We start from the raw sequence: 576716 nt of genomic DNA on the forward strand, positions 1-576716 counted from the left end.
GCTATGGGTGAGCCTGTAAGATTCAAAAATTCTGTGTGTATAAGGCTTTGCTTAAACGGTTTTGGATTTCAGGCAGCCCTATCTTAAAGGGGCCTTGCTGTTTATCAAGCATCATTTTTAGTGTTAAATTTGCTCTTTCCACAATTCCTTGTCCTTGGGAATTGTATGGGATGCCAAATTTATGGACAATAACTCCCATAGGAATTGCGTTACCTTGCCTGCTACAGGTTGAGCACTGTTGGATGATCGCTACAGCCTCAGTTTTTGAAATTCCAAACATCTTCACTAAGGCTTTTGCATTTTGATGAAAATACTCATGGCTTTCCCATGGAGTTGCAAATCCAACAAAACTTTCCCTAGCGGCTTTGTCTGCATAATCATTTCCCTCTGTTAGCATTCCAGGAAGTGACTGGTGACTCCTAATATGAGCCACAAAATATTGAAATTTTCTATCCATAATTAATTGCTGTAACTGTAAAAACATATCTAACAATTGCTTATCTAGGGCTGGTGAAAGATAGGCATCAAACAAATTATTAATCACTTGGTAAACATACAATGAATCCACAATTAAATTAAATGTTTGGTCTTTTAATTTCTCAAATGCTAATATGGATGCAGCCAACTCAGAACGCTGTGCTGAACTCTGAGGGTGCGTGTGGTAAATCACCCATTGTCCTGAGATTTGATACACACATGCACCCCTGTTCTTAGTTCCGTCAGCAAAAACTGTGACTGCATTTTTAATTGGCAGTTTACTTTGTAAGGAAGTCAATTGTAAATGTTGTAGATTCAGTAACAAAAACCTATAATCTGTGGGATAGTGGTATTTAATTGTCCCTAAATAGTCACTTAAGGCCAATTGAAGTGCATCTGATATTTGAAAATATTTTTCCCACCAAGGTAGTGGATATGGAATGTAAAAAGTTTCTGGATCCGTTCCAAGTATAGCTCGAGCTCTCTCTCTTAACTTTATAATTATCTGGGATAACAATAGAGGTTTTGTTGAAACTGTTCTCCCCGGGCTGTTTGCTAAGTGTATCCATTCAATCACTAGCACTTTTTTCTGTTGTGTTTGCAACAAACACCCTGTGGGCAAGTTTTTGGTATTGAAAATAGCAGCTGAGATAGGAACGTGTGAAACCATCCTGTCCACCCATTTCTTTGCTAAGGCTGCCTCAATCACCTGAATACACTCTTTTTCTTTGTCCCCTATGGTTAGTATAGCAGCAGGCTCCTTTCCTCCTGCCAGCAATGCAAATAAGGGTTGTAATTGACTCGTAGTTAATCCCATGTAGGGACGTGCCCAGTTAATTGAACCCAAATATTGTTGTAACTGCACCAAACTACATTTATCCATCTCAGGTAGTTTTGGAATTACTGGTGAGGCATGAGATGTCATGATTCTATGTCCCAAATATAAATATGGTGGCATAGTTTGAATTTTTTCTGAAGCAATTTTAAATCCTTTATCATTAAAATCTTGTATGATCTCTGTTAAAATCTGTGGATATGCACTTTGTGCATCTTTTTCTATTGCTAGCAAGATATCATCCATGTAGTGGTAGAATAGGATACCTTTATACTTGGCTCTAAAATGTTTTAAAATATTATTAATATAATATTGACAAAGCGTTGGGCTATTTAGCATTCCCTGGGGTAAAACTTTCCACTGATACCTTACTGTTGGCTCACTATAATTTAGTACAGGAATTGTAAATGCAAATAATACTCTGTCCTTTTTATGTAAAGGTATTGAGAAGAAGGCATCTTTTAAATCAATAACTGTTAAAGCATAATTTTGAGGAATTATATTAGGATTTGGTAATCCGCATTGCAGGGGTCCATTTCATTTATTCTTAATACAAAACATTCATTACCATCAGTTCAAAAAGCTATATGTAAGCCAATGAGCTCTATTTTCTTACTGTCTCTGTCCCTCTAGGTCTGAAAGCAGTTACACACACGCTTCTCTCTCCCCCCCTTCTCCTGTTTCCTTCCAAGGAAAGGCTCAGGGGGAAAAAGGGGGGGGGGGATGGCTGGGCTAACCTCTCACAAACTCTCCTTTGTTCTCACTCTGCCTTCTCTCAACAAGCTTGGAAATGATAACACACAAACATATACACATACCATTAAACAATCTTTGCAACTTACTGTTTCTTTATATGAAAGAAATCAAAGTACGTGCATACCAACTTTTACCATTTAACATACTAACACTGCAATCAAACTGCTTGTGTAAATTAACTTCACCTGCAAAATCCTTTGTCATGCATTCTTCAAACAGCGAGGAATTTCAGAGAGCAGTTTAACCTAACTACTCTTTTCACCCTCACTCTTTTCACCCTTTGGCTTCAAGCCAAAACCCATTTACAAACTTCAAAACATCAATTTAATTCAATTCTCCTCTTTCTCTTTACCTCTATTCACTTTATTTTTTCACTCTTTCTCTACCTTACTCCAAAGTTAGGGTTGCCCCAAACTGAGACAACAAATCTCTCCCCCACAAATTAACATGCAATTTTAAAACAACCGGTCAGATACGTGCCTTAATCACAGAACCTGGGATGGACACCTAAGAATTGTTTTAACAGACATTACATCAAAGTAATCAAGTCCAATTACCTAGGTCTTCCCATTCAGTCAGGCTTTACCTCATTACTTACTAAATTTCTTACTTTTGCTCGAAGTTATGCCCATTCTATCTCCTTAAACACATCATTTGCATCTGGGTGGGGCTCGAGCTCTACTTTTTCTTTTAAAAGACAACTATTACAGCTGCAACAATTTTCATCTGATGGTGGCCAGAAAGTCAACAAATTTGTTATAAAATTGAACACTTTAAAATCCCTGTCTTTTGGATTGAAAACATCTTATCTACAATTACCTTGAGGGTGCACAAAAACTTAGGCACACATTCATGCATGCACAAAAACATTTTTTCTCCATTCCAATTCAGATCTGACACGAGCTTTTGTAATTAGAGCTGCAAAGAGTGCAGGTTTCTGAGAAATGAAACATCTGTGAAAAAGTTTCAGGTGCTCAGGCAGAAAAGTGTGCTTAAAGCAATCAGAAGAAAAATTAGATGAGTCAGTAAGAAAGGAGTAACAAGAACTCCTTGAGACAAGAAATGAAATAGAGGTAGCCGGAATCACTGGAAGAAATAGGAAGAGCCAGGCAGATTCACTTGCCAAGAGATTGAAATGAGAAGGAAAATAAAAGACAGCCTTTTGCGTGGGGCTAGCCGAATGCCCCAAAACTAATCTCCCGATTGTGAAACAGACAGAAGCGTAACGTTGAGAAGCTTCAAAGGCATACATACAAGGGAAAAGAAAGCCTTGGATTCAGAGTGAGAGTGTGAATTTAGCAAAGAGGTTTTCAAATATAGCAGGGGGGTGTCTGTTCCCCCCATCACGGCTTGTTCATGAGTTTTGAAACATTCCGTGATGATCTGCCAAGTGGAAAGTATTTTTGCTGCTGAGTACCATTCATTTGGCAATAAAACATAATTTTCAGACAAACTCTGCAATAAACCTTGCACATATGGAGACAAATCTTTTAAAACACTAGATGGCAAGGGAGTGAACACAGGGTTTTGTCCTGTAAAATCAACAGGAAAAGCAGCCATTAATTTCAGGTCCTCCAGTTTCACGTCCTCCCCACTTCTCTTTTTTTGCATTCCTGCAGTGAGGGGACCGAGTGAGTACTCAGTACTTTTTAAAACTGGATAAATATTAGATTTTTCTGCCTGAGGAGCCTGTTGTTTGATCTCTGTTTCCTTAATTTCCTCTGCAATTTCTGTTGTTACTTTTTCATATTTAGGAGGGATATCAGATTTTTCTGGGGTGTTAGATTTTTCTTCTTGAGGAGTTTGCTTTAAAATCTCCTCTTTGCTTTCCCTTTTCTCTCCCCCTATAGCCTTTGTTGTTATTTCCTCATACTTGGGAGGGGCAGTGGGGTTTAGAGATGCTAATTCATCTGCCTGCTTTTTGGAAAGCGTGAATGTGTCTCCGTTATCCTTTAATATAATGTTGTGAGCTCCAACTATTTGTCTAATTTCCTTAAGGTGAGCGATCTGCTCTTTAATTTCCTTAAGGCGAACCACCTGTTCTTTAGATAAATCTGTCCCCATACTTACGGATTGGCCTGGGTAAGAGATGGGGGTGTTGGGCACGCGATGAGTCCGTTCGACCTGTCCGGGCCTCCCTGCGTCGCACCTCGACTGATTCCTGGCGTTGTGAAATGGATCACGTCAGAGGTCACCACTTGTGAGAGTGAGCTTGCATTGGGAATACAAGCATTCTCACAATCCGATGGACCACTTCACGAATTCTAATTCCTAGGCTGCTTTGGCAATGAGACACGCACACACTGCAGACTGGGTGAAAAATGGTGCTTTCTGGCTAAACCAGAACACTTTTTATTAGGAAAGTTCAAAGAAAGCTAGTCAGCAGTTTAATACAAAGGATCTCACAGTATGTTACAAATCACTTCTTGATTACACATTCTGGCAGAAAGGCAGGGAGGAGGGACAAAAGGTACTCTTTGATAAGGGGAAATGAGGAGGTATGGAATTGTACAGAGAGCTACATTAGGCATATGGGAATGACTGATTTGTTACACGAGGCGGCAAGAGGATGCAAGGCTAATTCTGTGTGTTTATATCTCAGATAATAGAGGCCTCTCATCTCTGTGTGTATCTGTGTATTGCTATTCACATAGACACCCGAAATGAATTCGGCTTCCTTATCTAAAAGCTTTCCCAGGACTGTTCTTTCCATATGGCTCTTTGGCAAATGTTCACTGGGATCCTTCTGATCCAGATAGAATTGATCCAGATATTCTATCCTATCCTATTGATCCCAGCTAATTTCACCCAGCCAATTATGGGATAGTTTCCCACAGTCCTGACCATCTCTCTGCGCATGTGGAGGAAGGGAGTTTCCTGCCAAGGCCAACTGTCCAGCATTCCAGCTTGATGATGTTTTTTGAAGATATCTCCCACCTGACAGTTGGGTGAATTATTATTGGACTATGGAATGGGGTGCCAAGGGGAGGGGATTGAATTATACATGATATCCATTGCTTTCATGCCAATTTACTCAGACTCAGCTTTGCTTTGCTACTTATCGTTTGTAATTAGTAAAAGTACACTTAATTCTAAGAATGGAGTTGAGTGGTTTCTTTCCTGATTATTAAATGAAGCAGCACCTGACAGTAGTCTACTTTGTCAAGTAGACAAAAGGTTGCAAAAGCTGATCACATGACCCCAGGACATTCCAAACATCATAAATGTGAGTCAGCTGTCAAGCATCCAAATGTAAATCATATGACCACGGGAATGCTGCAATGGTCATAAGAATGAAAAATGGTCATAATTCACTTTTTTCAGTGCTGTTGTAACTTTGAATGGTCACTAAGCAAACTGTTGTAATTCGAGGACTACTATGTTTCCTATTGTTTGCCAAATTTTATGAATATATAACTCAAAATAACATTTCTTTCCTATCAAAATATTTTTTAAATTATTTACTATTAACTTAAGAAGAAAGAGAGGAAATGATTTTAACATTCTTAATGTCATTGTTTTTTCCTTGTTCCAAGTTCATTCATAGAATGTTGCCATAAAATAACATGTTTTTTTGTCAAACTAACCTTGTTTTGGACTTCTCTGTAAGTTGAGGTAACCAGACGTCCCGCTTTTGGTGGGACAGTCACGATTTTCTACAATTTGTCCCGCGTCCCACGTCGTTATCAAAAAGTCCCGATGTTTCATTTTTAATTTTGGCGCCTTCTCGCTCGCTCGCCCGATCTCCCATTTTTGCCGCATTGCAGCTTGCTCACTCGCTCCCCCGCCCATCCGCACTAAGTCTAAGCCAGCCCAGCCTGCTGCTCATTGATTAGCTGGAGTCCAGCCAATCAGTGAGCGGGCTAGGGGCGGAAAAGTGTAAGCTTCGCACTGCTTGACTTGAGTCTCCATTTCGCCTTCGCCTTCTTGCTGCTTTAGGTAAGCAACTCCGGCGGTGGGACTCAGCAGGCTTCGGTTGGGCGGCGGCGGCCTAGCTTTTGCAAGGGAAGGCCTTCCCTTGCGAAGGCCTTCCCTAGCGAGGCCACGGGCTGGCAGTAGCCGCTATGGCCTAGTTTTCACAAGGGAAGGCCTTCCCTAGCGAAGCCGCAGGCTGCAGTAGCCGCCGCGGCCTAGCTTTCGCCTTCCCTAGCAAGGCCGCAGGCTGGCAGTAGCCTCCGTGGCCTAGCTTTCACCTTCCCTAGCAAGGCCGTGGGCTGGCAGTAGCCGCCACGGCCTAGCTTTCACCTTCCCTAGTGAGGCCGCGGGCTGGCAGTAGCCGCAGCCTAGCTTTCCCCCCCAGCCCCCCTCTCCACACCTGCTTAGTGATCCTAGCATTGTTGTTCCTCCACAGTCCAGTCCAGTGTCTTATCTGTTCCTGCTGCCTCTCTGCCTGCCTGCTCCCTGTTGCTTCCATCCATCGCTGCGAGGATCCATCACATCGGAGTTCTGCTGATTCTGCCTGCCTGCTGGTAAGTGAGCCGGGTTTTTTTCTTTTATTTTTTTAATGTATTTTAAAACAATATTTTATTTATTGTGCATAGGATTTTTAAAAATAATTTTATTCTGTGTGGATTCTTTTTTTAAATTGTCTTAGACTATTTAAAAAAAGATTCTATCCAAAATAAATTGAAATAAACCATTTTTAAAATTAGTATTTTAAAATACTAGTAGTATTGTGCATAGAATTTTTAAAAATGGTTTATTTCAATTTATTTTGGATAGAATCTTTTTTTAAATAGTCAGGAGTAATTGACACTGAATTTGCACTTTTAATAATCAGGAAGCACATACTGAGTTTCTTTGAAAGAAAATCCAATAATTTAAAAATCCAATAATTTGTTTCCTAGTATAATTGGATTGCTTATTAGTAACCTATGACTATCACTAAGTGTTGTAGCTTATGATTCTTGATGAATGTATTCTATTTTATTTTTCTTTATTTACACTGAGAGCATTTTCAACGAAAACAAATTCCTTGTGTGTCCAATCACACTTGGCTAATAAACTATTCTACTCTACTCTACTCTACTCTATTCATTTCTATTTCAATTCTAATAAGGAGTTTAGCTTCTCTCTCTTGAAAATGTAAGCTAGCATAAGGCATTATAATGCAAGCTAGCCTTAGCTTTCAAACAGTTCATTTAGTGACCCAAGTTACAATGGCATTGAAAAAAGTGACTGATGACCATTTTTCACACTTAGCGACCATTTTTCACACTTAGCGACCGTTGCAGCATCCTCATGGTCATGTGATCAAAATTTTGATGTTTGGCAACAGATTCGTATTTATGATGGTTTCAGTGTCCTGGGGTCATGTAATCACCTTTTGTGACATTTTGACAAAATATAAAATTTTTAATCAAGCCCCCCCCCCCCCGGGTCAATGGTGTCCCTCTTTACCAATCTGAAAATCTGGTCACCTTACTGTAAGTGTACATAGGCATTAACACATACCTACACTGCGAAGGGGCTGATGGGCAAGTGTAGATGGTTGCAGATGGGTCGACACGCATACCTCCCAAATCTCAACTATGTATTGTGTGGAGATATGTGTCCTGCATGCCAATTAGTTGGTCCAACTTCATGCTTTATTGTTTGAGTGTCCACTAAACATTAACGTTTGCAGAAGTATAGGTGCAACAACTTTGCAACCATTTCTGAATGACACATACTGTATGTTCCCTCATGTGCAGTGACACAGAAGTGTAACACAGCTTTCTTCTTCTCAGGATTATTGTCATTTCAATGTTCTATATAACCAAATGTTTTTTTCTGTATTTGAAATATTCTCATGCAAATTGAATTACGCAGGTGATGCTCCTCTTTCACAGGATGTCAGCAAGAGGATTTTTATGAGATTTTTACAGGTATTATACTGACCAATAGATTTCTGATCTCAATTCAAAGTGCCAGTCATATGTATAAATTCCTAAATACCATGGTAACCAATCATACCAAATGATACAGCCTGTGCAGCTGGATTATTCAGAGCCCCTGCTTAAGATTCCAGTCTGACATAAAGTGCATTTGAGGAAGCAGGCCTTCTCCATTGTACCCCGACGATACACATGATGCTCCTGATCAGTGGTGGGTTGCTACCAGTCTGCACTGGTACAGGAAATCAGGCGTACGTTTGCGTACCAGTAGAGCCGGAGGCCCCTGTACAAGTACGGTCCCTCCCCTGGCCTACCCCTGCTCACTCTTCCCACCCACCCAGTTGCCGCTTGCTTCCTCTCTTGTCCCGCCTGTCCGCACCGTGCTTGCCCCGCCCACCCACTTCTTTTGCCCGAGCAGAGGACTTGGCTGTTGGAAGAAGCACCCCCATGCTTTGTTCTCTTTGACAACCACCTCGTTTGCAATGGAGTGGGGAGAAATCCATGCATTAGAGGGGGGAGAAGGCCATCCCTAGCAGAAACTCAGATTTCTCCCCACCCCACTCCAAACAAGGCGGCTGTCAAAGAGAACAAAGCTGCTGTTTTGGGCCAAGAAATGACGCTTCTGAGGGGGTCTCCCCGGATGGCACATGAGGTTGCCTCGCCCCCTTCTGCCCCATGAAAAAAAAAAGAGCAGCTCCTGACGCTGCTCGGCCTGAAATATGAGGATCGTGGAGGAAAATGTTTTCAGGCCGAGAAGCAGCAGCGTAGAAAGTGCAGACCTCCTAAACTCTGGGAAGTGGCTGCCAGCGGTGCTCTCAGGGCAAAGACATTGTGAGTGGAGAAGCCTTGGCCCGCTCAGGAGCAGCCAAGAGCTTGCCACCCCCTCTTACACCCGCCAAACCTCCTCCCACCACAGATGCAAGAATCATGGAGGAAAGAGCTTTTAGGTGGCAGCACCTTCCGCACACACTGTTTTTGGAATCAGGGAGGGGATCCTCCGCCTGAAAATGCTTTCCTCCATGATCATCACTTTTCAGGTGGCAGATCTCACCAGGAGAAAAGAGAAGGCGTGTCTGTGGTGGGAGGAGGCTTGGCAGGTGTCAGAGGGGCGACGAACGCTTGGAGGCTCCTAAGGGGGCCAAGGTTTCTCCACTTGCAATGTCTTCACCCTGAGAGCATTGCTGGCAGTCGCTTCCCACAGCTCACGAGGTCTGCTGCTTCTCAGCCTGAAAATGCTTTCCTCCACGATCCTCATATTTCAGGCTGAGCAGTGTCAGCAGGAAGAGAGTGAGAGTGGAGCTGCTCTTTTTCCACGCGGGGCAGAAGGATGCGAGGCAGTCTCAGGTGCCATCCGGGGAGAGCCCCTCAGAGGTGTCGCTTCTTGGCCTGAAACAGCAGCGAGGAAGGAGTGTCTGGCAAGAGCCCCGCCACTGAGCTGAATTCACCAAAAGCGGCACCAGCAGCAATGGGACATGCTCGAGGAAGGGAGAGCGGGAACTGTCTGAATTGTGCTTCAGTTGCTGTCACCGCTTCTGCTGCTACTGCAGCCACCAGAGACTCCTTCCTCACTTTGTTTCGGGCCAACAAGCAACACCTCTGAGGGTCCCTGGATGGCATCTGAGGCCACCTTGCCTCCTTCTGGCCTGCAGAAAAAAATAGCAGCTCCCCTTTCCCTTTCCTCAGCCTACACTATTCAGGGGGTGGGGGAAAGTGCCCCTTGGCTACCCCTCCAGGAGGACCACTGCGTATCCTCCAGGGGTGGGAGGTTGAAGGGGTGACCGCAGGTGAAGAGAGTTGATGGGTTTTGGCAGCATGAGAGAAAGACTTCAAAGTCAGTGGAGGTGATGTGTGGCTGGTGTGTCTTGTTATGACTTTCCCCGGGTGCAAAATCCTTTAAAAATAAAGTTTTAGGTTAGCGGGGGTGGGGGGTTGTTAAAGGTTGAGGTGTGGGGGGGGGAGAGAGAAAGAAAGAGAAAGAGTAAGAGAGAAAGAAAGAGGAAGGGAGGGAGGGAGAGAGGGAGGAAAGAGAAAGACAAGGATAGAAAGGGAAAGGGAAAGAAAAAGAAGGAAAGAAAGAAGGAAGGAAAGGAGGAAAAATTTGGTTGCTAAGCAAGAGTGTTGTTAAATGAGTTTCACCACATTTTACAAGTTGGCCACAGCCACTCAGTCACATGACCACCTAGCCCACAAAATAGGCCACACCCAGAGAATAAGTAGTAAAAAAATTGAAATCCACCACTGTTCCTGAGCCTCAAATGCTATATACATATAGATTTTCAATTATTTCACTTAGTGACAATAGTAACAGCCTACTGATTTTATGTGGTTTTCTTCTTGTTATTTATTGCACTCTTGGATAGAGTTTATCACCAAGAGTCATTTGACTAGTATATCATGAAAATGTTAATAAATAAAATAAATTATGGAATTGTACTGTGATAGAGAGAGAGAATAAAACAAAAGATATTAAGTTTTATCTTTGCTTCTTAAAATCATATATGAAGCCTAATCAAAAATAAGTGTCTATTTTAATTTCCTCACAAATGTATTTTAATGCACCACTCAGCAGAAAATAAAACTGGACAATGAATTTCAATGAATTTTATTTTGTATTTATGGTTTCTCAACAATCAATATAATTATCTGTAAATAAACTACATTAAAATGTTTTGCTGCTAAGCAGGCATCAGTAATAACGTGCACATGAGTAAAAACTTTGCTTACTCTCAAGTATATTTTTAAAATGAACAAGCAGCAAATAATACTGATTCAGTCTAAGCTGAAACACCAGGCAAACACAGATTTAATTCTAAATACAATATAGGAAGGGATCAAAATGGATCTATTATCCAGTTTGTGATAGTTTATTTAAATTACAATATATTTTATAAGCATAAATATGTAGCTAATGACTCCAAAAATGTAGTTATGCAGACACAAAAAATATTATGACCAAGCAAATTCAGAAATCTCAGGCCTCAAAATTAGCAACCTACAAACCTACATTTTATGTCCTTTTTCGAGTTGTAAACACTTTTGATAAACAAAGGTATTTCAACATATATTAATATATTTTGACATTCAAAGTTGTAGAATCAATATGGCAGAATTATTGTTAAAAACACATATCTACAAATATTATTCCCTGTATTCCTGTTCCCCCAATTACACAAAGTATTTGGCATAATTATAACAATCTTACTGCATACACAACCATTTGTTTTCCTTCCCCAAACATTATTGTACTTCTTATTAAAATTAATCAGTTATGTACAAAAATACTTGAACATTTATTATATAAAATTTCTATAGCTACCATTAATAGCATATACCTACTGGGAGTTTCTCATTGAGGGAATATAAAAAGTGGTCAATAATATTTCAGTTAAATTATCAACAAAATAAACTGATAAAATCAATCCAAATTTCCCAACAAAACAGGGAGGTAACTTTAATGGTACAATTGAAAAGTACAGACCACATGATATCAATCAAATACTACAAACAGTATGTTTTGTGTGGGGGATAAGAAATGGAAAAATTGCCTGTACATTTGTTTTTATGTTTAGTCTGTACAGTTGCAGAACTAAATGTGAGCTTTCAAAAACACAGGAGCTTTCTAGCAAAATGCCAGTTACGGCTCCATGTGGGATGAGTAAGAGCACTTTCAGAGAAAACATTTTGCAGGATAGGGGTTAAAATCTGGATTACTTTTAGTTGCCAACAAGTTTTCAATCTGTGCCCTAAAATCCCCTCTCTTTCCACCATCTAAACCATTATCCCTTAAATTATTTTCTCTACTTTTTTGCAGTGGAATATAGAGCAACAGAATGGAAGAACTTTCATTCAGAAGATTTATATATAATAATAACAAGGCTGAATCTTGTCTTTAAAAATCTGCTACTTCAATTAATTCTACTTGTAAATAGCCTCATTCTCCTGAACATTTGCTTGAACTCAATTGCTTTCAGTGTTTTCATCTTAAGATTCTGACAGTGGTTTTTTTTTTCTTGATTCACATTTAAATTGACTTATTCATTTTGGCCATTAAAATAATCTGAGAAGTTAGTTTCTGTGTCTTACATCAATGATCTTAAAAAAAATAACTGTACATATTGGCTACATTTTCTATAATACAATAATTATTAACATTTATTATCTTCATGGAACTGTAAATTGCACCTATCTAAAATAAAATAAAATGGAAGGGGGCAAATTCTACACGCATGTAAAATAACTAACCACTATCAGAATGCTAGAAAAAAGATATGTAAGAAACAAGTTCCAACAACATACATACAAATATTGAATAAAACACAATAACATGTCAGTAGAAAGAAACCAACCCAAACTTTTCCCCCCTAGAAATTCAGCTACAACATCTTTGTAATAGAACCTTTTCCAGTGCAATATGATTACAAACCACAAGAGCTTTATTGGATTCATTAGCTTCAAATCAAATTTTATTGTCAGAAAGTACACTGTTGCACTAATATAAGGCTTTCAAGGGAAAGTATGCCTTGATGTTGTTTGATCAGCTAGGTTCCAGGTTCAAATTTATATGCAGAATCTCATTTGCTGTTTGCTATGCTAAATATAGAATTTTCAGTCTCATTGCCTCTAGTTTCTGGCTTTTTAAGCTAGTACTTAGTTAAGTACTTAAAGTTGAGCAGTTTTTTTAAAATAAACAGGAAGATATGTGAAGAATATTAAAGTGCCTATATTAGTTATGTTTTTCATTTAAGTAATCCAAAAAATGACTTTTTGACTTTTATTTATAACTGAGATACTTTTCGTGGAAGAGGCCTGGGTCGAGGCACCTGTTCTGTTCTCTTGCTGCGGTGCTCCAAATTGCTTGGTCTGACCAACAGAGGTTTTGGGGGTAATGCTGGTGGATCTGTAGAAATGGGAATGGAAAGGCTGTGAGGTAGTGGGACAGGACGCCTCAGAGTCCGCTCATAAACACTATAAGGTGGAGGAGTCTTGCTCTCTTTTCTTATTGGCTCTTCGGAAATGTTGCAATTAGAAAGAGGAACTGGATGTTCATTGATGTGAGTTTCAAAACCAGATGTTTCAGATGTGCTACATCGACTAAGTGAAGAAATGCCACTGCTGTAACTTCCAGACAAGACTGGAGAGTTGGAAATGAGCCCGGACGAATGGTAGTCCATAGGAGATGATGAAAATGATTGCACAGAAGCCTGAGTTTAGAAAAGAAAAAATTAGTCTGGAAATAGAAAGAAGAAATTAGGAGAGAAAAGGAAGTAGAGGAACATGCCTTTATATTAGTTCTGGGTCCCTGTTATTGTCCATGTTGTAAAAATACTTATTGTTATAACCTAAGAGTTTTGTGGTTTGAACATCAAAAATTGAATGGTGCTTATTCATTAATACTGTAAAACCTTGAATTACTGTGGTTGTATCTACTTTTAAATTACAATCGCCCAATCTATATTTGTTTTTATTTAGTGTATCAGATCACATAAAGCCAATATAGTAGACAAGTGAACTATGCAATATTGGTGGTGCCTTCAAAAGAGGGAGGGAGAGGGAGAAAGAGGGAGGGAGGGAGGGAGGGAGACAAAATTCAACAACCTATGAATGTTGGGAGGAATCATAACCCAAATAATTTGAAAGAGTCCCTGTTGCTCAACAAGGAGAATTTAATATATCTTGAACAGCAATCGTCTATTGTGAATGCTCCTGGAATTGCATGGATATGCTTTTATGTTATAGGATATAGTGAGAGAAATTAAAATGAAGAAATTAATCTCTTTATATTCATTCCAATTTGTGACCACTGTCTCCTGAATGTATTCAGCATATTGTCCTTTATGGAACTTTACACGATTTGTTCATTTATCAGAACAGAAATGACTAAAAAGCTTAGTTTTTTATTCCCATCACACAACACAAATTGGAAAGGCATAAAATACACATTTATGTTTTCAAGGTGAAAAGTCAGTCACAATTAATGTAAATTATGAGAAATAAACAATGCAGTTCTGCTTCTAAATGTATTGAAAACAGAACAGTACCTTCATTGGAGATCTTCCAGTAGAAGGGGAAACTGAGGTTAGGTGTCGAACTGGTGATGCTGTGGAGAAAATCATTTTCACATGAATTTAACATGGAGTAAGTGAGGAGTGTGATGGCTTGATAGAAATGAACAGCTTAGCCAAAATGAAGAAAAATGTGTGTGAGAGGAGAGAGGAAGGAAAAAATGCACATGCATTTTACACTGAGAGAGATTTATGAAATACATATCTATAATATGTTGATAAAGATGCAGATTGTAAAATTGCAACAGGATTAAAAACAGAGCCAGACATATGGACCTTAGATAAAAAACATAGAACTTCCTATTAAACCACCAACAGTTGGCTCAAAGAAAATCTTCTGGACAAAATAAGTACTGAAAATACTTTATAACAATAGAAATTTTATAAGAAGATGAACATGAACTGAGAGTATCCAGTAGAAGGAATATCTCTATTGGGAGATCTTGGTTAACCACATAAGTTTGGTCCATTCACTTCTCTCTCATATAAATCTCAAGTAAGAAATAGTATGAGGTAATAAAATGAATTATCAGACGAGGGTCAGACTGGTTTGAATTAACACACAGTTAAAAAAATTTACCAGTGGAAATTACTTCAGTACTGCAATATTTTAGAAGGTTGAAAAATAGTAATCAGAGGTTATATTTCCATCTTCTCATAAAACCCAAAATACATACATTTGGAAATGTCTTTCCTGCAGATGAGAAGCTGGTAACAGAACTATAATTAAAAGGGTCATTGTAAAATCAATTATTATAAGGTCTTCTCATTTCTCTAAAGAAGCTTGGACCATCAGGCCTATTAAAAATTAAATGGTAGTGGCTTTGCCAAAATAATAACATCTCAAAGCACTCTTCTCAATCTCTCCCTCATTTTACTCTCCATGGTAGGCAAAGCCAAAAGTATAGCAAACACAGTATTTATTAGGAATGGCAGATCAACTATGCGGATGACACAGCAGTGGCAGGGCTTATCTGGGATGCAATGAAGATTATTATAGGGAAGAGGTGAAAGCTCTCCTGGAGTGATGCAATAAAAATAACCTGGTTTTGAATGTTAACAAAGGAGATCACTGTTGGTTTTAGAAAGAGCCAGCATAGTCATACTCCACTTTGTATCAAGGCTGTAGCTGTGGAGATGGTTAATAGTATTAAGTATCTGGGGGTGCATATAATTAACAATCCTACTTAGTCTCTTCATGTTATCTTTAGTGAAACTGCAAACCAGTGTTTGCATTTCCTGTGTTGGATGAGGAAAGCACTTCTTTCTCTTTCTGTTCTGGCCACTTTTTACAGAAGCACGATTGAGAGCATTTTAACAAACTGTATCACTGTTTGGTTTGATGGCAGCAGTGCCTCAGATAGAAGGTCCATACAGAGAATGGTAAGGACAACTGAGAAGATTATAGGAAACTTGCTTCCCATTACTCATGATACTGCTTATAAGCTAGAGGTGACATTCAATTTTTTTCTCTACCGGTTCTGTGGGTGTGGCTTGGTGGTGGTGGTCCTATAACTGGGTGGGTGATGGCTAACTCGATGTTGCTCACGCCCATGCCCATTCAGTTACAGGAACCCCCCCCCCCCCGCCAAGCAACACCCACAGAACCTGGTAGGAAAAAATGTGTGTATGAGCACAAGAAGGGCTCATAGTGAATGCTGTGGCAGAGAGAATCTGAATTTCTTTCCCTCCATTCACAACAGAGCTGCTGCTCCCAGGCCCCCCTCTCTCTCGAGGGTTGAAGTACCTTAAAGGGACAGGCTGCAGCAGCTGCGTTGTGAATGGAGAGAGAAAAGTTCGGATTCTCTCTATCACAGAATTGAACATTAAATGCAGCAGAAAGAATCCATATGTTTCCCCCTCCATTCACAGCAGAGCTACTGTTCTCTTTATGGTCCCCCTCAGCCCGGTCTCTCCCAGGGACTACCTTAAAGGGACAGGCTGCAGCAGTTCCACTGTGGAGAGGGAAACGTTCAGATTGGGTGGGTGGGTCGAGCAGCCAGAAGAGGTGAGCGGCGACCGGGCAGGCGACTGGGCAGGCATGGGTAATGCCAACTAGGGGTGATTTCTACTGGTTCAGGGAACCAATTCAAATCGTCCCTACCAGTTCGCCCAATCCAGTTTGATCCAGTCAAATTTCACCACTGTTATAAGTGCTATGTGCTTAGTGCTCAAAGCATTGTTAGAGACTCTACATATCCATTTTATGGTCTATTCTGTTGTCTTATAAACTCATAGTATTCTTTTTTGTGTGTGTCACAAACTGTATATGTATACATTCGAATTAGACTGTGATGTTTCTCTGTCATATATGTGTATTTATATGGGTATTTGCATAATGGTTATCTTTTGAGAGATGAATGTTATGAAATTTCATTTTAATGTATGCTGATTAGTGATAAAGTGGCAATAAAGATTTTTATTCTATTCTATTCCAAATAAAATTGCACAATCTAGGGTTCAGAAATCCTTTCAAAGCCTCTTCCAGAGGTTATCACAAAACTGTAATTTTTAAATGTGGCAGAAAAGAAAGATACTACAAATCTGGGAAATAATTAAATTCATTGTATTTATTCACTTCTTAAATTTTGTTGTGATTGTTTATATTTACTGTTCACTGTTTGATTGCAAGTCCCACCAGGGTTGTTGACAAGTTTTCTGGAAGTGGCTTGACATTACCTGCTTCCTAAGGCTAAGATAGAGTGACTGGACCAAAGTCTCCCAGCTGGTTTTGTGGTTAAGGCAAGACTAGAATTCAGTATACCAATTTCTAACCTGGTAGTTTAACCATTACACCAAACTATTCTGTTGCTCATGGTATGCAGAAATATGAACTAAGGACCATTACAGATAAAGCTCCACACCAAAAGTTGTGCCTTCTCTTTATTCCAGAATTTAGGAATGTAACTTTTCTTGCTTTGTTGTTTCAACATTCAACATTAGTTGTCCTCCTCAATGTTTGTTCCACTTGCAGCATTTTCTCCAAAATAATTTTTTCCTTTCTATGGTCCCTTGATCCTCCTGGCTGATTTACTGTTCCTGTTCTAAAATGATCTTGTATTCTTCTGGTATGTAATAGGAACCCAAAATCACATCCAGGCAGAATCGAGCTTTAGGTACAACATGCGTAGAACTAGTTGTATTAAAAAAGAAGACTAATAAAGTACAGACATACCAGTGGGACGAGGTGGCACAGGAGGAGACATGAGTTTTCCACTCTCTGACATGTTTTTGGCTTCTTTCCCATTGTCCAGGCTCCAACTGCTAGGAGTGCTAGTTACAGCTGTTAAAGCCATAACAACACAGATATTAATTGTTAACACTTTTGAGAATTACCAAATAACAGAAATATATCCAGCATATTTGAGATCAGTTACATATGTTTGGTATTTGAGATACAATATCAATAAATACAGATTTACATTTGTTTGATAACTCTCTTTTGTACTTTACAAAAATATATGGTAGCATATTAAAATAAATGATAGGCTTACCTTTCTCAGGGGCAGATAAACTAGGGTCACTTCGAGGCAAAGCACCATCACCGTTATGATTGAACCCAATTCTCTAAAATTTCAGAATAGTGTATTTTTATGATAGTGAATTTCAGTTACAGGTATAGAAACAAGAAAAGATTAGCTATTTCAGCAGAAATGTCTCTTCAGAAGCAAAAATACAAGAGAGAGAGTCTCATTAGACATAGGAAATGAAATGTTTTAAGGGGACTGATATTCATTCAAGTTTAACCACAAGAATACAGAGACTTTAAAGATGGCACTCCTGGAAAAAAAAATCACCTTTTTCCCTTTCTTCAAGAGGACTGAATGTGGATGTATCTTGATTTACAAGTCATGCAGCACTACATGACTCAAAGTAAAATGATTTTTTCTAAGTGCTCAACAAAACTTGATGCTTCCTTTGACAGCTTACAGCAAGACTCATACTGCAGTTAATTAATTTTACTACCTTCTTTTAAAATTGTTTCATAGACATATCTGAAAAACAAATTACCAATTTAAGCCAAGTGTATTAAGGAAACAAAAAATTTGGATGTGTTAAAAAATAAAATTTAGCAGAAAGAAGAAGGAAGAATGCTGAGAGACTATTACACATTAATTGGTTGCATATGCTAAACTACCCACCCAGGACACTAACTATGAATGCAGTTACTCAAGAATTGACAAATCATAGGCAACATTCACAAGAATACAATGTAACAGCTTTTCAGCCAAGGAACTGAAGTCAGTGATAAAATGATAGAAGCAAACCAACATGTAAAATTGTGAGATACCTGAAGCAAGTAATATATTTAGAATAGAATAGAGCTGGAAGGGATCTTGGAGGTCTTCTAGTTCAGCCCACTGCTCTGGCAGGAAACCCTATACCCGTGATGGCAAACCTATGGCAACGTGCCAGACGTGGCACATAGCGCCCTCTCTGTGGGCAAATGAGCCATCATCCTAGTTCAACTTCACCATGCATGTGCCCATGCCTCCCACTGCCAACTTGTCTTCAGGTCTCTGACGGCGTGCACAGGGGAGGGACAGGTGCAGGGGGGCTGCGTGCGCATGTGCAGGGGGCACGGCACATGCAGTGGCCACACGCAGGGGTCATGTGTATGCACAGGGGGCAGGGCACATGCACGGGGCCGCATGTGCATTGCGCTTTGGGAGTTCAGGTGCACGCATTTGCGCATGTGCGCACACTTTGGGCATTTGGTCCAGAAAAGGTTAGCCACCACTGCCCTATACCATTTCAGACAAGTGGCTGACCAGTCTCTTCTTAAAAACCTCCAGTGATGGTGCCCACGATTTCTGAAGGCAATCTGTTTCACTGGTTAATTGTCCTCAGTGTCAGTACGTTTTTCCTTAATTCCAGGTTGCTTCTCTTTTTCATTATTTTCCAACCATTGTTTCTTATCCTGCCCTCTCGAGAACAATTTTAGAGACCCTTCTTCTTTATGGAAGTCCCTCAAATACTGGATTATTGCTATCATATCACCCCTAGTTCTTCTTTTCTTTAGACTAGCCAAGCCCAAATTCTGCAATAATTCTTCATATCTTTTAGTCTCCAGGCCTTTAATCATGTTACTTACCCTTCTCTGAACTTTTTCCAAAGTCTCAACATCCTTTTTGTAATGTGGTGACAAAAATTGGTTGTAGTATTCCAGGTGTGGACTTACTAGAGCTTTATAAAGAGGCACAAATAGTTCACATGATTTTGATTCTATGCCTCTGTTTATACAACCCATGATTGTATTAGCTTTTTTGGCTACTGCTGCAGACTGCTGGCTCATATTCAAGTGATCATCCACTAGGACACCCAGATCCCTCTCACAACTACTCTTTTTGAGCCACATCTCACCTAATTTTGCTTATACCTTTGATTTTTCCTGCCTAAACATAAAATTTTAGCTTTTTTCCACATTAAAATTCATTTTGTTGGATAAGGCCCATTGTTGAAGTTTGTCAATATATTTTTGGAACTTGTCTTCTGGGGTGTTTGCTGTTCTTGCCAGTTTAATGTCATCTGCAAATTTGATGAGTTCCCCTTCTATTCCCTTGCTTTGGTTTCCACTTCCCTCACCCACAAGGACCACTTGTTGAGTACGATTTGTCAGCCAGCTACAAATCCATCTGGTGGTGATGTTGTCTATTTTTCTAGCTTACCATGAAGTAGGTTGTGGTGTAATTTGTCAAATGCCTTACTGAAATCTAAGTATGCTATGTCCACAGCATTTTGTTGGTCTACTAATTTAGTTACTTTATCAAAGAATGAAATAAGATTGGTTTGGCATGATTTGTTTTGACAAACCTGTACTGGCTGCTAGTTATAACTTTACTTGTTTCTAGTTGTTTGCGGATCTATTTATGAGAAAGCAACATATTTATATATTTATGAACTCATGCTGTACTAAGGAGAAAGTAAAAGATGTGATAAGTACCCCAAAATGCATAATTTCACCACAAGGAGAAGACATGCAGGGTTTCAGTATAGAGAATAAGCTTAAGACAGATCTTGATGATTCAGACAACTTACCATTTAAAAAAATGTTAATTATGGTTGGTCACACAGTTAACCAGATATTCAGACTGCATTTGGCATTTTGTCTACTTATCCAGGCCTTCCCAAGAACCTGGGATAGGTACACGTTGTTGTTTAATAATATTAAAGTATTGTCACAGGATGTAAGCAGTTTCAAGTGAAGCTTTTGCAACTGACTGCTGGTAATGCGAATTCTGTTCAAGTAGTGCTTCAGATGTTTTGGAAGCAACTAATGTTATTGGTACTACTTTTGCTTTCTTTTGCTGCAGCTGTTTTACTTCTATTTGCAGGTCTTTATATGTTGTGATTTTTTTCTACTTCTTTCTCTTCTGCTATCTTGAGGTGTTGCAATGTCCACTACCAAGACTTTTTTCTCTTTCTTATCAACACTTTCCTTTCTATTTCCCCCTTTATCCTACATCTTCCCCCTTATCTTTTCCTACTTTCATTTTCTTTTGTATTTTATATCCTGATAAACTTTATAAAAATTTGCAAAAAAACCCCAAAACCCAAACAGTTGTTGTATGTGGATATACTTGTCTATTTGAATTTTAAGATGTGTGGCAGATGCTTGTTGATTTGAAACCTAAAGATCCACAGCCCTTTAGCTTCTTCATTTTCTATTATTTTTCCTGTTTTGGGGTCCCACTAGTTCCTGCTTGCAAGAAAGACATATTTCTTGCAAATATTCCAGCACTCCATTATAGCTACTTTGTCATGCTGTTGTTTGTAGTCAGTCTGTGATCTTTTTACAGTACTAACTTAGGGTCCACTGTTCTTTCAGCTTGTTTGGGGAGATGACATTTGCTGTCTGGTGCTGTCTTCTCAATTTTGGCTTTCTGTGCATTTCTTCTGTCTTTTGCATCCAGAATTTCTCTTTTTCTCTCTTTCTTCAAGTTTACTGTTCTTAGTCATTGCCAGATCTTGTTGTTCTCTTTGCTTGTTAATTTTTTTAATGTATTGGCCATGTCTTTTTCCTATTCTTCGTTTGGTGTTTCTTATATGCCAGATTATTGTTGTTGTTGTTGTTGGTCACACCATCAGCCAACAACATCTGTTTATCCCAAGTCCTTTGGAAGGACTCAGTAGGTGCATACAGATGCCAAATCCAGTCTCAATATCTTGCTGTGTGTCATGAACCATAATAAGAATAAGTTTTCCTGATTAACCATACTCAATAGAAACTAAATATAACATCCCAGCACATGAATTCAGAGCCTAATTAAATCATACAATATAATATATGGCATCTGGGCAACTAACCTATGCCACACTAGCCCATTCTTACATATTTACCCTAAAGAAAAGCTGTGATGTGATTTGATCCTTGTTTTGTGACATGAAAAGTACAATAAACGGTAAGTATGGAAAAAAATGAGTTTGATGGATATATTATTCCTGATTCAAACACAAAAAATGCTGACAGGATGGATCTGTGGCCAAGTCTTGCTTTACCATTTTAGCAATGACTTATCTATTTTCTCCCCACAGTGACGTAACCACATTGATCTAGTACCAGAACTCTCAGAAAACTATATTTCCAACCAACATCTATGCCATCCCTAACAAAGATATATGCAATTTCAATTGTGTCCATACCCAAAAGACCCCATTCAATTGCTGTTTTTCAAGAAAGGGACTTCATCTAAATCATCCTCATCTCTTAGATTTACTTTAAGATAGTAAGGGAAAAATGAACCATTCAAGGCTTCATTCATAATGCTTGTATGAGAAAAATATTTTTTAATATTTATCCTGCGGGGGCTACTGAGGATGTTGACACATTGAGGATTTTTTTTCTGCTGAATGAGCCTGTGGAAGAGCAGCTTCTGGGCCTACCTGCTCTTCAGACTCTCTTGGTGAATCGCTGATGCATTGCAGAATGGAACCTTCATTCCACTTGGCAAAGAATTTGTAGGCTAGGAACAAAAGTGGCACAGACTTTGTGTGGCATGTCTTAAAAAGCCACCATATAGAGATTTTTCTGTGCTGTTTCCTGTTCTAGCTGAGGATGGTAGAAAAATTCAGGAAGAATTTGGAATTAGTATTTGCCAAGACATAACTGTTACTGAGTAAAATCAATTACTGTGACATGTTAAGACTGTATGTAAGTAATGATGTAATAAAGCCACAAAGCCAACTACAAACTGGTATTTTCTGTCTTAAAAAATGAATTGCCGATATTTAAGTAGATACAAGGACAGTACATACTTTTTCTAAATTAAGATCCTCTGAAAGAGCAGAGTTTTATGTAAACTGACCTAGGAGTCCAGCAATCAAGAGGAAATGGATCATATCTGATCCAAGTCTCAGCATCACAAATACATTGCTAATTATGTGATAAAATGGAAAGAACTGCACAGGTCTTAAACATGTATTAAATAAAAACATTGTCTTTACTTAGAGATGAGATATATAAATTAAAAATGTCCATTCATGCATTTACTTCATGCAGACATTGCCTACTTTAAAATAAAAGGTGATTTTATTAACAAAAGGAACAACATTTTTATCTGACATTCTTAAAGATATGACTCAAAGAGTTGGTGCAGGTAAGCCAGAAGTAGACCACCTGGAGTGTTTCATGTTTTCTGGATCTGAATAGCAATCAACAATCAGGGCATCTAAACTGAGTTTCCTGAAATTATCACTTACTCTACCTGTAAATTCAAAAATATTTTGAATGGATATATGATGTAGGGTTTTGGCAAAAGTATGGAAATGGTTTGCCATTTCATTCTTCTGGAATGATTTGTTTTTGTTTTAAGTTCCCACTGTAACCTGGTATAGGCCCAGAAGTCTCCCATCCAAGCACTAATCAGACCAGCCCCTCATAAATTGAGATTATAGAACTTTAAAATAATAAGAATCAATCAGATGACCTAAAACATTTGTCTACCACAACAGTTCATTTTCAGGAATGTAGCTCTTTTACTGCACCCTGAGTAATGCCTACCTGTGAAGGTTCAGCAGGATTAGGGTAAATGGCACTACAGGGCCTCTCCCTTGGAGATAGGCAAGAGTTTTCTCTGGAATGTTTAAGCTTGTCTGATAACAGAGGTGACCCTGGAATACAAGAGAAACCTAGAGAATCAATGCAATTCTTCAATCCGCAATATGGTGGATTATTTGGGTGGGGGACACATATTGAATAAAGAATTTACAGAAGCCTATATCCCATGTGGAATTTCCATGTAATGTGATTTAGACCTAATACTATAGTTTTGATCCATAAAGATTCCATAAGGATCTTTGTGTAATAAAACACTAACCTCTGGTACTGGATGGAGCAGAGCTGGTCACATTAGGAGAAGCTGAGTGAGTAGAACTCAGACTTGAGGTAGATGGGCTTGGCTGGAAATACATAAAAGCCACAAACTCTCAGCATCATGCAACTTGATGAAAAAACATCAGCCATATGTACTGACTAATAGTGTGGTACATTATGACAGTAGCTCAATATGTAATATTTGAAGCAAAAATATGGTTGGGTGATACATAAATGATTGAAGATGTAACCTGATGCCTGTCTATTGCATAAAAGAAAAGTGGCACAGAGGAACTAGTTTTTTTTACTGCAACCTAAATCCAATTCAGATTATTCCATAATGACCAGTTCAGATTTTGTCTAATTTATTTCTTTTAATAACCATTGATTGATTGTGCCAACCTTTATAAAATAACTGTAAAATAACAAGGTCATTTCCTCTTGCTCTAAGATTTTTAGCAATGTTCTTCTTTTGTAAGTCTTTCAGAGGAGAATTTTGTCTTCTATTTTCAATTACATTCTATCCCTAGTGATTAAAAGTGTAGGGTAAAAAATGTCCCACCCTTTTATTTTGGAAGAGTTGTAAGACAAAAGTATTCTTGAGAAAGAATTTAAGAGAAACAAAAGATGCATTAATATTAATTCCAAAAATAAAACAATATATTAGAGTACTTGCAGATATTTGAATTTTTTTTCTTTCAAGTAATTTTTGTCTTTGTTGTATGCATAACTAGGCCAGTTAAATATTCTTTTTATTAGATGCATATCCCAAATAATGCTTAATCAGATTTTTACTGAGATAATTAAAAACTGAAAAGTACCACCTTAGATAAAAAAGAAATAAATGTTTACATTTGTCTTCATATTCAAAATCCATGCAGTTGTCACAGTGACTCTGGATTAATCATTCCAGTAGAGCAGGGGTTCCCAACCACCGGGCCGTGGTCTACTACCAGGCCACAGCCTATTTGCAACCAAGCCGTAGGCTGGTGCACAAACGCACTCAGCTCAACTTGTGTGAATGGCGGGCTGGGGCATATAATACATGAATGTGCAGCTCCACTTGCAGTTGAATTGCATCTGGATGTGCATGCATGGCAACCCTGCACTCACGCGAGCCAAGCTGCATACACACACAAAGTTGGGGAACACTGCATTAGAGAAACAGGTGTGAATCTCACAAAACACAGACTATGATGATTTTTTAATGTAATCCTATAATGAGGAATCCCAGGATTAATATATTAAAACTTTGCACTTTTTTGTGTTTGACTGATAATCTTATAGATAATATATAGGCTTACCTGGATTTGGTTTTTCTCTTCTAGATACATCATTGAAGAATCTTGGCATCTTACTCATTTTAAAATTATTTCAAAAGATGCATATTTGTACATAAACAAGAATTTAAAACCTGGCATCTCAGGACAAAATTCTACACTAGGTCTCCAGAGAAGACGTCATATTCCAAAGGATTCTTGCCTTAGATATCAACAAAATCTTCAGAGCCGAGGTGACACAGTGGTTAAATGCAGCACTGCAGGCTACTTCAGCTGACTGCTGTTCTACAGTTCGGCTGTTCAAATCTCACCGGCTCAGGGTTGACTCAGCCTTCCATCCTTCCGAGGTGGGTAAAATGAGGACCCGGATTGTTGTTGGGGGCAATATGCTGACTCTGTAAACCGCTTAGAGAGGGCTGAAAGCCCTATGAAGCGGTATATAAGTCTAACTGCTATTGCTATTGCTAAAATCTAAGTCCCACATGGAAATTGGTCTATTGTTACAACTCTTAGCAGTATAAAAATAAATACGGCTTAACCATTTTCTTCCACCTTCAGGAACATTTACTCATATCAAGAAATAATCATCTAATAATTACAGTAGTACAGAACCATATAACTTACTCATACAAGACTATGACTACATGTCAGGTTTCGTACAATAAAACTGTATTTAAATTGCCATTAATAATATTATGGCATCATATTTTAAAGTTTTTGATAACTGTGAGTTTACTTAATACTCTAGGGAGAGTTAGGGCCAAGTCTCTCACCCATATCTGTGGAAACAGTTTTGTTCTAGTTTTTTGTGGCAACCATATTTGATAGATGAGTTTTTGCCCTTTTTTAAAACATATTTTTGTTTGTTAGAGTTTTAAAATTTGGGGGGCAGACTACTGAATGTCACATATCAGTCAGTGGTGGGATTCAAAATTTTTTACTACTGGTTCTATGGCCATGGCTTGGTGGGCGTGGCAGGGGAAGGATAGTGTAAAATCTCCATTCCCTCCCCACTCCAGAGGAAGGATACTGTAAAATCTCCATTCTCTTCTGATCAGCTGGGACTTGGGAGGCGGAGAATAGATGGGGGCGGGGCCAGTCAGAGGTGGTATTTACCAGTTCTCCAAACTACTCAAAATTTCCGCTACCAGTTCTCCAGAACTGGTCAGAACCTGCTGAATACCACCTCTGATATCAGTATACGTATATGATACGTATCAGTATATGAGCCGTGGTGGGCACAGTGGTGACACTATTTCTGCTCACTGCCAGGAGTTCAATCTTCACCAGCTCAAGATTGACTCAGCCTTCTATCCTTCCAAGGTTGGTAAAATGAGGACCCAGATTGCTGGGAGCAATATGCTGACTCTGTAATCCATTTAGAGAGAGTTGTAAAACACTATCATGTGCTATTGCTATTGCTATAAGATATCACTGCTTCCTTTGTGGATATTTAAGAATAAGTAGTAGAGCAAGTGCTTACAAGCCTACATGTTAAAAGTCAGGTTATTTAATAAAGCAACCACTAGACATGCTTGATAAAGATACATATGTATCTTTGGGACTTTACCATAAAAAAGAAACCACTTTCCTCTGGACTTAATGAAATAGAAATTAACTTTTCCCACCTGATGTATTCATTAATTAGTTTTTGGTTACTAGAACTATATTTTAAAGATGCATTGTTTTAAACATAATGCTATTATATAATAACTTACAAGTTAATAGACACTTTACATTGTTTCAACTATCAGTAAATTCAAATCCTCATGGTCCTTTTTGGATTTGCTGCTTTCTCGCACAACTTCCCATCCTATAACAAGCCTTAGAAGATGAACATTTATCAGATGAAGTATCATTTGGTACCTGCATGTTGAAAACTTCATCCGAGCTCTCGGATTGTCCAGTTATATTGCTGACCTCTGCAGATGCTTGAGAGGACAATGATGAGGAAGAATATCTGTTGATAGCTGGATAGCTTAATGGACTGTTGCAAGCAAAGTACAGAACAAATTTCATTAATCCTGATTCTATTTTCAGTTTATCATGCCCTACTTTTAACAATTTAATTCCACAGGACCCATGTATAAAATATACATCCACATACAGGTAGTCCTCAACTTACAACAGTTCATTTAGTGATCATTTGAAGTTAGAATGGCACTAAAAGAAGTGAAATATGACCATCTTTCACACTTAGGACTATTGCAGCATCTCCATGGTCATATGATAAACATTCAGACACTTGGCAACTGACTCGTATTTATGACAACTTTAGTATCCCACAGCCATGTGATCACCCTCTGCAACCTTCTGACAAGCAAAGTCAATCTGAAGCCAGATTCACTTAACAGTTGTGTTATTAATTTAACAGATGGGGTGATTCATTTAACAACTGCAGCAAGAAAGGCCACAAAGGAGCAAAATTCACTTACAATTGTCTCGGTTAGCAACAGAAATTTTGAGTTCAACAGTGGTTGAAAGTCAAGGGCTACCTGTATTGATATTTTTAAACTGATTTGAAAGATTATGTATGAATGGGTATTATTAGTTCATTTCAGAATGTTTTCTGATATGTCAGATTAACAGATTAATCTGTTAATTAAGAGTTGGAAGGGATCTTGTAGTTCATCTAGTCCAACCTTCCACCCAAGCAGACCCTACAAAATTTTTGACAGATGGCAGTCCAGTCTCTTCTTGAAAGCTTCCAGTGATGAAGCTCCCACAACTTCTGAAGGCAACTTCTGTTCCATTGGTTGATTGTTCTCGCTGTCAGAATATTTCTCCTTTTTTCCAGGTTGAATCTCTCCTTGATCAGTTTCCATCCATTATTCCTTGTCTGGCCTTCAGGTGCTTTGGAAAAGAGCTTGACCCCCTCCTCTCTATGTCAGCCCCTCAAATATTGGAACACTGTTATCACTGTTATCTCCCCTGGTCCTTCTCTTCACTAGACTAGCCATGCCCAGTTCCTGAAACCATTCTTCATATGTTTTAGTCTCCAGTCCCCTAATCATCTTGGTTGCTCTTCTCTGCATGCTTTCTAGAGTCTCATCTTTTTATAGTGTGGTGACCAAAACTTGATGCAGTACTCTAGGTGTGGGCTTACTAAGGCTTTATAGAGTGGTATTAGTACCTCACTTGATCTTGATTGTATCCCTCTGTTAATGCAATTTAGGATTGCATTGGCTTTTGGGCTGCAGCCACACACTATTAGCTCATATTGAATTGGTTGTTCACCAAGACTCGAAGATCCCTCTCACACTTACTGTTATTAAGTATGGTTTCACCAAGTCTATATGTGTATTTTTCATTTTTCTTGCCTAAGTGTAAGACTTTACTTTTCTCTACATTGAATTTCATTTTGTTAGATCAGGCCCAATGTTCAAGCATTTTTGGTAAGCAAATTTGGTAAGTTCCCCTTCTATTCCCTTATCTAAGTCATTTATGAAGATATTGAAAAGTACTGGGCTTAAGATGGAACCTTATGGTACCCCACTGCTTACTTCCCTCCATGTACATGTAGTAGCATTAAGGACTAATCATTGAGTACGATTAATCAGCCAGTTACAAAACCATCTGATTTGACATCCGCCTGATGTCAAAAGAAAATAGTGTATTTCCAAATTCTGCAATACAATTTCTCTCCTACCTTATGCCTTCCATCACAGTGACCTATCCAATTCTTTTGTGAATACTTCATAACTCTCTTAGCAGGTAAAAACAATTATTTTAGAAGATCAGAACTGTCTTAAATGTTTTGAATACTACCCCCTCCCCATTATGCATCTTATAAAAGATGCCCCTAAATTAGAAGCACAGGAAGCTTTTTTTATTTGTTTGTTAGTAGCTTTAACTTACCTACGTCTAGGAATTCTGCCCACCTCTGGACTCATGGATATAGGGACCGAATTTCTAGAGACACGTGGGCTTCCATTTGGAAAGTGACCTGGACTAGCCTGGATGCATGCAGCAAATTCCTAAATTCAAATTTGACAATAAGAATTACTGTTTTAAAGATATATTTACATCTTAAATGAATATTTTATGGGAAAAATGAAATATAGTAAACTAAGATGGTGTTTCTTAATTAGTTTTTAAATCTATTTCTCAGCTGAAGTCATGAGGTTTTAAGAAAATCAATGCAGCCAGAAGATGTCACTGTTTATTGCTTAATAAAAATGTTATTTCAGATGCAGACATTTCTGTATTTGTTTTCAAATGTATTCTGACTTTGGAAGACCTATCAGCATAAATCTCACATACCTGTATTCCTAAACTAGATTTCATCACGAAAAACTGATCCACCAGTTTTTTATGTAAAGGTCTCATATCCTGTGGGACAAACGTCTCATGGACTGCTAAACCGAATTCAAGAATCTGGGCCTTAGAACAAAATCCAAAACAAAATATTTGAACACACACAGGCATACACACATAGAAAGGTGGGGGGGGGGGAGAGTTCAATAACATAGTAATACAATTCAGAAATTTGTACTATTAATGCTATATACTCAGTTCATGCCGAGACAATATGGATAACTCATGATTTAGTGATGGGATTAAAAACCAATTAATGTCCGACATTCATTCATTAAAGATTAGTACTTCATCTGAACCCTAATTATATTTTCCCTTCAAGAAGAGAGTATGAGGTTTTGATGAAACAAGCCAGCTTCCAAGACCAATTGCTAATCAAATCTCACTTTAAATATATGACAGTTAAAATTAACAATAAAGTTTGCTTGATTTGGGCAAGACAATAAGCTACAAATCAAACTGGATTCATATTAGATTAATAGAGTTGGAAGGAACCCTGTGGGTTAGTCCACCAACACCCAGCTCAAGCAGGAGACCCTACATCATTTCTGACATGGCAGTGCAGTCTCTTCTTAAAAGCTTCCAGTGATGAAGCTCCCACAACTTCTGAAGGCAACTTCTGTTCCATTGGTTGATTGTTCTCACTGTCAGAAAATTTCTCCTTATTTCTAGGTTGAATTTCTCCTTGGTCAGTTTCCATCCATTATTCCTTGTCTGGCCTTCAAGTGCTTTGGAAAATAGTTTGACCCTTTCCTCTCTGTAGCAGCCCCTCAAATATTGTAACACTGCTATTATGTCTCCCCTGATCTTTCTCTTCAGTAGACTAGTCATGCCCTGGAAACTTACAATATCAGACTTTTTAATGCATAAACTTTATTATAGGTAGGCCTTGCTTAACAACAATTCATTCAGTGACCATACAAAGTTACAATGATGCTGAATGAGTGATAACTATGATCGATTCTCAAATTATGGCCACTACATTGCCTCCCACAACCACACGATTAACATTGGCTGTCCACCTGCCTTTACAACAGCTGCAGGCACTCAACTCTACCCCACTTGCCTATCTCTCCCGTCTCTGCTCTTTTGGCCTTCCTGCCCACCCTGCCTCTGCACCCTGCTTACCTTCACTGCTTTGTTCCTCCCACTGCTGAGAAGGTGTACCTGGCCTAGGCAGCTGCCGGCCTTCATTATGCCTCAGGGAGGTCTTGTACAGGGTCCTTGAAGCCGCCCAAGGCCGCCGAAGGACTAGGTGTATCGCAGCAGCAGCAGGAACAAGACAACAAAAGTCAGCTGGAGTAGTGGGAAGTGTGCTGTAGCAGGCGTATATGGCAGTGGAGTATAGGCCAGCCCAAAAGGCAGTGGGTGGAAATAGCTGGGTGAGGGAAGTGGAAACCAAAGCAAGTACTACAAGGAAGCATGAGTTCCTTGTCTAAGGATGAGATGGAATGGGACCTTTAGGTTCCCACCCTTGCCACACCTCCGTCACCTCCAGCCACCCGTCTCAGCCCATTCACAGCTTTCTTCCTTACTGCCCGCCCCCGGTGATTCTCTCTGGCCAATGGGCCTCTGGCCCTTTGCCCCTTGCCCTTTGGCTTGGCCCATTCACCAGAACACTGTTTGTACCAGGAGTTTTGCTTCACAGGACAAAAAGTAGCCAGTCAATCAGGTGGCAAGTGTCAAAGATAAGGATGGGAAGGGTGACCGAGGGGGCTGGAAGGAGGATGCCATTGGTGACAGGTTACCAAAAAGAGAAGGGGAGGTGCAGGCAAATGCTGCCTGCACATGGTTCATGCTGGTGTTGGGAAGAGGAAGCAGGCAACACTGCATGCGTATGTGTGTGTGCGCGCGTGTCTGTGTGTGTGTGTAAAGGTGGTGGCATATGGTGGGAGGGAAGCTAAACTGCCTGTTCGGCAACAAGCAGGCAGGATCGGGAGCAGGGGGGAGGCCAGGTGTGGGGGCAATGGCAGGGATGAAAATGGTGCCACCACAGACAAAGGACAGGCAGCAGTGGGAGGGGGCTTCCCAATTTGACCTCTCACATCCATTGTCTCTGCACCTGGACTCTGGTTTAACACAGAATGGGCAATTCAGTTCCCCCCCCCCACCATTACACGCCATGCCATTTGACACTCCCCCACACCATAGCATCCGTGTTTACCCAGCTCTCCAGGAGCAGCGTGCAAACAGCATTTGCCTGCTTCCTCGTCCCAGCACCAGCACAAGCTGCACACAAGCAACGTTAGTCTGCCTTCCCCCCATTGCTCTCTTCCATCACCTGTCACCCATCGCATCCACCTTCCAGCCCCCTCAGTCACCCTTCCCAGCCCCATTGTTGCTGCCTGCCAGCTGATTGACTAGCGGTTTTTTGTCTCTTGGTGCGAAACTCCAAGGACTCCCAGGATGGTGTCTTGGCGAATGTGCTGAGACAAAGGGCAAGGGGTAAAGGACCAGAGGCCCATTGGCCAGGCAGAATCACTGGGGGGGGGGGAGCCAATGGAGGAAGAAAGCTGGCTATGAATGGGGTGGGGTGGGTGGCTTGAGGTGTGGGCCTGAAGGTCCTAGACCAGTGATGGCGAACCTATGACACGCGTGTCAGTGCTGACACGCGTAGCCATTTGGGGTGACACGAACAGGATTTCATGCGATTCATCCTCGGCTCCTGCACGGCCGCTGAGGATGAAAGAATCTGTGCTGGAGGAACGGGGGGGGACGACGTGTGATCTCCCCCGCCCACACTCACTTACTGTATCGCCACCACCCCTTTCTGAGCGCAGGGGCTGCTGGTAAGGCATGCGTGCTGTGCGCACACACGTCATCAGCGCGGCGAGGGAGGACCCGCAGGAGAGGAGCGCGGGAACAGTGCGCGCCTCTCTCCAGTCAGGCCGGCACAGAGAGTCTACAAAAAAGTCACTAATAGGCAGGTTAGTTAAAGAATTCGCCCTCCCCCTCACTTATCTCAATTCACGGCAGGGCTGTGGAGTCTGCTGCTTCCAGCTCCACGTCCTCATCAACATGCCGCTCCGGCCCGCCCCCGCTATGAATATTCATATTCTTCGCCCTCGCGTCACTAGGAATATTCATAGCAGGGGCGGGCTGGAGCGGCATGTTGATGAGGACGTGGAGCTGGAAGCAGCCGACTCCACAGCCCTGGTTCACGGCACCCCAAACAAGTTCAATAATATCAAGGGCAACATACAAATCGACTGATGAACAAAGAAGTTACTAAGCAGGTATGTTAAATAATTTGTTTTTGGTTTATTAAATACAATTATATATTGCAATTATACATTTTTGTAGTTTAAACTATAAATTGCGCAAAATTATGTTTTTGTCAAAGTGACACACAACGCGAGTTATGCTCGATTTTTTGCCGATTTTTGACACACCACGCCAAAAAGGTTGCCCATCACTGTCCTAGACCCTAATGAGAAGGTCCTGACCTAACAACCACAACTAGGAATACCAGAACTGCTATTGCTAACTGATGCAATCACATGCTTTTTCACCTAATGACCGCTTCACTTAGTGATGGAAATTCTTGTCCCAATTAGGATCATTAAACAAGGACTAATTGTATTATGAGTTCTATTTATTTAGTTGCCTCTCTTTTGATAGCAGTGTTCAAGGAGAGCTACCGGCTATTCTGAGTTCCATACAAAGAAAATGACCACATGTGAAACCCAGCACAAATTAACACACACAATAATAAATTCCAACAATTTTCTAGTTTAAATATTTCATTATCAATTTTAAAAGAAGAGAGAATTAAAATTATAGGATAATATTGGGGATTACTTAATACCACAACTTTATTTCTTCTTTCCTACTTGTACTAAGCCAGATGGAATTTATTTGCTGTTTATTCATATTTCCTTATAATACAGTGAGATACAGATACATACAGATATGGAAAGCAAAATCCTATCTCTTTGCCACCTCTTCTTAACGTCAAAGAGATCTTGTTATCAGTAACTCTTAGTATGCTTTCTCTTCCCTGTCCAGTCCTTCTAAATATTTGAAAAATCCTTAATAGAATCTGAATGGAAAATTGCTATGATGTAATGCTTTTTCCTAGCTCTGCCAGCTTTGTTAAAATTGATTGAAAGCAGCTTGCTTAAATTTTATTTTACCTGCTCAAGCATCAGTTCTCTTAAGCATGTGATCTTTTCTCCATCCTCTGGATGGTTCAGAACATATTCCTTCACAAAGAATGCCTGAGAAGAATACAATAATTGCACAAAGTCATCCATGTTATTTCAAAGTTATACATATAATACATGTATTATAGAAAAATCCTGTTTCTCTAACAGTATCTTGACTATTATTTATACCATCTATGGATGCACTAAGTTCTATCAATATCTGTTTAAATTACTTGAATTATGAAAAAATCTTCAAACATTCTTATTAAATTACATGGAATCATATTTTATGATCTATTTTGACAGCTAGGAAATCTAGCTACAGGTCTCTTACATCATAGTTATATGTCATGAATTGATAAAATGTATACATTGATAAAATAGTGAACAGTTAAATATGGTAACCTACATCAAATGGGAAGACTTTCACATTTTGGAATTCTCAAAATCAATGCACTTTTAAAATAACAGAATACCAGAATAACAGAGTTGGAAGGGACCTTGGATATCTATGTGTCCAACCCGATGCTCAAGCAAGAAACCTTACCATTATGGTTGTCCAATCTCTTCTTAAAAACCTCTAGTGCTGGAGCAACCACAACTTCTGGAGGCAAATTGTTCCACTGACTAATTGTTCTGTCAGGAAATTTATCCTTAGTTCTAGATTGGTTCTCTGCTTAATTAGTTTCCATGCATTGCTTTTTGTCTTGCCTTTAGATTGATCCCCCCTTAAATATCGGAATTGCTATCATGTCACCTCTATTCCTTGTTTTCATTAGACATATCTAATTCATACAATTGTTCTTCATATGTTTAACCTCCAGTCCTGAATCATGTTTGTTGCTTGTCTCTGCACTCTTTCATTCAATAGAACTGCAAATTCATGGGCCCATATCCATAGCAGAAATTGATATTTATCTACCAGAAGACGAGAGCTCCACTTTGTCCTCCAGTTTATGTTCACATTGAGTAATTTGTAGAAATAATAAAGATGGCATATAAATAAAAATAAAAAGTAAATGTTGCCAATGCACACAACATACTACATCACATAATGACATAGGAAAAATGTATTCTCACAATGTTATTTTACAAACAGAAAAAGCTAAAACAATAGTAACAAAAGTATAGTGTAATAATCAGAATACTATACTAGATAGAAAAATATTCAAATCTTAGACATAGAAATTCACAACTTCCTCAGTCTAATGCTCTCAGAGTTGTTTTGATAATAATGATGGGGAAACAGAAGCATAATATAGTGTACTTGTTCCGAGCCTCTTAAAGAAAGAATTAAAAAGCATAAAGGCAGTTCTCATTTAATGATGAATCAAATTAACAACAACTTTGAAAAGAGTGCTCTGTGGCCTATAAAGCACTTCTAAGCATTGCAAAAACATTGCACCATCCTCCACCGTCAGAGGATCATGTTCTGGGTGCTCGGTGATCTACACTTACGATATTGCTAAGCCTCCACCCCCAACCCCACCCCAATGATCTGTGATCACCATTTGCAATCTTCGTTGCTGACTTCCTCAAAAAGTCAATGGAGAAGTCAGCAGGGATGTTGCAGCAGAGGGTATGGAGGTGAGTTCAAATATTTTGAGGGGTTACAGGAATGGAACTAAATCTTCAAATTTCAGCTCTGTTCTGACTGCCCCACAAAATATTTCTCTCCATGCATAGGCAGGGGGTGGGTGGGCTGCAGGAATATTTGAGAGCAAAAGGCGATTTTGTAGGGACTGAAATCCCCAGCAGGCAGATCTTTCGATCTCAGAGCTGTGTCCAAGCAGGATTTCAGCTTTGTGTGCAGTTGAAATGTTTTAGCAGGCAGCTTTTCCTGACCAAGAAGATTACTTAATAACTGCAATCAGGAGTGCCAGGATTGCAATCATTGAGCAAAACAGTCACATTGGCATCTCACTTAATGATCGCTTCACTCAATGAGTGAGATTCCAACTCCCCCTTGGGATTGTTAAAGGCTACCTGTATAATAAATATTGCAGATTTGAAAATCAATTGAAATATTTAGTCATTCAGATTTTAAATATTTGTAGTTAATATAACAATAAATTTAAATAAAAATAGCATTTATCTAAATTAGATTTAGTGAATTGGGAGAATAAGAGAACTTATTATCTTATTGAAGACCCATATAATACTTAATAATATAGTATTCTATAGAACCTAATGGACAACTGAAAGCTCAAGCTATAGAGCTACAACACTTTTCTATTATTGCTCCATAGCAACTAGTATTTCAGATACTGAAACAAGAATGCAACCTAACCCCAACACATATGGAATGACACTTACTTCTTGATACCTGGCAACTCCCCCATTAACTGCTGCATCAATTACACCATTCAAACACATTGTAAGTGGATTGATATTCTGCATCTGTCGAGTCTTGCACTGACTGATCAATGTCCTTAATTGCTGGTTTTTATTTTCCAATACTTCAATAGCATTCTCCAATGGGCTCATTTCCACCTACACGTTGTTAACAAAAATGGCAAAAATAAAAATAAGGAAAGCTGATTTGCACCCGAAAGTCACAATAATATATGGTGATTTTCAAGCTATTTCATAGTCTATCATTCTGAGATTTTCATATTGAAAATACTATTATTAAATTCTATAAATTCTGGTATTTTTTATAGTTTTTATAATTACGCTATTGTGTTTTTTTCCTTTTCTGAATAAATTGTTCACAAGTCAGTTCCAATGATATCAATAAATTTTAAGTGGAGCATATAAATCCAATTTTGGAAAAGTTCACGCTTTAGTTTCTACTGTATGTAAGCAAATGAACATTACATAGAACTAGAAATAGGGAGATAGCTTTGAAATCTTAACTGCATTCATATATCACAGGAAGAACACAGTTCATTTTAACCTCATTTGATGAACAAGCCATTTATTAATTTGTATTTTTATTTATAACATTTATAACATTTGGCTGATTTATTTATTTACTGCATTTAATTACTAGATTTATAAAGCCAATCAACTCAAACAAGGGACTCTGGGCAACATACTGTATCCAAAATCTAAATAATAAATTAAATCCCATTCCACCCCATATTTAACATACACAAAACGTGAGTTTTCGTAGATTTTCACAGGTGTAGGTATGCTGGTCTTATTGTATTCGGGAGGAAGTTTTCCCTTTTCCAGCACCTTAAAGCTACAGGACATGAAATTAATTTTGAAGGACCCAGGTTAATCTCCAAAACTGAACACTTCAACAAGAGAATAATTATGGAAGCTATCGAAATAGAGAAACACCCCCACAACATGAATAAACATGATGATACCTCCCGCCTACCAGGCATCTGGAAACCAGCCCTAGTCAACAAATGAGCCCCACCCACCACCCAGGCCGTTACAACACGAAACAACAATAGATACACAGCCAGCACCAATCAGCATCAATCTACTAATCATGATACAACCACACAACCAATCATTCCACTTACTGAAACAAAGCCAGCACTCCATACCCTCCCATCAAGATTTATAGAAAGGTGACAGCTCCGACCACGCTTTAAGCCCAAAACCCAGCCAGAAGATGGCGAGTGAGACCTTGCAGAAATGTTGCCAAGACAATCTCAATCTTACACAGGAAAAGACCCGGACACAACAAGACCAGCATACCTACACCCATGAAAATCTACGAATATATATATATATATAGTTACAATTCAAGTGCCAATTCATCACACTTCTAAATGAGTGATTATTATTAAATAAATGCCTTAAATAGGAATCCTAAAGACCAGGAAAGAATAATGTAAGAATATGCACTTATTCTATGATTAAGGATGATTCTGAAAAAAAGTTACTGGACAATTTTAGCACTAGAGATAGTATGAGAATATTTTGGTATTCAGAAATTAGAGCAACATATTCAATATACCATCACATATTGTATGATTTATTAAGCAACATAATAAAGGAGTACAATATACTTAAATTAATTTCTAACTTTCTTAGCCATAGCTCTTCATATTCAAGTAGTAAAACTGTAATTATCAATTCATTTTTACACAGGTTTTAAAGCACTAATAATTGTATAAACAAATTTCTTCCTTTCCTTTTCTCTCTGACTTCTTAGAAAAGTTCAAAATCAGACTTGGGCTTTATTGTTATTTGCTATTTTTTATTCTAATGTAAGCAATTTAAAGCAGCATGCAAAATATATTTGGCATCTAATATTCTATGGTAATGGTGGAGGGTCACCTATTTTTCCCAGCTTGTACTCACAATTTCACGTTTCTCCACTTCAAACCATCGGGAAATTCCTGGCAAACTCTGTACCAAGATCAGTGTTGTTCTCTCTACCCATAAACTCTGAAATAAAAAATAAAATGCCAGTTACATATTCTATTTCTGGAGTGAGGCAGAAGGAACTATCTACAACAGTTTATGTATTTAATTTTGAATGCTAAAGAGGTAGAGGGAATATTTATCAGTTTATTTAAATAAAACAGGATAGTAACTTTCTTGGCAGCAACTCAAAAGTCTCGGAGTCAGCAACTTTAAACACTCAAAGAGCCACAAAGGTCCTAACCAAAAGCCCCCCATTTAATTCTGGAGCTGACTGGAAGTCTGGTTCCCCCACATTAGAGCCTCCTCCTAGTGCAGCGTCCTTTTTCCTCTGCCAATGGGAAGTCTGTTTCCCCCACTATAGTCTCCTCCTAGCATGGTGTCCTTTTTCCTCCACCTGTCCTAATCGAAAGCCCTTTCAATTGTGGAGCCGACCAGAGGTGACAGGGAGCCACAGCAGAGGGATGAAAGAGCCACATGCGGCTCCAGAGCCGTGGGCTGCTGACCCCTGCTCTAGATCAGAGATCCCCAATCCCCAGTCCGTGGACCGTCATCAGTCTGTGGCATGCCAGAAACTGGGCTGTGCAAACAAGTGAAGCCCCATCCATGGAATGTAGGCAGCACATGAAATCACATCCTCTCCAGCCTGTGGAAGAACCTCTCTCCACGGAACCGGTCCCTGGTGCCAAAAGGATGGGGGCCATTGCTCTAAATAACCCTGGTGCTAGTCAGTTTGACAGAACGGTGTGCCTCTGTCCTTGTTTGATAATTTAGCTTTAAACCTTTCATCTTTGCTGGGTACCCAGGTTCCTTTTCTTTCTTAATCAGTGCTATCAATCCTCATCACTATCTCTCATTTCCATATAAGTTTCTTTAGATATGGCATATGGCATTATTAGGAATGATTTGTATTCACAAAAACCCCAATTTCGCACCCTATCTATGTCATGTAAATGTGGCATATCTTAATTCCCTCTATATGATGTGAAGAAAACGAATTTTCATTTTCTGAAATAACAGGAAAATAAAAATATGTATTTAACATATAACAAACCCCAATGAGTCATCTAGTTTTACTTTTTAATTCTATGAATTCTTCTGGGAAACCATAAAATGAATCAAATATTTGTTAATGAGAATTGGAATGATAATATACCTTGAATTCGTTATCTTTGTCTTTGGTCCCTTTGTGAAATGGCCTGTCATATCGGAATCGCCAAATATGATTTACTTTATAAAAACTTTTGATATTATCTGGAATGCCTTCTCTTTGCAGGACATCCTGGCTCTCAGGAATTGGGGTCACAGCATAGATTTGCAGATCTATATATAAAATGTTAAGTACTAAGTAAACAGAAGAGGATGCATTTGCTAGAGGAAAGAAAGCAAGGTAAAGTGCATAATGGTTAAACAAGCAATACTTCTTTTCTGATTTGGAATTTGCCAGAGGAAACAAAACAAAACAAAATATGAGTTTGCCTAATATTTCAGTCCCATTGTTCTCTACATAACGGACTAGGACCCCTTGACTCATACTGTGAAAGAAAGAATTACTATTACTATGCACCTGACCACAAACAAAGAGCTTCAGAAAGGAACCTGCCAGACACATTATCCTTTATCTTAAGAGTTCTATGCAACCTATTTTCTTTCTGTTTTAGAATATCCATTAGGACAATATTCAATCATTAGCCAAGCACTTAAAGTTCAATGATAAGATTACTTTTTTGTATATACTCCATTTTTTTATTTTTTAAATAGATAGAATAGAATAGACTTCTTTATTGGCCAAGTGTGGCTGTGAACACAAGGAATTTGTCTTTGGTGCATATCCTCTCAGTGTACATAAAGAAAAATAAAATACATTCATAAAGAATCATAAGATACAACACCTTGAGTTTTCATTTTAATCAAAAGGAAACCTGTAATTCAACTAAATATTTTTGTTACTATTATTTTCCCTCTTTTCTTTTAGTCCATTTTTCTGTTAGCATGATTATGTTGACAAATGATTATGTCCCATCAAGTAATTTTCATCTCCTAGATAGCACATAGATACCCTGCATTACAATCTATCCATAACCTGCTCTTTTAGGTTTGGCCATCCAATAGTGCATCCATTGCTTCTGTAACTAAGTCTAGTCCATGACATAGCTTTTGGATCTGCTATCAGTATATTTAATTTCCTTTTTCCATTACTACTTTTAAAATAAATCCAGATCTGTACAGTGGAGTTTAAAAGTGGATTTTAGACACACTGCTCCATTTAAAGTTAAACTAGTAGACATTAACATGAATGGCTTTAAAACAATAATAGGGATACACTGTGCCTCTGCTTGAAAGATGGTTTCATCCGGTTGATTGGCATGTTGCATAGCAATGGCATGTGGAAACTCATTTAACATCCGCTGTTGAAAAGCCTCGAGACGCTCATAATCATGTCCTCGGCAAACAAATTCTTTGTTCTGCATAATGAAAGAAAATAAAACTCTTTCTATAAATAAATGTGAACAGCTTCCTCTTGTTCTAAGATTCTTTAGCAATGTTCCTCCTTTGTAAGTCTTTCAGAGGACAATTTTGTCTTACATTATCAATTGCACTCTATCCCTAGCTATTAAAAAATTAGGGTAAAAGGTGCCCCACCATTTTATTTTGGAGGAGTTGTAAAACAGAAGTACTTTTGAAAAATAATTCAAGAGAAAATAAAGATGTATTAATATTAATTCCAAAAATAAAACAATATATTAGAGTATTTGAAGATATTTGAATTTTGTTTCTTTCAAAAATAGTTTTTTTTCTTTGTTGTATGCATAACTAGGGCAAGTTAAATATCCTTTTGTTAGACACACACCCCAAATAATGCTTAATCAGATTTTTATTGAAAGAGTTAAAAACTGAAAAGTACAAGTTTGGATGGAAAAGAACTAAATGTTTACATTTTTCTTTATATTCAAAATCCACAAGGTTGCCACAATGGCTCCCAATTAGTCATTCCATTAGAGAAGCAGGGGTGAATCTCACAAAACACAGACTACAATAGCAAAATGATTTTTAATGTAATCCTATAATGAGGAATCCCAGGGTTAATATATTAAAACTTTGCATTTTATTGTGTTTGACTGACAAAATCAGTCGAAAAAATAGACACAGGTAGTTTTCAACTTATGATCAAGAATGGGACTTCTGTCGCTAAGCAACATTGTAGTTAAGTGGGTTGCATCCAATTTTATGATCTTTTTCACCCTGGTCTTTAAGGGAATCCCACTTCCCCCATAGACTTTGGTTGTCAAAAGTGGAAAGGCAATCATGAAACTCCAGGTTGCTATAACCATCGTAAGTATATGCCAGTTGTCAAATGCCTCAGTTTTGATCCCATGACTGCTGGGATGCTGCAATGGTTATAAATCACTCTTTTTACATTGACATTTTTGAATAGTCATTAAATGAATGGTTATAAATCAAGGACAACCTATAGTCTGTTTTCAGGTCTGTCACACCAGCTTATATATATAAAAAAACATAACTATGATCTGAAAGAGATATTTTATTTACATTAAAATTAAGAAAGCAAATCAATTAGTAAAGCATAATTAATCACACAAAGAAATTACTCTCAAGTGATTTTATTTATGGCTATTTACAAGAATATTCTGATGTTACTAAATCCCACGTTTCAAAAGAATGTATGAATTCTGGGGCTTCCTGGGCGAGGCTTACTGATGGAAGCAGCTTAACATAGCTGCTCCCGAGTTCCTGGTCACGTCATCTGTTTAGATGATCGTCTATCAGACGTCTAACAGGTTTCTTACTCTTCGGGCAAGAAGGGAAGAAGATTAGTTCTGCTGTGCAAATGCCCTTTGATTTTTGCAGCTTCTGTGTCTGTGGAAAGAGGGGGGCCAGCCAAAGGCAGAACGGCATCCGTGCTGGGAATCTCCAACTGCTTTGTGCAGTACGAAGTAAGCATCCTCCCACTCAGATCAAAGTTTGAACTATTTGATTTTAACACGAGCTGAGCTCGCATGCAAGGACTTTAATTGTTTATCCAAATCCTAGCTTCATTTTTTACAAGATCTTCTTCCGTTAATTTATCTACTTAAAGAGGCATTTAAAATGTCGACGAGCCTGCGGAATTCCTGCGTAACAATGATTATTTTCTTAATCTCCTTGTTAAATTCTACAGAGCTTTAAAACTTCAAAGGAAAGGAGTGATTTATTACTCTGCCTCGCAGCCGGCCAGCAGAGTTTTACTAATCAGTTTCACTTTTACAAGACTTTCTTTCTTCCGTTAATTCTGCTAATTTAGAGACACTTAAAATGGTGATGAATATGCTGAACTGTCTCGTTACAATGCTTATTTCCTGAAACCTTTTGCAAAGTCCTACCGAGCCTCAAAAACTTCAAAATAAAGGGGGAGATTCAGTACCTCTTTCCATAGCTGTACAGTGGGTCAGTAGAGTTTTATTAATTGCTTGAAGATAAAACTTGGAATGGCCTCAAAACCAAATCCTAATTTGAAACCCCCCCTTCAGCCCCCAGAAGCACATCTCCAATAGCTAGTACAAAGTTGCAGCCTCCGCTCTCCATGCCCCCTGCTGGAGATTTGCTAATGAAAGAATTCTTCTTGAGGGAATTAAATGAGGCTCTCAACACCCAGACAATTAAAGTGGAAGACAAACTTAAAGACTTTAAAGAGAAGATAAAACAGGAGATAAAACAGGAGATAAAACAGGAGATAAAACAGGAGATAAAACAGGAGATAAAACAGGAGATAAAACAGGAGATAAAACAGGAGATAAAACAGGAGATAAAAGAACTTAAAGAAGAGTTGTATGATAAAATTGATGCCAGGGTTGTTAAAATTAGAGATGATATGCTGGGGCTGGTAACTGTACTGACAGAACATGTTTCCGGAATTGAAGATAGTCTAGAGGATCTTAATGAAGCTAATACCAACTTGACATCGAAAACAGAGGTGGTGCAACAAAAAGTTGAAAATGCTGAAAAAGAAATTATTATGATACAGTACAGGCAAATGGAACTGGTATTAAGAGTAAGGGGGTTGCGTGAAGAAAAACAGGAGAACCTGAAACAGATTCTTTCAGAAGCTTTTGATTGTCTGGTGGGAAGACCGGGGGCTAAATTTGACTGGCAAATCGATAAAGTTTATCGCATTAACTCTTGGGTGGCAAAGCAGAAGCAGCTTCCTCGAGACATTGTTATATATTTCACTACAAGAGAGCTCAGAAACACGATATTACAAGAATCTTATAACACTAAGCTCCAAATTGGGGATCAAGACCTGACTGTTTTGAAAGAGATACCACCTCAAATGCTAAGAGCCAGGAGAGATTATGCTTTTTTAGTTGAAGAACTTAGAAACCGTCAGATACAGTACAGATGGGACACACCATTTGGCATTATACTTACATTTGATAGGCAAAGATATCGTCTCAACTCCGTATGGAAAGCTCGAGATTTTTATCATAATATTTTGAAGGCTGGACACCCTGCACCATCTGGACTCGTAGAAAGACCACAAGAAGGACAAGACAGACAGCAAACCACACAACTACCAGATAAGATGGATCATCTCTCTCCCCTAGAAGCGCAAGGTGTTATGGAACAAAGACCTAGCCGTATGACTACTAGACAAATGGAGAAACAAGCTAAAAGGCAACAACCTCAACAATCACCAGCCATCGATCAAGGAGCTACAGCAACAAGTCCAGAAGCCGTGGGAAGAGCTAGGCCTAAGGTTAAACAGGCCACGCAGGAGGCTCTTAAAAAGCTTCAGGTAACCAAAGATGACAACTAAGATTTTAACATGGAATGTCAATGGATTGAATTCTCCACAGAAGAGAAAGAAAATATTTCACTATCTTAAACAGTTTAAGAATAACATAATTTGTTTGCAAGAAACTCATATTAAATCAACCGATCAAAAATATCTGATTAACCCAAAACTTGGTCAACACTTTGTAACTTCTGCTATGGAAAAGAAAAATGGTATAGTTGTATACTTAAGAAAAGATATGAAAGCTGAATTAATTGAAGCAGATCCCTATGGAAGATACATCGTGTTAGATCTAATCCTAGAAGGGAAAAAGACATTGCTTCTGGGAAATTATGCTCCTAATCAACAGCAAGAAGGATTCTATAGAAATCTTCATGCTAAATTAGTACAGTGGGATTATAGGTCTTGTATATTATTGGGCGACTGGAATGGTGTTATAGATACCAAGAGAGACAAGAAGTTTTTTCACCCAAATACTAAGATGCGAGCAAAGCTACCTAAATCCTTTTTTGACATGATGGATGACTTTGAACTGAGAGATACCTGGCGAGAACGAAATGCAGAGAAATATGATTTTACCTTCTTTTCTGATAGACATCAATCCTTTTCTAGGATTGATTTCATATTAATTACTAATGATTTGCTTTCTAGGATCAAGAAGACGAAGATTGCGGCTAGGGTCCTTTCGGATCATAACCCAGTTTGGATGGAATTGGGAGGGGTGGTACAGGCAAGAAGGTCTTGGAGATTGAATGAAAACTTATTTAGATATGAAGAGTATATCAATGATTGTAAAAAATTGCTAACCGAATACTTTGTTTTTAATATGAATAAGGGTACACCCATGGAATTCGTATGGGATGCAAGCAAAGTGTATATGAGAGGAGTACTGATAAATATAAACAAAGCACATAGACATAAACAAGGGGTAAAACGAACAGAATTGGAAGAGGAAATTAAGAGGAAAGAGCTGGAGTTAACATTAAACCCAGGCGATACAAAGGTCAAGGAAGCAATTGCCATATTAAAATCTCAATTTGACATGTTGATTTCTGACCAGGTAGTCACTAGTTTGCTATACGCAAAACACAATACTTTCTGCAACGCAAACAAACCTGGCAGATGGTTAGCTTATCAGTTTAGGAAAAAAAGGAAATCCTGAAATATATCTAAATTGACTTATAGAGGGAAGGAGGTGTTTCAACAGGATGAGATTCAAAAGGCATTTTGGGAATTTTTTACAGAGTTGTATAAGGAGGATAAAATTAATGGTTTAGATATAGACAAATATTTAGATAAAGAGAAAATACCCTTAGTTAAAGCAGAGCACAGGCAAAAATTGAATCAACCAATAACCTCGGGGGAAATTTTACAGATAATTAAGCAGTTAAAGTCAGGGAAGGCACCAGGCACAGATGGCTTGACAGCGGCTTACTATAAAAGCTTACAATTAGAAGTGGTAGAACCTCTTAGAGAATTATTTAATAAGATTCAAACGGAAGGTAAAGTACCTCCATCCTGGAAGATAGCTTTTATATCTTTGATACCCAAAGAAGATCAAGATACTACTCAACCCAAAAACTATAGACCTATCTCATTACTTAATGTAGATTATAAATTTTTTACTAAAATATTAGCAAATAGGTTAATGCTGGTTATTCAACAATTGATACACGCTGACCAGACAGGTTTTATACAAGGGAGACAAATGAAAAGTAATGTTAGATTACTTATCAATGCACTAGAATACTTGGGAAAGAACAATCAAATTCCTGCTGCGTTCATATTTTTGGATGCTGAGAAAGCCTTTGATCGAGTTAAGTGGCAATTTCTGTTGAAGATATCGCAAAAAATGCAGATAGTTTTTTACAGTCAATTAAAGCAATATATCAACAGCAAACAGCTCAAATCATAGTCAATGGAAGTTTAACAGACTCTTTTCAAATTGGAAAAGGTACAAGACAGGGCTGTCCTTTGTCCCCACTATTGTTTATTATAACTTTGGAAGTATTGTTGAATAAAATACTGGGCTTGGATGGTCTAAAAGGAATTAAGATTAGGCGGAGCTGCAGCCGGTGCAGCTGGAGCGTGTTTGCAGTAGTGCTTCCCGGTTTTATTTTATTTTATCAATTTTTAGTACTCCTACTCAATTCTTTTTTATTTAATTAATTAACATTTTTTGGTGGAGATAACAGCATAGAACATAATACAAACAAAAACTTTTGTTGCTGCCGAAGAATTAAATAAGCATGGGAAAAAGAAAGAAACGCCATGGCACCAGCCCAGGATCTCTCCCTCCAGTGAAAACAGCAAAACAACCACGAATTGAGGAGCTCTTTGTTGGCAAGAGATCTGTAAGTAAAACTAACCCCCCCATCTCCAACAATCTGGAGAGATTAGAACAGGATCGGCAAAAAGATATGGCAAATCAGCATTTACTAGGCTTCTCCAATCTGGTGGAGGGGGGAAAAATGATTGCCAGCTCTTATCACAAACAACTAGTCCAACTACTTCCTTTATTGAGTCTAAGTTAGAGACTAAAAAGGCAAAGAACAACCAGATAATTCAGAGTATGGAGAGTTTACCCTGGGAAAATTCAACCAAGTTTATGGCAAAGCAATGCCTTCTCACAGCGCAAACGGTGGTCTCAATATTTCAACAATTAATTGCCATCCAACATGATGTAGAGTCATTGAAAAAAGATTTAGCTGTTTTTCTTCAAATGCAATATCGGGCCCCAAGAACTCCCACTAAAGTGCTGGCAGAAGATTTGATTAACTCCCATTCGCAGGATAAGGAAAAGGAAAAAGAACAAAGAGCCAGAGAAACAGTTAAAGAGACTGATAAAAGGAGACAGTCCTCTAAAAAAAACAGTTCCCCCCCCCAGACAAGGCATCGAGAGGAAAAGGTATCAAAAAAGAAGAAATCAGGAAAGAATCCCTCCCTCAATTACAACAATCACATCGCTCGCTACAAACACAAAGGATAGCTTTTAGAATCCATTTGAACAGACTTAATTATGGTCGTTGGAATTCCAGAAGTGCAATATTAAATTCCCTAAGCCAGCTTCTTCACTGTCACAGGGGCATGATTCATCTCCGTGCTGTGGAGTGGTTACCTGAGGCCCCAAATTGGAAGCGGGTCCTTTTGTCTTTCAAACAGCCCACCATACCTCAGATGTTATTCAAGATGAAGGCATTTTTAGCCTCCTTCCAAATCTTTCCCATCAAAGTCTTTGGTGAGGAAAGGGTTATCCCGTTAATAACTAACATGCGAGCCTCCAAGGCGAATGACACCACCTCATTTTCAACCTTGGAAAAGAAAGAGAATGATAGTGGGAGTCAACCAATCTTGCACGGAGAAGAGATTCTTAACAGCACAGAAGTTGGCCTCATTAACGCTTTTGATGCTCTCCCAAGGAAAGAACAAGACAATATATTATTCAAGCTAGAAAATTTAAAGAAATCCTTATTGGTCACAATGGACACAGCAGAGCCACTTATAGACCTGGTTTCCCCAATAATTGAGCCTCTCACTTCCCCCCCCAGAGGACAAGGGATTACCTGAATACAAGATCATAGAAAATAGAAGCCAAGACCCAAAGCGGGTATTAGAGACCCCAGAAGAGATGGAGATGTTTTCATCCCTGTGTGAAAATTCCATGACACCTTCATCATCGCCAGCTCCAAACCAAGATACTGAGAGTCGACTCACGAAAGAGCCACCATTGCAAAAAATGAAAGATGACCTAATAACGCCTTGCCCTACAACCAGAGAAGAGGCTTCGGAATGGCAAGCTCTGCTAGCTGGTGCTAAAACCTTTTACCCTGAACAGGTTTCTCAAAAGTCTACACATGACCTAGACAGGTCCTCCCTATTTTTAAAGAAGACCAATTCAGTGTGCGATGACACCTCAATCCATGGTAACAACCAGACAACTTCCCTTTGTATAAATCAAGTTTCCTGATGAGCTCCAAAAGTTGACCCATTCTCCCTTATAACCTGGAATATAGCAGGTTGGTCTGTCCCAACTCTTTTTTGACTATATATCACAATTTGACATCCTCTTCTTGCAGGAAACCTGGACCTGCACAGAGATTCAGTTAGATGGCTATTGGGTTAACTCAATTCCGGCTGTCCCAAGCAAGGTGGGGGGGGAGAGCTAAAGGGGGTATTGTGACGTTAGTTAATACATCCTTGCATTTTAAATGTGTACCACTGCCACCTTTCCAGTCATGGGTTGTAACTACATTACTCTTATTTAAACAGGTGGAGATTTTGCTATTCAATATCTATATTCCTCCACTTAATAAGAATAATGAGATTAACAAGATTTGGGACAGCATAGAAGATTTTATTCTTGGCTGTTCAGCCAAATTCCCCAAAGCTGCAATAATTATAGGGGGGGACTTAAACGCTAGGATGGGTCCAAATGACCAAGCATTATATAAGCAGTTTAAGATTCACTATGATGAAAATGTAACAGATGAATCTTTGCATGCCAGACAATTTAAAGACCCTAAAGCTAATCGGGCAGGCTTATGTGTAAGACAAATGACTGAACGTTTGGATCTGTGTATCCTTAACGGGTCCCCATGGGGCGATTTCCCAGCAGAATATACTTACCGGGGAGCAGGAAGAAAATCCACAGTTGACTACTGGATAATATCATATGACCTCCTGAAGTTCTTACAGAAGATAGAGGTAGACTCGCGATTGGAAAGTGATCATAATACAATACTCCTTACTCTGACATTGCATCAGAATTCTCTAAGGGCAGGCACAGCCTACCTACCCAGGTTAGAAACTCAAAATACCCAGGTAAAAATTAAATGGAATGAGAAAAACGCTAAGGAAGTTACTAAATGGATGTTAGCCCCTGAAACCATAGAGTTACGTACATCTCTACTAAGAAATAACTGTGGGGGATCTTACCTAGAGGGGTTTGAAACCTTAATTGTAAACTTGAATTCGGTTCTCAGTAACAGATCACTAGCTCACCCCAAAATGCTAGTTTCAAAAAACAAAAAATGGTTTGATAGAGATTGCGTTCAACTAAAAAAGATATATAATGAAGAATACAAGAAAAGTAAAGGTGCCTCCTCTGAGGAGCACACTTACTACTTAAAGCAGTTGAAAACACAATATAAGAACCTTCTAAAAGAAAAGAAAAGTGCGGCCCTGAAGGAGTCTTGGCATAGACTAATTACGGCAGTCAGGACAAAAAATACATCCCCTTTTTGGTACATCACCAGGGGATTGGGAAAACCTCCCCTACCCCCGACAAATCAGGTTCCAATTCACGCCTGGGAAGAGTACTTTAGGGAGCTTTATACAGATCCTGACTATGTAACCAAGGAGAGCCAAGCTAGTTTGGACCACACTCCTCACTGGCCCCCTGTTACACCAGAAGAGATATCCCGGTTGATCGGAGCCCTAAAGGCTAATAAGGCACCCGGAGCTGATAATGTCCTGCCAGAAATAATTAAAAAGAACGCCAGTTGGTGGGCTCCACTTTTAGCATCACTGTTTACATTTATAGACAATACAGGCCATATGCCTAGAGATTGGGGAGTAGCAATTATCATACCAATTTATAAAAAAGGGAATAGAAATGACCCAGGCAACTACAGACCCATTAGTCTTCTAAGCGTTATTAGTAAACTGTATGCCAAACACTTAAATTATGAACTTCAAGATTGGCTAATTTCAGGGGGGATAATCAAAGACGAACAAGCCGGTTTTAGAGAAGGAAGATCAACGGTGGATCATATCTTGGTACTCCACCATTTAGTACAAAAATACACACATTAAAAAAAATCCTCTCTTTTTGTGGCCTTCCTGGATTTTAAACAGGCCTTCGATTCAATATCCAGGATCACCCTCTGGGAGAAGTTAAAATGCACCACTATCGATAAACGCCTCCTCTTCCTCATACAAAAATTGTATGCCAATTCCACCCTGAAAGTGAGGTGCAATCCCCAAGGGAGTTTAACCGGCTCAGTAAGAGTACAAAAAGGGGTACAGCAGGGTTGCAGCCTGTCCCTCTTCAACTTCTATATTAATCCCCTGATTGACCTTTTACAGAACCCGTATTTCCATCCTCCTAACCTAGCACAACGCAAAGTGCCAATTCTCTTATATGCTGATGACGCCGCTATCATTTCACAAACCCCCATAGGACTGAAGAGAGCAATTAGGGCAACACTCGGCTATTGCAGGCAAAACAAGCTGGTCCTTAACTTCGATAAATCAAAAATTTAATTTTTGCTAAAAGACCACGCCAATATTCCTGGCAAATAGAAGGATATAGTTTGGAACAGGTTAGAACATTTAGATACCTTGGAGTGGTTTTCCACTCGCTAGGGACATGGAAGGCACATCTGGATCACACATTGCAAGTAGCCATTAGGTCCTCAAATGCAATCAAACATTTCTTTTATACAGGTGGAGGTCAGTTAGTACCTGCTGCCTTAAAACTTTTTGAGGCCAAAACATTGGTGCAAATTCTTTACGGGGCACAAACAGGAATCCTTGCAACGAGAGACTCGTTAGAAACCATTCAAACAAAATTCCTGCGAGCCATCTTAGCTGCTCCCAATGGAATTCCAAATGCCCAGTTAAGAATTGAGACAAGCATGCCTCAAATTCAAGTAAGAGCCTGAAAGATGATGGTCATTTATTGGCTTAAAATGCATTTCTTTCCAGAGGGACTGTCCCCACTAGTGTTGACTGACAATTTCCCTTCCCCCTCGAAACAAGCAATTGATCACAAGCTAGGCTCTTATGGGCTTTCACCATTATTCTTAATGTCCCTAGGCTTTGAGCAAGCAAAGCAAGTAGTAATCAATAGAATGAGGGACATGGAGTTCCAAGAAGAATTAAATAGGTTGCCTTTCCACAGTAGGGACAGAATCAAACAGGGTGTGTGGGAATCGGCAAGATATCTGAATGACCTGATCTCTCCAAAACAAAGAATAGCTTTCTTCAGAGCCAGATTTAACATTCTTCAACAACAGGATGTGGGGGGAGGGGGGAGGGGGGGAGGGAATATATTAGGTTAGACAAGATGTGTTAGATCTCAATGTAATGTGACTTCACATGCATGCTGTTCTTTTTTAATTTTTCTTTAAAAATAGGATAGGCCAAGTATATTGATATGTAGCAAAAATACACCAAGGAGCGGAGGAGCGGGAAAGAAGAAAGATGGGTAGAGAGGGATGGGAGAGAGGGTGGGAGGGAAAGGTGAGAAGGAAGGGGGGAGTGGATGTGGAGAGAGGAGTGGTAGAGGGGGAGGGGAAGTAGGGTAGAGGGGGATGATGGAGGGAAGATAGAAAGTTGGTGGGTGGTGGAAGAAAGAGGTGTATGGAGAGCGGAATAGTTATATTGGGTTTCTATTTTCTGGGGCCTTGTTGACAAGAGGAATTGATGCAATTATTGTTTAATGCTGTATGGTGTTGGCTATGTACAGTATACATGTGAGTGTATGAAAATGAAAATGAAAATAAAAAATTTGTGAGGAAAAAAAAAGAATGTATGAATTTTTTTAAAAAAATAATCCAATAATATATGCTTCACTTGAAGTATAGATTTTTATTTACTTTTTCTGCTACTGTAAGAACATAAAGTTGTGCAGTTATAAACAAGATTTCCACATCTTTGATGTCTTGTATTTGTTAAATTGGTCACTGGTTATCAACTATCCAGTGGTGGGATTCACTTACCTTCCCTACCAGTTAGCAAATGTGAGCTCGCGCACTTTGCTCGCACACACCGCTTCTGCACATCTGCACCTCCTTCTGCACATGTGCACTGCTCATATAGGTGTGGGTGGGCAGAACCTCCAGCAGCTACTGCTACTAGTTCACCCGAACCGGAGAGAACTGGCTGAATACCACCTACCACCTCTGCAACCATCATGAAATCATAAAGAGAAACACTAAGCATGCATGAGGAGAGTCGTTTTGATGGAAGAAAGTGTGCAAGGAAATACCAATAGCACATATTATTTAGATATACTGAACATAAAAAGAAAGCATTATATACATAGAAATTATAAAGTGTCTGTGTAAATCTTTACTGAACACAGAATGAAAATAAGTTTCTTAGCATATAGAGGTATGCTAGTCCTTAGCAACTGCCTTGGACAGCGACTGTTCATATTTAAAACAGTAAATTAGCTATAATTTTCAAATCTGCCATAGTAGGAATGTCACAAGTAGAAGGCAGATGGACTGTCCAACTCCATGAATCAGTTTGTCATCAGTTTCATTGTAGGTAATCCTTGACAAATGACCACAACTGAGTACAAACCATTTGTTGCTAATCAAAACAGTTGTAGAGTGAATTTTATCTTATTTTGCAACCTTTCTTGCCACAGTTGTTAAGTGAATCATTGCAGTTATTAGTAACACCATTTTTAAGTGATTCTGGTTTCCACATTGACTGCTTGTCAGAAGGTGGCAAAAAGTGATCATAGGACCCCAGGACACTGCAACCGTCATAAGTATGAGTTACTTGCCAAATGTCTTAATTTCAATCACGTGACCATGAAGATACTGCAATGGTTGTAAGCATGAAAAATTATCATGTCACTTTCTTCAGTGACTTCAAGTTTTATTTTCAAGCATCGCCATTTCCTCGCTAATAAAGTGGGGTTTCATATTTAAGACTCATTAAATATATAATTAAATATTAAATGAAGGTGGAGTGGTCTCATCTAGCCTAAATCCTCTACTTTAGTGCTCTGAAGAACAATTCCATTTGTCTTGATCTTGGTGCAAATGACACCAGCTCATTGCTAGTAATATATTTCTTTTTTTAATGAAATGCAGTGGGGGGGGGGGAGGTATGATATCAAAAGGGAGACAGATGGAGAGGTTCACCACAATACTGGAAGACAATCAGGGCTGGGTTTCAACCGGTTCGCACCGGTCCCTGCGATCCGGTTGGTCGCCGAACCCGGAAGTAAGTAACTTCCGGGAACGGCGAAGCCCCCCCCCCCGCGCCCGCGCACTCCCGCACACCCACGCCCGCTCCTTACCCGGTTTTTTTGAATTTAGCGCTTTCCACGCATGCGCAGAACGCCTGCGCGATCCTCCAGGAGCAGCTGGAGCATCGCGCAGACGCTAATACGCATGCGCGCGCCGCGTGCGTGCACATGCACGCCACGTGCGTGCGCGAGGACGCCGCGTGCGTGCGTGAGGACGCCGCCGGCCTCGTTCCAACCGATCCGGTTGGAACGGGGCGAGAAACCCACCCCTGAAGACAATCCATTCCTGAGATGGCACCATGTGACAGTTGCAATGAGAGATGGCTGTTCAGTGAGCTTTCTCCCACTTTACAGCCCATCTTGCCACCATCAGCCAGATGGTTAAGCAAAGCTGGCTCCCCCAGTGACTTTGTTTGTCAGAAGGTTGCAAAAGGGAGATCACGTCACATGACCCCAGGATGCTGCAACCATCATAAACGTGTTTCAGTTGCTACACATCCAACTGTAAATCACGTGACCATTGGGATTCTGCAATGAGTGTGAAAAATGGACAACAGTGGCATTGCAACTTTGAATGGCCACTATATGATCATAAGTTGGGGACTATCTGTACTGTTTTCCAATCTGACGACAATCCTTGACTTGCAGCTGTCATGGCCAGCCATCACCGATGTCATTTGAAACTACTCACTTAACAACAGTGGTAAGACGGGTCCTAAAGTGGGAGAAAGCTCACTGAACAGCCATCTCGCTTTGCAATGAAGATTTGGGGAAGCCAGAATCACTTAGCGACTGTGTGACTAACTTTTGAGTTGCAACTACTTGCTTAACAATGGTGGCAAGAGGGGCCGTAAAGTGGGAGAAAGCTCACTGAACAGCCATCTTGCTTTGCAATGGAGATTCGGGGAAACCAGAATCACTTAGCAATTGTGTGACTGACTTAGCAACCATTCAAGTTACAATGGCACCAGAAAAAGGGGCTTATGACTGCTTTTCACACTAATGATTATTGCAGCATCCCCATGGTCAGGTGATCCAAATTTGGACGCTTGGTAACTGACTATTACTTATGGTGGTCTCAGTGTCCTGAAGTCACTCAATCTCAGAGGTACCTCGGAGGTCATCTAGTCCAACCCCCTGTCCCCAGGGTCACATGATCCCCTTTTGCGACCTTCTGGCAAGCAAAGCCAGTGGGGTAGCTGGATTCATGTAACAATGGTGTTGCTAGCTTAACAACTGCAGTGATACGCTTAGCTACAATGGCAAGGAAGGTCGTAAAATGGGGCAAAATCCACTTAACATCTGTCCCACCTAGCAACGGAAATGTTGAGCTTGATGACGGTCATAGGTTGAGGACTAAAAATAGTCTTGGGCTTTCCTGTTATGTCACATGGTGCCATCCCAGGAATGGATTGTCTGCAAGCATCATGGTGAACCTCTCCATCTGTCTCCCTTTTGATATCTTCCCTCCTTCCCCCTCTGCAATTCATTAAAAAAAGAAATATATTACTAGCAATGAACTAAGACAAGATCCAAGATCTTGACAAATCTTTGGAGCACTTAAGTAGTGGATTTAGGCTAGATGAGGCCACTCCACCTTTATTTAATATTTAATTATCTATTTAATTAGCCTTAAATATGAAATCCCACTTTATTAGTGAGGAAATCACGATGCTTGAAAATAAAATTTGTCTATGGGAGGCAGCATGCCAATCCCATCCCATCACTAAATAGTTGGCCACCCCCGAAAATGCTGATCACTCTGATATCTTCCAGTGGATCACAAACAGCCAACTGGGGAAGGAAGGTGGCGTACTTACTGCCCCTCCTCCTGCCCTTCCCTTCCAGCATGATCAGGTACAGGGGAATAGCAGCCCTTCCCCCAAACCCCATGCATCAATGCTTATGGCTTATGGATGCTGGCATTGGCAGCTAGGCGATTGGTCGGGGGCTAACTGTCCTGTGTGTTGAAAAACCCAGGAAGAAACCTCCTTCGGTGAATGGGCAGCGCTGAAGCTTGTGGGACAGAGGGGTGGTGGCCCATTGCTGAGGGTGAATGGGTGGGGGCATGTCAGCTGAGGAGAAAAGTCAAAGGAGAGTTGCCTGAAGAGAAACACTGGTGGCAAAGGAGGGGCGGCCAATGCTAGGAGATGAAAAGTCCCATTCCGATCTGGAACAATTGTGTTGACGTTTGCACAAATAGTGCAAAACTAACTATGGATAAAAGTCCTGGCACATTAGCACAAGTCAAAACAGTAGTACCAAACAGTACTAGTAGTTATTGTATTTTTCATTGACATAAATTTTCAGTAAAAGAAAAATGCTAGTTTCACTTAACAATGTTCTTGATGAAATAAAAATATGAATTTTACTAAATCTTATTAAACCTTTGATTACATGTATTTGTATTATTTTGCATGATGGACAAGGAAGAACTCATAAAACACTACCACTACATACCAAAGTACAATGATTATCCTGAGAGATGGTGCTTGTGTCTTACTGCTTGAATTGTGAACTGAACAAGCTGCCTTCTTTATAGAACACTATTTTTAAAAAATAATACATAAAAAATTATGGTTATTCAGAGTTGGGAACTTTCAAGTAAAAACTAGAAGTTTGGAAAAACTGTATCTACTGCCGTGAGCTGGGCTGCTTCCCAATACTTAAAGACTTTTTCTGATAAGAATCTTTATTATAATCTAGCTTTATTACAGTCACAGACTAGCACAAAAGTTAAACATTAAAATAAATGTATTCCCCCAAAAATGTGATGTCCCTGTAGAACTTGCAGCACAGTAGGACATGTGAGATATCTTCATTTTCCCCATTGCCAGCTATTGGGGTTTTATCATACCTGCCCGGCAGGAGTGCTGAAGGGGGGATATTAAGTGGCTCTAAAAATGCTATTCTACTCTTGGGAAAAGTCAGGTCTTTCAGATACCTTGCTGGTTCTCACACATCCCACTTAATCCAGTTTCTGCTATGGAGAGATATCCTGTTAAGTTCTAGCTGGAACTCCATGTCTCTTATTCTATTGGTAACCACTTGCTTGGTTTGATCATAGCCTGGAGATATTAAAAACAGTGGAAGAAATCCATAGAAGGCCAGTTTATGCTTTATCACTTGTTTCCAGGGAGAGGGAAAGTTGTCTATCAGGACTAAAGGAGTCAAGCCCTCTGAGAAGAATTGAATTTTCAACCAGTAAATTTTTATCATCTTCCAAGCTTTTACCTGAATTTGAGGCATTCCTGTCTCAATTCTCAACTGGGCGTTTGATGTCCTGCTAGGTGCAGGTAAAACAGATTTGAGGAATTTTGTTTGTAGGGTTTCTAAAGACTCTTTTTTTTTTAAATCCTGTTTGTGCCCCATAAAGAATTTGTGTCAGTGTTTTAGCCTCAAAGAGTTTTAAGGCTGTGGGGACTAATTGTCCTTTGCCTGTGTAAAAAAAGTGATAGCATTTGAGGATCTATGGATTGATTGCATTGTGTGATTCAGATGTGCCTTTCTAGATTGACCTGTATTGACCTGTTCTAGATTGTGTCCTTCTACTCTCCAAGAGTATTGAATAGCTCTTTTAGCAAAAACTAGGATTTTTGATTTATTAAAATTGAGGATCAGATTATTTTGTCTACAGTATTTCAATGTTGCTGAAATAGCTCTGTTATGTCCAATAGGGGTTTGTGAAATAATAAGGGTATTGTCAGCATAAAGAAGTATCAATATTTTGTGTTATGCTAAATTGGGATGATGGAAGTCTAAGTTATGCAGAAGATCAATCAGGGAATTAATATAAAGATTGAAAAGGGAAGGATCCAAGATACATCCCTGGCATACTCTTCTTTATACACTTATTGAGCCAGATAAAGTCCCTTGTGGGTTACACCATACTTTTAAGGTAGAGTTAGAATATAGTTTTTGTTTGAGATAGAGTAGGTGTTTATCAATATTAGTACTTTTTAGTTTATCTCAGAGCGTATATCTAGATATCGAATCAAAGGCCTATTTAAAGTCAAGGAAGGCTATAAAAAGAGAGGATTTCTTTTTATATGTATATTTTTGTACAAGATGGTGAAGTATCAAAATATAGCCAACTGTTGATCTCCCTTCCCTGAATCCAGTTTGTTTGTCTTTCATTATGTCCTCTGAGATTATCTAGTCTTGAAGTTTGTGGTTTACGCACTTAGCATACAACTTGCTAACAATGCTCAGTAGACTAATGGACCTGTAGTTACATAAACCATTTTTATTGCCCCTTTTATAGATTGGTACAATAATTGCCATTTCCCAATCTCTTGGCATACATCCAGTCAGATCTATAAATGTAAAGAAGGATGCTAAAAGGGGTGTCAACCAGCTAAGGTTCTTTTTAATTATTTCTGGCAAAATACAATCAGACTGGAAGTCTTATTAACCTTAAGGGATTTGATCAACGGGAGTAACTCTTGTGGTGTAACTTGGGGTCAGTAAACGGCTGGATCCAAATTAATCTGGCTCTCATTCATTTTATGGGCAGGGTCCATATACAACTCTCTAAAGCAGGGGTGTAATACTCAAGGCCCGCAGGCCAGATCTTGCCTGTAATATGGTTGGACCTGGGCCACAGGGTCATCTTGGTCTACCCAGAGTGAAGAGGAAAGATCAGGGCAACATAGCTTAGGCCCAGTCTACTCAGTGCAAAGAGGAAAGATGCCAGCAGTTTGGGGTGTGGCATCAAGCTGAGTTTGATCCTCAGAAACGAGTTTTTACTTTTTCTGTACTCCTTATTATATGCCGTCTTTAATTTTACACAATTGTGATCAAACATTTTCTATTCTTTAAAACCCACCTCCTGGAATGAGGCAGTGTTCCATTGGTGAGAAATGATTTTACATCCCGGAGCTAAAACCTACCAAGGGGGGTGCCCTCACAAGAAGAAAAGAAATGTTTTTGCATGTAAGTGACCAGGAGGAAGAGGAGGGGGCAGCGGCGGGACCATCTTTAACCGAAAGGCTGGCCAAACTAAGAAGAACCTGCTGTTCGTCCCAGATGGACTTAGGGTGTAGGACAAAAAGAGGAGCCTGAGGAATTGGATGCTGGAGTTACGAGAAGGAGGCCAAAGAAAAAAATCAGCAGATTGGGGTGACACTGGAGAAGAAGATTACAAACTTTCCCACACCATGGGACTTCTTGAAGAAGCATGGACTGAATGCAGAAACCGTGAGAGAGCAGTGGAAAGGGAGCCGACAGAGGAATTTGAACAAAGGTACTCAATGCATAGTTTAAGGGAGAGTGAAGGGGCCGAGGGGGGTTGTGCGCAAGAAAACCCAGAACCAGCCTCCCCCCTTCCAGCTAGAGCTGCTCAAAGTGCGGGGGGGGGGGGGGCAGGCGACGCTGAATGGCAAAAGTTCCTCCCTTAACCGTAAAATATGATGGAGATCCCAAAAGTCTTGGGTTGTTTATAATTCAGGTCTGGAATTATATGGAAATCTATGGACCTGATTTGGAGACAGATGAAATGAAAGTGAGGATGGTGTTGATGGCTTTAGAAAAGAAGGCGGCCGAATGGATGGTCGGCCTACACAAATGATTCCCCTCCCATGCAATTCCCCTCTCCTGAGGAATTTTAATGACTTTATGGCACCCAAGAGAAGGAGGTTTGATGACCCTTTGACCGAAAGACACGGGCGCCTGAAATTTATGGCTCTGAAGCAGGGAGACAAAACTGTGCCAGATTATGTCCAGGAATTTCAGGAGTTGTCAGCTTATATGAGGGGGTGGTCGGAAGAGGCTTTGCTGGATCAGTTTGCTAAGGGATTGAATGAAAATATATATCAACAGTGCATAAACAGACGCCTTCCCCATCGTGTAACCGTTTGGTATGAGCACGCCGCAGATGTGGAGTTGGACTTAGTCAGGCTTCAATGCATGAAAGAAGGAGATGTGGAGAAATCCCCCCCAGCAGTCCCCAAAAACCCCTCCGCCCCAGAAGTTAGGGCAGAGGAGGTCTTGCAGGCAAAGCCAAGCCTTTCACTTGTTTCCGCTGTGGGAAGGAAGGCCATCGCGCTGTGAATTGCCGCGTAAAATTGGCTCAGATCGCCCCACCCACACCCCCGGAGAGAGGGAAAAGCTGTGAAGACTCCAAGCAAGAGAAAGGAGGCTGCATTCGCTGCTGAGAATGTTCCCCAGCACTTCCAGCTGGAGGAGGAGGGAGGCGTGAGCCCCAGCTCGTCTGACGATTCGGATGAGGAAGAATCTCATCGCTGGGTAAGTTCCAGAACGGGGCCTATGCTTATCCCAATTGAGATGAGAGTGCCATCTTCTAGCGCAACTGAGAAACTTTTAGCTCTCCTTGATTCAGGCTGTTCCCGATGCATGATAAGCCCTGAAATGGTGGAGAAACTAGGCTTAAAATTGAGGACTTTAAAAACCTCAATTGTATTTGCCAAATTGATGGTTCTATTGCGGGAGGCGGCCTTACTCATTTTTCTACTGAGCCCATAGAGATGAAAATGGGGACCCATCAGGAGTTAATAACTTTTGTTGTGGCACCTGGGATGGACCAGCCCCTTATTTTGGGACTCCCCTGGCTTCATAGATGGAACCCTCGCATTAACTGGAGAAAGGGTTGGTTACGAATTCACACAAACATACCCCCTGAACGGAAGGTTGAGACTCCAGATTCTGCCGCTACTAGCCCCACATTGGCAGCCAGGGGGCAGGAGAGAATCGAAGGGGAAGAAAGAATTCCAAAGGAGTATTGGGATCTCAGGGGGGGGGTTAGTGAAAAGTTTTCTGATAAATTACCCCCCCCCCCACAGGCCCACTGATTGCACCATTGATATTTTGCCTGGGGTGAAACTTCCAAAGCCCCAAATATATTCAATGTCCCCTAGGGAAATGGAGGAAATGAGGAGATTCATCGATAAGAACTTGGAGAGGGGGTTCATAGAACCGGCGAGACCCAAGGTGGCGGCTCCTGTACTATTCAGAGAGAAGAAAGATGGCTCCCTAAGATTATGTGTTAATTTTAAAAACCTGAACGCGATATCATCTCAGAACCTCTACCCGTTGCCACTGATGAAGGACATGCTGCTCCAACTGGGGAAGGGCCGCATCTTCACTAAGTTGGACTTAAGGGAGGCATATTATAGAGTCAGAATTAAAGAGAAGGACAAATGAAAACTGCTTTCAACTGTCCCCTTGGCTGTTTCCAGTTTCATGTAATGCCGTTTGGCCTGCAGGGGGCGCCAGCGGTCTTCATGCAGCTAATTAATGAGGTTTTACATGACCATCTTTACAAGGGCGTTATCGTATATTTAGATGATATCCTTATTTACACGGAAACACGTGAACAACACGTGAAGCTGGTTTGTACTGTGCTGAAGAAACTTCGGGCAGCTGAACTTTACTCCAAATTGTCCAAGTGTGAATTCCATCAGGAGAAGGTTGACTACCTGGGCTATCGCATCTCACATGAGGGTGTTGAAATGGACCCCGCTAAGGTAAAAGCGGTCACCGAGTGGAAGGCCCCTCCTACACGCAGGCAATTGCAATTTTTGGGGGTTTTTGCTAATTTCTATCGCCAGTTCATCCCCTCTTTTGCTAAGATAGCTCTTCCCATAACTAACCTTCTAAAGTCTAAAGGTGGGACGAAACCCAAGCCTAGCAAGCCGCTGGATTGGACCATGGAATGCCAAGCTGCCTTCGAGAAGTTAAAGCGGCTTTTTGCGGAAGAACCAGTCCTCAAACACCCGGACATGGACACTCCTTTTGTAGTTCAAGCTGACGCCAGTGACGTCGTGGTGGGGGCTGTGTTGCTTCAGTCTAATAGTCAAGGTAATTTGCAACCTTGCGCATACACCTCTCGTAAACTAACTGACACGGAAAGACGTTGGGCCATTTGGGAGAAATAAGCATTTGCTGTTCGCTGTTGTTGTTGGGGGCAATATGCTGACTCTGTAAACTGCTTAGAGAGGGCTGAAAGCCCTATGAAGCGGTATATAAGTCTAACTGCTATTGCTATTGCTATTGCTGTGTTCCATGTTATTGTTATTGCTGTGTTCCATGTTAACCTCCTGAAGACTGTCTGCACTTCGTCGTTGAGGCTGCCTCTCCCTCCTCCTCCCACTCTGCTTTTGATTGAGGGTGAGCAACATTTCAAAGCCCGTGAGATTTTAGACTCTCATAAGCGCTGGAACCGTATCCAGTACCTGGTGGCTTGGAAGCATTTCCCACCTTCTCACACTGAATGGGTTGATGGGTCCCATGTTCGAGCACCTCGTCTGCTCCGCAAGTTCTACTCTGCTTATCCTGACAAGCCCTGAATTTGGACATTCTCCTAATTTTCCTTTTTCTTTTTCTTGTTTTTCTTCCCTCCCTCTTTCCCTTTTTCGTGTCTTTTTGTGTGTCTGTTTGTTTGTGTTCTTTTCGTTTCTGCAGGTCTGACCACCCTTTTCTGGAGGAGGGCCGGATGTCAGCCTCTGCTTTGCTGCTGCTTCGGCTGTCATTGAAACAGGGAGGGGGGGCATGGTATCTGGGAGGGAAATCATTATGTGCTGGAGGAAGTTTCTAGTCGCTGCTCTGACCACCTTACTGCGCATGTGGAAGAAGGGAGTTTCCCGCCAAGGCCAACTGTCCGGCATTCCATCCTGATGACACTTTTTGAAGTTGTCTCCCACCTGACAGTTGAGTGCATTATAATTGGACTATGTACAGGGGTGCCAAAGGGAGGGGATTGAATTGTATACTTGATATTATCTGCTTTCGCGCCTAATTAACCAGACTCAGCTTTGCTTTGCAAATGTTCATTTATAATTAGTAAAAGTACACTTGATTTCAATCCAAATAGAGTCCAGTGGTTTCTTTCCTGATTACTAAATGAAGTCAATGCTGACACATCGGTTAAGTGAGTTTTGCCCCATTTTAGACCTTTCTTGCCACAGTTAAGTGAGTCATTCAGTTGTTAAGTTAGTAACACGGTTGTTAAATGAATCTGGTTTATCCATTGACTATGCTTGTCAGAACATCACAAAAGGTGATCACATGATCCTGGGACACTGCAATCATCAAGAATCTGAATTTTGAATCCCATGGGGATACTGCAACAGTCATAAGTTTGAAAAAAATCACTTTTTTCAATGCTGTTGTAACTTTGAATGATCACTAAATGAACTGAGTCAAGGACTACCTGTTTTCTGAAGGGGGATCCCACTTACGAAACCGTTAAGGATACAGGGGTCCAGATATGTAATCGTCTGCCTTCCACATAGACCTGCCTGTTAGCTTTTAGGTCTTTAAATTCTCTAAAATATAAGGATTTCTGTAATATATTGTCATCATAATGAATCTTAATTTGGTTAAATAGTGTATGGTCATTTGGTTCCATCCTAATATTTAAATTCCCACCTATAATTATTGCAGCTGTGGGATATTTGTCTAAACAACCAGAGATAACATTTTTATGTGCTCCCAAATATTGTTGATCAGATTGTTCTTATTAGAAGGGGGAATATAAATATTTAAAAGCAAAATCTCCACCTCTTTGGGTGCACCTGCAAATTAGTCACAAAAAATGGTTGTAAACAGGGCAGTGAGACACATTTAAATTTCAGAACTGCTCAGGGCAACTGGGATAGAATTAACCCAGGAGACATTTAACTTGACCTCTGAAGAGACCCAGGTTTCCTGTAGGAGAAGGACATCAAATTGTGATATATAATCAAAAATGTTGGTCTTTTGATGGGACTGACCAGGCAACAATATTCTAAGTTAAAAGGGGGAAAAGATAATCATTTGAGGCTCATCAGGAGATATGGTTTTGACAAGAATTATAATATTAGTATTAGCCTGTCAGGCCTGCAGCCAGTTCCTTTTGGGATCTTTGGCCTGCCACACTAAAATTCTATTCTACCATGCTGTTTCATTAGTGGGGAATTGGGGTGGGGAAGCTGCAGGATGGATAGCGGACCATTGTGATGAGGCGGCTCCTAAGTTTAGAGATGCAACTGGGTTGTTTCCCTCGGGGCGGGGTGGCAATAAAATGCCACCATTGCTGTCAACCTGGCCACAGAGCGTCAGAGTTCCTGGCTCCAGCCCCAATCTAACAAATGTGCGCACCAACCGGCATCACAGTAAAGAGAAGGCCCCGGAAGCCACCAGAAAAGAGTCATCTGGGTCAGCAACCTAAGAAAGCTGATCCTCAACCTAAGGTGATGAAAAGTCCAACCAATGGGGAAACCTCGGAGGAAGAGAATAGTGTAGATGACCTGATGGTGAGTACAACTTGCCATCCAAGCCAAGCTCCAAGTACTCAAAATGGGGGTGGAAGGGGACTCTGAAGCAGTCGTTGGCACTGGCTGCACCCGATGCTTAATCAGCCTGTTGACTGTAAAGTAACTAGGCATACACACAAGACCTCTAGCCCATCCCATTCGGTTTGAGCATGTAGATGGAATGCTAATTGGGGGGACCTGGCCACACTAATGACTGAACTGGTAAAGTTACAAATAGGCCGCCACTATGAGCTCCTCAGATTCATTGTGGCTCCAAAAATGCCGGAATTAATTATCTTGGGGCTTGCATGGCTGGACAAGTGGGTACCTATGATAAAGTGGGAAGATGGCATTAGGAAATTTATTATCAGATTTGGGCCGCTACCACCAGTGGAGCCACAGGGCCTCCCAGGACCCAAGAGCCCAGAACCTGCAGCACCTGCAGCAGAGACAAAACCCCCAGGGATCCAACAAGTACCAAAAGACTACTGGGACTTGGCAGAGGTGTTCAGTGGGAAGATGTCATCTATCTTCCCCCTCACCAGCCCACAGATTGCACAATAGAATTCAAACCTGAGGCTACCCTACCAAAGCCAAAAATGTACTCCATGACTGCCAAGGAGATGGTTGAATTGAGGAAGTACATCGACACCAATTTGAAGTGGGATTTTATTGAACCAGCGAAGTCAAAAGTAGCAGCCCCAGTGCTCTTCAGAGACAAGAAAGTTTGGTGGGAGGGGCTGATGCCGTGACGAGACGAGACGCGATCTCAAAGCTCTGAGATCACACTCGACACTTTTATTGCTGGGGGGTTCCAATGGACCTAAATCATCCTGAAGGAATGGTGAACAGGAAGATTACATCTTGCTGATCTCGGGGATATTGCAAAATCTCCGAGAAAAGCAAGACAAAGTCTTCGGCTGGCAATAAAAATTCCAGTCTATCAAGACTGACAAAGTCAGGGCAATATAGAGGAGAAGTGTTAAGCTGGTGAGAAACTTTTATTGTTTTTTTTAAAAAACGGACTGCCTATAAAATTTAAAAACTAACTTAAATCAAAGAATAGAAGAACTTAGCAGCGAATTTGATTTTTGTAATGGTTCTGGACAATGGTTATCTTACTTTCTAAATGTTAGTTACATGGATTGATTCTAAGTAAACCTTTTCAAATGGATGGATTACCCTAACATTTCTTCTGACTCTCTGTAAGCTACAAATTGGCTGTTTACATCTCGACACTTTTATTGCTTGCCTGTTCTGGCTTAAGATCTGATAAGATTGTACAGCTGTTCCTCTGTAGTTTGTTTTCGCTTGCGAGTGTGTTTCAAATTTGCTGAGCTTCTAGGAAAAATACAACTGCATATAAACATGGCGTCTCTTAAAGCGATACTTTTAGCTTTGAAGAGGGTGTTTGATACAGAGGAAAGAATTGAGAGAAAATTGGACTATTTGGTGCATTTGGCAACAAAATGTGATGAAAAAACTGAGGATGTTCATCAAATACAAAATAAGAAGATGGAAATTCAAAAATTTGAAATGGAAGAGTTTGAGCCTGTTGATATTCGTGGCAATTGATTTATTTCTGAGGGAGGAAAGAATGGAATATTCGAAGAGGAATTAAATGGAGAGAAAACCTATTTCAAAGGACAGGACATAGAAGGAGAAGAAAGCATTAAAGAACTTATGGACTATGAAATACTATTTGCAAAATATTTTATAACACTGCTGAGAATTAAAGATAAGCTGTCAAAGGAAACAGAAGGAGGGCGTCAACATTATATGAGAGATACTACAAACAAGAAAGTGCAAAGAGAACTCTGTACAGACTGGTTTAAAAAGATGTTTGGAGAAGTGGATCCACAAATGGCAGTAGATATGATTGTTTTGCTATTGGAGAGATACAGGTTGATAGATAGAAGAGTATAATTCAAAATTAGCTAAACTTAGTTAAATCCAGTGATAATAGGTATAGTTAAATAAAAATTGATAATGATAGTAATGTATACAATGTTGAGCTGTTATGATAAGTAATAATTGGATATGAGAAGGGAAGGTTATAAATATTTTTGGACTATATATAAAGATTATTAATAACAATAATAATAAAAAAACAAAATTAGACACAGTTAAGTTTCAACTAATAGGGGAAAAATGTTATGATAGTTAAATAAAGAAAGGATAATAATAATAAATTATATACATGGAGGATTAGAAAATTTTGGTATTAAATATTATGGATGTTTAGCTAAAACAGGATATGAGGATTTAATGTTAATGGAGGATTTTATAAATAAGTAAATGAAATGCCAGTATGTGGTTATGTATTAAATCTTGGTATATTTTAGGATGAAGGACATTTAAATAACTATAGTCAAATAAAAGTGGAGGCATGATGATGGTAATATAATAAATATTTGAGTTAAGATATTTGAATTAATATGAATTATATTTGATGATGGTGGAAGAGATGCACAAAAGCCTTTTGTAACCAGCTGATACACTTTCTACAGTATGTAAAGAAGGAGGATTTGTATGTTTGTTTTGAAAATAATAAAAAATTTGCAAAAAAAAAGAGAGACAAGAAAGTTGGCGATGTTCATCTCTGTATTTATCTGAGAGCCTTGAACGTGGTATGCATAAAGAACACCTAACCTCTCCCCCTCATGAAAGATATGTTGAATCACTTGGCTAAATGCAAGGTGTTCACCAAGGTGGACTTGAGAGAGGCGTATTACTGTATACGAATCAGAGCGGGAGATGAGTGGAAGACCACTTTTAACTGCTCTGGCAGCTTCCAATTCAAAGTCATGCCATTTGGGCTACAAGGAGCACCTTCAGTCTTCATGCAGTACATAAATGAGCACCTGTACCATGGAGTGCTCGTTTATGTCGATGACATCTTGATCTTCTCTGAAACCCTGGAAGAACACGTGAAGCTGGTACAGCAAGTCTTGGAAAAGCTTCTAGCCGCCAAGCTGTAGCCGAAGTTGTCGAAGTGTGAGTTCCACAAAACCTCATAGATTACCTGGGTTATTGCATCTCCAACGAGGGGGTAGAAATAGATCCAGGAAAAGTGAAAGCTGTGTTAGATAGGAAACCTCCAAGTACTTGCAGACAACTACAGAGCTTTCTTGGATTTGCAAATTTCTACAGGCAGTTCATTCTGACTTTTGTGGAAATTGCCTTCCCATTGACTGAACTATTAAAAATGGGACCTTCCCTGACAAAGCCAAAAGCAAACCAACCCCTAAAGTGGACAATGGACTATCAAAAAGCCTTTGAGAAATTAAAACAGCTCTTTGCCCAAGAGCCCATACTGCAACACCCTGACCCAGAGCGACCATTCATAATCCAGACAGATACCAATGATGTAGCAATAGCTGCAGTGCTACTGCAAAAGAATAAAGAAGGCCACCTCTTGCCATGTGCTTACATCTCCAAAAAACTCACCACTACTGAAAGGAGGTGGACCATTTGGGAGAAAGAAGTGTTGGCGATCAGGTGGTGCCTGCTCATGTGGAGACATCTCATGGAAGTGGGGGATATGACTTTCGAGGTCTGGACTGATCATAAAAACCTCAAAACTCTCAAAGCCCATCGAAGACTATCCCCAAAACAAGTTTGCTTAGCACAATACTTCCAAAGGTTCCAATTCGAACTGAAACACATCCCTACAGGGAAGAACTTGTTGGCGGATGCCTTGTCAAGAAAACTGCAGTACAACAGTAAGAAGGAAGAAGTTGTTCACCCCATCCTTTCTTCCTCCCACCAAAAGGTGGCCCAAGTCACTACCCAAAGCCAGGATAAGCTGACGATAGTGATGAAATCAGCGCTCCCGGGAGACCTTTGGCTCAACAATAACAAGGACATCCTAATGATGAAAGATAGTTTAGCCTGGAAGGGGTCCAAATTGTACGTCTGTGCAGGGTTGAGGTTGGAAGTTCTACAGCGAAGCCATGATGCAAAACTAGGAGGCCACTTTGGATTCCTAAAAATGCTCCACCTCGTCAGGTGTCAATTTTGGTGGCCAAAGATGAAATTAGAGGTGGAAGGTTACGTAAAAAGCTGTGCTACTTGCACAATGATGAAATCACAGCCCGGGAAGCCCCCTGGACTACTACGAGTGGCCAGCCCTAGCTGACCATGGGAAAAGATTGCAATGGACTTCATCGTCAAGCTCCCAGACAGCAGTGGGAATAGAGTAATCTGGACAGTTATTGATTTGTTTTCCAAGCAGGCACGTTTCATTGCTTGCTCAGGGTTGCCGTCCACAAAGAAATTAGCGAAAATGTTTGTGAAACACATTTATTGCCTGCATGGGGTGCCCAAGAGGATCATTTCAGACTGTGGAGTTCAGTTCACCACCAAGTTCTGGAGAGAGTTCCTGAGGTCCATTGGGTCCACACAAGGATTGAGTTCAGTATTTCATTCCAGCACAAACGGTGCAGCGGAGAGGACCAATGTGATGGTGGAACAATACAACCAGTGTTATGTGGACTATCAGCAAGACAACTGGTCGGACTTGCTACCCTTCGCTGAAGTAGCGTACAACAATGCGGTCCACAGCAGCACTGGATTAACTCCTTTCCAGATTATCAGTGGCATGGAATTTATTCCCATGCCTGAGCTGCCTAGAGAACATCCCTCCTCCATGTCTCTATCTGAATGGATGGATACACTTAAGAAAGGATAGGAAAATATGAAGAAAGCTCTCACAGATGTGGCAGAAGCCTACAAGAAGCAAGCTGATAAATACCACTCACTCCAACCCCCCGTTCCATGTGAGGGACAAAGTTTTCATATCTACCAAATGCATAAGATTAATAATGCCTAGCAAGAAATTTGCCCCAAAATTACTAGGTCCAATTACCAATAGGGAAGATAATTAACCTAGATACAGTTCAACTCAGTCTACCCAGAATTCTAGGGAAAATTTACCCAGTATTTCATTGTAGCTTGTTGAAGCCAGTAATTGGTCCAGTTTAAGACCGTCCACCCAAGCTCCCCCTCCTCTTGTAGTGATAGAAGGGGAAACACATTATGAAGTGAAAAAAATCTTAGACTCTAGGCTGTATAGAGGTCGCTTACAGTATTTAGTGCATTGGAAGGAGTACCCTTTGTCTGAAGCTATTTGGGTGAAAAGCTGGAACCTAAAAGCAGATGTCAGTAAAACAATTCCATGATAAATTTCCCAATAAGCCAAAGGATCCCTTTGGGGAGGGGAGGTGGTTAATTCTGTTATGTTAACTCCTACATTATTCTCTTTTCAGGAAATGTTTTCTTCTGAGGAGAGGCCGCCTGTCAGGCCTGCAGCCAGTTCCTTTTGGGATCTTTGGCCTGCCACGTTAATATTCTATTCTACTATGCTGTTTCATTAGTGGGGAATTGGGAGAGGGAATAGTAAGGCACAGAATGTGTTGTCAAAATAAAATTCCTTTCTAGAATCCAAGGTCATCCTGGATCAGCTCTTGGAGGTCTTCTTTGGAGTGGATGACATTGACAGCATTTAACAACACTTGGCTTGTGAGAGGCTTGTGCAGAGGTGTTGGGCAAAGAGATGTTAAATCATGCTGCTTCTGGCTCTGTGTCATGGAGGTTGGCAAGGATACTGCCCATTCCCTGATGGAGTCCCCATGGAATTTCCTGATGAAAGTAATGACTGGTCCTCAACTGCAGGATCCTCTTCTAGCCCAAGAGGATTCTGACTTCTGTTTTGTATAGGGCCATTTTCAGGTAATTTGCCAAAGTGGAAAGAGGCTCAAGGTTTGGAGATACAAGGTCTATAAGTGACTCAGCTGTGGCGATGGTGACCAACAAGATTTTCTTCAGATTTTCTAGTTTAAACAGCATATTGTTTTATTCTTTTCATGGTAAGGAACCAAAAACTTTAATAAGTCCAGCTTCTATGCTGAAAACATCTTCATCAAGTAAGGCTAGTATTAATGTTTGCCATACCATGGGAATTAATTATGTATTGTCTGATGAGATTAATTTCACATTACTTGTCACTTTAAATAAACAAAAATAAAAACATAATGCAGCATTATTGTTCTTATTGGAGTTCTAATAAAAATTTTCTCTAGCACTTCAATCCTGTGTATATTTTCTTAAAAATGGTAGCAATTAGCAAAACGTTTACAGTTTACCAATAGACCTGTTTGCCATGATAGTGAAACTATGAAGAAATAAAATGTAGTCATTTAACTACCAACTCACTCCAGATGCCTTTACCTCATTAGGTCTCAAGTTAATCTACTTCCAAGGGAATGTTGTTGTGAAAGGGAGTATAGTACAAGTTCCTCTGCCTTGGTTTATAAGCATAATAATTAGTAAGATTTATCTCTATGTAAATAGTCATAAAATATAATTATATGAATTAAATGCAGTCTTATTCAAGGATATAAATTATTGGCTATTTTTAAAAAATTAAATGTAATATAGGCAGTCCTCAATATACAACAGTTCATTTAGTGACAGTTCAAAGTTACAACAGCACAGAAAAAGGACTTCTACTGTTTTTCACACTTATGACCATTGCAGCATCCCCATGGTCACGAGATTTACATTCAGATGCTTGGCAACTAACACAGATTTATGACAGTTGCAGTTTTCCGGAGTCACGTGATTCCCTTTCGCAGCCCTCTGACAAGCAAAGAATGGGGAAAGCAGATTCACTCAACAACCATGTTACTAATTTAACTGCAATGATTCACTTAACAAATGTGGCAAGAAAAATTGTAAAATGGGGCAAAACTCAATAAATTTCTCACTTAACAAAATTAATTTTGGGCTCAATTGTGGTCGTGCATTGAGGACTACCTGCACTTATCTTCAGTGTTACTTCATTCAGCTGTAGCATTAAATTTCACATAGAACAAGCTTGTTCTTTCAGAATTGTGGATTTGTTATATAACTGCCTACCTCTAGAAAAGTTTCTCTTGAGTTAAACTCAGCTCCTATAATTTTATTGATGTGTCGTAATTTTCTTAGCAGTAGTATGGAAATTGACATTGTTGCTTTTGGACACTTTTAAATATTTTCCTATTAAATATACAGCACTGAGATTCCCAGGTGGGTTCCCCTCCAATTATTAGCCAGGTTCAACCCTGCTCATCTTTTTGAGAGCAGGCAAAAACAGCCAGCTTACATCCCTACAAATTGAAAGCTCTCTCACTCCCTCTCTCTATCTCTCTCCCCTCCCTTCCTCTCTCTTTGTCACTCTGTGTGTGTTTGTGTGTGTGTGTGTGTGTGTGTCTCACTCACTCACTTAATCACTCACTGTATGTCTCTCTCTGTGTCTCTGTCTGTCTGTCTTTCTGTCTGTCTCTTCCTCCCTCCCAACCTGCAGATGGGCTCCGGACCAGCGGAGCCTCTTCCTTCTTTTTAACCAGGTGATCTTTGCTAAGACATAAAAAAGAACCTTAATTACAGGCTCAACAAAAGAAGCTGGAAAGAGATACTGAAGCCAAGAAGCTGAAACCTGGGACTGGAGAAAAACCTTTTCTATCCCCTTACCAGCCCATCCGGGAACACGAGGGGGATTCCTCCCCCCACGGATGGGTTCCAGACCAGCGGAGCCACCCTGGACGTTGCAGCAGCAGTCCCAAGTGCGCCAATCTCGGCTTTTTTCGCATCGGAGCGTGCTGCAAGAGGGAGTGAGTGAAGACCTTTTCTAGCTGGCGCAAAAAACTTCCCCAGATTTGCTTTGCTGAGCGCAAAGGACTTCCCCAGACTTGCTTTGCTGAGCAGGGGCAACGGGCCCACACCTCCACCACGAGCAATCCGGAAAAGGTCTTCACTCACTCGCTCTTGCAGTCCACCCCGATGTGAAAAACGCTGAGATGTTAAGCAAGGGAAACATCTGTTGCTTCAGTAGAAAGGAAAGCAACTTCAGAGCTACGGCTGGTGTCGGGCCGGCAAAGGCTTCCCACTGACCTCCCCCCCCACCTCCGAGTTCCTGACAGATCGAATTATTTCAGCAACATCTCCCCCCACCACGGCATCCCGCCTCCCCTCACACGTCACCTCCACTCTGTTCTCCAGCAAGCCTCATGGGTTTTTTTTGCCTTTAGGAATAAGAATGTTTAAAAGGCTTTTTTTTTTAATTTGAAAAAAAAAAGATGATGCAGGTTCTGAAAGAGCGAATCTCCGTCGCACGGCTAAGCTTTTTCTTTCTCCAAATAATGGTCACCGCTTATTGTAGCGAGTCAGCCTCCTAACTTCAGTCCAGGCTCTGCAATTACCTTCTCTCCCCCCACCCCCAAACCCGCAGAAACAGGAGGGAATCGGTCATTATCATTAGCACTCTCTCCCACGCCTGGCCTCCCCTTCGGAAGTAAGGGGCGGGGAAGTGCAGATCTCCTGGGGACACAAATATTCTCCAAGTGGCCACCACCAGCTTCTCATAGCTCCCCCGCCCCTACAAAACGGGAGGGGAGTGAAATAATACTACGCCTTGGAAATGCGGCTCTCCAATGCCAGGTCCACGCCAGGAGGTTCAGGGCTTCCCTCCAGGCCACCTGCACAGCCAGCAGTTGCGTCCACAGGCTCCGTGAGGAAAGGTGGGCCATGGGAAAAGGGAGCAAGTGCGCTCCCCGCCTGCCCACCCCAGTCTCGCCCGCCCAGTTCCCAAACCCCCTCTTTGGAAAGAGTTCTCCAGCAGCCTCTGGCAAGGTGTCTTCCCCGCCCCGCACAGGCCAAAAGCAAATAAAACAAATAAAATATAAAATGCTGGTTTACCTTTCTCTGCTGCTTCTCTCCCAGGCTGGATCCGAGAGGAGATCCCTGTCCTAGTCTTCCTCATGCACTCGTGGCACGGGGAAAACAGATGGTACTTTGTCCCTTCTGTCTCCCTGTTGCTCAGAAAAGCAACTCCGGGAAGGTCCTTTGGTGGCGGCAGGCGTCCTAGAACCTGCCTGCTAGCAAAGGACCTTCCTGAAGTTGTTTTTCTGAGCAATGGAGAGACAGAAGGGACAAAATACCGTCCGACCATTTGTGAGCCAATCAAGAGTGTGGCTTTGAAAACCTGCGGCATGATCGTGCTGCGCGAGAGCGAGTGTCTCTCCCCGAATATGGAGGACGTAGTGGGCAACTTGTATGTATCCTAGAAAATCAGTAAGACCCGCTGGTGGCCCTTATCTGCCATGGCCTTGCAGCCTCTTTACATTGGTAAAGATTAAAAATTTTTAAAAAATCGGGACTTTTTAAGAACGCCGCGGGACGTGGGACAAATTGTGCAAAATCGTGATTGTCCCGCCAAAAGCTGGATGTCTGGCCACCTTACCTATGCTGCCTTATTATTCCTGTGGTTCGTATATTTAGGGTTTGCTTGCTGAGGATGGCTAGACCTAAAAGGCCTAGTATGAATTGTATAGTGGTATTTTTTCCTAATGGGAATAACTATCTCATCCCGTGCACCACTAGGTGCCCTTTACTACCCAACCTCTTCAAATCACAGAAATGTGGAATTAGAAGAGACCACAAGGATTATCTAGTCCTGTCCTCATCAATGTACAGGAAAATCAATTAAACTGATTATGTGCCATCACATTATTTTCAGCTGTTAGGAAAGCATATAGATAGCTTTACTCCAAGATGACCTGACCCTAACTTGTTTTCCCAAGTCTCTTAGCAATGCACATAAGAGAATCCATCCACCTGGCTACTGGTCATCCTCTTCTCTTTTTTCTTTCCTTCCAACTTTCCCAGAGAGGTGGGGATTTGAACATGTCCATAAATAGGAACTCTGGGTTGATTTGCTTGATGATCCATTGCTTGATGTTTTCTGATCCATGGTATCCGCAGAAATCTTCTCCAACACCAATGAACTCAAGATTTCAATACAATGTACAGGAAAACCAATTAAACTACCTTTTTTTTCTTCAAATGGAGAACAACAACCTATGTAGGCAGACTTTTCCAAGATTTTACAGATGTTACCATCCACATGTTTTTCATTATGTTTTTCTCAATTTGGGGGGAGGGGGAGGGGCAGTAGTTTCTGTGACAATGGAAAATTGTTCCTAGCCATCTTTTTGTCATTCATGAAAAGATTGCATGAAAAAGAATTAATCTTGCTAAGGAGCAACATAAAGCAGAATACTATAAGCAATAGAATACCAGAACACAGATGAAAATTTCAAAGTATGTTTAAATGTTACACAAAATTTTATTAAACTGCTGTACATACTGTAGTTTTTAATCTGTAAATGTTCTAATAGTATTGGCCTAACATTGTCATGCATGTTAACTTTTGTATTAAAAAAAATCCATACTCACCCGTAAGAAAAATGGAAACTTCTTTCCATAAAATCCAACTCTGAAAAACTCAGGCTCCAAACGTTGCTGGTCCATAATTTTATCATATAAAGAAGCTTCCATCAACTGTGTGGATTTTGATAAATGAACAAATGAGAAAGAAAGACTTTTTTGTGTACTAATCAAAAGAGAAAAACAAGAAATATAATTCAACTGTGATCTCCTATAGATATCAAAAAATGATTTCAATCCAATAATTATTTAAAAATGGTACTAGAGAGTGTTTTGGATTTATCAAAAGAAATAGCACTTGTTTGACTCCTTCATTTTTATCTCTTTTGATTCGTATTCTTTTTCAATCATACACTTAAGGTATACTATGGTGTTGGGGGGGATTCAAAAGTTCAACTGAAATACTCCTTCAAAGCTATTTCACAAAGTACTATGGCATAGAACTTCATGATGCAAAGTGTTACATCCTGTTACTTTAACATCGTTCTGCTTTGCATAGCTACAGGAAAAATGAAGGAAGGGCTGCTGATCTACTCCAGACTGTTGCTAAAAGGCTTAGTGAATCGCCTAGAAGCAATGAGTGTTGCATCCTCTGGTTTGCTTGACAACGGAGGAGGAAAAAGGGTGCCATCAGTGAAATCTTTGGCAACTGTTACAGAGCTCATGCAGTCACTTCCTCCAGGCTGCTAATGCAGAAACTTACATCAAGTACTGCAGAAGATGTGCCATTCAACTTCTCCAAATCATTAACTGAAATACTTTGGTGAGCATTATAGAAGACATAGCACACACCTCCTCCAACATAGTTTGCATTAATATTTAGGAAGCTGTAAGAAGTAACAGTGAGAACTGGACATGGAACCACTGATTGGTTCAAAATTGGGAAAGGAGTCCGGTAAGGCTGTATACAGTCACCCTCTCTATTTAACTTATATGCAGAGCACATCATAAGAAAGGCGGGGCTAGATGAATCAGAAGTTAGAATTAAGATTGCCAGAAGAAATATCAACAACCTCAGATATGCAGATGATACCACACTAATGGCAGAAGAGAAACTAAAGAGCCTCTTGATGCAGGTGAAGAAGGAGAGTACAAAAGTTGGCTTGAAACTCAACATTAAGAAAACTAAGATAATGGCATCTGGCCCTCTCAATTCCTGGCAAATAGATGGGGAAGAAATGGAAGTAGTGAGAGATTTTATTTTCCTGGGCTCCAAGATCACCGCAGATCACGGCAGCCAAGAAATTAAAAGATGCTTGCTCCTGGGTCGGAAAGCTATGGCAAATCTAGACAGCATACTAAAAAGCAGAGACATTTTTATTTATTTTATTTATTTATTTGATGTTAATCATTTACAAGATAATAGGTTTAAGAATAAACATGAGTATGAATGAAATGAGTATGAATAAATGGGGACAATAGGGTAGGGACAGTAGGCATATAGGCTTATGTACGTCCCTTACAGACCTCTTAGGAATGGGGTGAGGTCAATAGTAGTCAGTTTAAGGTTAAAGTTATCGGGATTTTAGGATGTAACAACAGTCAGGTAGTGCATTCCAGGCATTGACCACTTTGTTGCTGAAGTCGTATTTTCTGCAATCAAGTTTGGAGCGGTTTACATTGAGTTTGTATCTGTTGTGTGCTCTTGTATTATTGCAGTTGAAGCTGAAGTAGTCATTGACCAGTAGGACATTGTAGTAGATAATTTTGTGTACTACACTTAAGTCCGACTGTAGGCGGCAGAGTTCTAGATTGTTCAAGACCAAAATACACTAGTGCTGTAGGGCAGTGATCCCCAACCCCCGGTCCGCGGACCGGTGCCGGGCCGTGGAGTACCTGGCACGGGCCGCGCAGCGGCCGGGGGCCATGATCGCTGCAGCAGCCGGGGGCCATGATCGCTGCAGTGGCCGGGGGCCATAGTTTCTTTCTGTATGCAAATTAGGGCTAACTGGCACAAGGGGTGTTACTGGACCGCTGGTGGCACTCTGACGTCACCAGCGGCCCACCGCCCCCCTGTGTCCAGCGCCGCCCTTCTCATTCCTTTTCAGCGCTTCAGCGCTGGCCGATTCCTGAAAAAAACCTAAGAGCGCCTGCGCAGCTATGTAGGGCTAGCGTAGACAGCGCTAGTAGCGTAGCCTTGCGTAGGCGCAGTTTGTGCTACGCTATCTACGCTAGCCATACTGAACTGCGCCTGCGCAAGGCTACGCTACTAGCGCTGGTCATCGACGCGCTCAGCGGGCCACGGTAAAATTATCAAAGGCTGACTGGTCCGCGGCGATAAAAAGGTTGGGGACCACTGCTGTAGGGTATTCTGTTGCAAGCAGAGGAGTGTAGTATTCTCGTGAAATATCTCTGGACTCTCTCAATTGTATTAATGTCCGATAAACAGTGCAGATTCCAAACAGATGAGCTGTATTCAAGAATTGGTCTAGAAAAGGTTTTGTATGCCCTAGTTAGCAATACAATATTACTAGAGGAGAAGCTTTGTAAAATTAGGTTAACAACTTTTAATGCCCTTTTGGCGATGCTGTTACAGTGAGCTCTAGTGCTTAAATCATTTGATATGAGTACTCCAAGGTCCTTGACAGAGTGAGGGTCATATACAAGGTAGTATCCACCTAGCTTGTATTTGGTGTTCTGATTTTTTTTTACCAATGTGTAGGACAGAGCATTTGTTGGTTGAGATTTGAAGTTGCCACTTTTCCCCCCATTCAGACACAAAGTCAAGGTCGCTTTGAAGGGCAACAGCATTGTGGATGGTGTTGAATAGTTTTACTTCATCAGCCAAGAGGACACAGTTGCTTATAAGATGATTGCAAAGGTCATTTATGTAGAGTATAAAGTGTGTGGGTCCTGGAATCCTGCCTTGGGGACGCCACTGTTAACTGGTCCAGGATTTGATAGGGCACTCCCTATTTTGACCATTTGTTGTCTGTTTGACAGGAACGCAGCAGTCCACTTATGAAGGGATCCAGAAATGCTGTAAGAGTTTAGTTTTAATTGTAGTTTATCGTGTAACACTGAACCAAAGGTTTTGCAGAAGTCAATGTAAATTGTGCCAATTGCTTTATCCTGATTGAGTTGAGTAGTCCATATGTTTTGGCAGTGTAGGAGTTGCAGATTGCAGGACAATTTTTTTCTGAAACCAAATTGTTTTTTAGAGAGTAGGTTGTTTGTCTCCAATTGTAGGGTAATGGATTGGTTAATGATTGATTCCATGACTTTGCACATGACACAACACAGTGAGATTGGTCTGTAATTTTCAACTAGGCTCGGGTCTCCTTTTTTGAAGATAGGGATGATGGTTGCTAAGAATCATAGGTTGAGTAGGGAGCTAGTTCTGAATGATATCTCATAGATTATGCTTAGGGGATCGGCTATGGCAGTGGAGACTGTTTAAGAAGTAGACACATAATCCATCGGGGCCAATAGATAGGGATGGATGTAGGTTAGCCTTTTCAATGTTATCTTCAGTAAAGTCGATATGTAGTAGATCATTGTAATTAGTTGTGGTATGGCTAGGAACTTTGGGCACGAGCCATTGCTGTTTACAAAGACTGAACTGAAGAATGTGTTCAAAAGGATGGCCTTAACAGCTTCATCGATACAGTCTTTCCCATTAGGTCCTTTTATGGGTGGGATGGTTCTTGAGTCTTTAAGTTTGGTGTTTACAAAATTATAGAAGGCGTGGATGTATTTTGTGTGTAGGAGGTTTTCCTCGTCTGCAGTAGTAATTGGTGCATTCTGCCTTTATCTGGCAGCATAAGGTATTGTATCACTTTTAAAGTTAGTTACATAGCTAGTTTTGTTTTTTCGCAAAAGTGATTTTTTTTGGGATTGAAGCTTCCTTATTGTTATGGGTAATTTGTTTTATTTGGGGGGGCATTACTAATTGTACATATAATTTAATGATTTTCAACTTTGAGCAAAATAGTGTTATAATGGTCTTCAGTAGTATTACAGTCAGTGAACAGAATGTGGCAATCAAGACATGATAGGTTGGCAGGTATGAGATTATAGTTGGCTTTTTTGAAATTATATTTTGGAGACCCATCCTTATGATCCTCTTTGTGAGGACATAAATTGAGACAAAAGTCAATCATGCTGTGGTCACTGCTTGAAAAGGGTTCTTGTATTTGTAGACCATAAATTGAGTTTAAACTGTTGCAGAAGATGAAGTCAAGGCAGTTGTTGAGTCTAGTGATGTTAGTTACTAATTGATCCAATCCCAGAGTAGTAACGGCATTGTACAGGATTGCATGTATGGGTTCAGATGTACATTCATTTAGGGTCCAATTTATAAGAAGTAGGTTGAAGTCACCAACGAAAATAAGAGGGTGTGAACAGGAGGCAGGAGTGAAGTTAGCTTCTTTGCATGAACGAGGTCATAATCAGGGGCTCTGTAGCATAGTAAGAAGCGAAATGTGGTATTTAAGGACAGTTCACAGACAATGGTCTCTGGAAGAGCAAGTTCCTGTGTAAGTTGAATCTTTTTTTTAGATTTAGGGACTTTTTATAGAAGATAGCAACTCCACTCCCTCTACGGATTTCACAATCTGACTGATAAACATGATAGTATTTTGTTGTGGAATGGCATATGGGAAGGATGCATTCAACTCACATTCAACCACGTCTCACCCTGCCAACAAAAATGTGTCAAGGCTATGGTTTTCCCAGTTGCAATGTATGGCTGTGAAAGTTGGACCACAAGAAAGGCTGAGCACCAAAGAATTGAGGCCTTTGAACTATGGTGCTGGAGAAAACTCCTGTGAGTCCCTTGAACTGCAAGGTGATCAAATCAATCAGTCCTAGAGGAGATCAACTGAAGATGAAACTCAAATACTTTGGCCACCTAATGAGAAGGAAAGACTCACTCAAGAAGAGCTTAATGCTGGGAAAGACTGTTGCAAGCAGAGGAGTGTAGTATTCTCATGAAATATCTCTGGAGAAGAAGAAGGGGATGACAAAGAATGAGGTGGCTGGATGGAATCACTGAAGCAGTAGGCATGAGCTTAAATGGACTCCAGAGAATGGTAGAGGCCAAGAAGGCCTGGAGGAATGCTGCCCATGGGGTCGTGATGGGTCAGACATGACTTCGCAACTAACAACAACAAACCAGAAAACACATTAGTCTGCCTTTTCTGGATTGTGTTTAGATGCAATGCCTGCAAAAAAAAAACCCCTCTCTTCTATTTTTGGCAAATGACATATGTGATGAGCAACTTTTTAATCAAAGTAGACTGATTTTGTGACTGTGGTCTAGACTTCAGATTTCCTGGCTCTACAGTCACTGGCTATCAGATTACTTGTGTACAAAGACAGGAGCCCAGTCAGTCACTGCTCAACTGCCTATAGATTGTATGGCAAAACCACCTTGCTTCTGAAGATGCCAGCCATATTTGTTGGGGAAACATCAGAAACTCTGTTATCTAGACCAGTGTTTTTCAACCACTGTGCCGCGGCACACTAGTGTGCCGTGACATAGTGTAAGGTGTGCCGTGGGAAAAACACTTTATATATAGTCAATATAGGCACAGAGTTAAATTTTTTTAACATTTTCTAATGGTGGTGTGCCTCGTGATTTTTTTCATGAAAAAAGTGTGCCTTTGCACAAAAAAGGTTGAAAAACACTGATCTAGACCATAGTTGCTAAATCTTGAAGCCCAACATTGCCCAATAGATATCTTCCATGAAAGCCTACATTCATTTAACCCTAGATTCACTTGAACAATCCTAGTTTGTTTATTCATTACATTTTTAAAACCACCCAATAGTTGAAACTCGTACAATAAATATTCATTGATACTATACTTTAAAACAAAAGTCACTGTTACACTTACATTCTTAGTTTTACCCACAAAAGATAAATAAAATTTGTATCTCTGTTTGATTATCAAGTATCTGATTCAGTTGGAACTGACAACCCAAAATTAACAAGGTAGGCATATTAGGCATCACACAGTATTTTTTGTCTTTATTAGGTTATTTATTGATTGTTGTCTTTGTCTACTTTTGCTTCAAGGGATGATCTTAAATTCAGGGCTGTCCTCACTCTGGGTAAAATGGTAGTTTAATTGTGAAAGGCTGTACTGTACTGTGTGAATAATGTTTATATTTTAAAAAAATCAATTTCATTACCCTCATCTTGCTGAGATTTCTGTAGTCATAATAGCTTTCATATTGCTCAGCAATCTTCCTGCATAAAATAATAGCATTTTCCCAGCACTGTAGACAAATAAGAAAGAGAAATTTTCACCAAAGAGAAGAATCTGAAGGTTTTTATCTGTCCCCAACAAATTTTCAAGTGTCTCCTGTTAGCAGTTCAATCTCTACCTTAACAATCACTAATAATATCCAAAAGGAAGAGAACAGCTCCTTATGAAAATTGTTAAAACATTAAATATAATTAAATTTCATTCACAGATGTTCAGAATAACTGACTTACCAGGTTCTTAGACTACCTCATTCATGCACTACTGAATACCATTGGCAAAACTGTACACATAGCCTTATTCAAATATTTGGTTTATGTAGCATAGAGGATAGTCAGAAGGTACCACTAATGCTGGTTTAAATCACTTTGCTCCTTGAAGCAGAGCTTATATATTGGCTTTCCTCCCTACTAGGGCCAAAATTTTAATACACTTTGCTCAGAGGTGGGTTCCTACTTATTTGGACTGGTTCGGTAGAATAGGTAGTAACTTGGCTGGACACAAGACTGTACCAGTTCTATCCTGAGCACCGCCGTCTTTATTTTCTGTTCTGCACATGCGCAGAACAATCTTCATTGAAAAAAATTTTCAGGCACCAAATTGGTAGTAATGCCAGCAGGAATCCACCCTTATTTTGCTTGATTAGTGCTTGCAACATGTTGTGTCAACTGTTTTATTTACATTAGGTTGATTAAAATATACACGTTTAAGCAGGGGAGCATAGACTAGGTCCATATGATCAATATTTCTCACAAGACCAAATTTACTGCAAAGGCATAGAGTAGTTCAATTCTCCTCTACAGATGGTTTTTTTAAGACATTCATTTTAAAACACCCCAAGCAGAGTTTAATGTAAAAAAAAAAAGTCTTATTTTTCTAAAGAGCATACTAACATTAAAGAGGAATTCATTAAAAAATTCACTTCTGCAGTACAAAGATTCTCAAGATCCATCTCCTTCTCAGTGTAACTGTTGGGAAGCATTTATATAAAACTGCACAATGATCCATGAACTGGGAACTGCTGACACAGAAGACTGAATGTTAGTAGGAAATGGGCAGGGAGAAGGGCGTATGACATCATTTGTACAATTATGTAGTTGAGCACGGGTGTCAAACTGGTGGCCCGCAGGCTGGATGTGTCACATGCAGGCCATGCCCAGCTCAGCTCCGCAAAGTCAAAAAAGTCATGATATGTCATGATATGTCTCATGACATGATTGAGTTTGACACAGTCATGTGGCGCAAGTCTGTAACTCATTTATTTGCAAAATGGTGTCATGTTGATATCATTGAGATTTCTACCAGATCCCTATGCATGGAAAACTATATATGAAACTGGTATTCATTTATCAGGTATTTGTAATAAAGGCTCTACTTCTCTATCTATGTCTTCCAGGTGAAGATGGAGGAAGGAAAACAAAGTCAAAGATATGGTTCCACAATTCTTTCTTATCCTTCACACTGAAAGAGGCCACTGCATAAATTTTATAAAACAAAACTAGATCCTAAGAAGAGGCTTTTAGTTACAAAAGTGGTAAGAATACCCACAGGGCTTTTCAAACAATCTTACTATTAATTGCTTGTATAAGACTGTTTAGTTTCCAAAGTAATTCCAAATAAAATTGCACATATTGGCATCAGTTTTGCTCATCAAGAAACAAAAAGCCCAAACCTCTTGCAGAAATAATGTGTGACTCCTTCTATCCCAATTCATCAGGGGCTTAGAATACAGCAGAAATTAAACAACCAATAGAAATATATTAACTGCATAATCAAAACCTCATATTTTAGCATTACAATTGAGCATGCAAAATTTTAGCTAAAATAATCAAATCTGAAATAGATTTGGTTTTTATTGATGTAGACCCTATCATTTTAAGAACATCATAGAATTTAAAAATAAACAATACAGCTCATAAATCAATACAACAGGGCACAGTAGGTACAAATGTTGGATCATAAGAGGAATCATTCTTGGTTTTTTTTTTAAAAAATTATCACAATTTGAACTATTGAACCTATATATACCTAGATATATATTAAATGAAATATGGGTATGGGGTACAGGTTGAAATTTCCCCTAAACAGCCAACTTCACATTTCATATGAGAATGTGCAATTTAATTTCCATATCAAATATACTGTACCTCAAATAATAGATGGCAAGCAATATTAATAATTAATTGTTCAAAAGAAGGCAGTAACAAATAAGAAAAATATCAGCCAAATCTTTCTTACTTTTCCCCTGTCAAAATTCTGGATGATTGTGAGATGAAGAAATTCTTTGCGTTGCCATTCTGTCTGCATAGGATAGCTTAGGAATTCCCGCAATGGTCTGTCTGACCATTCCAACAGTTCATCATACAGCAAGAGTGTATAGGCAGCCTCTATCAAGTTTACAAATAAACATGAAACAATTTTAATGTATCACAGTAACATACATACATACATACATACATACATACATACATACATACAACATATATATATATATATATATGTTGCATTTGTGCTGATAAATAAATGTGACATGTGTGACACATACATATATACATATACATATACATATACATATACATATACATATACATATACATATACATATACATATACATATACATATACATATACATATACATATACATATACATATACATATACATATACATATACATATACATATACATATACATATACATATACATATATATATATATATATATATATATATATATATATATGTATATTCCATAAATAATTTATATGTTACTAAATAATTTATTTCTTGATGTTAACGCTGCAATTGCATTTAGATGTCAGGATAAAGTAAAGAGAATGAAACAAGCTTTGCCTATTCATGTTTCTCTCCTTTTCTGCAGGAGACCAGATGCTTTTGCTTCTGATTGTATTTAACTGTTATTTAGTTAAATAAAAAACAATCACTAAACTATTATTAATCCTGGCCCTGGGTTATAGAAGGAGAGCAATTTCATTAATTGTTTTAAGACCGCTTGTTTCAGATAGACTACAGTTAAGCTTAGCCATATTTTGCAGAGCTTGAGTAATGGTCAATCAAAAATAGATACAAACATTCCTAAGGTATTACTCAAAATAGGGATAACAGGAAGAGAGAGGAAATGGATGAGGGAGATGGGCAGTTAAAAAGCTTGATAAATAAATAAATAAATAAATAAATAAATAAATAAATAAATAAATAAATAAATATATATATATAACACGTTAAATGCAGATGGAGGATAGTATAATGGAATATAGGCCAGAGTTGTATGAGTAAGGGCTCTTTCTCAGCAAGCAAAGAGACAAAGAAGCTTGGAATCATTGATATGCAGAAAGGTGAACTCCTCCTAGCATTACACAAGGTATATCTGGTAGTTATGCACATAGGTACTTCAGGGGTGGGTTCTGGCTGCTTTACTACCGGTTCACTCATGCATGCTAGTCACGTGCTGTGTGCGCATGTGCAGTTCAATTAAAATTGTTCTGCGTATGCACAGAACTTAAAAACAAGATGGCGGCGGTGACGGCAGTGACCGGGGAACAGTTTGGGGCGTGGCAGCCTGGGGCGCTGCAAGTTCCGGTGACCCAGGCTGCCATACCACTACCCAGTTCGGCTGAACCGGACCGCACCGGTAGGAATCCACCTCTGAAGTCCTTTAGTCTGTCAAGGTTTCTTTCTATAGGCAAGCAACAATAAGGAAACTATTCAGACCAACTAATGTCATTCTTGGTTCCCATGGGACTAACAGGTAGATGAATCCACCCCCCAAATTATTATTTTCTGAGATAGTTGAATGCTACATTCATATTTACATATTTATTTGCAGTAAGGATTCTTAAAAGTAATGTTATAGCCATCTTTTCCACACATTTACGCTTCTGGGATGGCACAACATGGCCTCCACAGTATAGGGAGGTCAAGGAGCCCAGCAAAGAACCAGAGATCAGGTTTGGGAAGAGGAGCTTGCCGCTCTACTCCTCAGCCTCTCTATGCAATAGCAGCCCTTTGGCCCCATCCAAGAAGTGGGTGCTATTTTTTAGCAACTGCTTCCAAAACTGGCACTCATTCTACAATAGTGCCACATGGCCTCTGTGTAAGAAGGTCTTACGGTAGAAAGGTTGCTTCTCGAAAGAGATCTATTGAAATGGTAAGTGATCAAGTTAGCTGGGGAGGTGCTGCAAGCACAGGCCTGGGCCAGAACAAGGACTTCTAAGGTTTTTCCCCCCTCTGATGCACCCACGATCTGCTTAACAACCACAATGTGGAGAAGAGGGATTGAGGTTATTAAGCAAGGCTATCACCATCATAACTTGCAACCATAATGGGCAGGCTACATTACAGTCATGTCAACATGTATCATAGTGATCAACAGCATGGATGTCAAACTGGTGGCCTGCAGGCCAGATGCGTCACATGCAGGCCACACCCACGTCAGCTCTGGGAAGGGAAAAAACATCACGAAATGTCATGTGATGGCAACATGATGCTGCGAGTTTGGCATCCATGGTCTACAATATCCACTGGTTGATCTTATCCAATCAAGTTTTTTTGGTACCTGAAGAATAAAATGTGCTTCTCCCACTTCCTGAGATTAATAATAGAATAATAGATTATAACCCATTTTTTCTAATAGCAGAGAAGATCTAGGTAATATACATTTAGAATATTTCCAGAAATGTTTTGTCAAGGTTATGTCAAAAAAAATATTTACCTGTAAAGTTTTGTGCTTTTAGGTGCAGATCATATAGTTTATGTATGTACCTAATGTACATCTCTTCTTTATTCAATTCTGTTTTATAGAAATTCTGGAACCGAAGCAAATTATTAAATACTATTACAAGAGATAATATAATTATATTCTACAAATCACTCAACTCAACTTTGCTGCTCTATCTCCTGAAAAGGATGTGACCTTAAGCAATTATTTTATATTTTAAAAATTAAATAAAAAAGGAATACATTGTATGACTGACATTATATACATAACATATTAAACTCAGAAAGTGAATAAAAATACATGTTTAAAAAATTTAGAAGTTTTATCTAAATCCTAATTGATAAATAGGCTACTTTCCTAATCTTAGCCATTACAACCTCACAACATACTCCCACAAACTAGAATCATGGTAATGATATTATCAGAGGTAGTGGAGCTGTTGTTTGTTTGTTTTTCTTCTTTGTATCAGCATTTTTAAAGTGTAGAAACGGGAACAGAATAGCTTAAGGAAGGAAGGAAAGAAAAAATCCTCTCTTTCAAAATCATGCCACTTAAATTCAGGAACAGAATGGCTGTTTGAATGAAGGGACAGATTGTCAGATGCCTCCCACTCCCTTGACCATCTTTTTAAAAGCAAAACCAATATTTAGGTTCCCAAAATGCGCCAAATGTAATATTCATGATTGGGAATTCAAGGGACTGAATGCTTTGTCCAGCGTTGTGACAATTTTACTGTAGTTCTGGACTAAAGCTAATGTTCCAGCTTTAAGCAAATTGAATGCTCTTGCAATAGACAACCTATATAGAATTTTTGGGAATTTATGTCAATTATTTGAATAACGAAGTGTATGTTACATGTAGGTGACATAGAAAGTTCAGCATATGATTATACCTACCAAAAGAACTTTTGTTGATCTTAAAAACAGGTATACCTTGTGTAGTGATGATGGATTTATTCCCATCTCTCTGCTAGATATAACTTTTATATTTGTCCTTTTATATTTGTCCTAGTAAGGAGATGGATTTTTCAAATAAGAATCATATTGTAACTAGGATGAACTCTCCTGCTTGTGGATTTTTCTAATTCCTTTGTTTGTTTTGCATTTTGGATTAGAAGCACATTTATAATTAATTCACAAATGCATGCACACCAACTAATAACTGAAATCTATGTTTGTTCTATCATCACTAAATGACTGCCTAACAATGATTTGCATATATGAATGAGGCATCACAGAAAAACATATTTCTAAACAAAGCGCTATCCATAACTAAATTAAAGCTTTGAGCATTATAGCATTACAGCCTTGACTCAATTTCTGTCCATTACAAATAAATAATAATAATGCTATTTTTAGACATGGAATTGTGCTAAAATTATATTTTTAAAACTCTTTTTGAATTAAGCGATATAAAGAAGGAAATTTAGAAATGTGATTATAAAAGTGGACCATAAGATTTAAAGTCAAATAGAATTGTGCATTGATATGTTATTTATCCCTGTGATCATTTCAAAGATACTATTCTGACTTTCCCATCTCTTCAGCCTGTAATATTTACAGAAAATCCACTTTCATGCAGGATCCCTGTGGGCCACAAGCATCGCTGCAATGTATCAAATATATTCTTGTTGATAGTCAAAAAAGACTACATTACATAATTTTAAGTAAAATAGAATTGCAGAAAAATACCGCAAGCTAAAGCTAGCACTTTTTCCTTTTAATCTCATGAGCTGAAATACTAGAATTGTCTTTCAAGGGGATAAACAGAATTGTAAGTCGTGCCTATGTTCCTTCATCAGGAAAATCTAATCAAAGGTATCTGACGTTGAAGGTAAAGTATTTACCAAATACTGAGTCCATATTGAAAAGAATAATGAAAGAAAACAGCAATTGGAGTCCATGCCTTACATGAAAAAATACCCTGCAATTAAAATGTCACCAAGGATTCAGACTCTGGCAAGCTCTTGCTATTGACAACTATTTGGCACTTGAAATAAATGGCACAAATTTGGATGTTTCTAGCTTCTCCTTTTTTTTCTTTTTTCTTTTAATGAACAAAGGCATTCCAGTTTAGCCACAGCATTTATGGGCCTCCAGCAACCGAATAGCTTTTAGCATAGGTTGTTCACATCGGCAAACATTGCTAGAATAATAGATATTTTATATACTTAGATGAGGTTTGTTACAATATAAAAATCTTTCTCATATCTAGTTCAAATAAGGACAACTGATTTCAATTGGACTTAGTTCTATGTAAATTTCTATATTACAGATTTATAAGTTTTTAAATATTCGTTAGTTTCCAAGCTAAAGTTGGCTGATTTTACAGCAAGACCTCTTCTCCTAAATGCCATTTACCCTGGCCTGATACCTCTCATTATGATACAATATGACAATTGAAAATCCCATGTACTTGAATAATCTAAAACTTTTATTGTTTCACTATTTGCATGTCGGCAGGTATATAAAATATAATACTTTAACTTCTTGAACTTGACATTATTTATTCTTAAGATTGTTTTTGTGTATGTTTAATATAGTATCCTATCCTATAAACTTTACATTTGGTGGTAGAACCCAGCAAAGCATAAAATCGAACAAAATATTCATCCAGACCACAAACATTCCATCAAACATTATCAACTTCAGGCCCAACAGTGATTTAAAATAATCTACGTGGAATGAAATATAGTACTGGTACATTACATTTAATTTAATTTAATTATCTAAGTAAATTGAATTTAGTAAATAAGAAGTGTCTCAGTAACAGTATAACTGACGTATTAAGGGAAAGTGGGATATAGCAGTTAGGACTGAAGTAGAACTAGGATTTGATTGAGAAAAGCAGGTTCAGATCCCAGCAGGGCCATGAAGCTCTCTGAAAATCATTAAGTTTGGCTGATAGAATAATATCTGTTCTCATTTCCGTCCTTTAGAAAATTCTAGTAGAATATACTAAACTCTCACATATCTCTTTATTCCTGGATTTGCACTCCCCCCCCACATACTTCCAAAAACGTTGACTAGGTAACCATCAATATATATTCAATGTAGCATAAATATTTTATTCTTTTAAAATAGGCTTTGAATTCACTGCTGTACATTACTCATGCAATAGAATTTGCACTTTTAATCTGTCTGAAAAGCAGGCTATTAAAGAATATGCTTCTCAACTAAGCTTTGACATCTTTAATATGGAATAGCAAGATATTCAGAATCAAAGAGATACATACCAACAAGCTGACAGTACATCCAATCTTTTTGCCATCCACTTCTCCCATTTTCATGCAGTCTCTGGACAAAGGAAAAAAACATTTGAAGGAAATATTATGCAGAAAATCTATTTATGCACCTCAGATTAAATAATCTATCAAGATAACTTTTATTAAGAGATTCATACACACTACAGAGAGAATAGAATAGAATAGAATTCTTTATTGGCCAAATGGAATTGGACACACAAGGAATTTGTATTTAGTGCATATGCTCTAAGGGTACATAAAAAGACAAGATACATTCATCAAGAATCATAAGATACAGCACTTAATGATAGTCATAGGATACAAAAAAGCAATCAGGAAATGACAAGTATATTCAAATATATATTCATACCATAAAATGCAAAATGAATTTAAAAACTAAAGGAATATGTAGCTGCATTGTTTCATCATGCATTCTTTCCTTATTTATTCCAACTTTCATTCTCTCCCTTTCTTTTACTATTTTCTTGTCAATTTGTACACTGTACATTGATATCAAAGCAGTAATGTTTAGTGCCATTTTATATAAAGCAATCTATACAAGGAGAACATTTATCATCTTCTACAATTAAAGAACTGTTGGCCACAAAGTAATAAACATATTAAAAATAGTTTAATATAATAGCAATCAAATCAAGATAGGTCCAATGTTCCCTCTAATTTTTTTTCAGTGTGTGCAGAAAAGTCTAGTGTTTGAGTGGCACATTTTCATGCCTGAGCACCTGGATTTTTTTTAACCATAATTGCCATCAGAGCAGATGTTGGGGACGGGGGCAAGGAGGGAAAGGGTCCCCTCCCTCTCCCTCAGACCCCCAGGAAGGAAGGAAGGAAGAGAAGGAAGGAAGGGAGAGGGAAAAGAAAGGAAATGGGAAAGAAGAAAAGGAAAGGAAAAGAGAAAGAAAGGAAAAAGGAAAGGAAAAAGGAAAGGAAAAAGGAAAGGAAAAAGGAAAGGAAAAAGGAAAAGAAGGAAAGGAAATAGGAAAGGAAATGGGAAAGAAGGAAAGGATGAAGAAGGGAGGGAAAGGGCAGGGAAGGGAAAAGAAAAAAGAAAGGAAAAGGAAATAAGGAAAGGAAAGGAAAAGAGAAAGGAAAGGAAAAGAGAAAGGAAAGGAAGGAAAGGAAAAAGGAAAGGAAATGGGAAAGAAGGAAAGGAAAAGAGAAAGGAAAAGAGAAAGAAAATGGAAAAGATGGAAAGGAGAAAGGAAAGGAAATTGAAAAGAAGGAAAAGAAAGGAAAAGAGAAAGGAAAGGAAAAAGGAAAGTAAGAAAATGGAAAAGAAGGAAAGGAAAAAGGAAAGTAAGAAAATGAAAAAGAAGGAAAGGAGAAAGGAAAGGAAAGGAGAAAGGGAAAGGGAAAGGGAAAGGAAGATAGAAGGACAGAAAGGGAAAGGAAAGAGTGGAATGGATTGGTACTGCTCAAAAATCAAGTCTCAAGATCCCGTGGACCCCTTTGGCTCAGGCAGTCCAACTCCATGCTGCTTCCCTCTCTCTGCAAAGCGAAGGGATCGCAGAAAGACTGCCAAACCCAGAATGTGGCTTCAGATGATGCAATGCCTGAGAAACCCCGGATGTGCAGAGAAACGCAGGCTACAACCAGCGAATCGCGTTTTCCCAGGAACCGACAAAGCCCCAGAGGATCAATGGAAATTCTCCCTTCTGCAGCATCATCAGTCTCCAGGCAGTCTTCCTTGATTTCACCAATCACCAGATGGAGGAGAGAGTTCGGTGAGAGAAGGGAGGGAGAGGGGATATTTTCAGTCATATTTTAAGACATTAAAAAACACTGCACAGCAGTTTGAAACTTCTGTGTGGTGTTTTCTTGTTACATGCGCGGCTGTACGGCCCGCACAGCCACGCAGCCGCACAGCTTAGGGGGAACATTGGATAGGTCCCTTCATCTATGCATTGACTATCATAGGCTAAACACTGTTTGTGTTGAAAACATCTAACCACTGCTGATGAAAGATATTCTAGCCCATTTGGCCAAGGGCAGGATTTTTACCAAGCTTAACTTGTGGGACATTAATTACTGATCAAGGAAGGCAATGAGGGAAAAACAGCTTTTAATTACCGCTTGGGTAATGTTTCCATTTCCTAGTCCTCCCCTTTGGATTGCAGGATGCCCCTGCTGTATTTATACAGGTGATAAACAAAGTGCTGCATGAGCACCTGTACAAAGAGGTTTTGGTCTAAATCAGGAATGTCAAACTCAAGGCTCGAGGACCGGATTTGGCCCGCAGGGTGATTAGATCTGGCCCCTGGGGCTGCCCTGGAAATAGCAAATGACTGGCCCACGGAGCCCCTGCCAGCAAAAACAGAGCTTGGGAGGGCTGCGAACTGGCCATGCTCACACTGGCCATGCCCACCTGGCCTGAGGTCAAACACAACCCTAATGCGGCCCTCAATGAAATTAAGTTTGATACCTCTGTTCTAAATGAATGGCATATTAATCCATACCGAATCTATGGCAGAGCATATAAAATTAGTCAGGGTGGTGATCAAAAAGCTCCAAGCAGCCCAATTGTATGCCAAACTGTCTAAATGAGAATTCCATCAAAGTAGAATTGATTATCTGGGGTTTCGCATTTCCCATGAAGGAATAGAAATGGACCCTCAGCAACCACAAAGCTTCCTGGGAAACTTTTGCCATCAATCCATCCCATCATTTTCCCAGACAGCTCTCCCCATCACCAATCTACTAAAGGCAAAAGGGAAGGGGAACCCCAAGCCTAGCCAGTTGCTGAAATGGACAATGGAATGCCAAGCAGCCTTTGAAAACCTCAAGTACTTGTTCACAGCAGAACCGGTGCTGAAACACCCAGACACCAATGACCCCTGTCATTCAAGCAGATGCTAGTGATGTGGCAGTGGGGGCAATGCTCCTGGAGAAAAAGGAGCAGGGGGTTCTGCAGACCTGTGCCTATACCTCCCAAAAGCTTATCAAAACTGAACATAGGTTGGTGGTTTGGGGAAAGAAATGTATGCAGTGCGCTGGATGCTCTTAACCTGGAGGTACTCCTTGGAAAGGGGAAAAATCTTTTTTGAGAAATGGACTGACCATAAAAACCTAGAAGCCTTAAAGACCACTGCAAATTGTCATCCAAGCAAGTCTGCTGGGCTCAGTACTTTAACTGATTCAATGTCATACTGCAATATCTCCCGGGGTTGGGGGTGGAGAGAACTTCATAACAGATGCCCTATTCGAAGCTGGAGGTAATTAGACCAGTTATCCCATTCCGGCAATTAGCGGTTCCAGTCACCGCCAGAGGGCAAGCTAAGCTAAAAGTCCAGGTAGCCGAGGACCTAAGGGATGCCCTGAAAAGGGCACTAGCGAAGGACAAGTGGTTCCAAAGCCATAAGGACAAATGTATGCGCAGGATAGCTTAGCTTGGGTGGGAACTAAATTATACATTCCTGAAAGTCAGTTATTATTGGTTCTACAGAAAAGCCATGATTCAAAAATAGTGGGACATTTAGGCTTTTCAAAATCTTGCACTTGGTTAAGCACCAGTTTTGGTGGTTGTCACTAAAGAAGGACATAGAAGGTTATGTAGCTAGTGGCCCTATTTGTGCCTCTGCCAAAAGGCAGCAAGGAAAAATGCCAGGATTTCTCCAGCCGATGCTACAGCCACCTACCAGGCTGGGATGAGGGGAAACATCTGTAACTTTTTCATGCAGGAAATTTAGTTTGAGCCTGACTTTACTGCAGCCAGCAGCTTTTAGTAAAAGAACTATCACTTCAATAAAATGGAGTCTAGGGTCTTTCTTTCCTAAGAGATCTGACTTGAGGCAGTCTGACAGTCTGACAGTCAGAATCTCTGTGCTTAGAACACTAACAGAGCCAGAGTATGGCATGTACATTGTTGCCAAATGACATAGCCTAGCAATAAAGATACTGAATTAGTAAATTTCAGATTTGGATCTTGCCTCTGCCATGAAGTTGATCATCAGGAAATCATCTATTCAGCATCACTACCCACATTTACAATAGGAATATTTTTGTGACATATTGCATAGTTTTTTTAAAAAATTATAGCCCATTATAATACTAACATCACTGGTAATGGCAAATTAAATTCCTTATCTGTTGTTAAATGTAGACCTTTCAATGATGCCCAATAACAATTTGGAATCTCTTTTAAAAGATTATTAGTAGCAATGAAGCACAGCTCGCAACAGAAGAAGATAAGAACTTTTAAGTAAGAACATAAAATTATTCCTGTTATTAAGATTCAGATTCATTCCCATTAGTTGCATGAAAACATGAAATTCAGTGCCCTTGCGAGAACAAATGGAAGCCAATAGCTTTTAGAGGTTAGCAAAGATCTTCTGCTATGTCCAGAATTTAGAGCAATCTTCTTACATGGTGTCTTTATATATGTGGTACAATGGCTTGTTCTGTTACTCATTTTAGAAAGCATAGTTCAGGGTAACTGGAGAGCATCAGGCAGGTAAAGAGTCTAAGATGATTCATTTTCTATTTATAGTCCTGCCAGTTGTAGAACCTCATACAGCAAAAATAAAGACAACATTGAATGCTTTCTTTTTATAATAAAGAAGCCATCTGACATTGAATTCATTCTTGACATAGTATAGCAAAGACAATCAAGGACAGGGGAAAACCATTTCCTTGTATAAGGTAAAAGAGAGAATATCACCTCATTCCCACTCCCTGCCAATTTCATGTTAATAGGCACTGTATCTAATGCCAATCAATTTATTTTGTCATCATAGGCAGAACACTGCACAGGCATTCTTCCCCTAACACTAAAATATAATAATAATATATTAAATCACAATTTTTCTGCCCTTTCATGAGACCCCAAATGAGGTACCTATGATTTTAATGGTACTAAAAGCACATCTAGCTTTGATTGAAATGCAACCAGTATCAAACTCATCTACAGATTTTTCATTAGTATAAAGCGTCTAATTAGAACTGGCTATACATTATGAATAATTATATTCCATAAATATTTCCTGAATATGCCACCCCAAAATTGGGGGAAATGGAAGAAATTTCTGGGCACAGTAAGATTGCATGTCATTCTGATTCTGTTAGAAATTTTCTCTGTGACATGCAAGGTTTCAATAGATAAGGAGTCTAAGAGGTGAGGCACTGTTGAAATATAAGTTCATCTTTTGCATATTACATGTAGGATGACCTTTGTGACTACATTTTGTAATGTACAAAATCTAACAACTCAATGATTGATATATGTCTGTTTATATTCTTCCCAAAATGATTCATTTCGGAAGAATGCAGACAATACTATATTTCTTACTGTAAAGCATGCATCCATTGCTCACCTGTAGTCCAGCAGCCTTTCCATAAGACGGGTTACAGTGGCGATTAATGAAACACCACTTTCTCTCCATGTTTCACGTTCAATTTTCTTCAGCAGGCTAGAAGGAATGAACCCAGGGCAAAATATCAGCATTTATTTTTACCAGTCTCCATAACAACCAATTTATACTCAAAGGTACCTAAAATGTCTTAGCAATATCTGTTCATTTTAATATCTGTTATTTTATACAAAACACAACTGCAAATATTGTCTTACCTGGGATAAGGACCAAAAAGTGGAATTCTACTCCAGGAAGCATTGACAAGGTAAATTGATTTTTTAAGGTTAGCCAACTCCAACTCAACATAAACAGAAATATGTTTATACTTATGTGTGTGCCTATATATGTGTTTGCATGCAAGTGTGCATATACAGACTCACACATAGAGAAAAATACCCAAATATCTATCTATCTATCTATCTATCTATCTATCTATCTATCTATCTATCTATCTATCTATCTATCTATCTATCTATCTATCTATCTATCTATCTATCCATCCATCCATCCATCCATCCATCCATCCATCCATCCATCCATCTATCCATCCAGCTATCATTTGCAGAGAAAGAGAGAGGAAGAGATTATACTCAAAAGAGTCAGGATTTTATTATATACCAATCTGCTGTACTTCACTAAACTTGCATTTTGGCATCAAGAGAAAAATGGGGAAAAAATTACCTAGAAGACAGCATTTTCCATCTCACTGCTCCTGTTCGGTGAGATTTCAAATCTTCTCAATGTAAGATACCCCCCCCCCCATATTTCAACCAACAGTAGTTCTGCACCCACTCAATTTACTGCATTGTAACTGCCACAGGAAAAGGCTTTTCCTGGGATTTTAAAAAAATATACTTCCTTTATGCATATTAATTTCCTTTATTTAACCATTAAATAATTTACAAGTTCTTGGTTATATACAGTACATTATCCCAATTTCCTTATTTTCCTGTTCTCCAGAACAAAGAATAAATACAAATGTCAGTAGAGCCATCACCAATACACACATGTTTATTCAATAATTAAATAATAGATATGAGAATACTCTTTCCCCAAATGTTTATACCCAAATCCATATGCATGCATGTTTTACCTACTGTACAGCTTGAGATAAATATGTTCTGCATATATCTTCTTGATTATTGCTTTCCATATTACAAGATAGAGCCCTGAATTTTTAAATTATCAGACAAAACATGTTTTAAGCATGAAACAGGGTCATTGACTCAATCAGCTACACTTTTTGAAATTATGTGGAAAAGCTTTAAAATATTATACTAATAGGTGTTATGTTTTATACAAAAGAAATTCTAGGATACTAGATCAGGGAGAAATGTTAATTGTCATGCTCATCTCAAGTTATATAGCTAATAAAAAGAAAAATTGTCCAACTTTCAGTTCAACTATTATAAGGCTTATATTTCTCCAGGCAAAAATTCCAGACTCATTTGCAGGGTATAGTAAGAAACTCCTCCCCCCACTCCGAATAAACATCGAAGCATGTGTAGCAATGGATAAATGTCTATAGCAAAGTAGCATGGCATGGCAAACTAGTAGAAATAAAGTATTATTTTCTTCAGGTCAAAATGGTAATAGATAACAAGAGACATTATGGAACTAACAACACATAAGTGCTACTCATACAAACTAAATTATTGCAAGTGGAATCATACAAAGTTCACCAATGCATAAAAAGTGAGCTATATGTAACAATTTCTACATGTGCAATATAACTTCCATTACCATATGCTAATATGCTGTGGTATATTACAGTATATACTATCCAGAAGCTGCTAAATAGCTTTCAGATGATCCAAAGCTATCTTGGGTTTTGTTGAACTTAACTCTGACGTGCCAGCAACTGGAAACCTAGTTTAATTCTAATCCAGTAAATACCAAAAGTCTGTTCCTGTGAATGAATTTCACAGTTACCAGTATATGTTAAATAAAGGAGTGAAAATATTTAGGTGCTGAGGAGTGGACTTATTGTTTCCCTTCCTGTAGCTAGACAAGTAGGTCTGTTTTCTGGAAGAAAGGACTTAAAGACTACACAATGACAGAATTCCAAGATTTGTTTAAAGAATGAAGTAGGACTATTGGAAGTTACTTCATATTTTATATTTCAGATTATTTTCCAAGCCCCTGTTTCTTTGAAGCTTGAGCTATTGAGTAATTTTCCAGGTCCAGGAGCACATTTAGACTATTGAGATTATGTCATAGGTTCTTCCATGAGATTGTTATGGCGCATAGCTTAAACATGAAAGAAAGCTGTAAATTTATTCTTTTCATAATACTACATACATCATCCTCTGGTCTCAATTCTCTTTACAAGCCCTAATTATCTTTTTCTTCTTTATCTTAGCAAGTTGACACTCCATCCATTATCTTTATTTAAAAAAAATGCCTGAGATTATCTTCAATAGCAATAGCACTTAGACATATATAACTTCATAGTGCTTTACAGCACTGTCTAACCAGTTTACAGTATCAGCATATTGATCGTTTTACCGACCTTGGAAGGGTGGAAGGCTAAGTCAACCTTGAGCTGTCAAGATCGAACTCCTGGCAGCAGGCAAGAGCCTGCAATACTGCATTCTAATCACTGTACCTCTATGGCTCTAGATATTATGCCTTGTTTTGTAGTATGCCTTCTTTTCTTTAAAGATTATTTTTTTTTAAAAAACTGGGGAATGGAAAGCCAAGAGGTATCTATGTGAACACTATTGCTCTTGGGTACTGTTTGTTTGCACCTGGTTCAGCCTAAAATATTTGAAGGCCTATAGATTAGGAAAAATCATGGAATAAATCCCAGGAAATTTATTGTCTGATATTTATAAATCTGCCTAGGGAACTTCAGAAAATACATATGGGCCAGGAAACGTGGATATAAGGCATTACACTTTTTGTGGAAATGATAAGGAATTAGGAAACTACCATAAAAAGATTTTCAGATCTGAAAATTTCTCTATGAGCAAACATTAAAAATTGCTCAAAGTGAGAGAGCATCTTGAAAAAGGAGGTTATAATCATATTAACTATAGCCTTACCTCAGGAGGGAGGGAGGGGGAGAGGGAGGGAGGGAAGGAGAGAGAGAGAGAGAGAGATTTGGTGGATGTGTTGAGTACATTTTCAAGAATTCATTCAAGGCATTCACATTCATACAGCAACCTTTAAAAGACAATACTTAAAGTAAATATTCATAACAAAAGATCTTTTCAAACACAAGACTTAATTACCTCAGGCAATATCTAGACAGAAGTCAGAGAATGGCGTATTCCAGCTTTTTTAGCATTCTGCCAAGCATATCATGAGCAAAAACCTCCATCGTATGTTTCATTATAATATGGTTTATTCTATATTCCTCTAAACCTGTTTCTGAAGTTTGTTTGCTTTCTAAATACCATTCCTTGCCTTTAGCACTAATCCTCTTACAATTCACTGAGCACACACACAGCATATTGTACAAAAAACCTATTTTGAACAATTACCGTAGGTGTTTATTCTCGTGTTGGTTATAGAAACCAAAGGATGGTTGAGTGCATGACTTTTTATTTCCCTGCTTTTAAATACATACAAATAGTAAAAAAGGATGAATATTTAAGCCCTTTGATTGATAGCTAATTGTACCACTATTTGCTTGGATGTAAGTTTCTGACACTGGTTTTTGTCTCCCCCCCCCCCCCTTAAACTCTGTCTTCTTGATAGTGGCAGCTCAAATGTACTTGGGGGTTCACCTGTGGGGTACTGTACTTGCTAAGGCCTTTATGTGAGCATATAATTTGGAAGCTTTTCGTGCTGCTTCTCAAACAAAAAAGGGCTTCATGTGAACAACTTACCAGAAGTCAACAATTCAGCACCAATATATATTTAACATTTTTATTCAGAAAATATTACCTCTCAAAATCTATATTTAGTACCAATGTTGACAATTATCCAGCACTTTATGAAACTATCATTTTTAAAGCACATAATTTGAGCTTTACCTTAATTTACAACACACTATTATAGATGTTTATATAAATAAATTCCAAATTGGCTAGTCACAAAGATAGTGTATAGCGGGTATTATATCTTCCAACAGAAGAACGTATCAGTGGATTCAGGGACAAACGGTGGAGTTCTAGGTGCTATTGGTTGTTTATTTACAGGTGTTTCATTATCTAACTACCGTAGGTAATATCATCATTAACCAATTTGCACTGATGATGTTATCTAGTTAGGTAATGAAATGCTTGATGGCAAACAACCAAGAGCTGCACGCTATTATATATGCTTCTTGTTTGATTAATCTGTATATAATATACATTCTGATAAACAGTTTTGATTGCTGAGGCTTTTAAAGTGTTCCTTAATTCCACCCATCTTAAAATTTTGAAAACCCATTATTACAAGTTTGCTTTTTGTTCCAAATATTACAGTTTTAAAATCTAGACGTTTGTTGTATGACAATCGTTGTGGGAATTACTACAATGCAGAGATAGCAAACCTACAAATATGACACCCCTTTCAACCAAAAATTAAAATGATATATTATTAATATATTTATTAATATTTCTGCAAATTATATTCTATATTTTGCTATAAAAGATGAGTTGTGTTAATCTAAACCATTGCACATGAGCAGATAAATGTACATCCTTAACTCCAGTGAAATCAATGTTGAATTGAATTTTTACCTGTTTTAGTTTTAAGACAGATTGAATACACATATTGCCCTTAAGTGTCCAACAGAAATAAATGAATTTAATTTCATTGATCTCATTGGCTAATTTAATTATGTATAGCAATTGTTTTGCGTTGGCATGCTAATACTTTTTAAATGTAAAGCTGATAGTATTTGTAACTTTATTCCACTGAGAAATGTTCTGAAAATAGGCATTTTGCTTTCTTGAAAATAGGCATTTCACTTTAAAATATTAATAATTATTTAGGATCTTTATAAGTACTGTATATTCTAGTTCTAACAATTAAGGAAATACCAGAATTGCTGCTTTAAATGGAAAGAAATTCCTTTATCTCCCACAATGTAAACATTATATACAGAGGAAGTATATTTCTTTACTCATTTAGACAAATATTCTTTGATAAAAAAAATTAAGTCAAATAATTTTTAAAATACATTTATTACTCACATACTGTTGAAGAGCTCTCTGTAGGTTTCATCACCTTTTCCTTCTGACATCAAGCTATCCAATTTGTCAATCAGTTTTGCTTCCACCTGTAATAAACAAACAAAAAAACGTGTTAGAGGTTTTAAACCAAACCCAAGATAACATCTACAGAGGAACAAGTATTTTTCTAGAAGTATGTTCCTTTCATAATGGTTAGATTAAGAGTTTTAAAAGCTAAGGGAATACATTACAACATTATTTTGTCTCTTTGTAGAATTGAAATAATTTCATAGTAATAATGATATATAATACATATCAGTGGTGGGTTTCAAAAATTGTTCGAACCTACTCTGTGGGTGTGGCCTCCTTTGTGGGAGTGGCTTGCCACCCATGTGACCGGATATGAAGATGCCGACGACACTTGTCAGAACCACCTTAAATTACCTCACACACAGCACTGGCATGCATAAGAATATGATGTAAACTTGTTTTTTAAAAGGCATCTTTGGTTTGTGTTAAAACAACTTCAACACACGCAATGTTCTGATTGCACCACAAACGTAGTAGTCATCCTTACCTTTCACAGAGGCACTGAGTTTTATAAATATGAGCATGATAGTGTAGAATAATCATATCCAAGGACCAGTGGTGGGTTTCAAAAAATTTTGGAACCTCTTCTGTAGGTGTGGCCTGTTTTCCGGGTCCACTGGTGGAACCTCTTCTAACCGGTTCGGTAGATTTGATGAACCAGTTCTACCGAATAGGTGCGAACTGGTAGGAACCCACCTCTGATACATATATTATAATATAAATAATATAAGCTGGCTGTAAAATGTTGGAATTTCCAATTCCTGATACAACTATTTATGCAGACAAACAAACAAACACAGAATACCTAAGCCCCCTGCTTTGAATCCTCCCCATGTCTACTAATAACAAAAACACATTGCATATGTCTCAGCATAAAAACCTTTTCAATTGCTCCAGTCATTCTTTCATCATTATTATAACCTGTATTTCTTTCTATGCTATTTAACAGTCTGATACTATAATCTAACCCTATTCTCCAAAAAGCTTGGTGAGAATAATAAAACAGCAGAATAACAGAGTCGAAGGAACCTTGGAGGACTTCTAGTCCAACCCCCTACTCAGGCAGGAAGCACGATACCAGTGGTCTCCAACCTTGGCAACTTTAAGATTTGTGGACTTCAACTCCCAGAGTTCCTCAGCCAACAATACCATTTCAGTTATCCAATCTCTTCTTTAAAACCTCCAGCGTTGGACGGAATGGGACCTTCCAGTTCCCACCCTTGGCCATGCTTCCTTCACCTCCAGCCTCCTGCCTCGGCCCATTTACAGCCAGCTTTCTTCCTCCGCTGGCCTTCCACCTTGCTCCCTTTGGCCCAGCCCATTCGCCGAGACACTCTTTGTTCTGGGCCTTTGGCCACGTGGGACAATTAGCCGCCACCCAATCGGGTGACAGGCAGAAGCCACGGTGTTTCTGCCTGCCAGCATGCAATGGATGATTGGCAATCACAGAAGCTATGGGGCTTCTGTGGAAAGTGCAGCATCTGAATGACAGAGTCTCACGTCCTCAGGTGCGGGGGAAAACAGCTTCTTGCATGGGGGGGACACGGCAGTCAAAAGGTCGATGCTGACGGCCTCGGGTGCAGGGCAAAGCGCCTGTGAGAAAAACCACCCAGCTCAGAAAACACCAAGGACCCCACACTTCAACCCTTGCTATAAAGATTCTCTTCTGTTCAAACCTAATAATGTTTTCGAACAAACTAGACATGGTTTGTTTAATGGCTTAGTCTGCTCTCTGAACCCAGTTATTGTGGTTTGTTCAGTAACTGTGCTGAAGCCAACAGTGATTTGGCTTGATATATGAGTCCACCTAAGGTGCCCCGGGGCAGAAAAAATATATTTTGAAAGACGTCTTCTAATTCTTAGGGACTAGCATCATTCTTTTTTATTTCTGATCCCTGGGGAGATATCTGACATCGCTGGTCTTGGGATGTATGTAGTCCTCAATTGATAACCATACATTTAGTGACCATTCGAAGTTACAACAGCACTGAAAAAAAGGGATTTAGGACCATTTTTCACACTTACAACTGGGGCAGCATCCCTGTGGTCATGTGATCAAAATTTGGATGCTTGGTAACTGACTCTTATTTATGACGGTTGCCGTGTCCCAAGCTTAGGTTATCCCCTTTTGCGACCTTCTGATGATCAAAGTCAACGGGGAAGCCAGATCCAGTGATTCACTGAACAGCTGGAGCAATTCACTTAATGACGGTGGCCAGAAAGGTTGTAAAATGGAGCAAAACTCACTTAACAACCAACAATCTTCACAACGAAGAAAGTGACAACACCGGTTCACACTTACAACCATCGCATTATTCCTGTGGTCACGTGATCACAATTCAGACGTTTGGCAACTGACTCATATTTACAACGGTCACAGCATCCCGGGGTCATGGCCTGAAGGGTGGCGAGGGTCCGAATCTCCATGGGGAGATCATTCCAGAGGGCCGGAGCAGCCACAGAGAAGGCCCTCTTCCGGGTGGTCGACAGCCGGCACTGGCCGGCAGATGGAATTCGGAGGAGGCCTACTCTGTGGGATCTAATGGGTCTATGGGAGGTAATTGGCAGAAGACGGTCTCTCAAGTACCCAGGTCCAATACCATGTAGGGCTTTATAAGTGACGACTAGCACCTTGAAGGGTATCCGGAGACCAATAGGCAGCCAGTGCAGCTCGCGGAGGATAGGTGTAACGTGGGTGTACCGAGGTGCACCCACAATCGCTCGCGCGGCTGCATTCTGGACAAGCTGAAGTCTCCAAACACTCTTCAAGGGCTGCCCCATGTAGAGCGCATTGCAGTAGTCCAGTCTTGAGGTCACAAGGCCATGAGTGACTGTTGTAAGAGTCTCCCGATTCAGGTAGGGACGCAATTGGTGCACCAGGCAAACCTGGGCAAATGGCCCCCTGGTCACAGCCGACAAGTGATGATCTAAAGTCATCTGTGGATCCAGGAGGACTCCCAAATTGCGAACCCTGTCTGAGGGGCGTATAATTTCACCCCCCAGCCTGAGAGATGGAATACCTAGCCAATTTGTGGGAGGGAAAAACACAAGCCACTCGGTCTTGTCAGGATTGAGAGCCAACTTGTTCACCCCCATCCAGACCCTAACATCCTCCAGGCACTGACACATCACGTCAACCGCTTCACTGAGCTGGCACGGGGCGGACAGATACAATTGAGTATCGTCCGCATACTGGTGGTATTTTATCCCGTGCCGTCGGATGATCTCTCCCAGCGGCTTCATGTAGATGTTAAACAGGAAGGGGGACAGGACCGACCTCTGTGGCACCCCATAATTAAGGGGCCTAGGGGTCGACCTCTGCCCTCCAACCAACACCGACTGCGACCTGCCCGAGAGGTAGGAGGAGAACCACCGAAGGATGGTGCCTCCCACCCGCACCTCTCACAACCGCCGCAGAAGGATACCATGGTCGATGGTATCGAAAGCCGCTGAGAGGTCAAGGAGCACCAGAACGGAGGCCCGGCCCCCGTCTCTGGCTCTCCAAAGATCATCAGCCAGTTTCTTTCTTTCTTTTCTTTCTTTCCCTTCCTTCCTTCCTTCCTTCCTTCCTTCCTCCCTTCCCTTCCCTTCCCTTCCTTCTCTCCTTCTAAGGCTAAGATACCCACCTCAAACAAAAACTCCTTTGGATGAAGCCAGCCATTGCCAATGATCTCATCCAGCTGACTCAACCTAACAACACCCATTCCCTTCAACCATACCTGCCTGGCCTTGCCGCAGCAGCACATGCGGCAGCAGAGAAGGGCCCGGCACGCATGTGGCAGCCAGGAAGGAAGTTGCAGCAACAAATGGAACCACACAACTTGTGTGAGGCTGGCATGTTTGGGGTGGACATAAAAACTTACTTAAGTTGCCTTAAAACCGCTGGGAATGTGAGTCATGAGCCTCTGCCATTCGGCTGCCACGCCCCCATGCCAGAAGCTCCTTTCCCCCCCGTGCCTTAGGATGTGACCCTCTGCCATTTGGCTGCTGCACGTCCCCCATAGCCCCTACAATTGCCTATCACCCATTGCACGCTGGCAAGCAGAAGCACCATGGTTTCTGCCTGCCACCCAATTGGTTGGTGGCTAATTGTCCTGGGCAGCCAAAGGCCCAGGACAAAGGGTGTCTTGGTGAATGGACTGGGCCAAAGGGCGGAGGGCCAGAGGACCATTGTCCAGGGCGAATGGCAGGGTGAGGGCTAGTGGAGGAGGTCCTCTTGACTAGACGTAGCACCTTACTTTTTTTCTCCATTGAATCTCATTTTCTCATTGAATTTCATTCAGATATGTGATTAATTTGTAAATAAACAAACAAACAAACAAATAAAATCTTGGAAATGAGAACAGCTACAGAATGTCAGATTGGTAGTTTAGTAGCTAATGATAATTTATTAAATAAGTGAAAGTATTTCAGGAGATGATTCAGCTGCAATTTCAAAGGATACAATGAAAGGAAATCCAATAAATTAATTTTAAGTGACCAAGGAAATGAGCATGAAAAAGGCACCCAGTAGTCATTAGGACAAACCTGGGCATTTTACAGTCATAGGCTACATCCGGCACTTTAGCTGTCCCTGTCCAGCCCGCATGATGTCAATCAGAAATAAGAAATCAAATGTAAATAAGGGATGAAGTCAAGCTGGGTATACTCTGTGAGTCACTATGTGCTCCTTCAGTCAGCTGGCGGCCATGGGAGGCTGATGAGAGAAAGTACTTTTCTGCATCTACACAGCACTCGTCCTTTTCCTGGAGTTCTCTGGGAGCAATTGGTGGGATTCATTAGTGCGGTCATTCACTTTTTTAGGGTTCAGTGTTGTATTATCAATATGCTGAGGACACTTGTGGATGGTAAGAAAGATGACCCTGTTGAAGATATGCAAGATCTGTTGCTGTGGATAGTAGCCCCAGCCCTGTCCCCAGATCTGGAACTGAGGACTTTCATCCATCTTGGATGTACACACCGGTGGAAAATATGGGATCATCTTTAAATCATAGCATCTGCTAAAAGAGCAGGTGGTCTGTTTGTTATGGGATTCCCCCCCCCCCCCCTGCTCTATGTGGTGTGCCAATTTTCCTGCATTAGACGTTCCTTCAGATGGTTACTTCAAGGCTAAACTTCTATCATGTGTTCTATATGATTCTGCCCTTAAAAATCACTTTAAAACTTCAGCTAGTCCAAAATGCAGTGACACGCATAGTTGATGGGCGTGTCTTGGAATGCCCATTTGAGAGTTGTGCTCTGCCAGCTATATTTGTTGCAAGTCTGCTTTCAAATACAATTGAAGCAGCTGATTATATATAAAAAGCCCTACACAATATATGACAAGATTACTGGAGGGACTGTCTAACTCCTATGGTTTCTGATCAGTCAGTATATACTGGCAGAATTGGCATGCTCCAAGTCCCTTCAATTAAACAATGTCACATGTTGGGAAAGTGCACCTTCTCTGTGTGGTGCCTGTCCTTTGGAACAAAACTAAATGCAGATTAGTCCACACTAACTGACTTAGTGTTTCCTATAGCTACTTATAGTTGCTAAAATTGAACAATGAAAATACTAGACCGAAGAAAAATAGACTTATTAAAGCTGTGGTGCTACACAGTCTATAGACAGCCAAGGTAACAAACAAGCAAGTACTAGAATATATAAAAACAGACACATAGCTAGAAGACAAAATCACATTTCAGTTGTGCCTAAAATGGGCAGCAGTAAAAGGAAATGGGGCCACCAGAAAACATGGTGTCTAGACACCATCAAAACCAAAAACCAGCCAGAACATAAAACAATTGAAATAAGCTGTACAAGATAAGAAAATCTAGATATACTTGGTCAATAAAATTACTGAGAATCAGATACGATTGAATGGACACAGTATCATTATCAAGCACAATACATAACTAACAAAAAGTAGATAAATTCAAACTGTATTTAACAGTCATATTGATACTTGTAATATAGGCCATTTTTGAGGATAGGATAGGGTAGGATAGGATAGGATAGGATAGGGTGTCCTTAACTTATGACCAGTCACTTAGTGCCTGTTGGAGCAATAGAGCTCAATAGGTTACTTACAATCCGGATTTGGAGTTCAGGATTGTATTTTGGGTGCACATTTATGGGTGCTTGCAGCATCCTGTGATCATTTGGCCATGATTTACAAAAAAAGTTACAATTTTTGCCAGACATTTACTTTGTAGCAAAAAACCTCACCCATTGCAAATAATGGGTTCCCTTAACAACCACAATGTTCGCTTAATTACCATGGATATGCTTAATGAGCATAGTGATTCACTTAGCAACTACATCCAAGTCTGGGAGGCTAGTAAAGCAGTTATGATGGGTTACTTTATACAATATAATCATCTAGAGGAGAAAAAAAATCTCTGGAAAAGATGCCAAAGACATTGGACACAATTAGACAGAAAGAAATCAAATTGCAAAAGGCACTTATGGACTCTAAAATTTTGCATCAAATCAATTTGTTACATCAACAACTGTCTATGCTAACAGTTCAAGAAATAGAAGTAAAATTGAATTATGTGAAGCAAAGACATTTTGAGTATGCAAATAAACCAGGAAGATGGTTGGCATATAGAGTAAGAAAGGAAAGGTAAAAGAGAATGATTGAAAAAAATTGTAATGTAATAACTGATAATGAGCAAATTTAAAAAATGTTTCATAACATTTACTCTAACTTACTATATAAAATGCAGGAGTTAGACAAGTCAAAAACAATTAGCAACTAGAATGCAAATGATTAAGAAAGTGAAATACTTGGGGATCTGGGTGTCGGCAAAATCTTCCACAATTAAGGACGATAATTATAATAAACTAGTGACACAAATAAAGAAAGATTTATAAAACTGGAAAAATATTCAGCTATCACTAATGGGACATATAGCCACAGTCAAAATGAATATTTTAACAAGAATCTTATTCTTGTTCCAAGCTGCATCTATTAACCTGGGTAAAACTTTCTTTCAAGAATTAAACAAAATAACAGGTTCATTTGGCAAGGATGAAAAGTGAGGATTAAACTAAAATCAATGCAAGATAGCAAGGAGAGGGGAGGTTTAACATTACCAAATTGGGAATTATACACATTAGCAGTAACAATAACATGGGTGAAAGATTGGATAGAGCTAAAGAATAAAAGAATTTTGACCGTAGAAGGCCATGATTTGCAAACAGGTTGCAAAATTGGCTCAAAATAAAAAAAACCCACTATGTGAAAATCCCAAATTGGCTATCCCCGACAGAAAGGACGATCCATCCAAATTTTATAGATATGAATAAAATGCTAAGATACAGAGACATAATTGACGGACAGGGAAATTTAAAAACAATTGAAGAATTGGCAGAACAAAACATGAAAGTTGAACCAACTACAGGCAAAAAAGTCATAAAATTGGATTGGTCACATGATGATTCTTTTAATGACTGGCACAAGTTACATTCATAGCTTAAAGACTACCTGTAAAATGAATTTAGGGGAGGGCAAACATTTATAAAATTCACAAACAACTAGGCCATTTTGTAAAACCCTATAAATCTAGTGCTGGTAGTAAATTGTGTGTTTGATTATCCTAAATAACTTTATCCATTTGTCAAGTTCACACACTTTTTTTTCCTTTTTACCATTTGTAAAACTAGCATCTACTAACTCAGGAGAATAATTGATTAGATTATAATTTTAATTGAATCAAGTAAACAAGCATAACATGATGATATAATGTTGTCTAAGAATGATTAACTTGAAAAATTAATTTATCTTCGCCTAATGAATTGACAAAAATACCTGTTTAAAGTTGCCACTACGTCTTTGCTCCCAGTCCATCATATCATGAAAAATAGGAATTACAACATTCCGCAGGTCAGGCTGAGGTATCAATGTCACTTCTAAGAAAGGGCCAATCAGTGCTGGAATGAAGTGGATTTTGTGTTCTCCTAAAAGGTAAGATGATACATTGAGTGGAACTAGTCTCAAGAACAAAATACTAGAAAATTGGACTAAGAATGCACAGCCTGTTTTGCTCAGTAGTTTTTCAAATACAGGGTTTTTTAAATAAATAAATAAATAAATAAATAAATAAATAAATAAATAAATAAATAAATAAATAAATAAATAAATAAATAAATAAATAAATAAGAAATAAATAGAAAATATGCAAATTAGCTCAATTTATATAATTACAATAGAAAATGCAAAGTAAAGATTATTCTGTCCATATAATTTCTATTACTTTTTGAAATTTCAACTGAACACATTGCATTAATGTGAAATCTAACTACATCTACCATCCATTTCCAAGAATGCATTTCTGTTCACTTTGGGGGACATATTTTATGGTTTCCATAATACTAATCTACTGGTAATATTAAACAAATATCACCAATCAAGTAATTCCTGTAGATCTAAAACTATGAAAATTACACCAATTTATTCATTTCTTCATAGTATACCAGTGGTGGGTTATGACCGGTATGCCCCGGTACGGGCATACCGGTGTCTGCAAGGAGCAACAGGTACCGTTCCAGTACGGTGCTCTGGAGGGCTCACCCGCCCACACACGCTCTTTACCAGTATGTGAGGTTTTGGGGGCTTCCGCACAGGGACCATACGGTGCCTGCATGACACTCCGCCGAGCAGCTGGAGTGTCGCAGAGCATCGCAGGTGGTAAATACACATGTGCGCACTGCGCGCATTCATGTGGTGGAAACCAGGCCCTGTTGCACCATACTGGTTGCAATGGGATCCGGAACCCACCACTGTAGAACACCTATGCCATCACATCCTGATATCTATACATACATAACACAATACCAGTCTACCTTCATTCAGATCTATTACACTTCTTCTTTCTTCAGTTTTACATACAGGCAAAATATCTGTTTTTCTTTCTTTCATTTCATTCACTAATGCATATATACTCCTCATATACTTTACCTGCCATTGTTGCCAATACATGATACATGATAATTAATATTAACCTCCACCTCCCACTACAAAGTTTTCATGTAATACTTGTTAAAACAAGTGTAAAAAGTATAGTATTAAGGTATATTATTAAAGGAAAAACATGCTTGGTTTCCAGCCTTCATTATACTCACGCAACATGCCACATTCCCAGGTAAGTACACAATACCAATCAGTTTTGGCACATTTTGGCCACTATGCCTTAAGAATCACTAAAGCCCAGTTTTTATAGGAGAGAGACTGTCCAAGCCAGGGGAAGGATTCAGAGGAGGAATTAGTTTAGAGTCTTTAAATAGGCACAAGAGGGGGAAGTCCAACCTTCTTTGTAGGCTGTTGAACTTTATCTAGTTTCACCTAGGCGCAAAATATCAGTCTGAGGAGATTTCTGTATATAGGCTTGAGCAATAAAATGGCTAATTAAACTCTTCACATGTGAGTCTAGCCATTTACACCTGACCATTTTATGACAAACTACTGACACTATTGCTTGTAAGCTAGTATTTCTAATTCAAAGGCTGCCTTGCCCACATCCCATGTAAAGATTCCTCTCCTAACTTAAGAAAGTGAAGACTCTTGAAATGGAGTATTTCAAAAGGAACCTTTTATTAAGAAGAATAGAAACTGCCTAAGGAGATTCAGTAACATCTGAATCTCCTTAGGCAGCAGAGACCCCCCTGCATTAGTTAGAATGCAGATTTTAGCCAATACACAAGTGTGAATATGTTTTCTTTATCAAGTGCCCTGAGAGCCGAATAAACATACATTCCCATAGCTATCTTCCATTAGACATTAAAGTGAAACGTCCCACATGGCCATCATAAACATTTCACAAAAGGTGAGGGGATCTCAACGCACTTTGGCATCAGGAAACCAGTTGTAAAATATCAGTTGTCACAAGCATCAGTTGTCACAAGCATAAATCGACTCCAAGGCCACCCTCCTCCCAATTGAATGTCAGTATCACTTTTAGGGATCTGACATGCTGCCTTCCTTAGAAAAAGGAGAGATCTACCTGTGAAAAGATAGAAACAAAAATTCCATCATAGTATTTTAACAAGGTTTGTCAAGGTATTGGGAGTGAATTTTTTTCAATAAGGTAGGGGCCCTAACATGGTGTTTGGATATCCATTCATTTTGGGATGAAGGTATATGCTTCCAAGCAATTAAGTATTGGGTTTTCCCCCTGTGGATCCTAGAGTCCAGGATTTCCTTAATTTCAAAGTGTTGTTTGCCTTCTATCATGATGGGAACAGGTGGTGTAGGTGCAAGTAGTCTGAACGGTGAGATTACTTCTCGTTTGAGTAAACTAATGTGAAATACTGAGTGGACTTGCCTGAGTGTCTTTGGAAGGAGTAGTTCTACTGTTACTGGGATGATGACTCCCTAATTTCTTTGATGGCTGCAATGACTTCAGGAATTTTGTAGATAAATATACTCTATCTCCAACATGGAAAGGTTTGGGTTCCATTCTTTTCTTGTCAGCTTGAATTTTAAAAGCTGCTCTAGCTTCCTCTAAAGCTAATCTAACTACTGGCCATGTGTCTCCTAAAGTGTCTATCCTTTCCTTAAATGAGGGGATAGAGGCTTCTTCTGTGAGTAGTTCAGACATGGGCTGAAATCCCGGCCTGTTGCTACTCTAAAAGGGGTAAACCAGTGCTTGAGTGTACAGCATTATTGAATGCCACATCTGCAAAAGGTAAAAGTTCAGTCCAGTTATCCTTTTGAAAATTAGTAAAACATCTTAGATATTGTTCTAGGACCAAGTTAAGTTTTTCAGTTTGACCATTAGTTTGGGCGTGGTGCGACGAATTCAACCCAGGGGCAATGCCAAGGAAACTTAAAAATGCCCTCCAAAATTTTGAGGTAAATTGGACCCCTCTGTTGGAGATGATTCTCTGTGGGGCTCCATGAAGACGATAAAAGTGTATCAGGAATAACTTGGCTAGACTTTTGGCAGTTGAGATCATTTGGCAAAGTATAAAATGTGCCTGTTTTGAAAACAGGTCTGTTAGGACCCAAATGACAGTATTCCCCATACTTTCTGGTAGTTCTACAATAAAGTCCATAGCAATCTCTTTCCAGGGTGCTGAAGGTTCTGTACCTTCTGTAAGAGTCCTGGGATTTTCCCTTGATTTCTTTTAGCTGCCACACAAATAGGGCAGCTAATTACATAGCTATGTCCATTTTTAGTGATGGGCACCAAAATTGGCTTTTAATTAGGTGTAAAGTTTTCACAAAACCAAAGTGTCCAGATAATTTAGAGTTGTGGCACCTTGCCATTAAGTACAGTCTTTGGCAAGCTGGAACATACAACTTCCCTCCCACCCAAGCTGTTATCTTTCATCAGGCAGCTGGATTTGTGGCTCAAAAACCATTCATCGTTGGCTAAAGCTTGTTTAAATGTTTGGGTGGTGTCATTGTCTGTCAATGTTTCTTGTTTTGCCAGGGATATGGTTATTACTTTAGCAGATAGTTGATTGTTTTGTATCATGGGTTTGATTACGTCTGGCTTCATACTATTGTACTGCGGTTTTCTGGATAGTGCATCTGCAAGAAAATTTTTGCCCCCTGGGAGATATTTGAGCGTAAATTCAAACCATTTAAAGTACTGAGCCCATCGTACTTGTTTTGGGGTGAGTTTCCTTGGGTTATTTAACGCTTTAAAATTTTTATGATCCGTCCAGATTTCAAAAGGGATCTTACTCCCCTCTAGAAAATGCCTCCAGGTTAAAAGTGCCCACCGAACTACATAAGCTTCTTTCTCTCAAATGGCCCATCTTTGCTCAGTTTCATTCAATTTTTGGAATTTGTAAACGCATGGTTGTAATTGGTTTTGCTCATTTTTCTGAAGCAGGACCGCTCCTATTGCTACATTGCTGGCATCTGCTTGTACGATAGAGCCAAGGTGGTGCAGTGGTTAAATGCAGCACTGCAGGCTACTTCAGCTGACTGCAGTTCTGCAGTTCGGCTGTTCAAATCTCACCGGCTCAGGGTTGCCTCATCCTTCCATCCTTCCGAGGTGGGTAAAATGAGGACCTGGATTGTTGTTGGGGGCAATATGCTGACTCTGTAAACCGCTTAGAGAGGGCTGAAAGCCCTAGGAAGCGGTATATAAGTCTAACTGCTATTGCTATTGCTACGATGAATGGTTTCTCTGTGCCCGGGTGCTTTAGAATTGGCTCTGCTGAAAACAGCCGTTTAAGTTTTTCAAATGCAGCTTGGCATTCCATTGTCCAGTTCAAAGGCTGCTTCAGTTTCGGGTTACCCTTCCCCTTCGTTTTTAAAAGCTTGGTGATGGGGAGAGTGATCTGAGTGAAAGTGGGAATAAACTGCTGGTAAAAATTGGTGAATCCCAGGAAGCATTGTAACTGATTACATATTCTGGGTGGTTCCCAATCAAGTACTGCCTGCACTTTTAAAGGATCAATTTCTACGTCCTGGTGTGAAATGGGGTGCCCTAAATAATCAATTTTTTTCTTGGTGGAATTCACATTCAGGGAGTTTAGCATAAAGTTTGGCAGAGAGGAGTTTGTTCAGAACAGCCTGGACTAGTTTCACATGTTCTGCTTTGGTCTCGGTCTATAGTAAAATGTCATCTAAATAGACTAAAACTCCCTTATACAAATAGCAATAGCAATAGCAGTTAGACTTATTGTTGAGGATTCAGAAAATCCTCCACTTACGACCGGGAGGCCAGCAACAGTCTAGGCTGCGCCCTGATTGGCTGAGGCGCAGCATAGCCTGTTGCTAGCCAGCCGAGCCAACCTGATTGGCCAGAGTACTGCGTCAGCAGTTGCTAGACGCTCCTAGACCTCCCATTGGTTTCCCTGTTTAAATTACTGTGTATAAATACCTTGGCGCGGAAATGTTACTTTTGAATCGCTGTCATCTTCTTGCTTGAATAAATCTGTTGTGTTGTGAAGTCTCGCGTCTTCTCTACCCTCGATCCATTAAACTGGCGACGAGGGTGGGATTCGAACCCATGCGTGCAAAACACAAGCCTGTCTTGTTGACGAGCTGGTGCCACTCAAAGATCCCAGCTCTGAACTAGTTGGCCAGCTCCGGGCACAGCCCAGGCGCCCACCACCACCACCAGCTGCCCCTGCCTCGTCTGGATGTGTGGGTTGCGGCGGCCACCACGCCCGCACGGCTTGCCCCTTCAAGGGCACAGTCTGCCACCGTTGCAACAAGAAGGGCCACATTGCCCAGGTCTGCCGCGCCTCCCTGCCTGCACCATCGTTCCTGCAGCAGCCTGCCACATCTCAACCGCAGCCGCGCTGCCAGCTGCCGCGGCCCGCTAGGCGGGCTGAAGACTGCCACACCGTCTACCAGCCTGAGGCCGTCGGGGAGATGGTGAGCTAGGCGCCCGCCAGGGCCCGGAAGGTTTCCGCCGCACTTCAGCTGGAAGGTCAGCCCTGCCGAATGGAGGTGGACTCTGGCTCCTCCCGCTCCCTGCTCTCCTGGGCCACCTTCTCCCACCTGTGCCCCCACGTCTCCTGTGCCCAGCTGCAACCCGTGGACGCCTTCCCCTATGGTCTGGGGGCGGTCCTGAGCCATGTCCTCCCCAATGGCTCAGAGGCCCCCGTGGCTTTTTACTCCCGGACACTCTCCTCAGCGGAGCACAATTACAGCCAGATAGACAAGGAGGCTCTGGCTGCAGTGTCCGGGGTTAAAAAGTTTCACGACTATTTGTATGGTCGGCACTTTACCCTTGTCACTGACCATAAGCCGCTCCTTGGGCTTTTGGCTGGCGACAAGCCGACCCCCCCCCATCCTCTCTCCCAGGATGACACGTTGGACTGAGTTCCTCGCAGCGTATTCTTATACGCTGCTCTACTGTCTGGGCAAGCAGCTGGGGCATGCTGATGCCCTTAGCCGCTGCCCCGTGCCATATTCAGACCCGGCCCCGGTGCCTTCCCTGTCCGTCTTATTGATTGCTTCCTCCGGCCTGCCCCTCTCGGCCATGGACGTCGTGGCCCACACTAAGGCCGATCCTGTCTTGGCCCAGGTTTGCTCTTGGATCCTAAGGGGATGGCCTTTGGGGAAGGTTGCCAATTGCTTCCAGCCTTTTAAGGCCTGGCAAGCCGAACTATCCCTTCATGGCGGCTGCCTCATTTGGGGGGATCGGGTGGTGATCCCTGCTGCGTTGCAGACCCAGGTCCTGCCTCTCCTCCACAAAGACCACCCCAGCATAGCGCGGATGAAAGCGTTAACCCGCAGCTATGTCTGGTGGCCTTTGCTGGACTCAGAGATAGCAGCCTACGTAGGCCGCTGCACTACTTGCCAGCTCTCCCGGCCTAACCCCCCAGCCGGGCCTTCTCGAGAGTGGGAGGCTCCGAGAGGCCCGTGGTCCTGCCTCCATGTAGATTTTGCCGGCCCCTTCCATGGCCAGACATTCCTGATTGTGGTAGACGCCTACTCTCGCTGGGTGGAACTGGTCCTTATGACCTCCACCTCAGCTGAGAGTACGGTCAGGGCCCTTCGCCGTTTGTTTGCAACCCACGGGTTGCCGGACGTAATTGTTTCTGACAACGGGCCCCAGTTTACTTCTACCACATTCCAGGAATTCCTGGCCTGTCAGGAATCTGGCATCTGCAATGGCCAGGCGGAACGGGCGGTCCGCTCAGCCAAGGAGGCACTGGGCCGGATGGACCGGGGCAACTGGCAGATGAGGGTGGTGGCTTACCTGCTAAGCCAACACTCCACCCCCTGCCCAACGATGAACAAAAGCCCCACGGAGCTCTTGATGGGCCGGCGCCTGCGGACCCCCCTGGATAGGCTTCACCCGCTCTATTCGGGGGATCAGCCGTGCAACCTGGGGGTTACCCCTCCCCAATCTTTCCGTGTGGGGGACTTGGTCTGGGCCCGGTCATTTTCAGGGGAACCTAGGTGGGTGGCTGCCTCTGTAGTATCCATAACCAGCCCCTGTTCCCACAGGGTCGGACTGGCCGATGGATCAACTAAGGAGGCGCCTCCCTGCAGAGACCAGCGGCCCAAAGGATCCAGGGCCCAACGACACAGCTGCCTGCCAGCCGGTCCCAACGTTCCAGGCCTTTCCCCAGGCAGGCCTCTCCTACCCTATGTTTCCAGAGTTTCAAGCTACAGTTGCTCCACCTCAATCCGACCAGGCGCAGTACGACAGGGACTTCCCCAGTTCAGGCCCTACCTACCCAGATGCCCCCTGTTGGCAGGCGCCTCAGCAAACTCAACCCGAAACGGTTTTCCCGCCAAGTTCCAGCTACAATCCTTCGCCGGTTGCCGCCTCCCGGCAACGCGAAGTTCCCCCTGTGGCCGCGCCCCCTTGGCCCGGCCTACCTGTTTTGTTGAGCCCGCCTTCTGGGCTGTTCCAAAATGGTGTCGCTCTGAGCTCCACTCCCTTTGGGGAGGAGCTACCATGAGCAGGTCTCACCCCTACGACGACTGCAGGCGAACTGCGAAGATCTGGGCGGGTCCGGTGCCGCCCCGCCTACCTAGAGAACTACGCATGCTCCAATCAGGGGCATGCGCTCTAAGCCGGGGGGAAGGGGTGTTGAGGATTCAGAAAATCCTCCACTTACGACCGGGAGGCCAGCAACAGTCTAGGCTGCGCCCTGATTGGCTGAGGCGCAGCATAGCCTGTTGCTAGCCAGCTGAGCCAACCTGATTGGTCAGGGTACTGCATCAGCAGTTGCTAGATGCTCCTAGGCCTCCCATTGGTTCCCCTGTTTAAACTACTGTGTATAAATACCTTGGCGCGGAAATGTTACTTTGGAATCGCTGTCATCTTGCTTGAATAAATCTGTTCTGTTGTGAAGTCCTGGCTCTCGCGTCGTCTCTACCCTTGATCCATTAAACTTATATACCACTTCACAGGGTTTTCAGCCCTCTCTAAGCGGTTTACAGAGTCAGCATATCGCCCCCACAGTCTGGGTCCTCATTTTACCCACCTTGGAAGGATGGAAGGCTGAGTCAACACTGAGCCGCTGAGATTTGAACCGCTGAACTGCAGATAACAGTCAGCTGAAGTGGCCTGCAGTGCTGCACTCTAACCACTGCGCCACCTCGGCTCTTGTAGCACTTTGTTTATTAATTGCATAAACACTGCAGGGGCCCCTTGTAGCCCAAATGGGAGCACTTTGAATTGGTAGCATCCAAGAGAGGTATTAAATGTCGTTTTCCATTCGTCTCCCGCTTTAATTCTCATACGGTAGTAAGCCTCCCTTAAATCCAGCTTTAAAAAATTTTCCCTTTATCTAGGTGTGCTAGCATATCTTTCATGAGTGGGAAGGGTATATGTTCTCCACACTGATCATATTTAAGTTTCTAAAATCCACACAGAGATGTTTAGAACCATCTTTTTTTTTTCATTAAATAACATTGGGCTGTGATTTTTGCTCGGGCTGGCTCAATGAAACACCTTGCTAGGTTTTTCTCAATTAATCCTCTCAGTTCTTCAAGCTCCCTCAGGGACATGGTATACATCTTGGGTTTAGGGAGTTTGGCACAGGGCAGGATTTCTATCACACAATCAGTGGAGCGGGGTGGGGGGTGGGGAGTTCATCAGAGACTTTTTTGCTAAAAACCTCAGCCAAGTCTTTGTATTCTTTGGGTATCCCCTGGGTTGGCATAGTGTAATCAGGCATTGTTGTTTCTTGGTTCTCTGCCCCCTCAGTTTCTTTGTGTGGATTCTCAGCGAAAGCCATGTGCATCTGAACTTTTATGGTGCCTTGCTTCCAATTAATTTTGGGGTTCCATTTTTTCAGCCATGCAAGGCCCAAAACTAGTGGCCATTCCATGCCAAGCGCCACTATAAATGTACATATTTCTTTGTGGCTCCCAATGCCTATCTGTAGAGGCTCAGTGGCAAAAGAAGCTGGCTCCCCCTGCTATTGGCCCATCTAGTTGGCAAAAAGCTATGGGGCTTTTCAGTTTCCTTACATTTATACTCAACTTTCTTACCAGTATTGGGCTGATAAAACAGTTGATGCATCCCGAGTCCACTAAAGTGGAGATTTTTATCCCCCTTTCCCAGTTGGGGATAAACAATCTTAGGGGGAGGGTAAGCAGTTTAATTGGTTTAAGTGGTTCATTCTCTGGGTCGTTTCCGAATGAGTATAGTTCCTCCTGCTGAGAAGCCAAGGCTTCCTCCTCAAAGAGGGGAGAGGTGGAAATTCTATGATCTCCCTGCTCCTCAGGGCCATCTCCTTCCCACGCTGGCCAGGTTTCGTAGGTCCCCCCCCCATGGGCGCTCTGGTCTCCTAGCCGGTGTTTGAGAATGGCATTCTGCAACTCAGTGCCCCTCCTTTCCACACTTGAAACAGGCTGAGGTTTTAGGAGAAGATGCCATTTGCGAATTGAATGGTTCTTAATTCCATTGGGGTGTGGATTTCTTCCACACTCGCCCTGCTCGGTACTGGTTCCTGGCCATATTGATCTCAGCCTCCTCGGCAGTTAGATACCACTAATGTAGTTGGTTCGGTGCACCTCGGGCCACGCAGACATTGTATTGGTCATCACTCATCCCATCCTTGAACCAGTTTACCAAGATATCCTCTTGCCAGTTCACATGACAAGCCAGGTCTAGGAATTCTTCGATATACTCTGCCACTGGCCGCCGTCCCTGCTTCACAACTTTAATGCAATCGCATGTTTTGTGGTCTGCGAGGGGGTCCTCAAAACGTTGTCACAGGGCCATCATGAAATGGTCGAAGTCCCGCAGTTCTGGCGCATTGGCATCATGTAGGGTCATCATCCATCTGGCAGCAGCTCCTTCCAGGGTTAGGGTAACCACCTGCACTCGGAATCCTTGGGTTTGAAAATCATGCCCGTATTCTTGCATGTAGGTGAGCACGTGTGCCACAAAGAATCCCAATTTTTGCAGATTCCCATCAGACTTCACCCAAAGGGAAGGAGTTTTTCTTTCTAATTGCGGGTTTTGGGGTTGGGTATGAGTGGGCCCCAATCCACGGGCTAACTGGGGGAGAGGGTTTGCTGGGTCCCTTGCTGCTGCTGCTGCTGTGCCATCTGCTTGATCAGCAGGGCTGATCAGAGGGGGGCAGGCCCCTGGCATCATCCGTGGCTGCTGACTTTCCCATGATTCTTTGCTGCCGTTCTGGCTCCCCCCGGATGTTGAGATTTTTCAAAATCTCCATCACCAACTGGGTTACATGTCTCTTCAGATCCTCCTTCAGTGAGGCTTCGTTGAGCTTCTCCTGGTCAAGAGGGGGCTTCTAACTCCTATTTCCACTCTGGTTTTCGGTTACCACGGGTGAGGGTGACTCCTCTGGTCCTCCCATCCCAGCTGTCTTTTGTCTCAATGCCAATCGACCAGCAGGGCTTTTGGGGGTCCTCCAGGTTCACCTCATCCTCTCCGACAGGGTACATGGAGCAGGCCTCTGGTTGGAGGGGAGGTTGACATCTCCCTCCAGCCTTCAGCTTCCCCTTGCTCACTATTGTGCTCAGACATGGTTTGCAGGGTCCCCTCGGTAGAGCAAAAATTGCTTCTCTGGGTTGACCATTTTGCAGAGATGTTGCTTTATGTAAGGGCTCCTCCCCTAACTTAAGAAAGTGAACGAAGTATTTCAAAAGGAACCTTTTATTAAGTAGAATGGTAGCCATTGAATTCAAAGCAACATCTGAATCCCCTTAGGCAGTGCAAGTAGAATTAAAGCAGTAGAGACCCCTCCCATTAGTTAGAATGCAGATTTTAGCCAATACACAAGTGTGATGATGTTTCCTTTATCAACTGCCCTGAGAGCCAAATAAATATACATTCCCATGGCTATCTTCCATTAGACATTACAGTGAAATGTCCCACATGGCCATCATAAACATTCCCCCAAAAGGTGAGGGGATCTTAAGACATTTTGGCACCAGGAAACCAGTTGTAAAATATCAGTTGCTACAGGCATTGCTAATAAATCAACTCCAAGCCCCCCCCCTCCTCCCAATTGAATGGCAGTATCACTTTTAGGGATCTGACATCCTATGAAATAGGTGACATGCAGAATACTGACCATTTCTGGATATTGAATGAACATTTTTGCATAAAATATTTTCTAAATACACATACCAAAAGTCAAACATTTATGCAAATTTAAAACTTAAGCCATATAATTAATCTTACCTAAATTTTGCCACATGCTGAAGATTTCATATCCCATTGTCACTCGCATATCACCATATCTGTTACATTAAAAATCAGATTAGATCATTAATAATCTCACTTTATCGTGAAATTTACTTTTTGTATGTTTGCAGCCAGTAAGCATTTTTTTTTTTATTATAGAGGGGGAAAAACCAACAGAATGTTTTCACAAAATATTTATTAAAGCAGGAAATGAAAAGCAGCTAGAAAACCACAACACATCACAGAAAGAACATTTCTGGACTATTCAAACACTGCACTTGCCTCCAATAACAGACAAGTATTTGTGGAAGACAACTACAGATATTATTACAGACAGTTTGATGTTGCTCATGTTCCTACTGCTGAAGAATCAAAGTGGTTACATACTGTCATTTCTAACAAGTTGCTAAATCCCTATTATGATACTGGCATTCCTGTAGGGAGCGGGGCTGGATACATTTATTAGCTTATTGCCCTCTTTCTGTTTCCTATACATCCTGTATTTCCCTAGTTGATAGCCTTTATCCTGGCACCTATGTGCCTTATGCTTGATTTACCTTTGGAGAATGTGATAAGGGGAGAGGGCCATCTGTTTTACCTCAGTTCTGAAGCCTCCTGCAAGAAGTGCCTGGGAATAGCTTCTTATTTCTTTCTCGGGCCTACCATTCTGACAACATCTTCACACCTGTGGATTGGCTCATTCAACATAGAAGTGAGGGGAGGGGTTTCTAACTGCTTTAGCCTAACTGAATTGCCTGGGGGTGGAATTTAGATCCTGCTTTCCTTTGTCTTGCAATCACTTCCTTTCAATAAAAGTGTCCTTTTGAAATGCTGCTGTTCCATGAATTCATGCTTTCTTGAACAGGGTGGAGAGGCAGGACCTTACGTAAAGCAGGATCTGCAAAAGCGGTCATGCCGGAGAAGCAAACTTGTTCTACCAAGGGAACCCTGCATACAATATCCGAGCAAAGTGGCGAGCAAGGAGAGGAACCAATCATACCCTCCCTTAAGGAGTGGATATAACAACTGCAAAACATGTGGACAGTAGTAAGACTAGATTTGAGTGAGGATAGGGCCGCCTTTAAAGTTCAAGCTGACAAAAAAGGGCAGAATCAAAGCTTTTTAAAATAGGTGATAAGGTCTACTTATCCACCAAATTTCTACAGTCCTTATAACCCGCTAAAAAATTGTGACCCAAATTCATAAGACCTTTCCCTATCACTAGAATCATCAATCGAGTAACAGTAGAGTTACTACACCCCAAAACACTTAGGCAAGTCCCCCCAGTGTTTTACTGTGGCTTACTGAAGCCAGAATCACCTCCGCACTAAGACCACCAGCGGCCACTCCTCCTATCTCTATTATGGTTGGGGGAACAACACTTTGAGATTAAGGAAATCCTGGACTCCCGCACACCCCAAGGCTCCATGCAACACCTAGTAGCCTGGAAGCATTTCCATCCCTCTCAAAATAAAGGGGGTAGCTAAAAAACATGTTAGAGCTCCCACATTACTGAAAACAAGTCACTTGCAATATCCTAACAAACTTAAATAACTCGCTGTCATGCTTCTCTTTGTGTTTCTTTTGCAGGTGGATTCCTCCTTTTTCTAAGGGGGGGGGGGAACCATGTCAGATCCCTATTGTGATTCTGCCATTACTGTGCCTGGATACATTTATTAGCTTATTGCCATCTTTCTGTTTCCTATACATCTTGTATTCCGCTAGTTCAGTGTGGATGAACCTTTTTGGCTCCGAGTGCAAGCACACACACACATACATAAGAGTAGTTCCCTGGCATGCAAGGTGAGCTTCTGGTTTTCAGCGTGCACATGCATGCTGGTCACCTGGTCTTCCGGTTTCTGGCATGCATGCATGTGCAAAGGCCAGCTGGCCAGCTGGCGTGCATGTGCGTCATTAGAAACCGAAAGCTCAGCTTCCTGGCGCACACCTGGGAGCTGCTCTTCTGGCTTCCGGAGCTCCCGCGTATATGAAAATCAACTGGCCAGCACACATGTACGTACCAGAACATGGAAGAGCAACCAGCGACGGCCGGGGTGCCCAGAGAGATGGCTCTGCATGCCACTTCTGGCATGCGTGCCATCGGCTCGCCATCACTAATGCCCTAATTTACAGCCTTTATCTATGTGCCTTATGCTTAATTTACTTTTGGGGAATGTAATAAGGAGAGAGGGCCATCTGTTTTACCTCAGTTCTGAAGCCTCCTGCAAGAAGTGCCTGGGAATAGCTTCTTATCTCTTTCTCAAGCCTGCCGTTCTCACAACATCTTGGCACCTGTGGATTGGCTCATTGAACATCGGAGTGAGGGGAGGTGCTTCTAACTGCTTTAGCCTAACTGAATTGCCTGGGGGTGGGGGAGTTTAGATCCTGCTTTCCTTTGTCTTGCAATCACTTCCTTTCAATAAAAGTATCCTTTTGAAATGCTGCTGTTTCAAGAGTTTGTGCTTTCTTGAACAGGGAGGAGAGGCTGGTCTTATACAAGTGCACTCTTCTTAGGGTTTGAATTGATATTTTCCTGCAAGTTATTTCCATTAATTTCAGTGAGCTTTAATCATTGAATTAAAGTACTGTAAATCAGATAAGACTTATTCAAGAGCACTGTGATTGTTGTCAGGTACATCCCATTAAAACATACTTAAGAAATCAAATGTACTTCAAACAATTCTGCCTTGAAAAACAAAATTCTGTCTCTGTAATAATCAACAGCAAATCTCAGCAATGAAAGTTTTGACAGCTTTCAATCTTAATAACATTTTGTACAGAAAAAAATAAATGCTACAGACACTGATTTTCTCTATTGTTTAAAAAACCCCAACAATTATACTTACTTTTCTAGTACCTTTTTCTTCTTAGAAGGTGTGAACATTTCTAACTGTAGACACAACTGATTTATAAATATGACAGCAAGGTAAAAATAAGAATCCCAAATCTGAAAATAGACAACAATTTGATCATTGCATTTCTTTTAAAGATACTATTAGTGTAACTCAGGGATGTCAAACTCAAGGCCGGCGGTCCAGATTGGGCCTATGAAGTGGTCAAATCTGGCCTGCGGGGATGTCCTGGAAAATGCAAGTGACCGGCCCACGGAGCATCAGCCTGCCCATCCCAGCAGGTGCATGTGTGCATGCTTCACTCTTCCAGCAACAGTTGAAGCTTGTCTGCCTCACCTCAGCTGGCATTTGTCTCTGCATCTGACCCGTTGCCATTGCACCCTGGTCTTTCCTCACTTCTTTGCCCTGCCTTTGCCTCTCCATTCTGTTTCTCACTTTCCCACTTCTGTGCCTGGATTCTCACTCCTACACCTTTGCCTCCCCATTCTCTCCCTCACTTCTCCACTTGTGCACCCAGATTCTTGCTCCTACACCTTCTCCTCTGTGCCTGAGCCTTGCTTCTTTGCCTTTGCCTCTGCTCATGGATCCTCACTTCTCAGCCTTTTCCTCTGTGCCTGGCCTCTTCGCCCCAGGCCTTATGCGGCAGAAGCACTGGCAACAGCTTTGCCCTTAAGGAAGGAGGTAAGCAGATCCCCCTCGGAGAAGCTGGGCTTGGCTGGGCTAGGCTGGGGTTTGCTACAGGATCCCAGTGCTGGAGGGCTGGGCTGGGTGCTCGCCCACCATTCTTCAGGGCTCTGGAGTGGAAGTACAAAAGGGAAGGGCTTGCTCCAGGGTACAGTGAGGGTGGCATAGGAGATACCGACTAGTGGCCCCAAACCCTTCATTGGCATATCACACACGTTAAACCACTGACACCCAACACCTGATGGGCATCCTCTCCCACGAACCCCCATCTCCTTGCCCCCTGAGCCCCCAAAGCAACCATGTTCCAAGGCTTTGTAGGAAATGTCTGGAAGTCAGTGGAGGGGGGCTTTGATCTCCCCCAAAGGAGAGACCCACAAGGAGGTCCTAGGGATCTAACCAGCATTGCCTACAAAAGCTAAACTTTGGATGGATATTTCAGGCATTTTGAACTCTATTTCTGAGCTTCTTGGATGTTGGAGAGAAATATTTGCTTTTGTCACATAATTATATTTATGCAATCCAATAATTTCTCCCAAACTTAATAAAGCATTAGTAAAGAATTATAAACATATGTGTTTTAAAGAAGCATTATCCTGGTTACATCTCCAATAGATTACTGATTTTGTAATTCTTTTCTATATAGATGTAACTGAGTCCAGTAAATTATAAATATTATTTTTGTTGTGCAAATCATTATGTGAGACCCATTGGCATTCTTGCAATAGAAATTGAAATACTTAGTTTTTAAACTGGAAAGATAAGGCTGGAGAACCTCCTCCTAATATAAATGCTCACAATTGAATCCCTATTTCAATTGTGATATCTAGGATGTGTGAATATGATAACACTGCCTGTTAGACAGCACTACCCATAAATATATAAAGATCAGAAGTTATATTTCACAAGGGCATTTGGCCTGTGCAGTTGGCCTGAATCTGCCTTAATGAAGGATTCCATCTAAAGATGAGTTGCTTTGTTTTTGTGGTAGAAAACTTAAAGGGATGCCAATAATTGCAAAGTTTTAAATAATCATTGTATCATTTCCAAAGCTAACAGGTTTCAGTGAGTCATTAATCTCTTGTACACAGATAAGCCAGGGGCAGGATTCCCAAAATTTATATTTATAATTTTATTAGAAATTACTCGAATGCAGATAAAATGCCACTCATAATTGGAAATAGAGATTCTCTTTTGAGAAGAGCCAGCCTCCCTCATGCAGGATTAGGGAGCACTGTTCCCCTACCACCTCCTCTCGCTCTCCAGAGATTTGCCTCTGGAGGAAACTGCTTCCTGCAAACTCTCTCATTCACATTTCCACACACAGCAGCAGCGTCCTCCACCTCCTCCTTGGCTGGGAGGTTGCACCACACAGGGAAATGTCAATGACGTCTGGGATTAGGAAAAGAACATCTCCTTTGGCATGCTGTGAGCACACACAGACACAGACACACACACACACCAGTGGTGGTTTTCTATTGGTTCACACCGGTTCTTCTGAACCAGTAGTTCTGCCATCAAGCAGAGAGTGAACCGGTTCTCTGTTGTTTTGAAAGTGGGTCTGCCCGCCCATCCCTGGGTTATACCTACCCTTATTTCAGATTCTCAAGCTCAGGTGATCAGGAACGGCAGATTGAATTGCCACTCCTCAGCTGTTTTCCTTGCTTACCGAGCAAGTTTCTTTCAAATGTGCAAGCACACGCTCAGAAAACCGGTAGAAACACCAGTAGAAACCCACCACTGGCATGCATACATACATACATACATACATACATACATACATACATACATACATACACCATTCCAAATTTGGAGACTTTTATCCACATTTGAGCTTACAAACTGCCAATCATGCATGGGCTAGGGGAGAAGGCTCTCTCCTTCCTATGTGGATAAAACTCCCCAAACATGGAATATGTGTATGTGTGTGCACGCATGCACTTGGCTGGCAGTAGTTTGGGGAGTGTGGAGCTTGTAGGGCACCAAATTGTCCCCACATCAAGTTAGCCGGTATCACTTGTTCCATCCCGAGTCAACCATGCCCAGTGAGTAGCAGTAACCTGGCCATTCAGTTGGCCATGCCCACCCATCCGACAACGGCCAATGAATGGCATCAAGCTGGCCACGCCCAGTTGGCCATGCCCACCCGGCCCCCTGAGGTCAACCGTAGCCCTGATGTGGCCCTCCTTGAAATTGAGTTTGACACCCCTGGTGTAGCTATATGATACAATATTTATCTTACATGCCTACCTTCATTTATAAATTAATGATGGAATCTAACAGAAATCAAATACCTACCACAAAATAATTCAAATATTTATTTTGACTTATTTATAAGTTAGTTAAATATGATTCATCAAGTGATGTCAGGCACAACCACCAGTCCCCCACATGCAGAGTTTGTTCTCACTATTTGTTCTGACTGTCAACTCCTTTGAACAGTTGACTCCTAGATAAGGCTCCAAGGAACTAAAGAGGGGTCTGTCTCAACACAAGCCCTTTTGCAGTTGTTCAGTGACTCCAAACTAACTCTAAAGTTGAGCTCTCCTCCTTGCCAGGCCGGGTGCTTCCTGACAACTGAATAAGTTAAGAACTGCATGATCAAAGAGATTGCAGTTCTTATCTTACTCATCTGATGAATCAGATTTAACCAATTTATAGATAAGTCAAAATAAATATTTGAACAGAACAATTGAAATGCAGTGATGAGAATAATGGGAATATCAATGAAATTTATATCGATGTCATTTTGATTTTTTTTCCTAATAAATGTTACTGTGTTTGAAAACCTCTTGAATAACAATTTGCTTTCCTCTTTATTTATTTCCCTTATTACATTTATAAATGTTACTTTATTTATATATCTTGGTGTGTTTTAAAAATGGCTGGTGAATATTTATTTGTTACTTTTATACCACCATTATTATTTTTTATCAATAACTCAAGGCAGTGAATATACTAATACTCCTTCCTCCCCCTATCTCCTGCAGAAAACATCCCTGTTTGGTGCGTTGATATTGAGAGAGATTGGTTAGTCCAACATCACCCAGCCAGCTTTTATGTCTAAGACATGACTAGAATTCATAATGTCCTTGTTTCCAGGCCAGCACCTTTATCATTACAGAAAACTGGTTCTCTTATTATAAACATAAAATTATATTATTATAAATGTGTGTTGTGTTATATTGCATTGCATATGACCATATTATTAGGGGTGAAATTCAGCAGGTTCCGACAGGTTCTGGAGAACCGGTAGCGGAAATTTTGAGTAGTTCAGAGAACCGGCAAATACCACCACTGCCTGGCCCCAGAGTGGGGTGGGAATGGAGATTTTACAGTATCCTTCCCCTGCCACGCCCACAGAACCAGTAGTAAAGAAATTTGAATTTCATCACTGCATGTCATAAAGACTATATCTTATTATAAAAACAGAGCTTAGGACCAACATTATTCCCAGTTAAAAAGAAGTAGATGCTGTGAAGATGAATATTCATGAAAATCAATTGGATGTCCCCAGAGATTGACATAAACTTTTATTATATAAATATTTTAAAGTAGATAAATAATAAATTTTCCACAACCAGAAATTTCCAGATGTCTATCTCCTATTATATCCTATGTCTGGAGAATTGTTTTAAAGTACAAGTTCAAATCAAAATTAATTCTAATCCATCACCACTCAAATATGAAGTATTAAATGCAAAGCCCATTTTAATTAAATGTTACATACATGGAGATATTTTCTCATCTGTGCTGCAGAATAGCTGCCACTGTTGACACATACTCTGGGGTAAGATGATTAAACTGGAGAAACATTTTTAAAAAGCATTTGACAGAAAGAGCTCCATAATTGGTTGTAGAGTTTGGTTTAAGATGGGAGGCTACACAAATACTTTAAATAAAATCATGCATAAAATAATGCAAACCAATTGCAAGCTTACCTTGTAATCAAAGTTTTCATTTAAGAAGTTTTTGCGAAGGGCATCAGAAAGATATAGCACTGTTGTAATAATAACACTATTAGAAAAACAAAAGATGGATTATATATTTAATTGTTCACATAGCAATATACATATTGTTTTATATCTTTGTTCTTATTTTTCTATTAATCTAGTTTGATGAGGACCCTGGGGAAACAGACAGGCATTTTATTCTGTCTAAATAGTCAATATTCAAAGTTTTGTCTCATGAGAAGGCTGCCAACTTGGAACATTTCTGGGACTATTTTATGCTATCTTAAAAATATTTTCAATTTAATGTATGTCTTTGTTATTCACTAGAGAATGAGAAATATTTAAGCTATAACTGGAATAAAATAGACATCTCATTGATAATCTCATTAACTACCAATCGTAAACATAATAGATGATAGATAGACAGACACACAGACAATAAAATATTTACATTCAAATAAGATCACAAGGTTAAAAAAAGCTTTGACGTTCCTTGGTTTGCATTATAAGGAAATGAAATTTGTTGTCATTTTATAAACAGAAAGTAATAAGCACACAATCTCAGTATAAATAGATCCATATTATGATTATATTTGTATTTAAGAAATCTTACTTGTTAGCAACTAAACGCATCACTGTCCAATCTTTTGGAAACATTTCTGGCTGTATTAATATTCGAAAAACAGTAAATATTTGTAACAAGAAATCCTAAGAGAAACAAAAAGCCTAAATTATTTCTTATGATAAGAAAAATATACTTTTAGCAAATTTCTTTAGCAAACATTAGAAAAATTTCAAATCAAGAGAAAAATATATTCTAAAGGGAAAAAAGACAATTCTTTTTGCCACTCCAGAAAATTTTCAAATAATATCATAGTAATTTAGCTGCTTATAATGAGATGGGAAATGGAGAAAAAGAAACAAACTTTGATTCAAAGATCTATTTGAAAAATATTTAAATTCACGGTAACAGATAGATTGGTCTCAAGCACTACTATCATTGTGACTTTTTTTTTACAAATTGAATTATGTAAGTATAAATGGTTTTAAAAGTCAATGAGGATAATTCCTATTGGATTTCCTTGCTTACTATGATTCTCATCAAATTACACCACTGTGAATTCTGCATTATAGATTCAAATGAAAACAAGCTGTCATTTGAGTAATCATTCCCTCCACTTAAGCAGTTTACATTTTAAGTAGCATGCTCATTCAAATCCAGAATGCACAGTATCTGTTTTTTTCCCTTAGGGAAAAAAGTAGTACTTACTAAAAATTCTTTCATAACTGAAGAAGCTTCTTGGATGAGAAGCAAAACGTCTTCAAGCAAAAACAAAGAAAGTCTAGTTGCCTTGTCAATTCATATGAATGCTTCAGAATATGAGACAGGCTTCAGCATTAAGATAAGACATTCAAGGAAAATTTCCCTTTCTTTCTATAAGCTGATTACTACTTTTCCTATGGCAATTGATGAATGTAAAAAAATGATAATCATCTAGCAATATTAATTCCACTTTGTAAAATAAAAGCAAGAATGCTTTATTTTAAATGCTTTTTGAAAATAAGAAAATAAATTACACCATAGTACTGAATACTATTTACTCTTTCTTCAGATTGTCTTTATTTGGTTTCTATTAAGCATTTCTTGTGACCTTATATTACATTTATCTGAATTTATATTAAGCTTATCTTTATTTTAAGATTTCATTCTCACAAGATACGTAGATATAAAGAAATTTCTATATAGACAAAAATGCCATACAAGGCCTAGAGTTCCCAAATCAAATTGAAATCAGGCCTGAGACTTTCTTTTCTTTAAATATATATAAGTAGTCCTCAACTTATGATCACAATGGAGCCTAAAATTTCTGTTGCTAGGCAAGGCTCTTGTTAAATGAGTTGTGCTTCATTTTTTTGCCACAGTCATGTGGTTGTTAAATGAATCTGGCTTCCCCCATTAACTTTGCTTGTTGGACAGCAGCTGGGAAGGTTGCACACGGTAATCTCATGATCCCAGACCCCAGGACAGTGCAACTATCATAAATACATGACAGTTTTCAAACATCCAATTTTTGATCACGTGACCATAGAGATGCTGCAACTATTGTACATGTAAAAAATGGTCATAAGTCACTTTTTCAGTGCCATTGTAACTTCAAACAATCACTAAACAAATGGTTGTAAGTTGAGAACTACCTCTATGCATGTTACATTTGTATATTGATACACACACACAAACACATTCTTGTCAAAAGGCCCATGCCAAAAAAGAGCAAAAGCAGAACAAAAACAAAGGAAAAAAAGGTATAACTAACTGCCTGTAAAAGAAGGCAATCCACTTACAACTGTAACTGGATTGGCATATGTCAGCCATCTGCCCCTTATACAGATACAACAAACCATTCCCAGAAGTACACAAAACCTCTCCTCCCCTTTTCCAGCAGAAACAGCAGAGAAGAACGGGACAAGGAACAGGATGGAGATGGGGAAGGAGGAGCTGAAAGGAACAAACCTGGATGGATGTGATGAATGGGAAAGAAATAAGAGAATAGATCAAGAAAGAAAAGAAAAAGAAGACCTGTTCAGGCATTTAAAAGAGATAATTCAGCAGACAAGTAATCATTTCTATGACAATTCATCTTCAATAGGATTCACTCTTGAAGTAGCTTCATTATAACTTGATTTGGCATATTTTCTTTTTTTTTAAATGGATCCCAAATCATAAATTATTTAGAAGCGAAATATTTTCCTATCAGAAGAATGTGGTAGTCAACTTGTTCTTCTAAATTAAAAATTGAGTTATTAGTTACTCTTTCTACCTAGAGCATGGGTGTCAAACTTGCCGCATCACGTTGCCGTCACGTGACATTTCGTGATGTTTCCCCATTTGTGGAGCTGAGGTGGGTGTGGCCTGCACATGATGCATCCGGCCTGCAGGCCACCAGTTTGAAACCCCTGACCTAGGGAGAGAAGCACTAAAAAAATTGAATTTGCAAAGTATGCCGGAGAATAATGTTATTCATTTTCCACTCCACCTAGTTACTGTCCAGGCTTAAGACTGCCTTAGCATATGTAGTCATAGCTGTTGCTTTATTGAATGCCTCTAGAAAGAAGATAAAGTTGCATTAAACATGCATATTTTCTGGTGTCCCATTGTTTTATATTAAAGGCAAAACAATATAACAGTTCAGGTAGTCCTCAACTTATGACCACAACTGAACCGAACATTTCTGTTGCTAAGCAAGGTAGCTGTTAGCAAGGCACATGAGTTGTGCTCCATTTTACTACCTCTTTTGCTACAGCTGCTAAGTGAATCACTGCAATCATTAAGTGACTCACATGTTATTAAATGAATATGGCTTTCTTCATTGACTTTGCTTGTCAGAAGCTGGCTGGGAAGATTACAAATGGTGACCCTGGAACAATGCAACTGACATTGCCAATCACCTGAATTTTGATCATGTGACCATGGGACTGCTGCAACAGTTGTAAGTATGAGAATTGGTTATGTCACTTTTTTCACTGCCATTCTAACTTTGAATGGTTGCTAAGTGAATAGTTATAAGTTGAGGACTACCTGAGTAAAATAACTAGCAATAAAAAGCCCTTGAATAAAATTTGAATAGTTTTTTATACATTTTGCTTCTATATTCTACTCTTTTCTGTCTGCTTTATTTCATCTCCTCTTTCTTGCTAATGATCTCTGCATAGAGCAGAGTTGTGCAATTTTGTGGCCTGCAAAGAGGCCATGCATGCTAATTGAAATTAATGCTCAAGATAAAATAAATTTAGTGAAGGGAGACAGGCAGACACACAGTGCCTAACATCTTAGCATCCAGGAGGTTTCATTTACATTGCATAGTAAATTGAAATACATTTTATAGTTCTCCACATTAATTTATACCCAAAGGATTTCTAGTTATGGAACGAACACACGTGCCATTAAGGACAAAGAAATGGACATATAGTATATGATCATGAACTGAAAATGCCGCAGAACATGAATGACTATTGAAATGATGTAATTTTGATGATATCATAATAAAATCAGTTTCTGGTTTGAGTTAGGCAGTAGCAGTTACCCTGGAATATACTACCGTGCTACCCCAAAATATTACCTCCCCCCCAAAAAACACACCCTAGTCCAATTTTCACACCTTACACCAATATAAGCCCTACCCCCAAAATAAACCCCAGTTAAGCCCTGCCTATATCTGGCTTGGATGAGGCGCAGGTGTCAAAATCAAGCTAGGGAGGGGATGGCGGTTCCCCATGCATCCCACACCCACTTACCTCATTGCAATGATGAAACAACTCACGGCAGAATACCCCGAGGCTCCTCTTGCCACTCAAGCCGCTTGTGGTAGAATGCCTTGAAGCTTGTTGCTCCAGTGGAGCTGCTTGTGGCAGAACACCACAAAGCTCGTTGTCTTGCTGGTGGAGCTGCTTGCAGCACAACACAATGAGACTCGTTGCACCAGTGAAGCCCCTCGTAGCTGGTTGCTGCATGGTGTGTTGTGGCATTGCCCATACAAGCAGCAGCAGCACCAGTGAGACTAATTGTGCCGTGATCGGCTTCAATGACAACATGAGCCTCGGGGTGTTCTGCAAGTGGCTTCACCAGCGCAACAAGCCTCATAGCATTGTGCCATGAGCAGCTCCACTGGCATGATGAGCATCATTGGACCAGTGGAACCATTCACGGTAGGCCTCGAGACTCATAGCATCAGTGGAGCTGCTCAGGGATGAACGCTGTGAGGTTATCTGCGCAAATGTAGCTGCTCACAGGAGAAAGCTTCTCACAACAGAACTTTATGCCCAGATGGAGAAATGACAGAGATTCAAAGCTTCATGTGTTTGCAAAAGGGACAATTTGAAACGGCGGTTTGCAAGCAGACAAAGCATTGTTTTCCTCTGGGCTAAAAGTATTTGGGTACTACCACCAGCCCTGCCCTCTCCGTCCCACAGCCTCAATCAGGGCCATGCTTTCGGAATGCCCCAGCCTCCAGCCACCCTGTCAGGAGGGCAAAGTGCCTCCATGGTGGAGGCCAGGGCATGCTGAGAGCTTGGCCTGTTGCAGCCACAGGCAAGCAGACAGTGAGACAGAGAGGGCCAGCAGTAGCTGTACTCCCACTCCCATTGGCCCCTGCATTTGCTGCCTCCTGCACTTAACAAAAATAAGACCTCCCCCAAAAATAAGCCTATCTGCTTATTTTCAAGCCCAAAAGGTCTTATTTTCAGAAAAATACGGTATATACCCATTGTGCATACAGAGTTTTATTAATTGATAACTATAATTTATAAGGTTGCTTGAAATATAAATAAGCCTGCAGATATGAGTATTTAACTATCAATCTGCTATCAAAGCTCATCATATTAATTCATCTTTGATTAACATAGCATATTCAATAATGTTACACACTTGACAGGATAGAGCTGTTTTTATACTATTAGAAATGTGTTTGGGTTCTTAGTTGAGGTGAGAAGTAGACCAGAGAAACCACTGCTGGATTCTTCCAATGCCTGTTCCTTTAGTCTAGAAAGATAATTTCTGTTCCTTTAAATGCACACCTAAATGTCTATTGAGATTCTCAGTCATCCATGTCATGGTTGTCCAAAATATACTTTTTTCAAGAGGGAACTGGACTTCTATTGTTTTTCCTTGAAGATGTTTCGCTTCTCATCCAAGAAGCTTCTTCAGAACTTTATATAGATGAAACTAGTATATTATTGTTTATTATTCTTATAGGGGTTTTCTAAACATGTTGTCTGCTTCTACTAATTATTTTGACCATTATATCAAAGCTGTGCTGGTTGATACATTATATCACTGATCCTATGTCAAGAGAACACACAAATTATAAAATAAATAAATAATCAATCCTGGGAAGAAAAATACTTACTCTCAGCATGTCTCTTGTCTTGAATCTGTCAAGGAGTTGCTGGTAATGTCTGTCAGTCATTTGTCGCAATAATGACAAAAGACAGGAAACAAACTCCCCCTAAAAGAAATAAAAAAAGAAAAGCTTTATAGTCTGAAGGGATGAAAAAAGAATTTTTTTCTATTGATTACTATATACTGTATATTTTGAATGGCTAAGTAGAAGAAATCTCCTTTTGAAAGATTCTGCTTAATCCAAAATACTTTTCCTATTTGGTGTTCTTAGGCTACATTTCTAAACTGACATATTAATCAGTAGGCACATTAAAGATATACTTTGATATCCTGGCCACAGCTTCTTGTTGAAGGTATATTCATGTGTTCTTATATTCAATATTTTAAAATGAGATTAGTCTGATATATACAGTATATTAATACTATGGCCTACTATACATAATAGTAGGTGAAAAAAGCAACTGAAAATAGCCTAGCGATTATAGAAATTATTCTGGTGAGGAAAGATACAGTAGTTCACAAGTTAGAAGGAATCATTATATTAACATATGTTAGATAATTCCAAGGACATGAAGAGAATGTCCAAATAACTTTTGACACAGAAAGTCAGGAGGAAAAATTCTAGAATTTTAATTAAGGAACCCAGACCTTTATAAAGGCTTTAATTTCTATATACTTTGGTGAGGACAAATGCATAACTTCAGTCTTGCCAGTAGAGCAAAAAGGCAACAAAAGAAGGAGCAGGGGCACAAAAGATCAGCTCCTAATTGATAAAATGCTATTAGAAAATTGTAAGAACAGAAAAACGAACTTGAATATGGTCTGGATTGATTACAAAAAGGCATTTGACTCACTGCCACATAGTTGGATCATAAAATGCTTAGAAACAACTGGCATTAGCAAAAATTTTACATCCTTTACTGAAAAGGCGATGAAACAGTGGAGAACTGAGTTGGCAGTAGGGAATGAGATCTACGGAATGGTTAATATCAAGCGAGGAATGTTCCAGGGTGATTCACTTTCACTTCTTCTCTTCCTCATCGCAATGATCCCACTATCAGTAATCTAAAAAAAATGAAATTAGGCTACCAAACAGCCAAAGAAGCTGAAAAAATTTCACATTTACTATATATGGATGATTTGAAACTCTATGGAAAGTCAGAAATAGAAATCCAATCACTGACAAACACAGTCCGAGAATTCAGCACCGATATTTCAATGCAGTTTGGCATGGAAAAATGCGCCACTGTATCCATAAAAAGGGGCAAAATCACTACATGTGAGGGAATTGAAATGCCCAATGGCCAACTAATTAAATGCAACGAAAATGAAGCCTACAAATATTTAGTCATTCTGCAGTTGGATAACATCAAGCATGGAGAAGTAAAAACTATTGTCAGGCGAGAGTACACCAACAGAGTTAGGAAAATTTTGAAATCTAAATTGAACGGTGGAAATACAATCAAGACCATAAATACCTGGGCAATACCAGTTATAAGATACACAGCTGGTATAGTTAACTGGACACAAGCTGATTTGGACCTTTTGGACCGAAAAACCAGGAAACTAATGACAATGCACTACAGTTTACATCCACGTGGTGATACTGATAGACTATATCTGCCCCGAAAATCAGGTGGCAGAGGATTATTACAAGTAAAGCAAACAGTTGAAGAAGAAAAACATGCACTGGCTGATTATTTAAAAGAAAGTCAAGAACATCTATTAATCGAAGTAAAGAACAAAAATCTACTGAAGGCCCAACAGACGAAACAAGAATACAGAAAAGATGTGATAAAATCAAGAATGGAGAGTTGGCAGAACAAAGCACTGCATTAGTATTTAGTATTTTAGTATTTATTGGGATTTATAGGCCGCCCTTTTCCCTGAGGGGACTCAGGGAGGCTTACATTCGTAGGGAAAGGGGAAGTGCAATATAAAACAAAAACAGTATGTGACTAAAATAAACAATAAAAAAACACAACTTTCATTCAGCATTCAACACTCGGGCGGGGTGAATTAGAAACTTATCCCCAGGCCTGGCGGGATAGCCAGGTCTTGAGGGCTGTGCGGAAGGTCTGGACAGTGGTGAGGGTGCGGATCTCAACGGGGAGGTCGTTCCACAGGGTCGGAGCTGCTACTGAAAAGGCTCTCCTCCGTGTAGTCGCCAGTCGGCATTGACTGGCGGATGGAATTCGGAGGAGGCCCAATCTGTGTGATCTAATTGGTCGGAGGGAGGTGATCGGCAGGAGGCGGTCTCTCAGGTATCCAGATCCACTACCATGGAGGGCTTTAAAGATGGTGAGTAATACCCTGAAGCGCACCCGGAAATCGACAGGTAGCCAGTGCAGCTCGCGGAGGATGGGTGTTATGTGGGCGAACCGCAGTGCGCCCACTATCACTCGCGCGGCTGCATTCTGGACTAACTGCAGTCGCCGAATGCACTTCAAAGGCAGCCCCATGTAGAGCACATTGCAGTATTCCAGCCTAGAGATCACAAGGGCTCGAGTGACTGTTGCGAGTGCCTCCCGATTCAGGTAGGGTCGCAACTGGCGGACCAGGCGAACCTGGGCAAATGCCCCCCTGGTCACAGCTGACAAATGATGGTCGAAAGTCAGCTGTGGGTCCAGGAGGACTCCCAAGTTGCGAACCCTATCTGAGGGGTGTAAAATTTGACCCCCCAGCCTGAGCGATGGAACACTGGCCAAATTGTTGGGAGGGAAACACAACAGCCACTCGGTCTTGTCTGGGTTGAGTACCAGTTTGTTAACACTCATCCAGTCCTTAACGGCCTCAAGACCCCGGTTCATCACGTCCACCGCTTCATTGAGTTGGCACGGGGCGGACAGATACAATTGAGTATCGTCCGCGTATTGATGATATTTTATCCCGTGCCTCCGAATGATCTCGCCCAGCGGTTTCATGTATATGTTAAATAGTAGGGGGGATAAGACCGAACCCTGTGGCACCCCATATGTTAGGGGCCTCAGGGACGATCTCTGCCCCCCGACCAACACCGACTGCGACCTGTCCGAGAGGTAGGAGGAGAACCACTGCAAAACAGTGCCTCCCACCCCCACCTCCCGCAGTCGTCGCAGAAGGATACCATGGTCGATGGTATCGAAAGCCGCCGAGAGGTCAAGGAGAACCAGGATGGACGCATGGCCTCCATCTCTGGCTCTCCAGAGATCATCGGCCAATTTCTGGAAAAAATAAAAGATAAAGTGGACAGTGAACAAACTTGGTTATGGTTAACAACAGGTACATTAAAGAAAGAAACAGAGTCACTAATCCTGGCTGCGCAAGAACAAGCTATCCGCACAAATGCCATTAAGGCCAAAATCGAAAAATCCTCTGATGATGCCAAATGCAGACTTTGCAAAGAAGCTGATAAATCTGTTGATCACATACTCAGCTGCTGTAAAAAAATCGCGCAGACTGATTATAAATTCCGGCACAATTCAGTAGCACAAATGATCCATTGGAATTTGTGCAAAAATTATAATATTAAAACAGCAACAAACTGGTGGGAACAACAGCCTGAAAAAGTCACCGAAAATCAGATGGTCAAGATCTTGTGGGATTTTCGCATACAAACGGACAAAATACTGGCGCATAATACACCAGACATCACACTGGTTGAGAAAAATAAGATTACAATTGTAGACATCGCAATACCAGGTGATAGCAGGTTCGACGAGAAGAAATATGAAAAAATCACAAAATACCAGGACTTAAAATTAGAAATTCAACAATTATGGCACAAACCAGCAGTGGTAATTCCAGTGGTAATTGGCACACTGGGTGCTATTCCAAAAGCACTGGAATTACATTTAAAACAGTTAAAAATTGACAAAATCACCATCAGTCAAATGCAAAAAGCCGCACTGCTTGGATCTGAACGCATATTACGAAAATATATTACGACTTCCTTGGCCCCTGGGTGGGGCCCGACTAGTAATCAATGCCAAATCCAGCGAAACAACTGGCCGCTGTGATACAATTCTGTTGTTGCGATAATAATAATAATAATAATAATAATAATAATAATAATACAACTCCGCCGTTGCCGGTCCCAAGCCCGGATGAGAAAGGAGGAAGGTTGGGATCAGGTTGGCATCTGGTTCCGTAAAAAAAACCCCGCCAACCCATACAATATGGTGAAAAAAACGAATAAGAATTCCATACCGCATCGGTCGTCGCGCGGGTTAACAAGGGCCGCGGCGGATGTTGGGGTCCCTGGACATCCGTCGACAAGTGGGCTACAAGTGGACCAGCCAACAAAACGACAAAAATATAGTGCAGATGAAAACCGTGCCATAATGGCCTGTTACTACAACTCAGAGCCAGAAAAAAGAGGATATTTAAAGCGAATGTATGAATTATGGAAACAACAATATCCAGATTCAAATGTTAGTGAACAACGACTAGCAGATCAAAGGCGATTTATTATAAGGAATAAAGTGTTTAGTGAAGTTGAACATGAGGAGATTCAGGCAAATTGCAAAACCCAAAAAACAATATCACAAGCGGAAATAACTGATATTCAAGACACAACTAAAGACACTATAGTAGAACTCCCAGAAGAAGCTCTCGGGGAGGAAATAACATCACCACCACTAGAACCAGTTATCATTGAACCAACTGATGAACTAACTCAAAAACAAAAAGAATTGAAGGATAAGATCATGGAGCATTTTCTGCTTAATGAGGAAAGGCAACGTTTACCATCACTAAAAACTGTGCCTAAGAAAATTTTGGCCCCTATCATGAAAATGGTTAATGCAGTGTTTTCAACAATTGAACCGGGATCCATCTTGGAAACAAACCAGTTAATGTACAGCGCAGCTGTAATGGTCACTAATGAACTAGGCATTAAAATTAAAGTACCTAGTCACACAACAGAAAAAGCATCAAAGCCAAAGTGGAAAATCCGTTTAGAACAAAAAATCAAAAAATTAAGGGCAGATGCTAGTAACTTAAAGAATATGCATGAGTAACGGCTTAAAAACAACAAAATCATAGATCGGCTAATCAGAAGATATAGATTGGATACAAGAAACATCAATGAAGCTGTAGAGATTGTAAAACAGCAGATAACAGCAACAGCTAGAAAAATTGAAAGATATGAGGCACGAATCATCCAATATAAACAAAATCAGCAATTTCGATCAGACCAACGGTGTTTTTATCAAAGTCTTAATGTGAATCGTGACACCAAAAGTGAAAAACCAGAAAAGCAGGCCACAGTTGAATTCTGGAAAGAATTGTAGGAAAATGCAAAGGACTACAACAAGGAAGCAAAGTGGATACATGACTTTGAGAAAAGCATTGGCAACAAACAAATGCAAGTATTAGAAATAACAACTGAGATGATCAAAAATCGAGTTAAAAAGGTAAAGAATTGGACATCACCTGGAAAGGACCAATTACATGGTTTCTGGCTCAAATATCTGACCAGTTTACATGCAATATTAGCCAGGCAACTGAATGAAATTTTACAAAAGGGCCAAATTGATGAATGGTTGACAACTGGAAAAACATACTTGATTCAGAAAGATCCAACTAAAGGAACAACACCTGAAAACTATAGACCAATAACATGCTTGCCAACAACCTTCAAATTACTCACAGGCATTATTGCAGATAACATGATGGATTATTTGGAAACAAACAACATCTTGCCAGTAGAGCAAAAAGGCAACAAAAGAAGGAGCAGGGGCACAAAAGATCAGCTTCTAATTGATAAAATGATATTAGAAAATTGTAAGAACAGAAAAACGAACTTGAATATGGTCTGGATTGATTACAAAAAGGCATTTGACTCACTGCCACATAGTTGGATCATAAAATGCTTAGAAACAACTGGCATTAGCAAAAATATTACATCCTTTACTGAAAAGGCAATGAAACAATGGAGAACTGAGTTGGCAGTAGGGAATGAGAGCTACGGAATGGTTAATATCAAGCGAGGAATTTTCCAGGGTGATTCACTTTCACCTCTTCTCTTCATCATCGCAATGATCCCACTATCAGTAATCTTAAAAAAAATGAATATGTGGATGATTTGAAACTCTATGGAAAGTCAAAAATTGACAAAATCACCATCAGTCAAATGCAAAAAGCCGCACTGCTTGGATCTGCACGCATATTACGAAAATACGTTACGACGTCCTAGGCCCCTGGGTGGGGCCCGACTAGTAACCTATGCCAAATCTGGCGAAACAACTGGCCGCTGTGATACAATTTAATAATAATAATAATAATGATGATGATGATGATGATGATGATGATGATGATGATGATGATGATGATGATGCATGGGCTGTCCATGGAGTTTTTTCCTAAGTAAGTCAATTCCTAAATAATAGTGTCAAGAGTTTAGAGCTATGCCTATGTGAAACTTGACAACACAATTTGTCATTCCTATTCACTCAAAGAGGTGAGAGGTGGCCCAGCTGAGAGGCAGCCCAGTGTCCCAACTGAGAGGTGGTCCAGCAACCCATTGGAGAGGAGAGACAGATGAGCTGAGAGATGGAGAGAAAGCCAGTGACCCAGCCTGACACCTGAGCAGAGCCAGTATGGTGCAAATGGAGGCCACTGAGTAGCAGTTAGGTGGCAGCAGACCAGTGGCTGTAAGCAGCACAGTAGACCTTTAGCATACTTCCAAGAGGCAGGATGCAAGCTTGGCACTGATTTTTTTTTTTTACTGCCTTTCCTTAAATCTGGATGATATCCTTAGGATATCTTATGAGGTGAGTGAGACCAGCTGGTATCTTTAAGTGGTGCAAATTGACCTAAGGATTGCTTCTCCCGGGTGTGCTCTTTCTGGAGAGCTTAAATGACCTCTAAAGGGTTTCACTTTATGAGCAAGAGTTAGCTGTTGATAGCATTTTAACTATTTTAATTCCTCAAGGTGCTCTGGCACCCTGCCTGATTTGTAACTCCATCTTGCAGGTATTTCTAACATAATGATTGATATTTAGGGCAACTTTTTGCAAGCAAAGAAGCTTTTTGTATTTTTGTACAGGTAATCCTTGACTTACAACAGTTCATTTAGTGACCAAAGTTACAATGGCCCTGAAAAAAGTGACTTATGACTGTTTTTCACACTTACGACCATTGCAGCATCCTCATGGTCATGAGAGGCCAGGAGAAGTGCCCCTCAACATGAGTGACATCGAGTTGGCCATGCCCATCCAGTCACATGACCACCCAGCCACACCCACCAACTGGTAGTAAAAAAATGTGAATTCCACTACTGGGTGTAAGAAATGAAACTGATGGTTTCCAGACTAGAGAAAATTTATTTTTATTTTATTTATTTATTTATTTATTTATTAGACTTATATACCCGCTTCATAGGGATTTCAGCCCTCTCTAAGCGGTTTACAGATTTTTAGCAAATTGAGTCAGCAAATTGCCCCCACAGTCTGGGTCCTCATTTCACCCACCTCAGAAGGATGGAAGGCTGAGTCAACCTTGAGCCGGTGAGATTTGAACCGCTGAACTGCAGATAACAGTCAGCTGAAGTGGCCTGCAGTACTGCACCCTAACCACTATGCCACCTCGGCTCTAAAATCATTAATACTGAAGAAGTGCCTTTCAAAGAACTCAAGACAATGAGAAAGACAATGAAAAGTTAGGAGGAAAAAACCCTAGAACTGAAGTGCAGGAGCACAGATTTATATTAGTGTTTTGATTTTTTTATCCATTCATTTATCTTAAATGTACAATGTCTGCAATAAAGAGACTAACATAGCTAATTTGTGTTCATGAGTAACCCAACTCCTGAAAATAGATGTTGTCTCTGGATTTTGTACCTATAGCTACTGGTTTTAGGCTATTTACATTATAGTTGTATACATCTATATAACTGTATTTGTTTAACCTGTAATTCAAATAAAAATTTAATATGATTAAAATAAGTATTTATCCTATTTAAAATTCCTCATATACATGAAAGCTTATGTGGAAAGAATATTCATTTCATTACATGCTTTAATTTTCATGCTGGTATCACTAGAAATTCTAACACTGTTTATTGAATGATTTTGGCAGTAATTGGCTAAATACTTGAACTACAAATAAACCATATCGATTTGTTTCTCAGTATACAATATACAGTATACAACTGCTGTTTTCATTGAATATGTGATATAAAGTATGTTTAAGAGAGAAGCATTATGCAACTGAAGATTATAGAAACTTGTTCCTTAGGTTTCATCCTATATCATTAGTTTCTGAACTTTGCAAGGAAAGTTATAATTTCTGTATACATCCACCTACATGTCCTTTAAAAGACTTATTTCACATTTTAACAAACACAGAAAGGTTTCCCGAAAACACACGAAGAACCTGCCACCTACATTCAAACTGAGTGGCATCCTTTTTTTTCACAAATAATTCAAAAGCATTTGGCTCAGTATGTTGCCATAAGCAACTATAGTACTGCATACTTGCTACATAACAGTTTATACATGCCTTATGCTGTGCTATGAGTCATATAAAAATTAAGTATTCAATGTGGTAATTGAAATTTTGTCATACAAAGACTTACATAATATTGTGCCAGGATCCCCCGAGAACCTATTCTTCTATGCCAAAAATAATGTAGACCTTTATGCAATTTTGTAGAAGGTGAATTCAATTGCAAACTAGGTTTCTCAAAAGGAGAATTTCATTAAAATAAAAAATGTTCAATTGAAAACTCTACTTAATTGCCCAAATTTTATTTAGAAACACCTTAGGATGTGTATTATTAAGTGCTGTGGTGGTGCAGTGATTGGAATGCAGTATTGCAGGGTAATTCTGCCGACTCCCAGCAGTTTGATTCTTACTGGCCCAAGGTTAATTCAACCTTCTATCCTTCTGAGGTCAGTAAAATGAGGAGCCAGATTGTTGGGGGCAATATGTTGATTCTATAAACTGTTTAGAGAGGGCTGCAAAATACTATGAAGTGGTATAAGTCTAAGTGCTATTGTTATGCCTACTACTAAACTAATGTAATCTTTTTGGATGAATTTATAAAATGTGTTGCTCAAATCTATCAGCATTACAAGTTGTCAGGTCCCATGAATTCCTACAGGGACACTGTCATTCTGGGGAGGCTTGGGGGGATCTCTGTATAGGATTTCTGTTTCTATTCCTTGCTTTGCTTTACTATAATTTTTAGGACCTTGGGAGGGAGAATGGAAAGTGCCTTGAGCCAACTGCCTTATCTCATCTCTGGAGAAGAATGGTCAATTTAAAAAAAAGAAGAAAAGACGAAGTAGAAAATAGAGGACAAAAGGAATTAATGACATATGTAACAACAACGAAGCAACAAGAAGGAAGTGAAGTTGAACAAAAGTGACAAGCAGAACCAGAAGGAACAAGAATAAAGGAGCAGAGAGAAACAAGAGCAACTAGAATGGCAAAAACCACTTATAAGTGACACAATGAAAAAAGAAACAAACTTACTATCAATTAACATTATTGGACTAAACACTCCCATGGAAAGGAGAAGACTTTTTACAAAATTGCAAAAAACAGACTTAGATATATTTTGCTTACAAGAAGTACATATCAAATGACAATACAATAAACTTTTAGAGTACTCCAAAATTTGGAAACTATACTTCTCTCTGGCACAACAAAAGAAAAGGGGGGTGGTCTTATACATCAAAGAAATAATAAAAGTCAAATCTATATACGCAGATGATGCAGGGAGAATATTAATGGTGGAAGCAACAATAAACCACAAACTGGTACTTTTGACAGTAATTTACATACCAAACAACAAGCAAGAAGATTTTTATGGGAAACTCCAGGAGAAAATTGCAGAATTGGACTATGAAAACATTTGCTTAATAAGAGATTTTAATGCAGTCACAGATGTAAAGAAGCAATGAAATAAATAAAAAGGCAAGGAAAATTTTACCAAAATCTTTCTTCAAACTAGTGGAGGAAATGAACATTCAAGATATTTGAAGAGAAAGAAACCTGGAGAAAAATCAATATACATACTACTCAAATAGCCATCAATCCTGGTCAAGGATAGACATGGCATGGATGACACCAGAACTAAGTACCAATATACAGTAAATAGAAATAGAACCAAATATATGACAGACCACAATTCAGTCAGGATTAAATGGAAAGGATACAAGAAAAAAGTGAGATGGATATTGAATCAATTCATATTAAAGACAAGGAATTCATACAAACAATAGAAAAAGAAATGACATTCTTTTAAAAAGAAAATAGAAAGGAAGAGACCTCACTACAAAACATATGGGATACAGTGAAGGCATACTTCTGAGGACTAGCTATTTCTTATACAGGAAGGAAAAATAAAGAAAAGAAATAACAACAAAAAACACTGGAGGGAGAATACAACAGATTGGAACTGGAATTGCACAAAAAAAACAACACAAGAAAAGCAGCTCAAAAACCAAATGGAAATAATAAAACACAAACTGACCCTACTCTAAAAAGAAGAATTAGCATGCAAAATTAAGAGTATGAAACAAAACTTTTTCAAAAATGCCAATAAACCAGGAAGATGGTTGGCATATAAATTTAAAAAAGGGGAAAAAACATACGAAACTTGATAGACTAGAAAGGTATATTACAACATCAAAATGACAGCAAAAAATAGTAATCCAGAACTACTATGAAAATCTGTATGATCAAGAGCAACTATTGGAGAATAAAATAAAACAATATCTAGAAGAGGCCAGGTTACCTAAAGTCCCTGAAGAAATAAGATCTCCACTAAATGAAAGAATAACAATGTTTGAATAAACAGAGGCAATTAAGAGACAGAAGAATAATAAAACTCCAGGACCAGATGGCTTATTGGCAGAATTCTATAAACAATTACAAGTCCCCCTGGGACTACTGGAAGTTTACAATGAAGTCTTACTAAAAGCTAAGATACCAAAATCCTGAATGGAAGCAAATATCACCCTCATACCAAAAGAAAATGCAAATTTATCGCAGATTAAAAACTATAAACCCATCTCACTTTTAAATGTGAACTATAAAATGTATACATCAATAATATCCGAAAGATTGAAGAGATTCCTGAATGAATTTATACATTCGGACCAGAATGGTTTGCTGCCAAATAGACAAATCAAAAATAATATGAGAATAATTCTGAACACATTGGAACATGATGAAGCATGCCCAGAAATACAAATGATGCTGATGTTTCTTGATACGCAGAAAGCATTCAACAATGTAAACTGGCGATTCATGATAATGCAGCTAAAATATATGGAATTTTGGGGAAAATTCACCAATATGATCAAGGCAATATACAGAAAACAGACTGTAAAAGTGTTTGTGAATGGGGACATAACAGAATATTAATATTAAAAGAGGCACAAGACAAGGATGCTCATTGTTCCCCTTAGTATTTATTCTGACTCTGGAAGAGTTAAATAGAAACATCTGCCAAGACATAGAAATAAAAGGCATGGAGATAAAAAAAGACTAATACAAACTACATGCGTTTGCAGATGATTTGGTGTTTATTATAGAAAAACTGCAAGAAACAGGACCCAAACTATTGAAGAAAATAGAAGACTATGGTTATGTTGCAGGATTAAAAATAAACAAAGAGAAAACTAAAATCTTAGTTAAAAATCATACAAAGAACAGAAAAAAGATTTAGAAAAGATAGATATTCAAATAATTAAAAAAGTAAAATATTTGAGAACACATCTATCAGCGAGATATGTAACTTTAAAAGAAGATAATTACTTAAAATTAACACAGCAAATTAAATTGGATCTGGAAAAGTGGAAAAACATGCAATTATCAATGTTAGGAAGAATAGTGACCATCAAAATGAATATCTTACCGAGACTGTTGCACTTGTTCCAAACAATTCCAATAAAGGAAAGGAAATATTTTGAGGAATTAAATAGAACAGTAACCAAACTGATGTGGCAAGGCAGAAAGGTAAGAATGAGGTTGAAATTAATGCAAGACTCTCAATAGAAAACTTGAAAAGGCTTTTTTTTGGCCGAACTGGTGTTAAAACACCTGGATCCAAAGAAAACATTTGTAATTCAAGCTCATGCCAGTGATTGGCAGTTGGAATAGTTCTACTCTAAGAAAATGATGAAGGCAAACTGCAACCATGCACATACACCTCTAAAAAATTAACTGAAACTGAACAAAGGAGGGCTATATGGGTGAAAGAGGCTTCCGGTGGTGACGTCGAGACAAGTGTGAGAAAGAAATCAGGGCTCTGACTTCTTATCCCAATCTACAAGTTTGGAGGATCCCTTAGAGGGTATGCCGATCTTGGAGAGACACGGAGGAGTAGGGAAACCCTAGGACTAATGAAGCGGAGGACGACCGTCCGTTATGACGTGGGGATACCCTTTTAATCTGGCGTGCAAGCGTCTGCCCTGTTTCTTGTTATTATTATTTTTTATGTTTAAAATTTTTATTTCCATTTTCATTTTCATAACACACACTCACATGTATACTATACATAGCCCATATCATATAGTATTAAATAATAATTACATCAGTTCCTCTTGTCAACAATGGTCAAAAAAAAATATAGAAACCCATTATAGCTCTTCTGCTCTCCATACACCTCTTTCTTCTATCACCCTCCAACTTTCTATCTTTCCTCCATCATCCTTTTCTACTCTACTTCCCCTCCCTTTCTACTGCTCCTCTCTCTACAATCCACCCCTCCTTATCCTTCTCATCTTCCCCCCTTACCCTCTCTCCTATCCTTCTCTTCCCATCTTTCTTCTTTCCCACTCCTCCTCTCCTTGGTGTATTTCCGCTACATGTCAATATGCTTAGCCTATCCTATTTTTAAAGAAAAAGTAGTAATAATAATAGTAATGAGAATATAAAATAAAGAAAAAAAACAGTATACATGTGGAGTCAAATTACATTGAAATCTAACACATCTCACCTAACCTGATATATATTTTTCATTGTAGTTTGCTGAAGCCTGAAATTACCTCTGACCTCCATCCTGCTCCTTCCCTTGTTCCACCACCTATTATGGTTGAAGGTGAACAACATTTTGAAATTAAGGAGATTCTGGACTCTAGGAAATTCCATTGAGCCTGGTGACATGGAAGCACCTCCCTTCCTCACAAATTGAGTGGGTTCACAAGAAAAATGTAAATGCTCTTAGGTTGTTTGTTTCATCAATTGTACTCTGACAAGCCTCACTGATTGTATATTTCCCTTCCCTATTTCTATTTCCTTCAGGTTGACTTCCTGTTTTTCTAGGGGGCATGTCATGTCCCATAGATTACTATAGGGATGCTGTCATTCTGGTGGGATGGGGGAGGCTTGTATGGGGTTTCTGTTTCTATTTCTTCCTTTGCTTTGCTGTAACTATCAGAACCTTGGAAGGGGGAATGGAATGTGCCTTGAGCCAACTGCCTTATCTCATCTCCGGAGAAGACCAGCAGCGTTGCCTTGGAGACCGGTGTTTATCACCTTCTTGGCCTGAGTTTCCTATAACATCTTCAGACACTGGGATTGGCTGGATGATGTATTGGACTTTGGGAGGGGTTCTGTCTGCAATGTTTTAATCTAACATTTCAAGCTGGAAAACTTAATTCCATAACTAGATCTCTTGCTATCACAATTTCCAATAAAAGTTTCCTTTTGAAATGGCTTTCATTTCAAGAGTTCTGCATTCTTGAGAAGACTGGTGAGGCAGGACCTTACACAAGTACTCCTTTAAAAAGTTGAAGATTAAGGAATATTACAATTGTATCCTAGAGTTAGAGAAAAATAATTTACACATAGTCTATAATACTTATTGCTGGTAGAAAATGATATAATCCAGACTTAGGTTTATAAAATATTTGTTGTTATACTAATGTTCAGAATGCACTGTAAGAATCCATCTTCCATTATAAATTACAGTAAAACCTCTGAAAGTTGACCACCTAAGGGACTGAACAAAAGTGGTCAACATATGGAGGTGCTCAACATACGAATGAAGTACATGTGTCTTACTTTATTGTATAGCTTTTATTAGAGAATGTGATTCAGAAACACACATAGTGAAAATACAGGAAAACCATTCATATAATACTGTATCATACAAAATCAATACATTTACGTGTGGCGTTTTTTGTGTGTGTGTGGTTTAATGATTCTTTCTGAAAAAGAGAGTCAATTTTAGACTGTTTCTTATTCTTATTATGAAGGTAAGTAGATAAGCACTCTCAACACTGGCTATACCACTCAGCATACTGGGCATTTTTTCACAGCAAATGACTTTAACTGCATTATCAAATGACTGACATCCTCTGCTTTCAGAATATCTATAATTTTTGTGTTCTCATTTAATTCTTCTGCTTCATCAGTTGCTTCCAGCATTTTCCTGCTGGGCTGTATCTTGGTCAGTACTGATTGGAAAATTGCCTCTGGGTCAGGATTAGGGTTAGGATTTTACTTCTGCAGAAAGATCATAGGTTTGCATTTTAGCAATGACCCACTGCAGAAGCTGGTCTCGGAAGTGCATTTTGAATGTTTTGATTATGCTTTGGTTGAGAGGTTAAATTTTTGATGTAGTATTTGATGTAGTGAAATTTCTGTTTCACATTTGTAAGATGATTCACTTGGGTATGGCCACAACAGTTGTCCACTTCAAGCAGAATGGACCATTTCTTCTTCATTTCTCAGTCAATACCTCTTATCCACTCCTCAAATAGGATACCAGTCATCCATACAGATTTGTTAGATTTCCAGGTGATGGGAAGGTCTTTGGGCTGCAGGTACTTGAATGAGCATGGCTTTGTCGATTTACCAGTCACCAAAGTTTTAACTTCTCTCCAGTTAAGCTAGCACACAGCAGAACTGTGAGATGGTCTTTAAAAAGTTTTCCACTCTTAAATTTGTCATCCCTCATAATGTCCTGTCACGCATTGCCTTGAAAAAGAGTCCACACTCATCAGCGTAAAGATGTCATCATCTTTATTGCTTAATCAAGTAAAAATATTGTATTCTTTTATATTCTTCTTGAAAGAAATTCATTGCTATCAATTCTGCATTTCACTTTTCTTGATCTTTGTGCTCAACTGGTCAAGTTATAGAGAGTAGATTAATACTGTGTGTCAAGCTCCAGGTGGTCAAGATATAACTTACATAGGTGGGCTTTCTATTGTGTACATATAGTGTATGTCTGGTCTACAAAAATTACCATATTTTTCAGAGTACAACACGCTCCAAAATATAAGACGCACCTAGCTTTTGGGGAGGAAAACAAGGGAAAACAAATCTGCCTCTGCCTCCCACCAATTTTCCTCCTTGCAACAAACAGCAAACAAAACAGAAGATATACACTACTTGTGGTGTTACATTTCAGACTATACTTGTACAGATGCTGTTTAAATTGATGTGACTTTCTGGGAATATATGTACATTATTCTCTGCTATTTAAAAGAAAATACAATAACATTGGGCCTCTTCAGATCCAGCATTTATTTTAAAACCTTCTTCACTTTGTTGTCTAGAACAATAATAAAGCAGTCTTTAAAAAATAAGTCTAAGAATAATTTAAACAATCTATAGGCATTTATAATAATTGATTTACCTCCTTGCAGCAAATAGCCTGATTAGCACAAGGAAAAAAACTTGCCTCTGCCTCCCAGTAATTTACCTCGTGGAGCAAACAGCAAGTTTCACTTCCATTTTTTTTTAAAAAAAATTATTTTCTTTGTACAAACTTCACATCTTTGCAACACATTACATTTTTTAACCTATCTGTTGTGTCTGTTTTATCTATACAAATAAATCTTTTATAACTATGACTTCATATATTTGTGCATTTACATTATTTCATACATGTTTTTCATTCTATATATACTATTATATACAGTGACATGCAGTGAGGTTTATGGCTGGTGAGGTACTGACACGGGTTTCAAATTTTTTTAGACTTGTGGACTTCAACTCCCAGAATTCCACAGCCAGGCATGCTCAGTTCCGATTTAAAGCGACAGCATTTGTTTTTCTCCTTTGTGAAAAAGTTTCCTTCATTCTTTTTCTTCTCCCTCCCCCTCCTTCCTCCCTCTCTCCCCCCCTCCCCCCTCTCTCAAACAGACACACGCACACAGAGAAGTTGGATTGGACTATCTCTCATACCCCCTTCCCTCTCTCACTCACTTTCTCTCAAGCAAACACAAACACAAACACAGAAGTTGGATTGGAGCTGATCTGAGCCTTTGATTGCAGGCGGAGCCACGTTGCCTTTTCAAACTTGTAATCAGTGAAGCTGGGCTTATATAGTTTTATCCAGCTGTGTGTGTGTGTGTGTGTGTGTGTGTGTGTGTGTGTGTGTGTGTGTGTGTGTTTGAAAAGGCAACGTGGCTCTGCCTGCAATCAAACTACACTTGGGGAAGGATCTACACTTGAGGATGAAGTTTGAATTCCTTCCCCTCCCTCCGACCCACACATACCTTTTCCAACTGTTTCAGAGAGGATTTCAACTCTGCTCTTGCCTGTCATCATGAAAAGAAAAAAAATGTAAAAGGAAAAAGGCAAGAGCTGAGGTCAGGCTGAGCTAGTTGCTGCCAGAGTCACCGTGGATGACTCTGCTTAACTGTTTAAAAAAGCGCCCTCTACAGGAGGAGGCAGGAGAACAGCATGCCTCACCTATGTCAGGAATTTTTAGGATTTTAACCCTTGCTTAACTCTGCTCGAGTGATCATAAAATGCCTAAAGTCAGACTAGATGAGGCATGTCGTTCTCCTGCCTCCTCCTGTAGAGGGTGCTTTTTAAGAGGCTTTTTTAAACAGTTAAGCACTAAACGAGTCATCCATGGTGATTCTGGCACCAACTAGCTCAGCCTTTTTCCTTTTACATTTTTTTTCTTTTCATGATGACAGTGGTGAGGCTCTGCCTCCCCTGCCTCCCCTGACTGCATGTCCCTGATTCTATATGTTCTATGTATAGCAGTTTTTACTACATTTATGTCATTTTGTATAATGGTTTAGGTTAGGTTATGTTTGGTTTATTGGTTTTGTATGCTGCCCACTCCCGAAGGACTCCGGGCGGCTCACAATAAACAGGGGAGGGAATAAATAAGACAATACAAACAATTTTAAAATCCACAACAGTCACAATTAAGACGGGGCTGGGTGCTTTAACAGCTCCCAGCCTGCCGGAACAGCCAGGACTTAGTAGCTTTACGGAAGGCCAGGAGGGTAGTAAGGGTCCGGATCTCCATGGGGAGCTCATTCCAGAGGGCTGGAGCAGCAACAGAGAAGGCTTTCCCCCGGGGGGGTCGCCAGCCGGCATTGGCTGGCAGATGGAACCCGGAGAAGGCCAAGCCTGTGCGATCGAATTGGTCTTTGGGAGATAATTAGCAGGAGGCGGTCTCTCAGGTACCCAGGTCCAATGCCATGTAGGGCTTTATAAGTAACAACTAGCACCTTGAAGCGAGTCCAGAGACCAATGGGCAGCAAGTGCAGCTCGCGGAGGATAGGTGTAACGTGGGTGTACTGAGGTGCACCCACAATCGCTCACGCGGCTGCATTCTGGACTAGCTGAAGTCTTCAAACACTTTTCAAGGGCAGCCTCATGTAAAGCGCATTACAGTAGTCTAGTCTTGAGGTCATGAAGTGAAGTGGCTCCCGGTCCAGATAGCGTCGCAATTGGTGCACCAGGCGAACCTGGGCAAAGACCCCCCTGGTCACAGCCGATAACTGGTGATCTAAAGTCAGCTGTGGATCCAGGAGGACTCCCAAATTGCGAACCCTCTCTGAGGGACGTATAATTTCACCCCCAGACTGAGAGATGGAATAATTAGCCAATCTTTGGGAGGGAACATCAATAGCCATTCGGTCTTGTCGGGATTGAGTGCAAGCTTGTTCGTTCCCATCCAGACCCTGACAGCCTCCAGGCACTGGCCCATCACTTCTACTGCTTCACTGAGTTGGCACGGGGCGGACAGATACAATTGTGTATCGTCCGCATATTGGTGGTATTTAATCCCGTGCCGCCTTATGATCTCACCCAGCGGCTTCATGTAGATGTTAAATAGGAGGGGGGACAGGACCGAGCCCTGCGGCACCCCATAATTGAGGGGCCTCGGGGTCGACCTCTGTCCTCCGACCAACACCGACTGTGACCTGTCCGAGAGGTAGGAGGAGAACCACCGAAGAATGGTGCCTCCCACTCCCACCTCTCGTAACCGACGCAGAAGGATACCATGGTCGATGGTATCAAAGGCCGCTGAGAGGTCAAGGAGCACTAGGATAGAGGACTGACCCCTATCCCTGGCTTGCCAGAGATCATCGATCAGTGCGACCAAAGCAGTTTCGGTGCTGTAGCCAGGCCTGAAACCGGACTGAAAGGGATCCAGATAATCGGTTTCATCCAAGGACCATCGGAGTTGAGAGGCCACCACTTTCCTCCTTCCCTACAAAGGGGAGGTTGGAGACCGGACGATAGTTGCTCAAAATGGCTGGGTCCAGAGACGGTTTCTTCAGGAGGGGTCTCACCACCGCATCCTTTAAGAGGAGCGGGAAGGATCCCTCCTGGAGAGAGGTGTTAATTATCGTCTGGATCCAGCCACGTGTTACCTCCCTGCTGGAAGGGCATGGGTCCAGTATACAAGTGGAGGTGCTCACCGCTCCCATGGCCTTGTCCACTTCCTCAGGCGTGACAAGTTGAAACTCAAGCCATAAACTCCGCTCAAGACCTTCCCCCGGTACCTCGGCTGGAAGTCCAGGTCTAATATATATAATTAAATCTTTTATAACTATGTCTTTATATATTTGTGCATTTACATTATTTCATACATTTTTTCATTCTATATGTAATATTCTATATATTCTATGAATAACAATTTTTATTGCATTTATGTCATTTTGTGTAATATTTATTTGCTATAGTCTATCTCATATTTCAATCTTTTAATCCTTTTCTGGTTTTGTAGTTGTCTATTGTTTTGTTGATCTTTCTTCCTTTCTTTTTTGCTTTCCTGCTTTTCCCCTCCTTTCCTCTAGCCAACTGTACAATAAATCCCATATGGAGTAATATTCAGATTCGTCTTTCTCTTTTAGTTCTTTCCTGAGCCTATCCATCTCTGCACATTCCAATATTAATTACATTTTCTTCTGTTGGTATATAATTATTTTTCATATTTTTTTTCATAAATATTTTTTTCATAATTTCCTTTTATAATCCCTAACAAAAATAATTCAGGTTTTAGTGCAATTTGATGTGTAGTAATCTCCTCTAGCCAATTTTTTATTTTTTTTCCAATACTTTTTCGCAACTGGCACATCCACCATATATGATAGTGCGTTCCATGTTGTTTGTTGCATTTTCAGCAGATAGGTGAACACTCCGGGAACATTTTTGCAATTCTCACTGGTGGAAGGTGCCACCTGTAGAACATCTTGTACATGTTCTCTCCAGTGATGTGCAGTCAGGGGAGGCAGGGGAGGCAGAGCCTCACCACTGTCATCATAAAAAGAAAAAAAATGTAAAAGGAAAAAGGCTGAGCTAGTTGCTGCCAGAGTCACAGTGGATGACTCTGCTTAGTGCTTAACTGTTTAAAAAAGCCTCTAAAAAACGCCCTCTACAGGAGGAGGCAGGAGAACCACGTGCCTCATTTAGTCTGACTTTATAATCACTTGAGCAGAGATAAGCAAGGGTTAAAAGCCGAAAAATTCCTGATGCAGATGAGGCACGTCGTTCTCTTGCCTCCTCCTGTAGTGGGCATTTTTAAGAGGCTTTTTTAAACAGTTAAGCAGAGTCATCCATGGCAACTCTGGCAGCAACTAGCTCAGCCTGACCTCAGCTCTTGCCTTTTTCCTTTTACATTTTCATGATGACAGGCAAGAGCAGAGTTGAAATCCTCTGTGAAACAGCTGGAAAAGAAAAGGTATGTGTACGTGTGGGTTGGAGGGAGGGGGAGGAATTCAAAACTAACCCACCTGGTGCAACTTTGTGTGTTTGTGTGTTTGTGTGTGTGTGTGTGTGTGTTTGTTTCTTCACTCAAACAAACTCTCTCTCAATTTGAGAGAGAGTTTGTTTGAGTGAAAAGAGGAAAGGGGGTAGGAGAGGCAGGGAGGGCAGCCCGCCAGCTCAGGCGGGCGAAAGAGACTTTCTTTCGCCCACCTCTGAATTCGTGGCAGCCCGCCAGCTCAGGCGGGCAAAAGTCACTTCAACAATATTTTATCTTACCACAGTTCAGTTTAGCTTTATATTTCTTCTTTCAATGTTCTCCTTCAAAGGAAAAGATTTCTTTTTAGTCCAATTTCAGAGATTACAACAAAAAAAGAAAAGAAAAAATATTCTCAGCTTGCATCAGCAGATTTGTCCTATATATTGTTATTCAGTTCTTATTTCTTTCTCCACTAAATGGCGCTGTTACTCTTCTTTATATAGGCTTTTTTTTCCTGCTCTTCAAACATCAGATATTTTCTCTCAAGTATTCCAAAGTATTTCTCTCTCCTTCTTCGCTGTTATCACTGATTTATCTGGCTCCAATTTCTGTTTATTGTCCAAATCGCTCCAAGAGTCCTCTCCTCCTCTGCTTATTCCATTCCGTTCTCAAGTCACTCCAAGTCTTCTATTGCTACAGGAAATCACGTGCTTTCAGCCCTCCTTATAGCTGCCAATATTGAGCTGTATCCAGCTCACTTCAAAGCTTTGAAATTCTACTCAAAGATTCTTTAGTAGAATTTACACCATTTTAGTTTAGTTGTTTTACTTATTCTCACCGATGTTGCTGTGTTGCTATCTTATCTCCCTCATGTGCGGCCGTCACCACCAAGCTCGGCCATGAATGCTGATTTCTTCTTTGGTGATTTCAATGGGTTTTCCCTTGTCCAATAGGGAAGTTGCTTGCTTCCTCCTTCGCCGCCCAGGCTCCCCCTCTCTCCTGTTGATCCCTCCAGGTTGAACTCATCCTTTTCCAGGATCTTCACCACAGAAACTCGAGCAAAGCTAGCGGAGTTCCTATTCCTTTGCCCACATGGAAGTGACGTCACCGCAGGAAGTCCAGAGAGTTTCACTTTCAATTTGGCCTCCCAATTATCAGCTGTTACAGGCTGCAGGGATTGCAGCTCTGCAAGCCCCATTTTCTCAGTTTCTTGCAAAGAGATAAATTGCTGGGTGGGGGCCCAGTGGGTGGGTGGGGCTACATTCTGCATATAAGACACACCTAAATTTTCACCCTCTTTTAGGGGGGGAAGTGTGTCTTATACTCTGAAAAATATGGTAGGTCAACTTAGGGAAGTGGTTAATGTAGGAAGATGGTAACTATGGAGGTTTTACTATATATATATTAAAAACATGGGAAGAGTCAGACTAATAAGATAGCACATCAGAGAATGAGTGCACCAAGTATTTCGCTACATCAGCTGCCCTTTTGAAGTGCTTATATACCTCATTCATTCTAGAAAGCAAATATGACCACAGCTTGAAAAGAAAATATAGCTAATAAAAGATAATGGCATGAAATGTAAGTTCATAGAACACCCTTTTTCCTCAATTTTAATCATTCCAACCATTTCAGCATTTTAAGAACACAAAATATCACAAAGCCTCTACTTTTGGATGCCTATATAAAACCCATTGCCTCTATGGAGAGTACAACATTTCTGAAGACAGTATTTGTCAGATCCACCAGCTTCGGCTTGGTGCCTTGCCAGTGTTCTGCTATCAATTGGAGAGGAGAGGGGGAAACAAATGGGAAATAAAGATGTATAGGATGGGAAATTGGGAGGGGGACACTGGTAGCTGAGGAAGAACAGAGCACTTTAGAATCCTATTCATGTAGGGGGAGGGTAAAGGGGAACCAAGGTTTTAGTTCTGTATTGGTGTGCAGTAATTTTAGATTCCGCTTGATGGTACTGCATCCAGTATCTCTTAGTAAAAATAACTTTTCACTTCAATCACATGGAGTTGAGAGTTTTACTTCCCTAGGGGATCAGACTGGGGCAGGTCTGACATTATTGCATATTTTCTGCAATTCTTTTTTTTTTTTTTCAAAAAGGGCTTCCAAACTTTGTGGAAACCTTTATAACCTAGCAGTCCTAACACTAACATAAAGCCACAGACTGCACATTCTTGACAAGATAGGAACAGGACTATAATTTGGGGGGGGGGGAACCAAATTTATGTTTATTTGCATTTAATATGACAAGTTAGCAATACACTGTACTCTTTTTGGAACACTTACTATCAGTCCTTCAATCAGTGAAAATACTACATACTGGTACTATAAATACCCTAACAGTTCCATTCAGAATAATCACACGCCAACTGAATTTAGTTTCTGGTTAATCTGCAAATTCAGATGTGAGTTCTTCCAACATTTTAATCTAAGATGAGCAAATGTTCCAAATTGCAAACTGGAGCAACTTGTATATACATGTACACATTTTAGACCAAAAATTTGTTTCTTTAAAAAAAAAAACATAATAGGAAGGAGATAAATAAATAGTTCAACATTCATGATAGGTATTTCTGCTGTAATACTTACTGTAACATCCTGAAACTGAAGCCGCATGGTAGAACCTGCTGCTTGTGGACAGTTTGTGACCTCCAAGATGGTTCTGAGTAATACATCTAGTAGACTGTTCACAATTACATCTATTTCTTCCAATACTGACTTGTCCTTTCATTTTTTGAAAAAGAAAAACAAGACCATACACTTTGGTGTACTGAAAAATAAATCTAATAATCTCATTTTGTTGTAAATGTGAAGAATTAGATACTGCAAGCTGGATGTGCCAATTTAGAAGATATTTATTTAAACATTTGCTATGCAAATACTTTCATGGAGAAAAACTACATGATTGCCAGGAGTCAAAATCAATTGGATAATCAATCAATCAATGTATGGGTGGTATAACTGGTTCCAAAATATTTAGAGACTTTTGTTTCTTGGGAAAAAACACTAAACATTGTTTGGTAATTATTTGGCAGTCAGTGAGTTGCCTCAATAGAGTGAGGCTACCTAATACCAAAGACTAGATACTGCATTTTGTGCTAGCATTAGCTTCTGAGCCAAACAAAAGAGTACTTCCACATAAACTATGTTACAGTAACAAAAGCAGATTGAAATTTAATAGAGAACTATGTAAAGTTCTTTACTTATTAAAAAAAATCAGATTCTCAGGAATGGATGGGAAGTAAACAGTTTGGTAAAAATATGTTTGAAAAAGATATTGTACTGCAATTGATCAAAAAATAAATGTAATAAGACATAGTGGCTATAAAAGTGAAAATGTTAATAGGTTACATGCAAGGCAAATATATTTTCAAATTATCAAAAATAATCTTCATAATACTTGATATTGGTCAGACTTCACTTCAAATAGTCTGTTATCATGTTTTAGGACTATTAATTTTACTAAAAGGCATTTAAGTTTTTTTGAACTTCTCACTTCATCAAACACCTCTGATAATATGCCCAGTATTATGAAGTGAGCTGGTCAGTTGATGAACTGAAGCTGAAGCAAACTGATAAATATGTTTTAAATTAATAATTTATTCCCCCTCTTTCAAAAATATTAAGCATTTTTAATATTTCTGAACCATAATATCTTTTGGAAAAATCAATACTATTTTATTTTTTTCTAACAGTTGATGAGATATCTAAGTGAGTATTGACTATCAAAAGTATAACTTTTTAATAAAATAACATTTCTACAAGTACTGTTCATGCACAGATACATTATAAATAACAATGAAACATACTAAAGGAGCATCCTAATAATAAACCAGTCTTACTTCTCTTTGAAATAGACTTCTTACCAATTAAAAGCCCATTTTCTGTAATGTTCCTTCTACTTACAGAACTATTTTTCTTAACGAAGGAAAATATGTTGCTAAGGATATGCGCACACATGATCAGATCCTTTTGCTCTTGCAGGTGCATATAAAGGTGATGTAGAACTACTGGTAGCAAAACATACCGAGACTCTGGAAGACAAAATATTTACTATGGATGCTGTCTTTCTATGATCCAGTCTTTTCAGTGATTAAAGATACAAACTGATCTATCAAAGGACTATATTTAGTTTTGACATATAGGTAGTCCTTGACTTACAACCACAACTGGGATCAGAATTTCAATTGTTAAGCAAGACGGTTGGTTGTTAAGTGAATTGCACCAAATTTTACAACCTTTTTTGCTACAGTTGTTTAGCAAATTACTGCAGTTGGTAAGTGAATCATTAGGTCGTTAAGCAAACACAGCTGCTCCCATTGACTTTTTTTGTAAACTGAAAAGAAAAAAAGCATTAATATTAACCCTTCACTAATTTTAATTTCACTAACATAGATAAAACACTATTCTATTTTGGTAAATTCCACCTTAATGTTTTCCTTTTTAATGTACTATTTAAGTATAAATATTTTAATAATGAGAATATTGCCTGTATGAGTACATTCTTCATGTGGCTACAAGAGAAATTTGACTATTGTTTATTGTCTTTGGGCTTTACTATGGAATATGCTCAGAACCTTCAAAAAAGGTACATTTAAAAACATTAAAAACATTTATAAACATTTGATTTTGAGTATGTAATAAATCCAGTCTAGCTAATGAAGGGCCATAAATCAATTTTGGCAGCAGGGCAAAGTTAACTTGGTGTTGTGCCACAGAACATCAAATACTCTATGTGTCTTTACACTTCTGGTAAAGAAAACCCCAAAACATGTTACCCTCCCTTTCAATCTTATAAAAGTCTGACTAGCTGATAAACAGCTTTAGAACAGAAAGATATTTTCCTTCAAAGCTTTTTGATCAGTTTACAGATGTACTCATCCACATGTGTGCATACATATTGCTTCTACATTTATGTTTCTGCCCTCTGTATTGAGTCTGCATCTCTGAGATGAGCACTGGGAGGCTGCATATGTTCCATTTGAGGTTTTATGAACAGAAAGGAGCAAAGCAGCTCAGAGGTTGGCAGCATTCTGCAATTTGGTCCATTAGGGCTGCCCAGAAAAATAATCCTGTAATTTTTTTATCCATAGTACCTGGCCAAACTTGACCCTTTTTTTGTCCTGGCTTCTCCCACCATACCAAATTTGGTTCCTTTCTATTTGGAGAATTATCTTTCTGACAGACAGCTAGGAAGACAGAGCCTCAAGTCCATTTATCTGCCTGTCTATCCGTCCGTCCATCCATCCATTCATCCATTGATCGATCGATCGATCCATCCATCCATCCATCCATCCATCCATCCATCCTCCATCCATCCATCCATCATATTTATATAGCTGCCATCTAACATGTAAGATGGCAATTCTGGGCAACATACAACACGTATATAATTGGACTGCTGGACTTCTGGTCCTGCAAAAAATGATTCAAGGGTTTCATGCAGATTCACCATACCTATTTTAGTGTAAAATCCAAATGTGATTAAATTTTATCTGCTTTATATACAATCAACATGTGTCAGGAGCTATTTAAATATTAGTTAATTAGCAATGGAATTTGCTTTTCTACCTGGATTGGTGTACAATTGGCTTTCCACTGTTTTTCCAATGCACTGAAGTTTCACTGCTTGAAGAGATTCATCCGCATTTGTAATGATAGGCAAACTCCCTAGAGTATCACACACCAAATTTGCTACTTCTCTCACATCAAAGAGCTTTAACAATTCTGAATATATAGCTGGGAAGGAACTGAGAAAGATTGCCTGGGAATAAACACATAAAAAATTAAGTATATTACAAATGTTCAAACAGACAGAAAAAGAAATTTAAACTTTATTTGGATTTAATTTTAAAAATGATATTTTTTCTAATTTCCAAGAAAACCAGATATTTGGAATTTGTTCTTAATAGTTTTAATTTGTTCCAAGGGGAAAAAGAATATAAATAATATTATTATGAGTTAATTTGCAGTTCTAAATGAATATGAGAAATTCAAGAACTATGGTGAAAATAGAGAAGGATTAGAATTAAAAAACAAAACACAAACTAGCAACTGCAAAAGCTGCATCTGAATCATGGAAGACAACTGGAAACAAAACAATTCTATAGCTTGTTAATTTACCCAAAAGCTTCATATAAAAAGACAGTACTATCAGATGTTTGATCCAACTTTTGTTACCAATATGTGAATGAAATGAATTCATTGTAGCTGAAAATAGATCAGAAGCATTAATGTGTCACATTTAAACACTACTACATTTTTATATATCAGTTACCATGCACAGAAGCAATGTGAAAAACAGAAGTAACTGTATAAAGCAATATTTTTGCAGAACTTACTTGGGCCTGAGATAAAGCATTGGTTCCTTTAGTTTCTTGGGAAAGGAAGAATCGTATTGACATCAAAAGCTCTTGAATACAACAGCAGAATTCTTCCTCATTTTGTCCACCAGTAGCAAGAGAGAATAGTTTCCGAGACTGAACTATATATTTAAATATATATTCTTGAGCCTATAAAATAAAAATGTGTGATTTTATATCATTCCTTCTTATAAATAATAAACATTTTTCTAACAGCACTAGTTAGATAGCATATAGCCTAACATAGAAAATGAATAGCTCATATCACAAAAGAGCAACTTTCCATATTCATTCTTTGCTAAATTCATTGATTTTTTAAAATGTCCAGTCTTTCTAAATTAAGCGGAATTGAAAACCAGTGTCAGCCTGGTCATCTTTTCTTTATTTCAAGCTTGCTGCCAGCTGCCATGGAAATGATAAGGGGGTAAACAATGGGTATTTGGGAGTTGGGAAACATGCAGGAGGTGAAACTGCAATTTCTGAGAAGCGATGGGGAGGTTGGCTTGAGTTATTTAACATCTTCAAGGCCCACCATCCTGGGATCAGCCCGCATGAAGGAGGAGCAATGCACCTGGACCAAAGAACATCTTCCTGGGTGGTTATTGAATTTTGGGTTGCCTGATTACTGAGGGGTTAGCTCTGGGGTTAGTTTTAATTTGTTTCTTTGCTTCGGATGTTGCCTGACTTTTGCTACAATCAGTTCTTTCCTAGTAAGAGTGCCTTTTATTTGAATCAATGGAGTCAAGGTTTTTTTCCCCCCTAGGACTGATCAGAGGCAGCCCTAACATTAGGCAAAGTCTGCTTTAACGGTCAACCTGGAGACTGCAGTCTACAGTGGGGACCAAGCATCTAAATGTCCAGCCACGAGAGGAAACTGGAAGAGACCAGAGCTCTTGTCAGATCCCCTCCCAGACTGTGTCACATCTGAGATGAAGCTGAATGACTGGAGAAGCTAAACCAGTGGTTCCCAATGTGGGGCCCATGCCCCACAGGGGGACAATTTGATTTTTCATGGGGGCAATTCAAAAATGAGCTATTATCTTAATTTTTGAAAGCCTGTTAATTGTTCTTATACATTTGTGAGGAAACAGTTGTGTTTCATTTACCTATTGTTGTCTTTGTTAAAGTACATTTCCTAGGGCCTGGTCTGAAAAGGATATCCCAGCTTGGGGCGGGGGGGACAACTGCCAGCCAATCAGATGTGTTCCGACTAAGGATTTTTTAGACTAAGCACCTAATGCCCTGCTGGAGCCCATCTTAATTGGAGGAGAGCAGCATTTTGAAATTAAGGAGATTCTAGATTCTAGGAAACATAAAGGGAAAGTCTAATACCTAGTTGCATGGAAACATTTCCTTCCTTGTAGTCTGGGTGGGTAGATGCTAAACATGTCTGGGCACCTAAACTCCTTCAAACCTTTCACAGAAAATACCCTTACAACCCCCGGATGGAGTAGTGGTTTTACTTGGTTCATATTGCTTTACCTATGCATATGTGGTTTACTTGTTTTAAGGCTAACACCTCTGTTAACAGAGGCCTGAATGTCAGCCTGGTCATCTTCGCTTTCCTTCAAGCATTCTGCAGGCTGCCATGGAAACAATGGGGAGGGGTGGGGGAAACAATGGGTATTTGGGAAGGGAAGCATGCAGAAGGTGAACCTTGAATTTTTGAGAAGTGATGGGGAGGCTTTGACTCAGCTTGTGTTGTTTAATCTTTAAGGCCAACCTCCTGGGATTGGCATGGACAAGAAGGAGCAATGCACCTGAACCCAAAAATTCTTCCTGGACAATGATTGAATTCTGGTTGCCTGGCTACTGGGGGGAGGGGCTCGGGAATCCCTGACAGCCAGTTTGTATCACTAAGATTTATTTTTATTTCAGTCACTTTATTACATCAGGTCATATAACCAATTGCATTCGTTCCAGTATGAAACCATTTGCAACATCATCCAAAATATGATATTTTAATACAGAAAAATATCTCATAGTTGGAGATCTTTCATGCAAACTGAGCTTTCACAATTAATAAAATAATCTTCAATATGCCAATTTCCCAAAGTGATCTCAAGCTAATAAAAAATATTTGTCAGAATACAAATATTTTTAATACAAATCTAAACCCTAAACAAATCTAAACAAATATATATTTAAATTGTGTCTTACACATGGGCTAGTCAACTGATGTTATCTATCTTACATCACAAGTGCAAACTACTTTCACAATAATTTCCATATGCTGCTATCAGAGAGATATTAATCAAAAGTTTTGCTTTTAGTTATTTAATATCTTTATAGTTATATAATAGACTATGATAAATCAGAGGAAAATATTTACTAGTTTCCTAACGTGTGAAAAAGTTTTCCCCCCCTTGCCATCACTATAACTTAAGCAGTAAATGCTCCATACTACAGGGGTTATCTATTCTCTTCTATTTGCACTTCCTTTTCTATCCAATTCTAATATCAGTACAATTATCTACGTGAATATGATTTTGTTCTTCTTTGTTTTGTTCTTTACACTGTCACCTACTAAACAGAACCAATCCATTTTGTGCCCATATTAAGTATCTATCATGCACCCATACAGTTCTTTCCATACTAACAATCGTTCACTCCCACAAGTTTCAGGGTGAATAAATGGGATGATAGGTTTGAGAAAAAATAATCTTGCACAGGAAAATGCAATTGACTCTACTCCAGATACAAGCTATGAAAACTTCATTTGTTATGAATTAGCATTTTTATATTTATATAGAAACAATATTAACAATCATATTAAATCAGCTTTTTCAACCTGCTTCTAGTCAGATGTGTCAGATAAATGGAGCCACCCTAACTGGAAATTACAGGAACTGTAATCTAATAAAAGCCTCTGACTAGAAGCAGGTTAGAAAAAGCTAGCTGAGATTACACCATTTGTTTCAGTTTTATTACCTTTAATACTTCCTGATTGTGTGCTTGCCTTTCTGCTTCAGTAAATCGGTCAACATGCCACTTCAATACCTTTATGAGATCTCTAAAATATAAAACAAAACTTAGTTCTACATTGAAGTCTTAATTCATTGTTAAGTAGACTAATAACTGACATGAATAATAATTCATAATTTAATCAATACATATATCTACTGAAATTTAAGCCTCAATAAGCTATTCCTAGGGAAGTGAGAAATGCCGAATTATGAATATAGATAATAGGACATTATTATTGACATACATATTAACAAATATAATAAAGTTTGGTTGCTTTTAAGATACTAATATACCTTGTTTTCTAGGTGGGAAGGAAAGTGAATTAACCAACTTCATTGTAGTATGTGCAAGGTCACTGAATTCCTCTAAATAATGAGACACCACCACCGAATGAAATTTTGTCTGGGTTTGACATGATTCATAAACATCTTTTGGGCTTTCATCTCCAAATCTTAGAAATTCAAACATCCTCGATAATTTGCTCTCATAGTCTGGATAGGACATGATTCTCCTCACTCAGTATTTTCAGTAATATAATGTAATGTAGTGTAGTGTAGTGTAGTGTAGTGTAGTGTAGTGTAGTGTAGTGTAGTGTAGTGTAGTGTAGTGTAGTGCAGTGCAATGCAATACAATACAATACAATACATAATTTGTCCTTGAACCAGAGGCAAATGTTAGGATAGTTATATGTACCTTTCATATAAAATAATACTCTAACCTGAAGCAATGTGGGCCAATAATCTGGTTTGGTATATAATAGATATTGGTACAATGAATATGCTCCATTGGCTATGAAAATTTGTACACATTCCTAGAGAGAACATTTCAATCAATACAATGTTGGGTTCAATCAAAAATCTTACATGGAAATAAAGGGAGAGATTCTCAAAATCCTTGAGAACAGCATATATCATTAATTCTAAAGGAGGCAAATTAAACCAGATAAAGCTGACAAAGTTAGGACGGAGTATGTATTGTTCTGTGAGAATAACCAGTCCATGACTGCTTTCTATATGGAGAAGAAAGGTATATTTCATTTCCCAGGTTAGGTATATATACTAGCCAGTGTACCTTCAAGACCGCCTACTGCCACATACCTCCCAGTGGCCAGTAAGATCCCACAGATTGGGTCTCCTTCAGATGCCATCAGCCAGACAGTGTCGGCTGGCGGGCCCCCAGAGGAGAGCCTTCTCTGTGGCTGCTCCGACTCTTTGGAACTAGCTCCCCCCGGAAATCCGGACCATACCCACTCTCATGGCCTTCAGGAAAGCCATAAAAACTTGGCTGTTCTGGCAGGCCTGGGGCTGTTGACCTCACTGCTGAGGTCCGGCCCCAACTAGAATGAATGTATGAGGAGTGTCTGTTGTTTTTTAAATTGTTTTGTCGTTATGTGTTTTTTATATTTCTTGTAAGCCGCCCAGAGTCCTTTGGGATTGGGCGGCATATAAAAAACTCCAAATAAATAAATAAACTCCAAATAAATAAAGGGATAGAGAGAGAGAGAGAGAAATAGAGAGTGTATGTGTGTGTGTCTAATAGGTAGGTAGGTAGAGGGATAGAGAGAAATAGAAAGAGATAGAGAGAGAGAAATGCAGTAGATAGGTAGGGAGAGAGTAGTTAGATAGGTAGGTAGAGGAATAGAAAGAAATAGAAAGAGATAGAGAGAGAGAAATGCAGTAGATAGGTAGAGAGAGAGTAGTTATGTAGGTAGAGGGATATGAGAGAGAGAGAGAAATACAGTAGATAGGTAGGGAGAGAGAGGGAGTAGGTAGGTAGGTAGATAAAGGGATAGAGAGAGAGAGAGAATGTGTGTGTGTGTCTAATAGGTAGGTAGGTAGAGGGATAGAGAGAAATAGAAAGATAGAGAAATGCAGTAGATAGGTAGGAAGAGAGAGAGAGTAGTTAGGTAGGTAGGTAGAGGGATATATATATATATATATATATATGTATGTATGTATGTATGTATGTATGTATGTATGTATGTATGTATGTATGTATATATATATATATATATATATAAAAATAGAGAGAGAGAGAAATACAGTAGGTAGGTAGGGAGATTTGATTGCGCTCTGATTTACTCATTCATATTCAAACCATGTGGTTTAAGGACTATTAATAAATCCTTTGGGAATTAGGGGAAAACTACTTAGAATCGTAGAAACATAGGTCCAGAAAGGACTTTGGAGATCTTCTAGTCCAACCTTTTGTTGAAAACTTCTATTCCACTGATTATTGTTCTGTCAGGATATTTCTCCTTAGTTCCAGTTTGGATCGCTCTTTAACAAGCTTCCACCCGTTGCGTCTTGATGTGCCCTCAGGTGCTTTGGAGAATAAATCCACCCCCTCTGTGAGTTTGATTTGGTTTAATGTTAAGCATTTCCCCAACTCAGAAAACAGTTAGAGACACATACAGTATGTACTTAGGTTTATATAAAAGCAAATATTTATATGTCAGATGATTGATTTAGGTGTGGATAACCAAATGTAAAAGCTCAGATCAATTTTTACAACAAAGTATAATTAATTTAATATATCAGTTTATCACACTTTGGTTTTAACTATGGAGACTGCAAAACATTTGAACTAAAGTTGCTGTCAACTGCCAATCATCTGATTGTATTTATATTTAAAGCATTGAAACCTTTCTACCTGTAAGCAAGAGCTCCTGCAAAATGACTTTGAATGTAGGTATCCATAACTGGCCTAAAATGATGAAACTTGTTGTCCTGCAGCAAATTAATTATGTGAACCTAAGGGGGGGGGGGGGGAAATGCATATTAGTTTATTTTAGCCAATTTCAAAAATCAAAACAAACACAATAAATAATAACATATGTCTTACCAAACAGTCAAATACTTGAGAGCCATACTTTTGAGAATTTTCATCTAAAATCCCAAATAAAGTGTCTAGTGTATCTTGAAGAAACTAAATGAAGGAAGACAAATTTAAGAACTATATCCTTTGGAAATGTTATTCGGTGAGAAAAATAAACAGTGTCAATTGTATTCACCTTCACTATTTCAGAACCATCAATTTCTTTCAGTTTCGAGAGGCAACCTGCAATTTTTTCTGGGTGAGCTCGCCATTTAAGAAGGTCAAGCATATCTCCTGCAAAATAAAGTTTAGCAAAAATACAATTGTAAGCAAACAATTTATTATATATACATTAATTTTAGAAATAGCCAAAAGGAAAAGGTTATACTGTATATCTAAGATCCCCTAAATGAAGCCCATGTTTTAAGATGCATATCTGCTTATGTTATTTAAAAAATTGTGGCACATGAAATGTAACATTCATTTTATTCACTCACAAGTAATTCCTAAGAATTAATGCATTTTACTTCTGAGTAGAGAAATAGAATTGCACTGTCCAACATGAAACCGCATTTTTGCTCCATTTATTTAAATCTGTATCATGAATGATATTCAATGCCAAAAACTTTAATAATATTCCTCGGAAGTCCTCATTTATCATAATATTTTATCATTTTGGACAATAAATACAGTGAGGGCATTTTTTTAAAATCTGAAAGCATTGAATGGTAATAAAAAAAATCCATAGATGTGCTTCTTAAAAATATTGTCACATTAAAACTGCTACATTTTTAGTCTGCTTACAAACAGATCAACAGATTATTCATGTATTGAGCCAATCAATAGTTTATTAAGTATGTTCAGCATCAATTTTACTAATATTGAATTATAAAACATATTTGTAATACTTTCTGCAAATAAGCTTATCCATGAATATGACAACCCTCAAATATTTAACCAAAATAACCTGAAAATTGTGCAACCTGTGGATAAGATGACTCAGTTTGTGTATCTTCGTTTAAAATGTGATGGTCTGCTTCGCCATAGATGGGTTTACATATAAGTATATATGGAATTAGAAATAGTAAGAAAATGTTGCTGTTTATACCAACAAGTCCATTTGTTGATAAGTGGAACCTGATTTGGGGGTGTATTTTAGCACTTAAAATTCTTGGCTTATATACAGTATACTTATATTAATAAGCTCATCTATTATACTGTATTATGCATTATACTTTACCATTTTGTGTGAGTTTAGTTGAACACAGAAAAGATGTAATCCAGAAAGATTCCTTTGTAGATTTTATTGCTTGGTGGTTGTTTGCAAGGAGATGCCCTTTTGAAAAGGGAAATTTGAGGTAGCGACTAGAATCCCGAAGGCTTATATTTTCTTCACACTGAGAGAACAATTAAATTTGCATTTTAACTCACTATACCTAATTAAATAAAATGTAGCATAGAACTGTCATCTAAAGCCATTAGAAAAACAATCTGCCCTGCTAATCAACTGTATTTTCTAACATTTTCTTCCTATGTACTTTCTAGGCATATTCATTGCTTGCTATGCTTTCAGGATACTTAACTACTGATAATATTTTATATCTATATCCACATATTTTATATCTATATCCATTTTCAGCAGATAGGTGAACACTCCGGGAACATTTTTGCAATTCTCACTGGTGGAAGGTGCCACCTGTAGAACATCTTGTACATGTTCTCTCCAGTGATGTGCAGTCAGGGGAGGCAGGGGAGGCAGAGCCTCACCACTGTCATCATGAAAAGAAAAAAAATGTAAAAGGAAAAAGGCTGAGCTAGTTGCTGCCAGAGTCACCGTGGATGACTCTGCTTGGTGCTTAACTGTTTAAAAAAAGCCTCTAAAAAAGCGCCCTCTACAGGAGGAGGCAGGAGAATGACGTGACTCATCTAGTCTGACTTAAGGCGTTTTATGATCACTTGAGCAGAGTTAAACAAGGGTTAAAAGCCTAAAAATTCCTGACATAGCTGAGGCACGCCGTTCTCCTGCCTTCTCCTGTAGAGGGCGCTTTGTAGAGGCTTTTTGAAACAGTTAAGCAGAGTCATCCACGGTGACTCTGGCAGCAACTAGCTCAGCCTGACCTCAGCTCTTGCCTTTTTCCTTTTACATTTTTTTTCTTTTCATGATGACAGCAAGAGCAGAGTTGAAATCCTCTCTGAAACAGCTGGAAAAGGTGCATGTGTGGGGATGGGGGAGGAATTCAAAAAGTTTGATTGCATGCAGAGCCACGTTGCCTTTTCAAACACACACACACACACACACACACACACACACAACACACACACACACACACACCTGGAGAAAACTATATAAGCCCAGCTTCACTGATTACAAGTTTGAAAAGGCAACGTGGCTCTCTGCCTGCAATCAAAGGCTCGGATTGGCTCCAATTCAACTTTTGTGTTTGTGTTTGTTTGAGAGAAAGTGAGTGAGAGAGGGAAGGGGGTATGATAGTCCAATCCAACTTCTCTGTGTGCGTGTGTCTGTTTGAGAAAGGGAGGAGGAAGGGGGAGAGGGAGGAAGGAGGGGGAGGGAGAAGAAAAAGAATGAAGGAAACCTTTTTGCAAAGGAGAAAAACAAATGCTGTCACTTTAAATCTGAACTGAGCATGCCTGGCTGTGGAATTCTGGGACTTGAAGTCCACAAGTCTAAAAAAAATTGAAACCCCTGTGTCAGTGCCTCACCAGCCATAAACCTCACCGCACGTCACTGATGGGTGGCATGGCTGGTCCATCCTGGGGGCAGAAGTTCTGCTGCTAATCCGGCAGCTCACTCAAGCTGTGGTTTAAATTTTTCCCCCTACAGGAGGCTACCGAAATGGGAAGCATGCCTCTGCCTGCATTACTAGGGGAAGACTCTCTGCTCTACCAAAACCAATGGTTCAAAAGTGGCTCCTCTGCCACCCCTCTTCCCCTGCTGCCTTCCCCAAACACCTCCCACCCATTGCAAACGTGGCATTCCATTTGGGGGAGAACTGTCTGAAATGCAATAAAACCCACCCACTCACCTCCCTCCCGCTGACAGGCTGGCTAATGGGATGACAATAGAGGTGGAGATGCAGAAGGGAAGCTGAACAGATAGTAGCCCTCTAAAAAAAGGAGCTGAGAGAAAGTGCATGTGCTATGGCATGCTATGGACGCCCCTCACTTGCCTCTGCCCTTCCCTTCTCCATCTGTCTCCTTGGCGCTCACTCACGCTCTCCTTCCCTCTCCCCCTCTCTTTTTCCAGTCTAGCTTGATGCAAGCGGCAGCTCACAATTGCCCTTTGCAAGCCCACTGTCGGTGAAGCTGGGTACTGGTGGGGCACCGCTGAACCAGGATAGTGGGGCTTCTTTCCTCTCCGTAGTTCTGCCAAAGCAAAGTGGATTCTTTGCCATGCATGCATGAGAGCGTTAAATTCATTTATACCTGAAAGCATCTAAAAATTCAAGTAGAAAAAATAGGTACCACCTTTGGTGGGAAGGTAACAGCATTCCGTGCGCCTTTGGCATTTAGTCATGCCGCCACATGACCATGGAGACATCTTCAGACATGGCTGGCTCTTCACTTTGAAATGGAGATGAGCACCACCTCCTAGAATCAGGAATGACTAGCACATATGTGCTAGGGGAATCTTTACCTTTTTATACATGTGTAATATAAAGAACCAGCAACATAAGTTGGAAAGGATATGATGATAGGACATGTTACACAATGACAAATCTAGCATTCTTCTGACATTTGAATCAATCTAGGATTTTTTTTTTTACTTAATAAGCTATGTTTTTTCTGGCTTCTTTTTGAAAATACCTTGTGCACAATGAGCTCATGAATGCCATCTGGCAGGGTCCTTCCATTTTCCTGCATCAGAGGGATGAAAGAAAAACCAAACATCTTCTTCTCTCCCTTCTCTTTTGCTGAAACACATATACACATTAAAAATACACCATATTCTATGCTAGGAATGAAAGTTCTTAAATGAAAATAATATAAAATTGCACACATATTTGCAACCAAAGGCTGGAGTGCTATATAAACAATCAAATGTACAGATATATTAATTACACAATACAATTAACAGATGATCAATTTGATTTCTATTGACTTTAATTAAATTCAAGATTTCTACCATCGGCATGAGAACCAGATTGGTGTAGCCAGCTGGAGGACCTTAGGCCAGTCACTCTCTCTTATCACTAGCAAGAAGAAGGTGAGAGCAAACCAATTTTAAAAATCTTGCTACAAAAATTGCATGCATTTGTCAAAGCTGGAAGGATATATATCCAGATCACACAATTATACCTATAATTTTATGAATAGCAATAGCACTTAGACATATATAACATTTCACAGTGCCTTACAGCCCTTTCTAAGTAGTTTACAGAGTCAGTTTATATTGGCCCCAATAATCTGGGTCCTCATTTTACCAACCTTGGAAGGATGGAAGGCTGCATCAACCTTGAGCCAGTGAGAATCGATCTGCTAAACTGCGGGCAGCCAGCAGTATTAGTCTGCAATACTGCATTCTTCAGAATAACTTATTTTTATTTTAGAATACATAGGAATATCACACTGCTATTAAATTAAATATGTTAATATTTATATGCACAGTTTTTTCATTAAAAGATACATTAAAACTACAATGGCCAAAGAAAAATTGCTTCAAATTTAGATATTGGATTCACTAAAATAATTAAATGATCCAGGTGGCTTAGGGGATTCTATACAAACCCTTGTGACTTCAGGAAATAAAAGAGATTCCCATCCACTAAAATCAAAATTTTTGAATTTTTTTTTTGAAGAAAAGAAGCCATGATCTTCTAATAACTCAACTTGCATCATCCTTTTGGCAATATTTATCTCTGTTCTGAATCAAACTGGCAAGAGATTCTAATCCAATATCAGATACTCTTCCATTTCTCCTTCAATCTACAATCAGCTGTAAGTGTGAACTGGTTGCCAAGCATGCTTCATGTGACTGCCAGGAGAGACACAACATTTTATAACAGATAGAAGCACTCTTTCTGAGGCCATTGTACCTTTCAACAGTCATTATACAACCAGTCGTAAGTTTGGGATTATCTGTACATTTGCCTCTTGGATCATTGGTGTTTGAAAGCATAATTAATCTTCAGTTACAGGCATACATTTATTTTTGCAGAATATTCTAATGCAAAGCTGCTGTTTTCAGTGCATACTTGCGGTTTTTTTTTTTAATTGTGATGCCCGTATGAAAGCCTTTCCTCAATCAGCAGGTATGAAGAACATTTTTAAAAAAATGTAGATTGTAATTTAAAATCACTACCACTTCCGAATAGGTCTTACTGGAACAGTGCCGGAATTCAAACCGAAGGTGTGATCCCCTGAATTTATCCACTGGAATAGGTAGTTTCAGCAGCTCAGCCCACCTGGGACTGTTGTTATGATACAACACAAAAGAATGGAATTCAGAGGCTGGTGGTTCTCCAGAGCCGAAGGAGATAAAATCCTTAAAAAGAAAGTATTAAAAAAACTACTTCAGTTGTACAACCAATGGTCATTATCCTGAAAGATCTACAATAAACAGAACAAAACGTTTTGTTTTCCATTTTGAAAGGCACAAGAAGGGGCAATTACAGAGAATGGGGTAAATTTAATTTACATACCAGTAAGGGCAGGAAAAATGCTTATTGTTCACTCAGTAATAAAGCATGAAGGGAATCCTTTATCATGGTCCATGGTATTATTTCATTCATCAATCTACCATGCCCAAATGTCTATGGGGATTCTCGGACATTCAGGTCAGGGTTGTCTGGAATTTCTGGCTTTTCTTTGAAGATGTTTTGCTTCTCATCAGAGAAGCTTCTTCTGCTCTCTTCAGCTGAAGAAACTCCTTGGATGAGAAGCGAAAGATCTTCAAAGAAAAACCAGAAAGTCCAGTTGCCTCTTAAAAAAACATCTTTGGGACTACTGTGCCCAATATTTCTTTTGGGCATGGATCTGCATTATATCATTTTCAGTGTTTCTCATTTTTTCTCATTTTACATTTATTTTGCTTTAACTTATTTTGTCTGCAACTTTAATACTAGATTTTTTGCAACTTATTGCATTGTTATATTTTATATGCATTTTTTATGCAAAGGAATTTTGTAAAAAAAATTATATCAGGTTTTCTAATTGTCATGAGGAAGCATATTCATTCATTCATTTGTTCATTCAATCAATATACATAACCACCCTTACACTCACTCTATGATGATTCTGGGTATTTCTCTGAAATTCACTATACCACAATAAGTCTTCTCTCCCCCCCCCCCAATGTATTCAAAATAATAATGCAAACTTAAGAAATCAGGAAAACTGTGTGTGGGAGAGAGGGGGGAGAGAGAGGGAGAGGGAGGGAGAGAAATCTGTCTAATATAATTGCTTCGCAACTGTGTGGAACAATTACGTAATGATTCATTTCAGATTTCATTTAAATACTGTTCTTCTCTTTTAAAAAAAATCAGAGGTAGGGAAAACATCTTGTAGGTGATAAAGACAAGCCTGGAGGAAATAATGTGATCCTCTGAACCATTTTTTGATTCTTTTGGAATAGTCCTCAACTTACAACAGTCCATTAAGTGACAGTTCAAAGTTACAACAGCCCTGATAAAGTGACCCAACTATTTTTCACAATTACAACCATTGTAGCATAATTATGATAACATAAATAAAATTGAGAAGCTTGGCAACTGACTCATATTTATGATGGTTGCAGTGTCTGGGGTCATGTGATTACCTTTTGTGACCTTCTGACAAACAAAGTCAATGGGGAATCCAGATTCACTTAATAACTGTAGTAATTCACTTAACTGTTTCAAGAAAATTTGTATAATGGGGAAAAACTCACGTTTAACTCTTTCATTTAGAAAGAGAAATTGTGGTCCTAACTCAAGGACTACCTGCATTTATTATTCTTCAAAAATGCAGCTTGGGAGAATGTTGTTCTAAGGCAGCGGTTGAATGTGGACAGAATTACACTGTGCCCTGTGGAAAATGGAGTTTACTTTGGGCATGCATGAGGGATTTGTGCATAAGTCCACTGAGTGAACATGATCACAGACTTCTTCATTAGCTGATTAGACTGCCATCTCCAAAGATGTACCTGGATAACATTATGGCAATGAGGAAGGTCACTTTCAAGGTAACAGATTTACATTCACTTGGTTGATAACTTTGAAAGGATGATTTGTAACATTTTCAGAACCAGGTGAAAAGCTTAAGTGGGGCCATTATATGAGAAGGGACTCCAATAGCATGTATATCTTGATTTATGGACATTCAGAGACAGATAATCCCTCAGAGTGTTTTGCGTTATAGATTATTGGTTTGATTGGAAAAAAGTATCTCAGGAAGAGGGACCACCAGCCTAATTTCCTTCCTCCTTCTCAAGGAAAAAGCATAGGTCAGTGATGGCGAACCTATGGCACGTGTGCCACAGGTGGCACGCGGAACCATTTGTCAGGGCATGTGAGGCACTGCCCTGTGCGCTGGCCAGCTGAGTTCACCCTTTTTTAAAGCCATTTTTTGCCCTCCCCAGGCTCCAGAGGCTTTACAGTATAGGACCCTAGGGAGGGCAAAAAGAGTCCCCCCCCAGCTCCCTGGAGGCCCTCCAGAGGCTTCATGAGCTTCCGTGAAGCCTCCAGAGTGCAAAAAAACTGGCCCTATGGGCAAACCAGAAATTTGGGAACGGTTTTTCGGTTTGCTCGGAGGGTCATTTTGACTGCTCCGGAGGCTTCAGGGAAGCCTCCTGAAGGTCCCTGAAGCCTCCAGAGGGCATCCGAGGGGCAGGGGAGGCTGTTTTCGCCATCCCCAGGCTCCTATAAAGCCTCTGGAGCCCGGGGAGGGCGAAAAAAGCATGCAAAAAATGGGGGGTCGCGCCAGTAGTGGGTGCATGCACACGGGGGGGTCACGCATTGCATTATGGGTGCAGCACACCCGCACACGACCCCCCTGCGCTTCCCCCCACTTATCACACACAAGCCAAAAAAGGTTCGCCATCGCTGGCATATGTGATATCTTAAATTTGTCTGTCAGTGTTCCATGGGAAGCTAAGATGATCTACACCAAAACTACATCATAGATCTGAGGTGACATTATGTTCCCTGGGGGAGGTAATCCACTCTAACTGCATGGCACATGGTAAATCAATGGACAAATGCACTCAGAATGCTAGAACCTCTGGAATACAAGTGTCAAACTCAATCGCAGCACGTGACATAGCACAATGTATTGTGCCTTTTTTGCCTTTGTGGAGCTAGGGTGGGCGTGGCCTGGATGTGATGCATCCGGTTTGACATCGACATCTGGTTATGGAAGAATCAGCATGCTTTCTGCCTCTTCATCTCTGTCTTTTGTACTAGTCAAATTAAAAAAAGGAAATGAAACATTGAGCTACTTGATATTCTGAGGGCATGATATTCACCATCCAGATTGATTATTTTGTTCTCAAAATAATCAAAATTGTTCTCATAGTTTAAGATGAACTTTAATCTCTTCAAGAAAAATTGATAGTTCTGTCATGCCAATTTATCCACTTAAAATTTAAGATGTTTTCCAATCCCTATTCTTTTTAGGTAAAAACACAAAAAAAATACAAAATCTTTTTCCAAACCAATTCTTGAATACAGCTAATCTGCCTGGAATCCACACTGTATATCAGACATTAATACGACTGAGTGGGTCCAGAGGTATTTCACGAGAAGAGTATTCCACTCCTCTACTCACAATAGAATCCTTTATGCCACCAGGTTTGAAATTTTGAAATTCCAATCTAGAACTGTGCCGCTTGCGGTCTGATCTAAGCATATACACAAAATTGTCTGCTACAACGTCTTGCCTGTCAATGACTTGTTCAGCTTCAACCTCAATAATACACGGGTAAACAATCGATACAAACTCAAGGTAAACTGCTCCAAACTTGATCGCAGAAAATACGACTTCAGCAACAGAGTGGTCAACACCTGGAATGCTCTACCCAACTCTATTGTTACATCCTCAAACCCTCACAGCTTCAACCTTAAACTGTCTGCCGTGGACCTCACCCCATTCCTAAGAGGTCCATAAAGGGGGCGCCAGCGTGCCTACCATCCCTGTCCTACTGTCCCCATTTATTTGTATTCATTTCCTTCGTTCATGTCCATGTTCATATTTATACCTGCTATCTTGTACATATTTGACAAATTAAATAAATTATGAAAAAAAATTAATGCACTTAAAAGATTGTCAGCCAGTGGCACTATTTCTATGGCTTTCTCAGCTAGGAATTGATCACTGGGTTTCACATTGAAGATAGAAGGAACAAAAAACCTCAAAAACCTGAAGTTGGATCCTAGATAGGTCATTTTTATTACTTTATCTTTTTTTCCCAATTGTTTTGATCATAGCCTTGGGTAGGGTCCAAAATATCTATCGTTTGTGAAAGCACTGGAGGTTAGTACTGAACTGGACGCTGTCTATGTTCCAAGTAATGATCCAAAAATGTATGGCTGCCTAGTCAGAATCAACCATGAAGGTGTTATATTTGCCAGTTAGTTAATGGAACTATGGATTAAGACTGGGTATAATCCACTGTGTTTGGATATAATATCACTCTTTAGACATTAGAAATGTACTGGCGTTCTTTTGCCATGTTAAAGAGAATGCCATTAAGTTTGTGACTAGGAGATTTGAGTATATCATCCCTGCTTTTTAAGATTGCTCTTGGAAACTAGGGACATTACTAGGATTTCCATCAATGGTTTGTACCTTGGATACAGCATACATTGGTTGAAACAGACAGATCCACAGAATACAACGTCCATGCATCTTTCACTAAGAAGCTGATAATTACAATTAAAGCTATTGACTTCAGACAGATCCAGCTCCAGTCCAATATCAGCATAATTCATGATCTCTTTTCAGTTTCATTACATTAATTATGCAGACCTAACAAGAGATTGTTTGAAACTAATGTAATAATATGTCAATACCTAACATATAGATTTCTATTTAGCAGAATCGGCACATCTTAACTCAGACATTAAAAAATCCTACTGTTAGTCACCCAGGGGCATAATCTCTGGGTTGTTCCCCATTATAAAAGTTGTAATTTGAAATAGTATTTATAATTTTAAAAAGAAGTTAAACAGAAATTACATTCAAAATTTGTCCACTGCTGTCCACAATGTACATTGTGACTTCCACATTTCTGGCCACACTTTTTCCTCCTTTTTCAAATTCTCCTCTTTCTATTATGATATATAGATCATTTCTCATTTCACCTATGGGAGAAAAAATAAAGCAAGTTATCATCATCATCATCACCATCATCATCATCATCATCATCATTTACTCCTACAAGTAAAACAGACTGTGGAAGAAGAAAAACACAGCTTGAATGATTACATCCAGAAAAGTGAAGAACCAATGATGAAGGAAGTAAATAAAGGAGGCGTTTTAAAGACAACTAAGTCAAAAGCTGAATATAAGAAAGAAGTAATTGAGAAGCGAGCTGAAAATTGGAAAAACAAAGCTATGCATAGCCAATACTTGGCTAATACCCAATACTTGGGTATTGAAGGCAAAGCTGACCAAAAGCTAAATTGGAATTGGTTAAGATCAGGAGCACTGAAAAAAGAAACAGAAGGCTTTATTTTAGCAGCTCAAGAACAAGCCCTGGCCACAAACTGCATGAAGGCAAAAATTCAAAATGTTACCACCAGCAACAAATGTTGCCTCTGTAATGAGAAAGACGAGACAGTCGACCACTTGATCAGTGGGTGCAGCAAAATTTCACAAACTGACTACCTACAACACCATGACCGCATTGCTAAGATCATTCACTGGAAATTGTGCCAAAAGTTTGGATTTGAGTACAGCAAAAACCATTGGGACCATCAGGTTGAGAATGTTTTGGAGAATGAGAAAGTCAGGATCTTGTGGGACTTCAGAATTCAGACTGACAGGCACTTGGCCCACAATACACCTGACATAACAATAGTTGAAAAGAAAAAAGTATGGTTCATTGACATTGCAATACCTGGAGATGCACGAAGTGAAGATAAACAGCAAGAAAAAATCACAAAGTACCGGGACTTGCAAATTGAAGTTGAGCGACTGTGGAAAAAGAAATCATGTGTTGTCCTGATTGTAATTGGAGCCCTTGGAGCAATACCTAAAGGGCTACCTCGCTATATGGAAATTTTAAATTTATCAGACTTGAACATTCTGATTCTACAAAAAAACACCCTACTTGGAACAGCTTATATCCTCCAATGTTACCTTAACAGTTCCTAGGTCCCTGGTTAGGACTCGAGCTGTTGAGCTACCAACCACCCCAACGGCTGTGAATCTTACCAAAGATTATCATCATCATCATCATCATCATCATCATCATCATCATTATCATCATCATCATCATCATCATAACAACAACAACAACAACAACTCCGCCATTGCCGGTCCCAAGCCCAGATGAGAAAGGAGGAGGGTTGGGGTCAGGTTGGCAACTGCCCCCCCAAAAAAACCCCGCCAACCCATACAATATGGTGAAAGAAACGAATAAAAATTTTATATCGCATCGGTCATTGCGCGGGTTAACAAGGGCCGCGGCGGATGTTGGGGTCCCTGGACATCCGTCGCCAAGTGGGCTACAAGTGGACCAGCCAACAAAATGACAAAAATATAGTGCAGATGAAAACCGTACCATAATGGTCTGTTACTACAACTCAGAGCCAGAAAAAAGAGGTTATTTAAAGCGAATGTATGAATTATGGAAAGAACAATATCCAGATTCAAATGTTAGTGAACAATGACTAGCAGATCAAAGGCGGTTTATTATATGGAATAAAGTGTTTAGTGAAGTTGAACTTGAGGAAATTCAGGCAAATTGCAAAACCAAAAAAACAATATCACAAGCAGAAATAACTGATATCCAAGACACAACTAAAGACATTATAGTAGAACACCCAGAAGAAGCTCTCGGGGAGGAAATAACACCACCACCACTAGAACCAGTTATCACTGAACCAACTGATGAACTAACTCAAAAACAAAAAGAATTGAAGGATAAGATCATGGAGCATTTTCTGCTTAATGAGGAAAGGCAATGTTTACCATCACTAAAAACTGTGCCTAAGAAAATTTTGGCTCCTATCATGAAAATGGTTAGTGCAGTGTTTTCAACAATTGAACCGGGATCCATCTTGGAAACAAACCAGTTAATGTACAGCGCAGCTGTAATAGTCACTAATGAACTAGGCATTAAAATTAAAGTACCTAGTCACACAACAGAAAAAGCATCAAAGCCAAAGTGGAAAATCCGTTTAGAACAAAAAATCAAAAAATTAAGGGCAGATTCTAGTAACTTAAAGAACATGCATGAGCAACGGCTTAAAAACAACAAAATCATAGATCGGCTAATCAGAAGATATAGATTGGATACAAGAAACATCAATGAAGCTGTAGAGATTGTAAAACAGCAGATAACAGCAACAGCTAGAAAAATTGAAAGATATGAGGCACGAATCATCCAATATAAACAAAATCAGCAATTTCGATCAGACCAACGGCGTTTTTATCAAAGTCTTAATGTGAATGGTGACACCAAAAGTGAAAAACCAGAAAAGCAGGCCACAGTTGAATTCTGGAAAGAATTGTGGGAAAATGCAAAGGACTACAACAAGGAAGCAAAGTGGATACATGACTTTGAGAAAAGCATTGGCAACAAACAAATGCAAGTATTAGAAATAACAACTGAGATGGTCAAAAATCGAGTTAAAAAGGTAAAGAATTGTCATCACCTGGAAAGGACCAATTACATGGTTTCTGGCTCAAATATCTGACCAGTTTACATGCAATATTGGCCAGGCAACTGAATGAAATTTTACAAAAGGGCCAAATTGATGAATGGTTGACAACTGGAAAAACATACTTGATTCAGAAAGATGCAACTAAAGGAACAACACCTGAAAACTACAGACCAATAACATGCTTGCCAACAACCTTCAAATTACTCACAGGCATTATTGCAGATAACATGATGGATTATTTGGAAACAAACAACATCTTGCCAGTAGAGCAAAAAGGTAACAAAAGAAGGAGCAGGGGCACAAAAGATCAGCTTCTAATTGATAAAATGATATTAGAAAATTGTAAGAACAGAAAAACGAACTTGAATATGGCCTGGATTGATTACAAAAAGGCATTTGACTCACTGCCACATAGTTGGATCATAAAATGCTTAGAAACAACTGGCATTAGCAAAAATTTTACATCCTTTACTGAAAAGGCGATGAAACAATGGAGAACTGAGTTGGCAGTAGGGAATGAGATCAACGGAATGGTTAATATCAAGCGAGGAATGTTCCAGGGTGATTCACTTTCACCTCTTCTCTTCATCATCGCAATGATCCCACTATCAGTAATCTTAAAAAAAATGAAATTAGGCTACCAAACAGCCAAAGAAGCTGAAAATTTTTCGCATTTACTATATATGGATGATTTGAAACTCTATGGAAAGTCAGAAATAGAAATCCAATCATTGACAAATACAGTCCGAGTATTCAGCACCGATATTTCAATGCAGTTTGGCATGGAAAAATGCGCCACTGTATCCATAAAAAGAGGCAAAATCACTGCATGTGAGGGAATTGAAATGCCCAATGGCCAACTAATTAATGAAAATGAAGCCTACAAATACTTAGGCATTCTGCAGTTGGATAATATCAAGCATGGAGAAGTAAAAACTATTGTCAGGCGAGAGTACACCAACAGAGTTAGGAAAATTTTGAAATCTAAATTGAATGGTGGAAATACAATCAAGGCCATAAATACCTGGGAAATACCAGTTATAAGATACACAGCTGGTATAGTTAACTGGACACAAGCTGATTTGGACCTTTTGGACCGAAAAACCAGGAAACTAATGACAATGCACTACAGTTTACATCCACGTGGTGATACTGATAGACTATATCTGCCCCGAAAATCAGGTGGCAGAGGATTATTACAAGTGAAGCAAACAGTTGAAGAAGAAAAACATGCACTGGCTGATTATTTAAAAGAAAGTCAAGAACATCTATTAATCGAAGTAAAGAACAAAAATCTATTGAAGGTCCAACAGATGAAACAAGAATACAGAAAAGATGTGATAAAATCAAAAATGGAGAGTTGGCAGAACAAAGCATTGCATTGCATGGAAAAAATAAAAGATAAAACGGACAAAATACTGGCACATAATACACCAGATATCACACTGGTTGAGAAAAATAAGGTTACAATCATAGCATCGCAATACCAGGTGATAGCAGGGTCGACGAGAAGGAACATGAAAAAATCGCGAAATACCAGGACTTAAAAATCGAAATTCAACGATTATGGCACAAACCAGCAGTGGTAATTCCAGTGGTAATCGGCACACTGGGTGCTATTCCAAAAGCACTGGAATTACATTTAAAACAGTTAAAAATTGACAAAATCACCATCAGTCAAATGTAAAAAGCCGCACTGCTTGGATCTGCACGCATATTACGAAAATACATTACGACGTCCTAGGCCCCTGGGTGGGGCCCGACTAGTAACCAATGCCAAATCCGGCGAAACAACTGGCCGCTGTGATACAATTGTATAATAATAATAATAATAATAATAATAATAATAATAATAATAATAATAATAATAATAATAGTTTTACTATATATGGATGATTTGAAACTCTATGGAAAGTCAGAAATAGAAATCCAATCATTGACAAACACAGTCCGAGTATTCAGCACCGATATTTCAATGCAGTTTGGCATGGAAAAATGCACCACTGTATCCATAAAAAGGGGCAAAATCACTGCATGTGAGGGAATTGAAATGCCCAATGGCCAACTAATTAAATGCAAAGAAAATGAAGCCTACAAATACTTAGGCATTCTGCAGATGGATAACATCAAGCATGGAGAAGTAAAAACTATTGTCAGGCGAGAGTACACCAACAGAGTTAGGAAAATTTTGAAATCTAAATTGAATGGTGGAAATACAATCAAGGCCATAAATACCTGGGAAATACCAGTTATAAGATACACAGCTGGTATAGTTAACTGGACACAAGCTGATTTGGACCTTTTGGACAGAAAAACCAGGAAACTAATGACAATGCACTACAGTTTACATCCACGTGGTGATACTGATAGATTATATCTGCCCCGAAAATCAGGTGGCAGAGGATTATTACAAGTGAAGCAAACAGTTGAAGAAGAAAAACATGCACTGGCTGATTATTTAAAAGAAAGTCAAGAACATCTATTAATCGAAGTAAAGAACAAAAATCTACTGAAGGCCGAACAGACGAAACAAGAATACAGAAAAGATGTGATAAAATCAAGAATGGAGAGTTGGCAGAACAAAGCACTGCATGGCCAATTTCTGGAAAAAATAAAAGATAAAGTGGACAGTGAACAAACTTGGTTATGGTTAACAACAGGTACATTAAAGAAAGAAACAGAGTCACTAATCCTGGCTGCGCAAGAACAAGCTATCCGCACAAATGCCATTAAGGCCAAAATCACCATCAGTCAAATGCAAAAAACCGCACAGCTTGGATCTGCACGCATATTACGAAAATACATTACGACGTCCTAGGCCCCTGGGTGGGGCCCGACTAGTAACCAATGCCAAATCCGGCAAAACAACTGGCCGCTGTGATACAATTGTATAATAATAATAATAATAATAATAATAATAATAATAACAACAACAACAACAACAACAACAAAAAGAAGCAATACAATAAACTTATTAGTAAGGTGAATCTGATTTAACAATAAGAACAAAAGGAAATGGAGGGAGGGTGGAGGGGGGGAAAGGGAAGTGGAGGAAGTGGAGGTGGAGGTGGAGGAGGAGGAGGAGGAGGAGGAGGAGGAGGAGGAGGCTCTACATATGCACCTAAAATCTAATCTGATGTTCCTGTGTGACTCTCCAGGTGTCAACTTCGAAACGTTCAGGTCTGCCGCAGCCACCTTTTCGTTTCTCAGATTCCCACACAATGTGCGGTGGGGGGGAGTCCGGAATATCAGACCACACAACAACAGACCATCCCATGGGAACCAAGGTGAGCTCAATAGATGAGCTATAAGACTGAGACTGAGGGGAGTTGCCAAGGAGATCCCAGAACACCTAATTGGACAATGTGACCTGTGATGACCTATGACCATGTGAGAGGGAATTATCTATTCTTTAATTATACTGAAACCGTGGGAAATATTTAAAGCTAGTTTTGTTTTCATCCGTGCTGAAATGATATACTCAATAAAACAGTTCTTTGGGAAAGCAAAGTCTTGGAGTGCTAAATTGGTTGGGTTCATTAGCAGGAACCTTGACAGTATTGCAGGTTTCCTTTTTTAAAAAAGCATGTACAACTTTTACATCAGGTATCAGCAAATATATTCAGAATTTGTATAAATGCAGAGGTAATACATGTGGTCAAGATACCAATACGACTTAGTTTCAGTTTAAATCATGTTTTTCAGAATAGAAACAAAAGCAGTACAGTAATTTACAAGTGTGTTCAGATATTTATCAAACTGTGATGCAAAACATCAAGGGAGGAAGGGGGCAGAAGGAAGGAAGGATTTGTTGAACTTTCAGAATTGGATACAACTTTTGTTCAAGCAAGTTATTTTTAGAAGAGGTTGAAGGAGAAGGTAAACACTATCTGGAATACAGAAAAATTCTTGACAGCAACAATTTTAAAGATAGTTACAGGCTTGATTTACTTAACTGTATTTCTCCTTAAATTTCTTTCTCAAAAGTAACACAATCAAAAAGGCTTCTGGTAAGATGGCACAGAGGACTCAAATTTTAAAGTTTTTGCAATAAGCTAAAAATTTACTGACTATCCTCAATTTTTAAATCCCATAGATAAAGATGTCAGAATTCTAGAAAGCACTGTCAGTCTCTGAAATCAAAATGCTTTGATGCCCAATTTTTCTACTTCCTGACACAGTAATCTTTATTTCTTTACTTTGCTTTGCAATCATACAAATATTTATTTAAGACAAATTTACCAATACTCAAAAGAGGCATACTAACATATTTAAAAATGGGAATACATCATCAGCAATTTGAGAAACAATCTCAGTGAACTGAAAACAATTCAAAATATTTAGTTAATAAAGAAATTTCTGAGCCATCTCTTTGCTGCAGAACATAAGGTCATATGCTTATTGGATTATTTAGTGGGCCAGTTAACTATTTTTTCTTGGATAGTTGTTTTTCAGATCACTTAATTGAAATAGAATTTGCCCATGCCAAACATACCTATAGATAATGCCTTATAATATTCCCCACCCCAGACGAAGTACAATGAAAAGAAACTTGGAAATGAGTATTTTCTGCAGGAGCTCCTCTCTTATGGAATGTCCTCCCATCAAAAATATCTTTGTTGCTGCTGTTTAAGATATTTTTTTAACAACACACTACAAAGAAAATTTGGTTGCTGAAATGTGCTTCAGACAATAGCAGGCATTGGTAATACATATCTAGATATCTACATATCTAGATCTCTATATATCTACCTAGATCTACATCTACATCTACATCTACATCTCTCTCTCTATAGGTAGGTAGGTAGGTAGGTAGGTAGGTAGGTAGGTAGGTAGGTAGGTAGGTAGGTAGGTAGGTAGATAGATAGATAGATAGATAGATAGATAGATAGATAGATAGATAGATAGATAGATAGATAGATAGATAGATAGATAGATGAGATAGAGATAGAGATAGAGATAGAGATAGAGATAGAGATAGAGATAGAGATAGAGATAGATAGAGATAAAGGCTGTATGTATGTAAGTAGGCATGTATGCATGTAGGCATATACGTACCCAAGGTTATTATTTTATACTTGTTTGTACGCTACCATTTTTCTGCTTGGAAACCATTTAAAGTTGCAAGTGAAATGGCATTGAAGCCTTCATAACTAAACAAAAATTATTCACATTTAAATATTCATGTTAAGGTAGGCTTTTCTTACAACATACCTGGCATAATAATATTGGAAAAGCCCAACTTCCTTGCTATTGATACTCCATGGGTAAACATGGCTGTGTAGTCTCTTCTGATTTGTTCAATGTCTCCATGGAGTAGCTGCAGAGAGACAGCTAGGCCTACAAACAAGAAGAGAAAAATAGATGACATTCAGTAGGTTGCTACTTTGAAAGATTCAAACACTCTACATGTTTATCAACTAACTAGCTGAATACCCGTACTTCGCTATGAAACGATGTGATTGGGCTTGATAAATCGACACTTACAGCTTGAAAAGTAATGAGTAGTTACCATCAACTTTTCCTCTCCCCTTCTCTCTCTCAGGTTTGCTCCACAGAAGCCACCCATATCCTATCCCCTTCTACCCTCAGGCTTGCACCACAGAAAGCTCCCGTGCCCCATTCCCTTCTCTCCCTTAGCCTTGCCCCACAGAAACCTCTTCCATCCTATCCTCTTCTTTCCCTCAGGTTTATCCCACAAAATCTTTCTCTATCCTATCCCCTTCTCTCCCTCAGCCTGGCCCCACATAAAGCTCCCCTATCCTATCCCCTTCTACCCTCAGGCTTGCACCACAGAAGCCCCACCTATTGTATCCCCTTCTCTCCCTCAGGTTTGCCCCACAGAAACCTCTTTTCCTCTCCTATCTCCTTCTCTCCCTCAAGCTTGCCCCACAGAAGCCTCTCCTATCCCCTTCTCTCCCTCAGGCTCCTCTCCAAACTCCCAGCCAGCAGGCCGGATAAGTCATGCGCTGGCCACACTCATGCTAAGTTTTCAGGTTGAGAGGGGGAGTAGAACGTCTAACTCCTTAGCATCAGAGCATGTTAATAATAATATATGAAATACTAATGCTCTGATGGTCATTTCGAAAAATCCTTAGTTACCGAGCACCTAGAAGCCAAGAGGAACATACGTGCCAAATTTCAAGTTTGTAGGCTTTACGGTTCTGGAGATTTCGTGATTACTGCCATGAGTGTTTTCACATTTATATACTGTATATAGATATTGGAAGCAGGGGTGGATTCAATTTTTTTTTACTACTAGCTCTGTAGGCATGGCTTGGTGAGCATGGCCAATTAAATGTGATGTCAAATTGGCCATGCCCCCTCAGTAACATGACACTCCCACCAAGCCACGCCCACAGAACTGGCAGAAAAGAAGCTCCTGTGGCCTGTCCCTTTATGGTCCCTCTCCCCCTGCGTCAAAGGGACACCACAATCCAGCTGCCTTCTGAGCAACTCCACTACAACGACGACCCTCTGGTGCAGCAGGCCATTCTCCTGGCCAGTTGTGGCAATGGGGTGTGGCTGCACAAGCGCACTGGCAGGCAATGGGGTGCGCAAAAACAGTGTGGTGGTGATGGGACTTCAGGCCTCTTTTTCAGCCTGTAATTTTTGTTAGTTTTCAGTGCAAGAAGCCTCCCAGTTGCCGCCTCTTTGCCAGCGGAAACCGAGCTGACAGCAGTGGCTGCAGGCTTCTTGCGCTGACAACTACCGACCTCTGCTTCTCAAACACGCCAAAAAAGAGCTTTAGTCTCGCCGCCCTTCTGGCAGAGCAGAGCATGGGATGCGTGTGCATGGCCAGTGTGAAGAACAGGTGGCGACAACAGCAGGACTGAAGCTCTTTTTCAGTGCATTTGACAAGCGGAGGTCGGTAGTTTTCAGTGCAAGAAGCTTGCAGCCGCCGCTACCAGCTTGGTTCTGGCTGGCAAAGAGGTGGGTGCTGGGAGGCTTCTCTCACCGAAAAAAAAGAGGTGCCTGCTGCAGGGATCTCGTGACAGGGGAGGGGGAGAGATGCAGGCTGGCAGGGAGCCCAGTGGTAATGGCTCAGCCCTGGCTCACCCCTCTGCCAGCAGCCACAGGAGAATTAAGGTAAGCCCACAGGGAGATTAAGTAAGGGCCAGGGTCTTGAAGGAGGGGAAAGGGGGCAACACATGGTGAAGGGAGAGTGGTGGCATGCAGGAGGAGGCCTCAAGAAGGCTGGAACTGGTGAATGGCATGTTCCTTGACCCGGCCAAGGTGAACGGTGAGTGGGCAGAGGCTTTGGGGCGTCAGGGAATGGCATATCCCTGGGCCCTGGGCCCCGACCCAAGGTGAAGGGCAAGCGGAGTCCTACAGGATTGGGTGGCATATAAATTTATTAAAAGTTAAAGTTAAAGCAGACAACATGCTTAACTTTGGTGAGCTGAGCAGAGTGGACAATGCACAGAGGTGACTGGCGAGGCAATTACTATGAAGGTCTGAGTTGTTACTCTGGACTTGGAGGGACAGTAGCCTGGTGGATGGTAACCCTTCACAACACCAATGCCCCAGAGCTGAGGAATTTTAATCAATTCATGACTGCCCTGAGACAGTGATGTGAGGATCCCTTAGTTGATTGGAAAGCCAGAGACCACATCAGAACTGTGAGACAGGGGTGCAGACCAGCAGCAGAGTACACCAAGAAATTTCGAGACCTGGCCTGCTAACTTCATTGGCCAGAGGAAATGCTTCAAGGATGGCCTGAACAATGACCAGTACAATGTGTGTGTTGCAAGGCCCACCCCTGTTCATCTCTGTAACAGGTGTATGCTAGCTGAGGGGATGGAGATGCACCAAAACTGAAACAAGTATTGTGGTGGCAAAATGTGGAAGAGATCTTCCCCTGAGAGGAAAAGAGAGATTGCTAGGAGCCAACCCCAGCCACAATGTTCCTCCGTTTGCTTCAAGCATGGAAAAGAAGGCCATCAGGCAGGAGAGCAAAACGCCCCATCAAGGAGGGAGAAGCAACTCTGGGAGGAAAAGTAGCAAGAGCACAGCCTTGGGCAAAGGAGATGGCTCTAAAAGGCTCAGAGGCTATAGTGTTCATTCCATTCCCTCCCCCAGAGAATTACGACCTCACCAGAGAAAACCAGGAGTCGACGGACAGTGATTTAGATGATGACCCCTTGATAAGTTGCCCTATTGTCCCTGTAACCATGCCCATAGAATTAAAATTCCTTGGAACTGGACAGAAAGTCTCCTTAAAATCCCTTCTAGACTCTGGGTGCACTAGATGCCTAGTCAGTCCAGCTCTGGTGGACAAACTGGGGATTCACTTGAGGAGACTTAAAAATTCAATTGCTTTGCCAGTTGCATGGCTCAGTTACAGGGGGTATTCCGGGCACATTTGCTACACTCAGGGACTCTAAGTTTTATAATTGCCCCAGGGATGGAAAGACCCCTGGTCCTAGGGCTAGCCTGGCTGAAGTGATGGGCTAACATCTAGTTCATCCCTGGGTGAACTGGAGAAAGGGACTGTTAAAATTCATAGAAAATCTATGAGCACCTAACTAAAGGAGTCAGGTATCGGGAAGGAGGAGCTGCAGGGCAAGAGGGACCCCTACTGGCTGTCCTAAGGGACCTTTTACTAAGGGAGTTTTGTATCAAGAGGTGGAAACTGCAGTACAAGGGAGACTTCTACTGGCCATTCCAAAAGAGTATTCGGACCTAAGGGAAGTTTTCAGTGAAAAGAAGTCAGATGAGCTTCCCCTCTACCGGCCCACCGATTGTGCCATTGAAATTGTCCCAGGGGCTAAGCTATCAAAACTGAAACTCTACTCGATGACTCCAAGAGAGCTAGACAAACTTTGTACATTCATCGACAAGAACCTAGCTCAGGGTTTTATCCAACCAGCCAGACCCTGAGTGGCTGCCCAGGTACTATTAAAAAAAAAGAAAGATGGGTCCTCTCATCTCTGCATAGATTATAGATCTCTCAACACAGTTTGTGTAGACAACATGTATCCTCTCCCACTCATGAAAGACACGCTAGCCTATCTGTCAAGGGGAGGATCTTCAACAAGCTGCATTTGTGGGAGGCTTGCTATCGCATTAGGATCAGAGAAGAAGATAAGTGGAAAACTGCTTTCAACTGCCTCCTCGGCTGCTTCCAGTTTAGGGTGCTTCTGTTCGGCCTGCAGTCTTTATGCAACCGATAAATGAGGTTCTGCATGAACACCTATACAAAGACAGTCTAGTCTACTTGAATGGCATTTAAATCTACTCCGAAATGAAAGCTGAACACATAAAACTGATTAGAGTAATCCTACAGAAACTCTGTGCTCCTCGGTTGTACGACAAACTGTCCAAATGTGAATTCCATAAGGACAAAATTGATTTTTTTGAGCTACAGAATCTCCCATGAGGGATTGAGATGGATCCAGAGAAAGTATGAGCGGTCCAAACTAGAAAGCAACTACAGAGTTAATTGCTAATTTTTACCTGCAGTTCATTTCTTCATTTGCACAGATTGCCCTACCCATCACAAACTTGCTGGGGGGGAAAGGGGGGGGTTAAACCTAAACCCAATCAACCACTAAAATGGACTATAGAATGCCAGGCGGCATTTGAAAAACTTAAACGGCTCTTTTCTGACGAACCAGTGCTAAAGCAGCCAGACCCAAATAAGCTGTTTATCATCCAAGCTGATGCCAGTGATGTGGCAGCAGGGGCTGTACTGTTGCAAGAAAATGACCAGGGGCAATTACAGCCATGCATGTACACTTAACTGAAGCAGAACAACATTGGGTTGGGTGGGAAAAGGAAGCCTATGCAGTCAGACCGGCACTCCTCTCCTGGAGGCACTTTTTGGAAGGAAGTAAAATTCCTCTCCAGGTTTAGACTGATCACAAAAACCTGGAGGCCTTGAAAACCCTTGGAAACGCTCCCCTAACTAAGCACAGTGGGTCCAATACTTTCGGCATTTCAACTTCACTTTGCACTGTCAAGGATGCCTCACTACAACAGCTCCAAAGTAGAAGTAGTTAAACCGATGCTCCCCTTGCACCAATTAGCAGCTCAAGTAAACACAAGAGCACGAGAGAAAGGAAAACTACAGGTGGACGGAGCCATAGCAGCCGCTTTAAAAATCACTCTGAAGGACAACACCTGGTTCAATGCGCACAAAAATATCTGCTCCATCCAGGATGGAGTGGTTTGGGTAGGAGCCAAAATATATGTACTTGTTAGCCAGGGATTCAAGGTTATGCAACTTTGCCATGATGCTAAATAAGCATGTCGTTTCGGGTTCGTAAAAACTTTACACCTCATAAAAAGACAGTTTTGGTGGCCTTCCCTCAAAAAAGAGATTGAAAGCTATGTATCCAGTTGCCCTATTTGTGCTTCAGCTAAGCAAAGACAAAGGAAGACACCAGGCCTCCTCCAAACTTTAGCTAAACCTTCAGCGCCCTGGACAGAGATTTCTATGGACTTTATTGCAGAACTCCCAGAAAGCTCAGGGAACACAGTGATCTGGGTAGTGACCAACCTTTTCTCCAAACAGGTCCACTTTATTCCTTACCAGAAAATACCAACAACTAAGGCTCTAGCAAAAATGTCCCTACATCACTTATATCAATTACATGGGGCTCCACAGAGGGTAATTTCTGACTGAGGGGTCCAATTCAAGTTTTGGAGGGCCTTTTTGGACTTATTTGGTACCAAATAAGAACTAAGTTCTAGCCACCATCCTCAAACTAATGGCAGGACCGGAAGATCCAACTCAGTTCTGGAACAGTACCTGTGATGCTTTATCAACTACCAACAAGACAACTGGAATAACCTCCTGCCTTTGCTGAGGTGACTTACAACAATGCGGTGCATAATAGCATTGGCTTCATTCCATTCCAAGTAGCTACTAGACAGGAATTTAAACCTATGCCTGAATTACCCATAAAAGATCTGGTGGTCCCTTTGCTGAAAGACTATCACTCAGTTACAAAATACCTGGCCTGTTGTACAAAGGCCCTAGATGAGACTAGGGCTGCTTACAAAATCCAGGCAGACAAAAAACAGATTAAGCCCAAGGAATTTAAAGTGGGGGATCATGTATATTTGTCCACACATTTCCTCGAATCCTTAAACCCTCAAAAAAATTAGGTCCTAGGTTTATAGACCCTTTCCCTATCAAAGTATTGTAAATCCTGTTACAGTAGAGCTGGAACTGCCTAAGTGCTTATGGAGGGTCCACCCAGTTTTTCATTGCAGCCTACTGAAACCTGAATCTACCTCTGCTTTATGGCCCAAGCCCCCTCCTGTCCCTGAATCTTTCATGATTGAAGGCGAACAAAATTGTGAAATTAAGCAGATTCTTGATTCACACATGCAGAGGAAAGGTTCAGTACCTACATTTTCATTATCAATATCCTGATAAACCAAAGTGGTTGTTTTGTTTCTCTGTTTTTTCCTTTTATTCTTCTTTTTTAGATGTGGATCTCCTGGGGGAGGGGGAGCATGTCAGGTACCTATAAGAATGCTGCTATTCTGAGAGGGAGGGGGAGACATCATGGGCCTCATAGTTTGCACGCTTTTGCTGTAGCTGTAGCTGTAACTGCTTGGGATCTCAAGGGAGGGAGAGATCTCACTATCTGCATCAACTCCCCCTTGACCAGTCTGGGCAAGATATCCAAGGTCACAATGCCCTGCAGGTGAACTCTTCTCACCATCCACCCTCAGAGATTTCCTAAACATCTTTGTGGCATGTTATTGGTTGATGATGGACACAGGGCATGGGGGGGGGGGATAGCCCGAATTTCAGACTTGGCCTGACTTCTCTGCAATCATTTTCTCTCAATAAAAGTTCCTTTTGAAATGTAAATTGTTTCAAGAGTTTTACTTTCTTGGGAAGGTAACGGAGACAGGTTCTCACCATAGAACTGCATATTGTTGGATAGGGCCCAGTGTTCAAGTCTGTCAAGATCCTTTGGAATCTTGAGTCTACCTAAAGAAGTCCTAGCAATTTCCCAACTATTGCATACTTCCCTCCATATACATGCAGTTCCATTAAGGATAACATAGTGAATGTGGTTAGTTAGGCAACTGGCAATTCATCTGATAGAGGTTCTATCTATCCCACATTGTTCTATGTTAGCAAGAGATAAGCTGCTACTTTATCAAATGCCTCAATGAAATCTAAACATACAATGTCCAAAGCATTTCTTTGGTTTACTAATTTAGTCACTTTGTCAAAGAAGGATATAAGATTTTCTTCGCATGATTTGTTCTTAACAAATCCATGCTCATCATTACTATTAACAGGAGCTCATCTCCTAGCATATATTGGTTGCATTTAGGCATCATTTATATGCCATACAGTGACCATTTGGCTCATGAACTCATCCTGTCATTTATTTTTCCACCATGGGCACAAGAGACTTTTTTTTAGCAGTTTTATGCTTTAATTAATTGTGGTTAGCTGTAATACCCCAAATTTATAATACCCAAAACAATTCGCCCTTAGGTCAAATTGTTTACACATAAGTGACAAAAAGAGATAAATTCAAAGAAATAAAAAAGTTATTTCCATCAGTTAAGGAAATATGTTTATTTGCATAACTGATAGTTTATAACTAAATCTAGCCATTAGTTGAATTAATAAGGCTTTGGGGGGTTCTTTCCTTGAGAATTGGTTTTAGGGATCATATAACTATCTACAAAAGCAACTGTATTTTGTGAGCTGGCTAGAACCTCTTTTTCCTTGATAAAACTTATAAAATACTGCTTAATATTTTCCAAGTAGATCTATCAATATATACTCAGACTATTTGAACTTCAAAATATTTTTCCCACTGTGAAACTTAATTAAAATTAAGTCAGCAATTCTTAATAAGAAAAAAAAAATTCTTATTAAAATTTATCTTGGCCTTTGATTTACTGAGTTTATTTTAAGTTATATTAATGCTGAATCACAAGAGTCCATCTTAATTTTTGCTTTCTTATACATAACAATCTGCACTGACAGTCTCACAAAGAGATGCTGTTTGCTAATATTTACCAAGGGACAAACAGACTTACCTACATTATAATATACAATTTGTCACAGATATTTTATGTTTTAATTCAGAAGATTCTTAAAATGAATATAACACTGATGTCAGGGTTCCAAATAGCATCCAAAATTAAATCGGAGTCCATGGCAAAGTATTGCTCAAAGTTCCAATTTATTAAGAGAGCATCTTGACACATCTGAGAAAACTCAAATCTGAAAGCTTCACGGTTTTCCCCACCCAGTTGAAAGTTCACAATCTTGCCCCCACACCCACAAGTCCATCACATGGTCCAATCTTCCATTGCCATGCTGGCAGTTTCACCCATCCAGTTCCGGTCAGGTGCAGAGGTGTAGAGCAAAGGATGACCTTGGCTTTCTAGAAAGGAATTCTATTTTGGCTACATAGCATTTAACTCTGTACAATCCCCCTTCCCATTTTCCCACAATAGAAAAGGCATAGTAGAATAATAGAAAGTGTCAAAGATCCAAAAGGAATATGGCTGCAGGCCTGACAGACAGCCTCTCGTCAGAAGAAAAGCGTTTTCTGAAAAGAGAATAATGCAGGGGTTAACATAAGCAGAACTAACCCCACCCCCCAGGGGGGCCCTTTGGCTTATTGGGAAACATCATGGAATTGTTTTACTAACTTATCCACTTTTACATTCCAACTTTTCACCCACGTAGCTTCGGACAAAGGGTACCCCTTCCAATGCACTAAATATTGCAAACGGCCTCTATACAACCTAGAGTCTAAATTTTTCTTCACTTCATAGTGTGTTTCTCCCTCTATCACTACTGGAAGAGGGGGAGGCTGGGTGGACAGTCTTAGGCTGGACCCAACCACTGGCTTCAATAAACTGCAATGAAAGACTGGATGAATTTTCCCTAGAATTCTGGGTAGACTGAGTCAAACTGTAACTGGGTTAATAATTTTCATTATTGGGAATGGACCTAGAAATTTTAGGCCTAATTTCTTGTGAGGCATTCTTAACTTTATGTAGTTGGTAGACAAGAAAACTTTATCCCCCACAAGGAAGGGGGGTTGGAGTGAGCAGTGTTTATCAGCTTGTTTCTTGTACTCTTCTGCTGCTTCCGCCAGCGCTTTTTCGTATTTTCCCACCCCCTTTTAAGAGTGTCCATTCATTCAGTCAGAGACATAGAAGAGGGGGATTCTCTGGGCAGTTCAGGCATAGAAACAAATTCCATGCCATTAGTAACTTGAAAAGGAGTGAATCCAGTGCTGCTGTGGACAGCGTTGTTGTACGCGACTTCGGCAAAAGGTAGCAAATCCGACCAGTTGTCTTGCTGGTAATTTACATAACAACGGATGTATTGCTCAACCATCGCATTGGCTTTTTCTGTTGCCCCATTTGTACTCAGATGAAAAGCCGAGCTAAGTCCTTGTGTGGACCCAATGGACCTCAGGAACTCTCTCGTGGTGAACTGAACTCTGAGATGATCCTCCTGGGTATTCCATGCAGGTGGTAAATATGTTTGACAAACATTTTCTCTACCTTCTTTGCAGATGGTAGTCCTGATCAAGCAATGAAGTGAGCTTGCTTGGAAAATAAGTCAATGACTGTCCAAATTACTTTATTACAGCCGCTGTCTGGGAGCTCAATAATGGAGTCCATTGCAATCTCTTCCCATGGTCGGTTAGGGTTGGCCACCCATTGCAGTAATCCAGGGTCTTGCCTGGCCGTATTTTCATGTTTGTGTAAGTGTCACAGCTTTCTATGTAATCTTCCACTTCAGCTTTCATTTTTGGGCACCAAAGCTGATGCTTGGCGAGGTGGAGTATTTTTAGGAATCCAAAGTGGCCTCCTAATTTCACATCGGGCTTTGCTTGAGGCTTCCAGCCTCAAGTTCACGGGAACGTACAGTTTGGATCCTTTCCAGGCTAAGCCATCTCTCATCATCCGGATGTTCTTGTTGTCATTGAGCCAGGGGTCTGCTGGCAGTGCCGATTTCATTGCTGCAGTCAGCTTGCCCTGGCTGAGGGTAGGTGGCCAGTTAGTGTGGCTTCTGGTGGTGATTTGGGCCGCCTTTTTGTGGGAAGGGGGAAGGATGGGGCGAACCACTTCTTCCCTTTTACTGTTGTATTGTGGTTTTCTTGATAAGACATCTGCCAGTAAGTTCTTCCCTGCAGGGATATACTTCAGTTCGAATTTGAACCTTTGGCAGTATTGTGCCCAGCAAACTTGCTTTGGAGACAGTTTTCGGGGGCTTTTGAAGGCTTCGAGGTTTTTATGGTCGGTCCAGACCTCGAATAGCACATCCCAACCTTCCAGGAAATGTCTCCAAGTGAGTAGGGCCCACCTGACCTCATATGCTTCTTTCTCCCAAATGGCCCACCTCCTTTCAATAGCAATAAGTTTTTTGGAGATATAAGTGCACGGCAAGAGGTGCCCTTTTTTGTTCTTTTGCAACAGCATTGTCACTACAGCCACATCACTGGCATATGTCTGGATTATGAATTGCTGTTCTGGGTTGGGGTGTTGCAGTATGAGCTCTTAGGCAAAGAGCCATTTTAATTTCTCAAATGCTTTTTGACAGTCCATTGTCCACCCAATAGGTTGGTTTGCCTTTGGCTTTGTCGGGAAAGGCCATGCTTTTAATGGCAGGGCAACTTCTGCAAAAGCCGGGATGAATTGCCTGTAGAAGTTGGCAAATCCAAGAAAGCTTTGTAGCTCTTTGTGAGTGCTTGGGAATTTGCAGTCTAACACAGCTTTCACTTTCCCTGGATCTATCTCTATCCCCTCACTGGAGATGCAATAGCCAAGGTAATCTAGTGAGGTTTTGTGGAATTCACACTTGGATAATTTTGTGTATAGCTTGGCAGCTAGAAGTTTTTCCAGGATCTGTCGTACCAACTTCACACGCTCTTCTCAGAAAAAACTAAGATGTCATCAAGATAAATGAGCACCCCTCAGTATAGGTACTCATGTAGCACCTCATTTATGTATTGCATGACGACTGCAGGGGCCTCTTGTAGCCCAAATGGCATAACTTTGAATTGGAAACTGCCAAGGGGGCAGTTAAAGGCAGTCTTCCATTCATCTCCCTCTCTGATATGTATGCGGTAATACACCTCTCTCAAGTCCAGTTTGGTGAACACCTTGCCTTTAGCCAAGTGGTTCAACATATCCTTTATGAGGGGGAGGGGATAGGTGTTCTTTATGCATATGGCATTTATCCCACACAAATCAATGCAGAGACGCACCCCACTGTCTTTCTTCTCTTTGAAGAGCATGGACACTGCTACTTCTGACTTAGCTGGTTCAATAAAGCCCCGCTTCAAATTGATGTCAATGTACTTCCTTAATTCTACCATTTCTTTAGGAGTCATGAAGTACATTTTCAGCTTCGGTAGGGTAGCCCCAGCCATGAACTCTATCACACAATCAATGGACTGATGAGGGGGGAGAGAGTTACAATCTTCCTCACTGAAAACCCCTGCCAGGTCCCAGTACTCTTTTGGCACTTGCTGGATGCCTGGGGGTTTTGTGTCTGCTGGAGGGGCTGCAGGCTCTGGGCTGTCTGCTTTATTGGGTACGATAGCCTCAGGGTAGCCCTCTGGCTTCACGGGTAGTAGCGGCCCAAAGCTTATGATCAATTTTTGAATGCTGTCCTCCCGTTTTATGGTAGGTGTCCACTTGTCCATCCATGCAAGCCCCAAGATAATTGATTCATGCATTTTTGGAGCTATGATGAATCTGAGGAGCTCATAGTGGCACCCTATCTGCAGCTTGATCCTCAGGCTGTAGCCCAAATATTGGTGGCTGACTAGGGGGAGAAATCCCCCAGCACCTCTGCTGCTGGCTGGATTGGCTTCCCCATCCTGATTGAGGAGCCATCTGCACCCCAGGGAGGAGGGGCGTTGCCACTGGTCTTGCTCCAGAGCAAGTTATTGGGCTGACCTGCTTGTCACTGTATGGAAGGAGCATCAATCCCCCCTCCAGTGCATTGCGGAGTCTCTACACGGAAAGGCCATGGTCCACCTGGGTGGTTCAGAGCTAAGGCAAGGGTTGATTCCACTCATTTTCAGAACTGGTCTGGGAGGCTGGTCAGAGACTGACTGCGTGAGCGTGGCTAGGACCCCAATCATCAGCGTGGCCAGCTGGCATTTGCTTTGGTCCCCTCCAGTCATGGGTCAAGGTGCCCTTGCACCCTCCTGTGGCTGCAACAGCAACTCCTTAGGGATGGTAAATTTCGAGGCTTCGTCTTGCAGAGCTAGTTTCGATTGCGAGGGAGGCCTAGGGGCCAGCGCTTTGTGCCTGGCTCCCAGCTGGTGCTCCCTCTCTGCGCCCCCCCCCCGGCTTCCACCACAGCTTTGGAAGGCATGTAGATGGTCTCGACATAGATAGGCGATCTGTCATCTGCTGCTTTCCCCGTGACTTTCTTCTCCTCCTCCATCTTTACTGAGTCTTTGCACCACCCGGGTTCGAGTCAGTGCTGGAGCTCAGGACCCCTGACAGCACCCCAAATTTCGGGGTAGCTGGTGAAGTATTTTAATGCAGATTCGGGTTAATGTCAGGGTTCCAAATAGCATCAAAATTAAATCAGAGTCCAAGGCAAAGTATTGCTCAAAGTTCCAATTTATTAAGAGAGCCATGTTGGCACATCTGGGAAAACCCAAATCGGAAAGCTTCCCAGTTTTCCCCACCAAGTTGAAAGTTCAAGATCCTGCCCCCACACCCACAAGTCCATCACATGGTCCAATCTCCCACTGCCATGCTGGCAGTTTCACCCATCCAGTTCCGGTCAGGTGCAGAGGTGCAGAGACAAAGGATGACCTTGGCTTTCTAGAAAGGAATTTTATTTTGGCTACATAGCATTTAACTCCATAAAATCCTCCTTCCCATTTTCCCACCATAGAAAAGGCATAGTAGAATAATAGAAAGTGTAGCAGGCCAAAGGAATATGGCTACAGGCCGACAGAAGCTTTTTTTTTAGAACTACTGGAGATGGAACTTCATTATTATGTATGTTGACTGCAGCAAGAATTTTATATATGTAAGAATTCCCACAGTGGCAGAATAAATGAAAAAAATGATAGAGCTGGCAGAGATGGAAAAATTAACTGTTTTAATCAAAGAAATGAATATATCTAGTTTTGTTTCTACATGGAAACTGCTTCTAGGCTGTGCTTGAAAAAGGAAAAATGAAATTCTGACTGGATTTTGCTGATTAGATTAGTTTAGAAATTAGTTTATTAAATGTGTAAAAGTAAAAAAAAATGAGGTTGCAATATTATTTTGTATTTTATTGCAATGAAAAATGTTGGAAATCAATGTTTTTTTCATCTTTATCTCACACCTATTTTCCCTCTTCTTTTCCTCCCTCATTTCCCTATTTTTATTTTATATTTTATATTACAACAATTTTCAATAAAAAATATTACCAAAAAAATCTAATCAAAGTCAACCGAAACAATGTACAATGTATCATTTTTCCAAACTGTGACATGTGAAGAAAACTGTGACAGAGTTTTAGAAAATGTCTGAAGAAAACCACTTGTTTTAAAAAGAATAAAGATACAAAATTCTCAATTTTTTAAATCAGGAGCAGTAATTACCTAACCTATCCTAAATGTTTCCTAAACATCTTCAAAGCTGAAGAGGAACCGTATGTTTTGTAACATATGCAAAGCAAAGTGCTCTCTGCAAACAAAACCAGAAAATATATTTACCAGCATTGGATCCTGTCAGGTTATAGCGTGCATTTAGTTTTTTTATGATGCTTTCATGAATTTGAAACCAGTCACTCTCTGTGTTACACCTGCAAAAAGAGTAACATTGCAAAACATTGCTCAGAAGTTAATGCTGTATCAACAGGAAAAGTAAAATTGTGAATAATCCAGTCAGCTCCAGATTAAAGGATATCCTGAGCAAACTTGTCCTTTGCAGTAGCTATTCAAATAGTTAGTTTCAGCAGTAACTTTAATCCATTCACCCATCATTTTACCAGATTTATCAGCTGTCTGTTTACATAATATAAATATATAACATGCATGTAATGTAAAACCATGACAGAGTATTGTTTCATAACATTGTCTGCCATTCTAATTGGTAAATGAGTTACTGCTGCTATTAGGCAAGTTTGCACATGAGAATTCAGCCCTATATAAACTGTTACTGCCAGTGGGATATGAATTTAGATTAAGTGAATCTATCAGTAAGTCTGAGATGTTTTAATTTGGATTTCTGCAAAGATCAGAAGTTGGACTTTGTGGCTTCACATGGTCCCTTCCAACTTTATGATTCTAGACTTTATTCTCTGCTTTAAAGAAAAGCTTAAAAATATAGTCTCAATAGAAAACATAGTAGGAAAATAAAACTTCTCCACTGCTGATACATTCAGCAGGGAACACTTGCAACTGAATTTTAACAAAAGTAAAAAGAATCCATTATACTACTAGCCCCTTAAATTGTTGTAAAGTCTTCTCAAATCCATTGCTTCACACAGCTCTAATTCAGGATCCTGGGGACCACAGCTAGAGAACAGTTGCCCTTAAGACACATAATGAATCCTAATCCAAATACTAATTTTTAAAATTAGTACCAGCAGCCTGAGCAAGAGCTGAGCTCCAAGCCTTATGGAGCGCAAATCGTGGTTGCCGCCTGCTCCAGAGCCACAAGGTGAGTTGTGGAAGACAGGGGCGCACAGCTGCAAGGTTGCCAGGTGCTGTGAGCAGGGCTGGGACTGACAAAAATGTGCTGGGAACACCTCCAGGTGCCTGGAGAGAGAGATTGAGAGGCAGCTCCCAGCCCTCACTGGCTCAGCCAATCCGCGGGGCAGTGATTAAGGAACCGAGCCTCCATGAGTTGACCGGCGAAGGGAAGGATCTGCTGTGCTAAGCACTGTCTCAGGGATCACTGACCATGTTTGTGAGGGGACAAACTGCCCTAGTAAAGGGGGTGCTCATGGCTGCCTCCTGTGCTGATCATGCCCACCCCCTTCACTACGGCTTATTTTTGGGATAAGGTTTATATTAGGCACATGCTTAAAAATCAGGCTAGGGCTTATTTTTGGGGTAGGTCTTATTTTCAGGGAAACATGGCATATGTATGTGTGTGTGTATAAGCTCTCTCTCTCTCTCTCTCTGTGTGTGTGTGTAGATATATAGATATACATATACACATATACATGTATTTGAAAGGAAAAATAGTCCACAGATTATATTTCATTGATAAAATGTGATCTAAATATTATTGTAATATATTACAAATATATGTATTCTTACATATATACTTTTAAAATAATGTCATCTTTTGTATCACCAGCCAGTAGATCTGCTATACTGAGGACTGCACAACCAAAAGGTCGCCGATATTGTATATTGCAAGCATTTTTCTTTTCACCTGCTCCCATTCGGCCTGTCAAAACAAAATATATTGTGAAAGAAAAAGAACAAGAGACACTAAATAAATACATATCTGCTACCACCTGCAGTTAATTTAATAATTTTATTGGATGCTAACTGTGCCAACATTTAAGAGCACCTTCAAACTGTATCCTCCTGAATTGACTTAATTGTATGAAAAGTAGATAAAATGCCTACATTAACCTATGTGAGCCAGCATTCTAAATTTGACTTTTCTTAGGAGCATTCACAGTTCACTATAAGCCCTCTATTGACATCAAGGTTGATTCCACCTTCTGTCCTTTCAAGCTGGGTAAAGACCCAAATTGTTGGGGGCAATATGCTGACTCCGTAAACCACTTAGACAGGTCTGTAAAACACTGTGAAGTGATATATAAGTCTAAGTGCTATTGCTATTGCTATCAAAGAGGAACCCACATTGACTTCCTGGGGGCGTGGCCTGTTGCCGAGGAGGGCTCCACCGAGCTCCTCAGAGATCTGGTTTGTATATCTAAATAAGATCATAGATAGCACCCCTTTTTGGCTAAGAAAGGGGCAGGGAGTAGCTCCGTAGACTAGGGTCTATTCGTAAGCCACAGCCTTTTTCTTTTTTTTGGCTGTGGAAAGAGATTAGATCCAGCCGGAGCGGAGCTTTTATCTCCAGCCAATTCTTCTCAGCTGCCTTTTTTTTTTGGCAGCCCCAGACAGGCTAGCCCCCCCCCAGGACAAAACAAAGTTTTTTCAAGCTAGAATTGATACGGGCGGGTCCCACCCCTGTGAGATTTATGCTTTTATTACTATCTTAAATACCAGCACCATTTGTCTTAGAGACTTCTTTGTCTAAATGGACTTCAAAATGGCGATTTCTCTCCGTGGATGATTGATACTGGATGTACTTAGCCGGTTTTATCTTCCTACAGACCGCTCCTTAACAAAATAAACTCTTCTTCTTTGGAAATAGAGGGGAGCGAAGCGCTGCTTACTTGTTTATTTATTATGGCACCCAGATCAAAGAAGCGTCTTGCTACAAATGTGTCTAAAGAATTTAAAGAATTTTTACTGGAAACACAGCCTTTGTCTCCTATGCCCTCTACTGGAGAATTTTTAACACAGGAATATCTCTTTAAAATGTTTAATGCCTTTAAACAAGAAATTAAGGAATTTGTATTGGAACTATATGATGATTTAAATTCTAAAGTTAATCAAATGAAGGTGAATACGTTTGCAGCCGTGTCTGCCTTGTCAGATTACTCTGCTGAAATAGAGAACAAATTGGAAAGTCTGGAGAAGGCTAATTTTAATTTGACTACCAATATTCAAATTTTACAACAAAAAATTAGAGACAATGAAGAACAGCTTATGATGATAAATTTTAATAGGAAGGCATTTGCAATAAGAGTCAGAGGATTCCGTGAAAAGGAGCAAGAGAATTTGAAACAGACCTTTGCTGAAGCCTTCAGCCATGCGCTGGGAAGCCCGGGACTTAACTTTGATTGGAAGATTCGGAAAATCTATCGCCAGAACTCATTGATAGCGGAACAGCGACAGCTCCCGAGGGACATAATTATACATTTCTCTACAAAAGAATCTAGAAATGCGATTGTGCAAAAGTTTCATAATAACAGTCTCCGAGTTGACGGTCAGGACCTGATTGTTTTCAAAGATATTCCTTTTCAGATGCTGAAAGCAAGAAGGGACTACACCTTTTTAACTAAGGAGCTTAGGAGTCAACAGATTCGATACAGATGGGAGGCCCCTGCCGGTATCACGGTTACATTTGAGAATCAAAGATTTCGTCTTAACTCTGTTTCGGAGGCTCAAGATTTCTATTGTAGGACTCTGAAGGCGGGACTTCCTGACGCGCTTGGAAGAGAGGAGAGACAAGCGGAAGGAGAAGGCAAGCGGCCGGCCATGTGGCTGCAAGATGGAGGGGGTAGCCCCTCCTCCCTCGGAGAAGCAGAAAAACGGAGATCGAGAATTTAGACATTTCAAAATGCTTGCTAAAGTTGAGGACTGAATGGGGGTTTGAGACCTCTCTCCGGTAGAAAAAGCGGACTAATTTTTATCAGAAGGGAAAGCTGGGTGAAACTACTTTGAGCTAGATTCTAAATTAACGTTAGCATAAATTTGATAGTGGTAAACATCAGACAAGCAAGGGATGAGGGTAAAATTTACGTTGTTTAAAGTTTATTAGAACAGAAAGCCGGTTGGGATTATCTTAAGATAAGTGTAAAAAGAATGCGGAATGATTATGTTGTTTAAACTTTGTTAGAAGGGACTACTTTAAAATAGAAGGTTAACTGACTCTTGCTGAAAGTATTATTTGAATATGTGGAATGATCCATGCTATTTAACTTTTATTTGAAGGGAAAGTTGGTTGAAATCGCTCTGAGTTACATTTTAAACAAATGCTAGTATAAATTTGATAGTGGTAAATATCAGACAAGTAAGGGATGAGGGTAAAATGCATGTGGAATGAACTACGTTATTTAAATCCTATTAGAAGAGGAAGTCGGTTGGAATTATCTTAAGATAGAAATTGATTCCTGTGTAAAGTAATATTTGATCTACGCTGCTTAATTTTACTAAGAAGGGGAAGCTTGGCTAGATTATTTTGAATTACTGTTTGAAAAGGGGGTTAAGAAAGATCATTTACGCTGTTTAAATTTTACTAGAAGGGAAAGTTTGATTACTTGTCTGTAAAGTTATATTTGAATATATGGCATGAACCACGTTGCTTAAATTTTATCGGAAGGGATCATGAGGTTTAGGAAGAGGAACGGGAGAATATACAGAAGGTTGGGGTAAATAGCAAAGAAGTAAGAGACGAGAATAAAATATAGATAGAATGATTTATACTATTTAAGCATAGATAAAGATGGGGGGCTGAGATCAACACAAAGAGTGGTTTCTTTTTTTCTTTTTTTTCTTTTTTTCTTTTCTCTTTTCTTTTCTCTCTTTTTTTTTCTCTGTTTTTTTTTCTTTTGATATATTACTTTTATTTTTTAATCCATATGTATACAAGATATTTTAGACAGAAGGTAGTGCCAGGTGTGGGCCCTGGGAAGTCGGGAGGATTAGGGATGGGGATTTGTGGGGGGTGGGGTGGGGGGGTGTTAACATAGTCTTAATAAGAACAAGAATGTATTTATATACGGTGGTTCTTTTTTTTTCTTTTTCTTTTTTTTTTTTCCTTGGTTCATTTTACTTTTATCAGATCAAACAACACTCGAATAAAGGCATACACCAAGGAGGGAGGTAGAGGGAAAGAAGAGGGAGGAGTAAGGAAGGAGTAAGGGGAATGTAATGAGGGTGTCCGGGGAGTAAGGGGAGAAGGAAGGTTTGAGGGGAAAGGGAAGTAGGAGGGGAGTGTTAGAGGGAGAAAGGAAAGTTGGAGGGGGTAGATGGGGTGTATGGAGGATGGAAGGGTTAGGTGGGGTTGTGAATGATGAGTTGTGTTTCCTTTTTATTTGTTCGTTTTATTCCCTTTTTCTTTTTTTTCTTTTCTTATAGTAAATACCCTGTATATAAGTGATTGCAAATGGAATGTGAAAAATGAATAAAATATATTTAAAAAAAAAAAAAAAAAAGAGGAACCCACATTAAATTTCTTAAGCTCCAACTGTATATATTCATTAAATCTTTTATCAAGAAAAGAGGTGTGCTTATCAATCTCTGCCTTAAATACACATGAGCTATATATATAAATTATGGAGCAATAAAAGGCACATTCTTATTAACAAATCACATGCTTGTCACATCTTTGTTTTAAAATAACCTGCACTTTTGCCATTACAATTGCACTGGAATGTGTGTAGTAAAATTTAAAAAAGAGCAACAAACCTAGGATCTAGTCTTGGCTTTGCAAGACATTATAGGCAACTGAACAGATGCAGATCAAATAGGGAATGAACATTAATGATTCCATTTGCACTTGATACTACACAGACACACAGACACACAGAGACACACATATCCAGTGGTGGGATTCAAATAATTTAACAACAGGTTCTGTGGGTGTGGCTAAATGGGTGTGGCTATGTGGGCTATGTGGCCATGTGACTGGGTGGACGTGGCTATGGGGTCATGTGACTGGGTGGAAGTGGCGAACTTGATGTCACTCACATGGAGGGGCGCCTCACCTGGCTTCTCCCTCGCCCCTCTCCTCCCAGCCAGTCCTCACTTCGGCTTGCTTGTTTTAGTAAGAGAGGAAGCATTTTTAAAGTCATCTTCCGCTTGATACTAGCCAATAAGATGAGATTTTGCTATCAGAAGACCTGATGTACCTTTCCAAGTATTGTTTATCGCCATTCTCTTGGTAAGACTGAATGGAGAGATTTATAAAGAGTAACAGAGTTGGAAGGGACCTTGGAGGTTTTCTAGTCCAACCCCTTCTCAAGGATGAGACTATACTGTTATGGACAAATTTCTTCATAAAAACCTTCAGTGATGGTATACCCACAACTTCTGAAGGCATCCCATGCCTCTGATTAATTGTTCTCACTGTCAGAAAATTTCTTCTTATTTCTAGGTTGGATCTGTTTGATAAGTTTCCATCTCACAGATCAATCTCACAGTTACTTCCAGTTGAGCCAGGCACCACCTATTCTATACCTGTGAATTTGTTTTTTTTTTCTTGCCTAAGTATAAAATCTTACTTTATTCTCCATTAAATTGCATTTTTGGTGAGAAATGATGTTCTACCGTGGCATTCATAATGATTTTTACAAAATGTACTAAAGCTTGAATAATACTTATACTGATAAAGGTTATTCTTTTTGAACATTAAAGCATATAGACAAGCAAATATTTCCAAACCATTGTAAATATATTTCCAAGCACATTTGAAAGGCATTTTCAAAACAGTCAGCTGATGGATGTCTTACCATTCTTTCACTTTTCTTTTAATTAAATATTTTTGTTTTATTTTTTTCCCTTGGGCCTTATTGCAATATTCCAAAACTTTCACAGATCCTTCACAAAAACCCATTTCTAATTTAACTGGAATATATTGTTTTCATTCTCAGTTCTTCTGGTTATAGAACTTCCCTTCTCCTTCACTCATCATTTCTCCCTTTAATTACGTTGGAGCATACTTGCAACAAAAGGAAGCATTAATTTTGGAGTCGACTGGGCAAGGGCAGCCCGCTGTTTCCAGGCCCAGCTTCATCCCAAGTGGTGAGCCCAGCACCAGCAGCCTCCATCACCTTGTGAGCCCGCCATGTGCTCCAGGCCAGTCCCCTGGGAACCAGGCATGAAGAGACAATCGCACCCAGTCCCTCATTGCCCGGAAAGGTTGGCAGGCAAGGTTTCCAGGTCCAACAAATCCCTCTTTTGGGGAGATTTTTAAACAAAGGGCTGGGAATTTCAAGTGAGATGTGTGCTACAGTCTCACCCACCCCACTGGCAGCTCTGGGATAGGCAGCAGTTTGGCTTTTCTGTCTGGCTGCGACCTTACCTACCTCCTGCAGCTGGTAGCAATGGGGAAGGAGAGCTACCAGCTGAGTTCCCTGCCAGTCCACAACTCATCTCCTGACTGGATTCTCCACAGCTGCTGGGGCTCGACTGCCGGGGGGCGGAGACTGTGTGGTCAAGGCAAATGAGGGAGCCAGATGGAGAGCAGCAGCAGCTATGCTGGGCGAGTGAACCAGGAGTGACTGGCGCGGGGCGGGGTGATGCAGCGCAGGGCAAAATTTTAACAACCGATTTGACCAAACCGTCTGAATCACACCACTGCTTATATCTTCCAAAGTAGCCAGCATAATTGAGACTAATGGTTTTTCTGCACATTTGAACATTTCAGTTTTAAAAAGTAGTAATAATAATATAACAACAGTAGCAATAAGCTGTCAATTTATTCTGCCCTATAAGACTGACATGTTATATATTTAATGTATGTGGTTCCTTAATAACAATTGCTGTACAATTAAAAAATTTCCTTTATCAGGAGAAATTAGTATATGCATACCAATGCGTATAATGTGCACAGTAATGTAGATGTCCTTCCTAAGTTCACTGCTTCCCAAATCCTGTTGAGAATCAGAACAATCCAAAATTATGATATAATTTTTCTGTGGATTATTGATATAAACAATTTAAAAATTTTAAGTGTACTTCTGACTAGCATACTGAAGAGCAGTCAAGAAAAAAATAAAATATGGGGTATTCAAATACATTTTATTAACACAACATTTGTACATGTTCATGGTCCTGGGAAATATAAGTAAAAATGTTAGTGATGAAGCCATTTTCTTTGTGGAGGTCTTCAAACTTCCAAATCTGCATTAAGTCAAGATTTCCAGTCAGAGAATTTGGAATGACTATTTCTAGGAGAAATGACTTCTAGCGGAAATAGGTCTCACTGTGCAGTTATGGTTGAAGCCCTGAGTATCAAAAGCTATCCAGTTGTAGTTTTACTATGGTGCTGCCATGGTGTCAGCCAGCTTTTTGAAACTAGATGGAGTCCTAGTTGATCAGATGTGAATAATCACTATTTGAATGATATTAAACCATAAATCTGATTCCATCTAGGAAAATAAATCCCATTCAGATTATTCTTAAAACTTAATTTAGAAATTTTCTCACAAAGTCCCACAGAAATGTTAAAACACAATGTTTCATATTGGAAAACAAAAGACTTCTTTAATTCTGAACTAAAATACATCTCAGAAGCAAACATCAAAACTATCTTTGTGCCTATCATATATTTAAATATAAAATTCCTCTACTTGTTAGATACTAGACCAAATGGACAGTAAAATATATTATTATTACTATGTTGCTTTGTTCTTTTAAACTTCTTAGATATTAGTCTGAAGCCTCACTATTACATACACTCCGGTCATGTATTTGGATTACCGAATAAGTAATAAAAAATACATTAAAATACAGCAAATAAGGACAAATATATATATAAAGCAACTCACCACAAAAAGAGAGCAATATCTTTCTGGCTTCTCTGGACATTTGGGCAAACCACTCCGATTTAGTTTTAAAAAAAATCTCTCACTGTAAGATAAATATTATAATTGGAACAGATAAATTTATCTGTCACAGCAATGTGCAAAAAAAAGCCCAACACACCACATCCTTATTCAGTATTTGGATAAATATTTGTATCACTTGTTTCCAAAACAATCTTTTCTAAAATTCTAGAACAAGGTTGCAAAACAAGCCATTTTTTTTGTTTATCAGAGTAACTTTGATACTTTTGCTACAAAACCCAGCTCCTTCTACGTCACAATGCAGAATTCCATGAGGTTGAGATAATTGCTAAAAGAGTCATTGATATGGAATCAAAGCCAGATGGCTCTTTAAAATAACTCACTGAATAAAGCAGCAACTACTTAATTATATTTTTGATTATTAAGGAGTTGCTGCTTCAGTCAATAAATTATTTAAAATTCATTTCACAACTAATACGTTACTGAACTCATGAAATAATCTATCAGGATTTCAAAAAAGGCTCTTCCATTATTATCTACCTTGTTCCCCCAAAATAAGACAGGGTCTTATCTTCTTTTGCCCCCCCCCAATATGGCCTTGGCTTTATTATCAGGGGGGGCTTATTGTTTTGGGGTTGCTGGCCAGCAGCTGCTCTCTTGCGAGCGGGCTCCTGAAGAGCCTGGTGTGGGGACGGGAGGATGCAGCACAGCCTCAGGGGCAAACAGCTGTGTTGCACTGTCGCAGCAGCACAACACAGCAGCCATGAGATACCACACTGAAGAGCAGCCTACTGGCACCCCCCTCTCCAGCTGGGCAGAGTGCCACTCACCAACCTAGTGGTATCCTGAAGGGGCCAAGCTGCGGGAGCCAGGGGGGAACATACCCCGGAAGTTTGCTGCCGAGTCTTCTGGGAGCCAGGGCACAGAGTCTTCCAGCAGCCTGCCCACAACCATAGAGCGGGAAGTGCACTCCCAGAGCCACTGCCAAAAGACTCTATGCCTTGGCTCCCAGAAGACTTGGCAGCAGACTTCTGGGGTTTGGAAACTGCAGAAGAAGCCATCCTCAATGCTGGGATGGTGACGGAGGCAGCACCCTGGCCCTGCAGGGAGAGCTGTCCCAGATCGTGGTGAAGCCGGGAGGCACACAAACAGGGGACGGAACAGGCCCTCACGCAACCCCACCTCTCCAGTCAGGCAGAGCACCACTCACCAACCTAGAGGCATCCTGAAGGTGCCAAGCTGTGAGAGCCAGGGGGGAACAGACCCCGGAAGTCTGCTGCTGAGTCTTCCAGGAGCCAGGGCAGAGAATCTTCCAGCAGTCTGCCCACAACCATAGAGTGTCTCTTCCCCCCAGCTTCCGCAGCTTGATGCCTTCGGGATATTGCTAGGTTGGTCAGTAGCGCTCTGCCCAGCTGGAGGGGGGTTGCCAGGCGGCTGCTGGTGAGCATGGTCACCTCATGGCTCCTGTGTTGTGACAGCACAACATAGCCATTCACCCCTGATGCTGTGCCTGCGTCCTCTCGTCCCCATGCCAGGCTCTTCGGGAGCCTGCTCGCAAGAGAGCAGCCACCTGGCAACCCTCCTTTCCAGCCAGGCAGAGCACCACTCACCGACCCATCGGTATCCCAAAGACATCAAGCTGCGCAAGCACCTGTTCCGCCACCTCCGGCTCCCACAGCTTGGCATCTTTGGGATACCACTAGATCACTGAGTGGTGCTCTGCCTGGCTGAGGGTGTGTGTCCAAGGGGCTTATTTTTGGGGGAGGACTTATATTTTTGCCCACCCCAAAAATCTGGCATGGCCTTATTTTAAGGACATGTCATATTTTGGGGGAAACATGGTAGTAAGCTTACTGGTAGAAAAATACTTGCTTTTTTAGTCCAAATCAGTAACAAATCATAGTTGTATAATAAGGGGGAGAAGTGACAAACAATTTGACAAAATCATCTTAGATAAAAGTTATTTGCGATACTTGTTTTGATGTCCAAATGTTCTTTTAGCAAATAAAAAAGTGGAAACTTAAAAGAATATTATTACTTGCTCTATTTTTTTAAGAATTGCTATTCCCATTCCAGTTGATTTATCTGATACAGGATAACATTTGTGATGAAAATTTTCTTGCAGAATAACAACAAAAAAGTGAAGAAGAGGATTTTTTAAAAAAATAAGTACATTCTACTTCAGTATGAAGTTTGTTTTCTTATATTTTCTGAAAAAAGGAAGAAATTATAAATATCTAACTACTCAGTCATCAATTTTTCCATCAAGAATATAAATTAGAAACTTAAAATGCAATGTTAATCTATTATTAAAAGAAATACTAATCAAACGAAACAATACTGATAGTTAAATCCATAATTTAAGGAGTGAAGGGAGGCTTCCGTTACTGTGCCTTCTAATCATCTTATTCCGAAATTTTGCCATAAATAAGATATTGCTTTGTGCATTCTTTTTTAACTAAAGCTTTCTCAGCTATTTCTTCAGCTCTTCTCAAGGCCAAATAATTTGTCACCCATATGTTCTTTGCCATATACAATAGTAAAAATAGCAGCCAAAACATCTATTCAAGTCTTTTAAAAGGCAGAATAAAAGGCTAATATTAACAGCTGCATCTTGTACACTTTCCCAATTTTTCCTAAGGTTGAACAGTCTTCAATGAAGATTCCATTCTTGTCATTTACATTCAGATGAAATGCTTTAATTAGTTCAAATTCAATATTAGAAATTTATAGGTCTCAAATATATGGGATACAATATAATAAATTGCAATTTTCCATAATATAGATTATCATATCATTTATGAAAGATATCATACAATTTATCATACAAGTTTTATTCTTTGTTCATTTGCCTAGAGTTAGTATTTTAAAGTATAGCCACATTATTACATATCTAGAGCACAGCCATGTTTGCCCGATGTGTGAACTCTGGACATACACAGCTTCTGGCTTGAGATAAGTACCAGGTAATGGGTTTTACAGAAAAACAAGATAAGGGAATATCAAAGAGATGAGAAATGAAGGGGCTGGCTGCTTAGCAAGACAGGCCTAACTAATTGTAAAGTTTAGGTAGGATAGCAGATTATGTTAGCATGTGACTGACCTGGGCTTATCAACTGGGCCTGGCAACGAGGGACAAGCGGCCAGTGATAGAATTGTATAAAATAGGCTGAGCCGAAGTTTCACAAGCTTTTGCAAACACTTTTAATAAATCTTACTTCTGATTGACCCAAGTATGTGTGAATTTGTTATGCACAATTTGATGCCCAATGTGGGGATCCAGAATGGCATCTGGATAGCCTGGAGGCGGCCCCAAGGGAAGGCATGCCCTGCTGATTTCAACGGTCCAAACGAGGGAAATGATGACAGATCCGGTGCCCGTGAAGCAACCCAGACATTAAATAGAGGTCAATGAAGAAGAACCTCAACAGAAATCTTGAAGTGAATATAAATCCCTATCACAGAGATCCTCAATTCAAAATCATCCATCTAAGTTCAACATTCTTGAAATTGCTAAGATATTGGGGCCATGATCACAGAACCATCAAACATTTTGTTGCAAATAATCAACAGGGTTGCAAGAAACGTGTTGAGAAAAAAGATGCACATTAACTGCCAAAGGTTATTAGAAGAATAAAACATGATGCTACCAGGAACCCATTATCCTCCAGTGCTGTCATATTCTGGAACTGCAACCTACCTGGAGTGCCCAGAAATACAAGGTGTTCAGTACTCAGAGGCATGGCCAAAAGAAGGCAGGCTGAAACCCGATCACCACTGAACAAGACAAGTTGAAATGGCAACACTGAGCCAAGAAATATCTGAAGACAGATTTTTCAAAGGTTTTATGGACTGATCAGATGAGAGTGATTCTTGATGGACCAGATTCGACTCAGAGACCAGCAAGGTTGAGATGGGGTATTGATAAGGGCTGGTATTATTAAAGATGAGCTAGATGGATCTTTTTGGGTTGAAGATGGACTCAAAATCAATTTCCAAACTTACTGCCACTTTTTAGAAGACACTTTCTTCAAGCAGTGGTACAGGAAAAAGTCTGCATCTTTCAAGAAGACGATGATTTTTATGCAGGACAATGCTCCATCGCATGCATCAAAGTACTCCACTGTGTGGCTAGCCAGTAAAGGCCTTAAAGATGAACAAATAATGACATAGCCCCCTTCCTCATCTGACCTAAACCCTATTGAGAACGTTTGTGTCCTTCTTAAATGGGAGATTTATGGTGAAGGAAAACAGTACACCTCTCTGAACAGTGTCTGGGAGGCTGTGGTTGCTACTGCACGAAAAGTTGATCGTCAACAGATCAAGAAACTGAGAGACTCCACGAATGGAAGAAGAATGGCTATATTGATCACATTTTTTTAATGTCAGAAATGTTTATTTGTACATTTTGAGTTTGTTTATTATTCTCACAGATATAAATAAACGAGTGAGATGGAAAAAAAATCATTTTTCATTTAGTTGCATAATAATTCTGCAAACTCAGAGGTGGGTTGCTCCCGGTTCAGCCGAACTGGTAGTGGTGATTTGGCCTGGGTCACAGAACCGGTTCTGCAACCCAGGCTGGTCACGCCCCCAAACTGGTTTCCCGGTCTCTTCTGCCATTGCCGGCATGTTTCTGCACACACGCAGAACAATTGACAATCAATTGTGCATGCGCAAGCAAAGTGTGCATGCAGCAAACTGGTACCAACAGGTACAGGAACCCACCTGTGTGCACTCTCATAGTTGCCCAATAATTGTTCACACATAGACATTATCCTAAGAAAGTCAAAACCTCACTTTTACTTTCTTCAATACACAGGTTTGAAGTTTATTAACATTTTGGATTGATCAAGAGCACTGTAGTTGTTCAATAATAAATCTTCCAAAATACAGCTTGCCTAATAATTGTGCACACAGTGTATAAACTTTGTTATAATTTGTGATATAGTAATTGCTCAGTTTTGATTTAAGCTAACAATTCAGTCAAATTAACATCAAGTTTGTATACTACAAGTCACCCAACCAAGCAGAAAAAATAGATGTATTTGCCAACCAACAAATATATGTAGGAAGCACACTACAATAGTAATGGGGGACTTCAATTACCCTGACATCAATTGGAAGACTAACCCCACATGAAGTGAGAAATTGAATGGGTTCCTGACCAACCTAACTGACCTACCTTTGTTGTCCCAAAGATAGAGAAGGGAACTAAAGGAACAGACATACTGGACTTAATTCTTACAAACAGAAGTAACAGAGAGAGTTGAAACCGCAGGAACCTTGGGTGACAGTGACCATGTCATACTAGAATTCAACATAATGTAAACACAAGCAATAGAACACAAGGATACCAGAGTCCTAGATTTTAAAAGAAGTGATTTTAATAAACTTAGATGAAAATCCTTAAGAAGAAACCAGCATGGCTGCACAAAGATCTGACAAATTGAAAGACAAAAAGTACACAAAAATGAGAAGAGGGGCACATAACTAAGGCAGAATTTCAGCAGATAGCCAGAATCTGCAAAGACAAAGTCAGGAAAGCAAAGACTCAGAATAAACAAAGACTTGCAACAAAAATCAAGGATAATTTAAAAAAAAAATCTTCCAACATAAAAATAACAAGAAAAAAATCAAGAAAACCGTTGGTCCACTAAAGAGAGAAGACAGCAAAGAAATAACAGGTAACAGAGAGAAGCAGAGTTGCTTAACTAATTCTTTGCATCGGCTTTATCAGAGTTTGTTTCAAAAATCACATCCAGAAAGCACACACAAATAACTGATTCAGCAGGATTCACTAACTTCTTTATATACATAATAAGACATGAGTAAATGTACAATACCAATAGTGGCTTATCCAAACATGGTAGTAGTTACAGGCAAAAAGCAGGCAGTGGAGAGATTGATTTCAGTTCAGATTTCAGACCTTAATACAGACAAGACCAGACTAGTTTCATTTTAGAGCGGAGAACAAGTTAAACCACGCCCAGACTCCTTGCTTAAATTTCTGTTTCCAAACAGCCCTCATTGGCTGACTTAGTTGCTATGCCTATTCATTGGCTGACCTTGTTACCATGTCTCTGCCAGTTCATGAATATTCTGACAGTCTTCACACAAAAATAAACGATAGTCCAACCTACCAAAAACATAACTGTAAAAGACAGACTAGAAATAAAAGTTAAAATAAGCAAAAAATGGTAAAAGAACACTTGTCTGATCTTAATGAATTTTAATGAAGAACATTTATATGAATATAAATCACTGGGACCTGATGAATTACACCCCTGAGTTCTAAAGGAGCTGGCAGATGTCATCTCAGAACCACTGTACCACATCTTTCAAAACTTCCTGGAGCATCGGGGAACTACCAGAAACCTGGAAAAGAGCTGATGTGGTTCCCATCTTCAAAAAGAAAGAAAAAAAGGGGGGACCCAGGAATCTATAGATCAATCAGCTTAACTTAAATAACCAAGAGGATACTGGAAAAGATAATAGAAAAACATATCTACTAACATCTAGAAACAAGTAAAGTAATAACTGGGTTTGTTAAAAACAGATCATGCCAAACCAAACTTACTTCATTTTTCAACATAGTGATTTAGTTAGTAGACCAGCGAAATACTGTGGACATAATATGCTTAGAGTTCAGCAAAGCATTTGACAAAGTAGACCACAATCTACTTCTTGGTAAACTAGAAAAAAGTGGGATAGATAGCCTCACCATCAGATGGATTTGTAACTGGCTGACAAACCACACTCAATGATTAGTTCTTAATGAGTCTACATGGAGGGAAGTAAGCAGTGAGGTACCACAAGGTTCCATCTTAGGCACAATACTCTTCAATATCATCATAAATGACTTAGATGAGGGAATAGAAAGGGAACTTACCAAATTTGAGGATGATACTAAGCTGGCAGGAATAGCCAATAGCCCCAGATGATATGCTCATAAACTAGATAGATCTTGAGAGACTTGAAAACTGGGCCCTATCTAACAAAATGAAATTCAATGTAGAGAAAAGTAAAGTAAAATCTTACACTTAGGCAAGGAAAACCAAAAATACACATACAGACTGGGTGAAACCAGGCTTAATAGCAGAAACTGTGAGAGGGATCTTGGAGTCTTAGTGAACAACCAATTAAATATGAGTTAAAAGCATGTGGCAGCAGCCAAAAAAGCCAGTGCAATCGTAAATTGCATTAACAGAGGGATACAATCAGAATCAAATAAGGTACTACCATGTTTCCCTGATAATACAATCTACCTTGAATATAAGTGCTAGCCTAATTTTTTTGGGGGGGTGGGCATAATATAAGCCCTACCCCAAAAAGAAGCCCTAGTGAAGGGGTAGATGTGGCCAGCATAGGAGGCAGCCCTTCCTTTCCCCAGTCACCTCATGTCTGCTCGGCCCCTTAAATGTGGCCTGCAGATCAGCTGAGCCACCAAGGGAGTTCTGTCTCTCTGGGCACCTGGAGAAGTTTCTCGTGCACTCTTGCCAGCCCTAGTCCTGGCCACAGCACCAGGCAACCTCACAGCTGAGGTCTCCTCTCTTCCATAGCTCACTTTGTGGCTCTGGAGCAGGCAGCAACCATAGTTTGTGCTTCGCCAGGCCTGGAGCTTGGGTGTTGCTCAGACTGCTGCTACAATGAGGCAGAAAGCCATGCAGCCAGTCAGAATCGGCTTGTGCTTGGTTGTGCTGCTTGAGAAAAAGGTGATTGGCAGACAATTCAGGAAGATTGTGGGAAGCGTGTGCTTACTATAGAAGCAAAGCACAGCCTGTCCTTTTCAAGCGATCAAATGTGGGGAGGGGGATTTTCCTGCCGATTGCCAAAAAGCATCCGTGCTGGGCTTTTTGGCGATCGGCCATGTGCCCAGTAACCCATTCATTCATCTCTCTCTCCCATGCAGAGAGAGATGAGAGATGAGAGATGAGAGATGAGAGATGAGAGAGAGAGAGAGGGAGAGAGGGAGAGAGGGAGAGAGGGAGAGAGGGAGAGAGGGAGAGAGGGAGATGAATGAGTAACTGGGTGTGTGGCTGTCAGATGGTTTCCAGTGCCAGAGAGGGCGGGGAACGGAAGCAGCCAGCCTACTTAATTTCCAGCTCCGTTGAGTTTTTTGCCATTGTGTGCAGGAAAACAAGTTTGTGGGGCTACCATAAAAATGTTCAATCAATTAATTCCAACTTCTTGCAGAAAAAAAGATCACTCTTTTTAAAGCATAAGGTTGCTTCTGCACTGCCAGAATAACAGATCAAACTTCTCTTAAAGACTTGCTTTCTTCAAAATGTCACAACATAAAAATGCACACAATATTTTCTATTAAAAATGCCCTCTATTCAAATATTCCAACCCAACCAACCCAAATAGATTGTTGTCTATCTACCTGCTCTTTCACGCTCTATAAATCATGTCTGCTTATGCTACAATTTCTGACAATTACTGAAAGAGCTGCCAGAAATAACTTACTTTAATAAATAAAACAGAAGTTTCAAACCATTCCTACTCGCTCCCTCAATGTTGCATTGATACATGCTTCCTGTAAGTGAAATATGAACAACATACAATATATAAAAACATAACCATCCCTAAAGGGTTAGGGTGCATATCAATAGCATCCTGATTTTAGTAACAGAGTTCTGTTTGAAGTTACAAGGTTATGTTTTATGTATGCAGTGCAAGTGCTAAGCTTCAACTTCTAAGCATTGTTTTGCACATATTTAATTGGTATGCAATTGCCTAATTCTAGAAAGTTTTCTGAATTCACTTACCGGTCTACAGATTTTCTGAAATCAACCAAGGTCAGCTAAATGCTGCCTAGCTGCAGCCTTATAAACATGAAGCCACAACAACTATCCAAAATGTTATTTCTTTTTTTAAATTTTTTTTTATTTTCAAACAAACACACACACAAAACATATAACATAAAAACCTCTTCAACTGCATACAATGTGTTGATTGGTTACAGGGTTTTCCTGCATCCTTTCCATAGTCATCACTTGAGCTTTATCAAAATTCACATATTGTCAATCAAATATATTTGTATACATTATAATTATATTTCATTTGTTTGATTATCACTATTGTTTCTCCATTTTAAACAAGGTATTCTAAATATGTATCCATTTATATTATAATGATTCATTATATCATCTTCAATATATCCAATAATAAAGAATGTTTTATATCCTATTCTAAATCATTCTATTATTTTAGCATTGATAACATTCTCTAATAATTTTCAATTCCATGTTTTTTCCATTATTAGTATCATCAATCTAATTCACATGTATACAAATTGTTATAATTGTTAAACATCCATTAAGCATAGCTATTATTACATCCTTTTTATATGAAACATATTAAATTTGAAGTAAATTTATATTATGGCATTTCATTACATCATCCTGAAATCATCCAATGATATTATATCTTTATATTCTATTCTATATAGAATTATTTATCTTTTATAAAAAGGTTTTTCAACATCATCTCCATCATCCTCACTTACAGTTTGTATAAAATTTCATATTATCAATCTAGCATATATAAATGCTTTATTATCATTATTAATCATTTATTTGGCTATAGCTATTATTATTTTGTCTTATACATAGTACTCAAAATTTAACTACATTTAACTAAATTTTATTGTGACATTTCATTTCATCACCCTGCATCCTTCCAGATATAGTGCAGTCCAATATCTCTTGCCATTTGTAGAATCTGTATTCTAAGTGTTTTCTTGATAAATCTTATGTGGACTTCTCTTGACAACTTGTTATTCATTGCATATCTTATAAAGATTTGAAACCCTCTATCTGTTCCTTTCATCAGCTTCACTTTTGTTATCCCTGGTGCTTCTGCCAAAATTGCTCTCATTATTTCTGCCAAATTTTCTTCCCTTTCTTCATCTATATTTTGACATCTGAGATAGAGTTCCAGCTCATCAATCTCTCCTTTCCATATTTCGCACTTATCATTTCCCTCAACTCTCGATTTGCTGTCAGTGTCAACAATATTCTTATCATTTTCATATGTCTCTGTGTGTCAGGCCTGCTGACACTGTGGTTTTTTTTAAGTCTGTCCTCAAATTTCATTGTTGTTTTATAAGTATTCTCAACTCTTCCCTCCGTACTTTCTGTATTTTGATCTATAATTTCAAGTCTCTTTTCAATTCTCTCTGTGATTATTAAGACTTTTTGAATTTCTAGCATAATTGTTTGCAATGTTAATCCCTTTTCTTCTTCATATTGGGCCATTTTTCCAGGTTATAAACACTGCCACTAAAACATCCAAGGCTTTTGCTAGGTTTCAAACAAATTCAGTAAAGTTTTTCAGGTCAAAGCTTTCTCTTTCCTTCAAAGAAACACCTGTATAAACAAGATGTTTTCCACTGACCCTTTCAGTAAACAAAGCCAATAGCTTTGTATTATCAGATGTTGCCAAGCCTCTAGATGGCAGTGTTACATTCTTTCCCTCTGTTTTTGCCTCTCTTTCTAAGCTCCGAACTCCGGAAGAGAAGAAAAAAATGTTTAAAGATTACGATCCGGCCAAGTCTTGTGAGGAAAGAAACTTTTAATCCACAAATACAAAAAATGGAAAAAGTATAGAGGAAGAAGGGGAAAAAAGACCAGTCCAGTTTAAAAGTAAGAGGCATTTGTAAAAAGTCAATCCATAGAAAAGAAACAAAATTAAAGTGAAAAAGATAACATGATAGTTTTAAACCAGGGTTAATTTGCTGCTTACTTACTTCTGTCTTCAATTTTATTTTAACTAAGTCTTTTGGGTTTTCTCTTCTCTAATAATAAGGATTTTTCGCACCATTTTGACACACTGTCTCTCCTATTCTGCTTCCATTTCAGGGGACTGTCCCAACCTTCTACAGCCATTTTGACTGCTTCTTTTGTAGCCAGCAAAAAGAGCTTTCTCCTGGATTGATCAGGGACTTTGCAATGTCCCCGAGATCAGCAGCACATGCTCTTCTCTATCACCGTTCCTTCAGAATGGTTTAGATCCAAAAAGGACCATCCAGCAACAGAGATATCAACAGCAGTCCTGGAGCTCCAAGATTGCATGTCATGTTGTTGTGAGGTCAAGCCCCGCCAAGCATGATATTTCTTTCTTACATACAGTACATCTTAATCAATATTTTGGTGGAGTAATGTTTTCACCTGCTTTAACCTGTAATAGGAGAGGGGAGGGGGAGAAAAAGAATATGACCTGGGGAAATTTGTACTTCAAATGCTCTTAAGTATGTTTGGTAATTGTTAAAATTAATAACTTAAATAAAGCATAGGCTTCTTTTTTTATTTCCTTTGTCTTCATATGTTTTAGACTGTATTTGTTAAAAACCTATACCGTGTACGGGCTCTGGGAAGTCGGGGGGGGAAGGGAGGTGGGGTGTTAGGGGGGAGGGGGGGAGGGGGGATATATAGTATGTGTTAGATTTTAAAGTAACGCAACTGCACTTGTATACTGTTGCTCTTTAATTTCACTGTAAAAATAGGACAAGCTGAATATATTAATAGATAGTAGAAATACACCGAAGGGAGGAGTAGAGGGATAGAAGAAAGAGGGTAGAGAGGGTGGGAGAGAGGATGGGAGGGAGGGTGAGAAGGAAGGGAGTGAGTGTACTGGGAGAGAGGAGTGGTAGAGGGGGAGGGGAAGTAGGGTAGAGGGAAATGATGGAGGGAAGATGGAAAGTTGGAGGGGGCGAAAGAAAGGGTGTATGGAGGGTCGAAGAGGTATATTGGGTTTCTATTTTTGGGGGTATTGTTGACAAGAGGAATGGCTGTGTTTATTGTTTAATGTTATATGGCCCCGGTTATGCACAGTATATATGTGACTGTATGAAATGAAAATGGAAAATAAAAACACATTTACAAGAAAAAAAAAAGAGAGAGAAATAACAATAAAGCATAGGCATAAAGATGATTTTTTAATTGGTAAAATAAAAATAGACAACAAGTCAATAGCAAGATGCACAAATATAAAAGGAGATAATTGTTTTTGCCTCTGCCCCACCCCCAAGAGCACTCTGCAAGCCCCCCCCAAAGGCTATTCATGCCTTTTTTTTTAAAAAGGGCTCATTTTTGCGAAAAACAGACCATTTTGGGGAGGTTTGCAGAGTGCAAAATCTTTTTCCCCTTTTTGGGAGAGATTCACCAGTGAAAAAATAGGAAAAGAAATTGCATCATAGTATTTTAACAAGGTTTGTCAGGGTATTGAGAGTGAAATTTTTTCAATAGAGAAGGGGCCCTAACATGGTGTTTCTCTACCCATTCATTTTGGGCTGAAGGTAAATGCTTCCAAGCAACTAAGTATTGGGTTTTCCCCCTGTGGGTCCTAGAGTCCAGGATTTCCTTAATTTCAAAATGTTGTTCGCCTTCTATCATGATAGGAACAGGAGATGTAGGTGCATGTGATCTGAGTTGTGAGATTACTTCTCGTTTGAGTAAACTAATGTGAAACACTGGATGGACTTTCCTGAGTGTCTTTGGCAGGAGTAATCTACTGTTACTGGGTTGATAACTTTGGTGATCGGGAAAGGTCTGATGAAATGTGGCCCTAATTTCTTTGATGGTTGCAATGACTTCAGGAATTTTGTCGATAGGTATATATCTCCAACATGGAAGGGTTTGGGATCTACTCTTTTTTTGTCAGCTTGAGTTTTGAAAGTCTCTCTAGCTTCCTGTAACAATAATCTAACCACTGGCAATGTGCTTCATAGGTTGTCTATCCATTCTTTTAGTGAGGGGATGGTGGGTTCCTCTGTGGGTAGTTCAGGCATGGGGTTGAAATTCTGGCCTGTTGCTACTCTAAAAGGGGTGAACGCAGTGCTTGAGTGCACAGAGTTATTGAAGGCCACTTCTGCAAAAGGTAAAAGATCAACCCAGTTGTCCTGTTGAAAATTAATAAAACATCTTAGGTATTGTTCTAGAACCATCTTCCGATTTTCAATTTAACCATTGGTCCATGTATGGTGACTGGAGCTCAGTCCTTGGGTGGTGCCCAGTAGGTTTAAGAATGTCCCCCAAAATTTTGAGGTGAATTGGAGATGATTCTCTGTTCTGTTGGAGATGATTCTCTGCAGGGCTCCATGAAGGCGATAAATGTGTATCAGGAATAACTTGGCTAGACTTTTGGCAGTTGGGATCTTTTGGCACGGTATAAAATGTGTCTGTTTTTAAAACAAGTCTGTTACGACCCAAATGACAGTATTCCCTGCACTTTCTGGTAGTTTGTCAGTAAAATCCATAGCTATCTCCTTCCAGGGTGCTGAGGGCTCGGCTACCTTCTGTAACAGTCCTGGCATTTTGCCTTGGCATCTTTTGGCTGCCGCACAAATTGGACAGCTGGCTACATAGCTTTCTATGTTCTTTTTTAGTGATGGCCACCAAAATTGCCTTTTAATAAGATGTAAAGTTTTTACAAAACCAAAGTGTCCTGCTAGTTTGGAGTCGTGGCACCTTTCCATTAAGTACAGTCTTTGGCTGGCTGGAACATACAACTTCCCTCCCACCCAAGCTAGGTTATCTTTCATTAGGCAGCTGTCTTTGTGGCTCAAAAACCATTCGTTGGTGGTTAAAGCTTGTTTAAAAGTTTGGATGGTGTCATTGACCTCCAGAGTGTCTCGTTTTCCCTGGGATCTGGTGGTTACTCTAGCGGCTAGTTGATTGTCTTGTATCATGGGTTTGATTACGTTTGGCTTCATACTATTGTATTGCAGTTTCCTGGATAGTGCATCTGCCAGGAAAATTCCCCCCCCCCCCCCCCGGACAGGTATCTCAGTGTAAATTCAAACCTTTTAAAGTACTGAGCCCATCGTACTTACTTTGGAGAGAGTTTCCTTGGGGTCTTTAGGGCTTCTAAATTTTTATGATCCGTCCAGACTTCAAAAGAGATCTTACTCCCCTCTACGAAATGTCTCCAGGTTAAAAGAGCCCATCAAACTGCATAAGCCTCTTTCTCCCAAATGGCCCACCTTTGCTCAGATTCATTCTATTTTTTGGATGTGTAAGCATATGGTTGTAATTGGTCTTCCACATTTTTCTGAAGTAAGATGGCTCCTATCGCCACATCGCTAGCATCTGCTTGTATGACGAACGGTTTCTCTGTGTCCGGGTGCTCTAGGATCGGTTCTGCCGAAAACAGCCTTTTAAGTTTTTCAAATGTCGCTTGGCATTCCATTGTCCAGTTCAAAGGCTGCTTCAGTTTCGGGTTTCCCTCCCCCTTCATTTTTAAGAGCTTGGTGATGAGGAGAGCAATTTGGGCGAAAGCAGGGATAAACTGCCCGTAAAAGTTTGCAAATCCCAGGAAGCTTTGCAACTGTTTGCATGTTCTTGGTGGTTCCCAGTCAAGTACCGATTGCATTTCGAAGGATCCATTTCTATGACCTGGTGTGAAATGCAGTATCCTAAGTAACCAATTTTTTCTTGGTGGAATTCGCATTTGGAGAGTTTAGCATAAAGTTTTGCAGAGTGAAGTTTGTTCAGAACCGCCCGAACTAGTTTTACATGTTCTGCCTTGGTCTCAGAATATAATAAAATGTCATCAATATAGACTATGCAGCCCTTATATAGATGCTCCCGCAACACTTCATTTATTAATTGCATAAATACTGCAGGGGCCCCTTGTAGCCCAAATAGTAGCACTTTGAATTGATAGCATCCAAGAGGGGTGTTAAATGCCGTTTTCCATTCATCTCCCTCCTTAATCCTGATACGGTAATAAATCTCCCTTAAATCCAACTTTGAAAAAATTCTCTTTGGCTAGGTATGCTAGCATATCCTTCATGAGTGGGAGGACATATACATTTGCCATACTGATTGAATTTAAATTTCTAAAATCAACACATAGGCATTTGGAGCCATCTTTTTTCTCTCTAAACAACACTGGAGCTGCAACTTTTGGTCGGGCTGGTTCAATGAAACCCCCTGCTAGGTTTTTTTCAATGAATGCCCTCAGTTCTTCCAGCTCCCTTGGAGATATGCTATACAACTTGCGTTTAGGGAGTTTGGCTCTGGGTAGGATTTTTATCGCACAGTCAGTGGAGCGGTGGGGTGGAAGCTCATCAGATCCTTTTTCGCTAAAAACCTCAGCCAAGTCCTTGTATTCTTTGGTTATGCCTTGGGTTGGCATAGTGTAAGCAGGCATTGCTGTTTCTAGGTGCTCTGCCCCCTCAGTTTCTCTGTCTGGATTGTCAGCAAAAGTCACGTGCATCTGCATTCTTATGGTGCCTTGCTTTCAATTAATTTTGGGGTTCTATTTTTTCAGCCATGCAAGACCCAGAACTAGTGGCCATTCCATGCCAGGCACCACTATAAATGTAAGCATTTCCTCGTGGCTTCCAATGCCTATCTTTAGAGGCTCGGTGGCAAATGAAGCTGGCTCCCCCTCTGCTACTGACCCATCTAATTGGCAAAAAGCTATGGGGCTTTTCAGTTTCCTTACAATAATCCTCAACTTCCTTACCAGGGTTGGGCTGATCAAACGGCAGGTGCACCCCGAGTGCACTAAAGCTGAGATTTTTATCCCCCTCTCCCAGTTGGGGATAAATAGCCTCAGGGGCAAGCGGTTTAATTGGTTTGCTTACCAGTGGTTCATCCTCTGGATCGCTTCCAGATGAGTATTGTGAACTGCTGCGAAGCCGGGGTTTCATCCTCAAAGAAGTGAGGGAGTGGAAATTCTACGGTCTCCCTGCTCCTCAGGGACATCTCCTTTCCGCGCTGGCCAGGTTTTGAAGGTTTTCTTCTCAATGGCCGATCTGGTTTCTTAGCCAGAGGCTGAGAACGGCATTTTGCAGCTCAGTGCCCCTCTTTTCCACACTTGAAACAGACTAAGGATTTCGGAGAATGTATCATTTGTGGTTTAAAAGGTTCTTGTTTCCATTGAGGTGGGGATTTCTTCCACATTCGTCCTGCCCAATACTGATTTCTGGCCATGTCAATTTCTGCCTCTTCAGCAATAAGATACCACTCATGTAGATGGGTTGGGGCACCTCGGGCCACACAAGCATTGTAGAGTTCATCACTCAGCCCATCCTTGAACCAGCTTACCAGGATATCATCTGGCCAGTTCACATGACATGCCAGGTCTCGGAATTCTTCGGTATACTCTGCCACTGGCCGGCATCCCTGCTTCACAACTTTAATGTGGTCACATACTTTGTGGTCTGTGAGGGGGTCCTCGAACCATTGTCGCAGGGCCATCATGAACCTATCAAAGTCCCACAGTTCTAGTGCATCGGCATCATGTAAAGTCACCATCCATCTGGCAGCGGCTTCTTCCAGGGCTAGGGTGACCACTCGCACTCGGGCTCCTTGGGTTCGAAAATCACACCCATATTCTTGCATGTAGGTGAGCTTGTGTGCCACAAAGAATCCCAATTTTTTTGGGTTCCCATCAAATTTTATCTCCAGGGAAGGAGTTTTCCTTTCTAACTGCAGGTTTTGGGATTGGTTCGGAGTAGCCCCCAACCCATGCGCCAACTGGGGGGAGGGTTTTCTGGGTTCCTAGCTGTTGCTGCTGTGCTGTCAGCTTGATCAGCAGGGACCAGAGGGGGGTTAGTTCCCCTGGCGTCACCCCCATTTGCCGCCCTTCCAACACTTCTCGGTTGCCGGTCTGCCTCCCCCCGGATGTTGAGATTTTCCAAAATTTCCATCACCAACTGGCCTCTTCAGAGGATCCTTTCTCAGTGGGGCTTCATTTCCTGGTAAGGGGGGGGTTCTAACTCAAATTTCCACCCTGATTTTCTGCTACCTCGGGTAAGAGTGACTCCCCTGGTCTTCCCTTCCCAGCCGTCTTTTGTCCCGATTCCGATTGACCAACAGGGCTTTTTGGGGTCCTCCAAGCTCACTCCGTTCTCTCCACCAGGATACAAGGAGCAGGTCTCTGGTTATGGAGGGATTTTCATCTCCCTCCAGCAGTCAGTTTCCCCTTGTTCGCTGTTATGCTCAGACATTGTTTGTTGGGTCTCGGTAGAGTAAAAATGTTTTTCTCCTGGTTGACCACTTTGCAGAGAGATGCTGCTTTGTGTAATGGCTCCTCTCCTAACTTGAGAAAGTAAAGACTCTTGAAATGGATTATTTCAAAAGGAAACTTTAATCAGTCAGGATGGAAACTATTAGAAGGAAAGCAGCATCTGAAAACTTTTAGGCCATGCAAATGGGATTAAGCTGATAATGACCCTTCCCCTTTGTCCGAATGCAGATTCTGGCCAATACGCAAGTGTGAAGATGCGTCCTTAACTCTTCTGCCCTGGGAGTCAATAAAGCACATGTTCCCATGGCTACCTCTAGTTAGGCATTAAAGTTATAAATCCCACATGGCTATCATAAACATCCCTCCAGAGATATTGGGACCTTCAGTCTCCCGGTGACAGGAAACCAGTTGTAAAGTTGTAAAACTCAGTTGTTTCAGATGTAGCTAATGATTTAACTCCGAGGCTCCCCTCCTCCCAATTAAATCGCAGCATCACTTTTAGGAATCTGACAGTGTTATTCTTATGTAAGGTGTAAGTGCATGCAATTAAAGTTTTCCTTTCTGTGTCTCGTCTTTGTGCAGGTTATTGGAGCAAGGTAGTGAGGTGGTGGTATAGAACAGTGGTCCCCAACCTTTTTATCACCACGGACCAGTCAGCCTTTGATAATTTTACCGTGGCCCGCTGAGCGCGCGCAGGGGTGGGGGGGCGTTGTTCGCGACGACACATTGATTGTTTATATATCAGATTGTTTTGATTAAACAACTTTTATTTTATTGTATTTAAACATGCCTTACAAAATAAAATACAATTACATAAATATAAAGTGCTTTAATATGCCCCCCCCACCCGGACAGACTTATGTTCCTCAAAGACCATCCTGAACCCTCAACCCGGACCAACCTTTCTGCCTGCCCTCCCCCTCCCCACCACATTCGGCGGGCAAAGAACAGAGCGCGCGCGAATGCCGTGGAGAGAGAGAAAATAAATATATATATAAATATATAACTGTTTGGGAGTAAAAGCGGGGAGGCGCACCCGGCGGGGGGGGGGGAGGAGGAGGAAGGAGGGTGGGAAGGAAGCTGGCAAGCGAAGAACAGAAAGTAATTAGCAAGGATTAAAACGACCTGCTGGAAAAAGGAGAGGGGAAAAAAAAAACACCAGATCTGACGGCTAGTGCAGCCTCCACCGGAGGGGCTGCAGAAACACACACCGCCAGTCCTGTCCTTCCTTTCCAACCAGTCTCTCCGCGCGCGCATACACACACACACACACACCACACAAACACACACCCGCCGGCAGATATGCACGCACACACACTTTTTTTTTTTTGCAATTGGCAGAACTACGGTTTTCTTTCTTTTAAAAAAAAATAATTAAATGGAGGTGGGGGGTGTGTGGAGAGAAAGGGAGAGAAGCGGACACATAAAACCGAGCCGCACTCTCGAACCACAGCATGCATCTGGGTGACAGGGAGAAAGCAGGAAAAGCCGAGGAGAGAGCTTTAGGAGCTTTAGCGGAACAAACGGTGGTGGTGGAGGAGGAGGAAGAGGGTGGCGATGATGATTGGGGGAGGTTTGAAAAAGCAGATCCAAGCGCAAAAGTTACTGAGTCATTTCAGCGGCGGCCGGAACAGTTTTCTTGACTCCCTCCCTCTCTCCCTCTCTCTCTCCTCTCTCACTCTCTCTTTCCCTGGCGATGGATCGGTGCGGGAGGGGGGGAGAGAGAAGGGAGGAGACGGCGAGGGAGGGAGGGAGAGAGAGCCGAGGGTGGGACCAAATGGGGGGGGAGAGAAATGCATTTAAGAGGAGCGGATTTAAAAGAGCGATCATGGCCCCCGGCCGCTGCGCGGCCCGGTGCCAGGTACTCCACGGCCCGGCACCGGTCCGCGGACCGGGGGTTGGGGACCACTGGTATAGAAGACCAACTGCCAAGCCACTCCCACTCAGTCACATGACTGCCAAGCCACTCCCACCTGATCACATGACCACCAAGCCATTCCCACAAAACAGGCCACACCTACAGAATAAGTTCTAAAAAAATTTGAAACCCATCACTGGTGCACAATTTCCTTGTGGTTCAAAACATATAAATTGTTTAATTTCAAACCTTGTGCACACACCGTTATTCTTTATGATCTTACCTGCACCCGTTGCAAAAATTACTATACCCATAATTATTTAAGCAAGACACACTCGGCAAATTGTGATTTAATTCTGGTAAATTTAATCAAACGATTTACCAATACACGATATATATACTATTCGTTGCCCCTGTACAGAAGAATGATTACCATTTGCCAGGCTTACAAATCCCTGGCAGTATCTTCCACATCCAAAACTGAGAAACAAAAGCAAAAGAAATCCAAGATCCAAAGCTTGGGACATTGTAGATAGCAGGCAGTGTGATTACATGGTTCTAAAATAACTGATCTTCATTATTAGAGTTATTTTATCTGCAATAAAAGCAATTTATCTGAGTCTGGCCCTTGAATCTTCATTATTAGCTCCTGAGTGAGAATTTGAGTTTGATAAAGATGCACTGCTAAGCCTTGCATGAACCTCTGACAATATGAAAGTACACTTGCCTCTCTCTATCACCATAATTGATTTTAGATGCAATACTTTGGTTTACAGTTTAACTGTAAACGGCTTACATTATTACAAGGCAAAAGCACATATTACAGAGGAGTTAATACAGTTAAATGCAGACTCCAGCTGCTTGTACTGTAAAGTCACCTTGGGAAAATCTAAAGTTTACAAAAAGAGTAAAGAATATTCAAGAAAAAATCTTTCAAGAAATTACATTATATGTATAAAAACTTTTGACAATAATTTCAATGCTCATAGAATGAAAATTAAGTATTAAAGAATGGAATGCAAATAGTTCTCATTTAAAATTGCTTTGTTTCGTGAGCAAGGTTATGCTGCCACTGAAAAAGAAACTTTATGACTTCACACTTACGTTACAATATCCCAGTTATATGACTGACATTTGCGTGCTTCACAGCTAATTTATGACAAGCACAGGAGAAACTAGCAATAAAATTACAAGTCATGGACGTATGTGTCACTTAATGACTATGAGTGATTGAGTCACTTAACAACCATAGCAGAAGTGAAGTTGTAATCCTATTGTGGTCCATTGATGTGCTGCTTAACAGCCATGTCACTTATCAACAGAATTGCCCAATTGTGGATTATAAGCAACTATTTGTTAATTCTGAAACTTTTCAAAAACAGGGAATATCAGCTATACTCACTTAGTGACTGTAATAGCAGCCTCATCAATTAATGACTGCAACTCTAGTCCCAATTGCCATTGTAATCAGAGGACCGTATGTATCTAAACCCACACACACACACTCCACACAAATTATTGATACATCCTAAAAGGATAACAAAATATTTTGTTTTCTCCTCAGTATGATCCATTTGGCTATTTGACACATATGCATAGAAATCAGTCCTACTTCTTTTCTCCCTTTTCTCCCCACATTATAGAGATCAATTTCTGTAGCAGTACATTCCTGTAGGATAGGTGTTCTGACCCCCTCCTCCGTCCATTAATGAATGCCGAGATAAGCTTAGCTGGAATGCCACAGCACTTTATTAAGAAGAAACATAAACCTCGGTGGCTGAAAGCCCAAGCAGACAAACAGATAAGAACCTTGGCAGCAACTCAGACTTCGACAGATACAGATAACAGCTTCTCCAGCGTTAAGAAATAAGTTGAATCCTGCAAACCAGACTCTTCCCAGTCATCAATCATACCCAGTTTAAAAAATATGTGACATGGGAGGTGTTTTCCATTACCTTCCTCCTCTTTTTTTTTTTTTCCTTGGACAGTGGGAATCACAATAACAAAAAGAGCAAAACCCTATCTTCCAAGTATTTGGGCCATATATGATTTAAGAAATATTTTTTTCTGAGGAAAGTTAACACAGAATTGTAATCAGGATTATTGCAAACAAATGCTGGTAACTATTTCAAAATACTGTAATTAATTTCTTTTTTTTCTTTTTTAATTTTTATCTGGAGATACCGTTAAAAAAATTTTTTTTAATTGTTGCATGGCTTTTTTGTGGTAGGATTCTCATGAATGCTAACTTAAAGTAAGGCTTTGCTTTTTTAGTAAAAGCACTTCCAGATATCAGTACACTTATCACGTAACATTAGATTGCAAAAATAGTTCCCTGAATGCCATACTATTTCCTATATTGACATACTGAATCCAGATCCTAGGTTCACAGAATTGTCTCATACTGGAGCATATAAGAAATTCCATACTTGATGTGGTGAAGGTAATGCCACTGAGAAATGTCTAACAGTGAAAGTTAGTCATGGTTCATCCCACTCACTTCAGATTCTTGCTTGTTTTCTTACTCTTGGGAAATGACCAGGATGACTTCAAGACAAAATTAGTAATCATACAAATCAATGTGGCATTAAAAAAGAAATCTTTCTAAAATAAAAATATTTGAATGGAAATGAACTAATTTCTCAAAACTCCAAATTAAAAAAAGTTTTAAATAGAAGACCCCAAACCAAGATAGTTTGCACTTTGAGATGAAAAAACTAACTTGATATAGATGTGATCCATTTTACATTGATGATGGGTGAGTGTTCATTCAAGGAAATGTCAACAAAGGAACCAAGAACTGTCAAGTCAGCTAAAGTACAATTGCCATTATTGAAGAATAATTTAACACAGAGGTATGCAGATAATGACTAACTTCAGAATTTTCAAGGAGGTATTTGCAGTTCCATGATATGCCAGTAGTTTTATAGAAAGGTTTTATTGAACTGCTTCTGGGCGGTTAGTGTGTTTAGGATTATGCAATCACTTTTGAATGCTCTTAAAGCATTCATAAATTCATAAAGAAAACAGATCAGGGAGGTACATAATATTTCTACAAACTGATATTGTCCCCATAAAAATGTGTTAAAAGAAACAATTAAAATAAGCTATAATAAAATTTATTTAACTACAGATAGTCCTCAACTTACAACAGTTCATTTAATGACTGTTTATTTAGTAACTTTCAAAGTTACAACAGCACTGAAAAAAAAGTGATTTATGTCATTTTTCACACTTATGAATGTTGCAGTGTTCATATGATCGAAATTTGGATGCTTGGCAATTGACTCATATTTATGACAGTTGCAGTGTCCTGGGGCGCATGTGATTACCTATTGTAATCTTCTGACAAGCAAAGTCAATGGGGAAACCACATTCACTTAACAACTGTGTAACTAACTTAGCAACTGCAGTGACTCACTTAACAACTGTGGCACAAAAGGTTATAAAATGGAGCAAAATTCACTTAACAAATGTTTTACTCAGCAACAAAAAATTTGGATTCAATTGTGGTTATAAGTCAAAGACTACCTGTATAACCATTTCAGTTGTTCATAATTTTATAAGTTTTCTAAAATAATATTGATTTAATTTACTAGCAAGCATAAACAAGTTGTCCTGAACTAGTGACAAACCAGATCTTCCTCTTAAAATGCAGGAATATCTCAATTCACGTAGCAGTAGTATTGTAACACTCTGTAGTTGAGTCTAAAACAAGAACTGTAATAGTTTAATGTTAATGATCTACAAATTTAGGGTTTTATTTCCAATTAAATGTAATATATGCAAAAGTCCAGCCCAAACAGCTGGAAAGTAAGAAATCCAGCAGGGCAAGTCAAGGAGTCCAGGAAGCAAAGGAGTAAGACAAGTAATCCAGAAAGGTTCAAATGTTGGCACTCAATACTCCATGAATTCAATATTTGTTCCCAACAAATGCCCCTCCCCACATCGTTTACTTAAGTCTCAGTCCCAAGTGTGCCTTGTGAAGAGGAGCAGGGTGTTCTCCTCCCAAGTAGTCAGGTCAGTCTGCACTGTTCTTGCTTTCTCTCTACTCTCTCTGCTCAAGGATCAGGAGGGGGTAGTCCTTGCTCATTGCCTTAGCTCTGTCTCCCATGTTCACTGCTTAGCTTCTCTTGGTCATCCTGCCCACCCTTCCTCCCTGCCCACAAGCCTTCTCAATCCTGAAAGGCCCTGGTCTGAGTGGGGCCACTCCTCCCCATGTTTCTCCCAAGCTAATGAAGCCTATTTCCATTGGCTGCACTTCTGGCTTGTCTTCCTCCGCAGATTCAAGTTCCGACGGGGGCATGACACATATGTTACTTATGCATTACACCCATTAGACCATTGCCTTTTAATGACTGAAGTGTGGCTATAATGGGGAGGGGAAACCTAAATTGTATCAGCCAGCCATTATAGGAAATACCATCATCAGTAAAGAATGTCTTTTCCAAGCCTTCAGTGTTGAAGTGCTGGACATTTTCAAGCAAGCAAAGCTCTACCCAAAACTAAGTTATCCCTATCTTTGTTTTTGCTTTCTACATTGGACCTGGGTAGCAGCAATTAAGGTGATGCTCCTGGTCCTACGAGAAACGTCTCTGTTAATAATACTTTTGAAATGCCACAATATTAGGTTTTCAAAGCACTTTACCAAAATAAAAATACTGGTCTCTATCCAGATCAGAGGTTCTAAAAAAAATCTTAGTACTACTTAAAACATTCGGTCTACTTTAAATTAAAAAGAATAATGGCTTAAGTTAAAATGTCAGCAGTAGGATAGATTCAGCTTTATAAGCTGAAAGAAATGATACACAAAAGACAGAAATGAGGAGGAATGAGAGAAAAACAAATTTATACTCTAGTTCAAAAAGCATCATGGAACAACTACTGGCAAACAGACAACTGAAAAGATCAGAAACCAGCTGGAATATCTTCAAAGATGACTCAATAGCCCTATCTCTTTTTCCTCAATCTGTTGAAATGTCTGTCATAAACTGTATCCTAACTCTTGAATACTATTTTCAACTTGATGTGAGAATAACACAAATGTCTTTTCCTTATTTCAATCATGTCTGTTCCCAACTACTTTTATTCTAAGCAAAAGAAATGTAGTCTTTTCTCATGGTGAAATTACATGCCAAAGATATATATTTTTTAGAAAAAGTTTTTTATTGTTTTAATTGAACAAAATAAAAAAAGAATCATCTTTCATTGCATCTTGTAGAAAGTGTGTCGATTGGTTACAAATAGTTTTTGTGCATTTCTACCACAATCATTACATATACCTCCTTCATATTGACTTGTACAATATACATCTGAAATCTTCATATATTTTACTACTATCAATGTACGACAATTCTCATTCAACTAAAATTATTTCAACGTGCTTTTTATCTGAAACCCTTTGTATTTAAAAAAACATAACTACCTACTGGCATTTATTAGCAATTTCAATAACCCCCCTGTAATATTCTACCCCCCCTTGTGACATATTCTAACAAAGAAATCAGTTAATAAAATATCTAAGCATCCCCCCCTACTGCCAGCACATGTAGATCCCATTAAACATTATCTGTTAACGTTTCCTTGTTGTTGTAGTTAATTAGATTATTTGCTATATATAGCACATCACCACTCATCAGACCCAAGAAAAAAATCATTTTTATACATAATCTAAACAAAAATGTATTGCTTAAAAAATTTATGTCTTTTTCCCAGTCCCAATTTGCAGTTTATATCCAAATAGCTTTTACTAGTCAAAATTATTATTTCATTATTGTCATCATTATTGTTATATGTAACTAAAGATTGTTTACTATTTATATCACTTCTTCTCTCGGCAGACGCAAGAAAAATTACCTCTTTATAACAAATCTAAACAAAAGTTTGTTAGATACATTCATGAAAAAAAATTTCCCCAGGTCCCAATTTGCTATTTATATCCAATATGTTTTTACTAGTTAGAATTATTATGTCATTGTTATTATCATAATGAGTTACTTGTTAATGAAAAACACATTCAAAAAGGAATCTACACATCTAAAGGAATCTACAAAGTACTAGAATTCCTAGCTATGTCACCAAAAATTAATTAAGTTTTTTTCCATCAACAGTTCGTTTATCAGCCTGTGTAGGAAAACAGTCTTATTTCTTCTGTCAGTTGTTGCATCAATCCTCTTGTTAATTCCTTTATAAGGTTTTTATGAACTTCTCTCAGCACTTTGTTGCTTAAAAGATCTCTCAGATAGTCTTGTTGCCCTTGAATTGTTATTAAAATTAACATATCTTTAGTTGTCAAACGTATTTCTAAAATGGTTTCTCTTGTTGACTCCATCATCATCAATTCCCCCCCCCCATATCTTGAACAGGGGGATAGAGTTCCAGGATATCAGATTCACTTTTATATATTTCCTTCTTTGGACTTTCACCCATGTTTGCTCCATCAATAAGATCATCTGTTATCTTATTTTGGTCTTCTCCATCTTCATTCATTTCTTTAATTTGGGGGGCTCCAACTCCATCATCTTTTGCTGTAGAGGACAATAGCCTACCCAACTTCTTGTCAAATCTCTCAAACCCTTCCAATATCTTTTGAATTCCAGCCAAAAAATCTTAAAAACTTAGGGTTCCCTCATCTGAAAATTGAAACATGATTCCAGAAAAAAAAAACAAGGAGAAAAAAGAAGGGGGGGGGTCTAATATCCACTGCCACTTTAGCCTTTAAAATCTCTTTTGTGTATATAATGTTATGTTTTAAATTGAATTAACCACAAGTTCTTTCACATTCCTCAACAACGGAGGGATCTATCTTTCTCTTTCCTTTTCCTTCCCTTGCCAAGAGTGTTTCAAAAAGACACCTGTATAAACAACCGTGCCCTTGAAAGTTTTACAGTTACAGAGTCAGAAAGAACAAAGGATGTAATGTTTCAAGAAAAAAATTCTCAGGCTTGTAAAAAACAAAAATCTTTAAATATCTTTAATGGGAATCAATGAGAAGTAATAAGAATAATTGTTTGGATAAAAGAAATTTTAGTTCAAGCCAACAAAGACAGAGTGGCTGTGGTTTCCGTCATCCCGATTTGTGCATCTTGTTCCATCTTTGATGATAGGGGGAGAAATTTTAGCCCCCTCAGAGAGGGCCCGCAATCTGGGCGTCCTCCTGGATACGCAGCTTAGTTTAGAAGAACACCTGACGGCCGTGACCAGGGGGGCCTTTTACCAGGTACGTCAGTTGCACCCCTTCCTCCTCATGCCCTCGTCCTTTCTCGCCTGGACTACTGTAACACTCTCTACATGGGGCTGCCCTTGAAGAGCACCCGGAAGCTTCAACTGGTCCAGAATGCAGCTGCGTGGGTTATCATGGGGGCACCTAGGTGCTCCCATGTTACACCCCTTTTAGGCGGCCTGCACTGGTTGCCGGTTGTCTTCTGGGTGTGATTCAAGGTACTAATTATGACCTTTAAAGCACTCCATGGCTTAGGTCCAGGGTACCTGCAAGACGACCTACTGCCACCGGTAGCCTCCCATCGTCTAGTGCGATCCCACAGAGTTGGCCTCCTCAGGGTGCCGTCGGCCAGACAGTGTCGGCTAGTGACCCCCAGGGGGAGAGCCTTCTCTGTGGGAGCACCTTCCCTCTGGAATGAGCTGCCCCTGGAGCTTCGTATAATCCCCGACCTCCAGTCCTTCTGATTCGCCCTAAAAAGTTGGCTTTTCCAGCAAGCCAGCCTGGCCTGAACAAAACAAAATAAATTATTGATCACTGTTAATTTTAATTCGAATTTTTTTTTAAAAAATGTCATTGTCAATTTTAATTGGGTTTGGGATATTCTATTTAATTTTTTTAAACTTTTGTAGTATGTGTTTCTTTTAATGTTGTATGCCGCCCTGAGTCCTTGGGAGAAGGGCGGCATATAAATCTAATAAACCTAAACCTAAACCTAAATAAGGCAGCTAAAAATAGGAAGACAAAAAAAAACCAGCTCGTTCACTTGCGAAGAGAAACAGCAAATGTTACAATCACTTCAATCCACAAAACATTGTTACAAAGAAGAAAAAGGGGGAAAAAAACTTTCTAAGGCAGTCCAATAAAGATAAATTGCACCGCTTTGTTCTTTGCTTAAGGGAGTAATTTATCTTTAAACAAAAGAATTCCTTTGGGCAATCATTCTCAAAGAAAAAATCTCACCAGATGGACTCACTTTCACTGCCTTCTTTCCGGAGCTGTCTCCGACTTCATCAGCACGGGGCTGTCTGTTTATCGCTAACTTGGAGAGCTTCCCTTGGGTCAATCAGGGACTTTGCGATGTCCCTGAGACAAGCAAGGCTTTGTCTCCCTGTCACCGTCTCTACGGGACGGCTTAGGTTCATTGGGACCATGTAACAATAAAAGAATCAATGGCGGTCTCAGACAATCGAGACCGCACGTTGTCTCATCGCGACGTTGGCTCGAATCTCGCCAAAGATATTTTAAAATCCACAGATACAATGGTATACAGTATTTACTGAGTCATTTGTCCTTACAAATGTTGAGAAGGTTAGCGAGGCAAGCTTTACCCATGTAGAAGGCAAATTAATTTCGTTATAGTAAACCTCCTTGCTATATAAAATAATATTTTATTATTTGTCTTTTAACAATAATTTTTATTCATTTATTTGAATAAACTTTAAGCTATATTTCAGCTTGCAATGGACCAGGGAGGCCTGCGAAGGCCCAAACGGAGCGTCGGATCTGCCCCTCAGAAGCTCCATTTTGGCCAGCAACATGCCAGGCAAGGCCTCTGGAGGCCTGAACAGAGTGTCAGAGGGGCGCATGCAGCTGACAGGCAACTGTTTGCTAGATCTTCAAAAGGTAAGTGACCCAGCGTTGGGGTAGACTGGAACACAATTGTGGGGAGCATGAAGTATTTCAGTGAGTCGGGGAGGCCTTGGGGGGTCTTAGGCAGGTGTCCTGTTCCATCACTAGGCCCCCCATGGCCTTCTCTATCCTGAAATATCTCATGTGCACTTAACGAGCCTCACATTTGATGTAAATGCATGGGCAAAAGGAGGGAATGATCCCATTCAAGGTACAAGATTAACTCCCATTAATCCTCTGGTTACAAATGGAATGGACAGGCTCCATTGCATTTGTAACTCAAGTACTATCTATACTGAATAGTAAGAAGTAGATTATGGATATAATTCTAACACCAAACCATTCTACAATCTGTGACCTTAACATCACCATGGTGATGTTATTTTGACTTTGCTTCCTGTGGGAATCCTGAACATTTAGATAAGGGAAATGTGTTTAAGATTGGATTTTAAAAGATCAATATTGCTTTGATTAAAGAATCCGTCTTATCTGAAAAAACTACAATTGAGTCTCTTAGCAATCTGTGGTTTAACTGCCTCAGTATAGTTTCACTAATGGTTAATAAAGCAAAGCAAAAGTCTCCAGGTTAAGACAACAGTTTATTTTTCTATATTTGTATTACATGAAAATATACTCCATATTTTTGGAGTATGACGCACCTTAATTTGGGGGGGGGGGCGGACAAGAAAAGAAAAGAATTCTGCAAATCTCACCACCAGGCCTAAATACCACTACCGGTTCACTTGAACTGGTCCGAACCGAGAGCAACCTACCTGTGTTTCATGGGATTTTCCTTTGTTCCTTTTCTGTGCTTGTATCTTTGGGGTGTTGGGAGTGGGGAAAGAATGTTCCTTGGGCGAGATCATGGTGCCTAGGAACTGCCTGTTATCACCTTCTCAGCCCAAAGTTCTCACAGCATTTTCGCACCTTTGGATTGATTCAAAGATGGACATTGGACATTGATGGACAACTGGGAGGGGCCTCAAAAGGAGGAGTTTAACTTAACGCTCCAGCACGTAAAATTCAGATTCTGCTCACACACTCTCTGCTATGACTGTCTTCCAATAAAAGTTCCTTTTGAAATGCCATTTGTTTCAAGAATTCTTCTTTCTTGAGAATGCTGGCGAGGCAGGACCTCACACAGGAAAACATTGTGGAGTACCTTCCATTAGGAAATAACCTGTGCATCATGCAGCAAATAATCTGCATCTTTTCTCTTATAACCATTACATGCAATGCAAAGTTAATAACTGCTTTACAACTCTGAGAAAAATTATAACTTGGCAATAAGTAAAAAGTTATTATGTTATGTTACATTTCATAGTATCAAATAAGATCATGCAAAGCGTTCAGATCAATCACAGACTTGGTTGGAAGCAATTTAGATATCACCCAGTCCTATTATGTACACCGTCCAGTACAGGAATCTACTGCTACAGCATCTCCATAGACAAACATCCTACCTCTGTTTAAATGTCTCCAGAGAAGGAGAATCTGCAACCTCTGTGCTACAGTTGAACAGTTCTTACTGTTATTTTTAAGTTTTTCTTTCCAAGACCATTATCTCTGGATATGCTCTAGTTTGTCAGGATCCCACTTAAATTGTAAAATCCAGAAGTGGACACAAAGCTTTAGATGTCATTAGGCCAATGCATAATAAGGACGAACCAGAACTTCCTTGAACTAACAAATATTTTTGCTTTTTGCAATAAAGCAAAGGTGTATTTTTTCCAGGGAAAAAATAAAGTGGTTTTCCATAGCTGAGACAGTTAAACACAGCTTTCTAACTAGCCATGTGAGTCTTCCAAATGTGCTGCTGTCCCTCCACTGTCTGTAAAAGTGAAGGTATAACAATAGCACAGACTTATATAACACTTCACAGTACTTTATAGCCCACTCTAAGTGGACTACAGAGTCGGCATATTGCCCCCAACAATCTGGGTCCTCATTTTACCGACCTTGGAAGGATCGAAGGATGAGTCATAGTAGCCAAAAGGAAAGGAGATGGGCAAGGAAAGGCTAGCCAAGTCTATATTTTGTGTGACTGCATCCTACAATATGTTTTCTAGGACCCAGATTCATTGGTTCTTAATATAAATTAACTTAACTTGTTTTGGGGAATTTCACATACCCAAATGTATATAACATTGTAATAGCCTTCCATTTATGGCCTATTATTAGCCACTTTCATCCTTGCGGTTGCTATTATTCCAGAATTTATAAAAACTAGTGTAAAACTAGTGTACACTAACCTATAGTATAAAAACTATAATGTCTGTCTGACACTACTCAAAATTGCTTCTCTACTTTATTTCCTTACCATTCATTATTTTTTTTTAAAAAATATGACACTTTCTAGAAAATAATCAAAAAGACATGAGTCACAATGGAAACAATCATGTGAACGTAGGAAGAAAAAATGTGCATTATTGTTGGTAATAGCATTGATAATATTTAATCAGATTTCATGGTATGTAACCATTTTATTTACAGCGAAAATATGTTCCATAGAAACTATAGTGTGAGCTAAAGGAAAATTTACAATTATACTAGGTTTCTCTATCCATGATAGTTGAAATCATATATCACACTAAGCCATTGTTAATTTTAACCATTGTTTAAGATAAAATACTAATGCATCATTATTAGAATCCCAGGACACAAACCATTGTCTATTATAAGTCGCAATATTGTGCTCATTCTAAATAAAAATTAAACAAAATACATTATGGCTAAACACACTATGGGAGCATCCCTATCTTTATGAACTCTATTAGTTTATTAGATCCACTAGCTAACACTTTTGTGGTTTCCAGTATAATGAGTAAGAATTTTCTGTATCCACATATTAATTGAACCCACATATCCAGTGACTTAGAGCCAGATTAAAAGCGTTCAATAGCAACAACATGAAATACATGTGGGACTATATTTATGGACTTCAATGTTAAAAAGTCAAAATGACTTTGTTATCCAGGTAAATGAAAGAACTGTTGAAGCTGTATATTTCTTCATTCTTCATTAAAAAAGAGGTGCTACCTGATTGGTCGATTCTCTTTACTATCAAAAAGTGAGAAGATAACTTCTAGTTCTTCTTCTAGATTGGAACACATCAAACTCTTCATCTGCAGAAAGAGATGGTGGCTGCTTGCTGGGATAGGTGTGTCTTTTTTGCGATGACGATGCTCCATCTAAGTATAGATTACCACACAAAGGTCAAACCAGTTTATGCTTATTTTAATTCATGAAATATAAACATACAGAAAGGCATTTTCTTGCTCACCACTTTATTTTTGTCAAACACTTGTGATTGTTTAAATCAAACATTTGATTTAAATGTTTTTGTCAAACACTTGTGATTGTTTAAATCAAACATTTGTTCATCTGTTTCTTGTGAGACAATACTAGACAACATCTTGTTTCTTGATTCATTAGCCAATCATTATTTAAGATAAACACAAAAGTAACTTTTTCACATATTCATTACATTTTTAGCATTCTTTCCCAGAAACCTCAGGATAGATTTAATGACTTTCCTTCTGCATAACAAGAGAGAGGAAGGGGGGGGGGGTTTACAACACAGCAGCATTCACCCATAAATAAAATGAGTTATTTGCTTACCAATCGGTACAACTCTGTAATACTGATTTCCTCTGGATCCACCATTGCATATTCCTTTCTTGGAACCAAATCTAATCCTAGCTGTCTGCAAATGTGTACAAAAAGTCTAATTAGAAGAACAGTTTAAAATCCTTAGTTAAAATCTATAGAAAACATACAGAGTTTAAATCTGAAGCAATCCATCATTCTTGTTACCATTATCCCTGCACACTTAACAGGAAAAATATGCAATGTACCATCTATGATTACTGCAAATTACAGATAATAAAAACCAGTATTAATATAACATATTTCTGCCATTTCTATTGCATGGTTCTATTCTTTATTCACTCTCTACCTATTATCTAACTTTAAAAAGTAGGCACTAAAACACCAGTAAGGGATTAATAGCAAATAACTCACATTGTTGACAACACAGTCCAGGAAAAAAACAGCTTAGGAAAGCAAAATAGAAAGGCTATGTTTTTATCCTGAAATCAATGTAAAAGTTAGAATTAAAATAAAGAGCTGCTTTTCACTAAAGCCCACACCTTGTCAGTTTCCAGTACTCATAAGGGCTGTGCAAAAATTGGGGGGAAAAAACTAGTTTGCAACATTTGGGAACAACTGCATCTTCTTCCTATCATCTATCTATCTCTGGAAGATATATTTATATTTTCTATACATATATCTACATCTTTCATGTATGTATGTATATGTATATGTATATGTATATGTATATGTATATGTATATGTATATGTATATGTATATGTATATGTATATGTATATGTATATGTATATGTATATGTATATGTATATGTATATGTATATGTATATGTATATGTATATGTATATGTATATGTATGAAAAATGGAAACAAATCAGCTGTATACAAACACACATTTGGGACATCTTCTTCCCGGTCTGTAGTTCACAAGGCTCCCCTCGTCCGGGACTTAATTTTAGACGAGAGGGCAGACCTGGCATGTATTACTGAAACCTGGCTGGGCCCGGAGGGAGGAGTCCCCCTCGTAGAGATGTGCCCAGAAGGATTTCAGGTGCTCCATCAGCCGAGAGCTCAGAGAAGGGGTGGGGGTGTGGCTATTGTTATCCGAGAGTCTCTAGTACCTCGTAGGATCCCTGCTCCGGAGCTTGTCGGGTGTGAGTCCCTACTGGTGAAGTTGGACCTCAAGGGTCAAGTGGGTTTGCTGTTAACGTACCTGCCTCCCAACAGCGTTGCAGCAGCCCTCCCCTCGCTCCTCGAGTCGGTAGCCGAGCTAGCAATTGAGTTCCCCAGACTTATGGTCCTGGGGGATTTCAATTTGCCTTCGCTCGGTGAACACTCTGATGGGGCGCAGGAGTTCATGGCTTCCATGACAGCCATGGGCTTGACCCAAGTAATTCGGGGCCCAACCCACTCAGCGGGTCACATGCTCGACCTCGTATTCCTCTCGGAGCAGTGGACTTGTGATCTTGGTCTGAGGGGTAATGAGATCATACCCCTGTCGTGGTCAGACCACTGCCTACTGAGGCTTGACTTTCGGAGACCAAACCCCACTGTAGGGAGGAGGAACCGACCAGGTGGTTCCGCCCCAGGCGACTTATGGACCCCTTGAGGTTCCAGACGGAGCTTGGGGTCATTCCTGATACCCTCGCCCACAGTCCGGTGGAGACTCTGGTTGCTGCCTGGAACTCAGCAGCGACGGAGTCTCTTGACCGGATTGCGCCACTACGGCCGCTCCGAGGCAGTGGATTCCGGAGGCCACCTTGGTTTACCGAGGAGCTCCAGGAGAGGAAACGCCGGAAGAGACGCCTAGAGCATGCATGGAGGTCCAACAAATCCGAATCAAACCGAGCACTTTTAACATCTTGCATCAAGGAGTACATCAGGGCAATTAGGATGGCAAAAAGATCTTATATTGCCACCTTGATTGCGTCCGCTGAGTCGCGCCCAGCCGCCCTGTTCAGGATAACCCGCTCCCTCCTAAATAGGAGGGATACGGGGGACCCCCTGCAGGGTAGGGCTGAGGATTACGTCCAGTTCTTGGCGGACAAAGTTGCTCGGTTTTGGTCGGACTTGGACTCCGATTCTGCAGATCCAGCCGAGGCACAAGGGAATAATCTGATAGATCATCGCTGGGTTGAGTTTCAGGATGTTGCCCGGGGGGATGTGGACAAGGCCATGAGAGCTGTGAGTGCCTCCACTTGTGTACTGGACCCGTGCCCCTCCTGGCTGGTTGCTAACAGCAGGGAGGTGACACGGAGCTGGATCCAGGCGGTTGTTACCGCCTCCCTTCGGGAGGGGGTCTTCCCCTCCGCACTTAAAGCGGCGGTGGTGAGACCCCTCCTGAAGAAACCATCCTTGGATCCAGCCGTTCTTAACAATTATCGTCCAGTCTCCAACCTCCCCTTTGTGGGGAAGGTTGTTGAGAAGGTGGTGGCCTTCCAGCTCCAGCGGTCCTTGGAGGAAGCTAGTTATCTCGACCCATTCCAGTCCGGCTTCAGGCCTGGTTACAGCACAGAAACCGCTTTGGTCGCATTGACCGATGACCTCTGGAGAGCCAGGGATGGAGGCCACGCCTCCATCCTGGTTCTCCTTGACCTCTCAGCGGCTTTCGATACCATCGACCATGGTATCCTTCTGCGACGACTGCGGGAGGTGGGGGTGGGAGGCACTGTTTTGCAGTGGTTCTCCTCTTACCTCTCGGACAGGTCGCAGTCGGTGTTAGTTGGAGGGCAGAGATCGACCCCTAGGCCCCTAACATATGGGGTGCCGCAGGGTTCGGTCTTATCCCCCCTACTATTCAACATCTACATGAAACCGCTGGGCGAGATCATTCGGCGGCACGGGATAAGATACCATCAATATGCAGACGATACCCAGTTGTATCTGTCCGCCCCGTGCCAACTCAATGAAGCGGTGGACGTGATGAACCGGGGCCTTGAAGCTGTTAGGGACTGGATGAGGGCTAACAAGCTTGTGCTCAACCCGGATAAGACCGAGTGGCTGTTGTGTTTCCCTCCCAATAATTTGGCAAGTGTTCCATCTCTCAGGCTGGGGGGTCAAACACTACACCCCTCAGACAGGGTTCGCAACTTGGGAGTCCTCCTGGACCCACAGCTGACCTTTGACCACCATTTGTCAGCTGTGACCAGGGGGGCATTTACCCAGGTTCGCCTGGTGCACCAGTTGCGACCCTACCTGAACCGGGAGGCCCTCACAACAGTCACTCGTGCCCTTGTGACCTCTAGGCTGGAGTACTGCAACGTGCTCTACATGGGGCTGCCCTTGAAGAGCATCCGGCGACTTCAGCTAGTCCAGAATGCGGCCGCACGAGCGATTGTGGGTGCACCTCGGTTCACCCACATAACACCTATCCTCCGCGAGTTGCGCTGGCTACCTGTTGATCTCCGGGTGCGCTTCAAGGTGCTACTTGCCACCCATAAAGCCCTTCATGGTAGTGGATCTGGAAACTTGAGAGATCGCCTCCTGCCAATTACCTCCTCGCGACCAATTAGATCACACAGATTAGGCCTCCTCCGAATTCCATCTGCCAGTCAGTGTCGACTGGCAACTACGCGGAGGAGAGCCTTCTCGGTAGTAGCTCCGACCCTTTGGAACGATCTCCCCGTGGAGATTCGTACCCTCACCACCCTCCAGACCTTCCGCACAGCCCTTAAAATCTGGCTATCCCATCAGGCCTGGGGCTAAAGATTTAACCCACCCCCACCCGAATGGTATGAATGTTGTGTTCTTTTTAATTATGTATTGTTCTTATGTGTCATTGTTTGTATCCCCTTCCTTATGAGTTGTAAGCCGCCCTGAGTCCCCCCAGGGAAAAGGGCGGCCTATAAATAAACTTTCAAATTCAAATTCAAATTCCCTGGAAGAAGATGCAGTTGTTTCCAAATATTTGTCTGTATCTCTTTTGTATGTGTACACAGCTGTTTTGTTTCCCTTTTTTCCTAGATAATTGATCTTGGCTGGTCTCAAATAGGTAAACAGGTTAGAACCGTGATGGCGAACCTATGGTATGTGTGCCACAGGTGGCACGCAGAGCCCTCTTTACGGGCACATGCACCATCGGCAGCTGCTCTTCTGGTTTCCGGCATGCACATGCTCGCCAGCCAGCTGGTCTTCATGGGCGCTAGAGCACCAGAAAATGGCCTGAAAATGCCCCAAAACCAAGCCATTTTTGGGTCATTTTCAGGGTATTTTTTAGGCTGTTTTCAGGGTGTTTTTCGGTCTGAAAAACAGCCTCAAAAAATGGCCAAAAAATGGCCAAAAAATGCCCCCCAAACAGGCATGCATGCGCTGGCCAGCCAGTTCCTGGGTCTCCAGTGCTCCAGCGCGCCCGAAGATCAGCTGGCTGGCATGCATGCACATGTTGGAAACTGGAAGATCAGCTACCGGCACGCACATGTGCCCCGGCCAGCTGGTCTTCTGGTTTCTGGCGCTTCAGCGCATGCACATACAAATGAGTTCTGGTTTGACCACTCGGTGCCGAAAAGGTTCGCCATCACTGGGTTAGAATATTAGGTGCAAGATCAACAGATAATCCCAGAGCTGTGGGCTAGACTGCAAAAATTTAAAAATAATAATGTTAGAACTCATTGATAATATTTCTGGATTGCATACTTCTGAAATAGAAATTTATATATATGACATGGTTCATTTTCTAAGGTCTGTCTATTTATCTATCAGGAAACATACATCAGAAATACATAAAACAAAGTCCTAATATACTTGGCATTTTTGAAGAATGAGCCAAAAGAGTCATACATCCATCACCTTACTATTAGAATGAAGCTCTTAAAAGGAAATGAAAGCACCAAAATGTTTTCTAGACAGCTCTTTTTCCAAATAATATTAATATAAGAAACCCACTGTTTTTATTCTTTCTGACAAGCTTCATATCTATTCTATAGATGCTGTAGTTAGTATTTCAAACTCAGCAAGGTAGTGTCAAGATCAGCAGGAGCTATGCCTGGCAGCATTCCAAATATATCCAACAAAATATTGTTCTAGAAATTATTAACTTTCCAAAACATTTAACAGCATTATGTATTCAGTAATAAGCAAAGTGACTTAAAGACTTTGATATGGTATGCATTTAGTAAGTATAAACACGTGAAGAAATACCTGTCTATCATAAAAATTCTAACAGTGGGCTGATTTGCTCAAGGTTTTCAAGCAAATATTCAGGTAACAGCAAAGATTTCTTGAATTCTTTAAGCCAGTGGGTACTTCTTACTTTGTAACTTTTTTTTACTCTATCCAAATAGAAATTCATCTCACTCAGTGCAGCAGAACAAATCAAATTTAGATGCAATATCAGCCAAAAGCAAGAGAAGCACAAACAATATTTATTATTGAAAATTAAATAGCAAATCTTTGAGGTAGCTCTTATAGAGTGTTCCTCTTCACCTAAGGACATCTAAGGAACATTTCCCCTGGCACAATTCCATACTATAGGTGGTCCTCCACTTACAAACACAATTGGGACCAGAACCTAACTGATCATTAAGTGAGATGTGACTCAATGACTGCAATCCTGGTTGTGGTCATTAAGCAGACAGAATGAAATAACTACATGCTGAGTTCAGCTCTCCTTTGTGCACAGAAGGAAACTGTTCCATCAGGCTTTAAGAGCAGAGCTTGGATCTTCAGGATCTCAACTTTGTTTCTCCACTCCCCAGGAGGAATTTGTATCCCCTCAATGCATTGAAAACAACTGCTCTGGTGGATTGCAAGAATGGAGGTTGGATCTTCAGGATATGAGCTCCATTTCTTCACCCTGGCGGAGGAATTCAGTTCCCCACGGTAAGCACGGCAAGTCTTTCAGCCAGCTCCCAGAGACAAGAAAGAGTCATTTCAGTAGGCCAAAGCAATTTGCAAACTTCCATCCTGGCCTCCCCACTGATTTCCCAGGGAAGCCAACAGATGGTGGCTGCAAATGGTCATCACATGATGAGCATCCAGATCACAATTATGTGACGGGGACGGGGGACACAGCACTTTTTTTTATGACTGGGCAGGAGTGCTTTATGGACCATAAAGTACATTTCAGAGTCACTGTAATTTTGAATGGTTGTCAAACATATATTCTCATACTATTTTATAGAACAGATATGACGATCTTTTAGGATTTCCTAGTAAGTATAGTATTAATGTGATGGGAAAGAACTACATGGTCAGCTCCTACTATCTATCTGGAACTTCCAAACCATAACACAGAGCCATTCTATGTTACTGAACAAAGAAGGGTATAAATTCAGGCAATTGGCAGCATTCAAAGACCTACAGGGCTTTTCTTATCATTTCTTTTTGCCTGCAGCCATCACAATTTAAGACAAACTTCTTCTGATCTCCTACAAAATTGCCTCAAAAAGAGAGAATACTTTGGCAAGTAAAGAACTGTTTTCCACTTAAGAGGTTTTATTAGAAATTGTCCATTTATTAAGTATAAACAGCTTCAGGACATCAATAAAGGTTTTTTAAACCTTCTTACTGAAAAGCTGCTTATTCTTTATGTCACAGCCCACTTGCAACAAGCTATCACCACACAGCAAAATCCACTACCTTTTTGTCATCTTGCCATAAACATTAAAATAATAATGAATGGTAACCAATGTAACAGTTTTATCAATTGACTCTTACTCACTCATTGCCCCAGTCCAAGCGAGCAGTAATGTGCCTTTTTACATCCTTCATCCGATCATGGGTCAGATGGCCCACCAGCACCTGCCGTCGCAGATCTAGGATTTCATTCATTATGTGCCACAGTCGGTGAAATAAATCACCTTCATTTCTCTGTCAAATACAGAAGCTAATTTTCAGATAATCAAAATCATGTATCTTATTCAAATCTGTTGTTGTTCCAGAAACATAATCCAGAAAAAGAAGGAAAACCGTGATAATTGAGATGGAAATAGTCAAACTAAATTATCTTTTCTTTTCAAAAAATCCTCCTCTGTTCAAATACACATTTATGGATGTGTAGGTTGTTTTGGTAGTGAGTTTCTTCTTATTTGTATGCAAATAAAAGGCAGGCTATCCCACAAATAAGTCCCTCCCCTCTCTTATCCTCCCCTCTCCTTTCCTTTCCTTCGCTCTTTTTCTCACTACCTTAAAAACTTATTCTCTCATTATATTGGAGCCAATGTAGTAAATGCTAAGCTAAATAAATAACTGGTTTAACAAAGAAATAAGGCAGTATTCTATATTTCTTTGTTTTTAGAAAGTGGATAAATATTTTAGTACCTCATGTTCATTATTGTGCTCACATGTCTAGCATCTCCTAAAAGGTGAGTCAGTTCTACATTAGCTTTTGACTGAGATGTCCCAAAAGTGCTTTTTCAAGAGGCAACTGGACTTTCTGGTTTTTCTTTGAAGATGTTTCACTTCTCATCAGAGCTGAAGAAGCTTCTTGGATGAGAAGTGAAATGTCTTTAAAGAAAAACCAAAAAGTCCAATTGCCTCTAGAAAAAGCACCTTTGGAACAACTATGAGCTGGATGACTAGGAATCTCCATAGCATTATTTCTTGTTTAACAGCAATTAAAGAGATGGGCAGATTATTGTGTTTGAGCTATTCAATCTCTGCTTTAAGATTAATACCAATATACAGACTCCCAGCACCATAAATACCTTAGTATTATACCACATTGAATAGAAAGAACTGTGATCTATGATATGACACAAATGGCTGCATATTAAAGCTCTGATCTATAGGCACACCTTGTCTTCAGTTGCATATAATCTGTTTCAGGCACTAGAAACATCAAAATGTCTCTAATAATAAAAAAAGAGTGAAAGAAAAAATTATCCCATAAAATAGTGATTAAAATCCATGTGTACTCTTCACATACAAGTGGATAGCATTCTCAGTTGTTCTTTATGAACTAATGCTGTTAGTCTGGAACTACATGCTGTTTCACAAAAACTGTACTCTGCTTTGACCGCAATCACTACTTGTTTTAGAAATTGGACATCAGTCTAGGGGTCCTCCTTACCCCTCTCAACCCACCATCAAATCACTATTAAAAGAGCTAATTTTGACAAACTCAGAAAGAATTTGGAAAAGATTCCTTGGATGAAAATCCTAAAGGGGAAAACAACTCAAGAGCTTGGGAAACTCTGAAAAATATGATAATAAAAGCCCAGTCCAGCACAATACCTCTGAAAATGAAAAACAAGAAATCCAAGAAGAAACCAGCATGGCTGCATAAACATTTCTCTGACAAATTGAAAGACAAAAAGGACAGGTACAAAAAATGGAGAGAGGGACACATAACTAAGGCAGAATAACAGCAGATAGCCAGAATCTGCAAAGACAAAGTCAGGAAAGCAAAGGCAAAAGTCAAAGATAATTTAAAAAGTTTCTTCCAACATATAAATAACAAGAAAAAAAAATACGGAAACAGTCGATCCACTAAAGAGAGAAGACGGCAAGAAAATAAAAGGCAGCAGAGAGACAGCAGAACTGCTTAACTCATTCTTCGCATTGGTCTTCATTAAAAAAAAAAACCCAAACTACCAAAAACATAACTGTAAAGATAGACTAGAAATAAAAGTAAGAGAACACCTGTCTGATCTTGATGAATACAAATCACTGGGACTTGATGAACTACTAGAGGACTGGAAAAGAGCTGATGTGGTTCCCATCTTCAAAAAAAAAGGGGGGGGGACCCAGGAATCTATAGATCAATCAGCCTAACATAAATAACGAGGAAGATACTGGAAAAGATAATTAAAAAGAGATCTGTCAACATCTAGAAACGAGTAAAGTAATAACTAGCAGTCAGCCTGAGTTTATTAAAAACAGATCATGCCAAACCAATCTTATTTCATTCTTTGACATAGTGACTGAATTAGTAAACCAGCAAAATACAGGCAATCCCCAGGTTACAAGCCTTCCCTTAGCAAACGTTCAAAGTTACGCGATCAGCGCCCTCTAAGTGTTTCGAAACAAGGCATGAAATCACAAATCTTGCAGCACCATGGAAGTTGTTTGCCCTTACGAATAACCACAGAGGCTCTGCAACATTTGTCCTGCATTCTGCTCCTCAAAAACCCCGTTTGGCTATCCAGAGGCTTCACCTGGCACCTTGCTGGCTGAAATGGAGCTTCTTTATTACATTTGAGACATTTTGTATCCATTTCCTATTATTTATTTGCTACAGTCTATTTCGTATTTCTATCTTTTAATCATTTTCCGGTTTTGTAGTTGTTTTTTAATTTGTTGATCTTTCTTTTTTGCTTTCCTGCTTTCCCCCCTTTTCTTCTAGCCAATTATACCATAAATTCCATATGGAATAATATTCAGATTCTTCTTTCTCTTTTAATTCTTTCATGAGCCTATCCATCTCTGCACATTCCAATATTTTTTATTACATTTCCTTCTGTTGGTGTGTAATTATTTTTCCAGTTTTATGCGAATGTAATTCTCACTGCCATGATTATGTGTAGAATTAAGTATTTAATATTTTTTTCATAATTTCCTTTTATAATTCCTAATATAAATAATTCTGGTTTTAGTTCAATTTGGTGTGTGGTAAACTTCTCCAGCCAATCTTTTATTTTTTTCCAATATTTTTTCACAGATGCACACGTCCACCACATATGGTAGTATGTTCTGTGCTGTTGGTTGCATTTTCAACAGATAGGTGAGCACTCCAGGAACATTTTCTCAATTCTTGCTGGTGGGAGATGCCATCTGTAAAACATCTTGTACATGTTTCTCTCTATATGCCATTGCCATCGTTAATTTGTAATTTATTTCCAAATTTTCCAATTCTGCCAATTCTATAGTATACCTAAATTTGTCGCCCATGTTATCATCATTTCTTTCACCGTTTCTTCTTCCATTTTAAATTTTAATAAATAATGATATATTTTTTAAATAAATTTTTATTTGGTTCCCTGTAGAATTTTATCCAGTTCTTGTGGCTCCTTATAAAATCCATCCCTTTCTCTTTTTTACACCTTGCCTGTATTTGTAAATATGGCCACCAGCCTTTGTTTGTTCCCTTGTCTTTCAGTTCTTGCCTTGTTTTTAGTCTTTCTTGGTTATCTAATATGTCTTCGTATCTTATTATTTTATTTATGTCCAATAAATTCAGATAGATCGATGCTTCCATAGTGGATAACTGGAATTTTGGAATTTTGTTATAATGTTTTATTTTAATTTTTGACCAAATTTGAAGTAGGGCATTTCTGATTCGATGTCTTTGAAAGTATCCAGGGGTTTTGTCTTTCCCATCCCAAATATAAGCGTGCCAAACCAATTCTAAATTATATCCTTCTGATGTTAGTATTCTCCTATTCTTAAGGTTAACCCAATCCCTTATCCAGGTGAGAGCTGCTGCTTGATAGTAAAGCTCCCAATCCAGGAGTCCAAAACCTCTTTTTCTCTACTGTCCTGTAGGAGTTTTAATTAAATTCATGTTTTTTTCCCTGACCAGATGAATCATGCTATTAATTTATTTAGATCTATGAAAAAAAAATTCCCTAGGCTAATTGGTACCACTTGAAATAGGAACAATGTTTTGGTAAGAAGCCGTTTTGATCTATGTGAATGATTTCATTTAATATTTTTTTATTCACTCTGCCATTATTGATGTAAAGATTTTATAGTCTGCGTTTACTAAAGAAATTGGTCTGTAATTTTTTATTTGTTGATGGTCCGAATCTTCTTTGGGTATCAATGTTATATATATGCTTCCCTCCATGATTTTGGTAGCTTCGCTTCTATAAGTGCTTCTCTTTGGACCATAATGTTATTATCCACTTTTGTCAATACTTTTTAATTATATTTTAATGTTAGTATTTTTTAATATAGTGTAAAAACAAATGTATATTGCTGGTCTTTGACCATAATAAAGATCTTTAAAAAAAATCTTCTCTATAAGTGCTTCATTAAATAAATCTAAAATCACTGTTTCGATTTGTTCTTGTGTGGCTTTATAAAATTCTACAGATATACCGTCTGCGAGAGTGTTTTATTACTTTTTTGTCTCTTCAGTGCTTCCTTTAATTCCATCATTGTGATTTTTTTGTTTAGCATTTCTCTTCCCTCTTTCTCTATTTCATGTAGATTCTTTTTATTTAAGTATTGTTCAATGTTGTCTTGTAATATGTTTTCTTTGTTTTCCGGTATTGTATGTTTCCTCTTTCATCTTGTAAGTGGTGCATTATTCTTTTTTCAGTTCATGTGCTAACCATCTTCCTGGTTTATTCGCATTTTCAAAATAGTTTTGTTTTGCAAATTTGATTTTTTTGGGGGGGGGCATCTCTTCTTGTGTCATGAAATATAAATTTGTGTTTTATCAGTTCTTTTTTCTCCTTTATTTTTGCTTCTTGCGGGTCTTTTTGCAAATCTATTTCTAGTTTTTTAAGTTCTTTCTCTAATGCTTCTTGTTTTTGTCTCTTTTCCTTGTTTTTCCTTGCCAAATATGCTGTTGTCAACCTTCTAGTAAAAGCTTTTGTAGTGTCCCATATGTAAGGTGACCAGATGTTCCACATCTGGCGGGACAGGCACGCCTTTTCATAATTTTTCCCACGTCCCGGGCCGTTCTCAAAAACCCCTGCTTTATTTTGGCGCTCGCTGGCTCCCCCGCCCATCAGCTGCCGCTAGCTCGCTCGTTCCGTTCCCCCATCTATTCTATCTACACTAAAAATCTAAGCCAGCCCAGCCTCCCGCTCACTGATTGGCCTGAACTCTAGCCAATCAGTGAGCTGGCTGGGATGGAAAACTTTAAGCACGCACACAGCGTGCTTAAAATTTTCCATCCCAGCCAGCTCACTGATTGGCTGGAGTCCGCTTAAGCACGCCGCGCGATTTGCGACTTTCACGAGTCTCCATTTCATTTCGCCTTCGCCGTTTGCTTTTGCTGCACTGCCCTGGTGAGTAACTCCGGCAGTGCCGGTGGGAATCGGGAGGCTTCGCCGCTTCAGGTGGGCGGCGGCAGCCTTTAGCAAGGGAAGGGAAGGCCTTCCCTTGCGAGCTACTCATGAGAGGAACTCGGGGGAGGGACCGGGCAACCTGAGAGAGGGGAAGAAGATCGTCCCTCCCTGCAACTCCCCAGATTTTGGAAGCTGGGTGTGTGTGGAAGGCGGGGGTGCGGGGGAAGGAAGGAAAATGCAGAGACCGGCAGCGGAGAAACATTGCTCTAGCGAAAACCCAGACGGCCCTCCTCTCCTTCTCCCCCTTTGCGGAGTTGGACGGGCCGCCCTGAGAAGGACTACCACTTTCTGAACTGTCTGCATCAGATTTGAATCGATTTTACCATCTTCTGCTCCCAAGCCTCTCGGAAATGTAATTTTAAAGTGGACAACGCGAGGAGCTCCCACTGCATGCTGGCAGATGTAGTTCTGCAAACGTCGAAGTCTCTGGACGGACGTCGTTTCCCGGCAGCCTTTTCGGCGTGCCCCATTCAAAACAGTGGCAGTTGGTTGAGTGCTCTTGTGCGGTAGCGGGCTAGTTTGCAGGCGTCTTGAGATTTCTCTGGCAATTTAGTATGGATTCCAACATTTACAAGTGCCTTCAGCCTGGCTTATCGACTAATATTGAGCGCAGCAATGGTGAGTGCCGAGAGGAGAAAGGCGATTTGCTTCGGAGCGTCTTTTGCCTCCTTCCATAGCCCTGGTGTTCTCTGGAGGCTCCACGAGATTAATGCTCAGTGCGTTATTATCGCTTTCCTGCGGATTCGTATGTCTGTAATGCAGAAGGATGGTGGCCGGGCTAAATTCCAGACTCTTTTCTCCTGTTCTTCGGGACAGAAGAGTTGTCAAAGAAGCAAGTTAAAGTCGGGCTATTCTGCCCCTTTGCCTAATGTTACTCGCTGGGACTAGCTGAGCGTGTGCTGAGCAGTACCTCCATGTGGTCTCGCTCCTTGATGCTTTTTTAGAACAGGAATGGGGAACTGTGGCCCTTTTAAGACTTGTGGACTTCAACTCCCAGAATTCCTGAGGCAGCATGGCTGTTTCAGGAATTCTGGGAGCTGAAGTCCACAAGTCAGCAAGGGGCCATAATTCCCCACCTCTGTTTTAGAGCTGAGTGCAAGGAAATTTCACTTCAATTAGTGTACATTTCAAGTGACAATAAAGTCTCTTTTTTCTTTTTTGGTCCTTTTCATGTTATTTTTTTTGGGTTGTGATCTGCCTAGGTGTTTGTCATTACTTCAATCTCTTCTGTATCTCTTCTCAATTTCTGGGTTGACCAAATCATATCTATTCTTGACCATGATTTGTGGGGATTTGAATAATATGTAAATTGTTTGTTTCCTATGTTTCTTTCTCGCATACATCTTTCAGGCTCAGTTCCTGCACCATTTCGAAAAAGGTAATTGGTAGTGTTCTTTTTTCCCCTTATTTCTTTTGTTACTCTTGTAGTCATCATTGATATCTGTTATAGCATTGAAATCACCAATTAAACATATATCCTCATATTCTATTTCTGTTATTTTTTGGCGGATCTTCTTATAAAATTCTTTTTGATTTTTATTTGGGGGCATATATTGCTGTGAGGAGAGGATTGCTTTGTTCTGTTCCTATTTCTATCATTAAAATCCTCCCCTCTTCATCTGCATTTTTTTTTTAGTTGATTCATTCTTTAATGTATATTGCAATTCCTCTTTTTTGTGCTAGTGTTGTAAATAATTTCCTTAATTTTGGGTTAGAATACCCAAAACTTGTTATATTTGCTTTTGATATGTACTGTGAAGGCACACTATCTCCATATTCATTTTTTGTAATCTAGTCAAATTTTGCCTTCTCTTTTCTGGTGAGTTTAATCCATTTATATTTAGTGAGAGTAACTTAATTTCTTGTTCCATTGTGTTACTTGTGTACCACCCTTAGTTTCCTTGCGTTTGTATCTCTATTCCTATTCTACTACCCTCTTGTTCTATTTGTTCTCTTTCCGGTTTTCTTCTTTGTTCTCTTTCTTCCTCCCTGTTTTCAACTGACTGTTCTTCTTGACTTCTACTCTCTGGTTCCTCTTTACTTTCTTGTTCTTCCTCAGCGGTGAAATGATGTTCAAAGAACAAGAACTCATGTGCTTTCTCGACTGTCTATTTTATATCTTTTATCCTGCCAGGTAATCATCACTCCCTCTGGTGTGAGCGATCTGAACATTACATTGTACCTTATTAGTTGTTGTATAAGGAACTGATATTGCCTTCTCTGGTCTCTCACTATTTTCGGGATTTGTCTTAGGATTTGTATCTCTCTTCCTTTATATATGTTATTTGTTCTTCTCTCACTTTCTTATATAATTCATCCCTTACCAATTTTCTAGTGAAGTGTACATGGATTTCTTTTTGGAGCCTGTGCCTCCTGGCGTCATTTCTTGTTTATTTTTTTATTTTTTGTAATATGTTTGCTACAATCTCTGTAATTGTTTCCCCTAAATCCTCCTCCTTTTCTTTTACTATATTTTGAAAGCGCAGAAGGCAGCTTTTTCAATTTCTAAGAAGACGATTTGTCCCCTAATTCCCTATTTAGTGTGGTCAGTTTCTCATCTACCATCTCCATTCTCTTCTCTGTTTTTCCTACCTTTGTTTCTACTTTTTGAATTTTTTGTTCATTTTTTTGTTATTTCACTTTGTATTTTCCCTATTTTATCATCTCTCTTTCTAATCTCACTCTTCATTTTACCATTTCTATTTTAATTTCTTCATGGTTTTTCCTAGTTTCTTTGTGATTTTTTGTAATTGTTTCTTGTGTTTTCAACATTGTTTCTTGTATTGCTAATGCATCTTGCATACACTGAAGGTTCGTTGTTGAGCTCTCTCTCTCTAGACTCTGTGCACTGATTTGAGGGTGAGGATGTTGCTGATGCCAGGTTGGATGCTGTCTTCCTGTTCATTTTACTAATTGTTGTTGTACTTGTCATTTTTGATTTTAATTTCCTTACAATTTTTCCCCACAATAACATATATTTCTCTCCACCACTTATTTCCACCCTCTTATCAGCCCCTTCAATTTCTAGACTTTCCCTCTTCCGTGTACAGTTCAATTCAATTCAATACAATTCAATCCCACAATCTAACAATTTAATTTCTACATATTTGAGTTTGTGTGCAAGTCCATCCACACAATATTCACGCAATATTCAATATATTTAACCTAACAAGTTCTTGATTTGATTCATATATAATCTTATATCATATCTTTGATAGCTACAAACTAAACCCCCACCTAAACACTATATTACTATTTTTTCCTTTATATTCTCAAAATATGCAATATGTTTAGACTAATAAATCCTTGATTTTAATTCTTATATAATATAATGTTATCTATTTATAACATTAATAATTTCAAAGTATCACCAATAGTTCATATATCATCTACACTCTCTCTTCCAAATACAATATGGTTCAATACACTTCATCAATATTTCATCTCACCACAATTCAGTTTACATTTATATTTCTTCTTTCAATGTTCTCCTACAATTTTTTTATCCAATTTCAGAACCCACAAAATTGCTTTTGTCAATTTTTCAGCAGATTGCATCAGTCAGTTTATCCAGTTTTGTTACTCAGTTCTTATTTCTCTCTTCACTAGATGGAGCTGTTACTCTTCTTTTGTATAGGCTTTATTTCCTCCTCAAAAGTTGGATCTTTGCTGCTTTTAAACCTAACTTTATCTGAAGTAATCCAAAATACTTCTCTCACCGTCTTCACTGTTGTCACTGTCTTATTTGTCTCCAATTTCTGTTTATTGTCCAAATTGCTCCAATAGTCCTCTCCTTATTCCGTTCCATTCTCAAGTCACTCCAAGCCGTTCTACTGCTACAGGAAATTGCGTCCTTTTCATCCTCCTTATAGCCACCAATCTTGAACTGTATCCAGCTCGATTAAAAACTTTGAAATTCTAGCTCAGAGTTTTTAGTAAAGTTTATATCGGTTTAGTTCTTTTTAGATGTTATCACCAATGCTGCCGTGGTGCTATCTTCTCTCCCTCATATGTGGCTGTCACAGCTCAGAATTGGCCATGGACGCCGATTTCTTCTACGATGCTTCCAAGGGGTTTCTCTCATATGGTAGGGAAGTTGCTTGCCTCCTCACCGTCACTTGAGCTCCCCCTCTCTCCTGTTGATCCCTCCAGGTTCAACTTCGTCCTTTTTCAGGATTTTCATTGCAGAAACTCGAGCAAAGCTAGTGGCTCTACCATTCCTTCGCCCACTCCACTGTGACATCACCGCAGAAAGCCCCAAATTTAACATATCATTTCCATCTATTATTCTGTTTTACTATCAATAACATATATCCTCAAGTTTAATTTTATATAGTAAATATTTCACTTAATTAATTTCCACAATTAATAGTATTAATTTATTTCCCTCACATCCTATTATCTATATACCATTGGCTATATTTACCAAATTTCATTCTATTCTACTAGTAAATCCTTTCCCTTCTTTTCTCAAAAAGATGTTGAGACTGTAGAAAGAGTAAAGAGCAACCAAGATGATTAGGGGACTGGGGGGGGGGGGTAAAACATACAATGAACGGTTGCAGGAACTGGGCATGGCTAGTATATTGAACAGAAACACCAGGGGAGAGATGATAGCAGTGTTCCTGTATTTGAGGGCTGCCACAGAGAGGAGGGAGGGAAGCTATTTTCCAAGGCACTCAAAGGCCAGACAAGGAATAATGGATGGATGCTGATCAAGGAGAGATTCAATCTAGAAGTAAGGAGAAATTTTCTGACAGTGAGAGCAATCAATCAATGGGCCAGCTTGCCTTCGGAAGTTGTGAGAGCTTCATCACTTGAAGCTTTAAAGAAGAGATTGGGCTGCCATTTGTCAGAAATGATGTAGGGTCTCCTACTTGGGCAGGGCTTTGGACTAGATGATCTACAAGGTTCCTTCCAGCTCTGTCAATCTGTAATATGTATGTTCTGACCTATGCTTCCCAAGCAGCCTAAAGCCCTCATCCCCCTTTTTAATATTTTTTAAAAAATTTAATTTAAAACAAAGATATCATCCTTCTTTACATGCTATAGAAAGTGTATCAGTTGCTTACAAAAAAAAACAAAAAACTTTCGTGCATCTCTTCCAAAGATAGTTCATATTAACTTAAGTATTTTAACATGTCACCATCATTATATCTCCATTTTCATTTGACTATAATTGTTTTAACATCCTTCATGATAAAATATACCAAAGTTTAATACATAACCACATACTGGCCTTTCAATTACTATTTCTAAAATCCTCCACTAACACTAAAACCTTTTGTCCTGTTCTAGCTAAACATCCATAATATTTAATAACAAAGTTTTCTAATCCTCCTTTCCAAATCACTGTTTAAAGTTTACATCCAGTTTCCTTATGTTATACCCATATCTATATATGCATTGTTATTCTTATCCCTCCTTTGACTATCCTGTATCATAACATTTTCCCCCTAATAATCAAAACTTTAATTGTATCTAACTTAATTCTTTATTATTATTATTATTATTATTATTATTATTATTATTATTATACAATTGTATCACAGCGGCAAGTTGTTTCGCCGGACTTGGCATTGGTTACTAGTCGGGCCTCACCCAGGGGCCTAGGACGTCGTAACGTATTTTCATAATATGCATGCAGATCCAAGCAGTGCGGCTTCTTCTTCTTCTTCTTCTTCTTCTTCTTCTTCTTCTTCTTCTTCTTCTTCTTCTTCTTCTTCTTCTTCTTCTTCTTCTTCTTCTTCTTATTATTATTATTATTATTATTATTATTATTATTATTATTTATGTATAATCAAAATGGATTGCTAATCTTCCTTGCATGGGTACCATTCAATATTCATATCCAATTATACTCATCATAACACTACACATTGTATACATTAGTAACATTATCAGTTGTTTATTAAAGCTATATCTATTATCAATAAATTTCACTAAGTTTAACTAGTTTTAAATTATATTCTTCCATCTATCAACCTGTATCTTTCCAATAACAAAACAATCTCATATCTTTTGCCACTTCTGGTGCCAATCCTCTAATCATCATCTTGATCAGCTTGGTATGGACTTCTCTTAGCAACTCCTTGCTTGTAAGATCTCTCATATAATCGTGATGCCCTCTTTCTGTTTCCTTATTCAGCTTGTCTTTGATTGTCAGCAATGTTATCAATACTTTTGCTAATAGAATTTCTTTAAGTCCAAAGATTCTTTAATTTTTTCTTCTTCTATATCTTGCCCTCTGGAATAGATTTCCTCTCCAATTACTTTCTCTTTCAGTATTCCATTCTTTCCATTTTCAGAAACAAACCAATTACCATCAATATCAGTAGGTTTAATCTCTTTATATTAATTTTCCACTTTGCTTTTTGAGTTTCAATCTCCCCATTTTGCATTTGATAAACATCCTCAATTTTTTCATCATATTTTATTGTTATGTGCTCTAAGTATTCCAGTTTTTTATCTATTCTTCCATATATATTTGATAATTTCTGTATTTCTGAAAGTATCTTTTGCAAATTTAAGACTTCTGTTTTCTTTTGAAGTTGTGCAATTATAACAAACACAGCTACTCTAGCTTGGAAGGGAGGAACCGATTAGGTGGTTCCGCCCCAGGTGCCTGATGGACCCTATGGGATTTCAGATGGTGCTTGGAGAAATACCTGACACTCTCGTCCACAATCCGGTAGAGTCCTTAGTCGCTGCTTGGAATACAGCGGCGGCGGGGGCCTTTAACCGGATTGCGCCTTTACAGCCTCTCCGAGGTAGTGGATCCAGGAGAGCTCCTTGGTTCACTGAGGAACTCTGGGAGATGAAGACGCCTAGAGTGCTGCTGGAGGGCCAGTAACTCCGAGTCAGACCGAGCACTGATGAGAGCCTTTATCAGGACCTATCTCGTGGCAATACGGGCGGTGAAATGTGCGCATTTTGCCGCTCTTATTGCATCTGCTGAATCGCGCCCAGCTGCCTTGTTTAGAATAGCCCATTCCCTCTTGAAAGCGAGGGATGCGGACGGCCCTTTACAAGGTAGAGCTGAGGAATTTGTTCAGTTTCTAACGGATAAAGTCGCTCGGATTCGGACAGATCTGGACTCCAATTGCACGGTACCAGCTGAGGTACCGGGGGAAGGTCTTGAGCGAATTTTATGGAGCGAGTTTCAACTTGTCGCTCCTGAGGAAGTGGACAAGGCCATGGGAGCGGTGAGTGCTTCCACCTGTATACTGGACCCGTGTCCCTCCTAGCTTGTTTCAACCAGCAGGGAGGTGACACGTGGCTGGATCCAGACGATAGTTAACACCTCTCTCCGCGAGGGGTCCTTCCCGCACCTCCTAAAAGATGCGGTGGTGAGACCCCTCCTGAAGAAACCTTCTCTGGATCCAGCCATTTTGAGTAACTATCGTCCAGTCTCCAACCTCCCCTTTGTTGGGAAGGTTGTCGAGAAAGTGGTGGCCTTTCAACTCCAACGGTCCTTGGATGAAACTGATTATCTGGATTCCTTTCAGTCCGGCTTCAGGCCTAGTTACAGCACGGAAACTGCTTTGGTAGTGCTGATCGATGATCTCTGGTGAGCCAGGGATAGGGGTCACTCCTCTATCCTTGTGCTTCTTGACCTCTCAGCGGCCTTCGATACCATCGACCATGGTATCCTTTTGCGACAGTTGCGGGAGGTGGGAGTCGGAGGCACCGTCCTTCGGTGGTTCTCCTTCTACCTCTCGGACAGGTCGCAGTCGGTGTTGGTTGGAGGGCAGAGATCGACCCCTAGGCCCCTCAATTATGGGGTGCCGCAGGGTTCGGTCCTGTTCCCCCTCCTATTTAACATCTACATGAAGCTGCTGGGTGAGATCATACGCCGGCACGGGATTAAATATCATCAATATGCGGACGATACGCAATTGTATCTGTCCGTCCCGTGCCAACTCAGTGAAGCAGTAGAAGTGATGTGTCAGTGCTTGGAGGCTGTTAGGGTCTGGATGGGAACGAACAAGCTTGCGCTCAATCCCAACAAGACCAAGTGGCTATTGATGCTCCCTCCCAAAGATGGTCCAGCTATTCCATCTCTCAGCCTGGGGGGTGAAATTATACACCCCTCAGAGAGGGTTCGCAATTTGGGAGTCCTCCTGGATCCGCAGCTGACTCTAGAACATCATCTGTTGGCTGTGACCAGGGGGGTCTTTGCCCAGGTTCGCCTGGTGCACCAATTGCGACCCTACCTGGACCAGGAGGCCCTTCGGATAGTCACTCACGCCCTCGTCACCTCAAGACTGGACTACTGTAACACGCTCTACATGGGGCTGCCCTTGAAGAGTGTTCGAAGATTGCAGCTTGTCCAGAATGCAGCCGCACGAGCGATTGTGGGTGCACCTCGGTACACCCATGTTATACCTATCCTCCGCGAGTTGCACTGGCTGCCCATTGGTCTCCGGACACGCTTCAAGATGCTAGTCGTTACTTTTAAAGCCCTACATGAGAGACCGCCTCCTGCCAATCACCTCCCAAAGACCTATTAGATCCCAGAGACTAGGCCTCCTCCGAATTCCATCTGCCGGCTAATGTCGGCTGGCAACTCCCCGGGGGAGGGCCTTCTCTGTGGCTGCTCCAGCCCTCTGGAACAATCTCCACGTTGAGATCCGGACCCTTACCACCCTTCCGGCCTTCCGCAAAGCAACTAAGACCTGGCTGTTCCGGCAGGCCTGGGGCTGTTGAATTTTCCAGTCCCATCCGAGGTTACGACTGTTGTTGTATTTTAAATTGTTGTCTTTTATTTTTATCTTTGTACCCCCTCCCCTTCTGATTGTTAGCCGCCCTGAGTTTTCCGAGAATAGGGCGGCATACAAACCAAATAAAACCTTAAAACCTTAAACCTTAAAACCTTAATAAGATTAAAGCATAGATTCACAAAGAATGTTGTTTCCACTTCAAAGGGACATCTGTGTGCTTCCCTTCTTATCACTCTCTGTAGCCAAGCAGTAAAACCTTGTGATGCCAAGTCAAAACAATCCATGAAGAAACAAAAATCTCCCAGCCTGTGAGCAGCGGTAACGCTGTTAAAAAGTTTCCTTTTGTATCTTTTTTGTATTTCAAGTTAGAAAAAGGAATGAATTAGAAAAATACCCACAGCAATGAAAGAGGAAAACTTTAGTCTATAGATTACAGAAAATAATAAAGAAAAGGTAGAAGAATAAAACTTAATCCATCCGTTTCAAAAGGCTTGCATAAATTCCATTCATGAAGATAGCATTTAAAAAATAAGATAACCACTGTCCAAAACTATTCCAAATTTAATTTTTTAAATGAATTTTTTAACCTTGGATCATTGAAGAATCAGGGAGAAAGCTCTAATATTTAATTATAGTTATTGATTACCACATATGGCATGGGGATTTCAGCCTTTTCTTCCAACACCTGAATCTAAAATGTATTTTACTATACTCTGAAGTTCTTTAAAATATAATGCTTGTCCATTGCCATTGTTATGCTTTCTTTTAATATTATACACTGCATATGTTTCTTCTTCAACACAGATAAGATTACATTGTTTGCTTCTGTTTTGAAATATTGTGAACGTATTGTCAAAAAGCAGCCCCGTATACACAAATATATTATATTGAAAAATAATGATTTCTTTACCACATAAAGCTGTTTCCACATTGTTCCCCAGTCTCTTAAAGTAGAAGTCATCTCTGTAATAACAGAATCTTCTGCTGGAATAATAATTTCAAACTGCCTATTAAAATCAGAAGAAAAAAGTGTGAAATAAAAATCTAAAGTGGCATTACTTTTATTCAGCTAAAAATAAAGTTCCTTTGGAAATTGAGTATGGAATTTCTTGCAATTAGCCAATTAATGGAGTCATCAATAAATATTTAGGAGTGCCTTGAAGAGGCTATTACATGATAACTGTACATTCAGTACATCAATGTCATGCAACCATTTGGGGCCCAGAGTCTTACCTATGGCAGTGTCTAAGACCTTCAGGATCCTACACCTTCTTCACCTCCAGCCTCCTGCCTCAGCTCATTTACAACCAGCTTCCCTCCTCCACTCCCCCAGACATTCACCCTGGCCAATGGGCCTCCTCCCTGAGCCCTTTGGCCTGGTCCATTCACCGAGACACCGTTTGTCCTGGGCCTTTGGCCGCGTGGGACAGTTAGCTGCCACGGTGTTTCTGCCTGCTAGCGTGTGATGGGCGATAGGCGGTTGCAGGGGCTATGGGGAAGGCGTGACAGCTGAATGGCAGAGGCTCATGGTCTCAGCAGGAGAAAGCAGTTTCTGTCATGAGGGAGGTGTGGCAGCCTCAGGCCCTTGTTAGGGTAAGGAAGGAAGAGGAGGGAGGGAGATCGCATTGTGCCCTGCCCCCAGCTCCCGCCCCCAGCCCCATGGAAGGCTGCAAGAAGCTCCCATATCAGCTTCTCTCATCTCTCTCCTTCTTTTCCTCCCCAATGTCATAGCCTGCCTGTATGTCTTCTCCCTCACTGCCCCTCTTGCAGCTTTTCGTGGTGATTTATTTTTCTTTTTATCAGAGTCTTTCATTTTCTTTTGGAATAAATCTTACATGTTGAAATCCAGCTGCTGCCAAGGTTCCCTGTACCTGATCCTGCCTGCCTGACCCCAAACGGGCAGTTGGTGTCAAGCAGTTGGCAGGGAAATGGGGGAAAATGCAACAAACTGCTGTCTCAGCAACGGCAAATGTCAGACTCAATTGCGGTCATGTAGTCAAGGACTGCCTGTATCTGCTTTCCCAATGTCGGGTCAGATGGTCCTCCAGAAGTCACCCTTGTGTCCAGTGGCTTTAAGGTAGCTTAAGTAAGTTTTTACATCCACCCAAAAATCTCAGCCTCACACAAGTTGTGCAGTTGCGTTTGTTGCTGCGATTTCCTTCCTGACTGCCACATGCATGCCGGCCCCTCCCCTGGCAATTGGCATGCGATGTTGTGATGGGGCCAGCTGGGTTTGGCTCGAAGAGAAGAGCCGGGGGGCACAATGTTGGGTTGAGTAACAGAGTTGAAAGGGACCACGGAGATCATCTAGTCCAACTCCCCTGCTTGAGCAGGAGACCCTAACAGAATCATAGAGTAGCAAGGTTAGAAGGGACCTTGGAGGTAATCTAGTCAACCCCCTGCTCCAGCAGGAGATCTTATATCATCTGGGTTATTTTGGTGCCTCCAACAGAGAGGAAAATTATCAGAAAAGGGAAGGAGTTTTCTAGGATAAGGCTGCCATGCAGAGGAAGACATAAATAGTCCTCGACTTACAACCACAACTGATCTCAAAATTTTGGTTGGTAAGCGAGAGTGTTGTTAAAGGAGTTTTGCCGTATTTTACTCCATCCGTCCTCCAACAGTGGATGTCAATCACTGTGGACCAGATTGAGAAGTTGAGAGTAAAGGCCTGCTTGATTACCAATGATTGAAGCACTTGTAAAGGAAGAGTATGGGTACTCCTCAACTTACGTCCACCATTGAGCCTTGAATCACTGTTGCTAATTGAGACAGCCGTTCAGTGAACTTTCATCCATTTTATGAACTTTCTTGCCATTGTTGTTAAGCAAATAGTTGCAGCTGTTAAGTAAGTCACATGATCGTTAAGTGAATTTGGGTTCCCCATGGACTTCGTTGATCAGGAGGTTGCAAAAGGGATCGTGTGACTCCACAAACACTGCGACCATCATATGAGTCAATTGTCAACCGTCCGAATTTGGATCACCTGACCATGGGGATGCTGCAATGGCCGCTAAGTGTGAAAAACAGTTGTAAGTCCCTTTTTCCAGTGCTATTGTAACTTTGAACGGTTACTAAATGGACTGTTGTAAGTCAAGGACTATCTGTATTTGGGAAGTCTAGGTTCCTTAATGTACAGATTTTACTCCAAACTTTCATGGTTTAAACCTGGCTAGTCAAAACCAGCTAAGATTACATGCAGGCCGAAACAAACTCGAGATACTCCAAAGACCATGTAGCAGAGTCACCCATACATTCTGTACAAAGCTGACTCAAGATGTGCTGGAATCGAACCAATTCAATAAATCTTGTAACAGGAAATCCTCAATCTATGACCATTCGCTTAGTGACTGTTCCAACTTATAACCTACGTGGGGAAGAAAAAAAATGTATTCTGAAGTACGGAATACTGAAGTTCTGAAGTTCCAGCTGTTGGGGCCATAGCAAACCAGGGTCTTCATTTAACAATGGTGATGTTTGTTTAACAATGTGGGATTTGCTGAGTGACTGCTGCAACAACGGTCATAAAATGGTTGGATGGTCGGATGGTCCTGTTTGACAACTGTCCCACTATGTGACCATCATAGGAAAGGTTGTATGAAGAATATATGATTGATCTTAGGTATGGACATATGACATCTGTCAAGGTTGGCCATGATAGTCATAAGTCAAGGACTGCCATCAAATTGGATAACAGTACAGGTAATGGTCGACTTACAACAGTTCATATTGTGACCATTCAAAGTTACACTAATGTACCATTTTTCACACTTATGACCATTGCAGTATCTCAGTGGTCACGTGATTTACAGTCAGATGCTTAGCAACTGACTCGCATTTATGATGGTTGTAATGTCCTGGGTTCACGTGATTCCCCTTTTGCGACCGTCTGACAAGCAAAGTCACTGGGGGATCCGGTTTTGCTTAATGACTGCTTGACTGACTTAAACAATGATTCACTTAACAGCAGTAGCAAGAAAACTTGTAAAATGGGTCCAAACTCACTGAACAGCTGTCTTTCTTAGCAATGGAGATTTGGGGAAGCCAGATTCACTTAACAACCATGTGACTGATTTTAACACCTGCAGCAATTCCCATCACAAATGAGTCGGAAAATGGGACAAATTCGCTTCGTAAATTGTTCACTTACAACGTAAAGCTCAGTTTCAATTTGTGGTCATAAACTGAAGACTAACTTGTAGGGAAAAGCTGAATTGGATTGATTTGGGATCTGGCCAAGCAGCCATCCGAAATGTGTGGCATAAATAGAATTAATCCCTTCTGATCAAGGCCATCCATCTGTCCAATGGAATTAGAGAACTCGGTACATGCTCAGAGATGGGAAAGAGAGATAGACAGCAGCACCAGGTGGGAAATCTCCTTTTGTTATTAAGCTGTTGGGTTTTTGAGAGAGCAGAGAAGATGGAAGGCTGGGGAATCCTAGAAGCGCTGCGACGGGACCAGTTGGGAAATAGCAGAGCTCTGACGGGCTCCGTGAAAAACTGCCTGCTAGGGATCTTTTGGGTCAAAAATTTAGCTGAAATTTCTTTACCTGTCTTTATGGCAACCGTCATAAATATAACCGTACTCAAGCTGGGGGTTGGACTAGATGACCTCCAATGTCCCTTCCAACTCTGTTATTCCACGATTCTGTTAGGACCTCCTGCTCTACTTTATGACCGCAGTTGAGTCTGACATTTGCCGTTGTTGAGACAGCAGTTCAGTACGTTTTTCCCCATTTCCTTGCCACCTGCTTGCCACCAACCACCCGTTCAGGGTCAGGCAGGCAGGATCAGGTACAGGGAACTTTGGCAGCAGCTGGATCTTGACATGTAAGGCTTATTCCAAAAGAAAATAAAAGACACTGAAAAAAAGAAAAATAAACCACCACAAACAGCTGCAAGAGGGGCAGGGAGGGAGAAGACATACAGGCAGGCCGTGCGGCCAAACGGTGTCTTGGCGAATGGGCTGGGCCAAAGAGCGTGGACTGGAGGACCAGAAGCCCATTGGCCAGGGCAAATGGCCGGGGGAGGGCCAGCGGAAAGCTGATGTAAATGGACTGAGGCAGGAGTCAAAGGAGGCAGGGCCAAGGGGAGGAGCCTGAAGGTCCCATTCCGGACCAGCATGCTCAAAAAAGTAATTGGGTCAGGATAAAAAGAGTAACATTTGACAATTAAAGTATAATGAAGTAATTTAATTAAATACAGGTATTTCCCTATATGCTTAATTATTTGTCACATTAAGTATATTGCCACTCCACTAGGAATGTGGTAAGATACCAATGTCTTTTCCTTATCTTTTGCTAAAATTCAGGGTTTTCGAATTTCCACTTACCCTTTGTTCTTAACACATGCATTTTTCAAGTGAACAAAGCTAGATGGGAAGATACCCTGAAAAAAGAAGTTAAATAGTTCAACAGTTATATAAACATGCATTTTTAAAAAGTCAACAATTTCTAGACAGCAAACATTATGTATCTTTATATATTCAGACAGTCCATGACATATGAAATGTGCCTGGATAAACAACATTTTGAAAGCAATTTATACATTTGATTTTGGTTGCTGTTGTAGGAGAGGAACAAATGATGTCTGAGAATGTGATCAATCAAATTTTGAAGCTTTTCTTTGAAGCAACAGCACCTCTTAAGTACCTCAGGACAGAAGTTCGCTGTCAGGCATGCCTCCCTCAATAACCAAGAAAGAAAACTCCTAACTCCATTGTTTGTGGAATTATAATACTTTTACTGGTTATGAAAAGATAGCAGCAAAAGCAAAGCAAGATCTGAGCCAGGAAGGCTCGAACAAATACATATCAAATGATAACCCAGCCCCCTCCCTCCAACGACCCCACCCCAGTGTCCAATCTGCAACTCCCTTGGATGTCATGAGGGGTGCATCTCCAAAAGGCATCATCAGGTTGGTATGCAGGACGGTTGGTCTTGACTAAGTCCAAACACCGGCCACCAGCATGCGCAGAAGATGGTGAGAAGAAAACTCCCTTTTCCATTCACTCCTGTACCATTTATTCCCATCCCAAACACCATGCCCCCACCCTGCCCGTTTCTTATGGCAGCCGATAGTAAGTAAGTGAAGCAGAGACTGACATTCGCATTTGCAACTTAAGCTCATAAAGCTGAAAAAAAAATCTAGAATCTCTCTGGAATAGTTTTTGGTTTTGAAAGCTTTTTCTCATAGCTATTTGTAATATGCTATCCCAAACGCCTTGCAACTATTTACTGCAATAAGATAATTTTTCTACACTCCCAATGCTTAGCACTTTTCATCCCTTCCCCTCTCCCCGCTCCCTAGAGATAACATCTGCAATAGCTGATGCCATATCACCTCACTCAATATTTAAGTCTATTATACTGTTATTGTGTTGCTGGAGTTATACCTAGAGGGTTGCTTAAATTCCACTCTCTAAACTTTAGTGGACTTGTCTCCTAAGATGTGAGGTTTGATTATAATCTTATTTCACCCATTTAAAAAAACTTTAAAAGTTGAGTGGGCTCTTTTAGCGATACCTTGAGTGCTATGACATCCATTTTAGAGTATATCACCAACCCCTCTTTAACTTAAGGCTAGATAACAGATGAGTGTCAAGATTGAACCACTTCTTTCAAACCCTAATGCTTTTCAACTTGACAATGAACTGGGAGGAGGGAAGAGGGAAATAGAATGCTGAGAATGTATGCATGGAAATTATTGGGAATTATTGGGAAATTATTGTTTAACTAAGTGAGCATTTGCGCAGGAAAACCAGAGTTGGTTTTGATTCTTCAGTACCAAAATGGTGTATCCTATAAAGTTTTACTTTTGGGAATTCAAAATGGAATGTGGAGAAGGTATGCAGAGATTGTGAGATTATAGAGCCAGCAAGGTCACCACTGCAGGTGCTAGAGAAAAAGACGGACCCTTCTCATAACAAAAGATCATCTCATAATTGGACAATGTGATCAACCAGGGGTGGGGAGAAGGAGAAATTGTTGTTTAACCAGGGCAAACATTTATGCAGAAAACCAGAGCTGGTTTTGTTTCTTCAGTACCAACATGGCGTATCCAATAAAGTTTTACTTTTGGGAATTCAATTCTCCTGAGAGTGTTTCCTTGTTTTGGGTTCACTAATTGGACAGTTGACAGACAGTTGACATTAAACTAGCTCTCTTTAACTTAACACAGCCTACTAGGATGCCTCCAAGAGAGCTGCGATCTAATGATGCCTAGGATAGAGTGGAAAGTTGTTGCTGCAGTGAAGCCTGAATCAGTCATTCCATGGGAGGCACCAGCAGCAGCCCAAGCTAGCTCCAGGACACAGATAATGGTAACCTGATCCAAGGTGAGGGCAGAGAAGACTGAGCAGCCACTGGTGCATGATGAAGGAACCGTGGCAGGATCCATTTGCCTTGACCCGAAGACGTTATGGCTGAGCAGAGTGGGGAAGGCAGCCAAAGCAGAATTCCCCTTGATCCTACCTGGAGTGGCCATGACTCAAGGAAGCAAATGGAAGGCCAGGAGAGCTGCAGAGATTGGGAAGAACCAATGGAGCATACTATAGCCCTTCAGCGAAGCAGCTATATGAAAGATCTGTCAGAATGGAGATGCGGAGCAGCGGCATTGATGAAATAGTCAGTCCTGGGAGCAGGACTTGGGACTGGTCAAGTGTCAGCAACCCCATCTCTATCCTAACTGATGAGGCTGGGGAGCATGGGACAAGGAGCTGGGATCCCCCAGGGGGATTGCCATCCTTCCCATGGCTGTGGGACAAGCCCAGGAGATTCCCTGCAACAGCAGGAGCACAGCCTCAAGTGGGGCTAACCAAGTTCAGGATGACTGAGAACCCACATCTCTGAAAGTCCTGTTTATTGGATGGCCAGAGAAGTTAAGCCTATTTCCTGAACCAGATGTGAAACTACTTGGAGAGATATGGAGCAATGTTTCCAGACGAAGTTCCCTGTTTGAATACAATTACTTTGAAACTAGAAGGAGAGAAGGCAGACTGGGTGGTGTTCCTCCACAAAGAAGGGGCCCTGGAGTTGGGGGGATGTGGATGCCTTCTTCGATGAGCTTCAAGCTAGATTTGGAGATCCTGCACAAGCCCTCTGAATGGAATCCAGGATCTGTGCCGTAAGGCAAGAGAGTAGGCCTGTAAGTGAATACATTCAGGAGTTCTGCAGCCTGGCTGAGAAGCTGAGAAGCTAATCAGAATGCTTGCTGGTCTACCACTTCCAAGACAGATTAAACAAGCAACTGTACCAAAACTGCCTGCCCCGGACAATTCCGGACCTCAGGGCATGGTACCAGTTGGCGACCACAGTGGAGCTAGACCTGTTGGAGTACCAGCAACACACAGCACCAAGGTCATCCCCAACGAAGCTAAGAGAGATGACTGTCAGTGCACAAGGATCTGACAATCCCTCGCTCAACCCCAAAGGAGAATCTATGGTGCCCTCCTGAAGCCTGATTCCGATGTGGAGAAGAGGGCCTTTGGGCTGCCAATGGCCCAGCCCATGTCAGCACCAAAGGTTCAGAGTCAACCAAGGCCATGAAGGCTCCAAGAAAGGTGAAGGAGAAAACACAGGTGATGAAACAAGTTGTGGAGGTCTCTTCTTCCTCCAGCAAAGGGGATGGAATCCGGAAACCAACAAGCCCAATCTGGTCTTCTACGAGAGTGACAGCAAGAGGGATGACTATCTGATGGTAAGTGGAACCATCATCCCTTTGACCTCCCAGTTGGAGATGTTAGTGCCCCACTCAAGAGCAAGAGCGGTCTTCACTGCCCTGGTTGACTCAGGTTACACCCGCTTCTTGGTTAGCCAATGGATGGTGGAAAAGATGGGACTGAGACTTAAAAAATTGAAGCAGCCTTTGAAGTTTGAACAAGTTGATGGCTCCCTCACTGGGGGGGGGGGGGGGTTGCCTGCTACATGCCTAACCGAGCCAGTAATCCTGAAGCCACGAGGAGACTATTCAATTTATAATAGTCCCCCAAATGGCAGAGACTATATTGGGGTTGGTGTGGCTGAAGAAAGGGAATCCAGTAGTCGACTAGAAGGACAACAGATGACACTTGAGAAGTAAAGGAGGTGGATTGCAATGTGTGGGGATAACACACAAAGGTGGCAAAACACCATTGGTGGGGATGGGAAAGGTAAAACCCATGAATGCACTAGCTTAGAGTGGCCAAAAGGGGATGGCCATCCCAAAAGAGTACCAGGACCTAGCTGAACCATTTCGCAAACGGGTGTCATATATATTCCCTCCCCATCACTCCACTGAGTGTTCTATTGAAATACTGCCTGGGGCAAAATTACCCAAAGGAAAGATGTACTCAATGTCCTCAACGGAGATGGAGGAACTCAGAAGCTTCATGGATAAAAATCTAGCTAGTGTCTTTACCCAACCAGCAAAATCTAGGATGGCAGCCCCAGTGCTCTTCAAAGAAAAGAAAGATGGGTCTTGGACTGTAAGAGTCTGGCAACCATCAAGGTCATCACTGCAGGTGTTTGAGAAAGAAATGGACTGTTCCTGGAACAAAATGGTGTCTCATAATTGGACAATGTGATCACCCAGTGGTGGGGAGAAAGAGAAGTTATTGTTTAACTAAGCAACATTTGCACGGGAAAACCAGAGTTGGTTTTGATTATTCAGTACCGAAATGGTGTATCCAATAAAGGTTTGCTTTGGGGAATTCAAAGCTCCTAAGAGTGTTTCCTTATTTTGGGTTCACTAGTCAGACAATTGAGACTGGAGACCCGAACTTTATAAAATCAGACTTCCAAGCAAAGGAGTGATGGAGGTATAGTGACCTTACCAATAGTAAAAAGGATGACAGTTTCTACTTTGAGTAGGGAAGGTAGATTATTCGAAGTATGTACTTTAAGACTTATTGACTTAGCCTTACTTGAGCTTTATTTTGTAAAGCACAGACAACATTAAAAATTACACTACAAAATTAAGCATTCACGGCTAAAATCCAACAGGATCCTGGGGTGCATGTTTTCTAAGTATTGCAACAATGGAGTTGAGAGACACATGCAGAGTTATGTTTTTCTTAGTGCATCTTAGCATAGTCCATAGCGAACTATAGTTTACCTTTAGCTCTTGTCAAGTAATTATTCCAGACTTAAACATTATTCCCACTTGGCATACATGTTGTATGACTGCTCAAGAAACTATGTACTTTTACTTTTATATGAATACCTCAAGTTTTCACACACATTTTAATTTAGAAACAAAAATTAATTTACCTTGAGCTTTGGATTTTTTAAGGCAAATCCTCTGTACCAGTCTGAAAAGAAATATTTTATATTTCATTTTACTTTATGTATAGAGTGCCTGGCTTCCAAATATCTCTGGACAGTTTCCAACTAAAAATCAGTTTATCAAAAGAAAAGTACAACAAAAATACAACTGTAAAAATCTATAGTTCCATATATATTTAATATGAAAATTTACCTGTATGTATCTTCCCCAAATAACAAAAATGGACAAGGGTATTTATAGAATACTACTACTGTATCATCAGTTACAAGCAGATAAGATTCATATCATTCAATAGCATTTCTATATAAAGAACTATGCAGGTTTAAGAAGTTACAGTTTGACAGTTTAATAGTTTGAAAATTTTTTTTAGCCCTTTTAATCGCTTTAATTCCATGTTAACAGTTTTGGAAAGAAAATATGCTCAAATTTAAAAACTGTTCTAATGAATCTTGAGGTAATCATTTACACATGATAACACACTTGCGTCTCTGCTTCAGAAGCTGCTCCTAGCTGTCTTTGAATCAGTGGTGGGTTTCAAATTTTTTTAGAACCTCTTCTATAGATGTGGCCTGCTTTGTGGGAGTGGCTTGCCAGCCATGTGACCGGGTGGAAGTAGCTTGCCGGCCATGTGACTGGGTGGGAGTGGCTTGCCAGCCATGTGACTGGGTGGGAGTGGCTTGGCAGTCATGTGACTGGGTGGGCATGGCCAACTTGTAAAATGTGATGAAACTCACTTAACAACGCTCTTGCTTAGCAACCAAAATGTTGGCTCAGAAACTCTGGCATTTGAAGCACGCAGGTCTTAAAGCTGTCAAGTTACAAGACCCTTGGACCTCGAACCCTTTAGAGAAAAAAAAAACCCAGGGTGTTCAAGCTTTAAGACTTGTGGACTTCAACTCCCAAAATTCCTCCTCCAGTCATGTTGGCTCAGGAACTCTGGCATTGAAGTGTGCAAGTCTTAAAGCTGTCAAGTTACAAGACCCTTGCACCCCTAACCCTTGAGAAAAAAACCCCAGGGGTGTTCAAACCTGACAGCTTGTGGACTTCAACTCCCAGAATTCCTCCTCTAGCTCTTCATCTTGATGATGTGCGGACCGGCGGGGGGAGGGAGCTGGAACCGGTTCTAAACGGCACTGTAGATTTGTGGAACCTCTTCTATAGAAGAGGTTAGAACTGGCAGGAACCCACCCCTGCTTTGAATGCATGTGACAAAGACTTAGCAAAATCTTACAAAAGAACTCCAGAGTATTGTGCCATTTCTACAGTGCTCTATTTTCTACACTATATCTCAGTGGCATCACACTTGATTTCATTGAGGGCCGCATCAGGGTTGTGTTTGACATCAGGGAGCCGGGGGAATGGCCAGGAGCATGGCCAGCTCACCATCACTCATCGAGGTTCCATTTAGGGCCATGATGGCTTCCTGCAGCCCTCTGCCAGCAAAAACAGAGCTGGCAGAGGGCTACAGGAGGACATCGTGACCGAAAATGGAGCCCGGGATGGCTTCGTATAGTCTTGCTGAACTTCATTTTTGCTGGCAGAGGCACTGTGGATTTGTCCTTCGCTGTTCCCAGGGCAGGCCCGCAAGCCAGATCTTTTTACCCCACAGGCCAAATCTGACCGACGGGTCTTGTGTTTGATATCCCTGCTATATCTCATTACATCGTACAAATATATGTACCTTCATACAATAACACTCAATCTAACACAATCTTATGAACTTAATTCAAAATATATAAACTAATCTTTTTGAGGAAAGAATTTAACAGTTCATTATAAAGAAGTAATGTATACTCCAATCAGATCTTAATCTATAGTTATTGTTAGAATAAAAATATATTACTATATACAGAATAATTATTTCTTTGCAATTAGAGCTATCTTTTTACAGCAACAAACTGGATAGATTATTTTGAGACATTTCAGACTGGATAATTTTTACTGTTATTCAAGCATCTATTATTTCAATAATCTTTTGCTCATACAAAATTTAATTTGGCTTTTATTCTTATTAAATAAGTTTTCAACTTTAGCAAACATTTATATTTACTTTAGCATAATTAGGTGAGTTGATTTTGAAGTCTCTTGTCAAATGACAGTTGCTTGCTTTTTCAACACTTACCATCACATTTTTCTAGTATTTGAACAGTGTCTCCAATCTCCAGTGATAAACCATGAGGGAGTGTTCCTCGAAAACTCGCAATTACTAGAAAAGATATTAAATTTCATTTAACCATATTTTTAAGAAAAGAAAAACCACATATTTGATATTTAGCAGTGTGCTATTGTAAGCAAAAGCAATTAATGAAATCTTCCCACCTCAATTTGCACTGAAATGTCACATCACTGGATTAATAGAAACAGTAACAGCCTTCTTTTAAAATCCTTTTTTTATATTAAAAAAGGACAGTTTGTTTAAAAGCATTGGGGGGGAAATTCAGCAAGAAAATAATTTATGGTTCACAAAATAGATTTTTAATTATATTGCATAAGTTTAAAGAATACAAAGAAATAAAAAATCAACATACAAATGACAAAATGAAAAATATACATAAAAACATTATGAACAGGAATTTTGATGTTAATTTTGATGCTACTTTTCTCCCCTTCCCTTCCATTCTTTTTCCCCAACACTAACCATTACTGAAATATTGATGGTGTAGTTTAATATTAAATATTGGAGATTTTTGCCTACTTCTTTCAGAACTATTCAAAGTGATAAAGGACTACATAATTTTAATTTTAATTTTAAAGGGATGCTTCTTTCCACATTGTAGGAAATTAGCACCCACTCCTCTCCTAGAAGAATGGAATATTCTAGGAAATATTTAAAAGGCAGAATATTATATTTCCTTGGATGAGAAATGGAGAAACACTTTTTTTTTAGGCAGGAAGCAGACTCACTGTTAATAGCCCCACCCTCCCCAGTAGCCCACAGCAGATGCCAGCACTTAAGAGATAAAGAGATAGATAGGTCAATTAATAAGCAAATGCCCTCGCCCAAGATCCAGCAAAGGTAAGATCATCTCTACCCATCTAGCAACAGAACTCACCATGGGGCACCTGGGGAGATTACATCACCCAGCAACCAAAGCTTACATCACTCAACCAAGCCTGGGACTCAAGACACTACAAAGTTACCCCTGCAAAGTTACCGGTCACATGGGAGCCTGACAACCAATCAGACTTCCAGTGTCTTTCTTCCAACTTGGGACTGAACCCAGATGGACATTTCTTCCAACCTCATCCCACTTGTTTGAATCATTCCATCTAATTGTCTAGTGATAAGCCACTTGAAGTAATTGGTACTCTTATCTTTGATTGGCATTAATCTGAATTTAGACTGAATAACTCTTCAGATAGAAGTGGGCTTTCTGATAGCCAAGGCCTTTAGATACAGAGCTGGAAGCCACCTATCAGTGGTCAACATAAAGGTAGCAAAATGAGCCGGCAGATCGGAATATATTCATAGAATGTACGGCTGCAGTTGTAGCCATTTCCAAAAGCTCAAAGGAGGTAGTGTAGTATAGAGAGGGTAATCAGTCTTGAAGACTTCCGGCTATCTTTTACTATGTACTCTTGATGATTTCTTTTAATTTGAATTAACTAGCGTATGGCTTCATCTGAGATTTCAACAACATACAAGCATCATTGAACTTGTGAAAGGTAACTAACAAAAATTATGCACATTCAGACATTATGTTTGTGCTGAACTCTATGAGCAAGCTAAGCGAATTACACGATAAAGTGGCATACCTGAAGACAACAGATTAGTTTTGAAGAAGTTAGACAATCTGTAGGTGGTAACAACTGTACTTTCCAGCATGAGATAGAAAACTAGAGTGCTGGACTTGATGCCTTCCTATTGTATATCAATTATCCAAGGTTATTTCTCACTCATCATGGTAGTGTGGTAATCCCCCCCCTAGGAGAATGAAATATTTTGGGAAATATTAAAAAGACAAGATAAAATATTTCCCCTAAAGGAGTAATAAAAAATCTTAAGGGAGGCAGAAACCACCCCCAGTTTCCCTGCCCCAAGCAGAAACTGAGGAGGTCACTTTTTAGAAATGCAGATTTTGTAATCCATTCAAGACAGGATATTTTGAAACAAAGGCAAATGGTAGGATTATAAACAGCCCTCACCCAAGATCCAATACAGGACGAAAGCCATTAGGCACAATAGGAATTGCCCAACACACTTTCAGAATACAAGTCTCTTCATTGCACCACCCCAGAGCAGTCCAAACTTCACCTGGGAGCTCAAATAAACAATAAGCCAGAGGTTGACCAGATTAGCTCAGATAAACACATAGGATTTGCATTTCTTCTTTTGCCTATAGAGTCAGCTATGATCCCTACATAACCAAGCTATGATCCCAACTTGGAAGTGAACCAGATAGATATTCCTTCCAACAGTAGGCACTTCTGGATAAAATTCCAAATTTTGAGGGGAGAGAAGAGAGCCCAGTTCTCTCTTTCTTTACACAAATCAATATATCACACTGAATTAACACGCATGGTTTAATGATTAGTACTTGAGAGACCGCCTCCTGCCAATTACCTCCCTACGACCTATTAGATCACACAGATTAGGCCTCCTCCGAGTTCCATCTGCCAGTCAGTGTCGACTGGCAACTACGCGGAGGAGAGCCTTTTCAGTAGTAGCTCCGACTCTTTGGAACGATCTCCCCATGGAGATTCGCACCCTCACCACCGTCCAGACCTTCTGCACAGCCCTCAAGACCTGGCTATCCCGTCAGGCCTGGGGATAAAGATTCTAATCCGTCCCCACCCGAATGATGAATGAATGTTGTGTTTTATTTTTACTTATGTATTGTCTTATGTCTTGTCCTGTATTCCCCTCCCCATAAATTGTAAGCCGCCCTGAGTCCCCTCAGGGAAAAGGGCGGCCTATAAATAATAAACAAATACCAAATACCAAATTAGGAAAGGAAATGATAAAAATGTGAAAATACATTTAATTGGTAAATAAGACAATAAATTCATTAACATTTGGATAAAAGTTTATAGTATATTCCATAAACCCAAAGTAGAGAAAACGATAGAAACTGAGTTAAGTAAAAGTAAAATGTTCAATTAAACAAGTCCATAGGTGAGAAAAAATAAAAAACCATTACATTTACATGAGAAAGCAAGATTCCAATAAGGAGGAAGCAGCTGTGGAATTTCAGATGTACATGGAGAATTATCAACCCAATCAAGGAAGAGCAATGCTATTTCAAGACCCAGCTAGATGACCAATTGCCTTTAGAATACCAGCTGTTCTCTCACAATGGAAAATGGAGTGGATAGCATGCAAGATCAGTGACAGCTTTAAAAATCCTGGTTCCTCTCAGTTATGAGATGAACAAAATATGTATATTATAGAACCCTTCCCAACAACCCCCCCTCCTGTAATATCACCCACTTCTAATATAAGTAAGGTTTTTTTGTTTTTAATTTTCAGTTAGCAGCCTTTCAATCAAACATTTCTATGCGGCGAAAAAAGTGAATGCAAAATAAGTATTTCAAGACGTTGCTGTTAATAGATGTGTCTCCCTATGCCAACGAATAAGCAGATTCACAATTAATATCAAAAAATCTCTATTGATGACTTCTGGGGGCGGAGCCTGTCACCGAAGGAGCTCAACGGAGCTCCTCTCAGAGTTCTGGTCTGTATATCTAATTAAGATCAATAGATATCACCCCCTTTTTGGCAGAAAGGAGCAGGCAGAAGCTCAGGTGCTAGGATTTATTCGTAGTTCACAGCCCCTTTTCTTTTTTGGGGGGCTGCGAACGGAGAAAAGATCCAGCGTAACTGAGCTCTTATCTCCAGCCAGTTCTTCTCAGCTGCTTTTTTTTTTTGCAGCCCTAGACAGGGGATCCCCCCCTCAGGACAATGATAAGCTGCTTAAAGCTACTTAAGACTAACACGAGAGGGTTCTACTCCTGAGATGTTCCTTTTTTTATAACTATCTTAAACACCAGCCTCGTTTTCCTTTGAGGCTTCTTTGTTCAATCGTGCTACAAAATGGCGTTTTTACTGTGTTGGTGATTAATAGATGACGTAAATAACTGGCTCTATCTTCCCGGAGACTGCTCCTCATTAACAAGCAAAATCTACAAATAACTTATTGAGAACTGAGCAGGTGAAGATACTGTTTATCTGTTTATTCTCAGCTTTTACCTATAATGGCTCCCAGGTCTAAGCAGGCAAAACACTCCCCTTCGCATGTGCTTAAAGAACTTGTTATAAAATCGCTGCCCTTGCCTCCCACACCCCCTACTGGAGATTCCTTAACACAGGAGCTTCTTTTTCAAATATTCAATGATTTTAAACAAGAAATCAAAGAATTTGTGCTGGACTTATGCGACAAAATAGAGACCAAGATTGCCCAAATAAAGATGGATATGTTTGAAGCTATGTCTACTTTGACAGATTATACCAAAGAAATGGAGACTAAACTGGAAACTTTGGAGGAGGCTAATTTTAATTTGACTTCCAACATTCAAGCATTACAACAAGAGATTAGAGATACTCAAACACAACTTATAATGACAAATTACAACAGAAAGGCGTTTGCAATAAGAGTCAGAGGACTGCCCGAAAAGAAAGGAGAGAACTTGAAACAGACGTTTGTAGAAGCTTTCAGTCAAGCGGTGGGAAGTCCGGGATTCAATTTTGATTGGAATATTCGAAAAATCTATCGCCAGAATTCGTGTGTAGCAGAACAGCGACAGCTTCCAAGAGACATAATTATATACTTTTTCACAAAAGAATCCAGAAATACGATCATCCAAAAGTTTTACAACAACAGGCTGCGAATCGATGGGCAGGATTTGTTTGTCTTTAAAGAAATACCACTCCAGATGCTGCAAGCAAGGAGAGATTATACTTTTTTAACCAAAGAGCTTAGAAACCACCAAATACAGTATAAATGGGAAGCTCCAGTTGGAATCACAGTTACATTCGAGAATCAAAGATTTCGTCTCAATTCTGTTTCGGAAGCTCGGGACTTTTATTATAAAACTCTGAAGGTGAGACTTCCTGACTCACTCGGAAATGCGGAAAGACAAGGTGAAGGAAAGACAAGCAGCAATTCACTTGGTTACAAGACGGAGGGAGTTGTTCTCCCCCTACCGGAGAGGCAGAAGAGCGGAAACTGAGGATTTAGCCATATCTTCAAAGCAGCGGGACACGTGGTTATAAGGCAGAGGGTTGCCTTCTCTTTCCGGAAGGGCAGAAGAGTAAAGAATAAAGATCCAGCGATGTCTTTAAAATACTTTTTAAACTCTTGGATTGATTAAAATTTTAGGATTCCTGTTTGGTATGAAATGGTAAAGCTGTGTACCGATGAGGAACGGAAAGAAGCATCGCTTATTTTGGACAGATATTGTATGGGATCTTTATAAGACTTATTTGAATTTTAATCCAAACTGCGCATGAATTGTTTTCTGGTGTGAGGAAAGTGGAGACCAAGATTTATTTGAATTGCGGTTTGGGATGAATGGAGTCGGGAGGAGTGGGGCAGAAGTGAAGGTGGAGCGGGATATTGATGAAGGGATCTTGGGACTGAATGAAGTGGTATGGATTTTGGGCACACATTTTACGGATTTACATGCTTGAAGTATAACATAAAAAGCTCAGGATTTTAAAGTGAAGAGCGAGATCCTAATCTTATGGAATTTTGGCTTGGGAGGAATGGAGATGAGAAACGAGGGGTAGGAAGAAGAGTAGCGAAAGTATGATTAGACTGCTCTGTATTAGAAGGTAAATTGATTTTTGTATAAACTATTATCTGAATATAAGGTTAAGAAAGGCTATTTGGAGAGTCTACAGGAAGATGGGGGTAAATATCAAAGAAGCAAGGGACGAAGATAAAATATAAATGGAATGATCTATACTGTTTAAATTTTAATAATGATGGGAGGCTGAGCATAATGCAAAAAGATTTTTATTTTTTTTATTTTTTTATTTTTTTTATTTTTTTTCTTTTTCGGAGTGTTCTTTTTATTTTATTTTCATTATTATTGTTAATCTATTTGACTATAAGATATTCTAGAAGGTGAATGGTAGTGAACTGTGCCGGGTGTGGGACCTGGGAAGTCGGAGGGGATTAGGGAGGGGGGTTCATTGGGGGTGGGTGGGTGGGTGGAGATATAGTCTCAATATATAGAATAAGAAGAATACACTTGTATACTGTTGTTCCTTATCTTTTCTTTTTATTTTTCTCTTTTTTTCTTTTTATTTTTTTTTCCCTTCTCTTTTCTTTTTAGCGCAATTTTTAGTAACTGAATAGATTAATGAATAGAGAAATGCACCAAAGTGAGAAGTAGAGGAAAAGAAGAGGGAGAAGTAAGGAGGGAGGAAGAGGGGAATGTAAGGAGGATGAGAGGGGAAGGAGGGTGAGGAAGGCGAGAAAGGAAGATAGGAGGGGAAAGGGAAGTAGGAGGGGTGATTGTCAGAGGGAGAAAGGAAAGTTGGAGGGGGAGAAGAAGGGGTGTATGGAGGATGAAAGCGACAGGTTGGGTTTATATGTTGGATGATGAGTTGTGTTTAGGTTTGTTTTATTTTTTTATATTATTATTATTGCAAATATTCAGTATATAAGTGAATGTACAAAATTGAAAATGAAAATGAATAAAACATTTGAAATAGCAAAAAATCTCTATTGATAACAACTTGAGTATCAAGACATCTCTGGCCAAATAGACAGAAGATAACCCATGCTTGGATTCTCCAAGCAGCACACAGGAGACCTACCAGAGGATTGGAAAAGAACTGATGTGGTTCCCATTTTCAAAAAAAGAAAAAAACAGACCCAGGAAACTACAGACCAATCAGTCTAACATCAATACCTAGGAAGATACTGAAAAAAATAATAAAAAACAGATCTGTGAACATCTAGAAACAAAGTTGTAACTAGTAGCCAGCACGGGTTTGTTAAAAACATATCATGTCAAACCAATCTTATTTCATTCTTTGACAAAGTGACTAATTTAGTAGACCAGCAATATGCTGTGGACATAGTATATTTAAACTTCAGCAAGCCTTTGATAAAGAAGACCATAACCTACTTCTTGGTAAACTAGAGAAATGTGGAATAGACAGTATCACCACCAGATGGATTTGTAACTGGCTGACAAACCATACTCAACAAGTAGTCCTTAATGGTACCACATCCATATGGAAGGAAGTAAGCAGTGGGGTACCACAAGGTTAGGCCCAGTACTGTTCAAAATCTTCATAAATAACTTAGACAAAGGAAAAGAAGGAGAAGTCATCAAATTTGCAGATGACACTAAGTGGGCAGGAATAGCCAACACCCCAGAAGACAAGCTCGGGATCCAAAAAGTTCTTGACAGACTTGAACAATGAGCCCTATCCTACAAAATGAAATTTAAGGTGGAGAAAAGCAAACATCTGGGCCGAAAAAACCAGAGGTACAAGTACAGATTAGGTGAAATCTGGCTCCAAAACAGTAACTGTGAGGGGAACCTTGAAGTCTTAGTGGATGATCACTTCCGATCTATGGAAAAACCACCCTGCATGGTATCAGCTTCTGGCATCCAAATGACCTGTCCCAGTTGGTCCCCCAGGAAAGTAAGACTCTTGAATCCATTGAATTGTGTCTGCTCTGTCTCCAAAGACAACCCCCTCCCTAATTCCCAAGCATCCAGGCAAAAGTGAAAGCATCTAAAGCATGCCACCCCCCCCTCCCTTCCAACAGAATGGCAGGACCAGATGGTGAATCTGACAGGTTGGGAACCACTAATTAAAATATATAATATTTCTAGGTCTTTTTCCCTTCTTTTCTACAATCTATGTCTCAGCATGTAGTCGCACCTGATTGACCCTAAAAAGAACTGAGCCAAAAGTTAAACAAAATCAGTTATTGCTAGTAGTATTTAGATGAGGAAATGTCTACAAAACACAAGGCGATAAACTAGAATGAGAAGGCAAAAAATTAGAGAAGATTTTATGGCAAACCTACTTCATATTGTTGCTTAGAAAACTATTTGGACTCATTATCTCAAGGAGACTTTATTGTTTTATACAATCTATGTAAAATACTATATAATTACAATATATAGTAATGGAACTTCCCCCAAAATTTGTCCCTTATGTGTATGGACTAACCGCAGAATCAGCAACCAGCTTGCTTATCACCTATGTCGAATGAAAATCTATAAAGCAATCCAACCTCTTTGTTACCATTTTGGTAAATGTTGAGAAAAATAGCTATAATGTGTCAATAGCTATAAGCCTAGAGTTTTCTTTTGAACTCTGCTGAGCATTAGCCTTTTGTTTCCAACGTAAAGCCAATGAAATAGATACAACTTTGGCATCATTAAGCAAGCTTCACCAATATCACAACTTTCTAAAATGTAAAATTTTGCCAATCAAAATTCTGACTCTGCCTGGTATATTACTTTAATCAAAAGAGGAAAAAAGATGTTTTCAGTTTTACTTGAAAAGGCTGCTGATTATCTCAGCATTTTGTCCTGCTGAGGCTGTGAAAGGCAAATATATTTTTTTATTTGTTCAAGCCACAGGATAACAGCAACTTTCTCTGCATCCCTCAACAATCCAAGAGCCTCTGGAGCCTGCAGGCATGTTGATGAAGCTCATCAGTGAGAAAGTTTTCCTAGGTTCACTTCCATTAAACACAGCAGGTTTCATTCTACAGTTTATCCAAACGTGACTTTCAGAGAATTAAAAGACGCTGGGGTATCAAACCAACTGTTGATCTGCTAAGGAAAGTAGAGGTTATGAATATTCCATGGCCTATATATTTAATCAGAAGAGCCCGTGATTATTATGCAATAAGCAGTATCTTTTTTAAAAAAGACAAAGAAATTAAACAATGTGTAATTCATTAGTACTGTGCAATAAATCTATGATTCTCTTTCCCATTGTAAGATCAGTCAAAATGCTTTCTAGTCCTGAACCCAGGTCACTTGCATTACCATAAGGAATTAATATAGTACACCCTAACCCTAAGGAACACTACCGCCTATCAATTTAGAAGACCCAGATTCAGATGACAAGTTTCAAAAATTATTCCATCTTGTTTGCCTCACAGAATTCATGGATTGCAAAACTAGAGAGTGCCCTTTCCAAAAAAAAAAGGGGGGGGATGAAAGTACAGCCTTGTAGCCTATGCCAATCAACCTCCTTACCAAGCCCTTTCACAGATAGAACTCATTCTGACAATAAAGAGAAATATACAATGATAACAGGAGACTTATGTGACTTAGATTTCTACAATCTTTAATTGAAGACTATCTGATTGAACAGGATTTTAGTCCCTTTCGAAAGCAAAATACTGCTTTGGAGCTCACAGAAACATGAATGTAGCATTTATTTGCCACAATTGAGACAGATATTTCTTTTACCAGGATCCTGGGTGTGAAACTGATATTAAATAGGCATCCCAACATTCTCTCAAGCAGTTGCCCCCCCCCAAACTCAAAGCACTGTAAAATTTATAAAGTATTATAACCTATCATCTTACTTTATCCAATATTAATTCTACATACTCTATTAAAAAAAGTTCTATATTTTCATTTCCGCAAAGATAAAGTTTTCCCCTGTCCAGTTGTGTCAGGAGCGATGGCCATCTTTGTTTCTTAGCCAAGATTTCTGTGGTCATGTGGCTAACATGACTAAAGGCTGGGGTGTCAAATTCAATTTCATTGAAGGCCGCATCAGGGGTGTAGTTGACCTTGAGGGGGATGGGTGGGCATGGCCAACTGGGTGGGGGTGGCCAACTTGATGCCACTCACTGAGTGTGACCGACTGAGTGGGTGTGGCCAGCTTGATGTCACCTCCCAAACTGCTGGCATGTCTCCTCTTTGCATTGGGTAGACCGGGCCAAAGCCAATCTGGCCCAATGTTTCCTCTTCGCATTGGGCCAAAGCCACACAGGTCAGCCACTTACATTTTCCAGGATGGCCGTGGGCCAGATCTGACCACATCACGGACCAGATCCAGCCCACAGGCCTTGTGTTTGACACCCCTACTATAGGCTGTCAGCTTTCTAGATGACAAGCTAAGCATCTTTAACCTCTGAGCCATTGCACCCTCTTTTTTACTCTCATGGGTCACCACATAATCTCTGTTTATGAATGCCCTTACATAGGAATGTCTGTACACTGATACATACCTATTTTAGAAAAAAGAAGGAATGTATTCAAAGAAGAAACATAAGAAATTCATTTCATTTCATTTTAGTCAATATTAAACATAATAATAAGATTGTTATTAACATATGCTAAGAAAGGAGACCAGTGACCCTAAGAGAGACACAAGCTCTCACCTCCTGGATGTCAGTTGCTTTTCTAGCAGAGCTGCCAGTGTTGTGATTCCCCCGCATCTGTGCCTGCCAGCTGGTTTTTTACTCTCCGCCGACCAGCTGATCATTGGTGTGCTGCTCCTGGGTGTCAGATTCCCACCACCCAGCACCAGTTCATGGGTTCCTTCACCCCCAGGGGGGAGAGAGGGAGTGGGGGGAGAGAAAGAGAAAGGGAGGGAGGAAGAGAAAGGGAGGGAGGTTGGATTCCGAAAGTTCTCCTGTATGGAGAATTAGTGCAGGGAAAGTGCCCCAGAAGGAGACCACAGCTGCGATATAAGGAAATCTGCAAAAGGGATCTAAAGGGCTTGGGAATGGACATTAACAGCTGGGAAACCTTGACCTCTGATCGTTCAGCTTGGAGGCTAAAGACACAGCATGCCCTTCTCCAATTCGAAGAGATACTTGTTCGGCAGGCTGAGGCAAAGAGGCAGTCCTGCAACCAGCAAAATCTGAGGGCTGGGCAGGGGACATAATGTATCTGCCCTCAGTGTGGAAGGGATTGCCATTCTTGAATTGGCCTTTTTAACCACATCAGATGCTGCTTTAGGACCTCTTTCCAGAGAATGATACCATAGTCTTTTGAGACTGAAGGATGCCGAGATATATATACATTTTTTAAGATACATAAGTATTGAATATATGAACAGTATGGCATCTCCATGAGCCACACATTTTAGATGGCGGATCTGGCCAGGAGAAAAGAGAAGTACGTCTGCAGTGGGAGGAGGCTCTGTAGGTGTCAGAGGGGCGGGAAGCACTTGGTGGCTCCTGAGGGGGCCTTCAAAAGGCTTTCAATGCAATTCCCTGGGCTGCTTCGGGAATCAGACTCTATGTGGAAGTGAGGATCCCTGCGATCTGGAACCACCCGAAAATGTGACATGCGGACCAGGTGGGTGGAGCTACATTCAGAGTATAAAATGCATCCAGATTTTCATCCTCTTTTTGGATGTAAAAAGGTGTGCCTTATACTCTGAACAATACGGCATATAATCCTTAATCATTTAATTATTCAATATTTTAATACACAATACTAATAACCATAATATTATTTAAATATACAAAATAAAATCATCTTTTAACTTCTGATCTTTACATCTATATATTAATTTTAAAATATTATATAGGAATATGCATAGTAATATGGTATTTTCCCCCTTTCTAGTTTCTACCTCTATTCTAATTCTTAATAGAACAAATCTTATTTTAGGAGGTATTCTATTTTTATCCATCATCTCTTGCCTGTTTTAATATTTCAATTCTTGTTGATTTTTTGGCATGTTTCCCATACTCCTCCCTTGAGATTCATATTTGATCTAAATATTTCCTCTGTCTCTACATCTCTTGCTGCCAGACCTCCAATATGCCTATCAGTGCCTCTATCCTCACTTCAGGAATGTCTTTCTGTTTATCCAGTTCTATTTTTTGATCTCTTAATGTATAATCTCTCTGATCTGTTTCATAAGTTTTTACTATCTTTCTTCTTCTTGTTTCATCTGCTGTTTCATCTGCTCTGTCCTTTCCTGTTTTTTTTCCTATTTTCTCCTCTATTTCCTGAGTTTCTTGTTCATTTTACAGTGTCATTTGCTGAACATTTTCTGGTCTCACAACTATATCATGTATCAGATCCTTTATCTCCCTGTGATTCATTATAGTTTCATGAATACTTTGAAACATCAATAATATTTCTTTTTGAAATACACTTATTTTTCCCTGTTGAAACGTTTTGCCTTATTTTGATGAACCAAAAAGTTACTCAATAATCTACCAAAGTCCCAAAATCACAGTTATCTATAACACCAAAAAGCCAATATTGAAACAGTTTACTCAGTCCAAAATTATTCATCAGGATGCAAAATATGCATAGTTCTTTATAATCCTCAACAGGTCAATTTACTCCATCCAAGTTCTCCAAAAAGTCTTTTTTTTTAAAAAAAAAAAATTTCTTCTTTTGCCTCTTAAGCAGTTATCAGACAACATTTATAATCCTATGTGATCCCCATGTCTTCTTAAACCACATAGTCAACTCTTTAATTTCAATGATAATTCCAGGTATTTGTAATCCACTCTACTTAGAAAACTTCGAAAGTCTTAGAATTTGTTTCTCCTCAGCCATGAAGCAAATAGGTATAAAACAATATGCAAAAAGGCAGTCTTCCAGGTGTTGTCTCCACTCTTTTTTTCTGTTTTATCAATCCTCAGATTATTTCAAGTTTATTCCCAGCCTTGTAAAAATATTGTATATATTCTTTCGCCAGTAGATGACACTATTGCCTAAAATTTCTTTTTTTAAAATAATCTTTATTGGTTATATATATATTTTTAATAAGACATACAAATACAGCTTTAAACAACCCCCCCCCCCCCGGTGACAGTCATTCACAGCCCAGCATTTTTTTTCTTCCTCATTGTTTAGTCTCTAACCAGCATCTTCTTGTTACAAAATTCAGGGATCTATTACAATACCCACGTTCACTTTTAGTTCCCATTGTTAATAGCTGCTATTTAACTTTCCCAGTTTTAAGTCCTTGCTGTTCTCTTTGTCGCCCACATATACCATAGGTTCCAACTAAGATAATGTTCCGTTTCTCCTTTGTCCCTCAGCCAACCCATCATTCTGTCCATTTCTGCACACTTATAAATCTTTTTAATTATGGCATCTTCCGATGGTATGGTAGTAATTTCCAAAATTGCGCATAGGTTATTCTTGCAGCCACAATTATACGTAGGCTGAAATGCCATATAGATTTACTCATGTTTTCTGATTTTATGCTTAGTAAAAAAATCTCGGGTTTCCATTCCATACTTTCCCCGGTAACCTCTCTTAGCCAGTTTTGAATCCTTCTCCAGCATTTCGTGGCCTCAATACAGGACCACCAAATATGGGGGAATGTGCCATCTCTTCTTCCACATTTCCAGCACAGTGGAGATAACCCAGGAAACATTTTGGCTAACCTCGTTGGGGGAAAATGCCATCCATAAACCATCATGTATATATTTTTTTAAACGCTGTAGATATCGTGAGTTTAATAGTCTTACCCCATAGATCCCACCATTTACCCATTTCAATCTCGTAGCCAAAATTTCTCTCCCATGCTATTAGAAGGCTTTTATCCATCTCTTCTTTAACACCTTGACAGGTCAAAAATTGATAGATCTTCGACAACATTTTCTTATCTCCGCCAAACAAAATCTTATCCAACTCCTGAAGGTTTGGGCAGATCCCAAACCATTCCTTATCGCTTTTAAACCTATTTCTGATCTGTAAATATTCCTACCATTCCAGATTCCTGCCCTGCTGCTCTAATTCCATCTTTGTTTTCATGTTGCCATCTTCTGTCATAATGTCTTTATATTTTATGTTTCTTGTCCAATTAAATACACTGGGATGCGTTAAGGCCTCCAACGGTGCCAACCAGCACGGAACCCTAAGATAGTACTTTTTCCTCATCTTTTCCCACACCCCCATCAAAATCTTCCGAATATAATGTCCCATGAAATACCTATGGGGGGTATCTTTTTCTTGCCAGAGGGAGGCATGCCATCCCTGTGGGAGGTCATGTCCCTCTATAGCCAATAAGCGCCTTCTACTCAACATCACCCAATCCTTCACCCATGTCATAATTGCTGCACTATAATATGCTTTCCAGTTGGGTACTCTGAAGCCTCCCAGTTCTTTATGTTTTTGCAACATTTGGGCTTTAATTCGTGCTTTCTTGCCTTGCCATATAAATCAAGCCACTATTACCTCCAAGGATTTTTTTAAAAATTGTCCAATTTAGTCAGTGCTGTTTGAAACAAAAACAGAAATTTCGGTAATACATATGTCTTTACTGTCACAATCCTGCCCATCAAAGACAATTGTTTACCACTCCAATTAATCATATCCTTAGATATCTGTTGTAATAGTTTCATATAATTATCTACTTTGATAGAGGAACATCTCTCCGTAAGCAAAATTCCCAGGTATTGTACTTTATGGGCCATGTTAATCCCTAACAAGCTTTGTACTCCCCTTTTCTGGTTCAAAGTCATATTCTTAATTAACAGTTTTGTCTTCTCTTTATTTATACGTAACCCCGCTATCATATTGTATTCCTCTATTTTACATAGCAGTAGACTTATATACCGCTTCATAGGCCTTTCAGGCCTCTCTAAGCGGTTTACAGAGAGTCAGCATATTGCCCCCAACAATCTGGGTCCTCATTTTACCCACCTCGGAAGGATGGAAGGCTGAGTCAACCCTGAGCTGGTGAGATTTGAACCGCTGACCTGCTGATCTAGCAGTAGCCTGCAGTGCTGCATTTAACCACTGCGCCACCTTGGCTCTACATAAAAGCTGTATCCCAGAAACCATAGGATCCTCTAAAATAAAAACAAGGTCGTCTGCAAAAGCCTGGACCTTAAATTCCTGAGCTTTAGCTCGTAACCCTTTAATTTATATATCACTCTTCACTGTTCTAAGAAGGGGTTCTAATATAAGGATAAACAGTAAAGGAGGTAATGGGCATCGTCTTGTGCCTTTACCAATCTCAATATCACCCGCCTCTTCTCCATTTACCAGTAATGTCTCTGTCAGCCTCTGCTTCACTGCTGCTTTTTGGCTGCTATTGAAACGAGGAGGGGGGGGCATGGTATTTGGGAGGGGAATCATTATGTACTGGAGGATTGTTATAAGGAGTTATTCTGACCATCTCTCTGCACATGTGGAAGAAGGGAGTTTCCTGCGGAGGCCAACTGTCCAGCATTCCAACCTAATGATGATTTTTGAAGAGATCTCCCACCTGACGGTTGGGTTAATTATGATTGGACTATAAACTGGGGTGCCAAGGGGAGGGGATTGAATCATACATGATATCTATTGCTTTTGCGCCTTTTTAGACTCAGCTTTGCTTTGCTTCTCGTTTGTAATTAGTAAAAGTACACTTAATTCTGAAACATGGAGTTGAGTGGTTTCTTTCTTGATTATTAAACAAAGAGGCACCTGACAGTTGCGGTTTGTCATAAATAAATTGCCTGAACCGCGTTTAAGAAGTTTTCTCCAAACTTCATATTTTCTAACTGTGACAACATAAACTTCCAATTTACCCGATCGAATGCCTTCTGTGCGTTGAGAAACATAAAGGCTACTTGTTTGTCCAGCCGGGCTTCATAATATTCTAAGGCATCCAAAATAATTCTAACATTGTCTTTCAAATGCCTCGACAACAGAAAGCCGTTCTGATCAGGATGTATAAATTTGCTAAGGAAAAATTTAAGTCTATCTGCCAGTATAGCTGCAAAGATTTTATAGTCCATATTCAAAAGTGAAATGGGTACAGTCAGCTCTAGCCTTAGGCAGAAGGGTTATATAGGCCTCAGCCCACGATTTCGGTGCGATAGAATCCGTCAAGACAGCATTAAATATTACTATCATATCTTGTCCTAGGATTTCCAAAAAAGTTTTATAAATTTCAACTGGTAAACCATCCATGCCAGGAGTTTTGTTGTTTTTCATTTTTTTGACTGCCTTTTCTAGTTCATCTATTGTTATCTTTTGGTTTAATACCCCTTTCACTTCATTTGAAATCTTAGGTAGATTTGCATTATCTAAGAATTCCTTAATTTGGTCCTCAGAAATTTCCTCTCTACTATATAGTTGCTGAAAAAAACCTTGAATAATTTCCTGTTTCTCCCCCTTGGTTTCTACTATTTCCCCTTTATTATTCTGCAGTTGTGCTATACGTCTGCTCTCTCTTTCTTTCCAAAGTCTAAATGAGAGCCAACGACCCGGTTTGTTAGCGTGCTCAAAAAGGTTTTGCTTAATCCCCCGAAGTTTCCGAGCAACATCCTCCTGGTCTAGAAGAGATATCCCATGCTTAATTCTAGCCATTTCTTCTTTTTTCTTATCATCTAACGCAGTGGTCCCCAACCTTTTTATCGCCGTGGACCAGTCAGACGGGCCTCCCTCGGCCTTCCGGACCGGCGGGTGGGAAGGCGGCCATCCTGGGCGCGCGTTCCGCAGGGCGGGGCAGGGGGGCTTCCTTCACGCCAAGGCCGATAGCCCGCGAGGCTGCCCCGCCTCCTCCTCCTCGGCCGCCGGGGGAAGGGAGGGGGAACCGACCCCGCGATCCGCTCGCTCGGGCAGCCCTTTTTCCTCGCTGCAGTTCGGCGGGGGAAAAAGATGGCCCTGTGTCCTACTTCGGGCGGGCGGGCGGCTGGCGCGGCGGAGGCCGGCTGCTTCTGAGGGGGTGGGCCTCCGCGCCGCGCTCCATGAAGGGAAGAGGGGGAGAAGGCGGGCTGCGGCCGAAGGGCCCCCGAGAGCCCCGCCAGCCTGACACAAAAAGCGCTTCGGCGGAGCGGCGGGGGGGAGGGGCGGGAGGCAGGTGACACTCCAGGAGGGGGGGCAGAGCTGCGCCGCGAGTCTTACGTAAAGCCCCCCCTCCCCGCCTCGGCGGAGGAAAACATCTCCCACCTGGGTGGGGCTGCGCGCGAAGTGCCTCTCGGAACGGCGAAGCTCCCCAAGTTCCCCCGAAACGGCCGCGCTGCGCCCCTCCCCCCCGCAACCTTAGTTTCTCCTTGGGAGGAAAATGCAGCGCCGCCGCCCCCTCCTGCCCCCCCCCGTCATTCCACGGGGCAGGCGGGCCGGGTGAGTCCGCGGACAAAGTTTTGTCTCCCAGGCAGCCTCCGCCAGCAGCATCCCAAGTTCGGGCCGAGGCCGCCGCCGCCGCCCCCTCCCGCCCGGGGCGAGCAGAGCAAGAGGGCGGGGGGGAGATCGGGCCTCCCCTCGCCCCCCCAGCCCCGCACATCTGGGGTGGTGGGGGGGGGGCAGAGAAAGGGCGCGTTCATGAGGACTACAAAGTTGCAAATATGGACCCCGGCCGCTGCAGCGATCATGGCCCCCGGCCGCTGCGCGGCCCGGTGCCAGGTACTCCACGGCCCGGCACCGGTCCGCGGACCGGGGGTTGGGGACCACTGATCTAACGGGTCCTGTTGCAAGGCTTTTTCAACCACTTCCAATTTGGCTACCCATCTTTTCCTCTCTTCTAATTTTTTCCTCTGTGTGCCTATTGTATATTTAATGGCTAGGCCCCTCATAAAGGCCTTGGCCATATCCCAAAGCATTTGTGGGGTTACTCCCTTCCTATTTTCTTCAAAAAAAAAAAAAACCTTATTTCCCTTTTAAACATTTGTTGAAATTCTTGTTTTTTCACTATCTCTGTATTCATCATCCACCTTCTCTTCCTCCCCCGCCTTACTCCTTTCCACACAAATAAGAGTGGATTATGATCAGCCCAGGTATTAACCTCGATCGCTACTTCCTTAATCAGGTCCCCAATTTCTGGTGTCATCCAAGCCATGCCGATCCTAGAACAGGATTGATGTCTATGTGAAAAGAAGGTAAATTGTTTCTGTGGGTAGAATTCACGCCATAATCCTTTAATTCATATTCCTCCCTCATGTCTTCAAAAGTTTTGGGGAGGGCCCTCCTCCTTTCTCTTAATTCCACCCCCCTTTTGGATGTTTCCTGGGTTTTAGTCCATTGTCCTATCTGCCACAGCATTATAATCACCCACCACACATATGTGGTCATAGCCTAACTCTGCAATTTTTTGATGCAACTTTCTAAAAAAAGGTACTCTGATTATCGTTCGGTGCGTATATGGCCACCAGCAAAATTCTATATCGACCAAATTTCAATTCAACCATTAAAAGCCTACCCTCCCCATCAGTATACACCAATTTGGAATCGATATGATCTTTAACATACAGAATAGAATAGAATAGAATAGAATAGAATAGAATAGAATAGAATTTTATTATTTGTATGCCGCCCTTCTCCAGGAGGACTCAGGGCGGCGAACAATTCAAGGGGGGAAAAAGGGGAACATAAAAAACAAAATACAAATAATAAAAGTAAACAACAGTCGCACAACCATACATGTCGAGAGGGGAGGGAACTCATCACCCCCAGGCCTGTCGGCAAAGCCAGGTTTTGATGGCTTTTCGGAAGGCCTGGAGAGAGGTGAGGGTCCGAATCTCTGCGGGGAGTTCATTCCAGAGGGCTGGAGCTGCCACAGAGAAGGCCCTCCCCCGGGTAATAGCCAGGTGGCATTGGCTGGTAGATGGCACCCGAAGGAGGCCAACCCTGTGAGATCTAATGGGTCTGTGGGAGGTAATTGGCAGCAGGTGGTCTCTCAAGTACCCAGATCCAATACCATGAAGGGCTTTATAAGTTACGACTAGCACCTTGAAGCGTATCCAGAGACTGATCGGTAACCAGTGCAGCTCACGGAGGATAGGTGTAACGTGGGTGTACTGAGGTGCACCCACAATCGCTCGCGCGGCTGCATTCTGGACGAGTTGAAGTCTCTGAATACTCTTCAAGGGCTGCCCCATGTAGAGCGCATTGCAGTAGTCCAGTCTTGAGGTCACGAGGGCGTGAGTGACTGTTGCGAGCGCCTCCCGGTCCAGGTAGGGACGCAACTGGTGCACCAGGCGAACCTGGGCAAATGCCCCCCTGGTCACAGCCGACAAATGGTGTTCTAAAGTCAGCTGTGGATCCAGGAGGACCCCCAAGTTGCGAGCCCTGTCTGAGGGGCGTAGATTTTCACCCCCCAGCCTGAGTGATGGAATATTGACCAGGTTTTTGGGAGGGAAACACAACAGCCACTCGGTCTTGTCTGGATTGAGTACAAGCTTGTTAACCCCCACCCAGACCCTAACAGCCTCCAGGCACTGGCACATCATGTCAACCGCTTCAATGAGTTGGCACGGGGCGGACAGATACAACTGTGTATCATCCGCATATTGATGGTGTTTTATCCCATGCCGTCAAATGATCTCACCCAGTGGCTTCATGTAGATATTAAATAGCAGGGGGGACAGGACCGAACCCTGAGGAACCCCGTATGTCAGGAGCCTAGGGGTCGACCTCTCCTCCCCAACTAACACCGACTGCGACCTGTCTGAGAGGTAGGAGGAGAACCACTGAAAAACGGTGCCTCCCACCCCCACCTCTCGCAACCGTCGCAGAAGGATACCATGGTCGATGGTATCGAAGGCCGCTGAGAGGTCAAGGAGCACTAGGATGGAGGAATGACCAAAGCGGTTTCCGTGTTGTAGCCAGGCCTGAAACCCGACTGAAAGGAGTCTAGATAATCGGCTTCATCCAAGGACCGCCGGAGTTGCGAGGCCACCACTTTCTCAACAACCTTCCCAATGAAGGGGAGGTTGGAGACTGGACGGTAGTTGTTCAAACTGGCTGGGTCCAGTGATGGCTTCTTCAGGAGGGGTCTCACCACCGCTACCTTCAATGCCGGTGGGAAGAAACCCTCCCGAAGAGAGGCATTCACCATCGCCTGGATCCAGCCCCGCGTCACCTCCCTGCTGTTCGCGACCAGCCAGGAGGGGCACGGGTCCAGTACACATGTGGAAGCACTCACCGCTCCCATGGCCTTGTCCACTTCATCAGGAGCAACAGGTTGAAAATCAGTCCAGAGGTGTCGTTCAAGACCTTCCCCCGGTACCTCAGCTGGTTCTGCGCAATTGGAGTCCAGGTCCATCTGAAGCCGAGCAACTTTGTCCGCGAGGAACTGGACATATTCCTCTGCTCTACCTTGTAAGGGGTTCCCCGCAACCCTCGTATTTAAGAGGGAGCGGGTCACCCTAAACAAGGCAGCAGGGCGGGACTCAGCGGACGCAATCAGAGCGGCAATGTGGTTGTTCTTGGCTGTCCGTAATGCCGATAGATATGCTCCAATGCAGGCTTTTAAGAGTGCTCGGTCTGACACAATGCCCCTTTTCTTTTCATCTGCTAAACTTGTGTGCATTATACCCAGCCGGGGGTAATGCAACACATTTTGCTGGTGGTTCGCTATGTGTACTTCTTGCAGGCATGTCAGATCACAATTCTTTTTCTGTAAAGCATTCAGTATTTTATTTCTCTTTCTTAGTGAATTCAAACCATTTATGTTTAAAGAAATTAAGCGGAGTTCATCCGCCATGTTTATTTATGTAGGGCTTTGGATTTTGTTGTCTGCCTCATCTGCGGTCTCTCATCTCTATTTTGACTCTCACTTCCCCCTTTCTTGTCTCCTGGGGCACTATTCTTTCGCTCCTCTCCTCAGCTCTTGTTATCCAATTCTCCATCATTACTCTGGGTTCCCCTCTTCAACTGACTTTCCATAAAGTCTTGTGCACCTTGCAATGATTCAATCCGAAACCTCTGGCCTTGCCAGAGGAAAGACATCCCTTCTGGTAAAAGCCATCTATACATCACCTGAAGTTTCCTCAATTATGCTGTTAGGTCCTGATATTTCTGCCTCCTTTCCCTCACTCTTCTTGGTATCTGTTTTAGTACTGTCACCATCTCCCCCGCGTATATGGTATTCTGGTCACATGCCTTCTGATAAATTTCTTCTCTCAGAAATCGTTTGCTAAACCTCGTGTGCACTTCACATGGCAGTTTCTGTCTCCTAGTATAGGAGGTATAGACCCTATAGACGTTATCAATATCACTCTGTATCAACAGCTTATCTTTCTGGGCGATTCCTGCATAATTTCCTTCAGTTCCTCCCCTCTTTCATCTGGAATGTTTTGAAATCTAAGAAAGAAGGCTGACCTTTCTAATTCCAACACAACAATCTCATCTTCCAATCTTCGATTGATATGAAGCTGCCTCATCTCCCACCTCACCATGTTCCCTTCACTTTCCTTCATTTTTACTCCTAAATCTTGATTCCTGTTTCTCCATTTTTGCCCAGATCTCCTTTTGCTGTAAATACAGCTGTTTCATTTCTCCCCTAATGTCTCCCATTTCATTTTTAATGTCAGCCAGGGATTTTTCGGTGACCTATTATTTATTTATTTATTTATTTATTTATTTATTTATTTATTTATTTATTTATTTAAACTTTTATATGCCGCCCAATCCCTTTCGGTGACCTATTATTTATTTATTTATTTATTTATTTATTTATTTATTTATTTATTTATTTATTTTTTATTTATTTATACTTTTATATGCCGCCCAATCCCAAAGGACTCCGGGCGGCTTACAAACAAAATATTTTTAAAAAACCATAAAAACAATAAAATTTAAAACAACAATCATCCACCAAATTCATTCTAGTCGGGGCCCGACCTCAATAGTGAGGTCAACAGCCCCAGGCCTGCTGGATCAGCCAAGTTTTTATGGTATGGTCCGGATTTCCGGGGGGAGTTGGTTCCAAAGAGTTGGAGCAGCCATTGAGAATGCTCTCCTTCGGGGCCCTGCCAGCTGACATTGTATGGCCGACGGCACCCGAAGGAGGCCCAATCTATGGGATCTTACTGGTCGCTGGGAGGTATGCGTCAGCAGGTGGTCTCGAAGGTATCCTGGCCCTAAGCCACGTAGGGCTTTAAAGGTGATAACCAACAACTTGAATTGAGTCCGGAGACCAATAGGAAGCCAGTGCAGCTCATGGAGGATAGGTGTAATGTGGGTGTACCTCGGTGCACCATCACCCGCGCGACTGCTTTCTGAACTAACTGTAGTCTCCGAACGCTTTTCAAGGGTAGCCCCATGTAGAGCGCGTTACAATAATCCAGCCTCGAGGTGACAAGGGCATGAGTGACCGTTAGAAGTGCATCCCGATCCAAATAGGGCCGCAATTGGTGCACTAGGCGAACTTGGACAAAAGCCCCCCTGGTCACAGCCGACAGATGATGTTCCAATTTCAGCTGCGAATCCAGGAGGACTCCCAAATTGCGAGCCCTCTCTGAGGGGCGTAAATTTTCTCCCCCCAGGGTTAAGGATGGACTGTCCAAACAGTCCTTCGGGGGCAACATACAAAACCACTCAGTCTTATCAGGATTGAGCACAAGCTTGTTCACCCCCATCCAGACCCTAACAGCCTCCAGACATCGGCACATCATGTCCACCGCTTCACTGAGCTGGCAAGGGGCAAAAAGATATAATTGAGTATCATCAGTATATTGACGATACTTTACCCCGTGCTGTCGCATGATCTCACCCAGCGACTTCATGTAGATGTTAAATAGGAGGGGGAACAGGACCAAACCCTGCAGCACACCACACTCGAGGGGCCTAGGGGTTGACCTCTGCCCCCTGACCAACACCAACTGCGACCTGTCAGAGAGGTAAGAGGAGAACCACCGTAAAACGGTGCCTCTCACTCCCACCTCCCCCAGGCGTCGCAGAAGGATACCATGGTCAATGGTATCGAAAGCTGCTGAGAGGTCAAGAAGCATCAGGATAGAGGAATGTCCTCTATCCCTAGCCCGCCAGAGATCATCAGTCAGGGCGACCAAAGCAGTTTCCGTGCTGTATCCGGGCCTGAAACCAGACTGACAGGAGTCTAGATAATCCGTTTCTTTCAAGGTCAGTCGGAGTTGAAGCACCACCACCTTCTCAACAACCTTCCCTAAAAAAGGAAGGTTGGAGACGGGACAATAGTTTTTCAAAACAGCTGGGTCCAGGGAAGGCTTCTTGAGGAGGGGTCTCACCACTGCTTCCTTTAATGGTTGCGGGAAAAACCCCTCCTGCAAAGATGCGTTGATAATCATCTGGAGCCAGCCTCGTGTCACCTCTCTGCTGGTTGAAACCAGCCAGGAGGGGCACGGGTCTAATAAACAGGTGGAGGCACTCATCGCTCCCATGGCCTTGTCCACTTCCTCTGGGGTGACAAATTCAAACTCATCCCAAAAAATCTGATTAAGACTAGCCCTCGGCATCTCGGGTGGCATTGCCCAAACGGAGTCCAGGTCTGTCCGAATCTGAGTGATTTTATCCGACAGAAACTGAACAAACTCCTCAGTTCTTCCCCGCAAGGGTTCCCCCACCTCCTCACCTTTCAGGAGGGAGCGGGTCACCCTAAACAGGGCAGCTGGGTGAGATTCCGCGGACACAATAAGAGCAGAAAAATGCGCACATTTTGCCGCCCATATCGCCACTAGATAAGTCCTAATAAAGGCTCTTAGTAGTGATTGATCAGACTCAGAGTTACTAGCCCTCCAACGTCGCTCTAGGTGTCTCTTTTGGCACTTCATCTCCAAGTGCCCCCCTGGAGCCGCTGCCGCGGAGAGGCCTCAAAGGCGCAATCAGATCCAATGCTTCAGCCGCTGCACTATTCCAGGCAGCGACCAAAGATTCGGCCAGATTGCGGACAAGGGAGTCAGGTATATCTCCAAGTTCCCTCTGAAACCCCTCAGGGTCCATCAGGCCCCTGGGGCAGAACCACTTAGTCAGCTCCACCTCCCTGCAGTGGGGGGATAGTGTCCTGAAGTCAAGCTTCAGCAAGGAGTGATATGACCATGACAAGGGCAAGGTCTCTATTCCCCTTAAATCAAGATCACGTCTCCACTGCCCCGAGAGAAATACAAGGTCAAGCGTGTGTCCCGCCCTATGAGTCGGACCCTGAACTATCTGGGTCAGGTCCATGGTTGTCATGGAAGCCATGAACTCCTGTGCCCCATCAGAGCATTCACCAAGAGATGGCAGATTAAAGTCCCCCAATACCATAAGTCTGGGGAACTCCACTGCCAACCCGGCTACTGCCTCTCGTAGCACAGGCAGGGCTGTCGTGACGCAGCTGTGAGGCAGGTACATCAACAGCAAGCCCAATTGAACCCTTAGGTCCAACTTCAAGAGGAGAGACTCACATCCCACAATCTCTGGCGCAGGGATCCTGCGAGGAACTAATGACATTCGGACGATAACTGCTACTCCCCCACTCCTTCCTGGTGTCGTGGTTGGTGGAGCACCTGAAACCCATCTGGGCACATTTCTGAGAGGGGAACACCCCCCTCTTGGCCCAGCCAGGTTTTGGTTATACATGCCAAGTCTGCAGTATTAAATCTCCGACAAGGGGAGCTTTGTTCACAACCGACCTGGCATTTAGCAACAACAACCTGAGACCGGGGCCCTGTACTCCTCTGACACCAGATCCTTGAGTTGAGCCTGAGGGGCCGGAACAAGCAATCGCTGTAATGTAGCGAGTCCTTGTTCCCCGATAATGGCTAGCCCAACAGCTCCCGCCATATCTGCCCCTCCCAGTCATGACCGGGATGCTCCGACTTCCCCCTATCCCCGTAGACCCCTCCCCCTGTCCCACGGCCCCCCTTCTTCCCGGCAGGTCATATATTCCATTCACACCAGGCCACGAGGTGAGTCTGGGCCCCCTTCCACTTCTGCTTCTGCATTCAGCGGAGGGGACTCCAGGCCGCATCCCTGGTCCTACCATACTTACCGATCAAACACTCTCTTCAAACACACCCCACGCTAATTACTCAAATACAATGCAATAAATTAAAAGTGGGACATTTTCTCTCCCAACATTCATACTATTTTGTTATAGCAGATTTGCTACTCTTAAAAAAGCAACCAAAGCGACAGATGCTATGGTTGCAATCCAATCCATATATACGTATACATATACAAGGGCAGAGGCTAGAAGGGCCCAGAAGAAGAAAGGTTAACGTGAAGAAGTCCCCCCCGTTCCAGCCTGTGCATGTAAATCTCAGTCCAGGCGAAAGCAAGAAAAGAGTTCACCTCTGCACGTGGTCCTGAGGATGCCGGCATTGCAGACTCTCTGGGCCACGATAGCCACGGTGGCCGCCATGTTTCCAAAGGTCCCGGGCAGCTCCCATAGTTCTTGTGGAGAGAGACCGTCTTCCTTCTTCCGGATCTCACCTTTGAGCGCATAAAAATATAAGTTTGGTTTTTCAGTAAATCCGATGAAATTAATAAGAATGACAGGTACTGTTGATGGCAGCTTCTTCTCTCGGAGGAGCTATCGTTGAGACGCGGTCTCCAAGTCCTGGTCCAGAGAGTAGTTGACGTATGAGATGGTAAAGTGAGGATCAGCCAGAAACTCCTGTTCCAGGCCCAACAGCGCCTGCCGGTAGGGCTGCAGCACGGCATCCAGGCCAGTGCAGAAGGCGCGCAGATAGATCCCGGGCAGAAAGGCCAGCAGCTCCTGCGGCGGGGTGGCGGTTAATAACATCTGTATCCGTTTGAGAAAGGCTTCCGTAAAAATCAGGTACAGTTTTATTGCTTCTGTCCCAAACTGAGTTCCACAGAGTTTTCAGTCTCCTCTTGCAACTATCTTCCTCTTGGTTCCTAGCCATATTATTCTGTATTGATAGCAAAGTTGTCTGTATATTTTGCAATGTGGGTGCTTTCTCTACCCCAGCCATATTGTCTAAAATTCTGTGTGGTGTTGTGGGGGTTGTAGATGGGGACGACTGAGTAAATAGTGCCGAGGTCTCCCCCCCCTTTTCCCAGCTCATATCAATTAGGTTAAGAAGCTTCTCCCGCTCTTTCATAAGCTATCTGCTACCAGTTTAAGCAATATTATTTTACTGCTATCTAATTAATATAATTAGTTAAAGGTACAGTCCCATATAAATATATATGACTATAGTCCCATACGGAGATCTAAAAAAATATATATAAGAGGAGGCTCATATCAGAAAAAAAGGAAAGAAGGGGGAGAAGCAAATACACCAACACAAAAAAAGAATCAAACCTCAAAGAGAAGAGAAAAAAAGGAAAAAGAAGTTCAGCTCATCCATTCTGTCCAGGAGCAATATTCCCCTTTTGAGTGTCCAACTCCAGCTCCCCCCCCCAAAAAAAAATGATACGCACGGTAAATAGGACATTGTCTGTCTCAAATGGAATCTTAAGTCTCCTACAGCAACACACAAAGTTCTCCAAATGTCTTGAGGGCAGGCAGGGCAAGTCCGCCGATATCTACCAGCTGGGCCTCAGGGTACAACTCCACTCTTCCTCCTCTGTTTCCACCACCTGGAAACAGTCGTCTTCAACAACTCTTTATGATGCTAATCCTTCTTCAATTGTTTGTTTGTTTGCTCTTGTTTGTCATAATCACTATTGTTTACCACTGCTGCTAAAAGTCTCATCCAAAAAAAAACCTGCCAGAGATAACCAGATAGCAAATCCAACTTAGTCTTCAGGAAAATTGAGGGCATCCAGATTCACACCAAAAACTCTACACTGAAGAAAAGTGCTGCATCATGGCTTTGGGGCCGCCATGCGTCCCTCTTCAGATGTCTGGGATCAGGGCTAAGCCTCTGCGTCGCCGAGATCGCACCTCACCTCACCCCAAAGAAAAATGCCCCCGTTTTCGCCGAGTCCTTCCGAGACCAACAAACGGCCGCTCTTTATGCCGCCAGACCCCTGGTTTGCCAGCTAGGCTTTGGAGCAATCTCCGAGCCTGCCGCCATCGCCAATGACATCACCGGAAGCCACCTAAAATTTCAATGTTACACAGAATCTAACAGCTGATTGCTGTTCTGATTTTCTTCAAGTAATTTCTTCCAATGATTAACCAAATATTCCCAGCATTTTAAAATGCCTTTTCAAAATATTACCAATAAAATATTTGAGTCCAGACTTTCTACATTTCTCCCTTAGGTTTCACTTTCTTTTGGGTCTGTAATCTTTCTCTAAGTGTTTATTCACCGCTTTTGCACCACTTTAGAGAGTCTTTCTTTCAGAATTTCTGTTCTTTGGGATTAGATCGTATAGAAGTTGAAAATCACCTCACCCAGTTCCAGTCCACTGTTCACGAACCGCTCCAGCACATTTCTTTCTTCGGTTATACCAGCTTCACGGTGACCATAATGGCTGCCACTCCTCTTCGCTGTTGGATGGGAGGAAGCCTCGGATAAAGCAGAAGAGCCGCTGTTCTCCGCGACCTGCAAGGCACCCCTCCTTTCTTTGCCACTCCTTCATAGTGACTTTAGACTGTTAGAGCCCTCCAACGATGAGGATTCAGACTGGGTTCGCAAAGCCTCACTACCTACAAGTATCCCATAGCAACGCCAAACCAGAAGTCAATTTCTTAATCATCTTTAAGAATTATTAATCTTTACTAAGTTAAGTTGAAAGAAGGTCTCTTTAGTCACAGCCTGCTATGCTTTTTTTTTTTTAGATCTGCACTATTTGAAGGGGTTCTTTAGTATTAAATAATAAGGAAGAAGGCTGCTAAAACAACCAAAATAAAGACATGTGGAGCAAAAGGGGGGGGGAAAGCTGATGGAAGACTGGAAGCTGTGATTTTAGTTTATTATTATTATAATTTGTAGCTTGGTCTGCTTTGCTGTCAGTGGCTAAAACTTTCTGGTTTTTATGATTCCTGAATGGCTAGCAATTCCAAAGTGACTTACAAAAAAGCTATTATTTGACTAAAGGCAGAGTCATGATGGAGGACCAAATAATTACAGATACATTTGAAATTTATCTAATAAAATCTACCAGTTTGTTGATCAGATGTGCTCCAAGCATGATAAAAAACCCTCTCAAATTACTTTAGAGATGCAAACATGTGTAGAAAGTTACCAAACTACTGAGGCAACTTCACAAGTAGCTGAAAACGAAGAGGAGTTAACTGCAATTTTGAAATATAAACCTGACACCAACTTTTATGATAGCTTAAATATAAATCTCTCAACACAACTGAAAGAAGAGCTTCAAGAAAATCAGAAACTTTTAAAAAGACAAGTTTGGGACTTTTTCTTTAAGGACATTAATAAGGTTGAAAAATCCTTGATAAAAAAGGAAGCTTACAATTTTACTCTATGAAGATAAGCTGGAAGGAGTGATTTAAACTTAATGAGTTAGCTGGATCTAGGATGGATTTTTATTTGTTTGATATTTGTAAGTGAAAGAAAGTCTTAAACCAAAATTTGAAAATTCCCTCCCTCCCTCCCTCTCACCCTCTTGCTCTCTCAAGTAACTCTTACTATATGCAAAATGTTATTGGAAATGTAGTTGAGAATATCTGTGTTAAGAGAAAGTTAGAGAAAATGTAATAGTTTAAAAAATGAGTTTTAAAAAGGATGTTTATAAAAGAAAAAAATATTCTATAAGGGTAGTTTGAAGGATCTAAATTTAATACTGAAATTCAAAGCCTGCATGTTAAGAAGTTACAGAAAAAGATGTATTAGAAAGTTTTGATTTTACAAATTTGTTTAAAGAAAAAATTATCATTTTAAAAAGGGTGAAAAAAGAGTATTTTCCCCTATAATGTCAAAGAATCTAAAAGAATACAGTAAATATTTTAAATAAAAATGATGGTAGTTAGGGTTAGGGTTGTGCTGTTGCATGCTAGAACAGCATCATCATCATGAGGTTTGTCACACCAGTGCAGCCACTTGCACCAGGATTCTGTGAGGCTTGTTGTGCCATTACACGTGTGAGTGGTGGCATCGCTGCAATGAGCCTCACAGCATCCTGCCACAAGCGGCGGCACTGGTGCGACGGACGTCATGGTGGTGCCAACATACATGCATGCAACAACACATGCCTTGCAGCATCTTTGCATTGCTTAATGTCATAAGTTAGACATGTATCTGTAAATTAGATATTAAACTACATATACAACAGCCACATGAGGACAGTGAAATCAGTGTTAAGATCAGTTAAAAGTAGTGTTAAGATTCCTCACAGAACAATTAATCAGTGAAACAATGGGGGGGCGCCTGCATTGCATCTTGGGGGTTTAGGGCAATGTTCCCTCTAAGCTTCACACCTGCGCGGCCGCACAGGTAACAAGAGAACACCATGCACAAGTTTCAAACTGCTGCACAGTGTTTCTTAATGTCTTTAAATGTGACTGAAAATATCGCCCCTCCCTCCCTTCTCTTTCTGCACCGAACTCTCTCCTCCATCTGGTGATTGGTGACATCAAGAAAGACTCTGCCCAGAGACCAATGATGCTGCAGAAGGGAGAATTCCCATTGGTCCTCTGGGGCTTCGTCGATTCCTGAGAAAACGGGATTCGCTGGTTGTAGCCTGCATTTCTCTGCACATCTGGGGTTTCTCAGGCATTGCATCATCTGAAGCCCCATTCTGGGTTTGGCAGTCTTTCTGCGATCCCTTCGCTTTGCAGAGAGAGGGAAGCAGCATGGAGTTGGACTGCCTGAGCCAAAGGGGTCCACGGGATCTTGAGACTTGATTTTTGAGCAGTATCAATCCATTCCACGCTTTCCTTTCCCTTTCTGTCCTTCTATCTTCCTTTCCTTTTCCTTTCCTTTCTCTTTTCCTTTCCTTCTTTTCCATTTCCTTTCCTTTCTCTTTTCCTTTTCTTCTTTCCCATTTCCTTTCCTTTCTCTCCCCCTCCCTTCCCTTCCTTCCTGGGGGTCTAAGGGAGAGGGAGGGGACCCTTTTCCTCCTTGCCCCCTCCCCAACATCTGCTCTGATGGCAATTATGGCTAAAAAAAATTCAGGTGCTCAGGCATGAAAATGTGCCACTCAAAGACTATACTTTTCTGCACACACTGAAAAAAAATTAGAGGGAACATTGGTTTAGGGATGTGTGGGCACTCAGACCGGAAAAGGTTAGCCATCACTGCTTTATACTTTTGTTCTAAAATTTCTAGTAACTCAAGTGCATAAATGTAATTGTAAAATTCAGAAATGCTTTTGGGAGGAGGGTGGAGCTTCCCATGATACCAATCACAAAGAATGGAGCTCTCCATTACTGTGCTGGCTTCTCCCTGTTAGTGGGCTTCGAAAGGAGCCAAAGCTGTCTTGTGGGGGTGGTGAAGCTAAGGAGGGGTGCCCTGTGAGGTTGCAGGAGAGAATGCAACTCCCCTGCCAAAACCCAGGCCTTTTTTTTCTCTATGCCATGACAGAAAGAAGCAGCAACCTAGAATTCTTTCTATTCAAATTTTAACCCCAAAGAAATGTGGAGGAACTATTGACTTAGAGCTATCTGTTAAATGGTGAACAATCACTTTGGAAACTGATTAAGTGATTAGCAACCAGAAGCAGGAGATTTAAAGAGAGAGGAAACAATTTATTCTTTAAAAATACAGGGATTTTAAAATGCTGGAACTATGGATTAAAAAAATTAACATTGCTTTTTCACTTGAATTTGAAAATGCTGGAATTATTTATTTACAAAATCTATTATGCTTTTATAATTGTCTTATAATCAAAATGATGATTGACTAGTAAATTGATAGCATAGTTGGACCTTGGGGGTCAAGTGGGTTTGTTGCTAACAAACCTACCTCCCAACAGTGTTACAACAGCCCTGCTTGTGCTCCTCGAGTCAGTAGCCGAGCTGGCGATTGAGTTCCCCAGGCTTATAGTGCTGGGGGATTTCAACCTGCCGTCGCTCGTGCTTCTTGACCTCTGATGGGGCACGGCTCATGGCTTCCATGACAGCCATTGACTTGACCCAGGTAATTCAGGGTCCGACTCATACAGCGGGTCACACGCTTGACCTCGTATTCCTCTCGGAGCAGTGGAGAGGTGATCTAGATTTGAAGGGCATTAAGACCTTGCCCTTGTCATGGTCTGATCACTTCCTACTGAGGCTTGACTTTCGGAAACCAATCCCCCACTGTAGGGAGGGGGAACCGACTAGGTGGTTCCGCCCCAGGCGCCTGATGGACCTTATGGGATTTCAGACAGCGCTTGGTGAGATACCTGACTCTCTCACCCACAGTCCGGTGGAGTCCTTGGTTGCTGCTTGGAATACAGCAGTGACGGAGGCTCTAAACCGGATTGTGCCTTTACGGCCTCTCCGCAGCAGTGGATCCAGGAGGGCCCCTTGGTTTACCGAGGAACTCCGGGAGATGAAGCGCCAAAAGAGACGCCTAGAGCGACGCTGGAGGGCTAGTAACTCTGAATCTGACCGAACACAATTAAGAGCCTTTATTAGGACATCTAGTGGCGATACGGGCGGCAAAATGTGTGCATTTTCCCCCTCTTATTGCATCCACAGAATCGCGCCCAGCCGCCCTGTTTAGGATAGCCCGCTCCCTCTTGAAAGGGAGGGATGCGGACGACCCTCTACAGGGTAGAGCTGAGGAATTTGTTCAGTTTCTGTTGGATAAAATCGCTCGAATTCAGACGGACCTGGACTCCACTTGGACGGTACCAGCCGAAGCGCCGGGGGAAGGTCCTGATCGGATCTTATGGAGCGAGTTTCAACTTGTCGCTCCTGAGGAAGTGGACAAGGCCATGGGAGTGGTGAGTTCCTCCACCTGTATACTGGACCCGTGCCCCTTCTGGTTGGTCTCAACCAGCAGGGAGGTGACACGTGGCTGGCTCCAGAGGATTGTTAACACCTCTCTTCGGGAGGGATCTTTCCCGCACCCTCTAAAGGATGCGGTGGTGAGACCCCTCCTTAAGAAGCCTTCCCTGGACCCAGCCATCTTGAACTACTATTGTCCAGTCTCCAACCTCCCTTTCGTAGGGAAGGTTGTCAAGAAGGTGGTGGCCTTTCAACTCCGACGGACCTTGGATGAAACAGATTATCTGGATCCCTTTCAGTTGGGTTTCAGGCCTGGTTACGGCACTGAAACTGCTTTGGTCACGGTGATCGATGATCTCTGGCGGGCCAGGGATAGAGGACATTCCTCTATCCTAGTGCTTCTTGACCTCTCAGCAGCCTTCAATATCATCGACCATGGTATCCTTCTGCGATGGTTACGGGAGGTGGGAGTGGGAGGGACGGTGCCTCTCCTCCTACCTCTCGGACAGGTCGCAGTCGGTGTTGGTTGGAGGGCAGAGATTGACCCCTAGGCCCCTCAAATATGGGGTGCCGCAGGGCTCGGTCCTGTCCCCCCTCCTATTTAATATCTACATGAAGCCGCTGGGTGAGATCATACGCTGGCACGGGATCAAATATTACCAATATGCGGACGATATGCAACTGTATCTGTCCACCCCGTGCCAACTCAGCGAAGCAGTGGAAGTGATGTGCCTGGAGGCTGTCAGGGTCTGGATGGGAGTGAACAAGCTTGCACTCAATTCCGACAAGACCGAGTGGCTATTGATGCTCCCCCCCCAAGGACGGTCCAGACATTCCACCTCTTAGCTTGGGGGTGAAATTATACACCCCTCAGAGAGGGTCCGCAATTTGGGTGTCCTCCTGGATCCGCAGCTGACGTTAGAACATCACCTGTCGGCTGTGACCAGGGGGGCCTTTGCCCAGGTTCACCTGGTGCACCAGTTGTGGCCCTATCTGGTCACTCACGTCCTCGTCACCTCAAGACTGGATTACTGTAACACGCTCTACATGGGGCTGCCCCTGAAGAGTGTTCGAAAACTGCAGTTCGTCCAGAATGCAGCCACGCGAGCGATGTTGGGAGCTGCACTGGCTCCCCATTGGTCTCCGGATGCGCTTCAAGGTGCTAGTCATTATTTTAAAGCCCTACATGGTTTAGGACCTGAGAGACCGCCTCCTGCCATTTACCTCCCAACGACCAATAAGATCACACAGATTGGGCCTCCTCCGGGTGCCGTCGGCCGGTCAATGTCGGTTGGCGGCTCCCCGGGGGAGGGCCTTCTCTGTAGCTGCTCCGGCCCTATGGAACGATCTCCCCGTAGAGATCCGGACCCTTACTACTCTTCCGGCCTTCCGTAAAGCTGCTAAGACCTGGCTGTTCCAGCAGGCCTGGGGCTGTTGATTAGTATCCAGCCCCACTCTAACAGTATGCATGGTGTGAAATTTTAACTATTGTATTCTTATTTTTAATTTTTATATATACATGTTTTTTGTCTTGCCTGTAAGCCGCCCAGAGTCCCAAGGGAGTGGGCGGCATAAAAATGTCAATAAATTGAAATTGAAAATTGAAATTTAAGTGGAGAGTGCCCCCTGCTGACAAAAGGTAAAATTACAAATTTAGAAATACCTACACTGTTTCCCTGAAAATAAGACCTCCCCAGATAATAATCCCTCCCTGAAAATATAGCAACACAGCAGCAGCCATGAAGTGACCATGCTCGCCATCTCCTACACCTCAAAAATAATAAGACCTCACTGAAAATAAGGCCAAGAGCTTATTTTGGAGGTCAAAAGAAAGACAGTATAAATATCCATTAGATTACCTTTAATTACCCCATGACTTCTGGAGACCTAAATATGAAAATAAGGAAGCTATTTAATTAAAGAGACATTTGAATGTTATACTAGAAGATTTACTCTATAAAGGAGACGCAAAGAGACTTTTGATAATCTCTGGGACTATCTATATGGAACTGATGGTTTACTTATGGGACATAAAGAATTGAGACTAGTGCACTCCTTGAAAGGTAACTGAGGGACTGAATAAATAGCTCTTGGACTGATGGACGAATGGATGAAATCTTAGAAATTAGGCAGTGGAAGAGGGTACAGGTGGTAGGAATATCTAGATTGAGCATCCAAGAAGCAAACATAGATAGAGATAAAGATCTAAGAAAGGAACTTGGAAGGCAAGTAAAAAAAAAAGCATAGCAATTAAAGTATTGAAGTGGGCAAGAGATGATGGATAGATGATTTTTTCTTCTTTTATGTTGTTCTGATTTGCTTCTCCTTTTCTCTCTCTCTCTTTTCTTTTCTCTCTTTTTAAGGCAGGTGACATGAGTAGAAGTTAGAAAGGAAAGAAAGGAAATGTATTTTAATAAAAGGTGATATGATTAAAAGCTAGAATAGGTGATAGAAATAAGAAAAGGGGGAATATCAATGTATACATTTTATATAATAAAATGAAAGTAATAACAAGAAAAAACATAGAACAACTGAACAATGATAGATTGCAACCTGATAAATATGTATTATTTATTAGAAATATAAAAGTTGTTTGAATGTAATAATTATGATTAACTTTGTTAGTTTTATTTGTATTAGAATGTATGATACCCAGGAGTCACATTGTTCATGCATTGATTTGATACATTTATAAAAAATAAAAAACTTGGGAGGGGGAATGCTTTTGAGTAAATTTTGCAAAATTATTTTATTTCTTATTCTTATTCTTTTATTTATTTCTTTATTTTTTTTTTGAGTAAAAGATGCACCTTTTCCTCCCCTAAAAGAGCATGGAAATGTTTCTGGGTTTTATACACCGAATACAGCCATTTTGGGCCTCCCAAAGCCCCGCCCTGCTTCTCATTTTTGTGAAAAATGGGGGGAAATGGGGTGTTTTTGCCTTTTCCCAACCCCCAGAAGCATTCTGCAGGCTTCAGCAGGGCTGGGGGAAGGGAAAAATGCCCCCGTTTTGCTTCTTTGCAATAAATAATATAAATAAATAGTATAAAAAGTGTTCTCTGGGGAAGTAGAGGAGTTAATATGCATACTTAACTTAAATCTTTCTTTTTAATTAAGTATTTCTATATCATTAAAGGTATGTTGACATGACCTAGTCCATCTTCACCTACAAAATCAGTAATATGGAAGAGTAAATTTGCTTAGCTTCAGCTCTAAGCAAATAAGTACTGTTGAATTAGTCTCTAAAATTATGCATTTATAACAAATGCTGACAGCTGAAATTATAGCTTTGGTGAGCTTCCTCCTGAAGATTTTTCATGAAGTAAGTTTACCAAAAACCATAAGTCCACAAAAAAGAAACGTTCCTCTTCTAAAAACCTTCAGTTCAAATTGAAAGAATTATTCACAAGCTTGAAAAATTCTGATCATTATCTCCATAGAAACAAAAATGGAAAATATATAGCAATGCTTAAAAAAACAGCACATGGAACTCACTGGAATGTTTAATCTTGTCATAAGATCCTTAAGTAGGTCAATAGAAGCTTAATTTTTTTTGAAAGGCAGCAAGAAAGGTTAATGTCATGCAAATCACCTTGCCAAAGAAGTTGGTGTTTTCTGTCTTTCTATGGCCAAATTTCAATATCAGGAATGAATATGTCAATGCTCCAGAAACAGAGGAAGGAGAATTTTTTAATAGAACTAAACTATTGGCAATTTAAAATAGAACAGTTTAAGATAACTGGGGTTTTTGTTTTGTTTCCTTAGCACCAAAAAAAAAAAAAAAACCTTGAGAAATACCTAAACAGTCCTATACTACTAATCATGTTCCATAGACATGGAACACTGACTGCCTATTGGATAGTGAAATTTGTAAATGGAGAAACCATAATAATCAGGGACGTGCAGTCAGGGGAGGCAGGGCCTCACCACTGTCATCATGAAAATAAAAAAAATGTAAAAGGAAAAAGGCTGAGGTAGTTGCTGCCAGAGTCACAGTGGATGACTCTGCTTAGTGCTTAGTGCTTTTTACTGTGTAAAAAGCCTCTTAAAAGTGCCCTCTACAGGGGGCAGCAGGAGAATGAGGTGCCTCATTTAGTCTGACTTTATGATCAGTCAAGCAGAGCTAAGCAAGGGTTAAAAGCTGAAAAATTGTTTTCTCACCTCCTGTAGAGGACGTTTTTAGAGGCTTTTTAGAGGCACTGGGATCAACTAGCTCAGTCTGACCTAGGAGCTCATGCCTTTCTCCTTTTACATTTTTTTTCTTTTCATGATGGCAGGCAAGAGCAGAGTTGAAATCCTCTCTGAAACAGCTGGAAAAGGTGCGTGTGTAGGGAGGGGGGAGGAATTCAAAAAGTTTGAATGCATGCAGAGCCACGTTGCCTTTTCAAACACACACACACACACACACACACGTGCACACACACACACAGCTGGATAAAAGTATATAAGCCCAGCTTCACTGATTACAAGTTTGAAAAGGCAACGTGGCTCCACCTGCAATCAAAGGCTCGGATCGGAAGGCAGCAGGGGAAGGGGAGGGTATGGCAGAGGAACTGCTTTCAAGCCATTGGAAAATATATCCAATCCAACTTCTGTGTTTGTGTTTGTTTGAGAGAGAGTGAGTGAGAGAGGGATCCAACTTCTCTGTGTGCATGTGTCTGTTTGAGAGAGGGGGAGGAAGGGAGAGAGGAAGGAAAGAGGGGGAGGGAGAAGAAAAAGAATGAAGGAAAACTTATTTCGCAAGGGGGGAAATGCTGTCGCTTTAAATCGGAACTGTGCATGCCTGGCTGTGGAATTCTGGGAGTTGAAGTCCACAAGTCTAAAAAAATTTGAAACCCCTGTGTCAGTGCCTCACCAGCATAAACCTCACCTCACGTCACTGAAATAATAGAATAACATTTTCCTGCCTGTAACTAACTAATCTTATTTATTTATTTATTTATTTATTTTATTCCACCCAACTCCTAGCAACACTGGATAGTTCAGAAATAAAAACATGCAGAGCAATAAAAGTAATATAATCAGAGATGGATTGCTGCTAGTTCAGCCTGGATCAGCTGAACTGGTAATAGCAGTGGGGGGAGGCTTCGCCCATCCGACCAGACCCTTCTGCACACACACAGAAGTGTCATGCAGGAGCACGCCCAAACAGGTAGTAAAAAAATTAGCAACCCTCCTCTGAATATAATTATAAAGAGAAAGAACAAGAGATGGCAACAGATGGAACAAACCAGACAATAACCAAAGCAAAATTACATTACGCAGAATGTTTTCAATTGCCCTTGTCAAAGGCCTGGGCAAAGACCCAGTTTGTCGAGTTGGGGGCAATATTAGCAAGGTAGTAGGCCATCTGGATCTCAGAAGAAACCTCATTCCAGAGGGCAGATGCTGCATCAGAAAAGGTTTCATAGTTAAATATTCATTACTTACTGCAGATTTACTGCAGATTCAAACTGAAAGCTCATTTCCAAAGAATTGTTATTTACAATCAAAAATGTATGACCCTAAATTTAAAAAGAAGTTTATCCTTTTAAGATGATCTCAACATGAGCATAATTTTTAGAAAATGGGTAGAAAGCTGAACATTGAATAAACTTATTTACTGACTACAGAATATTTGAGTCTTAATGACAGATCATGCTAAAACATGGTTTGTCTTACAGCTGGTTAAGAAATTAAACCACAACTGTATGTATTAGTATATGTTAATCAATACTTTTTCTCTTGGTTTTTATCATTTGTTTTAAACTTTAGAGTGGACTGTGATTTGGTGTCTTATAAATTGAATAAGCAAATGTTGTGAAAATTGGAATTAGACAAGGGAGGTATCTGAATCAATAAATGCTAACTTTGTAGCTTTTGAAGAGAGAATGGAAAAACATTTGTAAAGAGAAAAGAAAATGAAAGAAGATATTAAGAACATTGAAAAATATGCAAGGAAAATAGCAGATGTAAGATAAATTAATGATAATGTGGAAATTTTGGAAAGCAAGACAGAAACTATCAACAGGGAAAGAGAAAATATTTAGGTAATTTGACATTATTAGAATTGAGAGAGAAAGAATTCTGCTTGAGATTCTAATTCTGGAGGATTCTGATAACAGTTTCAGAGAAAAGCTTTAATCTTTTTTTTCCCAATGGGATTGAATGAACATATAGGCAGTGATAAAGTTTATAGAATAAAGAGAATAAAAAACATTTTGGAAATTAGAATAGAATTGAATGGAATTTATGACCTAAATGAGGACACAGAAACATTTTATGAATGACTTAAAAGTTCCTCTATTAGACTTTTCCTATGAAAACTGGTGTCTAATAGGGGACTGGAATGGAGTGATTTCTCCACAAGAAGACTGATCTTTTGAGACAAATATTAAAATTACATGAGATAAATTACTAAAAGTATTTTTTAATTTGATGAACAATTTAGAGCTTGTTGATGTATGGAGACATAAAAATGCAAATTCTAAAGCCTTTTTCAGATCATAACCCATAATGATTTAAAATAGGATGTGCCATATTGAGAATATAGAATAGATATATTTATGATTCTCAGCACAAGAAGCATTTTATAGACAAGAAATAATAGACAAATGATTAATGTACTACACAATACTAGAATTTTATCAAGGGTAATATAAAATAAAACCAAGAGTGCAACTGTTAATGGAGGGACATAGTTGTCAATGGTTCTCTTACTTAGAGTTATCAGAAACATTTAAAGAAGACCAAAGGATTCATGGTATTGAACAATGTAAGTCAGTCACCAGAACTTAAGGCTTAGTCTTCGGAGCTTTCAGATTCATGCTGGAGCGCATCCTCAGGGAACTTCTCTTTACCAGAATGCCTGCTTTGGGCTATTGTGTGCATTGTATTTACAGTATATGGTACCTGGTTGTTGTGGCTTTTTAGGTGTTGATTGAGGTGTTGATGATTGGCTATTAAGCTGTTGGCTATTGTTTCCTTGTGCTGTCAAGCCCTTGGCCCGTAAATATTTGATAAGCTGATGGTAAATCTGTTTACTGATGAGAGGCCTGTTTCCCAGCTGTTTTTGTACCTGCTTGCCCAACAATATTAGTAGCTTCAAAATTGAATTGTGTTTTTGCTATCTGCTGGTTAGCTTCCCCCCATCCATTCTACATGGTTATAGGGGCAATCTATGAAGGGGATCCAGTAGATTACATTGGAAGTACCACCATATTGGTAACCAAAAACCCCTTGTGGACTTTTTGCATAAAAAGGAAAAAGAATGAAGTTATGATTTATAGTTTGATGATTAGACAGGATAGATGATAGAAAGAAGACAGTCATGATGTAACAGAGAGAGGGGGGGAGATATATATATTAAAATATTATTCTATTTATTACTGCTGTGAAATAGATTGGAAGCCACTTCTCTCCATTTTGCTTTCTCTTTTCCTTCTTTCTACCTTTCTTCTACTTCCTTTTTTTTCTGCACATTTAACTATACATATTTAATTTTGACATATATCTTCCTCCTTTTTTAAAAAAAAAAGAGAACAAAAAAGGATACATATACAGTCATTGTGCTTTTAAAACCCAGCCAGCCAGCCAGCCAATATTTGGCCGAGATGTAAACCTGGTTACAATTCCCAGCTATTTTCATCATTATATTTATATAATTATACATCCTTACACACCCCCAATTTTGATTCTGTCTTTAATCTCAATATTTTCCCATGGTAAATATATTTCATGTTCCCTCTCCATTTTCCCATATCTTGGATTAGATTACCCTTAATTGTCTATAAATGGCAATCCTTGCTGTTCAAAGTTCATTACAATTCCCTTAATCTACTATATAGAATAATAAATGGTACACATCTCACTTTATTCATCATCTTATATATATATATATATATATATATATATATATATATATATATATATATATATATATATATATATATATATATATATATATACACACACACACACACACACACACACACATACATATATATATACACATACATACATACATACATATATACATATACACACACACACACACACACACACACACACACACACACATATATATATCACAAACCTCTGCTTTACAATCTTCCCATATCAGTTTCATATTTCTCCATGTTCCATATATTTTGACCTTTATTTAATTATCTTTCCATTGCTATATTCAATCAGTTAGCAACTCCATTTTATTGTCATCTTTAGGAATAAACCCCTTATCTTAGCTTTATATTTTCCCATATAACAATTTCTAGTTGTCTGATTTTTTCCAATAAGTCTTTTGTCCCACTTCTCTGTTCCTGACTTCTCCCTTTTCTTTGTTTTGACATATCCACCCTCTTCAATTTTCCCCACTCCACCATCAAAGAAATATTTTATATTTTTCTTTGTTGGGGCATAACCTCCTATTTCAATTTTCCTTATGCCACTGTCAACCTCCGAAATATCTTTTGTCTGCTTTTTATTCCCTTTTGTTGGGACACATTCCACATTCCAAATGGTAAACATTTTCCTTATACCACTGCCAAGCCCAATGGAGTTTTTTGTGTGCTTTTTATTTCGCACCGTTTCTACCCCTCCATTATCTTTCCCCCATTCTTCTTTTCGTTCTTCTTTAAATCCCTGCTTCTCTGGGTTCAGAATTCTATTTAGGCTTGATTTTAATGATTTATGCATATTTTTTATAATTTCACATAGTTCTTCAAATTCCCAGCTTTCCATGATGTCCAGTTGTTACAGGTCTTCTTTCAGAGTTCTGGTCCACCCTAAATTTATCTACTTCAGCTGCTGTGGGGAAGAGTGACGGGAGCCATCTTGGTCTTTTATTCTTCCTTAATGTCCAGTTCCAAAATTACAATTAGTTATACAAGTCTTATTTCTGGTCCACCTTAAATTTAGTTAATTCAACTATTGTGAAACCGGAAGAGAAGCTGAAGCCATCTTAATCTTTTGCAGAAAAAGAGGAAGAAAACCCCCCCCTCACATTTCTCAGTTCTGTCATTAGTTATAGCTGCTCAAAATATATTAATTGGAACAAGCTTGCATACAGTCAAAACTCGGGGTATGTTTCTTCTTTGCCTCCTGCTTTTCCAAGTTCTGATTTATGGCAGTTGATTAATTAGAATTTCCCACACAGGCAAGATTAGGTTATCAGTTATCAGTGAGAAGATAGTGCTTTTTTCTTGATTTTTCTCCCTAATTGGAGTTGCTTAAGAGTTTAGAGTTTAGAGTTTTATTGGGATTTATAGGCCGCCCTTTTCCCTGAGGGGACTCAGGGCGGCTTACATTCGTAGGGAAAGGGGAAGTGCAATATAACACAAAACAGTATGTGACTAAAATAAACAGTAAAAAACACAACTTTCATTCAGCATTCAACACTCGGGCGGGGTGAATTAGAGACTTATCCCCAGGCCTGGCGGGATAGCCAGATCTTGAGGGCTGTGCGGAAGGTCTGGACGGTGGTGAGGGTGCGAATCTCAACGGGGAGGTCATTCCACAGGGTCGGAGCTGCTACAGAAAAGGCTCTCCTCCGCGTAGTCGCCAGTCGGCATTGACTGGCGGATGGGATTCGGAGGAGGCCCAATCTGTGTGATCTAATTGGTCGGAGGGAGGTGATCGGCAGGAGGCGGTCTCTCAGGTATCCAGATCCACTACCATGGAGGGCCTTAAAGATGGTGAGTAATACCCTGAAGCGCACCCGGAAATCGACAGGTAGCCAGTGCAGCTCGCGGAGGATGGGTGTTATGTGGGCGAACCGCGGTGCGCCCACTATCACTCGCGCGGCTGCATTCTGGACTAACTGCAGTCGCCGAATGCACTTCAAAGGCAGCCCCATGTAGAGCACATTGCAGTATTCCAGCCTAGAGATCACAAGGGCTCGAGTGACTGTTGCGAGTGCCTCCCGATTCAGGTAGGGTCGCAACTGGCGGACCAGGCGAACCTGGGCAAATGCCCCCCTGGTTACAGCTGACAAATGGTGGTCAAAGGTCAGCTGTGGGTCCAGGAGGACTCCCAAGTTGCGAACCCTATCTGAGGGGTGTAGAATTTGACCCCCCAGCCTGAGCGATGGTACACTGGCCAAATTGTTGGGAGGAAAACACAACAGCCACTCGGTCTTGTCTGGGTTGAGTACCAGTTTGTTAACACTCATCCAGTTCTTAACGGCCTCAAGACCCCGGTTCATCACGTCCACCGCTTCATTGAGTTGGCACGGGGCGGACAGATACAGTTGAGTATCGTCCGCGTATTGATGGTATTTTATCCCGTGCCTCCGAAAGATCTCGCCCAGCGGTTTCATGTATATGTTAAATAGTAGGGGGGATAAGACCGAACCCTGTGGCACCCCATATGTTAGGGGCCTCAGGGACGATCTCTGCCCCCCGACCAACACCGACTGCGACCTGTCCGAGAGGTAGGAGGAGAACCACTGCAAAACAGTGCCTCCCACACCCACCTCCCGCAGTCGTCGCAGAAGGATACCATGGTCGATGGTATCGAAAGCCGCCGAGAGGTCAAGGAGAACCAGGATGGACGCATGGCCTCCATCTCTGGCTCTCCAGAGATCATCGGTTAAGATATATTAGTTGGGAGAAGTTTAGACAAAATCCCTCGGAATGTTTGGTTTCTATTTCAAATCCACAACCAAAATTAGAGTTTATGTTTGAGTGGGTTTGTCACTTCTCTGCTTTCTCCCTTTCTGTCAGAATTTTTTTTTAAAAAATAGCTTTTTTTGCAGGCTAGTGTTTCAACCCTCTATTTTCCCTTTCTTTCTTTCCTTTTGCCAAAGTCCAGATATGTCTATTGATATTATTTCAAGGTTCTTTGCCTTTTCCGAGTTTTGATTTATGACTGTAGGTTAAATGAATCTTCTTACTGGTCTTTCATCTTGTCTCCTGTACGCTCCTGTTCAGTGCTTGGAAGCCAACTTCTACTCCAATACAGAGGGCAAATCTCCGACCTCCAAGGGAACTGTTGCCTCCCTCTGGGTCTGATGAGACGCTGCCCTTTCTTTGCACCCCCCTCCAGCGGGGGGGGGGGTTCTGATCTAAAAAGGACCTTGGAGAGTTCATGTGAGGCTCTTGAGAGCTCACACACCCCACGTCTGTCCAGCTGGAGAGTTTCCAGTTGAATCCTACTTGCATTTTTACATGCTTTTGGACTGCTAGGTTGGCAGAAGCTGGGACAAGTAACAGGAGCTCACTCTGTTACGCAGCACTAGGGATTTGAACCGCCAAAGTGCCAGTAATGATTGTTTTAAAAATACTCAAAAAGCCACTTCTTATATCCCAACCTAGCAAACACTCAAGTGCAACAACTGAATTTTCCCAAATGAAGACAATTAAAAAGAAACACTCCGTTAAGATGTAGGGCAACATTCTAGGTCAGTGTGCCAAGAGGAGAGAAGAAATTTATAGACAAGACAACAGGGGTACTGTAATATCACTGTTTGCCAGTGGGTGTTGCTATGGTTACAGAGCTCATTAAAGAGTAAGATAGGAAAGCAGGCCTTTCAGCAAGTGGATAGCGCAATGATAGAACAATGCAATCTATCCATGTGGGATTTATTAGAAACAGCTAGGAAGTTATCAGATTCTGTCAGTGACCGAAACAAAATGGGGAAAAAAATCACCTCTCTTTCACACCACCATTTCACTTCTTTAAAGTTATTCCTTTTTCTTCTCATAACAGTAGTAGCTTCATTAATAGTCATTTCAGGCTTTAATCTTACATTTCAATTTGCATGTCAGGCAGGAAGGAAGAAGGGAAATGCTTTCTGGACAATAAAAACTGATTCAGTTCCTAGATCTGTAGATCAATTATGAGAAAGAATTGATTGCTTAAACTTCTACCAGATTGTGTACATTTTTTACTCTGTGCACTGTTTTAGCTATCAAATCCCCCCCCCCCCCCGCCAATGCTCACAACTCAGAATTAGTTCCCAGTAAGGGCACAAATGTAAATGTGATTATGATTTCCAAACCTCTTATTTTCTTTTCTCTCCCTCTTTTCTTCCTGCTCCTTTCAAGTACTAGAATTTATATAAGGCAATGTTGTTGGTGTCCTGCTGTCAAGACACAAACCTTTAAGTGTTATTGGTGAGAAAAATCTTAACTCTCATTCCCAGCATGCCCCATATATTCTACTCTTTTTATCACATTTGGAATCCAGGCTTTCTGATATATAGTTTGAGCAGGAAGGTCTCAAGTGAGAAAGATTCCAATATCTCAGGGGCTGCCACAAAGAAGAGAGAGAGTCAAACTATTCTCCAAAGCACCTGAGGGTAGAATAAGAAGCAATGGGTGGAAACTAATCAAGAAGAGAAGCAACTTAAAACTGAGGAGAAATTTCCTGTCAGTTAGAACAATTAATCAGTGGAACAACTTGCCTCCAGAAGTTGTGAATGCTCCAACACTGGAAGTTTTAAAGAAGACGTGGGATAACCATTTGTCTGAAGTGGTGTAGGGTTTCCTGCCTAGGCAGGGGGTTGGAGTAGAAGACCTCCAAGGTTCCTTCCAATTCTGTTATTCTATTCTATTCAAATACAGAGTTGGGACAAAAAAGTACAGTTGAGGTTTTGGGATTCATTTATTATTAGCAAGATGATTGAGACATAGGAACATAAGAACAGAGAAGTGGGAAGTATTATGATCCCTTACTCAACAGATGTGAGCATGGTGTATCATATTTGTCAACCTGGGTAAGGTTAAGATGTCTGGATTTTCTGAATTTCACAGAATTTCCAGCAAGCATGCTCACAAATAGTCAGATTCAAATAGTCAGCCAAATCAGCATGCAAAAACTCCTAACTGCAAAATATACAGCTTCTTTTCAGTGTTATACATTATGCCAGCATTTCTCAATGCCATTTCCATTTATGAGATTTTAAATTGCAGAATTGCAAAGCTGGTATAGCTACCTATGAGAATGCTGGGAGTTTAAGTCCACACACCTGGAGGTCACCAAAGTTGGGAATTGCTGCATTATACAAAGAGAACAAAACCAAGTAAGATTTAAACTACATGCTTCTGTTATCCTTTATGATACAGTTTTGAAGAGATGTTTTGAAATATGGTGCTTCTATTTTTTTAAGTACAGTACATATAATTCACCTTTTAAAAATGAAAATTGATTTGCTGATCTCCCTGCACCAGGAAACTAGTGAGAAAGAAAGCTTGTTTCCATCAGGAAAATTATGAAGTGATTTAAATCATCATCATAATCATCATTATCAATATTTATAGGTCATCTGACTCCAGGACAACTTTAAATGCCTGACTACAATGTAAAATAGTTGCCATGCAATAGCATCCATTTACTATAAAGACAATTTGCAAGTATTTACCAAAAAAAATTCATTTTGTGGAATTCTATTTGCTAGGATGTATAGTCTCTTGAAGTCTAATTTGTAAGGCTAACACATTAAAATCAACTAAGATGTATCTTTCATTAAATCAGATAGGAAATTTATAAAATCAAGCGCATTATCACAAGAGGTCTATCAATAATGTATCCTTCTATTAAAAATGCATTTTAAAAGATTTATGTATTCAAATTCAGTTAATTCATAAATCATAGAATTAAGTTATAGAATTAAGTCAAAGAAGATCTCATTAAATTGGACATTGGCTCCAGTGTTTACTTTTTAAAGACTGATGAACAGAGTTTAAATTCTCACAAATGTAATTTCCCTGGAAGCTATTGTGGGAAGTTATCATCCAGCCCTCTCCCAGAAAAAAATGAAATATCCTAGGAAATATTGAAAAGGCAGAATGTTTCTCTGGATGTGAAAAGAAGCATGTTTTAAAAGATAGAATAGTTGCCTGTAGCTTCCTGCCTACCCCCACTTTGTCAATAGGCCCATTAAGACTAGCCAGGCTAGCCCACTTTACATAATAAAGACTTCAGCAGCAGCTACAGAAAGGCATGATTGGCCTTTTACTCAGGTCTCCACATGGCATCTGAGAATTCATACCTGGATTCAAAACAGCCTAGAGAGTAGCCCCTTGCATGGCACCATGGGAGTCTGACAACCAATCAGAATACATTTCTTACACAGGAACAGAAAACAGAGAGGTGGGACTAAACAGGGTATAAAAAGCCTAGCAAGCCCCTTCCTCAGCCCTTCTCTTCTTCTCCACCTACATTGAACCGTGTGATCGCCTTTTCTGTACAGGGCTCAAGCCATGTGGCCCTGTCCAACAATAAACCATCTTTCCAAGCAACCTCCATGTCTCCAGTGTCTTCTTCCCCACTTGGAACAGAACCCAGAAGGACATTTCTTTCATCACTATAAAATAAAGTAGTGTGTGAAGCAAAAATGCAACAGCCAAATCTCCTGAGATTTTAAGTAGATAATTAAAAATTATTTTGTCCCAATTCTGAAGAATTAAAAAGATTTGAATCAGCAAAATCAGCATAAAATATTTTAATAAACACTTCAACATTGTTCATAACTCGGTGAATATTGAAATTGCCATCGTTTTTTTCATTTAATATGAAGAAAGTTAACTCAATCTTTGACTATATTTTGGGAAGAAGTATTAGACTCTTCTCACAATCAGAAAGATATGTAACTTCTGGGCAAATAATCTAAAAGAAAAAAAGTTAGAAATTAAAATTAAGATACTCCACTATGAAAAGCAATCAGATGTTTTAATTTATAGATATTTTGATTCCTATTTAAATACTTCTTCTATCTTTTTATACAATGACATACCCCTCCTGACATGCAGGATACAAGGAAATATTAGTCATCTTGTACTTTAATATTCAAATTAAAAGTATATAGTTGAGAATAAATCACTTGTTTTAGTTCTGCCACTACTCCTACAAAGGCCATCACTACTGTTATTAGAAAAAGAATTCAAATTCTAAAATACTCAGGGCATTAACCATTAATTTTAATTTGCAGAGAAATTTTAAATCAAAGCTTCTTCCACTTCCACAGTAAAAGAATCTGCTTTTAACAATAGTCATCTCTACTTAGAGATAATTCCATATGGTTCTCACAATTGGGTAGTCTCAAAGCAAGACATATAAAAAGTAGAAATGTAGAAGTATTAAACAGAGCTTTTCAAGTGAGATGTTTTATGGCAAAGAGGTAACAGAAAAAAGAAGGGCATTTTTCCAGTGCATTTATTTCTTGTAATGTGTATGGAAGCTTTCATTTGATTTCAACACATACAAGTTAATGACAATTATCAATACTAGAAGAATAACACAGCCAAAGTGTAAATGAACACAAGAGTAAACTGCCAGATTCCTTCTTTAGCTGGAAGATAAAATAATCATTTTCAAGTGTAGGAAAACAACTACTATCTTCTATGTTAGCTACTAATCAGAGTAATCCAGAGGCAACTAGCAGTTTACTCTCCTTTTTCCCCTATAACTAGACAGAAATTTACACAGCATTTCTTATAGCTGGGGAGAAATTTATCATGAGGATATATATTGGATCTAATAGCATATTTTAGATAAATGCTATTCTGCATATCAGATAAGCAAAATAGGATTCAACTTTCATAATATTAACATTTAGAAATAATTATGCTTTTAACAGAAATGTAGAATAGTGGAGCTCTCCTGGATCAATTCAAATGATGATTTACTCTACAGCAGTGCTTTTCAACCTTTTCACAGATAATATCACTTTTAGGACATGGCAATATTCAAGTACTACCAGTCTCTTAGCAAGGTGTCAAAAACGTGATGACCCCCACCCCCAAAAAAGGAAAAAAGTGATAAAGCACAGTTAGTCCTCGATTTACAACAGTTTGCTTAGTGACTGTTCAAATTTACAATGCCACTGAAAAAAGTAGCATATGAACATTTTTCCACACTTATGACCGTTGCAGCATCCCCAGGGTCATGTGATTTACATTCAGATGCTTGGCAACTGATTCATATTTATGAGGGTTAAAGTGTTTTAGGGTCATTCAACCTTCAACCTTCTGACAAGCAAAGTCTATGGGAAAACCAGATTCACTTAACAACCGTGTTACTAATTTAACAATTGCAGTGATTCACTTAACAAATGTGGCAAGAAAAGTCGTAGAATGAGACAAAACTCATTTAACAAATTTCTCATTTTAGCAACGTAAATTTTGGGCTCAATTGTGATCATAGGTTGAGAACTTTAACATAGATGGGCTTCCAATTTCCAAAATTCTGGGAGTCCACACATTTTAAATTTGCTGAAAACACAACTTCCTAAGTCTTCATACACTGTTGCTAGAATGTTTAACAAATAGCCATTAGTATTTTTCTCTCAATATACATTGTTTAATTTGCTTTTATTGTTTTAATGGTTTTTAAATTATTTTACAATTTTAGAACTGCAAGATGCCCAAGATGGATGGATTTGCTTTTCTAATATACATATTAAAATCCTAAAAATGCATTTATGCCTCCTGCACCTTTGCTGCCTCAGTCATAGCCTGATTCCAGAAGTGGCTTGGAAAGTGCAGAGGTCGGGACTCATTTGGCGAAGCGGGCACTGTGCAGGAGGCGAAAGGCAAGGTGGTTCACCACTCGGCCTCCCGTTTCTCCAGACAACCCAGGTGGAAGGCAGTTGGCTTCTGCTCCTTCCCCAGGAGATGGATTTGGACAGAAGGAATGCACGCCCCATTTTTGCAATCAGGGAAGAATATTGGAACCCCGCAGCCTGAAACCATCTGTTGCCTGAAACTCTCTTTTTCCTCGCCAATTATAAAAAGGGGCCGTGCGTTCCTCCTGGCCAGATCCGTCTCCAATTCCCAGCAAGCCCCTGCACCATTGCTGCCTTGGTTTTTTGGAATAGGGAGGAAAAAGAACACGCCCTCCTCCTCCTCCTTCTTCTCTTTCCTCCTCGCTAGATCTATCTCCCAGGCCAGGAGCAAAAGCAGACCACCCTCTGCTTGGGTCATCTGGAGAAGTGGGAGGCTGAACAGTGAACCGCCTTGCCTTCATCTCTCACGCAGCACCCACTTCACCTGCCACTTCTTGGGCGGTTGCAGGTGGCCCTGACTGCCACACTGCCAGCTGAAAATGCTGTTACCGTGATCTCTACAATGCCCATTTCACCTGTCCCTTCTCAGGTAGTTCCAGGCATCTGAGATTGCTGCGTTGCCACCCGAAAACAGTTACCGCAATCTCTGCAGCGCTCCCTTCACCTGCCCCTTCTTGGACCATTCCTAGCAGCAGCCTGGAACCGCCCACCGCTTGAAACGCTCTTTTTCCTCCCCTATTGCAATAACGGGACATGCATTCCTCCAGGCCAGATCCATCTCCCGGGCGAGGAGCAGAAGCTGATTGCCCTCCATCTGGGTGGTCTGGAGAAACGGGAGGCCGAGTGGTGAGCTACCTTGCCTTACGCCTCCTGCGCAGTGTCCCTTCTTCAGACGACCCAGGCAGCTACATTTGGAGTATAAGACACACCCAGATTTTAACACTCTTTTTTGGGGGGGGAAAGGTGCATCTTATACTTCAAAAAATGTGGTATTAAAGACCTCTTTAGTATTACCAAAGCAGTTCCCAAAATATTTTAAAAAGAAGTTATTGACTCAGAAATAGAAGCATAAAATGGACATCATTGCACAAAGATCTGACTGAACGAAAAGAGGTTTTGATATATATTCAGAGAGATGTTTTGGAGCTTATTTTGCAACATTCTTTTTTTCCAAATAAAGGCGAAATAGGTCAAATACATGGAGTGGTCTTTTAGAAATAAATATTAAGTGTAATTATGTCTGATCCACCAACTTCAGCTTTGTATCTTTCCAGTGTTCTGCCATCAATCGGGGATGGGGGTGTGGGATCAGTAATGCTTTGGAATCCAGTTGGTGTTAAGTGGTATCTGCAATTGTGTTCAACTCGGAGAGGATACCACCTCTACTGTTAGGACCATCACACAATGTTGGCTCAAGGGAGCTACCAGGAGGTATTGAATGCTGGGAGGAGGCTTTGTCCAGGCCCCCTCCTGGGCTGGATCTCTCCAAATGACCTGTAGTGATCCACAGAGACCCAGGGTATTGGGAGGAAGGAGGACTGGGAAGAGTAACCCACTCGGGTCACTTTTACCTGTGGGAGGTATGGCAGCTGCTGATGAGAAAAGAGGATGGAGCTGGAAGAGCTGGAGGAGGACGAGGACGAAGAGGAGGAAGAGACAGGTGGAGAGTATGGCCAGGCCAACTGAAAGATGGAACAAGCCATCAGGTTTATACAGGTGGGTTTTAAAAATCTGGAGGTGTGCAAAGCCCTTGCCCAAGACTCCCAGCCAGACAATCAGTCATGCTGCTTCAGAGCACCCATATCCATTACAGCAGGCAACAGGCGATCTGGATCCACAGTAGCAGCACCTGGAGAGCCATCCCCGCTGCAGAATTGGTGCTAGCAAGGAAAAGGAGCCACAAGACCATTCCTCTGAGCATAAAGTTTGATGGAGACCTTCCGCAATTGGGGTACTTCCTGGCTGAAGTTTTGACCTACATGCGGGAATACAGTCCTCAAATAGCCACAGAAGGCAGCAAGGGGAGCTATGTCACCATGGCCCCGGAAGGAGCTCCCGCAAGATAGATGGTCACCCTAATGATGCCCTATAGCTGAGGAATTTCAACTGCTTCATGGCAATTGCTCTGTAAATGCTTTGAGGACCCCCTCGTCAACTACAGAACCAGGGACTGCATCAAAACTATCAGCCAGGCCAGAGAAGTATGGTCAAATAGATCCAGGAGCTCAGTGACCTGGGATGGTGAAAGAACTCTGACCAGCCTAGTGGGAACTCGGAGGAGACACTGTCTCCAATGATGACTCTTGATAAATAGCTCAATCATACCAGTGGCAGTCCCCATTGAACTAATAGTCCAATCCTCAGGATTAAAAGCCAGTTTAACAGCCCTTCTGGACTCACGGTGCACCAGATGCTTGGTCAACCTGCCCTGGTGGAGAAACTAGGGATGAGACTTAGACTGTTCAAAGTGCCAGTGGCATTCTGCCAGTTAGATGGCTCTCTAGTGAGGGTGCATCCCGGCATCATTTGTCACCAAGCTCATAGAAACGCAACTGGGGCACACCCAGAGATCCTGAGTTTTACTGTGGCCCAGAGAATGGAAAGACATTCAGATGGCACGGCTACAGAAGTGGAACCCCTATGTGAACTAGAGGTGGGAGCTGCTAAAATTCTGATAGTTGGAGACCAAAAAGAAACCAGGCAAAGGCTCACGGATTCTAAAACTAAGGCAGGAGGCGGGGACTGCAGTGTAAGAGCAGAAGAAGGGGAATCCCCAAATTCTGCCAGAGTACTAAGGGATGTGTTTAGTGAGAAGGGTTCAGATGAATTCCCACCCCACTGGCCAACCGACTGCTCCATAGAGATCATGCTGGGGACTAAACTACTCAAACCCAAAATGTACTCATGATACCCAGAGAACTTGTGCTCCCCCACTCACTCACTCACACATACATGTAAGTGTGGTTTAGAGAGTTTATTAATGTTCTCCAGCATTAAGAACTATCCCAAATTAATCCAGCCACAAGCGGGCCAAGATTAGTCCACAAACAATGGTCAGTAGTCCATAAAACAATAGAAAGTTGCTCCAACAAGTAAGTCCACCAAACAAACTTAAACCCAGCAGGCAAAACTGAAAGTACATCCACAAGAGCTCACTTGGCAAGAGAAGTTCAGAGTCTCCAAGGCACAAAGTCAAGCAAGAAGCACAAGACATACACAACCATAAACAAATTGTTCCCAGCAACGCCTCCCTCCACGTGCTGCAATAAATAGCTTTCCAGTGCAGCCCATCAAAATGGGCGGGGCCTCCTCCAGAGTAATTTGGCAGATCTCCATTGCTCGTTTCTCTGCCTTGTGTGCTCTCAGATCCACCACAGAAGGCAGTTTCTCCTCCTACTCTTCTTCACTGACTGTCTGCCCCTGCAAGCTGTCCCCAGCCAAAGCCCCCTGTAAATCTCTTTCAGCTAGCTGTCCAGTCATTAATTAACCCAGTTTCTGACATGCCAGGAATGAGCTCATCCCCCCTGACTGCCGAGGAAGAGTCATCCAAGGGAGACATCACAGAACTGGTGGACCTACACTTGTTTAGAGACAAAAACCTGAATCCGGACCACCCTGGTACTGTTTCAGGAGAAAAAGGATGGGTCTTTTCACCTATGTGTAGACAATAGATGACTAAATGCTGTTTGTATGGAAAATGTCCACTCATTGCCCCTAATGAAAGACGTGTTAGCTCATTTGGCCAAAGGGAAGTTTTTTTTACTAAGTTGCACTTGTGAGAAAGAATGTTGGTCTTACCTGAACATGTCTTTTAAGAGGAGGGGAGGGAGTGGTCACCTGTGGGTTTTCTCAAAGCCTGATTGGTCCAAAGACTGAGAGCAAAGCCTTAAATACTGGAGCCTTCCAATCCTGGCCCAGTTTCTCAAAATCGAATGGTACAACTGAAACAGCAAAAACAACAACATCCAAGCCCCTGGGACCACCCGGGCCCTCCCCTTGGCCCCAATGGAACACAACCCAGGGCGGGTCGTGACCACTCCCTCCCCTCCTCTTAAAAGACACGTTCAGGTAAGACCAACATTCTTTTTCCAGAGGAGGGGAGGGAGTGGTCACCTGTGGGACATACCCAAGCTATAGACCCAGGGAGGGAGAACAAGAAACCACTAGGACCCAAGGGGAGCATCAGCCGCCACCATCTGCAAGACCCTCCGACCAAACAACGCGTCCACAGATGCAAAGGCATCCAGACGGTAATGTCGGATGAAAGGTGTCGGAGAAGCCCAAGTGGCCGCGTGACAGATGTCCTCAAATGGGGCTTTTGTGGCCCACACCGCCATTGTCACAGCACTCCTGGTAGAATGGGCCATGATGCCCGACGGGGCCGGACGACCCAAAGCCCTGTAAGCTTCCACAATGGCCTGATGCAGCCAATGGCCGATGGTAGCTGAGGACACTCTAGAACCCAGCGTCCCTGGCTGGAACAAAACAAACAAGGCCTCCGACCTATGGATCCCCTCGGTCCACCGGAGGTAGATGCAGAGCGCAGCAGACGTCCAACCGATGCCAGAGCCTCTCCCTATCGTTGGACGGACCTGGGCAAAAGTCGGGCAGGACGATCTCCTGAGTCCTATGAAAGGGAGTATTCACCTTCAGGATAAAGGTAGGATCAAGGCAAAGCACCACCCTGTCCTGGTGAAAATGGCAAAGGCCGTCCCTGGAAGACAGGGCGCCCAGTTTTGAAATATGGCGAAGTTCACCGAAAAGCCCAGGCTCTGAAGGCTCCGAATGGTGAGCTGAAGATCCGAGATGGCCTGAGGAAGAGACCCCGCCTGAACCAACACATCGTCCAAATAACATTGGAGCCACACTGGGATGGAACGCAGGTGAGCCTCCAGGGCCGCCAGAACCTTCGTGAAAGTCCGTGCTCTTCGGAACAACAAACAGATTGGAGTAATGGCCCAAGCCTCGTTCCTCTAGAGGAACTGCCTCTACCGCCCGAATGCTGAGAAGGTGGGTGATCGCCTGATACATCAGGCGGCGGCGCTCCTGGTTCCGAGACGGAGGGAACGACCTGAAGAGGTTCGGAGGGGTGGAGAGAAATTCTAACCTGAGACCGTGACGAACCATGGCTCGGACCCAAGCGTCCGAAGTGATTTCGTCCTATTGACCCTATAGAGGGAGAGGTGGCCGCCGATGGGACGACTCGGGTTCGAGTCACTTCACCCTGCGGAAGGGACGGTCACCTCCTCCACGAAAGGGCCGCCTGGACTGGTTCTAGAAACGATTCCTGTCCTGAAAGGACGCCCCAGGGAACTGCCTATCAGAGTGGAAAGAAGAAAAATGCTGGTTATAGCCGTAATCCGCAGCCCTATACCTTTGTCTATGGTAAGGGCGTGACTTAGTCTCAGGCTTCTTAGCATTAGAAGGAAGAACCTTCTTCTTTTCCTTATCCTCTACAAGGATGGGGACGAGGGCCTCCCTGAAAAGATTGGGCCCCTTGAAAGGGGCGGCCGCCAAATCCCACTTTGCCTTGTTATCCATCTGCCAGTGACGCAGCCAAAGGAGCCTACGAGAGGTGACCAAAGTGGCCAGGGCACTGGAAGCAAACTTGACCGTGTCCAGGGATGCATCAGCGGAGAACTGGCAGGCCGCCATGATCTTGGAGAGATCCTGGTGGAGCCACTCGTCCTGGATGGGGATGTGCTCCTGGAGCTTTTTAAGCCACATGACGGTGGCACGGTTAAAGTAGTAGGCCAAAGCCGTGGACTTGATAGCCCATGCCATTGCATTAAAATTCTTCTGCAAGGTAAGCTCCGCACGCTTATCTTCCGGCTTCAACTTATCCGCCGCATCGCCCAATACCACTGGAGAGGAGGAAACAAGGGCAGCCACCAGGTTGTCTATGGCTGGCAGCTGAATGGCTTGAGCAAAGGTTTGCTCCACATTATAGTGCCGGTGGTCATTACTCCCAGGGGCTGAGAAATTGGAGGGGCGAGCCCATTGGTTGGTCAAGACCTCCAGAAACAGGGGAGGAGCTGGAATCCCCTCCTTGTTCGTGGCCATGGCAGAAAACATGGCCATGTCAGGATCCCTGGGAGGGCACCGAAGGATCCCCAGTTCCTACCTTGGTTGTCTGCCTTGTCTTGTCTAAGAGGATTTTGAACATGGCCGGAACAAAGAGGCCCTTAGAATAGGGCTCATCAGGAAGACCCGCATTTTCATCATCCGGGAAGCCCATATCCTAGAGGTTCTCCTCACCCCCCAAGAATGAAGCCTCGCTAACTACGGAAGGAGAGGAAGCCCGATACTGGGCCCTGCCCAGCCCCCCATGCCTGGAAGAAAGGGAGCCCTTGTCCCGCTGGGCAATGCCCCGTGAAATGGCTGCAGAAATAAGCCTTTTAATACCTTCAGGAAGGTTATCCAAATCCTCTACATCCCCATAATCAGAACTAGGCCCCTGAGGCACCAACCTGCGAGAGGTACAGGGGCCCCTAGACGTACCCTCCAAAGGATCACCTGAAGGGGAAGGGGAACCCCTCCTCCTGGAATAGGCCTGAGGCCTGTCAGGGGAGCTCGAGGAAGAAGCAGGGCTAAACCCCCCTAGGGGAAGACCGGCTAGAAATAGGCCCAAGAGGAGACTGGGACCTGTCCCGGGATGAGGGCCTGGCTGACCTGGCCTGCCTCTCTGCCCTGGCAAACGTCTTCTCAATTGCCCTATGCCGCCTGGCCTCCTCCCTGGTGGAGGACCTAGAAGGGCACTGGGGAGTCAAGGATCCCGGGGGGGAACCCCCTGCCCAACCTCCTGCTCCAGGGCCTCCTCACCCCTGATCGGGCCCACCACCTGGCCCTGGGGTATCTCCGCTCCCTTGTCCATAGCCTACTCACGTGTCCGATGAGGGAAGCAGGAACACGGGCCTCCGTAGGCCCCGCCGGGACCAGGGCCTAAAAGCCTGTGGGGGAATAAGGCCAAAAACTCTCCTTGCCAGGCCTCCCCTTCGTTGCAGGCTGAAGCAGAGCCTTTCACATGTGGCGGCAGCCAAAATGGCCACCGGAGCTCCGTGCACAGGCGAGCGGCCGCCAACAAGCACAAGCGGCTCAGCCAGACTTCCAGGGGCCGGCGCTGCACCAAACGCAGTCAGGGAGAGCCACGCGGCACCCAGGCACGCTCTCCTCAACCCCGCTCGTCCTCCTATACAGCCAGGCAATTATCAGCGGAGCGGCAGCCGCCCAGAGCGAACAGCTGTTCCGCGGGTGGCTTGAGCACTCCACGTGGTGCTGAAGCTGCTGCCGCCACCATTCCATACAGGGAGAGCTGCTCCGTTAGCAGCTGAAAATGGGAGCTGGCACCCCCGCAATCCCGGGGATAGGGCTGAGGCTCTAGGCCCGCGGGGGGGAGGCTAAAACGCCCCACAGGGCCCTCCCCAACCGCCCGAGGCAGAGAACTGTCCCTTGGGGCCGCAGCTGCACAATTTAGAATTTAGTAAAACTTTTAAAGTGCCCAATTAAGCCAAATAGAAACCAGATCTCAATAAAACTAGCCTACCTATGGAAATTCTCAACAGTACTTGGACCAAGAAAGACTGAGAAAAACTGGGCCAGGATTGGAAGGCACCAGTATTTAAGGCTTTGCTCTCAGTCTTTGGACCAATCAGGCTTTGAGAAAACCCATAGGTGACCACTCCCTCCCCTCCTCTGGAAAAGTCTATTATTGAGTTTGAATCAAAGAGGAAGATGAATGGAAAACCACTTTTAACTCCCCTTAGGATGTTTTCAATTCAGAGTCCTCCTCTTTGGACTACGAAGGGCCTCCGCTGTCCTAATGCAGTTGATAAATGAGGTATTGACAATACCTGTGTATCCATCCTCCATGGTATGCTTTGGCCAAAGAGGTTGAAACTGACCTGGCCCATTTGTGAAGCCAGCCCAGCTGCAGGTGGCAGATATCTCTCCTGGAAAAGGAAGAAATCCTGAATCCCACAGCAACATTCCACTGGCTACTTCAAGTGCGGGAAGGAGGGGCACTGAGTTGCTGAATGCTAAGCTACACATCCAGCCCAAAAGGCACTCTTGGGGCCTGCCAAGAACCTGGTGAAGCAAATGCAAAGAACCCAAGATACAGCTCTCGAGAGAGTGAAGTTGTTGAGTTCACCTCATCACTCAAGTATGGCAAGAGTATTCAACTGGAAGGTTCAATGGAGAACAACAGCGACTATGATACAGACCCCTTGCATCAAGGAATACATCAGGGCAATCAGGATGTCAAAAAGAACCTATATTGCCACCTTGATTGCCTCCGCTGAGTCACGCCCAGCCGCCCTGTTCAGGATAACCCGTTCCCTCCTAAATAGGAGGGATACGGGGGAGCCTTTGCAGGGTAGGGCTGAGGATTACGTCCAGTTCCTAGCGGACAAAGTTGCTCGGTTTCGGTCGGACTTGGACTCCAATTTCGCAGATCCAGCGGAGGCACAGGGGGATAATCTGGTAGGCCATCGCTGGGTTGAGTTTCAAGCAGTTGCCCCTGAGGACGTGGACAAGGCCATGAGAGCTGTGAGTGCCTCCACATGTGTACTGGACCCGTGCCCCTCCTGGCTGGTTGCTAACAGCAGGGAGGTGACACGGGGCTGGATCCAGGCGGTTGTTACCGCCTCCCTTCGGGAGGGGGTCTTTCCCCCCGCTCTTAAGGCGGCGGTGGTGAGACCCCTCCTGAAGAAACCATCCTTGGATCCAGCCGTTCTTAACAACTACCGTCCAGTCTCCAACCTCCCCTTTGTGGGGAAGGTTGCTGAGAAGGTGGTGGCCTTTCAGCTCCAGCGGTCCTTGGAGGAAGCTAGTTATCTGGACCCATTCCAGTCTGGCTTCAGGCCTGGCTACAGCACAGAAACCGCTTTGGTCGCATTGACCGATGACCTCTGGAGAGCCAGGGACGGAGGCCATGCCTCCATCCTGGTTCTCCTTGACCTCTCAGTGGCTTTCGATACCATCGACCATGGTATCCTTCTGCGACGACTGCGGGAGGTGGGGGTGGGAGGCACTGTTTTGCGGTGGTTCTCCTCTTACCTCTCGGACAGGTCGCAGTCGGTGTTAGTTGGAGGGCAGAGATCGACCCCTAGGCCCCTAACATATGGGGTGCCGCAGGGTTCGGTCCTGTCCCCCCTACTTTTTAACATCTACATGAAACCGCTGGGCGAGATCATTCGGCGGCACGGGATAAAATACCACCAGTATGCGGACGATACTCAGTTGTATCTGTCCGCCCCGTGCCAACTCAATGAAGCGGTGGACGTGATGAACCAGGGCCTTGAAGCTGTTAGGGACTGGATGAGGGCTAACAAGCTTGTGCTCAACCCAGATAAGACCGAGTGGCTGTTGTGTTTCCCTCCCACTAATTCGGCAAGTATTCCATCTCTCAGGCTGGAGGGTCAAATATTACGCCCCTCAGACAGGGTCCGCAACTTGGGAGTCCTCCTGGACCCACAGCTGACTTTTGAACACCATTTGTCAGCTGTGACCAGGGGGGCATTTGCCCAGGTTCGCCTGGTGCACCAGTTGCGCCCCTACCTGAACCGGGAGGCTCTCACAACAGTCACTCGTGCCCTTGTGACCTCTAGGCTGGAGTACTGCAATGTGCTCTACATGGGGCTGCCCTTGAAGAGTATCCGGCGACTTCAGCTAGTCCAGAATGCGGCCGCGCGAGTGATTGTGGGTGCACCTCGCTTCACCCACGTAACACCTATCCTCCGCGAGCTGCACTGGCTTCCGGTCGATCTCTGGGTACGCTTCAAGGTGCTACTTACCACCTTCAAAGCCCTTCATGGTAGTGGATCTGGGTACTTGAGAGACCGCCAATTACCTCCACCCGACCAATTAGATCCCATAGATTAGGCCTCCTCCGAGTCCCATCTGCCGGTCAATGTCGACTGGCAACTACGCGGAGGAGAGCCTTCTCGGTGGCGGCTCCGACCCTAAGGAACGATCTCCCCGTGGAGATTCGTACCCTCACCACCCTCCAGACCTTCTGCACAGCCCTTAAAAACTGGCTATCCCGTCAGGCCTGGGATTAAAGACTGTAACCCACCCGAATAGTATGAAAGTTGTGCTTTTAATGATGTATTGTCTTATGTGTCAATTGTTTGTTTCCCTCCCTTTTCGAGTTGTAAGCCGCCCTGAGTCCCCCCAGGGAAAAGGGCGGCATATAAATAAATTACTCTACTCTACTCTACCCTTGGTAAATCACCCAGTGATCTCAGTAAGGGTTCCACCACAAAAGTGCGTAGGACAAAATCGCGCTCGACAAAAGCGCGCTGTGACGTCATCACAGCGCGACGAAAAAGTTCAAAAAATGTAAAAATAAAGCAAAAACCTTACCCTAAGCCCCCCAAACCTAACCCTAAACCTAACCCTAAACCTAACTCTTAACCTAACCCTAAACCTAACCCTAAACCTAACCGTTAAAGTAACGAAAAACCTAACGCTAACCCTTAACCTAACCCTAACGCTAACGCTAACGCTCTAAAGCTAACCCTAACCCTTAACCTAACCCTAACCCTAACCCTAACCCTAAACCTAACCCTTACCTTTATGTGAATCGGCTTGCTTTAATTTAATTTTTATTAATTTTTATTTGAATTTTTCGATCTTTTTCGTCGCGCTGTGATGACGTCAAAGGCGCGATTTTGTCGATCGCGCTTTTGCCGTCCGCGCTTTTGACGGGTCACGCTCAGTAAGCATGCCCAAAGAACTGGTGATGCCATCTTTGGGGAGCAAGGGGTGACTGGTAGCTCTCCTGGACGTGGGTTGCATCAGATGCCTGGTCAGCCCTGCTCTAGTTGAGAAACTAGAACTAAGACGCCAACTTAAAGTACCTGTGGCCTTTTGCCATCGGGATGGTCGGTAGCAGGACATTCATCACTGAGCCAATAGAGATTAGAATTGGGGTGCACACAGAAATCTTGAGCTTTATTGTGGAACCTGGCATGGAGAAACCCCTTGGCATGGTTACTGAAGTGGAATCCATATGTAAACTGGAGGAAGATATTAAAGATTCAGCAGGCCAGTTCCACAAACAAAAAAGAAACTTGATATCCCTATTCTTATGTTGGTGTGGGTGAAGCCAAGAAGGGAGGTGGGCGCTGCAACAAAGGAGCACCCCAAAGGTGATACCTGGATTCCTAAAGAATATTGGGACATGAGGACATTTTTAGTGAAAAGGGCTCAGATGCACGTCAAACTGACTGCTCCATAGAGATCCTACCAGGGGCTATATTGCACAAAACCAAACTGTACTCTATGATCCCTAGAGAATTAGAGGAATTGCAAGCATTCATAGACAAAAATCTGAAGTGTGAGATCACTTCTCCCCTTAGACCTGAACTTTCACAAGCCCCAGAAACCTTTAATGGTAGAGGGGGGGAGCAGCACTTTGAAATCAGGGAAATGCTAGCCTCCCATACACATAGGGCAGGGGTATCAAACTCAAGACCGAAGGGCCTGATTCGGCCCGTGGAGTGCTTAGATCTTGCCCGTGGAGCTGCCCTGGAAACAGCAAAGGACTGGCCTGCAGTGCCTCTGCCAGCAAAAATGGAGCTCGGGGGGGGGGGGGGCTGCACCCGGAGCCCTCTCAAGCTCCATTTTTGCTGGCAGAAGGTTGCAGGAGGCTGCCACAGATGAAAACAGAGCTTGGGAGTCCGTTTTCACTGGCAGAGCACTCAAACAGCTACAGGTGCCCTCAACACAGTGACATCAAGCTAAGACATGCCCACCCTGGCCACACCCACCACACCCACTCCGCCCCCCTGAGGTCACAACCCTGATGCATCACTCAATGAAATAGAGTTTGACACCCCTGACATAGGGGAACCCTTCAGTGTTTGATGGTGTTGAAGGATTTCCAGCAGCTCTGAATGAATGGGTCAACCATCACCATATTACAGCCCTTACACTTATTAAATGTTTCCATAATCGGTACCTGGACAAACCCAAATGACATTCTTTTTGTTCTCTATTTCTTCTCTACCTGTTTGTTTTGTTCTGTTCTCCAGGACTAACATCACTGTTGAGGCTGGCAGCATATCAGCTCCACCATCATGTCCTGCCTGTCATTCTGTTGGAAGAGGGGACGGGGGAGGAAGCTTGCTGACAGTTTTAGCTTGCTTTTTGCTTTTGCTGTAACTGCTTAGGAATTAGGGAGGGGAACATCTTCAAAGATAGAAAGGAGGGGGAGAATCTTCAGAGACAGAATGATCTCTCTCCTAGCCAGTTTCAGTGGTCTCCAAGGCTGTCATGCCCTGTGGGTGAACTGTTATCTCTTCACACCTCAGAGATTCTCAAAACAACTCTGTGGCATTACATTGGCTACTGATGGAGTGGTTGGAGGCAGAGTTGGGCTAGGGGAAATTAAAAAAATGTTCTTTGCAATTGTGCAGACTTTTTCAGATTTGGCCTTGTTCTCCTGCAATCACCTCTCTCTCAGTAAAAGTTCTTTGATTTAACTTAATGGATTAAGAGCTTTGCTTTCCTGAGAAACTAACTGAAGCAGTTTCTTACAGCAGCAATGAAAGCATGGGAAAGCATGTAGTTGCTTTAACCATTTGAAGAGAGTGGTTCCTCCTCTTCTGTACTTTAAGGAAGGAAGTAACACAATGGCACAATTCAGTTTCAATATTCTGGAAAAATGCTCGTCAGCATACCCACTTGTGGAACTGAGTCTCAGGACTGAATGCAATACATGATTCATATGATCTCAGTGATTAAAGAAAGTATAAATTAGCTATAGAGTATGTTTGTTTTATATTAATGTACCTAATGATTTGGTCACCATTAATAAAAAAACATTGTGAGCAGATACTCTTTAATAAGATATTGTAGTGTAAACCATTTTATGAGAATGGTTATATATTTCAGAGTTTGTATCCGCCAGAGTGCTTCAAGCATTTCATTTTTTTTTACCCTACTGTTATTTTTGCTTAAAATTAATAAACTAAAGTTATAGGAACAAACAAACCAATTAAGCAGGACAATTTCATACAAACCACCAAGCAGCCTTATGTGGCCCATCTTTTTTTTTTTTACAAAGTACAGGTAATCCGTGACTTAAAAGTATTCATTTGGTGACTGATCAAAGTTACAGCGGCACTAAAAAGTGATTTATGACCGTTTTCCACATGACTATTGTAGCATCCCCGTGGTCATGTTATCAAAATTTAGACACTTGGCAACTGGATCATATTTATGACAGTTGCAGTGTCCCTGTGATCCCATTTTGCAACCTTCTGACAAGCAAAGTCAAAGGGGAAGCTAGATTAACTTAACAATCGTGTTACTAATTTAACATCTGCAGTAATTCACTTGGCAAAAAAGGTTGTAAAATGGGGCAAAAGTCAACAACTGTCCCACTTGGCAACAGACAATTTTGGACTCAGTTGTGATCATAAGTTAAGGACTTTGTGATACATTTAGAGTCACTTTTTCTAATTGTGGCCCACAAGAATTTTGAATTGATCAAACTCGTTTTACTGTAAAAGAGTTGCATAGGCCTGATAGACAAAAATGAGAAAAAATGAGCAAAAGGCAGGAAACAGAGGGAGCGGAAAGGCAGTCTATCTTGCTGACAGCCATACATTCACAACGCTTCTCCAAAGCTTTCTATGTTTTCAAACCATCTTTGAACTACTCCATACATCATCTTTTGTTCTTTACATTTCTCATCTCCCTTTTTCCGTGGATCTCATTTCTATCAAAACATACTTTTCTCATTTTCTTCTCAATCCATTCCCCCTTCTTTCAGAACCAGGTCCTGCAATTTGATTGTAGAGGAGAGCCTTCTCGGTTGCAGCTCCGACGCTTTGGAACGATCTCCCCGTGGAGATTCGCACCCTCACCACCGTCCAGACCTTCCGCACAGCCCTCAAGATCTGGCTATCCCGTCAGGCCTGGGGATAAGTCCCTAATTTCGCCCCGCCCAAATGTCGAATGAATGTTGTGTTTTATTGGTTATTTTCTTTTATTCACATTTTTTTTCCTTTTTGTGTCCTGTCTCACACACCCCTTCCTATGAAATGTAAGCCGCCCTGAGTCCCCTTAGGGAAAAGGGGGGCCTATAAATGTCAATAAAATGACAAAAAATGTATTCTTTCTATGTGACTACACCACCACAGATTTGTTTCATGTTGGTCCCTCACTTTTATATTCAATAAACCATTTAGAAGCACTCACTCCTTGATTCAGCCTTTTTCAGAAATGCTCCTTGAGCAATCCATTCAACTTAATTTTATGTTTACCTGGCATGCCTAACTCTGACTTCTAAAGTAAGCAAAAGCACATATACATAGCTGTTCTGACCCCCCTCGTCCCACACCAACAAACACTCAGAGCCAAAGATAAGTTACGGCATTTAATTAACATACAGACAGGTCCTTGACAGCAAACTGGCACAGATAAGCCGTGGTAGCAATCCAACCTGCCAAGCTCACAATAATGTCCTCCAACATTAGTTCCTGTGTGACTTCTGCAAGAGGAGCGTGTGCAAAAGCAGTCCTTTTATAGTCTGGAGAGGAGCCTAATGACCACCAGCTGAGTGCAATTATCTCCTGTAATTGTGTAATTGTTTCTTACGCCTATTAGCTCTCCGGTGCCGGGCATCTAGGAACAACACCCTTGGCTCCTCCCCACTGCTGACGTCCAGATCACACTCCCTTGTCTCCTCCCCACTGGTCCAAGGCTCAGGCACCTCCTGGTGGCCAACCAGCCTCTCTGCGCCCTGCTCAGAGTCTGAACCCTGTCCAGGGTCCTCCACACCCTCCAAAGCCAACTCATAGGGCCCCTCACTATCGGAGTCTGGTGGCAGCTCCAACGGCTCCTGCTGGGCCACACCACATAGCCATGTTTCCTTTTTTCAACAAACACTGATTGCTAGCAGTACACTACACACTATCCATTGCCATTTCCAAACTGTGGTAATCCTAGCAAAAAATATTAGATTACACTTTTTATATTTTATAGTTCTTAACTGCTTTTCAGCAATGTATCTTAATGTTCCATTCTATAGCCCCACATATGGTGACACTTATACACAGATTATTTAGTGTGATTTTACAATTAGCCAGAATACTACAATGTTAGTATATATTAGCTATTTGTCTGCCTAGGAGAATAGTCTTCAGCAGACTTATTCACTTATCCATGGTGAACCACAGAGGGCGAACAGGGTCCGCACCAGAAAGATGAGTGGTGATCTGTGGCATCATCTGGGGTGTTCTTTCACCACCAATGTCACCTTGTAGTTGGGCATCCCATCTGGGCAGGTCCAGCACTGGCAGAGGTCTGACCAGCCGCACAAAACACTACCACATTACCCAGCAAAGTGGTACCTATTTATCTATGCATATATAGCATGCTTTCAGACTGCTAGATGGGCAGAAGCTGAGGCAAGTGACAGGAGCTCACCCCATTATGTAGTGCTTGAACCCCTGGAGTAGAGACTATCTCCAGCATCTAAGCTACTGAGCCACCACATCTCTTATCTATACAGAAAAATTCAGATTAACATTGGCAGAATAAAGACAGGTTCTTGTCCATATAGTTGATTTGGAAGCTATGCTAATGAAGTTGATATGTTTTCACCAGGGGTAGGTTCCGACAGGCTCTACTGCTGGTTTGCTCATGAGCGCACCACATGTGTGCACTTCATGCGCACTACGCATGCATGCGCACTGCAATAAAAATTGCTCTGTGCACGTGCAGAAGCGAAAAAAAATATGGTGGCACCTATGGTGCTGCCCAGAGAACCAGTTTGGGAGCATGGCAGGCCGGGGTCGCTGTCGGTTCAAACAACCGAGGCTGCCAAACCACTACCGATTTGGCCGAACCGGTAGGAATCTACCACTGGTCTTCATGTTCCAAGGGATGCCTACTTTAGTATCTTTAATCATGCCAACATCTGTTTCTCATGGATAATGCTGATAAAAATCTTCCATTAGTCTTAAAACTATAAGTTAAATTTCTGGAAACTGTTACACAAGGAAGTGCTGGTCTGCTTTCTGCTTGTTTAAAAGAATCAGAGACTCCATAATGCTTAATTCCATTTCAGCTTCATTTATTGTGAACATATCTCTACATCTCTAGGAAATAAAAATGATATCTATCGTTTTCCCCCAAAATAAGGCAGGGTCTTATTTCCTTTTGACCCCCCCCCAAATAAGCACTTGGCCTTATTTTTGGGGACGTCTTATTATTTTTGAGGTGCAGGAGGCAGCGAGCGTGGTCACCTCATGGCTGCTGCTGTGTTGCAAAATTTTTGAGGAGGGCTTATTTTGGGGGGAGGGCTTATTTTAGCACATACACTCAAAAGCCCGATTGGGCTTATTATCCAGGGAGGTCTTATTTTCAGGGAAACAGGGTAAATACAGGGATCAGGGATGGCAACTATATTTGCCAGTTCCTGTCTGACTTTGGATAAATTCCACCAATTATGCATACAAACAAAAGAAATATTATAATACTAAAAAAAATCTGTGATGTACCATTGATATTAGAACTATTCTCCAAGTCTAGATCGTATCTTCAATGATATTCATTGTAGATCAATGTGTAGAAGTCCATAACCTTATATAAATATCTTACATAAATAGTCAATTTGGGAATGGGGATGAAGAGATGTCTCAGGTAAGAACAGAAATAGAAAATATGTAATTCTACCAGACATGAATCAGTGATTTATGCAATAAAATTATTTATATATTATTTTTGTGGAAATTAAGATTGAACAGCTACCTACAGTTTTACTGCCCTTCACATAAGGGAGATGATCGGAAAATATTTAAGGTTAGGTTGGACATGGATATCAAGACAGAAGGAAAGGGTGAAAATGAAAGGGATGAAAAGGGAGAAAAATTCCACAAATTATTTTGAAATATTTCCCACTTTCGTTTCTAAGTAACCAGCAGATTCAAGAAATTTCCTATCACTTCCATGTAATCTGAAGATCAAGCCAGTAAGATTATTATATTATATGTTCAATATATTTATTCTGATAGTATACAGTGGCATTTTATCATTTCTGTATGTAAAAGTTATATGAGCTTTACAAATGATATATGTTTACAATTTTATACCAAGATATTATAGTGATAATTGCATAATTGATAATTGCATAGAAAATATACAACCAATTTCATTTATGAATGGATTATGCTAACTACTATGGAATTAGGGACATGATTTTTCATTAAAAATGTGCTAATATATTATTTGTGGGCATAGAAGAAAACCTTTGTAACAAAAAAAAATTCAGAAATGAACCAGTCTGATTGTTAATTTGTAGAGGGCATCATCACAACAAATTTAGTATATAATTCTTGGTTCTAGTTCTCTTATTCTTTTGGGCCACAGACTCATTATTAAACCTGGGAGAAAGATAATTTGATTCCTCCCTGGCAAATCTTTTTTCCACGGGTCCCAAATAGAAGATATTTATGATACAGCACTACTAACCAGGGTGCACCTCTAAATATTTTCACAAGAATTCTTAGCAGAAACAGAAAGGTGACAGATCTTTCATCCTAAACTCTAGAAATGCAGATATGTAAACATTTTGTTTCAATCCTATAATAGAAGATGTAGTTGTCTAACCAAGCATTGGGAAAAACTGCAATGAGAAACCTAATTTCTAGATATAAACCTGAGTTTATTGGGATTAGGGAGATGCAGAGAAAACCAAAGGAAGTAAGAGTTAAAAACCAAATCTGATAAAGTCTATACACTGACGGCTGTGCAATGCTTGGGGTTTAAAGGTGAAATAAGAATACATGGGGTGCAAACAGAGTACCAACAACATGCATAAGATCAATTTTCTAGCAGAGAAGGAGTATGGGCAGAGAGATAGGACAAATCATCAGCAATTGCTCAGCATATTTTAGCTATTCCTATTTCAGAACATTGAATGGCAAGACCGTCAACCCAGGTTTTAAATAAGTGCTGCCATTAGTGCCTCTTTCATTTTAATTTTCTCAGTGCACATCATCTCTGCATATAAAATTCAAGACAACTCAGCTAGTGAATGCTAAACAGATAGCTAAAATGAGAAAGTTCAGTCCTATTACAGTTTGCATTATTGTTCAATAGAAGACTTATTTTAACTGAACAGAACTGGGATCCTCTGATTCAACAGTACAATTATTAAGCACAAAAGTTTTATTTAGTTCTAAAGGTTCAATTCTGCCCAGTACCAAGCATTTTTGGCTCCTATGGATCTTTATGGATGTCATAGGCAGCTGAAATCAGGACATACTAAAATAAACAGCAGCTTTGTTCAGGAGCATAAATGAGCGATATTTGTTAGTGTCAGCCTCTGCTTCACTTGCTTGCTATCGGCTGCCATAGAAACGGGAAGGGGGAGGGCATGGTATTTGGGAAGGGAATTATATGGTACTGGAGGAGTATATAGAAGGAGTTTTGTTCTCACCATCTTCTGCACATGCTGATGGCCGATGTTTGGTCTTGGCCAAGTCCAACCGTGTCACCTACCAACTTGATGAGGCCTCTTGAAGATGCACCCCACATGACACCTTAGGGAGTTGCAGATTGGACACTGGGCTGGAGTAATTGGAGGGAGGGGGCTGGCTAATCATTTGATATGTACTTGTTCGCACCTTTTTGGCTCAGTTCTTGCTTTTCTTTCGCTGCTATCTTTTCATAACCAGTAAAAGTATCTTTAATTCCATGAACAATGGAGTTGGGAGTTTTCTTTCTTGGTTATTGATGGAGGCATGCCTGACATTTAGTTATATTTAAAAGAATTTGGTTTCCTATATCTCCATCCCCATTAAAATGACATCTCTAAGTGACAACTAAAGTTCTGCAGGAAAAGCAGCTGACATCCACGAGGCCAGAATAAGCTGAGACGATGCAGGGTCACATTGTGGCTCCACATCGTAATGGGCTTCAGGAGGAGGGGACCCCATCTCCCCCCATTGTGAAGTACGTGAATGAAAAAGTTCACTCAATCAATTCCAACTTCGCAAGATCTTTTTCTTTCACGACAATTTGGAATTGATTGAGTGAATTTTTTTTTAGACCCACAAATTTTTGTTTCCCTGCAAACGATGGTGAGAACGCAACGGAGAAATGCAATGGAGATAGGCTGGGGCGATAACAAATACCATTGACTTCTGCTAATGGTTGATATGGGTTGCTGCCAACGTCTTAGGTATCAACCAAGTACCTTCTTAAAATATATGATGGTCCGAGTGGCGCAGTTTTCTGCAGTTCCGCTGGTGTTATTGCAGGAAGCTGCAATTTGTTGATGTATCTTATAAAATTCTTGGACATGGTACCAAGTGCCCCGATGACAATGGGTATCACTGTTACATGTTTCATCCATAATCACAGAGTTTCATTGGCCAGGTTGCAGTATTTCATGATTTTTTCCAGGTTTTTAAATTCGTCTCTGGCATCTTCTGGTCCCGCAATGTCAATAAACAGTACGTTTTGGTGTTCGACAATTGTGATATCATGTTGCATTCTAAATGACGATCCATCTGTATTCAAAAGTCCCACAAGATCTTCACCTTCTCATTTTCGATAACTTTTTCCATTTTGTGTTCCCATGACTTTCTGGATACAAGTAAATCGTATTTTTTATATAATGACCAGTGGATTAATTTAGCAACTCGGTCATGTCTAGCTTTGTAATCAGTGTGTGCAATTTTGCTGCATTCACATATTAAATGTGAAACAGTTTCGACTTTGTCATTGCAAAGTCAGCAGATTGTTGGTGGATTTTTGTATCTTTGCTTTCATGGCATTAGTTTGTAGTGCTTGTTCTTGAGCAGCAAGTATTAAACCTTCCATTTCTTTCTTGATAGTTCCCATCTTAAGCAAGAAACAAAAGGTTTAATATTCACTGCTCAAGAACAAGCACTACAAACTAATGCCATGAATCATCATTATCATCCCTAATGCTGCCCCAGCTGGGGTCACGCAGCTGGCAGGTCAGACCAGAGAGTTGATCCTCCCACAGATGACCAGGCCGAATCGGGTCCATGTGGAAAGGACCAAAAGGCCAGCAACATGAGAGAATGCCCTAACCACCTCTACCAAGCAAAGGGGGAAACCTGGCACGGGGTGGGCTGAAGTTCCCCCTGACGAGGGTGGCCAGTGATCCTTGATCACTGGCCACCCTCATCCCAAGATGTAAGGTGAAGAAGACTGCTGATTGAGACAAACATAGGGAATGGAAGTACCTAATTGCCCTCCACAGCCCATCGGTAGAGCGGCTGAGGAAGAGATTTGACCACATGGAGATCCAAGGAGTGTAGCTGATGCACCAACCAAGAGTGTCTGTGGAGACAGCAGCTTGGGTGGCTCAGCTGCTTCTAATCTGCTGGAGCCCAAGTACAAACCTGGCAGCCCGAGCAGCCAACCCACCTTTCCAGCCAACCTAGGCAACAAGCCGGGACCGAAGGCAGAGCCCCACCCCCGCACATGGCAGCAGTGACCAGAGAGTCCAGCGGAGCAACTTCAGCCTCCCCATCTATGGCACGGGCACTCGCTGTGGTCTTACAATCCAGGGCCCGGGAGGTTCCCAAGACTGTGGGCACCCGCCCTTTCCTCCACTACCAGCAGACCCACCACCAATGAAGCCCACATTTGACAGGGACCCAGAGAAGTTGGCATTCTTTCTCAACCAGGTATATGCTCATCTAGATCAGATATCAGATATTGTGATGGTGAATGTCGTGGCCACCAACCTAGAGGGGGAAGCCTCAGAGTAGTTGATGAGGCTCCATGATAAAGATGCACCAGAGCTGGTGAACATTGATGCCTTCCTGAGGGAGCTGAGAGCCAGATTTGAAGATGAATCCCAGGTCCTGTAGGCTGAAGAGACCTAGATCAGAGGGGTTGACCATGAAGGAATATGTTTGGGAGTTCTGCAGAGTGGCCGGTAAGCTAAGGCAATGGCCAGACTGACCATTTCAAGGAAGAACTAGACCGAGAACTACTATAGGTCTGCATCTACTGGGGAGTCCCCTAGCAGAGCTATGATTGGTACCGGCTGGCCATAGTGCTGGACCTCGAGCTAAAGCAGTACAAGAAATGCAGCATGCCCAAACCAAAGCCCAAGAAGGCCGCCGGTTCGGTCACCAAGCCATCGCTACTCCACCCACCAGTCTTCCATCCGCTCTGTCCAGAACCCCCATCAAGTGCTTCAGTTTGGGCCAGCAGAGCCATTGAGCAGCTGAGTGCCTGGTACTCATACTGCAACCAAAAGCAACCCTGGCCACATCATCCAAACCAAAAAAGCTGCTGTGGAAGGGCTGAGAGAAGTCAAGTTTAGTGCATCAGGCCATCAAGGGCTCCTCTCCCTCAAGCAGAGAAGAGGGAACTCTGGCTGAGACAGACCAGCAGACCGCCTCCTATGATAGCAAAGTGGAGACCAAAGGCAACTCAATGGTAAGTGAAACCATCTGCCCCTTGCTATCCCCGCTAAAATCATGGTTGCCAAATTCAGGAGTTCAGGGAGAGGTGGATGTCCTAGCCTACCAATGGTGCTGAAGCTAGGCATTCAAGTGAGGAGACTGCCTAAAGCCATAAGGTTCGAGTAGGTCAATGCATCACTGATAGGAGGTTCTCCTGCAATGCACCTCACAGAGCTAGAGTTGGACCAACATTGGGAGATTATCCGGTTCGTGATAGTCCCAAAGATGACGAAGGCAGTAATTCTGGGACTGTCTTGGCTAGAGAAGTGGGGCCCAACTACCTGGTGCGAAGGAGGAGAGAGAAAAATGAGACTAGGAAGAGGCTCTCTTCCTCCTCAATGCAGCCAGGAGGGAGGAACTGTTCAGTACCAAGCAGGAGCTAAAGGAAGTGAGTTCCTGAAAGTTGCAGCAGAGCAACTGCCAGGGACCCAGCCAATCCCTAAAGCATACTGGGACCTAGCAGGGGTGTTCAGTGGGAAAGAATATGACGTGCTATCCCCCCACCACCCCACTGGCGATGTGATTGAGATCCTCCCAGGAGTAAAATTCTCCAAATCAAAAATGACTCAAAGGAAATGAAAGAACTGGGGAAGCACATCAACAAAAACCTAGTCAGAGGCTTCATCTAACCAGCAAAACCAATGTGGCCTCCCCCTTACTATTCAAGGAGAAAAAAGATGGGACAATGAGATTATGCATTGATTTCAAGAGATAAATGGTGTGTCTGTGGAGAACATGTACTACCTCCCCCTAATGAAGGACATGCTGGCCAATCTAGGAAAAGGGAAAATCTTCACCAAACTAAACCTGAAGGAGGTATACTACAGAGTGAGGATCAAAGAGTTCCAATGTCTGAGTACCCTCAGGAGCCCCCTTCCTCAGTAAGCCTCACTGAATGGGTAGGCTCCCTACAGCAGGGGTGCCAAACTCGTGGCCCACAGGCTGAATGCTTCATGTGCTGGCCATGCCCACTCCCATTTTAGCAAAGGGGGAAAAGTTGTGATACATCACATAACAATGTGTCATCACATGTTTGACACCTCTGTCCTACAGGATGCTTGGGGGGAATGTATAATGGGCACTAACAAAAGCCACAGAGATGCATGGTAGACTGGTCCAAGGGATATGGGAGCAAGTTTCAACAGCACCCCTGTTTTGTCTACCTAAGAAAAGCAGGAATTTTCTTGCAAATGTCTTAGATTTCCAGGAAATAGGTTGCATTTCAGGAGACATATACAACTATTTTAGTGAATGTTGAAAGAAAACTATGGAGATCCAATTTGCATATCTATACAACTAAAGGTTGACAATCTGCTCTCTCATATTAGTTGTTATCTTCCAGTGGTACTCTCACTCAAGACTTGGCCATTCACAAGATTTATGCGGGGCTGTTAAATTTCACATGTGAATACCAGTAATATTCCCGAGCACCTCAAAGTTGACTCAGCCTTCCATCCTTCCATAAAATGAGGACCCAGATTGTTGGAGATAATATGCTGACTCTGTAAACTGCTTAGAGTGTGGTGTACAGCACTAGGAATTAGTATATGTCTAAGTGCTATTGCTATTTCAGACTTTTACTCTGTAATATGTACATCTTCGCAGTAATATTAAAAATAGAAAGGTACCTTACACCAGGTTCAACAATCTGCCTATTAAGCACAGTACTACCAGCTCTAACTGAAAGATATACTATTGTGTTAAACAAAGCCTTTTCTTATAATTTGTTATCCTATTAATTTGAATTGGAGATGCCAAATATTAAGCCCTGGGAACACTCTTCCAGGAAATATCAATTAAAGAGGGGAAGATGAAAGTAAATGCAAGCTCACTAGCATATTTCAAAAACCTAGTTGTACATAAAAAATCAATTTTATTTTATATTAAGTAAAATCATAACATGAATAGAAATTATATAGGCTAACATGTTGTGAAAATAAAACATAGAACTGATGCCTGTAACTCACGTTGAAGACAATTAAAAATCTAAAACTATATGCATGAAAATATGTTTCAGACATCAGAGGAGCTTTATGGCTTCTAATGAGATTCATGGTGGACTAGACTCCCTGAAGGCAATGCAGCAGAGATCACTGGCCAAATGATAAATTCTGGCCAGAGAAAACTCTCAGGAAAAAAAAAAAGAATGATAGTAAGATCAACGCCCCCCCCCCCCGCACTCCTCATAAGTAAAGTGCAGGTTACAATATGTGTGCTGTGATTGAGTGATTGAGTTGAGTGGCAAGGAATCAAGGGATTTCAACTCAGCTCACAGCTGTAAGGCAGCCTATTTAGACACAAAGTGAGCTTAAGCCTGATCCTTAAATACTTTTGGATGTAATTAATTTATAACTAAAGAGTGATCTTCTGAGTGGCATGATAAGAGACTTCCAATTAGTGAATCAATATTATTTCTTGATTAAAAAGTAAAAAGGGGGTTCCAAATAATTATAAACTTTTGGCAAAGGCATATGTATAAGAAAGTTTAAAATGGATATTATACAGTATTTTGAAATATTATTTTTGGTTAAAGTGCTTTTGAACAAATTGAATTAATATAGACAAAGAAAACAGACCTCAGTGGGAATATTTTTTGGATTATTGAAGAGTACAGAAAATTGGTGAACATTACAAAACAAAAGCTGCCTTGTTTACAATTACATTTCCAGCATGCATCTGAAGCCCTGCTTTGTGCAGCTGATTCAGAAAAACGACAAAATAGTCCACCCAGTGTTCTGAACGACCATTTGAAGAGCTACTTCATTGCACATAATGGAAAATAGATAAACAGCTCTCATAAAATATGCTGATCTCTGGACCTTACTCTGTAACAGCTTACAGACGTCTAAATTCATTTGCTTTCCTTGCATCAATACCCTAATAATGCAAGGCATCAAGGGAGTCAGCTCTTTTGGACAGTATCTCCTAATCATGTTCAGATAATCTTTCTAACAAAGACCAAAATCAACATCCCACAGGGAAATAACTACTTCTGTCTTCTGGATCAAGCACAAAACCAATAAATCGTGTTAGTCCTCAAAGTGAAATACTGCATGAAGTGGCTGTTGCAGCACTGCTTATAATTACCTTGACCACACAATCGCTCAATCTGATGAGTAGGTTCAGTGAAGGGTGAACTGCTGCATCAGAAACAGATGAAAGACAGGAATTGGAAGCCATTTTGCTGCTTCAAAAAATCCTTTTGAGTTCTCTTTGGGAAGGAAGGGATGTCGTCAATGATGGCATATGGTAGTTACTGAGAGTGGGAAATACAGTCCCTGGTGTACACATATGGTGATAGATACTGTGCAGTAAGATATGATTGCCGGATGTCAAAATGATGAACAACATTTGGCCAACCACAAGTTTCAGCAACCCTAGCTGTGTGGCCAGGAAAAAGCAAAAATTATGAGGTGTAGTTCATCAGTATTTTGGAAAATCACATGTTCATTCTTCTGAAGCTGCCTGTTGTATTGCATACTTATAGTCTGCGGAAGGGCACAGAAATATCACTAATATGTGCTTGATGTTGGCAATAACTGAGCATATGATACATAAGACCAGAATTCAAAGTCATTGATTACTTTTACATTCAAGATTTTCCATTCCTTATTGCCTTTCTCTCTCTTCTCCTTGGACTGTCCAACAGTTTCTTTCCCCGAACTTATCATATGACAGCCTGAAACCATCAGCAAATATGACTCAGTTCCTTTTATGATCATAACACTTCATATTAGCTAATGTGATGCAGTGTGTGACCAAATTACCTTCTTGATGAGAACGCAAATCAGAGCTTAGTGCTCATTAGATATATTGCATTTATTCTTTGTTTTTGTTTTAAAGATAAAAAAGGGGACAATTCATTTCCTCAGTTGATACCTGATGGAAAAGAAAGGTTAAATCAATCTCTCTGCACACATACAGGTAGTCCTCAATTTACAATAGTTATTTACTAACTATTTGAAGTTACAACGGCACTGAAAAATTGACATGACCATTTTTTTGCACTTATGACTATTGCAGCATCCCCATTATCACATGATTTACGATTGGATGCTTAACAACTAGTTCATATTTATGATGGTTGCAGTGATCCCCTATTGTGACTTTCTGACAAGCAAAGTCAATGGGGGATCCAGATTCACTTAACAACTGTGTTACTAATTTAACAACTGCAGTGATTCGCTTAACAAATGTAGCAAGAAAAGTTGTAAAATGAAGTAAAACATTTTAAAAATGTCTCACTTAGCAACCTAAGTTCTGGGTTTAATTGTGGTCATAAGTAGAAGACTACCTCTATTATAACCCATCATAATGTTACTAAAGGACTAGACCTGCAGTAGCATATTATCCATCTGTTATTATTTTAATGGCCCACTATGTGTTGACTGTTTACTCTTACATTTGGTCTACTTGCCTATATGACAGAAGATATTTAAATCTCTGATAGTAAGTATTACCTAAGTATAGTTTTAGATAAACAGATTTATTAAAATTCTGCTGTAGGGAATTATACAAAAACTCAATGCATGGCTATTCTACATAAATTACTTCAGTTTCTTCACAAAAAAAAACTACAAACCCCCACAATATCTTCAATTATGCCAACTGATTCTTTGTCAGAAAACTAATGCATATTTCAAAAAACTATTAGCCAGCTATGTCTGCTTATTCCAGACAAGACACATAGACAAATGTTCTTAAAATCATACTTGGTTTTTTTTTAAAGAACTGAAAACACTGACAAATTCTGTAGTTTAAACTCTTACACAACTTAAAGGCAAAAAATAACAACTAATTGGAATCAGAACTTACGAAAGCTTCCTCTGATTACTCAACAGCCACTATTTGTAGTTCAGAAAAAAATCTTTTTTTAAAAACTTGGTCAGTCAAATCAGCCTTCATGTAATTCTTTCTATCAAAAACTGCTTGACTCAGCATCACTACATAAAGATACTAAGTCCACTCAGAACTACCTCAAAATATGCTCCAAAAATATATTAAAGCTAATATGTAATGAAATGGAAGCAGTTCTTCACAGGGCATAAAAAAAATATTTTGAACACATGTGCACCCTACTCATGTACTATAATCTTCTGCAGGTCAAATTTAGATTATCCACAATTATCTATATTTAAAGATTTTTTTTTCAAGATTGCATAAAACATTGGTTAATTAGGCTTCAACAGACATGAAATATGTGAATGTACTACAAAACACTATTAAAAAGAAATTGCCAGTTCTATGCTTCCCTTCTTATCACTTTCTATAACTGCTCTGATCCAGCATTCAGGGCACAGTCGTCAGCAAAAAGGAGGTCTCATAGCACAATCTCCTTTATCTTGGTGACAGCTTGGAGTCTTCACAGATTGAACAGTCTCCTATTGGGTCTGTATCTCAGGCTGACTCCAAAGGTACTGTTCTAGAAACCGTCTGACAGCATAGCTGAAATATTATGCTTAACAGGATCTGTGCGAACACGCACCCTTGTTTGAAGCCGTTTGTGATGGGAAAGGTCTCTGAAGCTTCTCTGTCATCCAGAACATGAGCCGTTGTGCCATTATGGAACTGATGTATCATCAGAATGAATCTATTAGGGCACCCAAACTTCGACAAGTTGTGCCACAGACCTTTGTGACTGATAGTGTCAAAAGCCTTGGTTAGAACCACAAAGGTGGTGTACAATTCACGATTCTGCTCAACACTTCTCTTGGACCTGTTGGCCTGTGAAGATTTTGCCCACAGTGCCACACACTTTGTGGAAATTGCACTGTGTCTTGGGTAATAAACCTTGTTCCAGGTGGTCAGTCAGGAAGTTAGGCAACCCTCGTGCAAGGATCTTGCCTGTGATGGAAAGCAGTGATAGTCCTCTTATGATTATTGCAGACTTGTCGATTCCCTTTCCTCTTGTAATGGTGTACGATGGATGTGTCTTTCAGTTCCTGATGAATCGATCCTTGATTTCAGAAGGGCTGGAATAGCTGAGTAAGTTTGTCAACAAGCATTGCACCACCATCCTTATAGACTTCTGCTGGGATCAGATCCTGGGGCCTTGCCACTAGACAGATGGCTGATGGCCTGTAGGGTTTCAGCCTTTGATGGTGGGGCGTCCAGGCTGTAGATGATATCTGCCTGGGGTATTCTGTCAATCGTCTTGTTGTTGATGGAAGATGGGCAGTTCAGTATAGATTGGAAGTACTCAGCCCAATGCTGTAAAATCAGAGTCTTCTCAATAATGATAGGTGCAACGGCTGAGTCCAGAGGGGAACTCTCTGAGGGTTGAGGTCCATACAAAGATCTGAGGGCTTCATAGAATCGTTTGGCATAATTTCTATCAGCAAACGTCTGAATTTCATCTGCTTTGGCACTCAACCAAGAATCGTGCATCTTTCGAAGCTTGCTCTGTATGGTCCTGCAAGTGTTGTTGAAGGCATTTCTCTTAGCTGTTGACGATGGGTTGTTCTGATGAGCACGGTGAAGGCAGTGCTTTTCAGCAAGTATTTTATTTTTTATTTTTTTATTTTTATTTTTATATATTTTGTTTTATTTTATTTATTTATTTATTTTATTTTATTTTATTTATTTTTTTATTTATTTTATTTTATTATTTTATTTATTTTATTTATTATTTTATTTATTTTATTTTTATTTATTTTATTTATTTTATTTATTTTATTTATTTATTTTATTTATTTTATTTATTTTATTTATTTTATTTATTTTATTTATTTTACTTATTTTTACTTATTTTACTTATTTTATTTATTTTACTTATTATTTTATTTTAAGCAAAATAAAACTACTTAACACGCCATAACATGACTCAAGCAAAAAATCCAAAAAGGGTTCCATGAATAAAAAAAAATTGTTACTGAAAAAACCTTTTTCACCCAGAAAATATAAAGTAGATGCCAAGTTAGTTTTTTTGGTGAACTATTTACTAAGGACTCAAAATAATTTTTCCACTTAGTTTTAGTATAGGAGGAAACTTAAAATAAGAGACTTCAGTTATAAATTTAATAGTTTGAATAGTAATTATGTAAAAAGTCAGAGTTTGCAACCTCTATTAAATGAAACAAGTAAAATTCATGTATTTATATAAAACATATGCATTTATCATGATGAATTCTAAAATACGTAAAAACAGGATTACAGCATAGCTAACCTGCTGGTCAAATCAATATTAAAACCTCAACATTTTTCTTTAAATTATCTACAGTGCCAAGAATATAGCTGTTATGGAATAAAAATTTTTCCATCCAGAAATCCTAAGATTATCATGACTGTCACATTAAATCTATTCATTGAATGAAGTGTGATTGGCTGGTTTTGCACAATATATTAAGCCACTGTTCATTGTCCACAAAGACTAAGTTGATACAACAAATTAAAATAGATTTGGAAAGGTGGAAGAATGTACAAATGATAAGGAGAATTACAGTTGTGAAAATATTACCAAAACTACTTTTTTTTATTCCAAATCATACCAGTAAAATTAGAAAAGAATTTTTGATGAACTAAATAAAATGACTTTGAAGAACCGAGGTGGCGCAGTGGTTAAATGCAGCACTGCAGGCTACTTCAGCTGACTGCTAGATCAGCAGCTCAGCGGTTCAAATCTCACCGGCTCAGGGTTGACTCAGCCTTCCATCCTTCCGAGGTGGGTAAAATGAGGACCCAGATTGTTGTTGGGGGCAATATGCTGACTCTGTAAATCGCTTAGAGAGGGCTGAAAGCCCTATGAAGCGGTATATAAAAATCTGCTATTAATTAATTAATATTTGGCAAAGTAAAAAATCAAGAATAAAATTGAAATTACTACAGGACTCTAGGAATAACGGTGGTTATGGGCTCCCAGACTGGGAATTACATTATCGGGCTGCAGCTCTCACCTGGCTAAAAGATTGGGTACATTTAAATAACAGAAGATTATTATTACTAGAAAGGCATGATTTGCAATTAGGCTGGCATGTCTTCCTTTGGTATGGCAGAAATATGGCACACAAATATTTCCAGAAGCATTATGTGAGGAGCGTTTTGCTTAACATTTGGGAAAAAATTAAACTACAACACTATAGGGAAGTACCAGTCTGGTTCTCTCCAATGGAGAGATAATATATCCAAATCTGATAAATTGGGGAAAAATTGTATGTTGCAAGGATACTTTAAATGAAAGGGGTGATCTTAAATCCAGACAACAATTGCAGAGTCAGGGGATGGACTTATCCTGGTGGCCGTATTTTCAGATCCAATCAAGGCACAAAAAAGATGTAAATTATGGGGTGTAAATAAAGAACAAACAGCATTAGATAAAATTTTAATAGAGATGGATGAAAAATCAATTAATATATATATATAGTTATTTACTGAACTATAAAATGGAGGAAGAGATAGTTAAAGAAACAATGATTGCCTGGGCAAGGAATTTCAGTTACAATATAGAATTAGAAAAATGTTTAAACATTTGGGAGAGAAACTACAAACTGACGATGCCTGCGGCCTATAAAGGAAACCTCTACAAAATGTTTTATATTTGCCACCTGCAAGATTGCCCAAAATGTATAAGAACTCATCTGTCAAATTCTGGAAATGTAACCAAATTCCAGGAACATACTACTACCACATGTGGTGGATGTGTAAGAAAGCAAGGAATTGCTAGGAGAAAATTCATAATTGGTTAGAAATGATAACTGAGCAACATACTGAGTTCAAACCAGAAGCATGTCTTTTAGGTATACTGTTTGAAAGTTATGACAAAGCAACCATATACTTAGGGTTACATATATTGATGGCAGCAAGACTCATATATGCTAAAAATTGAAAAATGTGAACACCCCACTGGATGACGATATAATTAGGAAAATTTCAGATTGTGCTGAAATGGATAGATTAACCTTGAAAATTAAAGATAAAGAAGACTCAAAGGTCTGTGTATTGATCAGAAAGGAAATATAAATAGTGCTTTTCTTAGCTTATATTATACGACATGGAATAAATTTTATGAATGGATAGAGACAAGAGGTAGAAATGAGAGGGACGTGTTTTAATGTCACTAACTGTTAGTATGGAAAATAAATATGTATAGAAGTATGGTTATAATATGGAAAAATTGTAAATAGGCTAATGTAAGTAGAAATTTAGTTAAAGCTCATTTTCTTTTCTCTCTTTTTTTTGGTTGTATTACTATAATTACTGTAAATATATTACTGTTATAGTTATTAGCTTGTATGTTAAGATTTGCTATTGATTTTTCTTTGGCTTTGCTTTATTTGTAATTGTTATCCTGACACGGCAGTCTTTTCAATAAAGTATTTAAAAAAAGAGCCTCGCAGTTTTGCTTCCTATGGATGTATTACTTAGAACCCTGACAAGGGGAAATACAGTATATATCTGACTCAGAGCCCCCCTGCAAAACAACCACCACAACATCGTACCTCCCAAACCTTGCAGTCAGTCCAAAAGACTGCAATGACTGACTATCAAAAACAGCTAAGAGATCAAGGAGCATAAAAAACATATCATCCCCACCCCAGCTCTACCATAAGTCATCAAGAATCACAACTAATGGCATCTCTGTACTGAACTTCAGTCTGAAATCCAGCTGAAATGATCCAGATATTGAGCAATGTTTCAGCTAATCCCTCTTAGCCTTAACATATCTGTGGTATCAGAATTCTAGCCCTAACCTTTTCTGGGCTCTGGAGCAACTGCCAATTACATCTGCAAGGCTATTGTGTAACAGTTTGACTTGCTCACACAATAGGATAAAACCTATTCAGGTGGAAATGATCAATGGCAGAGCCCTGTAATCAAGTCCTGTGTACTGCAACATAAAGTGGGGAATAAAGACCATGAAGAATTCTTTCAACTATATTTACTACTTCCATATATGTCCTAAATGTTTTGAGGATGGATTGGCTTCAGACTCATAATCTGAATTTCACTGGAAGAAAATGCTATTTCCTCTCAAAAAGATGATAGCAGCAGCATTTGCAGGCATCCAGCTTTTCCTTCTTTTCATCCCACACCACTGCTAAATCATAGAAAACATAAAGAACACAAAACCTGGATAGATGTGGCTGTGGGGGTCATGTGACTCAGTTGGCTATTTTTGGTCAGTCTTGAAGGCTGTCTTGATATTGTGTTTGTGGATAATTTTGCTGATTTTATCTGTGGTGCCTTTGATGTAAGGGAGGAGGGCGATGCCGTTGTCCTGTTCTGTGTCTTGGATTTTTTTGGGAATCTCCCTTTGGATTAGGTTGGTGATTGTTTTTCTTTGGAATCCGTTGGAGATTAATACGTTTGTGAGAATGTGTAATTCTGTTTTCAGGTGGTCTTTGTTGGCTAGGCGTTTGGTTCTGGAGATGAGGGTCTTGGCTACAGAGTTGATCTGTGCAGGGTGATGATGGGATTGTGGGTTTAAGTAGAGGTTGGTGTTTTTTTTTTTCTGGTAGATAGTGTGTCCTAGGGAGCCATTGGGTTTTTTGTAGATTAGAACATCTAGAAAAGGAAGTTGGTTGTTTGCTTCTATTTCCATGGTGAATTGTATTTTGGGGTGTAGGCTGTTGAGATGTGTGAGGAAGCTGTCCAGTTTTTCTTTCCCGTGTGGCCAAATCACAAAAGTGTCATCAACGTATCTAAGCCAGAGTTTGGGTTTGTGTTCAGATTTATCTAAGGCATTCGTTTCAAAATATCCCATGTATAAGTTTGTGATGACGGGTGAGGGGGTGATCCCATGGGTGCTCCTTCTATCTGTTTGTATCTTTGTCTATTATGGATGAAGTATATGTTGGTTAGGCAGTGGTTGGTGAAGTCCAGGATGTGTTTAGGGGAGTTGTGTTTGTTGGATAGCTGTCAAGGCTGCTTTTATAGGCACTTGGGTAAAGAGGGAGATGGCATCGAAACTCACGAGTAGGTCGCTGGGTTGTAGGTTTTGTTTCTTTATTGTTTCTATGAAGTGGAGTGAGTTTTGTACGTCTCACTCGCCATCTTCTTTAAGCCGAAAACACCAGCCTGAAGACAGCGAGTGAGACCTCAGCGAAACGTTGCCAAGACAATTTCAATCTTACATGGGAAAAGACCCAAATACAACAAGACCAACATACCTACACCCATGAAAATCTACGAAAACATACATACATACATGCATACATGTCAGAAAGTGTTCAGAACTCCTTCATTTTTGTCAATTTTGCTATGCTGCAGCCTGATTCTACAGTTATTATAATTCATTTTTTCTCACTAATCTACACTCAATACCCCATAATGGCAAAGTAAAAACAGAATATTAGAAATATCTTTAATTTATTAAAAAGAAAAAGACCGTTGGCTTACCTGAATGGTCGTTCTCTAGGCGCTGCGGAGTGTTCAAGCACAGGTTAACTTCAGCTTGCTGCCCAAGGAACTGAGTTTTAAAACTGATTGTAGCTCTGCCTCTTGGTTGCCTCAGAGGCCCAGTTTCAAAAAACGAAGAAGATCAATAGTCCATAACTTGAACCAGTCAAAGTCCAAGTCCAAGACATGAAGGTGTTAAGAACACACCTCGCGGCCCCACCTTAAGGGTGGGTTTGGACACTCCACAGCGCCTAGAGAATGACCATTCAGGTAAGCCAACGATCTTTCTCCTAGGCGCTGCTTGGAGTGTCCAAGCACGGGACATGCCAAAGCTATGTCGAAGTCGGGAGGGAAGAAGAAGAACCGTCTGGAGCCACGGTGCTTGCCACGACCCTCTGCAAAACTCTTCTCCCAAATGATGCCTCAGCGGAGGCGAACGTGTCAAGTCTGTAGTTACGAATGAATGGAGATGGACCAGACCACGTAGCAGCACGGCAAATTTCTTCAATTGGCGCTTGAGTAGCCCAGGTGGCCAAAGTCGCTGCGCTCCTCGTAGAATGTGCGGTAATACGCAGAGGAACCGGTCTGGCCTGAGTCTCGTAAGCCATCTTGATGCTTGCTCTGAGCCAGCGTCCGATGGTGGAGGACGTGACCTTCTTTCCCATGGAAGCAGGTTGGAATGAAACAAATAAAGCTTCCAACTTATGGAAAGGAGCGGTCCGCTTCATGTAAATGCGCACCGCCCGCTGCATGTCCAACTTGTGCCAGGTTACTTCTCTCTGGTGCCTGGGACGAGGACAGAAGTCCGGAAGTATCACCTCCTGCGCCCTGTGGAAGACGGTGTTAATCTTCGGGACGAAGGCAGGATCCAATCGTAAGATGACTCTATCGGAGTGGAAGATGCAGAGGTCGCCTTTAACTGACAAGGCAGCCAACTCCAATATCCTGCGGGCTGAGGTGATGGCGACCAGAAAGGTCATCTTAAGGGTCAGGTGGTGTAAGCCCACCGTCCGAAATGGTTCAAATGGTGGCGTGGCAAGCGCCTGCAGTACAACAGTCATGTCCCAGGTAGGGTACCTATGGATGGGGGGCGGACAGATGTTGGATGCCCCTTTTAGGAAGCCCTTTATCTGGGGATGTCTGGAAAGTGGTAGCTGAGAATCAGAGGACAGAATGGTGCCCAGGGCAGCCACCTGTCTACGGAGAGTGTTAGGCGCAAGGCCCTTGTCCAAACCGTCCTGCAGAAATTCGAGGACCTGCGGGATGGTCGCGGATGAGGCCACTATCTGACAGTTGCGGCACCAACGGGAGAAGGCCGACCAGGTTGCCTCATAAATTCTGACGGTGGAAGGTAGTCTAGATGACTCTGTCAGAAAAACAGTGGAGCCTCAGGAGGTCCTCCTTAAGTGCCAGAAGGCCAGCTGCAGCCAATGGCTCCGGATTTTGGACAGCCCCCTGGCTGAGGCAGATTTGCTCCTGAGGTATGCGCCATGGCCAGGATACCAACAAGCTGACCAGGGTCAGCTGGGCAGTGGAACCTGGTGAAAAACCAGGGGAGGTGTGTGTTGGCTGGCGAGGCGAACAGGTCGACCACCGGGTGGCCGAACCTCCTGGACAGCTGGCAGAGCAGTCTCGGGTGCAGGCGCCATTCTGAGTTCTGGATGGTGGTTCTGCTGAGCCAGTCCGCCGTCACGTTGTCCACGCTGGAGATGTGGTCTGCTCGAATAGAGACCAGATGTCTTTCCGCCCAGCGACCCAGGGCCTCCGCTTCTGACATCAGGGCCAGGGACTGTGTGCCGCCCTGGTGGTTGATGTAGGCTTTGGCAGCTATGTTGTCCGTCAGAATCAGAACATCGCGGCCCCCGACTTGATCGAGGAAGTGGCGCAGGGCGAGTTTTGCCGCCCGGAGCTCCAGCCAGTTGATGTGGGCGAGCTCCGCCTGCGACCATCTGCCCTGGACCACCGAGGTCCCAAGATGAGCACCCCAGCCGAAGAGATTGGCGTCTGTGGTGATTATCAGGTGCTCCGGTTCCCTGAAATGACTGCCCTTGAGGAGGGCATCCGACAGCCACCACCTGAGGGATTGGAGGACCTTCGGGGGAGACCCGTATCACGCATCTGGAGTTATTGGCCTTCCTCCTCTGGAGAGGGAGCAGGAACCACTGCAGTTCTCGCGTGTGCAACCGCGCCCACGGGACCACCGAGCTGCACGATACCAGCTTCCCAATCAGCTGCGAGAGGGAGATGACTGACGCAGACCTGGTCGAGCGGATGCTCCTCACCAGGGTCCAGATGCTGTCCACTCTCTCCTGAGTAAGGAAGACTTGGCAGGTCTCGGATTCGATTATCGTTCCAAGGTGCTGGATTCTGCAGGTCGGGTTCAGGTGGCTCTTGGCGAGGTTGACTGAGAACCCATGGAGCTGCAGGAGCTTGATGGTGGTGCTCAAGTCTGCACAGGCCTGCCCCCGGACGACGAGTGGATAAGGATGTCGTCCAGGTAGCATTCCAATCTCACGGGAAGAGACCTGAGCCGTGCAGCCACAGCGGCCAGCAGCTTGGTGAATGTCCGTGGGGCCAACAAGAGTCTGAAGGGGAGGGCCTTGTACTGGTAATGACGATCGGTGAACTGGAACCTCAAGAACTTGCGATGCGCCGGGTGGATCAGAACATGCAGGTTCGCTTCTTTCAGGTCGATCGAAGTCAGCAGATCATCCCGTCTGACGCAGCCCAGGATGGTCTGGAGGGACTGCATTTTGAAGCACTTGTACGCTAGATGTTTGTTCAGCTTCTTGAGGTCCAGGATTGCCCTCACCCCCCCCCCCCTGATGACTTTGGGACCAGGAAGAGGATGGAATAAAACCCCCTGCCTTCTTGACCCCTGGGGACCTCCTCTATGGCCGCTATCTCCAAGAGGTGGTCTAACTCTGCCCTCATCAGTTGGAGCTTGTGGGCGGACCTGGGGATGGGGCAACGAAGGAAGGTTCTCGGGGAAAGGGACAGGAACTCCAGGGTCAGCCCGTGGCGGACCGTGTTCCTGACCCAGCTGTCCGTCATGGTCTCCTCCCACTGGGCGCATAGAGCTGGAGCTGGCCACCTATGGGGGGAGCTCTGTGACGGTCACTTGGATTTCCGAAAGGGTTTGTTTGAATAACCCCCTCGGAAAGGCTTGCGGAACCCCTGCTTCTTGCCTATGTCCCTAAACGAGGACGTATCCTGAGAGCGATCCTGAGGGGGGACGTAGGCGTAACTGGGTCCACCAGAGGAAGTGGAGGGCTCGCTGTTCCGAAAGGATTTTTTACGAAAAGGCTGGCCCTTCCATTCCTGCTTCTTGGTGACTGGAGGGAGCACTTTGCGTTTGTCCTTGGACTCAGTTAGGAATGGGTCCAAGGCCTCCAAGAAGAGCTTACCCCCTTTGAAGGGAGCGGAAGCCACCTTCCATTTCGCCTTCACGTCAGCCTGCCAGTGGCAAAGCCACAGCAGGCGCCTCGAGGTAATGTTCGAGGCCAGGGCCCTGGAGGAAAATTTTGTGGCTGCAAGGGAGGCGTCGGCGGAGTACTCCACAGCGGCAATAATCTTAGTGATGTCCTGCCTAGTTCTAGAGTTTCCTGCCGGAAGCCCTGCCCACAACTTTCGAAGCCAGAATAGGGCTGCCCTGCCAAAATAGGAGGAGCTGGCGGAAGCGCGCATGGCCCAGGCGGTAGCCTGGTGGGTCTTGAGAGCCGCGGATTTTGCCCTCTTGTCCTCCATCTTAAGCCCTTCCAGCAATTCCACGGGAAGGGAAGAGGGGGAGGTGAGGGACATGATAGGGTCATCCATCTGGGGGAGCTTCAGGAGCTCCTCCAGTGGGGCCTCCATAGTGTACAGCTTCCTGTCCATCCCACTGGGATTGGCCATTGTCCCCGGCTGGGCCCATTGCCATTGGATAATATCTAGGAATAACTGAGGGGCCAGAACCAGGTCCAGGGGTGGAGGCACCTCATTAAAAAGGCCTGCACCGGGATCCTGGGGCCCTATGGTCATGCCCGGCCTGGTCAGATGGAGGTTTGGCCTCGGGGGCCAGAAGACCCATCTGGGGCCCCTTGTCCGGGCCTTGGTGAGAATGGCCCTAAATATGGTGGGGTTAAACAGGCCTGAGCTGGTGGCCTGCTCAGGGGCGGGGTTCTCATAATCAGAGATGCCCTATGAGGATTGGGGCAGAACCCAAAATCCTCACTGCCTGGGCCTAAGGGAGATTCCCCTCACTGGGAGTCACTTCTGGGAGACCCATCCCCAATCTCACTTGGGGAGGGCCCCACTGGATTCTTGCAATGCGCGGCCTGGGCCTTCTGGAATTGTTTCTCCAGGGCCTTCTGGTGGTGCAGCACCATTTTTTCCTAAGCCTTAGAGGCCATCCCCACCTTTGGCTGATTCTTCCTTTGGGAAGCATCCACCCCAACTCCCTTGGCCAATGGATTGGGCCTACTACGTTTGCTGGGAGTGGGCCCGGTCTTTTCCCCTTGCCTCTCTTCCACGCTGTGATGAGGGCTGAGCTGCCTCTCCATTGTGGCAGCGAAGTACACCAGGCCTGAGGTGAGACAGAGCCTGATCCACGCGTTGGGCCTTTGAAGAGCGCTGAGGTCTAGCCGGCTGAGGTGAACAGCCCCACGCCCGCAGATCTGTGCTGATGGCAGGTAGAAAGGCTGGTCAGGCCTAGAATCCCTGCAGCCACTTGAGGAGAGAAGGAGGGCAAGAGCCTGCCTGGTCACCCAGCACGAGGCTTCGGGCTTATGGCGGCCCTCCGCGGCGATCTGCTGGGTTAGACAGGCTGCGCGGCAAAGGCTGGAGCCCAGGAACGAAAGCGTGCCAAATTAGGAGTTTTAAAATGGCAGCCATTTGCGTGCGCACCTGGAGCGTCATCGGGTTTCACAGAGCCTAACGCTCCTGTTAGGGGAATCCTGACTACCTGGCTGCCCTCCTAGTACTCACAAATAGCTGCCCGGGCGCCCCCCCCCCCACCGACTCCACGATCTGCCCAAGGCAATGCCTGGGCTGTCAGCGCTCCAGGGAGCCTGTCTGTGCGATGCAAAGGCAGACGGAGCTAACAGAAGACTAGTACTGTAAACGAAGCTATCTGCAACCTAAGCTAAATTTTCTAAAACAAGGTAAAATAAGAGAGCTACAACTATGCTAGAATTTTGGGGTCCAGCTTGCTGCACAAGGACTGGAGCCCCAGAATAGACGTCCTGTAGGGCGACTGAGTTTTTTGAAACTAAGCCTCTGAGGCAACCAAGAGGTGGAGCTACAATCAATTTTAAAACTCAGTTCCTTGGGCAGCAAGCTGAAGTTAACCCGTGCTTGGACACTCCAAGCAGCGCCTAGGAGAAAACTGAAATATCACATTAACATAACTATTCAGACCCTTCACAGAGAACTTTGTTGAAGCACCTTTGGCAGCAATTACAGCCTTGTCTTTTTGGATATGATGCGACAAGCTTTGCACACCTGGATTGGGGGATTTTCTGCCATACTTTCTTGCAAATCCTCTCAAGCTGTCAGGTTGGATGGTGATCATCGGTAGACAGGCATTTTCAGGTCCCTCCAGAGATGTTCAATAGGGTTCAAGTCAGGACTCTGTCTGGGCCACTCCAGGACATTCACAGAGTTGTCCCTAAGCCATTCCTGTGTTGTGTTGTGTTGTGTTGTCTTGGCTGTGTGCTTGGGATCATTGTCATTTGGAAAATGAACCTTTGGCCCAGTCTAAGATCCTGAACATTGTGGAATAGGTTTTTATTGAGGATATCCCTGTACTTTGCTCCATTCAGCTTTCCCTCAATCGTGACCAGTCTCCCAGTCTCTGCTGCTGAACAACACCCCCACAGCATAATGCTGCCCCCACCATGCTTCAATGTTGGGAGGATATTAGGTAAGTGATGAGTGGTGCCTGGTTTTCTCCAGACATGATGTTTATAATTGAGGCCAAACTTGGTTCATCAGACCAGAGAATCTTGTTTCTCAGTCTGAGGGGTCCTTCAGGGGCTTTTTTTGCAAATTCCAAGTGGGCTTTCATGAGTTTAGAATTGAGGAAAGGCTTCTGTCTAGCCATCTGCCATAAAGCCCAGATCTGTGGAGGTCTGCAGGGATGATTGCCCTTCTGAAACTCTTGTCTCACCTCCATACAGGATCTCTAGAGCTCAGCCAAAGTGACCATTGGGTTCTTGGTCACCTGTCTTATTAAGGCTCTTCTTCTCCAATTGCTCAGTTTGACTGGGTGACTAGTTCTTGGAAGAGTCCTGGTTGTGCTAAACTTTTTCCATTTGAGAATTATGGAGGCCACTGGGCTTTTAGGAATCTTCAGTGCAGCAGAAATTTTATTGTAGCATTCCCCAGATCTGTGCCATGAAATAATCCTGTCTCTGAACTCTGCAGGCAGTTTCTTTGACCTCATGGCTTTTGCTCTGCTATAGTATGCATTATCAGTTGTGAGGCCTTCTACAGTGTGTGTGTGCCTCTCCAAATCATGTCCAATCAATTTAATTTACCTTAGGTTGACTCCAATCAAGGTGTAGAAACCTGTCCGTGAGGATCAAGAGAAATGGGAGGCACCTGAGTTAAATTTCAAGTGTTGTTGCAAAGCATCTGAATACTAGTACCAATGTAATATTTTAGTTTTTTCTTTTTAATAAATTTACAGACATTTCTAAAATTCTGTTTTCACTTTGTCATTATGGGTTACAAAGTATAGATTAATGAGAAAAAAATGACAACTGTGGAATTAGGCTGAATACACACACACACACACACAGTCAGTCAGTCAGTCAGATTATTTATTGTTCTGCATGTTACTTTCCCTTTCCATACAGCTAAAATAACCTTGTAATAAAAATGATATTTTTGTCTTTATTTTCCTTTTCAAAAAGAGTCTTAAAAAAGCAAGATTTTTATAACTTGAAATATTTGACCAGCAATATTACACGTTGTTCAATTATATATTAGAATGCTTTTGAAAAATCTGTACATTGTTGCAGTAATCCTAATCAATATCTAGGCAGAAATCAAGAAAATCTATTAATGAATTTTGTAAATTAATATTTGGGTCAGAAACAACATCTGGGATCAATTTTAAGAATGCTAGTGGTGTGGAACCTGTCTTCCCTTTCACTAATTATTAAGCATAATGTGATATCAATATAGTATTTGCCAATATAGTATTTGCATTTTTGTTTGAATTGTTTTGTCCAATACAATATTCAACAGTGTGGCATATCTCCAATTTCTAACATTTTTGTCATGACTTTCACTAGCTTATTTGTGCAAATATTTATATCTTTGTTCTTCAGAAGATTTAAAAACAAGAAGCATTATTCTAATTCAATCCCATATATGTTTATCAAGAAGTTAATTTTGCTAGCAGGGCTTACTTCCATGCAAATAGTCTGGGATTCATTACTTTGCTTATCAGCCAAAAAGTATCTGCACTCCAGCTCCAAGCTAGAAATAGAAAATTAATCTAGCAAAAAAAAAGCAACAACAGTTTATTAATTAAAACATGCTGATGCTCTTGGTCTTTCGGTTATTAACTGAATAGAAAGTACATGGTAGACAGGTTGCCAGCTTTAAAAAAAGTTAGTTACATAATTGCATTACTATTTTTGACAGTTTCAGAATCAGTATCAGATAAGTATCAGATAAGTATCAGAATAGAAAAAGAATAAAAGGAGTAAGTGGTTTTAAGTATTCAGCAGATGGGTGAACAGAGAAGGATGCGAAATTCTACATCCATCAGTCAATATCTAATGTTCTTTGTTGTTCATCTTTTGTAGAGTAGGGGATGGATTTTTTTTCTGCTCTGCCCTGTAACTTCCTTGACAATGCCCAGTCTATTTTCTTGTGTAATGCAAACACTTTTGTATTTAAAAAGCAGAACAAAAACATCACCAGCATTAGAAGTAGGTTACTATCTGATTTCAAACTAAACACACGCCGCATTCAACCTTGCGTTGATGCTGTTCACAATTTACAAAGGAGACAGCAGTTTTAAGTTGCAACGACACTCGACAATCAAAGCTACACATTTTTAACAGCATCACGACATTGCTTAGACTGCTTAGACTGAGTTGACCTTTGAAAGATGCGGTTCAATCGGACACCCGGTTAAAAGCATCTTCCAAATACAGTCTTCCAAAAAGCCATCAGTCTCTCCCGACAACACATAGTAACCACCTACTGCAAATGAATCAATTATCCCCCCTCGTTTTTCTTTCTTCTATATTTTTAAAACCAAGAGCTGCCCAAACGATACTTCGGGGAACAGGGGAGGCGAAAAGCAAGAAGGGGAAAACTGCGAGAGCGCCACGACGAAACCAGCAGAGTCCCCCCACTCTTGTCTCTCGAAACCTTCAACGTCTTTCTGGACCGCACAGTAGAGAAATATAGAATTGCCCCGATCAAAGCTAGGAACCGGGACGGGAGCAAAGGGTGAAGAATACACGAACGGAGATCCCTCTCCGGTCTATTTCCCGAGCCCTAAAGGAAAAGCCTCGGGGATGACAGAGAGAGGACAGAGAGGCATGAAGTGCCAAAGGGAGATGTCACTCACCGACTCCGTATTTTTCGTGCTCTGTAGGAATCCACATGAGTGCGCCTTTTGGTCCCTTTTTTTGCAAACAATAAAGCTGCAGATGCTCTCCAGCTCAAAAAACAGCAGCAGCTGCTGCCATTCCCAACAACTCCCTCCTCTTAATACAGCCGCGATTGCTTTTGCGCGGTGCTCAGCTCCGCTCCGCAGCCTTCGGGGGCGAAGTCATTGTTCGGATTGACTAAACCCAGCTCGAGCTCTGGGACAGTTACGGCGAGCTCCGTCTCCGCCCCTCTGCATGCTGGGAAACGGAGTATTTCTCTCGCCAGCCACCACCACCCCGAAAGACACGCCTACGTTTCTTGCGGCTTTCCTTCGCGGAGCCCGCTGGTGAACCAAAAGACGCCCGCTCCCGACATGCTTTGCGCTAGGGAAGGAGGAGGAGGAGTTGGGGAAAGGGAGACGCCTTTCCGTTTCCTGTTGGAATAAGGGCCAATCCAAGGCTGGAAGGCGGCGCTTTGGGGAGAAGTCGCCGAGCCTGCGTTACGGCCTGACGGGATGGCTTGTTCGCGGGACTGGGCGGCGGAGGGGAGAAAGGGTAAGTCTGATCTCCTTTCCCCACCATTCCGGGGAAGAAGCTGCCGAAGTTGGAGGAGAGGCTTAAAGGCTTGCAAGAGAATCTGGTTCCTTTCCCGCGTGGCAGCGAGGTCCTTCAATGCAGTGGTCTCCAACCTTGGCCACTTTAAGACTTGTGGACTTCAACTCCCAGAGTTCCTCAGGCAGCTGGCTGAGGAGGAACTCTGGGAGTTGAAGTCCACAGTCTTAAAGTGGCCAAGGTTGGAGACCACTGCAGTTCAATGTATATGTAACTTCGTAAAAATGGCCCCTTAATAGAAGGAATCGGGTTTTTTGGTTTTTGGGGGTTTTTTTTTGTTATTAAAGGGCAGCATTTGGCATTTTTGGGAGGAAGGACAGTCTTGAAAGCGACTTGAAATGAATCCTTGAGTAAAAACTTCCCACGCTTCGCTATTCCTGTCGATCATTAATACAACGCCAAATGTAGCCTTTTCAGACTGGTGCCTCGGCATCCATATATTTAGAGTCCATAAAAGAGATAAGAAAGGTATTAATAACTTTGTTTAATAATGATGGAAACATGGGAAAAGATTTGGGTAAGAAATGTAAAATTTAGGCAAGCTTAAAACTTGAGAGAGAATTTTTATAAGATGTTTTATAGATGGTATTTAGATCCTAAAAAGTTAGCTTGTATGTATCCGAATTTATAATTGGAGATGTGATTGTGTCGATGCTATGTATTATCATGTATGGTTGATTTGTAAAAAAGTTAAAGCATTTTGGATAAAAATATGGTGGATTACTCAAAATATTCCCAAAAAGAGGATAAAGTCCACTCCTCAGTTGTTTTTGCTAAGTATAATTACAGACTGTATAGTTATAGAGACTAATTTGATTTTGAATTTAATAACGGCAGCAAGATTGCTGGAAGAAGGAAGAATTGCCTATTATTCAAGAATGGACGCTAAAAGTAGTAATTTAGCAAAGATGGTTAAAATCTCAGCACATTTGAAAGATTATTCAGATGAGAAATACAAGTTGGAATGGAGAAGATGGATTGACTACATTCAAAATAAATATTGGACTAAGAAATTTCAATTAGCTTATGAATGAACAAGGAATGTTATAACTTATCTAAATTTAGCTTAATAAAAGGGGAGTTAAAGTACAAGAGGGAGGTAGGATGTTATAGTTAGTTAGCATATGTTAGTGTATGATTATTAAATGTTTATAACCTGTACTTTGCTCTGGGAAGTTGTGGGGGAAGGGGGCTGGAGGGGGGGCAGGGTTGGGATGGAGAGAGGGAAGGGGAAATATTTGTAAAATTTACTAAAACTTTTCAATAAAAAAAGAGATAAGCCAGATCCCAAGTTGTACTGACAAACTTTTCTTATCTGGAGTTAGTCTCCATCTTATTCATCGGTTTAGAAATATTCAAAACTAATCTAAATATCCCTTTAAAAGAGAGAAAATAAATCAGATTAAAATACAAAGTAACAGTTGTTGGAAGAAATTTCCATCTGGGTTCAGTTCCAAATGGGGAGAAAGACACTGGAAACATGGTGGCTGTTTGGAAAGATGGTTTTAATAGTGGACAGGATCACATACCTTGAAGATGTTGGGTGAAGAAAAAAGGGAAGAAATGCTGAGAGTGCTTGAGTTTTATACCTTCTCTTGGATCCCACTTTGGAGCTTTCTGTTCCTGTACAAGAAATGTATCCCATTGGCTGTCAGACTCCCAGGGGTCTGGGGTCTTAGCTAACTTTGTAGGCTGACTGTGTCCCAGGCCTGGCTGAATCTTGATGTAATCTCCCCAGATGCCATGTGGTGAGTTCTGTTGCTAGATGGCTAGAGGGCTAATCCTATCATGTCCTAAGGGCCATGTCTTAATCCCATCACCCTGGAGCTGAAGGGGGTAGATCTTTGTTATGTATTTTAGACTGGCGCAGGCCTTAATGGCTCATTGACAAAGGGGATATGTGTGTGTGAGTTTCTGCCTCCTTTTTAGGGGGAATATTCTAACCCGGCTGTCTTGATCAACATAGGTACAGCAAGTAGAATTAATGAGTGCACAGACTCCTCCTTGATCCACTAATAAAAAATAACAAAGGCTTGTTTTGAATGAACAATCAACCAAAGGCTCTCCTTTGAACAGCCTGAAGCTTAATAGCCATTTGCAATTCCTCTGCAGTGTAATGTGGAGTGTTGGTCTAACAGTGCAAAAGGAAGGAGACTCATTAGGTTAATTGAGGCCTTCAAAGCTGCTTCCTTTGCCACCTTATCTGCAAAAGAGGAATGTGGCATTTCTTTGCACATTTCTTTTAGAATACTTGGTGTCATCCTTTGAATGGCCCCTAACATGAACAACAGCAACTTTTTAGGGTCCCAGATGGCATCTAGAATCTGCAATATTTCTTCACCATATTTAATCTGACTACCCTTGGCTATAATTAAACCTTTTTTCCGCCACAGGGCTCTGTGGGAATGTCCCAACACCAAAGGCATATTTGCTGTCCTAGAAAATATTGACCGTTTTCCCTTTTGCCAATTTCAAACCAAGTTTAAAGCAACAAATTCTGCCTTTTGAGCTGATGTATTAATAGGTAATGGTTCCTGTTCCAAAACATCAAAAAGAGTGACAACAACATACACAGCTCTTTGCTGGCCATCCAAAATATAACTGCTGTCATTTCGGCATTTTGTAAAGGCTGAAATCTGGCCGAAGGCTGTCAAATCTGGTCTACTGGAATAGACCGCATCAAGACTTTGGAAACAATCATGAGGAAAATCATCAGATAAATCATCTACAGGCATCAAAAAAGTTTGATTAAGCTTATTAACAGTCACAAGTCTGACATTTGTACAGGCAGAAAAAAATTGTGTGGTATTTTGTTAAACAGTTGGTGGCCAATGGCTGCCTTTAATCTGTAAAAGCTCTTTAACTTCACGTGTCACTCTCGCTTCTAAATCCTTTCCAAAAGTGAGCTTCTCTGACTCAACAATTAGCAGTGCCATATCAGCAGCAGCCCTCAGACAGGCTGGCCATCCAAGAGCAACGCAATCTAATTGTTTAGAAAAATATGCCACAGAATGCTTCCAGCTGCCTAATTTCTGAGTTAAAACGCCGATTGCAATCCCCCCTTTTTTTCATCTATTGAAAGGTAAAACGGTTTAAGTTTGGCAAGCCTAAAGCTGGTGTGGATGTTAAGGCCTGTTTGAGTTGATGAAATGCATGATCACATTGAGAGGTCCACTTTAAAAAATCTCTGCCTTCCCCTTTTGTGGCTTCATAAAGAAGTTTGGATAAAACACTAACATTTGGAATCCAAATACAACAAAATCCTGCCATCCTCAAAAATTCCCTGAGTTGATGACTGATTTTAGGATGTGGAATTCTCACTCAGCTTCAATATATTGGGAGGTAAGCTGATTTTGCCCTTGAGAGATTTTGAATCCCAAGTAGAAAACAGTTTGAACTACCATATTTTTTGGAGTATTAAGACGTACCTTTTTCTCTCAAAAAAGAGGCTGAAAATCTGGGTGCGTCTTATACACTGAATACAGCATTTTTGTGCCTCCTGAAACCCCACCCTTTCACCAAAATGGCCATGCATAGCTTGTAGGGGAGGGGCTGTTTTTGCTCATTTCTTCCCTCTCAGCCTCCAGGAGCACTCTATAAGCTTCCTAATGCCCTTTTTTGAAGAAAAATGGGCCTTTTTTGCTTGTTTTTGAATCCCCCCCCCCCCCGGAACACTCTACAAGCCTCCTAAGGACTATTCGTGTCCTTTAAAAAAAAAATGGGCCCATTTTTGCAAAAAACGGGCCATTTTGGGGAGCTTTGCAGAGTGCAAAAACTTTTTTCTCCATAGTGAGGGGGGAGGAGTATCCAGAATGGGTTGACCTTGTCCTCTCATGATTGGATGAGTCAGATAAGCTCTTTGGGCAACGCCCCCTGGCCACCAGGTATTCCCCATTATTTGACTCATGCACTCACTGGAAAGGTGCACCATTCTGGACCTCCAGTAATTTACAAAGGATTAAAGAAAATAAGCTTGGACCTGGCGAATCCTGCCTCCCTACATCACGCACAGCCTCCTCCTGCAAGGACTGGACTACCAGAAGCCCCCTGGGGCGGCACGCTGCCCTGGCCACTGAGTGAGACCGGAGTCACTCAGTGGAGGACCTTTGCCGGGCAAACAGGAGGAGAGGGCACAAGCCTCTTGGAGGCAAGCCCTTGCCGCAGATGTTCACAGGCGCAGACAAACCACGGGTTGTTAAAATGCCCTGGAGGGCCTGCACTGGCAGCGATCACCAGAGATCAAGGTGAGAGCCGGAGAGGCTCAGAAAGAGCTGCGGGAGGCAGGGGGAGGCAAGAGAGAGAGCCTCCAGCGGCAGCAGCAGCCACATGGCAGCCTGCAAAGACACAAGCCATTTCCATGTACTCCAGCAAAGAGGAGCTTTTTGAATTTGGAGCTGGGGGCCATCTTGAAACCACATGGTCCAAGATGGTGGCCCCCAGCAGCTCAGACGAGGCCGGCAGGAGCCGAGCTCTCAGCCCTGCAGCAACAACATTGGAGGCTCTGAGGAGCCCTTAAAAAGGTTAGAGACCATCGCAGAGGCATTAGCCAAAGGCGGGGGAGGCAGGCAAAGGCCAAAAGGAGGCACATCTCCATCAAGGGGGGTTAAAGAGGCAGGCGGTGGATCAATCCCCCCCCCTCCAAGCCTACCTCTAAGATGAATCACAGAGGCAGCTGCCACAAGGCCTGCAGCAGGAATACTCCCCCCCCCAACCTGAGGAAAGATTGCCACTCGGGCAGGGCGGAAGAAAGGAACCCCTCCCCCCAGGGGAGGATTCCCTTCCGCTTTGTCATCCGGTGTTCCAGCAACCTTGCTGTCACGATTTATGCAAGCCCTATTCTGTCCTTCTCTGATTGCCTGAGTAGCCTCTTCCCTTTAAGGAAAAACTTCCCCTTTAAGGAACAGAAATACAGAGTCTTGGCGTACTCCACTGCATACTTCCCTCCATGAAGAGGCAGTTCCATCAAGGACTACACGTTGAGTGCAGTTGGTCAACCAGTTACAAAGCCATCTGGTGTGATGCTGCTTAACCCATATTCCTCTACTTTATCTAGTAGTAGGTTATGCTCTACCTTATCAGGACTTGCTGAAGTCCAAGTAAACTATATCGACAGCATTCCTCTGGTCCACTAGTTTTGTCACTTTATCTAAGAATGCAATAAGGTTAGTCTGGCATGATCTGTTTTTTGACAAACCCATGTTGGCTTTGGCTTTTGATCTGTTTTCTCCCTTTCTGAAGATGGGAACCACATCAGCAATCCTATGGTAGTACTCCAGGATCTCTGAAAGGTACTCCAGGATCTCTTTACTTTTTAAAAATTTATTTTCTGTAAGCCGCCCGGAGTCCTTTGGGATTGGGCGGCCTATAAATTTATTAAATCAATCAATCAAATCAAATCAAGATATAGTTCAGTTGTTTGGAGATCTCGTCTGCCAGTTCCTTCAAATCCCTGGGGTGTAATCCATCCGGTCCTGGGAATTGGATCTTGTCTAGGGTAGACAGGTGCTCACTTACCATTTTCTTCCCTATCTCAACTTGGGTTCCTAATCTGATTTTTGTGGTGCTGTTTTTGACAGCTTGGACTGTTTTATCCCTTTGTGTAAAGACAGATGCCAAACATGAGTTAAATAGTTCTGCTTTACCCCTGCTACTTGTCACCTTCTGGCCACTTTCTCCCAGCAATGGATCAATTGTTTCCTTAATCTTTTCTTTTTAACATGTTGGAAGATGCCCCTTTTTTGTATTTATTTATTTATTTTCTACCTTTGTGGCAGGCCTTTCTTTATTGTGAGCCTTAGCTTCTCTCACTTCATCTTTTTTTAAATGTTTTTTAATTTTTAATTTAAAACAAATACAACATCCTTCTTTACATGCTATAGAAAGTGTATCAGTTGGTTACAAAAAGACTTTCGTGCATCTCTTCCACAGTCAACAAACATAATTCATGTTAACTCGAGCATTTTAACTAAAATATTCATACATGTCACCATCGTCATATATCCATTTTCATTTGACTATAATTGTTAATAATAATAATAATAATAATAATAATAATAATAATAATAATAATAATTTTTGTTACTTAAACAACACATGCCCACACCAGTGGGAAAAGAAAAAATCAAAACACAGAGAAGACAAAAAGAACAAAAAACAAGGCAGGGGGGGAAAAAAGGAAAAACAAAAGAAAGAAAAAGAAAAAAACCACAGGTATATATTATAAAAAAGTATATCAGCTGGTTACAACATGTTTTGGTGCATCTCTTCCATTAATTCATATTAATTCAGATATCTTAACTCAAATGTTTACCATATTGACATCATTATACCTCCACTACAATTATTTAAACATCCTTCATCCTTAACTATGCCAAAGATTTAATCCATAACCACATGCTAGCATTTCATTTACTTGTTTGTAAAATCCTCTATTAACATCAAATCCTCATATCCTGTTTTAGTTGAACATCCATAATATTTAATACCAAAAATTCCATCTTCCATGCATATAGTTTATTATCATTCTCCCTTCTTTATGTAATTATATCGTATAGCGTAACATATTCCCCATATTAGTTAACATTTAACTGTATATAGTTTTATTTTGTTTTTTAATAGTGATAATTATTGTGATTAATAACCTTTGTATATGGTCCAAAAATATTTCCAACCTTCCCTTCTCATATCCAATCATTATTTATCATATCAACTCCACATTATATACATTACTATCAATATCAATTATTATTCAGCTATGTCTATTACAAATAAGAGTAATTAGGTTTAGCTAATTTTGAATTGTATTCTATCAGCCTGTGTCTCTCCAATAACAAAACCTCCTTAATCCTATTGCCATTCGTGGAACAAGTTCACCAAACGTCTTTATAAGCAAGTCCAAACAGGAATATCTTCGCACCTTTTTGCTTACGATGCCTCTGATATAATATCGTTGTCCTAAGCTTGTTGCACTTTTCAGCTTGTCTTTAATTCTCAGGGGTGGTATCGGAAATTCTGCAAGTGATGTTTCATAAAGTATAAATTCTTTAATGCTTCTCATTCCTCCTGCGCTCTGTCTTTTGAAATAAATCTTCTGTATGGCTGCCCACCTTTCAAGCGTTGCATCTCTTTCTCCCTCCGAAGTAAACCAGACGCCCGGTGTGTCAGCAAGTTGAGAATCTTTAAACCAGATGCCCGGCGTGTCAGCAAATTGAGAAACTTCATTTCTGACATTCTTCATTTGTATTTCAGGAACATTCAAACATTCAACATTCTCACTTTTTTCTTCATATTTTGATGTTAAAAACAACAAATAGTCCAGCTTTTTTTCAAATCTATCATATGTGTCAGACAACTTTTGAAATGCGGAGAAAATCATTTGAAATGAATCATTTGAAGCTTGCATAGACGCCATGTTTATGACGCAGCTAATATTTCTTCCTTTAGAGGCTTTAAGGTATTTGCAAGTAAAAACAAGCTGGGAGCTGTGCAATCTTATCTGATCTTAGACCAACACAGCTAAGCAATAAAAGTGTCAAATTGTAAGGAGCCAAATTATAGTAAATTGGTTTACAGCCCACTTAAAGAGAGTCAGAGGAGATGTTGGAGTAATCTTTCCTTTATCCATGTAAATAGCGTTTAAAGCATTTAAGAAATAGGGTAACCACCGGCCATAAACCCATTAAAAAAAAACCAATTCGCCGCTAGATTCTTCTGTTCTTTGGTTTCAATTAGCTTAAATTTTTATGCGGACCGTATCTCTTTAAGTAATAAAATCAGCTTACCAGTTGAAAACACTCACACCATTCTTAGGGGCAACCTGCAGTTTCGGTTAGCTTACAGCTAATTCAGAAGGAACTGGCAAAGGAGGTTAAATTCCAAGCCCCCCAGAGACTTTGCGAACGTCTCTGTGGTCACTGGATCTCCTCCAACCTTTCACTGTTTCTCCGGGACAGCTTGAGTCCGAAACGGACCATCCAATTTCCTTCAGAATAGGGGAATTTCAGGAATAGCCTGAAACTCCGTCTTCTCACTGCTAAGCCCCGCCTTCTTCCTCTCATTTCATCTTTAAACGGACCCTAGTGGCTGACCATTGAACTCCGTCTGTGTTTGCATTCAGAATATTTCTGAGCTAATCCTAGGCATAGAATCATAGCACCCTTATAGCCAGGGAAAAAGGGTCAGACAGGCCGGTCCCCATGCCAGAACCCACCACAAACTCAGAATGTGATGTCCGACTATGAGAAATCACAGAAGCACCTCAGATAGCCTATGATCTTAGACAGCATTTGGTGAGGGCAGAACATATATTGGGTGGAGAACATTAGAGCCGACTGGCTCAGCCGGACCAAGGTGGACAATTTGGAGTGGAAGCTGCAGCTATCAATTTTTGAGGAGTTGGCAGAATGCTTCGGATGGCCGGAGGTCAACTTATTCGCCATGTCCCTCAACGCTCAGCTCCCGAGGTTCTTCTCTAGGTACCAGACACCGGGGACAGAAAGGGTGGATGCTCTGCGAAGCCCCTGGCCCAGGGGTCTTCTGTATGCTTTTCCGTCCTTACCCCTGATCCCCAAGGTCATACGGAAAATCCTTTGGGAGGGGGAGGAAGTGGTTCTCTTGGCCCCTCACTGGCCCCAGACAGTGGCATGAGTGGGGGACATGGGGCCTCAGAGGTCTCCCTCCCTAGGGACGTGCAGGCTTTGGTACGTCCCATTCTGGATACTACTCCCCCCTCACTATGGAGAAAGGGCGTTGGTACTTACCTGATACGCCTCTTCTCATAGTGGGGGGAGGAGTATCCAGTCCCTCCCTGACTATATTTGTACGACTAAGTGTTATGTTCATTGTTTATGAAGTTATATAAATATTGATGTTGGAAACATTAAAAGCTAAGAACTGAATTAAGAGTCTGGAGTGAATGGTGCAACGAGTCGGAGAGAGTTCTTCGCCAATAATGGGGAATACCTGGTGGCCAGGGGGCGTTGCCTAAAGAGCTTATCTGACTCATCCAATCATGAGAGGACAAGGTCAACCCATTCTGGATACTCCTCCTCCCACTATGAGAAGAGGCGTATCAGCTAAGTACCAACGCCCTTTTTATTTGCCTCTTCAAAACCTTGATGTGTCTTATACTTCCATGTGTCTTATACTCCAAAAAATACGGTAACTAAGCCTTTGGTAAAGAAACTTTATAGCTACATTCACCCAGAAAATTTAAAAGACTAATAGTATTTTGTTCACATTCTACCTCAGCGGAAGCTCCCAGTAATAAATCATCCACATATTGCAACACTGTTCTATTTGTTCCTGGTTAGGAGTCCATCTAAGTAAATCAGACCCAAGAGCTTCTCCAAAAACAGTTGAACTATTTTTAAATCCTTGGGATAACACAGTCCAATATATCCGAGTATCCTGCATGTGTTCATTTTCAGACCATTGAAAATCAAACAACTTCTGGCTATTCCCTTGAAGAGGAATACAAAAGAGAAAATCCTTTAAATTCAATACAGTGAACCATGCAAAATCAGGTGAAATCAGAGACATCAGTATATAAGGGTTTGGCACAGTGGGGTGAATGGTCATTGTAAGTGACTTAATAAAATGGAGATCAATAACCACGTGAAAGGATCCATCAGGCTTTTTAATGGGTAGAATGGGATTATTATAAGAGGACTTTTCCTTTTTGAGAAGACCATACTCAATAATTGGCTTCAATCCTGTCCTAGCCTCCTGAGATAGGGGATGCTATTTACTCCAGTTTCAGAGTAATCTCCACAGGAGGAATATATTCTGGTTACTGTTGGAAACCTGACGCCCACACCCATGGCTTAACTGCATCTAAAACAGATTGCCTTTGATGTGGAGGCTCTTGTATATAGTTTCCAAGAGAGGCAAAACAAGTCTCTAGGATTCGTGTTTAGGTTGTTCTTGGTCAAAAGAAATAGTGGCTTGTAATTTTGAAAGTCACGTCCCAAAAGAGGAACAGGACAGTCAGGCATATACAAAAAGCTATGTATCAACTTTTCCTCTCCAACTGCCATTTCCAAGGGTTATAAAAAGGAGTTATGTTGCACTTCTCCAGAAGGTCCAACATCTAACTGCCCCTGGCTGCCTCTTATTCTCCCAGCATAAGAAGATTCGGACTGGGAGAGGCGTGCTGGTTATCTCCAGATGGAACAAATTTATGTTTTGCATTCAGTGGGCATGCCTCTCAATGCCCTATTTTCCTACAAAAAGCACATTCATTTCTCTTAAGAAGTGTTCTGTTTCTGTGTCCTTGAAATACTCTTAGCCTTCCTCACCCTCTCATTCCTCTCCCTCCTCAGGCCACTCTTCCTGGAGGGCCCTATCACTGCCTTGCAAAACCTGTGGCAAAAACACAGTGTTTTGTCTTGCACGTACATTTTCCTGCTTCTCTTTCTCTTTATCCCTATTCACAAATACTTTATAAGCACTTACCACAAGCTGGCTGACTGGAAGAGCCACTGCTCCCTTCCAACTTATTGTAACTTTCTTCTAATATGTTCACAACTGTTTCCTATGAACAACATATTTAACATCCTCTGATTATCTGGGGAATCAGAATCCAAATCAGAATATTGCTTCATATTATCACATAAATAGGAATGAACTTGGAGTCTCATTTGGAAGTTGTTTAGTTTCATAATCTTCCCTAAATTTTTCTTCTTTGGAATAGCAATCATTAAAGCTGCAGCTATTTTCCTATTATCGTAGAGACAGCAGCCAGACTGGGTATGCTCCGTCCATTAACCAATCAGACTGAGTCTACACTTATGATGTCATCAGGCCCTTGTGGCTCTTCCCCAGTTTTCAGACTGTCCAACCTGGACTGGCTGTGAGAATTGATCTCTCCAAATTATTTAATTATATCTTTAATTGGTAAAATTTTGTTGTACCTTTAAATTGGTTCCTTAACTAATCCTTTTTTTTCTTTTTCAAATATACTTTTTTATTTTCATTTTCATAACATACAATCACATGTATACTATTACATAGCTAATATCCTATTGTATTAAATAGCAATTACATCAGTTCCTCTTGTCATCAACACCCAAAAATATAAAAACCCATTATTAGCTCTTCTGCCCTCCATACACCTCTTTCTTCTACCTCTCTCCTACCTCCTTTCTTCCCTCCAGCATCCTTTCCTACTCTATTTCCCCTTCCTTTCTCCTTCTCCTCTCTCTACATTCCACTCCTCCTTATCCTCCTCATCTTCCCCCTTACCCTCTCCTATCCCTCTCTTCCCGTCTTTCTTCTCCCTTCTGTTTCCCACTCTTCCTCTCATTGGTGTATTTCCGCTTCTGAGCAAACTCCAATCTATGTTGATGGTATTTATACTTCCATAACAATATACTTAACATATCCTAGTTTTAATTAAAAAGTAAGAGAAGACAGTATACATGTGCAATCATATTACATTAAAATCTAACACCCCTCATCAAACCTCCCTCCCACCCTCCCTCCCCCCAACCCCTCCCCCAGCCTTCCCTCCCCCGACTTCCCAGAACCCATACACGGTATAAATCTTTAACAAAAACAGTCTAAAATATATTGGAAAAAAGAATAGAAAATTGATAACATCTTTACATTGAACTTAGCTCCTCCTTACTAAGCTAACTTTAAACAATTTATATCATTCCTGATCTTAATCATAAGCTATCTGGAGTTTCTTAGTCCCGTATTTATTTTGTATATAATCAATCCATTTTTTCCAGTCTCATTTATATCTCTCGTTTAAGTGATATTTAAGATATGCAGATATTTTAGCCATCTCGGCTAAATTTTTGACTTTCAGTGTCCATTCTTGAATTGTAGGGAAGTCTTCCTTCTTCCAGTATTGCGCCACCAACAATCTCTAACTGCAATTATTAAGTGCAAAATCAAATTAATCTCTACAGCTGTACAATCAGTAATTATACGTAACAAAAATAACTGAGGAGTAAACTTTATCCTTTAAAAAAAAACATTTTGCATAATCCTAATTTCATCTTCCAGTCCTCTTCACTTTCCCCCTTGTTTACGTCTATGTAATCTATTTAGATTTATCAAAGCTCCTCTCATATACGCTTTACTTGCATCCCATACAATTTCCATAGGTGTACCCTTATTCATATTGACATTTTTACATTTGTTAGTATATTTCACATGTCTAAATAAATTTTCATTCAATCTCCAAGAGCTTCTTGCTTGCGTCACCCCTCCCAACTCCATCCAAACTAGATTATGATCTGATAAAACTCTGGTAGATATCTTTATCTTCTTCACCCTAGAAAACAAATCATTGGTAATTAGTAGATTGTTTTTTTTAAATTGTTGATCCATTGGTCTGGTAATCACATGGTTTTGTCTTTGTTCCTTGGCTCCTTGTACTTCTGAGGGAGAAAGATGATCCATCCTTGTTGATAGTTGTATAGTTTGCTGTTTATCTTGTCCTTCTTGTTCTCTTTCTCTAGGTCCAAGTGGGGTGGGATGTCTGGCCTTCAAGATATTATGGTAAAAGTCTCGAGCTTCCCATACTGATTTAAGACGGTATCTTTGCCCCTCAAAGATGAATGTTAGCCCAACTGGTGCCTCCCATCTGAACTGTAGCTGACAATTTTTAAGCTCTTCAACTGAAAAAGCATAGTCTTTCCTGGATCTTAGCATTAGAGGTGGTATCTCTTTCAGAACAGTCACTTCCTGACCCCCAATTTGAAGCTTGGTTTTATAGGACTCTTGCAATATCATATTCCTCATGTCTCTTGTAGTAAAGTAAATCACAATGTCCCGTGGAAGCTTCTTCTGTTTCGCCAGCAGGGAGTTAGCACGATAAACCTTATCAATTTGCCAATCAAAATTTCCCCCTGGCCTTCCCAACAGACTATCGAAAGCTTCCGAAAAAATCTTTTTCAAATTCTCCTGATTGTTTTCACACAAACCTCTTATTCTTAGTGCAGACTCCATTTGTCTATACTGTAACATAATAATTTCTTTTTCAGCATTTCCAACTTTTGTTGCACCATGTCGATTTTGATACCAAATTAGTCTTGGCATCATTAAGATCTTCTAATCTGTCTTCAATTTCCGAGACATATTCACATTAACAACCCCCAACATATCATCCCTGATCTTCTGAACCCGAGTCTCAAGTTTATCACACAGTTCTTTATGCGCAACAAATATCTCCTCCTTAAGTTTTGTTTCCATCGTAACTACATGATTTTTAAATGCTTCAGCCAATTCCTTCTGAAAAATTTCTTTAGTTAATGGCTCCCCTGTGGGGGGAGGAAGTAATGACTGCGAACTTTTTGGAGCCAGGGGGGGACCTTTTGAATAGGGTTTTGCTTAAAAGCCATTCCAAGTTTTAATCTTCTTCAACCAATTAATAAGTCTGTGCTGGACGATTGTGCAGCTGTTACTGATTAATTTAGTATTAAATCACTCCTTCCCTTTGAAGTTTTAAACTCCGTAGAAATTCAAAGCTCGAACAGTGTTACAAAGCTGCTTGGCGCCATTTTGAATATCTCTTTAGCAAGTAAGATATCAGAAGGAATTCTTGTAAAAAAAATGAAGCTAAGGATTAATACAAACAATTAAAAGTTCACATGTACAGGGTCCGCTTGTATTGGATTCAATAAATCAAATTTTGTTCTGAGGATTTGAGGTTTGCTTTGTGCTGCTAATGCAGCAGGAATTCCTGGCACGGAGACGATTCTGCCGTTGGCTGGCCTCCTCCCCCCTCCCAGAGACAATCTGCGAGAGTTAGTTGGCACGTTGCCCAGCACAATCAGCTCACCTTATCTCCTTGACCCGAAGAAAAGGTAAACAAGCTGTCAGATGGCTGATGGATTGCTCATCTGGCAGTTAAACGCAACCAGGATTCTGGAGCTGTAATGACCAGCTTCCACCAGCAAGCAACCTCAAACCGGTTCCTTAACTAATCCTTTATTCTACAAATTGGAGGGAAATTCGAAATTGATCTCTGGCTGCCTCTCCTCAGCCATCTGATTGCCTGCGTCACGAGTTCGCTCAGAAAGCCTGCCTTGCAATCAGATTGGCCAGCTCATGAGCTACGGCTCCACGGCTATTTCCCCGCGGCGCTCCTTGATTCTGGGCACTCGGAGGGATGCGTGACCGGCCATTTCGCGCACAACGGTTCCAGGTGAGTCTGGTGGCCACACTTAGTATCGGTGGCCATTTTGCAGGTCGGAAAAGCCCGCGAAGATAGCTGTGGCCATTTTGAGGCTCAGAAAAGCCTCATAGGAAAAAAAGTCAGCCATTTGGGACACTTTAAAAAAGGCATGAACTCTACAGCAGCCGTGTGGAGTGCCCAGCAATGCGGGATCACCCCAGGTGGACCAGATCAGGAGTGCCTGGCCAGAAACGGGTGAGACCATTGCCTATCTTATTGGGGCGTTGATTTATGTTTGGGGAATGGCTGATCCAGCTATGGATACGAATGCAGGACTAGAGGAGGCAGGGCCATCAGGAGCAAAGAGCAGCGGGAAGAGGCAAGCCAAAGAGGCCCCTTCCTCAGGAGTAAACCCCAAGGTCTCTAAAGCGACTACCAGGGCAGAAGAGCGCAGGCAGAAGGCCCTTGAGAAAGAATTTCAGAGGGCCCAAAAACAACAACATAATCTAACTGCCCAGCCCTCCCTCCCTCCCTCTGAGGATCACTAAGTGGCGTCCCCAGCTCCACCTGTCTTGCCTCCCATGGGCCCTGACGCCCCCCCCCCCCAGCCTATTCAGAAGGGGAATTGTCTTCTTCGGAGTCCTCGTCTTCGATGGAACCTGACAACAGAGGCAATTTCTTTGATGTCCCTCTCAATAGAGAGCGCACCTTTGAACAGGCTTCCTGTTCAAACAAGTATGTAAAGGAAGATTTTATGTATTGTGTTTGTTTTGAAAATAAAAAATAAAAATATTTTAAAAAAAGAAATATCTAATAAACATTTTAGTAATGTTCTAACAATTGTTTTGTTGGTTTCTAGCCATCCCTATTCCTAAGCCTTGGCTAATTAATGCTTTAGGAGTTATCTAATACACATTTTATTTGCTCCCGGCCGTCCCTCTGCCTAACATCTAGCTGTGGGATTGTAGTCCCTAGTTCAGGTTTGAGACTAGTGACGAAGTTGATGGAAGACACCAGACATGAGGTGCAGGTTTTATTTCCTTTTATTGAAGTGCTCCAACAACCGACTTCCGGTTGACGTCACGGCGAGAACAGCTTGGAAATTAGGGGCAGCAAAGAAGGGAGAGGCATTTTGTGGAACACAAGGAATTCGCAATTTTCTCATTAGGTCCGAAGCAAGCTCTCCCAAATGGCAGCAAGGACGATGGCCATTTTTGGCAGTCACAAGCTGGGACAATTGGGACCATAATATTTGTGCTGGAGCAGTTTGTGGATAGCATTAAAACTGGGTGAGACAACTTCCAACTCTTACTCTAAAAATGTAATTTAAGTACAAGAATTTGTAAATATAATCTCCAGGCGTTAAGGAAGCGGAGACACGCTGAGAAGATTAAAGACTGAAAATTAAGAGGCGAAAGAAATGCCCAAGGTTCGCTTTAAAATACAGAAAGCCTGGAAAAGAACTTAAACAATTTGAAAGGTGATTTTGGGGAGAAACTATCTTGCTTATTTGTATTTTTTAACCCCCTGGATTTATTGGATAACTAGCTGTTTTTGACATACTGTTTAATGTTGAAGTTGGGAGCAGGAGAGCCATCTACTGGAAGCAGAGGAGCACTACAGTACTATAGCGTCAGTATCCTTAGTGAAAGTGAGGTCCAATACTCATAAAGTCTAATACACAAAATAGAAGAAAGTATAACATCTGGAAGGCAGCCTGACCTTGACTCTATTCTAGAAGATGATTTGGATATTTTGAAAATACCTAATGAGTTTCTTTTTTCTCTTGAAGAGTTCTAAGATGAATTAAATTGCAAGTAGCAAAATTTTATTGAAACTGGTTATTGGATTATGATTTTCAAAGATTGGAGGGACCTAGTGGATTACTTTGGATTTGGATTATCAAGGCTATTTGACAGCATTCTACAAGACAAAAGAAGAAAGGAGATAGAAGAAAAGAGGAAAAAAGAAAAGTTAAATAAGACTTTAAAATTTGGACAGTTGGGAAGATATATAATTGGAAAATCACAAGGCTGTAAACTACTGAAAATCTTTAAAGATTGTAAACATATGGGATTTTGGAGGCATAATTATGGGATTGATTTAATTTTATTAAGTTGGAGTTTTTAAATATTGAGCCGTTGGAACCAAAGAGGTTAACTGAGTAATTTTTATTAAACTGTTACAAAATGGATTTACAGGGAATAATAGTGGCAAATGAAGAAATAATTTTGATGCTTAAAAACATGCCTGAAACTATAAAGAACAATAAGGAGACAAGGGGATTGTCTAAAGATAAAGAAATAAGTATATAAGCCACTTAACAATTGGGTGGGGGGGGAGATGAACATGATATTCAGGAAATAGAAGAGAAGATAAAGATAATGAAGAGAAAGGATTAAGAAGTAGGAATCAATCAGATAATTCCTTAAAATCTTATAATAGAACAGAGAGAAAAAAGAAAAATCTCTTTTAAAAAAAGAAAATCTTACTGATGAGTGTTCAAATAATACAGCAGAAAGAGATAAAGGACAACCAGAAGGGAATGTTCAATAGATATAAAAACATCAAAAAGAGCTATAAGACTCCCAAGAAACAGAAATAAAAGGGTGATTAAAAAGTCAATAAATGATGGAACTCCAAAAAGGTTAAGAGATGATGGATGATGATAAAATATATTTTTTAAAAAATAGAAAATACAAATAGAGAAAATAGTAGCATACATATTAACAGATAATAGAATTTATTATAATTTAAAATAAATTAAGCTTAGTAGGTGGAAATTTAGGATTAGGTAATTTAATTGTATTATTAATAGTGTGTTAAATTATATTGTGAATTTAAACTTTTAAGGATTAGAAATTATGGGGATTTTGAGATATATTCCTGGGATTGATTGAATTTTGTTAATTTTGTTAATAAAGCCAAATAATTTTGTTATTTGGTTTTATTAATAGTCCTAGACATTTGGGATATTAAAATTATGGTGGGATAATTAGTAATTTTCAAAATATTAAATATTAGTAATTTAGGGGATAACAAATACATGGTGCAAAGAAATGTTATTTAAGTTTAAATGAATTGAAGGGAAAAAAGATAATAGCAATAGCAATAGCAATAGCAATAGCAGTAGACTTATATACCGCTTCATAGGCCTTTCAGGCCTCTCTAAGCGGTTTACAGAGAGTCAGCATATTGCCCCCAACAATCTGGGTCCTCATTTTACCCACCTCGGAAGGATGGAAGGCTGAGTCAACCCTGAGCCGGTGAGATTTGAACCGCTGACCTGCTGATCTAGCAGTAGCCTGCAGTGCTGCATTTAACCACTGCGCCACCTTGATAAGGAATTAGAAAGAAAGAAAGTTGGAAGATCAGGATTATGCATACTTATTTGTATAAGTACTGTTAGCATTGTTTTAAAAAGATTTGATCCATTCAATACATTGTCCACAGAATATGTGTCTATTATATTAAAAAATAAAACATTTATTTGAAAAAAGAGTTAAGAAAGCTTTATACATTTCAATAAAGCGGAAAGCAGGATAAGGTGGATTATAGTGGGGCAAAAAAGTATTTAGTCAGCCACCAATTGTGCAAGTTCTCCCACTTAAAAAGATGAGAGAGGCCTGCAATTCACATCATAGGTAGACCTCAACTATGAGAGACACTGAGAAAACAAATCCAGACAATCATATTGTCTGATTTGGAAAGTATTTTTTTGCAAATTATGAAGAGTTGTAGAGAGTTCTCATTGCTTGTGGAGGAGGGAGATCTCCGCTGGCAGCTTCCCCCCACCTGAATGGCAGCTCCGGGCCTGTGAGCTCGCCAGAGCTGACATGATGTATTTCATGAGTTTTGTTTCAATATGAACAAAACTTGCTGCCTTGGTTTGAATATGGAATAAACCACAGCCATTTTAAATTGAATTGCCTCAAATATTCTATGCTATTTTGAAAATGATGTAATTATAATTTGTCATGTTTTCAAATGGAAGTATTATTGTTTGTATTTTCCTCTTTGGGCTATGACAACAGGAAGCAACAAGTTGTGTCCCCGTTGCTGGGCAAGCAAGGTGAGTTGGGAGTTGAATTTTGGAGCAGAATGGCAGACATTTAAGGAATACATTTCATGGTGACAAAATTATTATGATTCTGTTTCCCATTCATGCCAGTCCTTGGGCACTAGAATGAAAACCACTTCTTGGAAAAGCAGCTGACGTCGCAACGGCACAATGTGCGATCTTAGTGCTCCGAGATCTCAGTCAATATTTCTGTCACTGGACAGTCCATTCGGACCTAAACCGTCCCGCAGAGATGGTGATTGAGATCCTGCTGATCTCATGGACACCGCAAAGTCCCTGAAAGATCCAGGAATAACCTTTATTTCCGGCGACAGAAACGCAGCTAATAAAGCTGCTGAAGTTGGGACAGCTCCGGACGGGAAGAAAGCGAAAAGAGAAAGTGTGTCGAATTGATGAGGAAATTTTATTATTAGAAAAAGAGACTACCCCCCAAAAAATTAAGTTAAATTAAAATTGAAGATAGAAGATTGTAAGCGGTGAAATTAATCTACATTAAAGTTAGTGTGTTATCCTGTTTCTAATTTTTTTCTTCATGGATGGAACTTTTGCATAGGCTCACTATTTTTTAAACTGAATGGATTAATTTTTTCTTCTTTTTTCACTTTTGCTTAGATCTATGGATTAAAATTTTCCTTTTTTATAATGCTTGATTGGATTTTTTTTTATCTCCATTTAAGGTTTTTTTTTCTTTCTTAAGCTTGGAATATAAAGAAGATAATAAGGATTATAAAGAGGGTTGTCACAACAGGAGAAAAAGCAGATACACTGCCACCTGGAGGCTGGATACATTGTTTTTTCTTTGATCACTTGAAATTCAAGGTTTTTTCAGTTTGTTTACTGAGAGTGATAGTAGGAAGAGTACAATTTGTTTATACAGGTGTTTTTGGGGAGCTTTTTGCTTTTTTTTACAGGTGCTAGCTATTGGAGGGAAAACAACATTTTGATTTGAAAGATAATAAATGAACCTGTTTGAAGTTTATTAAAATAGCCTTGAATCCTGTAGTGGCAGTGCCTGCAAAATTGGAAAAATGGTGCAGCAGGAAAAAGAAACCAACATTGCAAATGATTACCGTATATACTCGAGTATAAGCCGAGTTTTTCAGCCCACTTTTTGGGCTGAAAAAAGCCGCCTCGGCTTATACTCGAGTCATAGGACTTCAAGTCCCATCCCCTCCGCCCGTCCCCGCCAGCGCAGCCCCTGCCGCATCAGCCGGAATCTAATTCAAGAGATCTTAATCTTGACAGCGTTGTTGGGATCTGCGGGTAAAATTACTTTAATCAGTGGGGTAAAGTTCTTTCTTTCGCTCGCCCGAGCTCTGATGAGTGGGAAAGAGAGGGCTTTCCTTACGCCCGCATCAGAGCTGGGGGGGGGGGGGGAGAAAGGACTTTACCCCATTGATTAAAGTAATTTCACCCGCAGATCCCAACAACGCTGTCAAGATTAAGATCTCTTGAATTAGATTCCGCTGATGAGGCGGGCTGCACGGATTGCAGCAGGGACGACCACCGATTGCAGCCCGGCTGCGCTGGCGGGGACGGGTGGGGGGGATGGGACTCCCCACTTGCCAAGATCGTAGGACTCCAAGTCCCATCCCCTCCGCCCGTCCCCGCCAGCGCAGCCCCTGCCGCATCAGCCGGAATCTAATTCAAGAGATCTTAATCTTGACAGCGTTGTTGGGATCTGCGGGTGAAATTACTTTAATCAGTGGGGTAAAGTCCTTTCTCTCCCCCCCCCAGCTCTGATGCAGGCGTAAGAAAAGTCCTCTCTTTCCCCCTCATCAGAGCTCGGGCGAGCGAAAGAACGAACTTTACCCCACTGATTAAAGTAATTTCTTCACCGCAGATCCCAACAACGCTGTCAAGATTAAGATCTCTTGAATTAGATTCCGCTGATGTGGCAGGCGGCGCGGATTGTAGCAAGGACGGCCGCCGATCGCAGCCCAATTGTGCCAGGGGGTTCCGCTGGTTGGAAGAAAGTCCTTCGCGCCAAGCGCTTTTCCCTCCCAACCGCACCCCTCTTGCGTTCTTCGGCCCGCTGAACCAATGGGGGCCCGGGGTAGGCGGAGCCCGGCGAGCCTCCCGGGCCGAGAAATTGGAAGGAGCGAAGTTGCGAACGCTCCGAGGAGTGAGTAAAGCGCCGCGCTCGGAGGAAGTAGCGGCACATGATTGGAGCGGGAAGAGGGCTGAGTTGGGGCATCCTCGGCATCCCCCGGGTGATCTCCGGGCCCCCGGCTTCCCCATCTCCTCTGCTATGGGGAGACGTGCATCATAATGTTGTAAGCCGCCCGGAGTTACCTGTGTGTGAGGTGGGCTGCCCTATGCATTTGCATGTGTGCACTGGAGAGAGAGTGAAAAAGAGAGGGAGAAATAATTATATTAATTAGATAGATCAGTGTTTCTCCACCTTGGAGACTTGAAAGTGTGTGGACTTCAACTCCCAGAATTCTGGGAGTTGAAGTCCACATACTTTCAAGTCTTCAAGGTGGAGAAACACTGAGATAGATGATAATGAGATGAGGGAGGGAGAGGGAGAGAAAGAAAGTGAGACCATAACTAGATAGACAGATAGGCAGGCTGTATAATTAATGGACACAGGGCAGGTTGTATATTCAATGGGCACAGGCAGGCTGTATATTTAATGGGCACAGGCAGGACACTGGTAGAATGTATATTATGAGCCCTAACACAGGCTGCTCTATGCAAACAGTCATGTCATCACTTTCTGTAATATCAGCCTGCATTAGGCCTCAAAAGATACGGTACCCGAACAAGTCTTTTTTTTTTTAATTCTGTTAGAAATGGATCCCAATACTTCTACCAGTAATCCTGGACCAAAAGAAAAACGCAGGTCATTCGAAGCTGGTTTCAAACTTAAGGTTGTGTCAAGAGCAGAAGAAAGCAATAACAGTATTGCAAGTAGGGAATTTTGTGTTGATGAAAAACAAGTGAGGGAATGGCGGAAAAAGAAAGCTGACTTGGAAAAGATTCTAAAGGCAAAAAAAGCTCAACGTGGTTTAACAACTTCATATGGGGCTCTAGAGACTGAATTGCATAAATGGGTTATGGAGTGTCGTCAAAATGGTTACTGCGTAACACGCATGGGAATTCGCTTACATGCCCTTCAAATGGCACAAGATGACAAATTAAAAGCACCAGGCATTGAAAAATTTGTTGCGTCAGCAGGATGGTGTACCCGCTTCATGAATAGGTTTGCCCTATGTTTGCGGCAAAGAACAAAGATTTCACAGAAGTTGCCAAAAGACCTTGATGAAAAAGTGATGTCATTCCATTCATTCATCATAAAACAAAGAAGGATCCATAACTATGACCTGGGAGATATTGGAAATATGGATGAAACACCTATGACCTTTGATCTTCCAAGCAACAGAACTGTGGCAAGTTTGGGAGACAAAACTATTTTTCTCAGAACCACAGGAAATGAAAAAAAAACATTTCACAGTTGTTTTGTCATGTTTGGCTAATGGAACTAAGCTGCGGCCTGTCATTATTTTTAAAAGAAAGACCTTGCCTAAAAAGGTCAAATTCCCACCACGAATTACAGTGCGCGCACATATTAAAGGCTGGATGGATGAAGACGGAACAAAAAAATGGCTGGAAGAAATTTGGAAAGAACAACCAGGAGCAGCCTTAAAGAAAAAACCATCATTGCTAGTTTGGGATATGTTCAGAGCCCACACATCTGATGACATAAAAAAAATGGCAAAATCTTCTCAAGTTACTTTGGCCGTTATTCCAGGTGGGCTTACATCTATATTGCAACCGCTAGATGTGTGTTTAAATAAACCTTTTAAAGACCGTGTGAGAAAGATGTGGCATGAATGGATGTCATCTGGTCAATCCCGACTGACAAAAGGTGGAAATCTGATGAAGCCCGACATAGAATTGATAGCAAAGTGGGTTCGTGATGCATGGGAAGAGATTCCGGAGGACATGGTGCAACGCGCCTTCAAGAAATGTGGCATTAGTAATGCTATGGATGGCAGTGAAGACAGCACTTTGTATGAGTTTTGAAGGATTTTAACTCTTGTGTTTTAGCTTGGTTGCTGAATGAGCTAAGGTTTTTGTACTTTTAAAGTTATTGTTGATACCATATTGTTTTTATTGACCCTCTTTTCCACTTACAGAGCTAGTTTACTGTTTTTCTTTGAAATAAATATTCAAAAACATTATTGGTATCTATTTTTATTTTTGAAATTTACCGGTAGCTGCTGCATTTCCCACCCTAGGCTTATACTCGAGTCAATAACTTTTCCATTTTTTTGTGGTAAAATTAGGTGCCTCGGCTTATATTCGGGTCGGCCTATACTCAGGTATATACGGTATATTTGAAATTCAAAATCTATTAGTTGTGACAGAGAGAATTGAAAAGCGATTGGAGAATATGGAATACAAAACAGAAAAATTTGATGGAGAAACTGTGGATGTTTATCAAATGAAGAATGTGAAGGACAGAGTTCAAAAATGGAAGAAAAAAATTAGCAAAGAGATAAGAAAACTGTGGATACTGACAACAAAGTGAGCGAGGTTGGTAATATGGAAAGGGGAGATAGATGGATTGGAACTACCCCAGACTTCAAAGCACAGAAGAAGAAAAGAGAGAAAAAATGACGGAGATAAGGAGAGAAATCTTGACAGAAGCACCAGTGATAACCAAAAATAAGCTGATGGAAAGAGCAGATGGTGGGTTTCGAGCTTTTATGAGATACGAAAGGAACAACATGTTGCGAAGAGAAGTTCATACAAGATTTATTAAGAAAGTAACTAGAATATTAATGCTACAAATAGCAAGAGATATAAGACTGCACTATTACTGGAAAGATACAGGTTGATGCAATGAAAATATATAATAAAAACTAAGCTAAATTTAGTTTACTAGTAGTATGTATAATATGAAGTGACAATAGCTATAGTTAAATAATGATTAATAATGATAACATTACATATGGATATATTAGTTTGATAATATGAAATTTTATATAAACAATACATGGAGAATATGAGAGGAGGTTTAAAAGCTTTATCTAGAATATGTTATAAAGATGTATTGTGATTGGATGATTTTAGGATGATTTAATAGAATGTTATCATATAATCCTAGTCTAGATTTTGAATATTATATATAAAAGAATGTAAAAACAATTATAGTCAAATTAAGGTTGAGATATAATAATCGTGATATACATGAATATATGTGAATTTAAAATATGCGATTTGATATGAAAAGCAGATGAGGATTATGGAAGAGATGCATGGAAATACTATAACCAACTAACACACTTTCTACAATTTGTAATGGAAGATGGCTTTTTTTATTTTTATGTTTGTTTGTCTTTGTTCAAAAATAAAAATTGTTTTTTTTTTAAAGAAAGAAAACCACTTCTTGGTTTTCTAAAATAGATTCTTGCATATAAATATAAGTGTTTATGTAAAAATGCATATATGAATTATTGATTATGCTTTAGGAATAATGCAAATAGAATGTAAGTGCAAAAAACTATTTTGTGTATATGTATTAATCGTGATATTATTCCCTTCAGACCACCAGGACTATATTTTGGAACCACTTTCCCTGCCAGAAAATCCAGGTGGCATTTCTGCTGAAGAAGAATCTTCATCTGTGCCTTGTCTATTCTGTGAAGAATATTATCTAATATCAGAACAAAATCAAATTCTGAAACACATGATCATAAAACACAAACTTGTCATATCAGATGTCAAGCTGATTGCAGATTTTAGAAGGTATGTTTCCTTGTACAAATGTAGGCCTCAGACCTCATTTTTGAATTTTAAACATAAAATTTCCAAACTTAAAACTGAAGAGAAACAGATCTTTAAAATCATTCTATGAATTAGCACCAACTCTACATAGTGGAACAAAACACATTTGGTTCTGATTTCTTTCTGACTTTCTGCTATTTTATATTAAATTTTGTCCTGTTAAAAGATGGATATTCCAACATAAGCCTCAAACAATCCAGGCCTAGACCGGGTGGGGATCAAAGCAAACACACAGGAAACCGAGCAGTTCAGGCTTTACTCCATAACAATAAGCCAGAGTCTTGGGACATGATGACTATCACACACAGTTACATGCAAAGTCAGCACTGGGAGCTCTTGCCTCCCAGCGTGCTTTATTGTCCAGGGCCACACCCTTCAGCCGGCCAGACCCGCCTGCTGGCCACCCAGCATCCAGCCAGTTGAAGCAACCATCTGGCTGCAGCGGTGTGTCTCAGCCAGAGATGAGCCTCAGGGCCCCTTGAATCCAGACCAGAGACATGCAGGAGCGAGCAGCTGTCGAGCAGATGCATGGCACTGTCACTGGAAGTCCCATCGCCCCTTGCTCTTCACGCCAGGTGCTTGCCTGTTGCCCGGTACCGCTCATGTGGAACCGGTGAGGCGGCCAGCCTACTGATGGGAGGATGGATGGCACCGCCCCAGCATGTCCCGCTGCTGCTTCTGCAGCCTCACTCATTGCTGCGATCACTGTCTTCAATGTGTGCTGCTCTGTGCCCTTCCCACCACTCCTAGGTATGGTGAGCCCCGGATCGGGCTCGACAGTATTTTGGAGATGATTTTAAACACAAATGGGAATAATTTAATAAGCAAACCTAAAAAATAACCTTAGTAAATAAATTGTCAGTTGTCTGCCTGTTGTGACTCAGCAGTTCTGCTGTGAGTTTTTTCGGGATACAAGATTCAGTATGCAGCTGGGGCTGTGGGAGGCAGGTTTGGAGATAAAAGGACAGATGCTGCCATGCCCTAGTTGCAGGAGTCAACATATGTTCCTTCGTGCGTGCCTTGGTTTGTACAACATTGTTTGATCATCAGTCGTGGTTTATGTAAGATTCACTTGGATAAGTGCTCTGTCTGTCTGTAACCCTGATTCATAGAGAGTTTGGAAGAGTGTTTTGCTTTCATTTTCTTCAAATTGAGTTGCTGTAAGAAAGATTTGTTTTCATTACGTTATCTGGTCAAAGACTTGTATTTATGTTATTTTTTGGGCTCGAAGCCAGTTTGAACTGTGAACTGATAAAGAAAAGTTCCTTTTAAGTTTGTCTGCCTGCGTTTGTTAAGAGCCGTGAAGGGGGGGGACAGAACAGATTGACTCCTGCCCGATAAGCCTCCATTTCAGTAACTATGGAGCAATTACATGCTGCACATGCGCAACTCGCGTAACAGATGGCTGTCCTGACGGATCAAATTCAACAGTTGCAACCCCCCCCCCAGCCAAGGAGGAAGTGCCCAGTAGCCATGCCAGATAAATATGATGGGAGTCTGGCCATGTTTGCAGCATTCTTGGGACAATGCCAGCTGTTTATTAGCCTGAGAGCGGAGGACTTTCCCACTGACCGGACGAAGGTGGGATTCATGATTAGTTTGCTCTCAGGCACAGCTGCCCGGTGGGCCACTCCCTTGTTAGTGCAGCAGAGCCCTTTGTTGGATGACTTCCAGGGCTTCTGCCAGCATTTCAGACGGATGTTTGAAGATCCGATCAAAGGGGAAACCTCTTCGTCCATCAAAGAATAGCAGATACACGGATCTGCCAATTATGCTTTAAACAAGGAAAATATGCATACATATCTATTCAATTTTATAAACCAATTCAATTACTAAACACAGATACAAAATTTATACAAATTGATAGCCAATTAAAATAATATGTTTAAAACAAACTAAACTTCTTCCTAAAGGAGATCTTATTCCAAATTTCAGATCAGTACTTTCTCTGACAATATATTACTAAGGAGTTAGAGAAAGGGAAGAAACAGGCTGCTTATTAACATATACATGTAAACACATTTGATTCATTATCATTGTAAAGGGTTAAATTTAGTTTCAATTCTATGTACTGATGCATATATCAAAATATGAAAGTTAATGAAGAATAATTCCTAAAAGTTTTTGTTGATGATATGATATTGGACATACAGTAGTTAATGCGGTACAAATTACTTTTTAAAAAAATCATTTGTAAGAGTGACCTATAAGCCCATTTACTAAAACTTATTTAAAACTTTTAAAATAAAACTAAAGTTTTGCATTGGTGTCAGCATTATGTGTTAATTATGAGAAATTAGAATTACTGAATGTTCAGAAATTTACCAAGGATTTTGTAGAAACTAGTGAATATTCCTCAAACTTAAAAGATTGAAAATATACAAAACTTTAAATAAAACTTTAGAAGAAAACATTCTAGTGTGGAAAGATTGAAGAAGGATTAGACTTGATGGGACAAATATTCATTTATACAAAGGATAAAATACCTGGAATTCAACAGATATAATGTGTCTTGTGCATTTTAAATTGGCATGAGCAAATAGAATTGCCTACTTTCACTTCTCTTGTACAAATTAAAATACAAATTATAGTTTTCAAGTTTTCTAACGAAGATTTTTGTATATGTTTTATAAAGGTTGTCTAGGAATATTTGATTCATTTTTCCTTTTCTTTGCATATTGTATTTCTAGTATAAGTACATCCAGAAGTTCACTTCTTAGAATGACCATATGGTAGCACATGGTATTGTGGCATAAAGCTGGCTCCTGCAGCTTTTCGATATTTTGTTGGATAATTAAACTGCTAAGTAAGGATCAGCATTCATAACAGCATACATTTTTCAAAGGCTTGAGATGAAGCTTGCACAAAGGATCCCATTTATTTCTTAGGCAATATCAAGACTTAAAGCAAAAAAAAACATAGAAAGAAAGAATGTAGAGCAAATAAAATCCTTAAATAGTTGGGTTATTTAACACGATAAGCTTCCCATGTTTAAAAACAAATTCCAGGCATAATGTCTGGGATCTGCGTGTAAACTGTTCATCTGAAAAATGTTTAGCAAAATATTCTCAATTTGTATCTTAATCCATATGTCGGGTATATTATTATGGCTAAACAGAAGTGTTTAGTTTGAAGAAATGCCTTCATAGAAGACTATTAGTACTAATGAAGTTTCCAAATACTGCAAGGAGAATTATTTATTTAAATGTTAATAGAATTAATTAATTGTATAGTAAGACATTTATAGAGTTGTCTATATTTTTTTCTTATTTTTCTCCCCTGAAGGTATGTATTGTACTGGAAGAAAAGATTCACAGAACAGCCAATTGCTGACTTCTGTTGTATAATAAAGACAAACTCTGAAGCAGCTTTAGGTAAGTGAGTTTTGTAATAGAAGTTTTGTAGGCCTAGTGTGAAAGATCTCAATTTTTACTAATCACCAAATGGCACATTTTTACTTTGTACTTAATTACCTTACATGCAAAAATACCTGTTTGAGAATTTATGTTCCATGAATCCTTTGATTTAGCTTGTGGCTGTGAAATACTGTAAAGTTAAAGATCTAGGGATAGTACTTAAATCACATTTCATTGTAATTCCCCAAGTACTTTAGAAATTGAAATGCAGCAGGAAATAGTCAAATTTGGGAACATATCTTCTCATCAATTTCTATTTGAAAATCAAATAATTAAGAAGAGTTAAGTCTTTGATCAGGTTTTGCACTTTAAGTTGAAAAAAGGACTCATGGAGAAAAAAATCAAAATGTTCAGAACTGAAGAAGGTTCTTGGATGAGAATTGAAATATTTTCAAGGAAAAACAAAGGAAGTCCAGCTGTCTATTGAAAAAGCACCTTTGGGACAACCATGACCTGGAGACTGGGAACCTCCATAGACAAAAAGAATTGTAAAATCTATGTTGTCTGAGTTTGCAAATGGATAACCGCCAGGCTGTACTGATCTATGATAGGGAATAGGCCTATAAACGTTGAGACTTATTTCTTGGATAGATTGCAGAAAAGTTTTTAAAAAAACGTTATGGATAGCTAAACTAAATCTCCTACAGCAATCTTAGTGTCTTCCTGCCTATGTATATGTACCTGCTATATGTTTATACACAGTTAGAGCCAGATCTGACTGTTCTTTTAAAAGTAACTGTGCCATCTATGTCTTGGAGGAAATCAGGGAGTTATGGAACCATAGAGACAAGATTTTTAAAGCAAGCAGAGAGGATTGTTTCTATAAACTGCTTAATGGGTCATAAACTGTTTGAGAGGGAAACATAGAGGAGTGCAGATAGTTTTCATATGTAAATTCTGCAAATGACAAGAAATCAAGCTAATTGTCCCATTGATAAGAAACTGTCAGAAGTTCAAGGTAGACCAGGTCAGGAAACAGACATTGCCAGGAATATAGGAATGCTACTTCATTGTTGTAAGCTATAATAATAAAACTTTAAAGGCCTGCTAGAATTTCCCTCTGCCTCCTTTTACACCAAACAGAATTATTGTGGGATTATTTGGGGTTCATAGTGTTTTCCTAGAACTGAATTGTCATTTTTCTTAATGACTTATACATTCCTTCATCAAGATTCTCTCCAAACATATCTTTATAGAAACTAACAATACAAAAATGGTTTCAACATTTCGTCTTCTCTAATTTCCTGTTTGACTGGGAAATGAGATAGCGACAAATGAATGTAAATAACTAGAATGTGATAGAGGACTTTCCAATATCTGGATGCAAATTAACAACCCTAATTCAGGATTATGTATTTGATAAACCTTTGCCCTGAAAAATATGGTCTGGAGCAATTTAGCCAACTTAGTATTACAGCTCTGACCCAAAGACAATATGGCATCGTTAATATCTGTTCATACTCTAGACAAAGTTCCAAAAAATCCAGATGTTTGAGAAGCAGTTGAAATGAAAAGAGGGTCAAGACCTGAAAGATGCCTTCTTGTAGAATAGACTATTTAAATTGGCAATCCGTTTTTCAGAAGTTGAATTAATGGCCTAGTGTTCTCTATACAGAGATTAATATTTTGTAAAATGTTGGCAAATTCCAAAATTGAAAGCCACACATTGGAAACCTGAATGTTTGAATGTTCTACCTGCATACCTTCCATAAAAATCCAATCAACCAGATCATTTAATTGAGGAAGATCAAAGTTACATTTCCAAGTTACCATGCAGTTTGTTTTGGCATAGGTATTGAAAACATTCCTGACATGAAGATAGAGAATGGTCTTTTTTTGGGGGGGGGAGGGGGATCAAAATATCATGCAGATAAATGACTATATTCTTACCAAAAATATCAGACTATCTAATTCATATATCTGGAGAAAACAGCTAAGAGAGATCTAAAGAAGAATTTTCTTTCTTTTTTCTTTCATAAACGTGTGTCTGTGTGTGTGTGTGTGAGAGAGAGAGAAAATAAAATATGGGTAGATAACCATTAAATCACTGATGGAATGGGCATCCAGCAGACGGCTCTTTGAGAACAAATTCTTCTAGTGGCAACTCTTTGAGAGTGAACCAGAGTCCTGGCAGCACAGAATCATGGATTGCTTTTTGAGTCCATCTCCATGAAGAGATTGCTTTGTGAAGGACAATCAGCTGATGCACCCATCACCTTTTTATACAGTACAAGGCCATCTGATGATGTCCTGGAAGCTATTTCAGAATGGCCAAAATGAATCCCAAATTGGGGCCTGTAGTTAGGGCATTGCAACTCAATCTTGAAAGCCTGACAAGTTCTCCTCTATTTCAACTTATACCTAGCCCATCAAGGAACAGTTGTTTCGAATTCCTTTGTTTTGCTTTCTAATTTCTCAGGATTTAAATATATTTTCGGTTGCAGCTTCCTCTTCTGCTCTATCTATATACGAGATTAGGATGAGTGACCTTTTCATATTTGCATAATTTGATACCTCAATGCAATGTGCCATTTAAGAAGTATCTTAGTATACTAACAAAAGTTACACGGTTACAAAAGAGCCGAGGTGGCACAGTGGTTAGGGTGCAGTACTGCAGGCCACTTCAGCTGACTGTTATCTATAGTTCAGGGGTTCTAATCTCACTGGCTCAAGGTTGACTCAGCCTTCCATCCTTCTGAGGTGGGTGAAATGAGGACCCAGACTGTGGGGGCGATATGCTGACTCTGTAAACCGCTTAGAGAGGGCTGAAAGCCCTATGAAGCGGTATATAAGTCTAACTGCTATTGCTATTGCTACATCATTTGCTTTGACACTTATGTTTACTTCATAACAGAGGATCAGGACAATTATTTTCTTTTATGTGATGCCTTACCTGAAGACAGAGAACTAAGGGAGAAACTTCAACAACAAAGACTGGTAAGATATTATTGAGATTGTGAAATTATTTACACAGATAAAATGAAAGTCAATAACCTCTAGATCTTCTCTTTCAATATTATGTTACAGACTGACCATAACAATTTAATAAAGGAAACTTTAGCCCAGTAAAAACTGCTGCTTTAGAAGTATATTGAGCATTATTGGAGAAATTCAAGTAAGAAATGTCTTATAGGAGACATTTCTATAATACATAAGTGTGTGTGTGTGTGTGTGTGTGTATAGCAAAAATATACGCCCTCCCCAAAAATAAGCCCCATGGACAACCCCCCCCTCCAGCCAGGCAGAGCGCCACTCACCAACCTAGCGATATCCCAAAGGTGCCAAGCCGCAGGAGCCGGGGGGAGGGGGAGCAAAGGCGCTCACATTGCTTTCCGCCTTCGGGATACCGCTAGGTTAGTGAGTGGTGTTGTGCCCAGCTGGAATGGGGGGTTGTTGGGTGGCTGCTCAAACGAGAAGCTGCCCGGCAGCCCCCCTTTCCAGCTGGGCAGAATGCCACTCACCAACCCAGTAATATCCCAAAGGCGCTAAGCCGCGTGGCACTCTGCCCAGCTGGAAAAGGAGGTTGCGCGAGCGCCTGTTCCGCCCTCAGCTCGCGTGTCTCCCAGCCTCACCATGCTCTGGCCCAGCTCTCCCTGCAGGGCCAGGATGTTGCTGCAGTGCTCCAAGCATAACAGGGAGAGCTGGGCCAGGGCATGGTGAGGCTGGGAGGCACACGAGCTGAGGGCGCTTGTGCAACCTCCTTTCCAACCTTTGGGATATTACTGGGTCGGTGAGTGGCGCTCTGCCCGGCTAGAAAGGGGGGTTGCTGGGCGACCACGTGAGCGTGGTCACCTCATGGCTGCTGTGTTGCACTGCTGTGACAGCACAACACAATCATTTGCCCCTGAGGCTATGCCCAGCTCTTCGGGCGCCTGCTCACAAGAGAACAGCTACCCAGCAATCCCAAACCAATAAGCCCCCCCCCCAATAATAAGGCTCAAGCAACATTTGGTGGATCAAAAGAAAATAAGACCCTGTCTTATTTTCAGGGAAACACAGTGTATCTGTGTATCTATGTATGTGTATGTGTGTGTGTGTGTATGTGTGTATATATATATATATATATATATATATATGTATATATATGTATGTATGTATGTATGTATGTATGTATGTATGTATGTATGTATATGTATATGTATATGTATATGTATATGTATATGTATATGTATATGTATATGTATATGTATATGTATTAGATTTCTTTTACAACCCCCGGTATGCCCAAATATGGGAGGAAGATCACTACTTCTATTCTCTCTCCTTCGGCTCGTCACAAGAGACCATCCAGGCAGAAACCCATATATATATATGTGTGTGTGTGTGTGTGTGTGTGTGTGTGTGTGTGTGTGTGTGTGTGTGTGTGTGTGTGTGTGTGTGTGTATATATATATATATAGCACAGGTTCGAATCCCAGTAAGGGTATGGCTAGCTGATGAGAGCTAAATAGCTTGAAATAGATCTATACTAGTCTCCCTTTATTTATTTATCAGCACAAATAAAACACACACACACACACACACACACACACACACACACACACACATATATATATATATATATACACACACATATATATATACATATACATATATATATACATACATATATATATATATACACATATATATATATACACATATATACATATATACATACATGCACACACACACACACACACACACACATACATATACATACATATACATACATATACATACATATACATATATATACATATATATATCAGTGACTTGCAGTCAGGGGAGGTAGGGGAGACACAGCCTCACCACTGTCATCATGAAAAGGAAAAAAAATGTAAAAGTAAAAAGGCCAGTGGTGAGGTGAGGTGAGGCTAGCTAGCTGCTGCCTCACCGTGAATGACTGCCTAACTGTTTAAAAAAACCTTTTAAAAACCCCAAGTACTACTATGAGGCAGGAGAACTGTTGCCTCATCTAGTCTAGTCTGACTTCTAAAATGTTTTATGATCGCTTGAGCAGAGTTAAGCAAGGGTTAAAAGCCTAAAAAGTCCCGAGGTAGGTGAGGCACGCAGTTCTTCTGCCTCATAGTAGAGGACGCTTTTTTAGAGGCTTCAACTCTGTCATTCTGTTTAAAGCTGCAGCATTGCGCCCACTCTTCCTCCTCTCTTTCTCCGTTTCTGATGCCCCCCACCCCATGCTCCCTCTTTTCCTTCAGATTTCCTTTTTTTCTTTTTTCTTTAATAAATGCAATGCCAGTTGCCATTTGGATTGAGTCTTCTGTGTTGAGTTAACCTTGCATGAAGTGCAAAGGGAGGAAGATTGGGGAGGGGGGAATGCGAGCCTACCAAAGCTTCCGAAAAATAGGTGGGTTAGTCAGTGGGCAATGTTCCCTCTAAGGTCCGCGCCTGCGCAGCCACGCACGTAACAAGAAAACACCGTGCACCAGTTTCCAACAGTGTTTTTTAATGTGTTAAATTTATTTAAAATATTCCCCCTCCCTCCTCTCTCTTCACCGAACTCTCTCCTGAAGTCAAGGAAGACTCTGCCTGGAGGCTGATGACGCTGCAGAAAGGAGATTTCCCATTAGCCCTCTGGGGCTTCGTTGGTTCCTGGGAAAATGCAATTCGCTGGTTGTAGCCTGCATTTCTCTGCACATCTGGCGTTTCTCAGGCATTGCCTCGACTTCTCCCTTTTCCTTTGTGCAGAGAGGGATGCCATGTGGAATTGGACTGCCTGAGCCAAAGTGGTCAATGGGATCTTGAGACATGATTTTTGAGCAGTACCAATCCATTCCACTCTTTCCTTTCCCTTTCTGTCCTTCTTCTATCTTCCTTTTCCTTTTCTTTCTCCTTTCCTTTCTCCTTTCCTTTCCTTTCCTTATTTCCTTTCCCTTCTTTTTTCTTTTCCCTTCCCTTTCCCTCCCTTCTTCATACTTTACTTTCTTCTTTCCCATTTCTTTTTCTTTCCTTCTTTTCTATTTCCTTTCCTTTCCGTTCTCTTTTCCTTTCCTTTTTCTTCTTTCCCATTTCCTTTCCTTTCCCTCCCCCTTCCTTCCCTTCCTTCCTTCCTGGGGGTCTGAGGGAGAGGGAGTGGACCCTTTTCCTCTTTGCCCCCCTCCCCAACATCTGCTCTGATGGCAAACCTGCTTTTTGTGTGCTACAGTATGTAAAGAATGCTGATATGAGACCTTAAACATAGCCCTTTAACTGCTGTCAATCAAATATTGGATAAGATAATTTGTAGGATTTTAATGTTTGTAAATCTGATTTGATGACATCAGTGCCTCACCAGCCATAAACCTCACCGCACGCCACTGATGTGTGTTTGTGTGTATGTGTGTGTGTGTATGTCAAGGTTGTCTTCAATTAAAAAGAAGAAACCCTCATCTGAAAAACTTACTGAAGGATAGGATTGGAGAGGTTTTGGGGGGTCACTGTGTTTTGGGTTCTTTTCATGTTTATAGATATATTAGTGTGAAAGATATGTATGTATATTTCTTATATCAAAATATCATAGCCATATATAAATACATGATATTTTAGTCTATATATATTCAAAACAAGAAAAAGCTGAAAACAGACAAGGTAAGCGCCAAGCACTGTGAAGTGCCCTCAACAATGAAAAGTGAAAAAAATAGCAAAAATTCCATTACCATATGATGACAGTTATGAAACATAAGGTTTAAACCACAGCACTTACATATAAAGATCTTATATTTAAAGTTAGATTCCTTCATCATTGTTTGAGCATTTTTTGCATCTGTGATAAAGTAACTTATCTGAACTTTATCCTTGAATCTTCTGTGGTTAAATTCATGGGGGTAAGGGTTGCAGTTCTAGAGGAAGATGCATTGCTTTGCCAATGGTGAGGTTCTGATATAGGAGTATGGACTCCAGGAAATGGGAATTCTAGGAATCCTAAGAAAGGAAAGGCCAAGAATTGATTACATGTCCTAGTGTTAACTTCCAATCTCCAGTGTCTTTTTGCAAAATAGCAATTTACCAACTGAGAATTTACTAAAATAGTTGAAACTGCTTATTAATACTAGCCACTTAACTACCAAACCATCAAGCGCTGTAAGCAGCAGTACAAATTTTAAGCTCTTTAACTGGGAGACCCAAACTAGATGAAAGATTTCTGCTCCCCTGGTCTTTGAACTGATTTGTGCATGTGTTTGTGTTTTACCATTTAATGAGTCATTGAATGGAAAGACTGCCATTCAGGCAGAGTAAAAGAACAGAGCTCAACATTGTGAATTTTCAAAAAAGCCACTCTCAGAACGGTGCTTTTCAGCTCATTGCATGATTTGTTCCTGATGAAATAGCAGTGGAGTTGTTTATGTGAAGGAACAAATGGTGTGGAATTTTCACATTAGTGAATCTCTATTTGTGCAGCCATTGAGAACTGGGCATGCATACGTAAAACTACTCTTCAATGGTGCTCTACCCAGTCATCCTCTTCCTTTGTAAATAAACAGAAGCTGCAAGAATGAAAGGTCAAGGCTAGTAGGACATTAGAGGAGAGAGACTTTGGTACATGGAAGCAGATCAGACCTTTGCAAACAACATGAATAAGCTTGAATTATTTCTATTCCCATTATCAAAGTGGTCAAAGGCAATGTGGAGATGAATAAATAGGAGTTTTAACAGATATTATGGTCAGTTTGATGGCTTTGAGTTTTTCTTTTGGGATAGAGGTTTATTTGCAAAGCATTTTAATTTCAAGTGCCCTACAGTCTTTATATACACCTAAATATCTTCAGCACTCCCAGTTCCCCGTCTCTTGATCATTTCCTGTTACCGAAATATAAATGATTTATTCCTTTGGTTTTACATGGCAAAAATATAGCTTGATTCTCTCACATTCAATTTGTTGTTCAAAAACAACATGTAGCTAAGCACTTGGAGTACTGAGCAGTAAAATCCAGTAAAAGCAATAAAAAATAAAAGCAGGAATAGAAACAGAAATACTAAAAAAAGGGGGTGCTTTTAAACATATTTTTAAAAGTATAAAATTGATTTATGTTTGTGCATGTGGTTTTTTTTACTTGCATTGACACACAGTGATATCTAACACAATACAAGACATACTTTTTCTCCCTACAATCCCTCTGTGGTAAATAGGTAATTAGAAAGAGAGGTTAAAAGGCATCCTACTTTTATTCACAGCAATCCGCCTGCTTCTCAAGCTGCCACTGACAGTCATATTAACGAACTTGTTTTGTAAACTAAGTCCATCAAGTTATATTTGTCTAACGGATCTAACTATTTTTAGGATTTCATGGAGTTGGAAAGTTGGGTTGGTTACAGTTTCGTTAGTTTGCATACAAAATGCCTACTTTGATCAGTCTTCATTTGTTTCTGTTATTGGGGATATATTAATTCAATAAATAAGAGCAAAAAATTATTTTCCAATGGTCAAATGATATTGCACTACATATTATGCAATATATTACAAGAATAGGTTGTATATAGTTCAGCACAGTGCAGCATGATATTATAATTAATGGAAGAAACAACATATTTTTCTAGGAATAATTTGCCACAGGTTCTTATTAAAGATGTGATGGAATATTTTGTTTTTCAATCAATAGAAAGATATTCTAGATCAACAGCAGCAAGAAAGATATGATGCAGATTTTCATGGCATATGCATGTTTTGTGATCATCTTTTTTTGGGTAACAGGTTAGTACTGAACATTTTAGAGTATGTTTTTATGTTCATGAACATCCTGTATGTTATAAATCAAATCTGTTGTAACCCATATCATATCAATTCTGCAGCATGATAAGTGTCTATTTGAGTAGAAAGTATTTTTTTTTTGTAGGGTTTCTTTCTCTCCAAACATCTTTTAAGTCTATTTCATCAATTATTTTTAAAAAGGATTTGGGAAGTGGTTTTCTATTTAACTTTATTATTTTCTGTGCTTTATAATCCATATTCTGATCTACAATTCTGTTAAAATCTCCCATCATACAAATATTAACATAGTCCAAATCAATAATTTTCCTGTGTAGTTTTCTGTAAAATTCATCTTGTTTGTCATTAGGAGTGTAAATTGCTATTAAAAGTACTTTCTTGTTGTCCACAATTTCCACCATCAAAATTCTTCCATCGTCTCTATAAATTTGTTCCGCTGGGATTGTATCTTTAATATAAAAAAATCACTCCTCTTTTCTTACAGTTTGCCATTGTAGTAAATATTTTCCCGAGTTTTGGTTGCACCATAAGTGTTCATATTGTTTTTGAATATGCACTTCTTGTAAACAAATTATATCCAATTTCAATTTTCCTAATTTATGGAATATTTTATTTCTTTTAATTGCTGAATTAAGTCCATTAATATTGATTGTAATCATTTTTTCTCTTCCATTTTTATGCTTTATAAGTAGGATTTATTGCTCTAGTAGATCTTAATTCTCGTTGCTCTCTGATGTCAACTCCGCCTACAGCACCCTCTTCTTTTTCAGTCCCACCTTTAGGCACCTTCTTCTTTCTCAATCACGACTATAGAGACCTCTTGAAGTTCTCTTAGTGGTTCTTCTTTTCTAGCCTCCTTGGCCTTTCCTCTGAGATGTTCTGTGAAGAATGATTCTGCATTTTTGATTGTGTCTATTCTATATCTTTGTCCTTGCCATACAAACATTAAACCTTCTGGTATCAGCCATCTGTAATTAACACCTTTTTAAAGTAGGATTTTAGTCAGGAATTGATATTCTCTTCTCATCTCTCTTACTCTTCTCGGGATTTGTTTCAAGACTACAATCTCCTTGCCTTTATATTCCAATTTTGTATCTCTTGCTTTTTGTAATATTTGTGACTGGATTGCTTTCTTAGTAAATCTTACATGACTTCCCTTGGGAGACTATTCCTCGTTGCATATCTTGTGTAGACTCGAAACGCCTCGTCTATACCGTCCATCATCTTCTCTTGGGTTATCTCCAGGACATCTGTCAGAATTTTCATCATTATTTGCATCAAGTTTTCTCCTTTTTCTTCTTCTGCGTTTTGGAATAAAAAAAAAAATTCTGACTTTTCCATCTCCCATCCCAATAATCCACTGTTGTCTTTTTCCACCACGCAAAATCTGCTGTCAATATCCCCAATTTTCTTCTCTTTTGGGTCATCTTTTTCCATTTTTTGTAGTCTGTCCTTATATTTCATCATCATTTGTTGAATACTTTCAATTTTTTCATCTGTTTTTCCTTTTTTTTGCTCAATATTTTCCATTCTTTGTTCCATTTTCTCTATTCTGCTTTCAATACCTTTTGTTCTCTTTTCTATGGTCTCTGTTCTTACATTTATTTTTTGTATTCCTTGCATAATCATCTCTAACATTACTCCCTTGTCTTTTTCTTGCTGCAACATCATCTGTATGTATCTTTGTCCTCCTGCTGGTAAAGAGGAAGAGGTTGTTGTTGCGGAGCCGGTGGTTGTTATTTCTTATTCATCTTCAGATTCTTCTATATTTTAATCCACTTAGTATGAAATACAATTATAATCCCAAATGACCACACAAAGGTCAAAAAAGAAGAAGTAAATAAGAAAAAATTAAAAAGAAAAAGCCAAAACCAAAAAAGGGAAAAGAAAAACAGTAAGACAAGAAAAAAGAAAAGAAAAAATCTTCAATCTCTTGTTGATCCTTATCCAATTATTTCCAATTAAAAAAGAAAATAAAAGGAAAAAGGAAAATAACCGACAGCAAAATAAAAAATCTCCTTTGGTCCAATTCAATTAAAACAAAATAACAGATGTAAAAAAAAGTAAAAAAGAAAAAAAAGAGGGGCAGAGAGTAAATATCACTTCCACACAAAAAAAAGAATGAAAAAAAAAGAAAAGCCTTGCCACCAGAGAAATCTCAAAACTTCTATGAGGTGAAAGTGTTTTCAAGGTCACTCTAGGCTTTCCCTTTAAGTTTTTGTTTGTATTTTCAACACAGAAAGTCCCACACACTGATAATTTCACAAAGATCACCTGTGTAAACATCCATGCTCATCTCTCCATCAATTCCTGGTTAAGCATTGTAACCTTGAAGAGAGCAAGTTTTCTTCAAACACTCATGCAAAACTAAAAACAATGTTTCAAATCCTCTAGGTGACAGTGATACTTGTTTCCAATTTGTTTCTTCATTTTAACTTAAATCTCCGCATTTAGGGTGTTCTCTCAAGTAAAAAATAATAATAAAACATTCTCACCAAGATGACACGCTTCTCTCCTGCCCTTGAGTTGCAGCAACTTTGATGGCTGCCTCGCAGCCGCCAGCAAAAGGGCCTTTTCCCAGATCACCAGAGACTCTGCGGGTGTCTCCAGGATCGACAGGATGTGCCCCTTCCTGTCACTGTCTCTTCGGGATAGTTTAGGTCCAAAGTGGACCACCCTGCGACTAGAATTCAGCGGCAATCTTGGAGCCCCAAGATTGTCCATCCGTTTCACCACGACATCAAGATCCTCCTAATGAACATCCTAATGCTGTATTATTGGGGAAAGCTCAGATGGGGTATCACAGAACAGTTTTCAGACGTTGTTATATTATGCTTACAATTTAGGGTAGTAGCCTATAGTAAAAGTGTGAAACACATAACAGCTATTGGCTTTTGTTGATCCTTAGCCATTTACTTTACCCAATAGGTTAATTGTAACCCTATGGGAGTTACAATTTGCCATATCTGAGGACAACCTAAAATCACACGGTCTAGTAGTCTGTTTCACCCAATGCTCCTAAGAAGCTCCTCAGTACTGAGGTGAATCATGGTTCTAATGACTCATGATACGTGATAGGAAATAGCACCTGGGTAAGTAACGGGTAGTTGAGATAAAGAGACATTGTTTTTCTGATGCTATGCCAACTTTGTTGAATAGCGCTCTCCTGCTCCCCCCCCCCCCTTCCTGGAGATCAGACTGGCTCTTCTATGCTGTTCTCAGCAAGCTCCTAAAAACCAAGATTTTTCAAACAGCCTTTTTCAAATTGGATTTCATATTGTCATCTTTTATTTTATTTCTATTATTGTAGTGTTGCTATGGTTTTATTTATGTACAGGATTGTTTGATATTGGTTTTTTTTCTACTCATGTGAGCCACTAATAATCATTTTTATGAGGCTGCATAAAATATGTTTAATAGTATTTTAAACATATTTATAAACATATAACATGTTTATTATTTAAATAAATAGTAACTATATTACTATTTTAAATTATTATTTCTATTATTTTTAGCTAACTTAACAAAAGTTCAAAGTTTCAGCATACTGAAACTTAACAAAGCAGAAAGTTTTGAATCCTGGAATCTCAAAATGATAGGTAGGCTGTGCCCTGCTCATCCTGAATATCATTCTGCTTCTCTATATTATTCTATTTTTGATGCAACTACTCAGCCCAGCAAACAGTATATTATGAATATGGGAATGAGCCAGGATGTGTGGGCTCCACTCTCTGAACGTCAAACAGCATTTTACCAAGGCAGGAATTACTGAACTGAGACTTGAGAGGGGAGAGGAGGGGAGGCAATATATTTGGTTTGCAGTATTTGAATAATCAATGAATTACAGTAATACTACTTTGTGAGTAGAATCTATATATTGTGATTATCGCTCCAAGTAATAAAATAGATTTCTGTATTATCTTTGTATGGTCTTTACTTTAAATAAATGTATGTGCTTGTGTTTGTTTGCCACCAGTGTTTCCATTCTAACGAAGTATGAAATATATTGCCCACCCTCCTCTATTGAAATCATTTGTCTTTTCTGCTGCAGCCTGAAATGGTAACCCTGATGCATAATTACAATATAGATCAATATCAGTAATTGGTTTTGGTTTTAAAGATGCAGATGATGTTGTGATATGCTGCTATCAGAAGGAAATAACTTGAAAATACATTCTTTGCTGCTAAAAAACAAGCTTTCCATGAAGTTATTCAGTAATAGTTGTATTGGTCTGAAATTAACATTTTTCTTTGGTTAAGCACAAATTCTATCAGTAAAATAATTACTACAGTTATGTAGTCACTCGAAAGTATTTCAAGTAGCATTTGTGAATTACTGGATATTAAGAGTTGCTTTGGATATTATTCATCTCTGCATGGCTGTTTACAGTGAAATTGGAAATCTAAGCAAAAGGATAAACTACCTTCATTCTAGCAGCACTGCAAGCATTATGGTTTTCATTTGAGTATATTTATTGGTGCCCTAAAATGTAGGTAGAAGGAAAAAAAGAAACACCTGTATTTTGTTTCTTATATTTTGTAGGTCAGTCCTTCTCAATCACATGGCAAAAGATCATGCATTCAATATTGGCTTGCCAGATAACATTGTGAACTGTAAGGAGTTTTTGAATGTTCTTCAGAAAAAAATTGACAGGTACCTATTTGTATACCGCCAAGAATTAAAACAGTGCTTCTCAAACCTGGGTAAATTGGGGAAAAGTGACACAGGAAAGGATAGCCCAAGCACAACCAGGGTCAGCCCTGAAGCTGGCCTGACTGAGGCCATTTTGAGACTTCAGCACTGAGACACTGGAGAAGAGGGAGGGGAGAATAGAGATAGTTGGGTTTTTTAGTCAAAACAAAATACTTTCTCTTGGTAACCAAGGACGTTCCTGCAGGTGCTCGAAAGGAGGGGATTGGAGTCACTGGACAATATCCTGATTGGACCATGTGAAGGATTGTTTTGAGAAAGTGGAAATCTTTTAATTAGGTGAAAACTGCAGGAATAGGCAGAGCTGGTTTTCACCAGCCTGTGCCAATATGACTATCTGATAAACTTATTCTTTGAGGAATTTACCTGTCTCAGAGTCTTGTTTGCGACATTTCAATTAATTAAAAATGGTTTATTAATATTGAGTAAAAAGGATCTTCTAATAGAAAAGTTTGAGAATGAAGGAAAAAGTCTGAGAAGCACTGAACTAAAATATCTGCTACCTAAGGGGTATGTTATATTAGTTTTGTCTATGGAGATTTTCAGTCATGATTGTCCCAAATGTGCTTTTTCAAGAGGCAACTGGACTTTCTGGTTTTTCTTTGAAGACATTTCACTTCTTACCCAAGAAGCTTCTTCAGCTCTGACTGAATGGTGGGGAATAGAAGAATTTATACTTGCAGAAAGTTGGACATTTGCATTCTTTTAGCAAGTTGTCAGGGCCACCTGTTAGCAATAGCAATAATATAGCAGTAGACTTATATACCGCTTCATAGGCCTTTCAGGCCTCTCTAAGCGGTTTACAGAGAGTCAGCATATTGCCCCCAACAATCTGGGTCCTCATTTTACCCACCTTGGAAGGCTGAGTCAACCCTGAGCCGGTGAGATTTGAACCGCTGACCTGCTGATCTAGCAGTAGCCTGCAGTGCTGCATTTAACCACTGCGCCACCTTGGCACCTGGAGGCTTATCTGTTGTCAGGGTCACCTGATTAGTGCAAATGGGTATGGAGTCTTCTTGGAACTGTTGCAAGGACTGTGTTGTAGACTGGAGATAGATAATGTCACATGCCTTCCCCTCTGTTGAGAGCGGGCTGTTCAATTTTGACATAGATGGTCCATGGCATAGGAAGCATTCACCAAGCATATCAGTTCTGTGGACAAATACATCAATTTTACCTGGGAAGGTGTTAAGGAAAATAGTCTAGTCTTCCTGGACTGTGCAGTACACATCAAGGAAAACAGAAGCCTTACAGAAAACCCACACAAAGAGATCAGTAGTTTCATTTTGATTCCCACCACCCACTGGAGCACAAAATGGGAGTCATCAGAACCCTAGACCACCGAACTGAAGGCCTGCCTACCAGCAAAGATGGGAAAGACAAACAACTAAAACACATCAAGGAAACTCTCAGAACATGTGGCTATCCCAAGTGGGCCTTCATCAAATCTCAAAAAAGATCTGACAGAAGCTCCTCCATAACAGACAACAAAGAGTACAATAAACGAAGCAACATTGTCATTTCATACGTTGCAGGAATATCAGAAAAGCTCAGGAGGATCTTCAGTCAACACAAAATACATGCATACTTCACTAAGGCAGGAACTTGTCCTCCCCAAGGATAACACACCCCGACACAAACTAAGCAATGTGGTATATGCAGTACAAGGCAATGAGCCATGTGCAGATCTGTACGTTGGGGAAACAAAACAACCACATCATAAACGCATGGCATAACATAGGAAAACATGAGTCCCCTTCGGGGGGAAAGGGCGGCATATAAATTTAATGAATTGAATTGAATTGAATTGAAAACAAACCCACCAGGACTAGATTCAGCAGTCCATCTGCATTTGAAAGGCAAAGGCCACTCTTTTGAAGAAAGCAAAGTCCACATTTTGGAGAAGAGGGGTTGAAGAGGCCATCTATGTCAAAATTCAACCGCCCTCCCTCAACAGAAGGGGAGGGATACAACATCATCTATCTCCATTCTACATCACAGTCCTTTCAACAGTTCCAAGAAGGCTCCATACCCATTTGCATTAATCAAATGACCCTGATGACACAGATAAACCTCCAGGTGGCCTCAACAGCTCACTAAAAATGCAAATGACCAGTTGTCTTCAAGGAATATAAATTCTTCCATTCCCCACCATCCAGTCAGAGGTGAAGAAGCTTCTTGGATGAGAAGAGAAACATCTTCAAAGAAAAACCAGAAAATCCAGTTGCCTCTCGAAAAAGCATCTTTATAATATTAGTTTTGTTTTATAATGGTAACTTCAATTCTGTTTTAAATTTATATATTTACTTTCTCTTTTTTTCTTCTCTTTTTTAATAAATAAAAGGATGAATTACCACTGTTCTGAATGTTGTGTCTTTTCTGAAACTGTCTATTACTGATTTACCTGTCATTTATTTAATCATGGAAGGATTTGGGAGGCTGTTAACATTCCTGTGGGTTAGTTATAAAATAAGTCTTGTTTTGGGTTAGTTATAAAATAAGTGATATTTGAGCCTAGATTCTGGGCATTTTAATTTTTAGATTTTTTAAAATTCCATCTTTTTTCATATGCAGCTTATGGCAAAAAAATACCAATATTCTTTCCTTCTGTTTTCCCCCTATAACAACCCATGAGGTGAGTTGGGCTAACAGAAAGAGAGTGGTTGGCTCAAAATCACCCAGCTGGTTTTTCATACCTAAAGTGGGATTAGGTATGACAGTCTCCATTACATTAAACTGCCTCTCCATTTTAACAATGGAACAGAGCTGATTTGGGATGCTCCAGAGGTTGCTTGAATGATTTATTAATAAAAGTTTTCTTAAATGTCTTTCTGAAGCCTATAAAGAGTGTCTTACATATTTAAAAATGAACCAGTTTGTTTAGCATCACAAGTAAATTTGCTAATTGATAGTATTATAACAATTTCATTTTTCTTTTGTTAACTCTTAGTTTCCAATGTTTATACTGTGAAAAAACATTTGCAGATAAGAACAAAGTCAAGGACCACATGAGGAAGAAGCAACATCGTAAAATCAATGCTAAAAACCAAGAATATGACAAATTTTATATTATTAATTATTTGGTAAGTTTCGTATGTGTGTGTGTGTGTGTGTGTATATATATATATATATATATATATATATATATATATATATATATATATATATATATATATATATATATATATATATATATATATATATATATATAATACCAAGTTGCATTTTAAATCAACAATAAATTGCCAACTATTAATATGCTTCATGCACAGACCAGTGATCATTTTACTGGGTTCAAACAAATGACTGTTTTTGACCAACTAAAAGTGGCTATTATTGGCTGTTAATTTGGGACTACAGAATCAATTGTAGGGTTACAAAATCAACTGTAGAATTAACAGCTATAATTTAAGAACAACCTGTACCTTTAAATTGTAAAGGCAATAGCTATAAAACTGTAGTAATAACATAGACCATAAAAGCTACTGTGAAGCAATTATGGAACTCAGAACTCTTATTATAATGCTGTAAAATCATACCAAATTATAATTTTTAGATTTTTTTAAAAAAAAAATTAGTTTATCCATTTTAAAATAACTATATAGTATAGTAAAAATAAGATATAAATGATTCTGTGTTATTTGTAGCACACCATAACTGTTGGGGATTGAGAATTTTACAATTGTGTCTCTGTTTGGGTTATTCAGAATTAAAGCACTTTTTCCTTGGCAGTTACATTCTTGTCAACCACTTTCAACATCATAGGCACCTCCTGAGACATCCAAGGTTTCTCATTTGCTTGTATAACAATAGTCTTAAGAACACTGACATCCTCCATACACATTTGAACATAAGCAGACACAGTAGAAGCATACTTGTTCACATCAGTATGTTGCCTATTCATTGCAGCTTCTTTAAATATGTTCCAATTTGTGGGCCCAAAGCAATCTTGTAGAACTTCCATAGCTCCTGCCAGCCACACTCTAATTTGTTTTCTAATTGGTCTCTCTTTCTAATTAACAAAGGCTTATATGTGGCATAAGCATCACAAAGAGATGATCTGAGGAGCCAAAATGAGGGCGAGGGGCAGCTTAAATGCTTTCTTGATGTTAGAGTAAGATAAATCCAAAGTATCCTCACCTCTAGTAGCAAAGTCCACATATTGATGGAAATTAGGGAGGGCTGCTTTAAAGTCAGCCTAATTGAAATCCCCTACCACAGTGAAAACTCCCTCGGGATGGATAATTTGCAAGTGATTGATAGTGCTATAAAGAGCACTCAGGGCTTCATTCTTGTTGGCACTAGGCGGAATATACACATCAATAATTACGATGACTGTGAATTGGCAAATAAAAGGGTCTCAACATCAGGAGAGCACTGGCTGGAGACTACCTTAGTATTGGTACACCATCTATCATTAATATAAATACATACACCCCCACCACAGGAATTTCCCACTCAAAGCACAGCTCCTGTCCAGCCAAAATGTTAAAAAGCTCATCCTACTGATGGCATTGTCTGGAATAGATGACTTTAACCATGTCCCTGTCAGGATAATAGCACAGCAGTCTCTCACCTCCTTGTTCATGGCTAGTTTAAGATTGAGATCATCCATTTTGGTCTCTAGGGAGCAAATGTTGGCAAACAAGACAGATAGAAATAGTGCTCTATGTAGATTAGCCCTCCCTTCCCCCACTGTTGACAGGATGCTGGTGAGGTGTGAAACCTAAGCTGCTGGTTCAGACAGAAGGTTCCTCACCCCAACCTAGCTGTTTTCCTGGCAATATGAATGAATCTTAATCTGCACTCCCAACAGTTTATCCTAGAACGTAAGGCATCTCTGATTTAATTACAGTGTTTTAATTCCCCAAACGATAATGAAATATTGTTATGAGTTATTTTAATGGGTACACCATTTACCTGACATGTTGTAACAGCTCTGAAACTTCTGGTTACAGTACACTAAGAGGTAGGTTGCTCCTGGTTTGGCCCTGATCGGACTTCATTTATTAGTTGAATGAACACAACTGGGGCTCCCTGTAATCCAAAAGCCATTACCTAAACTGGTAGCATCCTAACGGGCAATTGAAGGTGGTCTTCCATTTGTTGCCTTCTTTGATTCTGACTTGGTATTAAGCCTCCCTGAGGACCAGTTTGGTAAATATCTTCCCTTTGGCTAAATTTCCCAGCATATCTTTCATAAGGGGAGTGGGTACGTGTTTTCCACATGCTCACCATTTACCTCCCTAAACTTTATACGTGATCTCAACGATTCATCTTTTTTCTCCTTGAACAGCATGAGGATTGCCACTTGGGATTTTGCAGGCTAAATGAACCCCCTGGCCAGGTTTTTATCAATGTAGTCTCTCAACTCCCCCATCTCCTTCGAGGTCATTGAGTACATCTTGGGCTCCAGCAGTTTCGTCTCTGGCAGGATCTCAATTGCACAATCCATAGGACGATGGGGGGTTAGGATGTCACATTCCTTTTCACTGAATGCCTCCACTAAGCCCCAGTATTCTTTAGGGATGGTTTGTGCATTTGGTGCTAGGTCGGATGCCCCTTTTGTGTGCTCGAATCCTTCCTTCTCTTCTCACTGCTGATTGGGCTTGGCCTGCTTCCTTTTCAGAGGAACTTTTATGGGTGGGTGTAGTTTTCTCATTTGCAATCCCAACTTCCGCACTGTTTGCAGGCTGACTAAGCATCGGATGCACCCTGAATCTATTAGGGGTTTTATGATCACCTTTGTCCCCAAATGGAGTACTATGATCTCCACTTGGGCAGACCAGTATGCCCATCTCACCATCAACCCGATCTCACTTACCATCTTCCCCTTGTTGTCGCTCTCGTAGAGATTCAGCTGGTGTCCTCCTCAGTTGGAGCTCTCTCCCCTTCACTGCTGAGTGGGGGGGAGAACTCTACAACTTGTCATGCTACTCATGACTTCTTTCCCTGTTTGGGAACTTCCTCGGTTTCGCTGGGCTCGTGGCCCTCAGGATTGAAATGGGCACCAGTATGGGCAGGCTGCCGCTCTGTCCCTCTGGGCCACATCAGAAGCATAAGCTCAGTCTGCACATCGGGGCTTCAGGAGAGGCAGGGGCCCTTGCAGTGGGTTTTCTCTGCCCTAGTGGGTGCTTCTCCTTGCTCCTCTTCAGGCAGCATTCTGTTCCTCCGTGATGTTTGTACTCCATTAGGTCCAGTTCCACGCTTGTTGCCACCTGTACCAGTCATGGATCCACTCTGATATTCTTTGAGGTAGACACATATGGTACAACTTCCGGTTCAGACCGTCTTGAAAATAGTGAACCAGGAGCCATTCTGGCCAATGACTTGGCCTCCCTGCCAGTCTTCAGAGCTCACAAATGTATTCAATCACCAGTCTGCTCCCTTGCTTGATAGCATGGATGTCAGATTCCCCCCATCGGACTTGCATGGTGTCTCCAAATCGGGCTCTGAGCTCCCCAAGAAGGCATTGGGATCCCCCAACTCGGGAGCCCCTTTGTCATTGACGCCTGTCACCCATTCCGCTGCCTCACCCTCTAATTTGGCCACAATAGCATTCATACAAGCCACATCATCAAAGTAGGCTGGCCCATATTGATCCAGGTGAGCCCACATGTGATTCAGGAAGAATGCCAATTTCTCCAGACTCCTATCTAATGTGACCTTAATCGGCGGCGGCTTGATAGTGCCTGGGGCACCCCAGTATCCCTGTGATCATCTGAGGAAAGAACCAGGGCGGTGCACTAACCACTGCTAGTTGCTCTTGAGGCTGCCCGACAATCCTGTGCAGTTGGGCTGCCGCTTGTTAGGGGTCCAATGCCACCTTGCCCTAAAGCTAGGCCCTGCTGGGGGGGTGGCAGTCAGTGGGGTTTGGCTGCACATGAGACTATGGCTCCCCCCAGCCTCAGCAATGGATTGAGGCAATGGAAGTGGGAGTGTTGCAGAGGGTTGACTGGATCCTGCTGCAGAAGCTTGGGCTATCTGGCATGCCGGTTCTGCTTCCTGCAATTGATTCTGATGAACCTCTCTCTCTCAGCTATTTGACTGATGGGCTGTGGTGGGCTGTAAGGTACCTTCACTCCATCGGCTCTTCCCACTCAGCTGCTTTTTTCTCTCTCCATCTTTTGCCTCGGGTGAATGCAGCTCCAGGAGGAAGCAGAGGGAACTCAGCTTTGGATGCCTTCAGCACCACACCTCACCATAACTCCTTGCTTGCCTGATGGAGTCCCCCCAGCTTCCATGGCCTACTCCTGCGCTGTTGGCTGTTTGCTTTTCTCTGCTTATCCCTTCAAACAAGTGATCACCATTTGGGTACTGAAATCCACTTGTCCTGCAATCGGAATAGCTCTCGCCAGGCCCATCCTGGTCTTGGCCATCTGCTTTTCTTTACATTCCACCCCAGACATTTTCTGGGTCTTCACAGCTCTTCCAGAGGTAGCCAGACAGGCTGCATAAGCCCATAATGACTCCTTTGTCATTTTTAATTTTGGTAGATCTGGTTGAATGTCAATATTCTGTCTGATGAACCCAACCAAAGCAAGCACGGCCAAGATGATCCAATCTCTTAATGCAAAATTCTATTAAGTACATCATTTCAGCACAGATGAGGGCAAAACCAGATCTAGCTAATTCCTGTGCAAACCCACAGGGTTGTGGGTGAAGGATTTTTAATCCATCCTTCAGTTATCCAAAGAGGGCTTATCTTGCTCCATAGAGCTTTTCACTAGTACTTTCCACAACAATGCAGAGAAGTGCATAAAATAGTTAAATACACTGGATGTTTTCCATATCCTATAATGAGCATTCATCCCATAAAAGGAGTCAGTTATTAAAAAATAAATTTATATACTCTTTAAAAAGGAAAATAAAACTCTGTTTAGAAATAAGTTGTACTGGGAAATATAGGAAACTGCTCAATTCTTGCAGACTCTCATAATCTTCTATCTTGCCAGGAGTACTTAATTGTTAGGACCTTTTGTGAATCACACAAATTTATCATGAGTCAGGAATACAACCATTACAAAATCCAGTAAACCTAAGAAATGAACTTGATTTGGGTACCATAATAAAACTGTGAAATGGGTCAAAATTCAGTTCCTGTAAGGGATTCTCATACTTGCTATAGACTCTTGATGAAATCCCATATTTCCTCGCATTTGGGTTCTTTTCACAAGGAGAAATTCATTTCCAACTGAGTAAATTAATATTTTACATACAAAACTATAAAATTACTTTATCTTAAATACCCCATCAGATAAGATACAACCAAAACTTAGATCACATAAAGGTGAGCCTGTAATTCTTCAGATGTTACAAAGCTGCAGCATTCAAGTTCTTAAATGGATATCACCAAGGGGAAAGATTGCTGAGAGTTTCCATTTCTAACTTAGAATGTCTGCTCTTTCTGAATGAATCTAAAATTTTTAGTTTGCTTAACATATTTTTATTTTATTTTTTTCCAGGAATTTGGGAAGTCCTGGGAACAGGTTCAATCAGAAGATGATCGAGAATTGTTCCACAATCAAGAAGAGTATTTGGATTTTTTGTTTAATATTTAAGGGCTAGTAACTTGATATTCTTTAGGCCTGATGACATGATAATGATAGACAAAATAGCAGTCACTGAAAAAAATTAAAAATAAGATTTTCAACATTTTCAAGTATAAATAGTAATTTTGGGGAACAGAAGTGAATTAGGATAGTCAGATTAAAAAGGGACAATTTAATATCTTTCATTGTATTTTTTTTAATGATATCTGTTCTGTCCTCACTACACATTAGTCTGTGTGCAGCTCGACATACAGCTAAACCCACCTATCCTCCAATAAAACAGACTGTGTGCATAGATCTGGATGCTTTATTGAAAGAACAACATATGGTGAAACTGGGGAAAATAGGAATACATACAATGAGAACCAAATACAAGATAGGCAGTATTTAGTTACTGCTGAATATGACAATTAATAAATATAAGCAATCTAGCAATGCTCTGTGTATGGGATGTGTGTTTGTCCTTGGATGAACATGTGCCACAGATTAAGTTGGATTCTTCTTTGTGCTTCTGTCTCCTCCAAATGCTAAAGAAAAATGAAGTCTGGCTTCCCAGCATGCACTTGTTTTGAGAGTGCGGGCTGATGGCTAAAGGGGTTGGGTCAACTTCAAAATAATAAAATTGGTATTTGTCCCTCCCACTGCTAGATGGGGCTAGAAAGCAGCAACAGTATATAAAGATTATATGTTGGGGCATGACAATATCCCACCTCAAATGTACTTTTGCACCCCAAGGAAATTTTTTAGTGTTCTTTTACCTAGTAGGGCAATTTATAATTTGGAAATACAGGTCATCTAATATCGCCATTCCTGTGCTAGAATCTCCTTCAATAGTGATAAGAAAATGTTACAGAGAGATCCTGTTAATAGACGCATTTGAATTATTTTCATGCATACAGTTCCCAGAGAAGATTACGGGAAAGTTTGGTCTAACTTAAGGGCAGAGGTTAGAAACTGGAAGACTGTGAGTTCTATTTCTGTCTTAGCCATGAAAGCTTTGGGCCAGTCCAACTCATTTCATGGGACTGTTGTTGTGAGGAAAATGGGAGGAAGAAGGAATATTACATATGTTTACAACCTTGAGTTGTTTAAAAACAATAAAGGTGGGATATAAAATAAAAATAAATAAATACAGAAAGCAGCACTGAGTTCAATGGGAAGCTGGTTCCTTGAACGGACATTCATATATTTAGGGCATGTCAATTTTTTCAACTTTCAATTTCCAAACATTAGGTGCTCAAAAATTGTGGCATGCCTTGAGGATTGTAAAGATATTTTGGTTACTTTAATATAATTTAGACATGTGTGGCAACTACATAAATATCATAACTTTTTAACATTTTGTTTGTTTTTATATCTTAAAGCAGCTGATGGATTTAGTTTTAAATAACCCACGTTTATAACTGCAATATTAGGTTGGCCAAAGACCATAATGGAATCAGAATACTATAGTGGCATTATTGCAGTAGATGGAAAAGAGATGGGGGGAGGTGTTGGTTTTTAGTGGGATAAAACTATACTTAAGTTTAAAAACATTTACTTTGTTTTGCTGCTAAAAATTAACAACTTAAATTTTGGTAACTGCAAAAAAAAACAACCCACATTCTTGGATATGTTCTTTCTTTCTTTGAAATAAGCAGCATCCAGGCATAAGTACCTTTGTCCCATATGGGTGATGTATGTTGTTACAGCTTGTAATAGTTAATAGATGGAATAGTTATCTCATCAAAATGCTGAGACCAAGAAGAAGAAGAAAATACCAGTTTGCTTGAGAATTGCAAAACTTGCAATGCTACGAAAATAATTTATGGGGAAATGTATATATGGCAAAACAACTTAGAGTAGATTAAACCTGCTTAGTGATAACATAAAACTGAGTATCTTCAGAGGTAGGAAGGAGGAACAAAAAGCCAATGGGGACAAGTATGGAAGAGGATATAGTTAAGACTGCAGCTGGTTGATAGGAGCAGAATTCCACTCTTTCTGCTTTTTGCAGGAATAGATGAGTTAAAACAGATTTTGTTTCCATGCCAACAGTTTTTCTAGACAATTCCAAAATGCAAGTTATAGATGGTTCTTTGCATTGTTTCTTTATAGAGACTGGTCTGATTGGGAAGAACATCCTGTTTGTGCAGTCTGTCTCTTCTGTGAAAAGCAAACTGACACCACAGAAAAACTCTATGTTCACATGCAGGTAAGAAGAATGTAGTAATGTATATTTTAGATTATGCATCATAAATTATATATTGTGGGTTTGTTAGGGAGGGTTGTTTTAGCAGGTTCTTTATTATGAATTTCTTTTAGATCCAATTTTCCCCCAAGAGCTTAAAGGAACTTTCATGAGGTTCCCCTTCATTTTATCTACAATAAAAAGTTGGGCTGTGAGATGCACTGGCCCAGTGAATTTCCCTGACTAAGGGTAGATCTCCCTTAGTAGTCCCTTAGCCATTATAATACATCGGCTGTTTGTTATTTTTTTGTTAGAATTCATTAATTTTAATGGAATTATAGCCTTGAATTAACAGATTAGATGCAGAGCTACTGTATTTTTCGGAGTATAAGATGCACCTTTTTTCCTCAAAAAAGAGCCTGAAAATCTGGGTGCGTCTTATACATCGAATACAGCATATTTTTGCCTCCCGAAGCCCCACCCCTTCACCAAAATGGCCGTGCATACCCTTATGGAGGCTTTCAGAGAACTCCTGGGGGCTGGGGAGGGCAGAAATGAGCAAAAAAGGGCCATTTCTGCCCCCCCCCCCGCCCCCAGCAGCACTCTATAAGCCTCCATAAGGCTATGCGTGCAATTTGTTTGACAAAAAATGCGCCCCTTCTCTGGGCAGGTGGAGATAGCAGCCATCCCCACCCTGTTCTAGGCCATAGAGGGACAGCAGACAAGGACATTAGAGAGATGATCAGTCGAGATCAATTGAACAGAGCACAGCAGTCTCCTTACCAACTTCTTCAAAAGCGGGAGGAGACACCTCAGGTGCTATGACATCGCTTTGTCAGTCCTATTGGATACTGACAGAGTTAACCCATGCATGGCTGCTGTCTCCAACTGCCCAGAGAAGGGGTGTATCAGGTAAGCAACCAACGCCCATTCTGGCTATCTGTTGATATTAGTCACGTGTCCCTGTTTCCGGTTTTTGTACTTGTCATTTTTGTCTTTCAGTTTATCAGAGATATTTGTGCAATCATGCTGGTTTCTTCTTGGATTTCTTTTTTTTTCAAAGGTGTTGTGTTGGGATGGGCTTTTATGATCATATTTTTCAAAATTTCCCACTCTTCTTGAGTTGTTTTGAGAGAGTAGGAAAAGGGCTGTATCTGTGATGGAGTTGCCTGTTCAGTTTGAAATGATTTATGTGTTAAACTGAAAATCTGAGAGGGGCTGAAGTCTGCATCTAACCCAGAATAGAGCTTGGGATAAAGTTTAATGACTAAAAATATTCACCTAAGAAACTGTGGCTAGGTTAAACTTGTGCTAAGACATGATTTATATAAACATTGTTTGCTGGATAAAAGTGATAGTTCCTAATTCTAAAGCTTTGAGAAGGCAGCAAGCATTTAGAAGAATTAAGGTTTTTACATTTTTTTGTAACATTTATAATCGCAACCAATAGTTGGGTAAAAAATAATACAGCAGTATGTTTCAATATAATATTATACAGTACAATTATATTATTTCTAATTTTCACAAAATTAGCATTCATCAAATATAGCTAATTCAAAAACTTTCAAAAACTTTTTTCTTTCCAAACCTAGGAGGCTCATGGATTTAACTTATTAAAAATTAAGTCTGAGCATGGTAAGTAATCCACACTTTGTATTAAAGAAATTGCTCCTCATAAAAAATGGAGGTTATGTGTGTTAGAATATAAATCAATCTGTACAATTCAAGTTTTTTTTTAATTACCTGGACTTTTAGTACAGTTTTCCTTTCTTAAATGTTAATATCAATTGTTTTTTTAATGGTACTCAAGAAATCACTGTATAAATGAGCAGCATGATTTCTTAATAGCTGCTCAGGTTTCAGCACTGAAGTAATACATATCAAGCAGTGGCATGGCTGTATTTGCTTTATTCCTCCTTAAGCAATATACAATTACCCTTCTATTTCAAATCATCAAAAGATATGCAGAACTTTAACTTATTTAAGAACAAGAAATGAAGTTTAAATACTATAAATACAAGATTGTTTGTTCTAAGAATCTTATTTAGATATATCTATTTCTTCCCTAAAGCCTATTTTTTATTTGCTAGATCTGAATTTCTATCAACAAGTAAAACTAATGAATTACATCAGGAGACAGGTGCACCAGTGTCAGTGTTTTAACTGTGAGAAAAAATTCCAGTTGAAAGAAGAGTTAATATGTCATTTGGAAGATAGCAAACATATAGCAGTTCTGCCTGACAGATCTGTTTGGGATCAACCACAGTAAGTTATGTATGCATGCACCATCAATATTGTAGACACTGTATTGTAAGACTTAATTTGACAGCCAAGGTTTGTATTCTCTTAATCTGTGCAGGCTACAAACCAGCCAGTCATTCAGAATGCTCTCTGATCAACACACTTTCAAACTAAAAGCGCTAATACAATTTGCTAGATATTTTTTGCTTGATTTAAAAGGAAAGTATAGAATATTTTCATTAGACAAGGCATGTCACTTAACAAGTGGCAAATAGAGAACAGTCTGTTTTCTGTTACAAACTATTCAGTGTGTTTAAAAATGCAAGATAATTTAAGTTTACAGAAAGTAGGAAAACAGAATTAACTAGACTTGAAATTCAGAAACAAGTACCACTAGCATTGTTGGTTTCTATCTTCAAGAATCTGTAGTATCTGAATATATTGTTTCTATGAAAAAAAGAGATAGATAGATATGTATGTTAACATATTAATTATGTACACATATAATATGCATGTGAACATATTCATTATGTGCACATATCATAAATTGTGAGGCAATTTCCCAGTAATGATTCCCATTTCATTGGGAACCGTGTTAAGAATTGGAATCAGAGAATAGCATCCAATTACATGAGTTCTTTGTTTGGTGTTACCTACATGCAGTAACAGTTATTGCTGCCTTGCATTCTTCCATCAGCACTGAAATAGTAATAGATCTATAGTGCACTGCACATCATTTCAGTCCACTTTAACTAGTATCTCACAAACTACAACAGCAAGAGATAGCCGCAACTATTGTTAATTTCTCCTTACATGACAGGCTATTGCTGTTTATGTGGTGCAGTAGCCACACCCATTTCAGTAATGTTAGGTTCAGTCATAATGCTATAAGAGGTGTGGGCAAAGAAAACATTAATTAGCTATATTACTTTTTTTGTTCTGTTTAGGTACTATTTTCCTACCTATGAAAATGATACTCTTCTCTGCTTACTTTCTGACAATGAGGATGAACTGACAGCTGAAAAACAAACAGATAACATACCTGTCATTAGTGAAGATGTTTCCAATATAGAGACTTTGAAACAGAACAGTGTATTAAATGAGCTTCTTCACGAGGAGTTAAATAACACAGAAACATAATTACAATGAAAAAAATCTTAATAACTGGTTTTCAAATTGAAAAAAGGGTAAAATATTTGGGTATTACTATGTCCAATATGAATGGTATGTTATTTCAACATAATTATATTACAGTATGGAATGAAATTAAGGAAGATCTGTTAAGATGGAAAAAGATGAAATTTATCCTTGGAGATAAAAATAAAAGTGTTACCTATATACAGTGTTGTTTTTATTTCAAACAATACCAATTTTGAAAATGATGTGCCTTTTAAACAACGGCCAAGTTATTATCTAGATTTCTATGGCAGAGAAAGAAACCAAAGATTAAATATAAATTCTGCAGGATACCAAAGACTGATTAGGATTACCTGATTTTTGCAGTATGTTGTTTTGGTTGGATGAAAGAATGGGACCTCCTGAGAAATAAAATAATGAAGTTTGTCGGACATGAGCTTTTTTATGGTACAATAAAGTTAATATTAATGTAGATTTTAAAAATCATTATGTGAAAAGTGCTATATTGAAATATAAACCCAGGTGCCCAAATATATCTTTTATCAATCTCCATATAGGAAGAATTCTATAGAAGAGTAACTGTAGATAGAAATAAATGGTTAACATACAAAGATTTAGTAGAAGAGGTGGAGAAATTGAGATAAAGTCAAGAGAACAATTACCTGTAGAAGCACATTGTTTCTGATTATATGCACAGTTAAGAGAAAGATACAATATGAATAAAAAGACAATTTGAATTGAAAATTACAAAACATAATTTGAAATTGAACTATAATGTGTACAAATGATGAACATGTAAGAGCAAAAATTAATAAATTTTTATTGAATTTGAAGTAAAACATAGAGATGAATATTTGAGAAAGAATGTGGGCAACTGGTATTAAATTTAGATTAATCATTTATGAGAAAAAATGTAAATGATGCATCATTGGTCTGTGACACCAAATAAATTATCAAAAATGTACAAATGTTGAAAATATGAAAACATAAGGGGCATTTTATTATGCTGATGGATTTGCACAAAAACTAAGAAATTTTGGATATAAAATTATATGAAGGATTTTAAAGATTATTATTGTAAAGAAAACAATTTTTTTTCTTATTGGGACTCAAGATATAATTAATTAGGAAAAATGGTAGATTGATTTTTTATGATAAAATAGAATGAGCTGGAAGGGACCTTGAAGATATTCTAGTCCAGCCCTCTGCTCAAACAGGAGAACCTATACCATTTAAGTGACTATTTAGTCTCTTCTCATGTGTTAATGTCAGCAAGATTACTGTATAAACAATAATGGATGAACAATGGGAGAGCCAGTTTGGTCTAGCAGTTAAGGCATCAGGGTAGAAACCAGGAGACCCTGAGTTATAGTTATGAGTTATGGGGGCTATTGTTAAGAGATTGGGGTCCCCACATATTTACCTAGACCAGTGTCAAAGACGTCCTCAAACTCCTTCTTCTTCAGCGCTCTCGTCTTTCAAGGTGTTGATACCGGTCACTTCTAGGCCCAGATCTTTGAACCAGTCAAGCCCAGGAGGCTCTGCAGGACACCGCTGACCACGGTCACTGGAAGCTGGCCACTGAAATTTTTGAATTGCACCCAGAAGGTGCCCTGGCCCACAATGGGGACTCAGTTCCCCTGATAATCGTGAAGTCAGATGTCAGGAATGCGTAGATGCTGCTGCTTCAGGCTAGGGATAGTGTCAGCACCTCTTCATTGGGTAATTAGGAAAGAAGACCACGAGACTCCATAGATAGAAATCAAGTGCACTTTTACTAATTATAAATGATTAAAGGCGTAGCGAAGCGAAGACTGATTATTTAGGCGCGAAAGCGATTGATATATAGAATAACCCATTCCCCACCCCTTGGCATCACAGTTACAGTCCAATCATAATTCTCCTAAGTGTCAGGTGTGAGATAACTTCAAAAGGCATCACTAAGATGGAATGTCGGTGCCGTTAGTCTTGGCGGGAACCTCCTCCGCATGCGTAGTCCGACAGGCAGCAGAGCTCCAGAATTGTCCTCCAGCACAATTAGTAAACCCCTCCCAAATACCATGCCCTCCCTCCCCGTTTCATGGCAGCCGAAGCAGCAGCAAAGCTTGAGTGTAGACCACGGCATGATGGTCAATGATGACCCTGTGTCGATCTCCATCTTGCATGGAGAGCCCTCGAAGAGGACTGTAACCTTCAGCTTTTTTGGCCGCCTTGTGTGGACTTGGCCAATTGAGGTATGGTAGGTGACTCTGGTGTCGCCTTCTGAGCGCCATGGTGGCGGCTGCCATGCCCCTTGGTTGGGCCTCTGCTGGCGGTTAGGTCGGCTTCTGGGCTTCCAGGTCATCGTGGGGTGTTCGCTTCTGCCAACCTTGGCGATGTGCCCCTTTCGCTCGCAACGCTGGCATATGGCGTCACGGAAACGGCAAAACAATCTGGCATGGTCTCTGCAGCTTGTGCAAGGCAGGAAACATGGTTTGAATTTGCGTGCCGGCTTGATGCGGGCACTGTGCATGCGGCAGCTGTCATCTTCGCTTTCTGAGCCCTTGGCCTCTGTAGCCTCGTGATGTACGTGTGTGCTCTTCCACGTGCCTTGAGGAGTGCTTTGGCGCTGCAGGGTTTCTGTAGAGTTAACGGCAGATTCGGATGCCCTGGCTTCATCCAAGGCAATTTGTAGAGTGAGATTAGACTTGGCAAGTAATCTCTGTAAATTAATGTTCCGCACACCGCATATGATGCGGTCAAGTATGAGTTCGTCTAGGTCTCTGAACTCACAGTACCCTGCAGCCTTTCTTAGCACCGCAATGTACTCGTTGATCGATTCGCCTTCCTTTTGATTGCGAATATTAAATTCGTGCCGGCGGATGTGTTTAGACGGCTTGGGAGCATAGTGTGTCTTCAGTATCTGTTGGAGCACTGACCAAGTGACCGATTGGAGTGATGTTGGCTCAGATAGATCTTTGGCTGTTTCGAACACTTCCCGTCCACAATAACCCAGGAACATGCTCTTCTTGCAGCCTTCAGAAAGGCCCATGAGGTCATTGGCTTCGAGGAAGCAGTTGAACCTTAGCATATACGATTCCCAGTGCTCGGTGACTGGGTTGTACGGAGTCAGTGGGGCATCCATGGCCATTTTGTGTTCTGAGGGCGTTTTGAGTTTGCCGTTCAAAAATTGCTGCTTAAAGCCACGCTGAGCTCCAGGCTGGATGTACTTGCTGGATTGCTACACTCTTTTTGGTTCACCTAGTTGCCTTCCAATCCCACCCTCGTCGCCAGTGTTAGATTGGGTATATGAAAGGCACACTCAGGCTTAGGCAACAACAGCTCTTTATTGTAACAGAACAGTTATGTACAATCCAGCGAAGGTTGAGTCTGACAGCAGCCCTTTTATAGGGAGCTGTCAGACCCTTCGACCAATGAGATTGAACCTCTGTTCCCGCCAGAACAGAGGACCTTGGTGGAAACCATTATGACAGTTGCTAATATCTAACAATTGTGGCCCCAGAGAATTTTGTGGAAAAGGAGGGGATCCCTCACTCTGAAAATGTCAGGACTCATGGGTCAATCTGAAGAAATAAAAAGAAGATCTCTATTGCAGTCAAAGACCAGCAAGAACCTCATGTTCATCACACCCTTTTTCTTCTCCTGGCATTACCCCATTTGCTGCTTTTTCTTCCTCATTAGATACTCAGTTTTCATTGATGGGAGAAGGCTGTAAGTAGGTACTCATGGGCTATATGCTGGTCTCACATTCAGATATTGGGGAACGGGAGTAGCAATAGCACTGGCTTTACAGCACTCTGAGCAGTTTACAAATGTCAGCATTTTACCCCCAACAATTTGGGTCCTCATTTAACTGACCTCGGAACTATGGAAGGCTGAGTCAATCAAACCAGTCAGGATTGAACTTCTGGCTGTGGGCAGAGTTAGCCTGCAATATTTCATTCTAACCACTGCACCATTGTGGCTCTTATGATGGCAGTCAGGATTGGAGACATTAGTGGTTGGTGTTGTTCAATTTTAACTCCCTGAGGAGATGCAACTGAAAAGGAAGAAAAAATAAGTGGGTATTGTAAGTCTTGGTTTGATCATTTTTCCTATTTTTTTGGTTATTTAGTATTTGTTCTGACCCCCCTCGTCCCACACCAACACACACTCCGAGCCAAAGATACTTTACGCAATTTATTAACAGACAGACAGGTCCTTGGCAGCAATCCAGCACAGATAAGGCTTGGCAGCAATCCAGCCTGCCAAGCTCACAATAATGTTCTCTGACATTAGTTCCTGCGTTGACTTCTGCAAGAGGGGCGTGTGCAGTCTTTTTATAGTCTGGAGAGGAGCCTAATGACCACCAGCTTTGTGCAATTACCTCCTGTAACTGCGCAACTGTTCCTGACGCCTATTAGCTCTTCGGTCCCTGGCATCCAGGAACAACTCACTGCTGATGTCCGGATCACACTCCCTTGTCTTCTCCCCACTCGTCCAAGGCTCAGGCGCATCCTGGTGGCCAACCAGCCTCTCTGCGCCCTGCTCGGAATTGGAGCCCTGTCCAGGGTCCTCCACATCCTCCAGAGCCGACTCATAGGGCCCCTCGCTGTCGGAGTCTGGTGGCAGCTCCAACGCCTCCTGCTGGGCCACAACAGTATTTTAGGTTTGGGGTTTTTTTTGAAGTTTTTTGAAGTTTTTTAAAAGGCTTGGTTTAATCAGTGTTTGGAGTACTGGTATCTCTTTCCTTTGTCTTTTTTTTCTGCCCCCCCCCCTCATTTTCTTGGCCAGTGAGGATGGGGTACTTGATGTAATAAAGGCTTGTTAATTGTCCTGTGGTGCAAAATCTTAATGGAGTTTTTTCCAGTGCCATTTATATTCAGTTAATATGATTAGGAGTTGCTGAAAGAGTGATAAAGAACATTGACTAGGTCAGTGAAGGCAAACCTTTTTTTTACAGCATGCCAAAAATGTGCACATGCCCACACGCACACGCATGCCCACAATTCCCTGCCCAATTGTGCATGCGCACGTGACCCCCCACACGCGCATGTGCACGCAACCCCACCCCAGGCTCTCGAGGCTTTCCTGAATCCTGGGGAGGGCCCCTTAGAGGCCCTCTGAAAGTCAGAAATGGATCGTTTCCAAACTTCCAGTTGGCCCGTTGGGCCCATTTTTTGCCCTCTCCAGCCTCCATTTCTGGCTTCTGGAGAGTCTCTGGGAGGCCGGGGAAGACTGTTTTTGCTTCAGGAGACAGTGGTTCTGAGCCTTGAGGCTCCCAGGCAGCCCATGTGCACAGGCCACTGGGCTGGCTCCAGTTGCAAAATGTCGGAAAATCCCCCATTTTGCAAGGGGCTCTCAAAGAGAATGAAATGGGCATGGTTGCTTCTTCCAACAGTGAAGGCCCCGGCTCCTCTTCCTTCCTTGGCTGTTGGTAGAAGCACTGCGCCAGCTTCATTCTCTTTGAGAGCCACCTTGTTTGCCGTGGCACGAGCGCTGCCGGGGAGAAATTAGGGGGAGAGGGAGGAGAAAGCCAAGCTTCTGCTAGGGATGGGCTTCTCCCTCTCCCCTTGATTTCTCCCTGGCAGTGCTCACCTCGCACCACGGCAAACGGTGTTTGTGTGTGTCTGTGTGTGTGTGTAAGGGTGGCTGGATGGGACCAATCAGTGGGAGGCTGGCAAAGAAGCCTTGGTTCCCCACTGCCGTGGCTCTTGGAAGAAGGAGGCAGGGATGCTAGCTGGCGCTTTCTTCCCTTACTGCTCGCCCCGGCCTTCGCTGAGGGATGGAGTATTACCGCCCCTCTCCACTGGATGCAGCCTGGGCTCCGTTTGCCCTGCGTAGTTGGGCAGCTGGCCAGGAAAGCGGTGAGGGAGCGAGCAGCGCTGAGTGGTAAGGGAAGCTAGCACCAGCCAGCATCTTTGCCTCCTTCCTCGAGAGTCGCAGCAGGAGGGAAACTGAGGCTTCTTTGCCAGCTTCCCAGCTGATCGGTCCCAGCCAGCCCCCCTTACACACACGCACACCGCTTGCCGTGGCAGGAGCACTGCCAAGGAGAAATCAGGAGGAGGGGGAGGAGAAAGCTAAGCTTCTGCTAGGGACGGCCTTCTACACCTCCCCTTGATTTCTACCCAGCAGCGCTCACCTCACGCTGCTGCAAGCGTGTGTGTGTGTGTTTGTGTGTGTGTGTGTGTGTGTAAGGGGGTCCCTAGCAGAAGCTTGGCTTTCTCCCCCCCCCCAATTTCTCCTCAGCAGTGCTGGCCTTGTGAGGCAAGCAAGGCAGTTCTCAAAGAGAATGAAGTGGGTGCAGCGCTTCTTCCAACAGCAGAGGAAGGAAGAGGAGCCAAGGCCTCGGAAGAAGCATCCGCTTCATTCTCTTTGAGAGCTGAAATTTTCTGACATTTTGCAACATTGTGCAAATGGGCTGCCTGGGAGCCCCAAGGCAACTACTGTCTCCTTCTGTCAGAACCTCTCCATTAGATAATTAGGAAAGAAGACCACGAGACTCCGTGGGTAGAAATCAAGTGTACTTTTACTAATTATAAATGATTAAAGGCATAGCGAAGCGAAGACTGATTATTTAGGCGCGAAAGCGATTGATATATAGAATAACCCATTCCCCACCCCTTGGCATCACAGTTACAGTCCAATCATAATTCTCCCAAGTGTCAGGTGTGAGAGAACTTCAAAAGGCATCACGAAGATGGAATGTCGGTGCCGTTAGTCCTGGCGGGAATCTCCTACGCATGCGTAGTCCGACAGGCAGCTGAGCTCCAGAACCTTCCTCCAGCACAATGAGTAACCCCTCCCAAATACCATGCCCTCCCTCCCCGTTTCATGGCAGCCGAAGCAACAGCAAAACAGAGGCTGACATCCAGCCGTCCTCCGGAAAAAAGGCGTTCAGGCCTGGAAAACGACAAAACACAAACAAACAAACGAACAACAAAAACAGAAGAGAAAAAGAGGGGGGGGGAGAAAGTCAAGGCTTGTCAGGATATGCAGAATAAAACTGTCGAAGCAGTCGGGGAGCACGGACATGGGACTTGTCCACCCACTCGCTATGAGATGGAGGAAAATGCTTCCAAGCCACTAGGTACTGTATCCGATTCCGCCGCCGTCGAGAGTCCAATATTTCTCGAACCTCAAAATGTTGTTCACCATCAATCAACAGGGGGGCAGGCGGTGGGTCCACAGGCGGACGTAAAGATGAGAAACGAACTGGTTTAATGAGGTTAACGTGGAAAACTGGATAAACACGGCTGAGATGCTTGGGCAGCTGCAAACGAACCGAAACAGGATTGATGACTTTGATGATGGGAAATGGGCCCACGTACTTAGGCCCCAACTTCTTAGACTTTTGTGTAGTTTGAAGGAACTTCGTGGATAAATAAACCTGGTCACCCACTTTGTACTGATAAGGTTGCGCATGCTTCTTATCAGCCTGTTTCTTATGAGTGCGATGCGCAGCATCCAAAGTACTAAGTGCCAAAGACCAAATATGGCTCAATCGCTCACTCCACTCAGAGACGGAAGAAATTTGTGGTTGCTCAAGGGGAACCTCAGAAATAGGAACAAAGTCCTGACCAGACACAACACGAAAAGGAGTGAATCCAGTGCTGCTATGGACAGAATTATTATAAGCCACTTCAGCGTGCGGCAACAACTCCACCCAATCATCTTGCTGATAATTGATGAAACAATGTAAATATTGTTCCAGAACAGAATTAGTCCTCTCGCAAGCCCCATTAGTCTGAGGATGGTGGGCGGAGCTTAGGCCCTGGGCGGAGCCAATGCACTTAAGAAACTCCTTCCAGAAAACAGAAGTGAATTGGACACCTCTATTGGAAATGATGCGATCAGGCACCCCATGCAAATGGTAAATGTGAGAAATGAAGAGCTTAGCAAGTGCCTTCACAGAAGGAATCTTGTGGTATGGAATAAAATGAACTTGTTTGGAAAATAAGTCAGTAACCACCCATATGACGGTGTGCCCCTGGCTCTCGGGAAGTTCGACAATAAAGTCCATAGAAATTTCCTTCCAAGGGGCGACAGGGCGGGTTACAGATTGGAGTAGACCTTGCGGCTTCCCTGGTGGTCGTTTAGCGGCTGCACAGACTGGACAACTTGCAACATAAAGTTCAATGTCTTTTTTCAAAGAGGGCCACCAAAACTGCCTCTTCACCAAATGCAGCGTCTTCACAAATCCAAAGTGACCCACCAACTTGGAATCGTGAGCCTGTTGGAGAACAATGAGACGAAGAGAGGCAGGGACGTAAAGTTTCGCCCCAATCCACAATAAATTGTCCCTCATTGTGCATTCACCTCGATGCTGCTGGAACCAGTCATCCTGGGGAAGGGCCTGTTTGAGGTCAGAAAGGAAATCTTGAGGCACTTCTACTTTCGAGCGCGCCTGCTGCCAAGTGACAACCGGAGCAGCAAGGCTGGATGCGGGAACTACGGGCTGAACAATACTCAGCTTAGAGCAGTTGTACTGAGGGAGTCTGGACAAAGCATCAGCCATGAAATTCTTCCCTCCTGGGATGTACTTGAGTGTGAAATTGAATCGATTGAAATGCTGAGCCCAGCGCATCTGCTTAGGGGAGAGGCACCTCGGAGTCCTCAAAGCTTCTAAGTTCTTATGGTCAGTCCACACCTCAAAGGGGTATTTAGCGCCCTCCAGAAAGTGGCGCCACGTGGCCAAAGCCCAACGCACCGCAAATGCTTCTTTCTCCCAGATTGCCCAACGCCTTTCTGTGTGCGTGAGCTTACGGGAGGTGTATGCGCACGATTGTAAATTACCTTGGTCGTTGGTCTGAAGCAAGACGGCCCCAACTGCCACATCGCTGGCATCAGCTTGAACGACAAAAGGCTTGTCCATGTCCGGATGCTTCAGAACCGGTTCTGCCGCAAAGAGTCGTTTCAACTTCTCAAAAGCAGCCTGACACTCCATGGTCCAATCCAGCGGCTTGCTAGGCTTAGGCCCACCTTTGGACTTCAACAAATTAGTGATGGGAAGCGCAATTTTGGCAAAAGAAGGGATGAACTGACGATAGAAATTGGCAAAACCCAAAAATTTCTGCAATTGTCTACGTGTACGGGGCACCTCCCACTCAGTGACTGCCTTCACCTTAGCGGGGTCCATCTCAATGCCAGCGGGGGAGATACGATACCCAAGGTAGTCAATCTTCTCCTGGTGAAATTCACACTTGGACAACTTGGCATAAAGTTCAGCGGCCCGGAGCTTTTTCAGGACAGTGCAGACCAACGTGACGTGTTCGTCATAAGTTTGAGTGTAAATAAGGATATCATCTAAATATACGATAACGCCCTTGTAAAGGTGGTCATGCAAAATTTCATTAATTAATTGCATGAAGACTGCAGGCGCCCCCTGCAGGCCAAAGGGCATCACCCGGAACTGGAAACAACCGAGGGGGCAGTTGAAAGCCGTCTTCCACTCATCCCCCTCCTTTATGCGGACCCTATAGTATGCTTCCCTGAGGTGAATTTAGTGAAAATGCGGCCCTTTCCCAGTTGGGCCAGCATGTCCTTCATCAGTGGCAACGGGTATAGGTTTTGAGCTGAGATACAATTCAGGTTTTTGAAATTAACACATAATCTCAGGGAGCCATCTTTCTTCTCTCTGAACAACACAGGTGCAGCGACCTTGGGTCGTGCTGGCTCAATGAAACCCCTTTTCAAGTTTTTATCAATGAATTTCCTCATTTCCTCCATTTCCCTAGGAGACATTGAATATATTTGGGGCTTCGGAAGCTTTACCCCCGGCAAAATATCAATGGAGCAATCAGTAGGTCTGTGGGGTGGAAGCTTATCTGAAGATTTTTCACTAAAAACTCCTTTCAGGTCCCAATACTCTTTTGGAATCTTTTCTTCCCCCTCAATTCTCTCCTGGCCCCTGGCGGCCAATGCGGGGCTGGAGCCAGCAGGCTCTGGGGTATCGCCCTCCCCATTTGGAGCTGTGCTGGTGCGAATGCGCAGCCACCCCTCCCTCCAATTAATGCGAGGGTTCCATTTACGAAGCCAGGGGAGTCCCAAAATAAGGGGTTTGTCCATTCCAGGAGCCACAATATAAGAGATCAATTGTACATGGGTGCCCATTTTCATCTCTAGAGGTTCAGTGTAGAAATGGGCTGGGCCACCCCCTGCAATGGATCCATCAATTTGGCAAAACACAATAGGGGTTTCAATGTCCTTAATTTCAAGCCCAGTTTTTCAACCATTGCAGGATTAATCATACATCTCGAACAGCCCGAATCAAGGAGGGCAGGAAGCTGTTCCGTCTCCCCATCGGGAGGTACTCTTAGTTCTATTGGGATCAACATGGGGCCTTTATTTGAACTCACCTAACGAGGCGAGGCGTCGTCATCGGAGTCATCAGAGGAGCTGGGGGTGATGTCAGCATCTTCCTCCCGCTCCTGCCTGAAGTGCTGGGGGTTGTGGTCAGCAGCGAAAGCAGCCTCTTTCTTCCTCCCCGGTGCCTTGCTTGTCTTCCCTTCCCTCTTGGCAGGGGGCGGGGCGGTCACAGGAAGTTTAACGTGGCAATCTGGCGCATGGTGGCCCCCCTTCCACAACGGAAGCACGTGAACGGCTTGGCCTTGCCAGCGGAGCTTCCCTTTCCTTCACCCCTGATGCGGAACGGGGCCTTGTGAGCTGGGGGGTGATCTCTTTGCTCTCTCCTCTCTCGTCCGTTGAAGTCTAATCAAGTCGAGCTCAACATCTGCTGCATTTTCATACCAAGCTGTAACTCGCTTGGGAAGGTGTCTGTTAACGCATTGTTGGTAAATGTCCTCATTTAATCCTAACGCAAACTGATCAAGAAGTGCATCTTCAGACCAGCCTCTCATATAACAAGAAAGCTGTTGAAACTCCTGAATATATTCAGCCACCGGTCTCCAATGTTCCCTCTAATTTTTTTTCAGTGTGAGCGGAAAAGTATAGTGTTTTTTTTTTAATTAAAATTTCATTTTATTAATATAATATGATAAAAAATAAAATAAACCAAGAAAAAAAGAATATAAAGAAAGAAAAGAAAGAGAAAAAAAAGAACAACCGTATACAAGTGCATTCTTTTTCTTATTGAGACTATATTAACACCCACCCACCCACCCCCCATAAATCCCCATCCCTAATCCTCCTGACTTCCCAGGGCCCACACCTGGCACTGCCCTCTGTCTAAAGTATCTTATGATCGTATAGATTAAAAATAAAAGTAATATATTAAAAAAAAATAGATAGAAAGAAAATACAAATTATATAAAGGAAAAAAAAAGGGAAAAAAACAAAAGAAAAGAAAAAAAAGAAAAAAAGAACTCTATATTAAGCTTAGCCCCCCATCTTTATTTATGTTTAAATAGTGTAAGTCATTCTATATGTTTTTTATTCTCGTCTCTTGCTTCTTTGTTATTTACCCCAACCTCCTGTAAACTCTCCAGTTCTTCTTCCTTAACCTTATATTCAGATAAACATTTATACAAATTTGTATAGACATCAATATACCATCTAGCTCAAAATAATCTCACCAAACTTTCCCTTCTAGTAAAATTTAAGCAGCGTGGATCATTGCACACATTCAAATATTACTTTTCAGAAAAATAATCTCATCAAACGTTCCCTTCTAATAGGATTTAAACAGCGTAAATCATTCCGCGTGCATTTTACCCTCGTCCCTTGCTTCTCTAATATTTACCACTATTTCCCATAATCCCTCCAAATAATCTTTCTTAACCTTATTTTCAAACAGTAATTCACACAAGAGTCAAAATTTATACAAATTTGTGCAGACATCAATTTACGATCTAGCTCAAAATAGTCTGACCAAACTTTCCCTTCTAGTAAAATTTAAGCAGCGTGGATCAAATATTACTTTTCACAAAAGTCAGTTTGCATTCTATCTTAAAATGATCCCATCCAGCTTTCCCTTCTAATAGGATTTAAACAACGTAAATCATTCCGCATGCATTTTACCCTCATCCCTTGCTTCTCTGATATTTACCACTATCAAATTTATGCAGACATTAGTTTAAAATCTAACTCAAAATAATTTCACCAGGCTTTCCCTTCTAATAAAAATTAAGTAGCATGGATCCTTCCACATATTCAAATAATACTTTCAGCAAAAATCAGTTTACCTTCTATTTTAAGATGATCTCATCAAACTTTCCCTTCTAACAGAATTTAAACAGCGTAAATCATTCTGCATGCATTTTACATATATACATTCAGCATCACCCCACCAATATCCAATTCCGCTTTTTCTACCGGAGAGAGGTCGCAAACCCCCATTCAATCCACAACTTTGACAAATATTTTAGAATGTCTAAATCCTCGCTCTCCGCTTTTCTACTTCTCCGAGGGAGGGAGAGCTACCCCCTCCATCTTGCAGCCATGTGGTCTGTTGCTTGCCTTCTCCTTCAGCTTGTCTTTCCTCTTTTCCAAGTGAGTCAGGAAGTCCCGCCTTCAAAGTCTTGTAATAGAAATCTCGAGCCTCCGAAACAGAATTGAGACGAAGTCTTTGATTCTCAAATGTGACCGTAATGCCGGCTGGGGCCTCCCATTTATATTGAATCTGATGATTCCTAAGCTCTTTAGTTAAGAAAGTATAGTCTCTTCTAGCTTTTAACATCTGGGATGGTATCTCTTTGAAGACAATCACATCCTGGCCATCAACTCGCAAACTATTATTGTGAAACTTTTGCATGATCGCATTTCTGGATTCTTTTGTGGAGAAATATATAATTATGTCCCTCGGGAGCTGTCGCTGTTCCGCTACCAACGAATTCTGGCGATAGATTTTCCGAATCTGCCAATCAAAATTAAGTCCCGGGCTTCCCACCGCATGGCTGAAGGCTTCAACAAAGGTCTGTTTCAGATTCTCTCGCTCCTTTTCGCGGAATCCTCTGACTCTTATTGCAAATGCCTTCTTGTTAAAGTTTATCATAACGAGCTGTTCTTGAGTATCTCTAATTTTTTGTTGTAAAGTTTGAATATTAGTGGTCAAATTAGAATTAGCCTCCTCCAAACTTTCCAATTTATTCTCTATTTCAGCGGTATAATCCGACAGGGCAGACACGGCTACAAACGTATTCGCCTTCATTTGGGCAATTTTAGACTTTAAATTACCATATAGCTCCAATACAAATTCTTTAATTTCTTGTTTAAAATCATTAAGCATTTGAAAGAAAAATTCCTGTGTTAAGAATTCTCCAGTAGAGGGCGTAGGAGACAAGGGCTGCGATTCCTTAGTAGATTCTTTAAGTTGATTCATAGATTCTTTAGGCACATTCGTAGAGAGACGCTTCGATTTTGACCTGGGTGCCATTATAAATAAACAAATAAACAGCGCTTTCGCTCCCCGCTGTTTCCAAAAAAAAGATTATTTTGTTAAGGAGCGGTCTGCAGGGAGATAAAGCCGGCTAAGTACATCCCCTATCAGTCACCAACGGAGAGAAATCGCCATTTTGAAGTCCGTTTAAACAAAGAAGCCTCTAGGACGAAGAGGCTGGTATTTAAGATAGTAATAAAAGCATAAATCTCACAGGGGTGGGACCCGCCCGTATTAATCCTAGCTTCAAACAACTTTGCTTTGTCCTAGGGGGGGGGTCGCCTGTCTAGGGCTGCAAAAAAAAAGGCAGCTGAGAAGAACTGGCTGGAGATAAAGGCTCCGCTTACGCTGGATCTAATCTCTGTCCACAGCCAAAAAAAAAGAGAAAGGCTGTGAATTACAAATAGACCCTAGCACACAGAGCTGCTCCCTGCCCCTTTATAGCCAAAAAGGGGTGATATCTATGATCTTATTTAGATATACATACCAGATCTCTGAGAGGAGCTCGGTTGAGCCCTCCTCGGCGACAGGCTCCTCCCCCAGGAAGTCGGAAAAGTATAGTGTTTGAGCGGCATATTTTCATGCCTGAGCACCTGAATTTTTTTCACATATGTCACCTAAGACAACAACAAAATCAGTATTATTTGAAACTCAAAGTTATGTTTATTCAAGGTACCCGCTTAATTAAAAGTGTTATATAATATCAGTATCACTTAACAACGCTCCTGCTTAGCAACCAAAATATTGGCTCAGAAAGTCTGGCATTTGAAGCACGCAAGTCTTACAGCTGTTGTTACAAGACCCTTGCACCCCCAACCCTTTAGGGGAAAAAACCCCCCAGGGGTCTTCAAACGTGACAGCTTTAAGACTTGTGGACTTCAACTTCCAGAATTCCTCCCTGAGGGGAATTATATATTTGGACTGTTTCATAGTTACATTAGAGAACTACATTGTTAGAACTTAGCACAAAAGATACCTTTTATCTGAAAATCCAAATAGAGTAAACCTGCTATTATCCCAGAGCACTAATGTCATTTGTCCCAATCTGTTTTACGAGTCTGTATTAAAATAGATATTTTCACTAAATTTTATAGATCTATATTTCAGGAACCTATCAGAAGTTAGGGCAAGATAAGAGTAGAAGAATGAATTTTGTTGCAGGTCATGGGGATTTTTTCAGCATCTTAAAAGTGGAGTGCATGTGCATTGAACTAGCAATGCCCATTTAATAACAAAAGGAAATGGCTGAATTAAATTTGGTAAAGTTGCACGCGAGCTGTAAAAAGCTTGTGGCTTTTAAAATCATAGAATCAGAAGGGATACTGGAGGTCTTCTAGTCCAGCCCCTTGTCCAAGGCAGGAGTCTTTATATCATCTGAGACAAAATAGCCCTCCAGTCTTTTGAAAACCTGTAGCAAATGAATTAAGATTCCATTGATTTTAATTGTTCTTACTGTCAGATTTCTCCTTATTTCCAGCTTGAGTCTCCTGACAAGTTTCCATTGGTTCTTGTCCTGTCCTCAGGTGCTATTGCTGCCTCCGCCTCCTCCTCCTCCAACAGCACCAACACATTTGCTGCCCAGCGCTGCGGCTGAGGTGAAGCCGCCAAAGCTCCCGCTGGCGCCCCCGCAGCGTTGGGCGGAAATCCGGCAGTGCTGTTGGAGGAGGAGGAGGCGAACCAGCCTGCCACCGCCGGCCACCGCCAGCCCCGCCACCCTTCCCGCCCCCTTCCCAGCCCCACAGTCCAGCGGTCACAGCAGAAGCAGCCCCGGGGCTCCGCTGCCGCTCCCCGCATTTTCTGGATGGGGATCCCTTGGAGAGGGGATTCCTTCCTGCGAGACCCTGTCCAGAAAATGCAGGGAGCGGCAGCGGAGACCCGGGGCTGCTTTTGCTGCGACCGCTGGACTGTGGGGCTGGGAAGGGGGCGGGAAGAGCAGCGGGGCTGGCGGTGGGCGGTGGTGGCAGGCTAGTTCGCCTCCTCCTTCTCCAACAGGCAACAGCACTGCCAGATTCAGTTGTAGCTGCCTGCAAAGGACTTCCACACGTTTCCTTAAGAAATCTCTGCGCGGCAGATAAAAACTTCTGCGCGGGGTTTTTTTGCAACGTGCGTGGCCGCGCAGGCGCACACCTTAGAGGGAACAGTGCCGGTCTCTCTCCCTGTTTGAGGGCCATAAATTTCACTTTCCTCTGTTTCTCAATTAGTGGGTCATCAAATCTCCTTTTGAACGCAGTCATAAATGCATCAAAACTCCTCAGGAGGGGGGAATTGCTTTGGGGTAAGCTGACCATCCATTCGGCCGCCTCTTCCTCCAAAGAAAGTAAAACCATTCTCACCTTCATCTCATCTGTTTCTAAATCAGGCCCATAAATTTCCATATAGTTCCAAATTTGTATAACAAAGAGACCCAGTTTCTTGGAATTCCCGTCATATTTTACAGGCAAGGGAGGGACTTTTGCCATTCTGTGTCTTCTGGGGGCCCTCCCTACTCTGGCAGCAGCCCTGGCTGGGGGGGGAAAACTGTTTCTGGGTTTGTTTGCTCCCATCCTCCCTCGGCCTCTTCACCCTCCCTAAATTTTTGCATAGAGTACCTTTGTTCAAACTCTTCAGTTTGTTCTCTTTCCCGGGGCTTCCGTTCGGTGAAGGTTTCTTCCCAGTTGGCTGGTTTTCTCCTTTGCTTTCTCCTAGTAACTCCAGCATCCAAACTTTCGCTATCCTCTTTTTGCCCCACACCTAGGGACCATCGAGGGGGAACCGCAGGGTCTGCTATTCCTAGGCCAGCCATCCTCCCAGGTAAAGATGGGTCTGCAGTTTCCCTTTCAGTCTCTTCTTCATCGCTCGCTCGCAAAGACATTTTTCTCGTTCCTTCTTGTAAGTACACCCCCGCCACGGAAGGTTGAAATCTCCTGGTGGGGTGTGAGTGAGTCTTCGCTTACTGTCAGAACCTCTCCATTAGATAATTAGGAAAGAAGACCACGAGACTCCGTGGATAGAAATCAAGTGTACTTTTACTAATTATAAATGATTAAAGGCATAGTGAAGCGAAGACTGATTATTTAGGCGTGAAAGCGATTGATATATAGAATAACCCATTCCCCACCCCTTGGCATCACAGTTACAGTCCAATCATAATTCTCCCAAGTGTCAGGTGTGAGATAACTTCAAAAGGCATCATGAAGATGGAATGTCGGTGCCGTTAGTCCTGGCGGGAATCTCCTACGCATGCGTAGTCCGACAGGCAGCTGAGCTCCAGAACCTTCCTCCAGCACAATGAGTAACCCCTCCCAAATACCATGCCCTCCCTCCCCGTTTCATGGCAGCCGAAGCAACAGCAAAGCAGAGGCTGACATCTTCAGCTCAGGCGCAACCGGAGGCAGCCCAGCACCCCACGCACATGGGCCGCCAAGAAGCCCCCAGGCAACCACCATCTCCTTCAGCTCAGGCGCAACCAGAGCCAGCCCAGAGCCCTGTGCACATGGGCTGCCTGGGAGCCCCAAGGCTCACAACCACCGCCTCCTCCAGCTCGGGCACAACCGAAGGCAGCCCAGCACCCTACGCATATGGAACCCCCAGGCATCCACTGTCTCCTTCAGCTCAGGTGCAACAGGAGCCAGCCCAGAGCCCTGCACACATGGGCTGCCTGGGAGCCCTGAGGCTCACAACCACCATCTCCTCCAGCTCGGACGTCCTGCACACATGGACTGCCCAGGAGCCCCGAGCCAACCACCTTCTCCTCCAGCTCGGGTGCAACCTGAGCCAGCCCAGCACCCTGCATACATGGGCCACCCAGGAGCCCGATGTAACCACCATCTCCAGCTCGGGCGCAACCAGAGGCAGCCCAGAGCCCTATGTACATGGGCTGTCCAGGAGTTGTGAGACTTTGAAACTACCACCACCTCCAGCTCAGGGGGACCTGGGCTGCTCCAGCAGCCCTGGATGTCTGCTTGCCCTCCCGCAGCATCACCGCTGCCTCCACCTCCCCCGCTCAGCCCCAGCATGGCTTCTGCATTTCCAGGAGGGGCCACCTGCCCACCCACTGGCCAGGCCAGGCTGGATGCTGACCTCAGAAGGCAAGCAGGTATGGGGGACCGCCGGTAAGGACACATGGAAGGCAGGGAAGCATGGCAAGGCCACAGGGAAGGGAGTAGGCTGCTTGCTCCCTTCCCCCAGTCCTGCCATGCTTCCCTGCCTTCCACGTGGCCTTACGCTTGCCTGCCTTTGCAAGCTGGCCACGGGGATGCAGGGAAGGCAGCGGGGGAGGCAGAGAAGCATGGCAGGGCCGCGGGGAAGGGGGCAGAGGCAGCTAGCTAAGCCGTAGCTTGCAGGCTTACCTGGCGGACAGATCATGGGAGCAGCGCTTGAGGCAGGCAAGCTGCAGAGCAGAGACTGGATGGGGCAGGGTGAGTGAGCGATGACCAGGGAACTGGTTTGGGGGTGAAAATGGCCTCCCCTGACCCTCCGGAAATGTGAAAAATCAGCTGGCCAGTGAGCGCATGTGCACCGGAGCTGACGGCTGGTGTGCCACCCCATATGGCTCTGCGCGCCACCTGTGGCACGTGTGCCATAGGTTCACCATCACGGGACTAGATGGTTAATTGGATCAGCTGCATGGTGGAAATAGAGCAATTGGGTTTTGGAAAGATAAGTGTTGTAATGACTATGTTTAAATTAGTTTTTTCCCCAGATTCTTCAGTAGCTGTATAGGATGAATATGGTTTATTGTTCTGAGCCCCCTCCTTCGCTCCTTCAAAGACGACAGGCAGACAGACTTAAAAGGAAATAACTTTATCAGTCCTCGACTCAAACTGGCTGCGAGCCCAAAATAAACATAAATAAAGTCTCTGGCAAGAAGATAACAGAATGCAGAAACAAAGATCTCTTACAGCCAAACCAGGTGTACAGAAAGAAAGCAGATCACTTCTCAAGTGTCTGTTTGAATCAGGGTTACAGAAAGCAAATCACCTATCCAAGTGCCTCTCACAAACAAACCACGACCGATGAACGATGAACCATGAACGAATGATGAACGTTGACTTCTGCAACCAGGGCGTCACACCATCAGTCCTTTTATCTCCAGAAGACCACACTAACGAGCCCCAGCTGCATTGTTATTCCTGCATCCCGACTCAACTTACAGCAAACTTCTGCTGAGTCACAACAGTTTATATAGTATTTAAAAAGGTGAATTGTTAATATTTTCTTTCCTAGCTGATAGTGACTTCCATCCTTATTTGTATCAAACACATTATATTTTGACTACTGAAACTAATAACTGTATTCTGTTGACATCATAAGAACCAGTGTAGATCTGATTGTATATCTCAGAAACATTAACATTACAACTATTACTTTTCTAAACTGTTCATATTTACATTTTCATTAAGTGCTTTTTGTCCTAGAATTTATGAAAAGTACAGAAAATGGTTGGTGACATCGCTTAAATTAGGGCAATATCAATGGGGGAGATACAGTGTTTGGTAAGACTAATATTACCTTGGCTTTATATGTAGAAGGAAAAATGTATACGCGTATTAATACACAATTGAACAAAGGAACCTAATTTTGATGGGATATGTGATCTTTAAATACAAATGTGTGACAGGAAATGAAGATGACACAATCCTTTGAAGTGTGAATCCCAAACTGGAGATTATAATGATAAGAGCAGAGAGGTGTTAAATAAAGGTATTACTGTATTAGTCATCCTTGGTCATAATTAAAAATGGAAACAAATTTTAAAAAATCTATTATTGCATGCTACTATTGAGGAAAATGAAAATGCTTAACTAACATTTGACGGTTTTATTTGTTGACATGATTCATAACAAATCATTAAATATTAATGGTAAATTTATAATTGGATAGATCAACTTTAGATATATCCCTATAAGATGAAATTGTATTAACTATCTCTTAGCTTTCCTTTGTTTGCCATATTGTCTTTTATAGATGTTAGTTCACATATCGCACTAATTCATAAGATTTACAAACCACAGAAACTAGGTTGACACAACACACTAGCCAAAGACAGCACTCCATTTTACGATTTAGTATGCTGTATGAATCAGCCAATATTGTATATGTGGCAACCTATCTTCATATGACCATGAAGTATTTGCCAGCTTACAAAAAGCACATAAAAGCAATGTTAGCAAATCTGAAAATATATTTGATTTTATGCTGCATTTGATTCCTGATAACTTCATAGATGTGTTCATTTAGCAGCAATACAAAGTCATTTGTCACTATTTTCTTTTTCCTTCAAATTCCAGCTTAAGCTGCTATTTATTTGTCTTACTAACACTACAAATAATAAAAATAAGCAAGCTGTAAAAACGATCTTGAACTGAAAATGTATATTTATCACAGAATCAATTACCTTTTGCTCCTAGTTGAGATTCTTCTTAGTCCATAAACATTCCGCTCCTTACATAAGGTCTAACCTTGTCAAGAATATCCCAGTAGCTCCTTCATGGCACTTGTTGAAAAATATCTTGACATAGGATTTTTGTTGGGTAGTGTGGGTCCAACAGCTCCTGAGGCATCTGGGTTTCTTGCAAACTGATTGGAACTCCCCAAACTTGGTAAGTAATTACTGAATAAGTATTTTCTGCCCACATTTGGGTAGACCAGATTGTCCTGATAAAAAACACTTACACTCTCCCTTGGTATAGCCAACAAAGCTAGGAGAGCCCGTGACTTAGGGGTTAATACATCGACCTAATATGTAAGTAGCCCACGTTCAAATCCCAGAAGTGTATAGCTAGCTGATGAGAGCTAAATAGCTTGAAATAGATCTGTACTAATCTCCTTTTATTTCTTTGTTGGTAAATATAAAATTTAACACAAAAAATAGTTTGCTGCGAAAGTGACTGCCTGTAAAGGCTTCTGGATTGGGTCTGAAAGGCGAAAGCAGAAGCAATATGCTTCATCCCATATTTGGGTAGACCAGGTTGCCCTGATTAAAAAAAAAAAACTTAATTATTGAATAATTACTTAATTACTGACAGTCTGTAAGGATCTGCCTCAGCTAATCTCAGGAAAGCAAGGCCCTTGAAACAAATTGTATTTTTAAAGGAACTTTTACTGAGAGAAGTGATTGTAGAGAAGTGAGGAGGAGTCTGAAGATTCCCGCGCTTTCGGTTTATCAGAGTATTGTTTGTGGAACCGTTTAAGCAATCTAGGGGCCTTAAATGTGTTTTTTAATCTATCCACTCATTCTGGGACCCAGGAAAAATTGGTCATTGCCCCTGTGCAACATAAATCAAGAATCTCTTTAATTTAAAAAAATGTTGTTCCCCTTCCACCATAAATGGTTTGGGTACAAGTAGAGAGGTTGGTATTAATGGGGATATCACCTCGGGTTTTAATAAACTGCAGTGGAAAATGGGGTGAATTCTCCTCAACAACTTTGGCAATTCTAGTGATACTGTAACCAGGTTAATAATGTACTTGATGGTAAAAGGTCCTAAAATTTATGTCCCAACTTGAGATTTGTAAAGATTGGAGGAACTGAGTGGATAAATACACTCGGTCCCCAATATGGAATTTTTTAGGTTCAACCCCTTTTTCATTAGCCTGGATTTTATAAGCTTCCCTCACCTCAGCAAGTGCTTTACACACAACTGGCCATGTGTTTTGCAGCTGGTCCATCCACTGTTTTAATGAAGGAATTACTAGATCTTTTACTGGTAACTCAGGCATAGGCTTGAACTCTTGCTCTGTTGCCACTTGGAAAGGGGTAAAACCGGTGCTGCTGTCCACTGCATTGTTGGAGACCACTTCAGCCAACATCGAGGTCGGTCCAATTGACCTGTTGGTAGTTTATAAAGCATCTAAGATACTGTACCAGAACCAAGTTCATTTTCCCAGTCCCGCCATTAGTTTGTGGATGGTGATTAGAACTGTGTCCCTGATCGATACCAAATAAGTCCAAAAAGGCTCTCCAGAACTTAGAGGTGAATTGGACCTCCCCTGTCAGAGATTATTAGTTGTAGTGTTCCGTGTAGATTGAAGACATGGTGTAAACATTTTTGCTAACCCTTTGTGGTGGGTATCTTCTAGTAAGGAATAAAATACACTTGTTTTGAAAATAGGTCTGTCACAACCCAAATTACTGTGTTTTCTATGCTTTTGGAAGCTCTACAATGAAATCCATAGAGATCTCTTTCCATGGTGCTGAAGGCTCGGCCACAGTTTGGGGGAGTCCTGATGTTTTCCTTGACTTCACTTTGTCGATGCGCAAATAAGGCAACTGGAAACACAGCTTTCAATGTCCTTTTTGAAGAGGGCCATCAAAACTGTCCCTTGATGAGATGCAGACTTTTCAGAAACCCAAAGCGCCCTGCCAGTTTCGAGTCATGACATGACTGCATAATTTTAAGTCTCTGACTAGTGGGTAGATACAGTTTTCCTCCCATCCAGGCCAGTCCATTCTGGACAAACATTTTTATGGCTACCAAACTACTTGTCATTCTCTAGGGCTTTCCTGAAAACAACCACCATAGCACTGTCCACTGGCAATTTCTCCTTCTGCTGAGCCCCCGTGGTCACTTGGACAGCTAATTTGTGTGATGAGAGTAACGGTTTAATTATTTCTGCTTTAGCACTATTATATTGAGACAATGTTGACAAAGCATCAGCCAGTAGGTTCCTCCCCCCCCCCCTCCTAGTAAGTAGTACAGGGTAAAATTGAATTGCTGGAAGTATTGGGCCCATTGCGCTTGCTTGGGGGATAGCTTTCAAGGGATTTTTAAAGCTTCCAGGTTCTTGTGGTCGGGCCATCCCTGGAATGGGATTTTACTCCTTCTAAGAAATGTCTCCAGGAGATGAGCACTAATCTTAACAGTGTGTGCTTCCTTCTCCCACACAGCCCATCGTTGTTCAGTTTCGGTTAGTTTTCTAGAAATGTAAGTGTATGGCTGCAGCTGTCCTTGCTCCAGCTGATCCAAGCTGATACCAGTGATGTACCCACCACCACTACATCACTGGTATCAGCTTGGATGACAAAAGATTCCTCAGGATCTGGGTGCTTTAGCACCGGTTCAGCAGTAAAAAGTTACTTCAGCTTTTTGAATGCCAACTGAGATTCCATAGTACATTTTAGTGTTGGCTGGGTATAGGCTTGTCTCCCTCCTTTTGTTTTCAACAGGTTTGTGATGGGAAGGGCTATCTGAGCAAAGGAGGGATCAAGCTTTGCGATCAGCTAGGACAGGAGTGTCAAACCTGTGGCTTAGCATTGTTGTCACATTATGTATTGCAACTTTTTCTTCCTTTGCTAAACAGGGTGGGTGTGGTTAGTGTGTGATGCATCTGGCCCGCAGGCTGTGAGTTTGACACCCTTGAGCTAGGAGGAGTTCGAATTGCCATCTTAGAGCTGTCATGAATCAGTTGAAATTTCTTAGTTCAAGGGCATTTGCATTGTGGAGTCATCCACCTGGCAGCACCCCCTTCTAGAGCCTCTAACCTTGGCTCCTTTGATAGGGATTTCATAGCCACACTCTTGCATGTAAGTAAGAGCATGGGCCAGGAAAAAATCCCAATTTTTGAGGGTCACCACCAAACTTCACGCCAAGGGGGAGTGTTTCATTTTTGGAGAGCTGCACCCTCCACCCAAATCTCTGGATATTCATTCTCCCTGTGCCCCTCATATTGGTCCCCACCACTGCTGCTGCCCCCACCAGGGTTGCATCCACCATCACCATGGTGTCCAGGGATAAGGCTTTCCCATCTCCATCCTCTGTTCAGCCCCGTTGGTCATCATCTCCTGACATCTGAGCCAAAGCCCCTCATGCTCTCGGATTCTGGAAGGCATCCATAATGTATCATATGGCTTGCTTCATGAGAAAGTTGCCATGGTCAGACTCATCCTCTTCCTCCTCATCCTCCAGTGCCTCCAGCTCCTTTCCATACCTGCTGGCAACTGCCTCCGTTTGTCCTTCCTTCCCAGTCTTTCATACCAATGCCTACGGATCACCTAGGCTTAGATGAGTCCCCCAGGCTCACAGCTTCCTATGTCCATCTGGCAGAATTCACTCCTGGGTGAGCCTTAGCAGAGGCTTCACCCCAGCATTCAGCTTTCTCCTGGTCACTGCCTTTCTCCCCCCCACCTCCATTGGAAACCAGGCAGCTGTCAAAGAGAAGGAGCGTGTGCCACTTGGGCTTCTCCCATTCCTCCGCTCCAGCAAAGGAAATGGGTGGGCGGGGCAAGCCTGGTGCGGACAGGCGGGGCGAGCAAGCTGCAACTGGGTGGGCAGGGGGAGTGAGGGGGCAGACCAGGGGAGGGAGCGTTCCAGTATGGGGCCTCCAGAAAAATGGGCATGGGAAGACACGCTAAAGTTCATGAACAGGTATGGGTGTACCAGTGCGTACCGGCTGAAACCCACCCCTGGATTGTATGGATGCCATAAACACAAGTATTAAATCTAAGAGCAAGAGTACAGTAGCAGCAAATAATGTCTAATTCTTGCTAAACTATAGTAAAACTCTGCAGATCTTTGAAGTGGTGTTGCTTTTTGAGTGATACTTTAAATATTTACATATTTATTGAACATGTAGGTCTCCCAACCCATTCCAGACAATTCTGGCAGCATTAGAGAATTAAAATAACAACAGTGTCAATAAAACTCCAATGAAAAAAGTGATAAACTCTTTCTTTGCAGAACAGCCCTCCAAAGCAATACTGAAAAGTGGCACTCTGTTTCTAACCAATGAGTGCTGTAGCCATGCTGATTGATTCAGTGATGGTTGGTGAAAAAGATTATCAAAGCTAATTAAATTAATCTTGATGGTCGGCTAAGTTGGAATGGCACTTCTTATCAGGATGGATCACCAGTGGCCGACACATTCTATAAGCTGTTGTTTATTTTAACCAGTTTTTCAAATTAACACAGTATCAAGATTGAGCAAGTACTATATTGGCATGAAATCTGCTGTCTTCTTGCCAATCCCTATCACTGTCAACTACCTGAATTCCTTCAAATTAGCAGGTGACAAAGCCAGCTGTATTGCATATTTTTCCTAGGTCTGAGATGTCCCAAGATATACTTCAGTGTATTCATAGTTTTGCATTGCCTCTACTCCTCCCTCAATGTAAGTAAATAGTCAATCCTAATTTATTCTCTTTTGACATTTTTAAAAACCGCTTTCCAAGAAAAATGTATTATGCTGGTTTTAACATTGCTTCAGCATATACCTGCCTAAGTCTATTTTAGTTTATTTTAAGCTACCAGGAAGCCCAGATGGATTTGGCCAAAGCACCAATAATGTAGAATGAGAAAACATTAGAAAAACAATCTATTATCATTACAGAGAGGTGAATCCTCAGGGGTGAAAATTTAGAATGATTGCTCTATAATTTCCTTGGCTATTCTTCAAAGAACAATGTAGCATTGCTGGCATTTTTCCGACTGAAGTGTTTGGCTGCAGTACTGGTTAAGAATGAATGAATATAATTCCATTTAGTTCAGCTCTTATATCAGCCAAGCACTAACAGATGAACAGAGTTGGTCATCTAGTCCAACTCTCTGCCCAAGCAGGAGGCTCTACATATGCCTCTACCTAGGATTGAACTCACAATCTTCTGATTGTGAGGCGAGAGCTCCACCTCTAGGCCACAGCAGCAGGTAATTTCTGTCAGCAAAATAACACCAGGTAACTGATGGAGAATATAGCCAACATCACCACTACTAGCTGACCACAGTGTCACCTGTAACATTTTAAAATAATGTTATTAAAGTTGAGAATATAAATATGAAAGACTAATACAAACTAAGAAAAATATAAAAAGAGAGATGAAGAGTGAAAAGTGCAGAGAAAAATGAAAAGCACAGAGAAAAAGACAAAGGAAAAAAAATAAAAATTAAAGATGGGAAAAAATTACTCCACCCCTCTCTGCAGACAAGTGTAAACTTAATTAACTTAAAGCTTTTCTGGTATTTCAGCTTTAAAAAAAACCTTCCCATATCTTAAACAATCATAAACAAAATATAAAACTCATCATTAAATTCTGATCATCACAAATCCTTTTAGCGCCACCTTTACAAATCTTAAAAATCTCATCATTCAATCATGGTTTTAAAAATTCCATTAATAGGTGAAAGTAACCACAACTTCTATAATTTAACCCTGACCAAATAAATCCACTTTATATTCCTTCTGTTTACTTTTAAACAGCTTGATCTTTAATTCCTTCAAATAATGTCCCTCAGGTTAATTTTGTTATCATTTTTTCTTTTGTCACTTCTCAGGAACTCCTTTATTAATTTGCCAACCACTCTTTGTATTAGAAAGCTTTCAAAGTCATTCTTCTGATTTATTATTTGTAAGTCTGCTCTATTTATTAGAACTTTATATACTAAGTACCCCAGTATTATTTCCAGTGGCTCTGGAAAATCTTGATATATACACATATAACCACTGTAAATTGTTGTCTGTTGTTCCTTTCTACCATTTTTACCATCTGCCTTTTATCTCATTTTGCCAGTTAACTCTTTTGTTGTTTGCTTATATTTAATAAATAAAGATTCACTTATATTTTTGGTGGCTGAACTTGAAGGCAAGTAACCTTACTTTGATCTGGATTGACTTGTAGTATGCTGGTTACAAACTAGGTTGGAAAGAACTCACAGCAATTTTCCAACAAATATGATGTTTGAGCCCTCCGGGACTTATAAACTAGAATGTATGGCTCAGCTAGGTATGTGAAAACAGTCCCCTGTGGCTTATTCAACAAATTGTGCCAAGCTGTATTACAGGTTAATATAGTGTTAAACTTCTGTCTCTGTATATGGCTTCATTTGTTTCCATTAGAAACTCAAGACAGCTTGAAGCAGTACCTTTAACTGAAAGCAATCTGCTAATAGCAAAGCAAATATTGTCAAAGAGTTAACTGAAGACAAAGGCTCTGCACATGTCCACAGTTTGGCTAAAATTATTCTAGTGGAAGATGCTTTTTATTTTATGTTTCCTATTTTTAATGGCATGTGTGGTAGTAAGGTAGGGTGACCAGACGTCCCATATCTGGCAGGACAGGCACGACTTTTCATCATTTTTCCCGCGTCCCGCCCGGTTCTCAAAAAAACCCGCTTTATTTTGGTGCTCGCTGGCTCCCCCGGCCATCATCAGCTGCCGCTCGCTCGCTCGTTCCGTTCCCCCATCTATTCTATCTACACTAAAAATCTAAGCCAGCCCAGCCTGCCGCTCACTGATTGGCCTGGACTCCAGCCAATCAGTGAGCTGGCTGGGATGGAAAACGCGGCATGCTTAAAGTTTTCCATCCCAGCCAGCTCACTGATTGGCTGGAGTCCGCTTAGCACGCCGCATGAGTCCCCCGCTGAATGGCGGCCGAGGGGCACGCTAAAGTGCTGGCATGACTTTGAAGGGCTGGCTTGCCGCTTGCCTTCCATGTCGGCCCGCGTGGAAGGCAATCCAGCCCTTTCAAAGTCATGCCGGCAGTTTAGAACTCGCCCACCATTCAGCGAAACATCTTTCGCTGAATGGCAGCCAAGGGGCACGCTAAAGTGCCAGCATGAGTTTGAAGGGCTGGCTTGCCGCTTGCCTTCCACGTCGGCCCGCACAGAAGGCAATCCAGCCCTTTCAAAGTCATGCCGGCAGTTTAGAACTCGCCCGCCACTTCGTCTCTCCTGCCTCTTTGCTTCTCCGTTCGATCGTTGAAAGCGGGAGCCAAGCCGGGTCATTCCTTCCAAGAGGCAAGTTTCCCATTGAATGACTCGCTGCCCTAGACCCTCTGCAGTCCCTCTCCTCTGGACAGAATGCTAGCGAGAGTGTTGGGCTGAAGGAAGGAGGGATACACACACTCGCGTTCTCCCCCTCCCTCCCTCCCTCTCTCTCTCTCTCAAATGGCAAATCCGAGCAGCTGCCGGAGGGAGCCGCACGTGGGGGAAACGGGCATCTGTCAAAACCCCGAATTCCATCTCAGCCTCGGGTGGCTGCGGCAGAAGCAGCGAGCGCGGGGGCGACGCTTCACCGGGAATGACCTCTCTTTCCCCGCTGCATAGGGATGTGGGGAAAGGGCTCGGGTGCCCAGTTTTCTCTCCCCCCCTTCTTTCCTTCTCTCTCTCTGCTCTGGGAAAGGAGCAGTGCTCCGGCGAGCCCCGAGAGATTCTCCCGTTCTCTCTCTCTCTCTCTCTCTCCTGGCCCTTTGAAGCCGAGGCGGCGGGGGCGGGAAGAGGAGTATGAGGGGGAGGGTCGCTCCCGGTGAAGCGTCGCCCCCGCACTCACTGCTTCTGCCGCAGCCACCCGAGGCCGAGACGGGATTCAGGGTTTTGACAGATGCCCATTTCCCCCCCGCGCGGCTCCCTCCGGCCGGAGAGCCATGTAGATCCCTTCTTCTTTTCCTTCCCCCCTCCCTCCTTCCTTCCTCTCTTTCCCACTCCTTGCAACTGGCGGCGGCGAAATCGTAGTGATCCGAAGGGTTTGATGGCTGGCACAATGAAGGTCTTCTTCATCTCCTTGACCTCCGCAGTGTCCCCCATTTTCCTCCCCTCCCCCACCCGCGGAGCCTCTTCCCCTCCCCTCCCCCTACAAGGGATCTACAACCCATGCGGGAAGTTGGGGGGGGTTGCATCTTTTCCCTGGCTTCTCCGAGCTTCGTTCCTCCCGCTTCCGCTCCTTCAGCTGGAGACAATTACACACACATACCCCAAAGAATCCTAGGCACACAAACAAGCAGCTTCCCCACCGTGGGCTTTGTTCTTAACCGACAGCAGGCAAAGGGAATAGAGAGAGGCAGCGGCGAGGCTACCTTTTGCGGGGAGAGCAGGAGCTTGGCCAACCGTGGAAAGGTGCCCTGGGGTTGGGATCCAAGGCGCACTTAACTAGGCGAGGAACTTGTGCGGACCCGCCGGGGCATGGGAACTGAGGAAAAGAATAGGGGGGCATGTGGAGAAGAAGAAGCGTGCCGAGTCCTAAGACACTGGCGATCTGGGGCTGCTGTAAGCAGGTGCTGGGCTTCGGGGGAGGGCGGATGTGCAAACCCCCCTCCTCTAATGCTTCCGGCTCATCTAAAGAAGGGGGTCGGGGGGGGCTTGTGCAGACCCTTCCCCCCTATTCCCGCATCTCCTTGCAGGAACCCCCAATCGCCAGGGGCATCGGACTCCAAATCCCATCGCAGCAGCCCCCAATGTCCAGTGTCTTAGGACTCCAAATCCCATCGCAGGAATCCCCATTCGCCAAGATTGTAGGACTCCAAGTCCCATCCCATATGCTTCTAGAGCTCCCTCGCAAGCTTCAGCAGCCCCGATGACAGCTCGGCACGCTGCTTGTTTGTGTGCCTGGGATTCTTTGGGGTTAGTGTGTGTAATTGTCTCCAGCTGAAGGAGCGGAAGCGGGAGGAATGAAGTTCGGAGAAGCCAGGGAAAAGATGCAACACCCCCCCCAAACTTCCCGCATAGGTTAAAGTAGAGCCTCGGGATGCCTTCATATGGAATCTCCCCCCCCTTTCTCTCGGCTTTGACCTAGGGAGATCCCAGGCGCTCCTGCCACCCAGCTGGAAAGGAGGAAAATCGCGTGGTTGGGGAGAATCAGTGAGCCGGAGAAGGCTGTGGGTGTCTCCGCCATACACTCAGGCGCCAGCCCTGCTGCTGCTGCTACTGGGCAGAAGCCTGGCAACTGACAATGGCAATCCGTCTTGCTTTCCCAGTCCGTCCTCTTTCCCAACGCAAAGGTAGACCGACGGAGAGATAAGGCAGAAGAAGGGAGGGTAGCCGATGCCTCAACCGACAAGAGGCACGTCCTCCGCACCCTTAAAATCCCCATTTCCTCCCCACTCCAGGGGTCGGATACTATAAAATCCCCACTCCAGGGGTAGGATACTGCAAAAGCCCCATTCCCTCCCCCCTCCAGGGGAAGGATACTATAAAATCCCCATTCCCTCCCCCCTCCAGGGGAAGGATACTATAAAATCCCCATTCCCTCCCCACTCCAGGGGTAGGATACTGCAAAATCCCCATTCCCTCCCCCCTCCAGGGGAAGGATACTATAAAATCCCCATTCCCTCCCCACTCCAGGGGTAGGATACTGCAAAATCCCCATTCCCCACCCTCCAGGGGTAGGATACTGCAAAATCCCCATTTCCTCTCCCCTCCAGGGGAAGGATACTATAAAATCCTCATTCCCTCCCCACTCCCCATTCCCTCCCCCCTCCAGGGGAAGGATACTGCAAAATCCCCATTTCCTCTCCCCTCCAGGGGAAGGATACTATAAAATCCCCATTCCCTCCCCACTCCAGGGGTAGGATACTGCAAAATCCCCATTCCCTCCCCCCTCCAGGGGTAGGATACTGCAAAATCCCCATTTCTTCTCCCCTCCAGGGGAAGGATACTATAAAATCCCCATTCCCTCCCATCTCCAGGGGAAGGATACTATAAAATCCCCATTCCCTCCCCCCTCCAGGTGTAGGATACTGCAAAATCCCCATTTCCTCTCCCCTCCAGGGGAAGGATACTATAAAATCCCCAGTCCCTCCCCACTCCAGGGGTAGGATACTGCAAAATCCCCATTCCCTCCCTTCCAGGGGTAGGATACTGCAAAATCCCCATTCCCTCCCCCCTCCAGGGGTAGGATACTGCAAAATCCCCATTTCCTCCCCCCTCCAGGGGTAGGATACTGCAAAATCCCCATTTCCTCCCCCCTCCAGGGGTAGGATACTGCAAAATCCCCATTCCCTCCCCCCTCCAGGGGTAGGATACTGCAAAATCCCCATTTCCTCTCCCCTCCTGGGGTAGGATACTGCAAAATCCCCATTCCCTCCCCCCTCCAGGGGTAGGATACTGCAAAATCCCCATTTCTTCTCCCCTCCATGGGAAGGATACTATAAAATCCCCATTCCCTCCCCCCTCCAGGGGTAGGATAGTGCAAAATCCTCATTTCCTCAAGGTGACCACTGTCTGTGATCTGGTTCGTGATGGAAGGAGGCAGGAAAGCGCGGGGCACCGGAGAGCTCACCCAGCTGTATTTCTTTTGTTAATTTATCCATTTCGGCACAGTCCATAATTTTTCTGTATAATTTTTCCGTATAAAATTTTTCTTTTTATTATTATTTTATTTTTTATTTTTCATTACACAAACAACAATGGGAAAGGGAGGAGATGGGAAAAAAAAGAAAAAAAGGGGGGGGAGGGGAAACCCATCTTCACATACAATATGTCGTTTGATCACAGGTGCATCCCTACTAAGTTTATACATCCCATATCTCTCTGTTGTATATTTAATAAGCACCACAATAAGCTAGGGTTTAAAAAACAAAAAACAAAAAAACAAAGTAGAACAAGGAAAGAAAAGGGTGGGGGGAGGGGGGAGGCCAAAAAGGACACAAAAAGTCCAAAAAGGGGGGGGGGGGAAGAAAAACAAAAAAAACCATCATCACATGCAGCATGTCGTTTGATTACGGTTGTTTTAACATCTACATCTTCAAATAATATTTACCATCTCAGATATTTCCTCTAATGTAACTAAAGGCCTCATTTTCCTTCTACAATATATATTCAGTTAACATTAACATTGTTTTCCCCCAGAGAGTATACTTCTATTCATTGTTAACCTTGCATTTCATACCTTCAAACAGAGATCTTATTCCTTCATTGTTCAACAAGGCATCGCTGCCTATATATACCAGTTTTCATTTGTTCCCCTATTAGAATTGCCTTATCAGCAGCAAAATATCATTATAGTAAGTTCTTAACCTTATACATTATATCACCAGACCTTATATTAGTACTTCCTTATATCATTGTTGAATTATTTCACAGCATAATTATATCATCATTTACTTTTTCCAATTAAGGCATAAGTGTATCATTTTTCATTTCCAAGATTTTGTTTTTTTTTTCCCTTAGCCATTGATAAAACAATTCCCATATCTTATAAAATTGTTCATCCTCTTGCTCTCTAATTTCAAATGTCAATTTACTCATTTCGGCACAGTCCATTATTTTTCGAATGATTTCTTCCTCTTTTGGTATTGTTTCATTTTTCCAGTTTTTTGCAAATACAATTCTGGCTGCTGTTAACACATTTACAATCAGATATTTTAAGTCTTTGTTGTAGGTTTCTGGTAAAATTCCCAATAAAAAGACCTCTGGTTTAAAGTCTATTTGTTTGTGTATCATTTTCTCCAACCACATGTGGATTTTAGTCCAGTATCTTTTGGCTTCAGTGCAAGTCCACCACATGTGGTAGTATGAGCCAGGTATCTGGTGACATTTCCAACACTTTTCTGATTTATTCTTGAACATTCTTGCGATTCTGGTCGGGGGTAGATGCCACCTGTAAAACATCTTATACAAGTTTTCTCTATATGCAGTAGACATTGTCATTTTGTAATTTTGAGACCACAATTTCTGCCAATTCTCTAAATCAATCCCATACTTAAAATTTTTCCCCCAAGCAATCATAGTTTCTTTAACTTGTTCTTCATGCAATTTATACTCCAATAAATATCCATATAGTTTTTTAATTACTTTTTCATCAGTACCTGTTAGAATTTTGTCTAGCTCAGTCATTTTATTATAGAGACCTTTAGTTTTTCTATCTTCATTATATCTAGATTGTATCTGTACATATGAATACCAGTTCATTTCCATCCCTTCTTGCTTCAACTCTTGACTAGATTTGAGCTCACCCTCTGTATTCAATAATTCTATATATCTAACTGTTTGTTCCTTTTTATGTATTATCGGATACGAGAATGCTTCAGTTGTTGATGTCCAGACTGAAATTTTTAAATAATGTAATTTTTTAATCTTTTCCCAATTTAACAACAACGCCTCCCTTATATAATGTCTTCTAAAATAGCCATGTGGTTTAGTTCCCTTATACCATAAGAAAGCATGCCATCCCAACAGCAAATCGTGACCTTCTACGTTCAATAATCTAGAGTTTTTTAATGATATCCACTCCTTAATCCACATCAGGTTTGCTGCCTGATAGTATAGCTCCCAATCGGGTAAACCAAAACCTCCTCTTGATCTAACATCTTGTAGTAATTTAAGCTTTATTCTAGCTTTTTTCCCTTGCCAATAAATTTCAAAACTATTTTATTTAAGTCTAGAAAAAAATCCTTACCCAGTCTAATTGGGATTGTCTGAAACAGATATAGAATTCTAGGTAGAATGTTCATTTTAATTGTGGAAATTCTTCCCATCATTGATAAATGCAAGTTTTCCCATTTCTCCAAATCGATTGCTATTTGTCGTTTTAATCTGGTATAATTATCCTCTTTAAGAGTGCTACATCTAGGTGATAAATGTATCCCCAAATATTTAATCTTACTTGTGTTTTGAATCTGCAACATTTCTGACAACTGTTCCTTTTGTGTAGCTGGGATATTCTTTGTCATGATCTTTGTTTTATCTTTGTTTATTTTCAAGCCTGCTACTTCTCCATATTCCTCTATTCTTTCTAACAATTTGGGTGCGGTTTCTAATGGATCTTCGAGAATGAAAACTAAGTCGTCTGCGAACGCTTGCAGTTTATACTCTTCTCTCTTAATTTTCATTCCTCTTATTTCTTCTTCTTCTCTGATCTTTCTATTTAAGACCTCTAGTGTTAGGACAAAGAGTAGCGGTGATAGTGGGCAGCCTTGTCTTGTACCTCTCTTTATTTCAATCGGTTCTGTTAGTTCTCCATTTACCATTATCTTTGCTGCTTGTTTCTGGTATATCGTTCGTATACTTTGAGTGAATTTCTTGCCAAAGTTCATCTGCTCCAGTTGCAAAAACATAAACTGCCAATTCACATTATCAAAGGCCTTCTGCGCATCGAGGAACATCAGTGCCAGTTGTTTTTCTGGGTGGGCCTCATAGTATTCCAAGGTATTCAAAATTATTCTCATATTGTCTTTAATTTGTCTTTTAGGTAAAAAGCCATTTTGATCTGAATGGATGAAGCCATTTAAGTATTTTTTAAGTCTCTCAACTAGTATAGATGCAAATAGCTTGTAGTCTGAGTTTAATAAAGAAATTGGTCTATAATTCTTGATTTGTGTTAAATCAGTCTCTTCCTTGGGTAGTAATGTGATATACGCTTCTGACCATGACTTCGGTATTTGGTTCTCAGTCATCACTTCATTCATGACTTGTAGGAGTGGGAGGGTCAATATTTCTTCAAATGTTCTGTAGAATTCCACGGGTAGGCCATCTGGTCCTGGGGCTTTCCCATTATTTTGTTTTTTAAGTGCCTCTGTTAGTTCCATCATTGTTATTTTTCTTTCTAACATTGTTCTAGTTTCATCCGGTACCTGGGGGAGATTGGCATCTTGTAGATACTTTTTGACTCGTCCCTCCTCCACCTTCTCTTGTTCGTAGAGTTTAACGTAGTAGTCATGTATAATTTTTTTTTTTCGGTATTTCCATATTGAATTTCTCCTTGTTTATCTCTTAGTTGAAGTATTTTCTTTGTTTCTCTCTCTTTTTTCATCTTGTATGCTAACCACCTGCCTGGTTTGTTCGCATTTTCAAAATAATTCTGTTTGGCACCTCTAATTTTTTGTGCCAGTTCTTCCTTTTCTAATAGGTCCATTTTGTGTTTAATTGTGTCCATTTTTATTTTAACATCTTTTTTTTGTGGTGCTTTCTGTAAGTCTCTTTCAAGTATTTTATAGTCATTGTCTAAAGCTTTATGCATTTGTCTTTTTTTTGAGTTTCTCTTCCTTGTGTAATCTATTGTCAAACCTCTGATAACAGCCTTCATTGTGTCCCAGAGATTCTGCAACGACGTATCTTCTTTCCTATTTTCTTTAAAAAAAAGGACTAGCTCTTTTTCCATTTTTTGTACAAACTCTTTTTCTTTCAATATAGTGTTATTTAGTGTCCATCTAGATCTTGCCCTTTGGCCTTTCCATTTAATTAAAATTGGGTTGTGGTCCGCCCAGGTACTTGCTTCAATCTCAATTTCTTTTATGTTGGAGCTCAACTCCGCTGAGGCCCATATCATATCTATTCTAGAGAATGAAGAATGTCTATTTGAGTAGAAGGTATATTGTTCTTTTTTAGCGTTTCTTTCTCTCCATATATCTTTTAAGTTTAGTTCATCTGTCATCCTAAAAAAAGATTTCGGCAGAGGCTTCCTATTTAATTTTTTTGTTTTATGTGTTTTATAGTCCATATTTTGATTCACAATGCCATTAAAGTCTCCCATCATACAAATATCAGCATAGTCTAGTTCCAAAACTTTTTTGTGTAGTTTTTTGTAGAATTCATCTTGTTTTTCATTGGGGGCGTAGATTCCAATTAGGAGTGTCTTTTTGGTATCCATAATTTCCACCATCAAAATTCTTCCCTCTTCCTCTGCGTATACTACTTTTGTTGGGATGTTGCCTTTAATATAGAAGACCACTCCTCTTTTCTTACAATTTGCCAATGATGAAAACATTTTCCCAAGCTTTGGTTGAGTTAGTAAATGTTCCAGAGGTGGGTTCCTACCAGTTCGCACCTATTCGGTAGAACCGGTTCGTCAAATCTACCGAACCGGTTAGAAGAGGTTCCACCAGTGGACCCGGAAAGCAGGCCACACCTACAGAAGAGGTTCCAAAAATTTTTGAAACTCACCACTGGTCCTTGGATGTGATTATTCTACACTATCCTGCTCATATTTATAAAACTCAGTGCCTCTCTGAAAGGTAAGGATGACTACTGCGTTTGTGGTGCAATCAGAACATTGCGTGTGTTGAAGTTGTTTTAACGCAAACCAAAGATGCCTTTTAAAAAACAAGTTTACATCATATTCTTATGTATGCCAGCGCTGTGTGAGAGGTAATTTAGGGTGGTTCTGACAAGTGTCGTCGGCATCTTCATATCCGGTCACATGGGCGGCAAGCCACTCCCATCCGGTCACATGGGTGGCAAGCCACTCCCATCCAGTCACATGGGCGGCAAGCCACTCCCACAAAGGAGGCCACACCCACAGAGTAGGTTCGAACAATTTTTGAAACCCACCACTGAAATGTTCATATTTCTTTTGAATATGTACTTCTTGCAGACAGATTATGTCAAGTTGTAATTTCTCTAATTTATGGAATACTTTCTTCCTTTTAGTTACCGAATTGAGTCCATTAATGTTAATTGTAATCATTTTTCTTTCTTCCATGTTTATACTTTATATACAGGGTTTATCGCTCTAGTGGATCTAGGTTCTCGTTTTTCTTTGCGGCTCCCATTCCCTGTCTCCCCTTCTTTCTCACTTCCACCTACTGCTCCTTCTATTTTTTCGGTCGCGGTTACAGGTGGTTCCAGTATTTGTATCACTGCATCGTCTTTCCTGGCTTTCTCCACCGTTTCTCTAAGGTATTCTTCGTAGAAAGCTTCTGCCTTCTCAGTTGTATCTATCCTGTGTCTTTGTCCTTGCCAAGTACATAATAAACCTTCCGGTATGAGCCATCTGTAGTTAACACCTTTTTTTATCAATGCTTTGGTCAGAAATTGATATTCTCTTCTCCTCTCTCTCACCTCTCTTGGAATTTGTTTGAGTACTACAATCTCCTTACCTTTATATTCTAATTTTCTATCTCTCATTTTCTGTAAGATTTGTGATTTAATTGTTTTCTTAGTAAATCTTACATGCACTTCCCTTGGAAGAGCATTTCTCATTGCATATCTTGTGTATACTCTAAAAGTCTCATCAATTGTTTCTTTTATTTGGTCCTGGGACATCCCCAGAACATCTATCAAAATATTTGAAATTATCTGAACTAAGTCCTCTCCTTTTTCTTCTTCTATGTTTTGAAATCTTAAAAAAAATTCAGACCTGTCCATCTCCCATCTTAATATTCCACTGCTCTCTCTTTCTACATCACTTAGTCTGATCTCTAGCTTTTCAGTTTTCTTCTCTCCTTCTTGAATCTTATTTTCAATTTTTCCGTATAAAATTTTTAATCAACCCCCCCCCCACCCGGTCAAAGGTGTCCCTCTTTACCAATCTGAAAATCTGGTCACCTTATAGTAAGGTTTTCTCCTTTTTATTAAAAAAGTTAATGCTTTGTCCACAAGAAGCAACCTCTTGATGTTGTACATTCTTCGGAAGCAGATAGCAAGTTGGTATTGCACCCTGTTGGTCTTTTGTATTATAGACAATACATTATGCAGCTTCCTCTTTTCTGGCAAGTCAGTTTGTAATACAAATGAAGGGGGGGGCTATAACCTCTTTAACTACAAGACATTAAAAAAAAACCTCTTTAACCCAAATTAAATGTTTGATATGGATTGGAACTAATACATATTAGAAGATAAAGATTGTGCCTTGGAGCTGAAAGCAAGATGCCATGCTTTGAAAATTTAAACTGAAAATCATAAGAAACAGTAATTAAGAAATACTGTATGCACCTCACTGTTGTTATTTTTAATAGTTTTATTGTTGTTTATGGAGAGACTGTGGCTTCATCAAATTTGGAATTTAGTTTCCGATTCCTTGCTTGAGAAACCTCTATAATGCGGACTTCCGGGGCGGGACCTTGCTGATGGCGGCAGCTTAACGAGCTGCCCCCGGGTTCCTGGCCGCGTTATCTGCCTAAATACCTGGTAGATACCTCATTCTTCAGGCAAAGAAGAGTGAGAGAGAGATCCAGCTGGTAAGAGCTTTTCTTTGAAGTTTGCAGTTTTTTTTTTGCTGCGAATGGAAGGGGGGCCGACCGAAGGCTGAATCACATCTCCGTGCCAGAAATTCCTGCTGTAATCATTACGGCGCAAAGTAAGGAACCCCCACTTAGGACAATTTTTGATATATTTATTTGAGATTAATACAAGCAGAGTCCGTACCCGAGAACCTTATCTGCCTTTTTTCTTAAAAGAAAGAGCTTTCTTTGTGCACTTGGTTTCTAAAAAAATAAGCTCCTAAAATGGCGGGTGCCACATCCCTAACTGTCCGGCAAAGAAAAAGATCAAAGGAACAGCCAGATAGCATTCTCTTACTAATTAGTTTCGTTTCTCTGAAGAGCTTACAAGACTTGTTTCTTATCAACTTTTAAAAGCTTTAAAAGACTCCTTGTTAATATAGAGACATTCCAAACAGAGACGAATATGTTGAACTGTTTCGTTACAATGCTAATCTTTTGAAACCTGCTTTGTTACAATGCTCTTTTCTGAAACCTTTTGAAAAACCTCTAAGAACAAATAAAGGGGGGACTTAATACTTTCTTTCCTCGTAAGCTACACAACGGGCCAGCAGAGTTTGAATAATTGTTGAATAATTGTTTGAAGAAAAGATATAATGGCATCAAAATTAAATTCGTGGAGACCTCTTTTTAGGAGTACATCTCACGCACTTGGCACAAAGTTGCAGCGTCCACCCTCTATGCCCCCTACTGGAGACTTGCTAACGAAAGAACTTTTTTTGGAGACTCTTAGAGAATTTAGAGAGCAGAATTTAGAAACTTTCAGAGAATTCAGAGAGGAGATAAAGAAATTTAAAGCAGACTTATATGATAAGCTTGATACTAGGATTGCCAAAACAAAGGACGATATGGTGGGACTTGTAACTGTATTGACAGAATATGTTTCTGGAATGGAAGATAAGCTAGAGGTTCTTGATGAAGCCAACACTAACTTGACATCCAAAATTGAAGTGGTGCAACAAAAAGTTGAAAATGCTGAAAAAGAAATTGTTATGATACACTACAAACAGATGGAGCTTGCATTAAGAGTCAGGGGGCTGCGTGAAAACGAACAGGAGAACTTGAAGCAGATTTTCTCAGAGGCTTTTAACCATCTGGTGGAAAGACCAGGGTCCAACTTTGACTGGCAGATCGAAAAAAATTATCGTGCTAACTTTTGGGTGGCAAAACAGAGGCAACTCCCCCGAGATGTAATTATATACTTTACTACAAGAGAGTTCAGAAACATGATACTACAAGAGTCTTATAATACCAGGCTTCAAATTGGCGGACAGGACTTGATTGTCTTGAAAGAAATACCACCCCAAATGCTAAGAGCCAGGAGAGATTATGCTTTTCTAGTGGAAGAACTCAGAAACCGTCAGATACAGTATAGATGGGATGTGCCATTTGGTATTATAATTACATTTGATAAGCAAAAATATCGTCTCAACTCTGTATGGGAAGCCCGAGATTTTTATCACAAGACCCTGAAGGTGGGACACCCTGAATTATCTGGATCTGGAGAAAGACCATGAGAAGGACAAGATAAACAGCAAATCACACAACTACCAGACAAAAAGCACCATTTCCTCCTTCCGGAAGGGCAAGGGACCAGGGAACAAAGATCTAGCTGTATGACTACCAGACGAATGGGAAAACAAGGCATATTGCAACAACCTCAATAATCACCGGCCATTGATCAAGGAGTTATGGTCTGAACTTTTTACAGAAGAGAAAGAAAATATTTCACTATCTCAAACAGTTCAAGAACGATATAATTTGTCTGCAAGAAATTCATATCAAATCAACTGATCAAAAATATCTGTTCAACCCCGAACTTGGTCAATATTTTGTGACCTCTGCTATGGAAAAGAAAAATGGTATAGTTGTATACTTAAGAAAAGACATTAAGGCTGAATTAATTGAAGCAGATCCCTTTGGAAGATATATCGCATTAGACCTAATTCTAGCAGGGAAGAAGACTTGATGGACAACTTCGAATTGAGAAATGTTTGGCGAGAAAGAAACGCAGAGGCATATGACTTCACCCCTTTTTCTGATGGACATCAATCCCTTTCAAGGATTGATTTTATACAAATCACTAATGATTTATTTTCTAGGGTGAAGAAGACAAAGATTGCGGTGAGGGTCCTTTTGGATCATAACCCAGTCTGGACGGAATTGGGAAGGGTAGTGCAGGCAAGAAGGTCTTGGAGGTCGAATGAGAGTTTATTTAGATATGAAAAGTACATTAATGATTGTAAAAAATTGCCATCTGAATACTTTGTTCTGAATATGAATAAGGGTATATTCATGGAATTTGTAGGGGATGTAAGTAAAGCATATATGAGAGGAGTATTGATGAATATAAACAAAATACATAGACATAAACAAGGGCAAAAACGAAAGGAATTGGAAGAGGAAATCAAAAGAAAAATTTGAAATGTATCCAAATTGTGTTATAGAGGGAAGGAGGTACAAAGGGGACAAAATTAAGGGTTTAGATATAGACAGATACTTAGATAAAGAGATAATACCCCTAGTTAGAGAAGAGTACAGGCAAAAGTTGAACCAACAAATAACCTCTGGGGAAATCCTGCAGGTAATCAAACAATTAAGATTAGGAACAATGTAAACTGCTTAAAGTTTGTGTAATGGCAAGAAGCTGAGTTCAACGCAGAGATTTTACTGACTTTTTTTTTCCTTTTTTCTTTTTTCTTTTTTAAATTTCCTTGGTTTTAATATATCTTAGACTGTGTTTGATAAAAAGCTATACCGTGTATGGGCTCTGGGAAGTTGAGGAGGGGTCATAGGGGGGAGGAGGGGAGGGGGGAAATATAGTATGTGCCAGATTTTAAAGTAATATGATTGCACTTGTATACTGTTGCCTTTTTAATTCTAGTGTAAAAAAGAGAAACCTCTATAATGCATTAATATAAGGTTAGGTTTGAGACTGTTGGGACTTGGATAAAGCATGCCATGTACATTTCTGAACTTAAGTGGGAAGCTCTGCAGAAAGCTTGTAAGTCTGCTTATCTGAACTTGTAAGCACATTCATCTGAACATAATTAAAAGTTGATTCTTTCAATAATTTTAATTTTGTTCTTAATTTTGTTTTCTCTTTGTTTTATTTATGCTTTTATATTACTTTTTATGTTTTTATTATAAACCTAGTTTGTATTGAAGCACTTTAGGCCCACAGAATGGTTAAATTGAACATTAATGTTTTAAGTGTCACTGTAAATATAGAAATTTGTGCAGAAATGCCAAAGAATAGAAAGTTGGAATGTTTATATGATTTTAACAGCAAGCAAATATATATAGTGGAGAAAAGAATAGGAAAGAAATGTTTCGGGACAACATTTGCTGCAAGGAATTTGAAGACAACAATGGAAAATCTGATTCAAGATCTGGTGGATTAGGACATGTAGACACAACTTGAATAAATTTTAATAGTAACATAAATGTCATTGTGGTTTCACTAATTTGCTGCATCTATGGAGCTACAAAACCAACTGTATCTAGATCTGAAGATGTGAATAAGGAAAAATGTGTACATAAATACATTTTGTCAGAAGCATTCATTAAAACAAGTTTATGCTATTGAATAGATTCAATTATTTATGGCGATCTGTTGAACCTAGAATGTTTTTCCTTCAGTTAGATTTATGGCCTCTATCTTTTGTCTCTTTCTAATAAATATTTAAAATCTCCACAGATGAGAAATAATATACTGAGAATCAAGAAGACAGATTAAGGTTTAAGTAACAATTTATGGAGATTTCTTCTCTTTCTTCAGTAGCTCACTGTTTTGTTTTTGATCTTTAATCTATCAAGAACCTCTGCTTTATGACTGAAGCTTTTTATTATTGTTATTCATAGCTTTGGCAAGCTTTCTCTTTTTATATGGAAGCCTATAATATACTCCATTGGCCTATTAGTTCCTTAAATGGGGATTTCCTGTACTAAACTAGCCATGAAAGGTGGTCTGTCACCCATTTTTTGTGCCACGGTTTTCTATCAGGATCTACATTGGATACACTCCATGGTATGATCGCTTGCCATTTATTATTTTTTTCTACTTCAAATCGAACACACATGATTCATATACTTGGTTTTATAGTGACTCTATCCTTAGGGTGACCAGACATACTGATTTCAGCGTGATAAGCACGCTTTATAACAATTTTTCCCGCGTCCCTTCGCCTTTTAAAAAAGTCCTGATTTTCTGGCTTCATGTTGAAAGCCCAGTGGATTTGCTTAAGAAATCCTAACCGGGGCAAGACAAAAGACACCCTGTCTAATCTCTCTCTCTGTCTCAGTACTTTCATTGAAGATATTAAAACGTTAAAGCAACAAAACGGACCTCCCCCCACCCACCCACCCTGCGCTGGTCACGTTTACCTCATTTTATAAGAAAAAAAATGATCTAGTACCATAGAGCTGCAGGAAATGGCTAGAGAGGTCGCCAGTGTTACTTCATGGATTTTCCGGAGGGGAGGGGCACAGAGGTTGGAGGACTCCAAGATGGTGGGAAAGTTTCTTTGAAAAATATTGGAGTTTCTGCCTGCTGGTAAGTGTGCTGGGTTTTTTTCTTTTATTTTTTAATGTATTTTAAAATAATGTAGGTTTTTTAAAATGTGCAGCTGCTGTTTTTTTTATTCAAAACAATATGTGATGTGCCATGGAAAAATCATTAAAAAAAAAACCTGAAAGAACAAAAGGGTTTTTTTAGGGTATTTTCCTGATCAAATCTATAATTGTTTCTGCATGACACCCTTAATCACAAATAGCCAACTACACTTCATTCTAAATAGTTTTATTTCCTTTATTGTATGTGATTACTCAAGTCCAAAAACTGAGTTAATTGGATAAACTCAGCTCCACAATTTACTAAATATACAGTTACAGGAATTTCATGTATAGTATGCTGTCTCTTAGGGTTTATTGAACATAGGAGAATAATATGAGAGGGATTTGATGTAAAATAAGCTCTTTTAATGAATTCAAAATCAACGCAGCAGACAAGACATGGGAGTGAACATAATACACACTTTAACAATATATTTTTTTCTTTTAGCCATCAAATACTGCAGCAAGTGTGTCAGTAATAATAGCAAGACAGGCATAGGATTTTCCAGCCAGGTTAATTTTACTTTTTTATGGTTTTGATGTTGTATTTAATTTTATCTGTATTAGAAACTTATGAAGGCTGTGCAACATTTTGAGGTGATGTAGAGTATGTAAAGGCATGAATACAGTAGAACCTCTGGTCACAACCATAATTTGTTCCATAACATTGGTCGCAAACTGATTTGGTCATGAATCAAACCTAATTTTGGAAATTTGGCGCTTACAAAAAAAATGGTGCAGAAGGGGAAATCAGCAGTGGGGGGGGGGGAGAGAGAATGTGAATATTTTGGTCAGAAGCGTTCATGACCAGAGGTTCTACTGTATAACATCTTCACTTAAGACTTAAGATTCACTTAAGATATAACATCTTCACTTAAGATTCACTTAAGAACTGTGGCAAGAAAGGTGGTATAGTGACCAATGTTACAATGGCATTGAAAAAAGTGACTGATGACCATTTTCACACTTAGCGACCATTTTCACACTTAGCGACCGTTGCAGCATCCTCATGGTCACGTGATCAAAATTTTGATGTTTGGCAACAGATTCGTATTTATGATGGTTTCAGTGTCCTGAGGTCATATAATCACCTTTTGACAAAGTCAAATGGGGAAACCAGATTCACTTATGTTACTAACTTATCAGCTGCATTTATTCACTTAAGAACTATGGCAAGAAAGGTGATATAATGGGCTTAGTGACCAAAGTTACAATGGCATTGAAAAAAGTGACTGATGACCATTTTTCACACTTAGTGACCATTTTCACACTTAGCGACCGTTGCAGCATCCTCATGGTCATGTGATCAAATTTTGGATGTTTGGCAACAGTTACAATTTATATTTGTAAATTGTAGTTATGTTGAAATAAAAAAAAAACATTACAATACTATTTTTGCGTTGTATGAAAATTTTTGTTGCTCCGTATAAATTTTTTATTCCCCCCGGTCAAAGGTGTCCCTCTTTACCAATCTGAAAATCTGATCACCTTATCTATCCTCCAACCCTGCTTGGTTCTTATCTCTTCTAACATAACATTTGAGAAGATAAAGCTTTCAGCTCATCATCATTTGTGGTCCTAAATATGAATAGAACATGACAGCTTCCTTCAGTGGCTATCTTTTAAAACCAAACTTTGTAGCCATCCAAGTACTACAACTTGGCAACTGCTCATTCTTATGTAAGAATTGATTGCAAGAGATGATTTAATATATTTCTTACAAGAGCTTATGCTAATCATAGTTTCAGTATTTGTACTCTGAAACCAAACTTTGAATACAAGTACTGTAGCAAGCAAAATGTAACATTTCATCATCGGTTTTAGTCATTTTTAATTTTTTCATATTGTTCATGTGTTTCTAACCATTTATTAACATCTGAAAATAATTTCTTTTGGAGAGCTCATACAACATCATTAAAATTTGTGGGGTAGAAGTTATCAGCTTTCAGGAGCAAAAGTCCTGTGGCTTTTATAGGATTGACTACTGTGATTTTCTATATCACTAGATTATTTCTACCCAGATTATTTTTTATTAATTTGTGATTGTAGAACATATTCTTTCATTAATTTTATCAATCTAGTCAGCAAATCAACAATATATTTGTCATGCCTATCTAAAAAGTTTCAGGACTCATTAGACCTGGAGAATATACTAGCCGGATTTAGAAATAGCCACTCTTTTTTGATTATCCTTTTATTAAATATATCATCCTTTTAGCCATTGTATCTCTACTGCAAGATGAAGTATTGGAAAACTGCTATCATGTCTCCTCTAGTCTGTCTCGTCACTAGACTAGCCATGTCCAGTTCTTGCAACGGTGCATCGTATGTTTTAGCCTCCAGTCCCCTAATCATCTTGGTTGCTCTTCTTTGCACTCTTTCTAGAGTCTCTTTTTTTAATAGTGTGGTGACCAAAACTGGGTGCGGTACTCTAGGTGTGGCTGCCACGAGTCTTTCTGGTTAGTGTAATTCTTTTATAAGGAGGAGAAATACTGATAAGAAATTCATGTTATGATTGGATGGTCGAAATCCTTAACCCCGCCCCACATGTATATGTAGCAACAATTTAATAGTCTGTAAAATATTTTTTTTTCTTTTTCTTTTGATTTCTTTACTGATGAAAGAAATGTCCTTCTGGGTTCGGCTCCAAGTGGGGAAAAAGACACTGGAGACATGGAGGCTGCTTGGAAAGATGGTTTAGTGGTGGCTTGAGCCCGGAACAGAAAAGGTGATCACATGCTTCAATGTTGGTGGAGAAGAAGAGAAGGGCTGAGGGAGGGGCTTGCTAGGCTTTTTATAACCTGTTCAGTCCCACCCCTCTGTTTCCTGTTCCTGTGTAAGAAATGTATTCTGATTGGTTGTCAGACTCCCATGGGCCCATGCAGGGGCAACTCTCTAGGCTGTGTTTTGAATCCAGGTTTGGTTGAATTCTCAGATGCCATGTGGTCAGTTGAGTAAAGGGCCAATATTATTATGCTTTTAATCCCATCCCCCCTGGAGCTGAAGTGGAGAAGCCTTTATTATGTAAAGGGACTTAGCTTGGCCTTCTTAATGGCCCATTGACAAAGTGGGGATGGACAGGAAGCTACAGACAGCTATTCTGTCTTTTAAAACATGTTTCTTTCTTTTCACATCCAGAGAAATAGTCTGCCTTTTCAATATTTCCTAGGATATTTTATTTTTTCTGGGAGAGGGCTGGGTGATAACTTCCTACATTACTTTATGATGGTTGCAGCTATTTAGTTTCTCTTATTGCCCCTTTGGAGAAGGCGCTATGGCTACACTGCAAACATCCACACACGCCCTTGTAATTAGCCCAAGGAGCTTTCTGGGAGTTGCTGGAACCGAGAAAACTAGGAACCGTTCCCGTCGCCTCTGCGAGGTTCTCCCCTCTAGCTTTATAAAGGTCACACCAGGACACGGGTAGAAGAAGCAAGACCGGCGACGTGAGAACTTCGCCCCTCGTAATGGCTCCAAGGCTACAAACTCCATTTCCCAGCATGCAAAGCTGCCTAGAAACTTCGCCCACCGGGGGGAAAAATCGACGCAAGTCGTCGCCCTGGAAACAAAAGAGGCCGTTAGCGAACAGAATGGCAAATGACGATCTCGCGCTGAAATGTCACTCGAGCGATAAGTTCTATTGGCTCTTTTTAAGCCACGCCCTAAATATTATTGAGCCCCGCCTCTGTCGCTTCCAGGCTACGTATAAAAGTCGCGTCGGCAGCCGCCCTGCGTCTTTAGCTTCTGGTGTCTGAGAGGAGAAAGATGTATCGATTCCGTTCACAGGCATCCACGGGGATTTCTACCGCCGCTGCAGCTTTGCTTATCGCCCGCTTCCCTCAATCCTATCTGCTGCCTCGGTCCGGGAAGCCGGCTTCTGAAAGACATTCCTATAGTAAAAAGCGCTCCTGGTCTTCCATCGGCTGATTGTCACTGCTGCCCGACGAAGGGGAGAAAGTAAAACCAGAGACGGGAGAACCTCTGTGCCGGAGCGCCAGTAGGAGCCGCGCGGAGATACAACTACCGTTGTAGGCCGCTGCCATGCCCAAATCTAAGCGGCGAGGAGGAGGGGGTACCTCGCGCGGAAGATCAGGTGAATAGATTGGCGCTTGCGTGTCGCCGCCGCGAGTCATTCTGGGCAGTGTAGTTCTGCGCTGCTTGGTCCTCAATGACGGGCGGCGACGGCCATTCGCTTGTGGGGGGGGGGGGGTGGAGCCGGCCTGTAGGCCGCGGCCTATAATTCTTCGTAGATGTAGGATGGTGTTTGGTTGCGGATGTGGGCGACGCCTTCGACTCGGCTCTGCCCTGTCTTTCCATGGCGTATCCAAACTAGACAAGTGACCTGGTCTTTCGGGAGGCTAGAAAACGGCGACGCCTGGTCTCTAACCTTGGCAACTTTAAGACTTGTGGACTTCAACTCCCAGAGAGTTGAAGTCCACAGGTCTTAAAGTTGCCAAAGTTGGAGACCACTGCAGGAATTCAAGATACTATTTGTAGAGTGTGACTTCAACGGCTTTTATTTTTGTTTGTAAAACTCAACTGTTACCTTTTACTTAGCTGCTTTCACAAGTAATGGTCTCGGTAGTGGTGGTGAAGGGAAATTAACCTTTACGTAAAAGACTTAAATGGCACTTAAAAAAAATAGAATAAAAAATAGAAAAGTGAAAATTGCAAATTAAAAACCTTCAGTCCCAATGCGTTTCCCAAAGATATTGGTAAAATGACATTTTTACAAACTGGTGGTTGCTACTGATAGAATATTAAGTTTTTATAAAAAATATAAATCTAAAAGCCATTGTCCAGTTCACAGAAACAAACTTTTTTAGACAGCATTATTAGCTTGCCAGGAATAACTTTCCTTTTAGGTTAAACTTAAAAATTCTCATGACAGATGACCTGAATAATATGCAGGGCTATTACTTTACTGAATATTAATAGTGACATTCAAAAGAATAAAAATTGTTTAAACAAGGTGTGTATGCCTTCCATTTTTGGTAAAATATATTTTCTAGTGGAGCAAGAACATCTCTTGGGTCAGGGGTGTCAAACTCAAAGCCAAGGGGCCGAATCTGGCTTGCAGGGGGTTTAGATCTGGCCTACAGGGCTGCCCTGGAAATAGCAAAGGAGCAGCCCATGGTGCCTCTGCCAGCGAAAATGGAGCTCAGGACAGCTGCATGTGGCCCTCCAAAGCTGTTTTAGTTAACAGAGGGCTGCAGGAGGTCATCGCACCCGAAAATGGAGTTCGGGAGTCCATTTTAACTGGCAGAGTGCTCGGGGGAGCACAGGTACCCTCAACATGAGTGATGTTGAGCTGGCCATGCCCACCCTGGCCTACCAAGGTCAAACATGGTACCAGCCGAGGTACCGGGGGAAGGTCTTGAGCGGAACTTATGGAGCGAGTTTCAACTTGTCGCTCCTGAGGAAGTGGACAAGGCCATGGGAGCGGTGAGTGCCTCCACTTGTATACTGGACCTGTGCCCCTCCTGGCTGGTCTCAACCAGCAGGGAGGTGACACGCGGCTGGATCCAGACAATAGTTAACACCTCTCTCCGGGAGGGATCCTTTCCGCTCCTCTTAAAGGATGCGGTGGTGAGACCCCTCCTGAAGAAACCTTCTCTGGATCCAGCCATTTTGAGTAACTATCGTCCAGTCTCCAACCTCCCCTTTGTAGGGAAGATTGTTGAGAAACTGGTGGCCTTTCAACTCCGGCGGTCCTTGGATGAAACAGATTATCTGGATCCCTTTCAGTCGGGTTTCAGGCCTGGCTACAGCACGGAAACTGCTTTGGTTGCAGTGATCGATGATCTCTGGAGAGCCAGGGATAGGGGTCACTCCTCTATCCTAGTGCTCCTTGACCTCTCAGCAGCCTTCGATACCATCGACCATGGTATCCTTCTGCAACGGTTGCAGGAGGTGGGAGTGGGAGGCACCGTTCTTCGGTGGTTCTCTTACCTCTCAGACAAGTCGCAGTCAGTGTTGGTCGGGGGGCAGAGGTTGACTCCTAGGCCCCTCAACTATGGGGTGCCGCAGGGTTCGGTCCTGTCCCCCCTCCTATTTAACATCTACATAAAGCCACTGGATGAGATCATGCGCCGGCACGGGATTAAATATCACCAATATGCGGACGATACACAGTTGTATCTGTCCGCCCCGTGCCAACTCAGTGAAGCGGTAGAAGTGATGTGCCAGTGCCTGGAGGCTGTTAGGGTCTGGATGGGAACGAACAAGCTTGCACTCAATCCCGACAAGACCAAAGGGCTATTGATACTCTTTCCCAAAGATGGTCCAGCCATTCCATCGCTCAGCCTGGGGGGTGAAATTATATGCCCCTCAGAGAGGGTTCGCAATTTGGGAGTCCTCCTGGACCCGCAGCTGACTTTAGAACACCATTTGTCGGCTGTGACCAGGGGGGCCTTTGCCCAGGTTCGCCTGGTGCACCAATTGCGACCCTACTTGCACCAGGAAGCCCTTTGGATAGTCATTCATGCCCTCGTGACCTCAAGACTGGATTACTGTAACGCGCTCTACATGGGGCTGCCCTCGAAGAGTGTTCGAAGACTTCAGCTTGTCCAGAATGCAGCCGCCCGAGCGATTGTGGGTGCGCCTCGGTTCCACCACAAAACGACGTTCGACTAAAGCGCGCTCGATGAAACCGCGTGCCTGACGTCATCACAGCGCGACGAAAAAAGCACGCTGTGAGCGCTAAAGCTAAAATTAACACCTAAACCTAACCCTAAACCTAACCCTTAACCTAACCCTAAACCTAACCCTTAACGCTAAACCTAATCCTAACCCTTAACCTAACGCTAAACCTAACCCTAAACCTTAACCTAACCCTTAACCTAACCCTAAACCTAACCCTTACCTTAACTTGAATCGGCTTGCTTTCAAAGTGCTTTTTAAAGCAACCTTTTTTCTCCGTGGTCGCTGTTGACGTCAGCGATGCGCTTTAATCGGGCGCGCTTTAGTGGACCGCGGTTTTGTCGTGCCACGGTGCGCCTCGGTACACCCACATCACACCTATCCTCCACGAGCTGCACTGGCTGCCCATTGGTCTCCGGACACGCTTCAAGGTGCTAGTCGTTACTTATAAAGCCCTACATGGTATTGGACCTGGGTACTTGAGACCGCCTCCTGCCAATTACCTCCCAAAGACCGATCAGATCCCACAGACTAGGTCTCCTCTGAATCCCATCTGCCGACCAATGTCGGCTGGCAACTCCCTGGGGGAGGGCCTTCTCTGTGGCTGCTCTGGCCCTCTGGAACGATCTCCCCGTCAAGATCCGGATCCTTACCATCATTCCGGCTTTCCGCAAAGCTATTAAGACCTGGCTGTTCTGGCAGGCCTGGGGCTGTTGAATCTTCCAGCCCCATCTGTGGTACGAATGTTGCTGTATTTTTAAATTGTTTGTCTTTTTATTTTTATTTTGTACCCCTTTTGTATCTCCCCCTCAGATTGTTAGCCGCCCTGAGTCTCTCGGGAATACAAATTAAATAAACCCTTAAACGCAACCCTGAGGTGGCCCAGTGAAATCGAGTTTGACCCCCCTGTCATAGGTGGATAACTACTTCCACACAAGTTAAGAGAACTTTTTTTCCCTAATCCTACTTCCTGTGGGAAGGGATGCTCCCACTTCCCGAGTTTTATTTATTTATTGAATTTACATAGCTGCCTATTCGCCCATGGCTTAGGTTTACAGAATATAAACCCACATTTAAAACAATAAAACTAATAAAAAGAATCAAATAAATTAATATAGTATAATATAATAAAATCACCCCCTGCCCCAGAAACAGCAGATCACATGAGCCATTTAATGGGCTCCATCCTGCTGCGAGCTCGCCAGGCCTGCTGGCAGAACCAGGTCTTCAGCGCCTTCTGGAAGAGTACTAGAGAGGGGTCCATTTTGATCTTTGGGGAAATGATGTTCCAGAGAGAGGGAGCTACCACAGAGAAGGCCATTCTAGATGCCACCAGCTGTATCTCCCTCGGGATGGGACCCACAGCATTCCCTGCCTCCCTGCTCTGATGGGTCAGTTAGACAAGTGACCTGGTCTTTCGGGAGGCTAGAAAACGGGTCAGTGACCGGCAAGAGATGGTCCCTCAGATATGAAGGGCTTTAAAGGTGACAACCAACTTCTTGAATTGCACCCAGAAGCAAATTGGCAGCCAATGCAGCTCCTGCTGGAGAGGTGATACATGTGCACGCCTGGGTCTGCACAAAACCATGGGGGCTGCTGCATTTTACACCACCTGTAGTTTCCGACTGTTCTTCAAGGGCAACCCACGTAGAGCACATTGCAATAGTCAAGACGGGAAGTGACATGGACATGAGTGACTATGAGTAGGGGTTGTTGGTCTAGGAAAAGGCATAACTGGTGCACAACCTTCAGTTGCGCAAAGGCCTTCCTAGCCATGGCAGCCCCTCATCTTTGAACAGGAGTCATGAGTCCAGGAGAAAGCCCAGATTACATACAGGCTCTGTTTGGAGTAGTGCCACCCCCTCCAAGATGAAAGGTGGCAATTCTCCCTGAGCCAACAAACCCCAAACCCAGAGCCATTCAGTTTTGCCAGGGTTTAGTTTCAATTTGTTGCTCCCCATCCAGTCCCTAAGAGCCTTGAGGTACTGCGAGAAGGCGGACACAGCATCATTTAACTCACCACGGGCGGAGACATACAGCTGAAAATACCAGTATATTGGTGATACCTCAGTCCATGGTGATGGATGATCTCACCCAGCCACCCATATAAATGTTGAACAGGAGTGGAGAGAGCACCAAACCTTGCAAAGCAGAGAGAATATAGTTAACAGGCAGAGCTAGTTGTTAGTCTGGAGCAAAATGGAATGTTCTTATAATAATATACATTGATATTTTTACGTGGAAGTGGAGTGTTTGGGTGCTTAAAATCTGAACAAATGTATATTACAGTTGTAGAGACATACTGCTGGGAAAGCATGATAGTAACTATCTCAAAATGTTCAAAATTCAAGTAGTATCTGGTCTCCAACAAAGTTCCCAGCATTCATCTTACTCTTCGTAGGGGATCCTAATTTAATAAATTAAAAGATGTAGCAATATCTTTCTGCAGGCTGTTTCCCATCATTAATGTGAATTATGTATTACTTTTGTAGGTGCCCAGCACAGAAACATGCAACCTTTTAGTGATGAAGATGCATCAGTTGAAACTATGAGCCACTGCAGTGGCTTCAGTGATCCTGCCAGCTTCAATGAGGATGGTATGTCAATATTTGGGCTTATATGAAAAAAATCTTGATAACATAGCCTCCCTTTGGAGATAATTTTGGTTGGAATGTAATACACCATTTTAAGTCAGCTCATAAGCAAAAGAATGATTTGCAAAGTATAAGGGCTGTTTGCAGACCCCCGTGTGCATTTATATCCTTCCAGGTATCTGTTCATGATTCTTTTTCATTTCTATCCAAACATCCTTCATCCCAGACCCATCAAAGGTGAATTTAAGAATGGGAAGGGTATCTCTGTCTTCACTTCATTATTACAAAATTGAAAACTTCAGTTTTGCTACTGAAAATATGAAAATATTGGCAGAGGAATGTTGTACATCAACGAGACATTTCAGAAACGAGGGTATTGCAGAAATGAATGTTGAATATAGAGAATGAGATAAATAACAGGTGGGTTAGCAGAGAGGCTTGCAGAAAGTCCTTAATAAAGCTTTTTCAAAATTATTTTGCTAATCAGATTGGGAAATTTTATTGAAAGAGATATTTTAAAATGATAAAATGCTGTCATGCATATGTAACTTCTATTAGATTTGTGAAGACCTTTTTTGTGTGTCTTATTTGGGAGAGATAATTGGAAGGTAGCTGAAAGAGAATCATTTGCAACTGCTGCCTGAATGCAAAAGGGGCACTTTGGGGAAAAAAGTACTAAATCAAAATATTTTCCTTGTCCATTCTGAAAAAAAGAATTATCAGAATAGTCATGATAAGATAGTGTGCAAGGATATTCTTTTTTAAACAGTGACAGAACATCCATAAATATTGATGGCAGGCTTAGCATACATTGCATTTACTTTATATTCATGTAATAAAGTAATTCATGGGTACGGATCTCCACGGGGAACAACCTCCCCGTGGAGATCCGTACCCTCACCACAGTCCAGGCCTTCCGCACAGCCCTCAAGAACTGGCTATCCCGTCAGGCCTGGGGATAGGATTACTCTCACCCCGCCCGAATGTTGAGTGAATGTTGTGTTTTTATGACCAATTTCCTTTAATCACGATTTTTTTTTCTTTTTAAGTTTTGTCTTGCACCCCCTTCCCTTTATTGCTGTAAGCCGCCCTGAGTCCCCTCAGGGAAAAGGGCGGCATATAAATTTGCAATAAAACTAAAAAAAAAAACTATGTATTTTATTCATTCTGCTTTTATAAAAACTGTAAGCATGTCTCATAATGATTCATCTGTCATTAATAGAACATAACAAGATCTGTGATGAATAGCTGGCCAGATAGAATTGGAGAAATAGCAGATAAATTACATCCACTTGAACCTAGTGATCAGTTTTGCATAAGTTATGTATAAGTTTAGATGTTAATATGTTATATTCTATTTTCTATTTTTTTTTTTTTTGCCATGTAATACAGGACCTGAGATTGATGACGAAGCAACCCAAGAGAACTTGGAATATAAATTGAAAGGGTTTATTGACTTGACTTTGGACAAGAGGTAGGGAAGATCTGAGAAGTTCACTCGAGTAACTCTAGTTCATGGGTTGGAGGTTATGAGGGCTTTACTGCTCAAATCATGTGCAAGATTGTTTTTGCAGCTATCGACAAATAACTTTTATTTCACCATTTTTACCAGTAATTTTAGCTATTAGTAGTGTTGTAAATGTAGCTACCGTATTTTTTGGAGTATAAGACGCACCTTTCCCACCCCCAAAAAAGATGGTGAAAATCTGGGTGCATCTTATACACTGAAAACAGCATTTTGGCCTCCTGAAACCCCACCCCTTTCACAAAAATGGACGTGCAGAGGATTTTGGAGGCCTGCAAAGAGCTCCTGAGGGCTGGGACGGCAAAAGTGAAAAATTGGCAAAAAAAAGGACATGCTCGTTTTTTGCTTGTTTTTGCTACCTGCCCTCCCCCCCCCCCCCCGGAGCACTTTGCAGACGTCTCAAACCCTTTGCATGCCCCGGTTTTCCCAAAAAATGAAGCGTGCAGAGGGTTTGGGAGGTCTGCAGGGTGCAAAAACTTTTTTAAAAAATTTACCTCTTCAAAATCTTGATGCGTTTTATACTCTGAAAATACGCTAATTTAAATTTAGACTTCACAGTTTGTTTACTGCTTTTTCCCCTCTTATTGTTTGTTGTTATTTCTCTCTCAGAAGTTTTTTTAAAAAATTGGAATTTTCCTTTGAACTTATAAGAAACGAAAAGTGCTTTGGGGGGGGGTTATTAAAAAAATTTTTTTTAAGAATGCCTTTGATACTTTCTAGTCACTGTAGAACAGAGATTAACTGGGACTATTTGGGGAGTTTTGATGAGCATTTTTCAAATCTTAACATTGCAAACTTTAGTTTTAGCTTACTAGTAGACAGCCCTGGATCTTTTTGGTTATCATTTCAGAGATCTTTACCATATTTCTCAATGGTAGAGCTTCTAATGTTCTGGAAAATTTCTTTAAAAATTCAGGGAGATATTCAGAGATACATCTGTATTGAAAGTATCTCAAGTATCTAATTTACACCTTATGAAATGTTTTCTGATATTTTATATCATAAAATGTTTTATGATCATTTTATTTGCCAAATTTGTCAAATTTCAATATCATGGAAATCATAGATTGTGTAAATTAGCTCACTTGAGGTACCTTAGGTGAAAAAGGCAGTGTTTTTCCCAGTTAAAGGTTACAGGCACAAGAGTTTTTAGTAGTATATAGATAGTATGTCATTTATGATTGTGTTCTTTACAAATGTGTAAGAAATCTAAAAGGGAATTGTATAATTTTTATAACTGATATTTTAGCATGAATTCCTGCATTTTATCTCAAAAGTACAAAGACGAGGCAGTCCGCTCTTGATGGTCTTAAAAGTGCTTTGACATCAAAAATGCTATACGAGTTCATCCTGGAAAGGAGAATAACACTCACAGACAGTATTGAACGTTGTATCAAGAAAGGTAATACCATTCTGTCTTTCTGAGAAGTAATATTCCGTTAATGAAATCCATTGTTTTTCAGATGTATTTTAATCATGATTTCTTACTGGTTTTCATTGTAGGCAAGGGTGACGAACAGTGTGCAGCTGCAGGACTGGCTTGTCTGCTCTGCATACAGTTGGGGTCAGGAATTGAAAGTGAGGAAGTCTTTAAAACCCTTGCACCTCTCCTAAAGAAAATACTCTGTGATGTCTCAGCAAATATGAAAGCTAGGCAAGCTGTAAGTATATAGATGCTAGTTGTTATTCCCTAGTGATATTTCAGTAAGCTTCTAAGGAATCAATATGCTTATTACCTAGTCTGGATGTCGGCAACCTGTGGCTCTCGAGCTGTGTGAGCTCTTTTGCCCCTCCTGCAGCTTCCTGTCATACTGCCAGTAGTTAGGTTTTTCAGCAGTTCCAGCTGACCTCACCACTGGCTGGCCCTGCCCATAGCCCCTCCCTCTCCCAGTCACTACTTGCCTGACCTGAGAAGAGAATTGCTCCGGGCCCACTATGCTTGTCTTGTTGCTAGGGGCGAGTGGGGTAGGGTTGCATTGTGGCTCTGTGTCGTAATGGGTCCTGGGAGGAGGGAATCTGTCTCCTCTATTGTGAAGCCACTAAATTTTGCTGTGCACTGCTAGAACGCCTCATGGCCTGCCCGCTGCTCTTGCAGCGCGTTGCACAGGACAGTGAAATTTAGTGCGTCTCCCCGAGCATCCGAGGCACACCCAGCATGAACAAAGGCTGGAAATAGCTGCCCACTTGCTTCAGTCTGTTGGACAGTGAGACTCCTGGATGAGATGCCAAAGAATCAGAATCAGAGAGAGAGGAGGAGAGGAGAGAGACAGAGGGGGGGGAGAGGCAGGGGGGAGAGAGATACAGAGAGGGAGAGAGATACAGAGAGGAGGCGAGGTGGGGTAGAGATACAGAGGGAAGGGGAGAGATATATGGAGAGAGATGGAGTGGGGAGAGACACAGACAGAAATACAGAGAGGGGAGAGAGAAAGGCAGGGTGATAGGGGGACAGAGATACATGGAGAGGGGGAGAGGGAGTGTGAGCAGGAAAGAGATACATAGAGGGAGAGAGAGAGACAGGATGAAAAGGGGGAGAGACACAGATGCAGAGAGGTACATGGAGAGAGAGAGATACAGATGTGAAGAGAGAGGGTGTGGGAGAGAGAGAAACGGAGGAGGGAGATACAGAGAGGAGAGAGAAATACAGAGGGGGAAAGAGAGGAAGGGGTGAGAGAGAGAGATAGCGAGATAAGGGGGGATCATTTGACATTGTAGATGTCAAAAGGGGTTTGTGGATCCCGGTGTTTTTTAATAACTGGTTCTCTGCCCTAATGACCGGTTGGGTGAGCATGGCTAGGGGGTAATGTGACTGGGTGGGAATGAGTGACGTTGAGTTGGTCACATCCACCCAGGTTTTGTGGCTCCCAGTGTTTTCTATGGGAAATGGCTCTGAGTGTTTAAGGTTACAGACCCCTGACTTAGTCAAATATTCAAAAAGCAAGAACTTTTGTCACCTTTGTGGCAAGTCTGCTGAATATAATTCATGATGGAAAAAATTTGAAAGATTTCTTGTCAAACAGAAAAACAGATTATCCATGGAAAGATTAGAATGAATTCAGCAAGCAAACAGCCCTTGAAAGAGGAAAATAGTAATGATATATAATTCCTTGAACTTCAAAATCTGGTCAAAATAACAGTGAAGAGTTTAGACTTGGACTAGTAGCATTCTTAGTCCTGTTGCATGTTGTGTTGCTAGTTTCCTCTTAAAACACTCTTGTCAGCATTTCAAATATCATCCAGAAATAAATCAGAGTCCAAGGCAGAACTATCCTTAAACTTCCAATTTAATAAGACAGGCATGTTGGCACATCTGTAGCAATCCCGAATCTGAAAGCTTCCTGGGTTACCACCCAGTTGAAAGTTCAATATCTTGCCCCCACACCCATAAGTTCATCACATGGTCCAATCTTCCTCTGCCACGCTGGCATTTCCACCCATCTAGTTCCTGTCAGGTGCAGAGACAAAGAATGACCTTGATTTCTAGAACGGAATGACAACACATTCTACAATTCTACTTCTTACTATTCCCCCTCCCAATTACTATACTAATAGAAAAGCGTAGAAAAATAATAGTGTGTGGCAGGCCAAAGAGCCTAAAAGGAATATAACTGCAGGCCTGAAAACTCGTTTAAACACTGCGTGATTGGGAGTGTACAGATAATGTTGCTCTTCCAGAATAGGTTTTTTTTAAGATTACATAATCCAATTTTAAGACAAATAAAACTAGATCAGCTATGATAGAGTCATAGATATGATCACCATTATGAAAATACTAGAAAAATATCATGATTTTTAATTTCTCTTTTCCAGTCTGCTACCTGTTTAGGGGTTTGTTGCTTTATTGCTACTGATGATATCACGGTAAGATTTTTTTTATGTTAAGTATTACTATTTAATGCTCAATTAATGTTTGCTTAATAGTGTTTTATTAATTTTTAATTAGGAATTATATTTGACTATGGAATGCTTGGAAAGTATATTCAAAAAATCCTACCAGAAAGAGAGAAATCAAAATGGTACTTCCAGCACTCATAACACAGGTCTTTATATAAGCGCTCTCTTGGCATGGACCCTTCTGTTGACCATCTGCCCAATGAATGAAGTGAAGAAAAAGCTTGAAGGGTATGTATTGTGTTCCTTGGCAGTCATCTTTGGAGTGAAACATGCTGAATCATTCTAATTATAGGTTAAGGGTAGGAAGCAGCCTTATCTAAAACCCTATTGGTTTAGCTTAACAGGATAAAAAAGGAAGAAGGGATGCCATTTTTCTCCCTTTTCTTTATTTTAATGTTTTTCCTGTTTTGGCTGCAATTACTATGCCAACAGGATATAATTTGGGGGAATTGGAAAGTTTAATATTACACAGTTTGTGATATATGAATGGAATGTCCTCTCTTGATCTCCATCAATGCAGAGATTCTGCTATGCAAAAAAAAAAAAAAGCAGACATTCTAGTTTGAAAAACTTTCTCTTTAATCCTGGAAGTAAATCAGAATATCTGAGGGTCCTTGGAATTAAATTCTGTGCACTATAACACTTTATCTCATATCTGTTTGTCATGTTCAATATATTTATTGTAAGTATTTTGATTTTCCTAGACATTTGCATACATTTCCTAGCCTGCTGTCCTGTGATGATGTAAATATGAAGATTGCTGCTGGGGAAACATTGGCTGTTTTATTTGAACTTGCAAGAGAATCTGATGAGGTATATCCAAAGAAATAGAAGGCAGAAAGTAGGGAGAAATAGTAAATATTTGGTATGGTGTTTTCATAATATTACTTTTTCATTCAGATGTGAAAATGAAAGGTGTTGGTAAATCTACAACTTCTCAAGTGGTATTGAATTATAATATTGCAATATTGGTATGGAGGAATTTTGAGAAATCTTCAAACATTTGGAGAGTTACAAGTTTCTCCATCTGTATACATGGGCACTCTTAAATAAAAGCATGTTAAACCCTATCCATGTAGCTAGTTCAAATTTAGCATATTAATAGCTTGTTTGGCAGCAATCAGTGATACATAAATTATTAAAATTCTATTATGATTTGCAGTCCTTCTTAATAACAATCTCTTAAATGTATTAAATGCATGCATTTTTAGTACAAACAGTAAATTGAGTCATACACTTTTGAATGTTTTGAATCTTTTAAATTATATAGATTTAGACTTCAATAATTGTTTAGTAAGTCTTTATTAATATCTTTACTGTTTTCTTTAACAGCGCTGAAGAATAGTCTCAGATTATTCAAAAACCTATCTTGGGAAAGTAGCTAGAAAAACGCTTGGCAACAAAGGATAAGAGAAAAAGAATAAAGGAGTCAAGAAAGCCATTGTGTTGCACAGTTTTTAAATATTACTCTGATGTATGCAGTTGAAATTTGCAGTTTTAGCTTGAGCTATGGCAATCTAATTTTGAAAGGAAGAATAATGAACATGGAAAGCTTTAATCCTTTATGGTAGTATCTGACTTTAGTTAATGGAAATTGATTTTCATATTTTCTTATATATGGTTGTCCTTGTTCTTTCTCAAATAACAGGCCTTCCTTTGCATACTTATAGCTTAATAGCTAGTGTATAGCTGTTAAATTTCCCCTGCTAATTGTAACTACAGTGATTGGGGAAATGACAAGTGAAAGTGAATGAGACGAGATGAAACAGAAGAGAGCAGATACTTGGCACTGAATAATTGATATCCATGATGCAGGAAGTAAAAGGTGTGGGATAAATGGCTGTTTCAGAAGCAATGCATTTAGTATCTGTTTAACCAGAGTTCTTGAATCAGCTTTCTAATGCAAATGCTATTCATTTGGAAACATATTAACACAATGAACTGTAGACTATGATTAGTTTATACTAATATATAAATTTAGATTGCCTCTGCTAAAGTCCAATGTTTGGAAATGGGTGAATTATGAATTAAAACATTTACAGAAATCTCATTCTGCTTAGAGAATTCAAAGGAAACTGCATTGGTAGCAATCCTTTCAATATTGTGATAGGGTAATCTTAAATAATGATAACCTATTGTGTTATAGCTTAATTATTTTAAACAATAAAGCATATAATTATGATAATGTGCCAATTTACTGGTCTTTGAAACTTGAACTTCATTAAGATGCAACAAACAACTTCTCTATTTCTTTAGGATTTTTTTTATGAGGATATGGAGCTCCTAACACAGAAATTGAAGGCCCTGGCTACAGATGGAAATAAGCATCGTGCGAAAGTAGACAAAAGGAAACAGCGATCGGTCTTCAGGGATGTCTTGCAAACTATAGAGGTAAACTAGAACAAAGAATAAATTTTATTTTACCTCTTGGAAGTAATTTTAAGACCGAATTTCTTTATACACTTGCATGCAAAGATTTTAGATTCTGCTCAAATTCTGTTTCACTTAATCCTTAATCAAATAGAAGCAGAGAGAATGCTTACATAGTGCTAAGTTAAGATTTTCCAAGATCGCGGCAGCAGAGGAAGCAGTATCCGATTATGGGGAGAGAAGTTACTAAATGAAGTAGAAAGGTATAAGGAGAGGAGAAAAAAGGAGCAGGAAGTTAGATGAGGAAGATAGAAAGAATAAAGTAAAAAAAAGAAATTGGGTTAAGGTGAAAAACACCAGCAAAGCAGCAACACAGCGAATTAATGGTTGCATGTCGAGTCGGAGGCAGTCGGCAACAGAGAACAATAGATCCAGCTTAGGAGCCCAACTAAACAGCCCAACCCTGGAAAAGAGGTAACTGAGAGGAGTGAACCAGTGGCTGAACAGCGGACAAGCAAGGAGGTTGTTGGAGGCAGTGAGCCGGTGGCTCACAATATTAATTGCCTAGGCCCATACTCCAATCTAGGCAGCCTGACTCAAGAGACCAGCCAGGAATCCCAACCCAGGGCCCAGAAAACTAGAGGCAGCCCAACTACCACAGCCCTCACCCTGCGTCCTTCCAGCCCAGCAGCCCTCCCCAGTGACCTGCCCCAGGAGTTGTGGAAGACTTGATCAACATTCCCTCACCAGCGAGTTCAGCCTCCCTATCTGCTTCCTATTAGCCTGGCAGCCCTTCCCTGCGGCCTGTCTGGTGGAGGGCAAACGGCCTGGTGTAACCCATCCAACAAAGGGAACTACTGTCTGAGAAATTGGTGGTGGTAGAATTAGCGGAGGGGAGAAACGCAGCAGAATAGAAGGAGGAGATCATAGCAGCAGAGATAGGCAGCACAACGGCAGAGGTGCATCAAATTAGAGAGCTCTGATCTCTAAAGCTGAGTGGCAGACGGAGTGGAGCAGACCAGACAGAGCTGAAGCAGAGTTGAGCTGACTGGAAAATTCGGCAGACCGAGAAAGCTGGCTAGAGAAGAGACGAGGAGGCCCAAAAGACCTGAGTACCTGAAACACAGAACAAAGCTGGCAGAGAAGATGACAAGAGGCTGCAGCAGCAAATGATGGAAGTGAACACCACAAATCAAGGCAGAGGTCCAAATAGGCAGGGAGGGAAGACCCCAGTAGAGAATAAAAATAAATGCAAGACAGAAAATAAAAGATAAATAAATAGGCAAATAATAAGGACAAGAGTGGAAAATTAGAAGTCAAGGAAGAATAGAATTAATAAAGATCAATCAAATAAGCACATCATAAATAAGGCAAATCTTAAAGATGGAGAGCTGGAGCTCAAAAACTTTTTTTTAAATATAGGGAATAAAGGGGTAAATAAAACTAACAATAGTAAGCAAGTAAATAAATAACAAGGTATAAAAACAAGCACAAAAAGGATAGAAAAAAAATACAAAACGTTTTACCCTTAAAGGAACCAGCAAAAAGAAACTCATTGAACAGGTGAATGATACTATTGTGGTATGCAGTACACGTTCCATGTATGTGTTTATGCCCAAAGAACACACAGATTATATATGTGTTAACTGTAAGCTGTGTGAACTACTAGAGGAAAAAATAAGGGATCTAGAGGCAGCTCTAGCCAAGCTCCAACCTACACAAGAAAGCTATGCCCAAATTGAACCAACTAATGACCAAATAACTCCCAGAGGATTTGACCCTGCTGAGAAACCCTTGGAGGAAGACAAATGGAGGTATGTCACTCATAGAAAGATACACGATGATCAAAGAAAGAAGCAGCACACATCTAACAAACCCCTGCTAACCAATCTAACCCAATCAGAAGCAGCCCCATTAAAACTAAGCAACCGATTGTTCCCCCTAGTTCAAAATACCAAGATCCACAACCTCCCCCTCAAAGAAAACATGCAAATGCTTAGAAAAAGACATAATCAAATAAGCCTTTAAAAGTCACAACACACCTGAGATAAACAGAAAAGCACCTCAGACTGCACCCCCCCACCCCCCCAAGGAAGGCAAGTGTTGGTAGGAGATTCTTTTCTTAAAACCAGCCATTTGCACACCAGACATGCAATCTAGGGAGGTGTGTTGTCTCCCTGAAGTAAAAATCAAAGATGTATCAGAGAACCTAAAGCCCGCATATTGCTATCCTTTCCTCCGCCTTCACATTGGGTCGAATGACACAACCAAGAACCTGAGTACAATATTGAGAGATTATAAGCAACTAGAAAACAAAGTTAAGGAGCTAATAGCACAAGTAGTGTTCTCGTCAGTATTCCCAATACCCATGGGAGTATGGGTGAACACCCATTGAGGGAGAAAAAAATTCTCCCCAAAACCACTGGCTAAAGGGTTGGTGTCGCCAAAAAAAAATTGGACCTTGGATTGCATTATGGACTGACAGCATTGCGGTGGTGCAGTGGTTAGAGTGCAGTGCTGCAGGCTATTTCTGCTAATCACCAGCTGCCAGCAGTTTGGCAGTTCAGGTCTCACCAGGCTCATGGTTGATTCAGCCTTCCATCCTTCTGAAGTTGGTAAAATGAGGACCCAGATTGTTGGAGGCAATATGGTGACTCTGTAAACCCCTGAAGTGGTATATAATTCTCAGTGCTATTAATGTTATCTTCATGAAGGACTTTTGGCAAGGGATGGGCTGTACCTCATAAACACATTCCGAAAAATGTATTTGAAAAAAGACTGTCTCAACTCATCAGAAGGGCTTTAAAACTAAAATTGAAGAGGGAGGGGGACCAATATTTAGAATCTCTAGAAAAGGGATGTTAAACTTGCGTCACATTGTCACATGACATATCAGGACTTTTTCCCCTTCGCTAAACCGGGGGTGGGCATGGCCAATATGTGACGCATCCAGCCCATGGGCCATGAGTTTGACACCCCGGCTCTAGAACACAAAACCAATCATAAATCCCAGGAAAAATCAATGAGGTAAGAAGTGATGAGAAAAAAGAAAAACTCAACTATGTACAGGCATAAAAGTCTTAAATGCTTATATGCAAATGCTCAAAGTTTGAGGAACAAATGGTGAACTAGAAGCAATAATACACATGGGCAGGTATGACATAGTTGTCATTACAGAAACCTAGTAGGATAAAACCTATGACTAGAATGTACTGGTGGATGGATACAAATTGTTCAAAGAAACAGATCTACAAAAAGAAGAGGTGGAGTTGTACTCTATGTGAGAGATAACTACATATCTACAGAAATGCAGATGATCAAAGATAAACCCCCTCCAGAATATATATGGGTCACTATAAAGGGGGGGGGGAGTGACATTGTCATAGGTGCATATTACAAGCCACCCAACCAATCAAGAAATGGATGAACTCTTTGTCAACCAGTTAACAAACGTGTCATGCCCCTGGAGTCTGAATCTGCTGAGGAAGATGAGCTGGAACAAGAACTGACAGAGACAGAGAGGCCGGCTCTGTTGGCCTTGGAGGAAACGTGGAAAGGGCAGAGTCAGTCCAGGCAAGGCTTTTCTGAATTAGTAAGGCCTGCAGACAGGGAGAGCTCAGGAGAAGAGGAAGGACTACCAGCTCCTGATCTGAGAGCAAGGAGGGAAGAGAGATGGTGAGATCAATGCAGATTGAGCTGGATACGAGGGAGAAGAGTGCCCCGCCCCCTTTCACAAGACACACCTGGGGACTGAGTTGTAAGCAGGTGCTGGGGGGAGGGGAATTTGTCGGGAACAAGCGTTTAATCTGTGGAACCTTGTGTGCACTTGCCAAAGCCTGGAGAATTGCTGTACTCTGTCCTGTAGGGCTTGCCAGTTTGCTTGCTTTGCTGAACTTCTTGCTCTGGTTAATATTTGGGCTAACCTGGCTTATTGGACTGCTGGCCCTGGTTGCTGTTTGGTTAACCTGGCTTACTGGACTACTTGCAGCCAGAGGCTTCTGAAGGTGTGTGTGAGAGCTTTGTTCCAGGACTTGTAGTGAATTGTGGAAACATGTGGGGGCACAGTTGAAGCAATAAAGGGGAGTTAGACCTGTTCTCTGGTTGTGTTGCTTTTGTGCCACGTCCTGGGTCATCACAAAATGTATGTAGGAAGCATACCACAGTAATGGAGACTAACTATCCAGATATCAACTGGGAGACAAACACTGCAATGAGTGGGAGATAAAATAGATTCCTAACCAACCTAGATGACAACTTTGTCATCCAAAAGGTAGCAGGGGAAACTAGAAGTAAAACTATACTCGACCTAATTCTTACTAATATAGAAGAAGTGATAGAGGGAGTTAAAGTTGCCGAAACCTTGGGTGAAAGTGATCACGTCATACTGGAATTCAATATAATGCAAACACAAGCAATAGAAAATAATCCAACCAGTATCTTATACTTTAAAATAGCCTAGGAAAGATTCCAGGAATGGAAATCCTAAAGGGAAAACAACTCAAGAAGTGTGGGAAACTGAAAAATGTGATCATAAAAGCCCAGTCCAGCACAATATCACTGAAAAAGAAATTCACGAAGAAACCAGCATGGATGCACAAAGATCTCTGACACACTGAAAGACAAAAAGGACAACTACAAAAATGGAAAAGGGAACACTTAACTAAGGCTGATTATAAGTAGATAAGCAGAACATGAAGTCAGGAAAGCAAAGGCTCATAATAAAGAGTTGCAACAAAAGTCAAAGATAATTTTTAAAAAGTTTCTTCCAATATATAAATAAGAAAAAAAGTAAAGGAAACGATCCATTAAAGAGAGAAGATGGCAAGGAAATAACAGGCAGTAAGGAGAAAGCAGAGCTGCATAACTCATTCTTCACATCAGTCTTCACTCAAAAAAATTATAGCCCAACATACCAAAAAAACCTACAAGACAAACTAAACCTAAAAGACAGACTGGAAATAAAAATTAAAATAAGCAAGAAAATGGTAAGAGAACACCTTGACAAATATAAATCAATGGGACCTGACAGATTACATCCCAGAGTTTTGAAGATGTTGGCAGATGCTATCTCAGAACCATTGTACCATATCTTTCAAAAATTCTGGAACACACGGGAAATACATGACGATTGGAAAAGGGCTGTTCTTCAAGAAAGGAAAAAAGCAGGCAAAGGAAACTGCAGACCAATCAGTCTAACATCAACACTTGGGAAGATCCTGGAAAAGATGATTTAAAAAAAAACATCTGTGAACAACTTGAAGTAAATAAAGTTATAACTAGTAGCCAGCACGGGTTTGTTAAAAACAGATCATGCCAAACCAATCTTATTTCTTTGATAAAGTCACTAAATTAGTAGACCAGTGAAATGCTGTGGACATAGTATACTTAGATTTCAGTAAGGCATTTGGCAAAGTAGACCACAACCTACTTCTTGGTAAGCTAGAAAAATGTGGAATAGACAACATCACCACCAGATGGATTTGCAGCTGGCTGACAAACCATACTCAACAATGAGTAATGATACTACATCCACATGGAGAGAAATAAATAGTGGGGTACACTAAACTGGCAGGAATAGCCAACACCCCAGAATATAAGCTCAGGATCCAAAAAGATCTTGACAAGCTTGAACAATGGTCTCTATCCAACAAAATGAATTTTAATGTGGAGAAAAGCAAAGCTTTACATTCAGGCAGGAAAAATCAAAGGTGCAAGTACAGATTAGATGAGACCTGGCTCAAAAATAGTAAGAGAGCTTGGAGTCCTAATGGATTATCACTTGAATATAAGCTAGCAGTGTGCAGCAGCAGCCAAAAAAGCTAATACAATCCTGGGTTGTATAAACAGGCATAAAATCAAGATCATGTGAAATATTAGTACTGCTTTAGAAAACCCTAATAAGACCACACCTGGAATACTGCAACCAATTTTGGTCACCATACTACAAAAAACTTCGTAAAAAGTTCAGAAAAGAGCAACAAAGGCCTGGAGACTAAAACATGAAGAATGGATGCAGGATTTGGGTTTGGCTAGTCTAAAGAAGAATTAGGGGTATCATGATAGCAGTATTGTAGTATTTGAGGAGTTGCCACAAAGAAGAGGTCAAATTATTCTCCAAAGGCCAGAAGGCAAGAGAAGAAACAGTGGTTGGAAACTAATCAAAGAGAGAAGCAACCTGGAATTAAGGAGAAACTTCCTAACAGTGAGGACAATTAACCAATGGAACAGAAGTTGCCTTCAGAAATTGTGGGTGCTCCATCACTGGATGTTTTTAAGAAAAGACTAGACAGTCACTTATCTGAAATGTTATAGGTTCTACTTGAGCAGGCACGGCACTGGGCCAATCCCAGTGGGACGAGATACTCCCTCAAATAGCCTGGACCCCTGCCATGAAGAGCTTTAAAGTGATAACACCTTGAATTACACCTCGTTGAATGTATGGGTACTGTTTTAAAGATACAATAAATTGGGAACAGTTTTAGTAATGAGTTTTTTTGGATTTTCCTTGACACCAATGGTTTTGTGGACCTTGCATTTCTGAATAGTATTTCTTAACAATTTTTTCTGCAAGCCAGAAGCATTTAGAGCTTTTTTTAATGCTTTACTCTGTTCAGGAAGACTGAAGCTTCTCTTCATTGCCTATTTTTTTCATGCCATGGTATGCAAAAAATCTTTACCGAACCAAGATAGGCATTTTGTAACATCTTCTATTTTCAAGCATCCATCCATATTTGTTTAATGCTAAGTGGTTGTATTATGTAGGAAAAACTTGTAATATGGTGTATCTTTGTGAGAAGTGATAATGAAAACAGTCAGCTGTTTAGTTAAGTTGGCAAAAACAAAACCTTTCACGTTTTGGATTCTTGTTTTAAGCACTGAACTTTAGAATATCAGTAGTACCATATTAACCTTTTTGAAGTAAATTTTAGTTTAAAATGTGGCAGTAGCGATGTTTAGGATGAACATGCAAGATTTTCAGCAGTATTTAGAACATTTTGTGCATTTCTGTATTGCTAAAGAAGTCTGTTGGAGAAATACCTGTGTAGCCCAAAATATTAGAAGGATGTTCAAGGAAGGATGGCATAGAATTTAAAAACAGTAAATTTGATACAGGTGTTTTTTCTTTAACAGGAACACGACTTTCCCACAGAGACAGTCAAGTTTGGACCAGAGCGCATGTACATTGACTGTTGGGTTAAAAAGCAAACATACAATACTTTCAAGGAAATTTTAGGATCAGGAATGCAGTATCATTTACAGGTATACATTGGAATGAAACTATTTTGACACGCTCTTTGAGTGTAAATAGCACAATGCAAAATCCCTAAAACAGTTTTTAAATTAGACAATACATGTCTGCATAATAAGGAAAGAAAAAATATAGGCAAAGGATATACTAAATCTTTAGCAATAGGAAAGGCAGCTCTCTGATTACTTTGCAAATTTTGCATATTAAAAGGGAGTTATTTAAAACTTTGGTCAAACATCTGCACAATTGTAATGACAACATGTTTTATGCAGTCCAATGAGCTCCTCCGGAATATCTTTGAACTTGGTCCACCACTGATGCTTGATGAGGCAACCCTTAAGACCATGAAGATAAGCCATTTTGAAAGGGTAAGTGATTCATACTCTGTTGGGTTAAATTATCTTAAATGCAATTCACTCACATAATTGTTCAAAAGCATAATGACATGGTAATATTTATGTAGGGAGAGGAGGGAGTAATGTGAATAGAAGGAATGACAAGGGTTTGTGAGACCTCCTAAATTGATAACAGTATCCCATCACTGTCCCTTGCACAGACTTATTTTTGACTTAAAAGTTTGGTTCGAGTTAAAAGAATGCTAAGATAACCCAGTGAACGATCCAGTATCATTCCTTTATTCTATCCTATGTTCTTTTTATAAGATAGTCCATTGCCTGTATTATGACTGAAGTGGTAGTGTCTTGTATTTGACATCTGGGAAATGTGATGGGTGTCAGAATATGAATTTTCAAGGCTGCCATCATTAACAGCTAAATTTTTACTTTGTAAGTGTGTGATTGTATTAATATTTGTTTATTTAAAAAATTTAAAATGGCTGCCCATCTCTTGTGAGTCATTAAGCCAAAACCAACTTAATACAACAACACAGTTTAAATGCTAGAATGAGTAACATTTGGTAAAATTTCAGATTTCGGTGGAAAGGTTGAGTTACATTTCCAGTACACATTTTACGTCTTTTGCATATAGAGATTTTGTAAACTGCGATGTCTTGATAATAAATATTCTAATGATTTTGCTTTAATTTAGGATTACTGAATGAAAACAGCTGTTAGAATTTAGTACAGAAAATAAAGCCAATTTAAAGTTGGGAGTGGAATGTAGTTCTAGCGCAAAATAAAAAAAATTCTAATTTATATGCATTAATGGAAAATACATTAAAATGGACCTGTTGAATAAACCCCAAAGTTGTCAGCAAAATGTTTAATGTTGGCTAAGATTATTATGATATATAATTGCACTTTCTCTCCTGTTTTCATAGCATCTGTACAACTCCGCAGCATTCAAAGCTCGGACTAAGGCTCGGAGCAAATGCCGTGATAAAAGGACAGATGTGGATGAAGTGTTCTAGAACAAGTCTTCAAAGCCCTTTAACGTGGTGTTTTTTTTGTTGTTGTTGTTAAATATAATTCTTGTTTGGGTACAGTTAATTGCAGTGTACAGAGTTAAATAATCTTTTTAATTGTGTCAGTTCCATATTTTGTACACCACTTGATGTTTGTTAAACTGACTTGTATAGTATAGTATAAATGAGGTAGGATGGTAGGAGAGAATTTCCTGATAAATATATTGGGTAAAAATCAACTTTTTACTTAGAAAAATACTTAATATTCAACTAGTTCTGAGGAGACTCCTGATTCAATTTTTTTAATCTAATGAAATCTTAAGAAGTACATTATTTGGAGATCAGTGTCCCTTGGTAAAAGCTGCTATTTGACAACTAGTTACACATTTTAAAAATAAATATCCAATTTATTATAGTGACATCAGCATACTAGGGTAATATTATCAAATTGGTTCTTAATTGGTGTTGGCTGGGCTTTTCCACTTGTTTAGCCTATAGTCAGCCACCAAAAAAGTTGCATGAGCAAAAAAGGAATTTTTTTTTAAACTGCAAAATGATAAAAGGCTATCATATATATGTGCTCTATATTAGGTTTTAGACCTTTTGGGTGTGTCTCATTTGGGAGGGATAATCAGAAAGTAGCTGAAAGAGAATCATTTGAAACAATGTTTTACTATTTTCAAATAAGTGTGGGTTGAAACATTTACTATTAGCAGAGGATGCTATATAGGGCACGTCATTCAATGGGGTGAAAATTTTTGCAATTTTTGTCAGGGGTTCTAAAAATACGTGTTTTTACACTAAAAATTCTAATCTTATTTTTGCAATTATACAATGTTTAGCTTGGTATGGTAAACCCACGTCTGATCATATACCCCAAAAAAGCCTCTCGTAAACCAAATAGTGTTAACTTTATCTTCTCAACATTACATCTTCTACCACAAAAAGTAAAGTTTTTTTCTGAATGAATCTTATCTAGCTAAGCAAAATAGAATCCATGTAATCATAAACTAACCAGAAAGCAATTATCTGAGTTACAAAAATGTTTAAATGAGTTTAATCAAGTTCTTGTTTTGATTTGTTCTTCAATATCAGCTGTTCACTTGCTTCTTGGCTTCTGATATATCCCTTGATTTTCTCATGTTTATACACTCTGCTTACTGCCTCTGACCTGTTTCACACATATCTATTGATTGGGCATGATGGGGCCGCTGTGGTACTTGCATTAGTTCATCAATGAGCTGCTTTATTTCTGTTGTAGTCAATTTGCACGTCAAGGTGGCTTTATACACCTTCACATCAGTCAATCAGAGTGGATACTCTGCTGCAGCTCTGAATGCAAGGTGTTTTTCTTGTACATACAGAAAAATCTACCAGCGCGTCTGCACCCCTCTAATCAATTATCTTTTGCACACCAGCTCTTGAATGTCATCTGAACACAAGAGTGTCTGGATTATCATTTCACTGAAAGTGTATCATGCTGAGCGCTGAATAGTTGGCAAAACAGCATCCAATAGAGCTTTCTTTTGCAGTCTGACTTGCTGCAGCTGGAACAACACATGACACTGGTCTTCAATCCAGGAACGTTTCACTTTTATGTTGAACCAGCAAGGGTAGTACACACCAATGATGTATTCCACTATCATTCCTATGTTTTGCCTTTAAAGCCATGTTTTGAAAACCATATTTGACAAAGCCTATTTGCAGTTGTCAACCAGTTTGAATGTCTTGTGGAGCCAATTTCCAGAAGAGCCAGATCTGTGGGAAGTTCTGTACTTATTGTGTGATCCCTACACTTGATCAGTAGAGAGATCCTTTACAATGCTGTTGCTCTGAAATGAGAGGCTCACCAATTGAAACTGATGAATGGGTGGCTGCCCTAGGTTATTTAGAGGAAAGATGGGTCTTTATGTCTCTGTGTAGATTACCATGATCTGAAAATATGTAACCCTCATGAACGACATGTTGGCTCACTTGATGAAGGGAGGAATCTTTACGAAACTAGACTTGAGGGAGGCGTAATACCATATCAGAATTCGATGTGAGATGAGTGGAAGGCTGCTTTTAATTGCCCTCCTGGCTGTTTATATATTTTTTAAAAACTTTTATTGTTAAAAAAGAAAACATTAGTCACGGCAAAACTTTCTGGCCTACTGAATATCCCACAAGGGTGTGGAAATGGACCCAGAGAAAGTGCAGGCTGTTCTAGAGTAGGTACCATCTCGAACTAGCTTACTGAAAACCAAAGTGGGAGGAAAATCTAAGCTCAGCCAACCATTGAAATGGACTATGGAATGCCAAGCGGCATTCAAAAAACGTAAATGGTTTTTGTGGCCCAGCCAGTGCTAAAACAACCAGACGCAAACAAGCCATTTGTAATCCAAGCAGATCCCAGTGATGTGGCTGTGGAGGCAGTACTGTTGCAAGAAAAGGAAAGAATTCCCTCATTGATGCATTGTCAAGAATGCCTCAATACAATAGGTCCAAGGTGGAGGTGGTCAAACCGATGCTCTCTTCACACCAGCTAGCCACTTAAGTAACCATGAGAGCACAAGTGATGGGGCAATCACCCTTGGATGGAGTCCTGGCAGATGCATTTAAGGTTGCTCTGAATGATGACGCTTGGTTTAATGTGCATAAAAATATATGTTCCATTCAGGAAGGACTAGTATGGGTAGGAACCAAGCTGTATGTGCCTGCCAGTCAAACACTGGCAGGCAGGACACTTTGGATTTGTAAAGACATTACACCTAATAAAGAGGTAATTCTGGTGGCCTTCCCACAAGAAGTACGTTGAAAGCTATGTCTCCAGCTGTTCTTATCTGTGCCTTAGCTAAATGCAGGCAAGGAAAGACACCAGGATTCTCCCAAAAGATAGCTGAGCCTTCAGCACCCTGGTCAGAGATCTCTATGGACTTTGTTGTAGAGCTCCCTGAAATCTCTGGGAACACAGTCATTTGTGTCGTGACAGACCTGAGCAGGTCTATTTCATTCCTTGCCAAAAAAAAATCCTACAGCTAAAGCACTGGTAAAACTGTTTCTGCACCACATTTACTGATTACATGGTGCCCCACAGCATATAATTTCAGGTAGGGGGGTTCAATTTACTTCAAAATTTTGGAAGGCCTTTTTGGACCACCTTGGTACCAAACAAGGACTGAGTTCATTGCACCATCCTCAAACTAACGGGAGCTCGGACAGAATGAACTCAGTCCTAGAACAGTACCTGCTATCGACTATCAGCAAGATAATTGGACTGACCTGTTGCCATTTGCTGAGGTGGCTTACAACAACACAGTAAACACTAGCACTGGTTTCATTCTGTTCCAAGTAGTTACTGGCCAACAATTTAAGCTTATGCCTGAACTGCCCGTAAAGGATCCACTAGTCCAGGGGTGTCAAACTCACGTTGTCACGGTGACATCACATGACATATCTGGACTTTTTTCTCCTTTGCTTAACGGGGCATGGGCATGCCCAGTGCATGTTGCATCTGGCCCCTAGGCCAGGAGTTTGACAGCCCTGCACTAGCCCCTTCGTTGAAGGAATTGATCTCACAGTTATAAAACACTTGGCCAGTTGTTCACAGGGCCCTGGACAACACTAGGGCCACTTAAAAAATCCAAACAGACAAAAAAAGAACTCAGCCCAAGGACTTTAAGGTCGGGGGTCGTGTTTATTTGTCCACGTGGTTCTTCCAATCCTTACAAACCTCTAAAAGACTAGGCCCTAAATTCGTAGGCCCCTTTCCCATCACACATGTTACCAATCCAGTCACCATGTAACTAGAATTGCCTAAATCGCTGGAGGGTCCAATCTGTCTTTCATTGCAGTTTGTTAAAACCCGAGTCAACCTCGCCTTTATAGCCAACCCCTCCTCTTGCTCCTGAACCCTTTATGATGGAAGGTGAACAGCATTCTGAGATTAAACAGATTCTTGACTCGCAGGTTCATAAAGGGAAGGTTCAATACCTGGTGCCATGGAAGGATTTCCTGAGTCCTCGGAGTGAGTGGGTGGTTGAATCCCATGTCAGAGCCTCTACACTTCCATGCTCAATATCCTAACAAACCAAAATGATTGCATTTTCCATGTATATCTTGTCCTTTTCTCTTCAGAGATAGATCTTCTAATTCTAGAGGGGTAGCATGTCAGGTCCCTGTCAGATCACTGCCATACTGGAAGGGAGCAGGAAGGCATTAGAAATAGTTTACGTGCTTTCACTTAGCTGTAACTACCTGGGAGCATGAGGGTGAAGAGGTTAACACCATTTCCATTTACCCCTCCCGACCAGTTCACGCCGGATATTCAAGGCCGCCATGCTCCAAGGATGGCATCTTCACCATGCCACCTTGGTGAAGTCAAAACATCTTTCTGGTAAATGATCGGCTAATGATGGACACTGGATATTGAGGTGGGGGCTGAAGGGGAAAATTAGCTTTACCCTTTGCGCCTGTTTCTCAGATTCTACCTGACTTTTCTGCAATCACTATCTCTCAGTAAAAGTTGCTTTTGAAATGTGACTGGTTTCAAGAGTTTAACTTTCTTGGGAAAGGAGTTGAGGCAGACCCTTACAGGCACAGACAAAAATGCAGAACTATTTTAAGGGGAACAATTCTTTTGGGATGCTCTTTATGGCATAGATTATTAAAGGTGCCCCTGACTATTTAGTATGCTCAGGAAGAGTTGGCATGTTTCAAGTGTGTCTGATGAAATAAGTCTATTGGGACTTATGAAACCTTTTTCTATGTTGCATACCTTCCCCCTGAAAAGATTTTCCCCTAGAGAACCAGTTAGTTCCCACCCTGATAATGTTCTGCTGGTTTTCAGAAACCTGATTATAATGAAGAAGAGGATAATATAAAGTGAAGATCATCAGCCCATTTGTAAATGTGGTAAAATTAACAGTGTTTTACATGTTGGCTTTTAATTTACTGTGTCCAATGAAGTATTTGAAACCTGACAACTTTGCAGAAACGAATACTAAATATAGATGGCAACAACATTCTGCTTCAGGGCTGAGCTTGTGGCTCTCATTAATACATTGGAGTGGATTTGGAGAAGACAAAGGAACAACGCTGCTGATATATGCATTTTCCCAGCATTTTATTGTGAAAGAAAATATAAGATTAATTGAGGATAGTTTAAATGTGAGTAATATTTAGTTCTCTAAGCCTTTAAATGTGTCAAGACTTTATTCTTTCATGAACCGAAGAAGTATTTATTGATGTATTTATTGGTAGCCTTTGCATATTACAGTTATTCATATAACAAGCTTTAGGTATTTCAGATGATATTTAAAGTCAATTGCCATATATTTGTATTAGATAAATATATTTGAATTAGATTTAAGTAGCATCCTGTTTCCTAATTTTGCTTGAGTCTAGTGAAAAATAGAGCATCCCCCTTTAAAATATCAAATAACCTCAATATTGGTGATATAGATTCAGAGGATTGCAGAACATGTTTTCAAATGCAATCTGACCTAGATGTTGAGCTTATCCTGAAGGGCTTCCAAAGAGACAATCCCAAAATAGCAACAACCATGTGGCTATTGGATGTTATTCCTTTCCAACACGTAATATTTTCCCAAAGGAACAATAACCCATCTGTTCTGAATTCAATCAATGTTGCATATATAATTTTCTAATCAACATGGCCCATTCTTTATAATTGGAACCTCTCATTACAGCCCTCAATGGAGCAGAATGAAGTTTTCTGGGTTTTATGATGTCATGATGTTTGAAAGAATCCTGTTTCCACAGTTTTCCCTAAAGAATTGAACATTTTATTGACCTTAAAAGTGGTCTGTGTTTAAGTTCTAAGATTGACAGCAAATAAGCAATCAATGAATCAAGAAGTAGCAGTAAACAAAATTCATATATAGTATTTGTGTAGCATAGGCTGAGTATGCAGTGTAACTCAATGCAAATTTGCAACTAAGCAGTGTAGACAAGGGGAAAAGATAGATTTACGGAATTCAGATCATTTGGAGAGTTTATATATGATAATTCAAATGTGCATATTTAGCCTATGCTGCATAACTAGGACATGTTTCTTTACCTGAGCATGCTTGACTACCACTCCTAAAAAAATCAAACAATCCTTTTTTTTTTTCATTTTAAATAAAGTCTGTTGTCATCTCATAGGCATCATGCAGAGTTCTTCTGCAAGTGTGTTTAAAAATTCACATGAAGAAGGGAAACTTTATGCTGTTGATTCATTGAACAATTTAAATGAACATGTTTCTGCAGCTCAAACTCAGCCCCCAAGTATGTATACTACACAATATTTTGTTAACAGTTTTCAAGATTTATGTATGCTGTTTACTTGATGGCATTTAACAAGATAAATATGCTTTCTGAATGGTTTAGAAAAATGAATAGAATAAATAATTAAACAGGAACAAGAAACTCCTGGTCCTCTGGATGATGCTAAATTAGAATTTCCATTAGCACCATTGATCATGCAAGTCAGAGCTGCTGGAAATTGTGGGTTAATAATTTCTGGAGAACCGTTTCCCATCCTTTGAAGAGTAAAATACATTTGGGTTTGTTGAGTTAAAACAAACTAGCTTTTGTCAGGCTGCACCCGAACTGGTGGAAGGCCTGCCCGTTCGGAGCAACCGTGCGGCTCACCTGCACTGGCTGTCTCCCTGGCGATGGGCAGGCAGTTGCAGGTGCTCCACCAGCTCGGGTGCAGCCAGACCGGAGCACTTTCAGGTACTTTGACCTCCGGGAGGGAGGGGGCTGGGGGGGCATAAAGGGAGCAGCAACTCCACTGTGAACAGAAGGAGAAGGAAAAAGTTCGGATTCTCTCTGCTGCAGCACTTAGCGTTGAATGCTGTGGCAGAGAGAAACGGAACTTTTTCCTCTCCCTCCATTCACAGAGGAGCTGCTGGTCCCTTTATGGCCTCCCCTGGCCCCCTCCCTCCCAGGGGTCGAAGTGCTCTTGTCCGGCTGCAACCAAGCTGGTAGAGTGCTCGTCCACTGGGAGCAACCGTGTGACTCATCTGCACTGGCTGTCTCCCTGGCAATGAGCCGGTGATTGTGGGCACTCCGCCAGCTTGGGTGCAGCTGCACCAGAGCACTTTTCCTTCTCCCGCTGCCAAAAGAAAGAAGGGAAGGGACTGGGAGTCTGCTTGGAAGGAAGCTGTGGCAGCCTGTCTGTCCCTTTCAGGTACTTTGACCCCAGGGAGGGAGGGGGCCAGGGAGGGCATAAAGGGAGCAGCAGCTCTTCTGTGAATGGAGAGAGGGGGAAAAGTTTGGCTTTTCCACCCAGGGATGGGCAGCCTTGGAGGGCCTGTTCATCATTCCCCTTTTTCTCTCAGCCCTGCAAAACCAGAAATCTCCCCTCTCCAAGCAGCAACTGAGACTGTGCAGGACAAGAGAATCTGAAAGCCAGGAAAGACGGAGTGATCCCAATTCTGCAGCAAGAGGAGTTTCTACAAAAGGGAGGAGGAGGGGGCACCCGCACCTTCCAAAGGCCTTTTGCTTTTAGGCAGGGATGTTGGCCGGGGCTCGCTTCATTTACTGCTCACCACCGACACCCCTTCGACCCGCCAACTGCAGCCCCATTGGCTGGGTGGGCAAAGGAAGTGAGTGAGCGGGGCAAGCATAGTGTGGATGGGCAGGCGGAGTGAGTGGCGACCAGGCGGGGGGAGTGAGCGGAGACAGGCCAGGGGACCGTACCAATATGTGGGCGTGGCCACACTGCCATCAGCAAAGGTATGAAATGGTACAGCCAATTTCCGCTACCGGTCCACCCATACTGGTCTGTACTGGTCAAAACCCACCTCTGTCCTAGGTCTTTGACACCCAGCTCATATTTGATGTTCTGATTTTTATTGCCAATGTGTAGGACAGAGCATTTGTTAGCAGAGATTTGGAGTTGCCCATTGTTTGACCATTCAGATACATAATCTAGGTCGTTTTGTAGAGTAGCAGAATTTTCTGTGGTGTTAGTTTTACATTGTTGGCAAAGAGGACACAGCTGCTAATAATATAATCACAAAGGTCATTTATGTAAAGTAGGAAGAGTGTGGGACCTAGAATGCTGCCTTGGTGGGTTCCGGCAGGTATGCCCTAGTGAATGTTTAGTGCAGTGGTAGTCAACCTGGTCCCTACCGCCCACTAGTGCGCGTTCCAGCTTTCATGGTTGGCGGTAGGGGTTTGCTTTAACTCTGCTTTATAAATTTTATAATGTAAAGTTACTTCCCTACTTTATAAATCACCATTACTGTGAAACCTGTGGGCGGTTAGAAAACTACTACTAACAGAGATACAAAAGTGGGCGGTAGGTATAAAAAGGCTGACTACCCCTGGTTTAGTGAATAGGCTGTAGCACAGAATATTTTACATGTGATAGTGTGAATATGTCCCATGTTTTCTATCACATTTTCTATCTCTATGTACTTTATATAATTAATTGTGAAATAAACAAGTTCTTCTGGTGTAGAATTTAAATATTTATAAAATGTTACAAGATGTTATTTAGTTTATTTGGCTGACATTTTTGTAAGAGGAATCATTGGATTGAGTTCAACAAATATCATTTATTTATTCCATGGAATTAGAACAATTTATAATATTTATTCTTAATGTCCATTATAAGACTTTATCTTAGGATAAAATTTTTTTTGTTTCATAGTGGTTTGCGAAGATGACATATATAGTAATGGGTGTCCAATACTGCAAAGGAGCATAAGATGTCAAAGCTGGTACTTTGTCACATTAATCATCATTTTAATTGTCAGCCTGGCACTTGTTTCCTTTGTAATAATATTAATAGGTAAGTAAATGCACCTTAATTTTTAGGATAACGATGATAATGGATGACTAATCTAGAAGTGAATGCCATGTTTTATGCTTATAGCATGTTCTCTTCATAAACAAAATATGAACAAATGAATGCATATTGCATACTGATTGTATGAAATTCCTTTAACAGTAGGGTGTATATTCAGGAAATTTAGACCGACAGAAATTTAAAAAATATTTTACTAAGCATTGATTTGTTTTACAGCTGGAGTGACAGAATTTTGGTGATATACAAAAACTTTATTAACCTTCCTTTTATAATATTGTTTGATTTATTTATTTATTAAATTTTGTTTATGTTTTTTTAATCCTGATTTTCTACCACAAGTCATTTAAAATGTTTAACAAAAAATATTCAAGCATTTGGAATAATTTAAAAAGGTTATGAACCTACGTCAGGAATTTTTAGGCTTTTAACCCTTGCTTAACTCTGCTCAAGTGATCATAAAACGCCTGAAGTCAGACTAGATGAGGCACGCCATTCTCCTGCCTCCTCCTGTAGAGGGCACTTTTTAGAGGCTTTTTTAAACAGTTAAGCAGAGTCATCCATGGTGACTCTAGCAGCAACTAGCTCAGCCTGACCTCAGCTCTTGCCTTTTTCCTTTTACATTTTTTTTTTATTTTCATGATGACAGTGGTGAGGCTCTGCCTCCCCTGACTGCATGTCACTGCTGGACTACATCTGCATATGTCTTGTGTTAATAACTAGATAAGATGAGAAAAATCTATGCCATTGCAGTTACCAGATCTTCGGATATTCTTTACTGTAGACGGATGGAAAGGAGTGGATGTTGGACCATTTGCAATATACCGTATTTTTCAGACTATAAAATGCAATAGATTATAAGACGCACCTAAATTTACAGGAAGAAAACAAGAAAAAAAATAGTTTTTGGCCTCTGTGTGTCATGTTTTTGCCCTCCACAGCCCCCAGAAGCATTCTGCAGTACTCCGCATGGCCCATTTTCACCAAAAACGGACCATTTTTTTTTTTGCAAAAAACATGGTTGCTTTTAAGCTCCCAAGCCCTCCGCATGTTGCTTTTTGGCCCTCCTGGCCCATAGAAGCACTCTGCAGTGCTCCACATGGCCTATTTTTGCCAAAATGTGCCCATTTCTGGCCTGCAGTGTGCTTCTGGGGGCCTGGGAGGATGATAATGTGATGCATGGAGGGCTTGGGAGCCCAAAAACAGGCCTGTTTTTGCTGAAAATGGGCCATGCAGAGCACTGCAGAGTGCTTCTGGGGGCCTGGGAGAGCAAAAACATGACACGCAGAGGGCAAAAATTATTTTTTTCTTGGGAGCCCCAAAATGCATTCAACCTTACAAGACACACCTAAATTTTCACCCACTTTTGTGGTGGGGAAAGTGCATCTTATACTCTTATACGGTATTTAAGACTTTAGTTAGGATTTTGGTAAAGTAGCAGGATTTGTTTGTTCACAATGCAAAGCTAGTACAGAGCAACTTGTCATAAAACATCATATATTGCATTTTGATCAAACTTACATTGGTGTTTAAAATAGGCTATTTAATAGCTCAGTAACAATAATCATGGAGTTTGATACGGTAAGATTAGTTTAAACATAATCATTTCTTTCTTCTCTTTTTGTCTCTCTCTTTGTTTCTTCTTTTTGTAACAGTACACACTGGAGAGAAGATGGATGAATTTTCAAAAAAAATAATTCTACAAAGGAGGAGCATTGACAATCTCAAGAAATTAAATGACATGATATTACAATACCTCGACCAGACAGAAACAATAGAGATTATAGGAAATTTCAGCACAATGTTCAAAAAAGATTATTGAGGCCTGACTTTTCAGATTATTAGCTAACAACAGGAGGTCCTCTGCTATGAAATCCACTCTCAAGTTGTCATCAAATGTTGGATGTATTCTATTTAAAAAAATATTTCTATTAATCATTCTACAACATTCAGGCAAAGCTTGACAAAATCAAGCTGTTTTTTAAATTATTGATTTTCTGTAGCATTGCAATTTCTAAATCCATGCTTCTTCCCACGTGTCTCAGCTACTCTGCCTTTTATTTCACGTTATGCCTATTTGAAGTATTGAATGGCAATGAATTCATTCTTGAAACAGCAATCTCACTTCTAAATCTAAAAAAAAATCCAATTTGCAAATTGATGGAACATAATTATGGTTTCTTTGGTTTTCCACTGGTGCAATTTCCTTTTCAACCTACTATTATTTGCACATTGCAGGTTAAAACGTTTTGTTTTGTTTTGTTTTTTGCAAACTGCTGTAGGCAGTATATTTGAATAGTGTGTTAAAAAAACAAGAAACACATTTCTTTAAGATTTATAATTTATGAACTAGCTAAACCAGGGTTTTGAAACTTTTTTTTGTGGAAGTTTTAAAAAAAGCAAACAGAAACAGAAGCATTAACAGTAGAAATTGACAACAAAGTGAAAATGGTGCTAATTGTCATCTGCCCAAACCAAAAGGGCTGGCAAGGAATTACTATATGGAAAGACTCCCTAATTCTGTCTACCCAGAATTTCCCATTTTTCTGTTTGGGAGAAGGGCAAATAGATTGGGGCACCATGACTTTATAGAAAGCAGGGCAAGCATAACAAAATGGCTGAAGCGTTTTCTCAGATAAAGCCTGATTTTTGCCCTTTCAAAAAAAATTGCTATGTGATACTGTGCCCTTTAAAAAAAAATCTAAAGAACCTCATATTTAGTTTCTTTGCATAAAGAATATTAAACATATTGCTGTTACGTAAAGCTTTTTTTTAAAGTAGCATATTGGAAACAAAGATATGCTTTTAGCATCATACTACTGACCATCAGATAAGGTAAAGTTGTCTAACAGTCTGGGTCCCAGTTAGAAGTTCAGTTTTTTGCACTTTCTTTGCCAGTTTAAATGACAAATTATATTTCTTTCTCTCATTCCTTGCCATGTACTTCTTCTCTCTGATTTCTTCTTTTTTTAAAGTTTTATTTATTTTATTTATATTACATTCAATCCAATTTTCATTAAACAGTGTGTGGTCTGGGTGTAATCACACTTAAACAGTCATAGTATTCATCTTCATTTTTGTATTCATCTCCAAGGTCAACTCTCTGTGTTGACATTCCATGCAGAGCGGCAGCAGAGCTGGATCTCAGATTACAGTAGCTGGGTTGGGATGAATGAAGCTATTGGATAACGTGATTTATGACAAAGACTGAAGGGAGGACAGAAACACGGGCAAAGTTCAAAAGCAGATAAAAAAAGCAAAAAAGATGGCTGCGAATAAGAAATGCCTAATGAAGAATGCCTAATGAAGTGTTAATAAATCACTGCTTTTTGTATTACAATATTGGATCGCTTATTATGAAGCAGGCATCGTTAGGGTACTTTACATCCACAATAGTAATAGTGTAATTACATAGTGATACAATAATAATACTTAACAACTCTCCTCTTTAATACTTCGTCTTTTAATATCTCTTCCCTTCTAACTTCTGTCTCTCTTATCTAGAAATTAGACCATAAAAGATTACATATATCCCATGTCAGAAAACAAAACAAAACAAAAAGAAATATATAAAAAGAAAAGAACAACTCCAGGTAACAACAACAAAAAGAAAGTCATCCCTTCATCATCTCATTGCCTGTTTCAGCTTTATAGTTCCTATGCCTTGAAGAAAAGAGAGGAAAGGGAAAGGAAAGTCCAAAAAACAATAAGGAGAAAGAGAAGAAGAAAGTCATTTAACCATTGTCTATTGCCCATCTCGATGTTTTAATTGCTATGCTTATTTTTGGCCTGCCTCCCATATTCCTTCCATACATCTCTAATTCTATGTATATCTACTTCTTGGATGTTTGACCTAAATATTCCTCCCATTTCCACCCTCTTCCACTGCCTAATTTCTAAGCTTTCTATCCCAGCCCCTGTCTTCCTTTCAATCATATCATTCAACCTTCTTAATATATTTCTCCCCTGATTTAATTCATCCTCCACTATTATTTTTATTATCATCTCCTCTTTATATTTCCCCCCTTTCATTTCTTTTATTGGCTCCTCCCTTTCTTTTGATGACTCCTCATTTTCCTGAGCAACTTGATCTTCACTCATAAACCCTTGTATGGGAATTTTCTATTTTCCCCATGGCCTCCTTAAAACTTTTCTCCATCATGTCCATTGCATTTTGGAAAAGTAAATCCATCTCCTTTACAATTCCACTCATTTCGTTTGGATCTCCAGGAAAAAGTATTAGAAGCTGAGATGTAGAATTCTTCTTTTTTCTTTTAAGCAACCTCTATTATTCCCCAATTGCAGTTGCTCAATTGTACAGCTGCTGAAGTCTATGTCCAATCAAATTACTCTTTCTCAGTAATTTTCTCAGTAAACAAATCTCAGATGCAGGCAGCTTATCTAGGTTTTATGATAGTCTTGCAACACTGTTTCCAATATGCTGTCCAGGGTTAAATTCTAATCCACACTTCCTTTTAATATTAATAGTTAATATTAAAAATGAGATGAAGAGGGAGTGGAAGACCTGGGAGAATTTTGAATGCTGGTGGGGTGCTTTGTCCAAAGTTATTGGTATATCAATATAGTTCAAAATGTCAACTTCAAACCTATCTAAATTATGGGGGGGGGGGGGGGGAACTACATCAGCATCAGCATCCAGTCCGTCATCAACAATGTCAAGCCCTTCAAGCCAAAGGTCAATAGAAAGTTGAATTCAGCAGGAAAAAATCAATACAATTCAGAAAGTTATGCAAGGAATGTTCCAATCATTTCAAAAGACCATAACTAAGAACTATACTGAAATGAAGACTGAAATGAGTGAGATAAGGACTGAGATGGGAGAGATCAAGGGAAAAATGCAAAGCATGGATGAAAAACTGGGGACTTTTCAGCAAATTCTAGCCAAAAATGAAGAAAAGATTAAAACAATTGAAGAGAAGTTAGAACAAACAGAGAAAAAAGCAGAAGAAATGAATTAGAGATTAACACAGGCCAACAAAGAGTAGAGTAGAGTAGAATTCTTGATTGGCCAAGTGTGATTGGACCCATAAGGAATTTGTCTTTGGTGCATATGTTCTCAGTGTACATAAAAAGACAAGATACATTCATCAAGAATCATAAGGTACAACACTTAATGATAGTCATAAGGTACAAATAAGCAATCAGGAAACAATATCAATATAAATCATAAGGATACAAGCAACAAAATTATAATCCTGCAATCATAAGTGGGAGGATATGGGTGATAGGAACGATGAGAAGACTAATTTTCATCTGCCCTTTTATCTGCACTTTCATCTGCCATGGCCATCGTTGCCTGATGCCACCTTGGACCTGCTGCCACAGATAGTGCCACTACTGGACGAGTGGGGGTACTTACAGTACGTAAGAAGGCCCTCTCCTTTCCTCAACCATCCTGGACTTTTTGGACCTTCCCAGAACTTGCACCTTTTTTAATAATTGCGCAACTTTCTCTCTCCTTCTTTTTCTTTTCTCCTCTTCTTTCTTTCTTTTGTATGGGATATGCATGGGATACGCATGTGATTGAGTGAATGGTCCCACTTTTATTGATCTATTTTGCTGTATTTTATGTGTTTTAACTATCACATGGGGACTGTCTGAGTGAACAAATGAGTGTGCTTGATTCGGAGGGCCTGCCGGGGAACGCGGGAGCCATAGGGATGGTTGAGGGAACCACGGACACGGGAGTGGGCCGGAGCATCACGGTCGTAACAGGGAGGGGCAGATATGGCGGGGACTTTAGGGCTGGCCATTACCGGGGAAGGAGGGCTCGCTACGTCACAGAGATCCCTCCTTCCGGCCCTATGAGTCCCACTCCAAGGCCAGATGGCGCGAGTAATCAGGACCCTGGTCTCAGGCTGTTGTCGCTAAATGCCAGGTCTGTAATTCACAAGGCTCCCCTCGTCCGGGACTTAATTTTAGACGAGAGGGCAGACCTGGCATGTATTACTGAAACCTGGCTGGGCCCGGAGGGAGGAGTCCCCCTTGTAGAGATGTGCCCAGAAGGATTTCAGGTGCTCCATCAGCCGAGAGCCCAGGGAAGGGGTGGAGGTGTGACTTGTTATCCGAGAGTCTCTAGTACCTCGTAGGATCCCTGCTCCGGAGCTTGTCGGGTGTGAGTCCCTCCTGGTGAAGTTGGACCTCAAGGGTCAAGTGGGTTTGCTGTTAACGTACCTGCCTCCCAACAGCGTTGCAGCAGCCCTCCCCTCGCTCCTCGAGTCGGTAGCCGAGCTGGCAGTTGAGTTCCCCAGGCTTATGGTTCTGGGGGATTTCAATTTGCCTTCGCTCGGTGAACACTCTGATGGAGCGCAGGAGTTCATGGCTTCCATGACAGCCATGGGCTTGACCCAGGTAATTCGGGGCCCAACCCACTCAGCGGGTCACACGCTCGACCTCGTATTCCTCTCGGAGCAGTGGACTTGTGATCTTGGTCTGAGGGGTAGTGAGATCATACCCCTGTCGTGGTCAGACCACTGCCTACTGAGGCTTGACTTTCGGAGACCAAACCTCCACTGTAGGGAGGAGGAACCGACCAGGTGGTTCCGCCCCAGGCGACTTATGGACCCCTTGAGGTTCCAGACGGAGCTTGGGGTTATTCCTGATACTCTCGCCCACAGTCCGGTGGAGACCCTGGTTGCTGCCTGGAACTCGGCAGCGTCGGAGTCTCTTGACCGGATTGCGCCACTACGGCCGCTCCGAGGCAGTGGATCCAGGAGGCCTCCTTGGTTTACCGAGGAACTCCGGGAGAGGAAGCGCCGGAAGAGACGCCTAGAGCACCTATGGAGGTCCAACAAATCCGAATCGAGACGAGCACTTCTAACATCGTGCATCAAGGAATACATCAGGGCAATTAGGACGGCAAAAAGAGCTTATATTGCCACCTTGATCGCCTCCGCTGAGTCGCGCCCAGCCACCCTGTTTAGGATAACCCGTTCCCTCCTAAATAGGAGGGTTACGGAGGATCCCCTGCAGGGTAGGGCTGAGGACTACGTCCAGTTCTTAGCGGACAAAGTTGCTCGGTTTCGGTCGGAGTTGGACTCCGATTCTGCAGATCCAGCCGAGGCACAAGGGGATAATCTGGTAGACCACCCCTGGGTTGAGTTTCAGGATGTTGCCCCTGGGAACGTGGACAAGGCCATGAGAGCTGTGAGTGCCTCCACATGTGTACTGGACCCGTGCCCCTCCTGGCTGGTTGCTAACAGCAGGGAGGTGACACGGGGCTGGATCCAGGCGGTTGTTACTGCCTCCCTTCAGGAGGGGGTCTTTCCCCCCGCACTTAAAGCGGCGGTGGTGAGACCCCTCCTGAAGAAACCATCTTTGGATCCAGCCATTCTTAACAATTATCGTCCAGTCTCCAACCTCCCCTTTGTTGGGAAGGTTGTTGAGAAGGTGGTGGCCTTTCAGCTCCAGTGGTCCTTGGAGGAAGCTAGCTATCTTGACCCATTCCAGTCTGGCTTCAGGCCTGGCTACAGCACAGAAACCGCTTTGGTCGCATTGACCGATGACCTCTGGAGAGCCAGGGACGGAGGCTACGCCTCCATCCTGGTTCTCCTTGACCTCTTAGCGGCTTTCAATACCATCGACCATGGTATCCTTCTGCGACGACTGCGGGAGGTGGGGGTGGGAGGCACTGTTTTGCGGTGGTTCTCCTCTTACCTCTCGGACAGGTCGCAGTCGGTGTTAGTTGGAGGGCAGAGATCGACCCCTAACATATGGGGTGCCGCAGGGTTCGGTCCTGTCCCCCCTACTTTTCAACATCTACATGAAACCGCTGGGCGAGATCATTCGGCGGCACGGGATAAAATACCACCAGTATGCGGACAATACCCAGTTGTATCTGTCCGCCCCGTGCCAACTCAATGAAGCGGTGGAAGTGATGAACCAGGGACTTGAAGCTGTTAGTGACTGGATGAGGGCTAACAAACTCGTGCTCAACCCAGATAAGACCGAGTGGCTGTTGTGTTTCCCTCCCACCAATTTGGCTAGTATTCCATCTCTCAGGCTGGGGGGTCAAACACTACGCCCCTCAGACAGGGTCCGCAACTTGGGAGTCCTCCTGGAACCACAGCTGACTTTCGAACATCACTTGTCAGCTGTGACCAGGGGGGCATTTGCCCAGGTTCGCCTGGTCCACCAGTTGCGCCCCTACCTGAACCGGGAGGCTCTCACAACAGTCACTCGTGCCCTTGTGACCTCTAGGCTGGAATACTGCAATGTGCTCTACATGGGGCTGCCCTTGAAGAGTATTCGGCGACTTCAGCTAGTCCAGAATGCGGCCGCGTGAGCGATTGTGGGTGCACCTCGTTTCACCCACATAACACCTATCCTCCGCGAGCTGCACTGGCTACTTGTCGATCTCCGGGTGCGCTTCAAGGTGCTACTTGCCACCCATAAAGCCCTCCATGGTAGTGGATCTGGATACTTGAGAGACCGCCTACTGCCAATTACCTCCACACGACCTATTAGATCTCACCGGTTAGGCCTCCTCCGAGTCCCATCTGCCGGTCAATGTCGACTGGCAACTACGCGGAGGAGAGCCTTCTCGGTGCCAGCTCCGACCCTGTGGAACGATCTCCCCGTGGAAATTCGTACCCTCACCACCCTCCAGACCTTCCGCACAGCCCTCAGAACTTGGCTATCCCGTCAGGCCTGGGGTTAAGACTACAACCTGCCCGAATAGTATGAATGTTGTGTTTTAATTATGTATTTGTCTTATATGTTAAAAGTTTTTCTCCCCCCCCCTTTTTATAAGTTGTAAGCCGCCCTGAGTCCCCCCAGGGAAAAGGGCGGCATATAAATAAACTTTAAATCTAAATCTAATAGTAATAGTAATGCAGTGAATAGTTTGACAGTGTTGAGGGGATTATTTGTTTAGCAGAGTGATGGTGTTCAGGAAAAAATGTTCTTGTGTCTAATTATCTTGGTGTGCAGTGCTCTATAGTGTCGTTTTGAGGGTAGAAGTTGAAACAATATATGTCCAGGATGCAAGGGGTCTGAATTGGAAGGAACTGTAATCCAATTGCAAATGGAAAAGGCTGAATACTTTCTAGATTCCAGAAGAAACTAAAATAAATGGTTTTTAAAAGGAACCAACAGAACAGGATCAAATTTTAATAGGACCGGATGAGACACTAATTTAAAAATTCTATAATTATTTATTGAGTATTAGAATGGAAGAAGAGCAAGTAAAGGAAACCATGATAGCATGGGCCAAAAATTGCACACTCTATAGAATTGGATAAATGGCAAAAATTGTGGGAAAGAAACTATAAATTAACAATGTCTACTGCATATAAAGAAAATGTATATAAAATGTTTTACAGATGGCACTTCCCTCCAACAAGATTAGCCAGGATGTTTAAAGATATGTCTGCCAAGTGTTGGAAGTGCAACCAGATCCCGGGTTCATACTACCACATGTCCACATGTGGACATGTCCAAAAGCAAAAAAAAAATGGGAAAAAAATGGACAAAAATATATACCTGGATATAAAAAATGGTAAAGGAACATATAGATCTAATTGGGCATTATACCAGAAAAATATAGTAAAATGAATGTGTATTTAATAGTGCATGTGTTAACAGCAGCCAGAATCGTGTTTGCATAACATTGAAAGGGCGAGGAGATCCCTACAGAAGAGAAGATAATAATACAAATCTTAGAATGTGCAGAAATGAGTAAACCAACTCTTAAAATTAAAGAAAAGGAAGACACTGAATATTTTGAGATATGGGGTTTGTTTTATCGATGGCTAAATAAGAGAAACAGAAGTTAGAACTTTTAAAACTATAAAAGAAAGATTAATTTTATTATTATGGTTGATTAGTATTAATAATTAATATGTATTAATATTATGAAGGAAGAGCACTGTTACTATAAGATTATTGCTAGGGAATATCATCACTATCATGATGTGGAGTATTGTTTAAAGGAATTGTAAACAGACAACATAGACAGACAGCATGGATATTGAATATGTTGCTCTTTCTATTTATAGTTTAAAAAAAATCTAAATTAAGATGAACAGATTAGGGTCAACAATCTCTAATCTAAGAAAACTAGACCAAGAGCATCCTCTGCACCATATATACAATCACAGAGGTTACTTGGAAGTAACAAGTAGTGCAGTTCCATCCATACCTGTTGTGGCCCAGCAGGAGCCATTGGACCTGCCACCAGACTCCGACAGCGAGGGGCCCTATGAGTCGGCCCTGGAGGATGTGGAGGACCCTGGACAGGGTTCCGTCTCTGACCAGGGCGCCGAGAGACTGATTGGCCACCAGGTGGCGCCTGAGCCTTGGACCAGTGGGGAGGAGACAAGGGAGAGTGATCCAGAAACCAGCAGTGAGTTGTTCCTGGATGCACGCCATCGAAGAGTTACTCAGCGTCAAGAATAATTATGCAATTACAGGAGGTAATTGCGCTCAGCTGGTGGTCATTAGGCTCCTCTCCAGACTATAAAAAAGACTGATTGTGACATGCCCCTCTTGCAGAAATCAATGCATTAACTAAAGAGAACGTAACTAACTTGGCAGGCTGGATTGCTGCCAAGTTGTCTGAATTGCCAAGGTTTGTCGGACTTTCTGCCAATTTCTTTATCTGTTTGTTTGCTTGGCTTTCAGCCACCGAGATTTTGGCTTCTTGCTATTAAAAGTACATTCTAGCTAAACTTGTCTCAGCTTTCATTATTGGACAGAGGAGGAGGTCAGAACACATACCTATTGAGAATGGATCCTGCTGATTCTCAAGTTGGAGGATATTCTGCAGTGTATCTAAGGCTTTATTTTCAATATATTTCAAATGTAGAAATATTATCCCTGATATATGAAACCCAACACATACTTTTAAACATCATGCATAATATTCTAGATTCGTGATGGCGAACCTATGACACATGTGCCAGAGGTGGCATGCAGTGCCCTCTCTGTGGGCACTAGGTCCAGAAAAGGTTAGCCATCACTGTTCTAGATCATGCTTTATGGTTAAGAAATCCTACTTTTATGCTCCTATTCATGCCTGAAAAAATGGAAACAAAAAGGTCTCCTTACAGAAAGGAAAGGTACTCTTGCATGGCACTAGCAAACTCTATTACAATGTTCACTACTAAGGGAAAAAGGATAGCTAAATTCAGAGTTATTAAAAATCAATTAAAAATATTTAAACCAAGGATTACTAAAAATTTTGCTATCCTGCCTCACTTTTGTGTAATCTTAATATACAACTTCCTGAAAAATCCAAATAACAAAAGAAGCAGAAATGGATAATGAAACAATGCAATGAAACTTTGGGAAAGGTACTGTTCTTGCACCAATTAAATGTTACATTTAATTGCTACACCTCCTCTGGACGCTTGTTTGCATCTCCCCAAGTTGCAGTGATAAATGAATCACTGAATTTTGAATCACGTGGATATTTTCATCTCTCTCACAAACTATTTTTAATATGGGACATGTAATTTATGAATGTTAACACTGGATAAGAACCAAAGAGCATATTTAGATTCCCTCAAAATAGAGGGAAGAATATATTATACTGAAGAGCAGGATATGTATATATGAACGTAAGAAGAATCAACAATGAAAGAGATTATTCAGATCTATATATTTTCAAGAAACTGCAGTTTCCAAATATGTAGACTAACTAACATATTATATGTTTGTACTATAATAGATACTTCTGCATATTTAATAGTTATATTTATTTTTCTTTTAATTCTGTTCCCCGGGTCTTTTTTTTTTTAAAGAATGACTCTCTACTTATAAATATGTTCTATGAAATGTACTCTTTAAACTATCATCTCAGTTTGATGTTAATCTAACAAAATAGTCAGTAAATCTTTCTTTCTGTTAGTTTTTCCCTAAATAATTTTATTTGTGGTGATTCCATGTCCTTATCTTATGGAATTTAAAGGAAATGTTTCAAGGTTATTGGATTACATGGTCTAATTATGGGTTCCACCACAAAACCGCGGTAGACTAAAGCGCGCTCGATGAAAGCGCGTACGTGACGTCATCACAGCGCGACGAAAACAGCACGCTGTGAGAGGTAAAGTTAAAATTAACGCGTAAATCTAAACCTAGCCCCCCCAAACCTAACCCTAAACCTAACCCTAACCCTTAACCTAACCCTAAACCTAACCCTTAACCTAACCCTAAACCTAACGCTAACCCTTAACCTAACCCTAAACCTAACCCTAACGCTTAACATAACCCTAACCCTTAACCTAACCCTAACCCTAACCCTAACCCTAACCCTAACCCTAACCCTAACCCTTACCTTTATGTGAATCGGCTTGCTTTAAAAGCGCTTTTTAAAGTGCCCTTTTTTTCTCCGCGGTCGTATTTGTCGCACTGCTGATGATGTCAGGTACGCGCTTTAATCGGGCGTGCTTTAGTGGACCGCGGTTTTGTCGTGCCACGCTAATTATGTACTAAGCAACTCTAAAACAGGATTTAAATTTCAGAAATCTGAGTTTTTATCCACTAGGTGGTAGAAATTTGCCATCAGAAAAATAGGTTGTATATAAAGTTAATTTTATTATGAAAGATAGGTGAATAAAATCAATATTGTTTTAATATATTATGTGCCATCAAGTCAGCATGTGACTTAGTGACCACACAAATACCAAACTTTTCTCCAAAAATACATATAGATTTTATCCAGGAGCTTCAATATTAGAATAGTTATTGTACCTGTATTTACCTTGATTTATGACAACTGAGCCCAAAAATTATGTTGCTATGTAAGTCGGTGGGTGCATTTTTTCCCATTTTATGACCTTCCTTGCTACAGTTAATAACTGCACTTAAGCAGTTATTAAGTTAGTTATTAAGTTAGAATCTGATTTCCCCCTTGACTTTTCTTGTCAGAAGGATATAAAGGGATTAACATTACCACATAACACTGTAATAGACATAAATAGATGCCAGTCAGCAAGCATCCAAATTTGGAACACACGACTGGGGAATGGCGCAAAAGTTGTGTGAAAAATGTTCATAAGACACTTTTTTCAGTGTTGCTGCAACTTCAACTGGTCACTGAATGAATGACTGTAAATTGAGGACCACCAGTATCTATCAATAAAAATTAACCTGACAACTGAAAAGGCCATCAGAATTATTCTTAATTTTGACTTTGACATAAATGCAAATTATTTAACTGTTAGGTTTGTTTTAGAAGAAATGAAAGGACTTGATTTATACACATCATTCATTCATTCCCTAAGTCTCAGTGCAGGGATTCATCTCTAATTCTGTGATCATGATATTCAAGGGACAATGACCCTCATTGCATTTATCGGCTAATGAATCAAGTCAAGATCCAACGTGTTGAATGAGCATTGCCTCCAACTAATTATGCACAGAATCCAGTAACGGTATCCTATTTTCTTCACTATCGGTTCGGTAGCTGGAAGGCGCGCGCTCACTTGATGCCCTCCTGGCCTTGTCAGCGCAATTGCCAGATTTCCCACCAGCGCTCTTGAAAGGGAACCTTGAAGCTGGTTCCCAAAAACCAAAGGCGGGAGAGGACGAGGCTGGCCCATCGCTTTGTTTCTCCGCTCACCATGCAAGCAATTCGGTTGCGGGTCTCCAGTTGGGTTCTGAAAACCTAGAAATCAAGCAAAGATCTCAGATCCAAATGAACACAAAACTCCAGGTATGCAGGTGGCTACTTCTACCCTCGCTTGCCTTTCAGCCAGCCAGAGCTTCACTGAAAGCTACTCCGGTGACCGCGGAACATCGGGGGAGCTTCGACTGGGGAAATCCAAGCGAGAGACTCGAAGGGGAAGCGCGGCCAGGACTTCTTGCGAGGGTCGCCCAGGGCTGCCGTAGCTCCCGGTGGAGGAGCGCGGGGCTTGGTTCTTCCGCTACCATGGCAATGACTTTCATCTCTCAGCAGGGACAGGATGAACACCGTGGATGGCGGCTCCGCCGAGCGTCCCCTCGCGCCATCTGGTGGGGTCGGACCAGAAGGACGTGCGGCTGCCCCCTTGCCTGGCCAGCGTCCCCAGCAGGCAGATCTCCTTCGCTAGTGCCCCATCGCCAGCCAGAGACGCCAGTTCCACCATTCCCCCCATGTTCATGACGGCGATCGCGCAGATCCAAGCGCAATCGCAGACGCTCTTGCGAGCCGCTATAGCCAGCGAGCGAGCTAAGCTCTGGCCTAAGGTAACAGGAGCTCCAGCTGGGCTCGCCGAGCGGACCGCGTGGCGGACGAATTCTGGATGGATTTGCGCCCCGGGCGTCATTGCACCGGCTTAGGCGGTAATGATGCTGGTAGTTGAGGCCCGCAGAGCTGCCTTTAAAGTTGCGAATTCCCAAATTGCCAATTAGCCTGGCCTTTGGCGGGGCCTTTTGGAGAATTTCGATTCAAAACAAGTTTGGGAAACTGCTTCCGCGGAGGGTAACTTCGAATGAGCGAGGAACTGGCTTTTAGTCAAACTCCTTTTTTCCTCTATCCAGAGCAGAAGTTTCTTTGCTTTCAACGGTTTTGGGACCTTTAGAGTTCAAGGCGTGAAGTTTCGTTGTCCTTAGATGTCACGCATCTCCTAGTGGAGAACCTGTGCACCAGACAGACAAGCATAAAGCCTTGACGAAGAGTAGAAATGGAAACCCTGATTCCATGCAATGAGCCTGGTTTTGGTGTGGGGTTTCATTCTGTTCGCCAGAAAAATAGGCAGAATTTGCTTAAAATGCTAATATGCAAATACCTCGAATTCTGAGTTACTTTTATTTTTCGGTATTCTTCCTTTTGTGTCTTTGGCATTGGCATTTCTTTTTAGTTTCTGCCTTTTGGGTTTTTTTTTTTTTTTTTTAAAAACTATTGCTTGTATAGTGAATATTTGGCTATATTCTGCGTGCATGATAAACTAAAGTCCCTGGGTTTATATAATATGCTATACAAAGTATATTATGACATCACGTATTATGGCTTGGTACACACAGGAATGGTGGACTTGGTTCTATGGTTAGCAAATCATGATGTTTATGAGATCACAGAAAACATGTATTTGCCGAAAGTTGGGGAGGGGCAGGGACTGATTTGTCTGCAGTTTTGTTTTTCTTGGGTTGAAGTTTAAAAACAATCTACTTCTTGCCATATTTTGAAGGACTGTAGATTTGGGAATGGAAGAGGGAATGTGTGAACTGTTAAGAGGTGACTTTCGGAATCAGTTATGGTACTTGGTCCCAAAGAAAGGGGAAAGAGTGACAAAAAGTCAAAATAGCCCTGTTTGATTCTAGGATGGGATAGAGAGAAACTTGGACAGGCTTTTAATAAGATAGTTGCTGGCCCTCTAAGGTAAGCGTGCAGCAATTCCAGGTATGCTTTTTGTTATTGCAGGGTAGAATAACAAAATCCTGACTCTCTGTTCCAGTTTGTATTTATGCCTTACCTTACACTGAACAGAATCAAGCTTAGTTTGTGTTTCTTTCTCACACTTCCCTCTTTCTCAGGATTGATTCCTCTTTTCTGAATCCTTCATTCCTCACCCATTCCCAAGGCCATGTCTACATTCCTTCACAAATACAGAGATTCTTAAATTTAGCTTCAGTTCTCATACTTTAAAAAAAATTGTTTTCAGGCAATAGAGTATTATAGAAGACTGCTAAGCTGCTTGAGTCAAAGGAATTTTCCTATACAATATGTTCCTGGTCCTACCTGTAAACTGTTGGTAATTGAAATCTCAAAAAATTCTATATAGAATGTTAACTTGAAATCCTTGCCGATTTGGTTATAAAGTGTGGATGGATTGGAAGCAGTCTAACTTTAGACACTAAATTGAGATAGTAAACTTAGAGACAAGGCAAACTCACTGTTCCTTTCTTTTAATTCCTTGTACAGGTAGTCCTCGAACTTAGAACAGTTCATTCAGTCAGTTCAAGTGACTTATGACCGTTTTTTCACAGTTATGACTGTTGCAGCATCCCTATGGCCATGTGATCAAAATTCCAATGCTTGGGAACTGACTCATATTTATGACTGTTTGTTTATGACTCTATGAGTGTCCTGGGGTCACATGATCACCTTCTGTGATCTTCTGATCAGCAAATTCAATGGGGAAGCCAGATTCATTTAACAACCATGTTACTAACTTAACAACTTCAGTGATTCACTTAACAACTGTGGCAAGAAAAGTTGTAAAATGGGGCAAAACTCACTTAACAAATGTTTCACTTAACAGAAATGTTGGACTCAAGTGTGGTTGTAACTCGAGGACTACCTGCATTCAGCTTCCTTGTGCAAATCCTCCCTCCCTCCCCCCCCTCTCTCTCTCACTAGATTAAGCATGCAGCATAGGAAGTTGCATTTTAACACAGGGGTGTCAAACTGGATTTCTTTGAGGGCTGGATCAGCATTGTAGTTCTTCGTGGGGCGGGGGGAGGGGGACAACAATGAATGTCTCCTACAGCACACTGCTGGTCAAAACGGGGATCCATGTACCCGCCTGCACCTCATTTTCACCCTCCATGGCCTCCTGAAGCATTCTGCCAGCTGAAAACGGGCCACGCTGCCCATTTTTGGCCTGTTTCCGGCCCGGTTTCGGCCAGCAGTGTGCTGCAGGAGGCCATGGATAGTAAAAACAAGGCACGGGGGTGCCACACATGGCCCATTTAAGCCAGGCCAGTCCTTTCATATTTTCATGCCAGCCCCATGGGCCGGATTTAAGCACCCCATGGGCTGGATGCAGCCTGCAGGCCTTGTGTTCGACACCCCTGTTTTAACACATCGGTTCCATTATGTGTGCCTGCCTCCAACAAACTTATTTATCGTCTGATATTGCATAGTCTGTAACAAGGACTACATTTCAGAGTGGAAGAAGTGATGGTCTTTAAGGTGCAACCAAATTCTGTCACTTTTATTCCAACAGACAGATTCCATAATTTCAAATGGGGTTTAATCCACAAAATGTACACCGTGATATACCTGTTAATTCTTAAACCATGGATATTTTAAATGCTTTTTAAAACCCTGCATACAATGCTATTCTTTTCTACTTTAAATTATTATTGAAAGGGGTTCTACCTCAGCACTATTCCTTTATTAGTCAAAGGATGGATTGTACTCTTGGTCTCATCCCTTGTTTATTATGTAATCCATTTATAATCTGGCCTATTACCTAGAGCAGTGATGGCTAACATTTTCTGGACCGAATCCATGCACGCGCATCCAGATCCCCAAAATGAAATGTGCGTGCGCTCCATGCGCATATGCCCCATACCCTGTGCATGTGAGTGCCTCCTGCATGCACCCAGTCCCCTGCACATGCACCCATCTCCAGTGCATGTGCATGTGCCCCACCCCCATGCATGCACACGTGGCCCTTCTGCACACACACCACTTCTCACACGTGCACGGCAGAGACCCAAAGACCTGCTATCCAGTGGGAGGTGTGTGCGCATGCGTGGCAGAACTGAACTGGGGTGATAGCTTGCATGCCCACAGCGAGGGTGCTGTGTGCCCCCTCTGGCACATGTGCCATAGGTTCGCCACCACGGACCTCGACTCTTATAAATCAGGGTAGTTGTCTGGAGAGCGTCCTTGCACAACTACTGAATATATGGTATGAGGGAGTTCACATATTTCTGACCCATCCGTTTATTCAGGAGGTGTGTCTTTCTAGAAGAAGATCAGAAGGTAACATGGGAAATTATTAATCCTAACCAAATGCAAGGGAATTATAAGCAAGTTTTGGAACTTTCTAAATTGTTTGTTACAAAGGATGCTAAAGAAAATCAGACGAGGAAAGAACAGGTTAGCATAGATTGTGCACTAATAATATTGTTATGAGAGTAAGGAGGTTATGAGTGTGAGGAGGTTAAGGAGACAAAATTGGATTTCCCTCATAAACCACAAAATTGTAGCACCGAAATTTACTGGATCAAATACAGGCTGTTCAGTATGCTATTCCTTGAGAATACTGTATTTGGTTCATGATTTTTTTAAAAAAAATGCAATTAAAATCCATATTATTCACTATTAGAATATTGATTCTAGTATTCACTGTATTTTTAGAACATGTATGGAAATTTCATCATTAATAATGGGAGGTAATTTAATATTTGAAATTTAGAACCTGTTAAGATGAAGTTGGTTATTAAGTAATTTGATATCCCAATTCTTTCATTTCAGGTGTTTGAAACATATTATCATCTCGGTGTAGCTTTCCAAACTATGCATAACCATCAAGAAGCTTTGGAAGATTTTTCTTTTGCCTTAGAAACTGCATATATTCCCAAGGTATGGAATTAAAATTTATGCCATGTGCACAGTGCATTAAAGTACAATTTTGTCAAATGGAGAAATAGTCATGTTGCATTCATGATCTGTAATTGTAAATTGAATGTCTATATTTTGGAATCTGTTGAATCAAAGGACCATGCAATTGGAAAAGCTGCTGTTCAATGCTGTGAACATATTTCAAAAGGCTGGAAAGTTCTTGCTGTCCTGTAGAAAAGCTCTATACCCGTGATGGCGAACCTATGGCACGCGTGCCACAGGTGGCACGCGGAGCCATTTGTCAGGGCATGCAAGGCGTTGCCCTGTCACCTGGCCAGCATGCATGCGCGTGCTGGCCAGCTGACTACAGCCTTCTTTTGAGGCCGTTTTTCGCTCTCTGAGGCTTCCCTGAAACCTCCAAAGCGCGAAAAACCGACCCTACGGGCAAATTTGGATTGACAAATGGCTCTGCGTGCCACCTGTGGCACACACATGCCATAGGTTCGCCATCATGGGTATAGAGCTTTTCTACAGGACAGCAGGAACTTTCCAGGGTGCAGGCAGGGACAGAGACAGCACAGCCTTTTGAAACATGTTCACATTGAAATAGTTTCTTCAGGTAGTATAGATCCTGAAACTGTAGATTATTCCTTCTTTATACAAAACTAAAACGTGAAAAACACATTTCTTCCCTTATGGATATTCCTGTGACATTTTCTATAATACTTTTGCATAATGCTTTTCATTAGAAAGAGGTAGACTAAATTATCAGCCTTAGTTGCATCCATGCTATAAACAGCATGCTATATTGTTCTAACAGCAAGAACAGTAAGTACTAAATTTGGGCACATTTTGCCTGGTATACTTCAAGTACAAACCAAATGAGGTGCAAGATAAGAATAAGATAATATAAGATATATATTATTAGTATGTATGTACATACATATGAGAAGAACACCTTGGTGAGAACTGAAAGGTATGAATGGGCCAGGTATATGTTCTTTTGTAAGCAGACAATGCTATGCTGCTGCCTTATAATTCAAATGATTTGCAGTAAATGTTAGTCTGTATGATGCAGAGTGAAGATTAATGTATCAAAAAACAATATAGCTGTAGCTGAAAGGAAAACTGGATTGAATGATAGCAAGTGATGCAAAAACAATTAAAAAATCAGAACAAATAGATGAATTTGTGTACCCAAGTAGAATATTTTCTTTTTTTGTATTTTTTTTTAAGACAGACAAAAACAAACACAAAACACATAACCTTAAAAACATCTTCCAGTTCTGTACAGTGTGTTGATTGGTTACAAATTTATGATACTAGTCATCACTTAGACTTTATATAAAACCTCGTATTATCAATCTGATATGTATGTAAACACATTATCATTTTATACACTTATTTGACTATAATTGTCATTGCTACATTTTATGTGAGATATTCTACATTTTAAATAAATTTATATCATGACATTTCATTACATCATCCAAAATCCATCCAGTAATAGTACATCTTTATAAAATTCTTTGTTTAACCATTCATAAGATAAATTCTATATTTTTAAAAATTGTTTATCTTGGATTACCAAACTTTTATGCATTCTCTCCATAGTCCTCACTTACAGATTATATAAAGTCTCATATTATCAATATATATGGATACAGTATTATCATTATTAATCATTGATTTGACTATAACTATTGTTACTTCATTTTATACCAAATATTCTAACTGTAAATAAATTCAAATTAATTTTTATTATATCATTTCATTACATCATCCTGTATCCATCCAATAGTAGTGCAATCTTTTATTTCTTGCCATTTGTGGTATTTGTATTCTAATTGCTTTTTTAATAAATCTTGTATGGACATCTCTTGGCAACTTATATTTCACTGCGTATCTTGTGAAGGCTCGAAGCCCCTCATCCGTTCCTTCCATCATCTTCCCTTTAGTTATCACCAATGCTTCTGCCAGAATTTCTATCATTACTTCTGCCAAATTTTCTCCCTTTCCTTCTTCTATTTTCTATTTTCTGGAATCTGTAGTAAAATTCAAGTCTATCGATCTCCCATTCCAATATTCCACTCGTATCTTTTTCAAGAGCGCTCATTCTGCTGTCAATATCTCCAATTTTCTTACCTCTTTGTTCATCTTTTTCTTCAATTTTTTGAAATCTATCCTCATATTTCATCATCATTTCATCTATTTTATCTCTTCTTTGTTGAATAATCTCCCATCTTTTTCAATGCTCTCTGTTCTTGTTTGTATTTTTTGAATTTTTTGCATAATCATCAGCAATGTCACTTCATTTTCTTTTCCCTGTTGTGACATCGTCTATATTGATCTTTTCCTTCCAATAGTGCACACGGCCACTGTAAAATCCGAGGCTCTTTTCCAAACCAAGTTAACTGTTCTCGTTCCCAATACATGCAGTTTTTTTCCCCACTTCAAGCTTTTCACTCTGACGGTACCCAGAGGAGCACCTGTATAAACATCCGTGCTCTTCCCACTATCATTTTCAGTAAACAAACTCTAACTCTAACCCTAACCCTAACCCTAACTTAGCAACCTAGTTGACAACTTTGTCATCCCAAAGGTAGAGAAGGGAACTAGAGGACAGCCATACTAAACTTAATTCTTACAAACAGAAAAGTAGTGATAGAGGGGGTTGAAACCACAGGAACCTTGGGTGAGAGTGACCATGTCATAATAGAATTCAGCATAATGCAAACATAAGCGATAGAGCATGATACTAGAGTCCTAGATTTTAAAAGAACTGATTTTGATAAATTCAGAGATAACTTGGGTAAGATTCCTTGGATGAAAATCCTAAAGGGGAAAACAACTCAAGAAGCTTGGGAAACTCTGAAAAATATGATCATAAAAACCCAGAGCATCACAATACCACTGAGAAAGAAAAACAAGAAATCCAAGAAGCAACCAGCATGGCTGCACCAGGGATGAAATGCTCTGAAGTCTGCTACTGTTTTGCTTTGCATGCACATGCACACCACAGATGCTAGGGAGCCTTTTCTCAGTCTGCAAAGGTAAGTAGAACAGCGGGGGGGGGAACAGCTGTGCTGTGCTATTTAGATTAGCTAGAAAGCAGGATTTCATAAGACAGAACCTTAGGGAGAACCGGTAGTTAAAAAATGCTTTAAAAAGTAAAAAAAAAGTTTGGATGATCGCACGACACAGTTGATTGTCACACAGCTGATTGTTGGAGCTTTTAAAAAACTTTTTAAAGCATTTTTTTTTACTACCGGTTCACGGTAGAGCCTCCCACCATCACCGCTATCAGTTCGCCCAATCCAGGCTGAAACGGCAGCAACGCACCTCTGATGGAATTCATGAAAAGTAGATGTACATACCGTATTTCCCCGAAAATAAGACAGGGTCTTATTTTCTTTTCACCCACAAAATATGGCTCGGGCATTATTATCAGGGGAGGGCTTATTGTTTTAGGGGTGGCGGGCGGCTGCTCCCTTGCAAGCGGGCTCCCGAAGAGTCGGACACAGCCTTAGGGGTGAAGCAGCCATGAGGTGACCACCCTCATGAGCAAGCATGCACTGACCTAGGGAGTATCCTAAATGTGCCAAACTGTGGGAGCTGGGGGGCAGGCAGAGCGCCATGTTGCTTGGTGCCTTAGGGATACCCCCTAGGTCAGTGAATGGCACTATGCCCAGCTGAAGAGGGGGGTTGCCGGGTGGCTGTTCATGCGCATGGTTACCTCATGGCTGATTCGCCCAAGGCTGTGCCCGGCTCTTCGGGAGCCCGCTCGCAAGGGAGCAGCCGCCCGGCAACTCCCCGCTCCAGCCAGGCAGAATGTCACTTCTCAACCTAGCAGTATCCTGAAGGCGCCAAGCAACGTGAGCCCCTTCCCCCCGGCTCCCGCGGCTTGGCACATTCAGGATACCGCTAGGTCGGTGAGTGGTACTCTGCCTGGCCGGAAGGGGGTGTACAGGGGGATTATTTTCAGGGGTGGGCTTATATTTTTGCCCACGCGAAAAATGTGGCAAGGACTTAGTTTCAGGACAGGTCATATTTTTGGAGAAACACAGTATATTCTCCCCTTATATCACACCTTCTGTAGTATGTTCTGTACTGTTTGTGCATTTTTCATAATAATGCTTTCCCCAATAGGAAATAGCATGATATTGTGTGTTTGTTTATTTGTGTGTATGTATGTGTGTGTGTGTGTGTGTATTGTGATCTGTTTATATTACAGAGGAAACAGAAATTATTCTAAGTGTTGTATTATCTTTTATAGCTCCAGTGTAATGTAATTAAACCCTTTCTCCATTCTCTCTTTAGGCTGGGTTTTGGGCTTAAAGTGTGATCGGAGGTGCCATCTTTCTATAAATCTTGGTGGGGTGGTGGTGGAGTGCTGGCTTTGTTTCAGTAAGTGGAATGATTGGTTGTGTGGTTGTATCATGATTGGTAGATTGGTGCTGATTGGTGCTGGCTGTGTGTCTATTGTTGTTTCGTGTTATAATGGCATGGGTGGTGGGTGGGGCTTGTTTGTTGACTAGGGCTGGTTTCCAGATGTCTGGTAGGCGGGAGGTATCATCACGTTTATTCATGTTGTGGGGGTGTTTCTCTATTTTGATAGCTTCCATAATTATGGAAGACTTGTTGAAGTCTTCAGTTTTGGAGATTAATTTGGTTCCTTCAAAATTAATTTCATGTCCTGTAGCTTTAAGGTGCTGGAAAAGGGAGGAAGTTTTTTCTTTTTTTTTACTGCGTTCTTGTGTTCTGCGATGCATGCGTTTATTCTCCTGTTCGTTTGTCCTATGTATGTTGCAGGGCAGATTTTGCATGGTATTTTGTAGACTCCTTGGTTTTCTAGCTGGATTTTGTCTTTGGGGTTTCTTAAGATGTTGGCTATTTTTTGGTCAATCTTGAAGGCTGTCTTGATATTGTGTTTGTGGAGAATTTTGCTGATTTTATCTGTGATGCCTTTGATGTAAGGGAGGAGGGCGATGCCGTTGTCCTGTTCTGTGTCATGGTTTTTTGGGGGAGTCTCCCTTTGGATTAGGTTGATGATTGTTTTTCTTTGGATTTCGTTGGAGATTAATACGTTTGTGAGAGTGTGTAATTCAGTTTTCAGGTGGTCTTTGTCAGCTAGGCGTTTGATTCTGGAGATGAGGGTCTTGGCTACAGAGTTGATCTGTGCAGAGTGGTGATGGGATTGTGCGTTTAAGTAGCGGTTGGTGTGTATCTTTTCTGGTAGATGGTGTGTCCTAGGGAGCCATTGGGTTTTTTGTAGATTAGGACATCCAGAAAGAGAAGTTGGTTGTTTGCTTCTATTTCCATGGTGAATTGTATTTTGGGGTGTAGGCTGTTGAGATGTGTGAGGAAGTTGTCCAGTTTTTCTTTCCCGTGTGGCCAAATCACGAAAGTGTCATCAACGTATCTAAGCCAGAGTTTAGGTTTGTGTTCAGATTTATCTAAGGCGTTAGTTTCAAAATGTTCCATGTATAAGTTTGCGATGACGGGTGAGAGGGGTGATCCCATGGGTGCTCCTTCTATCTGTTTGTATCTTTGTCCATTATGGATGAAGTATGTGTTGGTTAGGCAGTGGTTGGTCAGGTCCAGGATGTGTTTAAGGGGTTGTGTTTGTTCTGGATAGCTGCCAAGGCTTCTTTTATAGGCACTTGGGTGAAGAGGGAGATGACATCGAAACTCATGAGTAGGTTGCTGGGTTGTAGGTTTTGTTTCTTTATTGTTTCTATGAAGTGGAGTGAGTTTTGTACGTGTGAGGTGATGGATTCTGCGTAGGGTTGGAGTTGTTTGGCGAGGAATTTGGCAAGATTCTGTAGAGGTGAGCCTATGGAGCTGACTATGGGTCTGAGTGGTGTTCCTTCTTTGTGTATCTTAGGGAGGCCATAGAGTTTGGGGCATCTGGAAGATTTCTCTCTGGGGATGATTCTTTGCTGGATCTCTTCACTGATGGGAGAGGCTTTTATTTTGGTTTTTTCCAGGTAGGTGGTGGGGTCTGTGTTTAGAGGTTTGTAAGCGGGGTCTTGGAGTAGGTTGGATAGTTTGGCTTGGTAGTCAGACGTGTTCATCACCACTGTGGTGTTACCTTTGTCTGCTAGGAGAATGATTATGTTGTTGTCTTTCCTCAGATTGGTGAGTACTTTTTCTTCTTGTTGTAAGTTGCTTCTGGGTGAATTACTGGAGCAAAGGATGTTGGTGACTGCAAGTCTGATTTTATTGGCTTCATCTGGGTTGATTTTGGTGAGTGTAGCTTCATCTCCATATATGATGTCTTCAGTGGGGATGCCTTTAGGGGCGACTGCAAAGTTGAATCCTCTGGAAAGGACATTGGTTTCAGCTGTGGTGATATGTTGTGTACTGTTTGTTTCTTTCATGAGTTGCTGTGGAGGGGGTTGGGCTTCTGTTGTTTTTCTAGTCTGTGGAGTTTGTTGATGTGTTTGTCTGTCTTGTAGGAGGTTTCTGTTTTGGCTCTCCACAGGGCTAGTTGTTTGGATTTGTCCCAGAGTGCTGGGTGGATTTTGTTGCTGAGTTTGAGATGAAGAGTGAGTAGGTCCCGGTTGGTTTCGTCTAGTAGGAATCTTTTCCTGTGGAGTTCTTTCTGATTAGGGCTAATTCAGTTCTTTTCAGGATCCTTTCGGTGACTGAGGTCTTAGAATGGAATTTTAGTTGGAAAACTTCCTCCCTTTTCCAGCACCTTAAAGCTACAGGACATGAAATTAATTTTGAAGGAACCAGGTTAATCTCCAAAACTGAACACTTCAACAAGAGAATAATTATGGAAGCTATTGAAGATTTTCATGGGTGTTAAGTATGCTGGTCTTGTTGTATTCGGGTCTTTTCCCGTATGTGTGTGTGTGTGTGTGTGTGTGTGTGTGTGTGTGTGTGTTGTATTTGTGCTGATAGGTTTTAATCCCAGTAAGGGTATGGCTAGCTGATGAGAGCTAAATAGCTTGAAATAGATCTATACTAGTCTCCCTTTATTTATTTATCAGCACAAATACAACACAAATGTAACAAAGACAACAGTAAAAATATTGGCTTTCTGTCTGGATGGTCTCTTGTGATGAGCCGATAGACAGAGAATGGAAACAGTATGCCTCCTCCCATATTTGGGCATACCAGGGGTTGTGACACTTATATATGTGTGTGTGTGTGTGTGTGTGTGTATATGTATATGTATATGTATATGTATATGTATATGTATATGTATATGTATATGTATATGTATATGTATATGTATATGTATATGTAATACATACATACATACATACATACATACATACATACATACATACATAATGTTATTGTACTGTTGCTTGTCTAATCTCTTGGGTTCTTATCTTTTTCAAAGTTGATATAATTATGGAAACATTACTCTTGAGTGATGATATGAATCATCCCCATAGGATTCTGAACACTTTAGGGAGTAATCTGATACAACTCTACTGATGCAAATAAGATCTGTAATGTGAATTAAATAAAAGAACAGTGGGGCTAATGCAAACAACTCAAAAATTCCATTAGCTTCACAGTGACAATGTATATAATGGTATAACAGTGCACTGGGTATTGAAAACTTCATTACCTATTTCAATTCCCATGATGTTTCCTTTTTTTTGCCAGAACGTCTGTCAAGTTGGTTGTGCTTCTGGGTCTTTCTATCAGATACCTGTTCTAGCAAGGAGAGCTTATTCATATGTGAAATGTGGTATGTTTTAAAAAAGAGTTGTACTTCAACTCAACCCTTGTTTTCATAGCAAGATGAACAGTAACAATATAGATTTAGTTGCATTGGCAGTGTAGAAGAATAGGAATAGGAAATAAATAACAGCTGTGTTATGATTTTAAATCTTACATACATCTGATTTGAAATTCAGTGAAAATCAACACAAAGAATGTGGACTGACATCCAAATTTTTGAAAGCTGCCACCAAGAAAATGGGGTCTATTTTCCAAAGCACCAATAGGCAAGAAAAGAAACAATGGATGGAAACTAATCAGGAGAGAAGAAACCTACAACTAAGGATAAATTTCTTAACAGTGAGAAGAATTAACCAGTGGAATGGCTTGCCTACAGAAGTTGTAGATGCTCCATCACTGGAGGCTTTTAAGAAGAGAATGGATAGTCACTTGTCTGGAATGATATAGGGTCTCCTGCTTGAGCAGGGGGTTGGACTAGAACGGGTGTCAAACTCGCGGCCCTTGGGCCGGATGCGTCACACACTGGCCATCCCCACCCCCATTTTAGCGAAGGGGAAAAAAGTTGCGATACATCACATGATGACAATGTGTCATCACTGGTTTGACACCCCTGAACTAGAGGGTCTCCAAAATGCCTTTCAACTCTTATTATTCTGTTATAAATTATTTAATTAACTGTAGGAAAAAAGTCTATTTTTCATTCAGTACAACTATAGGACAAAAACCCATTTGTGTATAACTATAGCTGTTTTGTATAACATTTGTGTATAACTATACCTATTGTGTATAGATGGGGTATATCCAGTGTGTATACACGTTAATAACTTAGAATAAAATAAAACATGAATAGGGTATATGACGCTTTTGAATTGATTTGCAATCAGATTAGTGTATATAGGATTTGGACTTAAAGTGCAATGTAACTATTAGATTTGGGTCTAGCCTGTTTCTGTATATATATTTTATTTTGTAATCTTTTTTGGTCCTTTTGGTTTACTTTGGTTTTATCCTTTCTATATATCTTTTTTTATATTCCACTGCTGAACATAGGCAGTTTTGGAAGAAATTATTCACAGCTTATTCCAAATTATAGCTGAATTCTGTATTGATGAGTTCCCGTCAAGCCTCTGACCTGTGGTTTCCATTTCTCTCTCCTATATTGTAGTGACAGAGACTTAACCAAGGATCAGTTTTAGTCTGTACGATTCTTGACGTTGCATATTAACTAGGCCTAGTAGCTGTTATTTATATATTTGAGGCCCAAAAGTTTAGGTCCTTTTGCTGATTCGACAAAAAGTGTGTAAGCCTCCTTTTTCTACAACTAAAGCTTGTTTGATGTTATGATGAGCGAGCCACTATATATGTCTCTCTACTGTTTATATTTCCAGGCAAGATTAAAGAAGCTATACGTGATTCCACAAGAGCTGTTAATTTAGATTCTTCAAATCCTGTAAGTAATAATGAAGAAATTTATATATTCTAGCTATATGTTTTCCCTACAGTGATTGAAGGTCTTCTCAAATGGGTTGTTCCTCTCACTTGCTGTGAATAGATAGGGTTTATACAAACCTATGAATAAATATTTAGTAAAGAAACAAAGAATTATAGAATTGTATTTCTGTGGCAATTTTTAGATGTTCTCTTTTCATAGAAAGGAAGATTAAGGTACCTGTTGGATAAACCAAAGAATGAAAACTTCTTATAGAAACCCTCTCTAAAGAAACCAAAGAAATAGTTAACTGAACTTGGAGCTATGCATTTAAAAAAAAAAGTGAAGCATTAGGATTGACAACAATTTGTTTCATTTGCTTAAATGAAAGGCATCTCAGGAAACATTGCTTCTCAAATTAGATGAAGTGCCATAGAATTAATTGCTCTACCTGCATTCAAGCAGTTGATTTTATTAGATTAAAAGTGCAATTTGTAATATATGGAAAGTGTCCTTCAAGTCATTAGATTCCTATATCCATTGATGTCTGCAGCAGGAGGTGAGGCCAACAGAAGCAAGATGAAATTATGCCATAACATCTGAGAAGCTATTTCACCCCAGTGGAATTAGCCTACTCCACTTGTTCCAATGGAAGGGGCTTACCGAGGCCCCCATCTGCTAAGGAATTTTGGCTGGCAGGGTTAAGAAGAAAAGCCTTTTCTGCTATGGCCCTTGCCCTACAGAACATTCCATCATCAGAGATCTCTTGGCCTCCCAGAGCAGCCTAAAAACCTGGTTTTGCTGGTTGGCTTGGTGTCCCGATAGGAGTGCTCCTTACTGGAGATATTGATGGGATAACAAGACCTCGCTCACATGCCATCCATACCCTTGGTCCTAGCTCTTAGGTGACTTTTTCAATTTTTAACTGTTTCCATATTAATCTTTTTGTTGTTTGTAAGTTACTCTGTGAGATGGGTGGCATATAAATGTAATTAATTAATTATATTCGTGCGAGCAAAGCGAGCAGCACATGCACAAAGCACACACACAGCGAACCGGTACTAACCGGTTCAGGAACCTCCCCCTGGGTCATAGGCAGGGGTGGGTTCCTGCCAGTTCTAAGCTCTTCTATAGAAGAGGTTCCACAAATCTACAGTGCCGTTTAGAACCGGTTCCAGCTCCCTCCCCCCACCCACCCGCACATCATCAAGATGAAGAGCAAGAGGAGGAATTCTGGGAGTTGAAGTCCACAAGTCTTAAAGCTGTCAAGTTTGAACACCCCTGGGGGTTTTTTTCTAAAGGGTTAGGGGCGCAAGGGTCTTGTAACTTGACAGCTTTAAGACTTGTGTGCTTCAATGCCAGAGTTCCTGAGCCAACATGAACTGGAGGAGGAATTCTGGCAGTTGAAGTCCACAAATCTTAAAGCTGTCAAGTTTGAACACCCCTGGGAGTTTTTTTCTAAAGGGTTAGGGGTGCAAGGGTCTTATAGCTTGACAGCTTTAAGACGTGCGTGCTTCAAATGCCAGCGTTTCTGAGCCAACATTTTGGTTGCTAAGCAAGAGCGTTGTTAAGTGAGTTTCACCACATTTTACAAGTTGGCCACGCCCACCCAGTCACATCGCTGGCAAGCCACTCCCACCTGGTCACATGGCCATCAAGCCATTCCCACAAAGCAGGCCACACCTACAGAAGAGGTTCTAAAAAATTTGAAACCCACCACTGGGCATAGGATATTTTTAGTTTGAGCTGAAATTATGTTTTTCATTTTCTAGGATGTATACTGTATCAGAGCTCTTGTATGGAGCTCAGCAAAAGAAAAAAGGAGAGCCCTGGTTGATTTGAATGCTAGTTTCAAACTGAATCCATCTCATGTTTGTACTTTGATATTAAGGGGAGCTATTTTAAGCTCTTTGGGTAGCCTGCCTTCAGAGAAAAATAAAGATCATGAAAAGGTAATCCTGTTCTCCTAGAACCTATAGTTTTATTTATATATATATTATATATTTATATATATATATACACACACATATACATACACATATATATAATGGTTTGAGTATTTTTTAAAACTGCAAATTAGTGAGAGAATAATCTTAATAGAAATATGGCATGTATTGTTTTTTGTTAGTATGAGGAATTGTTTACTCTCATATTTATGGACACAACTACTGACAATGCTACAAACAATTATTTACATTCCACTTACTAGTAAGGGAAATAATTTTTCTTTTTAAATATTTTTTATTAAAGTTTGTAATATAAAATACAAATATAATAAAGATTAGAAAGGGAAAAGGAGTGTAATGAAAAAAGAAAAAGAAATAAAAAGAAAGCAGTGACTTCCAACTCTTTACGATGCAGTAGAATACAAAATACAGTCAACTTTTTGCTTTACATTTGTAGTACTCTAGATCAGTGGTCTCCAACCTTGGCAACTTTAAGACCTGTGGACTTCAACTCCCAGAGTTCCTCAGCCAGCTTTGCTGAGATGAGCTAGATGCAAGCCATTTCTACAACAGCAGAGTTGATCTAGTCATCAAAACCTAAGATCAAAATTTCATTTTTTTAAAAGTATAAAGTCCAAAACTAGTTTCCAAGTGAAAACAAAACTGGGTAAGCTCTTCTCTAATTAAAACAGCTTTGCCATTTGCACCATTACTTTTCGATCCATTTCACTGTGAGAATTGACATCTTTCTTTCCAAATATTTTTTCAAGCTCTTTGTCCAGCAGTCCTTAAAAAAGAAAACCTCTGGTTTCGGCTTTGTAGTTGCTTTTAAAAAATAGATTTCTAAGTTTACCTAGGAAAACAGGCATGATGTTATCTTATAAAATAAAATGTATTAATGAAATAAAGCTTGGACCATTCATGGAATATTAAAGCATTTTGAACCTATAACCAAGAACAACACCAATAATGCCTATTAGGGCAGTAATGCAATAATGGTAGCAGAAATCACCAAAATATCTGAATTTTCTCCATAGTCAATCAGCTTTTCAGTAATGTTTTGTAATCTGAGGCAGCAGTGAGATTCATACACTGAATATTTCTAAAAATTAGTGTTGTGTTATAAAAATATAGGTAAGTTTCTCCTTTCTAGTTGTATCTGATTCTTGGGGGTGGTGTTCATCTTTGTTTCCTGGATGGGCAGCCAGTGTTGTCCAAAGATGCTTCTATGATCATGTGGCTGGCATGACTATATGCTGAGGCTCATGTAACAGAGGTAGGTTGCTCCCAGTTCAGCCCGGATTGGGCGAACCATAGTGGCGGTAGTGGGAAGCTCTGCCCACCTGCCCAGATGCTTCTGCGCATGTGAAGCATTGTGTGCAAGTGTGCGTGGGGGTGCACCCAAACCAGTAGTAAAAAAACTGGCAACCCACCACTGGCATGGAACACTATTACCTTTCTACCAATGTGGTACCTATTTATCTACTTCTGCTTGCTTTTGAACTGCTAGGTGGCAGGAGCTGGGGCAGAAATGGAAACTTACCCTGTCACACAGTGCTTGGGATTGAACTGCTGACCTTTTGGTCAATGAACCCAGTATCTTAACCACTATAACATCTATGGGATCACCGCTTTCAGGACTTTTAGCAGAGGTTGTAATGCAATGTCTGAAAGTGATAGTACTTCCACAAATACAACCCAAAATATGGATCAAATATAAAGATGATACCTTCACCATAATAAAAAGGACAAATTATAGAACACCCATAAAATCATCAACAACATCCTCAAAGAAATCCAGTTTACCAGAGATGAAGAAAACCACTCACTATGCTTCCTAGACATCCTGATCAGCAGAGGCCACATGGACAAACTAGAAAAAACACAAGTGTACTGAAAAAAACACCTACACCAATCAAGTGTTTCACTACTAAAGCAGCAACCCCACCTCCCACAAGAGAAGTGATGTAAGGACTTTATTTAGATTATCACAAACTCACTGCAGCAACCTTGGCAGCAGAAAAAGGAACAGAGCATCTAAACAACATCTTCCAACAAATTGGATATGCATGCATCAAAAAGTGCCCAGCCACTCAATCCAATACAGCATAACCAACACAAGCTGTAAAAAACAACACTGGCATACATCAAAAACATTTCAGAAACCACAAATAAACTATTACAACCACATGGAATCAGTAGTTGGCAGTTGGAGCAGTCATCATCGTTGTAACTGACTGATCTTGCTGCTTTCCTTTCCTTCTACCTATCTCTACATTAAAACCTTTTCCAGAGAGCTAAGCCTTTGCATGATGTAGTTAGTTGTATTGGCTATTGTTTCTCAGTATTGAAGTCGAACTACCTGGAGGATCCCAGATTGGAAAAATCTGACCAAGATTCTTTACCCTGTTACCAAAATATGATTCTCTACTGTGGCCTAGTGTTTAAGACTTTGGACTCAGCAACTGAAAGGTTGGCAGTTCGAGATCCAAGTACCATGTGATGGGGTAAACTTCCATTCTTGCCCTAGCTCCTATCATTTAGTCATTTAGTCATTTATTTGACATTTATAGGCCGCCCTTTTCCCTGAGGGGACTCAGGGCGGCTTACAATTAATGGGAAGGGAGTGTAAGACAAAACACAAGAAAGAAAAAAATGTGGATAAAGAAAATAAACCGATAAAACACAACATTCATTCAGCATTCGGGTGGGGCGAGGTTCGGGTCTTATCCCCAGGCCTGACGGGATAGCCAGATCTTAAGGGCTGTGCGGAAGGTCTGGACGGTGGTGAGGGTACGAATCTCCACGGGGAGATCGTTCCAAAGCGTCGGAGCTGCAACTGAGAAGGCTCTCCTCCGCGTAGTCGCCAGTCGGCACTGACTGGCAGATGGAATTCGGAGGAGGCCTACTCTATGCGATCTGATGGGACGAAGGGAGGTAATTGGCAGAAGGCGGTCTCTCAGATAGTCAGTTCAAAAGCATGCAAATCCAAGTAGATAAATATGGTCCAATTTGGTGAGCAGGTAAAAAGCATTGGTCTATAGTCAAGCCAGCCACATGACCATGGAAGTGTTTTCAGACAACCTGCGCCCTCAGCTAGGAAACAGGATGAGTTCTGCTCTTAGAGTTGGACATGACTAGACAGGGGAAATCTTTACTAATGAAGGTGTGCCCCAGGATCAGGTTGCAGGATACAACCTGGGTTTGTCACTAGGGCCAGAGGTTTTGTCTTCCAAGCTTTCGGACTTGTGCTGGAGTCCATCCTCAGGGAACTTCTCTTCATCTCTTTACTTTTAAAGAGAAATCTTTACCTTTAATAAAGAGACAATATTTTACACTTCTAAAATCTATGACAGATTTTTAAATCCTGCCCGGTGGCTGCACCTAGCCAACTTTAACTGCTCTTGCACAGCTAAACAGGACCCGACTTTGATAGCAATTTAACGGGAAATCACCAAAAGTTATCAAGAGTGTAGGATAGATTAGGAAGTCAAAACCACATTCTGAAAGAAAGTAGTTACAGACAAGTTCTGAACTGTGACCAAGACAACTATGTGAATGAAGACCTTAGAAATCAAGCTCAACTTCAATGAGAATTTCTTAAATCTTACATTTCAAATGTCTAATTATATTTTCTAAATAGCACTGTAATTATCCAGGTATGAAATAAGTATCTGTTTTCCATTAGGCCTTGGTTCTCTCTTGGGACAGTAAGGATTTCTGTGATGTGCAAGACTTTTATCATCCTAAAATGCTCTCTTTCTATGATAAGTGAGTATAACTATAAGCTTCAGGGAAATCACTGTTATATACATAGTGAATAGGGAGACCTCCCATCCGAAGAGTTTCACACATGAAAGAGTTAAAGAAAAATATTAATTTGACCTGCCAATCAAATGTAATCTTGTCAATTCAGATAGCTGATAGAGAAAGTCAGTGCCAAGGGAGATCAAATGCTAGTGTCAGCAAGGGACAGGAATATTGTTTTCTTAAGTGGCTTCCAAAAAGAAGATGACAATTCCTGTTTTGTCTTTAGTGTTTTTCCTTTAAGGGAAGAACAGTTGACTCACTTGGCATGTAAGCAGAGCCCTGACTTGTAGTGGGATTGAAAATACGGAAAAATGCAATAATAAACTAATTTAAATCAGATATACATTATAATGTTAGGGGACATGATGGCTCAGTGGCTAAGATGCTGAGCTTGTTGATCAGAAAGGTTGGCAGTTCAATGGTTCGAATCCCTAGTGCCGCAAAATGGAGTGAGCTGCTGTTACTTGTCCCAGCTTCTGCCAAACTAGCAGTTTGAAAGTATGTAAAATGCAAATAGAAAAAGGGAACCACCTTTGGTGGGAAGGTAACAGTGTTCTGTGTGCCTTCAGAGTTTAGTCATGCCAGCCATATGACCACAGAGGCATCTTTGGACAGCGCTGGCTCTTTGGCTTTGAAAAGGAGATGAGCAACGCCCCCCCCCCTAGAGTTGGGAACGACTAGCACATATGTGCGAGGGGAACCTTTACCTTTATACATTAGAATGTATCCTTGGAGCTAGGTTTGTATGAGAGTGTGTGTGTGTGTGTGTGTGTGTGTGTGTGTGTGTGCATTTCAGCCATGAGTGGAAGCAGCTCATTTCCCCCCATCTCTTGTTTTCTCAATTCCCCTTTACTTACTATACATACATAAGAAATATTTTAATTCATATTGAATCTGTGGCTCTCATTCTAAAAAATAATCTTAACGCAAGGAATTTATGATAAGATAATATGAATGAGAAGAGATTGCCACTTTGCTTGCTTCTGAGTAATTCAACATGATAGAGGAAAAGATGTTAGAGGCAACATTCACTGAACAGTTGCCCTGGAAGTGTGGAATGTGTAGTAGAGATTATGAAGGATGGGCTTCAAGACACCCTCCCTCTCTTGAGGGAACTGGAGTGCCCAACTCACCATGTCTTGTGTGTGTGTGGGTTTGCAAGCTCCCTTTAAAGGTACAGAATAATATCATCTACATCAGGGGTGGGTTGCTGCCAGTTTTACTACTGATTTGCAACCCCCACCTGGGCAGACCCGCATGCACTGTTCAATGGAAATTGTTCTGCACCCATGCAGTCACTAAAATCCAACATGGCGGTGACATCAGCGGTGGCGAGGGAACCAGTTTGGGGGCATGTCAGGCCTGGGTCACTGCTGCTTCTGCGACCCAGGCTTGCATTCCACTACCGGTTTGGCTGAACCGGCAGCAACCCACCTCTGATCTACATATATCACTAATTTGCAGATGCAAACTGTTTTCTTTATCAGAACTATGTTTCAGATTGTGTGACCCTTTAAAGTCCTGATAGGGAAAAATGAGGAAAGATAGGGAGGTAGTGAATTAATACCATATCTCTCTCTCTCTCTCTCTATATATATATATACATATATATATTATAATTGTAAAAAGATAGTAAAGCTATAGTAATTGTTTTACAGATTCTTGTGGTCTCTAAATGCTTTTCACACCATAACAGAAATCAACCTCTTTGATGGAGCTACATATGCAGCCAATTGTAAGAATGAGTGAATGTATATAATGCTTCTTTGCTTCCTTTTGTGAGTGTCTTTTACTTTAGTTGCGTTATTCAGCATATCCTTGATTATATAACCCTGATTAGTAGTTTTAGTCTCAAAAAAATAATAATACACATATTATTTTTCCTTGGCATAGATGAGTTTTCTATATTTTACTTTGATTGCATCACTATCTTGTGAATATTGGATTTTGCACTTACTTGATTGGATATAGAAAAGTGTATAAAGTACAGAGGTATGAATTTAACAGTTAAAGCTGTTCGTATAATATTTATTTCTTTTTTAGTAGGAATTGACTATTTTTTTGTTCTTTAATTGTTTAACTCTTTAATGCATTTTGTTTGTTGTATTCCTGAATTGGCAGCAAACACTAGAGATATGGGACAATCAAAGAAATCATTTAAATGTGGTTCTCTTACAACATATTCCAACAATGCATCCTTAGAAAGAAGAAAAGTATACACAGAAGAAGTCAGGCAATCATCTATAGGATTTAATGGTAAATATTGCAAAGGTTTTTGAACAGAATAAGAGTAAGAGGGCATAATCTTTTTTCTAGTTACCATCTTCCTGTACTATATAATAATGCAGACTTTGATTGTAGACTTCTGGCTGTCTTTGTGATGATGATTTATAGCAAGTACCATTGCTACAGGGACATTTAATTTCTCACAATCTTGCCCTATTTTACTATTTTACTGTCAATTTTCTATTGCTTACTGAACTGTGGATATATTTGTGACTTGCCAATTACAAAAGCCATTAGAATAATAGAAGAATCAAATCAAATAATCTCTAATTAAGGTCAAACTCAAATATGCATTATATATAGGTTTTCTCTGATTTCACAGAAATTAAGGTCAATACTCTGAAGCCCCTGGGAATATCAAAACTATGATTTGTTTTAGGTCATGTTTAGATACAAATAGTTCAGCAGTGGCCCAAATGTCAGCTGTTTTATGGAAGGGCAAAGCTCTCTAGGGCAGCAGATGTTCTCAAAGTTCCAATATCTCCAGGAGATGGAATGTGCAGTAGTATTCCAATTGATTCTGTGTCCTTTCTGCTTATACGTATATTATGTCACATATTTATTCAAATTGCATAAAGCAGCTTTATGGCTTTAAATAATTATTCAGCTATCACAATGTAATCATGCTTATTCAATGCAGCAGAAAGATTATACAAAATAGATTATTCATTCTTTTTCACCTACTTATTGTTCTGTCTTTTTGTTCTGTCTTATTGTTCTGTCTTTTGTTCTGTCTTTTCTGTCTCAAAATGCTTGAACCCTGGCCTGGTATTCTAGTGAAGAAAGACTCAAGTTCATTTTCATCAATAACACGGGGATCTGGTAATTATTAAAATTATTATTAATGCTACTGTTTTTGTTACTGACTAATTTTGTTAGTTATAATAATCCTTCAAATTTTGCATATTAAAACATTAACATATTCAACATATTTGAAAGATTTAACAAAAGCTTAGAAAGGAAACCTGAGAACATGCTGAATTTCCACATAATGCATATAGGCATTCCTCCATTTATAACTGTAATTGAGCCTGGCAACTACGGTCAAAGTCATGAGGGCCATAAAGCGGGTCATCACATGACTAACCTGATTTTATGACCTTTATTTGTGACGCTTCTTAAATTTCTGCCACAGTTCTTAAGCTACTGGCAGAGTCATAAAGCAAATACTATGGACATTAAGCAAACCCATTGTTCATAATGGAAGCTTTTGCTGGAAACTGGAAGTAAATGCCAATTTCTGGCAAAAATGTCATAAAATTTGGTGATATGACTGCAGGATACTGCAAATGGCCGTAAATGTGAGACAGTTGCCTAGTGCCCAAAGTGTGGTCATGTGATTACATAATGACCAAGCTATTGGAATTGTGGACTCTGGTTGTACGTAGTTTTTGGTAGGTCTATCATAACTTCAAATGGTTGCTAAGTGATCAACGTAAATCAAGAACTACTTGTAGTTTAATCAATCCCACTACACAGCATAAAGGCTATAGTTTTGCATACATTTGACTGGATTATTGCATAGTTTGAAGTTCTATTGAATTCAGGGGTGAAATTCATTAGGTTCTGGCAGGTTCTGGAGAACTGGTAGCAGAAATTTTGAGTAATTCAGAGAACTGGCAAATATAACCTCTGGGTGGCTCCAGAGTGGGGAGGGAATGAGATTCTGCAGTATCCTTCCCCTGCCACGCCCACCAAGCCATGCCCACAGAACCAGCAGTAAAAAAAAAAATGAATTTCATCACCGATTGAATTTATCACATCTTGAAGACTATAATGAATGCAACATTTAAATAATTCATTTATGGTTTACAGTAAGCATTATCTCAGATATATGTAAGAATAGGGCAGAGGAAATTAATCAGAAATGGGAAACCTAGAGTTTTTGTATTTATTCACTTGACTCAGCCTTCCATCCTTCTGAGGTTGGTAAAATGGGGACCCAGATTGTTGGGGGCAATATGCTGACTCTGTAAACCACTTAGAGAGGGCTGCAAAGCACTGTAAAGCAGTACATAGGTCTAAGTTCTATTGCTATTAAATATGTATAAGTATGAAATGAATCCTTTCTAAGAAATGTGCAAATGATCAGATACATTTTTAGTTGATTAAAATATTTAGAACTGTTTTATCTAATTAAACATTATAAAGGTGAAGGTTTCTTCTGCCCAGTTGTGTCCGACTCTAGGTGGCAGTGCCCATCTCTGTTTCCTAGCTGAGGGAGACATTCTACAGTGTAAATTAATATGTTATGAACCAAATCAATCTCTCTCTCTCTCTCTCTCTCTCTCTCTCTCTCTCTCTCTCACACACACACACACACACACACACACACACACACACTCATATTCATAACACATTTACACACATACACAGACGCACACACGCACACATATTATACAGGTAGTCCTCGACTTACAACCACAATTGAGCCCAAAATTTCTCTTGCTAAGTGAGAGGTTTGTTAAGTGAGTTTTGTCCCATTTTATGACTTATCTTGACACAGGTGTTAATCAGCACAATTATTAAGTTAGTAACATGGTTGTTAAGTGAATCTGACTTCCCCATTGACTTTGCTTGTCAGAACTTGATCACATAACCCCAGGACTCTGCAACCATCATAAATATGAGTCAGTTGCCAAGTGTCTGAATTTTGATCATGTGACCATGGGGATGCTGCAACGGTCGTAAATATGAAAAATGGTCATAAGTCACTTTTCCAGTGCCTTTGTAACTTTGAATGGCCACTAAATGAACTGTTGTAAGTTGAGGACTACATACATATTTAATTATATATTCATTTGGAGAATTAGCATGCTAATTGTGGACTTTCCTCCCCAGGAATGTAGGATTAGTTCCCTATATTGTTTTAGAAGGGAGGAAAGACTATATTATTTTATGTATTTTACTGTTCCTCAGTTTGAATGCTACTTCCAAATTTCTCTAAATAAAAATTCTTCCCTTTTATTTTATGATGCTTTTAATATATATTTTAATTGTATTTCCCTGGGCACAGACTAAATGGAAGGGTGTAATATATAAAGTTATTTCATAAATAAGTATATAGTTGTTATTTTATTTGTCATCACATTGCTAATGTATCCTAACATTTACTCTTTTTTATATCCGAATCTGTGCTTAGGGAAGAAAGACTTGAATTCATCATTAACTTGGGGATTTGGTAATTATTTTTTCTTAATAGCTTTTTGTATAATAATAATAATAATAATAATAATAATAATAATAATAATAATAATAATAATAATAATAATAATAATAATAATAATATGAGTGTTTCTTTGGCTCTTTCTTCTTCTTCACTTCCTGTTGTCATGATCATCAACTTTAAAATAATTTGCAGAATTTGTCTTATAATTAAGACTTTGCAGAGGTAAACACAAGAATGTGTTCCACGGGGAAGAAGGCGGGGCTTAGCAGTGAGAAGATGGAGTTTTAGATATTCGCAAATCTCTGGGGGAGGGTATTAACTCCCCGTGCCAATTCCTTTTTGGATTAGCTGCGTGCTAACTGAAACTGCAGGTTGCCCCTAAGAATGGAAGAAGTGATGTCATCTGGTAAGCTGATTTTATTACCCAAGAGAGACTGTTCGTGTTAAAAATTAAGCTAATTGAAAACCAAACAACAAGAAGATTTAGCGGCGAATTAGCTTTTCTAATGGATTTATGACTGGTGGTTACTTTACCTCTTAAATGCTTCAAGAAACTCCGCGACACCCTCCCCCCTCTGAATCTCCCTAAGTGGATCGTAAAATTTATCTCCTACTAATTAGCCTGTCACGATTCGACATTTTTATTACTTTACTATCTAGTTCTGTTTACAACTAGATAAGATTGACAGCCGGTAAGAGACTAAAAAAAAAAAAAGTAAAAAGTGCTTCGAAGCCTGTGGGGAAAAAAAAGAGAGCTTCTATTTTAACTACGACACATCATGGCGTCCCAAGATACCTCTAAGATTTCATTTCAGACTCTTTTCTCTGCGTGTAGAGGACTCTTTCATTCTTACCAAAAACTGGAAAGAAAACTGGATCAATTGATTCTAAAATATGAAGTTAAAACTGAGATCGTTGAATGCTTAAATGTTCCTGAAACACAAACGGAAAATGTGAGAAATGGTGTCTGGTCTATCTCAGAGGAAGAGAGGAGGGGGGAAGCCATAAAGATGACTCATTTAAAGAGACAGTGTGCAGAAGGAATGGAGAATCCACCCTTGAGAATTAAAGTTAAATTGGGAAGCTTTATAAGCCTAGGACAATTTTATTATTTCATCACCGACATTCAGAATCCAAAGGTGCCGAAATATTTTTGTTTGGACTTGCTTATGGAAACATTTGGTAAATTTATCCAACGAATGGCTACTGGACGGAGGAAATCTTGCTGTTGGAGGGACACAGGCTGACAGATGGGATAATACAATTTAAAATTAGCTAGATCGGATTACTTCAATTTGTAATAGATATAGCTGAATAATGACTGATATGGATAGCAATATATATAATTTGGAACTGGCTGATAGATTGATGAATACAATTGAAAACTAGTTAAACCTAATTGCTTTTTTGTGTAACAAATATTGCTGAATAATAATTGATATTGATAGCAATGTATATAATGTGGAGTTGATATGATAACTAACAATTGGATATGAGAAAATACCTTTAGATTATACATAAAGAGTATTAACTATAATAATTAGCACTATTAAAAAACTAAATAAAATCCATACAATCAAATGTTAATCAATACTGGGAAAATGTTATGATATATGATATAATTGAATATTATGGATGTTTAGCTAAAATAGAATCTAGATCGGATTACTTCAATTTGTAATAGATATAGCTGAATAATGACTGATATAGATAGCAATATATATAATTTGGAATTGGTTGATAGATTGATGAATACAATTGAAAACTAGCTAAATCTAATTGCTTTTTCGTGTAACAGATATTGCTGAATAATAATTGATATTGATAGTAATGTATATAATGTGGAGTTGATATGATAACTAACAATTGGATATGAGAAAATACCTTTAGGTTATACATCAAGAGTATTAACTATAATAATTAGCACTATTAAAAAACTAAATAAAATCCATATAATTAAATGTTAATCAATATTGGGAAAATGTTAGGATATATGATATAATTGAATATTATGGATGTTTAGTTAAAATAGAATATGAGGATTTGATGATAATAGAGGATTTTACAAATAAGTAAATGAACTGCCAGCATGTGTTATGGACTAATTCCTTAGCATAACTAAGGATGAAGGATGTTTAAATAACTATAATAATTAAAACCGGAGGTATAATGATGTTGATATGGTAAATATTCGAGTTAAGATATTTGAATTAATAGGAGTCAACGGAAGAGAAGCACCAAAACATGTTGTAACCAGTTGATATACTTCTTATTTTTTTCATAATAGACACCTGTGTTTTGTTTTGTTTTCCTGATTGTTGTTTTTGTCTTTTTCTGTATTATCTGTAATTGATTGATATATTAAGAAAGATGTTGTACCAGTTTTAAACTAAAACTAAAAAACATTTAATAAAAAAAAAAAAAGAATGTGTTCCACATTTATTATACATACATTATACATCATACATTACAGGCATGCCAGATCAATATATGGCGGGAATCCATATATCAAAAGGCAAATTGCTTTTCCTTGTCAGTAATTTGAAAAAATCTCATATCAGCCACTTATGTGCAGTTAATCCAGCATATAAGGACACTTATTTTAAAATAAATGTAGAAATCAATTGATTTTGATTAGTTCAAAGGATGCTTAAATATAAAAATGTGCTGACTAGACCAAATGTCCCTTCACTGTAGAAGATGAAGAACCAAAGAGTTACGAAGCAAATGGAACAAGGAAATATTCAAAGAAACCATCAAAGCCAGTAGACTGGGTTTTGTGAAGAATGAATCAAGTTTCATGGTAAGACAGTCACTTGGGGTAAAGAAAAGTATAATATAAAATAAGATCTACGTAACTGTTTTGGCAACCAAATGTGGATAATTTAAGTCCAGTGAAGGGATGTAAAAGCAACCTTTTGAATTGATACTGGCTATCATTCCTTTGAAATAGGCATTGTCAATGTATCACTAGCTTGCTCCCAACATGTGTTTTCATAGTGCACCACAACACTTAACAAGGGTTTCAAATTCCTTTGTGTATAATATATGTTGGGAGGGGGGAAATGGAATTGGAATAACTGGTTTTCACAGAGATGTGAAGATGATTATTTGTGAAGCTAAAAATAGTATTGGAAAGATTCTGCAATTTGTTTTGCAAAATAAAAATGGGTCAATTACTAGCAAGATTATTGAGTGGCATGGGTGGCCTAGTGATGAAAATGCTTGCTTACCACTCATAAGGTTGAGAATTCAATCCTATGCAGCCACAGATGTTTCTTTCTCAGGATGCAAAGACAAAATATCTGCTGCAAACTCTGCAGAGGCATTGAGAAGGACAATCGCCCTGACTTTACCCAGAATTAAGGAATTACAGGGTCGTTTAAAAAGCTAGCGTGATTAATTATTAATTATATTTCTAATTTGGTTCACAGTTGCAGCTAAAGATGTCCAAAATATTTTTAACATGAACTCTTCTGAATTACAGACCCTGTTTTCAAGCATGAATTCTGCTGGTTTGAGCATTTTGGAAGTATTCTGAGTGCCAAGCAGTCCTGAAATGATCAAACCAGCCTATTTTCCAACTGAAATGTGACATTTGTAGAAGTTCTGAAAAGGGGTGACAAAAGTGCAGTTTAAAAAAGTATGCTTAAAGTATGCAAATATAAATTAGAGATAACAGTGAGAATTCCTAATAATTTAAGACATGAACAGAATATTGTGTATATCTCCTGTACATTTTGTAACTGAAATTTGCAATTAGGTCATTCCCACTTTTTAATTCATTTCACCTTTTAATAATTAAAATTGTGAGCAGTTTTATAAGAGCAAGTACAATGTAGTTTCTATTTGTTTATGATGGCATGGCATATCCAGACTTGTCTTATTGGGAAGATGGGTGGCAAATCAATCAATCAATCAATCAATCCTAGAATCCTTCTATGCTTGTTTCTCATACTTTTTAAAATTAAGAATAGTGACGTATTTATATATATGCCTTGAATCTTGCCGATACAACAATGACTTAATTTTATCTAGGTAATAGACTTTTTTTCAAGTATTTTCTTTCTTAAAAAGAATAGTTATAATCCTAAAAAAGCAAATTTAGTAAAACTCCTTTGACAGTTTCAGAATATATAAGTGTTATGATTTTGTCCCTAAAAATATGTTTTCTTTTTTCCAGATGTTAAGAAGAATTCTTAGGATTTGTGCAGTGCTTTTTCACAATGTGATGACAACATAATAAAGCTATAAATTAATAGAGGATAAACACAGCTGTTTGTGGACACAAAGGAAACTTGCTTAGAAGAAAAGGAACAATCAGCATCATCAAGTATTTGATCAATTGTATTAGCACGGAAACAGAATGCAATCTGTGTTGACAGCAAACCTTATTATAGTAGTATATTTACATCATGTGCATCTTATTGCTTCTTGCAATGCAACGAGACACAAGAAGCTATATAATCATGAACTGAAATAAATCACTGCATGGAAGAATAGATCTGAAACATTTCTAATTATTTCAAGACTTTTTTGAACTGATAATGACAATTAGTGGTTTAATTCTTGTTTCTTGAATTGATACTATTTCTTTCATATATGTCTTATAGAATGCATATTAATACTAGTGCTATAGACATCTAAGACAAAGCTCAGGATAAAATTACTTTTATATATCTGCTTAGCAGAAAAGTTATGTAATGAAGTAGGTTATGGTAGTACTCTCCAAATATTGTCTACCATTGTTTTTTTTAAAGAGCATATTTAATAAACAATAATGAATGGAAAATAGATGTAGCCTTTCAGGACAGGCATTCCTGAAGACAACTCTTTTTGTTTCAAGACCTAGATATCAACCCTATTAATATGAAATGATCCATGAGATAGCTTAAAGTTTAGAGGTATGATAACAATAGATTTATCTACATTTATCTTACTGCTAATAATGAGATACATTGAGTTTTATGGTAATCTTGAAAAATGATTAGTAGGGAAATATCAAGAATCACAGTCAGCTCTGCCGCAGCTGGCTCTCTAGGAAAGAAAGATGCTTGATTCCATCAGGTTACAAGGGTCTCTTACTAAAGACAACTGGAAGCAGTGAAAGTGTAAGATCCTGCCTCCCCAGACTTCTCAAGAAAGCAGAACTCTTGAAACAAAAGCCATCTCAAAAGGAATTTTAATGGAAGATTGTGAGTAGAGTTCACTTTTTGAGTACAATTAGAATTATATGTCGGGGGGGGGGGGGCATCAGGATTTTAAATATGTTTAGGTGGGCCATGGCCAAAAAAAAGTTGGGAACCATTGGATTAAATCATTGCAGACAGAGCCCCTCCCAAAGTCCAATTCATCATCGAGCCAATCCCAAGGTGTGAAGATGTTATGGGAAACTCAGGCTGAGATGATAAATGCCAGTCTCCCAGGCAGCGCTGCTGCTCTTCTCCAAAGACGAGATAAGGCAGCTGGCTTGAGGCACATTCCTTTCCCGCTTCCCAAGGTCCCAAAAGTTACAGCAAGGAAAGCAAGGAATAGAAACAGAAACTGCATTCAAAGATCCCCGCCAAGCCTCCATCAGAATGACAAAAATGTCCCTATAGGAATCTATGGGATGTGACAGAAAGCGAGGCCAGATCCGAAGAAAACCCACACAAATTGCTATACTGTTCCAAACCCTTAGACCTCCCCATTTTGACCAGCTCATCAGTGCCCAGTAGGATGGTAACTGAATGTTTTGAGAACAGGACACTTTGAGAAGCAGTTAACACTCCATTTCCAGTTCCTGAGCACCCAAAGGTCCTTAAAGAGAACCAGATGATACTGGTTGACACCTCTGCTTCCTATCCATGCTGCTCTCGCCATCTTTTCCACTGTACAACAGACCCCCTTTCCACACCATCCTCCTCTTTCTCAGGATTGTGGCAGGCTGCAGCACAAATGATGGAAAGGATAGCCTGATATGCTGCCCTTCTTCATAGGGACATTAGTCCTGGAAAGAGATAGAGAAAGATTAGTTAGTATTCCGTGGTTTATGTAGATATTGGTTATGGATCTCTGGAGTAGTTTAGGTGCATGCACATGCCGTGCATCCACCCATTCGGTTTCAGAAAGGGGAAAATGTTTCCAGGCAAATGAGGCCATATTCCAGGCAATATTTTTCCACTGTGCTTGCAGGAGTCAAAAATGTCTTTAATGTCAAAATGCTGTTCCCGTTCAATCAGGGTGGGGCTGGAAGGGTTCCTGGCTCCGGCCATAATGAAGGAGTTAGTGCCAGCTTCAACAGGCTGCAATGAAATATCGGATTGATTTGTCTGAGATTTTTGGGAAGCGTTAGTTGTAGTGCGACAGGGTTGATGATTTTACAAATGGGAAAAAGGCCCCAGTTTTTTTGACTTCTGTCTAGATTGAGATATAGTTACATAACTATATAACTATAAAGGTTGACTTTCTCTCCCATTTCAAAGGTTTGGAATGTGTGCAAGATATGTGTCATCTAGTGCTTTATGGACCAAGGGCTAGATGTGTTGTAGTTGGGTGATCAAGTCAGCCAATGAGACAGTCTGAGGCATGCTTTGGGGCAGTTCTGGCATGGCAATGAATTCTTCCCCTTGCATAGGTTGAAGGGAAACTGTATGAAACCCAAAGGGCCCTGCTGCTTTTGAATCATGCCTTTTCTCTAGGACTAAAGCTCATCATCTCTTAGGAATGTAGAGTTTCCCTCCAACTTATGCAAAGCCCTCACACATTCATTGTTATGTTTCTTAAACTAGTTGCCATCTTTTAGGGCTATTTTCAGTGTTTCAATTTCTTTGTTAGGTGTAGTTTTTGGCTGCTTTGCTCGAGCTCTTATGATAACTGGAATTGCTATTTGCTTTGAAGGGATAACTGGCTGGATGAGCTCCAGCTTAACACGATTGTATTGTGGCACTCTAGATAAAAGCATCCACTAAAAAGTCACCCTTGTGATATAGCGTAAAGCAGACATGTCAAACACGCAGCCCGTGAGCTGGATCTGGCCCGCGATAGGCTCTGAGTTGCCTCTCTATTGCCAGGGTCATGATAAAACATAAACTCTTGGTGTGCCACCATTCTCCTCACCACTCATTCAGTGACAAATGTTGTGGGGGCTCCCGCTGCCCTAGTTCCATTTGATTAGCAGAAAGCTACAGGTATCTTACATTCTCTAAGGCAGTGGTCTCTAACCTTGGCAACTTTAAGACCTGGCTGGCTGAGGAACTCTGAGAGTTGAAGTCCACAAGTCTTAAAGTTGCCAAGGTTGGAGACCACTGCTCTAAGGCACAGTCCCACTTTTTCCACCCCACTAGGGCTGACCCGAATCCGAAATGGCAGTCAAATCCCCTTTATTGTACAAAGAAGGCACCTCATGTTCTACGGGGATGGTTATGGGAGGAGCATCCCAAGTTACCAAGGGCTCTTCATTGGTGTCAGTGTGCGCCTGCGCTGGGAAGATGGCTGCCTGAGCTTTTCGCTCCGGCTGAGAAGAGCGTTCAACTGTCCTGAACTGAACCCTCCCCCGCTGTTTATCAGATCTAAGCAGTGGGGGATCTAAGAGAAGAGCTTGGACTGAGCCTGGGAGTGGTGAGCGAATTTAAAAAAGCATTACCCAGGGGCTTATCCAGAGGCTCTGAAACGGATTCTGGCATTCCTCAGCATTCTCGGCATTTACGAACGGCATTGCGAACGACCTTCGGCTTACTGGGCGTCTTCCCCCCCCCCTCACACGGACGGCTATTCCCAGCAGGAGTGGAGCCGAGCTGAGTTTGGGCTGTTTCCTGCCTTAGCGTGGAGAGTGCTCGAGGTGTTTGGGGCGGGTGTGAGGTGGCATTATTCTTTGAACTTTGTTTAAAGGTGCTGAAGACGCTGTAGCCGGCATTGTGAGAACTAATGCAGTTTAGCTGACTGGGAGACTTTGCCTGAGGTGTTATTTGTTCGCTGGGACTCTAGACCAGCTGGGAGCGTCGTGATTGCTGTGAGTGGCGCCTGAAAGACCACTATAGCCCAGCTGCCAGGAGGGGGGTCCCCTCACTTGATTGCTACAACTATCATAGCCACCTGACAACTATCATAGCCACCTGAGAATGCTGTGGCTGGCAGGAGTGCCGAGGCTTTTCCGTGTGAGTTGCTGAAAATTGAACCTTTCTGTAGGCCACTTGTCAACATCATAGTCTAGCTGCTTGAAGATTGTGGCCTTATTGTTCTGGATGCTGTGGAGTTTGTGGGCCTTATTTTGCAAATCTTTGTTGGGCCACCTGTGGTGAGAGACGGGCGGTGGCCTCCCGACCACTGGGGCCGAAGTCACCCGTGGAACCTGGAAGAGCAGGCTGAAACCATCTGGCTGCTGTGGGAGCTGCTATCGGTGACTGCTGGGGGGGCCTGACAGCCCTGGGATTGCCTGACACCTCCTCTGCTGTTTGTGCCGCTGTAGGGTCAGGCTAGGGACAGGGTAGGGTTAGGTTAGAATTTAGGGTGGGTTAGTTTAAGATATAGTTAGGATAAGGTTAGGATTAGGGTGAGGGAGGGGGTGGGGTCGCTAGCCTGATGGCCTACCGATGGGCTGCTTCCACAGGTAGTGTCACGGTACAGCTGGGAGTGGAGTTCTCCCCCCCCCTTTTACCGTGGGGTTATCCCTGGCTCCCGGGTGTTCTTTGCCCCCGATGGGAGGGAGTGCTGCTGGCCGCCGTCTCCTGCGGCTGGCCCTACAACTTTTGCCGTTATCCTTTACTGCCTGCAGCCCACTTGACTTTCAGACTTGCCTGGATTTGCTCTGGACTACTGTGAATTATCATTTCATGTCCCACTACCCTTGGACTCCGGATATCTATTTCTCGGGAAGTTTGGACACTATTTCCCCGCTGCTTTGGACTATACAATTGGCTGGACTGCGCAGGCTCATAATCATAATCTTAATTTTTATACATTTGTAAATTTTTATTTAATTTTTATATTTATATGTATGGGGAGTGTATGGTATGACTGTGATTGACTGAATGTCCCACTTTTATTATTATATTGCTGTTTTGCTTTTAACTTGTATTGTGGGGATTGACCGGTTGTATGCATGGGTGTGTTTGGTGGGCCGGGAGTTTAGCTGGGACCTCCTGCACTGAGTGCTTTGGCAGAAGGGCTAGGGGGCCCCGGGCCTGGTCCCGGCCCTTGGTTGTGTGTGTTGAAGGGCATGCCGATGAACCCGGTAGCTGGGGGAGAGGGTGAAGGGACCACAGATGCGGGAGTGGGCCGGAACATTGGGGTCATAATGGGGAGGGGCAGATATGGCGGGAACTTCAGGGCAAGCCATTACCGGGGAAGGAGGGTTCCCTACGTCAGAGGGATCCCCCCTTCCGGCCCTGTGAGTTCCACTCCAAGGCCAGATGGTGTGAGTAATCAGGACTCTGGTCTCAGGTTGCTGTTGCTAAATGCCAGATCTGTGGTTCATAAGGCTCCCCTCGTCCAGGACCTAATTACAGACGAGGGGGCAGATCTGGCATGTATTACTGAAACCTGGCTGGGCCCGGAGGGAGGAGTCCCCCTCACAGAAATGTGCCCAGAGGGTTTTCAGGTGCTTCATCAACCGCGAACCCAGAGAAGGGGCGGAGGAGTGGCCATTGTTATCCGACAGTCTTTAGTTCCTCGTAGGATCTCTGCTCCGGAGCTTGTCGGGTGTGAGTCCTTGCTGGTGAAGTTGGACCTTGCGGGTCAAGTGGGCTTGTTGTTGACGTACCTGCCTCCCAACAGCGTGACAACAGCCCTCCCCTTGCTCCTCGAGTCAGTAGCCGAGCTGGCGTTTGAGTTCCCCAGACTTATGATACTGGGGGACTTTAACTTGCCTTCGCTCGGCGAACACTCTGATGGAGCACAGGAGTTCATGGCTTCCATGACAGCCATGGGCTTGACCCAAGTAATCCAGGGCCCGACCCACTCAGCGGGTCACACACTCAACCTCGTATTTCTCTCGGAGCAGTGGAGTTGTGATCTTGGTTTGAGGGGTAGTGAGATCTTGCCCCTGTCATGGTCAGACCACTTCCTACTGAGGCTTGACTTTCGGAGACCAATCCCCCGCTGTAGGGAGGAGGAACCGATTAGGTGGTTCCACCCCAGGCGTCTTATGGATCCTCAGGGTTTCCAGACAGCGCTTGGCGTTATGCCTGATACTCTCACCCGCAGTTCGGTGGAGACCTTAGTTGCTACTTGGAACTCGGTAGCGTCTGAGGCTCTCCACAGAATTGCACCTTTACGGCCGATCCGCAGCAGTGGATCCAGGAGGGCTCCTTGGTTTACCGAGGAACTCCGGGAGATGAAGCGCCAAAAGAGACGCCTAGAGCGCCGCTGGAGGGCCAGTAAATCCGAGTCAGACCGAGCACTCCTGAAAACCTGCATCGGAGCATATCTATTGGCAATACGGACAGCTAAGAACAATCACATTGCCGCTCTGATAGCGTCCGCTGAGTCTCGCCCTGCCACCTTGTTTAGGGTGACCCGCTTCCTCCTAAATACGAGGGTTGCGGATAACCCTTTACAAGGTAGAGCAGAGGAATATGTCCAGTTCCTCACGGACAAAGTTGCTCGGCTTCGGATGGACCTGGACTCCAATTGCGCAGAGCCAGCCAGGGTACCGGGGGAAGGTCTTGAACACCACCTCTGGACTGACTTTCAACCTGTTGCTCCTGATGAAGTGGACAAGGCCATGGGAGCGGTGAGTGCTGCCATGTGTGTACTGGACCCGTGCCCCTCCTGGCTGGTCGCGAACAGCAAGGAGGTGACGCGGAGCTGGGTCCAGGTGATGGTGGATGCTTCTCTTCGGGAGGGCTTCTTCCCACCGGCATTGAAGATAGCGGTGGTGAGACCCCTCCTGAAGAAGCCATCGTTGGACCCAGCTAGTTTGAACAACTACCGTCCAGTCTCCAACCTTCCCTTTATTGGGAAGGTTGTTGAGAACGTGGTAGCCTCTCAACTCCGACAGTCCTTGGATGAAGCCGATTATCTGGACGCCTTTCAGTCTGGATTCAGGCCTGGCTACAGCACGGAAACCGCTTTGGTCACACTGACCGATGATCTCTGGAGAGCCAGGGATGGAGGTCATTCCTCCATCCTGGTGCTCCTTGACCTCTCAGCGGCCTTCGATACTATTGACCATGGTATCCTTCTGCGACGGTTACAAGGGGTGGGAGTGGGCGGCACCATTTTCCGGTGGTTCTCCTACCTCTCGGACAGGTCGCAGTCGATGTTAGTTGGGGGAGAGAGGTCGACCCCTAGGCCCCTGAAATATGGGGTTCCTCAGGGTTCGGTCCTATCCCCCCTTCTGTTTAATATCTACATGAAGCCACTGGGTGAGATCATTCGACGGCACGGGATCAAATATCATCAATATGCGGACGATACTCAGCTGTATCTGTCCGCCCCGTGCCAACTCAGTGAGGCGGTTGACATGATGTGCCAGTGCCTGGAGGCTGTCAGTGTCTGGATGGGGGTTAACAAGCTTGTACTCAATCCAGACAAGACCGAGTGGCTGTTGTGTTTTCCTCCCAAGAATTTGGCCATTATTCCATCACTCAGGCTGGGGGGTGAAAATTTACGCCCCTCAGACAGGGCGCGCAACTTGGGAGTCCTCCTGGATCCACAGCTGACTTTAGAACATCACCTGTCGGCTGTGACCAGGGGGACATTTGCCCAGGTTCGCCTGGTGCACCAGTTGCGCCCCTACCTGAACCGGGAGGCACTCGCAACAGTCACTCACGCCCTCATGACCTCAAGACTGGACTACTGCAATGCGCTCTACATGGGACAGCCTTTGAAGAGTATTCGGAGACTTCAACTCGTCCAGAATGCAGCCACGCGAGCGATTGTGGATACACCTCGGTACACTCACGTTACACCTATCCTCCGCGAGCTGCACTGGCTACCGATCAGTCTCCAGATACGCTTCAAAGTGCTAGTCGTAACTTATAAAGCCCTTCATGGCATTGGACCTGGGTACTTGAGAGACCGCCTGCTGCCAATTACCTCCCAAAGACCCGTCAGATCACACAGGATCGGCCTCCTCCGGATTCCGTCCACCAGCCAATGCCATCTGGCTACTACCCGGGGGAGGGCCTTCTCTGTAGCAGTTCCGGCCCTTTGGAATGAACTCCCCGCGGAGATCCGGACCCTCATCTCTCTCCAGGTCTTCCAGAAAGCCGTCAAAACCTGGCTGTGCCGGCAGGCCTGGGGTTGATGAGTTCCCCTCCCCTCTCGACTGGTATGGCTATGTGATTTTCGTGTATTTTAATTATGTGTACTGTTGTTTATGTTCCCTTTCCCCTTTGAGTTGTTCGCCGCCCTGAGTCCCTCCTGGAGAAGGGCGGCATACAAATAAACCAAAACTAAACTAAACTAAACTAAGCTCATAATCAGGTTCCATGGGGCTTTGATCAGAGTTCTGTTAACCAGGAATCTAATGTTTTCATTGAAAGTCTTGAGGGAGCCTATGTGCCAATGTCACCATTGCCTCTGCAGTCCTTCAAGGTCATGGAAAGTTACTCAGTGAACACCCAAAGTCCCTGAGATGACACCCAATGTCCTTGGAGAATCTCCAAGGGTAGTGGACGGCTATTTCTGTACTTCTTTATCTTATCTAAAGTGTGCCAGCTTGGAGTGGATGGAGTGTGCCAGTGCTTCTAGGTGGAGAAGTGGACAATGTAGCACAATATATGAGTATCAAAATGTGTTCAGGGTTCTCCCTTGCTAAGACCCATCTTTATTCAGCTGAGTAAACGTGTAAAGCTTATCAAAGTTTCTTTATACCAAGCAACACCTGAAACTGGCAAAACAGCTCCAGGATCGTCATCAGGGAAACTCAATGACCTCTGCTCCCTTTAATACCATGTCATGAACCCTTGGGGAGTTTCCCCAGCTTTTTAGCTGGCACTGGGGTGTTCTTTGGGATTATGCGGGGTGCACGGCAATCTACAGCCTGATGGCCCTCCTTCCCACCCTTGAAACAGCCAGCAGTGGAGTGTCTTCGCAGGCTTGATTCTCTCCCCACTTCCCCACTTTTTAAGCCACCTCTCCTCTCTGCCAGGAAAGGCTTCTTCCATCCCTGGCTGTAGCAGTGGGGAGAGCGGGCCAGGTCAATTTCGGCTTTCTCCAGCCATGAAGTGTGGGGGTGGGGGCTTCAAATGCAGGCATTGTAGACATTGTCATTTAGCCCATCCTGGGAACACTTGAGCAGGTTCTGCAGCCGATGGATTAGTCGGTAAGCCAGCTCACAGAATTCTTTAGTGCAAATGGCCAGAGATTAACGCCCCTGGCTGATGGCTTTAATTTGGGTTTCAGCTTTGTAGTTGCCTAATGGATCCTAGAACCTCCAGCAGAGTGCTGTCATAAAGCGGTTAAAGATGTACAGCTTTGGGGCATCATTGTGAAGGATGACCATCCACTTTGCTGTGGCGCTGTCTAGTGCCAGCATTACCACCCTCGCCTTAACCCTTTAGTTGCTATGTCAGCCTCATATTGCTGCATGTAAATCCAGAGGTAGGTGATGAAAAAAGCCAGGGTTTGTGGGTTGACTGGGCCCCTCTGGCAGGGGGGCTGCGGCTCAGTGGTAGGATTCAAATAATTTAACAACCGGTTCTCTGCCCTAATGACCTGCTGGGTAGGTGTGGCTCGATGGCCATGTGACTGGGCGGGCTTGGCCAACTCAAGGTCACTCAGGTCAATGGGCACTTCACCTTAACTGTTACAATGTAATAAGGGTTAACCGGAGAGGCAGTTTCTGTAAGCAGGGCAGTAAAGATTAGGCTAGAAACAACACCAGAATGTTTCCTTCCTGCCTTCCTGACAGGATTAGCCCTATAAAGTGGAAAAAACCAAAAGGAGATTTCTTCCAACAACTGGTTCTCCAAACTGCTTAGAAAGTTACCGAGGCGCAAATTGGCTGAATCCCACCACTGCTGCGGCTGCTGGAGTGCCTGATTGGGGTGCATCCAGAACTTGGGTTTGGGCTCCTGACCCCCCTCGACAACAGCTCCATCCTGATCTCTCTGCACTGGAGCAGCCTGAAGGGACATGTGGGCCTGGGCTTCTCATGCTCGCAGGTTGTTCATGGCTCCCCTCAATGCTTCCATGGCTTGCTTGATCAATGTACCATCAGTTGCTGGGGCCCAGTTCTACTTTGAGTTCCATGTCCAATTCTCTTCTACGGGTTCCTCTGCCTCCCCAGGTGATGGTTTTGAGAATCCTTCATCCCATTCTTTATTTTCTATTTATCTATTTGTGGCATCATCAAATAGCAATTACACACACACAAACATACACAGTTCCTTGACCTACAACCATACTTGAGCCCAAAATTTATCCTGCTAAACAAGACAGTTGTTAAATGAGGTGTGCCTCATTTTATGACCTTTTCTGCTCCACATGTTCAGTGAATCACTGAAGTTGTTAAGTGAATCATGCATTCATTAAGCGAATCTGATTTCTCCCATTGACTCTTCTGATTGGAAGCCAGTGAACATCCTGCAATGGTCATAAGTGTGGAAAACGGTCATACATTTTTAATACTATTGTAACATCAATCATTAAACAAATGGTTTTAAATTGAGGACTACCTGTATATGTATGCATGTAAGCACTGTGTTAAGTTTGTGTGTGTGTATGTAAGAATGAAAGAAAGAAAATACAGTACACTCAAGTTGTGAATGAATTTTAACAATTGTTGGGAACCATGTTAAGTAGTTTAAGAGGAATCTCTGAAAACTTACAGAACACATATTATAGAGCACAGCAGCAACCTCAGCTTTATGAGTAAATCACTACTGCTCTGTGATACTGTTTTCCATCTCAGAAAGTTGATCCACAATAACAGCATGGGGAAAAATACTACAGGTTCTCAGGAAATGCAGGGCGGTTCACAAACCTAACATAATGACTCAGTTTCTCTCCCGAAATGAAATTGGAGGTAAAATAACATATTCATTGACGTTAATGGAACAAAAATTTAGCAGCTGTACCTTTTATCAATGTTTTTACATTTTTCATTATAACCATATAAAAAAACTAATTCATATACTGTATGACAGAATAAAAATAAAAATATTCCCGGAGAAAGGAGTTGACGTTACGACGATACGATGTGCGATCTCGGGGCTCCGATATTGCAGTCGATACTTTTGCCGCTGGACGGTCCATCTGGACCTAAACCGTTACAAAGAGACGGTGACAGGGAAGAGTATGTCTTGCTGATCGCAGGGACATCTCAAAGTCCCTGATTGATCCAAGAGAATCTCTTCTAGCCAGCGACAAAAAGCACAGCCTCAAGCTGCTGAAGTCGGGACAGCTCCGCAACGGAAGGAAAAGCGGAAAGAGAAAGTGTGTCCATCTGGTGAGGAAATTTTATTTTTTATAAAAGATTGCCCCAAAAAAGATTGAAGTTAAATTAAATTGGTAAAGAAAAGGAAATAAGCAGCAGAATTAAGCATTCTTGGAGAGTGTGTTACCTTTTTTTAATTTTATTTTTTCTATCGATGGAAATTTTGTGAATATTTTTTACTTTTTAAAGTGAAAGTTTCAGATTTTCTTCTTCTATTTCTTTTTTATCTATGGATTAAATTTTTTCCTTTACTTATACAATATTGGTTGGGATGGATTTTTTCTTTTTATTTGGTTTCATTTAAGAACTTTATTTCTTCTAAAGCCTGAAACATAAAGAAGATTTAAAAGGTATATAAAGAGGGTAGCAACCTTAGAGGGAAAAGAAGTTACACTGTCACTTGGAGGATGGAGGATGAGACCAGGAAACATTGCTTTTTCTTTTTTTCCTTTGATCATTTTGATCTTGCACTTCAAAGGCTTCAGCTTGTTTATAAAGAAGGGCATGGATTGTTTACGCAGGTGCTCTCTGGATGCTTGTTGCTAGCTGGAAAGAAGTGAAAACAAAGATTTGTTTTTAAACTAGAGTGGCAGTGTTTATTAATTGCAAGGATGACACAACTTCAAAAAGAAACCATAACACTACAACAGATTATGTGGGGAATTCAAAAATTATTAGAAACAACAGAGAGAATTGAGAAGAGATAGGAAAATATTGAAAATATAAACTTTAATGTGGCAAAACCTGATGGAAAAATGGAAGATACTCAGCAAATAGAAGATATTCAACAAATGGAAAAAGTGGAGGCTGGAGTCCTAAAAACCCAGGGAAAAAATGAACAAAGAGGCAAGATAACAGTGGATATTGACAGTGAACTAGTGTGTGTCAAGCATGCCTCCTTCATTATCCAAGAAAGGAAAACCTCAACTCCATTTTAATAGAGATAAAGTACTTTTACTAGATATGAAGTGAAAACAGCTAAAGGAAAGCAAGATGTGAGCCAGAAAGGCGGGAACATGTTTGTTTGGAATGTTTGGAATGTTTATTTAATTTGTATACCGCCCCACTCCCGAGGGACTCGGGGATGCTAACAACCAAAAAGGGAGGGAGGGGATACAAATAAGACAAAAGACAAACAATGTAAAAACAACAACAGTCACAACATTTCAAGTGGGGCTGGAATTCTTCAGCCCCAGGCCTGCCAGAACAACCAGGTCTTCGTGGCTTTGCGGAAAGCCTGGAGGGTGGTGAGGGTCTGGATCTCCACAGGGAGATCGTTCCAGAGGGCTGGAACAGCCACAGAGAAGGCCCTCCCCCAGGGATTTGCCAGTCGGCACTGGCTGGCGGATGGAATTCGGAGGAGGCCTAATCTGTGGGATCTGATCAGTCGTAGGGAGGTAATTGGCAGGAGGCGGTCTCTCAAGTACCCAGGTCCGATACCATGTAGGGCTTTAAAAGTAACGACTAGCACCTTGAAGCAAGTCCAGAGTCCAATAGGCAGCCAGTGCAGCTCGCGGAGGATAGGTGTAACGTGGGTGTACCGAGGTGCACCCACTATCGCTCGCGCGGCTGCATTCTGGACAAGCTGAAGTCTCCGAATACTCTTCAAGGGCAGCCCCATGTAGAGCATGTTACAGTCTTGAGGTCACAAGGGCGTGAGAGACTATTCGAAGACCCTCCCTGTCCAGGTAGGGTCGCAATTGGTGTACCAGGCGAACCTGGGCAAATGCCCCCCTGGTCACAGCCAACAGATGATGTTCTAAAGTCAGCTGTGGGTCCAGGAGGACTCCCAAATTGCGAACCTTGTCTGAGGGGCATATAATTTCACCCCCCAGCCTGAGAGATGGAGTACATAGCCAATCTTTGGGAGGGAGCATCAATAGCCACTCAGTCTTGTCAGGATTGAGTGCAAGCTTGTTCATTCCCATCCAGACCCTGACAGCCTCCAGGCACTGACACATCACTTCAACTGCTTCACTGAGTTGGCAAGGGGTGGACAGATACAGCTGAGTATCATCTGCGTATTAATGGTATTTTATCCCGTGCCAACGTATGATCTCGCCCAGCGGCTTCATGTAGATATTAAATAGGAGGGGGGATAGGACCGAACCCTGCGGCACCCCATAATTGAGGCGCCTGGGGGTCGATCTCTGCCCTCCCACCAACACCGACTGCGACCTATCCGAGAGGTAGGAGGAGAACCACCGAAGAACGGTGCCTCCCACTCCCACCTCCCGCAACCGCCACAGAAGGATACCATGGTCGATGGTATTGAAGGCCGCTGAGAGGTCAAGAACCAGGATAGAGGCCTGGCCCCATAAGGCATGCCATATACATATCAAACGTTTTCTAAGGGGAAGAGTGTCTACTCCGCTTGAGCTACTTTCTTATGTAAATAAGGATTGAACAACGTACAAAAGTGATTGTGGGTTGTAATCCTTTAATGCTGGGACAGGGCGTGATTTTGCAGCTACTTCACAGATGCACGTTTTTTTTCTATAGCATTAGTATTGTTAATAGGATTCTTTTTAAAATCATCTGGATTGATAAACAATCTTAATCTTGCCCACTGCTGGAAATACTCCAGAAAATGTGTTTTAAATTAGTAATAATTTTTATAGCATTAGCTGGCTGGCTGATCTGTTGAAAGAGGGAGGCATGTTTTGTTCAGAATAGTTTGTGAAATTGAGATATGTGGTTCTGAAGCATTGACACACCTTTCAAAAGTAACTCACAGTGCAGTTTAACATCATGTCCGGACTACATCCTTGTGTTTCCCCCCAAAATGAATTGTCATTGCCTTGATCTCATTCCCAGTAACGAGTGAAATATCTTTAATCATTAGTTGTACTAGCTATAAAGTGGCATTTTTCCTCCTTTCCTATTGACTTTCCTTGTCAGAAGGTCACAAAAGTTACCAACATGACCCCAGAACACTGCAACCATCTTAAATATGAGTAAGTTGCCAAGTATCTGAATTTTCATTACATGGGCATGGGAATGGTGCAACGGTTATGTGTGAAAAACAGTCATAACTCATTTCTTTCAGTGCCATTGCAACTTCATACTGTCACTAAACTAACAGTTGTAAGATAAATACCACCTGTATTTCACAAATTGCTAGGGAAGATACAAACTTGCTCTCTTCCTGCCTACAATCCAAACTCTGCTATCTCTTTGCTCTCTGAAAAGCCTTTTTCCTCCTGCTGCAGACTACAGGTAGTCCTCAGATTATGACTATAATTGAGCCCAAAATTTCTTTCGTTAAGTGAATTTTGCCCTATTTTATTATCTTTCTTGCCACTTGTTAAATGAATCACTGCACTTGTTACTAACGTTAAGTGAATCTGGCTTCTCCATTGACTTTGCCTTGTCAGAAGGTTGCAAAAGATGATCATATGACCTCAGGACACTGCAACCATCATAAATACAGTATGAGTCAGTTGCCAAGCATCCAAAATTTGATCTTATGACCATGGGGATGCTACAATGGTCATAACTGTCAAAAATTGTCATAAGTCACTTTTTCAATACCTTTTCAATGATGAAGATTTTGATCGTTTGCTGCTTCATACAGAAGTTCGTTGGCTATCAAAAGGCAACTTTGTGAGATGCTTTTACAATCTTTTTGACACTGTTGTGGAGTTTTTTGAAGACAAGAATGCTTTGCTCAGTGGTGAACTCAAAGAGATCAGGCATGACGTTCCTTATTTATCAGAACTATTTGCAAAGTTCAATGAAGTGAATTTGCAGTTGCAAGGAAATGTGGTCAATTCTTATTAAGGCCAAATCTGTCATCTCTACGTTTATTTCAAAGTTAACTCTATTCAAGCGCAATATAGGCCATTGCAAGCTATACCAATTTCTGAGCTTCTCTGAGCTAGAAGAGAAAGGTGGGATATAAGATGATGATTTGGACATGCTGCATATGTCTGAGCGATATCAGGATCTTCTTTTGAGGGAAATTCCAGATTGGGTGATAAATCCATTTTCAGATACTGAGGACATTAACTAAAAAGGTTTTTAAATTGGATTTTGGATAAATGTGCAATTAATTGTTACAGTTTGAATTTTACTGTTACTATCTTCCTTCCATTGTGCAAACCACCCAGTCACAGGACTCCCCCCAGCCACACCCACCAAGCTATGCCCACAGAACCGGTAGTAAAAAAATTTGAATTCCACCACTGGGTGGAGGGCACTCAAGATCAGTTTGTAGCACCAAGGGGGCGGTGGACTGAAAAAGTTTGGGAACCACTGGTATAGAAAAAGGAAAAAGAGAAGAATGGATGGACTTAAGGGGAGAAATTTTGACCAAAACACTACTGATAACCAGTATAATAACGTGTATGTATGTATGTATGTATGTATGTATGTATGTATGTATGTATTAGTTTGATAAGAGGAAATTTAGTAAAAAAAATTAAATGTCAAAAAAGGGGGAAAAGCAAGTTAAATCATTAAATAAATGACTGGATAATGATGAAAAGGGAAATTGGATATAAATTGTAAACAATGATTAAGAAAAGAGGTGTAAAAACTTTGTAAATTACCAATTAACAATTACCGTCCAGTCTCCAACCTCCCCTTTGTGGGGAAGGTTGTTGAGAAGGTGGTGGCCTTTCAGCTCCAGTGGGCCTTGGAGGAAGCCAGCTATCTGGACCCATTCCAGTCCGGCTTCAGACCGGGTTACAGCACAGAAACCGCTTTGGTCGCATTGACCGATGATCTCTGGAGAGCCAGGGATGGAGGCCATGCCTCCATCTTGGTTCTCCTTGACCTCTCGGCGGCTTTCGATACCATCGACCATGGTATCCTTCTGCGACGACTGCGGGAGGTGGGGGTGGGAGGCACTGTTTTGCAGTGGTTCTCCTCCTACCTCTCGGACAGGTCGCAGTCGGTGTTGATTGGGGGGCAGAGATCGACCCCTAGGCCCCTAACATATGGGGTGCTGCAGGGGTCGGTCTTGTCCCCCCTACTATTTAACATCTACATGAAACCGCTGGCGAGATCATTCGGAGGCACGGGATAAGATACCACCAATACGCGGACGATACCCAGTTGTATCTGTCCGCCCCGTGCCAACTCAATGAAGCGGTGGACGTGATGAACCGGGGTCTTGAAGCCGTTAGGGACTGGATGAGGGCTAACAAGCTCGTACTCAACCCGGAAAAGACCGAGTGGCTGTTGTGTTTCCCTCCCAATAATTTGGCTAGTGTTCCATCACTCAGGCTGGGGGGCCAAATATTATACCCCTCAGACAGGGTTTGCAACTTGGGAGTCCTCCTGGACCCACAGCTGACCTTTAATCATCATCTGTCGGCTGTGACCAGGGGGGCATTTGCCCAGGTTCGCCTGGTGCACCAGTTGCGACCCTACCTGAACCAGGAGGCTCTCACAACAGTCACTCATGCCCTTGTGACCTCTAGGCTGGAATACTGCAACGTGCTCTACATGGGGCTGCCCTTGAAGAGCATCCGGCGACTTCAGCTAGTACAGAATGCGGCCGCGCGAGTGATTGTGGGTGCACCTCGGTTTGCCCACATAACACCTATCCTCCGCGAGCTGCGCTGGCTACCTGTTGATCTCCGGGTGCGCTTCAAGGTGCTACTTACCACCTACAAAGCCCTCCATGGTAGTGGATCTGGGTACTTGAGAGACCGCCTCCTGCCAATTACCTCCTTGCGACCTATTAGATCACACAGATTAGGCCTCCTCCGAGTCCCATCCGCCAGTCAGTGTCGACTGGCAACTACGCGGAGGAGAGCCTTTTCAGTAGTAGCTCCGACCCTTTGGAACGATCTCCCCGTGGAGATTCGTACCCTCACCACCCTACAGACCTTCCGCACAGCCCTCAAGATCTGGCTATCCCGTCAGGCCTGGGGTTAAAGATTATAATCCGTCCCCTCCCGAATGATGAATGAATGTTGCTTCTAGTTTTAATTACGTACTGTCTTTATATGTCATTGTGTGTACTCCCTTCCCTATACGTTGTAAGCCGCCCTGAGTCCCTTCAGGGAAAAGGGCGGCCTATAAATAAATTTATCTATCTATCTATCTATCTATCTATCTATCTATCTATCTATCTATCTATCTATCTATCTATCTATCTAAATTTGGTATAAATTTTTAAACATCTTCTTGAGCCACTCTGTACACATACTCCAAACTACTGGATTCCTTAGCCACATGATGATTCCTAAATTTAGAAGGATTTATCTTAAGTTTAAGATTAGGAATAACCTAAACTGCTCAAATTTAGTGCAACAGGAAGAAGCTGAGTTCAATGCAGAGATGTTATTGACTTCTTTTTTTATTTCCTTTGTCTTAATATATTTTAGACTGTGTTTGTTAAAAATCTATACCGTGTACGGGCTCTGGGAAGTCGGGGGGGGGGAAGGGAGGTGGAGTGTTAGGGGGGAGGGGGGATATATAGTATGTGTTAGATTTCAAAGTAACGCGATTGCACTTGTATACTGTTGCTCTTTAATTCCAGTGTAAAAATAGGACAAGCTGAATATATTAATAGATAGTAGAAATACACCGAAGGGAGGAGTAGAGGGATAGAAGAAAGAGGGGTAGAGAGGGTGGGAGAGAGGATTGGAGGGAGGGTGAGAAGGAAGGGAGGGAGTGTACCGGGAGAGAGGAGTGGTAGAGAGGGAGGGGAAGTAGGGCAGAGGGGAATGATGGAGGGAAGATGGAAAGTTGGAGGGGGGGCGAAAGAAAGGGTGTATGGAGGGTTGAAGAGGTACATTGGGTTTCTATTTTGGGGGGTATTGTTGACAAGAGGAATGGCTGTGTTTATTGTATAATGTTATATGGCCCCGGTTGTGCACAGTATATATGTGACTGTACGAAAATGAAAATGGAAAATAAAAACACATTTACACAAAAAAGAAAAAGAAAAAAAAGAAGGATTTATCCTTGTCTAGATTCAATGCCCTCCCAACAGCTACTAAAAAGAGACACCCAAAGATCCCTTTTAAAACATGTTATTTTCTATTGTTGCCTCTACAGACGCTCACCAGAAACTTACTTTATCTTAAATTGTTATTATCAGATAAATCTGATTTTACTTCCTCAACCACACCTTCTATTAATTTGGGTTAATTAATTCAATTATTAACTGAAAGAAATTACATTGGTTTCTTTCAATTAAAAATTAAACCAGTGTATGGTTTAATACGGTTTGAATAATTTACTACATATTTTAACTCCTTAATTTGTTATATTTTGCTCAAATTAGGGAAAGTCATACACTACATGGATCAATCATACAATCTTGAATAGAGATAATCATGTAATTATGTTCTTTTTCTAAAGCAAAATATAGTTTTCAGTTCACATTGTTAGTCACATACTGCATTAAGCCATAATGTAATTTGTTTGGTTTGAGTCCCATGTTGTATGATTCCAGCTAACCCACTTTAAAAGCACTACTTTGGGAGAGTCAATTTAGTGCCTTATCTCAGGCATTGCTTCTATTGTTTTACACATTTCCTGCCTACCCTTTTTGCCTTTGAAGCTCCTGCTGCATTAATACAGTGAAGGTTCTCAGCACAATACTGTCAGAGGCCGCCGGAGCCCGAGGCACACCTGCAGGCCGCAGAGATGCACCCGGTGGCTTCCGGAGAAGGACGTGGTGCTCTACACCTCCATTTGCAACGCCGCATCCATTTGCAACGCCTCGTGGCGCCTGCTGGAGGCCTTTGGACTGCTGCACCGCCGCCTGGAGCCCTACCTGCGCGGCCTGGGCCTGCTGGAGGAGTGGACACAGCCGGTGGGGCGCTGCTGCCCGGGCGGCCTGCGCGAGAGAGCCGGGGCCCTGCTGCGCACTGTCCTCTTCTTCGCGCCCCCCACAGACTTCCACGAGGCCACCCGCCACTTCTACGGCCGCAGCTTCCGCATCTACATGCGGCAGCGCGGCAGCGGGGCCGAGGAGGAGGCGGGTGGTGGGGGCTGCGGCTGCGGGGAGGAATGCTGCTGGTGTCCGCTGGTCGTGGAGCAGTTCCAGCAGCTCAACGCCATCCTTTACGAGCTGAACCTGCTGGAACGGGTGAGCGCCGACGCCGTGACCCACGTGCTGCACAAGATGATCGAGGAGCGCGTGGAGTGGCGCTGCCAGGGCGAGTGCGAGCGCTCTTTCCTCACCGAGTTCCAAGAGTGGATTGAGAAGGTCATCGGCTGGCTCAGCAGGGTCTTCCTGCAAGAGAGTGCCAGGGCGTCCCTGCCCAGCAGCCCCCTGAAGCTTCTGCTACTGCCTATATGCCAGCTTGAGCATCAAGGAGCTCTACAGCATCATCCGCAATTTCCCGGAGTCGAAGCCTGCAGTGGAAGACCTGAAGTATTCCCTGGAAAGGATGAATCAGCGGCAGCAGCTCCTGACCTCCCTGAAAAGCGCCTTGGAACTACGGCTGCTCCATCTCGGAGTGAACATTTGGACATCATTACCCTCTACATTTTGGCCATCAAAGCCCTGCGGGAGCTGGACTGCCTTTGTTTTGCGGCCTCAAGAATGGCATTTTAACTAGTGTGCTGAGTGTATGATAGTACGACTGTGAGAGTGAATATGCCCACCTTTAATTTAATTAATTTAATTATTTTTATCATTGTATTGTATTTTTAATGACTACTGTGGGGTGCGCCTAAGTAGAATGTTTGTTGGGTGAACATGATAGGACTAGGGGTGTGACCTGGAGCCCCCTCCACTGAGTGCAGAAGCAGAAGTGGATGGGGACCCGGATCCGCCCCTCACCCTAGAGCGAATGCTATGTGTGGCCTGCCGGGAAGAATGGGGGCCATGGGAGAGTGGGGAGGGTCTACGGATGGGGGAGAGGGTCGGAGCATTTCGGTTACGACCAGGAGGGGCAGATATGACGGGAGCTGTAGGGCTAGCCTGTGGGAATAATTGCAGAGAACTGCTCCCACAGGATGTGCCATAGTGCACACGAAACAATGAAAGTGCATGGGCTGTGGAAAACAGGATAAATGACATAAAAAAGTAATGGCCACAGGCAGGTCTGGCCCTAAGTGATAACATTGTATGCTAATGAGAGTAATAAGAATAAAAGGGAGTTTTGGACTCTGTTCTGAGCTCTCATCCCGAGACATCTTGCCTGCGTGTCTTATTCCTCATGAGAGACCACCACACTAGCCATTACCGGGGAAGAAGGACTTGCTACATTACAGCGATTCCTTGTTCCGGCCCCTCAGGCTCACCTCAAGAACCTGGTGGCAGAGGAGATCAGGGCCCTGGTCTCAGGTTGTTGCTGCTAAATGCCAGGTCTGTTGTGAATAAGGCTCCCCTCATCCGGGACTTAATATTAGACGAGGGGGCAGACCTGGCATGTATAACTGAAACCTGGCTGGGCCAAGAGGGAGGAGTCCCCCTCTCAGAAATGTGCCCAGATGGGTTCCAGGTGCTCCATCAACCACGACACCAGAGAAAGGGGTGGTGGAGTAGCAGTGGTTGTCCGGGAGTCGTTAGTCCCTCACAGGATCCCTGCCCCGGAGATTGTGGGGTGTGAGTCTCTTCTCTTGAAGTTGGACCTAGGGGTTCAAGTGGGCTTGTTCCTGACATACCTACCTCCCAGCTGCGTCACGACAGCCCTGCTTGTGCTACTAGAGGCAGTAGCCAGGTTGGCGGTGGAGTTCCCCAGGCTAATGGTGCTGGGGGACTTTAATCTACCTTCTCTCGGCGAACACTCTGAAGGGGGCACAGGAGTTCATGGCCTCCATTAAAACCATGAACTTGACCCAAGTAGTTCAGGGTCCAACTCATAGAGCGGGACACACACTCGACCTTGTGTTTCTCTCGGGGCAGTGGAGATGTGATCTGGAATTAAGGGGAATAGAGACCTCACCCTTGTCATGGTCAGATCACTCCTTGCTGAGGTTTGATTTCAGGACACTACTCCCTCACTGCAGGGAGGTGGAACCGATTAAGTGGTTCTGCCCCAGGCGCCTGATGGACCCGATGGGATTTCAGAGGGAGCTTGGAGAGATACCTGACTCCCTTGCCCGCAATCCGACCGAATCCTTAGTCGCTGCCTGGAATGTTGTGGCGACTGAGGCACTGGACCGGATTGTACCTTTGAGGCCTCTCCACGGCAGTGGATCCAGGAGGGCACCTTGGTTTACCGAGGAACTCCGGGAGATGAAGCGCCAAAAGAGACGTCTAGAGTGACGTTGGAGGACTAGTAACTCTGAATCTGATTGAATACTACTAAGAGCCTTTATTAGGACTTACCTAGTGGCGATACGGGTGGCAAAATGCACGCATTTTTCCACTCTTATTGCATCCGCAGAATCCTGCCCAGCCGCCCTGTTCAGGGTGACCCGCTCCCTCCTGAAAGGTGAGGGGGTGGAGGAACCCCTGCAGGGAAGAGCTGAGGAATTTGTTCAGTTTCTGTCGGATAAAATCAGTTTTGGACAGACCTTGACTCCGCTTGGGCAATACCAGCCAAGATGCCGAGGGTAGGTCTAAGTCGGACTTCCTGGGATGAGTTCGAATTTGTCACCCCTGAGGAAGTGGACAAGGCCATGGGAGCGATGAGCGCCTCCACCTGCTTACTGGACCTGTGCCCCTCCTGGCTGGTCTCGACCAGCAGGGAGGTGACACGTGGCTGGCTCCAGGTGATTACCAACACATCTTTGCAGGAGGGGGTCTTTCCCACAACCACTACCACTACCACTAAAGGAAGCGGTGGTGAGACCCCTCCTCAAGAAGCCTTCCCTGGATCCAGCCATCCTGAAAAACTACCGTCCTGTTTCCAACCTTCCTTTTCTGGGGAAGGTTGTTGAGAAGGTGGTGGCGCTTCAACTCCGACGGACCTTGAATGAAGCGGATTATCTGGATTCCTTTCAGTCTGGTTTCAGGCCTGGGTACAGCACCGAAACTGCTTTGGTCGCACTGATCGATGATCTCTGGCGGGCCAGGGATAGAGGGCATTCCTCTATCCTGGTGCTTCTTGACCTCTCAGTGACTTTTGATACCATCGACCAAGGTATCCTTCTGCGACGTCTGGAGGAGGTGGGAGTGGGAGGCACCGTTCTACGGTGGTTCTCCTCTTACCTCTCCGGTAGGTCGCAGTCGGTGTTGGTCGGGGAACAGAGGTCGACCTCCAGGCCCCTCAAATGTGGGATGCCGCAGGGTTCAGTCCTGTCCCCCCTCCTATTCAACATCAACATGACGCCGCTGGGTGAGATCATACGGCACGGGATATGATACCATCAATATGCAGATGATATGCAATTGTATCTATCTGCCCCGTGCCAGCTCAGTGTAGCGGCGGACGTGATGTGCTGATGCCTGGAAGCTGTCAGGATCTGGATGGGGATGAACAAATTGGTACTCAATCCCGACAAGACCGAGTGGCTTTGGATGTTGCCCCCAAGGGACAGTTTAGACAGTCCGTCCTTGATCCTGGGGGGTGAAAATTTACACCCCTCAGAGAGGGCTCGCAATTTGGTGGTCCTCCTGGATTCGCAGCTAACACTTGAACACCATCTGTCGGCTTTGACCAGGGGGGCCTTTGCCCAGGTTCGCCTGGTACACCAATTGCGGCCCTACTTGGACAAGGGGGCACTTCAGACGGTCACTCAGGCCCTTGTCACCTCAAGGCTCGATTATTGCAATGCGCTCTACATGGGGCTACCCTTGAAAAGCGTTCAGAGACTACAGCTAGTCCAGAATACAGCCGCGTGAGCGATATTGGGTGTACCGAGATACACCCATATTACACCTGTCCTCCGCGAGCTGCACTGGCTGCCAATTGGTCTCCGGATGCAATTCAAGGTGTTGGTTATTACCTTTAAAGCCCTACATGGCTTAGGACCAGCCTATCTGCGAGACCGCCTACTGCCATACACCTCCCAACGGGTAATAAGATCCCACGGGCTGGGCCTCCTTCGGATACCATCAGCCGGTCAGTGTCGGCTGGCGGGCCCCCGGAGGAGAGCCTTCTCTGTGGCTGCTCTGACCCTGTGGAATCAGTTACCCGCAGAGGTCCAGACCTTACCCACTCTCATGGCCTTCAGGAAAGCCGTTAAAACTGGCTGTTCCGGCAGGCCTGGAGCTGTTGACTTTAGTGTTAAGGTCCAGCCCCGATTAGATCGTATGTGTGTTGTGTATTTTAAACTATTTTTTAAAACTTATTTTGCTTTTCTTTTTTCTTCTTCTTTCATTGTAAGCCGCCCGGAGTCCTCTGGGATTGGGCGGCCTATAAATTTAATAAATGAATGAATGAATTTATACTAACCAGAGTTTTTCAGTGTCACAAATTTCTCCTATGGTAACTTCCTACTAGCAAAAAGGAGTGTCTCCAAACATTCTATATGAATGCAAAATACTCCTCCTCCTTACTATTCATGCAGGCATTGTAGGAGAGATGTGGTAAGCTATGGTGGCAAAAAAATCAGGAAAAGTCTGCTGACCCTTTTTTGGACTAACACATTTTTAAGAGGCTGCTGATTTGATTTTTAATGAAATGTGTTAGTTGGAAAAGATGTTACCATATTTATTTTAATTAATGTAGAAAATTATGCTGATAGAGGTTTGTAATTTGCAGTTGTAGTCGATATGACATAGTTTCTAAGCATAGGAGTTCCAATAACTACTGCATTGAATGTATTTTTAAAAAAAAACATGTTATGGTTTTTAAAAAAAGGTTATTTTCCAGTACGTAGGTTTTTCTGTTTATAACCAAAATAGGAAAAATATTTCTACAGCACCCAGTATTCTATTCAGACAGCTGCTTTCTATCTTGTACAATATAGTTCAAAACAGAACTTGTTGCAACATATTGCAATTCCTTCTTGCTGATATTTTCTAATATAGGAATGAGTTTCTCATGATTCCTAACAGAAGAGAGATACTTAAAAACAAGAAAGAGAATTTGTTCTAAAATTCAGACATTCACCAATTAATTTATTGTATTTCCACTATTTTGGGGGGGCAAATTCATGGTGAAAAAATTATATTTTGCAAAAATATTATCAATGCCCTGAACATTGAAACATTATATTATTTTATTCTCATTCTAGGTATTGTGAATATGCTGAATCTTGTACCAAATGTTATTGATTGAAACTGTATAAACATATTAAAATACTTAATTACATTTCTGAATTTAATGAACATAATAATGACTAAATCAAATTTGTATTCAAAACCCAGCTGATTATTTACTGGCTGATTTAAAAATATTTTCCATATGGTTAGGTCAGTGGTGGGTTGCAGGCAGTATGCCCTGGTACGGGGGTACCGGTGCCTGCCCAGAGCACCGGGTACCATTCTGGTACACTGCTCCAGAGGGCCTAGCCGCCCGCACAAGCTCCTTACCTGTCTTTAAACTCTTTGGTGCTTCCGTGCACGCTGTGTACAGCGCCTATGCGACACTCCGCCGAGCAACTGGAGCATCGCGGAGGCACCGCTGGAGGGTAAGACGCATCTGCGTGCTGCGTGTGTTCATGTGGAGGATGCCGGGCAACGGGATCCTGAACCCACCACTGAGTTAGGTGTTATATTAGGAAATATAGAGAAATTAAAGGCAGGTACAAAATCAGCTTAATTAATGACAAAAATGCAGTTATTAATTTTATATTGTTTTCTTATCCCAAATGATAAACTTGAATCCACTGACAGGGAAGCAGATTTGACTGGATGTTAGAACAATTCTTAACTATGGGTGCTGTTTGCTAAGAAAGTTTTGTCAAAGGAAAGGATGACAACCCATTAAAAGAAAATAACCAAGAAATTATTATATCATTCTTTGCCTAGCTGCATGCTCCCTGAAAGGTGGAAAAAGTTAATTTATGTCACTTCTATACAATCCAATTAAGTTTAATAAAAAATAACAAAATGATTAAATATAGAATGAGAAAAAAATGTAAAAAATATACAAATGAGTCATGCATATATAAATAATACTTTTATAGTATAAGTTCAATTTTAAAAAACTGATAACAATTTTTTTTTCAAGAAAAGTGTTACTGATTGCTGACAGTACATTCAGGCTTAAATCCTTAAATCACTTTTAGCGTACCAAAACCTCAAATAATCCACATAAAATAATGCTGAGAAAAGAATGCAACTATACAGTCAACAAAATGGCTTAGTTTTTTTGTAAATATAATTAATATACTTTCCACTTAGATCCAAATTACGTGGATGTATCAGTATTTTCATATTATAGGAAATATGTATAAAAAGAAGAAATCAAATATAATGAGTTAAATAATTAACTCATTTAGCACAAGAATACTAAATTCTAAAACTGTATTTTAAATAACAGCTACTCAGAAACCACTTTCAAGGATTTTTTTTCTCCTTCTTTCACCTGGTGTTTAACAAGTCCTGATAATTTGAAATTAAAACTGATTTTTTTTGCCTGAAACTGCACTTTAGGAGAAAAGTAGTTTCATACTTCTCTTATATTATTTATAAACCTTGACTTAATAACTGGGTTATTTTCATTCTGGCATCTCTTGACAAAGAATGCACAGAACTTGTTTTAGAAAAATGTCCTGATTTTTCATTTTTAGTCCCATCTTGATTCAATCATCACAGAATGCTTCATTTGTTATTATTGGCTGAAAAACATGGAGTTGATCTTATTATAACTCTTGAGTGTTGTCTTTTAGCAAGTGGTTTTTTTAGGGGCATTGGACTTTGCAGACCATAGCTGTTGAATGGAATAGGCAATGCAAGAGAAAGAATTTTCCCCAGTTTCTGAATCTATTAAACTATGAACTGTTAAACAGAAAGTGACGTAAGTAGGAAAGTACAATTAGTAAGTTTCAGCTGTTTCATTACTATTAATGCACATTTTAAATTAAAATTCTGTAGTAATTGATAGTAATTTGAATAAATATAGGAATGGCACTTAATGCATTGTGAATCTATTTTATAGTGCTTAACAAAAGTATGAAGTAAAATACTGTAATCAATCTTACAAAACAGATTTCCATTTAAAAAATAAAAATAAGAATACAGATTATGTCATATTATCTCCAGATATTGCCAGCTTTATGTTAGTCTATATGCTTTCATTGTGCTGTACATTTTATAAGATAAGAGAGGGGGAAAACAAGTAATTTAACTCCCATAATTAGAAACATTAAATGGTTTGTGGGGATACTTTATCTTAATTTTATAGTTCTAAAACTGTTGCATGAATAATTAGTATTCAGGGAATAGTTTTTAAAAAATGAATTGAAAATGTTTTTTCATATATGCATTTTAGTTACTACTCAATTATTTTCTAGCTCCGCAAAGAAACATTCTGCAGTTTAATAATTTTCCTTTAAAAACTAAAATCAATGTGTTTCAGTGTGATGAAAAAATATAATAAAAATTGCTTATCTTTCTCCACTGAAAATCAGAGAAAAATATCAGTTTAATCTTGCTGAATTTAGCTTTGCTGAACTTATTTATGATGTTGTATTAATTAAGGCTTGAAATACTCAAAAATTAATTTTCGCATTATTTCCAAGACGAACCATTATGCTTTCAAACCTAAGAATACTTAGCAATAAGCTCCACTAACATCAGTAATACTTACTCCCATGTATGTTCATCTAGGATTAGGATATAAGACCCCTATGTTCCATGGAAAAATGTAACATTCACTTTAGTTCATTTCAACATGAATTCAAAGTGCCAATAGCTTTAGAGTAGGGGTGTCAAATTTGTATCGTCATGGCGTCATCATGTGACGTAAAGCAACTTCCCCCTTTTTGCTAAACTAGTTGTGGGTGCAGCCAGGCTGCAATGCATCCGGCCCACGGGTCGCAAGTTTGACAGTCCTGCCTTACAACTATCTATGTGGCATAACTTGATTTATTTTAATTCTTTGCTGCTTTACTTTTTGAAACCCTTCAAAACAAACGATGACCATGATTCAGTAGTTTCTCTTCCAATGACCTAGGACTGAAATTGATATAAGTGTGAAATTTGACAAATTTATATCAGACAGCTACAATGCAAAGAAGCACACAAAGCTGTCTCTCAAGTCCATGGTCACATTTAATGGCTCATATTGAATTCAAATCCAATTTGGTTACAAATATCTATGCTGTTTTTGCTTTCAAATGGAGTTCTTATTTTTCTAAAATCTTGCATTTGCTCAAGAAAATACAAAAAGCAATATAGTTACACAAATAACATTTTTTTCAAAAAGTAAAATGTAACAAATAAAAAAGTTATAAGTCAATCCTGTTTCAAGTTGTAGGAGCTCTCACTTCTGATTCTTTGTTAAGATCTGACAAGTTTAAAGCCTTGTCCTGTATCCAATACTGTAGGAAGAAACCAACTCATTTTTAATCGTTTTAAGCACCTAAAACAAGTTTTGCAAATCCAGAAGAGATTAAGCCCACAGAACCAGTTTGCAAGATGAACCAATGGGTATGTGATGCGGGGAAAATACATCATCCAGTGTTTGGCAACATCACTTTCAGTTGGCAAATGTAAAGTGTAGTCACTCCACCCTTTCGACACTCCATACACAGCTTTCACAGTACGTCCCTTTTCAAACCAGCTGATATTGTGATTGGAATTACAATTGTATTCAACCCAATCTCGGGTGAAATCACCAACGTGGGGAGGTTCTGATTCTTCTATGTCTACTACTTTAGCCAGTTCTGCTCCTTGCACTGCGATATACATGTCACTGACTTTTCTGACTTCTTTAACCCAAGGCAGAGCATTTTCACAGTCTAAGACTATAATAAGCCGTGAACAAAAGGAACCATTCTTCTCTCTCCACCAGTCTAAAAGCATGTCAAGTTGTAATGAATCTCCACCTGTGAGGGAGCCAGAAATGCAAGAATTACAAAAAAGAACCATTCCTACTTTATACCAATACCATCATGTTTTGTCATATGATGTTTTAAATAATGCTAGAAAAATTAGTATGTCCTACAAGAATGCCTTCAATGCAGTTTTGTTCAGATCAAGTTCATTGCAGGAATCCTATCCACGAAAAATTGCACTAGTGAAGCGCCATGCAGTCAATACAGGTAATTCCCAGGTTACAAGTGTTCTCTTAGCGAACATTTGAAGTTATGCAATAAGTGCCCCCTAACATTTACGAACAAGTTCCAAAACTACGAATTTGCAGCAACATGGCAGTAATTTGCTCTTACATGATTGCAGAGGCTTTGCAACATTAGCCCTGCCTATTCCTCCCCTCCCTCCCCTCGTGCCGGGCCTCCATAGGTTGTGAACACTCACCTTGTGGATACTCATCTAGAGAGCCTTCACTTTCTTGGCCTTTGGTGTGTATACAGAATGTGTACCTTTGATCACAATAGATCAGTAGTGCAAAACTCACACTATTGATCTCGCATGACCTCACGCTACTTTAGGCCTCTGTTGTCTGCAAATGGAGGCCTGGATGAGAACAAATTTTTGCAAATGGAGGGAAGGCCTGAAACATCTGTTTGCAAAGCCTTTTGCCATCTTTGCAAAAAGTCTTTGGTGCAGAGAACAGAGCCCCCAGAGGGAGTGCATGTTGCTCCAGAACCCCATTTTTGCCACCTTTCCTAAAGGACTCTGCTGAAGAGAAGCTCCATTTTCAGGATCGCTCAAACACTTGTCACCCTGATGCAGACTGCAAAAATGCAAATGGGGCAGTTGGAAATGGAGCTATTTGCTCCATTTCCAACCCCAAAGTCTCTCAAACAAGTTCCACCCAGAAGCCTCTGGGGTGCATGATCTCGCATGAGTTGAGGCACCCATTTGTTTTTCAGAGAATGGGGCCTGACATTCCCATCTCCGCTGGAAAAGTGGTGGCACACTAATGAGGGGCTTGGACCAATGTGAGTTTGCTGCCCCAAAGCCTCATTTCATGCAAACGCTTTTTCACATGGAGCCTGGAAGCTTTTGGAGAAGACTTAGTGAGGCTGCCCGCCATTCCAGAATTGGCAGGCAGGCTCAGTGATCAGAGAAGCCGAACAGGGCATGCTAATCCTACTCTCCCACTGCTTTCACCACTCACAGGCAAAGAAACAGAGATGTTAGAGAGGAGACAGATCTTCACAAGGTAAGTGACTGAGTATGGTAGATTGTGGGGGAGGGGATAAGCAATAGTGGGGAGAATAAGGTATTTCAGTGGGTCGGTGGAGACCTTGAGTGGTCTGAAACGGGGCCAGTTCCATTACTAGGAATCACACTTCCCCATCCTGAGATATGCACTTAACGAGCCTTGTCATTTGATTAGCAAATGTGTGGGCGAAAGGAGGGAGTGATCACATTCAAGGTATGAGATTCACTCCCACCAATCCTTACGAATGGAATGGGCATTCATGAGGATTGGTAACTTGAGGACTATCTGTACATGGAGGACAAAAATACTTCTAATAATAAAATAAAAGTACACTGTCCACCTCTTGGGAATGTAGAGTCTAGAAGTTTGTCTTTTCCCATCTTTTTCTTAAAGCATTGGTCATACTTTAGGTATGAGTATTTTTCTCTGTAAGATCAAATAACCTGAAAGAATACAGTGAACCTTGTTAATAAAAATGGTGATAGTTCACAAAGATAATTAGATATAAATGGAAATATATACTATTTCCATAGCATAGAAGATAAAGCAGGAATTAATCATTTTATTCAAAGAGGAGGCTATATTTAAGTATGTTTTTCATTTGCATATTAGTTCTGGATTTTGTGCTTATGATGAAAAAAGAAAATGTTGACTTTAATTTTGTCAATTAGATTTGTCATTATAAAAATGACTAGTTATATACTAAAGTGTTTAAAGCAAAAAGTTGAAGTTGGAGTGTTTTTATCTTGTACTGTGCCTTTCCCCCCCTTTTTACCTCTTGTACCTCACACTTACTCCCCCCCTCTCTTACCTTCCTCTAATTTCTTATTTCTACTTTTCTTTGTGTTGTATGTATTTGTAGGAAGTTATCACCCACCCCTCTCCTGGAAAATGAAATATTTTAGGAAATATTAAAATGGCAGAATATTTTCCCCTAAAAAGGAGGCAGAAACTCATTCCCCCCACCTTTGTCAATGAGCCATTTCAGCCTGAGCCAGAGAAACATGTTTTTAGGCAGGAAACAGACTCACACTTAATAGCTCCCCCCACCTTTGTCATTGGGACATTAAGGACCCAGCCAGCCTATTATATATAACCAAGATCTATCCCATCTCCTTGCCCTTCATTGCAATACCCACCAAGTTTCAACCAAACTTAGCACACAACCTACAAAGTTAGCTAAGACCCTCGCACACCACCACCCCGGGAGTCTGACAATCTGGATGCATTTCTTGCACAGGAGGAACCAGAAGCTATGAGGTGGGGCCAAACGGGGTATTAAAAATTCAGGGACCCTCAGCAAGGCCCTTTCCCTTCTTTTTCTTCACTCAACATCTTCGAAGCATGTGGTCCCATTTTTGCCTAGGACCTCAAGCCATGGGTCCTGTCCACCATTAAAACCATCTTTCCAAACAGCCTCCATGTTTCCAGTGTCTTTTTCCCCACTTGGAACTGAACCCAGATGGACATTTCTTCCAACATATTAAATAATAAATAAATAATAAAAATATTGTGATGTTCGAGGAAAATATTTACCTTTTTCAAAGACTGTGCAGCAACAATGGAGAGCAACCACATGATCCCGAGAAAAAAAAAAAATCTGCTTCAATGAGTTTTATATAGGTAAAAGCCAGCTTGATGTAGTGGTTAAGGCATCAGGCTAGTAACCAGGTGACAATGAGTTCTAGTCCTGCCTTAGGCTTGTAACCAGCTGGGTGACTCTCAGTTCTAAGAAGACAATGGTAAACCACTTCCAAAATATTTGGCCAAGAATAGGGGCTTTGCAATGCATGAGAGTACAAATGAAGCATCACCCCTTGAATCGTTAAAACCACTGCATCTTTTGCCATATTTCACATGGCTGTTTTCAAAACTGCTCCCAGCAGTTTCCAAATATATGTGAATGCAACAACAACTTTATAAGTAGCTTTTAAGTTCCCAAGTGAATGTCAGGCACATACCTGCAGAGTGGCAGGACACAAACAATCTGTGGAACCCTGGCAAAAACATGGTTGCTTTACCAATTGGAAAATAATTGCTGTTAATATTCCAGCTTACTGCATTAAAAAAAATAGTTTAGCCTTACTACAGATTACTAAAATTGTCCTTGAAAATGACAGGCTAAATGAGCTTTAAACATATATAAATGAAAGAAACAACAGTATTAAGACCTGGCTGTCAACTGACACGGGGATCCAAGAGTGGCACACAATCTCAGGTGTGGTGGTAAACTGAGTATGCGCTCTCTTTAACTTTGTCTATTTTTGTTGGGATTTTAAGTTTTTATAGTTTTTTTTTACTTGTAAACCATTGAAAGTCACTTAAATAGTGATGGGCAATTGATAAATTTGATAATATTCAGTTCTTACCTGCTAGTGCCCACTCCCCAGAGCTGTGAGAATGACCACTGTAGTATAATATATAAGTATCATGCCTAGGTCCATCTGATGTCCGAAGTTCAAGAAATGACTTTAGTTTAGAATGTAATGTGTCAAATGAAAGTCCACTGGTGGAATAATCACAGCCATAGGTCTCAATCATATGATATGCAAAAAACCTTTGGATAGCATTAAGCATGCCTGTAGACCTCAAATTTAGCTTTTGCACATGCTCAGGTGGAAGCAATGTTGGTTGTCCATCAGAACTGAAGGAAAATAGAAGATAAAGGAAAACATTGTAATGAATACAACTTATTATAAGTTGTCTAATGTTGTATTATGAAATGATTCACCACTCTAATTGCATACACTTTAAAACAAGAATATTCAGTTACAAATGGCTTAAATTAGCAGCCTAAATCATGGAAAAGTTCTATGTCTCATTGATAGCATATACAACGGACATAGTTTTTAAGATAGTCCTATTTCTCAATGATGTTAAATATGAATATCTATTTGCTTTCTGATACTGTGTTTGCCCGAAATAAGACCCGGTCTTATTTTCTTTTTGGCCCTCAAATAAGTATGAGGTCTTTTTTTGGGGGGGGGGGATGCCTTACCCGCTTACCTTAAGACCACCGCAGCCACAGCTCCCACACACCTGTTGCGCCACTGCCTGACCTTTGTAGCTGCTTGCGGCCGCGAGACTTGAAGCACCGATGCCAATGATCGTGACAGGACATCACGCAGCTCGTAGCACTGGTGCTGCCGCTCATGGCAGGACGCTTCATGGCTCATCGCACCTGTGCCACCGCTTGCGACAGGATACCGCATGGCTCAGTGTGCCAGTGCCACCACTCATGGCAGGACACCATGTGGCTCATTGTGTCGCTCATGGCAGGACATCCCAAGGATGTCTAACTGCCGCGCAGAGCTTTCTACCAAAGCAAACGTGGAGAAGTCCTTTGCAGGCAGCTAGAACTGGCCGCTTGCAAAGGACCTCCCCAGACTTGTTTTGATGAGCCGCCAGTCCTCTTGCTTCTTCTCCTTCACCAGCAAAGCTCCCGCAGTGGTGCCTCTCTCTCCACGCGGAGCACCTGAGCTGGCCCCCGCGTTATCCCTCCCCCTTCCTCCTCTGCCGTACTTTTGAGGCCGCGGGAGCTAGTAGGAAAGCGGCGGAGGTGGAGGCGATGGCAGGGATAACCCAGAGCCCAGCTGAGGTGCTCCGAGCGAAGGGGGAGGCACCACCGCCGCTGCTTTGCCGGTGAAGGAGAAGGAGCAAGAGGACTGGCAGCTTTGAAATGGTCCCGGCGGCTGCAGATTTGATTCAGCGTAAGCAGGGGCCGAACACATGCTGAGCCGACTTTGCGCAGTGAGGCGGAGTAATTCAACCCCCCCCCAAAGAACACGTGTCTCTCTCTCTCTCTCTCTGTGTGTGTGTGTGTGTGTGTGAGAGAGAGAGAGAGAGAGAGAGAGTGTGTGTGTGTGTGTGTGAGAGAGAGAGAGAGAGAGAGTTGGATCAAAATTGGTGGCCAAAGGAGTGGAGGGAAGGAAGGAAGGAAGCCCTGCCCCCTGTGAAAAAAACTGAAGATGGAGCAGTGAATGAATAAACCATAAAAGCAACAAACAGTTAATGCGTAAGTAAGCTGAGGAGGAAGTTCTCAACTAAGGAAGAAATATTAGAAAGAAATATAAAAAGCTCAATATGCCAAAACACTTATTTTAGTCTTCATTTAATTACTTGTATTGTAGTCTGATGTAACATCTTTTTAAAGTTAACGTTAGTTAGAAAAGATAGGGTACAAAACTTAAATAATAATAAAAATTCTACATTCATTTTGAAAAATAAATGCAATACTTGATTAATTTCATATCTTTATTTAAAATAGTTTTGGCATGGCATATCATTTTATTGACTCATTTGGAAATGATGTGGATGTTGTATCTGATTCTGAGGCATATATATTCTTAAGTAACATAACATATAGCATATTGTCCAAACTTGCTAGACTATTTAATTGATCTTATTACTTTAAAGGGGGAGAGTTTCATGATAAATTATTTTATTACATTTATGTTGTATTTATATATTATATTTATTACATTTATATTCCACATTATATATTTGTATTGTTATTTTAGTGTTTATTGTCAATTTTGATAGATATATTGATATATCAATACTGATTTTAATCATACTAAATAACAATTACTGCTATTATTTATCAGCATTAAATATTTACATTTTTAATATCGAGTTAGTCATATTTTAGAATAATAGGATTATCTTTTAATAGGATAATTGGCAAAATCTAATTCACATGTGATGGGTTGCATTCCAAAGGAATGTGAGAGGACAGGTTGCCTGCAAAATGCCAGGACCCAGGACCTGTTGGTGCCATGTCTCTCTCTAGCCAGTCTAATGATCTAAAAGCTGAGCAGAAGTCTTTTTTTTTTCAGGGTGAGCGGAAAAGTATAGTGTTTGAGTAGCACATTTTCATGCCTGGCATTCATCAGGCTGAAACCTCGCTCACAATTGGTGCTTGGAATGTTGCGCAAATGTCCAGCAGACGAGACAGAAGTTCAAACTGTTGCTCTCTTAGGTGCTCAGGCATGAAACTGTGCCGCTCAAACACTATACTTTTCCGCTCACCCTGAAAAAAAATTAGAGGGAACATTGGTAACAGCGTGTCAAGCCACGCAGTGTCCTGTCGCAATTGGAAGCACCGGCACAATGAATCATGTGGTGTCCTGCCGCCAACAGTGGCACCAGTGCTATGAGCCTGGCAGTGAGCGGCCACAGAAGTTAGACAGCGGCACGACAGGTGTCGGCTGCGGTGATGTGGCTGTGGTGGTCCTAGGGTAAGCAGGCGCGGGGCATGTGGGGCAGCTGCACACACCCTGCCCTAGCTTATGCCTTGCCCCACCTCGTACAACCAGATGGTGGGTGGGGCTTAACTAGGGGTTATTTTGGGGGTTGGGCTTATTTCAGGCACAGGGGTGAAAAAATGGGCTATGGCTCGTTTTCGGGGCAGGTCGTATTTTGGGGGAAACACAGTATTTATAAAGACTTTAGCTGAAAATGCAAACGTGAATGGTTTTGTTCAGACATTAATAGCAATTTCAAGAAAACCTAGCTGTAATCAGCAGATATACACTGACACCAATTATTCTATGACCTAGAAGAATGCTCCCCCTCGTTTTTCTATCAGTTTTAGTTGACAGAGAATTCAAGGGGTTATTAGAATCTTTTCTGCATATCTAGTCTCATTCATTACTTCTCTCCAACCCGTTCACCTCCCAAACAGATGAGATGCTACATAAAGCACTGATAGACAGTTACAGATACAAACTTCCAAATCCAAAACTATTATAGAAAGTAGGTAAACAGCCAAATCAGTGTGAACAGAAGGTGCTCCTTTTCCAAGGAAAAGAAATAATAGTGATAGAACTTCATTTGGAATGCTGTTTCTTTTATAAAAAATATGACTTGAACTTGCTGTTAGAAATGATTCCATTCAGAACAAAAAGCAAATTAACATTACCACTGTTTTCTTTCTTAAAGTTTAAAGTGCTCACAATGTCAGTTTTATTAACAAATCAACACATTCCCATGGATTCCTTAAATTTATCTGATTAGAATATGTAAAGGAGAAAAATGCAAATCTGGTAGATAAATTAGCATAATTAGATGACTGCAATAATACTGTGTATTAAATAACATGTATTTGCATTAACACTTACCTACAAAAATTGGTAGGGATCACAACTGCATAGCCAACACATGTGCCTCCCAAACAACTTCCTAGTTCATGAAATAACCCATGAGCCATAGATTCAAGAGGCAATACAATCAAAAAAACACTCATGAAGATTCCATTGGATCTCTACAATAAATGAATTTCTTGTAAGAATTGAATGCATACAATTACAATTATTTCAGTTTGCAAACGTGAATGAAAATACATAACATTTAAAATCACAATATTTTAAACATGATTCAAATGCAATACTGTAATCTTAAGAATGCGAATTCTCAATTTGGTCCTAACCTCCTCACCTCCCAAAAGGTGCAATAGTATGCACTACAACTTTAACAAAAATATTGCTGAAAAAGCTTATTAAGTATGTGCACAGACTCAGTCAAATATTTACAGTAGGTTTATTTTTTGTATTTGATTTTCAAAATTATTAATATTTCTTATATGGATATGAATTTCCATGAAATAATAATTTATTTATTAATGATAATTTATTAAATTAAATTTAATAATTCAACAATAAATTAATAAATTATAAATTAAATTTTTATTATTTTTTTAATTTATTATATAATTTATTATTTCATGAAAATACATATTTATAAAAGAAAAATGTAAATATTCGGCTGAGTCTGTGCATATACTTAATTAATGAACAATTCCACTGCAGTCAAAAGAAGTATACACTCTTTTTTTCCCTGTTACCCAGTTAACTGACACTTGTCCTGTTTCTTGACGGTTTAGGAGGTAGCTGCAATACATCTATATAACAATTCTCCCTAGCTGAAAACTATTGGTGCCAACCTCACCTGTCTTAGTGCTTAGTAATATAATGAAGTAAAGCTAAAAATAAGGAAATTAATAGAAACTGTTGTTAAATGGTTTTAATTATGATGATTTTGTGGCTAAAAGCAAATTGAGGGGGACCAGGGGTTGATGAAAAGAACACAGAGAAACCTAAGGAGCTACTTCCTAAATTAGAAAAAGAATTAACTATCAAGTTTGCTCTGAAAGCAACTTGGTTTACAGATCTTCTATCTTTCAAGGAGAAACTAAAATTAGTGTAACTTCAACCATGCCAGTTAGACAAACAGCTGATAGAACTAAAAGTTATTTCCTGTCTTGTTAGAAGGAAATAAGGTGGTAAGAGAAGAGAGGTGACATTCACAGGTGGTCTGTAAAAACAAAGGGAAAATAAATGAAAATAACTAGATTACTTTAAAAAAAGAAGAGAAACTTTGGTCATATCTTGTGACAAGCTAAAGGATCATTTTGCAATTAAGCATGGAGATTTTGTAGATCAAGGGTGTCAAATAGACTTCATTGAGGGCCACATCAGGGTTATGTTTGAACTCAGGGGGCTAGGGTGTGCATTGCCAGCTCGACATCATTCATATCTGGGGCGCCTGTGCTGCCCCAAGCACTCTGCCAGTGAAAACGGGTTCCCGAGATCTGTTTTCAGCTGCGATTGCCTCCTGCAACCCTCTGCCAACGAAAATGGAGCTCTGTTTTCAGGGCAGCCCCATGGGCTAGATCTAAGCACTCTTTGGGCCAGATCCGGCCCCCAGGCCTTCAGTTTCACAACCCTGATGTAGATTTAGCTCTTCAGAGAGGAATAACTTGCCCTCTACTACCACTTCCTCTCTTTCTTTCTCTCTCCCTCCTCCCCTCAATATTTCAGGGGCTGGCACAAAGAACAGGGGTCAAGCTATTTTCCACAGCACCAGAAGGCAAGACAAGAAGCAATGGATGGAAACTGAACAAAGAAAGAAACAACTAAGGAGAAATTTCCTGACAGAATGATCAACCAGTGGGACAGCACGCTTTCAGAAATTGTGGCTGCTCCAACACTGGAAGCTTTTAAGAAGGGATTGGACTTTGTCTAAAATGGTATAGGTTCTCCTGCTTAAGCAGGGAGTTGGAGCAGAAGACCTCTAAGGTCCCTTCCAACTCTATTTTACATTCTTCTAAAAGGATGTAAAGAACTTGTAAGACAAGTCATAATGTGAATATACCATGAAACTTCAATATATGAACTCCATGTTTAATCCTTTCAGGATGGCAGTTACTAATGATGCCACTTAAATGGAAAATGACACACATCTATTTACATCTTAAATAACTCATCTCAATCTTTATTGCAGTCATTAACCAGCACCAAATATAATAGTAATGTACATCTACAAATGTAGCTGATTAAAATAAATGGCAGAAAGTAAATATCCATCCCCCAAACATTCTTCCCATCAGCTGAAAAGTTTCCCCACTGACTTTTACGATGTGTCACCAAATCTGTTGCTTCCCATCAATTAAATGATAAAATGCAGCCCACACAATAAAAAGGGTTCTCCTTTTTTTTAGCCCAATGAAATGTTTACATTTCCCCCCACATAATTCTTGGGGAGGGGGGAGACAGGAGAAATGAGTATTTAGTATTTAACAACTTGAATTACCTATAAAGTAATAAAGGTGGGATAAACATCAAATAAACAAAAATAAAATAAACAGAGCATGGTGATTTCAAGCATTTCAAGGCATAATATTCTATTTGCTTTTATTTTTTGTCAAAAGCCTTAGCCACAATTGTTTTCAAATCTCCCTTTTTTGCTGCACATACTTTAAAGACAGTTTGACAGAGGACTATAAAAACATTAAAACCTACCTGCCAACATACTGTACCCAAAACTGCTGTTGCAAGAAGGCTGAAAAAGACAAGTTGCTCTGAAATTAAACAAAAATGGCGCATTCCTTTAGATGCCATTACTCTGTCAAGGCTATTGTTGTCTGTTCTGTGTGTGTAATATATTTTGTGACAGTCATTAAGTTTTGTATGAAATCCCCAGAGAGTTATAAGAAAAATGATGTGACAGATTATCCAGAATATGCCAAAAATGGAAAAGCCTGGTATTACAAAGTACCAGAGATCCAAATCACCTAGTTTAAGTGCTGAAAGGATGAAGTAAATCAGTTCAATAAATCCAACAAAAATGACTGAGAATCTTCGGCAAACTCGACCACGATATAAATAAGGTTTCCAACGTTCTGTAACTGAAAGTCCACTAAAGTAAACATCAAGAAGGGGATCAGCTATTAAGCAACTAAAAAAACATCCCAAGGGAAATGGATTTGTTGGTATATGCAAGGATGGAAAAAATAACAAAGAGGCAAGGACTCCAAAAATTACTAAATTTGGAATTGACAAAAATGATTTCATCCTCAAATCAATAATCAGCATTGCTAAAGCCACAATCAATAGAATAATACTCATGGATTTCTCCACCAGCATAGTTGTACTGGCAATTGCAAATCCAACCAGCTCAAGTACTTCAACCGTTGTTAGTAAAATGGGCCGATGATGAATACAGCCACATATTCTCTGCACCAAAGCATACAATATTCTTATAATTATGGAGGAAAGAAGTAAATATTTTGTTGCCTCTTCCTTTATATCATTTTTAAAAGAATTATTATCCAGGAAACAAAGAAGGCCAAGTAAAAATCCAAACCAAAGATTAGAGAGACTTAAACTTGCTGCTTCCATTGAAAAATAGTAATAAAGTATACTTGCAATTCCAAGAACAAATAATCCAAGGATAAAAATTATGAGTATTAGTGCATCTGCAGTTTTTTCCCACCTGACATAAAGACCCATACATATTGCTGCCAACAAATTTATTCTGGCTATATAGCCGAGATAGCGGACAGAGGAATGCATGTTCACTTCTTGATTTGCTTCTTCCAGTCTTGTCATTGCTGCATACAGACAATGACTAACACAGTAACGCAATGATCTACACATGTAAGCAGACTTTTAGGGATTGTACCCACTTTACAGAATATAAATGTTTGAATTTCATCCAAGAAATATGATGCACAAGCCGTCTTGCAGTATTGTTTCATTTATAATTATCAGTCACTACTGAAGATCTGAAAAACAAACATAACTTCACTTTAATAATATAGTGTATCACATAAACAGATACTGTAAGTCTGCATTCTTACATATTATTTTTCAGCAAGAGAATAATGTAGGCAATACAGTATTAAAATCTTAATATAGTAATATATGAATCCAAAAAGGGAATTAATTTTACATGTTGACTCTGCAAATTACATATATTACATTAGTCAACTTTATTTTCTTACTGAAGAACAGAGGTAGTGTTGTTGAAATAGAAGCAGGAAAACCAGGTCCTAGTCCAGTGATGGAGAACCTTTTCAGCACTGAGTGCCCAAAACGGAACGTGCGTGCATGCATATGTGCATGTGAGTGCCAGAGCACCAGAAACCCAAAGACCAGCTGGCTGGCGCATGCATACCTGTTTTTTGGCCATTTTCCAGGCTGTTTTTGGTCCCAAAACAGCCTACAACAGCCCAGAAAATGACCCCAAAACACCCTGAAAAATGGCTCCAAAACTGCCCGAAAAACGGCCTGGTTTTTGGCCATTTTCCGGGCCATTTTCAGGCTGTTTTCCAACGCTCTGGTGTCCACAAACACCAGCTGGCCAGCGGGCCGGAAACCAGAAGAGCAGCTGACAACAGCACACGTGCCCACAGAGAGGGCTCTGTGTGCCACCTCTGGCATGCGTGCCATAGGTTCGCCATCACAATCCTAGTCCTTCCTAGGCATTTGGAGCTTCCATTCATTTCTATTTTTTGTCCCCCTTCACATTTTGATTTTGCCATTTCTCTCATTATTTTGATCTTGTTCTTCTTTTAAAAACTCTTCCATATATGAAATTTGTCATGCATTTCCGAAACCTAGTCTTATTTCCACTCAAGAAAATGTGTGGGATATTTATTTATATATTTTTATTATTTATATGACCACCCAATTTGCAAAAGTGTAAAGTCAAGCAACACTGTAAAATAAAAAACTCTGTACTTGTAACTCTGTATGTATGAGAAAAGATTACTATGTATACTGATGGCATATTAATTCATTTTACAAAATACAAGATGTAAATATGCATCATATAGACAGATTGTAGCTAACCAGCATAATTTTTACACCACTCAGGCCTTTTGATATTGTTACAGCCAAAAATGTAGGGTCACTTTTAAAATCATTTTTGCAGTATTTGGAAGAAATTTGTGGGGCAATGTTGGGTTTAAGTCCTGTACTGTACATTCATCTCATACCTTTAAATCCTTTAAAATCAACCGTGGAAACTATCTGTCCTGACTTCTGTAAGTTGTTATGCCAAAACAATGTTAATATATAATAATTATTTAATTTTCTGCCCTGGGGCTTGTTCTTTTTAGAACATGGCTATAAACAGTACAAGTTTGTTAGATGCACTTTTATTTATTGGGAGGAGGGGATATCACCCGATTTCATTTTAATTGGTATTGGCAACTACAGATTGGCAGGATAAGAAAGCTGTAACATGAACATAAGGGTTTTTTTTTCCTAAGAGGAAAGCAAACTCCTCTTGAGTAAATGTAATTTTATATTATCTGTCAATTGAATTTTCCACTATTTTTCAGTTTTTAAATTGTGTATAGCAATAGCACTTATATACTGCTTCACAGCTCTTTCTAAGTGGTTTAGAGTCAGAATGTTACATAAGGCTGAGTCAACCTTGAGCCACTTAGAATTTCTGGAGTGAGCAGTGAATTAGCCTGCAGTACTGCATTCTAGCCACTGGAATTGATAGATTTATTGGAGAACATCTAAATTCATTGTAAAATTATTAGCTACGGCCATGATCGTGAACCTATGGCCCTCGTGCCGGAAGTGGCACACTTCCTCTCCAGGCACGCAAGACGGCACTCATTGCAGTTCCAGGTTCTGCCATGCCGGCCAGCTGGTCTTCACGTATGCTGGAGAAGAGCAGTCGCCTGGTGCGCATGCCCATGCCGGGAAGATGATCTTCCGGTTTCTGACACGCATGCATGCACGAAAACTATCTGGTCCGTGTGCATACGTGCGCCAGAAACCGGAAGACCATCTTATTGGCGCGCATATGCACATCGGGGCGGCGGCTCTTCTGGTTTCTGGCATGCACATGCCCTCGCCTTGGCACTTGGGTGCCGAAAACCAAGTGCCAACACTGGTTTTCACCAACCGATATAGGTTTCAAATGAAGATGATTTTTTTTTTAAGTCTTTCCAGCATATAGAAACAGATTCAAACCATGGAAGAACAAAACATACAGTTTAACTGCCCAAAATGTGTGCAAAATTACAGAAAATCACCATCCTAAAAATATTAGAAATACACTGTTACATTTATGTTGAATTTATTTTAAGTTTAAACTAATCTGGGGAAAAAACTATATCATTTTGACTAGTTTGAAATTTAAAGAAACTGCCAGTACTGATCAAACTACTAAATTGGAATAGTACTTACAGGAGCTATGCAAAAATGTAGATAGCCACAGCCTTTAGTTTATTAGGAAAAGAGAAGTGATCTCAATAATATATTTTTTTGAGAATTTTTTTTATTGTTTTAGTTAAACAAAACAAACAAACAAACAAAATCATCTTTTGTTACATCTTGTTGAAAGCGTATCGATTGGTTAAAAATATATTCCGTGTGTTTCTTCCATAATCCTTACATATACTTCATTCAAATCAGGTTGTATATTTTAAGTTATGTATTTTACTATCCCTGTGCCATAATTCTCATTTGGTTACCATTGTTTAAACATGTTTTTATCTAGAATCATTTATATTAGAAGACACAACCACCTACTGGCATTCATTTGCAGTTTCAATAGATCTCCAATAACATTACACTTTTATGACATATTCTAAAATTAATTCGGTTTTATTTTCAAAACTTGACAGTTCTGCTGTTGCTACCCCTTTGTCTCAATGAAGGTTTACCTAAATGAAGGTAAAACCTCTTTTCTTACTTAATAAACCAATCAAATTATTTCTGCACACAAACGATCCAGCATTTCAAGTTTAAAGCCTTGGCCGTTTTAAATATCAGTTCCACCCCATCTTTTAACACGCAGGTATTCAGGAGAACGAGCAAGCGTGTCTCCTATTTAATTGTAATGGGGGGGGGGGGAGCTTCGATTTCCTAACGAAGTTAAGAGAGTTTGTGAAACGGGGTTAAGGCGAGGTGGGCTCTGTAGTGCAGTGGTCTCCAACCTTGGCAACTTTAAGACTTGTGGACTTCAACTCCCAGAGTTCCCCAGCCAGCAAAGCTGGCTGAGGAACTCTGGGAATTGAAGTCCACAGGTCTTAAAGTTGCCAAGGTTGGAGACCACTGTTGTAGGGTGGCGGGTGGGCAGGACGCCTATCTCAGCGGCTCACAAGCTACCCGGGCTCACCGCTTGACAGCAGACCCGACTATTTGCTGCCGGGAAACTAAGAGCGGCGGGGAGGCAACCGCTGGATGAAGTAGGAGGCTGAGCGGGCCTTTTCCCCAACGCCAGGTGGGGCAATCACACCCCTCCCCCCTTCATATACGAGGCAACTACGGTAGACGGAACAGTCTCTTAGCACCCTCCGCGCCCACTTCCCGCCTCTGTCCTGATCGAAGATCAAACTGTGGCGCCCGTGTGATGAATATCCCGGTTTCCTCGGAAACTCACCGTCCGCCACTTCCTCCCAAAACTTCCTCTCCCGCCGCCATTTTAGCGCTTCCTCAAATAGGTTCCGAGTGGGACGGGAAGAGCGAAGGTTCAAATCGCGCAACGACGCTCTGCCCCCCCCCCCTCAGCGCGTGGCAACGCTCCTCACCCAAAGCAAGGAAGGCCAAAACAGCAACAGCAGAATGAAGGCGTCGTAGTGCTTTTAACGGGAGTTTTTTTTTCCCCTCCGAGACTTACGACCTGATAGCAGTCCAAAGAGACGTCACTCTTTCTTCCCAAGGGGGAATGTTTGAATCTCCTTTCAGTAGAATGGGAATGGGAATAGGAATAGAATCGGGAAGGGACCTTGGAGATCTTCTAGTCCAGCCCCCTCCTCAAGCAGGAGAACCTATACTATTTCAGACAAATGACTGTCTAGTGTAAGAAGTTATCACCCAGCCCTCTCCCAGAAAAATAAAATATCCTGGGAAATATTGAAAAGGCAGAATATTTCTCTGGATGTGAAAAGAAAGGTGTTTTAAAAGACAGAATAGCTGCCTTTAGCTTCCTCCGCACTTTGTCAATGGGCCATTAAGAAGGCCAAGCTAGTCCACTTTACATAATAAAGGCTTCTCCACTTCAACTCCAGGGTGGTGGGATTAAAGCATGATAATATTGGCCCCAACTGACCACATGGCATCTGAGAACTCAACCAAACCTGGATTCAAAACACAGCCTAGAGAGTTGCCCCTGCATGGGCCCATGGGAGTCTGACAACTAATCAGAATACATTTCTTACACAGGAACAGGAAACAGAGAGGTGGGGCAGAACAGGTTATAAAAAGCCTAGCAAGCCCCTCCCTCAGCCCTTCTCTTCTTCTTCACCAACATTGAAGCATGTCACCTTTTCTGTTCAGGCTCAAGCCATGTGGTCCTGTCTACCATTACATCCATCTTTCCAAGCAGCCTCCATGTCTCCAGTGTCTTTTTCCCCACTTGGAGCCGAACCCAGAAGGACATTTCTTTCATCACTAGTCTCTTCTTAAAAACCTCCACTGATGGAGTGCCCACGATTTCTGAAGGCAACTTCTGTTTCACTGGTTAATGGTTAAAGGCAACCATGATGCCTTTTGTGGCAAGTGGGAGTCACGTGGCATCTTGTTGCACTTAGCCTGTGTACTTATTCAGGATTTATGGGATAAACCGATGAGGCGAATTTCCCCTAAGACCCTCAAACGAAACCAAGCAAAATTATGATTTAGTATAGTCTTTCTCAATCTTGGCAACTTTAACTGTGGACTTCATTCCCAGAATTCCCAAGCCCAGGAATTTTGGAAGTTAAAAGTCCAAACATCTTAAAACTGCAAAGTTTGAGAAAAATTGATTCATGCTGGAATGGGCACAATAACAAATGGTTTTTTTGGTAAAGTTCTTTTTATTCCCCAACACAAGTAAAGAGAATGGATGAAATAGATTGCCTGGAACACCAAACCACAGAGCTCTTGTTGTGGTAGGAATAGAAATGCCCTACAAAGATTTGTAGAAAGTTACAAATTACCTCTCCTAAAAGAATGAAATCTTTTGGGAAATATTATAAAAGGCAGAATATAATATTTCCCTAAAGGAGAAACCTGCTTTGGAAACCTTTCTTAATAGCCCCAGCAGGGCTGGGCCAGCCTATCTATAAGACAAAAAACCTTCAGCTCCAGGATGATGGGATTATCCTTCAGGGCAAAGCCATTCAGCCACAATAGGAACTGCATTGCATCAGTCCAAGTTTCAACCAAGCTTGACTCAGAAAACTTACAAAGTTAGCTATAATCCCTGCATAGCCCCATGGGAGTCTGACCGCAACCAATATAATACATGTCCTTGCCACAGGAACAGGAAGCTCAAGGGCAAGGCCCAAGAGAGGTATAAATATTGTTCTTGCTAAACTCCATGTGTTCAGCTGCCCAGGATCTCAAACCCATGTGATCCTCTCCATCAATAAACCATCTTTCCAATCATCCTCCATGTTTCCAGTGTCTTTCTCCCCACTTGGAACTGAACCCAGGTGGATATTTCTTCCAACAGCTTCTAACTAGTAATCTGGAATCTATGCATGGCAAACACATGTACCATGATTGCCTACTTCATGCATTGGCCTCTGGCTCGAAACCCAGGTGGGATCACATCTATTTGGTGCTTTGATAAGATAGGATTACCAGGCATGTAGTTCAGGATACAACTCATATTTCAAAAGTAAGCAATAAATGAGCAAATAAAGAGCCAGTTTGATCTAATTGTTAAGGCATTGGGTTAAAAAGCAAGAGTCAGTAAGTTGAAGTCCTGCCTTGGCCATGAAAGCCCCCTTGACCCAGTCACTTACTCTCAGCCCTACTCATCTCACATTGGTAAGGAAGCGGTTTGGGGGTGGGGGCTGCCGGGTGTCCCGTGTAGGGGAGCTGCGGGGTAGGAGACAGAGAAGTGGGGTCCGGCAACAGGTTTTCACTCACGCGAATGTCTTGGTATTACAATGCGGAGGGCCGTTCCTCACTGAGGACTGGCCGCAGCACCTTCCCAGCGCTGCCGCTACCGTGCTGGTTCCTTCACGCCCCTCCCACCCCTCTGCCTCCTCCACGCAAGAGCGGCGGAGCGAACGAGCGGCCATGGCCGTCGTTGCTTTTAAACGAGGCTCCACTCTCTGCTCATCCCGCTCCTTCAGGGCCGGCGAGCGCCAAAATAAAGCCGAATCCTTTTGAGAGGAGACGGGCGCGATTGGCAACGGCGGAGGCCGTGCCGATGCTTCCCAGGTCGCGGCCGTCCCCTCTCAAAAGGATTAGGCTCGGCCACCGCTTCCTCCTCTTCTTCTTCCCTGTCTGCGGTTCTGATTGCAGTTGCAAGGAGTGGGAAGGAGAGGAAGGAAGGAGGGAGGGGGGAAGGAAAAGAAGAAGGGAGGGGGGAGAAGATGGAAGGAGAAAAGATGGAAGGAAGGAGAGAATGGAAGGAGAAGGAGGAAGTTGGAGAAGGAAGAAAAAGAAGGGAGAAAAGAGGGAAGGACGTAGGAAGAAAAGGGGTAGAGAGGGAAGAGAGGGAAAGAGCAGAAAGACAAAGAGGATGAAGTTGATAGGCAAGAGGAAGGAGGAAGGAAGGAAGAAAGAAAAAGGGAGGGAGAGGAAAGAAGAAAAGATGGAACTAGAAAGGAAAGGAGGGAGGGAGGGAGGAAAGGAGAAGACAGGGAAAGAGCAGAAAGACAGAGAAGGTGAAGGTAGATAGGCAGAAGGAAGGAAGAAGGAAGAAATAGGAAGGAGGGAAGGTGAAAGGATGGAAGGAGGAAGGAACAGAAGCGAAGAGGAAGAGAGAAATGAGCAGAAAGACAGAGAAGGTAGATGGGCAAAAGAAATGAAGCTGAAAGAAGGGAAGGAGGAAGGAAGAGAAAAGGAGGAAGGGAGTGAGTGAGGAAAGAAGAGAGGATGGAAGGAGAAAGGAAGGAAGAGAGGGAAAGAGCAGAAGACGGATAAGGTGAAGGTAGATAAGCAAGAGGAATGAAGGAAGAAGTGAGGTGTCTCGAGGAGGGGGAAAACATTTAGTGACCAAAGTTACAATGGCATTGAAAAAAGTGACTGATGACCATTTTTCACACTTAGCGACCGTTGCAGAATCCTGATCAAAATTTTGTTTGGCAACAGTTTCGTATTTATGCTGGTTTCAGTGTACTGGGGTGACCTTTTGACAAAATATAAAATTTTTAATCAAGCCCCCCTCCCTCCCCAGTCAATGGTGTCCCTCTTCACCAGTCTGAAAATCTGGTCACCTTACACATTGGTGCTGTGGGAAAAATAGGACGAAGATGTGTTGGATATGTTTGCTGCCTTATTTATAACAATAAAGGCGGGATATAAAATAAATACATGATTTAGCCTATCTA

General features: G+C 41.0%; 7 protein-coding genes and 2 pseudogenes across 11 annotated transcripts; 5 read left to right on the forward strand and 4 right to left on the reverse strand.

The window, feature by feature from the left end:
• Positions 1-10530: 10530 nt before the first annotated feature.
• Positions 10531-355913, reverse strand: DOCK4 (dedicator of cytokinesis 4). 4 transcript variants are annotated; one of them, XM_087723614.1, is made up of 53 exons: positions 355594-355909; positions 266496-266579; positions 264358-264398; positions 259443-259498; positions 255019-255115; positions 240084-240232; positions 233439-233523; positions 232857-233008; positions 202105-202186; positions 201147-201207; positions 195059-195191; positions 193505-193593; positions 180024-180149; positions 172156-172280; positions 167323-167485; positions 165808-165914; positions 163223-163379; positions 162179-162276; positions 162010-162093; positions 161818-161918; positions 159130-159211; positions 156178-156348; positions 155408-155600; positions 153743-153870; positions 152426-152560; positions 129938-130036; positions 124648-124742; positions 124023-124098; positions 119395-119495; positions 116546-116604; positions 105262-105410; positions 97395-97480; positions 92478-92504; positions 92224-92319; positions 86888-86948; positions 83647-83740; positions 81155-81303; positions 78843-78929; positions 72714-72818; positions 39720-39861; positions 38553-38719; positions 37334-37420; positions 35381-35557; positions 33053-33136; positions 28863-28982; positions 28458-28576; positions 26466-26586; positions 23324-23405; positions 23008-23117; positions 17501-17573; positions 17182-17289; positions 13983-14041; positions 10531-13145 (listed from the first exon to the last, which is right to left on the reverse strand). In XM_087723614.1, exons 1-53 carry the CDS (start codon positions 355628-355630, stop codon positions 12720-12722), a joined length of 5895 nt encoding a protein of 1964 aa, XP_087579740.1. In that variant the 5' UTR covers positions 355631-355909; the 3' UTR covers positions 10531-12719. The 4 variants fall into 4 exon arrangements, with proteins under 4 accessions (XP_087579740.1, XP_087579742.1, XP_087579741.1 ...); XM_087723616.1 differs by lacking the exon at positions 162010-162093 and having other exon boundaries at positions 355594-355908; XM_087723615.1 differs by lacking the exon at positions 92478-92504 and having other exon boundaries at positions 355594-355908.
• LOC148044143 (uncharacterized) lies at positions 76419-78101 on the reverse strand (annotated as a pseudogene).
• A 130-nt stretch (positions 355914-356043) lies between the features above and the next one.
• On the forward strand, positions 356044-411348 carry ZNF277 (zinc finger protein 277). The gene is made up of 12 exons (XM_087723618.1): positions 356044-356170; positions 379998-380199; positions 383524-383612; positions 386509-386591; positions 392230-392321; positions 396880-396990; positions 399998-400130; positions 405513-405580; positions 407697-407793; positions 409362-409404; positions 409860-410034; positions 410958-411348. The coding sequence occupies exons 1-12, from the start codon at positions 356131-356133 to the stop codon at positions 411148-411150; spliced, it is 1326 nt and encodes a 441-aa protein (XP_087579744.1). The 5' UTR covers positions 356044-356130; the 3' UTR covers positions 411151-411348.
• A 457-nt stretch (positions 411349-411805) lies between these two features.
• Positions 411806-414277, reverse strand: LOC148044144 (uncharacterized). The gene is made up of 2 exons (XM_087723044.1): positions 413265-414277; positions 411806-411809 (listed from the first exon to the last, which is right to left on the reverse strand). The coding sequence occupies exons 1-2, from the start codon at positions 414275-414277 to the stop codon at positions 411806-411808; spliced, it is 1017 nt and encodes a 338-aa protein (XP_087579170.1).
• A 42169-nt stretch (positions 414278-456446) lies between these two features.
• Positions 456447-479394, forward strand: IFRD1 (interferon related developmental regulator 1). 2 transcript variants are annotated; one of them, XM_014062301.2, is made up of 12 exons: positions 456447-456789; positions 461831-461935; positions 463325-463406; positions 464735-464859; positions 464961-465118; positions 467265-467315; positions 467398-467576; positions 468053-468161; positions 469605-469739; positions 476850-476978; positions 477240-477335; positions 478247-479394. In XM_014062301.2, the coding sequence occupies exons 1-12, from the start codon at positions 456738-456740 to the stop codon at positions 478334-478336; spliced, it is 1311 nt and encodes a 436-aa protein (XP_013917776.2). In that variant the 5' UTR covers positions 456447-456737; the 3' UTR covers positions 478337-479394. The 2 variants fall into 2 exon arrangements, with proteins under 2 accessions (XP_013917776.2, XP_087579745.1); XM_087723619.1 differs by lacking the exon at positions 467265-467315.
• Positions 479395-481321: 1927 nt separating this feature from the next.
• LSMEM1 (leucine rich single-pass membrane protein 1) lies at positions 481322-490190 on the forward strand. Its single transcript, XM_087723620.1, is given in 5 exon segments — positions 481322-483478; positions 484478-484600; positions 486978-487118; positions 488789-488934; positions 488937-490190. Coding segments are annotated over 4 exon segments (447 nt in total). The 5' UTR covers positions 481322-483478; positions 484478-484482; the 3' UTR covers positions 488979-490190.
• A 10884-nt stretch (positions 490191-501074) lies between these two features.
• On the forward strand, positions 501075-530224 carry LOC148044146 (uncharacterized). The gene is made up of 13 exons (XM_087723045.1): positions 501075-501323; positions 502739-502828; positions 505288-505395; positions 513007-513091; positions 514473-514534; positions 516286-516465; positions 520148-520230; positions 521928-522004; positions 522391-522525; positions 523333-523377; positions 525698-525736; positions 528422-528527; positions 529908-530224. Exons 1-12 carry the CDS (start codon positions 501075-501077, stop codon positions 528505-528507), a joined length of 1239 nt encoding a protein of 412 aa, XP_087579171.1. The 3' UTR covers positions 528508-528527; positions 529908-530224.
• Positions 530225-538283: 8059 nt separating this feature from the next.
• Positions 538284-549645, forward strand: LOC106545392 (anaphase-promoting complex subunit 2-like; annotated as a pseudogene).
• A 5352-nt stretch (positions 549646-554997) lies between these two features.
• Positions 554998-572897, reverse strand: TMEM168 (transmembrane protein 168). The gene is made up of 5 exons (XM_014053256.2): positions 572828-572897; positions 567937-569201; positions 565258-565400; positions 561505-561779; positions 554998-557891 (listed from the first exon to the last, which is right to left on the reverse strand). Exons 2-5 carry the CDS (start codon positions 569071-569073, stop codon positions 557344-557346), a joined length of 2103 nt encoding a protein of 700 aa, XP_013908731.2. The 5' UTR covers positions 569074-569201; positions 572828-572897; the 3' UTR covers positions 554998-557343.
• Between the last annotated feature and the right edge of the window lie 3819 nt (positions 572898-576716).

The sequence above is a fragment of the Thamnophis sirtalis genome, unplaced genomic scaffold, assembly GCF_051295495.1.
Source record: "Thamnophis sirtalis isolate CommonGarterSnake01/CBP01778 unplaced genomic scaffold, rThaSir2_p1.2 scaffold_9, whole genome shotgun sequence".
Classification (NCBI taxonomy): domain Eukaryota; kingdom Metazoa; phylum Chordata; class Lepidosauria; order Squamata; family Natricidae; genus Thamnophis; species Thamnophis sirtalis.

Bases quoted from the DNA above. Each gene is read 5' to 3' on its own strand.
- ZNF277 (XM_087723618.1), top strand. From the start codon at position 356,131: ATGGCTTGTTCGCGGGACTGGGCGGCGGAGGGGAGAAAGG. The intron at 400,131-405,512 runs GTAAGTTTCGTA...ATTTTTTTCCAG, and splicing joins TTTATATTATTAATTATTTG to GAATTTGGGAAGTCCTGGGA. The intron at 409,405-409,859 runs GTAAGTAATCCA...TTTATTTGCTAG, and splicing joins AAAAATTAAGTCTGAGCATG to ATCTGAATTTCTATCAACAA.
- TMEM168 (XM_014053256.2), bottom strand. From the start codon at position 569,073: ATGTGTAGATCATTGCGTTACTGTGTTAGTCATTGTCTGTATGCAGCA. The intron at 565,401-567,936 runs GTAGGTTTTAAT...CATTTATTGTAG, and splicing joins TGGGTACAGTATGTTGGCAG to AGATCCAATGGAATCTTCAT. The intron at 561,780-565,257 runs GTAAGTGTTAAT...ATTTTCCTTCAG, and splicing joins ATCCCTACCAATTTTTGTAG to TTCTGATGGACAACCAACAT.
- LOC148044146 (XM_087723045.1), top strand. From the start codon at position 501,075: ATGGCGGCTCCGCCGAGCGTCCCCTCGCGCCATCTGGTGGGGTCGGAC. The intron at 522,005-522,390 runs GTAAGAATGAGT...CTGAATTGGCAG, and splicing joins AGCTACATATGCAGCCAATT to CAAACACTAGAGATATGGGA. The intron at 525,737-528,421 runs GTAATTATTTTT...CCTTCACTGTAG, and splicing joins ATCATTAACTTGGGGATTTG to AAGATGAAGAACCAAAGAGT.
- IFRD1 (XM_014062301.2), top strand. From the start codon at position 456,738: ATGCCCAAATCTAAGCGGCGAGGAGGAGGGGGTACCTCGCGCGGAAGA. The intron at 465,119-467,264 runs GTAAGTATATAG...TCTCTTTTCCAG, and splicing joins ATATGAAAGCTAGGCAAGCT to TCTGCTACCTGTTTAGGGGT. The intron at 477,336-478,246 runs GTAAGTGATTCA...CTGTTTTCATAG, and splicing joins AGATAAGCCATTTTGAAAGG to CATCTGTACAACTCCGCAGC.
- DOCK4 (XM_087723614.1), bottom strand. From the start codon at position 355,630: ATGTGGATTCCTACAGAGCACGAAAAATACGGAGTCG. The intron at 153,871-155,407 runs GTAGAAAAGCAA...TTTGTCTTCCAG, and splicing joins CCAATTGTACACCAATCCAG to AGTCTCGGTATGTTTTGCTA. The intron at 13,146-13,982 runs GTACTGTTCTGT...TTCTAAACTCAG, and splicing joins CTGGAAGATCTCCAATGAAG to GCTTCTGTGCAATCATTTTC.
- LOC148044144 (XM_087723044.1), bottom strand. From the start codon at position 414,277: ATGGCCATGGATGCCCCACTGACTCCGTACAACCCAGTCACCGAGCAC.